The sequence below is a fragment of the Gopherus evgoodei genome, chromosome 16 (assembly GCF_007399415.2).
Source record: "Gopherus evgoodei ecotype Sinaloan lineage chromosome 16, rGopEvg1_v1.p, whole genome shotgun sequence".
NCBI lineage: Eukaryota > Metazoa > Chordata > Testudines > Testudinidae > Gopherus > Gopherus evgoodei.
Genome location: NC_044337.1, coordinates 19,674,794 through 20,236,863, shown reverse-complemented (window position 1 = coordinate 20,236,863; position 562,070 = coordinate 19,674,794). Strand labels below are relative to the sequence as shown.

Genomic DNA, 562,070 nt, shown 5'->3' with positions numbered 1-562,070 from the left:
ACATCACCCAGCACCACCAGCAGTTCTTCAGGGGCTGCTGTGTCTGCCAGGGTTGGTGGAAACACACCTTCTCTTCTTCATTACTTCCTTGTTGAGTGGCATACACTGATATCACAAACATGACACACTCTTTAACTTGGGCTCATACAGACCTCAGCCTGTCATTTAGTCTAAGGCCTGCCAACACAGGCTTCCTCAGCTCTCCTGTCACCATCCCCATGATGCTGTTATGCACCTGCTTGTCACCGATGGAGAAGCATTTGCAATCTAAGCCCAATCCTTAGCTGATATGCTAGTGAGGAGCAGTATCAGTGTTGTGTGTGTACAGGAAACCCGATGGACGGGGAAGCAGCAATTTCAGTACCTTTATTCAGCACACTAGATACATTCACTGTTGCTACTTTCATGATATGGTGCTAGTTTGGCTGTGAAGGGCACTGCTTTTCATCCTGCTTTGTTCTGCCTGCTAGTCCCCTTGCCCCTCTAGAGCAGTGAGTTTCAAGCTTTCCAGATGATTTTACCCCTTTCAGGAGTCTGATTTGTCTTGCGTACCCCCAAGTTTCACCTCACTTAAACTACTTGCTTACAAAAATCAGATATAAAAACCAGTGTCACAGCGCACTGTTACTGACAAATTGCTTACTTTCTCATTGTCTGCACGAAATTTGTTTGTAGTGACTTCGCTAGTGCTTTTTATGTGGCCTGTTGTAAAATTAGGCAAATATGTAGAGATGAGTTGATCTACCCCTTGGAAGAGCTCTGCGTACCCCTGGTTGAGAACCACTGTTCCAGAGGACAGTTCAAAGACTGGCCACCAGAAATCCTACTGGCTCAAGGCTGCCCTGCTCGAGGCAGGTGAACTTCTGGGCTCAGGCTGAAATGCCTCCCACTGTTTGCAGTAGTCGCTGGCACAGAAGCATATAGGCCAGCCTCACCCCTCCTTATAACCAGTATCTACTATTGCCCTTTGGTAACTTGCTACAAAAAGTTACCTTATGCTAAGAACTATAGTGTATTTGTTGGCATCGCTGACACACACTGCAATGAGAGGGCTTTTTAGGGTGACCAGACAGCAAATGTGAAAAATAGGGATGGGGTGAGGGGTAATAGGAGTCTATATAAGAAAAAGACCCAAAAAATTGGGACTGTCCCTATAAAATCGGGACATCTGGTCACCCTAGGGCCTTTCCCCCATTAGACTAAATGTGCACCCCCTTTCTTCCCACATTCTCCTATAGGCTGTGTTGCTGGAGCTGTGTCCATCCCAGGATGTTTGAGAGACGAGGTGGATGAGAGACAAGTTTTCGAGCTACATGGAGCTCTTGCCAACAGAAGCTGGTCCAATAAAAATATCTCCTCACCCACCGCTTTTGATAGGTGGTGGGAGCTCATTCTCAACCCCACCTCGGCCGTAATAGCACTTTTGGGAGGCCCTCATGGACTTCTCGTTTTGATTGACCTTCATCGCATTTGCAATTTTACACCTCACACCATCCATATGAAACGAGTCCTAGTACAGATCCTTGGTACAACCCCGTTAATTTTCCACCCTGATGAAAATTGACCATCTATTCCTGTTTTCTGACCCAAGAGAACTTAGTTTTCTTAATTCTCTTATAAAAGCCTTTGACAAAATCCATAAGTCCAAATAAATTATGTCAACATATTCTCCTTTAATATTAGAGGCAGAATTTTCCTTTACAGAAGCTGTGCTGGTTTGTCCCTATGGTTAACAAATATGTAACACTATAGGTTTTATAACTATTTTAAATTAGAGTTTCAATCAGTTTAACTGGTACTGAAATAAGACTTCCACAGATTACTCCCAGCCCATATTTTAAAAGGAGGCACCATTTGCTACTTTGTGAGTTGGGGCAAGGGGGAAATTCTACTTCAATAAGCAGGACAGAATCACGCCATAGCACTTGAGGGGCTTCCTAAGGGGGGATCCAACCTCCAAACAGCTAGTGAGCAAATCCTATGTGCTCTAGCCAGGATCACACGCTACAATGAACACACCTTTCTGTAAGGAAGTTTGGAACTTTGAAGTGCTTGTCTATAACCAATTTTTCCCTTAAAATTTCCCAATGATTGTAGCAGTCTTCCTATCAGCACCCTCTTCAGCACATTCAACAGTGTTGCCCAGAATTGATTTGAGCAGGGTTAAACAGTGCTGGCAGGGTCAACTTTAGCATGCCCATTGTTGCTACCATCAGAGGACGTGCACTGGTGAGAAATTAACAAATGTCTAGTGTAATCACAGCCGAAAAGATTAGCAGCAGTGAGGAAGCAAATACTTTGGCTATTAGTTACGTTCCTTTGTCTTAGCTCTTATGGAGAACCGCGAAACAAAGTGAAATACAGAAAGTAGTTTTTCATCCCCACTAGACACAGCTTCACCAATATGCCATTTACATTACTGCTTTATGAAGTTGGGGGTGGGGCCTGAGGGGAAGTGATTTTGGAAATTCAAAGTGTTAAGCTTATCTGTTGGGTTCAGGCCAAATATTTTTTAAAGTGTAACAACACATGATGCCCCCTACTGGTTGAAATGCACTTTAACCAAGTTATTCTTGCAACATTCCCCAATTTGTACTAAAAGTTCAGAACAAAAAGCATTTGTCCACAAAAATAAAAAAGCATTTTTCCAAAATGTTTGCAATGTATTTATTTAAATGAGCACATTCGTTTACAGTTTAGTACAAAATGAGCACTTTCTCTGCTAGAGAGAGGTATATATCTGACATTTTCATGTCCACTACGTTCTCTTTTATTCAAGTTATTCAATCAAAAAATAAATAAAAACACTTACATTACTGAACACTTATATTCAGTCTCAACAGCTTGTAGTCAACATTTTTAGACCCAGAAAATACATTTGAACCTTTTGTAAAAATGGTCCTAACATCGAGTTCTACACAGGAGTCACATGAAACACACACAATTTGCAGTTAAAATTGGAACTCAAGGGAAGAGTTTCATTTTGGCATTCTTGGCACTAGCTTCCCCTCCTCCCTTAGACCTAGTAGGTTCCTATATTTGTAATTTTCATTTTTTTCTGCAGTTTAATATTTTCACATTGAAAACATCCGAATAGCACAGAACCCTTTCAGTGTGTTACAATGGACAAAATTCCGTCCTGAGTATGGAAGTCTGGTATGATCCATACATATCGATTTATCTCATTTTGGAACTTAGCGCATTATAAAATCAAAATGCCAGGACTGAATAGGTGCTTTTAAAGGCATTTTAATAAAAGGACATAACCAGCTTATGACAGGGTATTTGTAATACAGCATGTCAAAACAGCACTGCGTTATCTCATGATAGACACTTTCTGGAGACACAGTCAATCGTGAGTAAATCATTATAGCACTGAATGTGAAAATCCATCGGGACAATCATCACGCACAAAAGGAAATAACACGGGTCAGTTTAAACCTACATAGTAACAGCACAAACTGAGATTTACAAAACTAAACCCAAAGTTCAGGGTAGCTTTTCCAAGTGAGGTGGGCACTGGTACCAATGAAAATGAAAACTATGTACCAGTTACATGGCAGCACTTAGCCATAACACCAAGACTGGATAATCCAAATTCTGTTTACATCTATCTGTATTCTTTGAGGGGGAAAAAGCCATTCTGGAAGTTTGGGTATCTGTTCCACTTCCCATGTTTCAAACAGCATAAAGGCAGAGTGAAAGCTTACAATATTTATACAGTGAACAAAGAACATTTTCTTAAATGCATCGTTCACTAGCTGTTCTAAGGGCAAAATCATCCCCATGATCCTTCACTGGCTTGATTGGTTCAATGAATATACTGATGAAAATAAAGAGAGATAAAAAACTTAAACCCAATTCTACACATCCAGCAGAGTTAAAAATAAGTGTGTTATTTAATACTAAAATGTGTGATCCTTGCTGCTGTTCGTAAGTTCAAAGAGCCCTCTGAGACTGATCAACATTTTCCAGATCAGGTGCCCAATTTTTAGAGATGCTGAGCTCCCTCCGCTTTGTCAAGTCAACTCAAAAAAATCAGGCCACTTGGTTAGGGGCCTGGCTTAACGCCTCCAAGTTCCAAAATTTTGGCCTCTGTTCTAAGCTCCTCCCTTTGGGCTCTCCACTATTTGAAACCCTATAACAGCAAAGCACAATGGCACAGATCAGACTGAGAACCTTAATTGTTAACTTCCACTCTTTTGTTTTACCATCTCTCGGAGTATTTAAAAATGAGCCCCATGAGCCCATACGGGGATTCTTAATCCCACCAAACAGGGAGGAAGCCATTTTGGTCTATCACACCACACCTTTAAAAACATCCATTTACTTAGAAAAATGCAGACTGACGTGAAATCGTTCATGGGTGCTTCTTTCCATCCATTTCGGCAGAAATTCTTATAACTTCACAGACACCCGAAGCATAAAACCATCACCCTACGGCAGACTCTGCTACCTCAGCACACTGCCAAGGGGCCCAGGCAGTGGACAGAACACAGAACAGAATGCAGAACTCCTGTATGGGTGCTCACCATCTAGCTCCAAGTATACAGGTGGGATTTGTCACTCATGCAAAGCCCATTTATTCAGGCTTTGCACATAAACAAACTTTAGCCCTAAGGCATCTTAAGAAAACATGAATTAATGGTTTCTTCACAGTGCTTGTTCTGTGAATGCAGATTTAGGCATTTTTAGACACATACAAATGTATTCAAAGTAAATTTATTGAAGTGGTTCTTGTAAATATGCAATAGTCACTGCTAGTCTCTTTGCACTGGCTTTCTTTGAATAATCATTTGCCTTCTTTTAAAGTTACACAAAGCTGCAGTTTGACACACAAATCCCTATAATTTCCATTTGTTAATAAAAAAAAATATGTCCTTGCTGAGACGTATGTGCTAAGTTTTAGCTAATTTTTACTGCTAAGTTCTAACTTTACAATATGGCTTGTAGTGGAAACAAGAAGGGGACATTACAGAAGTACACAGAATTAATAAAATGAAGGAATAAATGATTGAATTAGCCTGGAGCTGTTTATTCCCCCTCTCAAAATACAAGAGCAAGGGGACATTCAGTGAAATTGACCGTTAACTTTAACACTGATATAAGGAAATACCCTTTTACACAAAATATTTGATCTGTAGAACTCAATGCCAAAAGAAAACATTGAGGCTAGAGTGTGGCAGGTTTAAAAAAAGATTAGACATTTATATGAATAAGAAGACGACCAAGAGTTACACTAGATAGAATTGTAGACCTCATGCTCCATGCCATAAACCATCCACTGACAGCTGAAATCAGGAAACTTCTACTTTGGGCTGGTAATTTTGTAATTGTTCATTTCATGGCTTCTTATGGCTTCCTCCTTCAGCATTTGGCACCAGCCACAGTCAGAGGCAGGATACTCGACAGATGGACCAGTAGTCTGATCTGGAACGGCAATTTCTATGTTCCAAAAAGCTGCCATGACCCATATTGGAGTAAAAGAGATGAGCACAGTTGCAACTAAATGTCTGTTTAGAACCAGCGGTCACTCCAATGAAATGAATAAGCAGCAGGTGTAAAAACAAATGTAAGGAGATGTATTTCTTCATATAATGCAGTCAACCTATGCAACTTGTTGCCAGGGGATGTTGTGAAGGCCAAAAATATAACTGGGTTAAAAAAAGAAGTTCCTGGAGGATCAGTCCATCAATGGTTATTAGCCAAAATAGTAAGGGACGCAACTCATGCTCTGGGTGTCCCTAAACTTTTGACTGCCAGAAGCTGGGACTGGATGATCACTTGATAACTGCCCTGTTCTGTTCATTCCTTCTGAAGCATCTGGTACCGGCCACTGTCAGAAGACCACGGGACTGACCCTGTATGGCCATTCTTATTTTGTTGTTTTTTAATCCAAACAGTGGCGTGCACTAGCAGAAGGAACATGCATAAGGAGACTGTCTTGAATCACTCATATTTTTGTAGCACCAGAAAACTTCACAATTGTGAGTGAAGAGTCTTACATTGTGGAACCTTTATACTGAAGTTTTTTTGTATGTGTCACAATGTTGTAAGAAATTCACTGTACCCAGAACTGAAATTTGTATTGGCCCATCAAAACCACTCAGGACTTTCACTCTACTTGACCAGGCACAGAGTTTCACTTTACTAGAGTTCATGAGAAGTGGCTTCCAACAGCGTAATTCAACAGCACGGTATTTCCCCTAACTATTCCTTACTTACTCCCCTATTTATCAATTAGCAAATAAAGATGGGTTATTTAATGCTCTGCCTAAATTTGGAATAGAGGGGCAGGCAAAAAGATTCGGCCTGGGTCTGCTCTCACTTACAATGGTGTAACTCCATTGAAGTCAACAGGGTTCTTTTTGAATGGACATTGCCGTACACAAGATCAGAATCAGGCCTCTTGTACACTATTCAGATCATCTAAATACCCCCAACTGCTGAGCCTCCTGGAAGTGCATATTCCCTTGGCTGGAACTCAGGGGAGAGGGAGGAATTGTATTTGGACACTTATGGCTTCCAACTGCAAAAATGTAATGGAGAAAAACATTCATTTTTAAAAAACATAATATATTTGTAAAGTTTATTCAAATACACCATTTCTTTCTCTGAAAAAAATCAAAATTCTTGCTTCTCCAAAGGCAACAACAAGATCTCACACAATGAGCAGCGGGTGGACAGGTAGATTATTTAGTCAACTCGGGATAAAATTAAAAGGCTGTGTCAGAACACACACACTAGTATTCAGTTTCTTTCCAACACCTGGAGTAACTAATTACATAGTGTAGTTCCTCACATTAGAGACCAGTAAATGATGCAAACAGTACGTAATGATATGTTAATGGAAAAGTTCAATCTTTCTCCTTTAGTAAACACTTTATCCAGGTCCATAGCACTGAGTAACTAGACAAATACTGGGATTCCCAGAACACGCTCTACAGCACTAAGTGAGAACACTGGTGAAATGAGTTGGGAGCAGGGGAGGAGGGTTTTGAAACAATACTGTGTATAAAATCCCTGATCATAAATATTAAAGCTGCGTCTGGTACTGATCAGCCACTTACAATGAAAATGTTATTTCTGGTAAGTTCTACACACCCAGACGATAATACCTCACCTTCCACCGTTTGGACCTCATTCGGAAAAAAAAGTACATTATCATTAAAAATAAGGATGATGCTACATAAAGTACAACACACAGACTCATGTCTATGCTAGAAAATCCAATCCCTAAGAAAGACACAGATGGCTTGGTCTCTTTATGGATAACTGATTCGATTGCATTTTTACCTCTATCTCTGACAGGTCCGTTATTTGCTATTAATTTATCTAAGACCTGAGATTTTGAATCCAACATATTTTGTTGATCCAGGATCTTGTTGTCTTTGTTTCCACTTGTTTTCTTGGGTAAATTTGTGTCTTTTCTTTCTCTCACATCCCCAACTTCTATTTCATTAGTGTTAACCTGGCCTTCCGTGTATTTATATAGAATATTTTCATTGTGATAGTGATGCTTCAAGAATTGTAGCACTTGGGCCTCATTCCAGCTGTGTAATCCTTTAATTTCATCATGGCACTCAGGACAGAGATCTGGAGTTGGCCACTGAACTTTAGGAAATTTTGGATCTTCACTCGGATCACCTAAGTAAGGAAAAAGAGAAAATACAAATACTATCCATCTGCTCATCTGAAAGTGAGGAGACTATTTTCCATTTAATGAAAGTAGTAAGCTTAGTTTAAGGGAACAATAAAAGCCACACTTAAAAAGCCACAGTCAACATGTTTATACTAATCTAAGAATGATCAAGAATGAATTTTGAAATGAATACAAAGCCTTCCTTGCTGAAATGTTAATTTTCATATTCTGAGCTACTGCTTTTTTCTTGGAGGACACAAATATTAAATTATGACAGCCTCCCTGTAACAGGAGAGCAGTTCACAAATGCTACAGTTTTAGCAATGATCAAAACCACTCAAATGCATTTCAAGGAGTTAATTTAAGTTATGGCTCAAAATGAACTGCTCTTCTGTGCACAGTACTGTGTAGTCCTGAAGCCTAGTTTTTGGCAAGATGCTCCAAGGCCATTCAAAGTCTTGTAAATATATTTACAAGTTTCTATAGATACTGGCAACAATTCCATCCTTACCCTGCCTATTTCAGAAGTCTGTTTTACTATTATAGCAAACCATTTTCAGTACTTTGATAATGGTTTTTATACATCTAAAAGTTAACAAGCAAACTGAACCATTTTAAATGTATAAGCGTTTCTCTTGGACTGGATTCAATTTTAGTGTTTCAATGTCTCATAGCAGCAGCTGTCATTCTGTCTTAATTGGTATTAGTTGTCTTCCATAGCTAGTATTGGACTTTGTCTGCTCTAGAATAAACTCCTTAAACTTCAGTTAGGTATTTTAAAAGAAAAATTCTTATCTGGCTGAAAAAACTAACAGGGCTACAGTGTCTATACAAGCACCTCTGATTTTGATAATACATTTATTGTTCAAAAATTTCACAGAACTATGCTAATACAAAACAGGAAATAACTATTTGTAGAATTCACTAAGTGGCTTTTAGAGAGAGCCCTACCCGTGGTAAAGTTCCTATAAACCACCACAAACTATAGATGACTCCTAAATTACAGTCCGAAAGAGAAAAGAGATTGTAACAAATTTAGCACATATCATTTGGCATTCTTTGCAATGCATGTTCAAAATCTGTACTAGAAGAAACTTTGACCAATTGTTGCATCACTCAAAGCAGCATCTTAGTGAACTTTCCGAGGAGAAAATATTTTTTTCTAAACTATTATATTCTATCTTGACAATACCTAGCAATCTATTGTGAAGAAAGAGACTCCAATTTTTCCCTTTACCCCTCATACATCGGTAACATGCATCACAGGGAAATTGTATCTAATATGTTGCGTGCTTCTCCTGCTTGGAGGCACAAGACAAAATGTTTGTATTCAAAACAATATTTAAAACTTCACATATCTTGGGAATGCAACTTACCCAGAAAATAAATACCATGTTGTACATTTGAACTGTAAGTAATGTTACATACACTAATCCATAACAGCAGACAGGTACCAAGTGCAAATAGAAACCAATTTTCTTTAGTTTTTTTAGTTACACGACACCAGTACAACACAATGGATTAAATACAACCTAATAGTTTCACAGTGTTTTAGTCCAATTGTTATAACGAAAGCTCTATAGGGAAACAAATCTTGTTTGAAGAATAATTTTAGTTTATTCAGTTACTGATTTATGAATAGTTTAAGCCATTCTACACCAAGGAACAGAATCCTGTTCAATTATGATTATCTTCTCAATTACATTTCTCTAGTGCTTTTTGTATTCCCAGCTAGAACAAAATGAAAATAGGTTTTAATGATGATCTAAAACATTCTGGAAAGAATTGTAATTATTCTAGTTGACAGATAAGTAAGTAGCTAAGCTGCACTGCTCAGTTTCAAACAGGCTTTGAAACGGACGCTGGAAGGACATCTCATCACACAGCAGGTGGAACTTCAGAAAAACTGATGCTCTTGAGAACAATGGCGCCTCCACCACACACATTACTGTATCCTGATCCATTGTGACCTGAAGAGCGGTGTGCCTTCAATGGAAGTTTTACTCACTCTGCAGTTATTTCTGTTGGAATTGGAAATGTGCCCTGTGACCAGTTCCAGTAACTTTTGAACACCCCAAGAAGTCAGACCACTATTTGTTCAAATTACATTGTATAACAGTACTATCATCATAGCCACCAGACCAAAGCTAGCTTTAGTACATGCCAGATCTCCCATACCTGCAAGCCTGTCATTCACTACATTGTGCTTCTCCCACAGCCAGAGAACAGCCTTGTCTAGGGTTTTCACGGAATCCATGGATTCTTTAGCCATCTCTTCAAAATGCTGTGCACAAGCCTTGCACCCAAAAAAGTGCTGAATATACCTCCGCATGATCTGTAGGACCACTTGGGGATTATCCTCAAAACCTGGAAAGAGCAATGTGTCCATGTTAGCAGCACCTGAACAAACACAGCTTCCAACATTTTTTCACCTGCACAAACAAGATACATAGCACACCAAGATAAAAATGAATCATGGGGAGGAAAGAGAAGGAAAAGTTGCCCTCTGTAAAAGCAGCGAAGAATCCTGTGGCACCTTATAGACTAACAGACGTTTTGGAGCATGAGATTTCGTGGGTGAATACCCACTTCGTCAGATGCATCTGATGAAGTGGGTATTCACCCAGGAAAGCTCATGCTCCAAAACGTCTGTTAGTCTATAAGGTGTCACAGGACTCTTTGCTGCTTTTACAGATCCAGACTAACACGGCTACCCCTCTGATAAATTGCCCTCTGTAGGTTCCACACAATGTTGCCAGTATTTCAAATTTAGAATGTTGGTTTTATTTTATAGATGTTCCTTTATGTGGATATCCATCGTACAAGTGAGCTCACACAACAACTGCACTTCAGTGAATCACAACTGAGGTGGACAGTGAACAGTTTTGCATAAATAGTTCTACTGCCTAATAAAACTAGCTATTTACACAAATAAAACAAATTCGTTTTAAACAAATACTAGACAGATACAGAGTGTTAAAGATATCTGAATCTACAAAGGTGAACTGAATGCAGGAAGGATAACATTATATATACACCTCTACCTCCATATAACACTGTCCTCAGGAGCCAAAAATCTTACCGCGTTATATCGAACTTGCTTTGATCCACCAGGGTGCGCAGCCCTGCCCCCCCACCCCCGGAGCACTGCTTTACCGCGTTATATCCGAATTCATGTTATATCGGGGTAGAGGTGTAGTATCAAAAGCTAATCAGTGGTGTTCACTTATTTCCCCTTTCCAAAGATATTTGGCCAATACAGAGAAGAAAGTCAGTTACAAGATCGACGTGCAGCACAGATGGTAAAACACTCTTCTCAGAAGCTCAAGTCACAGAGTAAGATTTGGCACTGTGAAGCCAAGTGTAGTTTCTTTATATAGCAAGTGATATTAAAAAAAAAAAAAAAAAAAAAAAAAAAAAGTATACTCCAAGACCTCTTTCAGTGACTGAATGAACACACAATGTCAATTTAATATTAAATTTGAGCTCAGATACTATAATGCTGGGCGACCTTATTTTAAAAAAACCCAAACAGCAAAACTCCTCAAAACAGGTAGCCACAATCTGCCTCTCACCCTTCATTAATATTTTTTGTAAGTTCAAGGAACACAAATATTGCATTCTCACTATATTTACATAAACACAAAGGCATACATATATGTATATTTAATACAGTGACTTTATTTAAGTAACACTTAAAAAAATAAGAATTTTGGAATGATTTTCTGGTAGAATCAGGACTATTGGTTCATAGTGTTTACACACCCATGCTGAGGGTACATGAGTGATTAGGTAGTGCAGAAAAACTGCGAAGACCTCTGCAAACGAAGAGCCTTATCCTGCCGTTATGACTGCATACAGTGTTTACAAGTAGTCCTTATTCAAATTCCATGGGTCCGTAGTCAGTAAACAGAGCGGTCTTACAGTACTTCTCAAAGATTTAATTGCAGAGTACCGTAGAGATGTCTGACCAGTACTTAACCTCTCTTGTAAAACATACTGTAGTATATTTATTAGTATACTATGAATTATCATAAATAATTAACATAAAAACCTCTGCCAAATGTAGTACATTTTGTGATGGAGCATCCTGGATTGAATTGATTGACTGAATGAGCAACTACTGTAACTGAACAAAAATTCAGCTGTATCTACAATGGGATGAGATACAGTAAGGTTCCACCATAATTGATTACAGCATTTAATTGAATATATATTTCTAAAGGCATATACAACATTTTATTTACATTTACTAATGTTAAATATAATTATATTTGAAGTACTTTAATTTCAAAACAGTTCTGTAGTGCACCTACAACCTCCTGCACTTTTCATTGGAAAAATTATTAGCACAAGCTATTAAAAATATTAAATGTTCACGCACTCCAGAAACACATGCACAAGGGTCTATTCATAAAACACATGTAGGCAACAAAACAGCAGCATTATGCTGTAAACATGAAAGCTCAAACATAAAAAGAAATGATTTGAAACCAAAGAGAAGTAATAAATGGTGAACAATCTCTACTCAGACATTCAATATCTGTGATTGAACAGACATGTATAAATAAAAAAAACAACTGAGATTAAAGCAGATTAAATGTGAGTATTAAAAGAACTGCTAAAAATAATTTCAGAAAGCCAACATGAATTTCAGGCAAAACAAAACTATTACTAAGCAACAGTATTTTAAAGATTGATCTTTTAATTTTTTTAAACAAACGCAGTTTATACTATTCTTCAGGTTACTGGCAAACTCAGCCCCTTTACATAGGAGCAAAGAATCACACACAGATTTAACCAAATGCATTAACTCTTAAAATTCTAAATCCTTGAAATCTCAAGTGTCACAATGTTCATCTTTTGATGGTTTCTTGTGATTTTATTGATTTACAGATTCTTGAGAAAATTTGGATGTTATCAATAAAACAAACATAGGACCTCATCCTGCAAAACCTTACACGTGTAACATTTACTCATGAGAATAGCCCCATCACCTCAATACGGCAGCTCGTACAACTAAGGATTTGCAGGACTGAATTCTTGCAATGATTTTAACTAAGATTCCACTAGATTCCTTTACATCGATCCTGTTGCAGGGTCAGAACACACAGCTCAACATTTTAACAATGTGTCTGCAAATGTACATTGAAGAAAACGATATGTTAGGAAAACAAGAGTAAATTCACCTTAGCTAACAGACTCTACAAGTAACTCGAACTACCAAGAAAATACTGTTGCTTTTAAAAAATAAAAAATCCAAAAAACGCAAAATGGCTCATTTTGTTTGTTTTTCTTTTATCAGCCCAGAGATGGATCTTCTATTAACATCTGCCATGTATCATCATGTAATCCTCCTTTTCTCTTTCCTCCCAAACTACTGCAATTCAGGGTAACCCTAATCTTTAAAGTGGACAAGAATCATAAAACCCTACCTGTGGTGGGAAGGATTAGGGAGTGCATCATGCTTTTTAGTAGATGGGATTTAAACAAGCAATAAGGAGAGGAAAACCTCCCAAGACATAATCCGACAGTCTCAGACTGACCCAATTCTTTCCCCATAAGAAGTGATCATCAGATATCTGCCCCGTTTTAAATTGATAGTTCAGTGTACTGAAGATTTTTCAGGTTCTCAAGTTTACTTTACATTTCTGCCTTCTTTGAAAACACACTTGCAATATTGAAGCAATTTAAGATGCAATTTTACGTAGTTAAATTACAGAGAACAAAAAAAAAATTATACTGCTAAACTACAGCATTTTTGTGGCAAGTGGAATGAGTGAACAAAGAGCACTGGGAGGTGTAAATTATACCGGCTGTCAATGCAGTGCCATCCAACGTGCCTCTCTAGGGTGTGCTCTTCACTAGGCACTGTTGGTATTAACTTCTAAACGGGATTTACCCTGTCTTTTCACAAGTATAAATGTACAAGTACCGCCAGTTAGATGCTGAACTTCCCAATTTATAGATGGAGTCAAGCTCTGACAATTAAACAACCTTAATTGTGTCTGCAGATAATGCTGCACAAACATTTGTGCCTATAATTTCTGAGTTCAACCACAGAGCCTTTTTTTTTTTTGGTAAACTGGCCTGTTACAAACGACAAATGGAAAAAATTAAACCAGTTTCTAACGTTGGCCACGTGGTGACATTCCTCCTAGAATTTTATCTTTCAAGGACATTTCTTGCCTGAAAATTGTTTTTGTGATTCCAATCCACCAATCTGGACACAGGGTTATTCCACACAGGCTTCCTATAGCCTGGCTCTGCCTAAACTAATTGTCCATTTATTTTACAAAGTCTCTCTAAAACAGGTATATCAGCAAAAAGGTACAAACCTCCATATTCTCTATCACTAAATAGTTCCTCCTGACTGATGGAAACCAAAGTGGATTTTTAGCATACAGAGCATTTGGGACCATAAGTAAGGGAAACTGATTGCCCCAATTTTAATTGGGTAGTTTCCAACCTCAGATTATTCTTGCCCTATTCCTGAAAAGATGATTTGAGAGGTGTTCCATAATTTATCCATTTTCTATAACATTTGTAGAACTCTTCCATTACATTGCTTTGACATTATAGTCAGCACGAGTATTTTAAAAATACAACAGAGCAAGAATAAAATACTATCCTGTCAAATACAAAATGATTTACAAAATTTCATTTTAGCATCATTAATTCAGTCTTCTAACCATGATGGAAATAAAATGTACATCTGACCAACAATGTATATAAGCTTCTTAAATATGAATCAATACCAAATTTTCATACCCCCCCTGGGGTTTTAAAAGACAAGTAACTATTTGGTGTGTCTGCTATTAAAGAAGAAATATCACTTCTGGGCACAAACTTTCATGGTTTCATGACCTACAAGATGAAAATGCAATTGAAATAATTATTCAGTCCTATGATTTAGGATATGATGTATCCTAACAAACAGATTTGCAGACCCCTTCCCACCCCACTCCACTGGGAGAAACATCAGTTCAGTGTTTCAAAGACATTCCCACTCATCTGTGTTTCATTTTTTGCCATCTTCGAGGCCATATACCTTACTTAACTGGTCCTGCAGGGGAGAAGAGATGGCCGTTGCTCCTTTCAGAGCCCATCAACACAGTTCTTGAGTCAACCAGAAGGGTTGCAGCAGATATGCCCTGACCCCTACTGGTCTAGAACTGAAAAACTGAGCCTCGGATGTCAATGTCCTCCACGGAGCTGGATTGCATCTTTTATTAAAGCCTGTGATCTCTGAGCAGAGATTTATTCAAATCCAGTATTTGTTATGCTAATTTATGCACAGCTAGATTGCCACATCAAAAGCTCCCCTCCTTTAGTTCTCCTGCATAACTGCTGCTTACCTGTATTGATTAAGGCTTTTGGTCGAACTGCAGCTTGAACAGTTAAGGTGTGGAACAGCTTCCAGAGGGAACAGGTATAACCTCTCAGCTCTGGTCTGCTCCCCTGACAGCCGACCCACTGAACGTGGGTAGTGAGGAATATTCCAGAAATCTGAAAAGAAAATATTCTTTAAAATGTGTCCAGTCTGGGACTAGATTACTTGAAAATGACACTTCCCCATTGAACTTATCACATCTGTTAATTACTCCTGAACATACAAGATAGGTCTGGTATGTGTGCACCTCTTCTTGTTGTGTGTACTTGGTAATTTCAATAAGTCAGTTAAAAGAAACAGACCTTTATGCACGTGTGACTAGTAGAAAAAGGCCTAAGACAAGCAAGCCTATATAGCCAAACAGGTTGATGTTTGGACATTCTTTTAGTTGAGTATTATCTTCCGGTTAAATAGAAGTTATGTCTACACTGACAGTGGTGTGTGGAGTACAGACACTGCCTGAAAAGCTAGCACAGGTATCAACAGCAATGCTGATGATGAACACAGTGTAGATGAGTAGAATAAACGTCCTTAATGCCTGAACCCCCAGGTTCCATGCCTTAGATCGCTCTCTCCATTCCCCCCATGTCTACGCTGTAATTTTTAGTAGTGTAGTTTCCTGCTTCTGCAGCATTTCCCCATCATAGTGCAAGGCTTCAGCCGGTGGTAGGGGGTGGGGCAGGGAAAGGCTTTGGCTGCTCCTCGTGGTATGTGGCTACACACACTGCAGCGACAAGTGTGGACGCAGCCTGCCTTTCACTGTGGTGCACAGCTACACACGCAGTGCCTGTACTCTGCACCCCACTGTCTACACTGACATAACCTTAGTTAATGTATTTTCCCAGCTAGCACCTTTCAAAAAAAAAAAATAAAAACAAATAAAGGCAGTTTAATGAAATGCTCGTTCAGGTCAGAATGGCCCAAACCTGCAAGATGAAGTTCTCAATTCCCACTGAAATGGAAGGGAGCTGAGGGTACCCAGCGCTCCACAGACACTCAGCACATTCCAGGATCAGCCTCCAAATGTATTAGTTAACATTACTGTTAATGACAGTAGATCCTAACTTAAAAAAAAGATGATCCATTTGTGAAAGTGTATTAAGTTGAAGCTATTAAATTCATGTTTAAGGAACTTAGAATTTAAGTAGTCTGGGCTATTCTAATGTATTGTTATTAAATATCTTTTTGTGTAAGCATTAAAGCAGGACATAATACTTTTCTCAAATACTGTAAACTAGTGTGATGGAAAATATTAGGCATCCTAATTTGTAAAGATTCTTTATAAAAATACTAGACAAAAGAATTTTTTTTTTATTCTCATCAACATCTGTTCTAGGTCAGTATATTAATAAGTTTCTGAAAAGTCTTCAGGGTTAATGTAAAATCATGATAGCTAACTTTGCCAGCTTTTAAACTCTGGCGTTCAGGACAATCATAGTGCTGGCAATAACTGGTCCAATTCAAAGTCCTAAAAATCCCATTCATCAGAGGCGAAAGAAATAAAGAGGGAGGTGTGCCTCAACATACAATAAATGTGTGGAATTGATTTGTGCTGAACAGTCTCATCCTGCCCTTCTCTGCCAGAAAGGCAATGTTCATATTTTGTGTGTGCGCGTGTCTTTCTTTTAAAGGATATTGAGCAAACATTTTCATCAGAGACACTGAATTATCTGAGCATGGAAAGGAAAGATCTATAACATCAGTGACTGCACATTCATACACAGAGGACTGTGCTATGCTGCACTGTACTTCATGTCTCTCATTTAAGTTCCTTCATGGGGATTTTTTTCTGGTTAATGAATTCACTTTATTTCCATTTTAACCTTCTTATAACTGCATTATGCTCGAGGGAGGCATCAGTAAGTGGTGTCTTGGATTTATACAGAACCTTATCCTTTACTAATTCTGTATTTTATGTTGGAAACTAGTAACAGCTTACCCGCATTTTGTTGTTGACCAGATCTAGGATAGCATCATAAGGGATTTTGTCTAATGGAAGGCTCACCAGCCACTCTTGCAAGGTTTCTAACAACTTCACCACGGGCTGACGGCCAGGAAATAACTAATGGAAATAAGAAAGTACCCACAGATTTTAAAGCACTCATTACAGTGAGCCCAATTCCTGTTTTAAAATGTTTTTGCTTCTTAAAAGATTTAATTAAACTTGCCATACTAGATTTTTTGTTACATACAATTGGAATTAATCACTTATTATATTTTTCAGTAAATACCCACTTTGCATTAATTTAACATCTGTACACATACTCTGCTCACCACTGAAATGCAGCTGGTATTTTGAAGCAAATGCAAACATAATACAGCAGTTTAAGACAGAATGTGAAGAAAATTGTATCCAAACTGCAGGGAGAATTTAGCTTGGCAGAATACACTTCAAGATAGAATTTTGGCAGGCACTTCCAGAGGACTTTTAATGTTCAGGACCTCGTTTTCACACCTCTCCTGAATGATACCAGCCCCTAATATAAATAAATAATAATAATGCCAGAGTATTGGTTCAATCCTGACTCAAATGGAACAGTGTCACAATGCTTCCTACAAAACCATGGCGATTTCCCATCAAACTTTTGACTCAATCTGACCCTACTTTATTTGAGATGTAATGTCACTTCTAAAATTGGAACTACACCTCTGCCTCAATATAATGCTGTCCTCAGGAGCCAAAAAATCTTGCCACGTTATAGATGAAACTGCGTTATATCGAACTTGCTTTGATCCACTGGAATGCACAGCCCCACCTCCCCAGAGAGCTGCTTTACCACATTATATCCAAATTCGTGTTATATCGGGTCGTGTTATATCGGGGTAGAGGTGTATATTGTAATTTGTAAGTCTTCTTTCACGTTATTACAGTTTGGGGAGTTTTAATTTCCAAAAACTTTTTTCACTTCTCTCTTGGGAACTGACCTTTTTTAAAAAAAACAAAAAAACAAAAACAAAATCAGTTATGGACAATGATGCATAAACTTGTAAATTGCTCTGACTATACTGCATACAGCATCAAAGACCTCAGTCACAAGTAAAGACACAACACTTGGGATGCAAATTTCCCGTCGGTGACACAGATGGAGGACAAGACAAACTGCACCATACTGCTGTCTTTGATGAGTTGTAAAGAGGGTTGCTTCCAATGGCACTTTTCAGTATTATTTATGAGGAATACAGGTCTCAATCCAACTGGTCCAGATCAATTTCAATTTGGGCACATACACTTTGCATACTTAAATGCCTCATGCTGTTTCATCTGCATATGGGAGTCTATACACAACAGCTTAGGAACTGTTAAACAGTTCCAAAAGTAGCAGCATTTCAACAGTAGAGGAAGTTATCCCTATGTCTGCTTATCAGATATGCAGAGAACATTACAATGGGAGATGCTATAGAAATGAAAATTCATTCTGCAGTAACTGTTCAATTGTTTATAAGATATGTCCTGGCAGATAACTGGTTCCTTCCAACTGCTTGATTCATGGTCCAGTGTGTGCTCTCCTCTTCTGGCTATTCTCCCAGCCCAGAGCTCTCTTAATTGGTTTAATGAAAAACTCTTAAGCAGCAACTGTTTTCTTTGCTCTCTGCATAACACCTAGCACAGAGAGCCCTAACCCTTGATTTGGGGTTCCTATAAACTACCGTAATATGAGTAAAATGTACACAACTAAAATACTGATACTGTATATGATAGATATTATCTATGCACTTAAAGTTATAACTCCTTCCAAAAGTAATGCTGACCAGTGGAAACGTCAGGGGAAACAAAGCAGCCTATGGCATGTGACCCCATTTTAGCTGCACTCATAATAGAGGATCTGAGATATGTATCAGTCTTATGGAGGATTCGAAAGAAAGGGCTACCGCAAGCTGCATAAATAGCCAAGAAACTAATCCTACAACAATGAAAATCCCTGAGCAGGAGATAGGAGCACAGACTTTAGTGACTTCGCAGCACTGTAAATGCTTTTATGAGGCTAGTGTACAAAGTCCTAAAATCTAAGTTCACACAGACGTTTTTATTAATTGATCACAAAATATTTAGTTTAAAAAGGAGTTAAGTTCTTAAAAACACAACCTCAAATGCATCTGATATAAACTGTGCATCAATGCAGTATGCTATATTTTCTGAAGTCCTTTGGTGTAAAGACCCATACAGGAAAGAAATCAGAATTGTGAATAAAATGTTAAATATCAGAAGAGAAATGTTTTTTAAAGTGTTAAAAAAAAAAACCAAAAGAAAAAACCCTTCTGCTGCCTAGAAGAGAGCATTCCCCATTTATTCACTAATAGCCAGGAAAATAAATTACATCTGCTGGCCAGGCTCCATCAGGAGGAACAGAGGCTGTTTTAGGGATAATATGATGGACAGATTAGCACTACACTTTCTTAAAGGAAATGAGGCCAGCTAGAGATTTCTGACCTCTGACTGTCAGAGGGGGTAAGAACCTGTCTGACTGATTTTCACATAATGCCAGATACTTGGAAATGTTATATAACTCTTATTGTTCCTCTAAACAGCCATTGATTTGCCTTGTTTACAAACAAATACAATCTGTTAATTCCTTGGTAATGAAATACGGAGAGATACTGCAGCTCATATTTAACTGGAGGTCACTTTTAACGGTTAAAATATTAAAATTTTTCCAAGTCACATTTTCTTCATGTCACACTCACTTTAAAGACGTCTAAACTTTAGGACAAATAAGTCCAAAACAAAGCACCAGCTAAACTCCCATCATCGTCACAGTATCTGAGCACCTCAAACATTGAAGGGTTTATCCTCACAGCACCTATGAGGTGACCCTGTTTAGAGTCTTTGAAATACGGGGTTCATCAGCTATGTTCAAAAATCTTGATTAAAGTCAGCTGTATCGATAGAAGTCCAACCTAATTTTCTAAACACTGTAAGTGGTCACATAGACACAACAATTTTACAGTTAGTTTAAGAAATTCCAAGAATCCAGAGTGAGTGGGGAAGGGGGAGAAATAATCTATGCTCAGTTACAATCATTAACTATCCAGAAGAATCTGACCAACCATCCCAATTTTCACAGGTCTGTCCTGCATGCCTGGGACAATCAGAATCCTTATTTTATTCTGAGCCATGCAATGCAACAAAGAGCATTTTAATCCTTCAGGTTTATCCACACAAGCATAACAGAATTTCTATATCGAAGATACCGTAGAAACCAAAACATGTACATATTTAAGGGCACTCTGAAAGACATTTTCAGAAGCATAAAATATTCTGTCAAATAGCAAATTTTACATTATATTTGTAAGAGTCAAGTGAATGAAATCAAAGATTAGAAGTGTATACCTTGGCAATGACTGTAACAAAATCCTTGAAGGTCTTTAGCTCAGCTCCCTCAAGCGTCTTGTGAGTGGCAAGCTCTACCCTGAGCAGGTAATGCAATCCTGATTCAAGGTCAGCCATGTACAGTTTAGCTCTAAAACACACATATATAAAACGTTAAAAATCGAGGCAGCTTTCTTTCACTCATTTGCTCACCAGTCATTAAGGTAAAACTGATATGTAATAGGCACTATTCAAACCTCATAATCTGCAACTCCACAGCGATTGCAGTATCTCCTATTTCAAGTGCAAGAATATACTGTGCAGTGCGTAGTACAGTGAATGTCAAGTTTAATGGCTTCCATAGTACTCTAATTTTACAACAGCAATTTTATGCCACTAGTTCAGAGACTAGACAAATAAGCACAATTGCATAAAAAGTTATCTTGTGTGTTTGAGTAAGAACTTTCTGCCTCCCAGCCCAATTTCTCCCTCTAGAGAAATCATAACCCTGACATTCTGTCAGCAAGCAAATTGCTGGTGTCATAACTTGTGACTTCTCTACACGGTTAAAAATAAGTAGAGAACAACAGGCTGTGAGGGGAGAAGCTTTCTGTTTAACAAAAGTATCTTTGAGGAACAATGCCAAGGAAACTGACAATAAAAAAAATGAAAATAAACCCATATTAAGAAAGAGGGAATTTAGAAATTCTCCCCAAATGTAGCAGTCCCACTAAAGAGACCTTGTGCACCATAGCATATTTAAGAGTCAGTCAATTACAGAAGATCCCTGATCGCTCTGCCCTCGACTCCGGAACTCCACCGTGGGGAGAGGCGGAAGAGAAGTCAATGGGGGAGTGGAAGCAGTTGACTCACCGCTGTCCTCACAGCCAGGTAAATTGACCTATGATACGCCGACTTCAGCCACACTATTCGCGTAGCTGAAGTTGCGTATCTTAGGTCGACCCCCCACACTCAGTGTAGATATAGCCTTAGAGTTTGTATCCTTCAGTGCTTTTAGATTACAAGCCCAAGTTAGTACCAAACACAGCAGAATAAACAGAACTGGATACAGACCCAACAGCCTAAAGTTTCAAAAAATTCCTGAGGATCCTAATATCTTATAATCCACGATTAAACAGCTGATTTAAGAGAGCCGATAAATCAGAAAACCAGCTTATTTTGACAATAATGGTTGCATAATGATAACAGTACACTTAAAAACACTTGAAAAGCTGCAGTGGAGAACTGGGAAATTTCTGGGTTTTTTTATGAAAAAAATGTGCGACTCAGTTTCCCCTATCCCCTCGTACTGTTCTGCCATGTATGTAGGGGTTAATTTATTTTTTGAGACAAGGGAATGATTGTGTGGAAGTCACCTAAACATGAATGAATTATTAGGAACTAAAATTACTGAGGAATAATTAATGTAAATCCCTAGGCAGGTAAACAAGTCTGGAAAGGCACCACACGAGGAAAATGGACTATCCTGCTTTGAACTGGTTGAAAGAGGTTACCAAACAAAGAACTGCCAAGCCTGCTACAGGGAGGAGGTCACTCTCACTGAACTCAAGAACTGACCTAAGGCTGTGACAGGAAGGACACACCCTGCAGAAAGAATTTGAAATCTACCAGTGTCTCCATGTTGTAGATGGATGATACCTGGTAAGGGAGGCAGGCATATAAGCTGTTTATTGTTTTCAAGATATGTTTTCTCTATAATGCTTTTGGTTCCAAGTAAATATTTTGATTTTATGGAGCTGGCTGGACACTGATTAAACCTGTCATAGCCCCTGAGAGAGAACAAGATGTGAACTAAACTCAGAGCTGCTAAAGTGATCACAGTGAATTGCAGGAGGAATTTTAGCCTAAATCCCCTGTCTGGAAGGGAAGGGATGTTGGCTCCCACCCAAGAAAGGTGATGGCTAACGGCCTGAGTAGCATCCCCTCATGGAGGCCATGAAGAGGTTAGAGATACAGGTATCTCAAGAACTGTGACAGCTGCATTCTGAATGATACAGACTACAGATGTATTCTGAGTGGCCGAGAGTCACCTCTTTAGTTAACAATGTATTCACTTAATAACAGTTATAAAAAGTTTGTTTATTAGTAGGTCTGCTGATTTCTTAAATATAGTTGTCAGTATTAAATCATCAGGCACACAAACAATCCAGCTGGGAGATAATTATATAGTGATCTTATATAAAAAATTGTATTGTACAAGCACCAAGACTGATAGAATCATTCCTGTTAATAAGATACTCATTAGCTACAAAAATCAGTTATCAAAACACAATGTTCTATATAAACTGTCAAAAGAAAACAACAGCCATCTGTCAAAAAAAACTGAAGAGGGCTGACACTAATAGTAACCATAACAAAAAATGAAAATAAGTACAAAATGGAAGCACTCAGTCCTACATCTTTTCCAGCTAAAGATGTTGAAGGATTATCTCACTGCAAAGCTCTTGTATCCTTCTCTCAAACAGTCAGAGGGTGAACATAAACCTAAGTGGATTTGGTCTGATAAACATCTTTTCTGGTGACTTTAGGGTTTTCTAATGTATATGCATTTACCTAACACTTTCCAGTGGTGTCCTGACTCACCACTATACAAACAAATACTGGGTTCGCTGTTTTCTGTAGGTTTGCCAAAAGCTTGTTGTTAAAATTTTTAGTACTGACTATTTTTATTTGGGATATTGATTTACAAGCTAAAGTTTTCCAATGAAAAATAAACTAGTGAACCCTACATTTCAGATACTGGTTTGAACCTCAATCCTGCTCACACTGACACCAATGGGAGCAGAACTGAGCCCTGGATTTTTTAAGTAAAGCATGTGTTTAAAATAAAAATATAGTCTCTGATAGAACTTTCTTCCAGAGAAATGCAGATATTTGCTCCAAATGCAGATTGAAAATATTATTTGAAGCTTCTTTAAAATCCCTAAAACATCAGTCATAATTGCAAGAAAGGTACATTCACTAAGCAGAGCATTTATTACATCTTTGCTGCTAGGGCTGAATTAATTTACCAGTGTATCTAGTATACTGTGAAAAGGATCCTGCTGAACAAACAAATGAAAGCGATGCTGTACAATGTGATCTGCAAGACATTTCAGTGCTAGGATCCCTTTAATATTCACACACAATCCTTTTGTTCTGCTCAGCAGGTCATCATGTGTTGGTTCAGCTATTCAATTCCGGGTGTATCCTTTGAGTAGCTATGGAATCAAATTAAGCTTTCAGCTACAGTAAGATGTTAAAATCAATTATTTTATAGCTTCCCACTTGGCAATAACAACTCTGGATTTTAACTACTAACCATTAAACTGAAACTCAACAGCATCACTTACTTATCAAATTCCTTCCATGCCTTGATTTCTGTGCCCTCCTGTTTATTTTGCTTTTTTGGTAGTGGAAGTTGTGAAACAAGTTTTCTTCTCACACCAGGCAGTGACTTTAAATAGGAAGAAAAGAAAGACCGAAGAGGCTTCAAACTGCGGATGAAAGGACAGTGTAAGGGTTAAAAATCACCTCAAGCTAAATGATTGACAGGAACAGTTTAATATATCTGTGAAATTGGAGATTTGATTTTCTTTTCTCTTTCTTTTAAAAGCCTGGTAAAAGGCAGCATGTTTGCAAATTTTAGAAGCAGCAGCCAAAATAATTAGGACTAGTGGCTTGCAATACCATTCAGATGAACAGCAACATCCCATTTTCATAAAGACTTCAGGTCATATTTGTACACCTTACGCAGGCAACACCTTCACTGAATCCAACAGGTGATTTGATTGAGTCAGATCTGTGGGATTTAGTACTTAATATTTTTATTTCAGATCTGTCCCAAACCATACATATTCTCCTCACAGGCATTGCAATAATCAGTCAGTGATACTGACTGGCAGCAATGGAAGACATTATTAATACAGAGTCTCTTCCCAAAACCTCAATGATATCCTATTTATCAACATCACTAGACTATCAGCATGTCACTAGCTACTCCTCAACAGCTTATATTTTTAGAACACTTTGCACTGACACCATCAGCCTGGAGTTTCTATTTCACAGACGGAGCATTCTTCTTTACCGCTCATTTTACAAGCACGTCTGTGAGCAGTCTAAACACACCACTGCAGTGAAGTTATAATTAATCACTACAGCATTTTGTTTTCTTCTTTACCGCTCATTTTATAAGCACGTCTGTGAGCAGTCTAAACTCACCACTGCAGTGAAGTTATAATTAATCACTACAGCATTTTGTTTTTTCTCTCAGATGAAGGAAAAATCTATTTTTTGTTCTCTTAGTCCATTTCAATGTATTGTAAACTCCTACAGAGAGTCAGCTGTACAAGTATAAGATTATTAAACATGAATGGGATATTTTTCATACACAATGGAATAGCTGTCTCAACAATGTCTGAGATTGTCAGTCTCTTCAAATATGAAGAGTCTGAACATTAAACTTCAATCAGTAAAATGAACTGATCACATATTGGGATACATTGCCTTTATTTAAATACACAAATAAAACCTAGTTATCAAATACATTCACTTGTATGCGAGGAAACTAAGGCAACGGTTTTAAAGCTTAACTGAACCCCTCAAAGTACTGCAAGTATCCCTTACAAATATATAGTACTTACATGTTAATTAATCCATGGGACCCATTTGGATAGATCAGATAACATGAAGGGATTGAGGTAATACCAAGTTTCTCTAGAAAAGCCTTATCAGAATTCAGCACTCTCCTTACCATAATGTTTTCATACTGAATTAAGTCTAAGATCACCTGGGTGATGAGAAGACAACACAGAAGAGTTACACACTGTTCAAAGAATATCCAATTCTTGCAAGAAAGGACAAGTATATTATAGGGAGTGCACCATACTTTTAAGTAAGCTAAGCTGTTGATAAAACCACCTTACTATTCATCAAGTATATGTATATATTAGGACTGTCGATTAATTGCAATTAACTCATGTGATTAACTCAAATTAATCGTGATTAAAAATTGTGATTAATTGCAGTTAAACAATAGCATATCAATTTAAATTTATTAAATATTTTTGGATGTTTTTCTACATTTTCAAATATATTTATTTCAATTAGAACACAGAATACAAAGTGTACTGTGCTCATTATATTTTATTATTTTTATTACAAATATTTGCACTCTAAAAATGATAAAAGAAATAGTATTTTTCAACTCACCTCATAAAGGTACTATAGTGTGATCTCTTTACTGAGAAAGTGCAATTTACAACTGTAGAATTTTTTTGTTACATAACTGCACTCAAAAACAAAACAATGTAGAACGTTAGAGCCTACAAGTCCACTCAGTCCTACTTCTTGTTCAGCCAATCGCTCAAACAAGTTTGTTCACATTTATGGGAGATTATGCTGCCCGTGACTTATTTACAATGTCACTTAGAGTGAGAACAGGCATTTGCATGGCACTTTTGTAGCAGGATTGCAAGGTATTTACATGCCAGATATGCTCAACATTCATATGCCCCTTCATGCTTTGGCCACCATTTCGAAGGACATGCTTCCATTCTGATGATGCTCGTAAAAGAAATAATGCATTAATTAAATTAGTGACTGAACTCCTTGGGGGAAAATTGTCTCTCTCCTGCTCTGCTTTACCCACATTTTGCCATATAGTTTGTGTTATGGCAATCTCGGATGATGACCCAGCACATGTTCGTTTTAAGAACAATTTCACTGCAGATTTGATGAAATGCAAAGGAAGTACCAATGTGAGATTTCTAAAGACAGCTACAGCACTTGACCCAAGGTTTAAGAATCTGAAGTACCTTCCAAAATCTGAGAGGGATAAGGTGTGGAGCGTGCTTTCAGAACAATTAGAAGAGCAACAGTCCAATGCGGAAACTACAGAACCCGAACCATCAAAAAAAAGAAAATCAACCTTCTGAAAATGAACATGCATAGGTCCGCACTGCTTTGGATCGTTATTGAGCAGAACCCATAATCAGCATGGACGCATGTCCTCTGGAATGATGGTTAAAGCATGAGGGGACATATGAATCTTTAGCACATCTGGCACATAAATATCCTGCGATGCCAGCTACAACAGTGCCATGCAAACACTTGTTCTCATTTTCAGCAGACACTGTAAACAAGAAGAGGCAGGATCTCCCATACATGTAAACAAACTTATCTGAGTGATTGGCTGAACAGGAAGTAGGACAGAGGACTTGTAGGCGCTAAAGTTTTACTTGGTTTTATTTTTGAATGCAGTTTTTGTACATAATTTTTTAAATCTCGACAGCCCTATTGTTTATTAGTATTCCAATATGGACACTAACAATTTATGCTGAACAGAAATTTTACTTCACTGGGAGAAACTATTTTTTCTTGTCTTCTGAGCTCTATGACTTTTCCTTAACCCATCTTGACCTTTTTCCCCCTCAAGTCTCATATGTCTGAAGACCACGAGAGAGAGAGTGATGAAATGTCCTGGAGAAGCCTCCAAACGCAGACGATAAAATGATATTTGTCACACACCCACTGGTTTGTGATGACATGTTACATACATACAAGGGTTTTAAAGCCAATTTTTCAGACACTGGCTTCCATTTTTCTGAGCTCTAATAATTGTAGGGACAATTATTTGACTCCACAGTTTAAATGTCAAAGTTTATGACTTGTGGACACAATCAAGGACTTGAACGTCTACATTACTTGTCCCAAAATTATGCTTGCAAATATATAGGGCCAATTAAGATTCCGATGAACATTTGGCTCATAACTCTCTCTCCATTTCAGTCATTCAAGGTCCCATTACTAGAGCCATCTTTCTCTCCTGCCATTCCAATGACTGTCCTCCACAAATCTGTCTATTGGCTCACTCTTACCATATCAAATCAAACCCTTAATTCTCAACTACAAGGTCCTCAATAATCTTTTGTTTACTTCTTTTATTTTCCACTCTGCCCTTCTCTGTGCTCTTCCCAATCCTCTCTTTTTACTCCCCCCTTGTTGCCCCTACACACTTGGCTTTATACCTTCTGCTATGCTCCCACTTTACCCCTCATGCTTGGGAGGTACTCCCCACAAACATCCACAAAGCCACTCCATTACTCTTCTTTGCCAGAATGCCTACAAAAACTTGACAACAGTTAGGCTGCTGGTGCTCGGAGATCACAACCTATCACTGTAGCCAGAACTCTCTCATTGTTTCCTTATATTCCTCCGTCCGTCTGTCTGCATCCATTTGTTGTCTCTTATCTTATACTTAGATTGTAGCCTCTTTGGGGCAAGGACAGTCTTTTTGTTCTGTTTGCACAGCACCAGGCCCAATGGGGTCCTGGTCCGTGACGGGGGGGTTCCTAGGCATTACAAATAAATAATAATACAAATAAGAATATGCTGCTCCCTATGCCTTAAACTCTCCCCTAGATTCACCTCTCACCATTCACCTCTCTTCTCCGGCTAGCTCCTTCAAACCCAACTCTTCAAATCTCTCCCTGTTTCTTCTCATTAGTGATAAACACCTAAACCTCCCTCTCCTGAACTATTCTGCCATGTGCTGTGTGCGTGTCTTGTCTTATTGAGAGTGTAAACTTCTAGAGCTGATGCATGTGTCTATTTCACTTAAACACTGTATGTAAACTTAGAACACTATACAATGTTAGTAGAATTTCCATTCTTGACAGCAGATACCATCAGAGTATCTTCCATTTTTCAGAAGGCAGAGAGCAGAAGGCAATAAGACTACAGAATGGACAAAATAAAATGCTGAGAAGCTTTGTTACTGATACCTCCTTGTATCTCAGTAATGTCGATTTTCCACAATTAACCACAGTGAACCAGCGCCTGGGAAGCAGTCTGCTTCTGAACATGGTTCTCAAAGCCAGCAGCACCCCACATTCCGGTTGTGCCGCTGGCCAGCTCCTAATCTAACGTAATTACAACCGTCAAAAACACACTGTATGTTTCTATGCAGATTATGCCTAGTAATCATGCAATTTGTTTTTGTAACTTGTCCTAGATTTTGGCAGTAGCAGAAAACTAACAAAAGTTGTGTAGGCTAACTGCAGCTTTTTAGATGGTGAAATGGGGCCAAATCAAATTTCATAAAAAATTAATTCTCCACCTCCTCATACTTCAGTTCAAGATGCTGAAAATATTTACTATCCAGTCTACACTGGAATGATGGCACAATATTTTGTAAGTGTCCTTAAGTTTCACATTTAATTAGGCAATGTGGCACATAAAGCTACCCCATTCATGTATAGCAAGATTTATATGCAGGGGTAGACTGTCATCTCCTCAAGGCAAGGACGATGTTGTCTAGCACACTGTAGCACTGGCATTATCTACATCTCTCCCACCAAGCAGCTTGTTTCAGTCCAGCATTTTGAATCCCATAGTGGTTTCAATATTGCTCAAAAAAAAAAAAAAGCTTGTCCTCTGTGCAGCACTCCAATATCCATGGTTTGTTAATTTGCTGTTGGCCCTTTCCTGCTGCGAAAGACTCTGCTGTGTTCTTTACTTGGCACATCCAAAGGAAGGCTAAGTACCCCAAAGGGGTTCTTACCTCACTTACTTGCTATAATGACATATTTAACTGCTTCACTGATTGATATAAATCACACACAGAAATCTGTTATAAGATTTAAATGGGCAATTAGGCCCTGACTCCAAGAAATATTAGCAGCTTGGGCCAATTTGAGACATTAAATAAGATATGTATGAAAAACAGCATATTACCACATTATAACAGCATACAGGATATGCAATACCCTAAACGTAGGATCATACAATTCCTAAAGTCTCTAGTACACCGCAGCGCAAACTGAGCTAAGACCATCATCATCCAAGAGTTCTACTACAATATTCTGCATTGTCTTGGTTATGGTGGCTTTTTTATTTTAATTAGTGTGGTGCATGGACCACACAGACACATAGCAGATCATACAGATTACAGTAAAATAACGATGTTGCAAAAGCTGACCAAAAGGAATAAACTTTATGAATGGTTCTCTAATAGTGATAAAGGACGTCATTCATGATCTGAAATATTTTTCCTGTGATGAGGTGAGGTTTGACATTCACAAGTATTTCGCTAATATTGAGGAGAATAAACTAAACTTCCACTAAGGCATGAAAGGAATCCAAAGAGCCAGAAAAGTAAAATTGCATTTCTTTAAAAAACACACTCCTCTCTGTGACTAAAGTAAAAGCCAATGTCTTATGGCATCACGTGGCTTAGTCATATTCTAAATGCATATGATTTGGCTTTCACAACTTACATGCCAATCCTGAAAGCAGGTGCACCTTTATTCACATGAATAGTTCCACTGACTGAATAAAATACCACCTCAATTGTATTATTCATGATTTAAATATTGGATTAAACTCACAAGTCACACATTACCTCTCGCCCGACATAGGAGTTACTACTTTCAACCACAATGGCAGTATAATGATGACTATTCTTGTCAAAAAGAGAAGCAATCTCACTGGACCTTTTAAGAAAGGAAAAGCTATTTAGCACATGAAGAATTCAATGTTCTCATTGCCCACAACATAAACTTACTTTAAGTATTTGTTAAACAGCAATACAAAAAACATTCTTTATCCTTGGAAATAGTCTTGACATTTTATTTGAGTAGCATACTAAGTGTACAATATTTTCTACTATTTCAAACAAGATTCTTACGGAATGGGATCCAAGGGAGGGCAAGCAGGTGGTCTTGATTCTTGGGAATGGTTCTGTAGAAAATCAATCATCATTTGACGAACAGTTTGGAGCTCACGATCTGACCCTGCTAAAAACAGATAAATAAAGAACTATTCAGAAGACAGAAAGGTATCACTAAATTCAGGTTGTCTCATTCTCTGATGAGTTTTTTTTAGTTAAAAAGCTAGGTGACAATGTTTGTTTTAGGATGGGGTAGAAGTACTTTTATTTCTAAGATTAAGTTTGTGGACTTTTTGTAGAAGTTGTTTTCCCCAAGAGCTTAAAAATACCAAAGACATTTCTTACTCAAAACAGCTCACCTGCGTCTCATCAGTTTCATCTTCAATATACAATCATCTTGCTTCATCCTGGTCTACACTCACACACAAACACCACTTGTAGTGGCAGAAGTTCAAGCAGCTTTTTTTGCAATGGAGATGTTCAGTGACCAAATGAATGCTTTCTGTTTGCACGCTGGCTAACAGCAAACATTGAAAATTTGAGCCATTGGTGTAACGCTCTTAATAAATGGTCCAGGTAAGGTAACAGCCAGCCACAAAGGGCAATAAATACTGAAGGGTTTTTCAGTTTAAGCTAAGGTTTGAAGTGGGGGGGGAGGGGAAATCAAGCCTAAAAACGGATTCCTTAAACTTTTTTGCCAACAGAAGCAACCCACTTGCAAACCCTAAAAATAGCAGGTACAATTGCAATAAATATTCTACCAGAAGGGTCAATGGCGCAGGTGGTCTGTTTTCTGAATTCTGGCCTTTTATATGTTAGTCCATTTGAAAAGATGTGTTACTTTAGTCTGTAGTCAGACCACTTCACGGTGTGACCATATCAGAGCCATAAAGTCCAAAGTTGTTTAACATTTAAATGAAGGACTTCTAATAAATTCAGGTGTTGGAGAAAGTAGTGCTGGTAAATCAGAAGGTGGCAATCTTCCATTGAAGTCAGAGCCAAGCAAGTGCTTCAACAGGGACATCACGCTGCTAAGAGGTATGTGTTTTTTTAATGAGATTTAAAATGAAGGATCTGCCCACTTGCAGCAATAAAATACTACAACATATTTTAAAAGCACAGAGGTGTTAACTCTACTGTACCGGACAAATGTAAACTCTAGCAATTACATTCTGCCATCTAAAATTTCCCCTGCAGTTTCATTTTCAAAGGATATTTTAATCTTATATTCTAAACAGTTGCTTACTGTGCTGTTAAACAGTCTCTGTATTCCACTTAGGGATGTCTGAATTTTATTTATGGGTAAAGAAACCTTGTTTATTATATAATGTACTCTGGGATAGTAGGATAAATGCTTTTGAGATAGGTTAGAGTGGGGTTTTCTTACCTTTGTAATTTTCACCAGTTGTGAACTGCTTTGTAAATGCTTTGAAGTACTGTGGAGTGAAAAAAAAATATTCCTTTGAAGACAACTCATGGCTCAAGGGGAAAAAGTACTTCAGGAAAGCTCAGTTCAGAGGCAGAACACAATTTAATGAGTTCTTGCTTTTTACAGTTTTAATTCATCACATATTTTTACTCAGCTTACAGACAACCAGAATATACAATTGAAATTTTACTCTTGACTGGTAAATTCCAAGGGCTGATCCTCAGCTAGTGTGGGTATAATGGTTGCTGATTTACACCAGCTGTGGATCCTGCCCACTGATCCTTAAACAATCAAACTCTAATATGTCAAAAATTTCATCTGGATTTTCTCAGCAAAAAACAATTTTCAGAGGCATTTTGAAAAATTCAACTGAAGTCTTCAAATTCATAGACAAGTTAGGATCGAGAGGTTGGCTCATACTGATGATTTACTTAGCAATACTATTAACTGATGGATGTACTTGATAGATTGGACAACTGGTCTGAAATCAACACAATGCAGGTCAATAAAGACAAGTGCAAAGTTTGACAGGAAAAATTAAATGCACAAATATAAAGTGGGGACTCACTGGCTAGGCAGTAGTACTTCTGAGAAGGGGCTGTGGGTTACAGCAGATCACAAACTGAATAGGAGCCAACACTACAGTGCAGTTGCTAGTACCCGGGGGTGTATTATTAGGGGTGTCATATGAAAGAGACAGGATGTGATTGTCCGGATCTAATCGGCACTTGTGTTGCCTCAGCTGTGTCTGGTTTTGGGCCCCACATTTCAAGGAAACAGTCCAGAGCAACAAATATGATAAAGAAGTTTAGAAAACCTGACCTATGAGGAAGTGTTAAAAAATGGGAACGTTCTGAAGAGGACATAGTAAATCTTCAAATATGCTAAGGGCTGTTATAAACAGGATAGTGATCAATTGTTTTTCATGTCCCCTGAAGGTAAGACAAGAAGCAATCAATCTGCAGCAAGAGGGTTAGGTTAGGTATTAGGATAAACTTTCTAACTATAAAGATAAGTAAGTACTGGAATAGGTTACCAATGGAGATTGTGGAATCCCCATCACCGGAGGTTTTGTTGGACAAACACCTGTCAGGGATGGTCTAGATTGACGTGGTCCTGACTCAGCATGCAGGGCTGAACTAGATGACCACTCAAGGTCCCTTCCAGCCCTCTGTTTCTATGATTCCATGCTAAAGAATACTGCTCACACCCTAAATATTCTTAACTCCCTCTAGTGGTTAAAACAAAACACATAATGCAACATAACTTCTACCTATTTTAAAAAGCAATACATACAGTGCTTTGGGAAGAAATGAGTCAGGTTTTGGTCTCACCACACAGTAAAAGAAAAAAAAAATCACTATTTTCCCCACCATCAGAAGAACAAACAGTTTTTATATTATAACACCTCTCTTCTGCCTTCTCACACTACAAACTTTTTATTGAGATTCTCCCTGTTTCCCATTTTATTCTCACATGGAGTAAACGATGATAATGACGACACACAACAGGGAAGATCAGTAGTATGACAAAAACAGAAGTTCATTTTCATCCTTAGATGCAAAATTTCCGTATTAAACACAGTTCCTGATTCTCTTGGCAAACAGTAGAAAGCATTTTTAAATTCAATTTAAGTGAACTGTGAAGTAAAAAGTTAAGAATGATAGGAGGCTAGTGAAGGATTGAGCCAAAAATTACAAAATTAACTAACACACAGTCCCTCATTAAATCAGCTACTTGATTCCATCTTTGTCCCTGATGGATCAGTCTTGAACTACTGGATTTACCCTCATGTCACTAACTGAAACAAAATGTGTAAGTCTATTAATGTTGTTATAACATGTATATATATCTATCTATGGATCTTTACATGTTTAACAGCTAACAAAAATATATTGCATCCAGATACCTTAGTGATGAGAGACACAAAAATGCTTTTAAGAATATATTGCTTCCTGGACCATGTGTCTTATGTTTGAAAAATTATGATTGTCCTAAACACTGAATTAGAAGTCCAGCTGCTTCAGAGAATTGCAGCATCTATTCCATTCTATTGATCAACAGAGCCTGAAAGCATCTTTTCTTATAATCACAAGAATCTTTTCAGAAGAGAAAGAAAGCACTCAAATCCAAGAAAAAGTACACAATATTCTGGGTAAATAAGTATGCTCTGTTTTTAAGTACAGGTAGGAGGTTCAACAGTTGTAGTTTGGAACATGGAATAACAGAAACTGTTTGAGATTTAAAACAAGTATTTTTTTTACAAAATGGAATGACCACCATTTGCCTGATGCTGTATATCGTGCTACTTACCCTAAAAGTTGGATAGTAGAGAATACCATATTCTTTACAGGTCTTATAGTTCTCTTCCTCCCCGCAATCCAGCACACCAATCCTGATGGCAGATTCCCAGTCTGAAAAGAAATAAAAAACACATTTACTTTTTGGTGCAGTGGTGACCAGGCATCTTATCTTAGGTCATGCTCCGGCTCCCATGAAAGTCAATGGCAAAACTCTCACCAACTTAAATGGGGTAGGATCAAATTATAGGTCTGTGCACATCTGCCCTACATTTGCACCCTCAATAATAATTTGGCTGACTAATTTTGAAGACTAACTAAAGATGACACCTACCACAAGGACAGAAGTATTTTCAACAAATCTAAAGAAAAAGAAACTCAAAGCAAACAATTAGACTTCTCTCTAAGGCTGCTGGCATTTACTCAGTCCAAGTGGATGAAACAGGGCACAACTCAACACTAACAAGTGGTACTGTATTCTCTTGTTTATCCCGTCAGCTAAGCTCATTATTCAGTTAATTGTATTCTTCATGTCAGTTTTCAAAGATGAACACAATGGTCACCCATCTGCATGACTTTCAGTTACATGGCTACATAGATGATGTATAATCTATCAGAGCTGATGGTAACATAGACCTGCTTCTTGCTGAACTTGTAACTTATTCAGAGGCTTACAAAATGGTGAAATGCCTAATTAAAACACAAAGCTCACATTCTAATTAATGAAGGTGTTCCTAGGTGTAAGTGCTGTCCAAGGGCATGCTGGATGCAACTGGAAAATATCTGAGCAAATACAACACCATGAAGATTAACTGGGGTGTAGTTTCAAGATCTGTAAAAAGTTTTATTGAGAATAACTACAAATATTTAGAATGAGAAATCTCTTGAAACATTCTTACACAAACCATTTTGATGAGAGAACCTCTGGAGGCCTTTAATAGTTTGTTTCTTTCCCCCTTTATTGGTATTTTAAAGTAATATGGTGAAGTACCTGCTGCCAGTAAACATTTAAATGTATTAAGCTTCATTGCTAAGAGATACCTGTGCACTGCACAGAAAAATATTCAATCTTTTAAAAAGAAAAGTTCTGTTGCAACTCCCACTTCCCAACAACGTTCCTCCCCTACTTACATAGAGTAATAAGAGAAAACAAAGGAACATTAAATGTCCACAACTAACCCAGAGAAGTTTGGAAAACAGCCATGACAACTGGACATCCTCGAGGAGGGAGCTTCAAAAGCCAGCCCTCAGCACTGAAAAGGTCCCATCTCCAGCATGTCCTCCCCCCGCAACAGGAAACAAGAAATAGGGTGTGTCACTTTCCTTGCTGTACCATCAGTTTTATTATTCTTTAGTGGCCTTTAAAGAAACGTGTTTCTTGTTGGAGGCCAAAGATAAAAGGCTTGACATTTGGAAAAGGATCATCATCACTCATTTTCATTACTCATTTTGTTGTGTGATAGAATATGCTTATTAGGGATGAGTGAACTGGCTCAGATAAATTAATACCATTGTCCCTCAAAATTTTCATCCAAAACTTCATTCAGATATTTTTAAAGACGTTAGTCTGACCTATTTCCCCTATTGTTTTTGCCCACATATATCCTCCAGGGACCGTGAAATGTAAATTCCAAAATGCTGCAAATCAAGCTGTTCTTGTGAGATTTTCAACTCAATTTTGCAGCTCCAAGTAGCTCGGATATTTCACACAGGCATCCAAGCTCTTGGAGCCTTTGGTACTCAAACACACTGCTGACATTTAAGTCCTATGCCTCAGTGTGGTACTAAAGCAAACGGATACATTCACATTGCCAGCTTTGCATCAAGAACTTTAGAATTGTCAGTATTTTTTTGTCCCAGAGTTCTAAACTTAGCAAGCATAAGAAGAGCTAGGTAACTTTTACTGTAATTAGTGCAACCTTAATGTCATGTCAAAATTGCTAGACTGTGAACAAAAGAAATGGATATAGCCAAAAAAATTGTTTGTACACAACTTAATAGGATGTAGTCTCTCTTTGGCATTGACAGAGGAATTCTTACAGCAGTATCATAACTCAAGGCATTTTCCAGAAGGATTTGTTTATAACTAATTCCATTCTATTTTCATCTGGCAGACTACAACAACAGTTTTAACAGACAGCCTCAAATATTGTTTTGTAGGCTCAAACGGGATTGTTCGTGCAGTATTCTTACGTCACACCAAAAAGTGTCTTGACAAAAAGCGTCAATGCTTGCTGTCCTCAGGACAACAGAGACTTAAAAAGGACTTTCCATTCAGTGTGTCAAAAAAGGTGAGACAGGGAAAGTTATGGTCTTAATAACTGCCTCTCCCAAAGTTTATTTCTAGGCAGAAAAAATGACTACTGTTGCAATTCCTTACCCAATTAAATGCATGCAGAAGTGGTACAAGTTTTTAGTACTCTGCACTGAAGGTCTACAGCATAGCTTACAAAACTTAGAAGCAATGGTATATAATTGTTCACACACTTCTTGCAAGAATTCTAAATCTTTTTATCCTGGTAAAATTATCATCTAGCTCTGAGAAAACGCAATAATATGTACAGGAAATAGTTTCTTTTGTCATCAGGTACTGACCGTTGGATTGAAGACCAATCTGAAATATAGTCTAATCTCTGGATACTTCATATGCTGGGAGTCAGGAATAAAATCCCTCTTTATAGAAGCAGAAAGCTATTGCTCACTTCTCCTAAAAAGAATAACTTGTATAATATTGCTGACTTAGAATGGCTGATATATTCCACATCTGCAGATCAATATTTTCAGCATAATAATGTGCTCACCAAGCTATTCCTTCTATAAGAATAAAGCATTTGTTTTATTATTATGAAGGTAGAGTATCCATCTATGAATAATCAGGGATTTTTCATTAGTGATAACGCATAACACAGTATGAAGGACAAAAGGAGAGAAAACTTTAAAATGTCTGCATCATGATCAATAAGCAAAATCATAGTGACATTTCATGCCATGTTGTGCAATCAGTTTAATCTGACTAGCTTCAGTAGGTAATTTCAAACCCTAATAAAAACAAGATCATACAAATTGCACTGGAACAACAGATCACATCATTCTGAATTCTCAAATTGCATATAACTAAACTAATGTAGTTAATACTATCATCCAGCTGGCGTACCAGATGGCAACCATATATTTATTTGAGGAAAAAAACATTTTAGGAAATATTCACCATGAAGAGCTGTAGTAATGTTTATTATCCCAGTTTCACAGTGAAACAGCTCAATGAGATACGATACAGTAATATGCCTCCCTTCTTGCTGTCCTATACTGAAGTTGTGGAATGCAAGCATCCATCTGCAGGAGATACTGAATTTTATCTTACAAGTTATTTTTCTGTGTAGGTGTGGAGAGGAAGCTAAGGCTCTCCCTCCCTCTTCCCAAAAGTAAACAATAAGGCCATGTACTTAATAGGGCATATAATATTCTAAAAGCAATTCATAGCTGGACACAGTTTTACAAAGTTTGGTGGTCACACCACACATTTTACAGAAACTGAGCTTCAGGACTTGATGAGGGTGGAAAGCAATTTACAGCTCAGGTTCTGCTAGCATCATTCTGTCTCATTTCCAAAAAAAATCTGTCTATACTAAGCAAAGAAATGGTGCTTTCATAGTCATGCTAGAAATGTCTGTCAAGTGTGGTGCTGGTAGAACCGCATCTGGTGTCTGATCACCATTTCTGAACACTGCTGTAGCTAGCAAAGTTCTCCAAATGTAGACAAGACTTACCTGTACAGTTGTTCTTGGATGCATAAGAATACAGGAATTTTCTTTTTAAGCCACTCCCTACTACACTAGTATGTCAAAAGAAAATCCTAAAGTAGTTACTTTAAAATACTGAAAGAAGAATCCAAACAGCTTTGGCAGAAGTTGAAGATACATCTGTCACTATTAATGCTAGTGTCTTTGGGAGTTTTTTCTTTTACAAATTCCTGTGAATTAACAAACTCCTTTAATTTAAAAATGTACTGAAGTTAAACTTGCCTCTGCATCAAAGGACATGAAAATTTCATTACGTTCAAAACTTGATCGACATTTCTATGCCAGGCTGCTTTTGAAATTTAGCATGACCTTTGTTTTTCTTTGAAAGAACTCCTGCATTTTTATCAGGAAGGATGGGGCAGCTGATTGAGAATTTCAGTTGTGGTGAACATGCCGACAGCTGAACAGGCGCCAGCAGTAACTACAAGCATCCTAGAGCAGATGGACGTATTCACAGGAACACAAAAGATATAACAGTCTATTTTATCAAATAAAATGCAAAATTTAAAAAAAAAGTTTGGCTTCATGGTATCTGTCTCATTCAACTTTTACCACTCCTCCTCTCTTTTCCACCTGTCTTGATCCCCCCTACACACAATGAACAGAAGCACTATAAGCCTAATGCAAATAGCCTACTTTACAACAATGCAAGCCCATCACTAGTTAAATACTTGGGTTAAAGAGCACCAGCTGGGACGCATGCAGTTTAGCATTCACTTCTGTTAAAAGAGCCTTTAGTTTTCTAAGGGAAGTGAAACCCATGCTTCTGTTCACCTCTGTAACATGCAGCCTAAATGGTACACATTTCATTTGCAGTGGCATTGCAGCCTATAACACTACTGCATATTAGATTTTAAAGTGATATTGGTATTACCGGAAAAGCCCAAATAGATTTCAATGAACGCAGAATGAAAAATAGTACCAAGGTTTTCCAACGCTGCAGTACTAAAGAGTTAAAAACGTAACATGCCACATCTCACATGCCACATTTAGTCCAGTGCTTCCAAAGTAACAGCAATACTATACTTGGCTATATATTTAAATATACTGGAAATTGTTCAAAAAATGAAAGTTAGGGATATCAATGGAAAACAATTGCTGATACAGATTACATTGGAGGATCTCTAAGTATCTCATGTGTATCCTAAAATGTGTGAAAAAGGAAATCCTGTAAAATTATTTAAACGAAGACTATTCCAGCCTCCCTTAGAGATCCCTGCAAATATAAAAATACAAACAATAAAAAATTCAAAGGCTGGTCAAATTGACTGTATTTAGATGAAACCTATAAATATTCTAAAGTATCCAACATATCAACATTAAAACATTGCTAAAGAGGGAACACCTTTTCACAAACCTTCTTCTCTTACATACTACTGGCATTGCAGTATTCTCCATTAAGAATTTTTAGTAACAGATAAGAGAGATATTGCAGGGCTTCCCTTTATTAGTATTCCCTAATGATCAGGTGTAGAACTAGCGTGAAAGTCTATTCCTGAACTATACAGCTTCTCCTGAAAAAGTGTTCATTTAAGAAACAAGAAGGAAGACACAAGTGCCAACTTTGGAAGCAGTGGGTACAGGGTTTTCCAGTTATCTTTGCACTGAGAACTATTATGTAAAATTCCAGGCCCAAAGCAAATTTTACAGACAAGTTTTAATTGCTTTTAAAAAACAGCAATAGTAAACTAAAATAGAGCAGCAGTCCTGTTTTAATATCGAGTATTTTAGCAACTGGGCACCATCAGGACTAACTCCAAAATTAATTTTAATGTTTATTTTGATGAAAGAGTAGATACCTAAATGACAATGTAAGTTTTGATGCTCCATCAGTGTATGTGGCATTGCATAAAACAGCCATGGTTCCTGCTTTCAGTTTTTGAAGTTTGCAGTTGTTACTGCAGAATTTGAGGCCTTCAGAAAAGGAATAAAAGTGAACTACATTAGCACAGGCCTTCTCTATATAGAAAAGCTGCACCAATTTAACTAGATCAGTAAAAACTGCTTTAGTTCAATCACTGCAACCAGGGGCAGCGCTAGGCATTTTGCCGCCCCAAGCACGGCAGGCAGGCTGCCTTCGGCGGTGTGCCCACGGGAGGTCTGCCGAAGCTGTGGGACCAGCGGACCCTCTGCAGGCAAGCTGCTGAAGGCAGCCTGCCTGCCACCCTCGCGGCGACCAGCAGAGCGCCCCCCAGTGGCTTGCCACCCTAAGCACGCGCTTGGCATGCTGGTGCCTGGAGCCGCCCCTGACTGCAACCCCCTTGTATAGACACTGTTCTGTGTAAGAGTGCCTTATATTGATTTAGAGATCCATACATCTTATCAATGTGATAACAACAACTGAAATACCTAAAATAGGTTGTAAATCGCATCTTTATTTATTTCAGTGCAAATTTGTGTGTGGGAATTTATTTTGGCTTACGTGCCCTATTTTGATATAACAAGTCAAAATATGACACACTTCATCTGAAATAAGCGTGTCCACACTCAAACTTTCCTCAAAATAACTAAGTGTGAATTATAACCAATTTGTTATTTTGGTTCCAGATGTCATACAGACAAGCCCTAAGAGCAGCCACACAAAAGGGATGCACTATATTCACAAAACAAATTCCTAGCTCAATTTAGTTAAATCAGTACAATTTACTTATGTGGACAAGTGCCAGGAGATCTGAAACACGTTTTAGTGTTTGAGTAAAACACACCCACGGAAGATAAATAGGAGTAGTTTCCCCTGCATGAAATATTTTCCATTTTCTTCCTCACTGTGGCAGTTCACACGGGTCTCCTACCTAACACCAACCTTTCCAGACACCGAGACAGAAGTTATTTCAGACATTGTCCTAACCAACTGCACTGTTAGTAGTGCCCCTTTTGGTCTGACAAATTGCTAATGCAATAAAGTCTGCCAATCACAAAAAAGTAAATCTTTTAGGGGATAATTTGCAGATGTGGCTAGAAGCACAAATCCCTCCTCCCACAAGGTGCTCCCCACAACCCCGCAGTTGATCACAATAATATAAATAAAGTTTCAACAAAGGTCTAATCCTAGGAGTGCTGAGTTGAACTCTATGGCTGTATTTGCAAAGAGCTGCCAGCTCTGATGCATTTAAAGCAAAAAGCCTTTTTCAAAACTAATAATTGGAACCCATACGGTGCTGAGTTAAGCACAGGCAATGGCTCCAAATAAGATGTTTCATTAAAATCAGAATTTCACAAGAGAACAAAAGTATCTTTCCTTACAAGTCCCAACATGCACAGATTTCTCTGGAAAATCACCCCATTTTGCTATTAAGAGTTGGAAGATCCTCTCTATTCTAGAGAGGCAAGCTTCCACCATCTCTCTTCAAACTCCTCTTCAAACCACATTTCTACCATTCAGTCCATCAAGCTTAATGCACCGCCCAGGAAGGATGACCAGACATCCCGATAAAATCAGGACTGTCCCAATATTTAGGTGTTTGTCCCACGTCCTGACTCATGTTTGGTCTGGACTCAATTTGTCCCGATATTTCACACTCTGATTTGTTTGTTTGGTTTTTTTTGCTCCGCCAGTGACACCTTCTCCCTCCCCCCCCCAGCCCCGCCATGTGTCCCGATATTTTATTCCTCTCATCTGGTCACCCTAAGCTCAGGTAGTTTTCTTTTTATAAAGGTATTTGCATTTGATTGGTCATCAGTAATATCATATTGGATTGAAAGCAGCTTGTGGCAGCGCTCTCTTCCGGTGTATATTCTCTATGGCTCTGGATGACTGTCAGTGCTAGCTCAACAAGTAAAAATAGTAAAATAATAATATCTTAAGTGACTAAATACACATCACACCTAGGGAAAGGGGTTACAAAACTTTTCTGGCACACAAATCAAATACCTATTATTACAAAATGATTCCATCATGACTATTACATGACTGCTGGCACACTGTGCAGTCTCACACCACACACAGAATGTCCGCCTATTTTCCCATTGTTATTCTTATCCAACACTCCCTTTCGGAATGAGGCATTTATTTCTGCTTTGTGCTGGGACCTGAGTATCTGTATTAACTGTAAGAGCACAGAAGCGAGAGAGAGCACTTTTTGCAGCCACACTGTGTAAGAGTCACTGTTCCAGAAAGCCACAAGTGAAAATTCATTACAGTGTCAAGTAATATGCAAGAAACACATTGAATGTGCTGCATATGGACCCACCCTGCAGATTAGCCACCAGTGCTGTCTCAAACTGGGCTAAGGTTCATTCATTTACCCAGTCGGTTCTCAAATGTGTCTTCAATTCATGTTAAGGGAAAGGCAAACTCATGCCAAGGATGATATAAATCTTGTGGCTGGTGATCCAGGAAGCCAGACTGCTGATGAAAAATTCAAGTGTTCTGGACTGGAGAAGTTTAAAATGTTGCTGAAAAAGTTATTAGTAAGAAAATATACATTTTAACTATAAGCAATGAAAGCTATTTTTACATAAAATTAACAAGGTGCGATGCTGATATACAAAAATAATAAAAGGAAATTGTTAACACAACACCCAAAAGAAAGCCAGGCACTTTTCATTAATCAAATATTATATATTCATTAATGGGATCAGAATGTTCATTCCTGGGGGGCATCACCTGACTGAAAACCTATAGTCAATATAGGACTATAGCATTTCATAATAATGAAATAAAGGTGCCTTCTCAAGACATACATGCTTAGATTGTTAACAGGAATTTACTACAGTTGACATTTCATTTGACAAAATTCTGTTCTATAGAGGTTCTTAGGTGGTTCCCATCATCAGGGTACCTGAGCACTAAATCCCCACGCCCCCGAGATTTTGACTTACAATTAGTTTGGATTTTACAGTACTTAATTCTTTTCTATCTTCATTTCTCTATACAGCTCTATGCAAGTGTTCAGTCTTCCTTTTTATATTAATGCTTAAGTTAAGTGACTGCAGTACAGCTCAAACTATTATTTTGTTATTTGTTTAGCTCTTAAAATAGGGAAAGCACTTTACAAAACATACAGCAGATGCAGTGCCTGGAAGCATTTACAACAGGGGTAGGTAACCTATGGCACGGGTGCCAAAAGGCGGCAAGTGGGCTGATTTTCAGCGGCACTCACACTGCCCGGGTCCTGGCCACCAGTCTGCGGGGCTCTGGATTTTAGTTTAATTTTAAATGAAGCTTCTTAAACATTTTAAAACCCTTATTTACTTTACATACAACAATAGTTTAGTTATATATTATAGACTTATAGAAAGACCTTCTAAAAATCTTAAAATGTATGGCTGGCATGCGAAACCTTAAATTAGAGTGAATAAATGAAGACTCGGCACAGCACTTCTGAAAGGTTGCCAACCCCTGGTTTACAATCTAAATATTCCACACATGCTGTTAGGGCTGCCACTTGTATACTGTGAAGCTCCTGGATACTGGATATTTGCACATACACAACACCCCACCAGTGGAATTCGCTTCTGCATGACAGTGAAAGCAGCGATTCTTTTCTTCTTTTTCTTCCGAACTTAATTTGAAAATATTTTTCATTATTTCTACTGTTGTTGCCATTTATCACATATTGCTCCTTTCTGGGCAGATCTTTGATAAAGTGACAAGTGTTTTGCAAATCAACAAGTAAATAAAATAAGGTGGGGGCAAACGGGGATTTGGGGTATAATGTTGAGGTAGGTCCTGATGCCCTTGTCCAGGGTTCTGCTGGGGGGTGTGCAGCCCCTACAAGCGAGGCAGATGGAAGCTGGACAGGTTAGGGGAGTTTGCTATGGGGACTGGATTGGTGATGGGACGGCGGTGGCTGCCATGCTGTAAATTGCTTTGAGATCTACCAACCAAACCCAGCTCTCTACCTGCAGAGTCATAGTTTGACAGTTGCTCATGATGGTGGCGAGCTGTGTGAATGGGGACGGTGGGGGCGGTAGGATCAGTGACGTTAAGGGGGGACACCCCACGACTTTACACCTCCCAAAGCACAGATCTCACGGGCAGGGCAAAGCTGATGTGGGTGGAGGGGCTGGGAGGGTACAAGGGTGGGGGCAGTAGGAGAGGCTGAAATCTTCGCTCACATGTGCAGCCAGGGCCAAGTGCTGCAGTGGGGGCAGGATGGGGGGGGGGGGATCTACATGCACAACCCCAGCCAGAGCCTGCACGGGAGAGGCAGGGCAGAGGGGCACGTCCCCGGCCCAGGCGGTGCGGAGGAGGCCGTGCTGGGCTCCCCGGGGAAGGGGTCGGGGGGCTCCCGGACTCACCTTTCACGTCCCCGGCCAGGGCCCGCCAGGTCGGGGCGAAGCCGATGCAGTGGCCGCACGACGAGCTGTAGAACTGCAGCACCCAGGCGGCCGAGGAGTTGAGCAGCGCCCGGCGCACGGTGCCCGCCTCCAGCACGGTCAGCGGGTCCTCCCCGGGCCGGTACAGCCGCGCCGCCTCCCCGCCCAGCCCGGCCGCCGCCACCAGCCCCAGCAGCAGCAGCGGGGCCGGGGCGCAGCCGCCGCCCGCACTGCCCGCCGCCATGTTGGGAGCCCGGCCGCCGCTCGCCCTAGCAACAGGCCGGCCCTGGAGACGGGCCTAGGCCAGCAACCGGCACCCGGCTGGGCTCGGCACGCAGGAGGGGCGGGGGCAGCGAGACGCGCCCCCCAGGCCTCCCGCACTGCCACGCCCCTCGTATGAGGGGAGTCACTCCGAATTAGCGCCCCCTCCTGTGCACGTTTGACACGCACGACAGGTAAGGGGGAGTCCCCCCGAATCAGCCCTCCCTGCGCGCTAGGACTTCTGCACTGACTGTCCCACAGATGAGGGGGCGTCACCCCACCTATCCACACAGGGCATTGCCCCGCAGATGTGGGGGTCAGCCAGAATCAGCATCCCCCAATCATTATGTAACCCAGACATCAGCATTGCCAGCCCCAAGCCTTCAAAAATCAAGGGATATGCTACATAATAAATTTGGGGTTCTGTTTATTTGCCTCCTGGCTTTCAAGCCTTTAGGGGATTCTGCTTTTGAGCCTTTCTCTGCAGCCAGGAGGTCTGGAAACTTACTGGCTTTTTTATTTACTTGACAGCCACGAGTTGCACCTAATCATGGGATTCCAGGAGCTGGGACTTTAAGAAAAATGCCAAATATCATGAGACTGGAGATAAGAGTGTGAGAATTGCCTCCAAGTGAGGGAGAGTCACTCACAGAAACTCACTCCAATGAGGAAGTCATCGCCAAAATGGAGAGTGCACCCCAAAACAATCACTCAAATGAGGGGAGACCCTGCAAAATGAGAACAGGTATCCCCCTGAAAACAGAGAGGTGCTACCCTGAGAATTGTCCCCTACCAAAAAAATTGCATCTTGTGCCCTCAATGAAGCTGTCCTGTCTGCCCTAAATGAAGGAAAGCTCCATATAAACGAAGTGGAGTCTACTCTCTCAAAAGCAGCTGAGTTTCTCCCTTACACTGGTGAGACTCAGAAGCACTGTAAAATGTTGCATGGAAATACACACTCACAGCCAAAACTTGCATCATAAAGGGGGTGCTGCTTTAAAAGTATCGCATTCTTACAATTCCCCAGCTGAAAAAAATTCCCCCATACACACACTTCAAAATGGGGCAGAATTCCCTGCTCCCAAATTAGGATCTGTCCTAATTTGTGGTGGCTACAGCCACAGTTGTCACTGGGCTACTCAGTGGCCCGGAAAAGCTTGACAGTCAGCATTCCAGACACTTCCTCTTCTACCTCAGATGTTCTCCCATTCATATTCAGTCACTCCTTCAGCATTTCCATACCCTGGGGGCTCTGTGTGTGGGGTGTCTTAGGGCTGTCTGCACCAGCCCACCCCTGTACAGGCACAATTTTCCAGGGTCTGTTCTGCCCCCATGCGCCCCCATATACAATCAGAGGAGCGTAAAGGGGGTCACAGTTAAGAACCCCACAGTGGCTGGACTAGTGCGTCCATTGGTAATAATAGCTAAGATTTTTTTTTGCATATTCTAAAGACTGACCTTGTTTTCCAAGGAAATTATTGACTATACAATAACTATAACAAGAGAGATTGTCATGAAAGTTCAGGAGAATGAACAAACACCAGAAACATGTCTACAGTTTTTTTAAAAAAATTAAACATTTATTATGAAAATAAAAGTTTTTAACTTCATGACATTTCTTCCTGGCTCATGGAAAAGAACAGTTTAAAACTGTGTCTGTGAGGAGTTGAGATCAATCCTACTAAGAATCATATTTTAAATTGTAGAACTCAGCAGGAGAGAGACACTAATGGGACTACTTCCTCCAGCTTCCATCCAGGATACACCACACAATCCATTGTCTACAGCCAAGCTCTGAGATACAACCGTATTTGCTCCAATCCCTCAGACAGAGATAAACACCTACCAGATCTCCATCAAGCATTCTTAAAATTACAATACCCACCTGCTGAAGTGAAAAAACAGATTGACAGAGCCAGAAGAGAGCCCATAAGCCACCTACTACAGGACAGGCCTAACAAAGAAAATAACAGAACGCCACTAGCCATCACCAAAGCCCCCAGCTAAAACCTCTCCAGCGCATCATCAAAGATCTACAACCTATTCTTAAAGATGATCCCTCACTCTCACAGATCTTGGGAGACAGGCCAGTCCTCGCTTATAGACGGCCTCCCAACCTGAAGCAAATACTCACCAGCAACCGCACACCATACAACATAAACACTAACCCAGGAACCTATCCTTGCAACAAAGCCCAATGCCAGCTCTGTCCACATATCTATTCAAGTGACACTGTCATAGGACCTAATCACATCAGCCATGCCATCAGGGGCTCGTGCAATGTACATTGGCCAAATCGGACAGTCTCTATGCAAAAGAATAAATGGACACAAATCTGACATCAGGAATCATAACATTCAAAAACCAGTGGCAGAACACTTCAGCCTCTCTAACCACTCAGTGACAGACTTGAAGATGGCAATTTTGCCACAAAAAGCTTCAAAAACAGACTCCAAAGAAAGAACAGGAGTACTTGTGGCACCTTAGAGACTAACAAATTTATTTCAGCATAAGCTTTCGTGAGCTACAGCTGTATCCAAAGAAGTGAGCTGTAGCTCACGAGAGCTCATGCTGAAATAAATTTGTTAGTCTCTAAGGTGCCACAAGTACTCCTGTTCTTTTTGTGGATACAGACTACCACGGCTGCTACTCCAAAAGGTTCCAAAGAGAGAACAATGAACTCAAATTAATATGCAAATTAGATACAATTAACTCAGGCTTAAACAGAGACTGGGAATGGTTGGGTCATTACACTAACTGAATCTATTTTCCTATGTTAAGTTCTCCTCACACCTTCTATGGGTCATCTTAATTATCACTTCAAAAGGTTTTTTCTCCTGCTGATGATAGCTCATCTCAACTGATTAGACTCTTCCTGTTGGTACGCATACTTCCACCTTTTCATGTTCTCTGTATGTATCAATATCTCCTGTCTGTGTCTTCCATTCTGTGCATCCGAAGAAGTGAGCTGTAGCTCACGAAAGCTCATGCTGAAATAAATGTGTTAGTCTCTAAGGTGCCACAGGTACTCCTGTTCTTTTTAATGGGACTACAGTACTTTAAAATTCTTTCAGCACACAGGGCATGATAAAAAGGCTGACCAGAACTCCCCACGTTCTAAAGAGGACTTTTGAAATACTGTCCTTTTAAAGTCAGGTTGGTTATAAGCTAGTAATGCATTTCTAACACCTTCTGTAGCAGTAGCGAGCATACCAAAGCCTCCTTTCATTTGTAGATGTAGGATTAAGGATTTTCATTACATTACCAAAGAGAGAGAGAGAGAGAATGTTCCCCAGAGGGAGAATTCAAAGGACTCTAAGAACTCTCGTAGATTCAAATAAAGAATGAAGTCACCCAAAACCCATTCTTACTTTTGCTTTTTAGGGTACAGACAAATTCACCTCTCAATACTTCAGGGTAAAATAGTAAATATATGAGGCCAGATTCTTATCTCAATTACACCAGAGTAAATTCAGATAATGGAATCTACTTCCATGATAACTTACTTTGCATTTACACTGATGTCAATGTCCACATGCTGTCCATAGCGCAGATTAGAACCTTACAAATACATAACATAAAATAAACAAATAATGCTGAACTAAGAATCAGAGGCCAGATTCTGCCATCTTTATTTATGCTGAGTAGTGTCAAAGTTAGAATCAGGACTCACAATTTGTCAGACCACTCTGTTTATTAGCGCAGCGCTCCGCCAATAACATTCAGAATATGTGAGTGGCCATGCAAGGCCCAAACAGTCTTATTTATATAGATAAAAGAGCGGGAATTTAGACAAAGGGACAAAGAAATCAAAACAGTAAAATTCACCTGGGGCACAGCATGCATACTCTATTTCCTTACTAACTGTTATCGATCTAAGGCTAATGCTTCACCAATTGCCCTTAAACGGTGCAATTGTTCTATGTTAATGTCTGTATTCCTGACACCTGGTTGCAACATTCCAACAACTTTGCTTAAAGGTACAGACAACATTTCTTTAATCCTTTCTGTTCTTACTATATAATTCATTCTACTTTCACAGTAGCACTTACACAAATGCAACTCATGAATAAATGTGTAGAATTGGATTGTCTATTTGGATTTGAATGTATGCTTTTGATTTGGTGCATGCAATGTCCTTTGGCTGGATATTTGGTAAGGGAATGTATTTTAATTGCAGCAAAAAAGTGAAGCAAAGTGAAATGGACCAGATGAAAGAATGGGGAATAACATGGCTGAAAACATATGGCTCTGCAAGCTGTGTAAATGCAAGAAAACTATGGATGCTGACTCTGCAATAAAATGACCCTTTCAGCAGATATGCAGTTTGTTGCAGAACCCTGAGGGCTTGTCTACATGAGGAAACTGGATGGCAGAACTATAACGGCATAATTATAATGCTGTAGCTATGCCAGTATAACTCCTCATGTGGACACACTATTCTGGAATAAAGTGATTTTGCTCCAGAACAGTGTCCACATGGAGGGGAGGGGCGATATCAACATTGCTATAGCGGTATAATTATACCACTATAGTGCTGCTGGTCAATTTCCCTGTATAGTCAAGCCAAAAGAAAAAAAAACCAACAACTTTGGGTAAAATTCACAGAGGACCAATCCAAGGGCCTATACATCCTATTTTGCAGGCATAGACCTTGGGCTGGGCTCTGTGGCTGCTTCTAAAGGGTGGAATTCACTCCTGTGCAAACTACAGAAATGCCAGGAAGGAGGAGAATAACTAATAGAAATGAGCTTCATTCCTTCGACCTTCCACTGCTTCTGCAACTCCTCATGCAACCAGCTCAGGTGTGTACTTGGGAATCTAATCCCCACTGTGTTAGGGCTAATAGGGATAGTGATTCTCAGTCCAGTCACAAATTCCTCGTGCATATTTGAAAGTGTTCTTTACATGATTATTATTATTTGTTATCGTAAAGACTCGATGCTCTAATCCTGGGCCATTGTACTAGCTGGTGTACAAACAGAACAGACAGTCCCTGCCCCAAAGAGTTTACAATCTAAGCATAAGACAGAAAATAACAGATGGATACAGATGGACCAACAAGCAGTACAAGGAAACAATAAGACAATATTGGTCAGTGTGATAGGCAGGGGTCTCAGCACACCAGGTGCCTTAACCCTGTCAGTTTTGTTGTAGTCTGTTTGTCGGCAAGGAAGATAATGAGTTTGTTTTGCAGATGTTTACAGGGAGTTTCTCCCAAGCATGAGGGGCAGCGTAGGAAAAAGCATGAAGGTGGACAGTAGAGAACGGCATTATGGGCCGACTGGAAGTTAAACATTGTTCAACACTGAAGTTTCACCGTCGCCAAAATAGAAATGAGCAAAAGTTCTTGGGATGTCAGATACTTTTTTGCATTTGGCTAGATCTATATTTTGAGAACAAATTTCCATATAGCCCTTTTTGCTATATATTAGTTGTTTGTAGCTGCTGTACCTTAAATATCCAACAGGCCAAATTCAGAAATAACATCAATGCTGGTATCACCCCTTGATTTATCCTTTACTTTCCTGTTAATTGTTTCACCTGCTAGTCACTTCTTTGCCACCCCTTAGCAATCTATGTTCCTTTACATCTACTTATAGAATTGTAACTTACGCCCCTCTTTATGTCATCTTTTAATTTGATCCAAAGAATTGTCTGACTCTATTTTTACTGTATATCCAATGCAACAAAATGAGATTGTTTCAATAGTGGAGTCTAAATTAATCAGAATCTCCTAGTTGCTGCTAACGAGGAATTTAAATCGGTGATGTTTAAGTTATTTTAGAATGCATTTTATTCAGAAGAAGAATTGTTAAATGTGTGAGACTGAAAGAGATGGATTACAGGAAAATTAAATGTAGGGTTTAACTGAGAAATAATCATTTTCTATGAACGATAATGACTTCTCTTGAGGCTAGTATCAAGATTTATTGACCCAGGAGGTTAATATTGATCAAAACCAAGGCAAGGAAAATATTAGACCTTGAAATAAAGTAATCTTGATATTGAAGTCTTGCCACTGCCTGAACAGGTCAATATATCTGGGTGCCAAAGTCTAAGGCTTTGTACACATAATGGTGGAGGATATTAAATATGTCTGACATGTTCTGTGTATAAACTTTTTATTCCCATCAAGCAGCAGTTACTTTATAGCTTTGTCCTTCTTCTATATATAGCTATCCTGCAAAGGTTCAGGCTTCACTTAGGTTCCTGATTGCTCTGTAACGGTCATCTCTCTCAAGTGTAACACACAGGCCTGCAATCTGAATACTCTAAAATAAACCAAGCCCTTGAGGCACTCATTCAAGTATATAAATTATACTCAAAAAACACTTCTTTATTGCTAACTATATAACAGGAATCTTGATGATGCTGGTACTAAATAATAAGAAAGTAAACTTTGAGAAAACTCTGTTCTTCAATATATAGATGTGTTACTGTACCCAACAACTTGGCTGTAAAACCAGGGCAGGAGCAAACTGTCCCAGTCAGCTAGATGGGTTATTAACTCCCAGAGTGCTAAGAGATGGAGTTTGAGCCAGCACTCTGGTCACTATTAGCACCAGTTAGGTTCTTCCAGAGAAAGCCTGGCTAGTGAGGGGTGTGCTGATTACTAGGCTAGACTGGGGTTAGGAAGTTAAGGTGTGAAGTAGCAGGGAAGTAGTTTAAAAAGAGCACAGGAAGGAGGTGCTTGGGGGAGGAAGGGAAGTGTATAGCCAACCAGCACTGGGTAGGGTAAAGGGAAAGCTCTTCTCCCTCTGTCAAAAGGGGATGATGATTCTGTGACACTGTAAATAGAATTGCTGCATGAGGCTGTAAGGGTGGTGGTGGTCATTGCTATAACACAAATAAAATACACAACAGTGGTTACAAACCAGAGGTGTCAAAGCCATTTGTGCAGGAAGACAAGCATGGAAGGCCAAACCCTGTTGTACTGACAATAAGAAAACCTTGTTGTTGGAACAAAAAGCTGAATTACTATGAGGATAAAAATAGGAAAAAATAACCTCCCCAAAAGGGCAGAGGGCATGCAACACTGCACCCTGGGTGGGTCGCTGGCATCAGGGAGTGAACCTGGGAAACCAAAGCATGAGCCTCTTCTACCTAAGTTAAAAGGCCCTGTACTGTTAGCCAAGGCTGTAGCAGACTCAGCAACTTCTATATGTGGTCCAGTTGCAACTAGCTAGGACTGAAGGCCATGTGGTTTACCATCACATTTATTTTAGCATTAACATTCTTCCAAGCTGCCTCAGTTTGTCAGAAATGACTCAGGGACACGCTTCCCTCAGCCAGATGTTCAAAATGGGATTCAAAATGTTCAGCACACATAGCTGCTTCTCTTTTTCCTCTGTCCCTCCTTTTGCTGTATCAGGAGGAGGGATAGCTCAGTGGTTTGAGCATTGGCCTGCTTAAACCCAGGGTTGTGAGTTCAATCCTTGAGGGGGGCCATTTAGGGATATTGGGCAAAAATCTGTTGGATGATTTAATTGGGAATTGGTCCTGCTTTGAGCAGGGGGTTGGCCTCCTGAGGTCCCTTCCAATCCTGATAGGCTCCTGTTAGAGCCTTCACCCTCAAGAGTTTTAAATTCAATAGGTACAAAGGGCAGAGATCAGGTTACTGTGGTGACAGGAAAAGGGTAGCTGGTACCAAAGCTTGTTTCTACAGTAGAGAATCTAAACCCTGTAACTGAACTAGTAGGATGGCATGCATGTAAACAGGAATGGTGCCAGAGTCCATGACAGCCATCTTGTTGTGGTTGCAAGTACTATCCTGCACTCACACATAGCTCTCTAGTGAAAAATTGCAATGCATTTCCCTCTTGGTATTTATCGAACAGTTCCCATCAAAGCTTCCCAAAGCAGTGGCTTGTGGGAGCTTTAGCAACTCTTTCTGTGTACCAACAGAATCGTTGGGGAAATACCTGATACCTTCTGGGATGAGGGTGAGAGGGCAGTTTGCACTGCTGGGGTTATTACATCAGCACTTGCTATCTGCATTGGAGGAGAGTGACGTGATGGTTAGCCTTTTTTGGAGCCAGTGCAACCCAGACACTGGGGTGAACACCTGTGCATTGCTGATATCAGTTCTGGCTTGGGCACTTTTAACTGAGCGCTCCATTAGTGGTACGTTAAGAATGAGAATTTAAACACAAGAAAGTCCAGCCAACTCCTTAGCTGGCATAATTTGACATCTTCACTGTAGTTAGTGCAGCAATGCTGATTCACACCAGCTAAGAATCTGGCCTAGAATGTGTGTTTCTGTGGTAGTGCCTCTACTTGTACCCCACGACATGCTAATTTCACCAGAACTGTCTGAATAATGGAATATATTTTAATATTGCAGCTGAATGTCAGAACTGCCCATTCCACTATTTTGCTTTACTTAGGGACTGAATCTGCAAAGACTTTCACACATGCTAACTTATGCAATGTGAACAGTCTCCGTGACTGCAAAAGGACTATAACATGTAATGTTAAGGACATGCACAAATCTTTGCCCACATCTGTAAGCTCTTTTCATGTTATGGATGTACAATTCCTAGCACAATGGGAGTTTAATCTCTTATTGATGCCGCTAGGCACTATTGTGATACAAATGAGTAACTAATAAAATAATATAAATGTATTGACATATGGTATTCAGTGTGATGTGATAAAAATAGTTAAAAAAGAAAGGTTTTATTTAAGTTGTTCAGAAGCCTAACAAATCAATATGAAAACTGCAGTATGAACTATCTATATTTAAAAATATAAACACAAAATACATTTGCATTACATCTTGACCAACAATACCAAATCTTAAATATTGTACCTTAAATATAAACAGTTACATATAATTTATATTAAATTCATTATCTTGATTCCCTGAATGAGTAGGATTTAATAAATCGACTGAACTAATTATTTAATTCCTCAGTTTTAAGCAGTTTCTGTATATTGGTAACTTAAAATAAAATACCGATTAACAAATCATATAAAAACAAATCAGACGCCTAGTCTCTAGTGGCCAATGTTTGTTTAAAACAGTAACAAAGTCATTGGTCTTCTCTGAATATGAAAAAAATGCAAGTACAGGGCACACATGGAAACCTTATCTGGATAATCTGGATCAAGAAATGTGATCATTCTATTTTCCTCCTCTACTTCCTCAGTTTCCCAATTTTGCCCATTCCAAGGCAAGTCGTACATGCTCAGCATACATTCTTTTTAGGGGAATTATAATAATTCAAACAAACTCACATGTGCTAAATGCATACCAAAGACCTAATTATTTTCATAAATATATACAGCATTCATCAAACTGGGCTGCTGATAGGAAGTATCCCATATAAAGTGCATCACAGTGTACAGACAATAGGTATGTGTCTTATTTACATAAGAGCACAGACATTAAAACAGAAGTACCTACTTGGTCATTTGCCTACCCCAGCCAGCGCAGGATCATTCTGTACAGTATGTTCTTGCTCCAGTCTAGTTTTGCTTTCTCCAATTTAATCTTAACTATCTCAAGAAACTGAGGGGTTTAGCACAACCAGCAGAGGGCACAGCATGGTTCTAAGGCACATGAGCAGTACGGTGAGATATTAGTGCAGAGAGCAGGCATCGTGGTATCAAATGGGAATGAAATCCATTCCACCTGCGTAAATCCTGAGAAATTAGGGAAAGCTTGGAGGGGGTTAGGGAGATCAAATCCACTTCCACAATCCAGGGACAGAGTGAAGAGCTGCTTCTGAGCCCCTCCGTAGCTGCTGCTGCTGCAACTCCAGCCTTTAGGCTGCCACAATGATCACAGCCTCTCTATAGGTATGTAGGGGGTCACTGGATCTGCCTAACCACAGATGTGGGTGGCCCCTCCTTTGGGCTGACCCCTTCTTGGCCTTTTGAAGCAGAATATGTGGGGCTGCCATGAAGACATTATCTACAGTGCATAAGGGGTGTGTGGTATTTTTTCATCCCTATGAGTCAATTGTTTGCACCCTTTTCACTGTGAACATGAACATATAACTTAGCCAGGAGATGCTGGTATTGGACGCAAAGTTCAGAATGAAAATTCTTAAGCATATGCTTATGGAACCATTGCACTGAAACTCACAGAGCTGAAAACCTCCACCACTGTGGGCTCTAAGAGAAACATCTAATCAGAAGTTCTTTTGAGAGAGATCTTTTTAAGAACTCCTATTGTATCAAGGACCAAGCTGTCAAAAATGTCTTCAGTTACTCTCATCTTCACAGCTAATTCATCCTCAGCATAGTCAGTCCACTGAGATTCTTCTTTGTGGAGCTCCTGAATCTAAAAATATAGCATAGACATAAATGTTGACATCTAAAAAACCGGCTTGATCTTGCAAGATGCTGAGCAGTTGGTCTCCTATTCAGAAAAGCTAGTTTGCATGTGTTACCTTAAGCACACGAGTAGTTTCTGTGAAGTCTATTGGAGAAGTCACATGCTTAAACACTTATTTAAAGTCTTTGCTGGCGCAAGGCCGTGGTGCTCAGAACCTTGCAGGATTGAGCCCAGTGAGCAGACTTAATTTTGTGTTCAAACAGAAAGCTAAATAAAATGAACTAAGGCCAAGGCCAACATTTAGGAGTTTTTGAGTAACTGCAATTCCCATTGAAAGCAACCACTGGAACATGCAATCAAATCCATCCCCTGAGCCTTAATGCTTCGCCATTGCTGGATTATTATTGTAAATATAAAGACAGGAGAGTCATTACATTCAACACGTTATTTTAAGTAGATGTATGTCTGTCACAAGAGTCCATGAGGATTGTAGATTTAATATAGATAAAATATAAAACATCTCCATTATGCTTACCAGAATTAGATCCACTCGGTCCCTTTTACAGTTTCCATACTTGGTCATATTAAGGAGTTTCCTCTTCATCTCCAAGCTGTTCATTTCCAAGTTCATTATCTTAATAATTTCTCCCTGAATAAATGACTTTGAAATAAATAAAAAATAAACTGAACTATAAGGCTATGCATATAAGATTTGTCACTGATGTGGAAGTTGCAAATGAGAAATGTTGATTTGATCTGTGAAATTGAAATTCAAAATCTGGAAATGTCTCAGAGTTTGTGGGTTTGGTGTGTGATGTGCTGAATCCTGGGTTTGGGCTTAAGGTCACCATTACTGAAAAATACATTTTTAAAGTGAGAATACTTTAAAGGCTACACCTCTGATTATAGCTGACTAAGATTAAAAGCAGCAAAGAGTCCTGCGGCACCTTATAGACTAACAGACGTATTGGAGCATGAGCTTTCGTGGGTGAATACCCACTTCGTAGGATGTATGAGATTTAGATTTAAGAGATTTAGAGGCCCAATTCCCATTTCTTTTAACATAAAAACATCTTCGGGCTGTAGAATATGTGCCTGCAGCTTAACGATTCATAATTAAATGGCTTTATAAATCTATGTGCTAGGGGGATTTTTGGATTAGCTGCCCACCTCACTTTACTTTTATGCATGCATTTCAGATCAACCCTCTCTATCACCACCAGTGTTATGCTCTTATCACTCTGCTTGCCCAAGTGTTGTACATTTCCTTACCATTTTACTCATCACACATTCAGATCTCTACACTGACTTTCAGAATTGTGCCCTTTAAATCCCCATGACGTACTTTGACCTCACTGATATCTGTGTTTCTGCAAATAAGTCTGTAATAGCGAGAATCCAAATTTTCTTTGAGCCACGGAAGAGGATTTGGATTTGCTGTCACCTGATATTCTGCGAGTAGCAGCTCGTGAGTTAAATCAAAGATAACCTGGAACAAAAAGGAAACAGAATAGCAAAATCAATTGAATCTGCTACTGCTATTTTTTCAAAAGTTAATTTAAGGCTGGTGAAAGGGGCCAGACTGGCAGCCCTGGAGTCTCCAGACTCAGCGCAAGATTCCCATACACAATTACATTGCTGACATCTCTAAAGTGCGTATGATTATGCCACCCTCTAGTGCCCAGAATCTAAAGAACATATGAACCCTAATACTAGTCGCAATCTGCATAGCACTATCCGAGCACCTACTCTGCAAGTATGAATGGTTTAGGCATTGCTGCTGTTTTACATGTAATAGTGAACAGGAGGGACTGAAAATCATGTTGGTTTTGTGTGTCCCAATGGACAGCAACAAAATAGTTGTCTCAGATCAGTGCAATCTATATTTTATTTCACAATAGCTTAATAAAAATAATGTATTAACTCTTCATTTTCCTGTATCTGTTTTGGTCTCCCTTTGCTATAGCCGGTACAGTTAGATTGAAGTTAGGTGCTCCTTAAAAAACAGTTTTCATTTTTAAAAAACTGGAAATATTAAACCACAGCTAACGCTTTAAAAATACCTGATTGTAAATCCTCTTGCTTTCTGCTTCCAGATCGTCATCTGAGATGTCATTACATTCAAAATCCTTTGGCACATTGATCCTCCTAGAATTTGAACAAATGTTTTGAGGAGTCCATAGTTCATCTACTGCACATGCAGACAGTATCTTAACATGTGAACTATTATGTGGTACCACCAGAGGAACCTCCATTGTTTTCTTCCAAGGAGCTGAGTGCCAGTGATCTAATCTATGCTGAGTTTGCCTTTGAGTTTTTATTTCCTTAGTATGTTGGATAGAACTGAGCTGATCAAAATCTTCAGAGCTTCCAAAAACACCAGCATCGAGGATCTTACTAAGGAACTTGAAGGAAAAAAAAAAGAAAAGAAAAAATCCATTGCATTTACATTTGTATTTTTTCACAATTTTAAGAGGTATTCAGTTTGCTAATATTTAAAGAGCCATTTAAGCTTAACAGCTAAGAGCCAGATTTCAGTATAACTGACCCCCAAGCAGATGTATATTAATGCTGCACAAAAGTTTTAACTGTAACTGTCTTAGGCTTCACGCACAACCCACCACACCCACACACCTTTGCTGATTGCAGGGGTGCTCTGCATATGATGGAGTTACTCTACGATGGGTCAGGGTGAGCATGGTCTATGCAAGAATCACGCTGAGCATGTCCCTTGATCCTTAAGTGCCTCTCTGGAATGCCCCTCCCTGGGCAGAGCATTACCTCAGAGGTTGGAAGGGAGCCAGACTCAGGATTCTCTCGCATATTCCCAAACAGAATTTGGACTTAATTGTTGTTCTCTTGACATTATATAACTTACTGGTGGCAAAAAAACAACTTGACAAGCACAAAGGTCTGCCTGCAGATACCCAACGGTAGGATCAAGGCCTAAAGAGATATATCTAAAAGACAAAGAAACTCCTGAGTCTATACTTACTGGCAAAGTGCCTTGAGGAATCTCAGAAGATAGGTGAAACATCGTGTCTGCCTTAGCTCCTTGTTTCCTTTTAATTTTCTTATATTCTTTCACTGCGTCATCTACAAATTTAGTTACAATTTTTTCTGCTACTGTTTGTGCTGTGTGAGGCCCATGAATGCTAAGTGTGTCAAACTCACACAGTAAGACATCCAAAACTTCAGCTGATTGCTCTGATAAGCTAGTGCTGTGATTGCCTTCTTTTTTTAGGCCTTTAACATGATTCCGCAGTTCTCTTTCAAAGGCACTTCTATATTTGTGTTCGGTTGTATCCGAAAATGCACTTAAAGTGTCATACAAACGTTTTTTTGTGAGCTCGCATGAGATATCATCAGCCAGTTTCTTTCTTTCTTGGTCTTTCAACAAGCAACTAATATATTTGCTCTTGTTTACTTCTTCTGTGTTACTGTCTTTATTTCTCATTGGAAGCATACCTTCTGTATTTGTCTCCTTCTTTATCTGTGTTAGCTTTGTTGTTTCCTTCTCTGATTCTAAACATACAAAGTCAGCTTGACAAATGAATGCATTGGACATATACTGCTCATCGGTAGGAAACAGTCCTTTGTGTTCTTTTCCTGATGGCATGCACGTGTGCGATCTAGACTTGTCTTCTTTCAATGCTGAACCCCGTGCACTGTATGTGTCTTCAGGTTTCTGCTCTGTATATCCTGTTCCCTGCTGGTTATCATCAGCATGTTTGTAGTCCCCCCTGGATGACCCATCATCAGAGAATGAGTCTTCATCCCCGGCGTAATCAGAACCCTTTTCATTATCTTCCAAGAGATGTGAAATTTGATCAGGTCTGACAAAGATGCCAAAATATTTAGCGCACACGAAGTATTTCACTCCTCCATAAGTTCCATCATGATCACCTTCTGGTTTGTCAAGTGCCACGCCAGCCCAAGAGCCTTCATCGAAAGAGGTATACCCCTTGAACATCAGCGTACCTGGCTGGATGTGCTTCACTAATACTCTGTCTCCAACGTCAAATGATGATAATGGGTCGTCATGATCTTCCTGAGCTTTGGACAGCGTTAAAAATGGCTTGCTTTGTTTCTTTAAATGTTCTGGCCTTTTAATGGTTTGACCTGAAGAAGTGGGACTTGACATACAGAGTGAGCTTAATGGCTGCAGTGTTGTCTCGTTTTCCGCTGTCACATGTTCTAATAAGTCCTCCTTTCCGCCTGAAATAATTTCTTTACCCCAACAACCTCCAGAGAAAGTCCCGTCCTGAGCTGAAAAAACATCCATTAACCCTGAAGATGGCGGGGGCAATTCTTCAGGCATAGCCCTATCACCTAATGAGGGTAACTCATCTGTTTGTCCTGACACATCTTCATTCAGAGAATAGTGTGAATCTCTCCTCTCGGAGAAGGTCACTTGTTCTGGTGGAGAAGGAAAGTCTTCTGTGCTGAAGCTAATATCCCCACTTTTTATCCCACCTATCTCTTCCGGGGGTGTGGGAAGGTCCTCACTGTACAATGACAAATCCTTTTTATTAGATGATGGTAAATCAACACTTCCATAGGATAGCACTTCGTCCACAGGAGACAGTATTTCTGACAAGGTATCTTTATCAATAGGAGGCAGAACCTCATCACTGATAAAAATCATTTCATCTTCACTCTCAGAAGGGCAGCGTCTCGCTTGTGGCAACTGCTTTTTGGAGGCGATAGAACAAGGCGGCACCATCTCAGGTTTCTTGAAGGTTTGTCCTTCTCTTGCTGAGTTATTTTGATTGTGTGCAGCCACCCTCTGAAAGGTTTGTGTGTCAAACGAACTGACTTCTGCTTCTATAGGAGCCTCTTCAGAACTTATGGGCACTGATAAGTGTGGCGATGCAATTTCGTTTGGTTTGTCGGATATGTGTCCTTCAGTTAAAAGTTCTGCCTGATTAGTTTTAGCTTCCTCTAAACCTGACAAGTCTCTGGAAGCTAGTGAAGAGTCTACAGGAAACAATGGCATCTGTTCATTTGTCATGGATTTTTTAGGTGGAAGCAATACACAGTTATTGAACTGCTCAGGAACAGAATCTAGATGCTTCAGGGAACTTTCGGATGGAAACCACATGAACGCTACTTTACTCTGACCAACAGATAAATCATAACTTTCACCATCCTTTTCAGCTTTGCTAGTTGCAGAACCCTGTTGTTCAAAGGTCTCCTCAGTACAAAAGTCATCATACAATAAGGAGCTGGATGATGAATCTGAATGCTGCTCAGATTTTCCCTGAGAGGGGATCTTGTTTACACTGCAGTTTTCTGAGCAAGGCAGTAGAGCTGAAGCTTCCAAGTACGGCTTGCTCCTTCCATTATCAGTGTTATCGAACTGAAAGGAAAATAGTTCTTCTCTCCCTGAGGCACTTAGCGTTGGCTTTTCACTGTTTGAGGAAGTGACAGAATGTGATTCATAAGCATACTCATATTCTGAAACATCTCCAAGATGTTTTTCAGAGCCATGAAAGAGCGATGAGGCCTCACAACTGCAATCATCGTGGGGCACTTGTTCATCACATATATCACTGGATAATAATTCATTTCCGTCGCTTACTGCTATCTGTGCCGTTGTCGAAGGGTTAGGAAACACAGCAGCAGCATCACCACCACATAGTTGTTGCTGGATGGTAAACTCCTCAGGAAGGCTGATATCTGTGTCCTCAGCTTCTAATTCAGAGTCTGAAACAGAGCTTTCTGAGACATTGATCTGAACCGCAGTCGCTTTATGAAATTCAGGGAGGGAGCGGTATGAGTTTACGCTCTCACATCTCAGAGAGGAGTCGTGTGATTCAGTGGATGATACTGTGGACCCTAGTCCCTCTGAACATGTTTTCAAAGCATGCTCTTCATCAGAGGGATCACACGGATCGTTGTCCACATGCTTAATCAACTGGTTGTCCTCAGCGGCATTTTTCTCATATGGTGCAGATACTTTCACTTCTTCGTTGACTGGAACATCTGCCAAAATCAGCGATCATGACAGTCATTTAGTTTTATTTTAAATGGTTACTATCAAGTACTTGAGCCTTCAAATCCTGCAATCCTTTCCTCCTAGGAACTTTCCTCCCTTACTTCAATCAGGCTCGATCTGGGAGTGCCTGTGGGGAGCCAGCTGCAGGACTTGGGCCTAGTCTCCTTCTCTTTTCATTCTGCTGTTTGCAAGAATTTTTTAGAAATTTGCAAATAACATTTCTCGCCCTCCAGGTATGAACTTTGTCCATCTGGCAAATACTGATTTTTTTATATAATATACATGTAATACTTTCCTACTCAAGCTACACCTTCTATTCACAGTTGTATTTTTCATTTCAAAGTCAATAACACTAACTGTGCAGTCAAGGCAAGCACCATTTTTAATATCATATTGTGCATAAATTTAAAATAGGCCAGATAACACTGAAGAGCTAAATAATGTAAATAGTGAGCAAATATAATAACCTCCAGTACAGTTAATCAGAAGGGTTTAAATTCAGGACTTTCACCACCAAAGCATAGACCTCTATCATTTGAGCTAAAGGAGTAATCTCACTACCTGGTAGCAATAGTAGACTGTTATCTTTTAGGAGGACTGGCTGCTAGAGGGGGTTGTGACTCATCTGCGAGTGTTTTTGTGATGTATCTCACACTAGTAATTAAAAGAGTTAACTAGAGACAGAGCAATTAATTCACCTGGTTGCACCTCTTCCTTCTTATTTATTGGTATTAAACCCAGCTGGGGAAGGAACTGTGTGGGGAGCAACAAAGGAGGAAGCCCAGATGAGAAGGAGGCTGCTGGGAGAGAGGGGAAGAACTCTGCAGTCCATGTCTAGTTGGTAGAGAGTAAAGGAAGGACTTAGAGAGAGGCAGATGCTTAGGAAGGGGCTGTGGGAAAGCACCTGGAAGAAGGCCAAGGTAGGATGAAATCCAAAGAAGACAGCAAATCTTAGCTGCTCACCACAAGGTCCCTGCCTGAACTGGAACCCAAAGGACAGGGAGGATCTGGGGTCCCTTCTGATCCACTGGATAGAGTGGTATGGAAACACCCTGACACAAGGGAAGAAGGACTATTGAGTTTAGAGCTAGACCTCCAGGCAGAAAGCCCTGGGAGGCATCATTGCAAAAGTGTGGAAGGACATCCCTGCAGAGCCTGGGAAGGGGTGAAGAGCCCGCAGATGATCAAGCCTGGGTAGCAGCAAGGCGTTATGTTTATTTGAGTTTAGTTTCTTGGACACTGTGTTTACCCTGGAAGGGGTAAGACTAAACATGACCTGACTGAAAGGCTGAGGTGTGAGAAGACACTGGCCATCTCAGGGCTGGAGCAACAGTTGGCAGGGAGAGCTAGAGGAGGAGAGTCTGCTACTCCCACTTCCAGCCATAAGGGGGCGCACCAGCCATGAGTCAACCCTTCTGTGGCTTACACAAAAACACAAACTTTTATTGCAAAAAATCGTTTGTTTCTTACCTTGCAATGGAAGGATTTTAGACACCTGGAGTTTTTTTACACCCATGTAAGTGATGTCTGAGTCTCGTTTGGAGTTCACATTTGTCCTGGAAATACAGTCACACGTTTGCTAGATTTAAAGTATCCTTCCAGTGAATTTAGGAAGAGCTTGGCATCCATTAGTACTTAAACCCTGCATTCGGGTGATCTTAATGAATGCTGGATATAATGTTAAATATGTCAATCATTGTCTACACATAATAAATAAATGCACTGGTAAAGACAAAATGGTATTACTTATTTTTTAACTGTGTTCTCAGACACTTATGGCCTGATTCAAAGTCTACTGAAGTCAATGGGAGTCTTTCTATTGACTTCAGAGGACTTTGGATCAGCTCTTAGCAGTAATTTCTTACACATGTAAACTGGAAATCGATGCCCATTTTGCTTATGTGAGTTACTTCATCAGACCCATAAAACGATTCCACATAAACAGTCATTTTCAATAGGAGGAGTTAGTGGCTTCAGTATCCTGACCCATTATGTCACATCTTATATGATCTTCAGACACATGTATACTATAAGCATAGATTAGGGCCAAATGTTCCCTTGGCTATATGGCTCTATGGCTCTCAATGGTTTCAATGGGATTTTCATACTGGCATCCAAGTGCAGAACTGCCCCTTATATCTAAGTCTGTTAACCTGGAAGAATAATTCACCCTTGTTGCTCAGCTGTGATTTCATATCATATTGCAATCCATTGCTTTGAATTTACTGTGATTTGACTGCTCTGGAAGTCAATACAGGGCCTGAGAGGTCACTCAGTGAACGAGGGATCGCCACTGGAGCCAAGCAATAGATGGCTCCACCCCCTGACCCCCCCCCCCCCAGACCACAGAATGGCAGTGGAGCTGTTCTGTGCTTTTCCCTCAGTGCGAGGGGAAAGGCTAATGGATCCCTGCAGAATTCCACGGCACACAAGGTGAGCAGACGCTTGTGCAGGGTCCCCATATCCTACTTCCCCCTTTCTGCAGTAGAACCAACCACTAGCATTGGGTCAGGGCTCTCTGAAGTTGGGATAGGCTTTGATCCTTTGTGAATGAAACAAAATATGGGACAGAAGTCCATGTTCTCAGGAGTTAATGTACCTCTGCTCCTCTGACTGCCTTCCTTTTCCTGTCTGTGCTTCCACTGCTGAAGTTCCATCTGAAATCAACCCTGACCCTCTGTCACCATCATTAGCCTGCATGGAGCATGGTTAAGAGACAAAGGAAGAATCAGCCCCACAGATTATGTAGGAGAAAGAGAATATAAATGGAGAGCTGTATAAGTAGAGCCCTACCAAACTCATGGCCATGAAAAATGCATCACGGATCGTGAAATCTGATTTCCCCCATGAAATTGGGCTATTGTAGGAGAGACCAGATTTCACAGAGCTGGGCAGCCAGAAAGCGGCAACTGCTGGCTGGGAGCCCAGCACTGAAGGCAGTGCCGCCACGAGCAGCAGTGCAGAAGTGAGGGTCGCATGATGTGGTATTGCCACCCGTACTTCTGCACTGCTGCTGGCGCTGCCATCAGAGCTCGGTGCCCGGCTAGCAGCTGTCCAGCTCTGAAGGTGGCAGCACAGAAGTAAGAGTGGTAATACCATGACCCCCACTCCCTACAGTAGGCTTGCGACCCCCCTCCCCACGACTCCATTTGGGGTCAGGACCTCCATGGTTACAATACCTTGAAATTTCAGATTAAAATATCTGAAACTGAAATTTATGATTTTTAAAATCCTATGACTGTGACATTAACCAAAATGGACCATGAATTTAGTAGGGTCCTATATGTAAGAGTTGTACTGCCACAGTAAGCCAACCTATCAGATTTAAGGGTCATACATTAACATACTGCAACAAAGCGCCGGCACAACGAGTTAGCTTTTATGCCAACAGCTTGAGTTCATGCTGTCATGCCGGCTGATTTTGAGGGTTTATTTGGTTGCATGTTTATCTGGGAAAAAGCCAGTTTCAAAACATAAATAGCAGCCCCGCCATGCACCTTATATGGATGGCATGAGCCTTCGTCTTCTCCTGCAGTCTCTTGGCTTTCTCCTTGCACCCTGTGCACCTTTTCCATTGTCAGTGTATCACTTTCTAATTCTTCCACTGAGGATGAGGTAGAATTACCTGCAATACACAGATTATTGGGACACAGAAGGAAGAATCTACGGCCCTGTGCTCTGCATCAGGAGCACCAGGCTGGCTCTAACCATGAGAATGTAAAGTGGTGCCAGATGATTAGTATGGCTCTTTTGACCATTATACGTAAGGATATTTTACTCCCCCAAGAGCTATGCTAGCCAAACTGTGTCTTCTACCACTGTTATACCTAAAGCTACTAGTTCCCTCTGTCTACCTGTAGATGGGCTTATGTAAAGCACTGATCACTGAAGTATCTAGCAGATATGTAGGTAATATCTCTGGCATGTTTTTATAAAAAACTGGTCAAGTCTAACATGATTCTGTTCACACTGGGAAGACAACCATGCAAGCTCTTCCTAAACACATTGGTACTGTGTATCGTTGGCTTCTGAAAGCACGACATCAAGAGTATGGGCAGGATTGATAAATATATTCTGAGTGGTGATGTTTGAAGAGTGCTAGGTATTCCCCATGGAAACATTGGAATGAAACAACAAAATTTGCATTCCAGTTACAGTTTTCCATGGAAATTTTCAGTTTTTCAAGGAAAAAACCAAAACATTTAGTTTTTCCCTTCCTTTTTTCCCATTTCTGGACAGAATAAACAAGAGAAATGATTTGGACATGAGAAAAGCTGTGGGAAACAGAGTGTTAAACTTAAGAGTGAAGGATAAGAGAAGGGTCAAAAGACCCAGACAAGATGGATGGCTATCATACGGAAGGATGTGATTAGCTGCAGAGTTTCCAAGGAATGGCATCAGGAGAGACTGAAATGGACTCAAAGACACAAGACCATATAGATGGAACTAAACCTAGAAGAAGAAGGGGAGAGAATGGAGTGAAGGGGGAGAAAAAATGAGAACCAAAACATTCTGTATTTTTCATAATTTTGACAAAACCATTTAATCGAAAAACCATTTTTTCTTGAAAAAAGTGTAACACAAATGTTTTAACCTGCTCTAATTCCAAGTCTGAGAAAGCCTCGGTAATCTTCCACTGTCAGCACAGAAGGAGCCAGCTAGGGAACACTAGCAGAAAGCAAAACACCTGTCCCGTGCACGAGTGTTAACAGTTAACCAATGGCAACCCTAGGTAAAGAAACAGAACTGAGCTCTGGACAGGGAATACAGATGAGGACAAAAACACCAAACGTGAAATCCTGGCCCCACTGAAGTCAATGGAGAAACTCCTATTGACTTAACTGACTTAAATGTGACTACCCACATCCTCACAGTTAGGCACGTACTTAAGTACCTTGTTGAAATGAAGCTTATACTAGGCCGATGTAACCTGGATCATTGTTAAAAAAATAATTACATAAATGATTTGAGAAGCCTTCATAATGGGATCTGCGTGAATTTGATGCAATTAAGATACTCCATTAGTAAAAATGATACAAATAAGAACTGATGTGACCACACATATTTATAATCTGGAGACTCTGCATACACAGAACGATATAAATGATATAACTGTCTCATATATAAAAAGCCAGTTTTATTTGTTATAAGTTGAACTGGGAGCAAGAAATATGAACTGAAGATAAAACCTGGAAACAAAAATAACTCTAGTATGTCCTGTCAAAGTCTATCTTTAGCTGATCTATATTCTTTTAAGATGCAGACCCTTAAATTATTTTGAAAATACCTCAAAAGAAAGTAAATTGTTAATGACACAATCCAAATAAGTTATGATTTTGTTCTGCAAAAGCAGTATAATCATCTATCATAATAACCCTTAGACAGATCTCCAACATCTTGCCTAAAGGTGATTTATACATTCGGTACAGTGAGCAAGACACTTAGGTAATAAATGAAAAGACTGTCTCTCTTTCTGCCTATATAAAAGTTTGATTGAAGCGCCTGAAACAGATTGGACGTAATAGCATTAAATATGATTTACCAGTTCCTTGAAGAGTATTTTCTACTCAAGCAAGGCATAAGTTACACCGAGTGGAAAGTATCCCCAAACCTTTCATTGTAAACTCACTGTCATAGGAATTAATATCCTCATTGTCTTTAGGGGCTAGTGCTCAGTTTGAAACAAACTTCTTTTCCTTATGATTGGACTCCTAGAATGTAAATGTTCAAAGGTCAGAGTTAGTATTGTAAAAGGGCAGAGAGAGGAGCCAGGTCTACACTACAGAACTACATCGGTATAACTACACCCCGAGTGATGTAGTCATACCGACCTAAACCCCTGTGTAGACAACACTATGTCAACAGGAGAGCTTCTCCCGCCTCTTGGGGAGGTAGATTAACTGCGCCGATGGGAGAAGCATCTTCATTATAGCGCTACAGTGACACAGCTGTAGTGCTGTACGTGAAGACTCTCTGCAGTTGGGAGATTTGGCACAAAGTCTGTTAAGCTATGTCTACATTGCAAAGAAAGACCCACAGCACCAACTCTCAGAACCTGGATCAATTGACTCAGGCTGTGAGGCTATAATTAGCAGTGCAGACATTCCCGCTCAGGTTGGAGCCCAGACTCAGAGACCTTCCCCACTTGCCAGGTTTCAGAGCCCCAGCTCCAGCCCACGTGGGAACAGCTACACTGCTGTTTTTAGTCCCACTGCCTGAGCCCCACCAGCCTGAATCCATTGACTCAGGCTCTTTCACTACGCGTTTTTCTTTGCAGTGTAGACGTACCTCAGAGTACGTCTACACAGCCGCTTGGAGCATGCCTCCTGATCCAGATAGGCAGATTCACGCTAGCGTCGCTCAAGCTGGCATGCTAAAAATGGCAGTATGGAAGTTGCTGCAAGGGTGGCAACCTGGGCTAGCCACCTGAGCTGGCTTCCAAGAAATTCATGGGCTTTGTCTTCTATGGGAACAGAGGTGAGTGTAGCTTCATCCATTTTGGCTGAATTTGTGTGTTCCGAATGTAAGAGAGCATGACACCTATCATTAATCTCTGAAAGACATGAAGTTCTTAAAGTTACAACAGTGTATTTTTATGCCTGGCTAAGAGAGCTTATACTTTATTTTTTTGGTAAATTCAACGCAAATTTTTTGTGGTTTACAAAAAGTGTATTTAAGTAAACTTTTCAAAAAAAGATTTTGCCCCAAATATTCCTTGTCTGAATAAAAATCACCCCAACAGTAGCAGCAACTAACAATAATACTTAAGACTATTCAAACATTAACTATCTAAGCACACAGCTATTTCTATGCCCATCCTACCCATTTAATTAATTTACTAGAGCACCAATCTCTAGCTATACAAACCTATCCTTCCTTTTAGGGGTTCAGCAAAAGTACCTCTGTTTTTGTTGGCCAAGAAGTGAGACTCAAGGATGGGTTGCTTACAGTGTAAGCTGTTTTTTAGCTAGTATTTGTTCTATTAAGAAAAGGACCCAAGAATATTGTCAACCCTCATAAGAGCTCATATTGCAAAGTGAATGTTTGTGTGTAAGAAAATATTGATCACGTTTTCCCATGGGAGATACCATGAAATTCCCAGCCTGGAGAAATGATGATTTACAGCAACACTTAGATGCAGCTTTGCCAACATCTTAGAGCCTCTATTATTTTTTTACTGTTAAACAGAGACAACCCGCACCTGCCAATAGTAAGAGTGCAGAGTGAGGGCAGCTGGCTTCAGCAGTGTTACTGAGCACGCTCAGTCCATGTGAGCATGCTCAGTACAAGCTAAGCAGCAAATCTGGGGGTAGCACATGACCCCACGTGTCCCCCTCCACACATTGCCTCTGCTATCAAAGGGTGAAACACCTCTGTGCAGAGACTTGGGATCCAAAGTGAAATACTCTCTCAAAGTACAAATCTTCATCTTAGGTGAAAATTTTACCCCTGTGCAGAGAGCTGACACAAGATTTATGTATCACTTAAGGCCAGCTTAAGCCCCTAGCTTTACACTTTCTGAGTGCAATCGTGGCCTTACTGAAGTCAATGAAAGTTCTGCAAGTCACTTCAATGGGGCCTGGATTTCACCCTCTGGAGGCAACGCAGATGACATAAAATATATGGGGTGCATTATGAAACATCATAAACCTGGAACATGCACATCAACTGTCTGCCAGCCCAACATTATCAAGCTGCATTCTGTATACTGCAACCAACTGTGTGGCACATAAAAGTATTGCCTGTCTGCAAAAGACCCATTTGTACTTATACTGTCTTCTGGTTCCGACATTCCTTAGCTTCTTACGCTGGGATTTCATGGCCCTGAAGAAACCATTTTGACATCTATTTAATTCCGCTAGAACTAGTGCTTAAATCTGTCCTGTTAACCAAGTTACACTGTATTATAAAAGTGAAACCACTCTGCAGTGATTGAAGCTCCCTAGTAACTCTTGAGTGGGCCACAATCCAGAAGTCCAATCTGGCGATGACCAAAACATGGATAATTGTGGCAAGGTCTGCTTAGGACACCAGAATATAGCAAACTTAATCCAACAGAAATATTTTACATTGGTTCAAATGAGGGTTGAGATATACATTCATAGACTTTATGGCCAGAAGGGTCCACCATGATCATCTAGTCTGACCTGCACATTGCAGGCCTCAGGACCTCATCCACCCACTCCTGTAACAGACCCATAACCTGTGGATGAGTTACTGAAATCCTCAAATCATGGTTTAAAGACTTCAAGTTACAGAGAATCCACCATTTACTCTAGTTTAACCCTGCAAATGACCTGTGTCCCATGCTGCAGAGGAAGGGGAAAAAAACTCGGGGTCTCTGACAATCTGACCTGGGGGAAAATTTCTTCCCAGCTCCAAATATGGTGATCAGTTAGACCCTGAGCATTTCAGCAAGACCCATCAGCCAGACACCTGGGAAAGAATTCTCTGTAGTAACTCAGAGCTCTCCCCAACTAGTGTCCCATCACTGGCCATTGGGGATATTTGCTACCGGCAGTCACAGATCAGCTACATCTCATTGCAGGCAGTCTCATCATACCATCACCTCCGTAAATGTATCAAGCTCAGGCTTGAAATCAGTCTTGTGGCCCTGAATTAATTGTCTGCTTTTAACAGATCATTTAAAGTGCTACCTGGAGGTTTTCAGCTTTCAACTTCTACCACGTTTGCTTGTTTCGATGGACTGGTCATGCCACTCAATCGGGATGGTTCTGGCATGGAAGCTTTTGTATTAGATACCTGTGTTTTCAGAGTCTTTATCCATCACAAGTGGGCTTGTGCTTTTATCTCTGGAATCACATGGTTCCCTGGCCATTGTTTCAAACACCTCGGGGTCTTGTGCACCTGACCATTGCTTCCACCGCTGAGGCAGCTCTGCCTGTTGCCTGCCTTGCAGCGATGTTTTCTCTTTCTCAGTAGGAAAGCTGTACACAATTAGACAAGTAATTAATGATTTCAGGTTGGGTTCATGGTTGCCAATTAATCATGACAAACCCAGGGGAAGTCAATAAATGTACGTATCAAAGGCTACTGCAAGTCCTTCTTAGAGGCTGGAGAATGCTTACGTGGGTATGTTTGGAGAAAGAGCAGCAGAATATTGAAGTCAGTAATGCTACCTGCGTAGAGCATTTATTTTCCATTCCAAATACAGATAGCAAAGAAATGGCATTTTCCCTTCATCTTATCTGTTGCCTGGTTTTACATAGTGGAAATTCCCAGCCTCTCACCCATACACAGTGGAAGACTAAAAAAAATCATCAGCGTCAAGGAAAGAAAAGTATAGGGCCAAATTCCAGGCCCTGGTGCCCACATAAAAAATCTGTGGCCATTTGAGCTTCACATGTTGGTCACCATAACTGCTTTGAACTTAACAAGGACTGGGAGATAGAATTCATATCCACCTACTCCAAAGGCCCAGAGCTCTACCATTTGAATTAAAGGAGATTCTCTATTAACTGTTAGCAGTACAGGCTCCATGACACATAGCTGAGCAATTCGATTCCACCCAGCAGAGGGCAGTGGAGCATTCTAGTCATTTACTACAAACACACTGAAACACTTTTCATATGTCACCCATTGGGCTAAAACTAACTGTCTTCACTTCTACGAGTTAATCAGCTATTGGATAACTGCAAATTATATATTTTTTATTTTCTCTTTTAATTTGGATAAAATGGTTTTCGGTGGTCATATAAACCATCTAATATCACCAATCCTTAAAATTTCAATTGGAAATACATTTCAGAAGATGTGACTCCTTAGCTGAAAACTGTTATTTAACAATATAACATGATTACATAATTGTTTTTATTATTTTTGTTTCCTTTTATAATTATTATAAACTGTAAAACACTCAGATTAAAACCACTATACAGAATAAAACTTAATAAGTATAATTCTTTAGGATGAAATATTGAGAAAAAGCAATAATCATTAGGAAGTGGAATAGACTTGCTTAAATTTACAGCAATATCTAGTCCTGCTGAGCATAAAAATACATATAGTATCTGTTCCAAACCCCACTGAAGTCAATAGGAATCTTTCCATTGACTTCAATGAGCTATGGATCAGGCCCCAAGTTTTGTAGGAGAATGTTGAAAAAATAATATAGGATTTCTTCTGCTGTTTTCCAACTAAACTGAGGCACCAAGGTTGCAACATTTCCTGTTTGGATGATGCTCTAGGGATGGTTTTAAGGAAGGGTTAGCTTCTTTCCAAATGAACCAACATTGCAAGGTATTTTGAAGTAGCCTGGAAGCAGAACGTTATGCAGTCAGATATCACAGATGGCTCTTTACAAGTTCTGGAACGCAGCACCGGGATACCAGTCTGATATACTCATATAATCTAACAGCAGTGGTGCTTTCAGAATGTCAGCATTTACTTGTTATGTTTGGGCAGTTTGAAACATTATTTTAATTTTGCCTTAATTTTGTAAGTGTTGCTCCACTGCCCACCCCCATACAAACTCTGAGACAATAACAGAGGATGCCAATTGCTTTTAATTACTATCCTGATCAGTATAAAATATTAAAGCACCTGCACTGGCGAACAGACAGCATACTTATCCTTCTGTATTCTTACACATGAAACAGATCTGTATACAACAATGCAGCCACAGTTCGGGTACATTTTGAGCCCCACTAGGCCCTGTCTGCTATGGACTTGGGCTAATATTTACTCTTCCACTATGAGCAAACTTGTCAGTAATAAGAAGTGAAAGTCCAGCCAAGAAACCTTCCTAACGATTCCTGTGACTTGTAATCAATAACAACATGAATTATAGATCAGTTTCATGCAGAGATTTATTTGAAAACCTTTCCCTCTGGGAAGCTAAGTAAATGCCCAGCACTGACTCACCAGCCTGCTATACTGGCTCTTAGTTATAATGAGTGAGGCTCCTTTACATAGAGAGAGGTGTAATTTATATTTCCATATATATATATACACACACCTCTACCCTGATATAACGTGACCCGATATAACACGAATTCGGATATAACGCGGTAAAGCAGTGCTCCAGAGAGGCGGGGCTGCAAACTAGGGCGGATCAAAGCAAGTTCAATATAATGTGGTTTCACCTGTAACACAATAAGATTTTTCCTGAGGACAGCATTATGTCAGGGACAGCATAATGTCAGGGTAGAGGTGCATATATATATATGTATATATATATGACACCTATTTTTCTAAAGCAAACTAGTTTTTATGTGTACATTTACCTCAGCCTGCTTTGGAAGGCTGCTGTTTAGCAGGTATGTATGAAATCCCATGAGTGTTTTTTAGATCTTATTTTCAGAAGTGCTAAGCACCCACGACTCCATTTGGAGTCAATGGGAGTGGCAGGTACTTAGATGGCAGACCATGAAGACAGTTCAGATACCTGCCTGTTGGACCCATGTGCCAGCAAGGAATGTGCAACACTGTTTCTGGGGGTGACCTCTTTCAGACGAGCTATAATAGTGTGGCTTCATTATAGTTTGCCATTAGAGATCGCATCGCCCTTTCTTCATCTCCAAATTCCAGCTCAGATCAGGGCCGCCCCACAGGGGTGGGCAAGTGGGGCAATTTGCCTCAGACCTAGCAGAGGCCCCCACGAGAGTTTTCGGCGAGTCTTTGGCGGCAGGTCTTTCAATGCCGCTGAACACATCTGGAGCGAGTGAAGGACCCACTGCCGAAGACTCAGAGCTTCTTCCACTGCGGGTCTTTGGTGGCAATTCGGTGGCGAGGGCTCCTTACGGTCCAGGTCTTCAGCGGCGATAGTCCTTCACTGGCTCTGGGACCCACCGCCGAAGTGTCCCGAAGACCCAGAGCAGAAGGACCCTCGCCACCGAAGACCTCAGGCCCCCTGAATCCTCTGGGAGGCCCTAGCTCAGATAACTGCATTCTGCCTATAGAAACTCCCACTGCTTTATATCAACGGGGCACACTCTCTCTTTCTGTCCTAACCTATTGTGTGTTATTGCTGTATGCTGCTCAGCAGCTGTAGCAGTGTGTCCCACAAGTTCTGTGTAACCATGACAAGTCCTTTATCTAGCTCTCAGGGGTGCTGGAAGCTTAATTAGCTATGTTTAATGAGTCTCAATGCCTTGCTTTAATGAGTGGTCAGTTATCTGGGATATAGCAGCCACATCCTTTCCTCAGCTGAGTTTCTCAGTAACCATAACTGCAAAAAAGAATTTAAAAGCTATTACCAACCTCTTGTATTTCCTGCTCAGTGTATTATTTAACTGGGCACAACTGTTTCCATTCCTTGACAGAACAGGCCTTTGTGAGTATGCAGTAGCTTCTGCTGGCATGGAGGATATTGCTGGACTGGAAATTGTCCCAGTCTTCTGCTTTATTGCTTCTTCAACGTCTGCTGAGCTGTTTGTAAACTAAAAGGAACAGGGCAATGAATAAGAGTTTACTGGTTATTCCTTAGAGGCAGGGACTAGAGGTTGCAGCAGTTCCTTGAAATGGAAAATGACAAATCAGAACCGACGCTCATTGAAGAAACCCAGGTAAACTCCCATTGACTTTAATGGGTACAAGGTTAGGCCATCACTGAATGCATTTGAAAATGCTACCCTTAAAATATACATATAGGGCCAAATTTTACTCTGATACACCAGTAGAAATCTGCATTCACTGAAGATAGCGGTGTTACACTGGATTTGTTCTGATCCAAGTAAATCCTGAATCCTGAGCCCTTTTCTGCAGGAGTGGAGGGCCCTTTCTTCCATGGAACCCCTGTAGTCCTGCTGTATAGAGGGGGAAAGATTTCAGAAGCCCACTGACAGGGGTGTGCATCCTCTGTATTGGGGCTCTTTGGGAGTGGAGCGCAACAGATCTACTATCTTGGGCATTTACCTCTTTTGAGCAAAGCTGGTATTACCCAATGCCAGATTCTGCCAGATTGACTGGCACAATATAATCAATAGAAAGACACCACCCCCCTAGATTATGATGAGGAGTCACATTCATTTGTACTGATATTCTTGAGGCAAAGGGCTAGCACATTAATCCCATGTGCCTTTCCTCTCTCAATTCTGTCACGTCACATGTGCATCTCTATTCTGTGGGGCAGAGCATTTACATGCCGTTGTTCATAGGCTGCTAGGGTGGAGTGAAATTTACCCACGCGAGGCCTCTCGCACAGTTTATACCAACTCTGTAAAACTGTATTCAACAGCTTGCTGAGGCAAGTAATTTTTTTAATGGGCAAGTAAAATATCATTCCTCTTTTCCTATAGAAGTCAATACCATAGCAACATTTATCCTTGCTTTAGCTTCATTACTGCAGTTAATAAGATACCAAACCCATGGCATTCCTCTACCTGTAATGCCCCCAAATCTGCTAGTGTCAAATGTAATGGTAGCATTTCAAGGGGTCTATTAACCTGTGGCCCTTGTGCCAACTCATGCAGCGCCTGCTGGAGTTGTGCTGTTGACTGCTGCATCAGTAAGATTTCTCTCTGCTGTTTTAATAGTAGCTTTCTCTCCTGGTGAGCTGCCCTGTAGATATTTCGCAGGTGCTGGATTTCCACCTGCACAGAACAGACAGTGAAGAGGGGGGAGCATAAGTTACAATTAAAATACAAATACACATGAAAAACGCCTAGAGGTCAGTTTATGATCATTAGTAACAAGTGCAAATATTGCCATTAAAGTGCATTTTGGATATTCAATATCTATAGCTCTTTCTATGTGCATTTTTGTGTACAATTATTTCAGTCTGTGCTTTGAGCAGTGCTTGCTGACTTGTGCCCAGACACGCGAGGCTACTGACAAACAGGTAAAGGGAATGTTTCGTAGAGTTATTAGAAAGTGCCAAACTGTTCTGAATGTTGATGAAAGCACGTGCAGAGAGAACTGGGGGGCTGGGCGAGGTGAGAGCGAGGAGTGGTATGGTAGCACATGGGAGCCAGAAACTCCACACTTCAAACTCAAGCTTTGACACTGACTCCCACTGATTTTCCAGGGTGCTGAGTACCTGTAGATGCCGTTTCAATCAGAGAGAGCTCCAGTGCCCAACACTGTAGTATCTGAAGAAAGGGGACTGAAGAAGAAGGGGACTGAAGAAAGAGGGTCAGGTTTTAGGAGGGACATAGTTGGGGAGACAGCAGGGGCTCAGGTGAGCTTGCTGGGCCAGGTTGCTATTAGATACACCAGCCTTTCTCAGTGTGCTTCTGTGCACGCTCAGTAAAGATCTCTGTCCTACAACTCTATCTGCTCACTGCAACGCTTATTGCTAATGAAACAAGCACCTCTGAAAGTCAGGCCATAAGGCTCAACTTTTCAAAGGTGACCACTAATTTTGGATAACTTGGTTGGTGCTTGCCCAACTTGAGACAACCTGGGCCTAGTTTTCAGATGGGCTGGGCTCCCACAACTCCAGATGAAGCCATTAGGAGCTGCGGATGCTCAGCTGCTCTGCAAATCAGACTCATTTGAGGCATATAAGGCCCCAAAATGACAGGCCACTTCTGAAAAATCTGACTGAATGGGACTTGGCCCAAGTCACAGAGGACTCTACGGCAGTCAGGAATAGAATCTAGAGCTGACTCCCATGGCTGTGTTTTAGCCACAAGACCACCACTAGCTCTTGGCTAATGTCCTATATCTCAACAATGGAATCCTAAAGACCTCATACAATCTGGTGTAAGAGTAGATAACTGCAGTAAAACTGGAGTTGCAGAGAGAAATAGTGCTTCCTGCTTCTTTAAAACGTATAGAGTACAGCCCATGGCATATAATAACTTATCTGAGGTAGAAAAATCAACATCAATGAGGTATATTATGAAGTCTGTGCAACAACACTACGTACTCCTTTACTACTGTCCAAGAGATAACTCTTCCCCTTGTTTTTCAAGAAGAAAGCTGGCTTGCGTCACTGCAATAACATTACCTGCTCTTGCTTCAGCCTGGTTAGGATTTTGTGCTGCTTCTCAGCTACAGAAGACACTTCCTCACTGTCTCGCAGATTATCCAGACAGCTGAAAGCGGGATGGAGACCAAAATCACTACCAGAAGGATGTTTGGATATGTGAATGCAATGCCCAGACAGGTGTCCCCATGACAGGGCTGGGGCCTGGAGTGAAGTCTTTATCCTCAGAACTGGTACATCAGTGCAAGGCTCACCACGCTGCCCTGCCTGAATCTCAACCCCATCAGGAGAATGAGAAGGTACTTCAGTATTCACAGCCCATTTAGCCTTGGACCTCTTTGCAAGATGGCCAGGTTTCCAGACGTGTCCAGCATTCTGCAGCTGTCACTGACAACAATGGAGATTCCATCCTCCCCACGGAAAGTAGTAGGTACTGCTGGATGATGAACTAGTTTGAAAATTTGATCACTTCATTTCAGATGCCAAATGGGGACTGGACTCTTTTGGACATCTGTCCCTTAATATCTGTGTATTGTGATGCAGATTCTGCGGAGTTACACCCAGCAAACTTATTTCACTCAGGCCATCTAACAGCCCCCAGATGGTAACAACTTCTAGTGACTACCAGCTTGGTCTCAGAGCAGCCACTTCAGCAAGCAAAGCTTAGTCCTTCACAAGTTCCTGAGAGAACCCTTCCCCCAAGCCCAGCCCTTTGTTATCATATATTTTGCTTTTTGGCGTACTCCATGTTGTAGATGGAAACTGGTGCAGTGGTTAGGGTGTTTGCCTGGTCTTCAGACAACTGGGGTTCCATTCTCTGTTCTACCACCCTGAGTGACCTTGCACATCTCTCTCACTGCCTCAGTTCCCCATCTGTGAAATGGGGATAAATGTACTTCCCTAACTCACAGGGATGTTGTAGAGCTAACTCAAAATCGAGGAGGTGGGGAGGGGTTCAGGCTCATGGTGTGGCTTCCATCCTATGTATGGCTGACTGGAGGCTGGAAGGAAAGAGGTTAAAGGTCACTCTGGTTAGACGAACTGCATATGCCTGAGCTGCAAGGTTGGGTTCCTTGTGGGGAATTTATTAATTACCTCCAGCTCCAGCCCACTGCAGGAGGCATTTGCTGTGGGGAGCCAAGCTGCAGATAAGAGCTTAGCTGGAGTAAAGCCAGGCTTTGGATGTGGTTGAAACAAGCTGGGCCTTGTCCCTTCTGGCTGTGGGGAAGCCCAGTTGTGCCTTAATTTGCCCTGTAAAGGGGCAGGATGTTTACTTCTCTGTTTTTACAAGGTAGCCCACCCTGAAGGGGGTACAAGCTCCCTTTAGTGGGCAGAACCCAGCTGCCTTGTTCTGACTGGCCTGTTGCAGTCAGCCAGCGTGTTTACCAGGTACTGAAATAAGGAAAGGGTACGCAAAACGGGCTCACCCTTTCCGATGCTCCAGCCAGGCCAGCTCTGCCTGGGTTTTCTCCTGAAGGGCTTTTTCTCGGAGTCGAAGGAGGGCAGTCTGGTGCCGGGCTCGTAGTTCTTCTTCCCTCAAATACTGCTCGGCCATTGTCAAACTAAAACGGCAAAAGGTGCTGGACCCTCCATAGAACTGACTGACTTCACTCCACTAAAGGCAGAAGCAGAGGGCTGGATTTATTAGGGGGAAGCCGATGGATGTCCCACAAGTGTGGCATTGCAAATAAAAGCCACGTGGGTAACTCCATGTGCAACGACTCACAGGAGAGGAGCTCTGGAGCCCAAGTACCTGGCTTGTGGAATCCATTTGTTCGCTGCTGTCTCCTGAATCGTCTGCTGTGAGTGTCTTGCTGTTAGGCTGATTTACTGAAGGAGGCAAAGGATTCAAGGATTGATGTGTAGGCAAAGAGTCCCCATGCTTTGCAGACAGGGATCCTAAAGAAAGAGAGCATTAAAGTCACTGTAAGTAAAATATTTCTTCGTATCAGGGGGTGAGGGGAGAAGTGATGTATCCCGTTTCTAAACTTTATAGCGTAGTTCTAAAAAATAGAGATTAAAGCTAAACAATTTAACTTTCTAATATGCTTCCAAACAGATCAGTTCATAGTGCGGTCTAGGCGAGTAAGCTTCCATTCCAAAATACTAGACAATCTGAGCACAGGGTCAGAAGCCTGCCACACATTCATGTGTTGTAATCCCTGCTTTGCCATTGGCTCCTCCTGTGACCTTAGGAAAGTCACTTAATCTTTTTTGTCTCTGATTTCTCTGCTGTTGTATAAATAAGGTTAATGACACCAGCTGACTTAACTCCCAGGATATTCTCAGGGGTAATGTCTGGAGAGTGATTAAAGGATATAAAGATACTGTTCTGACTATTCATATATATGGTGAGTTAAATCATTTGGGACAAAATTTTCAAAGGTGCAGTAAGAAATTTGATGAAATCTCTGCTCAGTGTCCCAACCCCAAAATGCTGCTCCACTTCTGGTGCCACTGTAGGACATCTGTAAATTTGCCCCCAAATGCCACTGAATCACCTAACTGGATAGTCACCTTGTTGCTGGGCTGAGGAATCCAGGTTCATTTCCCCAGCGGATTTTCTCTCCGTGGCTTTTATGGCATCCATCACATTGCAGTTGATTTCAGTTTTCAGTGCAGATTGTTTTGGAGACTGTGCTGTAAAGCTACCGGGGGGGAAAACACATTCTTACATGATATTGTGGTGTATTAGTTTCCAGGGACAATAATAATAATTAGCTCTTAGAGAGCACTTTTCCTCAGTTGATCTCAAGTACCTTTCATAACGACGTGTTAGAAATATTTATTCTATAGTGGATCTTCTATATATATGAAAAGTTCTTTTCTGATACTTAGCTCAGTGTGAGGTTGGAACCAATTCTCAAGTACTTAGTCTATGCCACTTTAAATGAGTGTTAAAATGTGCACTTAAAAAAAATCCCCTTCTTGGTAGGCAGTGTCCACAATGCTGGTCAAAATGGATACTCCTTCTCTTCAGCAGGTAGCAATATATGGTTTATCCAAGATACCTGACTGCAAATCAAAAGAATTGAGGAAGGCATGTTCCTGTTCACCAAAATAATAAATGAGATCTTTGATCTATAGCTAGATACAATTTTTCCTGCTACAGAAAATACAGCAGAGATCATGGGCAGCGGGTGAACCGGACATTGGGGGGCCTAGCCCCTGGCCCCTCCCTTTCTGTCCGAGGCCTCCTCTGCCCCCTGTCCACTGCCAGAGCCCAGAGCACCCCAGCATGGCCAGTGGCTGCCTAAGCGCCTAGAGTGCTGGGCGGGCGGGGTGGCCCCCAGCCCTGGAGTGCCGGACAGGCGGCATGTAGGTGGGGCCACGCCGGGCTGTTTGGGGAGGCTCAGCCTCCCCTACCCTATGATACTCGCTGCGCATGGCAGAGATGTTTCCCTTCAGGATCTGGGCAAAAATCAGGCCAGAGAAAGCTTGCAAGTGGAGGACATATTGTTTACATTGGAGAACTGAAACCTCAAAAGGGTTTGGACACGAATCCCACGTACAGCGCAGCTGCCATGCGAGCTATTCCCACTGTGAGCCTGAAGAACATCCATAGCAGAAACATGTTACTGATGCCCAGTTTGCCGATGCACAGTTCAAACACTCCAAAGCCCTGAGTCATTGAACTTGAACAAATCATAGAGTAAAACAATCAAGCATCCCATTGTCCATTGCTTACTGTACCTATCCTCGGCTGTATCATGTCTTTCGGGATCACCTTCAAATTGGTATTTTCTCTGGTCTTGTTTAGCATGCTTCAGTCTTACCCTCACAGTGCAGCTGGCTTGGGAGCCATTCAGCCCCTGTAAAAACCAAATTAACCCCCAATGACAATGGCGATCTTTACAAAAGGCGTCACCTTTCAGCCCTTTCTGTAATTCTCATGGGCTAGAACCTGGATTTATACAGTGCCTTTCATATTCCAATGACCCCTAAAGGGTTGTATTGACTAATGAGTTAGATCAGTCATTCTCAACCAGGGGGGCATGTGTATCCCTGGGGGTACACAGAGGTTCTCCAGGGAATACATGAACTTACCTAGATATTTGCCTAGTTTTACAACAGGCTACATAAAAAGCACCAGCGAAGTCAGTACAAACTAAAATTTCATACAGACAATGACTTGTTTATACTGCTTTATATACGGAAATATAAGTACAATATTTATATTCCATTTGATTTATTTTATAATTATAGAACACAAATGAGAAAGTCAGCAATTTGTCAGTAACAGTGTGCTGTGACACTTCTGTATTTTTATGTCTGATTTTTGTAAGCAAGTTGTTTTCAAGTGAGGTGAAACTTTGGGGTATGCAAGATAAATCAGAATCCTGACAGGGGTACAGTCATCTGGAAAGGTTGAGAGCCGCTGAGTTAGAGGCTAGCAGTGAAAGGATTATGTAGACATATGGAGATGTCCCACAATAGCTCACACAGAAGCTATGTTGACAATGAGCATGTCCCATAATACTGTGGTTACCTCCTGGTCTTTCTTTTTAAAAAGCCAATGAGATGTTTATCTTTTACCGGGGCTGCTACTAGAAATGGACAGAAGAAGTGGTCAAAGCATCATACAAAGTATGCCATTCTTAATAATGTAGCAATGCTCTGGGACTGCACAGTGGGTCTGAGTCCAAGGCATTGTAGTCATGAACATAGGACCAAATCCTGGGATCCCTTATTCTGGCAAATGCCCATTGACACCAGTGGGATTTTGCCTGAATTAAGGACCTGAGGACCTAAAGACAGAAAAACAAGCAGTGTGCCAACCTCCCTACATATTCCTTTTCTTTTTTTAATAGGAGACTTCTAGGTTCTGATCAGACAAGAGGCCTATGGGGTGCTAAAGAGAAGCATGAAAGGATAGCTTACAAACCTTCAGGAGAAAAGTGCTCAGACACTATAGTGAAAGGTTCTACAGAAAGACACCTTGGGTAAAATTTTCCAAGGTGCCTGAGTCCCACCAACTGTCTATGGGATTCAAGCACCAAAGAGACATGAACCCAGATCATCAAAGGTATGTAGGTTCCTACCTCCCATAGGTACTCAAGTCCCATGGAAGCCCAAGTACCTCTGAGGATCTGGGCTCTAGTTCTTTGGAAAATATATCCACAGTCTGCATTCTTTGTTCATTCGGGTGAGAGAGGCAGGTAGGTACTGGCCCCAGCTCTCAATGACTCCAAAGATGATTGTGCCAAGTCTGGAATGGTGCCATTTTCCTGCTGCTGGGACCACACAGATTTACCGCTAACTGATGCTTGAGCAACTCATCCAAAGACCTCTGGCTCTCTTGAGCTTCTAGCTTTGCTTTCTCACGCAGGATAGCCAGCCGCCTTTCCTGTTGGAGCCGATCGGCCTGGATGGGGAGAAAATTGGTGGACTTTTTAAATGCATGGTAATGAGCTAAAACCTTACTGTGAGCTCCTTACAGGGACTTCATCAATGCTGAGAAGTGAAAACCTTGTTCTTGCACTATTGCTATTGCAGGCCAACTGGTGCATGTAGCTCAGCTTTTACCAGAAACCCTATGATGATGATAAATGTGGCTGGGGGGATGAAAGGATGAATCATTCCTATAAGGAAGCGGAGTTCAGTTTCAAGTTCCAAACATGTGGTGTGGGCTTTTCTTTAAATGATTGTGCGTAATAACCAGTTTTAAAATTGTGGGAAATAATTTGCTAAATTCAGCACACAATGCTAAGTTCCACTCTCATGAGCAGCCGTGCAACCCTACTGGCTTCAGTAAGGTTGCCCAGGCAGAATTTGTCTCCTGTGGTTGAAATCTAATTAATTCTAGAGAAATAGCATCTTTCCCCATCGGTACAGATTCTGGGTAATAGAAAAAGTACCCATGAGGTCCACCAATCCCCACCACCACTGAGGGCTTCATGTCATGGCTGCATTTTGCCCTTTTGGCGTTTGAGACCTGCTAGTGACCCTCACCTCCAACACAGCAGGAGCTGGGGCCAAAGTGCATCTTTGCAGACAGAGGAAAATGCAGAGATGGAGCGATGATCTACAGGCGTGGTCCTACACTCCCATTGACCTCAGCTGTAGCAGGTTGGGGAAGGCCACTTGCAGATGAGGACACTGTATCTCCCAGGGGCAATTCAGTCTTGCCTGTTGGTGCTAGAATTGGGTCTGCCAGTGGGGAATTGGGCTTAGCAGTTAACACTGGGTGTAGGTGTCATAGGGAGTTGACCTGAGGTGGCAAAACAGAGATCATAGAGCTAACACTGCCAGCTGAAGGTAACCTGCTTTAAGGCATGTACAGGAATATCCAGCATCTCTTTTCATGGAGCACTGAATCCACATTTAATTTTGCTTAGGGTACATACCGTACCTTCAGTTTGTGAGCCAGCCTCAGAGATGTTTGCTGTATGTTTTCAAGGTGATCCCTGTATCTCTCCTCAGGATCTATGCATCTGGGGTCTCTGCCTACGAAGACAGGAAAATAGAGACAGTATCTGAATTCTTAGCCACAAATTAATTCTGAAGAATGAATAGGACCCACCTGTACTCCTTCAATCATAGATGTTAAACAGTAGCTACTAAAGCTAGACATTTTTAAATTAGCAGGTCCAATTAACTTGCACCCAAGATTTTAAAAGAGCTGGCTGAGGAGCTCGTTGGACCATTAATGTTGATTTTCAATAGAATCATAGACTTTACGGTCAGAAGGGACCATTATGATCATCTAGTCCAGGGGTCAGCAACCTTTCAGAAGTGCTGTGCCGAGTCTTCATTTATTCACTCCCATTTAAGGTTTTGCCTGCCGGTAATACATTTGAACGTTTTTACAAGGTCTCTTTCTATAGGTCTATAATATATAACTAAACTGTTGTTGTATGTAAAGTAAATAAGGTTTTTAAAATATTTGAGAAGCTTCATTTAAAATTAAATTAAAATGCAGAGCCCTCTGGACTGGTGGCCAGGACCCGGGCAGTGTGAGTGCCACTGAAAATCAGCTCATGTGCCACCTTCGGCATGCGTGCCATAGGTTGCCTAGCCCTGATCTAGTCTGACCTCCTGCACAATGCAGGCCACAGAATCACACCCACCCACTCCTGTATCAAATCTGTGTCTGAGCCACTGAAGTCCTCAAATCATGGTTTAAAGACTTCAAGGTGCAGAGGACCTTCCAGCAAGTGACCCGTACTTCACACTGCAGAGGAAGGTGAAAAAAACCCAGGGCCTCTGCCAATCTGGCCTGGAGGAAAATTCCTTCCCGGCCCCAGATATGGCAATCAGCTAAACTCTGAACATGTGGGCAAGATTCACCAGCCAGACACCAGGAAAGAATTCTCTGTAGTAACTCAGATTCCATCCCATCTAACATCCCATCACAAGCCATTGGGCATATTTACTGCTTGTAGTCAAGGACAAATTAATTGCCAAAATTAGGCTATCCCATCATACCATCCCCTCCATAAATTTATCAAGCTTAATCTTGAAGCCAGATATGTCTTTTGCCCCCACTGCTCCCCTTGGAATGCATTAGAGAAAGCATCCAATGCTTTAACAGAAATAGCCAATGGGTCACTAGCCAGAGAGAGTGGTACTGGGAGAGCTGTACTGATACCCGCACTTTCAGGTGTACTCCTTCAACAACTGCACATCCAGGATCACAACCACACAGCAGCCATGGCAAGGTGCAGAGTGCCGGCAAGGTGCAGAGTGCCAGCAAGGAACACACCACGCCCCAGTGCTCTCCCAGGGATCCACGCCAAGAGGAAAGGGTTACTGCTCTGCCTATTCCGTGCTATGCACTAGCCCCCAGCCTGTCCCAGCTCCACAAGCCATGAGATCTGGAGCAGGATGTCCTAAGGCATCTGCAGTTGCTGGTAGAACAACTCCATTCAGCCAAAACCACATCACTAAATCTGTATAAATCACCACTGACTTCGGGCTCCGATCCAACCCTACTCTGAAGCACCTGCTTAAGTCCTACTAAAGTCAGTGGGATTGAAACACTTGCGTGTCACTGCTTTGCTGAACAGGGATGGCTCGCTGGATTGGGGTCTTGGTGATATGTAATCTAGCAGCATTTTGAAGGCTACTTTCCATCAGGATGGTGCGGCGGTTACTCCTGATCTCTGCAATGCTTTAAGGCTGGCCATGCCCTCCAGGTCGCATATTATGACAGATGATGTGGGTTACTTAGCCATAGGGGCAGAGAAAAGGGGTGGAACGTCAAAGGGGGTGTGCTGGCAGTGGGACTGGATGATGGCTGGCTGCCATAAATTAGAGCAGCTGGGGGCTGCTCAAACTTACCTGGGGCTGTTTCAGCCCCTGCAGCAGCCTGGAATCTGGAGGGTACAAAGCGGGGTAATCCCACCTTTTCCTCCCTCTCTCAGGGCTGCACCTACAGAATGCACATACATAGAATAGAATAAAAGCTTTCAAACCTTGATCCACCAGTTCCAGACTTCTAGTGGCGCTGCACCTGTGCCCCACTTCTCTCAGCACTGCACTGCAGTTATGATTCTTTCACTTTGGCAGGGAGGAACAAACTCATAACCGCAGCATATTGATGCTGTTGCTTGTCCTCACTCTAGGCACTCCCATCTCAGTGCTACTTCCTTATTACAACTCTCCTGGCTGTTGCTCTATAGGTGATGTAATGTTTACTAATTATATGTTCTTGGCTATATAAAGCTTCTCCGATGAATTTGTGAAGCCTGTTCAAACAGGTTACATATTTACTCTGAGCTGCGTCACTGTCAGAAATGAGTATCATAAATGGTTCATTGTGTGTATCGTAAGTAGAAAGAGGCCTGGTTTATAAATTTCAGAGCTGCATTTTCCCCCAGAATTTCAGGAATGTTTGTATTAAGGGGGATAGATCATGCTGGTATACTTTGGGCCCAAAAGTTCCCAAATCCCAATACTAGCTTTACATATGCAAGTTTTTAAAAAGCCAAAGCCTCTTTTTTATAGGGGCTTCTATCAAAGCTGCAGAAAGCGTGTGCGTTTCTTGACCTAAAAAGCATCATGGCACGTGTACACAGAGGTGGAGGGAAATAAAACGTCAATGCTCCAAAGTTATTCAGGCTTCCTAACGGAACGTTGTTGCTATTTTGTGAGGTGATTAAGAGCTCTGCCGTCAGTTTCACTGACATTGTGCGGTGGCATCAGATCTCATGATTTTAGCACAAGTCTTATGATATTTGGGACTTTTTTTTAAAGGCCCAGCTTCTGGACTCAAGAGAAGAGTGCATGAGAATCTCAGCTTTTATTTTTTTTTAAAAAAGGATGTTTCTAGCTCTCCTGATTCTGGAGAAAAGCTTGAAAAGATGAAGCAAGTGTGTCCTAAAGACACAGAAACCAGGAGGCAAATAAAGAGTCCATCACTTTTTTAAAAAAAAGAAAACATTTTAAGACGATCTTGTGATTTTTGGGCGGGGGCTTGACTCATGACTTTTGCATACTTGGGCTGGCAATACTGAGCTGGTGAAATGTTACAAGGTACTTTAGCCAAAAAGCAGTGGAATCTTATCACACTAGTGACATTGCGGGGAAAAGAACTGTTGATTTCATAGCAGGATCTTGCATGGATTGAAGAGAGTAGCAGGGAAAAGACAGATGAGCAGTACCTTAGCTTCTACTTGGATTCCTCATCATGTTCAACATCCATTTCAGGGTGTCTCCTTTATAGAATTGTATATAGTTTATACACTTGTATATAAAATTATCCTAAGGTTCTAAACACTAATTCTGCTTATCTGGTTGTTTAAAGGCACTCTAACACTTGGGCCATTCCAAAGCCGTGGCTGGGAATCCAGAAGGGATTCTCCGGGATATAGTTATGACTATGAGGTAGCCTCATCTTATCCTCCAAAATTGAAAGTTTTACTGCTATACAGATTAGAGGCATTAAAATGCTACTTCAGCCACAGTGAATAAATGATTTGCTGCATCACTTCCATCTTATTTTATTTCTCATGAACATAAGGTTAATGTGAGGTCACATTATTACTCACTGGGAGCTTATTGTTTCGCTAAAGCACGTGGTATTGCCATCTTGACTGTCTCTCTCCTGACTTTAAATAGCTTCAGGGACGTTCCCTGGCAGAGTGTGTGCAAGGAAGCTTGTTGGCTGCTTAGTGCAGAATAGGGTGACCAGATAGAAAGTGTGAAAAATCGGGATGGGGGTGGGGGGTAATAGGTGCTAATATAAGAAAAAGCCCCGAATATCAGGACTGTCCCTATAAAATCGGGACATCTGGTCACCCCTAGTGCAGAACCTCATTCATTGTGTGCAAGTGGTATGTGCCATGCAGATGCATACGGAGCAGGTCAGAGGCAGTTCTATGGAACCTGCAGAGGGAACCTGCCAATGCAGATGATGCAAGTGCACCTAATGCCTACATATGCCCAGCATGAAAGCAAGCTAGATAAAGCTGGATCTCATTTAAACAAACCCCGTTCATCCAGCACCCTTGTGTTCTCCATCTTGATGCACTCTTTGCATCCTGCATTCAAAAACCCTTCTGTGGCTAAATTTCACAGCCTCCATTCTATTCCAATAGCGTTTAAACAAACAACATACTGGTGTGTGCGTACATTGAGGCTATTTATTAAATCACTTACCGCTACACCTGCATAATCTAAGTAAACCCTGTAGCATCCCTACTGGATATAATTTAAAAAGCTGGGCTTAAGGTCTCATTTTTCTAATCACTTGCAGTTAGACAGAAGCACTTACTGCTGCTTTATTCAAAGACAGCTTCTCTTTTTTCTGCCAGTGTCAGCAATCAGTCCGAACCAATTATCACAAAGATACGCACTTGCGACTCGAAATGTGTGTAAGTGCAACTTTGAGACAACTAACTATCATGCTGTATTTTTTTCCATTATGATAAAATTGGAGTAATTCTTATGAAGAGCTTTCTTTTTCCGGGTACGACAGCCTTCGAGGCACTTCAGCAGCCCAAGATCACACATACATTTGCACTGGTACAACGACTGCTGGCATATTGTGTCCAGTTCTAGTGTCCACAGTTCAAGAAGGGTGTTGATAAATTGGAGAGGGCTCAGAGAAGAGTCACGAGAATGATTAAAGGATTAGAAAATGTGCCTTATAGTGATAGACTCAAGAAACTCAATCTATCTAGCTTAGCAAAGAGAAGGTTAAGGGGTAACTTGGCTGCAATCTATAAATACAAACATTTGATAATGGACTCTTTGGTCTAGCAGAAAAATCCAACAGCTGGAAGTAGAAGCTCGACAAATTCAGACCGGAAATAAGTTGCACATTTTTAACAGTGAGAGTCATTAACCATTGGAACAATTTGCCAACGATTGTGGTGGATTCACTGACAGTTTTAAAATCAAGACTGGATGTTTTCTCTAAAAGATCTGCTGTAGGGATGATTTTGCGGACGTTCTGTGGTCTGTGTTATACAGGAGGACAGACTAGATGATCACAATGGTATCTCCTGACCCTGGACTCTATAAACCTCTGAAAGAGATTTATAATCTCACAACTGAATGTCCAATCGCTTGTGCCATGATCACCTTATAGGAGGCGGGGAAAAGTAAGGTCAAATTTAAACCAAGTTTTTCACAGTTTCAGCCTGATAATAAATGTTCCCATGAGTTAAGGAAATCAAAATCCAGTGGAAACAGTTTGTGATGGGGAGGGGAAAACATCCTCTGCATATTTTGCAGTCAAACATTTCAACATTGCACTAGTGCAGAAGAGCCTGAGATGGAGTGAGATTAGGAACGGATTGTAGCTAAGTGAAATTGAAGGGTTTACTTTCATCATCTAAGCTGAGAGAGCTGCAAAAATTAAACACCGTAAGAAGTGAACCAGGTGGCTAAAATTCTAACCTTAGGCCTGACTCAGCAAGGTCCTTAAGCACAAGAGTAGTCCCGTGCGACTAAGTACATGCTTAAAGGTATGTATGTTGATCCCATGACAATGAATGGGACTATTGGCAGTTTTGTACACCTTGTCGAATTGTAACCTTTGTGTGTTGGGTCTGTTTCCCTACATAAATAAATCTGCCTGGGACCTGAGCACTTCCACATTTTTGGCTTGTCTTCATGCTATCTGCTTGCTAACCTCTCAGAATCACTTTGTCTACTCTTGCTGGCTCCTGACATATTTTGTGCTTATTTTTAAATCCTCTAGCACAAGAGGTTGGCTGAAATTCCACTGGTAGGCCCGATTCAACTCCCCTACTGCAGCTCTGCACAGTAGTCCAGGAGGCAGTCAAAATTTCTACCTATAGCTGTTTCCACAGCGACAAAGCAGTTGGCTTCTGCTGCTAGTTAAAGGGAGCAGAGCTAGGCAGGGAGATCCTTCCAAATTGGAGCATGTTCGCTATGGTTTCAGCCGTTACGTGGGACAGAGAAATATGAGCTATTAAATCTTTAAACTATAGCTGGTCAAAGTTGTGAAAATCTCCATAAAAATGTCATTTCCATGTTCACCAGTTACGTTTGGATTGAATTCTCCCAATCCACTGCACTTCTAATGTGCAACCAGTGGTGCAAGAACAATGCTGGTTGCTTCAGTGTAGGAGACACACACGTGCCCAGAAGACTTCCTGGAGTGGGGTGTTTCAAATAGCGGCATGCTAGAGCTTGGGAGAAGAGTAGCTGTGATAGGGAGTGGGAAGGGGAGGGGTCTCTTCCTGAACAAACAAACACTCCATGGTCTGATTATCTGCCGGATAATGAACAATGCAAACAGCCCTCTCAAATGGGGAATGGTACTAGGTCAAAGAAGGGGAAAGTTAGTAGTGATGAGAATCAGAGCAACTTTCTTTATTGATCCAAGGAGAAAGCTACACTTCCATGCCCCACATTGACTGGGGGCTCATTGCAAAACACTTCAAAGCCAGTTGCAAGTCAAAGACCAAACTTGTTTGAGCTTTGCTAGGCAAGGAGGTTGTTAGCTCTTGTGAAATACATGAGGTGATGCTTCAGTTTCTATTATATGATCTTAAGGCAAAACACCAAAGGAGTCTTGTCTCAAGCTCTTCAGTCTGAGGACAAGTAATGGAAGCAGTGAAGTTACAAGTCTCTGCCATGCTTTGATTCTATTAATTTAATCACCTCTCCATGTTCTACAAACAAGAGGCTAGCTCCCTCTAGTGACACAAAAGATTAAGTGTCTGCAAAGGAAGGAAATGGTTTTATGTACAAATACCTCTTGTTTGTGCTTCCAGTGAAATTATTACATTTTAAGGCTATTTGCTCAGATTGCACCTTTATTCCCAATGCTAATGAAATAATTTAGAACATCTGCTGTACTGTAGCTTGAATTAAAAAGAAAATGGGAAATCTTGAGTCAACCGTGAATTTCAGTTTAAAGCCCACAATCTTTCATCTCAGAAGATCCCAAACTATTCATTCTAATCACCACAAGCATGCACAGATTCTGTGACCCATAGTCATGTGAGAAGACTTTACTTTCACAAGTCCTCTTAACTGAAAATCATGCCAGTCACATTAGCAGACTATGGGATTGGGCATTAAGAGTAAGATTTTCAAAAGCACCTAAGTCCCTTTTTCAGAAGGGATTTAGGCACCTAGGAGATGATATGTTAAATAGCATACATGTTAACCTCGATATTAAATAAACTATATCTTGATGTTAGTATATCTCCATGCACACTACACTTTACTTATACCTGTTTCTAGCCCAATATAGTTACAGAAGTACAAACAAGTGCTTAACTGCTGTTAGTACCTCTCAAAATCTCCCCCAATATATATGATAGCTTTCGAGGACCACACGCTTAAGGTGGAATTCTGGTTCCAGTCCCTTGAAAATTCCCATTGATTTCGACAGGTGCAAGATTTGATCTATAGCAGATTACACAAATCTTATAAACAATTGTAGTGCCAGCTCCTGTACAGGCAAAACTCACTTAAGCTGCTGGGAAAATTTTCCTAAGGCAAAGTAAAAAAGAGCAGAACTTTTGGGGCTGCCGCTTTTCAATGATCTTTTAATATGTGGTCCCGCCTCAGTCTTGTGCTGTAGCTGGGCTGCACAGAAGAAGAATGCAGCCCAGCACGCTACAGAAGAGTGGCTGGTGTTAATCAGAAACTGGAGAACATTTGTTTACCAGCTCAGACCAATACTAAGTTAAAGTATATTTTTTGCCTAAATTGACTGGCATGCCCCTCTATTAAAAATATGTGTTGCTTTCCAGTGATCCTCTGTGGAGATTACGTGGGTTTGTCAAAGAACAACTTGTATATATGAAGTGGGCAGTCCATTGTATTTGAGTGGGGCTGTGGATTTTATATGGTCAACATTTGCTTATAAAACAGAAGTGTCAAGAGCCAGGGATGGGCTCTTTCACTTAACTCTAGGTGGTAGATATTAACAAATATTAGATATTTTGCAAACTCTCATGTTTTCTGCTGCCGTCTGTTGTACATTAAGGATTTCATTATCGTGCAAAGGAAATACTCAGTAGCAATTAGCTGTTAGGGGATGCATACATATTTTAAAGATAAATATTTACATTTTGCAGTGATCTATATAATTGCGCCTCATTATACAATCTGCACTGCAGAAAAGAGGGCGAGTCATTTCTGCAAAAGTGTACCAGTATTAACTGACTGTTGTTGTTAGTTATGGGAGCATTTCATACTATCTTTCATATGCATCTCCCATCTGACACCAGTGGTGAGCAGAGCTCTTTGTTACCTGCAGTTCAAATCTATATTGTCCCTCAAAATGACAATACTTACCTCACCTAGGAAGAAGTGACACAGGCTGGAAGCTACCCTGCTTACAATCAAATTTGGGGCTGGATTCAGCCAAACTCCCTTAACCTCTGCAAATGCTGGGGGTTTGCAAAGACTTCTGTCTGGCTTGTATACAGGAAGAAGTTTCTATCATTCAACTCATACACTGTATGTGGGAGCGTGTCTTCCTCGCTGATCAAGAGACTGCAGAATCAGGGCCCTTATCCATTAATACTGGATGAGTGAAATATCTTTTGTTCAATGGGAAACTCTGCAGATAAGAGACTTAGTGTCCAAGCATCTGAACTGCCCTTCCTATTTGTTGGACGCTGAGGAAGAGACAGAATAAATAATGTTGATTGCTCACCCACCTCAAAAATCCTATATTGTATATAAAATCTTGTTGGGGGCAACAATGAAGCATCCTTGATAAGAGCAAGGGCTTTTTCAAAGTGCCCTCTTTGGAGAAAGATTATCTGATCTGAAAAGCCCTGGAAACAATGCACCATCTGCTACTGTTTGGCAAAAGGAAGCCAAAGTCTCCTCTGACAAAGGCATGCTTGCTATTGTTTTCTCCTTAACCCTTTCAGCAACAAACTTTCCCTTGTCTCTATGCAAACATTTATTTAGAGTACAAAGTGACAACCTTCCTCCTGCCAATCCCCCAGCAATCTTGAGTTCAACTCCTCACTCATCCACTGACCTTGGTTCACTTGGTTAAAAGCTCTCTGCCTCAGTTTCCCCACCTGCAGAACTGGGACAATATCCCGTATGTACCAAAGAGGGGGTTGGGAGGGTTAATCGTAAAGCTTTTTGAGATCCTCCAATGAAGCCTCAAGGGGTTACAAAAGCATATGGCAACAATATACACTATCACAATCAGGGGCATGTTTGTCACTGCTACAGTTGGCTAGAATTTTTTTTTCACAGCAAAGCTCATGTGTTTTCTTTCCTTTTTTGTGTATGTGCCAAAGTTTGACATTTCAATGACCTTTTTAGCTGAAACAGCAAAAATTCAAAAAAGTCTGACTATCCCAGTAGTTTTCAACCTTTTGTACTGGTGACCCCTCTCACACAGCAAACCTATGAATGTGACACACCCCCCTTATAAATTAAAACACTTTTTTTAATATGTAACACTGTTAAAAATGCTGGCGGCAAAGTGGGATTTGGGGTGGAGGCTGACAGCTTGCGTAATAATCTTGGAACCCTCTGAGAGGTCATGACCCCAGGTTTGAGACCTCCTGGACTTGTCACAACTGGCAATACGAGCCCCATAATACTCTTCTAATGCAGGACAGAAGAGAACATATGATGGTGTTACAAACTGAGTTAGAAATGTAATGAATAACTACTGCATTGTGTGATACTTTGTTAAATGCTGTCTTACCAAAGTCATCCTCAAATTCTTTTTGCATCCCAATCCTTCTGGTTGGAGAAGTGCAGGGTTCAAATCCATGACTGAGAGATGTTTTGAGACTTTGTCTAGGAGAGGATGAAATAATTTCCACTTGATTCTGAGCTTCAGAAAGAGCATCAAATATGGAGCGATTCCTTTGATTTGCTGGTTTTCTCGCTGGACTGTGTGAAGCCAACAACAAAAATTGTCTGAATGACAGATGTGAATGAGAGAAGACTGCATTACGTTAACAAGAAAAAAATATATAACAGGGTTAAAATTTGACCTCAAGATAATGTGGGCCAAATTTGTCTTGGGTTAAATCAATAGAATCTAGATTTACATCAAAGTTACACCAGGGATGGATTTTTCCCACTGTGTCAACTTGCCATTCAGTGCTGATCCTGATTCTATATTTCTCAGTAGACCTTGGGGAAGCAAATGAATGAAAGCTATGTGTAGTGTCACTAAAACTCCCACACAAAATCTCCTGAGGATATAGTGAATACAGAAATGGATGCAGAAAATCTTTTGTCTAACTATAGAATCTTGCTGCCTAAAATGGCTTCAAGCTGTAATAACAATAAGACTGTTTGATTCATCTGAGGATCTCAAAGCACCTTACAAACAAGAATGAGTAAACTCTCTGAGGTAAGGAATTTGTTACTGTTTATACTGTTTATAGGCCCAGATCAAGGGCCCATTGTGCTAGGTTTGCTATACAAACACACAGCCAAGTCCTTGGACCATCAGTCCTTAGACCATCATTATGGATCATTATTCCCATTTTACAGAGGGAGAGACTGAGGCACAGGTAAAGCACCTTGCCCGAGGTGCAGAGTCGCAAAATGGGGAGGAATACCTATGAGTCCTCATTCTGAAGGCTTGCTCTAAATCCTCAGCAAGACACTTTTTGCTAAACAACAAGAAAAACAATTAGGAAGCTGGGAAGGATAAGAGGACTGGAGAAGAAGCCTGGTCTGTAGGATAAGAACAAAGAACTGGGGGTCAGAGTCCTATGTTCTATCCCCAGCTCCATTTAATTGAGTGATCTGTGGAAATTCACCTGACCTCTGTCAGCTTCCACACCTATAAAACAGATCGGTACAACTGGCATTTAAAAAAGTCACACTTTCCAGTTAGATTTAATTAGCAAACAAATGTTATAAACAGAGAGACAGATATGAGTAGAGCATTTTATAGTTGGTTATAAACCTATCGCTACAAAGTGTTCTATATGGTTATAAGCAATTTACTGGACTTTGTAACAATGGATTAACCATTTAGTAAAACGTCTGTTTGTTTATTAGCTCTTTTATAAATGGAAGCTTCACATAAAGTTGGACCAAAATCATACCTGCCAATGTACAAAATCCCCCTTCCTGTACCTTGATGATGATGGAGAAGCTAAAGAGGCACCTAATTACCCATCCAAATTACTACTTGCTCAGAGCTTGGATTTTTCAGCACTCCTGAAAATGGAAATAAGTACCTCGCTGTTTTGAGGCTTAATTCATTGCAGCTGGATTGTGCAATCCATGCTAACATTAGGGAGTACTTGTTCCACCACCGTGAGTTAGGGTTGCACAGCCTCGCCCTAGATGTTTGCAAAGCTCGTTGAAATGCTTTTATGCAAGGTGCTATGGAATTGCAAAGTATCACTCTGTATCACGTTTCTAGGACTTGTGGTCAGCATGGCAAAGGCCCAGCTAAGTCTTGCAATAGGCATAAATGCTTTAATTCGGTAAATCATGTCAAAATGCAGCCTAGGAGTCCCAATGAGTTGCTTTTTCCCGCAGTCCTGTCCGACATTCAGTAGTCAGGTCGCTTTTAACCTGGATTGGACCTGCACATCTCTGAGCACAAAACAGCTCATTGCCTGTTGGCTAAATGGACACAGGGTTCACTGGGAATGTTTTGAAAAACCCTGCACAAAGCTTAGCTAAAAAGATTAGGAAGAAACACGTGAAAATGGGCACCTATTGATCTAGTAGAAGCTAGAACAAGGCAGGGAGACCAAGGCAGCGAGACCAAGGCAGCCTGAAATATTGACAGATGGTTTTTGTACAAAAAAATGAATGTGGAAAAGGGGTTTTTTTTTAAATCAGCAATCAGCTTAGGGAAATCCCATTTCATTTATAAGCTTTTCTTTGTTTTTCCTGGTGCAGAATGACCCAGAAATAGCTAGGACGAGTAGAACGGCTCCTACCAACTTGCTCCTTGGATGCTGTCTTCAGAAAGTGGCTACAAAGATGGAGTACGGAGAGGTGGGAGGGGATTTCTCAGGAAGAAATTCTAATATTTGTCTCTGACAAATACCTGGGGCCTGGTTTCTGTATTCGCATTTTGTGCCAGTTTCTTAACTGGCTCCACAACTTCCTTAGGGATCACTTGGGAAAGGACATCTCCTGCTTCAGAAAGGGTGCAGATCAAGGGCCTGATGCAAACTCCCATTCTATGCAATGGAAAGACTCCTGTTGACAGGATCAGGCCCTACCGGGAATATAGTGGTAGCAGGGAACAGACGTGCACTCGGTGATCTCTCCTGCATGGTCGGGGAGCTGAATGGAAAGTGTAGCTTGGCATTGGCCATGTACACAGGGAGCTTGGCCTTGAACCGCTACATAGCAGAGCACATGCTCCAGAACAAGCGGAAGTGCAGGGAGCTGTTCAGGAGCCATGGACAGAAATATGGCGGAGCTGCTCGAGCTGAGCAGTCACCAGCTTAGCTGCCTCTTGTGCGCAGAATCAAAGGTGCAGACCATAGGCCAATGGACGTTTCTTAGTGCGCACGGACTTCAGCACACACCTCCTTTGTATTAAGGAGACACCGAGGCATGTGCTCCCCTCTTGGGCCTCGGACCCGCTGCTCGGCAGGGGTGACTGGGTGACCATGCAGCCTTGCTCCAGTGCAGCACCTGGGTGCTTTGCAATCTCCATTCAGCTCATTGTCTTTCAATTTGCACATAGGCTGGCACCGCAGCACCCGTGCAGGGCAGGATCAAAGCCTTGGGCACAGATCTCCGCAAACAAGAGGGAAAGGGGGCACGGCAGAGTCACTGAGAAAAAGGAATTTCGAATCCTGTGGAAGCAACATGTAATTTGTTAATGAATGGAGCTCTTCAAAGCCAGAGGTCGTCATTGGTGCCTATTCAAACCTGATAAGCTAGATCCTCAGCTTATAAATCAGCACATCTCTGCAATGGGACCGTCCTGATTTCCACCAGCTGAGGAGCCAGTCCTGCAAACATTCACTTTTGAAAAAAGCTTTTTGTTTAATACTCGGTTCGTTCAAAAAGTTCTGACCAGCCCTGGTCTGTTTAATTACCATTCACTACTACATGATGAGTCGTAGGAGATGGTCTCTCTCATTTCTTTAATGGAAAATACAGTGCCAAAAACTCTGAATTTTTCTGGGTAAATATTGGGGTCTAATTTGGTGGACAGAAGGACAGAGGGAAAATATTAATGCTTTGACCAGAGTTCAATTTGCTTTGCTGTAGAACTAAAACAGAACTCAAAACACAATGTCACTTGGGAGTTCAAGAAAACAATATCTCTCTAATCCCCAAATAAAACTTTTCATTTGAATAAAGTTTACTGTTGTAAACTTAGAACTATTCGCATATAAATATTTACATTTAATAATTGGACCACACCATTTGCAGTGCATACACTCAACTTCATCCTTTTCTCCTGTTTTTTATTTATTTTTTTAAACTTTCTAATACCTGGGTTCTGAAAGGTATTCTGATACAGATTTTCATTTCCTTCCCATTTTAGTGTGTCAAATCTTTAAACCGTTATGTTGAAATGTGTGTGCGGAGGGTGTGAGATTCATCAGTACATTCAGCTGTGGCCACACTTCAGCACTTGTGTACGTGCCTGTTTGTTTATTGCGTGTGTTTTCTAGACCGGTGGTCCCCAACCTTTTCGTCCAGCGGCCGCCAGACGAAGGACCGTGGCGGCAGTGGAGCAGCCGCCGAAATGCCACCGAATTTCTGCAGCATTTTGGCGGCGACGCCTCTCAATGACGTCACTTGTCGGCAGCAAGCGGCATCATCAAGAGGTGTCGCCGCTGAAATGCCGCAGAAATTCAGGGGCGACACTCTCGATGATGCCCCTTGTCAGTGGCAAGCAGCGTCACTGAGAGGCATCGCCGCCGAAATGCTGCAGAAATTCGGCGGCATTTCAGCGGATGCTCCACCGCCGGCCAGGGCATGGGGACATTTAGATGCCTCCGCGGGCGCCATGGCGCCCGCAGGCATGGCGTTAGGGACCCCTGTTCTAGACGAATACATTGCTTTATGTCAACAGGCAGCTTTGCATATACACACAGACTAACGTATTATCGTAATACATAGATCTCATGTGATGTATTGTATTTTCCTAATAAAACAAGTTATTTTTTATATATTTAATGATACAAAAGTAGGGCGAAAATCGGCGGGGGGGGGGGGAAGCTAGTAATATTTTTTGTAAACCCCCAGGATTTTTTTTGGTAAAAATCATTTAAACTGAAAACGAAGGAATTAGCTCTGTGTTATAGGGCAGGATTGGAGTGAGTGTCTCTTTATATTCTCCACTCACCCCTCCATCTCTGTTATCAGTACAGCACCATCACTAGAAGTTCTTCAGCTAGCAATGGACTTCAGCGAGCTCAGAGTTACCCGCCACCGCAGCCTGCCTTCCATCCCTCAAGTCCAACTGTAGCCATATTTTGTACATACACAGTTCCTTTCCTCTCTCAGGCAGCAATCGAACAGGGTTGTGATGCTTTGTGTGAAGGCCTCTGTTGGTGAAATCGTTTCTGTGACGCCGTAAGGACTTTGACTGTGCTTGTTAAACAAACTGTGTTCTGCTTTCTCAGTAATTGCATTGTTCAGGAGATCAGCACAGTCTATCTTATTTCTACTTTGTCTGGTGTTTGTCAATTACAATTGAGGGTCTATTCCCATCTGGATTCAGGGGGATTTCTGCACCTCACTGCCATTAGCGTGAATGAGAGTTGCATATAATTCCCAGGGCATCAAGCTGAGAATAACAGACCCCACAGCGTCTTAAGATAATGGGCCTGATCCTGAGAGGTGCAGAGCATCTGCCACCTTGCTTCTCTCCAAGGATGTTTTGTTTTCGAGATCTTTTGTGCTGTACATGGGTGACGTAACTGCTGCATAATCCTTGCAACTGATCCACTGGAATAGGAATCAGTACAACCTTTGTGAACATGGCTGATGCACACAAAGAAAAGGTTTTACCTTTCAGTAATTCCAGTAATTACTGTTCATAACTTCAGTAAGCTGAGCTATCCGGATTTCTCTCTCCAATTTCCATTTCCCTCTTGTTTACTCTGCTTACAGTTTTACTGATCAAACAATCTTCTTAGAAGAATCTTGTGCCATATTAAAGGCATTTACTGTATGCATAGCAGCCCCCAGCTTGCGTGTGAAGAGCAGCAGGTCTGCCTTTCGGAAGATCATTCTGCAGTTCAATAGTTAAATAGAATCTAACCCTGGAAATCCAATCCCACACACGTCAAATATTGCCTTTCTTCTGCTTTCTTCCCAGTATACGCACACTGAGAGTTTGAATTTGGCCCGGAGAAGCCAAACTGTGCTCTATTACACCAATATAAATCCAGCACCTCATGCAGTTACTCTGCATTTACAGCTTTGTAAAGTGAGAGTGATATTGGCCCATCATCAGGATCGGCGCCAGGATTTCTCATGCCCTAGGTGCATGGCCATTTCGCTGCCCCCCGTGCTGATCCCGCGGCTCCGGTGGAGCTGCCGCAGGCATTCCTGCAGAGGGTCCGTTGGTCCGTGGCTCCGGTGGAGCTGCCGCAGGCATTCCTGCAGAGGGTCCGTTGGTCCGTGGCTCTGGTGGAGCTGCCACAGGCATGCCTGCGGGAGGTCCACCGGAGCCGCGGGAGCAGCCGACCATCCACAGGCATGACTGCGGCAGCTCCACCGGAGCCGCCTGCCACCCCCCCCCCCGGCAAAATGCCGCCACCTTAATAATCCTGGCACCCTAGGTGATTGCCTAGGCTGCCTAAATGGTAGCGCCGGCCCTGCCCATCGTATTGGTGGTTTCAAAGTCCAATGAAAAACACAGGGCAGGATATGGCCCTTAGTCTTATGCTGCACCTCCTCCTTCCCCCAGTAAGGAGAAGGAACATGTCAAGAATGGGAAAAGCAAATGCTGACTTCCTCAGGCAATGCTGAATCTGCACTTGGAGCTCTGATCCTCCCTCCAGTTCAAGGATCCCTGCAAACTCCTTCTCTTTTCCTGGGAACTGCAAGTTAAGGACAAGAGTCATAGAATATCAGGGTTGGAAGAGCCCTCAGGAGGTCATCTAGTCCAACCCCCTTCTCAGAGGAGAACCAATCCCCTGACAGATTTTTACCCCAGATCCCTAAGTGACCCCCTCAAAGATTGAACTCACACAACCCTGGGTTTAGCAGGCCAATGCTCAAACCACTGAGCTATCCCTCCCCCTATAAGAGTTAGGTCTCCTGGTCCATCCCTGGCCAGTCCAGGGGTACATTTGTTAGTGCTCTGTCCTGTGGGGATTGAGGAGTTAAGTCTACACTGATGACTAGGGCCCTGCCAAATGCATAGCCATGAAAAACGCGTCACGGACCACGAAATCAGGTTTCTCTATGTGAAATCTGGTCTTTTGTGTGCTTTTACCCTAGACTATACAGAGTTCACAGGGGAGACCGGCGTTTCTCGAATTGGGGATCCTGTCCCCAAAGGGAGTTGCAGGGGTCACAGAGTTATTGTAGGGAGGTCTCAGTATTGCCACTCTTACTGCTGGTGGGGCACTACCTTCAGAGCTGGGTGGCTGGAGAGCGGTGGCTGTTAGCCGGGCACCCAGCTCTGAAGGCAGCACCCCGCCAGCAGCAGTGCAGAAGTAAGGGTGGCAATACCAGACCATGTCACCCTTACTTCTGCGCTGCTGCTGGTGGTGGCTTTGCCTTCAGAGCTGGGCTCCCGGCCAGCAGCTGCCGCTTTCCGGCTGCCCAGCTCTGAAGCCAGTGCCATGCAGCAGCACACAAGTAAAGGTGGCAGTACCGCAAGCCCCCCTACAATAACCTTGGGATCTCCCACAACTCCTTTTTGGGTCAGGACTCTTATCATTAGAACACCATGACATTTCAGATATAAAGAGCTGCAGTCATGAAATTTACTATTTCAAAAATCCTGTGACCGTGAAATTGACCAAAAAGAACCGTGAATTTGGTAGGGCCCTACTGATAACACAATGAAATGCCTTTATACAAATAGCTCTCACTCTATAGAATACATTCTACAAGCCAGGAGTTTTCTGTGTACCACCATCTGCATTAAACCTGCACTGAATGTAAAGCTGACGGGGAAAATTTAAGTCCATATTAATTTAATCAACTTTATTAAAAATGTTCATAGCGTAGCTTCTGAAATTGCCATTCTCAGCCACACTCCTCTTTAATTAAACTTGTGTGTGTGTTTGTGTGTGTTATAATACACACACACACAAATGTGTGTGCACACATAAGCACTCAAAGCTAAATCTACAGTAATCACAATTTCTCTCTTCCCCCACTCGCCCAAGCTTCAAGAGTAAAGTGAGTGAAAACAATTACTGTAAATGAATCTATAGTATCCAATTGGCTAAAGCACTCTAATCCTCTGCAAAAAGGGGATCAGTAGAGATTTAACTAGGTACTCATAAAGATCATCAATTTAGTCTATTTCTGCCAATACCATATGTTATAGCACTGTGTGTTCTGTGGAAGAGGAGGGGGTGAGGGAAGGAAGATGTGCCTATTACTTTTCTAAACAACTTGGGGATAAATAACACCGTAAAAATGTCTTTAGACAGAAGTTAATTTATAGAAGTAAGCATGATGTGTGGTAAATAATGTATGGCTCTGGTGCTTGGCACAAGAGTACAAGTCATAGTACGTTGTTCAGGATGGTTTTTAATGCCCTCATTCCCTTCCCCTCCCCTTCGGAGATCATTCTACATTCCAGTAGGAATCACCATGAGGAAATCAATGGTTCATGACACTTGACACAATTATTTAACATGAGTAGGAGTTTTGCCTGGATCAGGAAGACCCATTGGCTCCAATCCTGCCAGGTGATCGAGGCTGGGATTTCAATGGGAGTTGGACATTCAGCCCCGTAAGGCACTGGAAAAATCCCACCCCAATCATTTGGAGTTGAGAGCGCTCAGCACCTCACAGGACTGGGCCCACTGTTAATTTCAACTCCAGAGCTTTTAGCATTCGTTCTTCTGTACCTACCAAACAGAAGCTCGGCTTAAGAGTACAGAGACTGGTCAATAAGCAGAGATCCATCAGCGCCTGACATGGATGTACTCTAGACCTTAACATTCAGCTTGGCATTAAAGTTTTCCTAAACCTAGGAAAAGGTGAGTTAAGGTTAGGACTGTAACTCCGACAGTTGGGCTTAGTATTTTCAGGGGTTTCTGATGAGGGATTTTTAAACAATGAATCTCCCTTTTGCCTGCAAAATTCCCATTGGTTTTAGCTGGTGTTATGCACACACAAGCAGGGCTGGATTAATCTTTTGTGGGCCCAACGCCAAACATATTTGTGGACCCCAGGGGGGCAATGGAATATGGCATGAGGGGGTCAATCCCCAGAGCGAGGGGCCAGCCAGGGGAATGGGGCATGGCATGGCGGGGGCGGCCCCGCTCCGCCCAGTGCGAGGGCACTGTTTGTAAACTGGCAGTCGCCAGATGCACACTGGGCCACCCGGCCCTGTGCTGCCAGCGTGCCCCTTCCCTTGCTTCACTTGCACTGATCCGGGTGCAGCGCACGTGGAGCAGGCCCGGTCCGAGCCACTTTTGAGCCTGGGTCTGGCACCATTGTAAGCCCAGCACTGCACATAAGAGGAGCTGGGAAGTTGTGGGTGCTCATTACCTCTCAGGATCAGGACCACGGGCTGCAAGTTCGGGTCTGATGTGTGCTCCTCACTACAAAGTGCGCTGCGATAACTAGCTCCGCTGGGATAAGAGCAGAACATAAGAACGGCCATACTGGGTCAGACTAAAGGTCCATCCAGCCCAGTATCTGTCTACTGACAGTGGTCAATGCCAGGTGCCCCAGAGGGAGTGAACCTAACAGGTAATGATCAAGTGATCTCTCTCCTGCCATCCTTCTCCACCCTCTGACAAAAAGAGGCTAGGGACACCATTCCTTACCCAGCCTGGCTAATAGCCATTAATTGACTTAACCTCCATGAATTTATCCAGTTCTTTTTAAATGCTGTTATAGTCCCAGCCTTCACAACCTCCTCAGGCAGGGAGTTCCACAAGTTGACTGTGTGCTGCGTGAAGAAGAACTTCCTTTTATTTGTTTTAAACCTGCTGCCCATTAATTTCACTTGGTGGACCCAAGTTCTTATATTATGGGAACAAGTAAATAACTTTTCCTTCTTCACTTTCTCCACACCACTCATGATTTTATAGACCTCTATCATATCGCCCCTTAGTCTCCTCTTTTCCAAGCTGAAAAGTCCTAGCCTCTTTAATCTCTCCTTCTACAGGACCCGTTCCAAGCCCCTAATCATTTTAGTTGCCCCAATCTGCACTCTGGAATTTTGGTGCCTCTGCAAGTTTATGAAAGTCAATCATGTAATCAAAGTGTTTTGTATGTGGCTCAAAAGCAAATGTAAAGAAATATGCTGGGGAGAAAAGCCATAAATAGTCCCCCAAGGAAGCCGGCTTCTTAACACCATAGGGCCCTCCATCTGCACCATTCAACTGCGTAAAGAGCTGACACATTTCTGTGAAGTACACATGGGAAGTGTCTGATTTGAACAGTGAGGCCTCCGAGAACACAAAGTCTTGTCTCTCCTCAGAGGTTGGCCCAGAAACAACGGCTCTCTCTTCTATAATTTAATTTAGACAACCTGGCACACAATGCTTTTTAACACCTAAGAGAGTAGAAAAGCAAACAGGGAAAAGTCTCTCTGAAGGGTTCAATAGATTAATGGCTCTCCCTAGTGGGCAATCATTGAATTGTACTGGGAAGATCATAGTCTTGTGGGGCCAAATCCTGCAATACCTTCTGGAAGGTGTTGGGTGCTCTAACTCCATTGAAATCAACGAGAGACAAAGGTGCTCAGCACCCTGCAAGATTGGACCCACCACTTTCTAAGTAGCCTGACATGCTAGTATATAAGGGAGGCTCTCTCTAGCCTGATCTTCATTCACCTGATCCTGAAGAGCTAGTATTAGCTACAGAACATATGGTGATCAATTGTTCTCCATGTCCACAGAGGGGAGGACAAGAGGTAATTGGCTTAGTTTGCAACAAAGGAGATATAAGTTAGATATTAGGAAAAACTTTCTAATGCTGAGGATAGTTAAGTACTGGAAAAAGTCACTTTAGGTATGTCTCCCCTGCAATTAAAAACCTGCAGCTGGCCCATGCTAGTTGACTTGGGCTCATGGAGCTCGGGCTCAGGGGCTGTTTAACTGAGGTGTAGAGGTTTGGGCTCAGGCTGGAGCCCAGACTCTAGACCCTGAAAGGTGGAAGAGAACATAAGAACATTAGAACAGCCCTACTGGGTCAGACCAAAGGTCCTTTTAGCACAGTATCCTGTCTTTCAACAATGGCCAATGCCAGGTGCCTTAGAGGGAATGAACAGAACAGGGAATCATCAAGTGATCCAGCCCCTGTCACTCATTCCCAGCTTCTGGGAAACAGAGGCTAGGGACACCATCCCTGCCAATAGCCATTGATGGATCAATCCTCCATGAATATATCTAGTTCTTTTTTGAACCCTGTTATAGTCTTGGCCTTCACAACATCCTCTGGCAAGGAGTTCCACAGATTGACTGTGCGTTGTCAAGAAATACTTGCTTTTGTTTGTTTTAAACCTGCCGCCTATTGATTTTATTTGGTGCCCCCTAGTTTTTGTGTTATGAGAAGGAGTAAATAACACTCTCTTATTTACTTTCTCCACACCAGTCATGACTTTATAGACCTCAACCATATCCCCCCCCTTAGTTGTTTCTTTTCCAAGCTGAAAAGTCCCAGTTTTATTCATCTCTCCTCATACGGAAGCTGTTCCATATCCCAAGTCCCAGAACTCAGGCTGAAGTTGGGATCCCCCAGCCCAAATGTCCATGATGCAATGGAACAGCCCCTTAGCCCAAGTCAGCTGGCACGTGCCCAGCTGTGGGTAGCTAACTTCAGTGTAGGAATACCCTTAGGGAGACTGTGGAATCCCTGTCATGAGAGGTCTTTAAATATGGGTTGGAGAAACACCTTCTAGGGATGATTTAGGTATTCTTAATCCTGCCTCAGTGGGAGGGATGGACTCCATGGCCTCTTGGGGCTTCTGTCTAGCCCTACATTTCTGTGATTCTCTAGAGACCCTCACATAAGATCTTGGGGCAGCTAGCCCATCCCACAGCTGTGGCATTCTATTTTCAGCATGCTAGCTCGATGGGAGCTAGCATGAAAGCTGAGACTCACCTCCTCAGCCAACTGCAGACAGACCCTTGTGGTACAAACCTAACTCCTGGGCTGAGTTCTGCACAAACCCAGGCTTGATAGGATTCAGGCAAACTCTACAGCTGAGTTCTGCTTTGAGTTTCTGGTCTCTAATCCTTTCCATTCTCCAGGACAGCTAAAAACCTCGCAGAGCATTGGGATAATATTGTTGCCATTTCAGAAAAAGATGTGGGGGTGGGGAGAGAGATTGAGAAACCCAGATCCCAATCCCCCCTAACCTCCAGGGAAGTTTTGCTCAAAATTCAAACTTTGTAGATTAGAGCCATCTCTTGAAAAGGCTGTTGTCAACATTTTCCTGTTGATCTGCCTGATCTGTACAAATCGGGGGCTCACTATTTCTGTATATCTTGTGTCAAAATCAGCTGACTTGGCAGTTCTCTGACTAAGGAATAAAGAGCACTCGTACTGCTTCCTGAATTGGTGCCATTTACTTTAACCGTATGTGTAGGCAAAGCATTTAGCAAAGAATAATGTAACCAGATTTGTTTACCTTCTAGTGAGGAATCTGGGAGATGGAGAGGCTACGCTGGATATCGGCTTTCCTCGCAATAGGCACGTTTCCATGTCAGATTCCTTCTTCATTGTAAAACCTTTGAAAAAAGACAAATGAAGGTTTTTAATAATACACTCTTCACAGGAATGAAAGGGTCCCAGTTTTGGCAGCTGTTCTTCTCTCCCTACTTAAGTACAAGCACTTAGCTCTTGTATAGCTCTCCTGATTCAAAGATCTCCAAGTACTTCAGGAAGGTGAGTTGGCAATATTATTCTCATTGTACAAATGGGGAAACTGAGGCATGAGGTGGGGGTATGGCGTCACAGGCCAGTGGCAGAGCCAGAAATAGAACCCAGGTCTGTAGCTTCAGACATGCAAAGAGAGGAGAATAAATCTGTTAGAACCTTATCCCAGTTTTCCAAACAGCGAACTTCTTCTCAATCCAGTCTCACAACTTCCTCAATGTGCACAAGAAGAGCACCTGATGGATAGGTTGGGAAATGTAATTTTATCCCCATCTCTGGAATTCCTTATGCACGCAGCCCTCCTCTCTGTCAGCAGGGTAGGAGTGGTCTTTATTTTGGTGTATTGGAGCACTCCAAGCACCTGGTGGCCAGACATCTCCCTCTCCTTGGACTCCACTGGGAGGATTATCAGTGCTAAGCCTATAGCTATGCAAACAAATAACATAACCTGAGAGCTAGGCCCAAGCTGGGATGTTCTGATCTGAGAAGAACTTCGCCAGAGTCTGAAGAGTTCAGAGCTGGTGATCCAGACTGCACCAGCCTCTACTAAATATGGTAAAATGTTCACTTCATACTGGTACAAACAGAACATTGCCCTAAAGTCTAGCCAGTTTCTGCTGTTTTCTACAGGGGTGATTTTCAAAGGCAAAAGGGTCCAGGGAAAGTCAATGGGAGCTGAGTGACTCACTCCTGTTTCATGCATTTGAAAACCTCCTGCAATGTTAATGTCGGTCACCCCATTGCATCTTGTGTCACCATGCTCTACCTTTCCATGCATCTTTCAGGGCTTTCCCATGCATCACCAAATTGGAACTCCACGGTAACTCCTCACCAACAGCAGCTGTGTCAGACTGTATCCGCTCCTTCCTTTTCTGGGCTTCTGCTACTTCGGGGCTACCCAAGTCGAGAGTGCTATCCTGTGCACGGTCTAACGAAATCCATACGCCATTAGGACTCTGAACACCCAGAAGTGTTTGTATGTTCATGGTCCTGCTTCCCTCACTTTTAGGTGTCTTGGGCTTTGACCGTAGAGAAGACCAATTGGGAGGTTCTAAAGGTAGATGTTCCTCTTCTCCATTGTCGTTAGAGTCTTGTAGCCCGCTTGTTCCCCTCAGTCTTTCAGTTGCCATCTCAATCCGCTCACCAAGCTCCCTGGCTAGGGAGTGAATGGCCTTCACTCTATCCTGTGTATTTCTATACGGAGGGGGGCTGGAAGTGTCCTCAGAAGCTGAGGCCTGGAGGTCAGATTTTGCAGTTTTCACTGGAAGGAAAAAGCTCTGGGGAGGCAGGTACTGAGCTGTAGGAGGGCTGACTGCCAAGTCTTTAAGGTTCAAAGGGCTGAGGAACCCACTTTCAGATGCCAGTGAAGAAGGAAAATCAAATGTCTCTGTTGCTTTAGGTGGCTGAGTTGTCTTTGGATGTAAGTCACTGTTCAAATACAAAGGGGGACCCACATCAGTTCAGGAAGTAAGATACAGTAACAGAATCAGGCTGATTTTTAGTGTCCAGACAAAGAGACCAGACACAGAATACGGCAGCTCATTAGACAGAAAGCGAGTGAGAGAGAGATTGGTGCTTATAGATTAGAAAATGCTTGACAAACTCAGGACTGAAAATGTAGAGTGAGCAGGGCCGGCTCCAGGCCACAGTGCGCCAAGCGCGTGCTTGGGGCGGCACACCGCGGGGGGTGCTCTGCCGGTTGCCAGGAGGGCGGCAGGCAGCTCCGGTGGACCTCCTGCAGGCATTTCTGCGGAGGGTCCGCTGGTCCTGCGGCTTCGGTAGACCTGCTGTAGACGCGTTTCTGCGGACGGTCCACTGGTTCCGTGGCTCCGGTGGACCTCCCACAGACATGCCTGCGGCAGCTCCACTGAAGCACGGGACCATCAGACCCTCTGCAGAAACGCCTGCGGGAGGTCCACCGGAGCCACGGGACCGGCGAGCGGCAGAGCACTCCCCGCGGCGTGCCGCCGTGCTTTGGGCGCCGAAATTGCTAGAGCCGGCCCTGAGAGTGATGTGCTAACATCTAGGACAGAGCTTCAGAGGCTTGTCTAGTAAATGCTGTAGAATTAAAGTCTTTAATAATATGAAGCATAAAACCAGGCTGAAATATTGGCCTATACTTACTCTGCATGAGATTCTCATGCTGTGTTTATAACCCAGTCACTGATTATTCGAACCAACCCATGCACTGGGCAAAGTACCATCATGGTTGCACTGGGTTTGGTTTTTTCTACAAAACTCCAATTTGAAATGAAATATTCTTATAACAGAGATTAAGACCAAACCTACCAGCAAAACAAATCACACCAAGGCTTTTCTGGGGAAGATCTCACAATGCTTTACAAGCAATAATTAGTCAGGCCTCATGACATCCCTGTGAAGTATCACTATCATCCTTTGACAGGCTGGTAAACTGAGGCACAGAGATAAGGTCATTTTCTCCCACAGACACATTAAGTTAGTTTCAGATCATGAAACCCAGGACTCCTGGCTCCCAGTGGCCTACTTCAACCACTGCGCTTGCACTAGATGTGATGAGGCAGATTTTAATATGGGAACTGACAGCACCTGGTACATCAGCCTCGAAGTCCTTTCTTGTTGCCGAGTAACCAGTGACCTTATTCATTACAGTTTAAAACAGACCACTTATGACAAATCTCCGGGACATGCTAGAGAAAGGGCTTAAGAGATGCACTTTTGTATCTCGATGGCTCATTTAATACCTGCTTCCCTGCTCCTCATTTCTCAATAAAGCACACGACGTTTTATGCACCCACTCCATAAAATTCCTTTCCAGGCTCCTTTTCATTGTCTGTTCCTGAAAGGAAAGAATAACAATTAATGTAATTGCTAAATAACTGTGGAACAATAAAATACTGCTTGGTCTTCACCCCCACTAATAGCTGGCCTACATAATCAGATAAGAGTCTACTGCAGAGGCCAAGTAATGAAGCTACTCTTTCAGCTCAAGTACAGTAGTGGAAGCTTATGCTTTGCACCTAAAGATCAAGGGTTCCAGCACCAACGATAACCCATGCAGCGATCATCGTCATTAGAACCTGAATTCCTATATTTGCCCAGATATGACTCAATTTATATAAACACTTAAAATTGCCTCCAAACACAGTACAGCGGAGCAGGATTTCATTTTTTTTTCACTCTATCACCATCCTTGTTCACTGATCTTCTTTTATGTACTTACTTGGGCAAGTTTATACCAAGAACCTTGTGTTGCAGGAATAGATCCCCTGTTTAAAGCCTGTGCCACCCCAGAACATGATTTCTTTGCAAAAGCTTCCTTCTGTTTCCTATATAACTCTTGCAATCTCTGAGCTCTTGTTTCTCTGGCCTGCTTTAAAGACTTTTTCTCTTCTAAGTTTTTCTTCTTTCTTTCCTCAACCTTTCTGTGCATAAATTCATGCACTTCTTCTGGGCTGTAGGCGTGGGCTTTCCCTACGTTTACCCTCTTCTTAATACTTTCCTTCTCAGACACTTTCTGTCCTGGGCTGTTTGAGCCCTTACTTCTTGGAAGAGATGCACTTTTTCCTCCATGACAATTTCTTAGCTCTATTCCAGCTTTCATTAAGGAGGACCTGGTCTTGTCTCTGCTGTAATCAGAGCGAGTGATGCTGCTGATTTCACTTGAAGGAGGATTGGTTTCTGGATATGGCTTTGAATCTTCTGCCTTTCCTGTTGTGGTATCTTTCTGTGGCTTTGTCCTTCTGTATTCCTCACAAGATTGGTTTTGCAAATGTAGATCCCTTAGTATTTGCTTTGCATCTCTGGTCAGTGCATTGCTGGCAATTTCAATGGAACTGCCGGGTGTAGTCTGACAGCTTTTATGAGGAGGGCTGTTCAGCATGTGATCACTTCTAGCAGGAACATCATTTTCTCTAGATCTTTGTTCCATTTGTGGGGTTGCTATAAAATCTTTACCAGATTCTGCAAAAACATTTTAAAGCAACAGTTAGTTTATTACTTTGGGGATGTATCTTTTTCTGTATCAAACATGTCAGTCACAAAGCGTACTTTTTGCTAACAGTCTATGTTTGCATTTATAACTCTGGCTTTGCTGGGGCTTGTTACTTAGCAGTAAAACCTCAGCACAGGTTGAAAATCGCTGTAGGATAGGGCTCTTTTTGACATTGCAGTGCTCAGCTATATGAATGATCTGTGGATTATGGACCTTCCATGTAAAACAATTTAATACGCAAGAGCAGTTGCAGACACCTTATCAAAAGGCCCTTTAGATAAGAACTCCATCTAAGGTCTTGGGTCAAACACAATGACACCATCAACTGGCCACATCTCCGCAACCACTGTGGAGTCATTGTGCCAGCTAACTACCAACAGGTGATATTGTAACTGTTCCACGGGGTTGTTTAGTGGAGAGCTGGGGAGTTGTAACCATTTTTTAACCTCAGACACTCATAATAACCTTGAAGAAACAGTTTCTAAAGGGGTGTTCAGCCACTATTTTTTTTCTTTACCAAAATAAAAGACCAGGATCTCTCCCCTTCTCCTTACAACCCAGAAGTTGCAGGTAACTTTACCAGAGTCATTTTTAGGGTTCTGCTCTTCAGATGTGCTCCCCAGCTTTGTAAATTTAGGAGATGGACCAAGCAACTTTTTCACCAGCTTCTGACCTTCTCGCCACGCAGAAGCACCAATCAGTTTGGATCCTGGAAAACCAAACACAGATGTGGGTTTTCTTCCTTTAATAAAAAAAGGGGGGGGGGACTTGAAACTGACTTATGAGAAAGTTAAAGGGATCGCACTGGGGATGATGGTGTGTGTGGAGGGGGTGGAGGGGGGATAACAGGTTCCAGTTAGAGCTAGTCAAAATTTTTCATCAACATTTTGAAGTTCATCAGGCTTTAAAAAAATATAAGGCCTCTCAAGTTTTAGACCTACACTCCCTATTAGGGTCCATTTCCAGTGTGGCCTAGTGCCATCTTGTGAAGCCTGCAGGCACGTAAGAGGAAGTGGGCTAGAGAGAGACCTGGGGACTGACAGAGTTGAGCTGTTCTCCAGATACAAGATTGAATCCTATTTTTTTCATCATGTTCCTGTGACTGTTAAAAGCATTTTGCTGAAACTTGAGACTCCCTGAATTCTTGAGGATACTAGATAAAGAAAAGCTTGTGAGTTTCCCAAGCCATATCTATTGACAGGTGCAGCAGGGGCTTGGACACAATGGGCTGTAGAAGGTGTTGGGGAGCTTAACAGCGTTGCCACCTGTCCTGGCTTTCCCTGAGTGGGTGCTTTTTTGGGGGGCAGCTGTCTGGGGAAATTTGTAAGGGTGCTCAGTAGATGTTTCCAGCTGTCTAGTTGTAAGTTCTTAGGATCATCCCAGATGCCCCATTTTTTATACCTCAGAGGTGGGAACCAGAGGTGTTTTAATGGGAACATAATTTTATTTTTGATTATTTCAACCTCACTAGAATAAACTGATTTATTTTTAAACAGGTAGGGATCAGCAGGATACAGTATAGAAGAATCAATGAGCCATACAGCATGAGAGGCTGTGTATAATGCAAAAATAAATGATACAGCATGAGGCACAAATGAATAATTCTTCCTTAATACATGGTGTCACATAATATACAACATTTATCAAAGTTTTACTTCATAATTTCAGATTATATTCATGGGATGCCAATACTCCCACTGGTATAATTATGTATTTATACCAAACACCTCATCAGCAGAGTGTGAAGCTGGCTAAACAGACGTATTTTTTCCACATGCCAAAACCCCCTGAAGTTTTCCGTGGACAAAGGTTTTTAACAAGGTTATGAAGAGGTTTGAAAGGGACAGTTCTGTTAAGGTGAAATAGACACTGGGCCAGATTTACAAAGGCAACTAGAAATGCAGATGGGTGCCAAGTTGCAAAAAGCTAAAGCATCCATGGATCCATGTGTGCTTTGAGCTGGGATGTGATTCCCGGCTGGAGGAGAACTGCTCCCACCAGCTCTGACCGAGTTAGCGTATTAAAAGTAGAGGATAGCTGCAATGGAGCAAGCAGGGAGAGAGGCTAGCCATCCTGGGTACATTTGACACCAGAGGCGTGTACTTGGGGCGGCTAGCCCCTCATGCTGCCGCAGCTACAGTGAGTATTTCTCCTCGAGCTGGGAATCACATCCCTGCCCCATGTGTAGACATTCCCTAAGGGAGTTAGGCTCTAACTCCCACTAGCTTTCAGTGGGAGGCAGGAGGATCCTAGCTGCCTTTATAAATTTCACTAAACAAATCTGGCCTGTTATTAAAGCGATCTTTTGGGAGATTGGCTGGTTAAGGGTTTATACTAGGATATTCAGCTCTCCTGTTCAAATGTCAACTGCAAGATACTGGGCCAGCATAACTGGGCACAGCTCTATTGATTTCAATGGAGCTACGCCCATCTACACCAGCTGAACTTCTGGCCCTGTATCTGCAACATACACACTGCAACCCCTAGCGCCATTCTGCGGCATCGGGTTCACCGCTAACTCCTGGGCTCATCTTTGCTAGACAATTAGGTCATGTGAGAAAACAAATCTGCTTAACTAACATGACATTCAGCACAATATCGCAGTCCATGTAGCTAGGGAGACAGGAAGAGCACCACCCACGGAATGACTGACATCACTTCCTGCAGCACCCTGTAGTTACTCTGGACGGCTCCAATCCAGTTACTGACCTGACCACCCAAAGTGGTACCTGCAAACTCTAGCAACAGCCAGGGGGTTGAGACTCATCGATATTTTGAATGAATCAACTTTCTGGCCTATTTCTCTGTATAGTTTAGCCATAATAGAAATGCAGGTGGTGGTTGTTAGTATGCAGTTTTAGAACTTAAATATCTGTTAGAGTTTCTCTAAATGCAACAGACAAAAACTAAAAAAGGCTCTAAGCACTTTTCCCTCCCCCAGCGCTGTCTAATTTCAATTAAATCTTTATTTTGTTTAATCCGCACAATTTTTAATAACTACAAAAACTTGTGTCAAAATTTGAGAACAGATTGAATCCCCGATGAACCTGCCTGCCCAGAGGGAAACCATCTTAATTTAAATATTCTGCAATATTTTTTTTTGCTTTCTATGAACAGATGAATATTTTATAGCCGTTGCGACTTAACTTTTTGTTAACTACAGCAAATTTATAATTCATCAAATTCCCAAGTACTTTGCCTCTGACTCCTGACCCCTCATTCGTCTCTTCTTAGCCCTGCCCTGGCTTCTTCACTGACAGAAACTAATGGCCAATAAAGACATCCTGACACTGGCAGTTACATTGATGAATGTTTCATATAGAATGGTCTTATTATGACCCAGTCTCTGAGGAAGATCAAGCCATTTTTCAAGCAATCCATTAAAACAAAAAACCGAGGGAGAAGAAAATTATTTTATATTTCATGCATTTTAAATAGCACTTTGGTAACAGAATGCACTATGCTGCTACATTCATAACCTCATCTGCATAGCATTAGATGGGGGATTCTTTTGCTTTTTTTTTGAAGTCACATACTTTATACTCTTGATGGTGTTCAATATCTCTGCTTTAAATAATCTGCACATCCAGTACCCTTTGCTTGTGTTAGGCCTGAATAAAAATATAGCAAACAAAACCAGGTATGCCCACCTGACCAAAGGTTTGTGGGTAATCCCTAAGTAAAAAACACTGAGAAGCAGCAGCATGTCTCACAAGCGCTGGAAAAAAGTAAGATAAAAAAAAAAGGCTGCATTCCTGGCATAGTACCAAATGTGCTGTGTTCGGGCTGCTCCTTCAAAAAACTAATAAAAGCCCTAGTTTCCCAGCCTCCTTTTTTTCACTCCTTAGTTATGTTCTTTGTTTGTTTTTAACTCCCCTACATTTCTAACTTTAGGCATGCATCTATACTAAAGATGTCTAGTTTCTAGTTGTTAAAAAAAGGGGGTGGGTTGCTCTAGTAAATAATTTATAACGCAACAAAACTGTCTATATAGGCTTATACTAAAATGTAAAGGGCAGGCTGGTTCTCTCTAAAAACAAGCTGCTCTCTATTAATGCGTGCACTTGTCAATAAAAAGCTTTTAATCAAACCTTGCTGGTGTTGCCTGTCTCTCTCGTGGTCAAACAACAAACTTTGCCGTCGGGGTTAAAGTCCCTAACACTTGTTTCCTACAAAGTTTCATAGAATCCTAGAACTGTCAGGCTCGAAGAGACCTCCAGAAGTCATCAATTCCAGCCCCCTGAACGTGGCAGGACCAAGTAAACCTAAACCATCCCAGACAGGGCTTTGTCCAGCTTGTTTTTAATGCTTGCAATAATGGGGAGTCCCTTGGAAACTTATTTCAGAGCTTAACTGTCCTTCTAGTTCTAGCTAACCTAAATCTCCTTTGCTGCAGATTGAACCCATTATTTCTTGTCCTGCCCTCTGTAGACATGGAGAACAATTGATCACTGTCCTCTTTATAATATATATAATACATGGGAAGACTGTTATCAGGTTGCCCCTCAGTCTTCTTTTCTCAAGACTTAAACATGCCCAGTTTTGTCAACCTTTCCTCACAGGTTTCCTCATAGGTCAGGTTTTCTAAAGCTTTTATCATTTTTGCTGCTTTCCTCTGGACTCTTTCCAATTTTCTTCCCATTCTTCCTAAATTGTCATGCCCAGAACTGGACACAAAACTTCAGCTGGGGCTTCACCAGTGCTGAGTAGAGCGGGACAATTACTTCCCGTGTCTTACATACAACACTCCTGTGAATACACCCCAGCATCCTATTTGCCTTTTTTTGCAGCTGCATCGCACTGATGACTCATACTCAGTTTGTGGTTCACTGTCACCCCCAGATCCTTTTCAGCAGTACTACAATCAAGTACTACGAGTTTGAATGCAGCTGTTTCCAAACCAAAAGGGTGGCATTAAATGGGCAAAGTGGCTTGATCTCAACAATAAAATGTTGTACTTAGAAATAGCGATGAGGAGAGGTGTGGTGTGGTTATTAAGACTCCCACTTCTAACACTGACTTGCGGCAAGACAGTGGATAAATCATCCACTTTCTCTGTACTTCGGTTTCCCAGCCTGCAAAATAGGGGTGATGGGCCTTTGCACTTCTACAGCACTTTTGATTTAAGGACACCAAACACTTAACAAGCCCTAATAAAGTAAGACTCACAAATCCCTTTGGATGCAAAGTATTACTAAAAATGGCAAGGATTGTCCTATGGCCAGGACTGTCAACGGAGCATAAGAAAATGTAGTGCTCAGTCTCCCCAGGTGCCTTTGGAAAGCCCAGCCTATATTTATTGTTGTCATAATACTTTGAAAGTCTATAGCAGCTTGTGCATAAGGGTCTCAAAGTATGTTGCAGCTAAACCTCTAAATACCCTTGTGAGGGTGTCCATACTGCAACTGTGCCACACTAGCACCAGAGTGCAGATGTTTCCTATGTCGACAGAAGGGGGGTTTTCCGCTGCTATAGTTGATAAATCATTCCGAGGCAGCAGCTAGGTCAACCGAAGAATTCTTCCATAGACCTACCCACATTTACACTGGGGGTTAGGTCAACCTAACTACAGGGCTCTGGGTGTGACATTTTTCACAGCTCTGAGTACCGTAGATAGGTCAATCTAATTTTGAAGTGTATACCAGGCCTGACAGAATGTCACGCCTCACTTAAATACAGCTACTTCTGGAGTGCAGCAGGACAGCTGTTTTAACAGTGTGGCAACACAACAGTTTAGAAGAGAAAATAACTCACACCATACCCCACTGAAACCAGAGGAGGACTCTTGGGTAAGCAGAATGGAGTTGTGTGTGTCATAATTTGGCCATGGGTATAACAAATATCCCTGCAAACCCTCGCATGGGATTTCAAAAGACTAGAACTGCTCCTAATATTTTACTTCTCAGCCCAAAGATGGCACCTCAATAGCACAGTCCTGAGTCCAGTCTATCTACTAGACCACACGGCTTGCCTATCAACGGACCACTGAAGCTGAGACTTCTGCTTTTCTGCCAATTTATTTTATTGCTGTTATCTCATCCTCCCCCCACCAAATTTTCACCCCTGCCCTTAGATGACTGTTTTGGCCACCAGTTCGGTATGTCATTGCCTTTGTTACTTGTCTACAAAGTGCCTTGGCCAATGGACCATGATCTTTGACTGTGGTTCCCAGGAGTTCATGTGTATAATGTACAATATAAATAAACATGAGGTTTTGCCAGCTGGACATTTTCTTAAGCACCTTTGTCCATCTGCCCCCTTTTAATCCGTGTCATTGTGTCAGTCCAAATACCTTTCCTCTTTACCTTTCTCTTTCAGTGTTTTCTCAGGGACAGGACACTTGGATGAACTCTGTTCTTGCTTGGGTCTTTGACTTCTGCTTGTCATGCGTCTGTCTCTTTGGTCTTGACCCATCGGAAAAGACAGAAAAGATTGAGCTTAGAAATGCAATCAAATTGCAAACATGACCCCTTTTGCTGATATACCAAACACCATGAAATTAGCATAGATAGGCTTTAGACAGTCAAATTAGTGGTAGGTTTCCACAAACTGTCTTTTCATTGCCAGCTGCATTCCTAAGATTGTAACGGTAACTAGCTGCCTTTCACTGTTTTATTGTGCCATGCTTTGTAGAAGAATGGTTCAGAATTAATGTAGTACCAAGTTGCAACGTTGAAAGCAAGATGGAGCCCGAACCGATTCACCCTGAAGAAAAAAGGGGTCTGTCTACTGATCCCTCCCAGGCATTTTTTTAGCATCACTTCACTTTCATCCTTCCTATTCTTGAGGCCATCCTGCCTTTGGGCAAGGAGTAAGGACCAGCCCTTTTGAACTTATTCATGACTGTCTGTAATTGGCTGGAGAGGCCTCCTGAGTGGTGAAAGCACCCCCTGCTTCTGAGCATGCTGCCAGACCAGAGGACAAAAGAAAGATCTCTGATCTAAACCTATGTCTTGTGCGTAGCCCTGGGTCCATGCTATGGCTTTGTGGCAGTGCAGGGACCCAGTCGCTCACTGCCATTTTCCATGAATCTGTTTTCATAGAATTCTAGAGATGGAACTAAGGTCACCCTGGCTGTGGCTGGGTCCTCTGCCCCCAAGATTTCTTTTGCTTTATCTATCTATCTAAGGTACTTATATGATCCCTGTGATGGAGCTTAACCCCTTAGCCTGCAAGGCTAGTGAATACACCCAATTAGTCATGCTCTGCACCTGGGGAGGTGAGTAGCTAATTGGCTGCCAGGCAGAGCTAAGCCACAGTAAGTAGACTGAAGGAGTTCAGTTGAGAGGGGAGAGACTGCACAGGAGACTGGTTTCTCTGGCTGCAAGAAGCCCAGGCCTAGGGGACAGAGATAAATAATGGAAGCAGTGCACTACAGGGGCCGGGTAGGCTCCTGCCAGGGAAGCCCTGAGTCGCAGGTTTTGCAAGTACAAGGAAGGACTTCAGTAGCTCAAAGGGGCAGAAGAATTATCCTGATTCATTTGGACTTGTTTGGGAGACCCCAGAAGGGGTTTGAGCTTTGTAACTTGGTCACCGGGCTGCGCCACAGAAGACCTGGAGTTAAAGGCAGGCAGGAAACACGAAAGATAGCGGCAATACCCCACACTGCTGCAAGGGTTGCTCCAAGGGCGAGCAGGTGCAACCACAACCCCCATGACTAGAGTGAGCACCTCACAGTGCTCTATGTATTTATCCTCGCAACACCCCTGTGAAGTAGGGCAGTGCTATTGTCCGTTGTACAGATGGGAAACTGAGGCACAGAGCGACTACATCACACAGGAATCTCTGATAGAGCAGAGAATTGAGCCCACATCATCTGAGTTCCAGGCTGGCACCCTAACCACTGGACCATCCTTCCTCTCTTCTTCAGCTGCTCTAATTTTACATGACCCAAGTAAGGAGGATTCCACCCGTTTCTTTGGGAAGAGTATTACCTCTGACTAGTGGAAAGGTTCTTTGCATATTCAGCCCAAATTTTCATTTGCAGAATTGATATCTCATGCATGCAAAATCCCCTTTAGCAAACAGTCCGTTGTGCTATTAGCAGCACTAACCTGGACTCGTGTTTTTATAATCCCCACTTTGTCTGGTGGTGGCCACTTCTTCAGATTCTGATATTCCAGTCTCCTCATCCACAGAAGAATGAGCAACCTTCAGTTTTACAGCACTAAAACCTAAACAAATGGAGAATTAAAAACAGTCACTCTACAGTGAGACACACAATGGCTGTTGGCCAATAACGATGTGTTCAGGTAGTTAAAAGTATACGCATGCTTATCAAAAGCAATTCCAGCTCATATCTGACCTGGTCCTGGGGTGGCAATGTGGTTTCATGACTTAGTTTCAATCTCGCTTGGTCTTGTCAACAAGTGATTAAACTGTGTTTTAAACTATATCAGTCTGGACTGGTTTAAATTCTGTTTAATGCAGGCTCGGTAAAGATCCTGGGTTTGGCCCCTGTGTAGATTAGGTTCCCAACAAAGGGAGCAATTGGTGTCAGTTGCAGGGCTTGGTTTTTGTGATGCTGATACTTGTCTACAGATAACTGGACTGAGACCCAGCACTTCACTTCATGCTGGCCACTGAACAGCACCACAATGTAAACAGCTATTTCTGGGAAAAGCTCTCTGGGAACACCAGTGACTGCCAGTGGGGCTGGAGCTCTAAATCCTATGAGAGTGCACAGGGATATTGACCAAACTGAATTAATTGTTGGGTTGCATTAGCAATGGGAAAGCATTATTAGTGTATGAATAAGACTGGTTGACATGCTTAGTTTTATATTGCAGTTGTTTTTTCTCTCTCCCTTTGAGTCTGTCTTCTATATTCTGATGTAACCTCAATATTCTCCATCATCTGAAACAGCAGCCAGGCTGGCAGGCTAATCTAAACACACAAGCATCTTGCTGCTGAGTCTGGGCCATCATTCACTTGCAGAAACCTGACATCTTAAATCACTCCAAAGCAGAGTGACAATTAACAGTGTACAACCCTCTAAGGCCAAGTTAGGCTCCCTTGTCCCAACTTTGCTGCTAAAATTTGCTTTCAGAACCATTCTAGTTCTGCTGAACAAGCTGTTACATCCTCATTGGTGCATTCTGAACCGCACAGCTTCTATTTTAACTCCTCTGTGATGCCCCCTCCACGCTGCTGTACTGCCAATTCTCACGCACGGCAGGAGTCTCTTTCCATGTGTATCTGACAAAGATTGATGTCATTCACAGGGAAGGCAGAGTGGATCCTCCATGCTGACAAGTCAAAAGAACAATCAAATCGACTGACCCTTCCTCTACTATTTCTTAGTAACACCTAGCTCACATCTAGCACTCATCATCCACAGATCTTAAAGTACTTCACACAGGAAGGCAGTATCATTATTCCCATTTTACAGACAGGGAAACTGAGGAGCAGAGAAATGACTTGTTCCAGATCACCCAGCAAAGCAGTCACCCAGGAATAGAATCCAGGTCTTCTGAGACCCTTTCCAATGCTCTATCCACCAGGCCACCCAAAAGAGGCAACTACCTAAGCAAGTTCTCTTATGTCTACCTGCGAGCAAAGCTGTGAAATCCAAGGGCCAATGAGTCAGTGGTCGTCCTCCACTGTGTGAAGCTGGTGGAAGGATGATTCTGTTTTTGTGGGAGGAAAGAAGGAAACATTTTTGTGGCAGGTTCTTGATTTAAGTCCTGACTACTCAAAGCTACATAGAGTCTTGGGCATGTTGGAAAGTAAAGCTCACAGGTGGATTAATGGGCAGGTGGCCGTTTCAGATGGTGGAGAGGGGGAGGGGAGGAAGGTATATAAAATGGAGTACATGAAGGTGTGATGTGGACAGGATGGGATGGTGTGGAAGCCAGGAGGTTAATTATGCAGTTATCCTGAACATATGCGAATAACACTGATGTCATTGCTCCTGGTCCATTTCTTGGATCCCTGTGCCTGTGAGGCCTGCAAACCTTCGTTACCAGGAGTCCAAAAGTGCAGGGCTCAAAGGGAGAGAGAAAAAACAACTACAATATAAAACACCACCATGAATTGACATTTTTGGTACCTATCCCCATTCCAAAGCCTGGTATCCTGGGCCCCACTCCCATTCCCAGCACTAGAAACAAGTGCTGGAAAGGGGGAAGCTTCTATTCCAGCAGGTGCTCGGCCTTGCAGGCTGCCGGCCAGCACAGCAAGGGCCTCTTCTCAGGCAGCACCCAGTAGGCACTAGACTGGCACTGACCTCTGTAAACTGGGGTTGGAGGAGCAAAGGCCACTTTGCGAACCTTCCTCTTCAGGGGCCCTACATGCAGCAGTTCCCTGGCGTAGCTGGCACTGGGCTGCTTCGCTTCCTGAGCCAGGCGTTGGTGTCGCTGCTTCTGCTCCCAAATTCTCTCTCTGAGCCGCTCTAGCTTGTTGTCGGGTGATCTCCTCAGTCCCTGCTGCTTCTGAGCACTGGGACTATTGCAGGGAAAAAGGGGGCACATGGCAGGCAGGGCTGATGGGCACAGGGGAGTGTGGCTGCAGACTGCACAGGGGGCAGCTCGCTTGCTGTCCTCAGGGGAGGAGGGCAGATGCTGTGGAGAGCGAGGAGCTCCCTCCTTCTGTCCTGTGGGGCTCTTCTTCTCTGTGTTTACCTGGTCACTAAAACTGCCCCTCCTCCCCAGTATGCTTAGAGTCTCTGGAGCAGACTGAGTGCCAGCTGCAGCTCTGCCGCCTTGGACGTCCATTCTGCCAGGGCTGCATGTTGAAGAGGTTGGCTCCCTGCTGCAAGGCAGATGCATCATTCTCGCTGACTCATTCCTCACAGCCTGGCTCTCAAAGGACCAGTTCTCTGGCCAAGCAGGAGAAACACTTGCACAATTTCCCCTGTTTAGAGAGAAGAAAAAGAGCCTGAATGCACCAAACTCTGGGGAACTGAATGTTCAAGCTGCTAATTATGTTTCTTACTTCAACACTAATTTGAGCTTCTACCACCCCCTCCAGTGGAGGACCTCAGAGCCTCACAATAATCCTCATTCATCCATATAACAGAGGGGGAAACTGAGGCACAGCAGATCAGGGACTTGCCCCAGATCACACAGCAAGTTTGTGGCAGAACCAGCAATAGAATCCCAGAGGTCACTGCTGTGACCTCTTGGCAACAGTCACTCACTTCATGGTGACAACAGAGAAAATACCCAGTCCACCTAACCCAGTGCACAAATCCCTACCACTTGAGAAAAAGGAGAATTTCCCCATTAGCTATGAGCAGTGTTGGGTCTCTGACACACTGAACAGTTATGGCTCCTTCCAGAAAAAGGCAGTAGTGCATATCTATCGCTAAGTTCAACACTTGCAAATCAAAGAAAGCAAGGAGCAGTGGGAGAATCTACCCTCCCCTCCCCCCCAAAAAAAGGCAGAGGAGGGTGGGATTATTATAAACCAGAGTTACATTATTCAGGTAGGCTCGTCAGGAAGATGCACTAGTAAATCAGCACGGTGGCTCAGCATACCACTGGCCTTGCTGGTGAGATTTCCTAGGGTGAAACAATTTAGTAGCTTTAAAAAAAAACAAACCCTAAAGTTTTGAGCTTACGAGACTTTTGCTCCTTACAGGTGTCTGCATCCAAGGGCCCGAAAGCACTTTCAAAATCTGTATTAATTAGCCACACCCAGCCCGAGAAGCAGATATTGGGTGTAACTTACCTGCAGGATAGACAGCTCTCCTCAGTCTTGATTTCAATTGAAACGGGTTCCTCTTGGCCTCTGTTACTGTCTATAGCATAACACAACCAAATCAATGGGAGTCTGAGGGTTTTCTTGAATTAATATTTAAGTTTGGCTAAACAGAGCACAACAAGCTTTAGTGGGAGCTCTGTCAAAACCAGATCTGGCCCTTTAAACACACCAATACAGTTTCATCCATGAGGAATAGACAGTAACAAATCCCTGGAATGGGTGAGTCTCGACTTGGCCCAGCCTTTGGTTCTGGACAGGGCTCTTTCTGGCTTTGCTCTTTGGTGTTTTGGCAAATAATGGCCTCAATATCTCCCCTGCACTGCTCAGAACATTGTTGCAGTGTTGGTAGAACTTGGTGTGTGGGTCTTAACTCTTTCCAGGATCAAAATGAGGGTGAAATGCTGAACCCCTGAGATAGATGGTGGGCGCGGTGGGATGGGAGTGGGAAAGCGTGCATCACTGCTCATTGTTTGTACCATAATAGTGCTCAGGGACCCCATTCACAGAGGAGAGCCTCACTGTGCCAGGCGCTGTACAAACATGAAACTAAAAGGGCTCCACAGAGCACATAGAGTCTCCTCCTTTTACGGCTCCTGCACCATGGCACGGCAGCGGTATGCCCCTTACACACAGTGTGTAGCACTGGCAGCAGCCAGAAGGAACAGCATTGGCCACCCCGCTGCTTACCCCACTGCCCACTCAGGCTCCTGCCATCATAACAGAGGGGCTGCAGGGCCAGATCTGAGTGTGCACACTGGGCAGTGGAGTGGCTGGCGCTTCTGCTCCTAGCCACTGCTGTGGGGCCAGCTCCTGCTTCAGGGCTCCCCCTAGAGCCCTGCTGGGCCTTGCCCCCGCTTCCTGCAGCTTGTGTCCCCTCTGATGGAGAGAGAGTGACACAGCACCTGGGCAGGCCAAGCTCAAAGGCAGGATCTGAGCATGGGGCGGACTTGGCGGGCGAGGCCCTGGGGCCAGCGGCTGCAGCAGGGATGGCTGTACAGGGATTAATGATGCATACTATGGGAAAGATCTCTGGGGTAGCCTCTGCTCCTGCATGGCAGCTGGGCAGGGCTCTGGTCTAGGGTTCGGCAAAGGACGGCAGCTAATACACCCCAAAGTGTTCCCCAGCCCCAAGCCACACAGGGCCTGAGAATTAGCTCACTGGAGTGTACGGAAAGGCGCCAATTGGGTTCACTGGGTTTTGATTCAGGAATATAATCTGTTGTTTGTAGGGAACCTTTGTGCCCCTAGTTCACTCTCCTTACCCGTCCCTACTGAGCCTTTCCTTGGGGGCTTTCTCAGTCCTCTAGATCAGTGCAGAGGGGCCCCTGTGAAGCCCATTGACATCAGCAGGACTCTGTGTGGAGTAGGGTCTGCCCGCGTAGAGCCAAATGCAGGACCTGGGCCTTAGGGAGGAGGACTGTCATTGTTTCAATGGAGCGTGCATCTTGCCCTCCATTGCTGTCACAGTGTGTTCAATGAACGTCTAGGCTTTAATGCTGCAGCCAGTGATGGAAAGTCTCAGAACCTTGGTGTTAGTTAAACCCCAGGACTGAATCTGAATCCTCATTTCCCCTGTCTAATGGTAACTCTTGCTGGAAAAGAAAGGAAATTCCTCTTCAAAAGCAGTCAGCAAGGCAAAGCATCCATTCCCTTGTAACAGATCGGCTCCATAAGCCTCTCTTGCTTTTCCCATTAACAAGACAAGAGCCTAGGAATTAAGCTGTCACCTTGAGAGTGGGGCAGTGCCTGGCGCTTGGGGAAGAAATAGCATCCATAAATACAGGAGAGCCATCAGCTTCAATGCTTTGCTGCCAATAAACTCACAGTTGTGAATGTGAAAATAAAACCAACAAACTGAGTTCTTGTCACTTGGTTTCCATCAGTGACCTGGTGAAACTCCCTGCTTCCTTCCTTAGCCTCTTTTGGCTTTTAGAGAATTATTGTAAAGACTATCTTTGTTGCAATAAAAGTGTGTATTGACACAGAGATAACTGTCCTGCTGTAAAATCCTAATGGAGACAAGTCACTGGTAGTTTTTATCTTGGTATCGCTGTTTGAGATTAACACCATACCGCCCGCCTGTGCCTTACCTCCACAGACTCCCTGCACCTTACATCCACTGGGATTTCACCTCCTTAGCTACAGCCCCCCTCCAGTGAGTTCTTTCTCATTAAGAGCAGTGTAGCTTTCCCCTTTGTTTTCCCCTCCTGCTGCAGACAATCAGCCAATCAATCCCAGCGTTGTTTCTCCAGTAAATCAGAACTCACCGGGGCTCCTTTCACATTGTAGCTTTCTTCTGGCTTTCTGAGCTTTGGCATAATTCCAATCTTCATGGTCAAATTTGTTTTCAATCCTCTGTAACTGTAAAAAGGCAAATTTCCCTTTCAAAAGGGACATAGGCTGTATTTCTCCGGTAGCCTTTTGCTGGCATATTTTGCTTCTCTGATTAATTTTTTCCTCCCAGCTACTCTGTGTGTAAACACTGGCATGTCTAGGCATGTTACTTTTGGTATTTTCTACAGTTGGAAGGAATGCAGTTGACTGGAAAGATAAGAGACAGAAACACCTCTCTCCATTATCTACACTGGTAGGCCTTAAAGTTAATGTTAAAATTATCTAATACGTAGGTTAAGGAAAGAGTGTGTCTACATCAGGGTATAATGCTAAACCCAGTTCTAATCCGGTTTAGGAATGTGTGAATCAGGAATAGCGCTATGGCAGCCAACAGAGTAAACACACCAATGGCCTGATGAAACGTATCCTAGAATACTCAAGGAGCTAATAGAGGAGGTAGCTGAGCCTCTAGCTATTATCTTTGGAAAATCATAGGAGACAGGATTGATTCCAGAAGACTGGAAAAGGGCAAATATAGTACCCATCTATAAACAGAGAAATAAAAACAACCCAGGAAACTACAGACCAGTTAGTTTAACTTCTGCGCCAAGGAAGATAATGGAGCAAGTAATTAAAGAAATCATCTGCAAACACTTGGAAGGTGGTAAGGTGATAGGGAATAGCCAGCATGGATTTGTAAAGAACAAATCATGTCAAACCAATCTGATAGCATTCTTTGATAGGATAATGAGTCTTGTGGATAAGGGAGAAGCAGTGGATGTGGTATACCTAGACTTCAGTAAGGCATTTGATATGGTCTCGCATGATATTCTTATCAATAAACTGGGCAAATACAACTTAGATGGGGTTACTATAAGGTGGGTGGATAACTGGCTGGATAACCGTGCTCAGAGAGTAGTTATTAATGGTTCCCAATCCTGCTGGAAAGGTATAACAAGTGGAGTTCCACAGGGGTCTGTTTTGGGACTGGCTCTGTTCAATATCTTCATCAACGGTGTAGATATTGGCATAGAAAGTACGCTTATTAAGTTTGCAGATGATACCAAACTGACAGGGATTGCAACTGCTTTGAAGGGTAGGGTCATAATTCAAAACGATCTGGACAAATTGGAGAAATGGTCTGAGGTAAACAGGATGAAGTTTAATAAAGACAAATGCAAAGTGCTCCACTTAGGAAGGAACAATCAGTTTCACTCATACAGAATGGGAAGAGACTGTCTAGGAAGAAGTACGGCAGAAAGGGCTCTAGGGGTTATAATGGACCATAAGCTAAATATGAGTCAACAGTGTGATACTGTTGCAAAAAAAGCAAACATGATTCTGGGATGCATTAACAGGTGTGTTGTAAACAAGACACGAGAAGTCATTCTTCTGGTCTACTCTGCACTGGTTAGGTCTCAATTGGAATATTGTGTCCAGTTCTGGGCACTGCATTTCAAGAAAGATGTGGAGAAATTGGAGAGGGTCCAGAGAAGAGCAACAAGAATGATTAAAGGTCTAGAGAACATGAAGGAAGGCTGAAAGAATTGGGTTTGTTTAGTTTGGAAAAGAGAAGACTGAGAGGGGACATGATAGCAGTTTTCAGGTATCTAAAGGGTGTCATCAGGAGGAGGGAGAAAACTTGTTCACCTTAGCCTCTAACGATAGAACAAGAAGCAATGAGCTTAAACTGCAGCAAGGGAGATTTAGGTTGGACATTAGGAAAAAGTTCCTAACTGTCAGGATAGTTAAACACTGGAATAAACTGCCTAGGGAAGATGTGGAATCTCCATCTCTGGAGATATTTAAGAGTAGGTTAGATAAATGTCTATCAGGGATGGTCTAGACAGTATTTGGTCCTGCCATGAGGGCAGGGGACTGGACTCAATGACCTCTCGAGGTCCCTTCCAGCCCTAGAATCTATGAATCTATGATACCAGTGATCCTGCAAACATGTATCCAGATGCATAACTTTACCCAGGCGAGAGTAGTCTCAGAGAAGTCAGCTTTCAGAGGGGTAGTCGTGTTAGTCTGTATCAGCATCTGATGAAGTGGTTTCTAGCCCACAAAAGCTTAGGCCCAAATAAATTTGTTAGCCTCGAAGGTGCCACAAGGACTCCTCACTGTTTTTTCAGAGAAGTCAATGGCACTAGAGATAAACATATGCAGAAGTGTGTGCAGGATCTGGGCCTAACCTGTTAAGATCATGCTTCACTATTGCTAGAGATGAGTCAGGTTGCCAAACCTCCAGGATTGCCCTGGAGTCTCCAGGAATTAAAGATTAATCTTTAATTAAAGAGTAGGTCATGTGATGAAACCTCCAGGAATACATCCAGCCAAAACTGGCAACCCTAGCAGGCGACCTGTACCTGCCGATAGTGCGGGAGCAGAGTGAGGGCAGCGGCTTCAGCAGATGTTACTGAGCATGCTCAGGACATACCAAGCAGCAATTCGGAGTGGGGGGGCACGTGACCCATATGCATGCACTCACTCTCCCCCACACATCGCTTCTGATTATTACTATAATAGCAAAAGAGGACAGAGCTGGAGATATAGGGTGAAAGCCCAGCCTCGGTGAAGCCAGTGGCATCAGGATTTCAGCCATCATTTAGGCAAAACTTCATGTAACCAGAGGCACTTTCCTTAAGAGTCAGAGTGCTATAAACCTCACTTACCGCTTCTTTGGCTTTGTGAAGACTTTTCCATGCCAAGGCCACATCTGGGGAAAGAATAAAGATGCCAGTGATGTGACAGCACACAGAAACACCCACCCTTAAAAGAGCTTGTCTCCCTTCAAGTACAGTTTATGACTGACTGTTGCATCTGTAGAATTCTTGGATCACTGAATTGTGTCCTCGGTGCATATAGGATAATGGTACCTGCTGGGTTATTTATTTTACTTCTTTTAAACATACTTTAGTTCAGTTGAGCTGGCGCTCACTGGGCCAGCTTGTGAAATGCTTACTCAGCAAAACTTCCACCCATGTCAATGGGGAATTTGGGGCTGTGTAAAAACTGAGCTGAGTTTGCCACCCTTATTCCTGTTGGGTTGAACTTAACTTTAATGCCCACTGGGCTACCTGTGTGAAAGCAGATTTGCAAGATCAGGCCTTGCATCCAATTACTAAAAAAGTAAATCAATTAAAAAAACAACAACTCTGTGCTGAAGTAAGGTCAACATTCTACCCCTTCCCTTCCAACCACAACACTTGGGGTTGACTTTGACTAGTTACATCAAGGTAAAAACTTCAGTGCCTTGACTCCACGAGGATTTTACACTGGAATAGTGATCTCAGTATAAAAACACACCTATCTTTTGCAATGAAGACACAACCCCAATGGAGAGGGCGAAACAATATGAAGGATTTTAAAACAGATTTCTTAAATCACTTTTTATGTCACCCAATCTCTGTCTTTATCTAGTAAATATTTAGTCATGGTAACTAAACATCACAGGCTTCTTTTAAGTAAAAATCTTTGGTTTAAAAAAAAATAGACCTGTCTTTCACTGTTACCCTGTACAGGCACTGGAAATTCATAAGCCAATTACCTGCTAACAGGGTTGATTCTTCGGCTGCAACTCTGCAGTCCACTTTTAAAGCCATGCTGCAAGTTTGATTAGCTGGGGTCCACCTCTGGAATATTCACAAGACCGTGCTAGTCATTGATGACAATTGATAATGCTTCTATGCTTTGGATATGCTTAAAATTTTTTCCCTTGTTTACAATTGCTGACTATCAGTAACAACACTTAGTATTTAAAGAACACATTGAAGACCTCTGCAGTGTTTGCAAACAATGACTGTTTTGATTAATCCTCTCAATTCTTTATGAGGGATGCAAATGCCCCCATTTCACAGATGGTATAGCTAAGGTACAGAGGATAAATTACTCCGGATACCACGGATGGTCAGTGGCAGGGCTAGGATTAGAAACCAGATGTCCCACTTATCTGCTTTAGTCACTAGACTATGCTACCATTCCAAAGCAATGGCACTATGGGACTTAACTCCCCCCTCAGATATACCCAACCAGTCCCCAGTTAACCAGCCTGATACCTTACTTGCCTATAGTAACATCACTCATGCTTGTAACAGCACCGTGGCCAGTGGGATCTTTGTGGTTCTTTGCCCAGGAGCTGCACCGAGATTACATCCCAAAAGCACCATTTCCCTCCAGCCATTCACAGAAGTACTTTGGAGATTGTTCCTCATCTCTCCAGGCTGATTAAGCTCATCACCCCATTCCTAGAAGGCTTGGGAGAAAAAGCCCCCGAAAAGCACCCCAGTCATCTCTTTTCCAGCTGCTCCCCCCTGCCTGTCCCACAGCTGCAGAGCTAACCTGCTGCCATTCCGCCTGCACCCAGCCAGCCACTTGGTGTGTAAAGCTGAAAGGAAAGGTAAACTTGAGAAATGAAATCCAAGTCCTACCCCCAGCCCCTTCTATGTGGGCGCCACAAGGGGCGGGAGAGACAGAGCAGCAGGATCCCAGTGCACACACCTTTGTTTGAACTCTTTGGTGGGTGGACAGAAGTGACAGCACAATGAAAGGCTGCTAGGGGACTACAAGAGAACAAACAGCAACGCGATTCATTGACTACAGAGCAGCCTGAACGCAGATCTCAGCTTGTAAATATGTGGCAGGGTGCCAAGAGCTTTTCTTTAAAAGTCGTTATCCACCCACAAAGACCGGCACCCTGCTGGGGTACTGAACGCCCAGCCCCTGCACACTGCCCTGGGTGAGGGGCAATCGTTGAAAGATTCTACTCAAAGTAGTTACCAATGGTTTGCTGTCAAACTGCATCTAGTGGGGTCCCGCTGGGGGTCAGTCCTGGGTCTGCTACTAGTCAATATGTTCATTCATAACTTTCATACTGGAGTGGAGAATATACATATCAAATCTGCAGATACCACCAAGCTGGGAGGAGTTGCAAGTACTTTGGGGAACTCAATTAGAATTCAAAACAACCTTCACAAATTCTCCATTTGTCTGAATTCAGCAAGATGAAATTCAATAAAGTGCAAAGTACTATGCTTAGGAAGAAACAATCAAACGCACACCTACAAAACAGGGAATAGCTGGTGAGGTGGTAGTACAGCTGAGAAGGATCTGGGGGTGATAATGGATCACAAACTTAATATGAGTCAAAAATGTGATGCAGTTGCAAAAAAGTCTGATGTCATTCTGGGATGTGCTAGCAGGAGTGTTGTATGTAAGACATTGGAGGTAACTGTCCCATTCCACTCGGCACTGGTGAGGCCTCAGCTGGAGTTCTGGAATGCTGTAGAATCCTCATTATAGGAGGCTTTTAGGAACAGGTTGGACAAACTCTTGTCGGGGATGGTGTAGGTTTACTTGGCCCTGCCTCAGACTTCTCAACATCCCGGAATTCAGGGCTCAAGATGGGCAGCAGGCCTGGAGCTTTCAGACTGACAGAGAATACCGCACTAGAGGTAGGGGATGCTCTTAGGGGGCTTCAGAATAACAAACCCCACAGCCTTGGCCCAGAGGACTTCAGGGTAATGGAGAATGCCGCTGCTATGAGAAAGTGGCAGCAAAAATATCATTGCCCACTCTCAGGAGGTGGATCTGATTTCAGTTGCTTCAGTCCTCACACTCAGCCTGGAGGATTTGCCCAAGCACCGCCTGGGATGAGTCACATGCCCGTAGAAATCCTTGTTGTAATGGAAAGAGTCCCCATCTCAAATCAAGTCTCCTTCTGTGCTTCTTTTTATGGGCCTGTCTCAACTCTGATCCCTTCCTTGGTGACAAGAATGAGAGGGTTTGTCACAACAAACCAGGAGAGTTGGCACTGCTGAGCCTTGTGAGGTTTGATGTCTAACTTAAATCCCCAGCTCCTGGAGAAACATGGAGTAAGAATCTCAGCTTTTATGTAGAAAAAAACAGTCAGTTTCTAGCCCAAATGGCTACTGAGCCATGAGTGCATCCTAAAGACACAGAAAATAGAAGGCAAAGAGACTCCTAAATTTATTTATCACGATTTTTAAGCCAATGTCATGATTTGGGGGTGGGGGGCCTGGCACAAACGCTTGCCACTGGCAGTACTCAGCTTTTGGGGGACTGTCTGATCTATCTTTAAAAAGCTTCTTGGCATTTCAGACCAAAGGAAGGGAACAGCTATTTTTTGGCAAACAGCAGATGGCGGTCTCAGCCTGCAGAAAGAAAGGTGAGAGAATGGCTTAGTGCAGGGGTCAGTCTTCATTTATTCACTCTAATTTAAGGTTTCGTGTGCCAGTCATACATTGTAACGTTTTTAGAAGGTCTCTTTCTATAAGTCTATAATATAGAACTAAGCTATTGTTGTATGTAAAGTAAATAAGGTTTTTAAAATGTTTAAGAAGCTTCATTTAAAACTAAATTAAAATGCAGAGCCCCCCAGCCCGGTGGCCAGGACCCAGGCAGTGTGAGTGCCACTGAAAATCAGCTCGCATGTTGCCTTTGGCACCCGTGCCGTAGGTTGCCTACCCCTGGCTTAGGGGCTGATGAGTTCTTCAGTCTTCACTGTGAGATCCAGGTTGCTGGCTGGATTTGGATTGTCTAGTCCCAGATTTAAAAACCTGTAGCTGGAAGCTCTTAACTCATTCCCTTGGTGTAATGCTTCATCCCTACACAAACCATTCTTGTGCATTTTACTACCATGATGTGAATTTAGTGCTCAGGAAAGGCACTGACCTGTCTGAATCCTGGGAAGCGGGAGGGGGGAGTCTCCCAGAACAATAAAAGTCTGCTCCCTCAGATGAGTGAGTGGCTACAGAACCCAGAATGTAAGTGATTACGGGGGACAAAAAATGGAACACAGGGATGGGGCGCGCAGGTCAAAGGGTTAAAACAAGAAATCCCAGGGAGACCCTGAACAGACAACCCTGGAAAATGCCCCTTGCCCTGAGAAAGAGATGAGGAAATCAAAGAGGAACTCTGCCCAGATGTATGCATGGATGAAGGAGCAGGGAAAGTTGTAGAGAACATCCCTGTCCAATGCCTTCCTCCTGGACTGAAGGATGTGCCAGGAGAGCACAGGAGAATAGAGTTCTCTAGCTAGGCACAGGCCAGGTACTGAATGGGCACTAATAGTACCCCCTTGCACTGCTCCTACCCCTCCTTCCCCTAGTGTATCCCCTCTGCTCTGAAAAGAGGATGGTTCACTTCTGCCTGTCCTCTGAGACTGTCACTGGGGGGGGGGGCGGCCCTGGTTGTGACTGGTTTGCAGTAGGGATTCCCAGGCATTGGACTGAGATGCAGCCACTCATTTCGCAGCACCTCAGGAGGTTCTGACCAGAGAGGTATAAGCACTTCTCAGTGAGTTCACACTTCATCTGCTGAGGTCATTCTCTTTCTATCTGCATACGGTCCACAAGTGACAGCTTCAGACTTTTCTGGGGTTAATTTGTTTGATGTTATTTGTCCAGGTCTTTCCATGTCTAATTCTTGGATCTGCAGATGGCTAGCCAGCAGTTTCTTGAGAATCGCTGATATCTGAGCTGTGTGTTTTAGTTTTGAGGATGGCTCTTGATGTGTATCACAGTGTAGCACTTATAGGCTCCAATCCCCGTTGTGTTAGACACTGTACACAGATGGTCCCCACCCAGAAGATTTTACATTCTGAGTCTGACAGAACACAACAGATGGTTCCAACAAGTTGACAGGGGAGCTCAATTCCAGTTGGGGATGGTTGGACTCAGATCATCTGGCAATGTTTCTGTTTCTTGATTGGATGAGTTTTAGACTCTGGTTTCCTGTGGAATTCTTGCATCTATGAATCTGAAATTTGCTTCCCACAAATACCCTCTAATATAGGTTAAAACGTGTGCTGTTTCCATGTGTGTTCCAGCCAATAAATCCATTGGCTCAAATACACACGGAAAGCAAAGACAAAGCAGTGCAAATATAACAGAAGTGAACTGATTTCTATAACTAACCAAATATGGATGGAAAACGTCTTCTGACCCACTGCAGTAATGACTACTAACAGCTGCCATTTTGGGGTGGAATTCAACGAGTGACCTGCAAATAAGACACTTCGTATCCCATTCTTTGTCCCACAGTCACTGCTCTCCAGGGCAGGCTGAGATACTCTTTCTTCAGCTTCAGATTTACATTGAGCCTGATTCTTGCCTCTGTTTTATTTCCTCTGGTTTTTTCCCTGTTGGAAAGGGCTGTCAGATGTGTTTAAATGGCCATGCCAGCACTGTGGAACTCAATATTATTGGAAAGTCCATACAGTGTAGGGCAAGATACTGACACAAACAACATCCTTTCATGTACGTGGATTCCTTTGGTCTGTACAAAAGTTGGTTTGAAAAGTGAGTTTCAACCCTTCCCCCAATTTAATAAACATCTTTTCAGCCTAGGCTCAAATGTTTCAACTATTTTAGTGTTTGGAGCCTAACCCAGCTAGGAATTCCTGAGCTGCAGATCACAGCAGCAGTAATCACCATTTCAAGTAGCTCCAAACCCACATTTTGGCCTGATTAAGATGTTCCAGTGCTAAGAATGCAAAGCTGGGCCAAGAATGGAGCCACAGCCACTCAGGGATGTAAGTGATAAGAGTCTTAAATTCAATCTCGTAATTCACAGAAAGCCATTGTAATAATGGGTCTGAGCACTGGGAAGGGAGAAGGAACCAGCAATGGGAAACCTTGCGGTTGAAACAGGGCTTTGGTTGAAAAGATCCAAATCTTGGCAATCTTACAAGAGTGCAGGGAAAGTCTCATGTTCCCCTGCAGTCGTCTTCTGTTCGATTGCACCTCAAGCCATTGCTCACAACGGCAGCCTTGGATATACACGTCATGCCATGCTGTGCCTTCAGCTGCTCCCGTATAATCCTACTGAAGGCGCTAGGGTTGGACAGGTGTCAAATTTGGCTCTCATCTCCCTGGGCACTGCTAAGCCTCAGCAGACTGGATGTGCAGAGGAAAGTCAGGAGATTGGCCACTTGCCCGGCGTGTTGTGCTACACATGGTAGAGTGTTAGACCACAAATCTGTCAAGATGTGAGGCAGTGGCACCTGACGCTGGGCCAAATCCTGCCTGTAGTAGCATGTGCGTAACACCCAAGTTGGTGAGCCAGATTCTGCTCTGCCATGCAGAAGCACAGCAATTCAAGTGAATGCACTTTAGATCTGCACCAACAAGATGCAGAGGAGAATTTGCCTCACTGACTTCAATAGGTGTTGCTCACATGTCATCCAGGGCAGAATTTGGCCCATTGTGCTTTAGAACATCCAGCACTATGCTGCACCAGCCATCAAAAGCCAAATTTCCCCCTAACACTCAATGCAGCCCCTATTGATTTCAATGCCGCTGGCCTGGAGCATTAGGGGAGGGGGGGCAAATGGGAGGTAGGGCATAAAGCAGAGAATAGCCATTTTAAGGCCTTCCAAGAAAGATAACTACAAGTTTTTTGCAGCTATGGATCTGCTGAGAGATTTGCAGGATACCACACTCAGTGGCATTAGCCCACAAAATGAATGTTGCAATATTCTGAATCCGAATGAGCAATTCAGCAGCTCTTGCTAGCTACCATTTCAGTCAGTGCCTGCGTAGTCCTTTCCTTCCTGCAGAATGTGAAGGTCTGAGAGGAAGGGCGGGACTCAGGAGATCTGGGTTCTAGCCCCAGCTCTGCCACAGACTCCCCGTGAGACCTTGGGCTAGTCACTTAATCTCTCCGTGCCTCCATTCCTCATCTGTGAAATGAAGAGGGTTATCCTTCATCTGTCTTCACTATTTAGACTATAAGCTCATCGTGGCATTGAGCATTGCTGGCCCTTACTTTGGGTATGAGCTGGCCCTAGCACAATAGAGAATTGACCTAGGTATTTCTGTAATATTTCTATAACTCAATGATCTTTGAGTTGCATTACAGCTAAATATCTGTGAGGCAGCGGCTTCTGAGCGTGGAGAGTTTATCTGAGTTTGTTCAAACTGCAAGCTTGGCTCTGTCTTTGTTTTCTCTTAGAGTATGTTGCCACTAATGGGGAAATGAAACCAGGGCTGTCCGGGGGAATGGGGGGGCAAGCTGGGCAATTTGCCCCAGGCCCCGGGCCCTGCAGGGGCCCCCACGAGAATATAGTATTCTATAGTATTGTAACTTTTTTTTATGGAAGGGGCCCCCAAAATTGCTTTTACCCAGGCCCCTGAATCCTCTAGGTGGCCCTGAATGAAACCACAGTGCATGATCAAATTCAGGAGATGTGCATTTATGTGAACCAAAGGGGAAAGTTGTCCTAAGCCTGTGTGATTGGAAGCAACTGATTTCCATAGTTCTAGCGAAGAATTCCAGGGATCATAAGCAGAGACGGCATCAGAATATGCAACTTGCAGCTCTGTTGCTCCTTCAGGCTACTGCACATGGATAAAACTCTCCATTCTCTCCTTTTGGTTGGTCTATTGCTCTGGGTGCTTAGTTTTGGGAGCTCCTCAGGGGGAAATATGTGCAGGAAAAAGAATAAATAAATGCTCCTTGCTTATTGTTCTGGAGGATTTGGAGAAGCAATTTACATCAGAAGCCCATTTTTCACAGCAGTTCCTAGTTGGCCAACAATCAAAGCACAGATCCAGGCTTTAATTGCAAACTGGATGTGACACGAATTTTGCGATAAACATCTGGAGGGAAAAGAGAGCTGACTAACAATGAAGTGTGCCACTCTGAAGCCTTACAGCCAAGCCCTGATCCTGCACTCATTGAAATCAATGGCAGAACTCCACCTTAGCTCAATAGGGGTACGGATCACTCCATTGAATAAACTGAGATCTGGGCTTGATCCTGCAAAGTGTCAAGTTCTGAGTCCTACTGACTTTGCTGCTGTATCCCCTAAGCATTCCTTGAGCTAAGGGCTGCGTGGTGAATCCTGCAAATGCAGAGGTGATAGTTGCTTGTTATTTAACGCAAAGCTGAAAAGATTGTTAGGTTACACTGTCCAGCCTGGAGTCTGTGCAAGGACCCATTGAAATGAACAGCAATGCAGCCATCAGATGAAAGTCCTATGGGGCTGTCTGTTTGCACTGACTTCATTTGGGAATACCTGTAAATTTAAGCCTATATTTTCTGCTTTGTGCTCTACATCAATGAGAATTATGTACATCAAGAGGGAAACAGACCTTTAACCCTCCACATTTTATGTTAAGTGCCAAATAAAATATGGGAAAGGGCAAAGTATCATTTATATATCCTAAAAAAAATAAGCCATGCAGTTATTGCTACAGCAATGGAGAGAGGAGGTAGAAATTAGCTATTCATGGACTGCTTGTTTGGGTTTTTTTCTATCAGTAAGGGAATATGTGAACAGAATCTTAACTGGAGGACTCAGGGACTAGCTGCCTATGGTGTTAAATCAAACGTGGGGGGGAGAATATAGTATCCATGGTAACTGGCTATAGTAAACGTGGTTCTTTATCTATATTAGAGGATTTATAGCACCAGAGCTGGGACCAGGCAATTTAAATGGAGGATCTCCAGGTAAAACAGCACGTCTCATTGTAATAACCAAAACATCTCAATTGCCTGTAAAATGAAAAAGCTGGAGGGGATGTGATAGCGTGGTCATGTGGCTTATGAGCCTCATTCAAAACCCACTGAAGTCAGTGTAAAGACTCCCATTGGCTTTGGACGAGGTTCTGTATGTGCCATTGTGCAGCAGAAGGGAACAACCCAGTGCAATGGGTGGACCAGCTGAGCCCAGCAAACACAGAGGGGAGAGTAGGTGCATGGCCGACTCGGCTTGTTGGCCAAGTCCCTCAGATGGACAAAGCTGCCCCACATGAACACCTGACAGTTAGGACTCTGTGGTCCAGGGGAAGGTCGGAGCTGGAGAAGAGCCCCTCTAGGAAGTACTGTCCCCTGGCAACAGCAGATTTTCTAGCAGGTGCTCTACTGGGAATCGATGGAGCAGCATTCCCCTGAGCTGCCTGCTTACTGGCCCCTCTCTCTCACCAGGATGCATTTCACTTCCATAAATATACATATGAAACCCCCCCTAAAAATATTGGCTAATGTTTTCCAAACTCTCCAGCCATTTTGGGTGCCTCCAGTTCTGGGTGCCCAACCTGAGATGCCATTGAGGGGTCTGACTTTCACAAGACGGGTGCCCTTTAAGGCATGCCAGATTGGACACCAGGATAATCAGAGTTCCTTTTGAAAGCATACACCCTAATACCGAAATGCACTAGCCCCAGAGTGGAAGGAGACTATGCCGTGAGTTGTGAGCAGCCCTTCTATAAGAAGGCTGGTATCCGATGAACCCAGATTGATTTACTGGCTTTAAGATCTTCCCTTTATTGATTTTTGAGCATAATGATCTATGGAGTGGCATGAGAGAGCGGCAACAATGTTATTTTTGTGATGCTGCATCCATCACCATACATTACTGAGTGATAACACTGGATTAACTCGAACCATGCCACACAGCACACACCACTCCAGTAGGCTCCCATTGGAGTCAACAGTAAAAATTCTATTGACTCCCATGGAGCAGGGCCCTGCATGTTCCTTAGTTCCTACAGAACTGTGCACATCAATGTAAGTGGCTTCTTTGTCTTTGTCATTTCCAGTAATTATGCTCAGAATCCTCTGACTCATTCCATAAGAAAGAAAATTCCTTTTGAGTTGGTAAATGACAGGTGCTAAAGACACCAGGCTTCTTGCACACCTCTGTCCCAAGGCAGGGTTGTGTTTTGCTTTGTACTGCTTCCTCCTAAACTATAATTATAAGCCAGGGAGGCCAATTCTCCAGCCAGTGCATCAAACAAAGCTCCCCACAGCTGTAGAATGTTGATCCCTTTTTATAGGGATGATTTTATTTGCCAAAACAAAACAGTCCAACCTAAACCAAAACCAATCAGCCAGGACCTGCTGCCTGGCCCCTCCTAAAGTCATGTTTCACAGCCCATCCCAACCCCTAGAAAAGGTATCTCCAGCCAGATCCCACCCCTAGCTAGTGAGATGCATCCCCTCCCACATATTTTCTTCTGACCAGAGTCTCTTCCGGGAGTATGCCTCCTCTTTCTCCTAACTGGGGTGCTTGCTGCTCTTTCATGTGAAGACCAGGCGGCCTCCAGGGCTATCACCTGAACTCTGGCCTGAAACTCATTACTTGGGAGGCAACTAATTATGCCTGAGTAGGTCTAAACCCATTCCCCTTAAAGGACCAGCCCGACCTACGACAGCAACCCTCTTATTTGCATTCAGCAACAGAAATTGCAGATGCAGTAGAGAGCAGGAGCGCCATGTAAATACCTAGATAGACTGTAACCCTTGGACTGGCTGGAGTATTATGCCAAAGTGCAGATACACAAGGACAAGTTCACCTCTGGGGTAAAATGACTTGAATCAGATATGATTGCACCCATTCCTTATTGGAGCTCCAGTATGGGGACTATGACAGATCAAAAGAGCAGAATCGCTTTTGATAGCCTACTCGTGAAGAACAGCCCCTGTAGGTGTCCTTTCTTTGCTCTTAAATACCATCTGCCTGATTTCTCCTTGTATTTGTTTTAGCCCTGATCTGAGCTAATGTTGCATGGTGAACTGCATGGTAAGCTAACATGAAGGACTGGTTCCTGCCCCATTACACTCCATCACTCTGGGTTGTCCTAGACTTGCCACTGCTTGATTGCCATTATCTCCAAGGCTGCTAGGCAGACGCTTCCATTTAACCCAAGATTGTTTCCGACAGTGACTGCCTAACTGTGCACTTGTTTGGATTTTTTTTTCTCTTCAGATATTGATCTAAAACAGCAAACGCCTGCCTCATTATTCACCAAGTTACTCTCCATCTTGCTGCATGCAGGGGGGGATGCTTGATATTACACACCTACCAGCCTCCACTAGAAAATAAACACCATATAGGCTTGAGGGCCAAGTTCTCTGCGGATGTAAACTGCCATGGCTCCATTGAAGCAAACAATTACACCAGTTTACACTAGCAGACCATCTGACCCTATTGATTTGTGCCTCCTTCCAGCAAAGTCAATGGAAGTACTTCAGTGGGGGAAGGAATGAAGCCAGGGGTGTGTCTGAGGACTGTGCACTGGGGGTTGATACATATTCTTTAGGGCTTGATCCTTCATCCATTGAAGACAATGGGAGTGTTGCCATTGAGTGCGAGAGGTAAAGGGATATGGGAGCTGACTCCAGAGCCATCTAACTGACAGTGCCAAAATGTAGGGTTCTAAGGGAACACAAAGGCAGAAGGGAATGGGTTTCTAAAGATCCAGATGCATGCGAATGAAATGTGCTGCCCTCCTCTATGCAAACAGGGCTGGAAAGGTCCCCGAATGCTGGTTTTGTGTTTCTATGACAACACGTTTTAGCAGCTCTCCACTGAAAGCCAAAAGCTGCATCCAGCCCGTGGACACAGCAGTGCTGCAGAGCTGAGCTGCTACTTCAGTTCCATTTCTTTTTCCAGAGAAAGTTAGCAGCGGGGGTAGTAAAAGTGAATTAACGCTGAGCATTGTCCCCCCTCAGTCCTTTCTTTCAGAGATGTCACTTTTTTTTTCTGTTTCAAGAGGCCAGCGTAGGCTTCAGGCTGCAGTCAACAAAGGATACAAGTGTTTGATCTCAAAAGACCACTTGAGCAGATGTTGATGTTAATTGTGGTTTTAAGCCCTAAACTTGCATAGAACTCTGGACAAACCAAGAATAGTTGATATTTAGAGTACGTGTTACAATAAAAACATAACGGGTACAACATAAGCATCATACGAAGACTTGCCAACCCAGAAAAATCTAATCAATAGATAAAATAGGAAGAGTGACTTCATTGATTCATAGATCTTGAGGCCAGAAGGGCCCGTTGTGATAACCTTCCAGTCTGAATTCCCGCATAGAATAGCCCAGAGAATCTCACCCCATCATTTCTGCTTTATGGCTGTTATAACTTCAAGTGACGGAAAATTCATTGTGTCCCTATGTGAGTTATTCCAATGCTTAATTACCCTCACTGTTAAAAATGTGCACCTTATTTCTTGTTTAAATTTGTCTCACTTCTGCTTCCAACCGTTGGATCTCTCCATGCCTTTTTCTGCTAGATTAAAGAGCTGTTTACTATCAGAAATCTCTTCCCAATATAGGTAACTATAAACTGTAAACAAGTCTCTTAACCTTCACTTGGATAAACTAAATAGATTGAACTTCTTAAGTCTCTCCCTATAAGGCATAGTTTCCAGACCTCCAACCATTCATGTAGCTCTTTTCTGAACCCTTTCCAGTTTTTCAATGTCTTTTTTGAAGCGTGGACACCCAAACTGGATACAGAGTCCAGTAATGGTCTCACTAAGGCACCTCCCTATTCCTACTTAATGTCCCCACAGATCATGTTCGCTCCCTTCCCTACAGCATTGCACTGTGATTTCTGTTCAGTTGATTATCTACCATTACACTTACGAATGTGTCTGTGCCGCACACTTAGCCTGGGTCCTGACTCACATTTGAGCCCAAGCCCCACTTCTGTCCACACACAAATCAGTCTGACTCAGGTCAGCCAGAACTCAGGATGCCATCCTAGGATCTGCTAGGGGGGTGGGTAAGACCCAAGTCCTACTGTGATTCAAGTCCAAGCCTTGTCATTTTGCAGTGTGGACACAGCTCAAGCCACGGACCTGAGTCAAAAGGTCTGCGTAGGGCCATATGGATGCGTTAGCCCAGCTGTGAGACCCAGCTCCAGCTACTGTAATCCCAGGTTTATGCTGCAACATGGATTCTCAGGCCTGGGCTTGGAAACACCAAGTCCACAAGCTTGGGTCCCACAGACCCAGGTTCACAATGCAGTGTAGACATAACTAAGTCTTTCTCACTGTCACAGAATTTCAGGCAATTGTCTCCCATCTTCTGCATGTGACCTACATTCTTTGTCTCTAGATGTCTGGTCAAAGCAGCCTTCTAGGCCCACAGGTAAGGCTGGGCCTAGGAAATTAATAGGACTCCCTCATCAGGCAGGATGATACTAGAACTTGGGCTATACAAGCAATCGTTGGGCCGGGGGGGAGGTACTTTTGGGGTACTGCACTGGTATCTGAACTGAGTGGTGCTGAGTTTCCATGACTCCAGAGGGACTGTGAATGTTCCTCTCAGGATCCAGTCCAGATCTGGCAACATGTGCATAGGCCTAATCAGCTAGATGAGCAGTCGGTCTGGAGGAGGAAGCCCCATGACAGGAGTCGGGGTAGAGGAGGGGTTGGGACTTACATTGCTGTTGTGAAGACCAAGACTATAACAGGGTTCAAAAAAGAACTAGGTAAGTTCCTGGAGGATAGGTCCATCAATGGCTGTTAGCCAGGATGGGCAGGGATGTGTCCCTTGCCTCTGTTTGCCAGAAGCTGGAAATGGGCGACAGGGGATGGATCACTTGGTGATTACCTGTTCTGTTCATTCCCTCTGGGGCACCTGGCATTGGCCACTGTCAGAAGACACGATACTGGGCTAGATGGGCCTTAGTCTGACCCATTATGGCCGTTATAATGTTCATGCTGGAGGCCTCCCAAATCCTAAGGCCATCCCGAATGACTGAGGTGCTTCATACAAAGTGCCATGTTGTTCTAAGTGGAGGCATATCCGGTGGCAAGCAGCCTCTGAAATCCCTCCCCAGCCAGGCAGTGCCATGGCAAGCAGGGCCTCTCCTTTAGTCACAAGGACACTGGATCGCCTCATCCCTGATTACCACAGCTGTCTGCTTATCACTGTTTAATGAGAGCTAATCTAGAGTGGCTGTAAAAAACACAGCACAAGCAACTGCCATGGCTGGGCAGCTCCAAATGCTGGAGCTGATCAGCCTTAAATCATCAACGCTGGGCTAAAATGCAGTGACCCGACTGAGCTGTAGTGCAGAGTTCCCAGCCAGCCAGGCTCGGGTGAGGAGGATGCCAGTGTGAAAGGCACCTGAGAGAATGACTTTCCTTCCCTTTCTCTGTGCAGTTTGCAACTGAACATCAAGGCTTGGCTCTCTGACAGGCAAGCCGGCATCACAGGCTTGGCTTTATGGACAGCAGCTGCAGATGGAGTCCAGCTCACTCTCTGCTGACCTGCACCTGGGATACACCCCGCCACCAGGCAGGCCTTCTCTCTCTTGCCAGTCGTCCTGCAGTGGGGGAAGGCTCAGAGACTGGAGCTGAGCAAGCTTCCTATCCGAAACCATAAAACCTTCCTGGGTCGGTGACTCTGAACAGTGTCTTCAACTCCTCCGCAGGGCTGCGAACCTTGTTAGCCAACCCAGAGAGCAGACCTCTGGCTCGGGGTTGGGGGGAAAAGAAAACATGTGCCCCTGAGCCTGGGGGAGGGCTAGGCAGAAAGTAACAGGGAGAAAAGAGCAAATGAAAGCAAAGCAATTGGAAGGGGTCCTTTTTTAAGGATGTGGATTAAGGGGATGCTGGGCCCCAAGAATAACCTCATTAGAGGAGCCTAAGCCGGCCCTGGAAATAGTGGCACAGAACCATTCATGCAATACTCATATAGAGCCTGCAAATGTAGAGAATGGGTGTATGTTCAGGGGCTTTTGCTTTTTATGTAGATTCCAGCCCCGGTCTGAGAGTCATGGGAGGCAGATGAGATCTGCCTCTGGGCAAGGATGGGAGGAAGAGAATTAATGAAAAGGAAATGCAAGGAGGTCAGAGCTGGAAATAGAAAACATACAGAACCAGAAGAGGCAAATCCTGAGCTGCTGCAAGTCCTATTGAAGCCCAAGGCTGTTCCAGATGCTCAGTGCTGCTCAGGATCAGACCCCACAGGGAGGCTTTTGCTCCTCAGCTGTTACAGGCATGCTCCGGGCCATGCTGCACAGGGCTGAATTATTCAGAGAATCTCATTATTGAGATTTACTCTGGAGCCCCTGGGCTCCAGGTGCTTTTAAAAGAGATGATCCACTCTAGCAAAGCAGCTTTTTACTCCTATATGATCCTCTTTATTTCTAATATGACTAATCTTTCTGGCTCAGTGAGAGGTTGTTTGCGGGTGATAGTAACCTTTTTCTTCCTACTTAGGAGGGGAAATAACAGCTTCTTCCCCGCTCCCACCACCTAGATGGAGGAGTTTATTGCCTTGGGACTGGAATCAGCTGAAATAAGCCTGTGAAAGTCTTTGAAGACAATCTGCTCTTCCGGTTCCTGAGAAAGCTTGGTAGGGTGGGAGCAAGAACGAGTGTTTCTTAAAGGTTAGATGGGCAAAGCGCTATGAGATTACCTAGGCCAAGGGAGGATTTCCTCCCCATGATACGCTGTTGAACCTGGTCCCTCTTAATATGTTGGTTTAAATAAATTTGAGTGGTTAGTAGCTCCCGGTCCCCTCAGAGTTTCCTGCATGGCCCCGGGTGGTTGCAAGGAAACTGACTTTGCAGTTCTCATATAATTATCTTTTATAAAAATCCCAAAGCCAAAGAGAGCTCTCCTGGGTCAGACAGATTGTGTGTGGCACAGAGTGGGAGGCCTGCGGCTGCCCTCCACAGCCTCTGGGAAGCCTTTCTTTTCTCTTGCACCAAAGCACCCTACAGTCTTACCACTGCTCACAGCTCAGTAACAGACCTAGCACTTCTAGCCGTTAACTAATGCTCCCTCCGTCTGCTAACCAGGACTGAGCTGTTATGTGAATTGCCTGGTGCCTCTGAGTCGTTCGATGTGACAGCTCTGGATTAGAATTCAGGGTGATCTAGATATGAATTCTGTGCTCAGAACATTCTTGTTAATTCATGGTCTTTTAATGTCAGTCTTAATTTTTTAAACTATTTTTGTGGTTCACACCTAAAAGCAATATGCAAAGGTCTGACTACCCAGAACGTGCTCACACCCACCCCTTACTACCCAGTCCTTTTGCATTTATTTTTTTCTTCCTTTTTCTTGTTTACCTCTAATCACTTTTTGCCTTATTCTTGTCAGCATTTTTTGCTTGGTTTGCCTCTCTCTGACCCTTTTAAAGGATATTTTTTAGAGAACAATTGGGACATGCTATTTTACCAGGGGCTGCACCCCAGCTGTGGGGGGGGGGCTTTTGGAATACGTCAGTTTAAAAAAAAAATCAAGTGTACAGTGTTTCTAACTATGGAGTGAAGAGTAGCAATTATGGGTTGCAAACTCAGCAGTGATTTTAGCCTGAGTGTGTCAGAGCTTTTGACATCTGAATGATACTGCTCCTTATGTGCACAGTCGCCAATACAGGCCACCAGCAACACATTTCATGGACAAAACAACAAGCTTACTTGCTAATTACAGAGACATCCAGTGATTGGAGCGAGTTCTTGCGTCCTTAGCATTTCTAGATGAGAAACTCAGCAGATCCACAAGAGATCTTTTAATTTGCCACCAGTCCACACGATTGGCAAAAATACAGTGATCAACAATGTCATAATTTTGTGGTTATTGTAGAACTGGCTTTTCTTACAGAGTGCTGTTTTCACGATTCTTACATGTGTGCAAATATTTTTACCACCAAAGAGTACCATTTCTATCCTTTTCTGGTAGTGACACTGTGCAATATAGCTCTTATTCAACATAGCAAGAAACACTACTATTGTGAGGGCTTGCTTCATAGTCTGATGTGATAGCGTTGGATAGGAATTTTTTTTAAAAATAGAAAGATTCCTGCAACCCTACCACTTTGTGTCATGATCCTGTTTGAGCTTGTAAGCCAAGCAAGATTGTGCTTGCATCTGCACTTAGATGGGAGACCTCCAAAAAACTTCAAAATGAGCTAATGCTGCATTATGATGCAAGGAACACCAAGCCGTTGGAGGTGCTGCCTATCAGGTGAGGTGTGTAAATTGCTGATGATTTGGATTCATTAAAGAGTCATGACTCTTTTTCATAAGTGGTGGTGCTGCTGAAAGGAGAACTAGCCAAATTCCAACTGCTGCTTCAAGGTGATGCATTCTCCATATTCGCATCCTCAAGCATTCAAAAATGAGTGAGACTCCAAAAAATCATGAGGTTTTTGTTTCCCTCACCCACCCAAAATGCTGTTCTTTTTCATTGCCTTCTGGTTTTTTGCCTTTAGGGTGTACTCAGGTCATGCTTTCAAGCTTTTCTTTGCAAACTCAATGGCTAGAAACTATTTTTGTTCTTTGTGGTAGCTGAGATTCTCACATGTTCACTTGACTCCAGGAGATGGGGATTAAAGAAAAACACCAAACATCATAAGCCTCATGTAAAATCACAAGAATATTCTTCTTCACACTGCATTCTTCTAATTCACTTCATTTCTCAGATGCATGCATGGGGGTATGAAGTCATGTGCTATAAAGGAATGTGCATAGGATTGGGAATCAGGAGGTCCTGAATTGTCATCCTGGTTCTCTGACTGGCTGTGTGACTTTGGCTATGCCACCGCCACCCTCTCTGCCTCAGTTTCCCCATCTACAAAATGAAAATACCACCTCACTTGACAACTCATGTGTTTATATTTACACAATACAATGAATAGCATATAAAAAGAACGATTGTGTGCTTTAAACAGCTGCCACGCTTCTCCCAAGTGGCGTGTGAAGGGATCTCTGTATTAATTTCATAGAGTGCCTTGGGGTTCTTTGGCATGAAAGATGCTGCATGAATGCTCACTGCTTTGTTTTATTTTTTAAACTGACCCCTCCACCCCCAGAGATTTCTATTAAAGCGACTGACAGAGAGCTCTAGCCAGACAGTAGGTGTTCATGACTTTACAGCATTCAGATTTTTATTTCAGGAGCTGGCCAAACTTAATGGCATGACAGTGTCCATTATAGCAGCAATTATGCCTGTCCCTGTGTTCTTCAGGCCACTCTGTCTTCTTGACCTCTGGCCTGTTACACAGAAGAATCTGTTGAACTGTATCTTACATTTGTTCACTCTAAAAGCAGCCCTTGTGTTATCATCAGCAGCACAGAACATGAACGGAAGTGGAGGCAGATGCTGGCCCCAACTTATTTCTGTCTCTCCCTTCACTGGCAAACTGTGATCCAGACAAAAACTTTTGCTAGGCAGAAATAAATAGTCATCACCACCACAGTGTCCCTAGTGCAATCGCATGTCCAGGTCTTCTCATCGCAGCTCCACCAGGGATCGCAATGGTGGGAGAATTAATGTTGATTGCCACTGACATTTCTATCACCACGTTGACTAACCAATTTCAGAGCAGGTCTAGCCAAAAGGCTGGTTAAGAATCCAGTGACAGGTTTACACTAGTGCTTCTGCTGTTGGTGCCCAAGGATGGTAAAACTTGAGAGGCAACTGTGTAGATAATGCCATAGATTGAGCAACGCAACAAGGGGATAACTTGCCATGATTACTGTCCACTGAAAAATAAGGGAGCTCTGTCTCTGCAGCGAGATTAATAATTAAAAAAGGGAATTGTCTGTCAGTCGTAAAGAAGTGTTGCAAGAGAGAAGATGCACAGAAGCAGAGTTGGGTGAATGCTGCAAATAGTTTCATGTAAATGTTAGCAATCCAGTAAATCCCTATGTCTAGGAATTCCTAATTCCCCGCTAGGCCTTTAGTACCTAGTCTGCAGGACCAGGCAGTGTCACTGGCATGCCTGCAAGTAGTCAGAGAGAGCAAATGTTCTCATTTGCACATGTAAGTATTTGTACAGAAAATGTTTACATGCTTGTCCAATTAGGGTTCAGAAACAATACCATGTGACTTATCTAACTGCAGCTAAGTGGCGGAGGAGCTGGAGTGTTGGCTGTGCATTGAATACTTGCAATGAGCCTCTATAATCAAAAAAACCCGCACCAAACCGCCGGAATAAATTTGATTAATGAATTAAAATCTGGTGCAAATTGCTCATGACTGCCCTGAAAGCAGAAAAAGCCACTGTTTTGTCAGATGATAAATTATCCATTGCAGAGTCATAGTTTTTAAAGTCAGAAGGGACCTTTAGGATCATATAATCTGACCTCCTGCATAGCACAAACCATGGAATTTCACCCCATGACCTCCACATCAGTAACTTGTGGGCGACCCATTTGCTCAGCTTGGTGGGGAATGCTATTCATCTGGCACCAAACCAAAATGGAAGTCAGGCTCCATCCTCCTCTCTCTTGCTCCCTACTCTGGCAATGTTCCTCTGCAGGGCGATGACTCCAGCTGCCCACAATCATTAAATGCCAACCAAGCACTGTGGGCCCCATGTGCCAATGCACCCTCTGTCTCTTGTGGGTAAGGGAGGGCTGCAGCCAGTGACATCAGCAGCTGTTTTTCATTCTTTGCACCAAAGTTCTTCTGTAGAAGCAGGGGGGTGGGGGAGGAGGAGGAGGAGGAGGGGGATCCCACAAGCCCTGGGAGTCCCGATATGTCTTAGGGCCAGCCTGTGAAGTGCTTCTCCTACTGACGAAGGGCTGCTCACATGAAGAGTCTCATTGCTTTCAGTGCAATCCTAAGTAAGCACTGGCCGGTATGATTAATCTCAGCTCTCCAGCCTGGCCCTGTGGGTGTCTCTTTCCTCCTGGTTCAGTGCTCGCTCCCTTTAATCAAGCGGAGGGGCATGTACTGTGGCGTGTACCCAGGACAATGCTGCTGCTGAGGTTTTTGGCGTGATGGTTTCAGGTTTCGCTGCTGTGATTTATCAGCTGAATCAAGTCCATTGTTAGACTGTGGGGATTCGGGATTGTTGGTTTTGTTTGGTTTTTAAAGCTCAATCAATTAGAGAGTGGAGTGAGAGGTTTCTGCGGTTCAGCCAGCGGGACATTGTTCAAGGTCTCTGAAGTTCCACGTTGCATTGAGCAGGATCTTTGCATACTCTAGAGAGGAATAAAACTGCTTCCCAAGAGTGCAAAAACGGTAACAAGCAGGACATGTCTCTGGAGTCCTTCTGCCCATGGAGTTCCCAATGTGAATGCGAGTGGAGAGAGCTGGTAGAATCTGCCACAATTTATGTTTCTGATGGAGTTGCCACAGTTTAGGTCACGTACCTCTCAAGATGGCCTGGAGGATCTCAGACATGCTGGGCTCTGCACTAGACTAACTTGGACTCTGCACTTGTACCCTGTGGAGGAGACGCTGGCTGGCCAGGCAGTGTGGGCCTGGCGTCCCGTAGAAGCACAGATGCAATGGACGCAGGAGTGGCCCAGATAGCTGAGCAAAGGCACCCGGCCTTTCTGTTGAATCTGTATAGATCTCTGGACACCTGATGGGTAACACTCTGAAATCCAATGCTTGACAATAAATAGCAAAGGCTCAAACATTCACAAGGTGGCGGCGGGTAATCACCTGCTACAGGCCAGACTGTGATGCCCCTCATTATGCTGGATCCCTTGCTCCTGGGAGACTGCTGTTCCTTATTCCTGGAGTATTCAAATCAAGAGCCTGCTCAAGGCACAGGATGCTGCTCAGCAGGAGTAAGGGTGCCCAGTGCGTGGCCTTCATTCGAAGGGGAAGCGCCTGATGAATGAGTGCTCATTTCCCCATGTCAGAGCCCAGACTCAGTGAGGGCAGGGCCTGCTGGAAAGAGCAGCTTTCCTTATTGCTCCCTTCCCAGATCCACTCTCAGCATTTCGGCTTTTCTCCTGGATGACCCAGGATTTTTCCTCTGATCACCCATCCTCAGCCCAAAGAGCTGGAGCGCTCCCCTTCCAGCCCTCAGCCTGCTGCCAGCAAACTCTTGAATTCAGTGCTTGGGGGAGAGGGGCAGCCCAGCTGCACACACAGATGGAGAGGAGAGAACTGCCAGGAGCAGGGGCTGAAATCAAGGCTTTGCGGGGAGGGGGGATAAAGTCCCTTTAAGCCCCTTGACTTGTTAGCTCTGGCTGACATCACCAGGCAGGGGAGGGGCCTGCCTGATGGTTATTGTTACTATACATCACTTCCTAGCTGCTGCCATCCGACAGTTACATCGCACAGCAGCCGCTATAGGTGCAAAGCGGCTCTCGCGCTCTCTGTGTGTGTTTGGTGTTTCCTGCTGCTGTTGCTCCACGAATTCTCCTTGGGGAGCCAGGGGAAGGGATTCAGGCTGGAGCTGCCTTTTTCATGGCTTTTCTTCCCCACGATGAGCTCCAGAGCTCTGCCACCAAGAGACTCTACACGAGGTACGAGGGCTTTATTTGCAGATGTTAACGCGCCCCCCTGCCCGGGCTGGAGCCGTGGCTTGCCAGGGAGCCGAGAGACCGTCTCCAGGCTCCTGGCTTGCGGCATTAGAGCGCTGGCTGCGAGCCGGGCCACAGCAAAAGTTCTCCGGCTTTAGCGAGCCGCGTTGCTGCGAGGGTTTAATACGCCGGTTCAGCAGCCAGCCCCCGGCTTTGCGCTTCCCCGGAGCGGAGCGGAGCGAGAGGGACAATGGAGCAGCAGCCGGCGAATCGCTGCTCGGTTCGGTGCAGCTGTGCACGCCCGGGCTGGCTCAGTCGCCCCTTGTTCGTAGCCCGGCTGTCGGCGGGAACGTGTGTCCTGGAGAGTCTCTCGCCCTCGGTTTCCAGCGGGCCGGGGAGGCTGCGCAGCCCGGCCGGGAGCTCTGCTGCAAAGCGAAACCCAGGGGTCAGCTGGGCGCACACGCGAATGCAGTTAGCGGGTTTGACCGGGTTTGTCTTCCGCCTGCAAACCCTCAAAAGCGGAGCCGGCTGGCAGCAAACGCTGCTCTGATCTCCCCGGCTCTGGCACAGGCGGCCTTGGAGGGTGAAGCATCCCCCATCCCCGCCCTGGCACTGGTTCATGTAGCCCCAGTCCACACAGCCACCCACCCACCCAGGGGGTTTGCACTAGAGACCTTTACGGCTCAAAGCAGCAGGTTCCCGCTACTGCAGCTGGCCGGAGAGTGGCGGGTCCCTTACACGGTAACTTTAGAGGTTTTTAATTCCTTGCTATGGAACAAGCCCCTGCTGTGTCTGATTCAGCCTGATCTGGGATGGCCAGCACTGTTCAGACTGGAGCAGAGCAGCTATTGGAATTTCTCTATCCCAGACCCCTAACCTCAGAGCTGAAGAGTTAGTCCCTCTTGAAAACCTTGTTGAAACCAACATGTTTCAGCTGTGTGACAAAAATGTTTAGTTTAAAAAAATGTTCTCACCAGATGTAGCCTCTACCCCCTGGAACTGAAGGAACAGCTCCATCAGCCAGCAGCTGTAGTGGATTCTTAACCTCTTGACAAGGGAGGGACAGAGGCCCACAAGTGTGGTTTATCAATGCATCTGAGAGGGGAATCATGTGAAACAATGGTATGATGCTTGATTCTGCATAGACCAGTGCTGCTTTATAAAACATGTAGCAAGGCAGGCCCTGCTCTGAGTAGCTTACGGTCTGTTTCAGATGAAAAAGGGTACACAGGAGGCCTGCAATTCATAACATGCACTGAGGATTCTGGGTGCAAAGATAAGTGGAGGAGGGTTGGTTAGAAATGGGTTTTCCGGAGTGTTTTGTAAGAGGAGAGGAAGTGCTGGCGTGTGGGAAGTGAGAGGCTGTTACTCTCATGGGGGCACAGAAAGTGTAACTATAAGAGCAGGAGTGAGAATACTGCACCCCTGGTAGTAGAGAAAAGCTATGCTATGGTTGTAATTAACATATAGAGGATTCTTTACTGAAGCTGCTGGCCACACAGACCTGTAGTTCTCCTTGGTTCTCTGGCTCCTAGAGTGACTAACTAACTGTTTTACTTAGCATGATGCTAAGATTTTGTCTAGACCAAACAGTCTGGGTGGGAGTGTTGATTACATTACACGTTCAGAGCAGAGGCAGTTTTGCCCAAACCCCAGTCTCAAAGCAAAAAATGGATGCCACACGCATAAAAGTAGAGAATGTTTTCATGAACCACATGCAAATGGCAGCGGCTGTGTTTTCCGAGCTCTGGTCCTGCCTGTTACTTGAACCAAATCGCAGAAGTCTAGTGAGCTGGAGAAAGTTTGTGACCTTAAGATATTTCTGTGTTGCTATCAATATTATCTGCATTTCCATTTCTGTCCAGCAATGGAACACAGTCTCTGCAATATCTGGAACTTTAAAAAAAAAATTCCCTCTAATCATACACAATATGGTGGATTTTCCATTGGCCCCTCTTTGATACATGCTTTACACAGTAATTCAGTCCAGCAACTAAAGGGTTATTTGCCTGAGTCTATTGAATATGAGTTGAATAGAACACCAGGTGCCTGTTTAGGGTTCTCCCCTGCCCCCCATTGACCACTAGCTACTGGTAACAGCCAAAAGAGCAGGGGTGGCCAATCTGAGCCTGAGAAGGACCCACAATTTACCAGTGAACATTAGCAAAGAGCCACAGTAATACATCAGCAGCCCCCCATCCGCTCCCGGCGCCTCCCTCTCCCTCCTCTCACCTCCCGATCAGCTGTTTCGTGGTGTGCAGGAGGCTCTGGGCGGGAGGACGAGCAAGGTCACAGCAGGCTCAGGGGAAGGGGCAGGAAGGGCTGGAGTGGTGGCAGGGCCTGTGGCAGAGCCGGAGGTTGAGTAATGAGCACCCCTGGCACATTGCAAAGTTGGCGTCTGCAGCTCCAGCCCTGGAGTTGGTGTCTATACAAGGAGCTGCATATTAACTTCTGAAGAGCTGCATGTGGCACCGGCTGGCCACTCCTGCAAAAGAGAATGCACTGCTGCAACTGATGGTTTAGCCTACATCTGTTTTACGCTGGGGTTGTGGAAATGTATACTACCTTCTAAGCAAGTAGAGTCAATGGCTACATCTTCACCACCCGCCGTATCGGCGGGTAGCAATCAATTGCTCAGGGATCGATATATCGTGTCTCATCTAGACGCGATATATCAATCCCCGAACGAGCTTATATCGATTCCGGAACTCCACCAACCCCAACGGAGTTGCAGAGTCGATATGGGGAGCCGTGGACATCGATCCTGCGCCGTGAGGATGGTGAGTAATTAAATCTTAGATACTTCGACTTCAGCTACGTTATTCACATAGCTGAAGTTGCGTATCTGAGATCGATTTTCCCCCGTAGTGTAGACCAGCCCAATCTCTCTTACTTCTTGCAAACCTTTTGGTTTAAATAAACTTTTATCATTTTTGTGATGGAAATCCAAGTGGATTCTCAGATGCTGTGGAATGCAGTCGCTCCTTTTGTGTTCCAAGCTCATTGAGGGTGGCTGGGACGGTCACCTTAAACACTATGCAAGAGTTTGTACAAGGACTGAAAGTGACCAGGCATCCTGGATTATGATTTGTGGTAGATACTGTGGATCAGACTCCTCTTTGGGGGGTGTCCTCTGAAACCCAAAATGTTAAAGGCTTTCTCCTTTAACAGGCCATTCTGCAGATTGATGAGGCTGTGTGGGAGAGAGGTCAGCATGTTCTTGGGAAAGCAGAGCAACACTAAATTCACATCACGGGCATATTATCAGTCCTACAAGGAGAGGACATTAGTTAATGATGCATTCAGATCAGAAATGAACAAAGCTGGCACGAAGGCTTGGATAAAATACCATCCTCCCCAGTGCTGCTTGTTTGAAAAGACTCAAATAGACCCCAAAGCATTTAGAAATGTTCCTAATTTCCCCTGAGCATGGGATGTACAGCTTCTAGCATCCAACTCATTAGTGTCAATCCAGCATTTACCTGACCTGTCTGTAGGGGTGGGGGGCAATTTGTTATATCAGGGTCCCTCAAAGCATCCTGGTTCTTCCTCTTAATGAAGGGGCCCTATTATGATAGACTCATGGACTGCATTTTGCCAAAGCCAGTAGAAGCTGAGGTAGCTCAGCACTGGCACAATCGGGCCATATGAAGCCTGTGTTTGGAAAGTGTTTTAACAGAGCAGAGGAAAGGGAGCTAGTGTTATGGATTTACTAATCCACTGGGGGAAAGGTCTGTGATCCCCAAGTACAGCATGGAGAATCTGAGCTCCCCTCCCTGTGCTGACACGGACTCACTCTGTGACCCTTGTGCAAGTCACAGTTCTTCTGTGCCTCAGTTTCCCCACTGGTAAGTGAGACTAATGAAACATACCTCAGAGGTGGCATGCGGCTTGATTAGAGGCTGCGCTCCTCACTTAGCTACATTGCTCAGGTTGGACTCTGGCTGGCTGCAGGAGTGTTGATGCAGATTGCCTTTTCTGTGCAGCGCTGCCCTTCTGAAGAGACCGTGCGTAATCACTCACCTTTGTACTGCGAGTCATGATAATGATCGATGGTGTGGGCCTGGCTGCTTGCTCCAGAAATCTGAGCAAAGCTGCAGTCTGAAATGGGAGAGGGGTGTGGCAAGTGAGGCCAGGGCTGTTCCATTCGTCCCTGGTTTAGAAACAGGCATCTCTGCTCAGAAGAGTTCCACCTGAAGTGCTTTACACCAGATCCTGGCCACTCTCCCATGCTAGAAAAGGGCACCAGGGCACAATCCCCCAACACCCACACATACCTTGCATGGGACTGCCAGAGTCCTGGAGCTGTGCTTTTTTAGGGCGCTTCTGTAGCCATCTGGTGAGTGGGTGTTAGTTTCCCCTCAGGGCTCAAGCCATAGTGGATATAAGTCTGTTACAGCCCCCACCTGTATAGTTCTGGAGGTCCCAGGGTCAGTCCCTGGTGTGTCAGCCAGGAGGGCATCCAACACATTTGCACCAACTTCTAAATTGCCCCCTTCTGCACTGCTCTAGTCCTATAACTGCAGAGAATCTGGGGTCTGGGATTCAGATCCCAAACCAGCCCACTGAGTTCCCTGAAAAGTTTAGTGGTTTTCTTCTTTTTGAATAAAAGCCCAAATTGGGCAGAAGAACCATATAACAGTCTGTGTATCACCTGGGCGATATTCCCTTGGAAAGATCCTATATCCATATTGCTGCTTTTTTTTTTAACAGCTCCCAGAGCTCGCAACGCTCCATGAAACATTCAGATCTTTTTTTGGACACACAGCACTCAGAGAAGCAAGCCTCCAAAGCATTCAGAGAAATGGCTGTGTATTATTTTGGGCATGTGGTGGTGTGTTTTGTGAAGTGAAGGTGAAATATAATTGGGAGCAAAAGGAAATACTTTCGCCTGTGTGATAAGATTGCTATCTTTTGAAATAAAATGTAGTAACCACCTCGTGAATGCACAATAGTCATCTCCTTTCCCTTTTCTGTTCAGTCACTGGCTTTTCAGCTGCAATTACTCACCGAGGTGAAAATTAGCAAGTGGCTTTTGTTCCATGGACAGCTTAGGAACTGGACTGAAATCCACCGACCCGTATTAACCCAGACTGGAACTGAATAGGCAACATAGCAATGAAAAGCTTCATATCTCGCTGCAAATCCTCTGAGCCATCTATGAGAGGTTTCTGATTGTTAGTGGTAGGAGAAACATCACTGAAGCTTTCTCAAGAAAATACCAGAGATAAAAACATGACTGGATTGTTCTGTCTAACTGGAAAAGAGTTCGGGTGAAATGCATCCTTTGAAATTGCACATGTAGACTAAATGGCTGGAATCGCTGTACCAAACCTAGGTGTTTAGAGTGGTAACATTGGGAAGGAAAAACTCTCCCGTTGCATAATTAATTTTGATGCAGGTCCCAAACAGTTGACCAGGCACAAGTTCCCAGGGTGGATACTGATTCGACTGGTATACTGCAAGTAGGCAGGCACCTTTATTTGGTAGGACAGGCAAATAGATGGAATTGGTGCAGCGAGTTATACATGCGGAGTGGCAGGCATTCGCTGCAAGGTTAATTGACTGCACCACAATGATTCAGACAACAAATGAATTTTATTTTGCACTGTTGACTGTCTCCCCTGCGCTCTGTTCATCTCGCCTCTGCTGGGACAACTTCGGCAATTCCAAACAGCTACTCTCCTTCCCACCAGTGTTTCCTCCTTCTCCTCAAATGTGTCTTTCTACTGTCAGACTCCCCCCCTTCATGCATGGCAGGCTGAAGGACATTCAGTCCTAAATCTCTGGCAGGTCTGCGGTCTGGTATGCTGTAGACCATTGCAAAGCCGACAATGCCTCTCTTTTGTGATATAAGGCCTTTGTTTTTAGCCCTGATATATCAGACCTTCAAACTGCTATATTATTACATTTGGAAAAGCCATTTTAGATCATTTTTAGAAGTCACTAAAATATTATTAGCTATAGTTTTTCTGCCCCCACCTACGGCCTGTGCAGTTGAACTCATGGCACAAAGACAGCCTTGCTTGGCAGGAAAAAGGGTCTGAAAAATCACATACACAAACATTTCTCAAATGTCTGTGCTGCGTAACAAGGGCTCTAGGCAAAACACAGGATTACTTGGTGTGGAGTAATGGTTTTGTTGACATCTGTTCAGCTTGCAGAACTTGTGTGTAGTTTTAGCATTCACGAGTAATGTGGTCATCCCAGACTGAAGCAAACAGAACATTCACTCCCCCACAGCAGCAGGGATTCTGTGAGCAACTGGATGGTTTTGTGCCTAAGGCACTGGACTGGAACTCAGGAGATGTAGGTTTGTTTCCTGGTTTTGCTACAGACTTCCTGTGTAATCTTGGGCAAGTCACCGTATTTCAGATTTCATCATATTTAAAAGGGGGATGATGTTGAAGATCCATCTTTTCTCTCAGCCTTTGTGTCTCTTGTCTATTTAGAGTGTAAGTTTGTTGGGGCTGGAGACACTTCTTATTATGTATATGTACAGCCCCTAGCACAATGAGGTTCTGCGCTTAGCTTTGGCGTCCAGTTGCTACTGTAATACAAATAATAAATGCATTGCCCTAAATGCACAGGCATGCATATGTGTATATAGGTCATCAGAACACTTTATATTAGTGTTCCAATCAAGATGCTCTATCAGTGTTCCCCGTGCCAGTTTAGCTGACTGACAGTTAACTAACAGAGCTTATGCCAGACATTGTGCGTGTGATGTCATGTTCCCGCAAGCAATAGCAATCTCTGCATTTTTTGCCCTAAAATATTTCGTATTGTAGAGCAGATACAACAAATGGATGGAACAGAAGTGGCACTTTAGAGTGGGGTGGCAGGCTTAGAAGTTATGCAATTCTCTCTGCCCTTTCTATCAACTCAAGTCAAGCCAACCTGAGAGCTTCTTTGCCAGGGTAACAAGCCTTGTGGATGGGCGGAAGCAGTAGATGTGGTATAGCTTGACTTTAGTAAGGCTTTTGATACTGTCTCGCATGACCTCCTCATAAACAAACTAGGGAAATGCAACCTAGGTGGAGCTACTAGAAGGTGGGTGCAAAACTGGTTGGAAAATCATTCCCAGAGAGTCATTATCAGTGGTTCACAGTCATGTTGAAAGGACATAATGAGTGGGATCCTGCAGGGATCGGTTCTGGGTCTGGTTCTGTTCAATATCTTCATCAATGATTTAGATAATGGTACAGAGAAGACACTTAAAGTTTGCAGACGATACCAAGCTGGGAGGAGTTGCAAGTGTTTTGGAGGGCAAGATTAAAATTCAAACGATCTGGACAAACTGGAGAAATGGTCTGAAGTAAATAGGATAAAATTCAATAAGGACAAATGCAAAGTACTCCACTTAGGAAGGAACAATCAGTTGCACACATACAAAATGGGAAATGACTGCCTAGGAAGGAGCACTGCAGAAAGGGATCTGGGGTCATAGTGGATCACAAGCGCAATATGAATCAACAGTGTAACACTGTTGCAGAAAAAGCAAACATCATTCTGGGATGTATTAGCAGGAGTGTTGTAAGCAAGACACGAGGAGTAATTCTTCCACCCTACTCCGCGCTGACTAAGCCCTCAGCTGGAGTATTGTGTCCAGTTCTGAGCGCCACATTTCAGGAAAGATGTGGACAAGTTGGAGAAAGTCCAGAGAAGAGCAGTAAAAATGAGTAAAGGTCTAGAAAACATGAGCTATGAGGGAAGATTGAAAAAATTGGGTTTGTTTAGTCTGGAGAAGAGAAGACTGAGAGGGGACATGAGAACAGTTATCAAGTACATAAAAGGTTGCTACAAGGAGGAAGGAGAAAAATTGTTCTTCTTAACCTCTGAGGATAGGACAAGAAGCAATGGGCTTAAATTGCAACAAGGGTGGTTTAGGTTGGACATTAGGAAAAACTTCCTAACTGTCAGGGTGGTTAAGCACTGGAATAAATTGCCTAGGGAGATGGTGGAATCTCCATCCTTGGGGACTTTTAAGAGCAGGTTGGACAAACACCTGTCAGGGATGGTCTAGATAGTGCTTAGTCCTGCCATGAGTGCAGGGGACTGGACTAGATGACCTCTCGAGGTCTCTTCCAGTTCTATGATTCTGTGATTCTAAGTCAAATAGGTTTAATTGACTTTGAGGCTTGGGAGCATCCCCCTAAAGTCAGCTCATGGAGAGATGAATGTTGACACTTTAATTGGCCATCCCTGAGCCTTATTGGACAGGGAGACCTGGGCTTGGAAATGATGGCGTTCGCCTGACCCCTTCCTCTGCTGCACAGCATGGGTCAGTCATGCCTTGCACGCAATGGCCTTGAGTTCCATCACCTGCTTTGTGAAGGGCTTTTGCCAGGAGGTTCACTGCTGTGCTGCCCACCTCACCGTAGCTCCTTTCTGCCTCCCCCCCGGGAAGGGGTCTGAAGAATCACGCCCATAGTCAGCAAAGGAGAAGTCAGGGGGCACTTACGGGTCCCCAGGTGAGGAGATCATTGGCAGCCACGTTGGGATTGACTTGGGTGCTGAGAAAACGGTTGGCTGGACAGTGGGAATGTTGCCTTCGCAGGAAATGTTTGTTTTAAAAAGCCTGGGCTGTCTGGGTGGCAAGGAGGAGCCTTTTACTGCTAGATTGCTGGTTCAAATCCAGCTGGGGTCAGCAATACCCAAAAGACATTACCTTTAGGCTGAGACCATGCTGTGTAGGCAGCCAGTCTCCCAGTGCAGTGGTTTCAAACTGAGAGAGGGCGGAATGTATTCTGAGCTTTAGAGGGGAAATACTGTGCACATTTTAACCACAGCAATGAATACCTAGCACCACTGATTCCTCTAGACATATCGGGTCTTCAGATGGCACTGTGCATTTGGCTGTGGATGGTGCTGTGCATTTTGATGGATTTGTGTTAAGCTTGAATAGCATTATACAAAGTCGTTGGTATCTGTATGTCAAGCTGTTGGCTACGATGCGGTGTGCACATTTAATTGTAAGCATTGACCACAATTACAGTTTTGCTTGTGCTCTTTATTACAATGGATCGTTGGCTGTGTTTGAATCAATGCCTTACTGTTTTTAATATTTAGTGAGAGTTGCATGTTGTTGTTTTTTTTTTAATTGACATATGTACTTGTGTGGTGAGGCAGAGACATAAATTGCTACAGACACAGAGAACGGGGGCGCACGTCAAATAAGTCTGAGAACCACTGTCCTAGCAGACGGGTGCTGGTGAGAGCCTTGGTGCTAATTGGTATTCTCTTTAGCAATATTCATGCACTCCAACTGCCCTTGGTACTTTTGCTATATGGAATTAATTTCTGCAGTTGTCCTGGGTGATGTAACCAGTTAGGGATTGGCTTAATTTTATTTTAAAAAGGGAATTAGATAGCGTGCGTCTATTACAGCCACAGGATGAAAAGCCGTTATCAGGGCTGGGAAATTGATTTGCTGAAGAAGAGACATTTGAAAATTCCTTTACAAACATTAACTCCCACCCCCATGCCTCCATGTGAAGCTTAAGAATGCAGATGCTATATGACAAATAGCAGAGCCTACTGCCGTTGTGGGTGCATTAGAAATACCTGGGTAAGATGGATAGAAATGGCCTGTGTCAGTTTAATTTGAATTCTTATCCTTGGTAGAGTAGCAATGAAAATGTTCTAGTATTTAGATTTATGCCAGCACTTTAAAATAAAAAGCTGGGGGTTGCCTTTCCTTGGCATGCGTCTCCAGCAGGAGCAAAACCTGACTCGGCTACAGGAAGGTCGAAGATTGGATATGTTGGCATAAGGCTGGAGAACCAGTTTCTGTCCCCTCAGAATGAAAACTGGTACAATGTGCTGTACAACTGGGAAAAGCTCTTTATGGACTGCAGCTAATGGAAAGATATTCATCTTCAAAGGAGCTCAGCAGGATGGAAGATCCTGCCGGGATTCAAAAGAATATCACTCACCTGTGCATTAAAGTGTGATCTCTCCAGCTGTGATTTATATGGAAACTTCAATGCTGTAAGTGTTCAGTTCCCTGCCATTCTTTGGCCAGAATTAGGGATTTTGTGCATACAAATTCCATGTTCCTGCCGGAGCTCCTGGGCAGGTAAGGGCTGGCCAGAGAGGTCAGCCTCAACAGGGCAGAATTCAGCTTGGGTAAGTGGTCACAGAGGTTGGATTCTTTTCTCTCTTCCCCTCCTCTTCCCCCTGTAAAATCTGTTCCCTCCTGGGGAGAGCCCTCCATGACGCATTGCCAGGCCTAGCTGAGAACCAGAGCGAATTTTACTGAATTTTTCATTTCCTTGCAGGGAGTGTTGGCCTGGATGCACTAGCCCTCTGAGCCAAGGAAAATGCTAGGAGAGTGGGCTGCATAGCTGGGACTTGTCCTGTTTCCACTTGGCACTGTCAGGGCATAGGGCTGGGTGAGGAGGGTCTTCTCTGCCCTTGGCATGAAGTGATGTCAGAGATTCTCTGGTGGGCCCAGCTGCCTCACAGTTGGGCCTGCCGCGAGCATGGCCCCCTTGCCTTCTGCAGCTGCTTAGCATGGCATTGTAAGGAGTCTTAGATGATGCTTCATGGTGCGGGTGAAGGGCAGCTGGGGCTAGGCCCCCGGCTCCCACCCACATCCTCACTGCTTGTATCTCCTGGTCCCGCTCCCCTCCAGCACTGGGACCCTCCTCCGGTGAATCTGTGGCTCCAAAACCAGTTGGTTCCTGGGTCCTGGCCAGCTGGGACTTGTCTTTGGTTTAGGTTCTGCACTGGTGCCCATCCCTGTGGTACGTGACTACGTCTCATGTTAGGTTGGCAAATGAGGCCCCTAATGGACAACACAGAGAATTTGGCTCTTTCTCATCCTTAGGAAGGGAAAGCTTGTCATAGGCTCTGATTCATTAGCAATAAGTGATGAGGCAGGCAGAGTTGTAGAAAAGAGAGATCTCTGTTAAGCATGATGAGTTTCTAGAGCTTGGGGTAGCAGCCTGGCACTGGCTTGTGTTCGTGAGCCCCTGGTGTCCCTGCCAACTATGTCTCCCCTGAAACTTGACCATCCTTATTCACTCTCGCTCCTCATATTACAGAGCAGGGCATTTCTTTGGGGGTAGGGAGCCCTGGGGACCTGCAGGTCCTGTAGACCATTTTTTCATAGATTCATAGACTCTAGGACTGGAAGGGACCTCGAGAGGTCATCGAGTCCAGTCCCCTGCCCTCATGGCAGGACCAAATACTGTCTAGACCATCCCTAATAGACATTTATCTAACCTACTCTTAAATATCTCCAGAGATGGAGATTCCACAACTTTCCTAGGCAATCTATTCCAGTGTTTAACTACCCTGACAGTTAGAAACTTTTTCCTAATGTCCAACCTAAATCTCCCTTGCTGCAGTTTAAGCCCATTGCTTCTTGTTCTATCATTGGAGGCTAAGGTGAACAAGTTTTCTCCCTCCTCCTGATGACACCCTTTTAGATACCTGAAAACTGCTATCATGTCCCCTCTCAGTCTTCTCTTTTCCAAACTAAACAAACCCAATTCCTTCAGCCTTCCTTCATAGGTCATGTTCTCAAGACCTTTAATCATTCTCGTTGCTCTTCTCTGGACCCTCTCCAATTTCTCCACATCTTTCTTGAAATGCGGTGCCCAGAACTGGACACAATACTCCAGCTGAGGCCTGACCAGATTTTGAGCCTGTGCTAGTGAGCAGTCAGTTTGCAAAAGCAGAGGGTGGTGGTGAGAAGGGGGCGGGGCAGGGGGTTATTGGTTGCAAATGTAGTTCCTTAATGCCCAGGCTGAGTTTGAATTAGGGCGTATTACATGCATAATACAATGCAGCTGCCCGTATATGGAATGGTATTGTGGCAGCACATTAAAGTATTAGGGATCAGGGATATTGCCCAGCAAGCCACATTTCAAGAGAATTAATGATGCATAATTCCATCGGGGTTGGTGGGTGGGGTCTTGGTAGGATAAATGAACAGGAAGCAGGTGAGCTGGACCCATTGTGCTCAGTATTCTAAAGCCAAGAGTCATCTCCCAGCCCCTGCAGCGTTAAAAATGTTGTCAGTCATCCTCTGCAAGCAGTGTGTGAGCCAGCACCAAAGTCAGAGGTGTTTATAAACTGCTGTTGAGAAACTCTGTGGAGAATTTCAGAAGATCACTTTATTCTCTGTTTTTTATTTTTAAAGGGGGTATGAAAGGCTGGTGAGGATGAGAGGCTAATATCCGTCTTGAGCCAAACTATTGGAGGCGGATGCTGGGCAAGCTTTCCCCATATAGTTCTGCGGATGTCCGTCCGTCCTACCCCATACCATCCCTCTAGTTATTCCAGTCTTTGTCCCGGCCTCCCCCACTCCATCCCCCAGCAGCTCTGCTGCTGTATCTTAGTCCAGCCCTGCAGGAACGGCTCCAGCATGCTGTTCTACTGATACCTCATTCTGCAACACTGCATGCAGTTCTGGTCCCTCCATCTCAAAAGAGATATGTTAGAATTGGAAAATGTAACAGAGAAGGGCAACAAACACCATTAGGGGTATGAAATAGCTTCCATATGAGGAGAGATTTAAAACACTGGGTCTGCTCAGCTTAGAAAAGAGACGACTGAGCAGGGACATGACAGAAGTCTATAAAAACATGACTGATGTGGTTGGAGAAAGTGTATCAGGAATTGTTAACTCCTTCACATAACACAGGAACCAGGGGTCACCCAAGGACATGAAGAGGTGGCAGGTTTAAAACGAACACAAGGAAGTACTTCACACTACGCAACGCCAACCTGTGGAACTCATTGCCCAGGGATGTTGTGAAGGCCAAAAGTATGATAGGACTTTTCTGGAGAATAGGTCTGTCAATAAGGTTATTAGCCAACATGGTCAGGGACACAGCCTCTGCTCTGGGTGTCCCTAAACCTCTGACTGCCAGAAGCTGGGAGTGGATGACAGAGGATGGATCACTCAATAAATTGCCCTGTTCATTCCCTCCGAAGCACCTGGCACTGGCCGCTGTTGAAAGACAGGATAATTGGGCCAGATGGACCATTGGTCTGACCCAGGATGGCCGTTCTTGTGTCCTGGCACAACCCCTGCTTGTTCTGGTCCCTGCACCTAACCTCTGCACTTCAAACCCTTCCCTGCATCACTCCCTGTTCCTCACTGACAGCTCGGCAGGTGCACGTCAGTCTGACCTGCAACATTTGTGTCATGTCTCTTTTGGGATCTCACACAGCCAATGAACCTTTATCCTAATCTACAACATCTCACTGTTGTCCCTGACTCTCAATTCTAACCATACACCTTAACGCTCCCCTGCCACAGTCCTGGCTAAGTCAATCTGGGCCCACCCAGAGATTTGTCAATGAATCTCAGGCTGACCTTAACCCCCGCACCCCTTGCTATTCCAACCCTGCACCTCACATGGCAAGTACATCTCAATCCTGACCAGTCCTAGACCTCTTGAGGAGAGAATGAAACTCATGTTTTTTTTCAACATTGAGTTGTTTTGCTTTACACAGTTCAGGTGACTCGGCAATATCTTCAGCCCTGACAAGGGAGCCACCAGCTCGGCTGTGAGGCAGGGCTGTTTTAGGATGTGATAATTCAAGAGTAAACTTTACTCCAGATTGCTGCCTAAGCAATCCTTCTTCCCCACTTTATGCCTGCCCAGCTCTGCTGGCCTTTGAGCAGCCAGCCCAGCTTCCAGAATTCAAAACCACTTCCCTGTACAAAAAATAAAATACAAACGCTGACCATAGCCACAAAACAAAAATACATCCTGTATCTTTGCACAACCTGACCATTAAAGATGTCTGCAGGGCTGTAAGTCGGGACTATTTTTATATTTTCAGTGGGAAAACTTCCTATAGGCTATCTTGAACTTTCCCTTCTCTAAGGTATTTATAATTGAAATTTATTTGACAGATCTCATTTTCTAATCGGTTTAGTCCCCACTGGTACAAACAGGATTTTATTTTTCATTACAAGCTAAAGAAAGCTGACATAATCCAGTTGGTAAATTTACGTCATGTCTATCTGATGTTAAATGCAGTTGAACCAGGGTGAGAGAGGGACATAAAAAGAACTGGTGTTAATGGTTAGAGAAAAGGACTGGGAATCGGGGGGGGGGGGACACTACTGAAATGCAACCACTTCTGGAGTAGAACACAGCAGTTGTTAACAACCTGCAGCAGTACTGCACAACATTCTAGGGAAGAGAGTGAAAAATACTAATCCCAATACAACTTCAGGGGGAATTTTAAGTCTGCAATTTATAATTGCCTCCCAGCTGGAACTTGCCTAGGACGCCAGGGTTACCAGCCCTACTTGTGTGAAATGTTTGATGTCCCGGTTGTTCGCTGCTTCCAGCAGCACAGAACCCCCTGTGCCATGTGGTCTGTTGGCTCAGTCCTGCCTTGAAGGAAGAGTGAGTGCTACTGAGTTAATGGTTATGAAAATACTTTACCAGAAAGACAGTGAGATCGCTGTCTCCACACCCATTTCATTGTTAGCGTCCTCTGCCAATCCTTTTTTGTCTACTCACAGTGGCAGCTATCAAGTAAGACAGAGCGAGGGGGATACAACCATGTGCAAAACTATCATTTCTGTGCAAGAAATGACCAGACTGGGAAAGGAACCTGCAATAGAACAGGCCAGGGAGTTGGGCAGATTTGGGTGTTTTTTAGAAGTGAGCCTTTAAAGTGCAAGGCTGTGAACTGTCCATGTGCCTGTTCCTGTCCTTATAGTTTAAAAGCACAGTTCTGCAAGTACTTACTGACCATAGACCCACTGAAGTCAATGTGGGAGGGAGGGAGCATTTGCAGAATCAAGTCCTAGATACAGCTTTCCAGTTTTTCCATATTTTATGTATTTATTTCAATGTAAATTTTAAAAAAGGATGGCTATGCAAGGCCTTCGGCACCATAGCACATAATTAGTACTTCAGCACAGGCCCAGCAGCATTAAAATAATCATGGAACTTTGCCAGCCTGCCACCTACAAAAAATCTACTTTCAATCGCAAGCCGCCTTTAGCTGCCAGAATCTTACTTTGGGGTTGGCTGAGCTGGGAACATTGGTCTTTCCTTTCCAGCAGTGAAAGGTGCCAGGTTACACACTATGTTGCCCTTAGAAAGCTTAGTGTCCTGTTCTCTGTTAAAAACACCACAGGCTGTTAAACCTGAAGGAATTCCAGACCTGGAGTTAGCTTTTCACGAGTTACATTCTGTCTTTTCTCTCTGCGCTTCGCTCACCCAAGCTAGTCAGATTTCATGCTCTGGTTCTCACGCACCAGCCCAGCGTGGTAGCATCTGTGTTGTGCATACTGCAGAGGGATGTCTGAATCCAAACAAAACCATTACACAAGGGCCTTTAAACAAAATGCTAAAAATGTTTCCATTAATATGAGGGATTTGTAAAATCACTTTTTATAAAATAACCCCTGGATGTGGGTGCATCTGATGGCAAGCAGAAACCCATAGCAGTGAGTCTCGGAGCCCAGGTCGCTAAGATTAGCTGTGTAGACAGGCTCGGGCGCTGGAACCCACAATTGAATGATGTAGCATGGCATGCGGCAGCGGGTTTCTGCTTGCTGTGCAGACATACCCTGTGGGGCCTGGGCTCCAGGATAGGAGCACAGACTCTGACCTTACAGAGGCAGCTCCAATATCTCCTTTCCAAGAGCAGACATTTTGGCCTGCCGTCTCTTTTAAGGTGTGTGGCTCTGATTTGGCACCAGCACTTGATATGTATGTGGCATGCTCTCCAGTCAGCAGAAAATCAAGGCTCAGCTCCCATCATGGGAAGTGCCTTTGAAAACCCCTTGTGTTGAGCGAAACTGCCTGTTTCCTATGCCTTCCCCCACCATGTGCCTGCCCATGGAGTGAGACGTTGAGTTGAACTGGCTCTGAGTATAGCCTGATCACTTCAGAGTTTGCTTCAGAGAGTGAGTGTGGGATAGTGCACTGGGTCGGGACTCAGGAGACATGGTCTGTTCTTGGCTGCACCGCTGATGAGCAGTGTGACCTTGGGCCAGTCACTTCACCTCACTATTTCCTTTCCCATACTTTTGTCTTGTCTATTAGGCTCTAAGTTCTTCAGGGCAGAGTCTCGCTCTTACTATTTGATTTAAAAACAACAGTGAGGAGTCCTTGTGGCACCTTAGAGACTAACAAATTTATTTGGGCATACACTTCCTTGGGCTAATTTATGCCCAGATAAATTTGTTAGTCTCTAAGGTGCCACAAGGACTCCACATTGTTTTTGCTGATGCAGACAAACACGGCTACCACTCTGCAACCTGTCACTATTTGATTTTAGAGTGCCTACCACAGTGGGGCTCTGATCTCAGCTGGGGTATGTAAATGCTGCTGCAATACAAATAATTAATAATAATAGGTTCTGAGATGAAGCTTATGCACATGGCCAGATGGTCCCTGTATGTTCCAAATCATAGTGTCAAGTGAAATTCCATCACACATTAAGATGATGTCGTGCTGACGTGGTTATTTTCAGGTAATACAGAGCTTTTCCTGTAGTGAACTGCCCTGTGTTTGGAGGGTATTGTACATTTCTTTGGCTTTTTCCAGACTTCTCCTACATTTCTCTAAATCACAGTACCACGTTTGCTCTTTAGTGGATCCTTCAAGGGCTGTCTTTTCTCAGTAGGGCTGCCAACCCTCGGGGTTGTCCTGGAGTCTCCAGGAATTAAAAGATTGTTTCATGATGAAACCTCCAGGAATACGTCCAACCAAAATTGGCAATGCTATTTCTCAGTATTAGTTCAGTATGGCCTGTTGCAGTTTTTGGCTGCTGCTGTAGCTTCTAAGGCAGATTTTGTAATGAATTATTACAATTTCCTGTACTCCATGGCATGGAACCTCATGAGAAAAAATGACCTCAGGGCAAAATTCTCTGCTGTGATCAACCCTGCAAATCTCTGTGTATTCTGCATTAGTTCCGCCCATGGAATCCTCAGTCATGCCAATGAGAGCTAAACCTTGCTAATTCGTATCCCTCTCTCTAGGTTCATTTAGCGTACCCATCCCCACATTGACCAGCAGACATTGTCCTACTAGGATCTTAGAGTGGTTTGCCAACATTACCGGCTATATCCTCACATCCCCCCAGGAAGCATTATCTCCATATTTACAATGTGTGTGTGGGGGTGGGGGGGCAGGGAGGAATGAAGCACAGAGGGGTTGAGTGTCTTGTCCAGGGTCAAACAGGAAGTTGGTGGCAGGGTTGGGCTTAGAACCCAGGTCTTCTGAGTCCCAGTTCATTCTTCTGTGCACGCCCTTCCTCCCTCAGAGGATGAGATGTGCATTGAAAGGAGAATTTCCTCTTTAGCTTGGTTTTCTATTTTAGTGCTTTCCAATACAGTGGCGTGGTGCCAGTCCTCATATTGCTCCGTGTTACAATATTCATATTGTTCTTTCTCATCACTGGGGAAAGGTTGTTTAGACAGAATCTGGGAACTGATGATTTTAAAATCAGCTGCACCCAAAGCTTCCCTTGACCTTGTAGTGTAGTCACCAGTCCCTTCCAGGACTGGGGAGTTCAAGCCAAGACTTCGGGAGACCTGGGCAGTAACCTTAGATTGCCCAGGCTGTATGGTCGCTCTGGGGAGCTCAAGAGAACCACATGGTCTGTGGCTGGCCGCCCCAACAAAGCACGTGTGTGTGTGTGTGTGTGTGTGTGTGTGTGTGTGTGTGTAGGGGGGGTATATACACATCGCTGCAGTCTGTGTCATTGGCCATAGTTTGTGAGAGCAGCTGCCCTACAGAACAATTCAACCCACATACACACAAGAGAAATGAAAAAAGATTGGAGTGAAAGGCCCAGTTAGAATTCACACAACATCTGGTCGCCATTAAAAACCTAAATCCAGGTATAAGCTCATCAGAGAGAATGGGAACCACTGTCAATAATGAGAGTGCCCAAGCCCCACTTTGCTGTAGGCCCATCCATCTTGCAGGCTCCAAGTAGTCAGCAGTTAATTTTAAAAAAATAAGCCGTTTCCTGGTAGAAAACCACTCTTGGGGCCTGTAATGAAATCAGAGCTAACTAGAGGCAGCCAGTTTTGCTGGAGCGCTTGGTTGGCAGCTGTTCACAGTGTGCTATTGTGAAATGGGGGGAACAGAGGAAATGCAGTTCCTAATTCCTTTGTGCGATGAAGAAGCTTTAAGTATTGTTAAATAGCTGCCTCCTGGGACGATGTTACACTCCTCTAGCTTTGCCCACGTTGAGTCACTGCAGCAGGTTTCTGGTTACCAGGTTTTCTGCTTCCGCCATGCCAGTTGTCCAGCTTTACCAGGCCACTGCACTGGGTCCCTCTTTCTGATGTCTTTGAGCATAGGCACTGGGCAACATGCCTACGGTAACACCACTGCATCTGCGGATACCATTCCATTTCATCACAGTTGAGTGGGGCTAACATGCTAGTCACCCTCTCTCTGATTTAGGCCAGGTCTAAACTACAAAATGAAGTTGCCCTAACTTAGGTGTACAGCCACCAGAATAATTACATCGCTTGTGCGTGTCCTTGTGTCGGCGATGTGCATCCTCACCAGGAGCGTTTGTATCAGTTGTACTGTCAGTGTAGGGACATTGTGGGATAGCGCCTGAAAGCCAGTAACAGTCGATATAAGCAACGCAGTGTCTACACCAGGGGTAGGCAACCTACGACACGCGTGCCAAAGGCGGTACGCAAGCTAATTTTCAGTGGCACTCACGCTGCCCAGGTCCTGGTCACCGATCCAGGGGCTCTGCATTTTCATTTAATTTTAAATTAAGCTTTTTTAACATTTTTAAAACCTTATTTACAAGAATAGTTTAGTTATATATTCTAGACTCAGAGAGAGAGACCTTCTAAAAACGTTAAAATGTATGACTGGCACACGAAACCTTAAATCAGCATGAATAAATGAAGACTTGGCACACCACTTCTGAAAGGTTGCCAACCCCTGGTCTACGCAGACACTGCATCAACCTGAGTACTTGGACTTTGACCTTTGGCTGCTCATGGAGGTGGTTATTAAAGTGATCATGTGGGGTGGGAGCAGTGTTTAAGTGTAGATGCTTCCATAGGTAGGTCAATGTCCGCCGCCTTGCATCAGCCTAACTCTGTAGTGTAGGCCAGGCGTTAGATTGCACTGAGGTCAGTTTGCCTCTCAATGCCTCTGCTCACCTTTTGATGTCTCCCAAAAGAGGGAACTATCCCTGGCACTTGCTCCAAACAGATCTTTTATATGTGTTTTATGGCCACACCCTGTCTCTGTGAATGGGGTTGTGCTTGCCTGTCTCACAAGGGGTCCAGTGAGGCTTCACCACCTAGTGTTTGTAGAGAGCTCAGGAACCTCAGATATAAGGTGCCATCTTTGTGTTCTGTGGCTGTACAGCACCTAGCACAATGGGACCCTGCTCCATGACTGGGACTCCTAGAAGGTACCACAACACAAACAATAACGAACACAAACCGTAATGTCCTGCCTCAGATCTCTGTGAATCATGAACATATTTTTCCACCCCTTTCGCTTAGACCACCTGTGAAAGGAGAACTTGTGATGAACGGCTAAGTAAGACAAGCCAGCCAGTAAGAGGAGGGTTTTGGGGAGAGAGAAGGAGGTGATGCTTAGATCAAAACACAGTGAAACCTCTCTTCTGCCTTGTCCTCACTGCTAATAAAGGTGTATCTTTTTTTCCCTCAGAGCTCACACGCATGTGACGCTTCCCAGGATTGTGAGGCATCTTGCTCCTGCCTGCCCTTAGTGTGAGTCTTGTCTGCGCCTTCTGGCGATCAGCTCCCTGCCTCACCATCCTCTGGGAACTCAACTACTGCCTTCCAGGCATCCCCCTCTCGGTACAGGTTAGTGACAGGCACAAACCAACCCCCCCAGGTGTCCCTCTGGAGCATTCCCTATAAAAGAAAATCATAACATGCTTTCTAGAGCCTAAACATAACACACTAGCCATTCCCTTGTCTCCTGCAGCATAGCTTACTCCAAGTCCCTTTCCCAGTGTTTTCAGAGAGGATGGCCGAGGTCCCCCTTTCATAACATCTAGACTGCTGGCAGCTGGTCTTCACAGGTTGAAGGATGCTAGGGTGTTTCTCTGCACCTCCAAATAGATAGACCAGGCCTTTGATCTTCACCTGCAAATAGGGTTTCTTCTGCACTTTGCTCATCTTTTCCTGTTAATTTCCATCTGAAGTCTCTGTAAACTCTTCACTAGCATTTGACTTAGTATGCTGATAGACTTCTGTTGTGAGACACACAATATACAGTAGTCTACCAGGGAGATAAGGGTCTCCCGCCTGCTGTCTGCAGAAATTTGTCTCCAGACACGCTACCTTTGAGTGACCTGCCTTTAATTTACAAGGCCTAGAGAACATAATTTCCAGCATATATGCATCACACCTCACATATTTTCCATATGTATATCTCACAATGATTATGATGACAGGTGTGACCTTACGTGCCATTCTTCTGGTGAACCCCCAGAGATCCTGGTAAACGTTTGTACTCTTGTGCCTTCTGGCAGTCGACATCAAGAGGTCCTTATGTCCTGTTATCCTAAGGCAAAAACACAGTAGGGATAAGGTACTTCAGTTTTACCATGAAGTTCACTAGGTGAGACCAACTCCAGACAGGAGTAGAGTGCTGACTTTGTCTAATTTACTTCACAATAACATTGAAGTGCCCTGTCCTCACTGTGGTTTTTACCTCAGGATAGCTCACCTGCTTTAGCTGCCGTGATATAAAATATCACCATTGTTAGCAGTGAAGGTAAGGCCTTCAATAACCAGAGACTAGCAACCTGGTGAGAGTTGGCCTTTAAGTTCTAACAGGATTGGACTGGCAGCCTGGGAGATTGTGGTCTCTAAAGACAGATGTGGCTTGTTGAAAGAGGCCTATAGTGCAGGCTTTGGAGTTGGCTGTACCAAATAGGCAGACTAAGGGGCCAGTAAAGCTGATGGAGCGAGCAAATGTGGGCTGGTAGGGATGGAACTTTTTTGGTTCCCGTAAGAGCAACAGAGCTGGCAGCCATTCCTGCCAACGTCGACTGTGTGCTTGTCACCATCTGTCATGAAAATGTATTGCCCACATCAGACCTACTCCTAGAGCTTGGTGAGGTTGTCAGTGGTGTGTATAACCTGTCATATCGCAGCTGATTCAGCATCAGGAAACAGTCATTTATTTTCCAGTAAAGAGATGAGCAGGGAATTGTTTTGGGGATTATATCTGAGTATAAAATACAGGAGGCGATCAGATTTTATTTGTTTACAGAGCACACGTTTTGTAGCACCAAAGCAGGAATATAATCCGTTGTTACCAAAGCAGCTGATAACACTCTGAAAATCAATGTGGAATTAGTATCATATAGAAGTCAAGTTCTCTATCACATTTGCCAAATGGGTCTGTCAGAGCTGGATGAGATAAGGGGGAATTGGCCTAGCAAGGCAATGAGCAGTCATCTCATGGCCTAAGAAGGTGATGTTCCATGGTGTAAACACTGATGGAGCAGATTATATCTTGGAACCTTGAAATTCTGTGTGTGCTACCAAGTGTGTCCTGACCTGTGAAGTCTATCGAAGAAACTGAGTTTCTGTGTGGCTTGTTTTTTGTTTTAAATTATAAGACACTACTTTGCTGCAGCACAAGTGTGATTTTAAGGCTCCAGGACTTTGGGTTGTGGTCTGCATGGTTTCCAGTGGTGTCCTTCACTAAGGCCCCGATTCACCAAAATGTGTGCTTAATTTTAAGCATATGTGTAGTCCACTGATTTATGCATGCATTTAAATGCTTTGCTAGTTAAAGCCCTACTCAGGGGGACATTATTTTGCCTCCTATTGCTTATGCCAAAGGGGAATGCAAATGGATGTGCTGGAAAATAGTGTGGGCATGATTCTGATGGCTTGTTCAAAATTAGTTCCCCAAAAAACTGAAGGCAAGTTATGTGGCCAAGAAGCTAATGACTATCTAAGGACTGGAACTGCTCGAGAAAGGGGACCAACTGTCGTTGGTGAAAGAGAATAGAAGATAGTACCTCAGCCAGCTTGTCTCTCTACTAGCCTGGGACCAACATGTCTACACCAACGCTGCAGAATAGTGTCTTGGTCAGTGGCCAGGGGAAAGAAAAAGATGCTTTACCCAAGCTCCTCCCACAATACTTGAGATTGTGGGTGGAGCTTAGGTAGAGTCCTATCAAGTTTCCTTTCCCCTGACCACTGACCAAGACACTGTCCTGTTTCAATGAAGCAGAAATGTAAAGCACATGGGCCAGATTCTGATCACTGCAGACCCCAGAGTAATGCCATTGAAATCAGTGGAACTATTCCAGATGAACGGAGGTTGCTGCAAGATCCAGATCCAGTCCTGGGGCTCTTAATGCCCCAGTTCAGTAGGTGTTAGTCATTCAAGCTCTGGAACCTGCCCACCTAGATAGAAGGCGGTTGCCAAAATCCATTTCCTCTGGGGGGCTAGGATGGGGGCAGAAAGAAGATACTGTGCAAACCTGATTCTAAACAAACATCTGTCAAGGCCGTCAGCTCTCTCTACAGTAGCTGGCTGCCTGGGGCTAGCTCTGCACACACTTGGGGATGCACTTAAAAAGGAAAAAAAAAGAAAGTAACAGCTCAAAACATGTGATCGGATTTTTTTTTTAAAATGTACCAATTAAAGCGGTGAGTGTTGCTGAGGGTGTAACTGCTCTTCAAAGGCTCCCGGCAGCCTGCTCGTAGTAGAGGCTGTTTGTGAATCCAGCCTTTCCAAAATGCCCTGGATTAAGATAGACAGGCTCCTCCAGCGCCCTAAATCCTTATGGAAGTTCTGTCGTTCCTGTGTGTTGCCAGCTTCCCCTGCCCACAGACTGTACAGGCTAAGGTAAGGACGTTGGTGTCACCTGTCGTGTTCTTGGCATCACTTTTATATGGGTTCCTCAGGTGTATTTCAGAGTGAAGCCTGCTTTTGTTCTGTCTTTCGTATCTTCTCCCCATCCACCCATGCAGGCTGCTTGTAGGAGTCTTCCTCTGTTCAATACGTATGTCTGCACAGGGGCAGAGATATCTGAAGAAATTATCTATTTTGGTTATAAAAGGATCCCTCCTGGCTTCATGTGGGTATTTAATCTAGGCTGCCAAATCCACCCCATATATGAACCAGCCTTGGAGTACGGGGTAAAGGCCAGTGCTTTGTCCTATTAAAAAAGGCTGCATTTAGTATGAAACCATTGTAATTCACTATGGGAGTTTTGTAGAGGGGAGCTTATGTAAAATAGCTTTGTGGAAGTGTCTTTGGCGTCCATTCTTGCAGACCCATGACCACTGCAGCTGCTGAGAGTGCTTCCGGCAAGCAGGTAATAAACAATGGTTGTTAAACCCGGGGTTTGAACCATACACAGCTTCTGTCATGCCTAGGGCATCAGGCAGCTGCAGGGAGATGGGAAAAGAAATAACAGCCTTAGGACCCAGTTTGAATTGGGACTTGATTGGAAAAGATGAATCCTTATTCTAAAGCAACGTGGTACAGCGTGTAATAAAGAGCAGACATGGCTACTGCTTAGACACAGCCGCTGAGTGTTACTATGTACAGCATGTGTATTCCTACTTAACAACCACCTAAATTAGAGAGGATCCTTTGCTGCTCTACTGCTCTGTCACTGTCCATTTGCTCATCTAAAGAGCAGGATTAAAGATTTATTGTTAGGAGCAGTCTTAATATTCCTTTTATTTGGAGCCCTGTAAAATCCTGAGGTGACCACAGCATTTGCACTAGCAATCTTAGGAAAGCTCTCGGGAATGATCTCCAGTTAATGCACATTTTAGCCACACTGGTTACACTGAACTCTAGCTATGAAATGTCCAGACTAGGCTGTCTTCATTCTGATATATGACCCCAGAGCAATATTCAGTTGTTGGCATCCCCAGTCTGGCTTTAGATCTCTCCATTTTACAGGCCATTTAGATTATTTTCAGGATCTACCATTCCCTGGGCCAGAGGCATTTGTGGAAGGCCGCATGTTCAATCCCTGAGAGGGGAGGGAGTGTCTGCCATTGCATAATAGCCATTGTAGCAGATTAAGGAGAGGCATTACTGAGGCCTGAGGGAAATCCTCGCTATCCTAGATGCGGGAAGGGAGACATCGTGGCCAGTTCTCACCATATCTGATGCTTTCCTTGAAGTCTCAGCTCCTGGAGTCAGGTGATTTACATGAGAAACTTTCATTTAAAAGGAAAGTAAGTTTCTGCTTGTGAAGAAACCTTGAAAACACAACCCCTAAACATTTAAACACCAGAAGAAAAATAAAAAGACCCCAAAATTATTTTTTTTTAAATCTCAGGATTGTCTTAAAATCATAATTCTGGGGGCCTGGCACATGATTTTGGGGTTTGGGAGAGTAATAGGGTTACTTAGGGTTCTCACTAGGCCCTGGAAGACTCCCCAGGAAAAAAAAATAGATGCCCATGGTCCTGGGACTGTCACCTGTGGAAATGCCTGTTTTCGCAGGCTTGTGTAAAGATACCAAGATTCTGGTCTCCAAGGCCAGTCCTTTAGAACAAATTATCCACCCTAGGGATTTTTGCACCAGTGATGCTATGCTTTCACTGTCCCAGTGCAAATCCCTGCATGTAGGAGCCCTGCACTAGTGTAAAAGGTGACTTGCTACCACTCATTTTATCTTTGCGTGCTAACGCGGCATGTGGACACTAGAGTTTTCCATCAGAGCAGATATCTCAGCAAAGCTACAAAATCCCCATTGTAGATGAGGCCTAAGGCTAAAATCTTACTGATGCCAAAAGGCCTTGAGAAAAATGCTTGAGAATCCCCCTAGTTACATCACATGCTGCTTTTCTGCAATATGGGCTTTGCAAAGTAACATTAAACAGGCAGTGGGTTTGCAAAGTCAGCTGTTTCTATTGGGTCAGCAAAACAGCATAATTCTGGTCTTGCCGTTTACTGTCCTGCTGCAAGACTGTTGGGAACCCTGCCACATTTCAATTTATGGGCTTACATATTAAAACATATGGCCTTTGTAGATTTTTTTTTCCCCCATACTGTCATAAAAAATGAAAACCAGCATTTTATGCTCTGCTGCTGACCTTAAATTGTCACTGGTCCAGCTCCTAGTCTGTAAGGATCGACTTCATTTAAGAAAAACAGAACAATAAAACTCTTGGCATAGAGTTCTTGGGAAAGTTTCCCACCATTACTAACACCTGTACAGCTCCTGTGGTAGGAGCACTAACGTGGGCTGGCCGCTGGTATTTTAAACTCTGCCATGTCTAATCCTGCTCAAAGCAAGTCGAGCTAACGCTAGGTCTTGTCTACACCAGGTAACCCATTGTTGTTTCCATTGGTGGAACTGCTTTAGTTTTAGCAACATGGGAACAGTTTGCCCGGATAACCCGGCTGTACACAACGCTGTTGCGTTTTCTTTGGCTTGGAGTCCCATAGGAACACAATGCATTGTCACAGTGTGGACTTGTTTGCCAGTCTGACTCTGGCTTTGCCTAGAGGAGCTGCAGAGCTGTGTCCTCGGGTGCTGGCTTCTAAGCTGGATAGGCTGGTATATTCAACTCTGAACTCCTCGGGAACTCCATTTCCTGGGTTTGAAATACAGGAGAAGCCTTTTCTTGGAGAAATCCAACTGGGTGTTTTCTGGATCTGCAACAGCCCAGGAGAACTCTGTGATTTGTCTGTGTTTGGAGTGTAACCAACAACGGGGGTATAAAGGCAGCTTTTATTATAAACAAAGCACAGCTGGTCTTTGGGTTTGTTTTAGAATTTTATCACCTCAAAATTTCAGGGAGTGCTCGATGATGCTTTTAACAGCCCTGAACGTGCGAGATGGGTACAGCTCAGCGAGGCGATGCGTCATCAGTGCCATCTGTTCTACCGCAGCTATGCCAGGGGAAATCTGTCCTAGCCTGCAGCTTTCCTACCATTCCAGACCTGAGCTCCTCCTGCTAGGCTGCTGCGGGGAATGCTGAACTGTCGGGAGGGAGGGGGTTGGTTTGTTTGTTTTTGTGACCTGCGTAAACCACCAGCTCCATTTTCACTTAACGACTTTCTCTGTGTTTGGACCCAAGGGCTCGGATCAGCTGAAGGGATAATAATGGGCAATTGCAGGTGTTTTCTGGCTGGGAACGAACGAGTTGTATCGGCCTTCCAGTTTGCATTGGCGCTGGGCAGGTCGGGGAAGGCACTTGCTCGTCGTTCTGGGTTCTCTATTACTCTTGCTCACACTTCAGTATGAAGCAAAGGAATGGCAGAATCAAGGTCTCAGCCAAACCCTTTTTGCATGTGAATTTCAATGATCCTGAGAGGAAGCAAGCAACTGCAACTTCCTCTGATCTCCAGGGGAATCGTGGCTGCTCAGCACCTCTCTGGATCAGGCCCCGACTGGTTCAGAAGAATGGGCTCTGAGGGGCGTGTTTTCAAAAGGATTCTAAAGGCCTCGGTTGGCTTGAAATATTTAGCAGCACTGGAGCTGAAGGAAAGCAGATGAGACAGAAAGGGAACAGAATCAGATTGGCCGCAAGTTGCTGGCAAGTGGATTCTGTGCAAAGACTCTGGCACTATCTGTCCCCCATCCTGCCCATGCTAATCGGAGCTGTCCGTCACTGGCGCTCTGAGCTGCAGCTGTGTGGGTAGCACGTGTAGGAGGAAGGCTGAGCACTCACCAGCCCAGTAATACCCTTTCTGAAAGCCTGGGGCAGAGGGGAAAAACAAACTCCGATTCTCTTAAAGAAACAGGCAAGGTCAGCTTGACCTGCCCTGATGGAGTTAGATACAATATGAGCCTTAGACATTGGTGTAAATTGGTACCACCTTTTAGGTAGCTGATTCAGTTCCCTCATTCAGCTGTCACCCAGGAGATGGAGGCCATGCCTCCAAGTAGATGTAGCATGCTTGGTGTGGCTGGGGCAGGAGCAGGGATTTCCAGGTGAGCTAGAATGAGGAAAGACTGGCCCTCTCAAGCCTGTTCCTCTGAGTTTCTGGGAACAAGAAAAATCCCTTTCAGTTGGCTTATGGGAAAAAAATAATAATATGGGGCGGGAAAGGTAAATCCCTTGAAGTCCCCAGCATGTTCAATTTCATAACAGGCATGAGTTTGTCAGTTGAAATTCATTGAGCTCAGCTGGTTCCGTTGTGTGGGGTGGGAAGGGAGGAGGAGAGGGGATGCATGGAGGGGGGAGTTAGTTGTATTGTCTTGGTTTCCAGTTGAAAACCGAAACTGCATCCCCTTTCCCTGTGAACTGAATTGAAAGTGTTCAGACAATGAACACAGTTAGCATTGTTCAAGTTACAGCCGCAGTATTGGCCATGACAAGGAGTGTTGGGCAGGAAACCGTTTTCCCATCCTGTGACTATTTTTGAGAGTTCAAAAACTTTTACCCTCTTGAATCAGGACAAGACGTCAAAATCTCAGAATTCTTCACCAAGAAATGCCTGTTCAGTTTGGGGCCATTGAAACATTTTGTTTTGAGCATTTTCAAACTTTTTATTTTGAGTCCAACCTTTTTTTTTCTTTTCTGTTTTTAACCTTTTACTTGGCCTAATTAGCTTAAATTTCTAAATGAAAAGTCATTTCAAACCAGAAAGCTGGGGGGTTTCGTTCTGGAAATGCATTAGTTTTAAAACCTTTTTCTGTTTCTTTTCTTTTTTATTTTATTTTGGTCACTGGAACTGATCTTGTTTTGCAAACCATTTTGGTTTTGACAAATTGGCATTTTTCAATGGAAAAAAACATTTTGTCTAAAAGTTCCTCACTGGCTCTAGTAAGACATTTCCCAGCCTCCAGTATTTAGGAACATAGGACTTGCTAGACTGGATCAGACCCAAGGCCCATCTAGTCTTGGACTGTCTTTGAGAGTGACCACACCAGATGGTATAGCGCAGAGGAGGGCAAACTATGGTGGCCCGTGGGACCGTCCTGCCTGGTCCCTGAGCTCCTGGCTGGGGAGGCTCGCCCCCGGTTCTTCCCCCCGCTGTTCCCTCTCCCCTGCAGTTACACCGCTGCGCGGGCAGCAGGGTTCCATACTCCTGCAGGGCAGCGCGGCAGTGTGTCTGGCTCCATCCAGGTGGCGCGGCTGCCAGAGCGGCATGGTTGGGGGGTTGGATAAGGGGCGAGAGATCCCAGGGGGAAGTCAGGGGACAGGGAGAAGGGGGGTTGGATGGGGCGGATGTTTTGGGGGGCAATTGGGATGGGGGAATGGGGGGGATGGATAGGCGTGGGGTCCCAGGGAGCCTGTGATATGGGATATGGGCAGGGATATGGATGGGGTTGGGGCAGTCAGGGGACAGGGAGTGGGGGGGTTGGCTAGGTAGTGGAGTCCGGGGGGAGTGGTTAGGGTTGAGGGGGGGTCTCAGGAGGGGGTGGTCAGGGGACAAGGAGCTGGGGGGGTTGGATGGGCTGGGGGTTCTGAAGGGGGTGGGAAGTGGAAGGGGGTCAGATAGCAGATGGGGGCCAGGCTGTTTGGGGAGGCATAGCCTTCCCAACCCGGCCCTCCATACAGTTTTGCAACCCTGATGTGGCCCTCTGGTCAAAAAGTTTGCACACCCCTGGTATAGAGGAAGGAGCAAGAATTTTGCAGTAGGCAGATGTGATGGGTAAGTGTGAAATACTATTCCATTCTCACTGGCTGAGAACTTCCCCAGTTTTAGGGGGATGATTTCTGTTTCTCTAGTGAAGGGGCCATTGCGTACATAACGGAGCTGCAAACACCAGTGTTTTTAAATGAAAGCTCAAAGTTTTGAGAATCCAGCCAAGCCACCGCAATCCGCACATTGATGTGGCCATAAACATGAAGTGGGCCCTGCTCTCAGGAAGAAAGAACTTTCTGGGATGGAAATGTAACCAGATGAGGAAGACACTTTCCAAATAATAAGTGTGCTGGCCAGACATGGGCCTGGGCTGCAGAATTGGACTCTGGATCCAGATCTGTATTAAAAAGATTAAATCTCATACTCAGGGGCTTACTAACCAAATCTGGTGTGTAGGCAGATTGTGAATGTAAAGTACAATAGCTATTCTTGATTGACTCCAGTTGTGGGCACTGTTATTCTGGAGTAAGAACATCCATATGCGGAGTTAATCAGGAGCGGTTAATCAAGACAACCTGTTCCAGAATAACTCCATATAGACTAGACTTTATACATTTTTCTCAGCGCTTGAAGAATCAAACCCTGATCCCATTGACGTGGTTGGAACTTTCCCATAGAGCCTTTAAGTGGGACTGAGGTGAGAGCCCTCTGCGGAATAAATATTAATCTTTTTGTATAAAAATAGTACTTCCCTTTTATGGGCTGGTCTCAGAATCCAAATACAGACCTGCACATCCTGCCTAAAGCCTGCATTTTTGATGAATGGGCTCCCCAGAGGTAGCAGCATCCCTGCTGTAACTCATAGATTTCAAAGCCAGAATGGACTATTATGATCATCCAAGTCTGACCTCATGCATAAGCGAGGCCTGAGAAACTCACCTGGGGACTCCTAAACCAAGCCCAAAGACATCCAGTCTTGATTTAAATTCTCCTAGAAGACAAGCCTAGCGTTAAACTGAAAAACAAATAAATAGAGCCTGGTGTGTGCTAGGGGGACAGGAACTGTGCTCTTGCTATGCTTAAAATTTGCATTTTGAGATGCCCCATTAAAATCCCAGTAAGAAGATTTCCCAAAGCAATGTTGTCCTATTACCCAGATTAGCACTGCTGAATTTTTCAGCAGCTGCGCTCAAAGACACCATGTAAAATACTGGCCCTAGATAAGTCAATGGGAGTTTTGCTATTGACCTTGATGGAGCCTCTTGCCTCCCCTGAAGGTAGTGGTGCTCCGTGTGGCTGAAAGATCTGCCGACATGGATCCTATAGGAGGATGGGGGCCTTTAATAAATAAATAAATTCTGTTGAAGAACAGATGGCTGAGCTTCGCCATCTCCCATTTAATGTTCACTATGGCTCCCTAATTGAAAAAAAAAATGTCTAAACATTTTCAGTAATAACTCAGCCATGAGCATGTCCCTGTTCACTGCTGGGTTTATGTGATTAAAATAAATAATAACTAAATGCATTATCTTCATCTTATATCTGTTGAGCAGCCAGCAAATTGCCTACCAATAAAATCCACCCATTTACTTATGCTGTGCGTGGTACATTTCATTCGATTTATTTTATTGCGAAATGACATATTGGCTTAAAACAAAAACAAATATGTAAGACTGAGGATGCACTGATGTCACAACCAAAGGAACTTTGCAATGCAAAACCATTCATGCTCTCCTGTCCTCTCTTGCTCTCTGGATGCTGGAAAGAGTCGGTATGAGAAACCACTAAAGGAAATACGACTTCATCTCTGGCAAAAGCATCCCAAAGGCATTGTTTCCAGTGCAGTGCAATGGAGCGAATTCCTTTGAGTGTGCTGACACTGCAGACAAAAGCAGAACGTCCTAGGAACCTCTGCGAGCCTTCCCTCCCATTCTGAAATGCTCGCTGAAGTAATTTAAAGTACCCTTGTTTGAAAAAAATATCCATACCAAGGAGACAGAATAGTGCAACACTCTGTCTGCCTGCTGCATGAGAGGAGTTAGAGAAAGGAATGACCTGTCAGGTCAGTGAATCTGTCCCGCCATAAATACAGGTCTAGTTACCCTAACAAGGGACATACCAGGTGTTAAAGTGATGCTACCCTTGACCTTAGTCAGTGGATGAGTGTGGGAGTGGGGTTTTAACTGTAGAGAAAGGAAATCCATATTAAACTCATTAACCTTACCTGCCTCAATAGACTGCAAAACATGTAACATCCTGGCCAGCGTGTACCACTGGCCCCGTCCACCACTTGAGGATAATAATCTACTACTGACAGCTGAAGGTGTTACCCTTTAGATCAGAGGTGGGCAAACTATGGGCCACATCCGGCCTGCAGGACCGTCCTGCCCGGCCCTGGAGCTCCCAGCCAGGGAGCCTAGCCCCCGGCCCCTCCCCTGCTGTCCCTCCTCCTCCATAGCTACGTCTGGGCAGCGGGGTTGTGTGATCCGGCCAGGCGGCGCGGCTGCCACACATGCTGCTCTGAGCGGCATGGTAAGGGGGCAGGGAGCAGCGGCATTGGATTAAGGGGCAGGGGGTTCCGGGGGGCAGTCAGAGGACAGGGAGCAGTGGGCGGTTGGATGGGGCAGAGGTCTGGGGGGAGGCAGTTAGGGGATGGGGGAGACGGGGGTTGGGTAAGCATGGGAGTCCCGGGAGGTTGAGGGGGCTGTCAGGGGGCGGGGGTGTGGATAAGGGTTGGGGCAGTCAGGGAGCGGGGGACTGGACAGCAGGTGGGATCCCGGGGGGTTGGATAAGGGGCGAGGAGTCCCAGGAGGGGGCAGTCAGGGGACAAGGAACGGGGGGGGTTGGATGGGTTGAGGGGGGGTTCTGAGGGGTGTAGGTAGGGGGCAGGCTGTTTGGGGAGGCACAGCCTTCCCTACCTGGCCCTCCATACAGTTTTGCAACCCCAACGTGGCCCTCGGGACAAAAAATTTGCTCACCCCTGCTTTAGATTGAGTGGTGGAGGTCTGTGCTGCGGTGCTGAAGGTTCTGGATTCCCACCCTGCTGCCAGCTCCCACAAGGGTTCATTACACACACTTTTCAGAAGAGCTGGTTCTCACTGGTCTAGAACATAAGATTTCCTGTGCAGTTACTGGTTATTTCCCCATCTGTAAAATGAGGATAACAGTAATCACCTTTGCAGAGTGCTCCATGACTCTCAGATGGAAGTTGCTCTAGAATTGCCAAGTATTCTTCATTAACTGCTATGCAAAACCTCAGTGTTAAAACGTGGCCTGAAACCTGCAAGCTTTCAGGTTTCTTTGTGAGCTTGGAGCTTCTGGGCGAGGCAGGGTCTGAAGGGAGAGTAAGCTGCTGAAACTGAGCAGGAGAAGGTCTGGCCAAGTTTTGCTTTGAGGGGTGGGATTTGTTTAATCCTGACCCCTGAAGAAAACTCAGGAGGCGAGAGGTATGAGTTCTCGAGCACCAAAGCCACAGAGGGGGCCCTGTCTGTGCACTGAAATGATAGCCTCTGACTCAGCTCTGTTAATAGCAGAATAAATGCAACAAAATACAACTGCTGCCTGGGCTGTTGTTTGTTAGCAAACGTGCAATGGAAGTGAATGCCCTGTAAGTACTCTGGGGCTACGGGGGATAGAAATCAACTAAAATGAGCGCTGGCGAGCAGCAATCCCTCTCTCGATGAGGAAGGGAAGGGGGATGAAGCCTACAAAAACGCCAGGGAGGCTTGGGAGCTTTGCACTTTCCCCCTCGTGCACCCTCTCTCCTATTTCGCACACAGGACTGCAGTGAGCCTGGGCTCACTGTGTTACTTCCAGGAGCTGTGGATTGAGGAAATGGTTTTTGGGCAGCGGCAAACGGATTTGTGCAGCACGTGAGGATAATCAGAGGGAACCCCTGCAAATGAAGGAGCGACAGTTTAAAAAAAACCCACCCTGTCTCTTCCACATACAACTCCCTGGTGCAGCTTCCATCTCCTGACATGCTTTAGGAAATACAATGCAGGGTCTGCCTCAGACAGCTGGTCTATTTGGCAGCTCAGAAATACTGGGTGAAACAAAAACAGTTTAGTCTTGTGCCTTTCGTTTCCAAGGTCAGTGGTAGATTCCCCCTCTCCTTCCTTTGAAGGTGACTGACTACTGCAGGCCAGGACTTAGGGAGCACCGAGGTTTACATTGGGACTTTGGGAGAATCAGGAGGGTCTCCGTTTGTCCAACAGCCTCAGTGGTCTCTGTTCATCACAGCTGAGTCCTGTCTGTTCTCTGCTCTGAGGGTGAGCTGCTGCAGTGCATTGGTTTTATTTTTTATTTCCAAGAGCAGCAGGGGATCGTAAAGGGCTGAGCCATCACTCCGTTTGTTAGAGAAGCTTCCAGGACTCGCTTCTTGTCTATAGCAGGTGTGAGGCTTTGCCTGAAGAGAGACAGACCTCTATCCCTCCTGCAGCCAGCTCCTCCACCTTATCGGTGGGCTGTGTTCAGAAGTGCTGGTAATGACTCTGAGCTATGGATCAGGGGGGTGCCCTTGGGGATCCTCGATTCTTCCTTGGCAACACCACTGTGTTGTTTATTTACAGGGTCTTAATCTTTCCACCACTACACAGCAATTACCTTTACACGGTATCTCAGCTTTCTAATCACTTCCCCAAAAGGGAGTGGGGTAGGAAAGGTGGCTTTCCTAGCCTTTTTCCCCCACTGAACACTCCTTCCCATGCCCATGTACACAGCTTGCCTGTTAATGGGCTCATTGACTCCCCACCCCCAATCTGGCCTGGTTTCAGATACACCTCTATCCAATTAGGCTTTTTCCGGGGGAACCTAATTAGTGCTAATAATGACGAGAGAGTTGGCTCGAGTGCTAGCCCACTGCAGTCTGTCCGCTTTATTTCTCATGACTGTTCAAAGTACTAGATTGCACTCACTCTGCACCCTCAGCCAGGAATCGAACCCAGGAATCTGCATTGCACGCCTGTCTCAGAGATAGTGTTTAAAGTCTGGGTCGTGTCCTCTTCTAGGGGCTGGTCCATGCAGAACAGTGGTTTTCAGCTGTGGTCTGCAGACCCCTGGGGGTCCACAGACTATGTCTAAGATTTCCAAAGCAGTCTTTGTTCCTCCCTTTGAAATATTTTAGGAGTCTGCAAATGGAAAAAAGTTGAAAACCACTGATGTAGAGGAAAGTAGCCTACCTTTGCAAGTAGCTGCCGATTAGTTCAAAAAGAAGTGGTCTGTGCTGTGAATCTGAAGGGTTCAGATGCCCGTGACCATGCGTGTAGCAAAAAATAGAATGTGATCATGTAATTAAAGACTAGCATAGTGCATCCATGCAAGGGACAGAATTAAAACAGAGCTGGAATGGGATGCTCAGCAATCCTCCAGCTGCCAGAGTTCTCCAGGGTAAACAGGACCTGATTTTCTAATGCAAAAAGCCAACAGGAAAAAAAAATGTTCTGTAGAGGGGGTGGGGGGAACATTCTGGGCTTCTTTTTTACAGAAGAACAAAGGGAAGAAACCGCACACTCATTCCCTCAGTGGTGACCTTTCATTGTGACTCGTGTGTAGTTTGGCATGAGAGATCTAAGTGCCATTTTGTCCATTTTGTGGCATGTGATCTTCATCCATCATGAGCCAATGTAGCTGAACACGACACAGCCTGAGAGTTAGCGCGTCTCTTATCTGAGCCTGGTAATTGGTCACGAATAGTTACTGCTCTTCTTGTGCAAGAAACGTTTGGAAGCCGAGGGAGCAAATTACTGATGGCATATAATTTCCTGCCTGATTAGTTTCTTTAAAGGTGTGCTGCCACTTGCATTGCTAATTCAGCTATAATTAGACAAACCAGTGAATATCTGGGCACGTTAAGGCACTTTAGAACTTTGCTCTGTGGTTGTTTAGAGAAGGAAGGATTTGTACAAGCCCATAACCGATGCTGTGAAATATTTACTTTCATATAAAATTCGACACATTTCAATGTGGTGTTTGAGTTTATCACGCTGAAGCCATAAAATCACATTAACAGGAACAAATACTAGTTCCTCAGAAAAGTTTTGTAGTCCTCATATTCCCAGTGTGTATGTTTCCCTTGCTCTGTTAATCATGATTCTTGCTTTATAACCACATTAGCTCTGTCTGGAGTAAGCCAGAGGTCGACAGTCTTTCAGAAGTGGTGTGCTGAGTCTTCATTTATTCACTCTTCATTTTTAGAAGGTCTCTTTCTATAATATATAACTAAACTATTGTTTGTCAAGTAAATAAGGTTTTTAAAATGTTTAAGAAGTTTCATTTAAAATTAAACTAAAATGCAGAGCCCCCCGGGGGCTCTGGCCAGGACTTGGGCAATGTGAGTGTCACTGGAAATCAGCTTGCATGGCGTCTTTGGCCCGCGTGCCATAGGTTGCCTACCCCTGGAGTAAGCTGTGCAATTGATCCGCTAGAGAAATGCACAGACCTGAGTCAGGGAAAAGGAAAGGGTTAATATGTCACTATCCTAGCACTGTGTTGTCTCCATGTGTGAGTTTTCTCACTGCAGCGAGAGCTGGTATTTAAGAGAACTGACTCCCGTCCTAGCTCAGTGTGTGACATGGGTTTTTTCGGAATTGCAAGACAGACGTGGTGGCTGCTAGGTATGCATTATGAATGAGGCATGCCAAACTAAGCAGCACCCAACAGGCAAAGTGGAGGTTTTGAATGAGGGACAGACTTTTAAAAGAGCTGCGCATCCAACAGGTCCTCCCAGTTACCCACCTAAATGAGTCTGCCGAGAGTGGACTTGAGACTTACCCTTCAGTTGGAGAGTTGGGACAGCTGGCAGTTCTATGCCTGGTTCTGCTACCAACTCAGTGAAGGCAGAGCACAGCTCTGTGCCTTAGTTTCCCCATCTGTAAAGCGAGATGATGTTAGGCTCGGTTCTCTAATGATTTTAAAGAGCTTTGGGATCCTCGGGTGGAAGCTGTTTGGAAATGCAAAGCGTTATTCATTTACGGTTGTGAAACCCCTGGTAACTTGATTGGTTTAATAATAAAGTGTTATCAAACTATTATTATTCAAGGCTGGTTGCAAAGAGGGCCAGGAGACTGCACTGCATTTATCCAAATTTCCCCTGCAGCTTCGGTGAGACTTTTTCCTTTCCTGAAGTGCTGTGGTGGTGGTTGTTTGCCAGGCATTTGCAACATGCTGGGTCTAAAATCCAGGCAGCCCAACCTGAGGAGTTTACAGCCTAAACAAGGTTTAGTAGTTTGCGTTTACCTCAGCACTGTTCTGTATTTGCTTTTTTTTTTTTGGTCTTTGCTGTTGATTGTGTACTTCCAGTTCCTAGTGAGGTGTGTGGTTGACTGGTCAGTTGATAAATCTGAGGTTCTGTTGCACCTGCCTATGCCATACCTTGTCCTGTCCTGTTGCTTAAATCTATAGAACTTTGGTACAGTATTTTCATATTTTCTCTTGACATTTAATTCAGTAACATTTATTCACTGGTTTGTTTTAAATCAAATCCATGCATCCCTCCATATGCCATTTTGGGGAACAAGAAAATGTTATAAGTGAATGTGGCCTTAATTAGTCAGATATTTAGATCTGATATGTGGAAAAGCCCAACTATAGCACTGTTGTGATGGGAGTTGTGGTAGTGTGACCACCAATGGCCCCAATGACCCTTTGTGCTGCGCTTGCTTCATCCAGATGTAGCCATTGTACCAAAGAGGATGTTCTAGCTCTCACACCAGCTCTGGTACATTCTCGTATAGTGTGAAAGTATTTTCTCTTTTGGAGCCATTGTGTTTGCTCCCATGGTTTATGTGAAGGGCTGTTTAGGCTCTTTGGTCCTTTGGTTAAGTTACAAGGCAGTAAAAAGATATATTTGATATAAATCATCGTTAGTTTTTAGGTGATGGTGATGAATGAATCTGGGCCATCTTGCTGTTCAAGGCTACACCTAACCTCCCTCTGCTCTGCTCTCTCTCCTCCTTCCTCACAAAGAGAGTGTTCTTTAAACAAGGCAAGCGAGGAGGAAGGATAGTCTTGTAGTTCTATTGAGGACTGGGACTTGAGGTGATTTCCTGGCTCTACCACAGACTCCCTGCATGACGATGGGCAAATCACTTAATCTGTCCATGCCTCTGTTCCCTCTCTCTGAAATGGGGCTAACGGCCCTGCCCAGCCTCCCAGGAGTGCACTGAAGATAAATCCCCTGCTATCTGTGAAGCACTCAGAGGGTACGTTGGTGAGAGCCAGGTAAGCTGGTAGGGAGAACAGTCTGTGTAATTTAATCCATTTGTTGTTCATTAATGTGTCCGTGTGTTGATTCAGGTGTCTTTTCCTGCATTTACAAGTCTGATATGTGGCTCTTTGGTGCTTCTTGATAGCTGGAAATGCTGCTGTTCTAGAGCCATGTGCATTTCTGTATGACCTAAAGGAGGGCCGTACCTATAAGCAGAGGCTGCCTCGAAGTGTCTGATTGTTTCCTACCCCTGCTGAAACCCATAATGGGGCGGGGGTTACTGTGCCGTTAGCTAGGAGCTTAGCAGGGGTGTGAGGGGAAATGAATTCACAAGTTATAGCATCTTGGTCTGGGAAACAAAAATAGCAGCTAATGTGCAGAATTTTCTGTTTTAATAATACCATATGGCTGTGCCCACGCTCATCAGCTTGTTCACTGTGTGTCATCAGTGATTTGCTGGCTCAGCAGGGATTGAACCCTCTTTAGCTGCACTGAGTAGTGAGCAGCGACTGTCTCTCTAGGCTACGCAGACCTGACGGTCTTCCTGGGCCTCTCCCGGGGAAAACCCTCGAGTCTTGGAAGAAGGAAAGGCTGGGGCTCCCGTGTAGCCCAGGGGGGTGAGCAAATAGAAAAGGTGGTCAGGGGGTCTTCCATGGGATTCTCCAACCCTTGCACGTTTTTTATTGATCTACAACTTTCTTGAGACGTGTGGAAAGCACATTGGCAGCAGCTGGAGGTGGGCGCTGGCTCAAAGAGGCGTCTCTCCTGCGGAACGCCAAGCTGTGTTGGCCCATGAGAGGAAACTCTTTTGGCAGCATGAGACCAACTTTTCTGGCTGGAACGGGCTGGCGCGGATAGCGCTGTGATTCACGGTCCGCAGCCAGAGGAGAACCCAGCTCAGAGAGAATGGACCTTCTGCTCCGTGAGGCACAGTGCATGGCCCGCTTACAACTTGCCGTTCCTCTTCTATAGCCACCGTATGTGGACGACTCCGTGGCTCTTTCTGTTACCCTGCATGAAGCAAAGCTGAGAGAAGGTGGATGGAGAAAGGATCTTTGTTTGGTTGCTGGGTTTCAGTGATCAGGGTGGAAATTTGTTTTTCTGGTGCCCTAAGACCAAAAAAAAAAAAGCAAAATTTGTTTTTCTGGGGCTGCAGAGATGAAACCAGTAGAATCCTTCTCCCCTTCTCTGGTGCAGGGGTAGCACAGAGGGGAACAAGCAGTGTGTCCCTGGCTCAGTCTCTCTCAGAGGCCAAAGGATTGACCATCAGAATCCACCAAGCACACAGAGCGAGGCTGCAAAGCGTTGACTGCGTTGGGTGGAACTGAAGCTGCCCATGGCACCTCTGAAGCCCCAGCTCCTGGCAGTGGTCTGAGCAGAAAAAGCCATCTGCAAAACTATCCAGTGCGGCTCTTTGCTCCATTGTCTCTTGCTGCTGGTGGGCTCGGGGCTGGGCCTTTGGCTCTGTGCAGAAGATGCACAACTTGCGGAAAAAGAGGGTCAGGGCCTCTTGTCTTCTGCGTGTGAGGAATAGAGGCTCTAACTTACTCGTCTGCATTTTTTGTCCTTGGAGGGTGGCTGTCAAGAATGATGCACCAGTCCTCTTTTCTCCTCACTGTCTATGGTACTTGTATGGCCCCCATGAGTGCAGTGCCTGAGCACTAATCACAGCTCTTAATGGATCTGTCCTCACAACACTCCTGTGTGGTAGGACGGTGCTATTATCCCCAATGACAGGTGGGGAACTGAGGCACAGAGAGGCTGAGTAACAGGCTATGTCTACACTACAGCATCTATGCTGGCATTGCTCCCTAGTGGAGACACTGTGTATGCCAGCAGCAGGAGTTTTTCCCGCCAGTGTAGGAACACCGCCTCCCCAAACATTAGCTCTGCTGACAAGCATCTTCTGTTGGCCGAGCTGCGTCTACTCTGGGGGGTTTGTCAGCAGAGCTGTGTCACTAGGGCATGTGGGTTTTTTTCATCCCCCCTGGTGGGCCTGACTGCGTGGGATCAGGTTTAAGTGTGGATCAAGCCTGGCTTACCCAAGATCACACAGGAAGTTTGTGGTGGAGCAGAGACTTGAACCCATGTCTTTGGCCAGTGTCGTAAGCATGCCACGATCTTCCCCACACCAAACTCACCAGCCGTTGTGGCTTTTTCTATGCTGTGAATGTTTAAAAAAAACAAACCATGCTCCAAGCTGAGAGCCGCTGTGGGGATCACTTGAATGTCTATCACTCCGGATGTCACAACACTTTACAAGTGTTCATTAAGCCACATGGCATCCAGGCAGATATATAAGCAGCATTAGGCCACTTTTACAGATGGGTAACCTGAGAGAGACACTGTCCACAGGCTTTCTGTGAGGTGACCTGGTGAATCAGTGGCAGAGCCAGGACTAAAACCAAGGAATCATAGAATGTCAGAGTTGGAAGGGACCTTGGGAGATCATCTAGTCCAACCCTCTGCTCAAAGCAGGACAAATCCCTAGGCTTGTTTGTTTTTTAAACCCTAGTTCTCTAAATGGTCCCCTCAAGGATTGAACGCCTAACCCTGGGTTTAACAGGCCAATGCTCAAACCACTGAGCTCTCTCTCCCCCCAATCTTAGCTCTTGGTGCTTTGTTACACTTTGAACTCACCAGGCTTGGCAGTGCTACTGCCATCTTTCCTACCCGCATCCTTCTTGTGAGTCTGTGCTGTTCCCACTCTGCTGAAATCCCAACCCATTTAGCCCAAGCAAATAGCTCCTTGCCAGCATGACCTTCTCTGAGGGCCCCTTTCCTCTGATCCAAACTCACGGGCATGTCCTGATCTGATTTCCACGACGCCCTGCGACTCCAGGAGCTGGAGGACGCAGTGTGCAACATTTGGTTTTTTTGGCTTTGAAATTGGAGCAACCGCATGCGAATGCTCCCACAGAATACAGAGACTTTAGGGTGTCCAAGGACCAGTGATTGTGGGGGCCACATTGTATTCCCCATAATAATCAGCCCTGCAAATCTCATCCCTTCACACAGCAGCAAAGGGGTTTCATTTGCCCTGTGTGCGGCAGGGACAAAGCCTTTTTATCGCCCTCTCTTTTTAGTAAGTCCCAAATGGAGCATTGATGGTAATTAGGCAAGTCAGACATTCAGCAAAGCAGCCAGTTCAAGGACAAACAGATTTTAATTAAAGGCTGCATGCATTTGGGAGCCGTGACCCCCTTGTGCCTGAGTAGTTCCTATGGTAACATTAGCAAAGCACCCAGAAAGCGTATGCGATTGTGTTTATGTGTATGAAGTTTACAAATTAGGTTCAGCAGCAGAACAGATTTCACCTCTGGCCAATATAAAATGAGAGTGATGGATGTTGCCCTTGGAAGAAGTAGGTGGGTGTTTTGTTACAGTTAGGTTTTTTCTAAGCTTGGATTGTTTGAGGGTGGGTTGGTTTGTTTGTTTTAAATAAGTTATTTACATAATTTTAAAAGTTTCATCTCTTTTTGATGAGCCTGCTGTTTGGAATGTGATCTGCTCCCTGATTATAATTATTCATGCTCCATAGGATTAGAGGAACTGGTGCACTCAGCTTTTATGTGCTCTATACTGGGGCAAACGGGATCCTTGGGGAAGGTCAGTCTTGAAGCCAGCTGAAGTTTTATGTGAGTAAGAATCTCAGGATTTGGCTCGTTTGCGATGTCTTACTTAGAAACCTACCGCTGGGTCCTACAGCAGCGTGTGGCTTGTGCCATTGGCTAGTGAAACTTCCCTAATGTATGTAACAGGGTAAGGTGTAACCCTCTCCACATTTACGTCTCTCAAAGATTCATCCCTGTGGTGCTGCTTATAATGAATCCAGTTGATTTGCATATAAGTAGCCTATTGTTATTCCCCTTTCCCTGGCCTCTGTTTTTTGACTGTGAGCTTTTTGGAGCAGGTATTGGGAAAGTGCCTACCTAAGACATAGAAGGAACCACTCCAAATTATTATGAATAATAATAATAATGGTAGAGACGAGTTCTAATGATCCTGCATTTTTGGCAAACCACAAACTGCCTTTGGAACCAGTGGGAGTTTGGGATGCTGAAAATGCAAAACTGGGCCCTTACAGTGCAAAATACAGCAAAGGAAGCTTATTTTTGAAAGGCTGGTTTCTCTGCACAGCTTTCCAGGCGTGATCTCTAGACATGGGTTGAAGACAGATGGTGTAATTCCTTTTTATTTCCATTGAAAACAGCTTAAAGCAGGATTGGTGTTGCCCTGAAACTCAGGGGGACTTCCTAACCCAAGTAAAATAGCCACATCAATCTGGGCATTTTACAGTAGTTTCAATCAAATGTTTGTGCTGGAGTTGAGGTAAACCATTCAATGAGCTGTTCCGGGGTGTTTTCTTGCTTTGTTATTAAGGAGTTGGGGGGCCACCAAGCAGTGAGAGACAGAGAGAAGGGAGATCGTGAGAGTGTGTCAGCTGGAGAGAGAGAATTCTAGCTGTCTGTCTATCTGTCTGATTGTATTATTTTAGAAATCTTACCCAGCCTGAGAAGTAACTGCTGCTGCTTTTCTTTCTCCCAGCTACCGTACTGCCATTTTCTCTGGTTACCCGCCAGTCAGACTGTTGTTTATGAACTTGGGGGATATTTTCCAAGGCACAATGGAGAATTAGACACCCAATTCCCATTTGGTGAAATAGCAGCAGCTGCCAAAATCTTGCTTAGAACTTAAAGAATTTAGCAAATGATGCTAAAAGTATGCCCCATTTATGCCTTGAATTGTACTGGTTTTGGTTTTGTTGAGAACAACACAGAAATGTTGCAGCTGCTTTCCCTTTTGAATATGCGCAGAACAAATAAGTGTCGCACTACCTTGTCCCACAATAAAGACAGAATTGTGTCCTCTTGCTCTGTGTCAGTATTTCTGTGGCCTGCTTCACTGTATGATAATCATCTCTAGCTCTTCTGTAGCACCGCTCATCAGTAGATCTCAAAGCGCTTCATAAAGGAGGTCAGTATAATTTTCCACTAGGTAAACTGAGGCATGAAGGTGTGAAGTGGTTTCCCCAAGGACACCCAATAGGCCCATGGCAGAGTCAGGAGTAGAAAGCAGGTCTTCTGAGTCCCAGTCCTGTGCTCTCTCCACTAGGCCATGCTGTCGCTTTGTAGCACACTGTCGTGTCTGGGCTCCTCACACACTTCATGAATTTTCACCGCACCCCTACACTGAATTATCTGTGTTTTCCAAATGCGGAGCTAAGGGACTTGGCCAGGCTCACAGAGGGACTCCCATATCAAACCCAGATTAACCACAGAACTATCTTTCCCTTGCAGTTAGAGTAGCTCTGATTTGGGTTTGATTCTCGGCTCAGCCAGGATCCCCACCTGTAGAGCAGGGGTATTGCATTTCTACTTGCAGGGAAGAAATGAGGGTTAATGAAACTCGTTGTATTTCCTGCAATCACAAGCATGTGACAAAGTCGCCCCCAAATCAGTGACGCTGGTGAGGCAACCGGGAAGCCCCGCTTCTCAAACTTTGTCGCCTGAGAACACATGTTTTGCAGCTCTGCCTGCAGTAGTTTTTCTCAGCCTGGGGTATTGGCTGGTTAAGCGCTCTGGGTTGGTCTGATCAGAATGCAAAGCCAGCTGAAGCAAATCCTCCTGTTGGGAGAAGGGGCTGTATTGACAGGACTGCCCAGTGAGGTTACCAGGCCAATAGGATTAGCTGACAATGGGAAGGGCTGGCTGGGCTTTCTGATGAGCAAGCAGCACAGTTCTGCTTGGTCGGCACTGATGTTGTCCATCTCCGACAGGCAGCAGCCATGCAGGTGGTTGGGTGTGCAGCGTGAATAGTCTGGAACAAGCCCTTGAACATCCAACCTGCAGCAAGGGTTACCCTGGGCCTCTGTAGGTCGGGTGTGCAGTGCCCCGTTTTAAAACAGGTTGGTAGGGCTCCGAGTGCCGGTGGGGAGCTCTCTTCCTCTACAAGGGAGGAACAGTGAAGGCACCAGTGGAGCAAGTTTCTTCGTGCTCCCAGACCTCAGTCTGGATCTTCCAATAGAGTGACCAGATGTCCCAATTTTATAGGGACAGTCCCGATTTTTGGGGCTTTTTGTTATATAGGCTCCTATTACCCCCCACCCCCTCCCCGTCCCGATTTTTCACATTTGCTGTCTGGTTGCCCTATCTTCAGAGGTCACACGTTCAGGCGATTGACCATTCTTTCCATGGCCTCTTTGCTGTGGCAATGGGGACGGACGTCTGTCCACCAGCGTTACAATCCATCCTTCTACAATCCCAAACCAGGGAACCCCTATGCAATGGTGCAGCAGTCAAACTTTCTACAAATCCTTTCATCTCCTCTCTGCCCCTGGCTTGTCTGACTCCAGACAAATGAATTCTGTGTTTTCCCAGCCAAAGAGCGGTCACGTACTCTTGGCCTCAGCAACTTGGATGTCAAATTACAGGCAAACAACAGAACAAGAAAGAACAAAGAAACGTCTGAGTGAGAGCACAGTGTGTGTGACATCTTGCAGCCAGTCTGCCTTGCAAAAATGGCAGCTGCCTTTGCAGACAAGCTAGAAATTTTAAAGCTGCAGGATAGAGGGGGGAAGATGTTTCATAAGCTGCATTATCAGTAACATTTCTAAAATGTCAGTATCTGGGACATTGAAACACCTTTTTCCTGTTCTGTCTGTCTTGTGCCTTGTCTTCTCAAAGTTTTTTGTTCTGCTATAACTATGTTGGTTTGGAGTAAATTAGCAGCCCAAAAATCTGAGAAATTGGCCTAAATTGTTTTAGGAATGTCATGTCCTTCATTTGCCCAGGAAGCTGCTCAGACAAGCCAATCACACTTCTGGCAATCAGCTATCATATTTTATTTTTAAAAGTAGTGCCTCAGTAAAATACCATTCTAACCACATGGAAATCAGCAAAAGCAGATCAAATGGGAGTCATCACGTTAAAGAAGGAGCAAGTTGTAATAAACGCTTTGTTCAGTTCTTTTCCAAACACTATACAGAGAACTGCAGCCTTGTGACAGAATATGCTAGCCAAGGACATTCTTTGGGGGTGGGGGTGCATGAGAGAGACTGGCCTGCTCATTAGGGCTTGCAGAGATCAGTTTTATTATTTTTGGGAGAATTCAGTGGTGTGTCTCCAGTTTTCTCAATTGCTGGCTAGAATTACTGTCGCTAAAGCCCTGGAAGGGTTGGTTTTGCGTGTTTCAGTTCCTCAGACGAAGAGAGGCCAGTTTTACTTTTCTGGCCCAAATCAGTGACCTCTTTCTGGTGGCTGTGCAGGACTCTTGTCGATGAACGGCAAACTCCTAGGTTTTTCCTGGATTTGGGGCTGATGACGTTTGGGTGAGAGAGTGCCACAGCATGAATTAACCGTAGGGGGAAATGAGTTCTGTCCGAAGCATTGAAAAAGACAAGGGGAAGGGAGGGGAAAAGAGCCCTGTCTGCACCTGGAGAGAGAGTGGCTCAGGTTCATCTTTTTATGCACTAGCTAGTTTTCGTAGATACACTGCTCTGTTCCTCTGTCTCCACCCTCCCTGTCATCTCTCAAGTGCTTTTGCAACGTCAGTTCCCGTCTCCTCTCTGCCAGTGGTGCCGGCCTTCGGAGCCCATTTCTTAAATTAAGAGGCAAGCACCTTTGTGCTTTCTGTTCTGCCACCCATACGTGGAGGCGCTCCCTGCAAACAGCCACCAAGCCACCTCCTTGAGCTCCTTCAGATCCCTCCCTAAAACTCTCCTCTGCCCTGGGGCCTACAAAAAACTCTGTGGTCAGGCAGCTGATGTGCTGAGGACACTGCTGATCATGCTCACCAGTGTTGCCTTGTTGTTTCTTTGTGCTCCCCCCCACTGTCTTACCTCATTGTCTCATCTTAGACAGTGAGGTCATTGGGCCAGGGACTGTGGGTTGGTGCTTTGTTTGTACATCACCTGGCTACACCGAGTCCTGCTCCATGACTGGAGCCACCAGATGCCAACATAATGCAAATAATGACTCTCTTGTGCTAATGATCTGCTTTATCTTTCTCAGGTAGGTAGGTAATATCCCCGTTATTTACAGATAAGGTAAACTGACGCATGTGTAGTTACCAGAAGTCACATGGTGAACCAGTGGCAGAGCCCCGGAGTCCTGACCTCCAATCCTGCCCTACCCCACTATCGCCACTATCGAACCCTGGTTCTGTTGCCTCCCGCTGGTTTCATTTTTTGTTCTCTTTTCTTGTGCAAAATTGACAGCATCACAAATTTCTATTTTTAATGCAGGTTGGGCGAACTAAGTGTTTGGTTCAAAGAAATAATCACCACTAAGCAGTCAAAGAGCCTTCTAGCATGCCCCTTAAATGCTGGGCCTCACTTTCCCCCCTCTGTAGAATGGGGATAATGTTACCTACCAGTATCTACCTGTCTTGTGAGCATTAATTAGCCGTGTTTGCAAGCGTTTTGTAAAAGCTTGATGGAGCCGACGAGGGTTGCTATAAGAATCGAGGCAGTATGGAAATCTAAAGCAGAAGATTGGCATTTGTACCACTGGTGCAATCTATCCCCGGACTAGTTTGTGTGGGGGTCATATACCTCAGCCATGCCTAGCAATTGCTCTTGGTATTCTGAAGTAGGAAAATAAAATTTCTGTCTCTGTGAAACTCTGCCGTGTATTAGACAATTCAGTGCTGCGTGAGCCGACTTGGCAAGGAAACCTGTAATTGGGCCGTTTTGCTTCCTCAGCATGAACTCAGAGCAGGGGGGTTATTTTTTGCAGTAAATATCATAGAAAAGTACGCGCGCAAAAGTCTTGCACTCTGCACTTGACGGCTTGCTATTCCTTTGGTAGCTCTTAATGACTCCATGGTGCTGCGATGATTGTCTGGACAGTTTATCTTCCTATCTTGCCTGGAAATCCCATGGGGTTGAGAGGTTAGATGTTTGAATAGTGAACCTGTCAAAACTACCATCCTGGAACCTAGCCTCGGCTCTGTCTTTCAGGAAATGTAAAGACGCTTCTCAGCTGTGAAAGTCTTTTAAATGTGTGTCCTGGGTTAATCCCTTGTAGGAGGCTTATTGCTTTATCTCAGCATTGTTGCGCAGAACTGTAAATAATCTTTTAAATGACTAATCTCAGCAAACAGTAGCTCACTGTAGCAACTGTCCTACTCGAAGTAATGGCCTGTATCCTATTCTTGATATTGACCTATCCACCTGCTGCAGACGAAATAGAGAGAACCCCCAAAATACACCTGGGCGATTGTGCAATACGGCTTGCTTGAGGCTTGAACACCCTTGTTAATGTTCCTCTGGCGAGGGCTGTTGCTTATGCTATTTTTCTTCGTGGAAGTATCAATTCCTTATGAGTCTTGCTAAGATACTTCCCTGAATAGTACCTTGCAGCTGTGAGTTCCACAGGTTGATTATGAGTTGTACAAAGAACGTTGTGAGCTACAAACCAGCCCGGCACTGTCAACATTAGAGGCTGTAGAGATGTTAGCGACAATTGTGTTTAAACACCTCATGGTTTCTCTGACAGCTGGGATCTGTGCTGGCCAAAGCATGCTACAAGATTATCTCGCACCGGGGTGTAACACTGGCTTTGTTTGTGTTTTGGGGGGAACCAGAATGGGGTGGGCACACTGATCAGGCAAACCTTAATGGGAGCCCAAATCACGACAGGTATTGACCCTAAATATGTGCCATCTAAGCTTTGTAGTCAATGGAAAATGCCTTTTTGACCAAAATGAAATGTTCACAATAAATAAATCCATAAACCATTTTGGCCTAAATATTTTGGTTTTTGACCAAAAAAAATTAAAGAATTATCATTAAAAATATTTTAAGTGTCATTGAATATTTTTAATTAAAACTTTTCTTTCTTTTTTCAAAATATAGTCATCTTTTTACAAAGTGTAAGCACGGTTATAAGATGCCTGGCTTCAGCTGTAACGCAGACAGAGCTGCAAGGCTGTTTGTGTGGAATAGGTTGCCTTGGGAGGAAATACCTCTTTCACTGCTCTTTTGCCGGGTTCCCTGTGCTCTGATGGGCTGTTGACCATGTGTGTTAAGTAATAAGAGTTGTCAAGAAGCACATGAGATGAAAGGTGGGCCCTAGTGCTAATGTGTAGAGCATGCCTGTGGAAAAACTGACGGCCGAGAAGTTAATGAAAAACAGGCCCAGGGAACTGTGGCTTATAAGCCAAGAAATTCTCTATACAGTCCAAAGTTTGTAGTGCTTGCCAGATTTCTGTGGGATTTGTTAAAAATGTGCAGCAACCAGGCTAGCCTCTGCGTTATCCTTTGGGAAAGCGGCATAGGCATCAATTTAGGGTGGATGAGGTATGCACTCCCTTAAAGAAAACCACACCCATTCATTGCTCTCCTGCGGTGACTCTGAGTGTGTGTGGGGCCTGGGAACCAGGAGATCAGGCCTGGATTCTCATCCTAACAATCCCACATTGACCCTGTGTGTAATACTAGCCGAATCACTCAAGCCAGCATTTTCAAAGGTGGCATGTAATTTTGGATTACCCTCGTCTCAGACACACGGGGCTTGATTTTTCAAAGCGGCCGAGACCCGCAGTCCCAGCTGACGCCTGATATTTGCTCCAGCCCTGTTCTTTTCCCTGCCTCTCGTTTCACCGTCTCTTCAGTTCAACATCACTCCAAACCTGTCCTCCTCACCCCATTTCCCTTCCCTTTTTGCTGATCCCCTCCTGACTAAGTCCACCCCAGAAAACAAAAACAATTGTGGCACTAACATGTTTGTTCCCATCACGTTGCTGGCTTGGCTGGTGTGTTCTACCCCTTCCCTCACCCTGGGTCTACCCTGTCTGTTTAATTGCAAGCTTTAGTGAGGACCGTCAACCACTCTGTTTGTCCAGTGCCTGGCACCAGGGGCTCCAGTCTTGGCTGGCCCTTAGGCACTGCCATAAAAACATGATTAATCATTTTTTTATAGCCAGGAAGTACATCAGGTGCTGCTTGGAGAGGAAGAGAAGCAACACAACTTTGCTGTGCAGTGGAATGAGGAGCTGGTCATACTGGCAGATGGTGAGAGCAGGTCGGGAAATAGCCCCTGGTTCCCTTGGTGACAGTGATGGGCACTCCTAATTCGTATAGGCCAGGAACCCTTTAGCACCTGGGCTAGTTACATATGCTAACTGAAGCCGGTTCAGAGAGCTGTTCGAAAGGATGGACTTGTGGCTAAAGCACAAGAATAGGTGTCAGGAGACCTAGGTTCTGAGCCTGGCTCTGCCACAGACTCTCTGTGCTACTCTGAGCCAGTCACTCAGCCTTTGTGCCTCGGTTTCTCTGTCTCTAGCATGAAGAGGGTGTGTCACAGGGGTGTGGAGGCTAAATGTAATGAGGGGGAAAGCTTTTGAGAGCCTTGAATGGAAGGTGCCTACGATGTGCGGAGTGCTGTTGTTTTCTTATTTCAACAGGAGTCTGAAGTGTGTTCATTTTTTTTTTTAAATAGGCATCAGGTTTAATACAAACAAGGGGAAGTACTTTTTCCACACAATGGCAAGTTAAACTGTGGAACTCACTGCCGTGGGATGTTGATGGCCAAAAGTGTAACTGGGTTCGGTGAAGAATGAGATAAAGGATAGGTCCATCAATGGCTATTAGCCAAGATGGTCCGAGATACCACCCCATGCCCGAGGCCACCCTAAACTTCTGACTGTCGGGAAGGGAAGACGAACGGATCGCTCCAACTGCCCTATGAAAGGGGAAATCAGCTGCTTCTCCAGTTCATGTGTCTAACAACCCTTGATCAGGTGGTTATTCTGTATGGAGCGTTTTGTACAATTCCCCTTCCTCGCGTCCTCACACTTAGGGTAAAATTTTCAAAAGTTCCTAAGTCGTCACCTAAGAGCAGAAGTCCCTTTCAAAAGGGATTTAGGCACTTAGGAGCCTAAATCCCATTGACTTTCAATCAAACTTTTGAAAAATTTGCCTTTAATCTTTAAAATCTATTCTGGATCTCCCTTGCCTTCAGAGTGTCGGGCCTTCTGTCTGCGTAGGGGCAGTCTGTGGTTTGCATCACACGTTTATTCCTTTTGCTCTCAGCGAAATGTGTAAAAAGCTGGGAACTCCAGAGCTTGGCTCATCTGGAAATGATCTTCTTGATTTTAACAGGATGGAGGCCTCCTGCCTCGAACTAGCCCTCGAAGGAGAGCGACTGTGCAAAGCTGGGGACTTCAAGGCTGGAGCAGCCTTCTTCGAAGCAGCGGTGCAGGTGGGGACAGAGGATCTGAAGACTCTTAGCGCAATCTACAGCCAGCTGGGTAATGCCTACTTCTACCTAAAGGAGTATTCCAAGGCCCTAGAATACCATAAGCATGACCTCACTCTAGCCAGGTAAGCGTGCCTGTGAACGCGATCAGGCAGGGCTTGTGTTAAGGCAAGATCCCTGGGATCCCAAGCCAGCAGCCTGAGGGATCCGGTCACTGCAACTGAGAACAGATCTGGGGCACCAGGGGGTGGGTGACTGGAGAGAATCAAGGAGCCAGGGAGGACGAGTCTTCACGGGGTATGGGATTGGGAGGAAGAGCGAGGAGTCTGAAAGTGGTGGAGGATATTGGGAGGAAGGTCTGAGGCCTGTTTAAAATCTTAATCCAACCCTCCCCAAAATATGTTCTCCCCTGGCGGGGTCGTGGGGGGGGTCACTACAGCAGAGCCCATCTCAGCCAGGCATGCTTCCTCTGCATCCCGCCCAGGCTAGAGCAAAAAGCAGTGCACAGCCATGTTGTCTCCTCTAACAGTCGCTCTTAGGGCCACCTCCAGTTGGACTCCGTGCCTCGAGGTGTGCAGGCCATTTCTAGTGCCATTGCATGCAACCTTCTGGTTCTTTGGATACTGGAGAAAGGTGAGTTTCATGGGACCAGCTTTTAGGAAGAAAAAATAAGCATCCTTTCAGCACCACCACATTACACCAAGGCTGCCTCTCTCTCATGGAGCATCTTAGTTGGGTAATTTGGGCCAGGTTTTCCAAAGGCCCCCAACAACATTTGGAAGCGCACCTGCTTTGCCTGTGCAAAGAGGTAACGCTGACTTGCCTGCGCACGCAGCGGGTTTGTGTCAGCTGAAACCATGCCTTTTGAGGGGTCATTAAGGAGGCCTGCTGAAAATGTGGTCTCAAGACCCATTTAATAAACACCTTTAAAAACGGGACAATTCTCCGTCTGCAGTTGGTTAGATTTACTGATATCCGAGAACCTTCCACACTCTGCAGAGAACGTAGCACCGATGTGGTGGCCCGGGTGAGCAGCATGGCATGGCATTTGTCCCTGCGTGACTTGAACTCGCTGCAGGGCAGCTTCAGAACCTGGCTGCCTCCAGGCACTGGTGTAAAACCGGTACCCAGGCTGGGCGGGGCTAGTGGAAGTGCTGTCCGATGTGCCTTCATCACTAGGCCCCAGGGGCTGGGAGGCAACAGTATGCTCAGTCCCTGGAAAAGAAGGCAAACTCTGACTGAGCAGAACTGATAGGCCATCCTTAAGCATTGTGTCCTGTCCTCTCCAGCTGAAAGGACCGTAAGTCGGGAGGGAGAGCTTCAAGTCTGGGAGTGGGGGTCTGGTAAATAGAACTTAATTTTCCATCCTGGATTTCGACAACTGCCAGAGGGAGAGTAAAAATCTGTCTCCAAGACTAAATGAGCTTTCTCCCTCCGTTTGCACGTTGCATACAGGCTAGGAGTGGATGGGTTCAGTGCCTACTCCTGCTACAGCCTTAAGTATCAGCATGATTGAATTCTGCCTGCTGAGTCCCAGCATTTATAACAGTCCTTCCCCTTCCTCTGGTTGTCTTGTAGAACTATTGGGGACCGTATCGGAGAAGCCAAGGCCAGTGGCAACCTTGGGAATACATTGAAAATACTTGGGCAGTTTGATGAAGCCATCGTTTGTTGCCAGAGACACTTGGAGATTTCTCAGGAGCAGGGAGACAAGGTACTTGATCCATGATGCCCAACAGGAAATATTCCCTGGCTTTTAAAAGACTCCTCCTGCCAGCCAACAAGTGGGACAGCATTGAAGCTGGCTCTGGAAGGAGACTGACCGTTTCGCCCTCCCGTTCTGCTACAGGTCTGATGCCAGGGCAGCTAGTGGCAGAGGAAATAGGAGATGTGCGAATGGATGAAAATGTGGGCAGGACATCCCTGGAATGAAGACCCCCAAAATACCCCAGGAAGCAATGGATTCCCCCAGAAAGAAAAAATTGAACCCAAATAAATAGAGATTCACATTCCTGGAGTTCACAGAATGGGGCCAAGCAAAAAACTCCAGGATGGTTCTTGGAACTCAGTTGTACAGTCAGGGAAAGGGATTCTTCTCGGTCTTTCTCTCTGACGCAAGCTGGCCAATGTGAAATGAACCGGGTGTCTCTCAGCCCAGTTCCTGGTGGACCAGCATCCACGCCTCCCTCTCTCGCGCGCACAAATCCCACCACATTTGGGAGCATTGAGCTTGCAGTTTCACCGGAGAGGCCAGTCAGTGTATCAGTCATGGGAGCTGAACTCCCCCTCCGCACCCACAGGAGATTGGCAAGGGGCATTGTGGGATAGCTGGCACCGTTCCTGCCTGTACTGGGCTTGTTATATGTATAGATAGGAGTCTCCATGGTCCCCATCCACAAGGGGCTGGATTGAAACCATCCTTGCATGTAGGCCACCAAGCGGCCACCAAGTAGGACTTGAGGTCACTATTGGTTTCTTTTCAGAGCAGCGAATCCTAGTGGATAGAGTATTAGATTGGGACTCAGGAGACCTGGGTTCTGTTCCCCACTCTTCCACTGGCATGCTGGGTGGCCTTGGACAAATCACTTCCCCAATCTGTGCCTCAGTTTTCCCATCTGTAAAAGGAGGAGAATGAAAGTGATCTCCTTTGTAAAGCACTTTGAAGTCTGCTGATGAAAAGCACTAGTAAGAGCTAGGGATCATTGACCTCGGCTGTCTTTGAGCTGGCGATGGCAGGTTCTAGTCCTTTTAACAGTCCTTGGATTCATCCAGCCCCCCTGACTCAGCTTCTAAAATGAAGCCGTAATGCTCTACAAGGCTGCCCTTGCTTTTGGTTAGCTGCCCTTTGCCCAGAGAAGGGAAGCTTGGCATTGCAATGTGGAGTGTAACACCTGCTTTTCTGTGGTTCCCCCGCCTTTCCAGGTAGGTGAAGCTAGAGCGCTGTATAACATTGGCAATGTTTACCATGCAAAGGGAAAGCAGTTGTCTTGGAGCATGGCCCAAGACCCAGGTTCCCTGCCTCCAGAAGTCAAGGAGACGCTGCAGAGAGCTTCAGAATACTATGAGTAAGTACCAACCCTTCCCAGATCTGCGGGGGACGGGGCTGCACAGACAGCCCTATCGTGGTCAGCAGTAATTTACCCGGCTGCAATCATGCACGTGGCAAGCTTGCAAAGCGTCTGGCGCTCTCTCAGTGCTCAGTCTGATGAGTGCATCATTCCAGCGCTGTGTGCATGTGTCTAGGTACGGTCCTGATGACAGCTCTGGGGAACTGCAGAAGTGTGGTGATGGCCGACAGATGAAAGATAAAAGCACTGGGCTTGTGACAAGTCATTTTTCATACAGCCCTCTTTAAAGCACTCCACTTAGAAGGCGACTGGGTCCTGTCTGACTAAACTAGCAAGGACCTCAGGGTTGGGGGCAGATTCAGCTGCGTTTTTGGGCAGGGGAGCACTGTGCATTCCTCCCCAGTGATCCCCACATCCACCCACCCCTTTTGGCTGACCCAAGGACTGCCTTGCCTGCTGTAGAGGGGCCCGTGTGCTCACCTCTTTGGCAGGGTGGGGCACACCCATATGGGCTGTTGAGAGGAGAATAAAGGCAGAAAGTGGGGGGAGTGGGAAGTGGGGAGGAAAGTAAAAGTTGATGAGATTTTAAGGCCGGAAGTTACGCTCATCTAGTCTGACCTCCTGTGTAACACAGGCCAGAGACCCTCCCTCAGTGCCTCCTGGAAAAGACTCTCTTCCCCTGCACTAAATATGAACTGAACCAAAGGGGAACTTAGATGCCAAGACCTAAGCTTGGAGCTCATTCTTCTGTGGCTGGCAGTGGCACTGGATACCTCTACCCGTTCAAAGTGCTGCATCCCTCAGCTCGCCTGAGGTGCTGGCGATGTTATGGCATCGGACAGAAGAGAGACTCCACTCTTGGCAGGCCATCAAAGGAGGAACTGGCTTTTTGGCTGCTTTGAAATGTATTTATTTATAGTTTTTAAACGGCGAGGCAGGAGACAGGCACTTCTGGTTAGTATACATGGCCTGGGAGCCAGGACTTCTAGGTTTCTCTCAGGTTCTGTGTGAGAAGTTGAGCAAGTCTCTTTTGGCCTGATATTCCATGATATCGAGCACTTATAGGAAGTCTTCGGGGGCATGGCACCTCTAAAAATCAGATAATTGCCCTCTCTGTGCCTCAGTTTCCACATTGTGTGAAACGTCATTAAACATTTCAGTGCAGTGTTGTAGCTGTGTCAGGCCCAGGCTATTAGAGAGACAAGGTGGAGGAGGTAATATTTTTTTATTGGACCGACTTCTGTTGGAGAGAAATGAGCCTTCAGGCTTGAAAAGCTGCTCTCTCTCCAACAGAAGTTGGTCCAATACAAGAGATTTTCTCACCTACCTTTTGTCTGAAACATCTCAAAGTATTTTGAGATCCTTTGATGAAAGACTCTGTATAATTGCAAAGTGTTGATAATCATACACTGCTACATTAGACTTTGCCAAGGATCTGAAATCCTAAATAGCTCTTATTTTCTATTGTGTACCAGGCTCAGTTCCCCTTTAAGAATGTGTAGTGCCTGTTACCCCTGGGCCTTTATTCCCCTGCCATATAGTATAACGAGATGAAGCTAGAGAGCTGACGGATGGTACATCAAACTGCAGTCCCCTGCTCCAGTCTGAGTGAGCTCAAATACAAGATGGCTGAAATAACGTAGTGCAGCAAGGGGATCGTATAAAGCGTGCGGGATAAGCAGAGTGAAAGGAGGGGTAGACTGCTGTGAATAGAGAGTTTGTGATGATCCTTAATGAGTGAAGTGTTAGTCAACAATTGCATTATGGCCCCTAGAATTTGTGTCTGTTGCTTTTACTATGGATATTATAGTGTGGTACAATTTCCGTGCCTAGTGTTGGAAAAGGAAACACCTTGCACATTTTTGCAGAGGGCTTATAGTTTTCTCTTTCCCTGGAAGGATAAAGGGGAACAGGAATGTTTGTTCTGTGGGTGGGATCAGCTGGATCTGGTTCAGCAGCTGAGGATTAAAGGGACCCAGATGCTGTACATACTGTTATGCACACCTGCTTAGAGGAGCAGCAGAATAAGATGCTTTGTCCCATCTGGCAGCTGTGTGAGAATGAGCAGAGATGCAGAAACATTGCGCTCCGCAGATAAAAAGCTGGGCCAGAGCTGATCTCATGTGCCACAGTCGGATGTGGCTTGTCTGTGCTCCAGTCCTTATCTTAATCAAGCCAGAATAATCAGTGGGGATGATGCTTTCTGGCAGTTCATATAATTCTGACTAATTTTTGCCTGGGGGGTTCTGAGGGTGGGAATGCGATTCTGTACAAGGAGGGATGAGGAAAGACTGCAGGCTTTTTTAATTAAAAAAAAAATGAAACAAAATTCCTTTCAGAGAGTTGTAAAAGCAGCAAAGAGTCCTGTGGCACCTTATAGACTAACAGACGTTTTGGAGCATGAGCTTTCGTGGGTGAATACCCACTTCGTCAGATGCATGTAGTGCAAATTTCCAGGGGCAGGTATATATATATATCTATATATATATATATCTATATATATATATCTAGATATATAGATATATATATAGATATATATATATAGATATATAGATATATATATAGATATATGCAGGCAAGCTAGAGATAATGAGGTAGTTCAATCAGGGAGGATGAGGCCCTGTTCTAGCAGTTGAGGTGTGAAAACCAAGGGAGGAGAAACTGGTTTTGTAATTGGCAAGCCATTCACAGTCTTTGTTTAATCCTGAGCTGATGGTGTCAAATTTGCAGATGAACGGAAGCTCAGCAGTTTCTCTTTGAAGTCTGGTCCTGAAGTTTTTTTTGCAAGACAAACCCAAGAAAGAAACCAACAGGACTCCACTGGCCATCACATACAGTCCCCAGCTAAAACCTCTCCAACGCATCATCAGGGATCTACAACCCATCCTGGACAATGATCCCACACTTTCACAGGCCTTGGGTGGCAGTTCAGTCCTTGCCCACAGACAACCTGCCAACCTGAAACATATTCTCACCAGCAACTGCACACTGCACCATAGTAACTCTAGCTCAGGAACCAATCCATGCAGCGAACCTCGATGCCAACTCTGCCCACATATCTACACCAGCGACACCATCACAGGACCTAACCAGATCAGCCACACGAATCACCGGTTCATTCACCTGCACGTCCACCAATGTAATATACGCCATCATATGCCAGCAATGCCCCTCTGCTATGTACATCGGCCAAACTGGACAGTCGCTACGAAAAAGGATAAATGGACACAAATCAGATATTAGGAATGGCAATATACAAAAACCTGTAGGAGAGCACTTCAACCTCCCTGGCCACACTATAGCAGACCTTAAGGTGGCCATCCTGCAGCAAAAATACTTCAGGACCAGACTTCAAAGAGAAACTGCTGAGCTTCAGTTCATCTGCAAATTTGACACCATCAGCTCAGGATTAAACAAAGACTGTGAATGGCTTGCCAACTACAAAACCAGTTTCTCCTCCCTTGGTTTTCACACCTCAGCTGCTGGAAGAGGGCCTCATCCTCCCTGATTGAACTAACTTCATTATCTCTAGCTTGCTTCTTGCTTGCATATATATACCTGCCCCTGGCAATTTCCACTATATGCATCTGAGGAAGTGGGTATTCACCCACGAAAGCTCATGCTCCAAAACGTCTGTTAGTCTATAAGGTGCCACAGGATTCTTTGCTGCTTTTACAGATCCAGACTAACACGGCTACCCCTCTGATACTTTCAGAGAGTTGTAAACTAAGCTCCTGAGTTTTTCTATCTTGAGTATAGCTCAGAATAGGTCAAACTGTAACACACACAGTTACATTTAATCCCTGAGCATCTGCTGTGATGCCACAATGTTTTACAAAGTATGATCATTTGCGGGGCAGAATCTACTCACAAACTCACTTGTGTGAAAACCACTTCCCTCTACTGGATAGAATTAGAGCTCTTCAACTGTGCATCATTGGCCCTGTACTGCAGTAGCTAGTGGAGAGTCGCCTTTAGTTCAAGTGGTCAGGGTCTGTGTTTCTGCAGAAGAGTTTCCTGTTCTGTCACCGTGAAGTTCTGAGGCACTGCAGCGTGTCCCACAGTAACAACTGTGTCTTTTCCACATGGCTGCCGATGTGTTTGCTATGGCATGTGCTGGAACGCTGTCGCTAGGCTTATTTAGAGGTAACTGCAAGGTTTCTCCCCTTTGATTTTTACTTCAGTAAAGGAAATGGGTTTTTAAAAATAACCTTTTTTGTCTGAAAGGGAGAGATGAGCATCTCCCTTAAATCAGTCTCCTCGTCTCTGCAGATGTGATAGCACCTGCATATAGCTCCCCATCCTTTCGCCAAGGAGCAGACAGTGCATGTCGAGCATCTGCTGGGTGAACTCATGCCAGCCTGAAGCATCCAGGCTGCTCTGAATGTGCTGAGCGGATACTGCAGAGGGTTTGACTGCTGCTTGTTGCAGTGTTGCATCCCGTCATGATCATCTCAGATGCATCCCAGCTGCCGGCACTGGGGAGGCAGGCAGAGAAATAGCTCAGAGATCTTGGCTCTTCCTGTTTTTTTTTCCTGTTTCTCTTGCTTCTTCCTGACTCCATCAAAGTTTAATAATAGTTATAACATCTGACTCTTATTCTGGCTCTTTTTCTAAAGCACTGTAGAAACGAGATATGAATCATTATCCCCATTTTACAGAGATGGAAACTGAGGCAGAGCATGACTCCCAAGGACTATCCCCCGCAATAGATATTGTACTTCAAAGCTGAAAATAACACTCTGTCCTTGGCTTTTCTTTGAGATAACTCTGGGCATGAAGGTATCTGCTCTTCTGGCTGAGCAGGGCAGTTGTGTGTAAGGAGAGATGGTTAGAATAAGTGGTAGTGGTAATGCATTCAGTTCCCAGCTCTGCCACTGGCCTGCTGGGTGACCTTGGGCAAGTAACGGCCCCGTCCTGTGCCTCGGTTTCCCCATCTGTAAAATGGAGATAGTCACACTGTTCTCCCTGTGTAAAGTCCTGCGATTTCTTACCAGGCCTGAAGGTGTTTCAGCACCCAGGCAGTTGCTGCAAATCAGCACAGCTCAACTGAAGTTGAGGGAGTGGCGCTGGTTTGGGCCAGTTAAGGGTCTGGCCTGTGTGAAATGCTAAGTGTCCCAAGATGGAATCTCTCGCTTGTGTCTGAAGGCGTAAAAGCGCCATTCTCCCCAGCCATTAAAGATGATTGAAATGGGAGGGGCGCTCTTGCCACATAGGTGAGGAGGAGGGGCAGATCATAGAAGATTAGGGTTGGAAGAGACCCCAGGAGGTCATATAGTCCAACCCCCTGCTCAAAGCAGGACCAACCCAACTAAACCATCCCGGCCAGGGCTTTGTCAAGCCGGACCTTAAAAACCTCTAAGGATGGAGATTCCACCACCTCCCTAGGGAACTCATTCCAGTGCTTCACCGCCCTCCTAGTGAAACAGCGTTTCCTTATAATCAACCTAGACCCCCCCTCCCATTGCAACTTGAGACTATTTCTCTGTGAGGGGAGCTGTTTACCCAGGCCCGGGAGAGCCGTGTCCCTTCAGAGCTCCTTGCTGTGACCCTGGGCTCTCTGTATCTCATGTTAAGGTCAATGGGAGCTGGATGCCTGTTGGCTGAGAGTGACTGGATGTGCTGCTCTGATTTCTTGCAGGAGGAATCTGTCTCTGGTGAAGGAGCTTGGGGACAGAGCCGCTCAGGGCCGAGCCTATGGGAATCTTGGCAATACCCAGTACTTGCTTGGGAACTTCAACGAAGCCACGGCTTTCCACAAAGAGGTAAGGAGGGTGTTGATAGTTCTCATAGGGTGTGGGTGATCCAGTCGCTTCCTCAGATGTGTCTTTGTGCCCGGCATGTGGAAGGGAACTAGACATTGGTCTGTTCACCCCTAGCTGCATCAGACACTATGTGCCAGATCCTGTCACCCTTCCTCACGCTGAGTATCTCCTGACTCCCACCAGAGCCAATGGGAGTAAGGTGGCACTCAGCACGAAGGTGGCAGAATCTCACGTGGCAGCTGCTGTCAGATGTGGTGATCTAGCTACGTGTTACTGACAGGCTAAGTAAAGAATCACCGAAAAATAGTCATTGGTCACCACCAGGAATATTGTCCTGCAAGGTAAACTCTGTACGGGCTCTCCTTGTCTCCCTCCCCGAGTAGGAGATGCTTAAGCCAGAGTGCTGAGAATCAAAGCACTGAAGGCAGCTGCTGGTGCTCAGAAGACAGATCAGTGGTGTTTGGAGGCCACTCCCAGAGGCCTGTGTTTTTACCAATCCACAGAAGCAATCCACCTGAGGTATAAGCGTTTAATATACACGCTGGCCACTGCCCCGATTGATGAACCATGCGGAGAACCCAGGGATGGGCTCCTCTCCCATGCCTGGGAGCCGTCCTTCCCCTCATCATGGGTGAGGCACATTCACCGAGCAGACGCAGGACTCGGGCTGGGCATAAATAGAGGCCTTGAGTTGCCAGGGCCGGCTGTTGTCCTGAACAAGAAACTGACTAGATTAAAACCCACCCCTGACGCGAACGCCCCTTGTGTGGTGTGGGGAGAGACGCAGCGGTATCCACAGTGCTGAATAACTTGCTGCAGAGTGAAACGTTACAGGACAAGACCGTTTGTGCTGCAGAAGGAAATGGTTTCCCGCCTCCTTTGCTTGAAACAGCCCCTGGGAAGTGACTGGCACCCAGCTTCCTTGCCTTACCGGGGCCCTGCTCCAGTGCAAGCAGAGAGAGCCCCGTCTTGGGCCCCATCTTTGCTGCGACAGGTGCCCCACAGCATGGAACGGTTCCCCCAGGAAGGAACACAGGCAAAGCTGTGATGGGGCCAGGATTTCCCAACCAAAGAGTAACCCGGCTGCCAGGTGACTGGCTGGCCCTGCCATGCCAACTGGCCTGAGTTAGTGTCAGCGGCGGTGGGAGCAGCGTCGAGCGCGGAGGTCACACAGGCTGTTTTTAGCAGCACAGCAGGTATCTGGGATGGGAGAAGTCCCGCAGGTTTGTAACAGCGTAGTCTTCCCCTGAGGGGCCAGAGGGCTGGAGTGGGCCAGAGGGCTGGAGCCAGCCAGCGGTGTTCTGAGGGGCCCGGTAGTTTGCCAGGTACCAGATTGCCTGAGGAGCACCAGATCCCTGTAAAGACTGAAAGAGATCAGCTGGGGGAAGCTGCAGAAAGCAGGCTGGATCCTAGAGTGGGCCCCAGCAGGGGGGGTCCCAGGCAGACAGCCTGATGGAGAGCTGCCTGGAGCAGGTCAGCCTGGCCGCCTCTGGGCATGGTCGCCCCTTCCTAGGATGGGCAGCCAGCGCCCACAGCCCTGCAATGGGGTTTGCTTGGAACCACATGGGCAGTTTCTCTCAACAGCGTCGGCGCAGATTGTGGGTAACCTCACAGGGCTCTTCCATTCTGAACTCCTACCAGTCTTGGTTTTAACTGCCGATGACAGTGCGTTTAATGAAGCTGCTGACAAGGCATCTCATCGGGAATGCTTGTGACAAAGGCCTGTAATGCTTGGCCAATGGGTGCGGTGACCCGGTCCCTGCTGCCAGCAGCATAGGGCTCATTTACTTCTCGGGGCGCTGCAGGGAGCTCAGACAGGCCAAAGCACCGTGGAGCTCAGTAGCTAGTGACTAAGATGGGACCGGGGCAGGAACTGCAGAAACGGCATCTGGTACAATGGGGTCGGAAGGAGGGGGAGGGCATGGGACACTGCTCCAGGCTCAGCGCAAAGCCCAGGGTGCGGCAGGGCAAATACAGGAGAAGAGGGGACGGTGGGCAGAACCAAATACGGGTTGAGACGTGGGCCCGGCTGGAGCAGTGCAGAGCCAAGCAGGGAAGGATGAGGAGCAGGGCTGGGATTCAGTGAGACAAAGCCAGTTGGGGAGGGGATTCGCTCTGCGCCCACGTCCCTGAGCGGCACGACAGAACCCCTCCTGGGCGTTATGGCGGAGTGATCAGCTGGAGAAGTGACATAGCTGATTTGGGCCCCCGCGGCCGCCCTCCCATCCAGCTGACCACTTAACTACACCCTTACCTGTAAGCCAGCAGGACCATCGCGCCTCAGTGGCTGGCTGGGTCTGGGCCTTGGAGAGAGGGCGTCGGTTGCCAGCAGTAACACATGCTCCCCCGAGGCGCTGGGGCTGCAGTCGATGCGTTCTCACGCGCCTGCCTGTGTCTGTTTCAGCGACTCGCCATCGCCAAGGAGTTTGGGGACAAAGCGGCCGAGAGGAGAGCGTACAGCAACCTGGGCAATGCGCACATCTTCCTCGGCAGGTTTGACATCTCGGCGGAGTACTACAAGTAAGTGCCGCAGCTGTTTGGGGAAAGCAGAGGCCGGGCTCTGGGCTCTCTGCCTTTGCAGAATGCACAAGAGCAGCCAGGCTAAGCGAAGCTATTCCCCTGGGAACCCCGGTCTGTTGTAATGCACCCCGGGGCTTCAAGCACTAGGTATAAGTCACCCACAGGGAACTGGAGCCGGTTCGCGGAGGGTCTGCGTTGTCTTTCTCCAGCCAGAGCTTGGCTCCCAATTGATGTGTGCATCATATCGCCCCCTGCTGGCCAAGTATGTAATTTGTACAGATGATAGTTGGTGCATGTTATTATAGTCCAAATTCCCAGATTCTCCAAAGCAGTGCTCTGCTGTGCTGGTGCTGGAAGAGCTGTGCCCAAGGAGGCTACATCCCAAAAGAGCAGGGACAACCTGCTGGGTAACAGGAGGAGTGAGTCTCCAGCCTTTCTACAGACCTGCATGTACCCAAAACTTATCTCCCTCGGTTCTGCTTGACAGAACAGAGCTGAATTTATCAAGACAATGGGGCTAAATTCACCCTGGTGTAAAGCACTGAAGTCGGATGTATAGAATTGGGTTGGGAAGGCAGGGCAGTCATCAGCAGGTCTTAGGGATGTCCACACTAGAGCTGAGGGAACTTTTCCAGCTTGGGCAGACATTCCTGCGCTAACTCTGAGTCACCCTGCATGTGCCTTGGGTCTTGGATGAGAGCATGCTTGGCGCTCTGTGGCTACATTGCTGTTTTTAGTGCATTCACTCCGTCAAAGCTAGCACCGGGATGTCTACATGAGTTGGAATCTCACCTCTAGTGCAGACGCACCCTTAGAATGTGACATTCTTTGGCTTCAGATAAACTCCCTAAGGAATCTGCCCTCAGCAGATCAGCATTTCTCCCTGGCTTGCAGGTGTGCTATGCATGAATGTGTCTGTGTCTCCCTCTGTTTATTGCAGGAAAACACTTCAACTCTCCAGACAACTGAAAGACCAAGCAGTAGAAGCTCAGGCTTGCTACAGCCTCGGAAACACTTACACGTTGCTCCAAGACTATGAGCGAGCCATCGACTACCATCTAAAGCACCTGCTGATAGCGCAGGAGCTGGGGGACAGGTGAGAGATTTGGGACCATATCTGTGACATCTTAGTATAATGGCGTCAGTGGGGATCGAACCTGACATCTCTCAGACTAAAAGCCTGAGCCTCTAGGGTGAAAGGACTAAGACTGTTCGCTCTGCAATAGTAGCAGACTCATAAATCTTTCCAATCGTCCAGCCCCTACAATGGGGGCAAAGCCCCTGCCCAGCTGTGTTCATGTGGGTGATATCAGCTCTCTGGTGAGAATCACTAAAGATCTGTTATGTTCAGCCCTCTGTCCCAGCTGCTACTCCTGTTTATCCCAGCAACCTCCTGGTGAGCACCCGCCGGGATGTAAAAATAGCTTCTCACTAAGGAACAAAGTGAGCAGTGAATGAACCCAAAAGCCCCATCGCTGTGTCTCGCTAGGAATGGAAGCTCTGAGAAGGTGTGATAAGATTCCACACTGATGTGACCAGAAATGGAATTTGGGAACAAATGGTGTGTCACCCGGAATAGTTAGAGAAATGCATTTTGCTCCAATGATAAATTATTACCAATGCATTACGGCATCTACCTCCAGCCTTGTGTGACGTTTTCCTGTCTCCTGAGCTTTGCCACGCTGGGTTTTGAGTCTCTTGCAGGTCCTTAACTGAATTTTCAGCCAGCTTGTTGCGGATCTCTGTGAATGACCCTCTTAAAACCTGAGCAAGATGGATATTCAGCTTCATACAGTGCAAAAGATTCAAGGGAAGGAATTGGCAAACGACTAGAAGAAATTAGCATTGCAAAATGGAGAAGGAAGTATCCAGCTGGGAGAGCATTTGAGTTGAATGATCTGCTGTGCCATTTAAAGGGAGTGGTCAAAGCACCCAAAGAGTGGACAGTGCCTTGTTTAGAGGGTGTCTTAAATTGGACATCCACAAAGGGCCTGTTTTTCCTAGGTGCTGAGTCCCCACACCCCAGATGAAGTCAATGGGCACTGCAGATGCACCACACCTTCTGAAAATCGGCTGAAGCTGTGCATCCAAAGCCAGTCCCAATTGAATATTTGGCTATGTATAACTAGGGTTTTCACACAACGGGTGGAGTAGTGAACTGGGAAATCAGGACTCATGGGTTCTATTCCTGGCTCTGTCACTGATTCACTAGAGTACTTGGGGGAACCACTTCACCATGCTGTGCCTCAGTTTCCTCATTGATAAAATAGGGTTACAAATACAAACGATCTGCTGCTTGTGAGGTGTGTGGAAGGAGCTGTTCCGTAGAAGAATCATAGAAGATTAGGGTTGGAAGAGACCTCAGGAGGTCATCTAGTCCAACCCCCTGCTCAAAGCAGGACCAACCCCAACTAAATCATCCCAGCCAGGGCTTTGTCAAGCTGGGCCTTAAAAACCTCTAAGGATGGAGATTCAATCACCTCCGTAGGTAATCCATTCCAGTGCTTCACCACCCTCCTAGTGAAATAGTGTTTCCTAATATCCAACCTAGACGTCCCCCACTGCAGCTTGAGACCATCGCTCCTTGTTCTGTCGTCTGCCACCACTGAGAACAGCTGAGTTCCATCCTCTTTGGAACCCCCCCCCTTCAGGTAGTTGAAGGCTGCTATCAAATCCCCCCTCACTCTTCTCTTCTGCAGACTAAACAAGCCCAGTTCCCTCAGCTTCTCCTCGTAAGTTATGTGCCCCAGTCCCTTGATCATTTTCGTTGCCCTCCGCTGGACTCTCACCAATTTGTCCCCATCCTTTCTGTAGTGGGGGGGGAGCAAAACTGGACCAGTGCTGAATAGAGGGGAATAATCACTTCCCTCGATCTGTTGGCAATGCTCCTACTAATGTAGCCCAATATGCCATTAGCCTTCTTGGCAACAAGGGCACACTGTTGACTCGTATCCAGCTTCTCATCCAGTGTAATCCTCAGGTCCTTTTCTGCAGAACTGCTGTTTAGCCAGTCAGTCCCCAGCCTGTAACAGTGAATGGGATTCTTCCGTCCTAAGTGCAGGACTCTGCACTTGTCCTTGTTGAATCTCATCAGATTTCTTTTGGCCCAATCCTCCAATTTGTCTAGGTCACTCTGGACCCTGTCCCTATCTTCCAATGTATCTACCTCTCCCCCCTGCTTAGTGTCATCTGCAAACTTGCTGACAATGCAATCTGTCCCATCATGCAGATCATTAATGAAGCTGTTGAACAAAACCGGCCCCAGGACCATCCCCTGGGGCACGCTGCTTGATACCGGCTGTCAACTAGACATCGAGCCATTGATCACTACCTGTTGAGCCCGAAAATCTAGCCAGCTTTCTATCCACCTTATAGTCCATTTGTCCAATCCATACTATTTTAACTTGATGGCAAGAATACTGTGGGAGACAGTACCACAATACTAAAGTCCAGATATATCACATCCACCGCTTTCCCCATATCCACAAAGCTAGTTATCTCCTCATAGCAGGCAATCAGGTTAGTCAGGCATGACTTGCTCTTGGCGAATTCATGTTGGCTGTTCCTGATCACCTTCCTCTCCTCCAAATGCTTCAAAATGGTTTCCTTGAGGACCTGCTCCATGATTTTTCCAGAGACTGAGGTGAGGCTGACCGGTCTGTAGAACAGAAAGGATGGAGTGAGCCAGGGACTGTTTCAGGCAGAATCTGAATGAAAAGCCTCAGATGTTCAGCGTGAGAAGCCATAGTGTTGTGTTGGTATCACTTTAATGTGAAGTCTAATTAGTGAACGTCCTCAGAGGGTACAACTGTCCCCAAGGGGAGACCCCCTGTCACTTGGGTCATCCGACAGGGAGACTCCTCAGGCTGTGGGATGGTCTCTCTATGTGAGTGGTGGAAGTGCCATCGCTGGAGACTAGACCAAGCGCTTGAATGGGATGTAAAGAACAACTCAGCGCCAGCAGGGAGAGGAATGAGCAGCAGGTCTACAGGAGCTGCAGTCACAGCCAGTGATCGCAGTGTAGCCATATGAAGGGTCATTTCCAGCTGTAAATTCTGAGAGTGCGTGAAAGTGAGAGAGGAGAAAGTGCTACAGATCTGCATGAAGGAACAGCCTTGCACTAGGTGTGTTGAAATAGACCTTCCTGTCTAATCAGGCTGTGAAAATACCACTCATTGGCCCCATACGGAGCCATTTCCAAAAAGTCTTTTGGACGCTCCAGTCCCCAGGGGCGCTGGGCCTAAGAGTGCTGGGGGTGCAACACCCTTTGTCATGAAGGAATAATAGCAAATTCGCAGACCCACTCTGCAGCTTTGTTCGATGGCTTTCAGCATCTCCACGATAAAAATCCTCCCAGCGCCCCTGCTAACTCCTGCCACTAGATGGAGCATGGACATTAAACTGGAGACAGCCTGCATATTTCTAGGCATTTTCTGTCTGATCAGAAACCAAGAAGCCCCATCGGATTAGATGCCGGTTCTGATGGCTTGCTGGGAGATGGAGATGGGATATTCTGCGTTTAGGCTGATGCTAGCAAAAGCAGCACAGAAGCAAAACCTAGGGAACACGTGTTTCTCAAACACAGGCTGAACAATACAAAGGTGATACTTTCCTGTGTGGGGCTGGGCGCAGTCTTTATGGGAGGCTGGTGAGCCCTAGAGATCTTCTGGCCTCCCTGGGAGCTGGCCCTGAGGAGAGGAGAGCAGAGCAGGGAGGGGTTACTTCAAAGGACATGCTTAAACGTGGGAATAGGGGGATGATGTTTAACCCTAAAAAGTGAATCACAATCTCCTTAAAAAAACAAAACAAAACACTGAAAATTAAAACCCTCTAGTAGCCCATCCTCTGATAGTGTCTTCCTCATGAACAGGTTTAGGGGGGCTCCATAGGTCCCCCCCGCCTGCACCCCTGGAGTAGCATGGGGTTCCACTCCATGGTACATAGTAGGCACCTGTCCTTTTACTACACAAGCCATTGGGTTAGTTGTGCGCTAGTGGGCAGTCTCTCTAGCACTCCCTGGCTCACAAGAGCTGAGGGCTGGCGCTAGGGCATTCTCAGTGCAGGGAGGCCTTCCCTTGCTTCTCCGACAGCCGGATGACCTTCAGGGTCTGGGGAAAAGCTCACCGCTTTCTCAGGTTCATGCCTGAAGTGGGGTGGTCTGTGAAAAGCTGCACCCTGGAGGAGGTGGTAACTGAGATTATTGTCGGCTGCTGCAGTGCCTGTGTGTGGCCCATGGGGCCGCCCACTGAAAGGCCCGTGCTGTGTGCAGGTTGCATTGTTGCTGTATTTGATCCATGCTAGGCTCCTGCTTATTCATCCCTGGCCCATGAGCAAGCGGGGCTGCTCTTAGATGCCCTGTCACTGTTCTGTGGGAATGTATGTGCACAGTGAAGGGGTTAATCGCCGAGGGTAGCGAGGGAGCTTTCAGTGACAGCAGCTGAACATCTGGTGGTGTTTGGAAGATGAGGACAGCCACGGCTGTGCTCTGCTGGATGGGGGACCTCCAGAGTGATTGTCAGTTTCCCACCCCTCTGCTCTCCGGGGGAGTGGGAGTCCTGCAGGGGCAGCTGCTCGCCCCAAGACGAGGGAAAGTCTGGCAAGGGGGAAAAATGATTTGGTGACTGGATAGAAAAAATCAAGGTGGTTTTTGAGTGATTAAAACCAGTCTCAGGAAGGAAGGAATTCTCAAAAGGCCATTTTATCCACAAGGCACTTAAAATAAATCCCCCTCTTGACTGTTGACCCTGCACCCAGTGGGTCAGATCCCCCACCAGCGTAAATCAATGAAGCTCTATTGCGGTTAATGGGCTACACTGATTTACATCACTGATTACCTGAACCAGGCTTTTTAATGTCTAGAGCCATTTTTTCGCCAGGGCCTGTGATTTCTCTGCTGACGTCAGCTATCCCAGCTGCTTGCCTTCACAAAGGGGGGTGTGCCCTCATTCTGCACAGCCAGCTTGCACGCGCGCCTTGTAAGTGTGCAGCCACTTTTCCAGGTGCAGCGAGATGCCATGCAAATAACTGCTCTATAAGACACGGAGTGAAATCCCGACCCTATTGATATTAATGAGAGCTTTGCCAGTGACGTCAATAGAATCAGGATTTCACCCGTAGGCTTGATTACGTGTGCAAAAGTGGACATAGAAATCGGCATGGAAACAGGGCTTTTGAGGCTTCCAAGGAGAGACCAGAAACATACAGACCCTGAAATGGCCAGTTGTTGCTGCATCTCACAGAACACCTATGGATGATGATTTCCTGTTTTGCAGAGTGGGAGAAGGAAGAGCCTGCTGGAGTCTAGGAAATGCCTATGTCTCTCTTGGGAACCATGACCAAGCCCTGCGCTTTGCAAGGAAACATCTTGAAATCTCCCAAGAGGTAAGAGGAACTGTTCCGGGTCAGGGTGAACCAGATCTCCCTGCTGGGAGGAAGACGTGGATTATGCTAATAAGACACACTGAGGCAGTTCTTCTCCAGTCTTGAAAGCTTCCATCGTGTGCAGTGCTTGGTTTTTATGTGCTATCTTTGAGAATTGCAAACCGAGGCTGGAAAAATCTCATCACAGGAGACCTCCCCCAGCTGTGTCTTAATTGTTGCTAATAGAGTTACCGTAGCTTGCTAACTCGGCCCTGGTTTGCAAATTGCTTGCTCGGCACGGTTTTTGGGGGTGTTTGCCAAGGCAAAGAGGAAAGGGTGGGCCCCGCTTTCCAAGCTGTTCTGCACTAATGGGCTCCAGCTAGCATGGAGGAGCCTAAATACAACATGTGTCCAGCCACTTAGGAGAACACCTGCATTTGAGGCCTGGGCTGAGCTCAGAGAGCACGTTGCTGACTCAGAGCCCAGTCCTGTTTTGTAGAGGATCAGGGGGTCTGAAGAGATGGGCGATGGCTTTTCTCTTCAGATGCAATGTGAGGCCACATTTCTGGGTGAGTGGAAACATTGTTCTACCCAGGGCTGGCAGCTCTCTGGGGCACCATAGGGAACGTGATCGAGAAAGGAGCAGGGAAAGTTTCTGAGTAAAGATGGGAAAAAATAAGAGCCATCACCCTTGTGACCCGGGGTGCGTGGGGCAGCCCTCTCTAAAAATGCCATGGGCAGGGCAGGCTGCAAAAGGGGGAGCAGAGACTCCGAAAACTGGTGATTAACACTGAAGTTATCAACCAGTCACAGACTGTGCTTTTCATCTCCCACACTGGTCATCAAGTTAAAAAAAAAAAAGAAATCACCCAGCCCCCTTATCACATTCCAGTTCTCTGGCGCCCAATCAGCACCTAAGTCCAGTACAATGAGAAGTTATTTGAAAAACTCTGCCCACTATACAAAATGTTCTTCTGAATCCCACATTGCCAGGTCAATATTAGCTTGGATCTTACCCAAAATCCCACACTCCTAGCCAGTCCTTCAGTGCCTAAAATTAAAGGTTTATTATAAAGAAAAAAGAAAGAAGAAGAAGAGTTGACAAATGATAAAGCACTCGGATACGTACAGAGATTTCAAAGTCCATGTAGCAGGTTCTTGGCAGCGCTGGTGAGTTTGCTGGCTTGAAAGTCCCTCTGGAACATCCACAGCTTGGACAGGTCTTTCAGTCCTTCGTTCAGAGCTTCGTTTGTAGAGAAGTTACTCCAGAGGTAAGAAGCAGAAATGAAGACAAAATGACGCTGCTGTGGCTTCCTTTTATAGTCTTTTTGCCATGTGGCTTGTACTTCCTGTGCCTCAAATACAAGCTTCCCAGCACATGGCCTGGAAAAGCCTTGGAGTTCTCTGTCCACAGGCATACCACATGCCTTGCTGACTCAATAGGTGTATCCCTTATTTCCTTTCAGTGGGTTCATTGTACTACTGACGACCCTTGATGGGCCATTGAACAGGCTGATGCCAATCTTTGTGGGGGAGTCACCCAGAAACACAGCACAGGTTTTGAAACCCAGATATACTTTACGTATCTATAACTTACAGTTCAAAGGTGATACAAACATATAAATGAGATTATCATACTGGGCAAATCATAACATTTTCACAGATACCTGACATGGCATATCTGGTCAGGTTCCTCACAATTTTATAATATTGGTATCATAAAGTGCCTCCCGTATTCCATACAGTGTCACACCTCTTGTGTCACAGTGTTGGATTCTAGAACCAAACCACTTTTTAAAATGTTAGGTTACCTTTCTCCTCCCAATCCTGTTTTTGCTCTTGCTCAGGTGCCTCTAGGTTCAGAGTGGAAGGGTCCGAATTGCCCCATGTGGCTCTTGTCACCATATTTCTGGCTTAGATGTGCTGGGAAGTCCCTTAGAAGCCAGTTCTCCTGAGCCTTCCACCCAGGTTTGCAAGCAGAGGCCTGGCTGGGGCAGAGAAGCAAGTCAGGCCTTGGTTGCATTTCTGACCCAAAGCCAGACAGGCGTCACTCATCTTTTAAGGATGGAATTGGCACCTCTTGTCTCGAGTGGCTCAAACCGCTGCCAGAGAAATGACTGAAAAATACCATCTGCAAGCCTAAAATGGTGTGCCGTTATTTTTATGTTGATATAATAGTGCCTCTTGAGGCACAGATAACCGAAAGCGTCAGCACAAGGTAGTTGCTAATCCAGTGGTAGCCAAAGCAACCATATAACTACCCCAGAAAACACTGTTCTCTGTCCACAAACGTTGGATGCCTTCGAACTCAGGGCAAACCCCACAGGTGGCTTCAGTGAAGTTTCACCCACTTTGCCCTCAATCTGAATGTGGCTCATAGCTTGGAGTCCAAGCCAGTGGGGTTTTTGACATGTTGCTTTTCCTATTTATATTATCGAGCTAGCTACCCGAGTCCAAACCCCGGAGCTGCATTTAAACGTGTTCAAACCTCGCTTGTATCGATTTGAGCTAAATCAATGTAAGCGAGAGCAAAACCAGTTTAAGTGCATCTCCATTAGGGTTTTGCACTGATGTAACTAGATCAGTTTTAAGTGATCTAGTTATATGGATTCAACTTTTCTGATAGAGACAAAGCCAAAGGCTTTTCAGGTGGCTTAGAAATCTAGACAGCAAGACTGCTTCATTGTTTACCCTTTGCAGCCTGATCTACGGAAATCAGCCATGGTCCCTTTAAAGCCTTCCCCAGTTGACAACATCTCCCTTTTGAAGCATTAATTGAAACCACCATTTAAAAGTGCTTTGTACATTCTCCTGCCTCTGTTAGCTTGGCTAAATCTGGGGGTAGGGCTAACACACCAGCCTAATTATACACTTAATTATACTTGTCAGCCATTCAGAAGAAGTATTGTTTGTTTGGCCCTGTTCATTTTAGAACAAATTGACTTTTCGGCTTTCGGTTGGAGTCTTCCAGCGTGGCACTGATTACTCACAGCCAGATGGAGGCTCAGCTGTTGGCACTGCAGATGAACGGGGATGGGAGGACAGAAACAATAGCAGCCTTGACTGCTCCTGGAGGTGGCGGGGGAAGCCTTTGTGGGCTGATGGCTTTGATTACAGGGCAGTGTTGGAAGAGGGTTACTCATGGCAGGTGGCTAATAAACTCCCCCATGTTGCTAAATATGGAGTGGTGCTGAAAAATCATGTCCATTTCAGGGATACGGGGGGAGGGCACACATTAATTTCTAGCATTCGTCTGCTCTTAGGGAGTGAAGAACCAGATTAGGGATATAAATTACTCCAAGATAGGCAGAGCAAGGGATGTAAATACAAAAAAAAGTGTGGACCATGTCCCAACTTTCAGACCCTGCCCAGGAACACCTTTCCATATCTCTGTTCGCAGCAAAGTGGCACCTCTGTTATGGGAGATCTAGGATTAGGACTGAAATCTCTATCTCCATATTCCCCCTGCAGAACCTCTGTGTTTTGATAGGTGCCCACGAGCAGTCCGAATTTCTCTGTCGGATATTAATTCTTCCTTTAAGGTCATCTGAAACAAGTGGGAACCATCTAAACATTTCATAGATGATAATATTTAATAAATAATGAGGTTTGTTCCTTTAAAGAGACAAAAGCACACGGTGGCTTATTAACTTAACTGGGGTAAATAACCCAGCGCTTAGTTATTCTATAGTAAAAATAAAACAAATTTATGAATAGGGCATAGGATAGGTGATGCCAAGTAATGGGAATAAAGTTAGAAAGGGTGACAAGCAAATACAAGTGAAAACGTGCATCTAAAACTTAATCTAGCAAGGTGCAGGCTTTGTTCTAGATGGCTTTTCTCACCAGTCACTCTTCTTCCCAGCCTTGGCTGACTTCCTCTCAGTCAGGACCTTCCGTAGAAGTACAAGGTACTGGCTTCCCTTGTCTTCCTAGGTGCAAGTTCTTTGCCTAAGCAGGCTTCTCGCCTATATTCACGTACCGGACATTTCAATCCCACCCCTGTGGTTAAAGGTCCCATCTTTCTCATCTTGCAAGAGCTCTGTTCCCTTGTGATTGTCTAGTGACGGATGCCAAAGGTGGCTTCTGTCCTTGCTTATATATTCCTGAATTCAGTGACTTAGTTTCAAGAGGCAGGATGGTTTCAGACTATTTCTCCCTTACTGGAGGCTTCCCGTCCCCTTGTACGTAAATGGGGCTTCCATTGTTTTGATTCCACCATGCTTAATTTACCTAGGAGACAGGTAAATAGCTGGTTTCTCTCCTGTCTAGGCAGGGAACCTGTTTCTGCCTGCTTGGCCACGGACTTTAAAGCACACTTATCATTAAGTATCCCTGTTTCCTCATATAGTATTAATACAGACATTTCACAAGGATGTTACTCACCAGCGTGTCATTAACGTTCAGAAAAGACTTCTTTTGGGGCAGTTTGTTCTGGGATATCACTAGGGGAGAACATAAAACCCAAGGATCTGCTCCTGAATGGAATTTTTCTAGACCAGGGGTTGGCAACCTTTCAGAAGTGGTGTGCTGAGTCTTCATTTATTCACTCCCATTTAAGGTTTTGCCTGCCGGTAATACATTTGAACATTTTTACAAGGTCTTTTTCTATAGGTCTATAATATATAACTAAACTATTGTTGTATATAAAGTAAATAAGGTTTTTAAAATGTTTAAGAAGCTTCATTTAAAATTAAATTAAAATGCAGAGCCCCTCGGGCCAGGACCCAGCCAGTGTGAGTGCCACTGAAGATCAGCTTGCATGCCGCAGGTTGCCTACCCCTGTGCTAGAGCATCCAACTCTGGTTTAGAATCATAGAAGATTAGGGTTGGAAGGGACCTCAGAAGGTCATCTAGTCCAACCCCCTGCTCAAAGCAGGACCAATCCCCAGACAGATTTTTTTTACCCCAGTTCCCTAAATGGCCCCTTCAAGGATTGAACTCTCAACCCTGGGTTTAGCAGGCCAATGCTCAAACCACTGAGCTATCCCTCCCCCCACAGTACTGACCCAGGCATATCCAAGCCCCACAGATGCACTGTCCATTCAGCTGCTCAGGCTTGCTCTACAGTACTAAGTTAGAAAGACGTAATCTGCCTTGCACTGACCTGGTTGTGCATGAGTCTACACTTAAATTTGTCCCCCACTGATGTAAATGCCCTACTAAGGGGTTGCAGTAACACTACCTCCCTGAGTGGCTTTGAGCCACGGTCAACATCCTGGGGTTGATGCAGCGTGAGTGTAGACACTGCTTTATTTATGTTGACCATCACAGTCCTCCAGCATCTGTCCCACAATGCCTTACACTGATGGAGTGATAGCATACAGTGTGTCCATAATGCAGTGTTGCCTGAGTCTGCCGGGGCTTTCTGAATCTGCGCAGGGGACACAGGCCCACGGCACATTGCCCTTTCAACAGCTCCCTTGCTGGTCTTGGCTTTGCAGATCGGGGATCGGAATGGGGAGCTGACGGCTCGAATGAACGTGGCCCAGCTGAAGTCAGCCCTTGGCGATGAGGATGGGGATGCAACCCATCATTCCTCCAGCTACGAAGCGCAAGGTAAGTCTCAGGAACTGTGTCTCTTTGGGTACATCTGCACTGCAGCTGGGAGCATGCCTCCCAGCCCCAGCAACACACTCACACTAGCACCACTTGAGCTAGCAGGCTAAAAGTAGCAGTGTGGACATGGCGGCACTGGCTAGCTGCCCAAGCCCACCTGACCCCTTCCGAGCTCAGGCAGCAAGTCCGAGTCACTGCTGGTGCCATAACATCCACAGTGCTTTTAGCGCGCTAGCTGGAGTGGAGCTGGGGCAAGTCTGTCTACCCAGGCGGGGAGGCTCACTCTCTGCTACATTGTACCTATATCCCCTTACTTCCCCACAGTCCCCTATCCTTGAAATAAGGCAGGCTGGCGTTCCTGACCTCTTGCTCTGTTCACGTGTCTTTGGAGCTGCTAGTTCTCTTGCACGTAGATTTTGTGCGGAATCGTTTTCTGCTGTGCCACGTGGGCGGGAAGTAGAGCCAGTGGTGTGAGTGAGTGCAGAGTCCTTATTTGGTGCCATGCTCTGCACAGGTGTGTACATGGGCCAAGGTGCAGGGTGGTGCAGAACTGGGCTCCAGGGAGCAGAGAGATGCAGATTAACGGCATCGCTATGAAATCTTCTCGTGATGGGCAGCAAAACCCACTACATCCTCTCGTGCAACACTCTGCTGAGCTCCGGATGCCTCTCTGACTGCTCTGGGTGATAACGCACGTCTCCAAAGGGTGGTAACTGCTTGTTTGGCTGTCTGACCACTCATGGGTGCCCCAGAAAGGAGCCTCCAGCAAGCCCTTGCATTGGCCTGCAGTGAGTGACATGCCTTAGCATCCCAGGGCCTGACTCATCCCTGAAAGCTCCACAGGCATTTCCCTAGTTCCTAAGAGAAAAGGCGAGATGTTCCATGACATTGTTGCAGTGGACAAAAGAGCTTTGATTCCCCCACCTCCCCAAGACACACACACTGTGCCCTGCAAATCCCTTGCCAATTTGGGGGTGGGGCGGATCGAGGGAGGAGAGCGATGTGGAGAAAGGCAATTCCATTTCACGGAGGATTTTGATGTTTCAACTTTGCTTTCGTTCCAATTAGGAATATAACCAAAAAAAAATTAAAATTCTCTGTCAAAGGGAAAGCCCTGGGGTCTGCGATCATAGACCCTGGAAATGACTCCGGAGCACTCTGTCTAGCTGGTTGGCCTTTGGCCACAGGAGCTGGAAGTCCCTGCCCCAGGGACTGCAGACTCTGGAATCTTGGTTTCCCTGTAGCCTGGCAGGTGGGTTGCCGAAGAGTTAGACAGAGGAACCGGCAGGACACTGGGCAGATTTTGAAAGCTGCCCAGGATGGAGCAGGCTGGGTCTGTCGCAATCCTGCCTGGCTTTCCTGAGACTTCATCAAAATCAAACAGTCTCCATGGAAGGTTTTGGTTTCAACGAATAGGGAAATTTGGATGAAAACCCATTTGGTCCGACGTGTTCTAACCAGCTCTCTTCACCACTGCTCTGGGGTTTCCATTCTTTGGAAGTGGGGTAGCCACCACTTAGCATGGTGGCAGTGGGCTGGCTGACCCCACATAGCCTGTGTTTGTAGCTAGATTCCATATCTCATCCCAGTCTCACCATTCCCAGGCCCCTGTGGGTGAGGGGGAAAACACAGCATGTCACCAGATGGTGCCCTGCAGTTCTTGGCTGGAAGGATGTGCTTGCAGCATGCGTGTTCTTGGAGAGCACAATGAAAACAGGCCCTCAGCATGCCGAAAACCAGTGTCAAAGTGCCCCCAGAATAATTCATGTCTAGCGATGCTGAATACTCATAGACTCATAAATTTAAGGTCAGAAGGGATCATTATGATCATCTAGTCTGACCTCCTGCACAACGCAGGCCACAGAATCTCACCCACCCACTCCTGTAACAAACCCCTAACCTATGTCTGAGTTAATGAAGTCCTCAAATCGTGGTTTAAAAACCTCAAGGTGCAGAGAATCCTCCAGCAAGTGACCCATGCCCCATGCTGCAGAGGAAGGTGAAAAACCTCCAGGGTCTCTGCCAATCTTCCCTAGAGGAAAATTCCTTCCCGACCCCAAATATAGCGATTGGCTAAACCCTGAGCATGTGGGCAAAAGTCACCAGCCAGCACCCAGGAAAGAATTCTCTGTAGTAACTCAGATCCCACCCCATCTAACATCCCATCACAGACCATTGGGCATATTTACCTGCTAAAATAATCAAAGATCAATTAATTGCCAAAATTAGGCTATCCCATCATACCATCCCCCTCATGGCCTCTCTTACACCAATAGCTTACATGCATCAGACAGACCTCGTTTCTCCCCATAGATGCAGTAGCATCCGGGGGGCTGTTGGTTAGTTAAATTTGACCTTATTAAGGCTGTCACTTTTCTCTCGCGTTGGTTATTTTGTTGTCGGCAGCAGATTGAAAGAGGATCTCACAGTGGTCTGAGTGTGTTTCTGAAATGAAATTAGCCATCCCTGTTTGCGTTGCTTGTTGATTTTGAAGGTGTAGCCTGGAGTTGAAATACCAAAGGCCTTTCCAGAGGATTCATTCCACTTGAGCTGTAAATGCTTTCGGCCAGGCTCAGGCCCTGTGCTGCAGCGGGAGCTGAGCTGAGCTCTCTCAAAGCTAGTTTGGAATGCTGCAGCTGTACCAACCATGCAATTGGCCTCATTTTGCAAGGCTGTCCTTCCATGTCTCTGTTCGTCAATTAGCTCGTGTCCTCCATTGTTTGTGACACCTCAGTAGAAGCCTCCTCCCTTTGGCAGATGTTTTTGTTTTGAATGGCAGCAGGAATTAACCTAGAAATTGGATTTGCTTCCTTGTTTTTTGGTTCTACGACAGCTGAGTGTGGCTGAAAAGTGCCTGTGTGCCCATCTGAGGCACAATGTTTATCCACACAGCAGACCCAGCAGGGCAAGATGCCCCCACGTGGTGTGGCTAAGTTGCCTCGGCCCTGTCCTAATCTGTCTTCTAGTGCGATGGAGCTCTGGGGGGCTGAGTGTGTTTGATAATCCCAGCTGGTGGGCAGGCAGCCAGCTGAGGGGGCTCCCACTGTATAACAAGGCTTGTCTATGTGGGGAAACTGACAGGCAGAACTACGCAGTGGATGCTGCTTATTTGCAATCCCGATAAAGGCTGCTTTCGGTCACTGGCAATGCCAGCCCAGGAGCCGATCCCGTCCCACTCATTTTAACGTTAATAGGATTTAGATACTGGCAGCTGCGATGCTATTGATTGACATCCCAGTAGCCCCTGCTCCCTGTGGCAAGCCCTGGCCACAGGCAGGTTTGCAGGGCTGCAACCAGGGAAGGAAGTGCTGTGATGTGCTGAGCGTGGTCCCTGTGCCAGGGCAGAGTGCAGCCGAGAGAGGGCAAGGAAAGGAACCATGAATCCCCAGGACTCCCCTCCCCACTGCCACCTTCCCTCCAACCTGCAGCACCAGATGCCAGCCAGGGCTCCCCGGTTACCTCCTGTGCAGGCGGCGCCCCCTGCTGTCGTCTCAGGCACGGGCCTTTGGCTTACTGGAAACTTTTGGATAATGGCAGCATCTTTCTGGCAACCGAGGTTGCTAATACGCTGTATTAGTCTCATTATACTGCTGTGGCTCTGGCGGTACAGCTCCCTGGGCGATGCACTGATCGGAATAAAAGCGACCTTTTTTTCCCCATGTTGTGTTGGAAGCGGTTTAAGCTATGTGGGGGAAGATGTCACTTTATTCCAAAATTGCGTCCACATGGAGAGATATGTATAATTAGAGCTCTGGAGTTCAGCTGATCTGTTTCCCCATGTAGACAGGAAGATCGGAGCTGGGGCCTCAGTACTTGGTGCTGTTCACGCCTCCTCCCTCCAGACCTGCCTCCCTGATACGATTCCCCCACATGCTGGTTCCCAAGTGACTGGAGCTGAGCTGAGCATGGAGGAAGATGGGGCTTCTTACCAGAGAGAGACACATGGGGTGGCGTGCTCCCCCTCCCAGCATCCAGAAACTGTTCCCACTCCCTGGCACCATGCCCCTAGCTCCCCAGTCTTCAAGACCTCAAACCCCAGGAGATCAGCCAGTGCTGGGAGGGTTAAGCCTTTTGCAGGGCTAAAGAGAGATGGGGGAGGGGAAGGTTGATAATTGAAACTAATTATTATGCAAAGGAGTGAATTGGAGAGGGGCAGCAAATCTTAGGCACATCAGCCTTACCATTGTCCACTCCAAGCCCAAGGCTAGTGCTGGGCTGGGTTTGCATCCAAAGCCAGATTTCATTTCCCTCTTTGACCTGAGCACGTTTATGAGTGACTGACGGCAATGCCAGTCTACGTGCCTAATTATCACAGAGCGAAAGAGTGGCTGTGTTAATCAGCCGTCACTGTTTGTTTGAGGCTTTGATAGGTTATAATGACCTCATTCATCAGCGGTGCCAGTGATCGGGTTTCCAGGGTCAGGTTTGTTCCAAAGAGAAGGACAAAATGTTCTTAAAAAAATAAATAAATTAGTAAAAAAAGCGACCGACGAAAGGGAGCGCGGGAGTGAGAGGGAGTGAACAGTGGGCCTGTGGCAAACATCAGCGCTTTCCTTAACGAATTATGGCCTGCCAGGGAGAGACTTCACCACAGCTTCTCGGGCATGTCCGAGAGGAGAGGTAAATACTGCCCTTTCTTTCAGTGAAGGGGCAATTTCTGAAGCATGGCTTCTTGGCATCTTTTACCAGAAGCTGAGTGCAGTGTGATTGGGGGGTGGGGCTTATGGATTTTCCAGCATGTTGGAGATTATCTGGCTACAGTTTACTGATACAGACCAATTTCTGCTGTGGGAGAAAAAAGCCAGAATTTTTTTCACCCGAGTTGGAAAATTTGGTATTGGTCCAATGTCTCAGTGCTCTTTTCCTCCCGCTCACAGGACAGCATTGATCAGTCTGCCGAATCTTTATTTTCCTGCTCACTGCAGCTTTCCTGATTGGATAAACCATTCTTCCTCACCTCCTTTTGAAATAGAAATTGTAGCTTCTCTAGATGTTGTGTTAAAAAGCTGCCATGTTCTACCCCAGATGTAGCTGCATTTCAACAGTGGATGAAATGATCACCTAACCTAGGCCTCAGTTAGGACTTTCAGTGAAGCCCCAACCCACCCTTGGGTTTTGTCCTTTGCTACAGGTTTTTCACAGCTGTATTCCTCTGTGGAACAGATGCATATTTGTCTTTGTACCCATGGAAACAACTATAGGACATGGGCTGTTACTAAAACATGTATTTGCACTGTGTAAGAATGAGCTTTCACTTCAAGAGAGACAAGGAAATGCTCAGATTTGTTAGGGTAAATGTTAATGATGCCACAGCATGAGTGCCTTTGCAGTGACCCTGTGTGTGATTACCGTGTGTGTGTGTCACAATAGTTGTGTGTGTATAATAAGAGAAGAAAGATGCCCTTGTAGTTCAGGCACAGGAATTAGAGTACAGACTCCTGGGTTCTGTCCCTGGCTCTTAGGGTAGATCTACTCTGCAACTAGACACCCGTGGCTAGCCCGTTCGTGCCAGCAAACTCAGGCTAAAGGGCTGTTTAGTTGTGGTGTAGACATTCAGGTTTGGGCTGCAGCTGGGACCCTCCTATCTTGCATGGTCCTACAAGGCAGGCTCCAGCCCAAGCCTGAACAGCTACACTGTAATTATGCAGCCCCTTAGCCCGAGCCTCATGAGCCCGATCAGCAGGCCCGGGGCCAGCCAGGGGTTTTTAATTTCAATGTATCCATAGCCTTAGATTAACTCCCTCCCCACATGAATTTGCTGAAGTCACTGATGCACAGGGGAGATTAATCCTGCTCCTCTGCTTCGCAAGGGAGCAGTGAGGTTCAGTTAATGGTTTCAAGGCACGTTACTGGGTGCCTCTGATGGTCCCAATGTGTAATAAAAGCATGGTTACCATTCATAGCAGCAATTCACAGCATGGGGAACGGACAGAGGAAAATGTATGTCTGTGCCAGGAAGCAGGCGAGCCGTAGAACTGACGTTGGGACAATCAAACCACAATTTGAAGGCTTCAATAACTCGGACATAGGTTAGGGGTTTGTTATAGAAGTGGATGGGTAGGGTTCTGTGGCCTGCTTTGTGCAGGAGGTCAGACTAGATGATCATATTGGTCCCTTCTGACCCTAAAGTCTATGAGTCTATAAGTCCTGCTTTATGGAGCAGTAAATCTTGTGGTGAGAAGCTCTTTGAAAACCCCAAGCCTTTCCATTTCAGAGCAAGAGGAAGGTAATTTGGTGGCTCTTTGTTCATGTAGATGCTAAAATCAGCAGATGGTGGAGGGGGAGCATTGTTAGAAATATTCTACCTGTTTGAAGTCAATTGAATTGCTTTCTAGATTCCTCTAGCGGTTTCTCACTTATGGTCTCCATGATTCTGGGCCTGGAACTGAAACATAGCCAGCTGTATCGGCAAACTGCAGACGTTTACTGCTGGTTATTTTCGCGTCTCATTAATGGGCATCGCATTGCGTTTGGAAAAGGCTCATATCTGATCCGTCTCTTCTGCTGTTTTGGCTCCTCTTGCTGGGTTCCTTGTGATCTAATTAATATTCCTTGAACAACTGGCAGTTTGGAGACAAAGCCGGAGGCCAGAGGAGCAGGATGGTGGCTGTAAAAGTCTTGTGAAATCAGCAACCTTGTCATGCAACCCAAACATGCCAAGCGTAAAGCAGCAAACAAAAGCAAGCCAGAGGAACAAAGACAGAGCAAATAAATGGGCTGTAGTCATTCCTCTGAGCAGGGGTATGTGGGTCTGAATACAGCAGAACTGAAAAACAAAAGGTTTTGCACTACGTCTGCTCTGGAGAGGTTGGCACTTCTATTTTAATTTAGGGAACTGAGGTTTCATAGACTTTAAGATCAGAGGAGACCATTAGATCATCTGGTCTGAGCTCCGGCATAATAGGGTCTCAAGAATTTCAGCCAGTTACTGCTGGGTTGAGGAACCAGTTTGGAGAGTTGTAACTGACCAGGCCCTTTGCCCGAAACTCCCCCACTGAACTGCTAGGGGTTGAGCACGTGCAGGGAGCTTCATCTTCGTTTTCACTGATGCCTTTAGAATGCCTTTGAGTCTCTTCCCAGCGTCTGGGCCTGGACCACAATTTCACCCCCCAGAAAGGGAGAGTCTTCCTCACAAAATCAATGAGTGTCGGGGAAAGGGAAAGGCCGGGAATCTCCCTAGAGAACCTGTTCTCATGAGATTTCTGACACAAGGGCTTGGACTTGTCCCCTCTGAACTTGCTAGAGCCCATTTCACCTATAGGCTTCAAAGCCTTGTACAAAGGAGAAGGAGTCTCCTCATCCTCAATGAACAGCTGGGGAAACTGAGGCACAGAGCAGTGACGTGACTTGCCTGAGGTCACAGAGTGAGGCAGGGGCAGAGACAGGAATAGGAACCAGGTCCATTGTACCGTGCTGCCTCTGCTTTAAGCAGTACAAGATTTGTGTTTGATTTCAGGGGTCGCAGAATGGAGACTTCTGTGCCATCCACACTTGTTGGGGCTCATCCCAGACGAACCTTCTGAGATTGGCCCATCACCAGTTTCGAGAGAGCTCTGCACAGGACCCTGTCCTTCCTGCCCTTCTCTCACCTACTCTGCTTCTTGGGCCAAGAGGTTGAGCCATTTCTCCATATCCGGCAGCTTTGCGTTGCACTTTGCATCCAGCAGTGACTCCTGTGAAGCTTGGGGTCCTGCAGGGAGCTGCCTTGCATTGACTTTGGGGACGGACTAGGTGCTTTGGTAGGGCTGGTGCTCTGGCTGGCTGGGACTGGCGGCGCCTACTGGCTCTGTGTAAGTGAGGCAGTTATTCAGTCTTCCCCCGTGGCAGGTGTGGTATTTACCACCCACCCAGCTGGGTCTGGGCTGGAACAGAATTTGTTCACTCGGAGAACGTTGGAAAGCAGTGAGCATTTAGAGCCCAATCAGCACCCAGCTGCGGCCCATGTGACATCCTCAGGGCCATACAGGTAGTATCTACGTTGTGTGGATGCGGCCCACGTAGCACACAGAGACCAGCATATAGTACATGGGTTGAGAACCACTGGTTTAGAGACTGGCGTTGCAATGGCCATGTTCAGACAGAGCAGTCATTCTGCATTCTGATAGCTCACAAGCAGTCTTCCCCGCCCCTCCAGAACCTGTTTTATTATGAATGAGAAGAGTGGCCAGGACATCCCCTCCCTCTCCAGTCTCCCCTCCTCGTTTCCAGCAGGACTAGGGGATTATGGTCCAGGGGATAGGGCCCCGGATTGGGAGTAGAAAGGCTCCGGTTTATGCCTGGTTCTGCTCCTGATTTGCTGTGTGACTTTGAGCAAGTTACTTCCCGTCTCTTTGCCTTGTCTGTAACGGGGAGATGCCTTACCCACCTTTGTAAAGCTCTTAGAGCTCTGTGCATGAAATGATACTGCGTCCGGTTATTTTCTGCCTGGGGTTCAGATAGGAGAATTCAGTGCCTAGTGGACACGTGTTCACACCTGGCACCACTTTGACACTTTCAGTAGAGTGACTGAGGGAAGAACGGGCCTTGGAAACCATATGTCCCGTTCGCTCCTGGAAGATGACGGGCCTCGTGGAAGCAGACTGGGGGCTTGGGAAGTGGGACCAGACGGGAAACCTTGCACGACTTGCACCTGTTCTGTTTTTCAGTGCGGGAGATCAGGCTTGGGCTCCAGCCTCTTTCACAGCTACCCCAGGGGAACCCTTGTGGCTGCCTATGGCTCCCGTTGTTCTGGAGCACCACAGGGCACTTTGGAGCCCAGCTGAGAGAGAGAGATGAGACTGTGTTGTGTAGCACTGGGACTCTGTGGAATGACAAAAAGGTTTCAGCTCTGAGGCGTCCAGCTGGCCCCAGCGTTTTACCCTTGTCGCTGGCAGGCAGCAGAGAGAGCTGTCAGTCAGTTCCTTTTAGCCGGGGATGGCCCTTGGCAGGGCTGTTCAGAGGGGCTTCTACCCAAGGTGAGACGCCTGCTATGAAGCCAAAGAGCCTCTTGTGGGAGGAGGGGCAAGTTAAAAGCTGGTTACTGGCAGGTTTTTGCTTGGAGAAAATGAAGGGAACCTGCTGTGCAAATAGTGAGGGGAAGCCAAGGCAGCTGCCAACAATGGAAAACATTGTCCTGTGCTGGGATGGGATCCAGAGAGCAGGAGGCATAAACAGCCCAATGTGTGCTCACTGCTCCCGTTAGAGACTGGCTGTGGGGGTGGGGTGTAACCGCTTGGAGGCAGAGAGATGGCTCCCCGGGCAGGGGCACAGCTGGCTCGGACCTGCCTGGTGGAGCCTTGTTTTTCAGGCTCTGCTCTAAATAGCACATGGCACTTCGCGATCTGCGCAACATGGCTGTGACGAAGGTGAGTTTGATCTCTGTGCAGGCCGATGCATGGAAAGGTTAAATGACTCACCCGAGGCCCCGGAGGGGAGTCGTTTTCAGAGCTAGATTAGAACTTGTGAGGTCCTGGGTCCTAGATCTGTGCTCAGACCACTAGGCTATGATTGCCAAATGCCTAGTGGGTGCTGTCTTCCCACAAGGGTTCACTCAGGTCTCTTTGGTACATTAAACAGAGCAGGGCCTTACAGAGCTCCTGCTTTCACTCCCCTCAGCACCTCAGTGGCTGTTCTCTCCCTTGTGGAAATTGGCATGGATCTAGGGAAACCTGCCAGCTGGGCAGAGGGATGGGAAGGGAAGGGGGTTTGTTCATGTCAAAAGGGGGTGGAGATGCTAGACAGAAGGCAGAGAGCTGTCCCTGCCAGCCAGCTAGCTAGCTAGCTGGAATTTTTCAGTGCATCCCTTAAGTGAAAGCTGCTCCAGGACTGTTTGTGCTTTCACTGGTCAGGAAGCAGAGCAGGGGACCAGCATGTGACAGCTTGGGCTCTGGGAGAGCTTTATCACTTGTCTCCTTGCATGATTCCCTCATCCTTCCCTGTGCTTAGTCCAGCGAGATTGCATTGGTAGGGCTGAGGGCCTGGACAGGAATACCAGGGGCCACTGCCCGCAGTTATTGAGGGCCAAGTGATCAGTGAGTGTTTAGAGCCTGGTGCTGCAGGGAGGTCACATGCAAACAGGGTAGCTGATCTGTTCTGCATAGGGAAGCCCAGGGAGGGGCCCAGCAGAGAATGCTGCAGATGAGGACTGATAAGCATGTGGAGAGCTGTGCAGAACAATGTCCTGTCCAAGGTCCGCTTGCCCCGTAGCCTGACAGCCGCTCAGAATGCCTGGAAAGCAAAGCTTGCTAATGGTGGCCTCTTGTAGCTGTCTCGGCTGTCTCGGTGGCGTCTGGTCCCTAATGCTGAACTGTGCAGAACAGTGTGTCACTAATTAGAGAGCAAGCGGTCTGCCTGGGGATCCCCACTTTCCTCTGTTGCCTTGTTGCGAGCGTCCTTCCAGACTGGTTTCCTGTCAGCCCGTTTCAAGGGCAGGTAGCGAATAACTTCAGTGGGAAGCCAGACCCATTCCTGCAGTTCAGACAGAGTAAGCTAAACTGCAGGGATTCAGGATGGCACCGCTGCAAAAAAAACAGTCACCTTTACCCAAGAGCTCTGGAGAGATTTTAACCCTTTCCTACTAGCCCTCACTTGAGGAAAGCCTCTGCCTTATCTAACAAACCCAGCTGCCCAAGGATCATTCACGTTTCCTGACTACACTCACAGCACTGTCAGTCTTAGGTGCCTGATATTACACTGCTACCTCCATACGTAGCTACATAAGGGGCCTGATTTTTGGAAGTGCTGCTCATCTGTGGCCATGCCAACTGTCTGCACCTTATTCTTCTCTGGCTCAGGCGGCTCGGACACTGGTGAAACTCCCTTGATTTCACCAGAGTTACTTCTGATTGACCCAAGCATGAGGGAGAACGTACACTGGTCTGGTTTATGATGATCAAACAGCTGTTTAATAGATATTTAGACTGAACGATCTTATTTATAGTATGAGCTCTGTAGGGCAGGGAACTTGTCCCACACAACTTCCAGTAAAGCCCTAGCACACTAGTGATGCAGGAATATTACTGTCTCGTTACGCAGCTGTTAAAGCACAAGCCTATTCTAAATAATCATTGGGGACTGAGCCTCTAGCTAAAGCCATTCAGATTTCAATTGTTTGGGATGCTCAGTTGAGAGTGTCACCAATTCTGTCTTAATGCCATTTAAAAAGATGTGTCCTGTGTTTCAGAATCCTTGATTCCCCTTCTAGCCTACTTCATAACTAGCTCCAGTTGCCTCTGTTCTTAAGCAAATCTCCTTTCTGACATAGGTGTATAGGACAGCAAGTCTTGTTCAGGTCACAGAGGAAGGCAATGAGCGATTGAAACGAACGTGTTCATTTTTCTAGATGTCAGAGGAGATTGCTCAGCTTGTCTTCTGCTGTCAGGGATTGGTGCATCGGAGAGAATGATGAGCCAAGATGATGCCTCTTCTGGCATCCCATGGCATATGCATGTACATATGGCCGGAGATCTCAGAGGATGCCTCCTATGGCCTCCCATGGCACCTTTGAGGAACCCTTCCAAACTTCTAATTCTGGGAAAGGCTAATAATTGTGGGAATATTTAATCCCTCATAAAAGTTTTTACCTTTGAATTGGAGGAGTCCATTTTTACATGGTAGCACGAGAGCCCTGTTACCATTTACACCTGCATCTTGGCTTCCTGGTATGTGCTGTGTTTGGTTCAAAGTTTCACGTTCAGTAAGCAGTTTCCTTGTCCAGCCAAGAGCATGGGAAATGGCCATGGTCGTGATGTTCTTAATTGAAATACATAGCACCGTTAAATGTAAGAATACACCCACCAGGCCAGGTGCCTGGGGCTACAAGGGATCTGAGAGGAGACGATGAATGGTTTTTTTCTCATTCATACAGAATGACACTGCCCTGTAAGAGATGCACAGGGTCTCACTATTAAGAGCTTAAAGCACCTAGCCATGGTTTGGGGTTGCTGTTTTTTTTTTATTATAGTAAAGAAAAAATAATTGATGTAAAGAGAGAGTCCTCATCTAAGTACTTTTATGGCCCCATCACTACAGTATCTGAGGGCCTGAGTAGCGCAGAGGGCATTTTGTCTCCAAGACTTTTTTGCTTCCTCTTTCATGGGGAAGAGTTTAATACGGCGGAGAGGGGGCTAATGCTGTATCACTCAAAGTGTTTTACAGAGACGACTTGATGACCGAGGTCTCTCCTTTATCATCTCAGTGAACAGAGTAAGGCCAGATCCTCTGATGATGTTAATTGTTATGGTTCCATTGACTTCCATGCTAGCTACGCTGGTTTACTCATAGACTCACAGACTTTAAGGTGAGAAGGGACCATTTTGATCATCTAGTCTGACCTCCTGCACAACGCAGGCCACAGAATCTCACTGGTTTATGCGAGCAGAAGGGCTGGCCCAGTAGACGAGCACTCAGGACAGCTGTAACTTGCTTAGCACAGCGAGTGGGAGTTCCCCGGGGTGGGTAACAGTGATGACACTCCCCGTGAGGGAACCCACAGTCTGGCACTGCCACCCACCTCCCGTCATGCACTGCCACAGGATGCTTCAAGGTGGATCCTCTGAGATGAACAGCAGCCGTTGGTCACTGAGCTCTCGCGCGCCACCCCATTAGCGGCTGATTCCTTCTCATCAGGTTGATGTCTTTGTGAAGAAAGTAGCTCTGATCCTTGGCCAGACGGTGCCCTGTTAATAAAAGACCTGTGTTACTAATGCATGTGTCACGGAGTGTGGGGAGTCCGGCCCTGCACCCCTCTTCCTGGGACCCACAGTGACTCTCGGCCAGCCACTAAAACAGAAGGTTTATTGGACAACAGGAACACAGGTTACAGCAGAGCTTGCAGGCACAGTTAGGACCCCTCCACCGAGTCCTTTTGGGCTTTCAGGGTGCTTGGATCCTAGCTAGGATACTCTGAACTCCGCCCACACAGCCCCAAGCCCAAACTCAAACTGCTTCCCTCCTGCCACTCCCTTCCTTTGTCCCCTTCCCAGGCAAAGGTGTTGACCTTTCCCCTCCCTTACCTAGCTCAGGTTACAGGCCCTGGCATCGTCCATCCCCTAAAGTCCTTTCCTGCTCTCCCACTCCCCACACAGACAGTCCCTACTGCATCACAGCATGGCAGTGCGTGTGAGAAGCCAGCACCAGGAGTATGGGTCAGGGGCCTCTTTTCAGGGACCGGTGTTGTGGGCATTGGAGGAGGAACTGCAGGACTATGAGTGGCCTGGGCCAGCTGCTGTTTGTTGTACCCTGAATCAGTCTGGAGGACACAGCTGCCTTAATTGTGCTTGTTTAGCTGCCTCAGAAGCCCCCACCCATGTTAATTACAGCATGTCACTGCTTAGCTGAGGTTCGGCTCCTTTTTGATCTCTTGCTTATTTCCACAAGCTGATAATCACAGGGTAAGACGCTCTAAGCTCTCTTGAAGGAGGCCAGGGGGCTGCCTGTTCCTCCTAGGGCCCTGAGGTTACCTTACTGTCTTCCCGCTATCCTGGGGAGCCCCAAAGAGAATGCCCCCCCCCTTCAGATGAGAGGTAAGGTTCTCTTCCTCTGAGTCCAACCCTGCTGTTCCTTGAATGGTCCCTGCGGCTCGCTCTTGATCAACACAAAGCAAACCCTCCCACCTCCACCCTGTGGGGCCACTCACCATCAGCCTAACAATCCTGCTGTCACGCTGGATCCTGGAGCACTGCCGCATCTAGATCCCCAGCCCAGTCGAGAGGTGAATCTCCTGGATGCTTTCAGAGTTCCAGATGGACTCAGATCCAGCTCTTGATTCTCTCGGTTCCATGCTTTGATTCCATCCTGACTATTTTTGGCCACGCAAAATTGTTAGGGGCTTGGCCGGAATCTGGTTTCCAGAATCAAACCACCCAGCCTTGGTTCTGCTGGTTGGGCCGTACTGGTTCATGAATTCCCTCAAGTATCAGAGCACTTTGCCAGCAAGCCTCCACCGCCTCCCGCAGCCCTGCCTGGGAGCCAGATGTCCACTCTGGTTTTACAGATGGGGAAACAGAGGCACAGGGCTTTACCCAAATGCACATGAGTCAGATTAGGAGACAGAATCCCTCTATCCTACCACTAAAGATGTGCAGCCTCCCAAAAGAGTACTCTCTCCTTCTTGAACGGCTTTCTTGAAAACTTTGACAGAAAAGCCATGCTTTATAGGGCAGCTGGGTGTCAGTAGGGGCAGTTATGTAGGAAAGTCTCTTTCAATGGCTTATCCACAAGCAAAGAGAAACCGAATCCTTAACAAACACTTGAGTCCATGAGAAATGGAATCATTTCATACCCAAGTCCAGCAATGAATAGCCTCATTCTTTGACTTCTCTGCAGGTCAGATGCACTTTTCACGAGGGGATGATGCGTCTGTGATCTCAGTCTCAGAGGAGGCTTTCCCATCTCAAGTCCTGCCTGTCCCGTGTGGCCATCAAAGATCTCATGGCAGTGTGGAAAGGCAGGGCTTGTCCTGTCCGGTATTTCCCTCTTAACCTTCCCGCCCCTCGCCCACTCCCCCAGTTACGTAAGGCATTGAGCACAGGCTGCCCATCATGGAGGTGGCTGGCTTCCAGGAGCACACAGGCTGTTGAGCTCCGATGGGCTCCCAGGGGCCGTGTACTTGTGAAATATTATTAATGCTATTCTGAGCCAGGCTGCCGGAGGGCGTAGAACTAAGGTGACAACATTGTGGTGCATCTCCTGCCAAATCAAGCAGCTGAGAAGCTGCTTGGTTGAGAGGTGCGATGTTGTTGTTGTTGTTGTATATTATATTTATCTTAAAGGAACAGTTTTGTCATGGGGGGAAAAAATCCCTCAAAGCTGTTATCGTGGGGAGTTTGGGGATAACATTCAGGCTCTGATATTGACTCAGCTGTTTTCTGTTCTTTATGCCAGTGAATACAGCTCTACAGAGCTAGGCAGCACAAACACATTGGAAGCCTGTCTTCGCAGCGGAAATGGGTTCGCTCTGGCTGGATACCTGATGTTCCCAGCCAGTTAGTTGCTTCTGGTATGTTGAGGAAAGAGCCCAGAATGCAGAGCCTTGTCCTGGAACTCAGCTTTTAGGAGGAGAGTCCAGCTAGACTTGGGAAGCAGCCAGGTTTGATCCTGCCCCCTATCCACAGGGTGATCTCATGCTTCTTGTCACTACATCTTTATCCATTGGATTTTGAACTGTATTTTTTCCTAGCCTAGTGCAGACCCCAGACACCGGTACATGCACCCTGAAATGTCTTATTTGCTTGGGTAGGGAAAATATCGAGTCCCTGTGTTTATACCTCTGTAAACACAAGAGTCCAGCAGCTGGCTTTGGGGAGTCAACTTTTGCTGGATTCTCTGAACATTGCAGGCTCCGGCACAGTCATTATTTATTTCCTGTAGCAGCCAGAGACCAGGCTGGAGATCAGGGCCCCTTTGTGCTGGGCACTGCACAGACCCAGGAGAAGAGAGAGTCCCTTCCCCAAAGTGCTCACAGTCCAAAAAAAGTGTGTGTGTGGGGGGAAGAGAATATGCTCATCATCCGCACTATATCGGTTGGGAACTAAGGCCCAGAGAGTGTGGCTGAAGGTTCCTCAAGCAATATTTGCTAGCACCATGCACTGAACCCTTCGGAGGCTAAGCCCAGCACCGTCCCCTCTGCAAATACTTTAACCAGAGCTAGTCATGTTCTGCCTGAAAGCCAGCTGAGCTGCCACCCTCTCACTGCACTTCCTCCCCGCACACTCAGCCACTGAAGTGCCAGGAGATTCCAGGACTCCTCTCCTCCCCCAAACCTTGCAGCCATTACCAAGTCAAAAGGGGAAATCCTCAGTCACTATCCCATGGTTACAGGTACAGGAGACGGGGGTTTAGTGGCCTTGGCCAGCAGTTCGGTTTCTGTGTCGTGAGGCCTGTCAGCACCCGTTCACTGTAAATAAGCATTATTATTTGCGTAGTGCTATCTCAGGGCAATGGTGCTTGGGAAAGCAAGTGCCAGCCTTTGTCAGCCACAGGGAGGAGTGTTGATAATAGGAAAGGTCAAGTGGATTTACAGGAGCCAAACTCATTATGTGTTTGAGGACTAATTAAAGCCCTAAGTGAACTGCTGCTCCTGCTGCAGGCTCCCGCTCCCACCCCCCTGCTGTGCTCGCCCCCCACCCCCTTTGAAGAGGTTGCTGAAATGATGGCGTTTTAGCTTGACACAGATTTCCCTGATAGGTGTCAGCAGAATGCGATCAGAGCCGCGCTTTATGCATTCCAATCACTAGACCACATCTCAGGGCAGTTCTGATCCCTCGAAGCTGAGTCTTTTTTTACAGGGCTCATTTTGTGTGTGGTTTTTCAAAAACTGGGCGGCTGTTCTTGGAGACTGGTATAGACGGTAGTGCCTAGATCTCCTCACCAAGGGCCGGACCCTGTTGTGCGAGGTGCTGGACAAACATACACGGCAGGTCTGCACTACGGGGGTCACTGCGCGCACAGCAGGGGTGTTGTGGTTGGGCTGCTGTGCCGCCGTTGACAGTTCCTACATCAATATCTGCCAGCCGGGCAATTTAAATGCCCTGGGTGGAGCGGGGAGCATGCCGGGCTAGAGCTCAAATAGCACGGGGCTGGCAAGCTCCTTTCAGGAGCCGACCCACAGGTCCTGAATCCCAAGGCTTGAACCCCTTTTACCCCTTTTAGTCTTTCAATTAACCTCATTGGGCTTTGCAACAGGCCCCAAGGGGGAGAGAAGCGGCTCCTGAAAGAATGAACGTTGAAGGGTACCGAGGGCCAAAGCCAAAGCTTGTCGTGTTTTGTGGTGATCTGTGGAGACGCTGGCGCACTGTAGGGCATCTCTTGTGCCCAGGGTGGCACTGGGTCAAGCCACTGAGCCAACCACGCGAGCTGCACCGCGGCCCTGCCACGAGAGCCAGAGAGAGGGAGGGTAGAAGAACATCCTAGCCTTCTAGCCTTTAGAGGCTGGATTTCTGTGGAGCTTCGCTGCCAGGTTTAATCCGGCACAGCCTCCCCACAGGGGCTCGGCATGTCCCTGTCCCACAAATAGAACTGCCACTCGTTACATTTCCAGAGGGGGCTTTGCTTTATCTTTAACAGGGATGGAGTAGGCAGCTCCCCGTGGGTGGGGGAGCCTAGGAGTCATCAAAGCACATGTCATCTCGAGGAGAGCTCCTTAAACAGCTCCCTGAGTCACTGCTATGCACGTTCTGCGGGATCTTATCAAAGCCTTGCAGCTCCGAGGTGCCAGTCGGAGACGGAGGGTGTCTTTAAAAGAGCGTAGCTCTCCCAGCCCACGCTCGCCTCGCGAGGGGTACAGCGACTCAGGGTGAGGCCGGATCACAGGTGGGGTCTCATCACCACGATTAGGAAAATCCCTGTTAACAGGTGGTGGTGAAGAGACATTTCCCCTCCCAGTGATTTCTATGGTCGCGTCTTATTTTGTATTGAGCTGCTACTGCTGCAGCCGTGCACCACTACAGTCACACAAGCCAAGCAAGGCTGGGCCCAGCTCTTGGGAGGCCTCCCTGGGAAATGCTGGTGCTGCAGGAAGCAGTGTTGGTTATTGCTCTTTCCTTCTGAGTCAGTGCTGACTCCTTCCCTTCAGCATACCGCCTCCCCAGCCTGTTGCTGTACAAAGGGCAGAGCGTGAGAGGATGGCGGTGGTGCCTGTTTCCACCAGCAAGCAGAATATCTGGTGCTTGTGATCTTACAACGTGTTCCTCTTTGTCTTGCCTTCCATATATTGCACGCTTGAGAGAGCGCCTGGAACCAGTGCAACCATGGCTCGGGGTGACCTGCAGTGCTGCCGGGATGTTCAAAGGCCATTATGGCAGCAATCAGCTGACCTGGCAGCACAATGGCTGGGGATTGCAGCACTGGCAAGGGGTTGTGCCTCGTTTTCCTGAAAAGCGTCATGGGAAGAACCTTCCCGTAGAAACAGGGCAGGTGCGACCTTGGCTGAACCTTTCAGTCGAAGACCCAAATCACACATCCTTAGTGCCGCACTAGGGTATAAACCCAGGGTCTCACTCCATAGCCTCTTGGCCCAGGGTGGAAAACATGGCATGTGCATGACCTACATGCTAAGCAAGCCTTATAGTGCAAGGGGGACACTCTTTGGATTGAGAAGCACTGGGATGAAACCTTGGCACTGAAGGGGGTAGTTAAGGGGTGCTTCATGTTTAGCTGGCCTCTTTGCCAGAGTAAAGTGCATCCATGGCATGTTGCCAGTGGAATTTGCCAGTGGCACAGCTTTCGGAGTGCCCATAAATGCTTCCCTCCGTCAATGAGCGCTGATTAGATGGAAGAAGGCCTTCTCTCTGCAGAGCCACAGCCCTCTACGGGTGTGTGCTATCTCCCCATCCTCCATCTGTTGTTCAAGATCCTACAGCGAACACCAGATAAACGCCAGTCTCCATCCATAGGGGTAGGTGAAACGAGGGAACCGTACCCAGTCACAGCTGTAACGTTACTCCAACTAAACTGCTAACCTGAAATGGCTGCATTGGCTGCTATTAGAGGTGCACAGTGTATAGAGATGGGGCTAAGGAGCTGCCATTTGCATTGGAGGCTGAATCCTTACTGATGTCCAGCCTCTTTGGTGATGTTCTTGTGAGATGTGACCTCAGGATTTGCCTGCCATCTTGGACTTCATTGACATCTGGACCAGAGAACTGGTAACTTCTGGCTTTGACTGTTAACCCAACCCAAAACTACAGTGGCAGGATCGATCTAGGGATTTGGATCCAACCTTAGTGTTCGGATTTGAGGTTCTGATTTGGGCCTCTCTCTCTCTCTCTCTCTCTCTCTCTCTCTCTCTCTCTCTCTCTCGCTAATTAAAATTAAAGTCTCTGATCCTGAAGATTGACATATATGGATCTGTACATCCTGTTCTGGGTGCAACACATCACAGATCCCCAGCTGCATGGATCAGATTGTCGGGTCAGGACTGTGGACAGCTTCTGCATTCCATGCTAGCAGAGAACCTCACATTTTCCTCTCTCCCACCCCCACCCCCCGCCTGCCTCCACAGCACACATGTGGCTGGAGTTTGATCCCTTCATCCAAACTGACTCTTATAGTTTTGTTCCTAGGTCATATTGAGAGCCAGGATGGTGGGGCCTGTTTCTTGTGTGTGGTTCAGCTGCGACCCATGATGGTGAAACTCTGGTGAAATCAATTGCTGTGGTGTCAGCAACAGGGTACAGCAGACAGGGCATTGGGGTGGGGAACTGGGGCACTAGTGTTCTATGCCTGGCTCTGACACCGACCTGCTGTGTGACCCTGGACAAGACCCTTTGTCTAGTGTATTTGGAGTGTAAAACTGGGACTGTCTCTCGCTGTGTGTATGCACACTGCCTGCCGCTATATAGGGTGCCCCCAGCAGTTTTACAAATAAATAGTAATAATAATATCCACCATTGGAGCTGAAATTTTACGAGACAACTCAGAACTCACTGAATGTGAATCATAGCCCTGAGCCTCCTCCAACCTGAACTGTAAAATGAACTTAAACCAGACTGAAAAATCCTCTCCTCAGGACATCTCTGTAAATCTGGAGCATACACAAATACAGCAGCTCTTGAGCCGTTCATGATTTCCTTGTGTGTCATGTGTGCTTCCTTAACCACACGTACGTTCTATTAAATTCCATTCTCCATAGGGAAGCATTTGAATCAATATGTTTCCTGGAAGATGAGCAGCGAATAAAACGCTTGCAATCTTGTTTGATAGTCTCAAATTCCAAGCAAAGTGGGTCTCTCGTAATGGTCCCAATTCATGCATGTGAGTAACTTTACTCTTGGGAGTAATCTTAGCAAACCCGGCAGACCTGCCCACATGTGCAGAGTGGCTCACAACATACGTAAAGTTACTCACGTGTAAATGTTTATTGAACTGGGGCCTCTATTTTTTTTTGGTTGGATACAAATGCAATAAAAAGCCTTTTAAAATCAAATAATTCATCTTTTCCAAGTGTCTTCTTCTAAAGCCCATCTGCTCCCCTCCCCCCAAGTATTTCACTGCAGAAAACACGGCACTGGAAATCCCTTTCAACATCAATGAGTGGCAAATTAAAACCCCAAATGTGGTCAGTCAGTTTAGACCTAATGGTTTACAGAATTAGAAAGCCTTCCATAAAACACATGTCCATCAATGTCTCACATATGCGTATAAATATATTGCCCCTTTCAAACACAAACAACATGTTTTGAAAGGCTTGTGTGAAGGTTGTTAGTTGTGACCAGCGAAGGGCAAATAACAGCATGAAGTGCCGCGGCCTCTCAAAGTGCCAGAGGGACGAGTTGCAGCGGCTTGAACTACTCCTGTCCTGGGTTCCACCCACCCAGCTCTGCCAATGCCCGTCATTACCTACATTATCTTGGGCAAGTCACTGAACCTCCCTAGGTCTCACTTTCCCAGGCTATTTCATGGGGCCAATATCTACCTTCACAAAGTGCTTTCGTAGCCCTGTGCAGAAGGTGCTGGAGCAGGACAAGGGTTTGTTGTTATTAAACAGCTCCTCTGGACGATAAAGGTGGTAGAGGTGTCACGAGACGTCTCTGGATCCTCCTGTCAGTACACAAGACATACCATGATTCTGACCTATTAATGTCACTTCAGTGAGGCTGGAGAGTATCTAGCGGAAGCGTGTGTTCCAGAGCATCACATTGGATTCCTGCGCTGCAGACAAGGGCCAGACCCTTTCTCTTTCACTGCCTGATGCAAAGTCACCAAGAGGCCGGTGGGCTAGATGCTGAGCAGTGAAGTTCCTGCTGCCCACAAGGGGAGCCATTCCCAACGCCTGCCCTGGACATTGGAGAGAAAAAAAGTCAGGATTTTCCAGTTCAGTCGATTCTGGTAAACAACTGGATCCATGGCCTGCAAAGCTGGAACCTACTTGCCATAATTCAGTCACTCTAGGAAATGGGAGAGCTTTTAACTCTCCCAAAGATGGTGGTGGCTGTGAGTAGTAATGTATAAATATAGGAAATACAGAATGTGTGTAAGAGGGAGAGATCAGAATGGGTGTTGGATATAGGTAGATATGGGAGGCTGTCTGTGGGAGGCAGAGAACGTTAAAGAGGTAAGAATGGGTGTTTGTAGATACGAGATGGTTTAAAAGAGAGGGGGTGTATTTATGAGTATATCTCAAATATGTGCATAGAGAGAACATATGTATGTCTCTCTGTGCTCATCTCAGTACAGATCGTTTTATGAAGGCCGTCGCTTCTGCCTGCTTTAAGATCAGGTGGTGGTGGACGTATCCGGTTTTATAAAACGCAAAAACTGAAATGTGAAAAACATTCAACTCAGCCCAAGCCATCAAGCCAGAGAGATTCTGATTGGTTAATCAAGCTATTTAGCTCATAAAGTGGATATTTTTTTTAATGATTTAGAAAAAAACAACCCATGACCTTGAGTATCAAAAAAAAAAGCAAAAACAAAAAACCCAGATTCTCAAAAAAAAAATAAGTTATGAATACAGTCAGTCAGTTAGGTTGCTCAGCTGATGTTCACAAAAAGGTTTCAACTTGCTAGATTAAAGACCTCTTCAAACCTTAAAGACAGAGATAGCATTTAGAAATGCCCCTGAGGTTTTCCGTTAGTCTGCAATGGGCTTCGTAAACATGCCAATAAATACAGGAGAGAAGAAAAAAAACTACAGAGTAACAGACACAGGTTTTCAGTTGCTCAATCTTTTGCATTCACGGCTGCTGCTGTTGATCAGTGGAGGAGAGAGAGAAAGAGAGTGTCAATTTTTTTGCTGAATATTAGGCAATTACAAATATCTCTGGGAAAAATAATCTGGCGGAGGTTGTGGGACGGGACTGAGTGTACCCCGAAGTTACTTTGAAGCCATCTGAAAGAGAATTAGCTGGATTCACATTTTCTCAGTGGTTAGGTGAGTATGGAAGTCTCTGCTATTCTTGAGGCTGTGTGTGATTAAAGACACCACATTCTGGTGTTGGTTGCACCCCTGTGTAAATGTGGAGAAACTCCAATGAGCTCTGTGGATTTACTCCAAACTTAGGGCTAGCTTCTGAGACTTACACTGAGTAGTACAGTACCTTATTCTTTGTCCACTCATTTGAATGGGGCTGCTTGCTGAGTAAGTTATTACTCAGTGGAAGTGTGGCAAAATTGTGGTAACTAAGTTCAGAATTTGGCCCCATAACTGATTTTAATTTCACTCCCAGGTAACTAGATATTTGGAAGGTGTATTTGTTGACTCTTAACTTTTCCCTCCGCTGAATTTGAAATCCTAGTGGCAATAAAGGAAAACCACACTGCCACAACTGAAAAAACATGGTTGTGTTACACCCCAATTACTGGGAAAGTCTCAGATGAATACGTATATTAAAGTAACAAAGGAAAGGTAGGTTTGTCAGGTCAGAGATTAATGCTTTTATCTCCAACGGTCTAATGCTATTGCAAATACACTCAAGCAGTGAGGATGGAGGTGTATAATTAACGACTCTTTAGGCTGCTCTTTGGTTTCACCGGGGTGCGGGCTTGCTTTAGAACACTGGACTTCACCTCTCAAAGGCATTGCTTCAGCAAGAACAAAATTTGGAAACTGCTTTAAATGTTTATAATGTTCTTGGTTCCAAACACCTCGCTGCACATAACGAAGGAGGCTGTCGCTTGCTTACTTCAATGAAAGTTCAGTGCCTTGAGCAGCTTTCGGGTAGCTGTGGAGATTTGTGGGCACCTTTATTGGATGGTCCTTAACACCACAGCTCTCTCCCCCTCCCACCCCCCGCCTTCTATTTCTCACCTCCCGTATGGACTCCCTGTTTATACAGAAGCACCCAGAGAGAATCTCTCTAGGAGCAGAAATAATAATCCTGTCCAGATTCTCAGAGTCTCACTGATACCTAGAGGGGGCAAAGCACTCCTGGAATCAGGAACAAACTTTCACAGCAGATGCAGGAGAAAGATTCTTTTGAAATGAATGTTGTCTGAGAAATGCCTTCTGTTTTTAATGGGAGGTTCCTGGAAGGTAACTCTGGTAACTGGGATGGGAGGAGCACACTTCCATTTGGGGTGGGGATGGGGGAGCCTGGGTGATAGGGCCCCTCCCCTCTGTTCTGTCAGCACCCGAAGATGACTTGTGAGAAGGGAGGGAATGTGGCTCGGTGCTCAAAGCTGGGGGTGAGCATTCCTGGGGCTGCCAGGCCCTTGCTGTGTGACCTTGGGCTCAGCTCTGTCTAGGCTCCAAGGGACAGTGATGGCCTGGGGTGGGGTCCCTGGAAGGGCTTGGGCAGTGTTTGCAAAATGCTTTAAAATGACTAGAGGACAGGTGCTCTATAGACAGTGGGCCAAACTCTCTGATGGTATAGATTGGTGCAATGCCATTGGCGGCAGCAGAGCTGTGTCAGTTTACACCAGTAGAGAATTTGACCCGAGCACATATTTACTTGGGCCCTGTTCGTGTTCTGAGTGCAAATGCTGCGGCTGATGATTAATGCTTTCAGATGCTGAGGCGCTGTAAGGTCTCTTAGCAAAAGTAGGCAGGGACGGAGGCAAACATTGCAAAAGCAAATTAGCTCTACCCGAGTTGCTTAGAGTGGCAGAGGCCTTTCTTCCCATCTGCCCAAAAGCTGGGCGAGCTCTGTGTCTGAACCCTGGCCAACTGCCTGGCTTCCGGGATAGAGTCCTGTTTTGCTGCGCGAGAGCCAGCTGAGAAATTGGCCTTGACTTTGCAGCTGTGGCAAGGCAACAGATCTCCCTGTTGGAGGGACATGGTGGTTGTCCCGGTGTTCGCCTCGCTCTTTGCTTTCAAGCCTAACAAAAAAAATCCTTTTCTCTAGAGAAATTTACTTTCTATTTAGGTCCCAATTTCACAAACTGTTCGAATTCAGCAAAATCCATCAGCCTGTGCTCAATTTTAAGCATGTGTTGAATTCCTGTTGACTTTAATGTGACTTTAGCACATGCTTAAAACTAAGCAGGTGCTGCCACACTTTGCTGAATAGAGATGGACTTAAACATATGTCAGTGTCTTGCTGAACTGAGGCTTTAGGACTGTAATAGTCCAAATATTTTAGGCTGACAGGACAGAGTTTAGGGGTAATGCAATTAGATAGAGGTTAGTAAAATGAAATTACCATTGTGACAAGATGGCTGATGTTCATATGGTGGGTCCTGCGTTTTTCTTGGGGAAAGCTAAGACGCCTGCTCCTGGGTGCCAAGGGCCCTGCTAGTGGCCTGGGAAGGTGGTAGAGAAAGGAAGCAGGGGAGGGGTCTGGGTTTGCTCCTTGCTCTGAGTCCCAGCCCCTCTCAACCCCTGCAGGTTTCTTACCCTCTTCCCTCTTAGGTAGGGTTATCCTCAGTCCTTAGACGCTCGGGGTAGGGAGTCTCCTGCCCTGCCGGGGCAGGGCCTCCCTTACTTCGGTTCTCTGGGCTTCTACATCTCACAACACACCTCCTAGCTCCAGTCCTCTCTCCTTCCTCCTCCCCCTCTGACTGCCTGAAGCAGGGGGGGTTTATTAGATTCCTCACAGGGCCTTAATTGACTACAGGTGCTCCAATTAACCTTTAGCTGGAGCCGCCTGGGGGAGGGCAAGTGGGGCAATTTGCCCCAGGCCCTGCGAGCCCTGGCCGATAACCTCTTCCCTGGCTACTCACCCAGTGGCAGTCCGGGTCTTCGGCAGCACTTCGGCGGCGAGTCCTTCACTCGCTCTGGTTCTTCGGCGGCGCTTCGGCGGCGAGTCCTTCACTCGCTCTGGTTCTTCGGCGGCACTTCGGCGGCGAGTCCTTCACTCGCTCTGGTTCTTCGGCGGCACTTCGGCGGCGAGTCCTTCACTCGCTCTGGTTCTTCGGCGGCGCTTCGGCGGCGAGTCCTTCACTCGCTCCGGTTCTTTGGCGGCACTTCGGCGGCGAGTCCTTCACTCGCTCCGGTTCTTTGGCGGCGCTTTGGCGGCGAGTCCTTCACTCGCTCTGGTTCTTTGGCGGCGAGTCCTTCACTCGCTCTGGTTCTTTGGCGGCGAGTCCTTCACTCGCTCTGGTTCTTTGGCGGCGCTTTGGCGGCGAGTCCTTCACTCGCTCTGGTTCTTTGGCGGCGCTTTGGCGGCGAGTCCTTCACTCGCTCTGGTTCTTTGGCGGCGCTTTGACGGCGAGTCCTTCGCTCGCTCTGGTTCTTTGGCGGCGCTTCGGCGGCGAGTCCTTCACTCGCTCTGGTTCTTTGGCGGCGAGTCCTTCACTCGCTCTGGTTCTTTGGCGGCGAGTCCTTCACTCGCTCTGGTTCTTCGGCGGCGCTTTGGCGGCGAGTCCTTCACTCGCTCTGGTTCTTTGGCGGCGCTTTGGCGGCGAGTCCTTCACTCGCTCTGGTTCTTTGACGGCGCTTTGGCGGCGAGTCCTTCACTCGCTCTGGTTCTTTGGCAGCGAGTCCTTCACTCGCTCTGGTTCTTTGGCGGCGCTTTGGCGGCGAGTCCGTCACTCGCTCTGGTTCTTTGGCGGCGCTTTGGCGGCGAGTCCGTCACTCGCTCTGGTTCTTTGGCGGCGCTTTGGCGGCGAGTCCGTCACTCGCTCTGGTTCTTCGGCGGCGCTTTGGCGGCGAGTCCTTCACTCGCTCTGGTTCTTTGGCGGCGCTTTGGCGGCGAGTCCTTCACTCGCTCTGGTTCTTTGGCGGCACTTTGGCGGCGAGTCCTTCACTCGCTCTGGTTCTTTGGCGGTGAGTCCTTCACTCGCTCTGGTTCTTTGGCGGCACTTTGGCGGCGAGTCCTTCATTCGCTCTGGTTCTTTGGCGGCGCTTCGGCGGCGAGTCCTTCACTCGCTCTGGTTCTTTGGCGGCGCTTTGGCGGCGAGTCCTTCACTCGCTCTGGTTCTTTGGCGGCGCTTTGGCGGCGAGTCCTTCTCTCGCTCTGGTTCTTTGGCGGCACTTCGGCGGCGAGTCCTTCACTCGCTCTGGTTCTTTGGCGGCGCTTTGGCGGCGAGTCCTTCACTCGCTCTGGTTCTTTGGCGGCGCTTTGGCGGCGAGTCCTTCACTCGCTCTGGTTCTTTGGCGGCACTTCGGCGGCGAGTCCTTCACTCGCTCTGGTTCTTTGGCGGCGCTTTGGCGGCGAGTCCTTCACTCGCTCTGGTTCTTTGGCGGCGAGTCCTTCACTCGCTCTGGTTCTTTGGCGGCGAGTCCTTCACTCGCTCTGGTTCTTTGGCGGCGCTTTGGCGGCGAGTCCTTCACTCGCTCTGGTTCTTTGGCGGCACTTTGGCGGCGAGTCCTTCACTCGCTCTGGTTCTTTGGCGGCGAGTCCTTCACTCGCTCTGGTTCTTTGGCGGCGCTTCGGCGGCGAGTCCTTCACTCGCTCTGGTTCTTTGGCGGCGCTTTGGCGGCGAGTCCTTCACTCGCTCTGGTTCTTTGGCGGCGCTTTGGCGGCGAGTCCTTCTCTCGCTCTGGTTCTTTGGCGGCACTTCGGCGGCGAGTCCTTCACTCGCTCTGGTTCTTTGGCGGCGCTTTGGCGGCGAGTCCTTCACTCGCTCTGGTTCTTTGGCGGCGCTTTGGCGGCGAGTCCTTCACTCGCTCTGGTTCTTTGGCGGCACTTCGGCGGCGAGTCCTTCACTCGCTCTGGTTCTTTGGCGGCGCTTTGGCGGCGAGTCCTTCACTCGCTCTGGTTCTTTGGCGGCGAGTCCTTCACTCGCTCTGGTTCTTTGGCGGCGAGTCCTTCACTCGCTCTGGTTCTTTGGCGGCGCTTTGGCGGCGAGTCCTTCACTCGCTCTGGTTCTTTGGCGGCGCTTTGGCGGCGAGTCCTTCACTCGCTCTGGTTCTTTGGCGGCGAGTCCTTCACTCGCTCTGGTTCTTTGGCGGCACTTCGGTGGTGAGTCCTTTAGTGCCGCCGAAGATGCGGAGCGAGTGAAGGACCCGCTGCTGCCGCAGACTGGGAGTGCCACCCGGCGAGTACAAGCGCCGCAGCAGGTGGCGCCTTTTTTTATGTCCGCTCCCCCACTTTGCCCCAGGCCCCCTGAATCCTCTGGGTGGCCCTGCCTGCAGCAACCGTCCCTAGTCCACGGGGAACCACGCCTTAATTAGCCTAGGGCTTATATATTTCCCCTCTAACACTCTCTGTCACTGCTCCCTGGCCCTCTTGTGTCACACTGTGCACGAGACCACGTTTTATTACAGTGCCAGTCACAACGAATATTACCTGGACTTTGGCGTCTCATCATATGGAAACCGTGCACTGAGTGTGCCCAAGAGAATTTCAGCCCAGCTCCCTCCAGAATAGCTAGTGGGAAGGCTCAGGCTTGGTGCACCCAGAATAGCTGAGTCTTGCAGACCATTAGGGTCCTGGTTACACACAGGCTCGCAATGCAGCTGGACTCAGCTGGGTGCTGTTGTTTCCTGCAGAAGCGTAATGCTGCTCTGCTTCCCCACAATTATTTCCCCCTCCCCGCCGCCATTTAGTCTGTCTATTACATGCATTAGTTGCATTTTGTCTTAAACAGGTTTTAAATTCTTTGAGTCTGGGAATGTAACTTGCGCTGTGTTTTGTGCAATCCCCAGTTCAATGGCACCTCGATCCTGATCCAGGTACCTGGACATACCGTAATACAGATATCTGAGATTGTTAATGGGCGTTGCTGTGGGAAATCAGAATAGTTTTGCTCTTGATGAATTTGCTGTCACAGGAACCATACAAAGCTCTGTAGTTTCCATTCTCAGGAATCAGCACGGCTTTTGTTTTCTGAGCCTGAAAACTTCCCATTAGATACATGCAGCGTCCCCACTATATGCTATAGTCACCATGGCTGGGAAAACTCCTGGCACAACCCCCACCCCCACTTGGCTCTCCCCTTCTCGGGAGTCTAGGTCTGCGTGGGAACCATGTGACATTCAGTGAATTTAGGTGGCAGAGACCCTAAATTTAAAGGATTAGGACCAGTCTTTCCCTACACAAGCGGCGACCCCTGTTTGAGAAACCCTCCTGTAGCTTTTACTGCGATAGTGGTTTGAAAAAACAAACAAAAGGGAACAAAACATGTTCTGAATCTCAAGGACAACCCAGCTTCAACATCCTGTCATGTTGACTTTATATCACTCCAGTTAACAGGAGCTGGAGTCTGCTGTGGATTGAATTTTATCTGCATGACATTAATGCCAACAATAGGTGATAGCCACTTCATGCAAGTCCGTGTTGTTTTTCAGGAGCCAGGCCTAAGAGAAGCCAAAGGAACAGCATGGACAGTTTAGACCTCTTGAAGTTCCCCTCCGAAAAGGTAAGCAGAGCTGTCTGTTAAAGGAGTCATGGAGGGAAGAGGCAGGGAGGCAGGACAACCAAATTCGCATTGGCTGGCCTAGGAGATTAAATATCAGCAGGACTCTATAATGGCTTGTTGGATGACTTCATCTGCGGGGACATGTGCAATTAGTAGATATCACTAGAGTTACTGGGATTAACCAAAGAGGGTTTCTAGGGATCCTGGAGGAAGGGAACAGCTGGTTGAGCTACAAAAGGCACTTGGTTGAAATCTGAAAAACCAATGGCTGCACTTTCTGAAAAACAGTCCTTCCTGGAGAGGACGGTAGTTAGTTTTTAACTCTGTTAGCTCTTGGTGGCCAATCTCAATCCGTTTTCCTCTGGGACAGAGCTGTCTTCAGGGTGAATGTGGAATGAGAGGCTAAGGGCAGGAGCCATCACATTACCATTGAGGCTTTCTTGCCAGTGGTTTCTCCATAGGCAATGTTGGGTCCAGGCATGTTTCTTCTCCGCGCTCTCTCTTTCTCTCTCTCATGCTTAGGCTCGTGTCTGAGCCAGTTGGGAGACGCTGAAACCTCCCATCTTCGGGGAAAAAAATAATTTTCCTGTGAAACCTTCCCAAGGCCACTGACTTTCTTCTTGGGATTCTGCTGGCAATTACTGCCTTTGTCACGGGGTCTAGTCATTCCCTCTCCTTGTGGAGATTTCCCAGGCCAGTAGCACTCTTCCTTGCTTTGAATGTAATCTATAGTAATAATTACTATCTAGATAGCCCTTTCCATCCATAGATCTAGCTGTGTTAGAATTATCAACCCCTCCTCTTTATAGATGGGGAAACTGAGGCACAGAGCGGGGATGTGGCTCACCCAAGGTTGCAGATCAGTGTAGGCCTAGCAAGCAAAGACCAGATTTCCAAAGACACGTAGGCACCTAAAGATGTGGATGGGTTCCTAGTGGAGTTTGACACAAGTGCCTAGCTCCCACTGGCTTTCAGTGGAAATCAGGTATCTAACCTGCTATGGTGTTTGTGTAAATTCTGCTCGGCGTCCATCTGTAGGTGCTGGAGCTGGGAGTTCTAATGCACCCCCGGCTTGAAAATGGTTTACTGGGTTAACAGTGGGTTCAGTGGCTCTCAGCACCCCCACTATAAAAACTGTTCCAGCGCCACTGTGTCTGTCTGCATCTTTAGGCACCTAAAGACCTTTGTAAGTCTGACCTCAGACCTCTTGAGTCCCTGACGAGATAGCTGCCCTGTTAATTCACCCAGCCATTGACCGGGACACATTGTGCTGTGCAGCTGGAGTGGTGCTAGTTGTGCCAGCCTCCCCCGCGCAGCATCCAGCCTGCTGTTCTGACTCGGGAGCTGTGACGCCCAGGCCGCGGCACTTGAGATCAGAGAGGCGTCTGAATGAGCATCTGAGGGATAGTTAGTGCTGAGTAACCGGATGGCCTTGGGGACTCTCTCGCTAATGTGTGGTTTGTTGCGTGCTTTAGTGTAATAGCTGAGCCCTCAGGCAGGATTATGAGCTTCCAGAGATCCTGCTGGGAGGCTGGAGTAAATGGGAGCTGTCAGCAGGCAGCGGCTGAGTTCTCCCATTCTCCTTTAAGTGGCCTTTGATGAGAGAGTATTTTGGTCTCTTCCTGGGCTGCCTCAGATGCCTTGTTCCTTCTGCTCTTCAGCCCACTTGGAGAGAATGTGATTATAGCAGGTGGGGGGCATCCGCTCTGAGCCTAGGGTGACCAGACAGCAAATGTGAAAAATCAGGAAGGGGTGGGGGGTAATAGGAGCCTATATAAGAAAAAGACCCAAAAATCAGGACTGTTCCTATAAAATCAGGACATCTGGTCACCCTATCTGAGCCCCCAGTGGGGGAAGAGTGATCAGATTAAAGCTCACATCTCTGTCTCATCTCTTCAGTCTCTCCACCCCCTTTTCCACCCCATCACCCAATTCTCTCACCCTTTCCTGCCCCGATCCCTCGGTCACTTTCACAGATTCATAGATGTCAAGGCTGGACGAGATCATTTTAGATCATCTAGTCTGATCTCCTGTATAACGCAGGCCTCAAATTTCAGTTACTCTGTATTGAGCCCAGTAACTTGTTTGACTAAAGCATCTTCCAGGAGGGCATCCAGTCTTGATCGAAAGATATCGTGAATAGAGAATCCACCCCATCCCCTGGGAGTTTGTTCCAATGGTTAATCACTCTCCTGTTAAAAATTTGTGCTCTGTTATGTGATTTGATTTGTCTGGTTTTAACTTCCAGCTTTTGGATCATGTTGGATGGAGAGTGGATAAAAATAAATGATTTTTTTAAAGGATTTTTTTAAATGTAATACCGGTTTATTTTTTTAAAACAAACCTATTGAAAATTAAATATAAAATTGACAACCTATGTTAAGGCCTCAACTTATTATAATCTATTAAAATAATTAAAATTAAATACCCCCCCAAAATGCTAAGCAGTACTTCTTTGCTGTAGGTGTTTTAAAGAGAGTCAGACCACTGAACTGGTGGAAGTCACTGGGTCAGCGCCCGGAACCCGAGTTCATTGAAGTATTAAATCAGTTTTTGACAACAGTAGCCTCTTCTGCTTGTGCGGAAATATTTTCTTCATTTTAGTTTATTCAGCCAGTTCAATTCAATGACCTGTTCATTCAAAGTTAAGGAACTAATTGAGAATTGAAAAAAACAGGAAAGCTTGTTTTCCTCTTCCAATCTATGAATAAAAAGTAGGTGTGAGAGATGAGATCTATTAGTTCTAAAATCCTTGAAGGACATGGTGACCAAAAACAAACTGTTCAGTTTGTTAACTACAGATAACACTTCCTTTGTTTAATAGCTCATTTAGCTTAAAATGTAAAATATGTTTTAATAAACGTTTTGGTTATGTATCCAGCACTTTTAAGGTACTTCTATTTATGTCAGAGAAATGCTTTTTTTGTGCATTTTAATTGAATTTGTATTACCATCCAGATAGATCATGAATACAAATCACAAATAAATACATTAATCATCATCCAGTAAATAAGAAATGCATCATTAACCATATTCTAATATAAAAATGTAAAAATTAAGACTCTGAATAAATGAAGTTATATAAATCACACTATATAATTGCTTAAATAAATTTGTATAGATACAGTATACCCTCCTCATTAGCAAAAAGTAGTACCAAATTTAGTGTAAATGCTATATTTAGCTGCAAATCAACATGTTTTAGTGGTTACCAACCAATGAGATCAACCTTTCTTTAGTAAAATAACTAAAAAGTAGAAATGCAAAGGATGATTTAAATCAGCAAGGAGTAAACCTCAATTTAAATAATTGATTTTAATCATCATTAAAATTGGTTGGTTTAAATGTCTTTGATATAAATCAATCCACCCTGCTTGTTAGGTCTCTCTCTGCCAGATTAAAGATCCCTTTAGTATCCAGTATTTTCTCCCTATGAAGCTACATGTACGCTGTAATCAAATCACCTCTCCATTTTCTTCTTGATAAACTAAGCACACTGAGCTCTTTAAGTTTCTCACTCTGTGGCACTTTCTCCTGCCCTCAAATCATTTTTATGGCTCTTTCCTGCACCCTTTTAGAAATTTAGACACCAGAACTGGATGCAGTATTCCAGTATGGATCTCTCAAATGCTGTGTACAGAGATAAAATCATCTTTCTCCTCTGACTCAATACTTCCCTGTTTAGACGTGTAGGTGCTGGAAACAGGGGTGCTGGAGGTGCTGCCACACCACCTGGCTTGAAGTGGTTTCCACCATATACAGGGTTTGCAGTTTGGTTGAATGGCTCTCAGCACCCCCACTATACAAATTGTTCCAGCCCCCCCTGCATCCAAGGATCACATTAGCCTGTTTTGTCACAGCATTGCACTGGGAGCCTATGGCTGATTTGTTTCTCTGCTCTCCAGAGTCACTGTTTTCCATGCCATTTTTAGCAGCATAGTGTCCCACTGCCTGCCCCCTACCAGCACCTTCACTGCGGCATGTAGCCCCACACGGAGTGCCTGTACTCTACATGTGTAGTGTAGACAGAGCCTTGGTGGAGTCTTTCCAAAACCCAGCTGTGACGAACTGGGAACGTTCTTAATGTTTTCTCTGAATACTGTGTTGGTGCCTCAGTGTCCCCATGGCAGTTCTTAAGTATCTGGCAGAGCAAAGGGCCAGTGTACCTAAGTGCCTGACACTCTGTCTCCTAGCAACTGATGCCCCCCCCCCCCGCAAAGATGCCAGCTGAAGGTGTTGGAGACAAAGGGATCAGGTGACCTCCTGGCCAGGGAAAGGAGCTGAGCAGAGAGGAGGGGCTGGGGGGGTTGTTAGTCTGGAGCTGGCTGGGGTCGAGGAGTGAAGTGCAGACCTGGGGTCTGGCTCACTGCCCCCCAGAATGGACCCGGCTGAGGGGTCCGGTTCGCTGTATCTACAAGCTCTGTTTTAGACCCTGTTCCTGTCATCGAATAAACCTCTGTTTTACTGGCTGGCTGAGTCACATCTGTGTGCAAAGTGGGGGTGAAGGACCCTGTGGCTTCCCCAGGACCCCGCTGGGGCGACTCGCTGTGGGAAGCGCACGGTAGGGTAGAGGATGCTGAATGCTCCAAGGAGAGACCCAGGAGGTGAAGCCGTGTGAGCTTCTTGCCCTGAACAAGTCTGCTCCAAGGGAGAGGAGGCTCCCCAAAGTCCTGACTGGCTTGGTGGGGAGCTGTTCCAGAGCATCGCCCAGTGACTCTGTGACACCAGCCCCAACCCTGCCTGTCCTTCCACTGGGCAAAGGAGGTTCCCTTGGTCAGAGGGGATAATGAAACCAGCTCTGGTGGGGTTGAATCATGCATTTAAAATAACAAAGTGTTATTCCATGCTGACCCAGCGCCTTCATCTGTTTTTCTGCTTTCTCTGGAGAAGTGTCTTTTGTTGTCAATATGAAGAACTACTGCGTGTGGTTTCCCAACAGAGGGAGGTTGGTGAAGATGCATGAAAGGATTCTAGAATAGGGCTTTGCCAGCAAATGTGGATAGAACTAAGAGCCATCAAGAGATCAAAATCCCTCATCCAAACGACTCTTGAACTTTGGGACGTTCAAAACTTGGGTCCAGGTTAAATCTCTGCAGCTTAATCTCCTCTCTCTGGAACCCACGTGTCTCTGCTCTTCTTGGTCCTGTCCAGGCTAAGCACCAAAATACTCCATCTCCAGGAAGCCCATTCTTGGGAGGCCCCCTGACCCTCTCTGCAGATTCAGGAAGTTTAGCTAGTTCAACTCTGTTCAGACAAAACTATAACCTCTGCCTTTTGGATCATTACTCGCCTCTAACCCTGATCTGTTCTGGGCTCCTGGAGGATGGATGTATGAAAAGGAAGAATATCTCCCTAGGTGTGGAAGCAAGTGGATGGAAAGGAAGTGATTCTGCTCCTGCAGAAGCTGATTCCTTTGTTGAGCTCTAAGGACGCTTTGTGTTAGCAAATCAGAGAGATGCCTGTTACTATCTGTAGGGTAAATGTTTTTTTCTATGACAATTACACCCACTACTGATGGAATTAAAGTGATTGAATCAATTTCTGGGGAGTTGCTTCAGAATGATTGAGTCACATGTGTCTGCCTGACCTGATAGTTTTTCTCTCTGAGAAGTTTGAAATGTGACCAAGCTGCTGGGTTCTCCTCGGTTTCCTATAGGAAATCCTTGCATCCTGTTTATTATCCTTATTGAGCACTGGCCATGTGCTAGGTGGTGTAGAGGAAGATGCTGCCTCTGTGTCACGTGCTGCATCAGTGATTTAGGCCAAGATGTTTGTGCAGGATTGTTTGTGCTTTCGCTACAAACAGGTGATATCCTTGAAAGTCCCAGGTCCTATTTGTTAGTTGACACCACTCAGATGTTTTGCAGTATTGTTCCAGCAAGGAATCAGGCCCCTTTGGGGAAGGGGAACTGACTGACCTGAGCAGGCTTTGAAAAGCAGCTATAGAGGTAGAGAGCTGACAGTCAGGAAGAGAGAAGGCAACTAGGAGACCTCTCTGATGTGGTGGTTGCCTCCAATCACATCTTAATACATTGTCCTGGGATTGCAGCCAGGCCTGCAGGATGGTTATCTGTGTGCCTGGTAAATATAATATATTACTGGTCTCGACTCATATACGCACATATCTAATATATCCCTCCCTCTCTAAACAGAACACAAGTCCCCACCCGTTCCCATCCTGGACTAATTTTGTTTCCTGTGAATGATAGTCCTCTCCAGTAATGCATATTGTCTGCTACTCAGTGGTGCATCAGTCACAAACTAGGGGTCACCAAATAAAACTAATAGGCAGCAGGTTTAAAACAAACAAAAGGAAGTTCTTCTTCATACAACGCACAGTCAATCTGTGGAACTCCTTGCCAGGGGATGTTGTGAAGGGCAAGATTATAACAGGGTTTAAAAAAAGAACTAGATACCTTCATGGAGAATAGGTCCATCAATGGCTATTAGCCAGGATGGGCAGGGATGGTGTCCTTTGCCTCTGTTTGCGAGAAGGTGGGAGTGAGTGACGGGATGGATCACTTGATGATTACCTGTTCTGTTCATTCCCTCTGGGGCACCTGGCATTGGCCACTATCAGTAGACAGGATACTGGTCTAGATGGACCTAAGGTCTGACCCAGTATCGCTGTTGTAATGTTCTAAAAATGTCTATGCCTAACACTCTCTGACACCAGCAGAAATGTGCGATTATGGCTGCTAATCTCTAGGTTAATTTCTTACAGATTCTAGGTGTAAACCTGCAGTCCCCACGTTAAACCTCAGCTGAATGATTTGTGCAATAACCGTTTCTTGTCCTCCCAAGGAGCAGAATGGGGATAGCCACCACATGGGAAATCTGAAGATCACGGGAAAGGACTTCTTGTCTCTGCCTGTGAGATCCAGGAAATACCAGGAGATCCAGTCCAGTTCAGAGAGGAAATCCCAGGATTCCAATATGTCACCGTTGGATGCCAGTGATGTCCGTCTCCAGGTGTCTCAATCGGTAGGAAGATGAGGGTTTGGGGGTTTTTCCGAACAGAGCTCTTTGAGCTTTAAATAAAATGTTCGTTCTTGTCACATGTGTAGCCTGATGAGGCAGGAGGTAGTGTGGCCTGGACCAGGATAGAGCACTGGACTTCAGAGACCTGGGTTTTATTTCCAGTTCTCCACTGGCCTGATGTGTGACTTTCAGCAAGTCAATTCACTGCTCCCTGCCTCAGTTTCCCCCATCTTTAAAATAGAGATGATGATACTGACTTCCCTTCATAAAGATCTCCTTATGAGATATACTGGTACAAAGTGCTATGTAAGAGCTGTGGATTATTATTGTTAATAATCGTGAATAATTGTGATGATGTGAAAGAGCCTATGGTTGTTTTCTATTTGCTGTTTTTACTGGAGAGGGGACGTGAACTTCTCCTAAGTGTGGGAGTGTTAGTGTGTGAGGCCAACATTTGCAGCAGTTTTGGCTGTCTCCGTTTGCGGGCCCCTAGCTTGATACATGAGAGGATTCCCGCTCTTCAGGGAGCGAGTGCTCAGCACTTTCGGGGAATCAGACCCTTTTTAGGAGTCCCCACTTGAGTGTCCAAAATCACAAGTCGCTTTTGGAAAAGGTTGGCCCATTTTTTGTTCTGAGCCCATCCCTGGGCTGGTGCTGATGTTCTCCTCGGGGCTAGAGCTCTGGGTAGGCCCTGGGAAGCAGCTGAGCGTCATTATGTGCTTCTTCAGAGAGCAAGGAAGAGTGTAGGCCAGCCCCTCCTCTGTGAGGGCTCGCCGGTGACTGCATAGCATGGTCAGCAGAGGAGCTCCGCAGTGGGAAGCTGGGAATAAACAAGCTGGTGCCAGTTGTGTTCAGTTACTGGCTGTGGTGGTGTCATCTGGCAGTTACGGTGTTTGGTGTCAGAAGGGTCCCAGTCTGGGAAACTGCTGGTGTCTTTTTGTATATATTGTTATCCCTGAACATCAAGCTGTTCAGCACACAGTTATTTTGGTACCGGTTTCCATTCTGACAGGGAGGTAATGGGTTACCCTGTGGAGCCTTCCTGCAGCTGTGTGGGTTCTGTGTTCAGTATGGCGGGCGGGAGTCAGACCCGCAAGCAACTGCAGGTATCTCTCTTGTGGGCAAGGTGGCTTTGAAATGTTTTTACTGAGTGATCTCAAATGATGAGCTCTGATTCAAGCAAGAATGAGATAAGTTCTTAGAGGATGGTCAGGGCTGCAGCCCCATACTCCAGGGGTGTCCCTGGCCTCTGACTGCCAGAAGCTGAGACTGGACGACACGGGATGGATCACTCAATAATTGCCCTGTTCTGTTCATTCCCTCTGAAGCATCTGGCACTGGCCACTGTTGGAAGGCCGGATACTTACTGGGCTACACGGACCATTGGTCTGACCCAGGATGGCCGTTCTTATATTTTTATCATGTTTTTATGATTCCTTAGGTGGCTGTTTTGCACTCCGTGCTACAGTTATGATTTAAATAATAAAATGGGCACTGCTAAGCCATGCTGGCTCCATGGGAATGCTCCATTCTCATGCACTCGCACAAAATCCTACGGTGGAACATTTGAGTCCAAATGCGGAAAAAACAAACAAGCAAAGGGCCTATTTTATTAGCATTAAAACACTAAAAACAATCGGGGAAACCAAAGCTTTTGGTATGAGCTAGAAATGAATCTGAGCTGCAAAGTTCAGATCTAGACTCAAAACTTCCCTAGGGTTTGAGGTACTTGGATTTATCTCGACTGTTGCATTTGGATTCCCTGGGTTGCGGTCAGTCTACTAGTCAGAGCCCAGGGCTGGGAGCCACACACCGCCCTACATAGGATATTAGGACTGTGTCCCTTTAAGAGAATTCTCCGAGTTGATATCCCAGTCCTAGATAGCACCTTGGAAAATGAGAGTCTACTAGGAAGAGCGCTTTCTTCTGTTTACCCGTGCAAAGCTGGTCACCAGCTAGGAAAACAAAGCTCAGTGAGCCAAAGAGGAGGCGGTGGCATGGGGGCAGCAGAAGGAACACAGAGAGAGAGAAAACATTTCTGCCAGAAATAGCCTTGTATTTTTAACACAAACCTGCAGCCCGAAACCAAACAAAAGCCCAGCTCCAGCAAGCAGTCAGGCAAATGGCGTCCCCCCAGGAATACAATGGCGAGTAAATAGGTTGCTATGTGTGTTAGTAAAACCCCCACTGAACATCACTGATGGATGGTGACCTTGTGGAAGTCTTGATGCAGAAAAGCCAAGCTGTCTGCAAGCCGCCCCTGGGAGGTGAGGGTGGGTGGAGGGGGAGAAGAGGTGGCAATTGGGGAGTTGCTTTGAGGCTGAGATTCAGGTCTGAACCAGAACTTGTAACCTCGTTGGTTTTCTCCTCCCCAAATGCACAGGCCTGCACACACTCACTGGCCAGCAAGGAGTAGCAGTGCTCACGCACGTGTATGCACACATGCAAACTTTTTATTTATTGCTATTTCACAGGGAGGAACGTCGCACTTTGTGGATCAAAAGACAAGTTGCTATCCTGAGTTCTTTCCAATCTTGCAGACAGGGTGCGCTCTGCTCAGGACCTTGTTGGCACTTTGAAATGTACTAAAATGGCTCTAGGCACATCAACTGCAGGATTTATACCCAACAGATTAGTCCAGAGTAGCTATTTTGGTGAATTTCCAAGTGTAGACAAACCCATAGTGTTTACAGGGTCAGACCCTAAGTTACACACACATGGATATGTTTTTTTAAGGTTAGAAGGGGCCATTCTGACTATCTTGTCTTATAGATGTGCAAGCTCCCAAGCCTCTGCCATAGAAATGTGCACACAGACGAGGGAATTACTATTCCCAACACCTTTAGGGAAATCGGACAGTGCACTCCCAAGGCAAAAGCCCCTTTCACATCTTCTCTGGCCTTGCATAGAACGGGACGCATTATATCTCAGCCTGCTCTGGCTTTTCAGGCTGAGGTTTTTCTTCTATGCCTCTTTGTCTGTAATATGGGCAGAAGCTTAGGGTTCTTCTCATCTGTTCTGCACACTGCGCCAACAGCATGGTGTGAGCCTAATGTACCCCGCAAAGCCACATGGCATGAGAAAGGGTGGCAGAATTTACAGAAGAACAAGCCTGAGTTTATCCCTTGCAAGCACCGAACATGGCCCCTTTGATCCCGCCCCAGTAGAGAATGGACCAGAAGCTCAGGAGTGCCCAGGGCTGAAAGCTGAAGGGGATCACCTGGCTTGTATTTGAAGGGGTGTCCCATGTTTCGTGGCTGATGGCCCATATCCAGCGAAGAGCTAGCAAGCGGGGTTTGATTGGATTTGTTTTCAGTCAGTAGCCAGGCTAAGGGTTATACGCTTGTACAAACGCATGCGTTGGAGCCAGGAATAAATGAGTGTGGGCTGGTTTCCCTACTATGGCTGGTTTCTCTCTTTACACAGAGCTTTGTCCCTTGTTCTTTATCTGTCTGCCTCTTCTCGCTTTGAAATGTAGGTGGTCGCCATGAAGGATTGGAGTGTATAGCAAAATATTCATTTGCAATGGGGTGCTTGTGACTTCCCCTACTTTCCAGCAGAGGGTGAGGTACCCCTCTTTCTAGAGTTTGCCCCTCTTCATACACAAAAAGCTACGGGTAGTATTTTGATTTGCCCTTTTGTAAGGTGCTGAGACATCCCTATGATGATGGCACCGTAGCAGACAGTCTGATGCACTCATCAGTACTCTGTGTGTGTGGTGTGTGTGTGTGTGTGTGTGTGTGTATGTGCGCACAGGTACTCACACGCCTCTTTGTATGTATAGGTCTATGTAATAATGTGTATGGGTGCATGTGTGGGGCCAGATTTATAAAAGTGCTCTGCACCCAATGGCCCTTACTGTGACGCTTTGGGTGCAGAGTTCTTTTGAAACACTGGCCCTGGTTATGTGTGCTGAGCCCCTTACACACATGCTTAAAAAGGACCTCTTACTCCAGACTGCATCTGTATGTCATGGCCATATTATTTTGGATAATTCATGGCAACTTCTTGCCCCAGTCACTCTTCCAAAAAAACTCTCATTCGGTTTCCTTCTGCTTAAGCCTGATGCAGCAGTGCTGCAGTTTGCTTTATGGGCACGTGGGTGGGCTTTTTAAGATATAATCCTCATTTACATGATCCTTTTTTAGCTCAGATCCAGCAAATCCCACCCTAGATGCTAACGTGACGAGGTAAAATGAGATGTGTCCGCTGGGTCACAGTACGACTCTGCAGCACCAGCTCCCTGGAAGCTGCCATTGGCTGGACTTTTTAGATGAGAATTCACAAAGTCTGTCCTTTAGTGAAGACTGTCGCTTAAAGCCTCCAATGGGTGAAATCTGTCAGTGAAGGACACCAACAAAGAGACGTTTTCTTTGCTCGGAGTTTAACATACTTAACCCCACAACACTTCTGTGCAGTAGATATTATCCCCTATTTTACGGGTGGGGAAGTGAGGCACAGGAACTACGCCCAAGGTTACACAGGAGCAAGGAACTGAATCCAAATCCCGGGCTAGTGTCTTAAAACCACCTGACCATGCTTTCTCCTTGAGAGTTGCAAAACCCTGTGCATTGCAATGCACTTTATTTCCTGTAGCATTTTGAATACCACTTGGATTCCAAAGGGCGTTACAGAGTTAAGCAATATACCTCAGGGAAGGACTGAGAGTCAGGACACCTTGGTTCTTTTCCCAGCTTTTCTGCAGACTAGCTGTCTGACATCTTGTGCCTCAGTTTCCTCTTCTGTGAGATGGTTACTGCCTGCCTACCTCACCCAAGGTGTGTGAGCCACAAACCATCGCTGTAAAGATGTATACAAGCCTGGGATACAAGGTGCTGTATTCTTATTGTTATGGGTCTTGATGCCAATTAATCTTGGGGCTGGGTAAGGGGAAGCCATGACTTAGCTGCTCTGTAAAGTAGGAGAACGCTCAGGGGGGCCAGCTGGGCTGGGTGGGGGGGTCAGCCCCAACACGTCTAAATGGGAGGCCAGGCTATATCATTGTGCAGCAACCCTTCTGCTGTTTGGTCCCCCTGAGCCGAGCACTCAGTTAGTTGGGACTAGTTAGTTCTCCAGAGGAGGTTTTGCTCACCCTCTCCACCTGTCTGCTAATGTTCCCTTCTCTGGGAGCCCATCCGCCCTCTGGCCTCGGCCCTTGCACAGGGCCAGCAGGACTGGGACGGGCTCGATGGGGCCTTGAATGCAGCTAGCGTGCTGCCAGTGAGCTGGGGAAATGTGAGGACAGATCCCAGCACCTCATGGGGCTGGGACAGGCTTTGCTTTGCTTCCCGTAGATCAAGTTTGCCAGGTTTGCATAGGAAGCGTAGGGCTTCTGAAGACCTGTTTCTCTGCAGTCAGGGTGCAGATTGGGTCTGGTTTAGGGTGGGGCTGGGGTTGGTGGAGAGGGATTGTTCGGTTATTTTTTTATAGCAGAGCCCTAAGCAAAAGTATGTGATGTTAAAGTTCACTCCCTTTTCCCTGTGACTGATCATATACTAAGGCTGGGTCCAAATGCTGGTGTGCTTTCCAGGGAACCCTGCGTCTTACACAGTGCATCCCCAGAGAGCTTTCTCACTACTTTACTTGGCATTGCTAAGGGTGAGATTTCCCAAAGCTTTTAAAAATGGCCCAGGAGCACGAGTCCAGTTGCTGGTCAGCTGAGGTTTGTGCTCCTAACTCACTTAAGAGCTGCTGAAATCTCACCCTAAAGCACTTTCTGTCCAAGCATCTCAAAGTACTTGACAGTAGTTGTGCCGCTGGCCTGGTCATGCCAGCATGTGTTCAGGGCAATTCACTTGTGTATTAGTATAGATCAAAGTGATCGCTGAAGGAAGCAGAGTGTATTTAGTTTTATGAAGCGTAAACAGCAATAGGATGTTACTTGCATTGTTTTCTCTTATCTGTATCCTCTTACAATGCAGCAGCAAACATTTGCATTGTACATACCCCTGTAACTAAATAACCCATCAAGGAAGCCTTGCGAAATGCTAATGAAGGACTTTATCAGAAAACATGCTCATTTCAAAGCAGATGGTCACTGTGTGTGATGGCCATAGGTCAGAGGCTCAAAGTGGGTTCCTCGCTCACCGTCGTCAAAGGAAAAGCCCGCTTGGGTAGAGACACTGTCAGCTTGTGTTCTATCAGAAGAAGCTATAAATATGGATTCAAGGAAAGATCCTTCATCTCTGGACTGTTTGGACTCTTACAGGGAAGTGTACTGATGCAAAGTGGCGATCCCCAGGGACAATCTGGCTATCCTGAAAAGACTTTTGGGAAACTGGCAGTTTATTACATCACTGCCACCATTTGGCATTACAAACTGTGACTCACCTGTGCATATATTTTACCTGCTTTAACCTCTCAATAAATCTCATTTCCTTTTCTTAGCTGATAAACCTATAGTTAGTTTACTAAAGAATTGCCTACCAGCATTGTCTAGGATCTAGAGTGCCAACTCGTCTGGGATAAGTGGCTGGTCTTTTGCAATTGGGAGCAACCTGATGTGATGTGATTTTAGTGGCTTTTTAATCACAAAGTCCAGTTGGTCTGGGAGGTAAAATAGGCTGGAGAGGCTGAGGGTCTGTCTGTGACTTCATGGTAAGACTGGTGTAGCGCCCCAGGTGCTCACATTTGTCACTGGCTTGGTGAAATCTAACTGTAAAACACCACCTGTTAGGGGTATTTACCCTGCTTTCTGCCAGTCTGCCCTGAGGCAGGAATTCACAGTTGTGAGCCAGTCCAGTCAGCGTGACAGTGCAGAGCCCCCTCCTCCATTAGAACTGCCCTGCTCTCAATTCTCTCAACACAGACCATTTATAGTCACAAGAAAGAGCAACCTGGTTTTGATTGGAATGAAGACTTGCAGAGACGAGCCGATGATGTGTTTGGATACTAAACAGTTTTCATGCACGCCGTATCTCTAAACATTCCCCGTGACAAATGGCTTCACTAGGCTTTTTTTATTGGTATAGCGGGCTGTCGCTGTAAAAAGAATGGAAAATCTTGCCGATTCCCCCTGTAGGCAGGATGCGGGGGGCTCTTTCTCTTGTCTTATTTAGAGTGGGCAAGTGCTTTTGGCAAGTGGTTTTATGAGCCCAGAAACAGCGCACTGAACTGATGTGTTGGTCACGAGTACCATTGGACTGCGAGGCTGAGACGTCAAAAGCCTAACGTCACCAACGAGGGAATGGTGCTGTGCCAACAGCAGGCGTGAGTGGAAGTGATGTGACTGGCTGTGCTAAATAGCTCGGTGGAATAGGCATTTTGCTGTGGCTGGAAAACAGACAGGGGCCCTCTCTGCATATTAGATTATCCATGAGCGGAGAAAATTTCTCCTAACCTCTGTTATCCATGGCCTCTCCAGATGCCGGTGGTGGAACTTGCTCTGACTGGGCTTGCATGTGAATGCCATGCAGAAGCAGCAGCTCATAACACACCCTGCAGCTCATTTCTTAAGCACCAAAGGCCAACGTGAGCCATTCGCACTCGTGCTTGTGCGCTCTAGTGTGCTCATTCCTTTCCCAATTGATCTCAAAGTCCCTGCCCAACTATAGGGCTCTTCCTGGGTTAGCACCTCGCTATCCTAGCGAATTCCTCGCCACTGGCAACTCTCCAAGATGCACTGAAGATGTTTCAGAGACTCGGCTGCAAAGGACAGAGCATTCTCAAACAGGGCCCCCCGTCGACTCTGTTTGTGCCTCTCGCAGAGCTGGAGTACAGGAGTTGACGGGAGGGCGCTTGGGGGTTGATTTATCGCTTCTAAACTAGACGCGATAAATCAATCCTGGCTGGATCGATCGTTGCCTGCTGATCCAGCGGGTAGTGCAGACATACCCTTATTCTGCAATACGTGTCCACAAGGGGGATTGTACCAGTATAGCTACACCTGTTAACTATACTGCTATAATTACATCAGTATAACTGGTAAAACTTCCCCATGTAGACAAGCCCTAGGAAAGAAGAGGAGGAAGAGAAGAAGAAAAAGACTAGCTGGAATCATGGAGAGACAAGACCACTCAGAGATTTTTTACATTCTAATAGGACAACACTGTGGCTGCCACCTGGGACGCTGCCACAGTTGCGTAGATTCCTTTGCAGTACCAGGGGTAGGTACCTGAACTTTCACCAGGCTCCTGAAGTGCTTTTCCTCATGGTTTACTTCTGCAGGGATCAGTCAGTGCTGCCAGGTTCCAGCCAGAGGCAGGAGAGCCTCATTACCAGCAGAGAAACTGTTCCCAAGATATTTGCTATGCAGAGGTTGGAAGCCTCAACAGAGAGCTTGCCCTGGAGAGCTTTCTAGAGCCTCTTCAGAGACAGAGCTTTCTGAAGTTCATCCCTTGCTCGTAGCCATCTCCCCCTACTTGCCACAAGGAAAAGGTCTGAAGTATGTGGTCTTTTGTGCACACAAGGGGCAGTTTTCTTTTTGTTCTTTTCCCCGGGCCAAGTGAGCGGAACGGGTAATCTCTGTACAAGGAGTGGAGCGTTCTAGGAATCACATTCGTGAGCTGTAGAGACGCAGCACAAATAGCTGAGTGGGAGCCAAGCCAGGCTCATGTGCTTCGCAGCCCAGAGCTTTCACTCCCCAGCAGCACACGTGTGGTATCTCTCCCTGAATCTGAAACCCTGGGACGGACTGACTGGGGGAGTGGAGGAGAGAGGCTGGACCGGTTGGTGCATCGCAGTGAATCTCCGCTTGGAAGGAGGTTGTTCTGTGGGAGCAAAAAGTAGCCTCACAAGGAGACAGGCTCACATCAGTTCTACCAGCTCACATATTGATTATCAGAGCAGCGTGACTTCCATGACTGTTAGCAGAGACCAGGCGATGGAATTCTCTCCGTGAAAAGCCGCATTCCCCCCACTGATGATAACGTCATCAACGTGTAGGATTTGCTTTGGTTCTGTCTTTAGTTAAAATGTGCACGCGAGAGAGGCTCCGAGCACCATGGTGACAACTGGGCCTTTACTTGCTTCATTGCTGCTAAGCCTGCTAGGCATCAGGATTGAGTCTAGGCCAGACCCTAGCGTGGCCTTCTGTTGAGCATGAGCAACTAGTGTGGTGCTGCCCTAGGCCCCCGGGGGTCGCGTTCACACTGTGGTGCCACAGGCCAGCGAGCTGTAATGGGCCACCCCAAACGTGTCCTTTTTGCAGGCACTGTGATAACACTGACAGCTCTACAGAGCCGCTTCGACTCCTACTGCACACATCCGGCTTGAGCTCAGCAGCGTGAGCTGCAGGTAAGGACTCAGGAAGTCTGGCAGCAAATGGGTTAATCACAGCACCAGCCAGGAGCTCTGTTGTCCTGCCTCAGTCCATGTGTTCTAACCAGGTTCCACAAGAGACAAGGTAGAAATTGCCTCTGATCTAGAAGACCTGACGAGCCAGCTACAGCCCATGGAAGGATGCTAATCCTCAACGCAAGGGCCCTGTTCAGGACTCCTTTGGAGCCATTCCAGCAGGAAGGGGGCATGAAGGATTTGGGGCAGTGTTAGACGTGCCTTTGGCCCCATCTACCCCATACTTGGGAGAGCACTCGGCTGATTCAAAAACAAGGGGCTGGATAGTACATCTGCACCGCAAGCAAAGATGTGATCATCAGGGCCAGATCCACGCTAGTGTTCATCCAGCGAGCACACATAGTGATCGTCGTGAAGATGCAGCACAGGCCAGCAACCCGAATACGTACTTAGGGTCCCCAGCAGGCTTGGCTTGGGCAGCTAGCTCATGCTGAAGCCCATCCCACGGTGTCTGCAGTGCTACTCTTACCCGTGCTACCTAGATTAAAGCTAGCTTGAGTGGGCTGACAGTCATAGATAGGCTGGGCTGGAAGGACCTTCAAGAAGTCATCTATCCAGCTCCCCATGCTGAGGCAGGACCAAGTAAACCTGGCCCATCCCTGACAGGTGGTTTGTCCAACCTGTTCTTAAAAACCTCCAGCGATGGGAATTCCCCAGCCTCCCCTGGTAACCTGTTCCAATACTTAACTATCCTTAGAGCTAGAAACGTCTTCCTAATATCTACTCTAAATCTCCTTTGCTGCAGAGAAAGCCCGTTGCTTTTTGTCGTACCTTTGATGGACTTGGAGAAGAATTGATCACCGTCCTCTCTATAACACCCCTGAGCATATTTGACTCATTGCGGGAGGTCATTAAGCTATTGGCACTTTGAGCCATAGGTGAGCCCTGGGCTTCTCTTCGTACTGTCCTCTCTCCAGCAGGCTCTTGGGCAAGTGCTGACACTCAAGTGGGGTGAGACAATAAAAGAGATGTTATATTTGCCGGGTCTCATAAACTGTCACTTTAAAGAGAACAGTAACAAAAAAGAAGAGTGAACTAAAGCCAGTCCCAGAGCAATAAAACTGCAGATGTTTGACTTGTCTTGAAATCTGGAACTCCTCACTTGTTTCTAACTTCTCTGTCATGCCTGGGGGTTTTCCATACATTCCCTTGTAAAATCTTTCAGAGTGTGTTTTTTTGTTTTTTTTAATAAATTATACAGACCAGGAGAGTTTAAAAAAAAAAAAAAAAAGACACCATTACAGGCCAGATCCTCATCTGCTGTAAATCAGCATAACTCCACTGAAATCAATGGAGCAACAGAAATTTACATCAGCTAAAGATCGGAACCATAATTTTTTGCTTGCACAAATGCTTTTTGTTCATGTAAATATGGGTTTTATGAGCACAACAACTGCACGTGCATTTTGTCGCTGTGGCCACTTTTGCAAATCGGTCCAGGGGCTGGGGTGGGAGAGATTTGACTGAAGTCACTGTAGAGGCACTAAATACCTTACTAATGGTTTGATTTAATTATTGCCTTTCTGTCCATTCTGCACAATACTTCCAGAAATTAACTACACCAGTAAATATACCTTTGGAATAGATTATTATATGTAATTGAGTGAGTGCTTAAAAATAGTGAACTGAATCCATGCTAATACATCTATTAAATTAAAAAGCATGTCTATAGCAATCAAGGAACTGCCATATATTGTCAGCCCAGTGGTCTACTTAGCCCACTGTCCTGTCTCTGGTATTGGCCAGAACAGATGTTTCAGAGGAATGTGAGAGATATCCCAGAATGGACAATTATGGAGTTTGTGTTTGATTTTGTTCTGAAGCATGAGGGTTCACATCTCTTTTTTTTTTTCTCCCTCCCTCATTTTAATGCAGCTGTGGATTTTCTCGGTATCCATATACTCTAATCCTTTTCTGAACCCTACTTATGCCTTGATATCAGTATCTTGTGACAGTAAGTTCCACAAGTTGATTATGTGTTGATTTCTTTCTGTTGGCTTTAGAGTTACTGTCTTTCCATTTTATGGACTATCACCTCCTTCTTCTATTCTGAGGCCATATAGCAGTGTCTGATTTAGTTTCTCTGCACTGTTTATTATTCTGTTTGCCTCTAAATCATCCCCAACCTTTTCATTCTCTCTTCATGGCTCTAATCATTTCTAAACCTGATTTGAGCACTCACTCTTTCTAGATCATTTTTCAGACACTAGGTGCCTAGAACGGAACATAATATTCCAACTGTGGGCATACCATTGGTTTATGTGATGGCATTCAGATATTTTCAGTCCCATTCCTTATGCACCTTGACGTTTTGACTACAGTGGAGATTTTCACTGATCACATTATGATGCCTGGTTCTTCTTTCTGTGCGTAGCTACTGCTACGGTAGAATCCACATCTCCTGACTTCTAGCCTTTTGCTTTATCCATGAGACAGTCCTTCTTCCCTAACAGATACATGCAGAACACGCATGCAAGGGACGAATGACAGCAAGGCTCTTTGATTTCATACGTCTTGGCACTTACGCTGCTTGCTGGCCTTGTTCCCTGTGTGTCTGCTTACAGTGCTGCAAACCCCAGGCGGAGTTAGTTACCTTCTCACCAGGCCGCAACAGCACCGCCAAAACTGCGATGCCTCGGGACTGGCTGGGACCCACGGTAAATGGCATTTTGAGATTGCCCTTGAGGCTCGTGAAGGGTAAATTCTTGATTAGAAGCTGCCCAGCAGAGACTGTACCGTCATTTTTGTCCCTTCCAGCAGAAAAGAGGCCTCATCAGTGACCCTTTGACATAGTGATGAGAACAAATGTCTTTTGAAGGCTCTGGGTTGTAATTCTCAGCCAGAAGGGGATTATTTCTGGGCCCCAGCTCGGAGACCTGGTGTGCTGTCAGAGATACAGCAGCACTGTGAAGTCAGTGGGCTTAGCTGCACAGTTAATAGGCGGTAAGGAAAAGCATCGGCTTTTGTGTAGTAGATTCAGACCCAGCCGCAGTCTGTGTCAGCCTTGTGCACTTTCCAAACTGGGCACAGTTACCTCTGCATGTCCTCAAGTCTGTGTGCCCCATTCCTTATGCGAACACCTCCCCGGGAGAGCCATAGGATTGGGGCCACTCAGCTGGTGGAATGCTCATCCCTGGAGCCAAGGGTGGTGGGCTCTAATCCCCCACCAAGACTGCATCCTATCTCCAGCATTTGCACCGCATTGTATGCTTGGGAGATGCCCAGTGAGCGAGTCTACCGGATGAGCCCCAATGCTGAGATCCCGCTGCTTCTCTGGGGAAAGTTCAAGTGCCGAGGGGATGTTTTGTAGAGTAGAGATAGCCTAGGGTTCATGACCAGCATTCCTTCTGTCAAAAGCCAGTGCCAGATTCATCCCTGGTGTAAATCCACAGAAGTCAGGAATGCCCCCAGGCATGAATTTGGCCCTTGATTCTTATTATCCAAGGCTACACGGGAACTATGGGTGAGAGCACAACAGCTGTTGGAATGTCACTATCAAACCCATTCCTTTGGAGATGGCCAAGGTATGTTACCTAAAACCAATTCTGTCCCCTGTGGATTGCACGTCCCCTGGGGATGAGCTGCATGTTTTGCTCCACTTCTCTGGAGCCAGTTTGTGTCAGGGCTTGTCTACATCAGAAAGTTGCAGCGCTGGTGAGGGAGTTACAGCGCTGCAACTTTGAAGGTGTACACATCTGCAGGGCACCACCAGCGCTGCAACTCCCTGTTTGCAGCGCTGGCCGTACTCCCGTTTTGTCTCGGGTGTAGAGGATCCAGCGCTGGTGATCCAGCGCTGGTAATCAAGTATAGACACTTACCAGCGCTTTTCTTGACCTCCGTGGAAGGAGGAAGCCTCTGGTAATCAAGCTGGTTTCCTTTCCCGGTTTGCTCTCTCGGTCCCGGAGCCACCCAGCAAACCGCAGGGAAGGAGACCTGCTTGCTCGGGGTTCCGGGACCGAGAGAGCAAACCGGGAAAGGAGACCAGCTTCGCCGCGGTTTGCTCTCCCGTTCCCGGAGCCACCCAGCAAACAGCAGGGAAGGAGACCTGCTTGCTCGGGGTTCCGGGACCGAGAGAGCAAACCGGGAACGCCGCGGTTTGCTCTCTCGGTCCAGGAGCCACCCAGCAAACCGCAGGGAAGGAGACCTGCTTGCTCGGGGTTCCGGGACCGAGAGAGCAAACCGCGGCGAAGCTGGTTTCCTTTCCCGGTTTGCTCTCTCGGTCCCGGAACCCCGAGCAAGCAGGTCTCCTTCCCTGCGGTTTGCTGGCTGGCTCCGGGACCGAGAGAGCAAACCGCGGCGTTCCCGGTTTGCTCTCTCGGTCCCGGAACCCCGAGCAAGCAGGTCTCCTTCCCTGCGGTTTGCTGGGTGGCTCCGGGACCGAGAGAGCAAACCGCGGCGTTCCCGGTTTGCTCTCTCGGTCCCGGAACCCCGAGCAAGCAGGTCTCCTTCCCTGCGGTTTGCTGGGTGGCTCCGGGACCGAGAGAGCAAACCGCGGCGAAGCTGGTTTCCTTTCCCGGTTTGCTCTCTTGTCCCGGAACCCCCCTTGAAGCCGCCCAACAGCGCTGCAGTGTGGCCACATCTAACACCACTTGCAGCGCTGGTTGCTGTAAGTGTGGCCACTCTGCAGCGCTGGCCCTATACAGCTGTACTAATACAGCTGTAACAACCAGCGCTGCAAAATTTTAGATGTAGACATGGCCTCAGAGTGGTTGGGACGGACCCATTGTCTGTGACCATGCCTCGGGGCATAGACAGGAAGCCATCACTTCCAGAGAGTGCTCGGGCGAGGGCCATCCATGGCTGCGGGGAACTGGCGAGGATTTGGCCCTAGGCGGGTAGGTGAATAGATAAATAAAAGAAGCTTGAGACAACAAGGATTACCAGACTTTCACGGTTGTAAGGCACTAGAGCCGCTGTGCTCATGTGAATGCCTGTTACCGTACAGGATGTCTCGTGGGTTTATTAGATACACAAACTCACTGTTGGGAAGAAGAAAGACACCCTCCTCTTGTCCTGTTCCAGGAGCAGCCTGTCTGCACTTCATCTGAGCTGTGCCTGACAAGCATCCCTGGCAGGCAGGGACCGGACGGGGCAAACCCTGAGGCTAGAGTTAACATGAAATCCAGGGAGGCCCTCTGGGGAGAGCAGGGAATAGAGGCTCATCTCTGTTTGTGGTTCATCTCCAGCCTGAATCTACCTTTTCATATGAGCTGGGCTATTATTGTATCTCCCAGAGGCAATTAACTCCAATGAATCTAAAAAAAGAGCCAAAATAATGGGTTTTTCACAGCCCGGGTGGGGCCCTCCCCTTCCCCACGGAGGGCTGCTCAGCTCCGAGAGCTTGACAGCTGCCGAGTGCTGAGCCTGCTGCTGTAAGTGGGGCTGAAACTCTGGTGTGGCAGCTCGGCTGCACAGGATGCTCTCGAGGCTCCATTCTCAGAAGGCTGCTCTTGCTTGCAAACAGGGCAGTGTTTGGAAAAAGCTATTTGCGAAAACACAGTTTCAGTATTTCAGAAATAATACAGGTTGTGTGCCAGGGAATGAAGGCAGGATAGTACCTTTGGAGAGGCACATTGTTCAGCAAGACATACCCGGACTAGCTCTGATCAAGCTTGCGTGCTAACAGCAGCAGTGTGGCTGGGGCGGTGCAAGCAGCAGGAGGGGCTAGCTGCTCTGAGTACAGTCCCAGGCACAACACTAGGGGCAGCTTGGGGCGGCCAGCGCACCACCAGGGCCGTGCTGCTGTTTTAGCACACTACCATGATCCGAGCTAGTGCAGATATGCCTCCTTGAGCTGAGAATTACCCCTGCAGCTTGATGGGCTGATGTAGCCTCAAATAGCAAACCCCAACCAAAGGTCTGGACCCAGCTCTCCCTTCCTGGGTCTCTCCATTTCTGCTGCTGGAGGAGTTAGAGGGCTTTGGGGAGAGCTGGACATTTGAGAGGAATTTCAGTCCAAGACACCAGGCCAGGGTACGTGAGGGAGGATCATGGTGCAGTGAGTGGTGGTGGTGGGACGGTAGGTGACGCCCTCTCCTCTGAGTTGGTATCGAGCTGAGCACCCCCGGAATATTCCCGGTGACAACCTTTCAGCTGAGACAGAGAATGGAGATCCTGACTCGGAGGGATCATTAAAGATGCCCTGGTATTTTATGTCTAAATTGGGGTGTGAGGTTCAGGCTCGGTTCCCGTTTGGCCTCTGTACATTTCTCACTGCAGTTTTAACTGGAGATAATCCTCTTCACTTCCTGTCCGAAACTGCTGTGACCAGCCTCTGTGCCAGACTGAAACAGCTGCCACAACTCACCCCGACAGTGGCTGCTTTTCACTGATGGGGGAAGAGATTCCCCCCAGGCATGTGTACAATTTTATCTGTCTTGTCTATTTAGACTTGTCCTTGAGGCAGGGACTGTCTCTGACCATGGGGAAATCCTAGTCTCATTGACACCAACGGCAGAATTCCTATTGACTTCAACGGGGTGAGGATTTCACTTTGTATGGGTTTGTACAGCACCTAGCACAAAGGGGCCCTGGTCTTGGCAAAGCCCTTAGGCATTACAGGAATACAATAACAATAATGAAGAGCTCTGACGTCCTCTGGGAGGAAAGGTGTTTATATAAATGGAAGCTAGGTGGTGTTATTAATGTGGGGGGGTGTATACGTCTACGTATGTATACATATTCTACTTTCACATGATCCTTATCACTGTTGCTATAAAGCGTGCTGCCAGATGGATTGCAAATTTAAGATACGTGCATCAGATCTTTTCAATACACATTTAAAAATAATACCTGTAAGAACGAGCATGTTTGCAAATAAACCCAAAACACAGCTAAACAGCGCCATTTTGGGAAACAGAAGACACAAGCAGGCTTCTTTGCAGAAGTTTTCAAAGCAAATGTTCGGCTGATTCCAATATCAGATGCATCGAGCACAGTATGTGGAAAAATACATGTGCTGTTTGGGGCGTAGCAGTTAATTTCCCCCCTTGGATTAGGAGGCGTATATCCTCTGATGGCACTGCCCATGATGCTTACCCACATCCATCTCATCCTTTCCCCTCCCAAACAGCAAATGAAATACCCACTCCCAAGCAAATCTTTAACTGAGGAGGCCAAGTGGGCTAGTGGACAGAGTAGGCAAGTGGGAGCAGAGGGCTTGTGTGATAACCTTGGCTTTGCCATTAATTCACTGAGTCACTTTGGGCAAGTCACGTAAACTCTGTGGAACCTCCATTTGTCGAGTGGTGATGGTGATACTTACCCTGACTTGTAAAGTGCTTTTAAACCCCTGGATAAAAAGTCTTATATTAACCACAGGTGCTCCTGTTACTGTCTGTGAACGGAGTGGTTCCAACCATACGTGGTATGTTGTCTTCTCCACAATAAACCGGAGATAGTCATGCACCAGAAATGCATTGGGCTCTATATTACAGACCTTGTAATTTCAGGCTAGATTACACTGTATTAAAAAAGAAAGTGTAAAATCAGAATTAATGAGACTGTTGCACAGAGTAGCTACGTGTGAATGTGTTGGCAGTAACGGTTCGGCATTCACATCAAGAGCTTTAAGTATCTGAGGTGTCACCAACACCTAAACTGAACACCCCCACACGCACGCGGGCAATCACACGTTCTCCTTCTTATGCAAAAATCATAATGTGATCTATTATTGAATCAAATTATTTGTATTTAACATGTGTAAATCATTTGGCATGATCCATGCAAGTGACCAGGGCCTCAGCTAATGCATTTGGGGGAAGCGAGGGGTACTTGATTTCTTTATCTGAAATAATAAATTGTGGCTATTTGAAACAATAGACCCAGCTTTTAGCAGGTGTATAAGGGGAATGAGTGGATGAGTTGTCTAAGGGGGGGAAAAATAATTGGAAACAATCCAAGTAGGAAAATAATTTCATCCCCAGAGGAAAAAAGTATGTGCATCTTCGTGTCCACGTGCATGCACTCTCTCTCTCCTCATACAGTGCTAATTCTGATAACTGGTATTTCCCAGCTATGTTGCAGATGATCTGGAGTCTTTAGCTTCTGGCCTTCCTGATGTGCGCATTGCCCGCCTCTTCCCTTCAGTCCATCCAAACCACAGGTCCTAAAACAATCTCCCTCGCCTGGCAATCTGAGCACACCATCCTCTCGAAGGCTGGCTTCCCCTTCTCCACCACATCGAGTTCAAGCCCCTTCAGAGCCCTTTGTGACGTGCCTCTGCCTGTGTATCCAACCTAGCGTCAACACTAAAAACCAGAGGTCAGATCCTCAGATGGTGTCAATCGATATAGCCTCATTCAAATCAGTGGATCTGATTGACGCCAGCTGAGGATCCGGCCCTGGAAGTGGAACCATGACATGTGCAGGGGCCCAAGCTGAGTACTCGTGTTGTCTTACTGCTGTACTCCTGGTCCTTCTTCGCCCCATTACCTCTAGACCCGTTTGCTGCAACATGTCTGAAGTTGGGATTGTAAGCGCTGCAGTCAGCAGCTGGGGTTTTAAGCCTGGTTCTGGTCCCGTACCTTGTGCAGCCATTTGCACCGGTGCAAAGTGGGAGCAGAATGCATCAATCCGGAGTTAGTGGCATTTTATACCCTCTCTGCACTGGTGTAGACGGCTCTACAGGTACAGGGCCATGCAGAATCAGGCCCTTTCTATTTTCTCCTGAACATCCTGATGGCAAATAATGACAGGGAACACAGTGACCCCCACATCTCCGCTCTGCTCACCCCCCTGCAGAGGGCTCACATGTCACGGGTGGCTTTGTATGGATTATCAGCACCTGACTGGGGTTCACCCTTAGCTTACGAGCTGCTCCAAGGGAATCCCCTGTGATGCAGTAGCTAGCACCAGCAGTCTCCACAGTCTGGTTCCATATTGTGGTGTTTCCTGTGTGGCAGCTGAAGGATTTGAATTGTGCTATCTCAGGGGACCAAGGAGCTAAAGACATATACAAAGACCCTCTCCGACATATAAAGCATCTCAAAGTTTTAAGTGCAACAACTAAGGAGCGTGTTTGGAGTGGGCGGGGGCAAGCGTGGTGTTAACCAGCATTCCCCCAAAGAGCTGTGATACCCCTGAGGCTCGCCTGCAATGGTTGAGTCTCCGACAATCTGTTCCAACGAGGCTCTGGCTCCCCCCACGTTGCTCTTCCCTTCACCACGCGTTCACTGACGGGGCCTTGCGTCATTACAGCTCAGTTTCATGGGTCACTGCTCCCGGCCAATTTGCTGTAATCATAATTTCGCATGGTGTCCTTCCTCCAGTCCGTGTTCTGTGACGAAGCCCCAGGGCCAGGTGATGAGCGGGAAAGTAGAACCGGGGGCACCCCTGCACATCCCGAATTACATTTTGGTCGTGTTGCGTTTCCATGCCTCCTTTTTTTATATTTGCTTTCTGGGTGAAATCCACCCCTGCGTGTTTAGCCAACACACAGCTTAGCTCCCCCTTAGCCCTCCTTGGAGATTGTGGTTCAGGTCCTTTCTTGTTTTAACCAAACTAATGTGCCAGTCCTTAGTGCAAACCCAGTGTCCCATAAGCCTCCCCTCTGTGTCTGCATGGCGGAACCACACACACACTCTCTTGCTTCCAGTGAGCAGCTCTGAGCTTGGGTTCTAACTCACCCCTGTATCAGTGAGCTCAGACTTTCCTTCTCTGACCCTGGAAGGATTAGATATGGCGATTTTTCCTTTAATAAGCAGAGAGGCTGAGATTTTAAAGTCACCTAGGTGATTTTGAAACCAACCCCCTATTAAAATGATTGTAAATGTCAACCAGGGTGTGTTTCCACTCTTCTTGTACACTAGTTTTTCATCTTCCCTTATCTTCTCTCCATATTCTTTGCCTACCTTGGTTTCGTGGTCTGTCCTCCATCTCGTACATTTTACTTGCCTTTTCCTGTCCTGGTGGCTGAAATTTAATGAACATTTTTCTTTGTTGAAAAGAACTCCCTGAAAGATACGTATTTACAAAGGAAACACACGTTGCCAGGTAGCAGCAGCTGCTTTAAGTCTTTGGGGCAGGTGAGCAAGAAACTTAGTGTGGGAGACATGTCACTTGTACGGAGAGTCTCTTGGAGTTGGCACTCCTATCATGTGTCCAGAAGGACAGTCTTGGCATGAAGTGCTGACGGGCACCTCCGGTGCCCTTCTCTGGCTTCTCCTGCCATGCGGTAGCTAGAGGACGAGGAAGAAAAACCTGTCTCTGTCAAGCCGGCGTTCCAGAAAGAGAAAGCATTTCTGCAGACGTGCCTCCTCCATCACTCAGCTGTGCTGAGCTTGTCACCCTGCTGTTCTGCTGAGAGATCCATGGTTTGTTTGCCTGAGTATCTTCTCTAGTTTTCTGATTCATCACCGGCACAGTCAGAAAAGGAAAGAACCAGAGGAAATAGTTCAAGGTGAATTTCTCTCTGTGGATAGATTGGAGCGACAGCTGTGGAGTTTGAGAGAGCGTGTGGTGTGTCAAGGCTGGTTTATAGAGTTACCCTTTTCACTGTATCAGAAGGGTAGCCGTGTTAGTCTGGATCTGTAAAAGCAGCAAAGAATCCTGTGGCGCCTTAGAGATTAACAGACATTTTGGAGCATGAACTTTCATGGGTGAATACCCACTTCGTGGGATACATGTAGTGGAAATTTCCAGGGGCAGGTATAAATATGCAAGCAAGAAGCAAGCTAGAGATAACGAGGTTAGTTCAATCAAGGAGGATGAGGCCCTGTTCTAGCAGTTGAGGTGTGAAAACCAAGGGAGGAGAAACTGGTTCTGTAGTTGGCAAGCCATACTGCAGCAAAAAAACTTCAGGACCAGACTTCAGAGAGAAACTGCTGAGCTTCCTGGGCAAAACCTGTAGGAGAACACTTCAACCTCCCTGGCAACACAATAGCAGATCTTAAGGTGGCCATACTGCAAGCCATTCACAGTCTTTGTTTAATCCTGAGCTGATGGTGTCAAATTTGCAGATGAACTGAAGGAAGGAAGGGTCCAGTCTAGGGAAGCAGTGTTGTCCGGTGGTTAGGATGCTGGACAGAAAGCCAAGGGAACTGGGTTCTACTCCCAGCTATGCTATTGCCCTGCTGCATGACATGGGCAAGTTGCTTCACCTCTTGGTGCCTCATTTTCCCAATCTGTAAAATGGGGGATAATGGTTCTTTGGCTCTTACAGCATTTCCATCTGATTAGTGTTGGTATTAAACCCTTGTTGCAATTTGGTATTGAATTCCCATCTACTTAATATCAGTGTATTTGAATTAAGAAAGGAGGTTACAGACGGTCATGCCTCTGGCTTTTGCAATGGGAGGAAAAACTACAAACAAATTATATATGAAAAACAATTAGAAGGAGCAGCAAACAGCGCTTTAGTTTTGTGTGTTTGAAACTCTTCCCTGTCAATTGTGCCTCTATATGCACTGTGTATTTATTGTCTGTGTGTGTGTGTGTATTTGAGTGTGTGTTTGTAGCTTCACTCTGGCAAAACTGATAGTCTATTTATAAGCTAAAATGTGTGCGGTGGACGGGTGGGTGGGCGAGGCAGAGGAGGGAGAGCTAAATATTCTCCGAGCTCTAGCACATATTGAAGATCATATAATAACATTAGGATCGTGGCATCAGCTGTGAGAAAGCCGACCTATTTAACTGAGTCCACACATCCCTCTCCATGTGCAGGCAGAACACAGTTACCTGAGGACAGGGTCTCTGAAAACGAGCCTGTCACTTTAAACCGAATCTCAGCTCAGAGCGGGTCATTGGTGCTGTCTACATTTTTCACATGGCTGAGTGCTCCACGTAAATCTTACCTCCGGCAGCCTGCGCAGGGAGATAGCAGCCACAGAGAGCTCTCACCAGCTAGCAGTAGCTAAGAAGCATCAAAGCGGCAGCTTCTCTCCACAGTTACTTCCTATACGGGGTGAGATTGTTCATGCCCTTCAAGATGTGAAAGCAGAAGCTTTAGAGGGAATTTGTTGCTGAGCTCAGTAAGTAGCACTCTGTCTTTTTACTTGTGTTCCTTGTTCTCTGGAGTGAGAGAACGCGTGAGGGGAGAGGAGAAATGTGTTAAATATTTATATTGGCGGGGGATAGGAAGGCTGTGGTTTGGTCTGTAAATTGTTTTAAAAAACAGCTGCTTTAAAGTTTGCAAGAGCCCCTACAGTTTGAACTTATTTGTAACACAATTGTTTATTGCTTTTATTTTTCCCTCAAGAGAGGAGCCCCCCGGTGTCTTGGGAATGTTTTGTAAATAGGATGACCAGATAGCAAATGTGAAAAATTGGGACGGGGGTGGGGGGTAATAGGTGTCTATGTAAGACAAAGCTCCAAATATCGGGACTGTCCCTATAAAATCGGGACATCTGGTCACCCTACTTGTAAAAGGCAGCATGGGGATTTTGATGATGGCGGTCTCACTCATGATGATGGGTGTGTTTCCTTAGGAGGAGGTGAGGGGTGCCTGTGTATGGCCAGGACACTGGGAGGTCATTTCTGAGAGTGGCTGGTCGTGATACTTTGAAAGACCCTTAAAATGCTCTGCTCAGCAAAAAGACTGTGCCAGTTAAACAGCCCTTTTGAATGTGTTAAAATGGCAATAGCATTAGCATGGGGAGTGCTGGCTCTAGCTAGCATGAAACTGATCATCACTAGAAGCTGTGAATCCAGAGTTAGAATGAAAACTCCGGACAGCTCCTCCTCCTGTCAAACAGACCGAAATGCTTGACCACAGGGTTCCCCCCACTCCTCGCTTTTCCTCTGCAAGGCTCACTTCAGTGTCTCGGCTCCATTTGTACCTTCTTGTTTCGCTCTTTATCGAGCAGCAGTTTTCCAAAAACAGGTTAGACGGCAACGTTAGTTCAGTGCCCGAAGCAGCCAGAATGTGTCTGACGCTGATGGCCAGTATCGTCATTCAGCCCCCTCACCCCAGGCTCCGCTCCTGCCTCTCTTGGCACACCTCCTGCCAGGCCTGGACTTCCTCCAACTCCTCAGGAAGTTAGTGGGAGCGGACGGTGCCTGCCACCTTGCAAGGTATTTTCCTTTGCAGACTGAGCCCTTAATTGGCAGGTATTAGGGAAGATGAGACTGCGAAAGCAGTGGCTGGTGGTACTCAGTCGATGGATGGCTGGATTGATACAATAGATCTACCCAGCACTTCATGTACTGGCACATCCTCACTCCTATGGGCTGGCCGGCACTGTTGTGGTAGATCCCCCTTCAGACAGGATTAAGTAAATAGCTCTAATGTATCTGATATACAGAGGGCAAGATGGGCAAAGTAATGAAATATGGGGTTTGTATGACTTGGGGCAAAGATCCCTCAGGTGATGGGCATGTTAATTGTTATCCTCTGCCTGGAATGAGGAAGATATTCCCCAGACCCTCCTGCAATATAGAAATTAACACTCTAGAATCCAGGAGTCCTTGAATCTTGTCCCAGGCTCTGTCACTGACTTACCGTGTGACTTGGGCAAGTCACTTCAGCTTCTTAGTCCCCTCCTGGCTAAAATAAGAAGGAAGAGCCTGAGAGATGAAGAAGTCTCTTTTCAATGTTTGGCAGGAGCTGCTGATGGGCAGCATGAGAACCTATATAGGAAAGGGGTCTAGTGATATGTACCTGCCTTACTGGCATGCTCAGGTGTTACGGTCCAGGCACTTTGCGTCTGATCTTATGCCATGGACGTCAATGGGGAATTTGCTGCTGACATCGGGGTGGGGTCAGGACTGAGCCCTTTGAAATCTTGTGATGGAAGGTGCTCTAGAAGACGAGGGGCCACCAAAAAACATGCCTTAAATTTGGAGTTTTTGAAGTTGATTTACTGTTCAGAAACTTGCTACCATTTCAATTTCCATTCATTGCGTCCCGCATTGTGCATTTAGAAGCAGTGACCTTTCATGCAAAACAAGGATGTTTTAAGTGGCAGTGAAAAGTCCTTAGAGATTTGAGACTTTCTTCTGGCTGGGGGTACGTTTTATAACGAAACAGACTTCTTCTGGTTGGAGTGGACATCAAAGTTCTCCAAGGCCCCTTAATGGAATTGGTGCTACAAGGGAATGTCATTTGTGCGATCAGAGAAATGAAGACTAGCTATTTACATGGATAACGAGTAGTGTAGTTACACTGGACGGGATAAACAAAGTTCAGAAGAGGTATTAGCCTTTGTGCTTCATGGCGTAAGCCAGCCACTGACTGATGGGGGTTGGAAGAAACTGCCGCTCTGGACTTCCTAGTCCTTAATTTTCCACTAGAATTTCTTTTACTTGTCTCTGAAGCATCCAGCGCCAATCGCTGTCAGAGAAAGGATGCTGGATTAGGTCAGCCCTCTGCTCTGATTTGCAGTGACAATCCCTATATCACTTGGAGGATGTGGAAGCTTTGAGAGCCCCCATGATGGCCTCGAGTCATTGGACAGCCTGCGTTTATGGAGATCAGACTAGCTGATCATCATGGACCTTTCTGAACTTCAAGTCTCTGACCCTCAAGCCAGCAGCATGTCAGAAAATCACACAATTGCATCTCATGATTGTAAAATGAAAAGCAAGTGGGAGGATTTTTCTCTTAGCATGGGGTTCAATAATAAACCTTCCTCCCCAAACTGTATCCCACTGCAGCCACTCTGCCTGGCTCCCATTTCCTGTTTGACTCTTACGGTGTTAAAAAGAACTAACTTTAAAATGTTGTGGAGGCAGCAGGAAGCTTTGTGGGAGAAGCCCCGGCTGCCAGAGCCATTTGGCTGGGGTATTTATAACTGGCAGGTGATGTGTATGTGTCCGTGAGGAGGAAGCATTTGCCAGCAGGAAAGTTCCATGACTCTTTGTAGTGTGAAGTTAAATGTATAACACAGAGAGCTGGACAAAAAACATCCATTGACTTTTGGGGGACATTTTTTTTTTAAATCACTACCCCCTCAAAACTTTAGCCTGAAAAGTTTTCACCTTTTGGAGGGTGTGTATGTGTGGCTTTTTTAACTAGAACTTGAAACATTTTTTGGTTTTCAAAAACTGAAAAAAATTCAGTTTGGGATTTTTTTTGTCAGAAATTTCAACCGAAGGAACAAAACAAACATTTCTATTTTGGCTGAAAAGCCACCTTTCTTTGGGGAAGAAAAGAAGAATGAAGAATGTTTGACCAGCTCTAATAATAAGCCTCTAAAGGGGACTGAAACCTTGGACATTATTAGCAGATGTTGTCGTTCCAAAGCCCCTGTGGAATATATGGACAATAGTGTGATCAATAGAAAATGCTGGTCATCCTTCTTTCTGCATTTATGACACTATCGAATAGAGAGTGTGAAGATGCCATGTACTACACTAGTATAATAATTAGCAGCTTTTCTCTTAAAAAAAAAAAAAAAAGCTTTTCTCTAGCATCTGAAGATCTCAAAGTGTTTTCACAAACATAAGGTACTCAGGGAAACTCAGACATGCAGAGGGTACATGATTTACCTACAGTGAGTCACAGAGTGGGGAAGAGAACCCAGGAGTCCTGACGCCTAGTCCCCTGCTGTAAGCCCTACCATCTGACCAAGCTTAGAAGGACATTGTGGGGTCGCTGAGTCAGAATGTGACTTTCCTCCTTCCACTCGCCCTCTAGGATTTTCCTGCTACCTGTTTGTTCCTTCTCACTCTGTCTCTTCGTTTTCTTGCCCCCCTCTCCTGGACGCAGGGTTGCTGTGATTTATTATAGGTATTATGGTATCTCCCTCGATGTGTTAGGTGCTCTCAGCATAAGAAGGGAGACAGTGTCCCTGCCCCAAATTGCTCCCTCTTTAAAGTGAATTTTAATTCCTGGCCCTGCCCTGCTGGAGTTCATTTTGGGGTCTGTTGGGCCGGCCGTGACTGCGATCAGTGCCAGCTGCTGTGCTCTCCATGGCTGGCTGCTGAGCAGAGTGGAGCACCCATCAGCGACTAGGCAGGGTGGCAGCTGCGTGCACAGAAGAGCCACACCAGCTGCAGGGTTCCAGCACTGGATCCTTCTCTATTTCGCTCCATGAAGCTGAACATCTTGGAGACGCAGGGACCAAGCAATGGGGAGATGGTAACTCCGCCCCGCACACCCTTTCGTAACAGACAAGAGTCTCACCTCCCCGGCTGGACGGGAGCAATTGCTGAGTGCACAGAGGGTGCTTCCGTTGGCTGGCCGCTCAGCACCGCCATCTAACTTGTTACTCTGAGAAGCACTTTGGGGCACCAGCCGAAGGAGAGGTGCTGTATAAAACCACCCAACGGTGCCACAAAGACAGTGCTTGTGCACGTGTTAACGCACCCAGCGCCGTGTTCAGAAAGTAGCTCTGCCCGTGTGCGTGTCAAAGGAAGGCTGCCCTTTGCAGAGACACGCCGGGGCTGGGAAGGGGAAGACGGAACCCCAGCGTTGCCCTGGGAATCTGCCTTTGTTGTGAGAGGAGGCAGAGGTGGTTTTAGGGGAATTTTCAAAGGAACTCAAGAGCACAAGTGCTACTGAAAATCGTCAAGACTCAGGTGGATACATCTCTTCGGTGCTTTTGAAAATCTCCTCCTAAAGGCCCTGATTCAGCAAAGCCCTTAAGCAAGTGCCTATAACTGACTTTCAGCATGTGCGTAAGTGATTTGCTGAATTTCCCCCTAAGCTGGCCCTGCACAGCTGCTACTGCAGTGATTTTACAAGACACTGAATCCCATTTAATCTTCCCCATAGCCTTTCGCCCCAGGCCCTTTAGTGGATGGCTACACTGCACTGTAAATCTGGGTCTGTGGGACCCGGGCTTGCGGACTGCTTTGTAAACCTGAGCTCGCAATCACTGGGCCCAGGTCTCGCAGCCGTACGAGTGTGTCCACACAGCAGAATGAGAGGCCTTGGACCAAATGTCAGCAGGACTTTGAGTCAGTTCAGCAATCTGGGTCAGAGCCTAACTGATTAGTGTCTGGACAGAAGTGGAGCTTGGGCTCAGAAGATGGAGCCCTGAGCCAGGTATTTTAGGTGAGTTCAGTGGTTCTCAAAGTAGAACTTTTAGACCACAAGAGCCGTGGGGAAACTGGTGGATGGTGTCTGTGTTTGTACAGCCCCCAGCCCCCTGGGGCCTGATTCTGGTATAATAATTCCAAGCATAATCCCTTCATGCTAATAATGGGGAGTTTTAGGGCTAAGTGGCCTCAGGGAAAAAGGAGTTCCACAAGATCCTCACTCCCTTATGAATGCTGCTAAGGAGGTAGAAGTCTCAGAACCTCCGAAGCTTCTCAACCTGATTGTCAGAAGCCCCACACACCCCATCAGGAGGCGTGGGTGTGCAGCATCTCTGCAAATCCTCAGAGTGCGCGAGAAGGTGACTCAGAGATACCCAATCACCTGGGCACTCGCTTTTTGATGCATTTTCCAGATAGCAGCTGGTGTTGTCTCCATCTTGGTTACAAAACAGCAGATGAAACGGCCTGCTGATCACTTAGGAAAAAAAAATGTATGCAAAAGCCTGGATGTCTTCAAATTAGGGAGGCCTGTTTCAGGTAAACGAGTCTGACTGGCAGAGGTTCATTAGCCCTCTCTGCACTCTGATTAGCAGTTGGGTGTCGTGATGAAAATGTCAGTCGTACAAAGTGTGGACTGTGACTTTAAATGAAATGCAGTTCTCTGCCCCTCTTGCTGGCTAGATACATCTCCATTAGCTTGGTTGAGGCAGGCTCCCTGAGGGGAGAACATGGGGCCAGCCTCCCTTGTTCTGACCCCCAAACAGCCCTGACCCTGTTCTTGGCTCTGTCCCAAGCTGTATTTTCCTTGCCTTCAGATGGCAAGAGGAGAATTCATATCTTGCCCAGCCACAAGGCCGGGGGAGAGCAGTGTGTGTGTCTCCAGTGCCCTTTAGAGCAAGAATGGATTTATAGCTGAGCTGAAGAAGTTGGCATGTAAGCTGGTCCCTGTTTCACAATACAGAAAACCCCAGCAGCGCAAGGGGGAGGCTCCAGTCCAGGGTGGCAGGCACAGCTGGATTTTCTCACCCTTTCAGGGCCCACCTGCCTGGCCGAGACCTTATTGAGGGAGCCCCTCAGCTTTCCCCTGACGATTAAATACCTCGTCTGGTTTTCACATGTCTTTTGCCATCCCTGGCTGAGGTGTGGAAGCTGGCTCAGGAAGCTTCCCCTCCCGAAAGAGAGACTGCAACTCTCCCACAGAGGAACAAAGCCAGACCTCCCCGCAGCCCCTCCTGGAGCGAAAATAAATCTTTGAGGGAAGATAAGGATTGAAACTTGTTTCTGAAACACAAAGGCGACTCCGAGGGCCTGCTCCAATGACCATTGGCATCAGTGGATTTTGCATTGGGCCCTGGGTGCTGCAATGAGGCATTTGGAATTATTTCTAAGTCTAAATAAGAAGTGGAAATTTCCTATATCAGATCAGCAGGACCAGTGACCCATTACTCAGCATCCCAGGCACTGGGGACCAAGACCTTCTGGTCCTTATTCCCAGATTTGTCACTGCTTTGCTGTGTGGCCGAGTTGTTGTGCCTCAGTTTACCCCTCTGTAAGGAGGGGATAATACTGACCTCTTGGGGCATTGTGAGTAAAGATGGGTGAAGCACGTTTTTTAAAAATTGCTGTGAGTTTGAGTGAATGGGTTTGCACCAGTCGTTCGCTTTATGGGAATGTTCGAGTGCTGCAGCTTCACTAGCACAAATGTTTGAGGGAAACAGATCTCCAAGGGGCCCATGCAAGTCTTTGAGGAAGTGGATTTTCAATTAATGCACATAAGTATTCACACCGGAATTAATTGTAATGACTCCCTATGTGGATCGTCAGCAGAGCTGGAACCCAGCATTGGAGCAAGGACTAACTCGTTGCTCTGGGAAATACTTCGGGACAGCAGTCAAAGGAGAAGTGCTGTGGACACTGCTAGCACTTGAGCTAAAGGAGTCGCTCCATCAGCTGGCAGAAACTATCGTTTAATAGAGTGAATAAGTACGTCGAAATTGCAAACCGCTGGCGGAGAAAGAATCTCGATTAGTCACATGCATTTCTCGTTACAGGCTATGAGCTCTGCTCTGCTTGTGAAGCTGGGGTCGCGTTTGAGTGAGTGCTTTGAGATCCATCCCGCTGCGAACGGTGCCGTGTGAGAAGAGATTTTCTTTCCCATCATAAGGGCAGTTCCCTCTCCCTCCCACGACGCGCACACACACATGCCTCATTTCCATTTAAAATCCTTATAGGGAAGCGCAGACCCATTTGGCCTGTCTCTTTGGTAACAGTTCCCCGGGCTGTGCTGGGCCGCAGGTGTGTGTTGTTCAGATAAATGATGAGCCGCTCCGGAGAAGGGCCCCTCTGCTGTCGGGAAGGCTCATTTATCATCTCCTTGCCTGCCGTCCGTATAGAGGACACTAGGGAATGGGCAAGGACTTCTCAGCAACAGGTTTTGTCTGAGGCTTATTGATATGGCAGCTGGGGAAGCACCCGTCTCATTTTTCATTGTTATGGTAAGTTAAGGACACAGGTAGACAAGGTCTAATTCATGAATGAAAGATCCAGGGAGCTGGGGACCAGTCCTACAAGCTAGAGCAGCAATTCACAAAGTTTGGTGGCAGGACCCCATTTTGACGCTTTATTAACGCCTGCGACCCCAGATAGCATGGAAGACGCCATTTTGTAGCACATGCACGATATGTGCCAGATGAGGACGCTGTTTTACTCTACAAAATGGCATCGTCCACGCACTCTTGATCGCGACCCCATGCGTGGCCTGCATGGTGATGGTCCAGCTCTCTCTGCAGCTCCTTGTCTGAGGCCAGGCCAGAGGTGTGCACTAAGGGAGCCAAGCGCTCGGGGTATCATCAGGTTTTAGCATTTTAATTAGAGGGTTGCTGAGCCAGTCCATGGCGAATCAAGGGGAAAGCGAGCCACTAGTCCGCAGTGAGAGGGACATGGAGGAGGTGGGAGTTGTTTCTCAAGGGGGGTTAACTGGGTGATTGGTGCTTATGAAAGAGAAGGATGAATAGCACTGGTTTGGGCCAGCAGAGTGCAAAAGCTCCCCCGTACCACCGTGCCAGTGTCCCGTGAGCTTCAGCTGCATCCCTTGCTTTTCTCCTGGACTTCCTGTGAACACTGACCCTGATCTGCAGCAACCCCAGCCCTGGACTCCTGTATGGCTCCCCCAGCATGCCTCCATCTCTGAACCTGCCTGACCGTTCCCAGGCTGTCCCAGGTCCCGCCAACCACCCCCTGGCTCTTCCCGTCCTTGACTCCTCTCACAGATCAGGTGAAACACCCGCTCCTGTCTCAGCCCCGGGCCTTGCTTGAGCAGTGTCTGCCAGTCACCTGAAACTGTGTGATGCTTTTGTGACCCAGACAAAGTGTCCAGTAGAAGCTCATTTTTTCACACGATGGCGGAATCTGAACTCAGCTCTCTGGAGCGCGTGGCATCACTTCTTAGCTTAATTTTTCCTCCCCAGTGACACTTCCCTAATGTTTGCACATTTGAAGTCAGAGTCCTTCTCTGGACCAAATGCCACTCCTGGCTACACTGGTGCAACCCCGCTGAAACCCGCTGGGTTGAATCAGTGTGACTGAGAGCAGAATTTCTTCTCCCTCATGAAATTTGGGTTATGCAGCCTGATGTGGCAGAACTGTAATAAATGCAGCACATCCTCAGTTTAAACCCTTTGATTTCCAGCATGCAGCTATTATCGGTTCAGAGGCTGTTCTTTCCAACACACCATTTTATTAGCAGATCAGCACATGGGAGAGGTGGAGTTTTACTCTCTCCCTCCCACCCCCGATCAGCTCCCAGATTGCTAATGTTCCGTTGCCTGGCCTGTTGCTAATTTTGACGATGCCCTAAATAGAAGTCGAATGTATCTCGTCTGGTTTGCTTAGCATAAGAGAATTATTTTCCTTCATTTACTGAGCCAAAACCATTGCTTTAACCCCCTCATCACCACTCTCTCCTGGGGATTTTCCATCCCCTTTGAAAACAACCAAGCTGCCCTTTGTTTGAAGTCTTCTTCAGCTGTTTAGAAGGGCTCTCCACTGGGATAGAACGAGGAGGGGCCCATAAGAGAAGCCTCACATGGCTTCTCCTGCGCCAGCCTCGGTCTCCTACGCCAGCCTCCTTGCCTTGCTGACAAGCTTGAGATGATCCCAGAGTCAGCAAAGGACCCGAACTCTGACTTCTCTTGCTTTGCTGGCTTTACTCCAGTGCCCTACGTGTCCGGGGCTGGAGTTCCAGGTTTTCTTTGCCACCAGCAGGCACCTGTTGCTTGAGATCTTGAATGAGCTGAGGCCTTTCTCTGATGCCCTCTCTGTCTCCAGTGCCAAGTGCTAAAAGGGCTGGGCCTAAGGCCTGAATGCATCCACCTGGGTGCTACACCTTGCCCTGTTCCCTGGTTGGGAAGGGGCTGCAGTCACTCCAGAAGCAGAGTGCTCAGCCAGGGTGCTGAGGAGTGTGAGCTAAGCCCTGCATCACCCAGGAGTTCCCCTCCACTGGCCAAGTTAGGAGCCCCATGGGAATCCCTGTCCAGACCTCTACCAAAAGCTGTTGAGTGTGACGGGGAGAGTTCTAGAGGTTTAGGTAGCAAATTAGTGCAGATGTACAAGGCCGCAAAAGCCAAAACCAGGAAGGAAAGGAAGCTTTTGTTTGTTTGTTTTTGTTTTGGGGTTTTTTTTTTACATTAAGACGTGAGCATCTCTAAGCGCTTCTATCCCAGGATGCATCGGAGCTTTACTTCATTTTGTACTTCAGTGTCCATGAGAGAAGCAGATTCTCGTGATCAGAGCAGAGGACTGGGAGCCAGGACACCTGGGTTCTATCCTTTGGTCTGCCAGTGACCCGCTGGGTGACCTGAGCCAAGTCACCTGACTCCTCTGCTCCACAGTTTGTAAAATAGGGCTTGGACGTCCCCTGCCTCTCAGGGATGATGGGAGGAGAAAGGAGCTGGTGTTGGTAGGTGCTTCGGAAAACGTAGAATGCAAAGGGTTAAAATCAGCAAAGCCTGGTGAGGTCATCGAAGGGCTGCCTGAAGGCGCTGCTGGGGTATTCAGGAAGAAATCTCCAGCCAGGCTTTGCATTGTGGAAGCAGTAGCACAACTGGGTTCCCTGGCGTCCCACACATGGCTTGAGCCTGAAGGCCGAACGCTCCCGAACTCCACAAGCGCAGCCAGCCCGTTTATTAGTGTGTATTTGCAATAGCACCTGCTGTGCACTTGTGCTTTCCAGGCCCTCGTGAAGCACAGTCCTGCTCGCAATCTAAGGACAAGACTGGCACACGGACAAGCGGCCTGTGGGAGAGGGAACAGCGGTGGGTGATTGTATACAAGCCAGCTCAGTGTATAGGAGCAGCACAGGAGAAGTGGGGCTGTCAGATGGACTTAGGTGTGGACGGGGTGTGGCCATGTAGTCAGCTCAGCGTGAGCTTGCCCCTCTCGCACGGAACGTGCTTTCCCTGCTACATCCGGTTTGGTTGTGGTCAATGAACGTTGTGCTAGAGAATAGCTCGAGATTCGTTAACTCGAGAGCTAAATCTCCCTCTCCCCAGGGCATGCGCACCCACGATTCCCCACTGACTGGCCTGCAGGGACCCACCTGTGGCGGGTGAGGGAAGGGGGGTTCGATCTGTGGGACCCATTCATGAAGTGCCTCTCTGCTGAGGCAGGCGCCTGACTGGAGGGATGGCTGTGCGGTGAAGGCCCTGGGACACAGGCCATCTGGGGTCAGTCCCCTCTCTGCGACAGCCCCCTTGTTTGGCAGAGCACTTCACCTCAAGCCCTGTAATAATCCTTCCTGTCTCCCGCCCTTTGCCTGACTTGTCTGTTTAGATCATAAATGCCTCAGGGAAGGGACACTCTCTCTCAGGTGATTGTGCAGTGCCTAGCACAATGGGGACCTGATCCTGCTGGGGCACATAGATCCAGATCCTCCGAGGTATTTAGGTGCCCGACTCTCATTGGTTTCAATGGGAGGTACGTGCCTAAATCCCTTTGAAGAGCTGAGTCTTCATAATACTAATAACAAATAATTGTTCTTGGTTTTGGTGCTGTCATTCCATCCATGCAGGGCCGGTGCAACCATTTAGGCAGACTAGGCGGTTGCCTAGGATGCCAAGATTTGGGGGCGCCAAAAAGCGCCCCCAAATTTTTTTTAAGTGGTTGAGCGGCCGCTGCTGCTGGGATCGAGAGGGACTCGGAGCTGCCGGCAGCATCCGCAGCCGGCAGCCCAGGGTGTCCCCTGGGTCAGGGCGCTGCCGCAGCAGCCAACAGCCCAGGGTTTATAGGGGGCAGGTTCTATATGTTTGCGGTGCTCGAGCACCAGCAATATTCAGGGCTGGGGGCCCTGCTCCAGCAATATTTGGAGCTCGGTCTCTCCCCCGGCCCTGCCTGGATTGGGCCCCGGCCCCGACCCCTGTGGGTCTCCCCCCCACACGCCCCGCCGCGTCCGTGCCTCACAGAAAGCAGCGCAGCACCTCTCCCGTGCCTGCTTCTGTTGCTGGAGTAGAGCGGCTTCCGGCAGAACTGTTGTCTGCTGTCCCAGGGCCTAGTGCCCCCCATCTCCTACTGGCAGGGCAGGCTGCCCTTACCCTGTGCTTCCGCCCTCTCCCTGAGTCTCTCCAACACCCCAAACCCCTCAGCCCCCCACACCCTAATCCTCTTCTCCAGCCCTGAGCCCCCCCCGCATCATGAACCCCTCATCCTCAACCCCAACCCTCATCCCCCTGCACCCTAATGCTCTTCCCCAACCCTGAGCCCCCCCTGCAGCATGAACCCCTCATCCTCAGCCCCAACCCTCATCCCCCTGCACCCTAATCCTCTTCCCCAGCTCTCATCCCCCCCGCATCATGAACCCCTCATCGTCGACCCCCAACCCTCATCCTCCTGCACCCTAATGCTCTTCCCCAACCCTGAGCCCCCCCTGCAGCATGAACCCCCCTCATCCTCAGTCCCAACCCTCATCCCCCTGCACCCTAATCCTCTTCCCCAGCTCTCATCCCCACCGCATCATGAACCCCTCATCGTCAACCCCAACCCTCATCCTCCTGCACCCTAATGCTCTTCCCCAACCCTGAGCCCCCCTGCAGCATGAACCCCTCATCCTCAGCCCCACCCCTCATCCCGCTGCGCTCCCTCCTATCCCCAAACTCCCTCCCAGAGCGTGCACCACCTCCCCTTTCCCACACACTCCTTCCCACCCCCAAACTCCCTCTCAGAGCCTGCACCCCTCACCCTTTCCTACACCCCCACCCCCAGCCTGCACCCAAACTCCATCCCAAAGCCTGCACCCCTCACCCCCTCCTGCACACCCACCTCCTGCCCCAGCCCGGAGCCTGCACTCAGCACCCAAACTCCATCCCAAAGCCTGCACCCCTCCTGCACCCTAATCCCCAGCTCAGGGCCTGTACCCCAGAGCTCTCCCCCCAAACTCCTCCCAGAGCCTTAGGCAAGTGGGGGCGGAGTTTGGGGGGCAGGTTCTGGGCACCACCAAAATTTCTACAAACTTGCCACTCATGCCTGGGTCAGCATGCCACCGGCAGCCCAGGGGTTCCATTGCGCAGTTGCTACTTCACTTCTCCCGCCTCCCAGGCTTGCGGCGCCAAACAGCTGATTGGCGCCACAAGCCTGGGAGGAGAATTAGAGCAGGACAGCGTGCTTGGGGAGGACGCGGAGCAGAGGTGAGCTGGGGTGGGGAGGTACCGCAGGGCTCCTCGGGCCAGGGGGAGGAGAGCTGCCGCGGGGGCGGCAGGCACACTTCAGGGCAAGGAGCTGCTGCAGGGCTGGGGGGGCACAAGATGGAAGTTTCGCCTAGGGCGCGAAACTTCCTTGCACCAGCCCTGCATCCATGCCACCAGTTCATGTCAGTGGGCCACTGAGCGGATACCAGAGGTTCACCAGTGTCCACTGATTTTATCCATTGCTCTTGGTAGTATCTGAGCAGCCTGTGCGACGGTACCAGATCCCGAGCCCAGTCAGAGCCCTCCTGAGCCTGGCAGATGCCTCTCTTCTCATTTTCTAATTTCACATCCAATTCTGAGTAATTCTTCAGAGAAATCTGCTGCTTACGCTGCATTTGGCTGAGCCAAAGAGGGGACACTGTGTTTACTCCATTAACGAAGCGTGCCTGGTAATGGCATAAAAATGCATCTGTCTGAACTGGAATTGGTCACACCACAGGGCTTGTGCATGGAGGCTTTGGAAGCAAATCCATTCCACAGCACAGCTTAAATATAGCGCTGTCTGGTGAAAGGTGCTCATTTGGGGCTCTCGGGCGGGAATTGTTTTCCTGAAGCGCTATAATTGAGTGGCATTTGCAGCTCAATAATGGTTATAACCAGCAGTCTCCTGTGGATAACAGAAAGGAAGGAAGAACACTGGGAAGCTCACGTTGTGGAGGCCTTTATGGGAGTCTAAATTTAGCTGGTTTGAGAGGAACACTCGCTGTCTGTGTGTACAGGGCTATAACCTTGCAAAGGGAGAGGACGGGGCTGGGGACAACACACCAGAAGGGGGTGCTGTGTGATACCCTATGGTCCAGCTCATTCACTGGCTTCCTGCCCCTCTCTGACTTCGAGCCCAGTCCCGCTCCCAGGTTCCTAAACTCTCCCTGGACTGAGCCCGCTCCTGTCCAGATCTCCTCTCTTTCACTTAGCTGCCCCAACACTGCTCAGTAACTCATTCCCTGTCCCGTGCAAGGGCATGGAAATCCCTCTCTCTCTCCTTTAGAACCAGCCTTTTCTCCCAGCAATAGCAGAATCCTGGTGTGCCAGGGGAGCGCATGCCGGTGTGTTCACGATGCTCTGTAGCCATGAAGGCTGTTGGACAGCAAGGCTAACTTCCCCATTGCTAGGAGCCCAAAGGAAGGCTAGAAACGCAGCCCTGGCCAAAGGCTGCTTAGAATGCATCCAGAGTTCCCAGGTCGGCTGAAATGTGATTGGATTATTTAACAGAACGGCTTGGTGGAACGGTGACGGCTGCTCACCGTGTGCCTTCACGAATGCTCCCTGGCAATAGCCCCTGAAGGAGAGCACTTGCAAAGGAAGGTAACTGCCTTGCTGGGGTGTGTGGGGCGAGGGCTTGATCTTTCTTTCCGTTGGAGGGTAGTTTTACAGTTCCCTGATGGAAAGGAAAGGCAAGGAGAAGAACAGCAAGAAGCCATTTTGGAGACAGGAATGGCTGGGGACACAATGCAGCTGTGTGCCTGGTGGGACACCTGCGCTGGAAAAGAGCCGCCTTAATAGGAGATGAGCAATGAACTGAGTGAAAGGGAATTTGTTGACTCCCGGAGGCACCATTTGCTATCCTGCTCTGCTCCCTTTGCATTGCTCAGGTGGAAACCCGCCACATGTCCGAGCTGGGGTTGCTCAGGGTGGTGTGTGTGGGCGGGCGGGGGGAGGCTGCAGCAGGGACAGAGGCAGTTTCTAGGCCTTACCCTCATAGCCCTGGCCAAGGAGTGAATTGGGGGAGGGACGGGGGTGCGGACAGTCCCTTGGAGGTCATTGCCAGCTGGTGCAGGTTAGAGCAACCCCCAAACTGCTCTAACCTATCCTGTGGCTGGGGGCGGAGCCAAGTAGAGAATCAAATAACACTGACCCTCTCTGACGGCTCCACACTGCAGCACCGAGCAGCAGGGAATCTGGCCTCCACTTGGCCTAGGACAAGGCAGGAAACTTGTATATATGTAAGTCAGCAGTTTGCAGATGCAAGGAGTTGCTGTTGATTACTTGACTTCTTCTGTTTGTTTTCTTCTTTGCAGAAAATCAACCGGGCCCCTTCAGACGAGGAATGCTTCTTTGACCTGCTGAGCAAGTTCCAGAGCAGCCGAATGGATGACCAGCGCTGCCCGCTAGAAGAATGCCAGGCAGAGGCTGCAGAGGCTGCTGCCACCTCCGTGCCTGCCCTGGAAGAAAGAATATGTAAGCATTTGGGGGCTCTCGTTAATGAGAGTAATGACATGTCTGCAGTGCTGCCAGTTCTCACGAATTTAACACAAGTCTGGCAATAGTTCGTGTTTTCTTTGAAATCCCCAGCTCCTGAAGTGAGGTGCTTATGTGAGAATCTCAGCTCTTTGTTCAGAAGTATCTTTCCTGGTTTCAGAGAAAAGCTTGAAAAGATGAGCCCCAAAGGCACAAGGACCAAGACACAAAATAAAAGAACCCCAAAATGTTGGGGTTGGCTATAAGGCACTTTCCTGCTCTGGATGAAAAGTGCTATAAGCGCTAAGTATTATTCATTGTTCAGGCGGTCTTGCAAAATTCTGTTTGGTGACACACCTGGGTCATTTGCTGTGTTTTTTCTATGATACTTTATCCTTTTATTTGTTCCATATGTTTTTGATCAAACTATGCCCTTTGGAACAAGCAAACATAAAAGATGATTTAAAAAAAGACACCTGGCCTCCCTAAAAAGGCTGCTCCGGAGCTGCAGCACCAAGCCACCCAGGGAATACAGAGCTGGCAGCAGCGAGAGCTAAACAGGGCTGAGTGGGTCAGGCTGGGTTGTGACAAGGAGCACAGACTGGCTCTGAGTCCCATGGCTTTTTCACCCTAAAAATACCCTGGAAATGCGCATTGGTTTTACAGAGATACGCGCGTTGCTGAGACAGAAACCAGCGTGAGTTTCCCAGCTACGCTGAGGGCCACAATCGAGGGAGCTTTAGACAGCAGCAGCCTTTAAGCTGTTTCCGTATTACCATCAGCCCAGGTGTTCCAAACCAAACTCCAGAGCAGGAGGCTGGGTTAAAACACATGATTTGTTAATAAACACGTGAATTGGGAGCGCTGTTGATTCAGCTCCTGATTTCTGAGCCTTTCTGCTGTCCTCACTTCATAGTTTGAAGCTTTCCTCCACAACCCTGATGGCTAGAAACGTAGGTGCCTAAATACCTTTGAGTTTCTGGGCCAAATTCTCATTGGAATCAATCCCTTTGGGGGGTCTGGGCCTGCCTTCCTTTTTGAAATGAAAGCTGAGATTCTCATGTATTAACATGCCTCCCTAACAGGAGGCTTTAAGGACAACAGCAAATACCGTGAGACACTCGATAAACGTGTGAGTTGGGCACATTGCTGTTTAATTAATTTGCACTTTCACGTAGACAGTAAAACTACGTACCCTGTTTTACTTTTTATTTAGAGTTATTTACTGGGTCCCCTTTGCTCGCCCAGTGTCAGCGTGCTTGGATTTCTACATTGCGGGGGAATGTTTCATTCCTAACCAGCAGCAAAAAGGAACCACCCAGCTGTTTTCATGGACTGCTGGATGTTGTTTCAGAGCTTGCGACTGAATATTTTTGTTGTGCAGCGCCTTCTGTTTGCTTCCGCGCGTCATTTGAAAAACCTCCTCTCTGAGGTTCCCAGCAGTGCCAGAGGTGGTGTCATCTAGACCTGGTCATGCCAGACGTGATGGGCATTGGCAGCACAAGTCTGTACTTAGGCGTAGGGACATTAGCCAGCACGTTGGGCCGCTGGCTGAACTTGCAATGCCCATTTCCCTTCGCTCCCCTCAACCCCGTTTCCCACAGGGTTGCTGTAAGACAGAGCACAGCCCCAGGTGGAGCGCCAGCTCCTTGGCTCGAGGGGCTGTCTGCCAGCAACGCACGTTGCAAGTGCCTGCTGGTCTTTTGTTTCTCATTGGGAGGCAGCACCGGAATCTTTAGGTGGCATTTGGCGCGTGTGCACTTGTGCGGGATGTGAGCATAGCACTGTAAGGAGGGTGGTGGGAAGTCACGGCTCAAATCCACCGCTGGGGGAAACGGGCAAAACTCCATTGAAGCCAGTGGAACTGAGCCCATTTACATCAGCAGAGAACTTGGCTCGTGCTCTCGCTCCCAAACACACACCCAAACAGACAGCCGTCGGAGGAGCAGGCTGGCTCCGGGAGGGCTGAAAAGAACCAGGTGCAGACTGTGATTTCCTAAGACATGCGCTATGACGCAGGTACCTCTGCCTTGTGCTGGACAGAATGTGCACAGCTATTGCACTGGCAGATACCATATCTGCACTGGACCTGGAAGGCGAGTGTTGTCTGGGGGACTCGGAAAGGACAAGTTGTCTGATGAATCACTTACCTCTGCTTGCACTTGGCTGATTACATGGCCTCTAATTATATCCACTCTTTGTAACTGCCTGGGGCATCTGTTAGGAGGCTGCCTGAGCGCAAGACAGAAAGCCACTCAGGCTTCCATGGGCTTTGGAGTCAACTGCAAGCACAATTTCTGTAACTACTGTGTACTTGGAACTGGCTGACCCCTGCCCCCGAATCTTAAAATTAGGCTTAATAATGAGGAAGGCAGAAAATGTCTCTTCAGACACGTTCCTTGGTGGTTCATTGTAATCATGGCCTATTAACTGCAGTTGCATTGAGGAGGTTGCTCCAGGGCTCAGAACGGGCAAGTAGAGGACGCGTTGTAACCAGGAAGAGGTCTGCTTGGTCCCACCACCCAGGAGTTCTCGAAGGCAGAACCGCTCGGCCATGTCGGAGCTTTAAAGGCCGCTTGGGTGCTTGTGCCCATGTCGATGGCAACGTTCTGCTCCCTGATCCACTCAGCTCCTCCCCGCTGCATTCTCCTGTGCTCCTTGCCAGGAGCTCGCTGCTTGTAGGGCAAAGCACTTCAGACCAGGTCAGCCTTGCGGCACACCCCGGGATAGGGGAGACTTTTCTGCTCTGGAGGGGTCAAGTGAGGCACAGAAGTTAAGCTCCTGGGGCAGCACAGCCATTCGCTAGGAGAGCCAGAGATGGACACCGGGAATCCCTGTGCTGGATACTAGACAGCACTGCAGCGGCTGTACGGGAGGGGGTGATGTGTGGGGGACATGGGGTCTCAGGAGTCATGGCCCCGGAGTAAGGTGCAGTTTTTGCTCACGTGGCTTCACAGGCAGAGGGCTGGTAATGCAATGAGAGTGCTAAAGATTTGGTACCTTCTTGACAGGCCACGTCAATGAGGCTTCTCTTCCCTAATCTAATCAACGGTCCAAGTGCAATTAATATCCTGTGCTGCTCCCTTAATGCAGCCTTGTCAGCCAGGGGGAGATGTGTAGCCAGAGTTTCTGCGGCTTGCCCTCTAAAGCCAGCTGCTTTCCCCCTTCGCTGCCCGATGTTTGTGCACTCACAGAGCCCTCATTCCAGGGAGGCACTGATACCGTCTAGACTTTATTGATGTTGTGTCAAGCAAGGCAATAAACCCCCTTGGATCTTTTGATGTCATAGAGAAAACGATAGCCACAGCGTGTGCTGCTCCCCAGGCCAGCTTTCAGGGTGCGAACTGAGCCTTCGTGTCTTCCACATGCAGGGTCCCGCCAGCCATTGTGCTCTGAGTGAGCGCGCTCCTTGCAAGGCCTCCAGCACACCCAGCCTGAGTGGATTGTGTGGCACTGCTGTGGGGAAGTTCACAGCGCCAGCTGTCTGCTCTCCCTAGGCGTGGCAGTCACTGTAGCTGGCTGATTTCAGAAAGCATGGTCTGAAACGGGGCCCTGGTTGGCTCTGCACATTGGTAATGGGAGCTGCCTGCAGCTCAGAAGGGCCATGCAGCTTTGGCTGGTCCAGACCCGCTGTTCTAAAAGAGAAGTCATGGCCATTTGTTCTTCTTTGCAATTAGATGAAATGGCTGCAATTTGCTTCTCTCCTGCTGTGGGTCAGGTGAGCCCATTCAGTACAGGGAAATGAGGTTACTCTTAGCAGGGGGCGGAGTTAAGAGAGCAAGGGGGCAGCTCAAATCACCTTTCTGCTGAGAGCGGCTGACCGCAGGGCTAATCCCGGCTCTGCCACCGATTAGATGGGTGCCCTTGGGCATATCACTTGCCCGCCCACTGCCTCAGCTTGCCCACCTCTAAAAGGGGATCATTTACTAGTTAATAATGATGCACTTTGAGGTTTATGGGGGCCATAAGTGCTTTACAAAGGCAGGGAGGGATTAGCCACCCCCACTGTGCATGCGCTGAGAGCCACAGAGGGGCCAAGTGACTTACCCAAGATCACCAAGTAAATCAGCGTCACAGACCAGAACAGAACCCAGGCGTCCTGGCTCTCGGACCTCAGAGGGGTGGTGAATGAGTTAATTAGAGACTGAGCAGCATGCTGGAGCTGAACAGCATCATGACGGGCCTCTTCCCTGCACTGACGCCCTGGTGCTCTCCCTGTTCCCCTACAGCTCAGTCCTCGTTAATAGCATCTCCGCAGACAGAGGAGTTCTTTGATCTCATCGCCAGCTCCCAGAGCAGGCGGCTGGATGACCAGCGTGCCAGTGTGGGCAGCCTGCCCGGCCTCCGCATCACTCACAACAACCTGGGGCACCTGCGCATGGAGGGGGATGCCCAGGAGCCAGGGGACGAGTTCTTCAACATGCTCATGAAGTGCCAGGTAGGCAGCTTGCTCTTCTGCACCGACCCCAGGGGCTGAGACTCTGCTTGGCTAGGGCCAGCGCCAGGGGCCCATGGGGCAGGGCAGCACCAGCTTTCCGGCCGCTCCTAGGGCCCATCCCGAACAGTACGCAGCCCTGTACGAACATGGGGCAAGACTGGCAGAGGGCCCAGCCTCCTCTTCGCAGGGCCAGATTTGTGCCTCCAGAACAGAAGAGCAGGTGCCAGTCAAGGTCTTGTGCTGCTCTTTGATTGGCACTTACAGTTAGGTAGGCCGAGGCCCAGGGCAAACGAGGAGGGAGGGGGGCCTGAGAGGCTGGCCCATTAAAGCAGGACTCACCGCAAAGGCTTTTAATAGCCATGAAAAGCCCCTTCCTTCCCCACCCCGCCCCCCAGCCCTGGGCTCAGGGCCACTGTTCCTGGCTCCCTTTGTTTCCAGGATGGGATTCTTCTGCCCTTTCTTGCCACCTCCTCATGACAACCCCTTTCGGCTCCAGCCAGCTGCAGGGAGCTCGCTGTCTCCCCAGCAGGATGAAGCCAGCGCAGGCGGGAACTGTTTCTAATGCCTGTTTCTCCTCCCCTCCCCTTGGCCGTGCCAGTCATCCCGGATAGACGACCAGCGCTGTGCTCCGCCAGACACCGTCCCCCGTGGCCCCACCATGCCCGATGAAGACTTCTTCAGCCTCATCCAGCGCGTCCAGGCCAAGCGTATGGACGAGCAGAGGGTGGATCTGGCTTCGGCCCAGGAGGAGCAGCAGCAGAGGAGACCTAGCTCCAGCTAAGAATTGGGGGGGGTTGCTTTGAGGAAAGCATTGTCTGTTTAAAAACTGAGCCCAGCTGCTCCGTGGCTGACGTTCCAGGGGAGGAGCAGTCCTGTCCACCGAAGGGGGGTGGGTGTAGAGAGGGAGGGGGCATCTCCTGCCACTTTGGGGGTTTTGTCTTTCCTTGGAGTAGGGGCTGGGCAGGTTCACAAGCTGGGGACAGTTTTTCTATATGGCTTTTTATAGGCAACCAAGGACTATTCTACAGCTGAGCAAGGCTCGGAGGAACTGTTCACGCACAGCTGGGGGCTGGGCCCAAAGTGCCAGGTACATAGACTGAGACAACTGGGGAACTGGCTGCTGCAGCCCCCCCGCCAGCGGTGCCTGGGAGCGTCGGCACCTCCCTGCCGAGCTCTGTGGGGAAGGGGTGTCCAGCTGGGCTGGGGCCCTTTGCCAGAGGCAGGGGGTGCAACTGTGGAGAAGCTGGAGGCAGCCAGCAGTTCGAGTGCTGCAGCGACCGTGGTCTGCGTGCCGTAACCTATTTTATTTCTGCCACACGTGGGTTAACGGGGAGCCTCTCTTTTCTTTGGACTCCTCCCAAGTCTGGCTAGGAGCCATTTGGAGCTGTCGTCACCAGCCTGCCAAGGTGACAGCGGGAGCCATTGGAGCTGGGGTCCTGCCCAACACTGCCAAGCTTGGCTCTGGCACCTCTCAGCACAGTTGACTTTCTCCCACAGCGCCGAGCAAGCCCCATTCAGATGCTGTGTGCACCTGGGGCTGCCCCTGCTCAGGGCAATGCCTCCCCTGCAAAGCCAGCAGCGGCATGGAGGGTGCCCACAACTGTCTCCGGTGCCATGCTGGCTGTGCTGTTACAAGGGGAGCGGGGCACTCAGGAGTGGAACCTGTGACCACGAACTAAGAGGTCCCGGTATATATGGCCCTAGCTCCTGACAGCTGTTGGCCTGTGTCAAAGAGCTCCTGGGTGTTTGCTGGCAGTGAACCCATGGGGGCCCCGGTGGGTTCAGGCTGAAGCAAAGCAGCAGGGGCTAAACCTTGTTTTGCTGCATGTTGTGAAGGTGGAACCTCCTGCTCCAGGGCTGTCACTCCGGCCCCATTTGCTCCCCTAGGAATATAGCTGTGAATCCAGCTCCGAGCACTGCCCGCATCCCAGGGGCTTAACAACACTCCTCCGAGCCCTGCCCGCTTCCCAGGGGCTTAACAACACTCCTCCGAGCCCTGCCCGCATCCCAGGGGCTTAACAACACTCCTCCGAGCCCTGCCCGCATCCCAGGGGCTTAACAACACTCCTCCGAGCCCTGCCCGCTTCCCAGGGCTTAACAACACTCCTCCGAGCCCTGCCCGCTTCCCAGGGCTTAACAACACTCCTCCTTCTCTCTTGCAGCAGTAGCGAGAGGCCCCAGCCTGGCAGGCATGGTGTGGGCTAGGCCCAGCTGCTCTTCAAAGTGACAGGAGCACACAGGGAAGGTGCTGACTTTGGTGGGGACTTGTCACTTTGACATAGGCTGAAAAACAACCCCCCTCCCTCCCCAAAAGCCCTGAGCCCTCACGCAGAAAGGGGCTAGCTGCCCTCCAGGTTTGCTGTACCGAGGTGCCGCGCTGGTCCTCAATGGGTCTTTCAGCTACTGCTCATCTCCCCTAAGCCCATGCCTGGGTCTAGGGCCGAGTCCTCATCACTCTCAGGAGCGGCCTTCATGGAAAATTTCCAGCAGCAAGAAATTCAGGCTGGTGGCACTTAACCCAACTGACGGACTCTCAGGAGAGGTACCAGTGCGCTAACCTGTGTGGCTGTCGTAGGTGGGAGCAGGTAGAATTCACCCTCAGTACTGCTGGATGGATGGACCAGTTCAGCAGGGCCATGGCTCCCTATATTGTACTCGGTAAGAGCCCCCCCCCCCCCCCCGGGCTCCGGCTGTTAAGACAATATGACCAGCTGTGGACTTGTGCCCATGCCACCCTGCTTGGCCCGGCCACGAACTGGAATCTGACCAATCGGCTTGCGGAAGCGTGAGGTAATTGCCATATACTTGAATGTATGAGCTTATTTATTTTTTACATGTGCATTTGCTAATGTCATTTTAAGAGGGAATTTCAACCCACCAGGTACTTGTTTTTTCCTTAAAAAAATAATCTGCCAAATGAATTAATATATAGAAATACAGAGAGGCTGGGGCGGGGGGCATTGTGCTTAATAAACGTGTGTGGTCCAAACTTCCATGCCAAGAGTAACTTTCTCCTGCTTCGCTAGAACACAGCAGCCCTGGGTTTGGGAGCCTGGGCTAAGGGCTCCCAGCCCGAGAGAGAGGAGGCAGGAACTAAGGGCTTTGGGGGCTGTGTTTTTCAGGAGAACTCCAGCAGCCGTGCAAGCAAAGCCGTGCCTGGGGAAAGTGCACATGCTAAAGGTTAAGCAGGTGCTTATAAGCTTCCTTGCTGCTGGGTCTCTGTTTGCAGCGACAGCCAGCCCCTGCTGCACAGCTCGTGGGGAACAGTAACTGGCTCTCCCAGCCAATGATGACAGGACCCAGTGGGGCCTGTCTTTGCTACAGGGCAAAGTAGGGAAGCTGCAATGGGGCAGAGTTCCAAAGCCTAGAAGGAGGCCTCTCCCCCAGGGTGATTCAGTCCTACCTTAAGGGACCTGGAATGGGAATGGGGAGCCCAGACTGTGCCCGCTCCTGCCGGGGGCAGTGCTGTCCACCTACAACAGTTCAGAGGCTGCTCAGACCTTACCTTACTGGGTCCTACACTGACCTGCCTTCACCCTCCCCAGCTCCAGGGTCCTGGGTGTGCACCCAGCAGGTCTCAGGCCAGAGCCCTGCCAGTGCGCACCTGGGGCTGATGCTCCAGGGGCCAGCTGAGCCACAGAATTGCAAGGGTGGCCACAGATTCCCAGGCCCAGCATGGCTGTTGGACTCTTCACAGCTGCCTTCTCACACTAGCCCTTGGATGCTCCCCTCCTTGGGCCAGACCCTCTGGCTTTGCTTGCTGGCGGCGAAACCAGAGCACTCCTGAATAGCTGGGGGCCAGGGCTGGGCATCATTGGCCCTACCCAGGGCAGTCCAAAGTCATAGGCCAGCTGAGGGGAACAGTGACCTTAGCCTCCCCACTCACATGCTGTCCTTGGGCATTCACCTGTGGAGCCGAGAGCAGCCCCCGTAGCTGACCTGGCAGACTGCGTTCTGAGACCCATGCTCCAGCCCCCGGGAGCACTGGGGCAGCCACGTGCGCTGCTGGGGAGGGCAGGCTGCGGAGACACAAAGCAAAGACTTGGTAAGTAGACTACGGACAGACCCAGGAGAGAACCACGAAAGGATGGGGCTCTCTAAGCAGCGAGGAACATCACACACCAAGGCTGCAGGCGATGCCCGGCACTTTGATCTCCACCACTCCAGCCGCCTGGCATTTCCACTTCCTTCTGCCCACTGGCAGGAAGCAGAGAAGGGGATTGGGATCCTGCAGGCATGGCAGGGGCTGTTCTGCACGAGAGGCAACTGCAGGGAGGTGGTAGGTCTACGTGGTCATCACAGTGCCTCTGCTCCACACCCCAGCAGCCCCTCATGCCAGGCTGAGGGGGAACCTGGGCAAGTGAGTGCTGACTCTGTAGCAGGAGCTAGTGCAGGGTTAGGCTGAGTGGGGCTGGCCCAGGGAGGGGCGTGAATTCGAGGTTAGCATTCTGCACTGGCAGACAGGTGCCCTGGGACTGACTCCTGGCCAGGTCCCAGCCTCTCACTCCCCTGGGCTGGCTGGGAAGAAGGCTCCCTCTCACTCTCTAGACATCAACCACTCAGGCTCAGAACTAGCAGGATCTTGCACAGCCTGTAGGATGGAGCAAGACTATGAGCGTGCACACCAGGCGCAGGGCAAGTCCCCTGAAAACGCTAAGGGGAGGTGAGGGGGGAAGTTCAGAAAGGCTGTTACCAGCTTTCGGGTCTCATTGCCTCCAACCAGCTGGGACGGGAGCCTCTGTTCTGCATTGGGCACCAGGCCCCTCTCAGCACCTAGGAAATAGAAGTCACCCAATGTGAGACTGGCCATGTAAGGAGTGCCCAGGGGACAACCCCCTGCCAGCTTGCTATGCAATCAACAGTCTCCGCTTTGCCCCATGCACCAGGGGGAAATCCTGGCACTTTAACCCGCTTCTTCCATGGCACACGTTACCCTTCCTCACAGCTTCTGAGCAGCACAGCAGGGGCTGAAGGGTTGGGCTGAAGGTGGCACCTCTTGGAGATAAAGGGAGACAGGCTGTAAACTACCAACCTGCATTTACAGCAAGTTCAGAATAGTAAACGTACTAGCTAGCACCCTAAAGCTCGGACAGCACAAGAAATGCGACTGCTTCTGGGGAGGAGGGCAGCAACTGAGCAGCACCATGCACCAGACCAGGAAAGTTTTGGACAAGAGCAGCAGGGTAAACACCTACTCCAGGACATGCCAAGGGCTCTCTGCGATGCAGACACAGTCGTCATGCATGCACAGCAGGGAAATGACGTGCAATACCCTTTGTATATCTCAGCCCAGCTGAGATTTGAACCTGTAATCTCCGAGAGCCTGGGGAGCTCGGGTTACAGCCCCAGCAGAGGAGTGATGCCTGCTGTCAGAACAGCCAGGGAAGTACTTGTCTGAGCTCTCTGGCCTGTCCTGCTGGGCTAGGATCATGTCCCACCCCTGCACACCAGCCTGGCCCAGCCCCAGCCCCAGCTTCTGGCTGTTGTCCCAGCTCCCCACACAGACCTGCTCTCCTCTGTCTACCCATTGCTCCACCCCAGCTGAAGGGGCAAGGGGGATTCTAGATCATTCCAAGGCTCCCTTCCTCTCACAGTTGCCCAGGGAGGTGCCCCTCCGCTTTGGCCTAGCATTTGCTCAAGAGCTACCATGGATCACAGCCCTTCCGAGACCCTGCCTAGCCCGTGGGGGTGGGAGCATCACACTCTGTGGCAGTCATGGTGAGAGAGGCGCGTGAGGCACCTCTCCTCCTAGGAGCCCCCCAGGGTCTGTTGCTGTCATGCAATTCCCAAGCCAACACGAGCAATACAAGGCCTGTGCTGTCCCCAGCTCACCTGCACCGCAGCCGCCAAGAAACCGGCCCCCTGGAACAGCCCGTTTGTTTGCCCCCATCAGGATCAAAGGAGGCTGCAGCTCTTGACCTTGCCATATCTCCTCCACTCCCTGCATCTGCTGACGGGCTGGACGGAGCCTGGAGTCCGGACTAAGAAGCTGAGAGAGAGCCAGAGACTGGGCCAGGGGTGAAGGCTGCGCAGGGTGGGCTGGATCCCTAGTGTAGCCAAGGCCCCGCAGATGCTGCTGCTGCTCAGTCTAAGAGGTGGGAGAGAAGTAGTCCATCAATCTGCAGGGAAAGTTACACAGGGCGCCCTTTAGAGGTTAAGGCAGGTGCACGTGTCTCGCCCCTATAACCATCTCAAGCCTGCCAGGCTGGCAGCCGCTTGGCGTCATTCAGCGCTGATAATAGCAGCAGTTCAGCCTCCTCTCTTTAAAGCAGGGGGGGTCTCAAACTGGGGAGGGGGGGGGGTCAGGACCCTGCAGGGGGTCACCAGGTTATTAAGGGAGGGGTCGCTAGCTGTCAGCCTCCACCCCAAACCCCGCTTTGCTTCCAGCATTTATAATGGTGCTAAATACATTCAAAAGTGTTTGTAATTTATGCGGGGGGGGGGTGGAGGGTCACACTCAGAGGCTTGCTGTGTGAAGGGAGTCACCAGCGCAAACCCTGGAGAGCCCCTGCTTTAAGGGCTCTGCCATGGTGACACCTGCAGTGCAAAGCACATATTACAGGAGGGCCGGGCAATGGTTAGTATCAATCCCGTGTTCTTACATAGCACATTCCACCAGCCACAGATCTCAAAGCGCTTCTCAACCTATGTGTGGTCGTGCTTTGCATAGGGCAATACAGCCCAACCTTCACAGAGCACCTTCCTTCCCCAGAGCCCGCTACTCTTCACAGGCGAGCAGGGATCGCTCCCGCCACCCGGGGGAGGCAGCCAGCAGCTACTGAACAGCACGCGGCTGCAAGGGGAGTTCCAGGGAGGGAGGACGCAGTTACCCAGAGCGCTGGGGCTAACACTTGTCCTGCTAGAGGTATCAGCGGGAGTCGCAGATGGCCAGGCCAGTGGATTTACATTTACAAAAGGCCTGTGCTTTGGTGGTTAAGATGACCGGGGCATTCCTAGCACTGATTCCTGGATTGGCTAACCCCACTTAAATTGCCTGGGTTACTGAGCCAAATCCCAAGTGGGAGTCAGTCAACACTGTCCCATTGACTTTGCTGGAGCTGCACTGATTTACAACAGCTGAGGATGTTTTACCGGACGTATCACCTGGGCTCTGTGTGGCAGGGGGCTGGAGGGAGCAAGAGAAGCGGATACAGCTTTTGGAGCAGCAGCCGGTGCAGGAGAGAAGGTGCCAGCTGGCCGCCTGGTACAAGGTGATGTCATCTCCCCGCCAGTGCTGGGCAATGCTGAGACAAGCATGGCCTGCAGCGAGGGGCAGGGGTCCAGAGCCTGCCAGGGAGACAGACAGAAAGATCACTGCCAAGGTCACCAGATTATCACAGCAGTGGGTCACACCAGGGTGATGCAGCCTAGTGGTTGGGCAGAGCACTGGAAGCTGGGATTCCTGGCTTTTATTCCCAGGTCCTTAACCTTTCTGTTAGCCAGGCCTTTCTGTTAGATGGGAGGGGGAGAGAGGCTTGGACAAAGCACTGTCTGGGACTCTGGAGCTCTGGGCTCAGTTCCAGATAGTGCCCACGGACTCCCTGTGTGATGCTGGGCAAGTCACTTTGTCGCTCCATGCCTCCGTTTCCCGTTACATGGGGGTAAAAGCACGTCCTTCGCCTCCTTCTTTGTCTGTCTTTTTATATCATAAGTTCCTCAGTGCAGAGACTAACTCTGTACAGCACCCAGCACCGGGGCGGGGGTGGGGGGGGGCGGACGGATGGACAATCTCAACTGGGCAGCCTTAGAACACCAGGAAATGAGAGACACATGACGACTGGTGCTGGGATATGATCTCCACAGCAGCAGAGTGCAGGCAGAGGTGCAGCTGTGCGTATCCACCGTGTAGAGCTGGTCGTCCCCATGGATTTCTGCACAAACAGGAGAGAGTCCAGAGGAGAGCAACAAAAACAGTAATAGGTTTAGAAAACCTGGCCTCTGAGGAAAGGTTACAAAACTGGGCAGGTTTAGTCTTCAGAAAAGATGACTGAGGGGGAACCGGATACCAGTGTTCAGATATGTTAAGGGCTGTTAGAAAGAGGACAGCGATCGATTGTTCTCCATGTCCAGGAAGCAATGGGCTTAATCTGCACCCAGGGAGATTTAGATTAGAGATCAGGAAAAACTTTCTACCTACCAGGGCAGTTCAGCTCAGCTCGGGAACTGGCTTCCCAGGGAGGTTGTGGAATCCCTGTCGCTGGAGGTTTTTATGGGCAGGCTGGACAAACCCTTGTCAGGGACGGTCTAGGGTTACTTGGCCCTGGCTTAGCGCAGGCAAGGGGATTTGATGACCTCGCGAGGTCCCTTCCATTTCTAGGATTCCATGAGGGCAGACAGACAAGCTGCTCCAGCAGCAACTCATCAGCCCCTAAGGCTTGGGCTGAGGCCAGACGCCACATCCCATGTATGGGCAGAGAGGGGCTCTCCGTGGAGCTGCAGGTTCAAGCACTGGGCAAGGCTCCCCCATGCTGCCTGCACTGCTCCCTCCACAGCACTGTAACCTCTTGCTCCTGGGCTCCTAGCCACCGGCTACTGCCAGCAGGCAGCTGTGTGCGAGCAGGCCGGAAAGCAGCCCTCCAGGGAGAGCTGCATTCAACACCCCTCTGGACTCCCTTCCTCCCTGCCCGTCGAGGCACTGCACAGCTGCAGAGTCCACCCCAAACAAGCCCTTCTACTCACGTCTGTTACAGAGGTGGGTGGCTCGCCAGCTGAGGATGGTCCGTGGACCGAGACTGAAGGCAGCTCCTGGGAACCAGCTGTGGCGGGGGAAGCCAGCAATGGTGCCTGACTGGGGTGTGCTCTCTCCCCAGCAACACAACCCTTCTTGTTCGGCTTGGGGGTCTCCTACAGGGCAGGGCAGGAAGCAGAGAGGTTAACAGAGCAGACGGGGAGAGGATATGGCAACAGAAGACAATGAGCCGGCTCATTTGGTCTGAGTTTGGGGTGCCACAGCCCAGGCCTCACATGGCTCCTGATAACCCACTTTACACCTCCTCCCTTCTGTCATGGCTTTGACCTCAGATGCCCACCCTGCAGCCACTAGCCCGCCAGACTGAGACCAGGGCTGTTTGCTCAGCCTCTCTGTGTAGCACGTGCCCCGACAGTCCCTGGGAGTGCCACACCCTTAATCCAGAGGTGGTCTCCCAGGTGTCAGCCAGGGGGCTGGCTGGGGTGACCTCTGTCTAGGCCCACATGCTGAAATGACGGATACGCTGGCTCAGGGCTCCGACCCGCCGAATGCTGCAGTCAGCTGTCCTAGGCTGCTCACAAAGCTGGCCCTTTTGGGACCTCTCCGGGATGAAATGTGCTGATGGGGCAAGTTAGTGCCCCTGTGATGTCACCCTGACTCTGGACTGTCCCATCCGGGCAGGCAGAGGATGCTGTGTCACGGTACACAGGGGAAACGGCCTTCGGTCGGTTCCATACCAGCCTCGGGTCCCTGCAGACAGGGACGTGCTCACTGAGAACAAGAGGCCAGACAGACCTCATCACGTGTCCTTCGTCTGCAGCCGCTGTGCTCAAGGCTCACAGGCGAAAGTAACCAGTAAGGAAGTTAGGACCATTTCACGTCACAGGCCCAGGTACTCTGATTATGTACTTGTATCATTGCACCCGTGATCATAGACGAGGGGCTCACTGTGCTTGGTGCTGGACAAACACAGAACAGAAAGGCAGACCCCTGCCCCAAAGAACCAACTGCTACCCTGGCTCTGGCAGTGATCTACAGCTAACGCTTCACAGAAAGACACGCACCCTCCCAGCCAAACAGTCAGTGATTGTGACGCAGAAGGGAGCGGGGTGGATTGACCTGGGAATGTCTGCATGGGGGATGGGAGAGCAGGGGATGACTTTAGGTGAGGGATGGTACCTGAGCCTGTAACCTGAGCCTGTAACCTGAGCCAGGAAGGAGAGGGGGCAAGTGGAAACCTTTGCCCAGGAAACCGGACAAAGGGAGAGGGGGAGAGAAGGAGGGGGCAGAGCCTGCTGGAGGGGGTTTGGTTTCAGTTTTGGCCTGGCTGGGAAGAGGCAGGGAACCCCAAGTCTGGGGTCTAAGCTCTTTGCCCCCCAGAGGGACCTGGCTGAGGGGTCCTGGTTGTACCTACAAGTCCTGCTTGGAACTGTGTTCCTGTCGTCTAATAAATCTTCTGTTTTACTGGCTGGCTGAGAGTCACGGTGAATCGCAGGAAGTGGGGGTGCAGGGCCTGACTCCCCCACACTCCGTGACAGTGATGTCTCAGGGCAAATCCCCTTCCAACCCCAGAGACCATCAGAGAAGCCCTAATGCACAAGGGTCGGTATTGTCACAACTGGTGCCCTCGTTAGCTCAGTAGCCTGGCTGTCTAGGTTACACCTGCTTGCACAGAGAGCTAATCTAGGTTTTAAACCAATCCAAAATATCCACCCCTCCTAAGAACGCAGGAGCCACAGCCCATGCCTCTCCCCCGCAGCCAGTCCCCCTTGCCCTGCATGAGGCCCTTTTCAGGAGCAGTTAGCAAAACATAGCAATAAATGCACACAATGCAAAATATGGACCCGAAGCAGAAAGCCTGTGGGGTGAGAAGCAGCTTTGGCACAGCCCTTTGGTACCAACCTTCCTCCACTACTTGAGTCTGTGGAGAGGAGGCTCCCTGTCTCCCCCAGTCTTCTTCATCTGCTCGTTAACCTTGCTAACGGTGCTTGGGCTGGAGCCAGTCACCCAGGATATGAAGCGCTAACAGTTATACCTACAGCCCCCTGCAGGCAAACAGGAAAACGGTGTGATTCTCCCCTGCGTGCACCACAGCAGACGGTAGCACAGCCAGGACAAATGCCAGAGCATCGGGGGTCTGATGCAAACCCCACGCAATGGACGAGAAGGGGCTTTGCAACAGGCCCCAAAAGAACAAGATCAGCAGGGATCTGCCCTGCACCAACAGCACTGGCTGGGTGTATTTTCTTAGCAGGACTCCGGTGGGGCTTTTCCCTGACTGTTTGGAGGGTTTCATTGCCCTGGTTGCTTAGTCCCACACAGACAACACTGCACCTGCAGGCAGGAGATCCAGACCTTACAATCACTGACGCCCAGAGAATCTCCAGGAGCCCCATCGAGCCTTTTAACCCCTTTGTCAGCCTTAGCTATTACAGGCCGGCAGCACGGGGATCTGATTCCAGCCAGCAGAGAGCAGTGGCATGTGCACACATCGTGTTTCCAAATAAACCCCGAGCTTTGCTCTGCGTTTATTCATAAAGTCCAAAGCCAGCAGGGACCCCTGGGATCATCTAGCCTGGCCTCCTGTACAACAGACCACAGAACTTCCCCGCAATAATTCCACCACCAGGGCCGCGGGGGCGGGGGGGGGAGGGAAGGGAGGCAATTTGCCCCAGGCCCCGCAGGGACCTCACAAGCCCTGGCCCAGTGGTGGTCCAGGTCTTCAGTGGCATTTCGGAGGCGGGGGGACCCTTCAGTGCTGCCGAAGACGCAGAGTGACTGAAGGGCCCCCTGCCGCCAAAATGCCGCCGAAGACCCAGACCGCCGCCAGGTGAGTACAAGTGCCGCAGCTCCCCGCTTTGCCCTGGGCCCCCTGAATCCTCTGGGCGGCCCTGCCCACCACGACCCTTGGTAAGTTGCTCTAAGGGTTAATTATTCTCACTGTTAAAAACATACCCACCTTGCCCCCCGTCTGAATTTGTCCAGCTTCAACGTCCAGCCATTGGATCATGTTCGACCTTTCTCTGCTAGAGCAAAGAGCCCATCATCAACCGTCTGCTCCCCGTGTAGGTACTTACAAACTGAGATCAAGTCACCCCATAACCTTCTCTCTGTGACGCTAAATCGATTGAGCTCCTTGAGTCTATCACTGTACGGCAGGTTTTCTATTCCTTTACCTGGGCGATCACCACATGCTCACAACTCACCCGAGGGCGTTAGCATTTCGGCTAGGACTCGGCGAGCCTCCGACTGGCCCATTAATGCTCGATCCCTCCAGTGCTGTAGCAGCCGGCCATAGGTGCAGGCCATCTGAGAAGGAGCCAAATGACACAGCGCATAGGAAACCTGTATGCTACACGGTACCATCCATATACACGCCAGGCTGCCTGATCCACCCCCATCAGAGTGAAAGTAGGCTGGACACCCACCTCTCAGGAACGTGGAGCAACAGGACTAACACACTGGACCAATGCCAATGCAGTCGAGGGAAAGGAAGAGAGCCCTGGAGACTGGACTGTTTTATTTTCAATATTTGACAGTTAGGGAAACTAAGGCACAAACCAATTAAGTGACTTGCTCAGTGTCTCACAGTGAATCAGAGGCAGAGAGGATTAGAACCCAGGAGCTTTGGCTTTCAGTCCCCCCAGCTCTAGCTCTGGAACCCTTTGGCAGAGAGGTACTGGGATGCCAGATGGTCATTTTTTTTTTGTGTATCTGACTGACTTGCTCTGAGGGCGTGATCTGCCCCACTGCTCCTGCAAGCCCAGCATCCCTGCGGTGTGTGGGCCCCGGAGTATTTACCACAGTGCAGTGGGCCGCGCAGCACGTCTCTTCGCCGAGTTCTGCAATGGGCTTGAGGAGCCCCAGTGCTCCTTTTCCCTTCTTCCACTCAACTCTGGCGGGCTTCTGTAGGGGTAACCAGGCTTTCACTAGTAACCCTCTTGGGGTGTAACTTTACTCCCCTGCCCAGAACACACTCCCCCACGTCACTAGACTGGTTAGCACGACACTGCCCCACATGACCCCATCCTCGCGGGGGGCGGGGGGAAGGGGGGAAATTCATATTTCAACTTACTTGGCTGCTTGTTTTGAGCTTCTTATGCAGGAAGTTGTTGGTGTATTCCAGAATCCTTTGCCTGGCTCTCTCGCATAGTTTCAGCTCTTCACGCAACACCCTCCGGTTCTTCAGGACAAAGTCCTCAAAGGCTAGAGACCTCCGCTGGCCACTCCCCAGCCCAATGGCTCGCCTCCTTGAGGAAATCAACAGGACAGTGCTGCGCCCTTCGCACGGGGCCTCAGAGCGCTGCAGGGAATTAGGGTGCCTACCACCCATTTCACGACTGGAGGAAGGCAGGGGAAAGCACTTGCCCCAAACACTGAATTCATAACAGTGCTGGGAAAAGAACCCAGGAATCTTAAGGCCCAATCCCGTGCTCTAACCACTGGATAACATAGACACTCAAAAACCAGCTAGGTTGGCTGCCAGCCAGTTCTGCCCCTTGGGTCTGCAGAGGCCTTGGCAGCCTATGGACACGTGAGACAATAGCACATCATCACCCCAAATTCCTTCCCTGTTGGTCTCTCTCTGGACTGAAAGCGATCAGTCGTCCCCTAAGCTCTGTTTTTGTCCATGATTATTGGCGTTTCCCCACGAGACAGCTGTGCCAGAGCCCCAGCAGCAACACATTTGAGGACACCCTGATGGAGAATCCTGTCTGGGGAAGGCTCAGCCCACGCGCACTACCCCTCAGCTAGGGGACATGCTGCTCCATTATTCCCCATGGGTTTCACCCCATACCACTCCTTGCCTCCTGGGCTCCTCGGCTTGCTGGCTGGCCACGTCGCTGCAGAACTTTACGGCTTTTAGTCGCTTGGATTCCTGCAGCAACCTCAAGAACTCAAGGGCTCGTGTCTGGCTCTCGCGCTCGCCTAGCCCTGCCACGGGAGCAGCATGTCAGCACATCAGGGAGTCAGACATGGAACCAGGTGTGGACAAGGGGCTCTACAAAGAGTTGTTCCCAGCTATGAGGAGCTGCCAAGCCCTCCGTGAGGGGGAGGCCCGTGGGAGTGGATCTGAGAGGCTGGGATTGATGGGGCAAACATTTCAGCTCTGGCTGGCAGCACCCACAGGACCCAGCCTTCCTCCCTCCTTGTGTTGCACTAATGCTGGGGGCTATTTTTTATGGCTCACTTAGGGGCACCCTCACTTTGTGCGCCACCAGGTCATGGGTTCGAATCCCACCCTAGGGTGTGGGCCAATAGCTCAAAGCAGACACTGGCAGTAGTGCAGCGAGGTGCCACCCTTTGAGAGTTACAGCCAGTGCCCTCTGCCCCTCTCTGGAGGGACCACACGAATGCTTGAGCTGCTTTTCAAGAAGCACGTGGACTAAGCCACGTGTCTCGGTCAATCTTCCCGACAGCATTAGGGCACCATTGCAGTGGTCCACGGACGTTTCCCATACTTAGTAGGTGGAAGTTTTAAACAACCTGGGACCTCAGACTGACATAGGGGTCGGGGTGACCCCCGCCCTTCCCCGCTTTCTGAGCCAGATGAACAGAGATCTGTACAGTTCCCGACATGTGGGGCTTTCCAAGACGACCTTAGAACAAAGGTCCAGTCAGCTGTAGAGGGACACCATGCTCACGAGAGTTTTCAAAGGGTACGAGTACGTCCTGGTGTTCTAGCTAACATGCCCCATCCCTGTCACTAGCATGTTCTACACTCGCTGGTTGCCACCCTCCACCCCAGCAATGGCTGCATTTCAGTAAGTACAGAGCTCTGGGATGACCAGCACTACGTTATATTACTCTAGGTCCAGCTCTCTAGGTTCCCGCTCCACCCACCTGGGCCTTTGAGATAATTCTGGAGGCAGAGGCAGGGTCTCCTGGTGTAGGCAGGACAGCAGAGTTTGCTCCCATCCTGGTCCCCGAGCAGCTCCACCATGGCCCATCCAAACACCTGCAGCTGCTCTTCACGCTGCTTCCTCTCGTCTGGCCCAGGCTCCTTCGCTGCGTTCAGAGTGCTCCGAGGCCTGCTGAGTGCCAGACCTGGCGGGATATCCCCGCCCCCGGAGGAGTTCCAGCCAATGGTTATTACAGGTACTGAGGGACCAGCTGTAATATTTTGCGTTTTCACACGTACACGCAGATCAGAGCTCCTAACGTAACAGAGGCCTGATCACAGTACGTTGCCCCAACCCCCCAGCTACTGCACCTCCCATTCGCTGGTAAAAAACCTACAGACACTTTGGTGATACCAATTACTACAACACCATTGACATTCTCCATGTCACTCAGGGGCTGGACACCATGACTAGACGCCTGGGACAGTAACCAAGCAGAGACGTGCCTGGGATCGGAGTGAAGGGCTTGGGGGACTGTTTGCAGGGAAAGGGTGGGAGGTATAGCTCAGTGGTTTGAGCATTGGCCTGCTAACCCCAGGATTGTGAGCTCTATCCTTGATGGGGCCACTTAGGGATCTGGGGCAAAATCAGTACTTGGTCCTGCTAGTGAAGGCAGGGGGTGGGACTCAATTACCTTTGGGGGCCCCTTCCAGTTCTGTGAGATAGGTATAGCTCCATATATTACATTATTATTAAGGTCCCTCTGCACACATTGCAGTTCCTGGATCTCACCTGCGTGGCAGCTGATAAAGCAAAGTCCAATGACACCCCTGGGATGGGGAGGGGAGGGGAACATGAGGCAAGAGATATTCAAAGATGACCAGACATCACCCGTGGGGGGGCCTGGCCAGCGCTCACCTGCTGAGATCTTATCAGAGAATAGACTTTGGGAGAAGATCATAAGGGCCCAATCCTCTTCCTATTACAGGGAATTTTCAGTGGGATCAGGATTCGGCCCTACATACAGACTGGCTGTATGGGCCAAGATACTCAACACACCACAACGCAGTGGCTGGATGGCTCAATACATGCATGATTTTTCCCCCAGCAGGGGGCAGGATTGCAGCATCCTTTGAACAAGAGGGTGAGACGGATACTGAACGTAAGGTCCATCCATCAGGTGATGCCCAGCTCAGCCCCGCACAGACCACAGGACAGCGCTTGCCCTCAACACATGCGTTGCAGAGCGTCAGCACCTGTCCTGTCCTGGGATCCCGTTTGTGGCATGGAGAAGGCAGAGAGCTAGAGGTGTTCAGTAAGGAGAGCTGCAGAGGTCGCAGCAGAATCCGTGTCCTTTCCCGGAATCTGGAATGATACCCACACACTGCGCACGAGAAGGGAACGGCATCTCCAGACACCGCAACCAGCCACCCGCCACGTTCTGCCACAGACCCTAGCCCCGGAGTGGCAGCATCCATGTCCCACCTCCTCACATGGGCCACCAAACAGCAGTGTCTCGACTCTTCTTATACAGGGTATCAAGCCTCCCTGGAATCTGAATGCGACACAAGAGGAAATGGCATGAGATCTCTTAGCAGGAGAGGCAGAAAGCAACCTTGCAAAGTGCATTTGCCAGGGTGCTGAAAAGCCCTTGTGGGGTATAGGAACACAGGAGTCACCAGACTGTATCAGATCCTGGCTCCATCTGGTCTGGCAGCGGCCACCGCTAGATGCTTCAGAGGACAGTGCAAGAAACTTTGCATGTCTAGAATAATTCATACAATGCTCCTTTGCCACCCTTTCCACCTGCTATCCCCAAGTCTACTTACCCAAGCCAGCTGCTCCTTTAACCTGCCCTCGCCCAGCTGCACAATCCTCCCTGCTCACTTTTCTCCCCTTCACCACAATTTCCACTTCAGGAGAAAAGTTTCTTTTCTTCCTCACTCTCCTGCTCCTTCGGACGACAGCCAGGGTGCTGGGTGGCTCCTAGGCACAGCACAAATCATTTATCTATGGCCTCCTTCAGATAATATCAGAGCTGGACCAACATGACAAAAGTCCGGAGAGAAATTCACACTTCCCTGAAGTCGGGAAACGTTTGTTCGGGCCTATGGATCTGGCTGAGGCTCGGCTCATACTTGGCATTTCATAACTATAAAGTATGATGCGTCTCCTCAGAACAGTCTTGGAAAGTCGGTTAGTGTTCTACCTAATTTTTGGAGAGGGGAAACTGAGGTACAGAGCAGGCGAAAATGACTTGCCCAATGTCCCAGAGGGATTTAGCAGCAGAGTGAAGATGAGAATTCAGGAACTCCTGGCTCCCTGCTCTTTGTTCGGACAACACCTCTAGCCCGTACAATCCCTGAACACATCTCCCTGTGGTACATGGACATAACTAATGGCCTCGCTGCATGTGTCGTAGATGAACAGAGCCAGCTGTTGAGAATTTCTCTTGGGACAAATATTTATCTGAGAAAGTGAGCAAACAACTGACTCTTGCGATGTGTGTATATGGAACCTAGCACAATAGGTCCATACAGACTTACAGTAAGAGACAGTCCCTGCCCCAGGGAGCTCCCAGTCTAAAGAGACCAGGCAGATAATGGTCTCCAGGGGAAACAGAGGGGTGAAGCCCTGTGGTTACAAAGTCAGTGTCAGAGCTGGAATTAGAACCCAGGTCATGTGAATCCCAGTCCAGTGCCCTATCTACTAGACTGCACTGCCTTTTCAAGCATGAGCACAGGACTTAAAAACCCTTCAATTTACTCCCAGCAAAGGCCCCTCCATTATTCAAGGATTGCCCAAGTGCACAGAACCCTGCCCCCAACATTTTAAAACGCAAAGCCTTCCAATATGTTCTGATGAAGAGCACAACATTCCTCCTGTGTGTGTGTGGCTGCAGCCTGAGAGTTTGGTGCCATTGAGTCCCTGGAGGCTAGTCCAGGGGTGGGCAAACTTTTTGTCCGGAGGGCCACATCTGGAAATAGAAATTGTATGGCAGGCCATGAATGCTCACAAATTGGGCTGGCGTGTGGGAAGGGGAGGCGAGGGCTGTGGTTGGGGGTGCAGGGCTGGGGCCAGAAATAAGGAGTTCAGGGTGCAGGAGAGGGCTCTGAGCTGGGGCGGGGGAGTGGTGTGGGGGGTGAGGGCTCCAACTAGGGGTACAGGCTCTGGGGTGGGGCTGGGGATGAGGAGTTTGGGGCGCAGGAGGGTTCTCAGCGCTGGAACCAAGGTGTTCGGAGGGGGATCAGGGCTGGGGGCACAGGGGGATGGCTCAGGGGTGCAGGCTCCAGGCAGCGCTTACCTCAAGTGGCTCCTGGAAGCAGTGGCCATGTCCCCTCTCCGGCTCCTACGTGGAGCTGTGGCCAGACAGCTCTGCATGTGGTTCCCGGCCAATGGGAGCTGTGGGGGCGGCGCTGGGGTGGGGGCAGCGTCAGGAGTAGGAGCGAGAGCGGGGCCATTCTGCTGCTTCCAGAAGCTGCGTGGAGCGACCCCCGACCCTGCTCCCTGGCTAGAGCACCGGAGCAGGGCAAGCCTCAGACCCCACTCCCAGCGGGAGCTCAAGGGATGGATTAAAACGGCCAGTAGGCCGTAGTTTGCCCACCTCTGCTATAATTTGTAAACAGTTTGCTGCCAATTTACCAAGGCAGCAGTTAGCTGAACTCCACATGGCCATACTGATCCCTGCAGGCTCATGAGGGCTCTGCTCGCTGCAAGCTGCTCTTTGGAGTTCCACTGGCAGGACAGCCACTGCTTTTGTACCGAACATGAACACCAGCACCCCCGGCCCTGGAATCTATTAATCCAGTGAAATTTGGTAGGGCAAATACATGAGAACAGAATAATTATTTAGCTTGGAAGCTCTTTGGAGGCAGAGACCATCTGTTTGTTCTGTGTTTGTACAGCTCCTAGCACTCTGGGGTCCTGGTCCAGAATTCACTGTAGACAAAGGAGGTTTTGCTCCCCCAAGTTGCAATTTTTAACATAAAATGGAAAAAACAACACAGCCTTCCTGGCCTGTAAGCGTCGAACAAGGCTGACAAAGGAGGAAGCAAGGAGCTCCAGTCCAGAATCGGATTGTTTATTCATTACTGGTAGCACGGCAGTGCCCAGAGGCTCTCCATTGGTGCTGGGTGCTGTACAAACAAGAGACAGTTTCTGCCTCAGAGACTTGACAGATCTCAGGGCTCGTCTGTCCATGACCTAGTCCGGAGTAAGAGTCCCTTTCTCCAAACTAGTTCAATCCACTTCCAAAGTGGATTTAAGATAAACCAGAAAAAGGCACTGATTCCAGAATAAGAATGTCCACACAGGGAGCTATTCCATTTTCAATTCACATCCTGCCTTATTCTGGAATAACTTTCAGGTGTACCTAAGCCCTACAAAGATAAAAGCACGAAGCGTGGGAGAAAGGCAGGGTTCTACTTCGACAAACAGGGAAGGTGATTTGCCTCCTGCCCCAGGTCACATGGGGGAATCTGTAGCAGAGCTGGGATCTCAACCCCTCTCCTCCAGCTCCCAGCCCAGTGCCTTAGCCACAGACTCATCCTTCGCTTTGCCGCTCTTCCTTGTGAAGAGCCAGCACTGGGGGCTCAACCCTGCGCCGGGTGCCTCCCTGCAACCAGCTGGAGCTGAGTAAATCCCAGAGCACCTGTGGAGCCTCCAAACCCAGGAACCGCCCCACACCTCCAGCTTGGCTAAGCCACAGCAGCTCCTGGCCTTCTGCAGATCCAGAAGCAGGGCCAGCCAGGCTATGAACAAGCCCTCAAGGCTCCTCGGGGCAGCAGCCTCCCAAAAAACTACAATTCCCAGGAACCTCTGTGGCCCCTTCCTCCCTCCTCTAGTAAGGAGAAAATGGAGTGAATCGGGCATTGAGGGGCAGGCTGGTTCCCGTCTCGCAAGGGGCTTTGCACCTACCTCAGCCATTTTGGTCCAGGCCCTGCTGTGCAAGGGGGAAGCAGCCTGGCTCCTGGCCCTCTGTGTTTCCTCCCTCCTGGCCCCCCAGTACAGACCCTCAGCAGCAGCTGCAAATTCTCCCAGCTCAGGCTCTGCCTCCCTTGCAAGGGGCCCAGGCATGGCCGGTGTTAAAGGGGCAGGTGCAAAACTCCAGGGGAGCGAACAACTGACACAAACACAGACAACTGAGCTGCTCGTTCACCCTGCCGGTGGGAGCAGAATCCAAGGGGGACCTGCCCAGGTGCACATCGATTAATCCAGAAGTGTTGGAGCCACAATTAGGAAATCAGCGTTTTATGACTACATCGAATTAAACATCCAGCCTTTTAAACCACTTTGAACATTGTAACATGCTCTGTAAGCACCCAGAGTTGTTACCTATTTAAAATTACATTGTTTTAGTGAGGACCTGTTGCTTAGTGGTTAGACGGGCTCTCAGGCGCACTGCCTCACTGCGTGACTTTGGCCTCTTTCTCCTATAACAAAACACAGATAAACGAACCCGCTTCACAGGGGCAAAGCACACAGTTATCTCTGAAGATTCAAAGTGCCAAGTATTATCCATATAAAGGGTGGGGGGGAGGGAAGAAAGAAAAGCAAAATATACAATAGCAACAGAAATTCCAATTTAGGCTTTTTGACAGTTTTGCTTCAAGCAACAGTGGATTTTTTCCCCAACTAGACTTCTCTACCAAGCAAATAAATACATCCCTTCCCAGGGTGCTCTTAAAATAGGCCATTCAAATCCAATCCAATTCATGGAAAGCGTGGAAGACCCTACAGAAACGTTGCTGTGGATCTTGTGAGGGTAAGCCCCTTCGGGCAGGGCCCACCTTTCCGTTTGTTTGTACGGCACCTAACACAGTGGAGTCTTGGTCTATGACTAAATAATAATAATAATTAACTTGTGGCTTGATTTTCAGAGCTGTTCAGCCCCCCATTGGCTTAGAATCCTTGGAGCTCTCCAGCCTTCTCCACCTTGTTCATTGCTACCTAGGTTAACAGACTCCCTATGTCACTCCCTTGCCACATGGCCCATTGAATAGTTTGAGCCCATTGTCCTTAATTAGCTCATAAACTGACAGGTAAGAGACTTCTCAAAGATCCGTCTGCAAGTTCATGATCACCAAGACAGCACCGAGCTCGCAGTGCTCAGGGAGGGATATAGATTATTGCATTCATTTCTAAAGCATCCATCACAATGGAATCTCAGCATTTACCGTGCTGAGAGACAGGGAGGTGTGAATAAGCTCCTGGGAGGACAGTGCTAGCCTGTTTCCACAAATTCTAATGAGATGTGTCTCCTGGGTAGAGCAAGGAGCTGGAATATAGGACCCCTAACTCCTAGTTATTATTTGGATAGTGGTAGATCTTATAGGGCTCATTCAAGCACAGGGGCTGCCTTGCGCTAGGTGCTGCACACACACAATGACAGCACCGTCCTCCTCAGAGAGCTGCCATTGTAAATTGTAGCTCTGCAGGAGTCCTGCTTCAGTGGAGCCACATAACCACTCTAGGCTTATCTGTAAGCATGAAGATACTACTAGCCTTCCACCAGAGCTGTTCTGTGGCTATATTAACATTTCTGAAGTACGACAAGAGCTTCAGATATATTAATTAACCTAATGCCATTCATCTGAGGTGCTCATATACCCTGGCAAGGCCATATAAGAACCTAAAAAAAGACAGACATTTAAGCACAGATAAGGACTCTGGTTCTTTTTACTATACCTCAGCAAGAAAGGCCATTACACCGCAGGGACTAGTCCGTTTTCTCTCCCTCTCCCCTCCCCAGAATAAAGGGCGTGAATCCATCTTTCCCAAAGACAATCTGATGTGACCATTCTGCTGCAAGACATCACTGAAACCACATCATGCATTATGTCATCCTGCTGGCCTTTTAGTTCTTACTATGGTTGATTTTAACATCCCATAATAAGTGTTTGGCAAGTGGCTCTAGAAACACTCTTCAGATTTAGCGCTCATCTTCTCAGCACTTTACAAGCTTTAATCAATCCTCAGAACACCCCGATGAGGAATGGAATTAGGTTTCCTAATCCCCATTTTGCACCAAGGGACAACTGAGGCAGAAAGGTGAAGTGATTTGCCCAACAGGACCATGTAGCAACTGTGGCAGAGCCCGAATTAGAACTCAGGAGCACTTGGGCACCAGCCCACAGCAGCACAGGAAAGCAGTGCGTGTTGCTGATGGATTATGAACGTTTGTGCATGACCTGGAGAGGTTGACTCCAGGACAACGCAACTACTTTCTGGCTACCTTCATCATGCCTGGCATAGACCTCAATGGAGTTCTTAGCTGTGACTGACTAAACATTATCCCTCTAGCTTGTATGTACACACACCAATCCTGCCAGAAGGCCATGGTGTAGAAGGTAGAGTAACTGCAGTTCTAGTGTCTGTAAAGCAGAAATGCCGCGTTTATCACTCACCCATTTGCTGGCTCTTGTGGTTGGAATGGAGATGAGGGAAGACAGAGTTAGTGTCTCCAGCCTGACTGCAGCAGCCCTTCTCGGCTAATTACAGCCAAACAACCCATGCCACAGGCTGCACTTCCCCCACCACAAGAAAATGCATTCTACAGACCAGAATCTCACTGGCTTTGCAAGCTCCAGTTCCTTAAGAGCCTAGCTCCTCAGCTGGTATGAGTGTCAATCTCTCTCCATTCAGCCATGCTGATTTATACCAGCTGAGGAACTAACCTTCAAATATGCAGATAGCAGACAAGAACAGCAAAACACTGCTAAAACTCACTAATTTAGTGTTTTCCCCCTCTGCTCCAAACAAATTAACGAAGACCTACTGGTTCTAGGCTTGGAACAAGATATCAAAGCAGGAGTCCTAGTGTCATTCAAGAAATAAGGCTGGTTTTAAAATCACCGCTACATGCTGTAGCGAGAACATGAAGATTCTAGTTGTAAAAAAACCACTCCCATGTGACTGGTCCAAGGCGAAGCTGCACAGTACAAAGATTGGAATAAACCAGAGGCCACGGCTTCCTTGATCCTGAATTTATTAAAAACAAACAAAAAACCACAAAGCTGAAAGGGGGAGAGAGACGGCAAAGTACTTCTCTGCCAAGCACAGAGCAGAGGGAACTCTGTTGATCAGGTTGTTCCCTTGTCTCCAGACTCCGAGGACCTTCCCCCACCTTGTCCCTCTGTGTGGTGGTTTTGTGACTCTGTCTCTGCAGTCCTCTCCAGGAGCAGTTCCAAGGAATCCTCGCCAACCACACGTCTCACTTTCTCCCCTTTGGCTGCTAGGATTTCCTCAATGTTCCTGGATTACAAGTTAAAAAAACACTAGTAACATTGCAGAGGTGCCCATGAGACTAGATGTTAGATTTTGCAGCTGAGGCTTAGGTGCTCTCAGCTGCATTCTGTTTTCACCATTAGCAGGAATTCAAGTTCAGAAGATGAATACAACATTTCCTCCTAGCAGAGCTAATCCAGATGATAGCGGATAAAATGGGATTACAGACTTTAGGGGCAACTTTCATGCAACATGATCACTAATTTGGCAACTGCAGTTAGACAGAGGTAGGATTTTCAAAGGAGTCAAAGGGAGTTGGAAGCCTTTGAAATTCAACAGGATTTGAGCATCTAACTCCTTTAGGCTCCTTTGAACATGCTAGCCAGAGACCAGCAATGATTTAATAAGGCCTGATGGAGAACAAAAGAGTATCCCATCCAGCAATAAAATTACAACTACCAGCAGTGATATCTGTGCAACACGCACTTTCTAACTGTTTTGGCTACATCCCACTTAGTGGGCCTCCATTATTTACACCACCCATCTGCAACAGATCAGAAAACTCAGCCATGGGACTGGAGTCTTCTTACATACTTCAGAAGTTTAGCTGAATCAGAGACTATCCCCAGCAATAACTCTCCTGAGCATTTAAGCCACCACCTAGACCGGACTTCTGCTTCTTGTAGGCTTTGTATCAGCTAAACAGGATTGGGGTATATTTTGATGGCCTTTCAGGGGGGAGAAGGGGGAAGAGCTGCTGTCACTGACACAGTTACCTTTTCCCCTCCAAATCTGAAAACCATCCCAGGTTATCTGCTATGACGTGATGATTCTTGCAACCAGGACACTGTACTATCACCACCCCGTTATAATATGCTAGTTTGGAAATCGTTTTTGCTGACCGGGTTTTGCAGACCTAGAAAGTGAACAAAGTTAATTTCATGACCAAGATGCTTAGATATTTTATGTTTATTTTGTAAAGAGACACAGCTATGTTACAACCCAACAAAATCAGAGACACCATTTATCTTAGTAAAAAGGACGTGTTTCCCCCCATCCACATTTCTTCAACTAAAGTGGTCATGCAGCCCCACAATATGATCCTACTCAGCTTGCTGCTCAGAGGTATGCTACCTTTCTATGCCATTTGAACCTGGGCCAATGGAAAGAACATAGCACCAAATGCATTTTGATTTCTGAGACATACTGATCTTTCCTCACTCTCTTGCTGAAAGAATAAATTTAAAAACCACACTGGTTTGCATTCCTAAATGTAAACTAGAATACAAATCAGTTTCTCAAGCCTGATATTCTTGGTTGTTTAGGAACCATGGATTACACTGGTTTGTGTATTGAAGTTTATTTTAGATATGATTTAAAGGTTTGAATTTTACTATAAAAGCACAGATGGCAAATAATCAAAACATTATTATGAGTTAAAACAACCCCGAAGCTGATTAAAAAATATTCACGCAGTGTGACATCCCACGTGTTAGCTTTTAGTAAGACATTTAGGGATTAAATGAAAACACACACTCTTTATTAATACTAAAAGAAGAGTTGAAAAGGGGAAGCAATTTTAGTGGGCACTGGCCTTAGTCGCCTTCCCTTTTGCAATGGGGCTACAAAACATTTTCTTATGGAGTTCAAGAGTCTCCACTTGCAAGCATGCAATAACTTCTGGCCCCAAAACAACACAGATGTCCCCCAAAAGGTAACAGCGATATGTCCAGATACCTTGCAGCGAGTCCTCAGCCCTCAATCACCGCAGCACCCCTAGCAGCACCCCTAGCACCCAATCCAATCCCATCCCATCCCATCCCCATGGCCCCCCATACCCATCCACTCCCCTCTTCCTCACGAACCCCCCACACCCATCCACCCTAGCCTCCCCAACACCCCCCAACCCCAGCTTCCCCCAGCCCCCCACACCCATCCACCCCAGCCTCCGTCTCCAACACCCATGCACCCTAACCCCACACCCCTCCATCCCAGCCTCCTCAGCTCCCCTCCAACACCCCTTCACCCCAGCCCCACACTCCAACACCCATCCACCCCAGCCTCCCCCTCCAACACCCCCCAACCCCAGCTTCCCCCAGCCCCACTCCAGCCCCCCAACACCCATGCACCCCAACCCCACACCCTTCAGCTCCCCTACAACACCCCTTCACCCCAGCCCCCCCACACCCATGCACCCCAACCCCACACCCCTCAGCTCCCCCCCAACACCCCTTCACCCCAGCCCCGCCTCCAACACCCATGCACCCCAACCCCACCCCATACCCATGCACCCCAACCCCACACCCCTCAGCTCCCCCCCAACACCCCTTCCCCCCGCCCCCCACCCTTCAGCTTCCCCCAGCTCCCCACCCACGGAGCCCCGGCCCCACCTGGCAGGTGTACACCAGCCGGTAGTGCGTGGCCTCCACCTGCCCCACGGCGCCGCCCGGCCCGGGGGCGCTGCAGAGCCTGCGAGGCCAGGCGGGCTCCGGGCAGCAGGGGTGGGGCCCTGGGGCTGCGCGGGCCCTGGGACGGGACGGCGGGGCCCATCTCCACACAGACCCCAGCCGGGCCCCGAGCGGCCCCAGCCTCCGCCCGGCCCGCAGCATCCCACCCGCTCCGCTTCCCGGATGGGGGCGGCCGCTGAGGCCCCGGCCGCCATCTTAGGTGTGGGCAGCGAGCCGGGCTGCCCGTCCCCGCCAGGCCCCGTGCACCCAATGCACGGGGCTGCGGGGGGAGCCCGGCCTGCCCCCTCCCCTCGGGATACGGGGGGGGGGCTTTTCTACCTGCAAAATCAGACGTAGGGGCCGCTCCCCAACAGGACTGAGCTGGGTGCCTGGGGAGCCCTGTCCTGTGCCCCAGCCTGCCCCCCCCCGCAAACCACTGAGCTGCGGGGGGGCTCCCCTACGGCCTGTAGATCCTATAGCTTAAACCAGCACCAGAGAAACAGCTCTGGGCGAAGGGACCCTCCTTCCCCTGCAGTCTGGCGCCCTGCACCCCCACCCGCTCAGCCTGCTGCTCTGCCCCCCACCCCCGCGGGCTGGGCATCGCCCTGCAAAGCAAAGGGACACGCATCAGTCAGCCTGGCCTCTGAGCCCACAGCCAGGATCTCTGGAGAGAGCCCCGCAGCGCCCAGGGTATCTACTGCTAAAGGGGGAAGCCAGGGCCCCCTAAGGTCTCACCTCCCACTTCCCAGGGTAGTACGAGAAACCTCAGCAACCCCAGGCTGACTGAGCATCCAAGAGAAATAAAAACCTGTTACATTGTGCAGGTGGGCAGCAGGACAGCAGATAACATGCAAGGAGTGTGTTCTCTCCTTTGCGATTAGCACTGGGCATCCACCCCTCTGCACCAGCAGTCAGAGTCACTATCAGCACACGCCTGCTCTCTCTTTCTGATAGGACACAGAGCCTTAGAAGTGCTTAACATAACAGTAACTGATGTATATTCAAAACACTCTTCAAGAATGTTTTGGTCAAACCTATGCTATTGCATGTTTGCTTTTATATTTGCTAATGATATAGGGGCAGGCCCTCTGCACCCTGCTAGATTTGGTTAGTTTTCTGGTTCAGGCCCTTCTGTTATTAGAGTACCTGGCCATGACACCTGCATGGAGCTGAAGTGGCTGCAGGAGAGGCCTGCTCACACAGCTGGAATTACAAAAGCACAGTGTTGCCATGCCAAACATGCTTAATTGCCCAGCTCCTCCGGTTTCATTTAAAAAATAAAAAGTAAAGTTCTAGCCCTCAGGGGTGTGGAAGAAGACATAACGTGAATACAGGAAACAAATAAAATAAAAGGAATCCACCATTTATTAAAGTCTCACGTTGGGGGGTGGGGAAGATGGCTTGTTATTTTTAACTGATGGTGCTAGTAATTGTGGAATTAAGGCATTAATTGGTATTAGATTTTCCCTGAGTTGGTTATTTTTCTGGAAATCATAAGGAAAAGATTTTCTTAAGCTAGTAAGTTGGATATGGACACAAGGTTTTTCATATCCCACTGTTGCCACAGCAACAACTTTTAGCATATTTTATAGTTTAGCACACTTAGTCCAGTTTTGAAGCAAATTACTTAATTTTTTTACTTGGACTGTTTTTTGCACAGAATAATACAACGCACTAACATAGCACAATGATCATAAGGATTTATGCTAGAGCAATTGGAGTTTAATTCATTTAGACTCCTACCACTTCCGGAAGGACCTCATTCACATTAAATATATGAACGAATTAGGGTTCTGAATCAGACGTGAACGGGTTAGGTGACTAGGCTAAGGTCACATAGGATTGCTACGGCAGAGGCAGAAATATAGTCCAGATCTCCTGCATCCCAGTCCAGTGCCTTCAATGTTGGTAAATGTTCAAGGTGGTTGTTCAGAAAGTTTTAAATATCAATCGGCTTGGATGGGCAGAAGGGAAGATTCTTGCACTATAACCCCAGCAAACTTTTTGTAATTGCCGTTGCAGTTGGGCTGATGTTATTAGGAGCCTTCAGTGTCTGTGTTGTCACTACCAGTGTTGTTTTCCCAGTCCACTTCATGGTGTCTGCCCTTCTGCACCCTTCGCAATGCCCTCTTTCTGTAAGTTAGGTTAAACATTTATGAGAAAAACAAAATTCCACAAGCAACAAGCTTCTCAATTACACATAAACCAGCAAACTGGAAAAACTCAATTAGAACTCAAACAGGACTGTGCATTTGTAGTGACACTGGCCAAAATAAAAATTAAGGCAGCCTATCTATCTTCATGCACCAGGACACAAAATAATCACCTGCTGAAGGTCAGGAAGAAGTCTCCTTCCATGATACAGTGTCACATGCCTGTACCTTCTGGGGCGCACTGGTTGAATCAACATTGTTCATTGGGGTAAATTTGTCAAATAAATTATCTACAATTGTGATCAGTGTTTTGGGTTTCCCCTCAAGCATTCAATATAGACTGTGATCAGAAGCTTATTGGGTTTAGTCTAGAGCAGTAAAGTCATTCCTATATTCCTCAATGTACAGTACAACTGAACACAAGAATTTCCTGATTCTCAGTTCCTTCTTGAACACAAATATTACATAAGAGCCCAGCACACCACCACTGACAGGAGCAACACTACATGGTTTTAGACGTTTCCTGTAATCTGCTCCAGCATTTAGCCCTTTTGGGTCATTTCTATTTAGTGTGCAAATTAAGATCTGCATTTTACATGATGCTCAGTCCCTTCAATACCCAAAGATGGAGACAGAGGCACTCAGCAGCTTGCTATCATTTTGAAAGGGCTCAAACCTGCCCTGAGTCTCATTAATAGGAGCTTGGTCTTTGGTGTCAGCTGTAGCAGGTTGGAACCCTGAGCTAGTAAAATAGATCAAACCTACCAAGCCAGCACTTCCCAAAGTATGGCACTCCCAGGACTGCAGAGTGCCATTGAAAGTCTGGGGTGGGGTGGGCATAGATCCTTGTCCCCTGACCCTCACCTTCTCCTCTCAGGAACCCCCTTTTCCCCACCAGCAGCCTGACTCCTATGGCCCATGAGCCCCTGCACAGACCCCCTACAAATCTGAGTGAGTGGCATTGTGATCCATTGCCCATGACTCAGGTGATCACCCCCAGCTTCATGTCCTCTGGGTACCCCTCTGTTAAACTACGGTGGAATCGGTCAATGGCACTAAGCAGCTTACGACACAGGCCATGATATACATGTGTGTTTGAAAACATCTACACTTGTTTCAGTGCAACGCAACGGCTGCCATTTTGGCCAACTTGCTCGGCACATCTGGGACTAAATGCACGAGTCCCTACGGCTTGAGCTAGAAGAGAAGGCAGTAACAGATTCTCATCCTCCATGGATCAGGTACAGCAGGGGACATGACACACAGTGACCAGTAGGTTACGCAAACATGGCAAGAGCAGTCCTGAGAGCACAGGCCAGACCTCCGATAGTGCTCAAAGCTGTCCTTCATCCGGCGCCGCTCCTTCTCAGCCAGCTCTCCATTGGGTGGGCCACCCTCCTGGAAAGGAAAAGAAAGGCCTGGTCTAGTTGAAGCTTGGGGCTGAGGTGGGGATGGGGCCAGCCTTGCTCTACAGAGAGGCCAGGAACTACATGGGCAATAAGAACTTCTGGAGTTGGTCCCTGAAGGACAAAAGAGAGGCACAATGGGCAGGGCAGTGGAGAGGGTGTGGAGCTGCTGTCCATGCAGTGCCATGATGTGTGCTCCCAGTGGTTTCCATGAGCTCTCAATTCACTCATTAAAAATGAACCTGTACCAGTACTGAGAGCAGCTTCATGGCCAAATGCATCTTCTGGGTGCTGCTGCTATTTAGAAAGCACACTAGCTTTCTGCTGGCAGCTTCTGATACCCACAGGTCCCTGGGGAACATTACAGCCTCCTGCGTTCACTCCTGGCCCTATTATCCTGTGCACGGCTGAGTCAGGCTCAGGCCCTGGCTCACACTTAAAACTCTATGGCCTCCTTCCAAAGGCATCCAATGGACTGAAGATCCACTCCATCACTATTCCCTCCCTGAATGTTGAACTGTCATCTCTCCTGAGCAGGTTGGTTCTTCACAGACCCCACTGTATGTTGTACAGGAGCCCGCTTCTGCATTTCTTACAGATTCGTGCTCATGCTACTGATCCCACCAGAGGCAATGGGGCTCCTTGCCCGAGTGTGGGCTTGGAGGGTGAAGCCCTAAACACCAGAACCAGAAGATAAACCACTTAAGATCTCCTTTTGCAATGACAGCAGAGCTCCTTGGGGCACAGAAGGGATGTCTGGATTCATCCATTTGTTCAGCCAGAGGTTCATATCCTCTACCCAACAGCATGAGTAGGAACAGCAATATTGCTTTGGAGACCATTTAAATCACAAACATCAGTGTCCAGACATCACAGACGCTGAACATTAATTAGCTAGAGCAGGTTTTGGGAGCAGGGGGAGAAATGAGCAGTGGCTGAGACATGATGTTAGGAGAAAAAGGAGAAGCGGAGATATTTGCAAGGACTGACATAGATGAGAAAGGAAACAGTCCCCTGTCGATAGGAAATTGCTTAAAAACCCAAATAGCGTTGCCAATGCTAATTCTAGAAAATCAGAGGCTCGATATCATCCTTTAAATTTAATGTGGATTATTCCTGAATTAGGCCCAGCCAATCCTGTTCAACAAGACTCCCATAGAGTCTAAGCTCTTTGGGACAGGGACAAGCATTTACTATGTGCCTGTACAGCACCTCGGGCAACAAAAGTCCCCATCTGGCGCTACAGCAATAAAAATGATCAACGACAAAGGGAGTTTGGGATGTGCAACGAAGGCAGGATCAGCCACTAAATCCTAACGTTAAGGTCAAGTGGATGAGAGAAATACCAACAACTGTCCCAAAAGCGCCCTCTCGGAGATCGAGCCTGTAGGCTGAAACGGTACATTCCTGACTGACAGCGAGGCAGCAGACGTATTGATTGGCGGATTCCATTCCCACCCATACCGCTCCCGAAGAGCAGCAGCAGCTTCCAGAAGAGATGGAAGAGACAATGATGCCCTGATGTTATTTGAAGGATCAATTTGGTCATGAGACTACATAACTCTCCTTGCGAAAGTGCCAGGTACCTCCAAACTGGACAAGCCTATCGCAAATGCAAATGTTAATCATCATGAGCGAGGCCCCAAAAAGCGGAGGGTTCATAAAGACACTTACAGTTGATGACTGCAGGCCCTGAATGCTCCCTAACGCACTGAACTGCTGATCCCGACCGTCAGAGAGATCTTCTAAGAGAGAAGGAAAAACTGCACGTGTAGTCGCAAACTGGTGTTATTTATTATCTGTGTTATATTAGCACTTGGACCCCTGCTGTTCTAGAAGCAGCCCCAGCACCAAAACACTTTCCATCTGATAGAGACAAGGCAGACAAAGGAAGGATTCTCCCTTTGTACAGACAGGGAGCTGAGTCTCAGAGATGAAGTGATTTGCCCAAGACCACCCAGTGACTGCGTGGCAGAGCCAGGAATGGATCCCTGATCTCTTGAGTCCCCATCCAGGGCCTTCACCACAAGCCCATCCTTCTTCACGTCATTGATTTGTGGTTTTACAACCTTAGAATAGAACAAATTGCTTGTAGACATTGTGCATTTCATACCCCAGGTGTCCCAAAGTGCTCTACAGAATTACCAGGTGAGACAGTGAGAACACAGTAACCGATGCAGGTGAAGGGCAATGGCCACTGTCACTGGCAATAGCTCACACCTAGTGTAGGAGGTTATTGCTTGGTACATGCAGAGTGCTCTGTTTTCTCAAGGTGCTGCACATACATTAAGCCAGTCTTCCAACCTCCTTGGGATGTAATATGCATTACTATCCCCAGTTGACAGATGAGTAGGGAAAAGGAGACAAAATTGATGTGACTCGCCCAAAACTATACGGCAAATCAGTGGCAAAATGAAAACCAGACCTCAGGAGGTCCTAGATTCCAGTCCTGAGCTCAGTCCACTAGAGCAAGCTGCCATTTTACTAGCTGTTGGAATCTTGCTCAGAACAGTGGAGTTTTTCCCTAACTCTTTTCAAAAAGGGACGGTGGATCTTTGCTATCTGGCAGGGCATGAACCCAAGGGACCTCAACAAAGCAGCCTCTTAAGGTTGCTCACTAATGAAGACAAGTTGAAAGGTCACATTGCCTAACATGATATTAAACATGACTGGTCAGTGTCCACACTAGCTACGTCACGTTTAATAAGTTAGTTAGAACACACTCTTGAGGGTTGTGTTAATGCAGCCTAGTTTTCTAGCAAGATCAATCCTATATAGAAGTGTGCAGGTCACACTATGACTTGGTCATGCGAGTGCAGAACGTGAACTCACAGCAATCCATCCAGGAGCAGAGATCATTACCAACCTGCTAACCTGGACAGGTACTTAAAATCAGACCAGGGTTTCTCAAGCTTTTTAGCTATCTCCCTTCCCAAATGGGTGAAAAAAAATATTCAGGCCCCTCAGGAGGTTAAAACAGGAAGATGCTCCCATGTAGCAGTTTCCCTCTTCTTTTTGGAAGCGTAGTTCAAACCCTCAGTGTAGCCTGTCAGGTCTTCCTCAATGATGAGTCATTTCCACTTGGACCTCCACAAAAGCAGAACCGGGGATGGTGTGTTCATTAGCTAGTTCTGCTTTTGTCAAAGCCCAAGTGAAAATAACCTAATTTAAAGGGGAAAAAAACAAGCCAGCAAAGAGCATGGAGAAAGGTGCACGACTCAGTTAAAGTGGAGTCAGGACACCTGGGTTCTGTTCTCAGATCTGCCCCGACAAGCAGCGAGGGCCCAGGCAAATCACGTACTGTCTGATTTTCACAGAGGCCGAGTGCCCGCAGTACTCCTTAACTTCATTGGGGACAGTCTTCCACATCTTTGAAAAGTCAGGCCCTGCACATCTCCAAGCTCGTTTTTCCTGGGAGCATCAATACACCGGCACTCTCTTAATGAGACTTTAGGATCAAATGGAACAGTACTGCCTAGTGCTGTTATAATGAGCTAGCCCAACACATCCTTCCAGAATGTAGCTACTTGAGGACCCTCCCAGATCACATGCCATGAAGAGATGAATGAAGGTAAAAAGCTCTAAGTGTTCAGCAAGGGCCTTCACAGACATCCCTTTTGGGAGATGACCGGGAGTTCTAGACACCTCCATTTTGGCATACCCAAGTTGAGACACCTTCTGTGGGTTGACTTTCACAAAGTGCTGAGCACCCACCCTGGGAGTCCCAAAAGCGTGTCCCAAATTGGGGCCCCAAAAACCATTAACTAACTTTTGAGCATTCAGGCCCCATTGAAGCCCCAAGACTACACAGCAGAGCCAGGGGCAGAACCCAGGAGTTTCCGACTCCCAGCTGCCTGCTTTAACCACTAGACATATTGTATCAGGAATATTGCTCTAGTGTCTCCAAGTAGAAATTAAACAAAAAGTCTTACTTTTATCAGACAGCAGTGTGTCCTCATCCAGGTTTCCATGGAAAGAGAGCTTTGGGACAAAAAGAAATAGGTCTCTTCTGGGGAAAACAGCAATACTAATTTTCCTCTCCTCGTCTCCCACAAAAAAGACAAACAATAAAACAAACAGAGCCCCAGGATTCCACAAGTTTCACTTTCCTGTCTAGCGATAGTTGCAAGGCAGCTGACCCGTCCTATGCAATATCACCACCTGAGTGACACACCTGTAGATACAAGTGCTATGCATGAATGAAGCCAATTCTCCAGTGAAAACACTACCTAACACCAACAGGATAGTACTTCTATTGCGTGTATGGCACCCTTCGTCCCACATCAGTCTCATCACCTACCGCTGAATGCAGCTGGCTCTAAGCAGGGAGCAGCAGCAGCAGCAGCAAACATTACACAGCAGTTAGAGCAGCGTGGAGAAAAGTGGAGGGTAACTTCTCCAGTGGGACGGCCAAGGGATGCAAGGAGGCAGGTTGTAATTGTCTCCACTGAGGTTTAATTAGGTCACTAGGAAAGAGCTAAGGTCTGTAAATTATCACAAGTGGCCAGGACCTCAGATCTCATCGGAAAGATGCAAAGTTGCCATGGTTTCAATCAATTAAACCAGCCCCGCTCCCACCTCATTACAAGATACTAACTCCCCCTTCACCCTGATGCTTCCCATGGAGATTCAGGCTGCACTGGCTTTGGCTGAGACTTGGGAATACTTGGGGCTCCTTTATATCCAGGCAGGGGGAGGATTCCCTTTTATTCACATCTGGTATCTTGACTGAAGATGCAATACACTAGACAACAGCTGCGGTAAAGCAGGAGCCAGCAGAAGCAATCTGGCCATGCTAGGGACCATGCTGGGAAGGCTGTCTCAGTGCATCCTCGCAGAGACTCGTCTCATCTGCTCAGAGTCCCTGGGGCTCCCCACACAAGTCAGGGCTGTGGAACTGGGACCTTTATTTGTATCCTGAGCATTTAAAGTTACACTCACAGAGCTACAAATCTTGGCCCAGAATCTGAGCAGCAGCCAGATGTGCTTGGATGACTCAGGATTGGTGCACACATCCTCTCGAACCCGATGCCAGCCAGCCACTGGGCTGGTCTGCAATGCAAAAGCAGAGCAGCCCTGGTACTACTCTAATCCTGGTTCTAGCTCACAGGAATGGCTGGAGCACTATTTGCCCTGGCCATGCCTCTCTCGATCCCAGATACAGCAGCTGCATAGGGGGAATACAGAAGAGCTGCTACAGCAGGATCTATACCTCCTAGAGGTTTCTCTGCACCAGGGGCATCCTCCATTGGCTGGTTACGCTGGGGTGGGTTTTTTCCAGGTGCTTTGTGCCACTGGAGCACAAACTGAAGCTGGCTGCAAGTTATCTGCTAAGCAGCCTTTGAGCAGAGCTGGGGAACCCAAAGACCTGCCATAAAGCGGTCAGACTAAAGCCAGCTAGTCACTTTCCTCACCTCTTGGGAACTCCTGGGTGAGGCGTCATCGAGGTCAGAAGTCTGGAATTGTAAGGAAACAAGCCAGTCAGGGATCTGTCTGGAGAGCATGCTCCACAGTGAGACAGCGGCAAGGATGGCACATAGAACAGAACGAAAACTAGGAACTGAGACGCAGGGATTTCCTCCCTCTCACTTGTCCCTACCAGCCCAACCAGAAGCCACCCAAGAGACTATGATACTAGGGTGTTCTTTTCGTTCTGGGCTTAGGAACAGAGTTGTGGCACATCTTCCCCCAACCCAGATTTCACCCCAACAGCTCAAGCCTCATCCTTCCTGGGCTTCAGTCATCAGCAGTTGGCCTTGATGCACCAAGGCCAGCCCCAGATGCAAATAGGGAGGGACGTGTTTGCACGGGTGGAGATTACTTACACTGGAAACCAGGGTGAGCTCTACTGCAACTAATCCCAACTCCCCTGTCTAAGCGCAGCCATTGGATTGCTGGATCGAGGCTGATCCAACTACAGACAGTGTCAGTGTCTGAAGTCAGTGCAACACCTAGACCCAGGCCGCCACCAGCCTCTTCCTCTGCCCATAGCACAGTACCTGCATGTAGCTGTGTATTCCTGCAGACTTACCAGCATGGGTGGCTCCAGGTGCAACTTTTTCAGCTTGGCCTCAGTGGCTAGTAACTGGCCCTCCTTCTGGAACAGCTGTAGCTGCAACTCATCGCACCTCTCCCCCAGCTCCCGGATCTCTTTGCGGTAGGCATCTTTGTCGACCAGGCTCTTGGAGTATTGCATGTGGAACTGCTCTCGGGTCAGCAGTGCCTGGTGCAGAAAATGGGAGGGCAAAGCGTGTCACTGACATGGTGTCTGAGCCTACACCTCCCATTATCTTTGGTAACTGGGCTTCAAACAGGAAGTTTGATCACCTGGTCTCTTTCTGCAGCCACTTCTTCTATCTGCTTCAAGATGATCTCAATGCGATCCTTGTACATCCGGGAGTCCTTCCTCAGGGACATGCACTGCAGCTCCAGCATCTCCTTCTCCTCCGCATGCTGCAAGCAAAGCACAGAAGCGCCCTGCTCATGGAGCTTGCTTGACCAAGACACCCAATGCTGGAGGCAAAGGGGCTCTTGAAACACCCATGGCTTGTAGTGTAAATACTAGACATGGATTGCTGAGCCATGCCAGAGCAAGGAGACTCTTCTAGTTCTCCAAGCCCAATGCCAATTACACCGATGATTCCACAGGAATGTTCAGACAGAGCCAGGCACCCAACGCTGTGACCCTAACTAGGGGACTAGGAAGCTGGCTGAAATGACACTTCCCATTCACATGCATCCGAGACATTAACAGCAGTACAAGCTCCAAGCCCCAGGATGCTGCAGAAATCATCAATGGAAGGGCAGCTAACTGCTGGGAACACCGGAAGCGAAAACACAGCATCCCCCTCATAGCCCTGATTGAGTGGATGGAGGGCGAGTCTGAGGGCAAGGAGACGCTGGCTTACCGTATGATCTTGGACAAGGCATATGGCCTCTCGGTGCCTTAGTTCCCCCTGGGGATGATGGTTACTCTTACTGAGAAAGTATATTGAGATCTACAGGTGGGAAAGTACTTGGAAGGCAAAGGAGATGTGGGGCCTGATGTAAGCACTTTGCAAACAGTAACTGATCAGTTCTCCTAGCGATCCAGGTGGATCAGTGTCATCATCCCCATCTTACACGCGGAGGCAGAGAGAGACCACATCTTTCCCAAGGACAGGGAGTCAGTACCAAAGCAGAGTACCCCCCCCCCGCCATCTCAGATCATGTTTCTCATTAAACTTCTGCTACGTTTGATCTGAGTCAGAAGGCCAAGCCACAGTGCTAGCTGCCTGGGCACTGCTCTGCTCCACAGGGAAGAGAGTGGCTTTCATTGTACACATGTTCCCCATGTGGAGTTTACTCCATCTCTCCCCTCTCCTGCCAGACTTCATACTTTGTTCTGGAGATCCTCTGCTTGCTGGAGCGCCTTGCGCAGGCTGTAGATGGTGTTCACCAGCTCCTGATGCTCCCCCAGTGCCCGTTTCCGATCAGCCTCCAGAGCCTGGATGTAGAGGCTGTTCTTCTCAAAGTTCCCTTCCTTGGCGACCTCCAGGGAGAAGGGGAATACAATAAGGGGTGGCCCAACGGGCTAGGAAAGCCAGAAGACACTCTCCCCTTTCTGAGCCTAACAGCACTGGTGGCCAACTCTCACTCCCCTTCCACCACCCCCATGGCCTCCACTCTGCCTCTGGGTTGAAGTGGAGGTGACCAACATGCTCTGCAATGCAGCACTGGGCTGCCCTCATCTGTGAGATGGAGGGGAGCCGCCTGGAGAAAGAGTCCCAGCAGGTGCTGCTCTGAGCAAGACAGGGCATCACACGCCAGGCCCTGTGCTCGCCACCAGCTGATGTGCCCTCCATGTTAAAGATGAAGGCAGCTGCGAGCTGCTCCATTTCCTGCCAGGCAGCTGTGGTCTGCAGGCTCCCGTGCAGCCCTGCAGAACACAGGAATTGCCAGGCAAGATCAGCACCCTGGTCCAGCCCCGCATCCCACTGTCACGGCCGCCAGTTCAGTGGAAGGTGTAGAGTGAGTTGGGCAAGTCTGGGGCCCTTAAGTTAAACCCTTCCGAGCCTCAGGCCTAGCTGTTCTTGCTAATGCTGTACTCCTCTGCCACCACGGCTACTCACACCTCTCCCCCCTTTGCCCTCTGAGCCCACCCAGCTGGTGTCAGCCTTCACACACCCTATATCCCACCACCACTGCTCAGGGGGTCCCTCTGCCACAACACACCATGAGTATGCTCTGGTCTAGCCCATGACTCTGACCCAGCCAAGCTCCCCAGCCTCACCAAGAGGGGCCCTGACACCAATCTCTGCAGAGAAGCCTGCATTAGTCAGGCAGAGCTGCTACCCCAACCAGTCCCAGAGTCTCAACACCCACCCTTCCCACACACCTGGAGCGTGTTCTCCAGCTCTTGATTCTTGGCCAGCAGCAGCTCTTTCTCCCGCTGGATCTCCCACACCACTTCGTGGCTCGGCCGCTGCTCAATGGCATGCTTCAGTTTCATTGTGTGTTTCCTCTCCAGTGTACAGTCATCCTCGGCCTTCATCAGGCTGTGCCGCAGATGGTCAATCTGCAGGGGGAGGGAGGAGTTTGGGGCTGGTCAGGCCTCACCAGGAGCCATATGGGGAGTGCTGGCCAGTGAGGGGGAAATCTTTGTAGTGGCATGGTTTTTGTCCCATCCGCCAGCAAGCAGCACCCCACCTCCGAGGGAATGTAGCAGAGCCCTGGAGGCAGAGTCCTCTCTGCTCACAGCACATGGTACCTGTCTACCCATGTGTAAGATACACGGCAGCAGCACTGCAAGCTTCCCCCAGCTGCTGCTACGTTTTACCTGAGCCAACAGGCCAAGCCACAGGGACAGCCCTGCCAGTGTCTCCCATCCCTGCATAGGGGAACCCTGTTCATTCTCTACAGCACACGCAGCCGCTAGCATCTGGGCCGAAAGGCTTGCAAGTTAGCACCAACCGTGTGATGCCGTTAGCATCATGTGCACCCTTGTTGCCCAAGGGGAAAGCAAGTCCTGCAGCACCCCATGTCAAAAATCTCCTTAAATGCACTAGCCCAGCACAGTGAATTCAGGACTCCTGGCACGCGATGCAGAAGAGAGGCACCCATCAGATTGTGGCATCCGGTTGCTAAGGCCCGACTGTGCTCAGCTCCCCAATCCCAGGGGTGCATGAGGGAGGAAAGAGAGAGGGCGAGGCACCGACCTCTAGCTGCAGATCCCGGTTCTTCATCAGGGCTGCGTTCTTCTCTTCACTCTGCTTGGCGTAGCTCATGGCCAGGTCGTAGTTCTCATCCTTGCATTTCCGCAGCTCCTTGGCCAAGTTGTCCCTCTCCTCCTTCATCTTCTGGGCCCTCTCCTGGTGCTTCCGCAGCACACTGTCCCTCACCCGCATCTCCTTGAGCGCATCCTCCTTGGCATGGAGCCACATGTTGAGCTCCTGGGCTTTCCTCCTCTCCTCCTGCACGGCACTCTGCAGCTTCGTGATCTCATTCATCAGGAGCTGGCTCAGGCCCGATTCCCCCGCGGTGTCTGCACAACAGAGACTCACACAACATGGCCTTGGGCCCAGCACAAGTCCCCAGCACCAGGCAGAGAGGTCCCTTATCACAAGACTTCCCTGCGGGTGCTGTCTAGCCAATGACACATGTAGTGAGCACCCGTAGGTCAGTGCCATGGCAGATTTTCTTTCCCTGGTCCCCTGAGGCAGCCCCACAGCCAGCATGATCACACCCGGTACAGTCATGCTGAGAAGAACATACAGCTGGCCAGAGCCGGAAGGAGCAATGACCCTGTACCATCAGTGGCCTGTGGACATGCCAGGTGCTCCAGAACAGCGCCTCAGGCCTCAGCCACTCTGGGACCCATGTTCAGTGGGGCACCTGCTGGTGATTCCACAGGGAATTCTGTCTGCTTGCACCATGGCTGAGCAGTCCGTGAGGGGAAACCAGGCCATTATCTAGCATCCGCTCTTCCTTCTGATATAGGGAGCAGCTCTGGCGCTCCCCAGGAGGGGGGTGGCGATGTAGCTTTTAACACAGCATTGTGTTTTTAGTCTCCAACCTACAATCAGATCTGGGTGGGTAGGCCCGGGGGCCCTTGGCTTCCACAGAGCTCTCCCCGCAGGGATCCGACTGCAGGATCGAAGCCTTGGTATCGGGCGGCGGCTCGTGGAGGTTAGTCTGACCCTCGCTGAAGAGCTTTTAAGCCAGTGACTTAGTTAGAAAGGCTGGCTGGGGCTCTGCCCACGAGCCACCGGGGATTTAACTGTGAAATTCAAGGTCTTCTCTAGCTGCAAAGCAGCATCAAATAAAGAGACCGTTGTGGGAATGAATCAAAACGTTACCGATAATCATTGAAAAGACCCTGCTGGGCTCCTTGCCGGTTATTTTCATATATAACTGTGGGTAGTAAAGTTCAAGGCTCTCGAGAAAGGCCTCAAAACCTTTCTGGCCCGTCCTCTGAAGTATATCCAGGAGGACACCTGTAATACAGAAACAAAGGCGCTTACTGTAACATGGTATGTCAGAGTAACACGCGTTCCCTGCACTTCCAGAGATGGCTGGTACTTATGTTCCTCTGTAAGCAAGAGCAGAAGAGAATCCTTGGTGTCAAGCCCTTCAGGCCTGGTCCAGGCAACTCTCTCACTGGCTTTAAGGGGCGATTTAACTGAGCAACGGCTGCAGGGTTTGCCCCTAGGTCTCTGCTCCTATTATAGTGTTGCAAAGAGCAGGCGCTGCGAGAAGCAATCCCTTGTTGAAGGTTAGGGAGGAGGAGAGCAGGCAGGCTTGAATGAAATGGCCGTGGAAGTTCCTATAACTCTGAGCGGCTTTGGTCTCAAATTCAAGAAGAGGGGATGGTTAGGTGGGCCCCACTTCTGGCACAGATGTCCTGATCCTGCAAGGGGCAAGTATCTGCCATGAAGTGCTGGAGCCTCTACTCTGCTCTCAAGATCAGCCGGACCACAGCCTGCTACAGGTGGGGTCACAGTGAGAGCAAGAGAAGGAGTCTGTCACCAGTTTTTAAAGTTGGAATTATGAAGTCTAATAGGACCAGAGATACTTTCACAGGCAGGTCTTTCTCATGGTGTCAATCTGAAGTTAAACACTCCCTGCAATGTTGGAAACCCAAACAGCAGAGTGCTTGCTAGTCATTATCCTGCAGAGAAGAATCATTGAATCTATTTCCCCCATGTTAAGTATCTTGTCAAACTGTCTTAAAGGGGTTATGTTGATTATCATTACAAAAGTTTTTTTTTTCCTCCTGACAACAGTTCATCTTAACTAATTAGCCTCAGAGTTGGTTGGGCAACTCCCACCTTTTCATGTTCTCTGTATGTATATGTATCTCCTTACTATATGTTCCATTCTTTGTGTCCGATGAAGTGGGATGTAGCCCACGAAAGCTGATGCTCAGATAAATTTGTTAGTCTCTAAGGTGCCACAAGTCCTCCCATTCTTTTTGCGGATACAAACTAACACGGCTGCTACTCTGAAAGAAGAATCCTACACTCAGCTGGATGGAGGCAAGGGAAGAACCCACAATAAGCCTTTCCAGTCTCGGTTCCTTGCAATGGTGGCAAAGGAGAACTGGAAAAGTGTAACTCACTAACCAAGGGAAAGTAAACAGCTTTGTTTCACAGCCCACGCTGTCTGAAACTCAATTGTTCTGAGACTGTAAACTCTTTGGGAAGAAGTGGTGTCTGCGCAGAATCTAGTGCAATGGGATCTCAATCCTGATTCAGACCTCTGGAGGCTACTAACAGTGACGCAGCGTGGCCTAGAGGCTAAGGCACTGGTCTGAGACTCCAGAGCCCTGGGTTCTGTACCCATCTCTGGCCTGCTGGGTAACCCTGGGCAAAAGTCACTTCCCCTTTCTGTGCCTCAGTTTCCCCATCTGTAAAACGAGAGTAACAATACTGGCCTCCATTGTAAAGCACTGAGGTCTGATGAAAACTGTCACAAAAAGAGCTAAGGGTTAATATTGTAAAATAGACTAGGTGGTGAAAAGTACCTTTGATTTTTAATGTTCTCAGACTGAATAACCAAGGGACTCCTAGTAATAGAGGCTAATTTTTCTTTCTAATGTTGCCAGAGTCCCTCTGAACCTGAGGCACAGAAATAGTTTATCCTAGATTCAGAGCTTTTTAAGGCCTGTATGGACTACTGTGATCCCTTAGTCTGAGCTCATATATAACAGACCAGAAAACGTCTCCAAAATAATTCCCTTTGAACTAGAGCATATCTTAAAATAAATCACTAAATAAAATCCAATCTTGATTTAAAAATTGCCAGTGATGGAGAATTCACCACATTAGCTCAAGGAGAAGGAATTATTTACCTCTGTACTTGGATTTAGAGAAAACCATCTTCAAAATGGCTGGGAAAAGATGCACCTTGAAAAGCATGATTCCCAGAATTACACTACATGGGTTGCTGTTAACACCATGTGGCCTGCAGGAGCAATTGACATCTTGGCATTTTCATTCCAGTGTATCACCCCAGAGCCTGGCCACCCCCACACGCGGCGAGTCTGAAGCTGCCCAGTACCCACCTACTTTCCGTTTCCGGACGACCAGGCTGGGGTCATTAAGCACTTGCTCTTCGTCGTCATGGTTAATCACTTTGCATTGGCGGAGATAAGGCGTTATTCTGGAGGGGTCTATCACCGAGATCAGCTTCACCCGAAAGTTCTCCAAGTTATTCCAGCACATCTCGTCATCTTCCTGCTCCGACATGGCGGAGAGCAAGAAATACTGGCAGGCCAGGTCTTCTTGTCTGAAAGCCACACCACAAGCCTCAGAGCAGCTCGGGATGAGCAGCAAGGATAGCAGGTGGCCCAACACCATCAACCCAACGAGACTGGGAACACACTCATTGACCATAAGGGACCATGTCTCCCACAGCAGCCTCTAACTCTGTACGCACAAAACACATGCACCCCCCACTGCACCAGTGGATCGGGTCATGGTGCACCTCATGTACAGAAATGCCAGCTTGTGCAAGCACATGTAGGGCTGGGGCACTACGTCCCAAGCTCCCTCAGCAGCTGGCAGGGTTGGCGGCAGGGCGAAGAGGTGAAGAAATTCTGGTGAGCGCCCTTCAACCAGCCATTTCCTGAGTCATTAGAGGAGGGAAGTGAAACCCTTAGCGTGCACCCTGGGTCAGTAGCATTGAAGACCGAAAGCTCCTGCGTGGATGCTAGGGACTCCAGGAACTCAAATTGCATATGGATTCCCAACAGGCTGTACCAAGGGAGAATCTATATGTCCCACTGACATTAACGGGGGTCACGTGCTCAGGGCACAAACCTAATCTAGTGACCCACAAGTGCCAGGGTAGAGCATAAGCAAGGAACCATCACACAATAGATCACTATTACCTGCTTGAAACCAGAGATCATCTAAGAGTGCTGTGCAGCCCCTTGGGCAATAGGGATAGACACATATTCGAACATGAGTGAACCTGTTTCAACAGTTCCAGGGGAAGAACCCCCAACATCTATGCTCTTAAATTGCAGTTAATTGTAACCACCAAGAGCTAATATTTTTAATAGTGTCTAATTTGCATTTGCAAAGGAAGAGGATGTGCAAAACTCAGAACTATATATGATCTTGCAACGTTGCAAACTACATGCAGTGCCGGCCACGTTGCATGTGCAAGTCACAAGCTTTGGGTAACCCTAGCAATGTTCACATGCACGTTGCTTTGAAACATCACTGCCTGAGGAGGTCATCTGACAGCGTTGTGTCACTGCAGAGAGCCTCCTGAGTGTCACTCTTGCAGGAACTTTTCGGCATCCACCCGCAGCAGCAGCTGCACTTTAAGGTTTCTTTCCCACAATGCTTCCTCCCCAGTGCAATCTTTCCCATACACCCACAAACCAAAACAAAACCAGACTGGAATTTTCTAGTGTCAGCTTAACCAGGCTATATGCCGATTCGAGGAAATCAGGAAGCCATTCAGGGACTGTTGACATCAAGATGCAGAAGCCACATTACAGAAGTTGTAGTGGACAGTTAAATCTGCATTATCCTTGATCAGCGACTCATTTTGATACAAGGAATGCACACTTGGGCCAGGTTCACTCTTCCCCTGCTTAGAGAAAACATGAAATAACCTGACACTTTGTTGAGACCTTTCTGACCTAATGATGACTTTGTCTGTAATGAAACACTAACATGTCCACTTATCCCCATTCCTTGTTTTGCCCATTTGGGGCCAAATGCTGCATCAAAATGGGTGCCTACGTTCTGACCTAGGCATTTGATTGCAGTGCTCATATCAGAATAGGATTTGTTGCAGTAGCCAATGGCCCAGAGGGGTTGCCAGCCACCTACAAATCCAGGAGTGTTTCACTTGTTGGGCGGGCAGGGGGAAAACTGCATCATTCCTGACAACAGCAGCTCTGTAAAGCCTGGGGTATATCTAGCTCCCTCTTGGTCCTTAATGGGCCAAATCCTACGAGCCTTACTCCGTTCCCCCACAGACAAAACTCCCACTGACTTTAGTGCATAGACACTACAGTGATGGACACTAGGTAAAGCCAGTGGGACTGGACTTCGGCAGCCTGCCTGACCTATCCCTAAACATTCTGCTACCCAGCACACAAACTGCTCTGCCCACTAGCGGAGCCAGCTGCAGTTCCCAACCAGGTAAAAGTAGTAGAAATGCCTTGTCCAGTTGATACACACTCCACCCTTCCCTCTAGACAAAGCTGGATCCAGATTTCCATAACTACTAGACGTTCTGTGTTACATGGACCAACCTGGCTCTGCACATCAAGTGTTTCCTCCTCTCCCGGGCTCTCCTCGGCTCCTTCTCTCACTGGCTCAGTATGGCAATGCTCTTTGTCCCATCTCCCAGCAAACCCAGCTGCATGGCAGCCTCCCTAAATAGTCCATCTGCAATACAGATGACTCAGTAAAAATTAGAAAGACGAAAGGGGAAACCAGCGGGTAACAGCGCTTATCCGAGACAAAGGGAAAAAAAGAGGAAGCCACAAGGGGAAAAAAACCAAAACCTAGTGTCTGGAAGCACTTCACATCCCCTATTGACTTGCTGAATAACAGTCTCTGTGCCTCAATTTCCCCATCTGTACCACACAATAACTCTGAGAAGCAGTTGAGGCTTCTTTATTTAATGGTTATAAGGTTCCACTGCTGAGAAGTATTACAGGAGTGCACAGGCACTAGAACGTCCAATCTCTTCAGTAAGAAACTTGCACAACAGCCATGTGGGAAAACGACAGCTTCTGAAGTAGGTTCTCAAGTTTCTAGGTCCAATGTTATAGGACAGGGGTCTTCAGGGACCGGAGGAGGGGAGATGATAAACAGAACTAATGCTTTCATTTAAAAAAACAAAACAAAACAAAACCCACACAACTGGAGTTGTGACAGCCTTTCAGGTTAAACCTTGATCCCTTTAACTGCAGCCTTATCAACACACCAACACCTTTGTACCTGAATGCAGACAGGGACAAGAATTCTCTCTTGATGTAGAGCCACAGCAGGTGTGCCTGGGGTTGATGGGATAGACCATTATGACGCTTTCCCAAAGGGGGCTTCTAGTTTTGGGTGCCCATTGACTTCAGTGGTAATTGTGGGTACTTGGCCCTTGAAAAGAGTCAGGCCCAAGGTGTCTCAAGTTGGACAAAGCAAAGAATAGAACCCAGGAGTCCTGGCTCCTAGGCCCCAGCATGTGATGGGAGGGGCAGCACGGCAATAGTTGTTGGAGGATTTTAAGCACGCACACAAATCATTTTGACTGCTCCTTTACGGAACTATTTCTGTTGTCATCACTGTTACAAGTCTCGAGTTCTGTGGGAAGAACAATTCAGATGCCTGATTTTAAAATGTCCAGAGGAGTCACATAACTCGATATTCCTGCAGTTAATGCAGCGTCACACAGCTTTGGATCAGGACCTCTCCCTGCTTTTGTTCTACAGGCTAAACTCTGAACAGCCTCATGCAGGGCTGTCAGAGCCCCTGCTCCTGGGCCTCTCAGCACAAGCCTCTGGCTGGAGCAGCTTCTGCAACCCTGTGCTTCCTACTGCGTACAAACCGCACGCATAGCACATGCCTTCCAAGATACGCTTTGTGAAGATTTTGGGTGAGGCTGATCTGAAAGCAATGTGCTAAACTGATAGGCCTATCCACCTTGTGGGGCCTGCATCATGACAGTACTTCAGCGCCATCTGAAAGCATAAAAACCTGTCTCTATTTCCATGTTTTCTTGACAAATAAGAGGTTGCTCAGGAGCATTGGGTCTGCAGGTGTCGACTTGGTGCAGGTGTTGGCTGGCAGTGATTTTTGGTTTTTTTGAAGGAAATGGCATCGAAGTGTTTGAGGCAGAAGATAAATAAACTAATTTGTTATAACCACCAAAGACAGAGGCTCAACTTCAGACAAGAGAGGGCTGCAATAGTTTCGGATGACCTCACTTGGTTCCTAGGTGAAAGTTTGCTTATTGATCATTTCTTCAGCTGTGTAATAGACAGATAGGTAGAGGACTCGCTAGCATGACTGATGCTCAGGGCTGAGCTGTAGCTGAAGTTTTCTTCATTTAATAACTAAGTTTCTGGCTCTTTCTATAAAATAGTTTTGGGAATTCCACTCTTGCGTCCTCCAATCTCCATTATGACAGAATCCAGGTGTTGGGTATGTTTGTAGCATAGCGGCGAAGGGGTTACTTTTAAATCCAAACCACTGCAGAGACCTCCCTGACGGAGCCGCCTTTTGGTGCCAGCAAACAGGAGGGAATTTGTGCACACTATGCATTTACCATCTCTGCAATAGAGCCTGAGGACAGCCTCCAGAATCAGTCCAATTCTCCCACCCCACCATCTGGTGGAGTACTACCTAGACCAAAGGTGTGGGCATCCCAGGTCCCTGAATTACAGGGATGCTCCATAGTATGGTCCCCATCTCTATTCTCCTCCCATGCTCCATACCTTAGTCCTAGCTTGCCGGCCACATACCACACTCAACCCTCCAAGTGTGAGGGAGACAACCATGACATTCCAATTAACCCATTAAATAGGAGGCATTACAATGAGACCCCCTCACCAGAGACTGAGATCAGGTGCCGCACAGCAGCAGCCTGGCTAATCAACCCAGCAGGTGTCATTACCTAAGCGGCATTCACAAAGGCACATTGACTCCAGGGCATAAAGTCCTATGCCCCACTTAAGCCTCATGTTAACAGCTGTGTGCCAAGCAGTGCACATGGTTTCACGGCAAAGCTTGTGCCTTGGGGTGAATTTCATGCAGGAGGGTGGCTCACACACGCTTTGGGAGGGGAAAACTTGCCTGAAATTCCCTTCTCTGGGTGTGATACAGGCTTAACAATTGAACAGCACCTTGGCCTACTGGGATTTAGCGACCCTGGAAAGCAGCACGCAGGCGTAGGGTGGGACAAAGCATTGCTGGCGAGGCCATGCTTCATAGCATCACTACAGCCTGAAATCACTGCTGTGTTCCTGGGAAATTAGAGCCACTCCAGTGTCTGCTCTTCCCCAGCATCTTTCATCCATGGAACTCAGACTTTACCAACTTTCATTCATTTAGCCTCAGCACTCCTGGGGGACAAAGATCCTGGCATTGCTGATGAGGAATTAGAGAGAGTGACATGCCCAAGGCTGCACTGTAATTTGCAACAGAGCCAGGAAGGGGATCCTGTGCGACCAAGTCCTGTGCCTTAACCATAAGATCAGCTAATTCCCACTCCCTCTTGGGTTCTATGTGAGGAAACAAACATCACCTTTCTTGTTGTCAAAGACTAAACACTTACAGGAAAGCACATTCAAATGAAACCTCTCCTGTTTGTGGGGCCAGAAATAACATGCCTAAATCTTTTTAAATGAGAAAAAATATAACATTTATGTTTAAACAGTCAGAATCATTCAGATACAAAATAAATCCACTGATGATTCAACAGTATTGTCACTTCAGAACCAGTTAACTGTCAACCACAAGCACTGCCACAGCATTAAAAAAACCACAGACTCATGTTCTGAACTGGGGACAGACATTTATATAAATAGGCTCCAACACAGAAAACAAGCAAGCATTCATTTTTAATGCCTGTTTCCAATAGCCTTCTCCCACCTTTGTCCATGCTGCTGCCAGATTGTAAGAGTGTTAGAACAGAATCAGTGTGTCAAGAAAAAAAAAAAAAAAAGACTTCCGTCTCTAACTTTCCCAATTAGTGGTTTTAAACGAGAACTGTAGTAATAAACAGACTTGGCTAAGTGATGGGAAAAACAGTGCAACCATTTTCCTCTTCCCCAGAACTGCAGAGTCAGTTTATCTGAAGCATCACTGGTCAGTAGTGCAAGGAATAGCTGCTATTGCCACATCTGAAAGCAAGCTTCATTCAGAGACTCCTGTAATAAGAACACATTCACCTCGTTAATCACAGGATAGAGTTTCTAAAGCCATTTAAGAAAAGAATAAAAAAGAAACGAGAACAACTCCATGAACTGAAGAGGGATCAAGGCAAAAAAAATCTTTTCGCTTATTTGGTACCTGTCAACCAAAAGCTGTTGGTGTTTTTTAAGTTGATCAGACCACAGCATCTGTGTAATATGGTGTTAGCCCTGTGAATACAGGCAAGGAAACCGCTTGCCCTGCAGTCTCTCTATGGTAGAGACACGAAAAGCATCCAACTCCCCAGGCCCTCTGAGAACTAAACAACACTTATTTTGTCCAGCAGTGGCTTGTGGGTGATCTTACTCACGTTAGAAGCACTGCTTGATGGAGACCATCTTCTGCACTCTATTTAAAAGTCCATCGCTATGGCCACTGAGAATTTAAAAATAGAAAAAAGCTGCCATTGCTAGTGCAGGACCTTCAGTGTCTTTGCTCCACTGTTGCAGAGTCAGCCAGAATCAGACAAAGCAGCCCAAGTGAACCCCCATCACCAGAACTCTGTAAGGCCATCAGCAAGGGGCACACAGTAGCCAAGGTGTAGAGAAGACACTAGGACAATGTTTAAGCTCTGCAGCAGGAGCCAATAGCTTTAAGCACATCCTTCAGACATTCTTCTCCCCAAGAGCTCACTCCTCCTTACCTAAACAGTCATCCTCTGTTTTTTTTTTTGGTAAAACTTGTCTTATCTTAGCAACCAATTGTGCAAAAATCTCATTATCAGTTGCAATGCCTCACGACCAATTCTCACCACTGACTGTACGGATTCTGGGTTGTTGAGTCCATATGACAGTGGGCCTGTGTCTCTAAAGCGGTCACAAATATAAATGGAAGGGTAACAACCTTTGTGAATGCAGTAACATCAAATCCCTCCTGTAAGGGGTTAATCAGTTGGCACCTGACCTGAAGGACCAATGGGGGAAAAGAAGATACTTTCAAATGGGGGGTGGAGGGAGGGAGAGAGAGAGAGAGAGAGAGAGAGGGGTTTTGTTTGTGCTCTTTGTTTTTGTTCCCTCTTAGAACAAAGAGAGACCAAGCAGGTAACCCAGCTCCTACTGAAATGATACTTGCATTTCCTTGCTATTACACTTAAACTTACAGAAATTGTGTTAGATTATCTTTTGTTTTAGCTTGTGAATTTTCCCTATGCTAAGAGGGAGGTTTATTCCTGTTCTGTTCCTTTGAAGTTGAGCCTAGAGGGGAATCCTGTGTGTTTTAAATCTTATTATCCTGTAAAATTACCTTCCACCCTGATTTTACAGAGGTGCTTCTTTTACTTTTTTCTTTCTAATAAAGTTCTTCTTTTAAGAACCTGGGTGGTTTTCAGGACACAAACCCCAAGGGTCTGGTCTGTGCTCACCTTGTTAACCTATTGGTTGGTAGATTATTTTCAAGCCTCCCCAGGAAAGGGTAAAGGGGTTTGGGGGAATATTTGGGGGCGGGGGGGTAGGACTCCAAGTGGTCCCTTCCTGAATGTTTATTTAAATCACTTGGTGGTGGCAGCAATACCGTCCAAGGACAAGGAAAGGAATTTGAGCCTTGGGGAAGTTTTTAACCTAGCTGGTGAAATATAAAAGTTTAGTGGGTTTTTCATACGGGTCCCCACATCTGTATCCCAGATTTCAGGGTGGGGAAGGAACCCTGACAAAAAGCACTGTATAAATGTAGCATGCCTTGTAATTACGGTCTTTACGATCACAACTAAACAAGTGACTTCAGACCTGCATGCCCACAGGGAAGGCGAGACAGGCCTGTTTCAAACCACTGATATAGGCCTTGAGTCAGGATTCCCCAGCTATTTCTAAGCTGTACCTAACACAAGTGCCTCTCCAGGTCTCTCTCCTCAAACAAGAAATAACGGCTTCACAGTGAAGTTACTAACATTTCTCCACATGCTTCTCTCACATCCGCTTCCTCCTCTTCCTGAAGCGAGTACTTCTCCTCGTTCGCAGAACTCTGGTCTCACCCACATCAGCGCCGGAGCCTGAGACCGACTGCTCAGCAGGTGCTTCACCTCCAGCATCCTGCAACAAACAGTGATAGGGCATTACTGCAGGCTGAAGATACTTGGGATCGCAGGAAGGACCGGAACCCTCTCCCCACAAATCATCCAGGGATTCTGGCAAGGCTGGGAAAGAATGGAACAAAAATAGCACTCTCTTTATTACCAGATCATTAAAAGCACAACATGATGCCTGTTCCCCTTGATCACACAGCTGTGCCAGACAGCATGTGTTCTCCAATAGTGAGGAACATTACATACAGAGTGTAGTAAAAATTCATCTAGCCAATGCTCAGGTGTTTCTTCCTGGAGACAGTAATACTGCAAGGATTCAAGCTGGAGCCCTGCTTTTACAGCAGCTCCCTAGCTCACAGCCTCTGTCTGGCTCCGTGGCAACGATTCGTCCTCCCACACATGATGATTTTGCCACTGCAGCTGGGGGTTAGGCTGAGGCCCTGCTGAACACGGAGCTCCAGAGTGTCTCAAAGTGAAAGACTCTTCCCCACGCCAATGCAGCCACCTGGACCGTGTGCACATTCTAGCAGGTAAAGGGAATCCAGTCTGACTTCTCCCCATCAGCCCCCAGCTGCTGAAATGAAGCCACTCCAACTGAATGAAGGTGGGCAGGCGGCAGGACCCGTAAGTCTTTGTCCACCCCTAGAGCAATTTGGGAGCTCCTCCTGGGTATGACCCACTGTGCTTAGCACCCCAGTATCAGCTTGTGGGGCTGACGCAGGGGGCAAGCCTAGCTGCAGGTTCTTCCCTGAGGAGAACAGGCGAAGCCGGCACTATTTTAACACCCTTCTTTGATCAGCTCTTCTAGGAAGGGACTGCCAGTGGCAACATAGGAACAATGGAATAAGGACCAGGAGGACCCGAGGATGAGGCATAGTCACCACCCACCCCTTTGGTGTTACGGAGCTTCACCAGGACATCTCTCCCCCAAAACCCCTTCCATTCGACAGGCATACAAGCACTTGGAAAACTCTAGTCTAGTCACACGTGACGCTGTGGAGTAGGAACCTTACATTCTACATAGGGACACAGGTGCTCTTCCCCTTACATCCTGGAGATGCAAAGACCACCGTGTTACCTATCCACAACGTAAGGAATTCTCAGACAGACCCAATCCTGCTAACCCAAGCTTTCCTGGGAGAGGTAAACAGCTGCAGATCTTCCCCAAGCATCCTTCTGCTTTGCTCTACTGTAGTATCCACCAGCACAAGCCGAAAAGGAGGAGCTTTATGGGAAACACCACCAATTCTGTAAACAGGAGCTTTCAGAACAGGGTTAGAAACAGGGTTAGAAGTTAAGGATCATTGTGTTTTAACACTATAAAGAGAATTTAAGTTACTGAAAGTCTCTCTGAAGATTGCAACCAAGAAATGCACTATTGCGAAACCCTATGCCATCATGGCTACCAACAGCCCTAACTAAATTCTCCAGATTCCCTCTGACAACCTTCTACAAAGCAGCTCTGGGTTTACATCTGCAGCCCTGTGAAAATCTAGGGGTACTGTAAACTAACCTGAGCTTCGTATTTAACAGACCCAGAGACGCTGTAATGACTATGCCGTACCTACTGACTGGGTGCTCCGGGAAAGAGGGCTTTGGCATGGGTGGGAAGGAGTGGCACATAATCTGGGTCTAACATTGCATGGAAGCTTGATCTTTTTTTTTTTTGGTGGGGGGGAGAAGAGGAGGAGGAGGAGAAGAGAGGATCCGACTTCCGTGGATGCAGGGTACTGCGTGAAGCAGGGAAACTTTCCCCTAGTTCTCAAACCAGATAAATCCATGCTTACTCAAAAAGGAAAAAAAAAACAAGTTACAAGCCAAATCCTGGCCCCAACAAAGTCAATGGAAGTTTTGCCATTAACTCCAAGAGGAACAATTCAATGCTTTGACTTTACCTGATCAGTGATGTCAGCATCCCCACTCCCAGGGACAATGCCAGCTTTGCTATCCAAGGGTACTTCCGCTGGTCCTTTCCCACAGCTTTCTACCTCCATCAGTTCCTTGTCAGAGGACTCCTCTTTGTCACTCTCTGAACTCTGCTGCCAGCTGCTGGAGAGAGTCGTAGTCACAGAGGGAGGAGGCAGAGTTGCTAGGACGGCTGGGAGAGTAAATGCTGCTAAAAACCTGGCTTTCAGCAGGAGATAGGCAGGGTTATCGCTGAGTTTCTGCCACACCAGCGCTCTGACAGCTGGCAGATCAGCCCCAGCGCCCCCATCGTCGTGCTCTTCAGAGGTCCCGAGGCACGACACACGCTGCTCCAGTGTCTTCTTCTGCAGAAGCAGCCTGGAGAGCGTTTTCAAGTTGCACAAGAAAGGTGGCAAGTAAGCCAAGCTGGTTTCCAATGGGGGCACCGGGATGCCTCGCGTCCCTCTCAGCCACTCCTTCACCGAAGCCTCATCCTCAAGGGAGAGAAGGCTGACATCCAGGAGGTTCTTTTCGGCACTGGGCATGGGCAGCCCAGGGGAGTTGTCCACTTTTGGGGTGCTCTGTGGCTTTGGGAAGATTGGCCTGTTCCTGGTTACCCGTGCACCAGGAGCGTCTGAGTTCTCTACTATGTTGTTACAGGCCAGAAGCTGATCCGGCCTTTGCACCAGGCTCCCTTCCAGCAGGATGTTTGGATTGGAGGCGGTTCCGGTGAGGATACTGCAGTTAGTGCTCTCGCTCGGGGCAGGGAGACTTGGTGAGCAGAGCAGGTCAGTCCATTGAGTGCTTGCAGGAGGCTTCGCTTGGGGCAACACCACAGGGCTGGGGTGCAGAGCTGCTCCTTTACCTGGAAGGCTTGCTGGAGTTGCACTCCTCTCTCCAGAGGAGTCAGATATCCTCGAGAGACTGTTTAAAGATGCAGGAGCTGGAGGAGTCACGCTGGGTGAGTTGTGCCCAGGATCCAAACAGGTTACGGATGAGGAATGAGTGGAAGGATTTAAGCAAACCGTCTTCCCTGAGGGTGCCCCTTCCACTAACTGTGGGCTCAGCACTTGTGTACTCGTGCACCCGATGGGAGGGTGACTTGCTTCAGGTGGCATCTGCGGCACTCTTGGGGCAGAGGTCTCTCCAGTCTGACTCTGATTTTTGGCAGCACTGCCTATGATCCCAGCTGCAGGCTGCTTCCCTTGGCTCTGAACACTCACCAATGCTTGTACCGAGGTGGGGATCAAACCCTGTTGCGTTACCACCCAAGTAATGGGCATGATGTTCTTGGGAACCACGTGAGACCTTCCCTGGGGAGCTAGGATAGCAGGCAATAGATTGACTGCATTTTGCTGTGACCTGATCAGTGCTGGGGCACAAGTCGTGGATGGGGAGGGAGAGGTTTCCTGGGGGCCTGACTTCATGGAGGCAGGGTTCAGAGAAATGGCTGAAGATGGCACCAATGCAATCCGCTGTGGCACAAAGGCATGGTTTTGCAAGGCTACAGGTGCTGAGCTGGCACTGAATGCTTGAGCTTTCTTGCACCCCTGGGATAGGCCGTTCTCCCCTGCACCCATGGGTCTGTCCTGAGAAGCCTCACCTTTGGACACATCTCCCAAAGCTGCCTCATTGAGCTCTCTCTCGGATTTTGCTCTCCTCTCGGAGGAGCAACTGCTCTCTGCAAATTCTGGGGCTGGAGATGAATGGCTTCCGACAGGTTTGGGAGAGGAGACAGAAGCCATCACAGGAGTAAATGGAGGTAATGACACAGGTACACATGCTGCCTGAGCATTCCTGCTACCTGCCAATCCAGCTGTCTGAGGCTCACTTCCTCCTTGTGGGACAGGAACTACCTGCTGCACAGGGTGTTGGATTATCACAGAGGGTGAAACCAACACCTGGGGGGCAAGAATCACTGTTTTCTGCAAAGTTTTCTTAGCCCGGGACTCCCGCAGCCTCTTCTCCCTCAGTAATTCTGAGACAGTTTTAGGCTTTTGCCTGGGAGTGGGAAGAGTAGGGCCATCTGCTGACACAGCTCCAGGTTTCTCCTTTGCTTTTAAGGCGATGGGTCTCCTGGCTCTTCCCTTTGCTGGGACCTTCCGGGAGCGGGGCTGTGCTGACAAGCCTACAGAAAGAAGAGATTCTATCAATGCTTTCAAAACTGAATGAGGCTTTAAAAGTTGCTCTCTAGCTATTAAAGCATAGAGTAACTTAACATGGTAAGTAACACACAACTGCCATTCATGCTAACAGGGAGCTCCAAGGGACTCTACGACAGAAAAGGTATCTAATCTGCACTGTTCTGAGGGCCTCTTTAAAAAAAAAAAGTGACACTCAAATCCCAGTAATGAGGAGTGACTGCAACTATCATCCCAGGAGTCATGTGCAGAACTTACTGACAGAACTATATACCATGGAAGGGAACGCCCCGCAATCAGGTCAATATAACACCAACATTCAGCACCGGTATTAAACCGTGCCAGGGTGCCAGAATACCCAGCCTTCAACAACACTACAGAGCTGATGTCCAGAGCTGATGTCACAGCATTGTTGGTCACCCTGTCCCTCCAGAATCTTTGCCCTTCTTTATTAAATGGCATCTTTCTATGGCCAGTAATGGAATGATCAAATACCACCAGCTTAAAAGCCCCCAGAGAGTAAAATGAAAAGTGATTTTGTTCTTGAGGCTTTCATCACATTGAGAGTCGTATTAACCAATAATTAACTAAGCACAAGTCCCTGTATATTGTGAACATAAATGGAAGTGTTAGGGTAGGTACCTGAAGAGTTCTTGGAACTGCAGGAGGGCTGCAAAATAAGGAAACAGATTATGAATTGTGTTCTTGGGATATCTAGAGATCAGATACATGGCACTGAAGTAGACGGCACTCATATTGTGAGTACATCATTTCTCCAGATGTTTCTGGGAGAGCTTTGTACTCTAGCAGGAAAACAGGATTCTGGCAGGTATACATTAGCACATTAGCAGGAAAATATCCTCAGGACACTGAAAACATGTCAAAAGTGGACCCCAATAAAACTAATGATGTCAGTGCAGTTGTGCAGGTTGGATTTCTCCTATCTTCCTTTCTACTGACACCACGTCTCTTTAGAGAGTTTGAGCAGCAAGTCCACAGGACTTGGCCTAGAACAGGAGTCAGAACTCCAAGTAAGAGAGACACAAACAATCCTCCTTGGTAGATGTTGCTGTTCTTGGAACCAGTTGGCACCACTTTAATCATTTAGCCACAGAGCATCAGTTCGTGAAGGCAAGGGCCCAGCTGACCCTTTCATTACTGTGAACACCAACAGCAAAGATATCTTCACTATTTCCCCATTAGCTTCCAGGCACTACTGCAATACAGATAAATAATTGTTTTATTGCCCGCACACACAGTATGGCGGGAATGCGTGGGAGAGCCTCGTACCAGCTTTTGAAAAGAGAATCATCATCAGCAGATCCAGCAAGCATAAGGTATCCAAAGCTTGGACCGTCTAGACAAGCTATTTAGCCAGTTGTAATTATAAATTCACAACAGCCACTTCCTCTTCGAATACAGCATTTCACTAGTAGATCTTACAGAGCTTTACATAGGTAAGTGACTTTTACTAACCTCATTTTATAGCTGAGGGAAAATGAGGTTAAGTGACTAACTCTTGGTGACCAGAGTCTAGTGACAGAACTGGAAACCCAACCCAGGTCTCCCACTGCCCAACTCGGCACGCTATCCACTCAGCCACATTAACACTGGTTTTAGTCTCTCCTCTGTGAGAAGTACAAAGCAGCAGCTGACAAACAGGATATATACAGCTTCCCTTAACACGAACAGTCGGTGATTTCCACCCAGGCGCCCCGCACAATGGGACAGGGTTTGAAACACACACAGTACCTTCTGAAGTCGCCTTGTATTCCCAGCCATGGACCTGATGAGGTCTGACTGCCTCATCTTCCTCTCACGAATAACCTTCATGCAGCCACTAGTGTCAATCTGGAAGAGCTGCAAGGAGATGAAAATCTTATGTTAAAGCTCAGCTTGGAAGAGAGGCATTCTGGGGGTGAAGGAGACGACACCCTGCAAACAGGAGACATTTCGTTTGAAGAACCTCAGGGCCTTTTTGTTGCCACTGGAAAGAAGCTAGGTAGTATTTGGTTCTTTGTATTGCAAGATTTATTTTTTTAAGCTGAATTTACAATCATGGCTTCTCTACGTGGGTCATATAAATACAGCAAGACGTAATCATTCGAGAGAAAAATAAGTGCCAGTGAGGGATGTTAGTTATTTTTATACTTGTATTTGATAGATATTTATGTTAAAACTCTGGAGTCCAGTTAATGCAGCGGTGCCCACCTGAATGAAGAGCGTGAACACTGGAGTGCTGTCCAGTGTGACTGTCTGAAGCTGTTCTTGAATAACAAGAGCTGGAAAAAAGAATCCAATGTAAAAAAAAGTTAAGTGAACATTCACATAGGTCTGCAGGTGGTTATGAGCAGCACCCCTCCAATATTAACATTTGAGGGGCTGAATAACGACACTTGCAACTCACCCTGCTCTTATAAAAGACTCTGGCAAAAGAGAATCCCCTCTGTTAAGATCTCAGAATGACCATATATGCTCATTGATTTACTCAAAATAATTCCCTGCCTCTTGATTAACAGACTCCTGGATGGGAAAAAGTACTGTCTCAATAAAATCTAACCTACAAAGGAAGAGTGCGGTCTAGTGATTAGGGTTGGAGACTAGGAATACAACTCCTGGGTTCTACTGCCAATTCTGCTGCCATCTTGCTGTGTGACATGGGGCTACCCCTTCCCCTGTCTGGGTCTCTGGTACCTGTACCGTAAATGGTAAGAGGTAATACCACTTACCTTACACCTCAGGAGGTCAAAGGTGCTTTGAGATCCCAGGATGAAAGGTGCTGTGTCCTAAGGCACAATCCTGGAGCCCTGTTTAAGAGTCTGGTGCCATGCTTGTAAGGAGTGGGGGGGGGGGGGAGGAGAGAACAGAGACGGGGACAGTTAGAAACCTGATGGGGTCAATGGTACCTTTTGTCTGATGGGACGCCATCCTCTCAGCTCTAAAGGTGCAAGGCAGTAGGACATTGCCGACCCACGGAGTCACTGCCATCAGGAGCCTCCTCTCCAGATTCTTTCTGTGAAATTGCTCTCTCTGGCGACGGTACTTTTTCTCCTTAGTGTTCTGTAATCCCTGCAGCACCTGGTCGTCTGACGTGCCCGGTGTCACTCCAGAAGCCACTGCTGAAGAGGGGACATAAGGCTTCCGTAGCCAGTCTTGCTGTATGTAGCAGAACAAAGATATAAGATCACAAAAATTCAACCCAAAAGCTATAAAACAGTAGAGCTCCATGGAATTCTATGGAATGATGCCGATGTATGCCAGTGGAGGATCTGCTCCAGTGGGTTTTTATTCCATTTTACCAGGACACTGGAGTCAAAACACTTACTGTGTGTTAAAATAAAGGCTGCAGATTAGAAGAAAGCATATACACCTTGGATTTCTTACCGGGGCAGGGGTTATAGGTCAGACCACCAAAATTAAATTATAGCAGAGCCATCAGATTGCTTAAGTTGGGGAAGGATAACAGTGCTCTCAATTCCTTTCTCTTCACAAAGCGCATCAACGTGAGTTCCTAACCGCGTCCTTAGGGATGCCAATATGAGCAGCTACAGGGCACGTTACTATTTCAGTGTACATGGGGACAGTGCATAGTTTGTAAGCAGCTGACCAATTAGATTGTTTGTTTTGCCTCCCTTCTTAATCGCACAGTAGCTACTTATCTTTTTATCTACACAGAACTCAGGTTCAAATGCTGTTCCCTATGTCAGGATCACACTGGATAAACCATCAGTTGCAACACTTGTGGGTTTGGTCCTTCACGGAGGATTAAAAAAACCTCAGCAGATCACGTGCGCGCTAAAGCGAAGCCTTCCATCGGGGCATATAAATGAGAAGTGCAAGGCACTATGTTTAGTGGGGAGCACACGGAACTCTCAGTCCCAGCATTAAGTGCGTAGCCTGGGTAGGTATATGTTTAGAGGCAGTCTCAGAGCTACATGCATCATTGGCCCTTTAACAAGAGCTCAGAGAGGAAATAGGAGTGTGGGAGTTAAAGTTGCTTTGGAAATGTTACTCCCTTCAGACCATCGTGTATGGTTTATCATGAAGACCATCTGGAAGTCAAAACAGATTGTCTGTGCTATTAGCAGGGGAAGCCAGAACCACCAAACAAAAAGGCACTTACGCATTTCCTCTGAGAACAGGTATTTCTTCTTAGCACTCTCCTCACATCTTCCAGGGTAACTTTTAACACTTGCTCTCCTCTTATGGAAGCCTAGAGAAAAGTATACAAAAGCCATAAGAATGACCATACTGGGTCAGACCAATGGTCCATCTAGTCCAGTGTCCTGTCTTCTGACAGTGGCCAGGGCCAGGCGCTTCAGAGGGAACAAACAGAACAGTCCCAATTTCTGGCAGTCAGAGGTTTAGGGACACCCAGAACATGGGGTTGCATCCCTGACCATCTTGGCTCATAGACATCGGTGGACCTATCCTCCATGAATTTATTTAAGTCATGAGCCAAAACAAAAAGTTTACAGGATTAAGAGTCTTGTGAAGAACTAATCTGCACTGCCAGCTAGATATTTGCATTTTCTCAAAGTAACCAGCTCAACTGTCGTTTGTGGTCAGTTTAACTTTGTCTCTCACACACTAGCCCAGTGCTGCAATGTTTGGTTTGCAGATGCACATAAACTTTCCTCTGAAGTAACAAAAGAAAAAATGTTAGGAAACCCAAATTTAGGACCATTTTGACCCACCTGTTCTGCTTTTCTGGCTTCATGGGGGGGGGGGGGGGGGGGGGGGGGGGAGAGAAGAGACACAAACCTGAAACTTTTCCCAGAGAAATTGGGTAATCAAAGTCACCATAAGACACGCTGCGTAAAATTTTCCAAAGGCATCTCATCCTGTTGGGGTGTGGTGAAGTTGTTCAGGAAAATAAAGTATAATTGATTGTCAAGTGTAGCATTGGCTTGATATTCAATCTGATTTTCCAGAACAACCTTGAAGAGTGTGACCCCGACAGTAACATTACATTTTTCCCTGAGTTATGCAAATACCTGATCTGCATTGAGATGAATAGAGGCTCTCATGGCCAATATACACTATTGTGATAGCTTTTAACCTGAAATGCTCTACAATTTATACTAACATCTCCATGCACAGAGGGCTCTTTCTCGACCCCAGTAATAATATCTCTGGGGTGGAGGGTGGCAGCTGTTTGACAGCCACACGAAGCCACAGTTTGGGAGGAAGAGTGTCATGGCAGAGTGAATTGACAAGCAGAATGCAATTGATGACACTGGCACTTGGCTAGGACCTTGAGGTTAACACCTTATTCTTACAGGAGGTGCTATGGAGGCCTTGAGGATACCAAAAAGGGCAAGGCCTTGGATTCTACATTTCATCCAAAAGGTGGTCTTCCCAAAACAGTGCCCCTTACGACATACAGGGGCAGTGGTCCAGTAATGATTCAGAGGGGAAAAAGGGGCCACAATCACCCACACCACTTGCCTTAGCAGTCTCCCATCCAACCTGATCAATGCTTCACAGCTTGAGCTTAGTTGACAGCCCAACAGTACAATCTTTTTAAAGAAGAAGTAAAGTGCTCACCTGCTTTACCAGTTCTTCTGGATCCTTCAAATTGAGGTCAGTAGAAGGTGAATACCTAATACCTTTCAGTATGGTACTTAACCCTGCTGAATCAGTTGGGATTCTGGCCCTGCCTCCTCCAGCAGACGTAGCTGAAACTCGTTTTAAGCGTCCCTTTACATAAGCACTTGTGGAACAGTAGAGAGAGGAAATCAAGTGTTTGGCTTTCCTGCAGTTGGCCGGATCTGTCCTTGTCGGGATCCACAGGTCGAGTCCAGGCACTGTATCCCTGAATCCTGAGGGGGAGTCTATTTCTCCCTCAGAGCTATTCATTAGCTCCGGCTCTGAATCCTCGCTGCTGCTCTCTGAAGAGGTGGAACTGCGTCTCCGCGCTCGCCTGCGTTTCTGAAGGCGTTTCCTCGGCCTAGACTTTTTCTGTTTAGCATTAAAAAACCATAAAACCTAACAAATAAGAGCTGACAAAAATATTCACCACTGATTTGTCTCCCCCCAATTTCTTCTTCATTAGAGCTGGAGGCAACCAGCTGGCATTACATACAAATGCTTTAGAGGACAGCACGCCACCAGGAGGCAACCCCACTTCACAGTCTCTGACATAATTCACATGCTACTTCTAGGACCAAAGCCTTTTATGAGTTCAGAATTCCTGATACAGAGGCAAGTTCTAACACCGATTTCTGTCTCCAGCAACAAGGCTTAATGCACCAAGTGGATACACTGACCCCACAAGTCTCTCTCGTCTTCACACATTTAGGTTCTATAAACCTTTAACCTTCAGGACCAGGGGCCAGAGTTTAATAAGAACTCAGCACCCAACAGCTCCCCATTCAGGATCTGACCCTGCAGCACTGATGTTAATGGGTATTTTCCCCACTGGCAAATAAAATCATGCCTTAAGGTACCTCAAACACATGGCCAGATTTTCAAGGGTGTTCAGCCTCTATTGAAAATCTGGCCACGGGGGTGTCTACACTGCATTGTAATCCCACATCTGTGGGAACCAGGCTTGTGGACTTGGTGTTTCCAAGCCCATGCTTGAGTGTCCATAGGGCATTGTAAATTCGGGCTTACAATTGCTGGATTTGGGTCTCACAGCTATGCTTATGTGTCTACACCGCACTACACCAACTTTCTGACTCAGGTCCACAGCTTGAGCTGCATCCATGCTTCAAAATGGCAGGGCGAGGATCGAATCACAATCGGACCTGGGCTCCAACCCACCCCCCCAGGAGGGTCCTAGGGCATGGGTCCTGAATGCTCACTGACTTGAGTCAGATGGATTTTTCCCCAGTCTTTTCTTAAAGAAAATGGGTCTACAGCAGGAGTCCCCAACGCGGTACCCGCAGGGGCCATGGCGCAGGGGCATCTTAATGATCCCATGTCCTGGCCTCCGGGAGAGCACCCAGCGAAATGCCACAGCGGCATTTTGGCGAGGACGCCTCTTGCTGATGCCGCTTGCCATCGACAAGTGACGTCATCAAGAGGTGTCCCCGCCAAAATTCAGGAGCAATGTCTCTTGATGACGTCACTTGTCGATGGCAAGCGACGTCATCGAGAGGCGTCACCGTCTAAATTCGGCGGCATTTCGACAGGTGCTCCACCGCCACAGTGGTCCTTCGGCTGGCGCTTGCCAGGCAAAAAGGTTGGGGACCACTGGTTTACAGTATAGCAGGATGTTGTACTTCAAAACAGGTCATTTGATTACTACAAAGGAAAAGGAAGATAACCCACTATACCAGATCAGAGAGTTACAATACCTTAGCACCAATCAAGGCTTTCCATTTGCTTAGACACTGGGAGCCGGTTCTGTGTGGTAATTCAGAAGCTATTTTAGTCCAGTGACCTAAGGAGATAAATAGTTGGGCCATGTTAATATCTTAAATTAAGGAAAGCTAGTCCCTCTCTCACCAGATTAGACTCCAGATAATATTTACTTATACTGTTCAAGAAGTTTTTTTTCCACTGAATAGTAATACTTTTAAGATGTGCTACAGATGTGCTGGCTGACCTTAGGCTAGTCAACACCTTTGGTCTCAGTTCAGGAAGTCAGACAAGAACATGCTTAAATTTTAGCAGTGAAGTCAATGGGACTTAAACACATGCTTATGTGTGTTCCTGAATCCAAACCTCTGCGCCTCAGAGCTTCCTTCACAGTAACATGCAAAATACAGCTTACCAGACAGGGGTTATGCAAGGATTAAATAAAAGGGACATCAGCTTGAAATCTAGTCAATTTCAGAAAAGTTCCAACTAGTTTCAGATCCTACACCTTCCCTGAGCTCCCAGTTAGTTTGTGTGTGTGTGGCTTTATGATCATATTTTACTACTTTATAAAATGTTTCTCTCTCCCATGCCTCTCTATGAAAGGTCCAGATAGAGGAAACTGACCAGCTATGCAGGGAAGCTGAAATGGACAATATGCAGAGTGCTGTGAAATGCACAAACTACATAAACAGGAAAAGTGGGTGACTGTTCTTCTCTCTAATCTCTTTCAGTTCCAGTAATCCAAGAGGTTACCTGCATCAACGGTAGGCCGACATTCAGAAAGTAGCGTGATCTTTAAAGGGACAGTCCCTTTTTAAAGCAAGTGCTTTTTACACATAGTCAGAGTTTAAGGCCAGGAGGGACCACCAAATCATCTAGCCTGATCTCCTGTCCAGCACAGGCCACCACCACCACCCACACACTAAATCCAGCCTTCAAAATTAGACGAAAGCATTACAGCCCACAGGAGACTAGCCCATTACATGCCACAGGCTGAGAATAGAAGGGACAGAGGTGTCCGAGACCACCACAATGAAAGGAAGGGAGATATACCCAGAGTGACCTGCCCCTATACACTGCAGGGGAAAGCAGAAAAAAAAAAACAGGGTCACTGCCAATGTGATCTGGAGGGAAATTCCTTCCCGATCCCACATATGGTGATCAGTGAGACCCTGAGCATGTGAGCAAGAGCCAGGCAGCCAAGCACCTGAGAGACACAGAATGCTCGGTGCCACCTCAGAGCCATGGCCTACCTTCTGCAGTGGCCATGACTGATGCTTCAGAAGACTATCACAGAAAAACCCAAATACATTGTGGGGAGGTGGGGAAAGTCATGTTTATGTGCGTTCCTGAAGCATGAGGTTTAGGAACACAAGACTGGATGTGAGCCAAATGAAAAGTGCTATACAAATGTTATGTAATTTCTTGTCCAAAGCCACAAAGAGTCAGTATCAGAGCTGGACCAAAACTAGAGGAATCCCTAGTTCCTAGTCCTGTGCTCCAACTCAACCTCTTTTTGCCATACACTTGTAGCTCGGGTTAGAAGGTGGAAAGGTGGTTCCCTTCCAGTAATTACTATTAGAAGAGGGAAGCGTATAGCTGCCTGCCCAAAAGCTTCTGTACTGCCCATAAGATCTTATCCAGAAAGAAAGTAATGCACAGGGGAGCCCATTTATAGAATTCTTCCTCCTCTACTGGGTAACTTCACAAGCAGGGGGTTTCAGTGACCAGGATCGCACAGTGCACAGAAATAATTCAAGACTTCTTTATGTAAACAATCTCCCTATTCCAGAGATCACTACATGCAGGACATACCATAAGAAGCAAAGCTCTCTAGTACCAACTGCAGGATTTTAATTAAAAGGGGGGGAGGGCAGCTCAAACCATTACAAGCGCTTAAAGATCATGCCACAGTGAAAAAACTTACCCACACCATGTTTATCGACCAGTTCAATTAACTTTTCTTTTTCCTCTAAGCTCCACCTGCCTTTTTTTACATCGTGGTGTAATGCATTTAAATACCTAGAAAATTAAAAGATTTGATACAAAGTTTAACGGGATTAAATGTTCTTTTTCATGAGATGTTTCTAAAGTTAAATGAAGAGAGTAAAATCAGTGGACCCCTTCCTTCCACATGCCTGTATCCTTGACACTGCATCTCCATTGCTGGTAATGCAAGTCCTCGGTTCTCAGCAAAGATCCCAGGACCCACAATTAAGGAGTAGTAAAGGCAACACAAAACTAGATACATTTCAGGTACAATTGCTAATTTAGAGCCTAATCCTTGAAGGAGCTGAGCATCTCTAACGCCCCACATCAGTGACAGATCACAAGAGTCACTGACTAGACTTTTCATAGACATGCATAGAATAATCAAGCAGTGAAAATGTGGGAGGGGATACACAGAGATTCCTTCTGGCCTCTTTGTTCTATGTAGAATATAGGTTTTGAGGGGTTTTATTTCTGAAAGGTGCACAGAGGAGCTAGGTGCACATATCAAAAATTTTTTTTTATTTTTTTAAATGCTGCATCTTTGTTACAGGAGAGAACTTGGAAGCAAGATTCTTTTAGTCACTATACAGACCTGTCTCTGCATTGAGCATCACTCCTTCCTGGTACCTCTGTCCGAATTTTATACCAGTCACGTTCTCCATACTTAGCAACTGCTGCCAACAACTTCTACATGAATTACACAAAGAAAGATTAGGTTGAAAATGCATCCAAGTCATTCTAAGTTAACAAGTCTCCACTGGCTGGAATCTTTTGGGAATTACCTAGCTATATGCATCACACCCTGCTTTTAATTAATTCTGCCTTCATTAGGTCTGTGCCCTCCCAGTCACTCCCACCCTCCCTCCCCACCCCCAAAGAAGAAGCAGCAAATAGAGATCCATCACAGGAGGACTTTAATTTTATCATTGCTGAGCTCTGGAGTTACTCAGAGAGGTCGTGCCAGATCATTTATGCCCCCAAATTAAATTTTATTTTTAAAAATACCCATAGAACTTATTTTAACTAGTTTGTTTTCAAATGAAAAAAAAAACACCACTTGCTACACTTGTCTAGTGCATGAGGAAGAGGAAAACAGACTTGGCATTTCAGCCTTAGCGAAATACAGTCAGAGCAGACTGGACGCTCTTCAGGGGAGAGTTGCGCATCTACCTCTGGGTTTGTATAGCACCTATGCCATCTTTGTAATAGAGTTCACAACCCGCTTCTGTGCTTGGATAATGTATGAAGACAGTCAAGTGTCCACAGAACACTAATTAAAGTTAATGTTTCACTAATGAACCCAGCAGAGATTGCATGTTTGTCCATTTCAGCTAAAATGGGCTCAAGACAGAAGCAGATATGTTAGTCTCTACTATAATTTAATCTGAAACTAGGCCCCATGACTCCATGTGAACTCCTAAAACTTCTGAACGGCCTCTTCTGGTTGCTTTTTTATGTTCCACTGATTAAAACCTCAAAGACATGTGGCTATTCAGCAACAGAACAATGGAATGGATTAATCTATCCACTTTTTGTACCATGTCATTTTTCGAGCACTAGAGAAAAGCTAAAGGAACTTACAGCATCTTCCTCTGGCGTCCAGAATCCTTTCTTTAGGTTGGGATCCACTCTCTTTGTCCATCGGTAAAGTAACTGCATAGAATCTCTTCCTTCCATGTAGTAAGCAACTAGAAATTGAAAGAAATATTTACATTCTGCTTTCAATACAATGCTTCTAGCATTCTTATTAAAGCACATTGTAGTTACAACTTAAATATTTAACTTCTCAAACACAACTGGCATGCAACAAGAACCGAGAACACACAGTGTGTAAGAAACACTACCATTGATACTAGAATCAGGTGCATTACATATATACACTGCTCACAACAAATCTTGCAGCACTTGGGAGGTTTTGCACCCAAGTACTGACCAAATCCATCCTTGGAAGATATGATGGCTACTGTCACCAGTGTCATGATTGCAGATGAGCCTTTTAAAATTAAAGGACAGTCCAAGGATTGTATGAAATTAACTCCACCTCTCCAGAACAGGGACCATGTCACCTTTTGTATTTGGAAAGTGTGCTGCAAATTGGGAATATCACTGAAAACAAGACATTGGAGAATCAGACTCCGTGAGTACAAGCGATCACTTACTCCGTGAGTACAAGCCTTGAAGATCACTTACTTTTCTTGTAAGGTATGTGGCTTCCTACTCTCATTTCTTGAACAAGCTGTAGGAGCATCTGGTCCTCTTCCTTTGTCCATTCTTTCCTCTTGAAGTCTTTGTTGTAGGCTTGAAACTTCTGCAGGCATTGGAATGCACTTCGATTTGTCTTAATAAAAGAACAAAAAAAGTTACTTAGATCACTGGGGGCATTTTGACCTGGGAAAGACAGAGGGTTGACTCAATCTGGCCCTGGCATGAACCTGTGGTGGTTCATATCCAGTCCTTTTAAGTATTATTAATACTGCGGTAGTGCCAGGTCAGGGACCAGGCCTCAATTGTATGAAGCACTATACACAACGAAAAGACAGTCCCTACTCAAAGAACTTATAACTGAAGTTTAAGACAAGCAAGATAACCAGTGTATACAGCAAACAGAGGGGAGCACCAGATGACAGTGATGTGATTATAATCATTGTCAATTAATAGTCCAGCACTAGCTCCCACTGAATCATTATCTTTCTTCCTTTCACAAATTAAGGCCAGAAGAGCTGATTATGGTCATCTAGTCTGACCACCTGCACAACACAGGCCATTGAGCTTCACAGCCATTTCTCCATCAAGCCCCGACCTTGTGGTTGAACTAAAGTATCTGTTAGAAAGACATCTGATCTTGATTGAAAGACTTCAAGTGATGGAAAATCCACCACATCCTTTGGTAAGTTGTCCCATTGGTAAATTACCCTCCCTGTTAAAAAGTTGTGCCTTGTTTCTCACTTTGAATCTGCCTAACTTCAACTTCCCAGCCACTGGATCTTGTTATGCCTTTGCCTGCTAGATTAAAGAGCCGTCTTTCAGAACTCTTCTCCCCACATAAACTGATCAAAGTCACCACTTATGGTCTGGAAAACCTGCCTTACAGGGAGCGCTTAACTCACGGCTCTTTTCTCAACCCTCTCCAATTTTATGACATCTTTTTTAAAGTGTCAACACTGGAACTGGACACTGTGCTGCAAGGAGTTCCCTGCTGCTGCACAAATGGCAAGTTATTGCCACCCATGTGGGGGAGTAACACAGTTAGCTTTCATTTGACACCCCCTGGAAAAGTGTCCTGCACAGACTGGAGAATGTGTTGACATGCCTATAAAGTGTTTATAAAACCCACATTCATAGCACCTGCCTGCACTATGCCTTGCTAGGACTCACTTGGTTTATCCATTTCCTGAGCACTACAATTAACTTTTTTCAAAACAGCACCCCACAGTACACCCACTGCCTCAAGCCACTTCTCAGCACTGACTGCATTATTTTCAAAATCTAACCCTGGGCCTCAAATAAATATTCGATTCATAGTGGCAAGCACCTTACCCCAAGCTCCTGGGCTATAGTTTGCCAGTCCAGACAATTATGTTTCGCAGCTATTTCCTTTAAATTCTCTATCTCCTCTTCATTCCACTCCCTCTTGTTGATGGTCGGATGCTCCCAGTTCTGCCAGAATTTCCTCAGCTCTTCTGCGTTGCGACTTCCATCAAACTAAGAGAAACACAAATTGGCTCTCCCCTGAGGACATTACTGAAATAGCCTAGCAAACTGAGTGAGATTGATGCCAAAAGGCTTATTTCTTAAATACATTTTCAAATATATTTTGCTGTTAATCTTTGCATAAAGAGTTGGGTATTTTCCATTGGCATCTAACTTTTGAACCCCTTCTACAATGCCAAGTCTCAAACCTGTCCCCTCCCCCTTGAAACAAATGGATATTTGGAAGTTAATCAGGATTTGGGTTTCAGATCTTTGAAAAACGAGTGAAGTGTTAAAGGCTGGGTTCTATCCCCTTTGTCCACCCAAAGTAGTTCTTTATTTCACAACTAGTCCCACTGAAATCGAAGGGGCAACTTGCAGAGGAAGGGAGGTAGAATCTGGGTCTAAGTAATTGCTCTACCAACTTACACTGACGTTGGAAATCTTCTCCCAGTCGTGCTCATCCAGTCTGTTTCCTAATAAGGCTTCCTCTGGCAGATGGCTAAAACAGGGGGAGGAAGGAAAGATCACATCAACCATTGGGTCTCTTTCTATGCCTAATCTTGCTAAGCGTTGTACACCTCCAAATCTCATTACATCTCCCATTGAAGGCAGAGACTCGGCAATTCACAGGATCAGGCTCTTAATCACTGTTAACATGATCTGACACTGGCATTTGCTTCCCCTCTCCTGCCCCGGCACACCTGCACAGTACAGTCTTTCTAGGGACAGATGATTCCTTTGTAGCATCAAGGGCCGTCAGCGAACAGCAAGAAAAGATAAGCACTTGTGTCTGTTAGGCTCACAGCATGTCACGAGACAGGTTGTGTGGGACTGAAGCAACATGAGATTGGAAATCATTCTATAATTAAGACAAAGGGATCTAAGGGCTTCAGGCTCCCAAGTCTCTCTGAATTTCAATGGAAGTTGGTTCCCTAATCCCTATAGGTCTCTTGGAAAAAATCCTCAACTCTCTGTGTTTAATGAAACATGCTGTGTTTAGCACAATGGAGGAGACCATTCCATGACCAGGGCTCCTAGCTACCATGACAACACAAATAAATAATAGGTACACACACTGTTTAACTCCCTTAGTATACTGTAGCTGCCAAAGCTGTAATACACCTACCATACAACTTAGACTTGTCTCTAAATCCTCTTATGGAATTTAGAGCGTTTCTAACTAAGACAGTCACTTAACCTATGCATAAACTGTATTTTCCCTTCACAGCACCCAGATGTGGCAATGCCCTAAGGAAGGTGATACATTAATATACTTTGCAATAGGGGTGATGACAGGAATTCAGAAAAGTGCTGGCTATAAATGTCTAAATTATAAAAATTAACCAAGTCCAAATGGCACTATTTGAATGTGCCTCATTCACACACACATGTACCTTAGCACACATGGATCCTTGATGCTGGCTTTATAGGAGTTTAACTCTACCACAATTCTGAAATGCACTATACAGAATGTCAGCACATTCTAACCTCGACGCAGCTAAACCCACAGAATTTGCTTGCAGCACTTCAGTACTGGCAGCAGAAGTTATTAAACAAAGCAGGATGCCTATATTTGCATATTAATACCCAAAACACTCTACAACACTGCTACCGAACAGCAGAGGAGTGAGGGCTCTGGGACAATGCTGCAAGGTTTGAACACTGGTTTTGGAATCGTTTGCAAGCCAGAATAAGAAAAGGTTTTCCCAGCTTAAGTCTGTTGGTGTTTGAGCCTTACAAAGTGTCTTTAAGGGGGGGAAAATCCCTAGAAGGGGTAGTGTTCACTTCACCCAGAATATAAATCCTCTTACTTGATCTCTTCTATTTCACGCTCTGCTTCTTTGACTTGCTTTTCCAAAATCTTCTTTTCCATTTCATTCTTGGCTTTTTCCAGTTTCTGATTCAAATAGTTGAGCCTGTTTAAGGACATTTCCAAGATTATTAAAGATGACTAAACAGAAACAAGGGTAAGTATTATAAAATAGTGTTAAAGCTGGCAGGTCCAAAAGCTGGGTTTTTTCCTCTGCCATCCTTATTCCATAGAGCTTATTTCAAAATTCACCTAACGCTTTGCATTTGTCCCCACCTTCCAGAAGACAGCCCCCAACCTGACACACTTCCACATAGCAGACCCACTGCTCATGCTTTGCTTCCTCATCTATACCAAGTGCGAATCTACAGACCAAGTGCCAGACCAAGTGCTTTTCCCACCTCCCACAAGTTGGATCTAAGAGAATCTGCAATGGCTGCTGCGGCTGCAGACAGAGAAGTGTGCCAGGTCCGTGGCTCAGACAAGCCATATCCCCCCAGGACCAAGTGCAGGATGATACTGAGTAGGAATAAGAATCTCTCTCCATGATGCTGTTCAGTTTATTCTAGGATGCACAGCTAGGGCTCAAAGGCTACACGGTAGCCCTCCAAACCTAAATGTCGCAGCCCCTGTAACAGGATTTTAGGCCATATGACTATATTAATGGAAAGGGCTGGATGGCTAGGAAATGTCTTGGTACTTGTGAGGTATAAAAGTGAACTCCCAGCCTAATGATTATATTGCAGGTAATCAGCAAGTCATTCACATCTTGACCTATGCTCCCTACTGGCACAGGCTGACCACCCCATGCCCAAACACACAGCCTTCTCCCTGCTGCACTTTGTAACCTCACTGCAGGTGGCGGTAACTTGAGAGAAGGGAGGTGGAAATGATACCAGCTCTTAGTCACTCTCCTCCCCACTGTCTCACCAGCCATTAAATCCTAGAATACAATTGTCTCATCAGCAGCGATGGGACTTCTTATGCTTTGCTTACTTCAGTAACTTTGGCTGAAGCAGACGCTGCAAACGGTCACTTATTACAGATTTGTTCAGCAGGCTCTTCTCTCTGCTTTTCCCTGGGGATAAAACACAGATGAGGGCACCAGAGTCACTAATACAAGGCCACCTCCAATAAGCAAACCCACTGGCTTCAACCACCACTTTAAAGTATCTCCAGGGTCTCTTGGAAACGTCCACCTGCATTATGCCTGGATTGTTGCTGGTTCCCTCTGTGCCTAGAAGCACAGAGAAACAGGAAATCTGGGCTCTATTCCTGGTTCCATTGCTAACTTGATGCGAGACCCAGCTCATGGAAGAGCATCACCTACTGCATCCCCAGCACCAATTCCGTAACACCTAGGTGCTGCCATCTGAGTACTGACCTGGCACGACCCTGCTTAGCTTGTACGAGCTAATAGGATGGCTGCACAATTTAACATGCAATGCATCAGGGCAGGTGCAAGGGAAGGGGAGAGCTGTGAAACTATCAGCCATGCCAACATTCAAGGCTGGCAGAGTTTAGCATAATTCAGAGCAGTCCCATTTACTTTTAGCATCCGCACCATTTCCATGGCGTATTAGTGGCTTCGAAGCATAACAGTGTGGACACTGAAGAAAAACGAGAAAGAAGATGACGCGGAAAACCTCTGAGTTTGCCAAGCCTATTATAGAACTTGGAGCAGCGCACGCAGACACTAGGTTTCTTACACTTTTTTATAAGCAGCTCCTCAAAGGATTTTATGCCTTGTGCTGTCTTTTCTCGGGTATCTTCATTGGCAGGAGGACCCTAGCAAAGATCAGAGATGTTAGAAACAGCACAAATGTTACATTTTGATTGAAAATTCAGCTCATTCCCAGAGCTCTAAAACCAGCACAGCTATAGAACAGACTAATTCAAGATTGTGTATTTGCACTCTTCCACTGCACAGGGCACTTTACAAACTATTTCAGAAGAGCTCCATGAGGGATGGGTATGCAAGCAGCTTTATTCCCATTTTACAGATAGGGTACCTAAGGGAGTGAGAGTTAAGTGATTTGCCAAGGAGTACCGACCAAGTCAGTGGCACAGCTAAGATGAACACTCTGGAGTTCCTTTCTTTCTACCCAGAGCTCAGTCCACTCATCCATGTTGAGTGTCTTGCACCAGCTGGGAATTGGGTGGAAGAGCATTTTGGGTAATGGTATGATAGCTCAGTGGTTTGAGCATTGGCCTACTAAACCCAGGGTTGTGAGTTCAATCCTTGAGGGGGCCATTTAGGGAACTGGGGTAAAAATCTGTCTGGGGATTGGTCCTGCTTTGAGCAGGGGGTTGGACTAGATGACCTCCCGAGGTCCCTTCCAACCCTGATATTCTACGATTCTATGCGACAACTTCCCACTCCAATTTAAAAAGCTGTGTGACCATTTTGGATAAGGATTAATAAAGCGTAGTTATTATGTGTATTACAGTAACCACAACCAAGGTCAGGCCCTAATGGGCTAAGACATATAACTGTGGCACTGACAGGTTGTGAAGGCCAAAACTACAACTGGATTCGAAAAAAGAATTCGATAAATTCTTGGAGGATAGGTCCATCAGTGACTATTTGTCAAGACACAGTCAGGGATGCAACCCCATGCTCGGGGTGTCCCCAGCCTCTGACTGCCAGAAGCTGGGACTGGAAAACAGGCAATGGATCACTTGATAATTGCCCTGTTCTGTTCATTCCTGGCACTGGCCACTGTTGGAAGACAGGATACTGAGCTAGACAGACTATTGGTCTGACCTAGCATGGCTGTTCTTATGCAACAGATGACAGCCCTTGTCCCAAAGAGCTCAGTTTACATGACAGCCAGGATGCAACAGGTGGGTGAAACAGACAGTGGGGATTGGGCCTGGAAGATGAGGTAACAAACAAACAGAAGTCACAGCTTGTCATTTGCCTGATATCATACTGTGCTGTGCCTAGAAAGTTTGGTGGGTAGATTTCCATGCTATTACCTAGAATCCTCTTCCAGGTGACATTTTATAACAGAATGGTTATGAACATATATTGTGTTTTCTGGATGCTGTGTAAGCCAGAATTTGGGGGGGGATTCCCCCCCCCTTTTAGAGCTGAAGAGTCAGATGGGCAAAAAGGTAGCAAGCAAGCGATAAGCTAAGTCTGTATCTTAAATCATGCAAAAAAACCCAAAACCAAACCAAAACACTGAAAACCTAGATGCAGTGACTTTAATGTAGCAATGTTCATCTCAAGAAGGAGCATAAGTAACAAATTACGGCTAAATGACACCGGAATAACGAGCGTAGTATGCATTTAGTAATACTTACAATTCCCGATACCTTATCCTTGAAGTACGGCTTCATAAAATGGCCCAAGAATATATTCAACGGTAGAAGTTTACTATCTCCTGCCTTCGCCATCTTTGGACCACCAACCTCATACATAATTTCTTTCTGCAGTACAATCATTAATTGAAAAACCATACACATCACTGAGACTTTTCAATGATCCCACCTCAAATTCAGCCAGTGGCCCTGCTGCTATGCACATCCCAGGCTAAGCACCTATTACCTTACACCATCAGACTATATATAAAGCTGATCTTTTAAATGTAGTTTCTGCAGCCTGGCAAATTTCAGATGTAAATGCCAAGTGGACCAATGCAAACAGAGACAAGAGCAACTTGCTGGAATGAGCAAAAATCTAGCTGTCACCATCCCAGTGCAAGCAAAAATTAACTACATACATATGCTACATGTCAAAATAACCAATGGCAAGGAATGAAGTGTCCAAAACAATAACAGAAAACCACCAAAAACACACAACTGTTTGCATTGTGAAGATTAATATCCCTATCTTCGCTTTATCCATATGGCCCATCAAAATGTGTTATTTCTGAAAACTTCAGTGCAATCTACTTGAAAAAAAAAATTCCTTACCCACATGGCACCAATTATAATAAAAGTCTAGTTTACCTCTCACACTGATGCTCTTTTTTTTTTTTTTTTTTTTAAAAACTTCACTCACTTTAGCTTCATTTTTACTGTAATGTTAGTGATTCTCCTACATTAGGAAATGCTGCTTGGAAGTTTGTACATCAATTGTTTTTTTGTTTTCTTTTAAATAACCCAGTGAAAACAGGCCCCTAAAAAAAGATTTCATAAAAAATGTCTCTCTTCACATTACGTTTTTCAAGTCATTTTAAACCCAGATTTAGGGCCTGATCTTGCCAATCCTTACAATCCATAAGCAGTTCCAGTGAAGTTAATCACTCATATGATTCCCAGGATCAGGCTCTTGGTATATAAACAAAATCAATAGGATTCCTTTACTCTGCAGATCACGCTGCCCTCTGCTGTTACTTGATAAAATCTTCGAAGTGCCACAGATTTGAAAAATGATTCATATCAAATCAATCACAATTCAAGGACTCAAATTTACTCCCATTTAAAAAACATCTGCAGGACTTCTTCCCCCATTGATATGAATGGGAGAAAAATCACACCCCAACTGTGCACTAAAGAACATTTTTCCCCAAGTTCCACCTACCTGCTGTTCTTTGTTTTGTGCGATCAGAAGGTTGACTTCCTCTATCTTTTCCTGAATAACTTCCTGATACACCAGATTCATCTGTAAACACGTTTCTGGGTCCGCTGGGAGGTTATCATCAATGTTGTCGTCATCACTACTGCCCCCTTCTTTCTCTACTTCCTGATGTGAGGTGAAATAAATGTGATTAAAGCAGATAGAAGGGAAGAGGGCCAAGCTTTGAGCGGACAGTGATTTTTATTTAACTAGCCACTACTATTAACGTCAGGAATCTTGTGTGAATCCTTCTGAAAACAACTGTGCATTTCTAACCTAGCTGTCCTCTTTAGTGCTCTCACTGTCAACATTATCATCCTTGCCTATTGCCCCTCTCCCTTTTCCTCTGCTGATTTTGGATCTGCACTTACTTCCATTGAAGTCAATGGGAATATAGCTATTGGTTTCTATAGGTGCAGTGTCAGGCCTTTAGTACTTGCCTCTTCTCTGGCCAGTCTCACCATTTTGCAGCTGTTGATGCCAGGGCCTTCTCCTCTGCTGTATGAGCCAGCCTTCCAGAACTACACTCCTGACTCATCATCTCATTTCTCCCCCCTTTGCTGTTATTTATGCCCAACTGCATGATTTCTAGAGAGTGTCTAGAGATAGTTTTGTATGAACTACTCAATAAAAACATTATGGGGGAAACAGAGCTCTGTTTTTGCCAATGCACTACATCCAAACATCTAACTAGTCAGTGAGCCCTGCAATGACATCAACTGGATCTGACCTACAAAGAAAGTTCCCTTTGTATGTGCTCTGTTATACAATATTTTTAAATACTCTTACCTGAGTTCTAGGAAACATTATCTCTAATTAAAATGTTTTATTTTTCTAAAGAAAAAAACAGTAACAGGACTTGCTAAAATTTTCATTTTTACAGTAACTTTCCCCTTTTTAGGTGCAACATTTCCCTTTAGGTGCAAAAATGTGAAAAGCCTCCTACAGACACATAGAATTCTGTCTGGTCTTCCCCCATCAGCAGAAAGATTGGATGATGCATTTTAAGTAAGATGAATTACCATTTCAGTATGGGGATCTGAATCATCATTGTCAAGATCATCTGTTAGAAATAGAAGTACAAAAGAAAAAAATTATTACGGGAAAAGATATATAAATCCATGGTACGCCCACATCTTGAATACTGCGTGCAGATATAGTTGTCCCATCTCAAAAAAGATATATTGGAATTGGAAAAGGTTCAAATAGAGGCAACAAAAATCATTAAGGGTATGGAATGGCTTATGTATGAAGAGAGATTAATAAGACTGGGACTTTTCAGCTTTGAAAAGAGACAACTAAGGGGGGATATGACAGAGGTCTATAAAATCATGACTGGTGTGGAGAAAGTAAATAAGAGAGTGTTATTTACTCCTCATAACACAAGATCTAGAGGTCACACCCAATGAAATTAATAGTCAGCAGGTTTAAAACAAACAAAAGAAAGTAATTTTTTCCATACAAGGCACAGTCAACCTGTGGAACTCCTTGCCAGAAGATGTTGTGAAGACTAAGACTATAAGAGGGTTCAAAAAAGAACTAGATAAGTTCATGGAGAATATGTCCACCAAAGGCTATTAGCCAGGATGGGCTGGAATGAAGTCCCTAGCCTCTGTTTGCCAGAAGCTGGGAATGGATGACAGGGGATGGATCACTTGATTATCTGTTCTGTTCATTCTCCCTGGGGCACCTGGCATTGGCCACTACTGGAAAACAGAATACTGGGCTAGACAGACCTTTGGTCTGACCCAGTATGGCCATTCTTATGTAAAGATGACAAGAGCTTTGAAATCAAAAGCTTTCCAGCTAAAATGACCACAAGAAAACAAAACAATGCATAATTTCTTAAGTCTGACCCAACAACATTCTAGGCCACTGTTAAGGTTGCCAAGACCAAACTTCAATCAATCACCGTTCACTGACTTTTTTTTTGGCACTTTGGAGAATGAAAGAACCTCTCTCAACAACTAGAGCTGCAATTAAGCTATGTCTCAGCTCCTACAGTGAGCAACACAAACAAATAATCCAGGGTGCAGACTAGGGCTCCAATCCTGCAACACTTAAGAATGTGCTTAACTTTAGAAGCACGAGTAGTCCCACAGACTTCAGCAGTAAATGGCTTCCATTTCTGTTCTCAATAAGACTCCTAAAGGTAAGCATGTACCTGGGCATGTGGAGAACACAGTAAAATGAAGGAACATGCACAGTGATCACTAAGACTAGCAGTTGGTGGCTTAAGACTTTTTGCAGTTCTTTTTTTAAAGGGATGTATCACGAGGTAGATGCAGGCAAAGACAGATGGTGTGTGTGTCTGCGCTGCACTGAACGGACATGCCCAGCCCAATTATGAAAACAAAAAAAATATGACTGTTCACACCAGCTTGATTTAGCTTTTGACAACACTCCACAACAGTAGTTTGACTCCATGAGCCAGTTCAATATTGCTCTCCTTGTTTGTAACACACTCCACTGACTGGTTCCAGCCCACTTGGCAGATCATGGGCCTCTTCAATCCTCTCCCTCTCAACTACTGCCCACTTCATCTGTCTCATCACAAAACCTGGCAACTGCTGGCACAAGAACCTTCTCCTCAGTAGACACCACAATTTGGAAAAAGCTTTTTTGTAACCCTCTGCCTGATCAATTCTCAAATTCATTTCAAGTGTTTATTACTCCCCTTTACCTATTCCATGCTCCCTTTTCTTTGTCTTTAAAGCACTACAGTAGAATTTGTACGTTACATAAAATACAGTACAGTTGTATTTAGTGCTGATGTGACGTAATGTGTGCTCTTTGTGGACAGAAGCCACAGAAATAAGATTCTTATCTAAGAAACGTGATGCAATAAAAACCACTGGTATCTGACTACAATTTGATAGCAAAAGCAGAGGTATAATATAGATTTTATAGGGATGCTTATAACACAGGTGCAATTGCTTAGTAGAGAAGTAGAAAGTGTCATGTTCAAATCCCACCAAGTTTATCATGGAAGAGAGGACTGTTCTCATTTATCTATACTGTATCTCAAACAGAAGTTACAGGCTTCATGAAGGAATTAAGAAGGGTTCTCGAGCCTGTACTATGCAGGAGGTCGGACTAGACAATCGTGACAGTCCCTTCTATCTGTAAAATATATGAATCTAAAGCTCTTTTACATATAACATAAGGTGATTTTAAAAATATGCAAGCAAGACCCTAACATTCTGAAAGTTTTCAAGTAACCACTTTAGGATCAATGGGATAACGACTGGATTTCTAGCACCCTACAAGAAACAAACATCACATTTAATTTTCTCCCAAGGTACCAAATAAGTCTTTCATAAATTATAAAGCAGGCACAGACAGCAGTTTTTAGCAAAAAACATTGTGACAACATTTCAGCTCTCCAGACAAGCCTGACGTAATTGGGAGATACGGCCACTGTCTTTGGTATCAGTGTCTAGACACTGCAGGACACATCTTTTGGGCAGAAGAACAGTAACTATCAGAGAAATAGCTGCACGCCGTGAGAACGGACCCACGTCGGAATCCGAGTCCAGGCTGGAATCCGACACAAGGACTTCGATGCTCGGGATACTGGGGTCCAAGCTCTTTTCTAGCTCCTCGATTTCCCGCCGGATTTTCTCCCTTTCGGCGTGTAAATCCACAGGCGACATGACCTCTGAGAGAGCGAGAGAGGCAGCAGAGTCAGCTACAACCCCTGTAACCAGGGCAGTGCCCCCCCCCAGGGATGGGGGCGGGGCTGCAGCTCCCCGGGGGAACGGCAGCAGGGACTGCAGACCCCAGCCCCGGGAACTGCCCGCCCTGAGGGGCCAGCTCCAGCCCCCCCACCACACACAGCCGCCCCCCTCACCGCGCTCCCGCAGGAGGTCCCCAGCCGGGCCCAGGTAATGGGCCATGGCCGCGGCGGCGGCGCCCCGAGGGCCACGGGAGGCGAAGGCGAGACTCCCTCAGCGTCCCCCGGCCCTGCAGCCGGGCTAGCTCCGCCCACCCAGTGCCTAGGAGACAGTCACCTGGCGCAGGAGCCGACTTGATTGGGCAGCCGGTATCACGTGCTGGGGGAAATCCAGCTGTCACGTGCCGGAGGAGGTGGCTTTCCGATTGGGCGGAAGAGTCACGTGCCGCGGTCTTTTTCAAAACCCGGAGGAGACTTGTTTGATTGGCTGAATTCCGCCACGTGAAGGGAGTGAGGCGGTCACGGCGGGGCTCAGGGAGGTGGCGGTGGCCCAGCACGTGTTTCCTCTAGACCCAGCCTCCTTCCGGTCTAGGGCCGGCCCAGGGCTCCCGCGGCTGCCGGGATCTAGGGAGGCGGCACGAGGCACCCGAGTCAGAACCCCTGGAGGGCGGAACAGCAGCGGCCAGAGCAGCGGGGACCTGGCCGGCGGCTCTGGCGCGGTCACGCTTTTCTCGGCCGCCTGCCTCACCCCGCCACCTGTTACGTAGCGACGGCAGGGGATGGAGCCGGCCCCACAGCCAGAAGCAGAGCAGAACAGCTGGAACCCAGGGCTCATGTGACCGGGCAGGCGCCTGCTGCCCCCAAGAGGCTGCTAGTCCTGCTGTGATTTCGGGACCCACCGCTCCCCGGCAGACAGCTGGTTTATGTAAATAAAGGAAAGCATCCACCTGAGATGCCTCTGAAGGAGTTTGCTGATCTGACCTCGCCGTTGTTTCTCCACGGCTACCGTGTTTCATGCCGCTGACACCCACCTCAGTGTTAATTGAGCAAAACAGGGTAGAAGTGAGGTAGGATGCTGCAGCTAGTATACACGTTTCCCACAATTCCCTGCACTGCACATGCCAGAATAACACTGGAAATAAATACTCAAACGTGCAGTAACTACTAATGCCCAAACACTAATTTCTTCTCATGCTGTATCTATATTAACTTTCCCATTTTTCCAGTCACTACTACATCATTGGCACTTGTTTTGCACAAAGAAATGCTAGCTCCATTATTTCAGTCACACCTGAAATAGGTATATGGAGAGTCTTCCTTGGTTTTTGTAACTATAGTATTCACTGCTGCTCAAATGTGAGTTTACTGGTATATTTATACACATTACAACAATTCCTGTATTAGGCAGAATACACTATTGTGGTAGTATAGATCAAAGTTCTAGACTTCTTGATACAAACTGGTCATCAGGAAGTTTAGACTTGAAATTAAATGAAGGTTTCTAACCATCAGAGGAGTGAAGTTCTGGAACAGCCTTCCAAGGGGAGCAGTGGGGGCAAAAGACATATCTGACTTCAAGACTAAGCTTGATAAATTTATGGGAGGGATGGTATAATGGGATAGCCTAATTTTGGCAAGTAATTGATCTTTGACTCTTAATGATAAATATGCCCAATAGCCTGTGATGGGACACTAAACAGGGTGGGATCTGAGTTACTACAGAGAATTCTTTCCTGGGTGAGTGTCTTGCCCACATGCTCAGGGTTTAGTTGATTACCATATTTAGGGTCAGGAAGGAATTTTCCTCCAGGGCAGATTGGCAGAGGCCCTGGGGTTTTTTTGCCTTCCTCTTCAGCTTGGGACATGGGTCACTTACTGGAGGATTCTCTGCATGGATAAGTCTTTAAACTACGATTTGAGGACTCCAATAGCTCAGACATAGGTCAGGGGTTTGTTACAGGAGTGAGAGAGATTCTGTGGCCTGTGTTGTGCAGGTCAGACTAGAAGATCATAATGGTCCCTTCTGACCTTAAAGTCTATGAAAGTAGTCCAGTGCACAAAAGCAGCTACCTCACCTCTACCAAAGTGACTTTCCCCCCCCTGCACACTTTTTAAAAGAACTTTTTTTTTTTTCTGAAAACCATTTTGTTTAAACCACCAAGAATCACCAACAAAAGGCAATAGTATTTAATCTTTTTTAAAAAAAAGTATTGTTACAAAACCTAATACAATTAAAAAGCATTTTTTAATATATTTAGGAAGGACTTAATGCTTTAACAGTTTATGTATGTTGTCTCATTTTCATATTTAATTATACAAGAGTTCAAAATACTTTCCCCTACCTCACCCCTCAGGGCAGTAAAAAAAAAAAAAAGATTTCTGTATTTGTTTTTTTTTATTTGCTCCCAGCATTTATAAAATACTTGGACACAGCACTACTAGAGGGAATGAGGAAAAAAAGGCAGGAACACAAATGTTTTGCGTCCAGTGCTCCACTTCGTTTTAATGGGAGACTGCAATGCACAAAGAGTGACCGCTGGGTCTTGAGGTCCCAGTCCAGCAAAGCACTTAAAGTATGTGCTTTGCTGGATCAGATTCTGGAAAGCCACTGTTGGTACAATCTAAGGAAGAGTAATACTGCACCAGTGCATAACTCTTCTCCCACAATAAAAACAGTAAGGGTAAAGGTTGCATATTTTAAGACAGCATTTTTTAAATATTAAAGCAAACAATCTTTAAATAGTGATTTCTATATGTAAACAGAACACTTGGGGTAGAGTTCCTTTAGTGGTTTTTTCACGGTCCATCATCTGAAATTTCAGAAATTCTGTCTATTGATTTAAGGAGTTCAGCAACAACCTGCAATGATTCTGCTCCAGAGACCAATTGCCTGGAATTTAAAAAACAAAATACTGAAAAGGATAGGGCAGATTATGAGTAACAAGAAATGTTACCAGAAGAGGGGTCAATATGCAGAGACAAAACAACAAACAGGGCATTTCAAACTTCTTTAGATCAGAGAATATTTATGCAACTTCAGTTGCTAAGAAAACACAGTTCACTTGAATTGCAAAATTCACTGTAAAAAAAAAAAAGCTTTAGGTAGTTTAGGATTAACATTTACATCATTAATTAAAAACCCTAGTTGTACAAAAGCTTAATACTACACAGAAAATGGACAATTTTGAACAGTTAGTGAAAAATCTGAATTGTGTAATTATTTTCCTGCAGTGTGTGTACAAAGACAACACTGAGCTACTGTAGGCGAACTAGAAAGTGAAACTGAACAGTATTTGCACCTCCACCTATGTGAAATTGAAAATGTAAACAAAAAGGTGAAATCATGATCTCATGAATGTCAATGGAAGAGCCTCCAGTACTGTAATTTTCATTTAGTCTATAGACTCCTGTTAGGACAAGTTCTTTATTTTACAGTTCTCGTTATAAAGCTGAACTTACTTTATTGAAGAGCGTGAATTTGTAATTACTCTCAGAAGATTCTGCAAGGCAGTATCTGCATTTTGTTTCACTGCAGCCAAACTAGCAGACTGGCCAGTCTTCAAGGCTTCATTCTCTGTCTTGTAATTCTTCAGCTGAACCTTAGGAAGAGTTTAGTTTATTATAAGCAATTTTCCTAGAGCAGCTGCACATTTATTTATATAAGATGGCATGAGAAAACAATTCCTATGAGTACTTGAATGCTGCTTTTTGGGGGCTAACTTAGGGCTCTCTCCATTAGGAACTTGTGCCATCTGCAAGATCATGGTCTCCACTTACAGGGATCAAAATTCTTCATGTGATCTCTCATCCAGGACTAAACCTTGGAAGTCTTTACAAATGCTTTCAGGTCTGGTACTAGTCCCACCAAATGCTTCTAACCCTGGCAGGTTGCTAGTTAGCAGTCCCAAAATCTGCTTCATTCTGAAAACCATCTTGCTTCTGCTTCCCTTACTCAATTTTAATTCTGATATTAGAGTAATGGATTTTCCAACTCATTTAAAAGTTAATATTTGATATCAGAAAGCTGGACTTCCCCAAGTGGTGTTGGGATTACTGTCCTATCTTACACTGCTAAGAGAAAAGGCACTAAAATCAGTTCAAATTCAGAGTGTGCATTGGGGATGAGGAAGAGGTTAATCAGAATAATGCAATTTTAATGTCTATTACATAACATACCATGGCTAAAAGTCAGTGTTTGTGCCAATGGAAAGTGAGAAATCCCAGATTCTGTGGGATAAGAAGCCTCACAAGTTACTGGTCCCATAGCACACAAGTTCTAAACACTGGAGTTGTGAAATTTTTGGTTTACATTTACATTACATTCAGTCAGAACACAAGGACATTTTATAGAAGATTCACCCACAGGTGAATACTTTTCCAGTAGCATTGTTATAAACTCTGTGTAATATCAAGATATGTTTACCTGAAGTTCATACAGTAAGAGGACCTTAAAAAGGAGAGGACAGATTCATACCTGAAGTAATGCATTTTCCTGTTTCAGTTTTATAACGTTATTTTCTGCTTTCACAGCCCGTTTCTGGAATACAAAATATCAAGATTTATACTGCAGTAGTGACTAGAATGCACTATGCATTTTCCTAATACAGAAGAATGTATAAGTCCTATCTCCAAGACTAAAATAACATACTAAAGATAGAGAAGGGATATAACATACCAGTCATGTGATCAAGGCAGCAATATCTGTCTGCCTTCTGAGTAAGGAAATAATTTATTCATTATAAACAAACAGATAACTTAATTACCAATTTTCTTGCAGGCAATGCCTATATGTAAATATTTGTAAATTATGTGTCATTTGGGTGTTTCCAAAAAGTCTCACAGAAACAGCTGAATTTAAGTGATTAAGACTCTTTAGTCAATCATGCAAAGCCCTGACTCCTCTAGTGGAACTCAGCTCCTTTTCATGTTAGCAGCCCTTGCTTCAGAAGTGCTGTCAGTAATAGACACTTGATAGTATGAAAAGTGATAGATAACTTGTCTCCTGAATAATGGAAGGGAAAAAGTTGAACCAAAGTGTCAGAGTTGAAAAGAGAATGTTACCATTACTGAACCATCCTCCCGCCTGCATTGCTTATGCTTCCTCAAGTGTTTGAGGAGGAAAACAAAAACCCACAGGGTAGCCCTGATCATGGTTCTGTACTATAAGAACATAAAGAAATATTTACAGTCATCAACTGGAGATTCTGTTCTACATGCTGTACCATTGCTTCTAGATCCCGGGCCTCTTTTTGCTCTTTAATCTTGTTCTCTTCTATTTTTTTTTCAAGCTTCTTTACCCTTGTTAAAGAGAACAAAGTAGGCATTTTTATTTGCATTCAGTGGAAAAGTACACAAAAAGTGTTGCAGGCAAGAAGATTCTATTATCAATATTTTTAGAACATCCTAGATAGAGGCTTCAGTATGACAAAAATGTTTATTCTAATGCATTACAGAAAATCCACCCACAGAATTAGGTTGGACCTCAGGGGATTTACTTGTTCAACATCCATTAGCGTTAAGGATAATTATACAGCTGAATCTCTGCACAACATGTCCATTCACTGTCAGTCTATATTATGTTGCTTTTCAAGCCATTCTGAGGCATGGTCAGTAGTTGTGTAACAGTCCATTTTTAGGAAAGTGTGAATTGCCTCAGTATGTGAAGCAGCATGGTGGAGTGGACAGAGGAATTCCTCAGTTCTAATCACAGCTCTGTCACTGACTCACCTGTGTCCTGGGGAAATTCACCTAACCTCCCCACCATCAATTTCCCTATTGGTAAAATGAAAATACTTATTGGCCTTAAAGGAGCAAAGTAAAGATTATTAATACATCACTTTGAAGGTCTGAAGTGTTCCAATAGGCAAGTTTGCCCTCATTGACAAACTGAGTTGAATAAGTTATAGAAGAGGACAGGATTTGGCTCCAATTATTATTAAAAAACAAGACACCAAATCAGACAAACATTCTACCTACTTTCCCCGATTTCTTTCTGAAAGGAAATCCAAATGATTTCTCAGAAGCCAAAGGTTTCTCAGCTGAAATAACCCTGTAGTGAACTTGTCATACAGTAGTGTAAACCAGTAGTCTCCAATCTTTTTACACCCAAGATCACTTTTTGAATTTAAGGGCAACCCAGGATCTCTACCCCACCCCTTCCCCAAAGCCCTGCCCTGCTCACTCTATCGCCCTCGCCCCCCTCCATTGCTCAATCTCCCACACCCTCACTCTCTCTGAGCTAGGGTAGGGGGGTTGGGGTTCAGGAGGGGGTTCCAGGTACAGGCTCTGGGAGGGGGCTCAGGGCTGGGGGCACCAGGCAGCACTTACATCCGTGGCTCCCAGTTGGTGGTGCAGCGTGGCTGTTGCTAAGGCAGGCTCCAAGCCCAACACCGCTCCTGGAAAGGGACAACATGCCCCTGTGGCCCCTGGGGGAGAGTGGAGGGCACATAGCTCCGTGCACTGCCCCTCTCTGCAAGCACCGCCCCTGCAGTTCTCATTGGCCACAGCTCCTGATTCCCAACCAATGGGAGCTGCAGGGTTGGGGCAGGCACGGAGCCTGCCTTAGCAGCTGCACCATCAGAGATTGTGATCGACTGGGAGATCCTATAGCAGGGGTCCCCCAAGTGGTGCCTGCAGGCACCAGCATCTAAATGCGCCCGCGTCCTGGCCGGCAGTCAAGCATCTGCTGAAATGCCGCCGAATTTCGGTGGCCTTTTGGCAGCGACGCCTCTCAATGACGCTGCTTGTCAGCAGCAAGCGGCATCATCGAGAGGCGTCGCCGCCGAAACGCTGCAGAAATTTGACGGCATTTCGGCAGATGCTCCACCGCCGCCACAGTCCTTCGTCTGGTGCCTGCCAGACGAAAAGGTTGGGGACCACTATCCTACAGGATTGACCAATCGATCATGATTGACCAGTTGGTGACTAATGGCATAAACTGTCACAAATCTTGTTTCATTCAGTTACAGTGTGTAAGGATATCAGCACTTCATTTATCAAGTTCATGATTTCTTTTTCGCTGTAGTATACATACCTGTCTGTCTGAGTTTCAGAGAAGAAGTGAAGCTGGTTAATCTTGCTTCTTAATCTGGCATTTTCTTCTTGTAGCTGCAGAAAAAATACTCATTAGAAATCAGGAATGTATGGTCTGGTGATCATACTGATCTTTTTAACATGCAAAAACTAGCATTGATGAAACCTTCAAGTCTCACTTCTAGAGCTGGAAAAATCTTGGCAATTTCCATGAACTAAATTCACAAACAATATTTAAGAATATATCCTCTCAAGACCAAAATAATAATAAGCTCCATCTCAGAGGAAAAACCATGAGGCATGGAGAGATTAAGTGAGACACGTGCATGCCTGTATAAAGATTTTATTGCCAGGAATATATGGAGAGCGATGAGGGGATTTTATAGGTCACCCTGAGTGCCTACAGAAACCTTTGTGCTGTGTCACACATCATCATTACTTTTAACTTCTGCTAGATAGAAGAGTTTAGAACTATTTCAAGGGGTTTCCATTTCACATTCCTCCGACTCTGAAGCCAAGTTGCCTTAATACCATGCACAGACTTCAGTGAAAATGCAGATACATTGTAAAGGCCCTGCAGGGTGACCTACAATAACTGTTCTGTAAGACGCTGCAGTGCAAAGTTACACTTGTATTAGAAAGCCGAGGAGGGGGAGGCAATAACCTCTGTTGTGAGAGCAGCCGTTGAGCTTACAGCGCTCCCCAGGCCTGGAGAAGGACTCGGCGTGGCAGCGGAAGCTGGGATGCTCTGAAGGGCTCTGCAAGCTCGGGCAGGGACGAGCTCAGGCGCGTACCTCTCGGAGGCTCGGCTGCGGCCCCTCTCCAGCTCGCCTCCCGGACGCCAGGCTCTGCTCTGCGTAGCCCAGGGGGTCACTCTCGTCCAGCTGCCACGGGGCCGAGTCCTCCAGGCCCGACCAGCCCGTGCGGTCGCAGTACAAGGAGTCCAGGGCGCTGGGCCCCGGCGAGGCGCTGCCAGGCCCGGCCAGGTGGGCGTGTTCCACGGCGGCGGGCTGGTAACAGCCGCTCCACTCCGCATCCTCCTGCTCCTGCTCCAGCTCCAGCAGCGTGTCTCCCGCGCTGGGGTCCGGGAAAAAGGGCTCCTGGCGCCGCAGGCTCAGCCCCGGAGCCCCGGCGGCCTGTGGGGAGAGAGGGCGCGGGTGGGACCGCGGGCTGGCGGGGGGGACCGCGAGCTGGCGGGGGGGGGGGAGAGGGGGGCCGCGCGCCAGTCACCCCCCGCCCCCCCCGCACCTTGGGGCTGGCGCCGCGCGCCGCCGCGCTCCGGCCCTGGCTCCGCACGAACTCCCTGAAGGAGAAGGGGTTGGCCGCGCCGGGCTCCTCGCCTGCGGGGAGAGAGGGGACGCGTCAGCCGGGCCGGGCGGGCTCGGGGAGCCCCCCCGTGCCCGCCCCCTCCCGGCTCTCACCGCCCCAGAGGTGGGGGTTCGGGGAAGGGGAGCGGGGGGCGCGGCTCTGACCCGCCATGGCCCCCCCGCCTCCCCTCAGCAACGGCTACAGGCCCCAGACCGGCCAGCGGGCTCCCCCGGGCAGGAGGCGGGGCCATCCCCGGCTAGGCCCGCCCTTCCTGGGACTGACCAACCAGCAGCCGCCTCAGCGCTAACCACTCAGAACCCGCTCCCGGACACTCGGCCCCACCCCTCACCGGCATTGGCCAACCAGCAAACGCCGCCGTCCAACGCGTTTAGCTCCGCCCCGGGCTACGCACGTGGTTCCCTGCCGGGCCGCCGGGCGGAAGGGGAGGGCCGAGGCCGGGGCTCACCGGACATAAGATGGCGGCGAACATGGTGCGGTTTCGGGGTGGCGCGTGGGGCCCGGTTCGCAGGTGAGCGCAGCCGCCTCCCCCACCCGGACAGGGACCGCGGCCCCTCACCCCCCTGTGACCCACAGCCCTTCTCCCGGAGAGCCCCCCAGGCTCTCCTCTGGCAGGGACCCTGAGCTCTTCCTCCTGCCAGGGACTCGAGAATCCTGGTCTGCGCCAGCCAGACTCCCCCACCCTCCCATCAGTGAATCCTAACTGCTTCACCAGCACCTTCCCAATAGCCCCGGTGCCACCCCCAGGCTCTCCTCTGGCAGGGGACCCTGAGCTCTTCCTCCTGCCAGGGACTCGAGAATCCTGGTCTGCCCCAGCCAGACTCCCCCACCCTCCCATCAGTGAATCCTAACTGCTTCAGTAGCCCCGGTGCCAGCCCCAGGCTCTCCTCTGGCAGGGACCCCCAAGAGCTGGGTCAGGGATGCCACCTTCAGGACGCGGCACACTCCTAGCTGCCTCTCGGCAAGTGACCTCACAAGATCCCCCACGTGTCCTGGGGCTTTACTGTTGCTGAGCTCTGAACAGAGTTTCCGCTGACCTGTCTATAAATAAGGGAGTGTAAATGAAAGCACATCTGTCTGTCTCACCTACCCAGCCTCCTTCCCTTGGGGCATCATGCAGGGCTTTCCTTTGGCTAGAAACCCATTCCCTCAACTGCATGATTGTGGGAACATTTTAGCCTCCTTCACAGTTTGCTGAACGTTGAACAGCCCTTGCTGGACAGAATTGGAAACCTCACTAATCTTCTGGCAGTATGACTGTCACTAGTGAGGTCAGGGCCAGCTGATTCCATGTATCTACTTAAGTACTTATGTGGCCCCCAGCACTGTAGTATCTGAGGGGATTTTTATCTTCTCTACACCCTAGCAAAGTAGGGAAGTGCTATAATCCTCGCAAGCAAAGCACCCACTCTCAATTGTTACTAAAAGCCTGTTTGATGAACTGAGGTCTGGTGCACTGTGATTAATGTTTTTATTCAACTGTCTATGATTGGTCTAGGTTTGGCTTGGCAGCCTACAGAAAATACAGCAGTGGTGGTGGCTGCCCCAACGTCCCTCTCACTTCTCCTCTGCCTGGAGTACCTAAGCCTGTCTTCGCAACAGCTGACGGACAAGAGAAATTTGAAACCAAAGTTACAACACTAGAGAACGGACTGCGGATTGCATCACAAAACAAATTTGGACAGTTCTGTACTGTAGGGAGTAAGTACTGAATGACTTCAAGCAGGCAAGTCTCACTGCTCAGGGGAAGTTTTATGACTGGTGTTATACAGGCCAGACTCAATGATCACAATGGTCCCTTCTGGCTTTGTAATCTAGGAATCATTGCATTTGGGGATCTACCATATATAGAGGACCACATCCTGCTTTGGCACCAGTGGCCAAATTCCCATTGACTTAATTGGGAGCAGATTTGGTATTTAGATACCAATGTGATACAGACATACCTAATGGCTTGTCTTCACTGCACAGTTAACTTGAGTTATCTACGCTCGAGTTATTCCCCTTGAGTTATCCCAGCTCAAACAGGAGCAGACACTCTGCAAAATAACACTGGTGGCCAAGTTAGCAGCTGATGAGTTGCGTTAACTTGAGCTTTGGCCTATACCCCAGTGGGCCAGCCAACCTGAGTTAAAAGCACCTCACTTGAGTCAAGGGGTTTTGTGTGTGGACAGGAGCAACACTTGAATTATAACTCAAATTAACTTTGCAGTGAAGAGAAGTCCTTAGAGATATGGTAGTTAAATATTTACTTAGAAATAATCTAATGCACTGAAATTACTATGCTTTAAATTGAGATGGCCTTTGTTAGTCATATGCAGTCTCATGCTTGTAAAATCAGTGAATAGGCTATGGGGTTAAAATAAATATTAACCTTTTTTTTTTTATATAAGTTCTTGTAAATTCAGGATCAAGACATGAAGCAAAATACCTTAGCGGCATTTCACACTTTTTGGAAAAGTTGGCTTTCTCTGTAAGTATTGTTTGTGACGATAAGGTTCCTGAAGCCTCTGTGTTAAATACTTACAAAAAACCTAAACTCCGTTATTAGTATGTCTGTAATTATTCTCAGAAGGCCCAAGTCTGCTTTCCTTGAGCACCCAAGATTCTTACTGATTCAAGGAATCCCGTTTAAGTTCTGTGCATATATTTGCTTCAAGTGGGAAAAAAAGAAAAGTGCTTCAGTGTATTAGGTCACACTAACAAATGGTAAATAGACATACATTTCATAAGCCGTAATACCTTTTTTTTTTCTTTATTAGTCCACAGCCCAGTTTGGCAGCAAAGATGAAATCCTTCTGACATTGGAAAAACACGGGGGTATTTGTGATTGTCAGGCATCAAGGTACACATCTTACTCTGTATTTCCGCACACATGAATAGTTGTCATAATTGCTGACAGCGACGCAGCATGGCTGAACTTAATTTTCTGTTCCATCACAACGATGACTTTGTTTTGGAATAGCAAGAGTAATCTCTTTGTGGCAAATTACAATAAGGATGCTAGTGTGAACATAAAATGAGAAGGAATTTTAGCGCTTTACTGTTTCCAAGTACTGGGCAAATATTACCAGGAGTTCATATATTCTACTTGTAAACTGAATGCAAAATATCTGTTTGTGTTGCAGGGATACCACGATGTATGCTGTTTCTGCTGATGCCAAAGGCCTAGACACTGTGGTCAATCTACTGGCTGATGTTGTATTACAGCCCAGGTTATCAGGTGAGAGAATCCAAGTCTCTGTTTCAGGAAAGGATACCTAGACATTATGTGACAACATTATTTCAGTACTATTGTTCATTACATCCTACTAATTTAAAGACTTTACAGAGGCTGTGTTGACTATTGAAGTAACAGAGCAAACATTAGATTGTTATAATTAGGAAAGTTAATATGCTTATGAGACAGGTCAGTCATTTCTACTTCCTTCTAGCAATGGGGTTTGTTTTAGACTGTTTGCTTCCATCTGAGAAGATGGACAGAGAATAATATCGCCCTAGTCTGCAAATGGATCCAGTCTATTGCTGCTTTTCTATATCTGCATGCATCTGAAGAAGTGGGTTTTTTACCCATGAAAGCTTACGTCCAAATAAGAACATAAGAACGGCCGTACTGGGTCAGACCAAAGGTCCATCTAGCCCAGTATCCTGTCTACTGACAATGGCCAATGCCAGGTGCCCCAGAGGGGGTGAACCTAACAGGTAATGATCAAGTGATCTCTCTCCTGCCATCCATCTCTACCCTCTGACAAACAAAGGCTAGGGACACCATTCCTTACCCATCGTGGCTAATAGTCATTAATGGACTTAACCTCCATGAATTTATTCAGTTATCTTTTAAACGCTGTTATAGTCTTAGCCTTCACGACCTCCTCAGGCAAGAAGTTCCACAAGTTGACTGTGCACTGTGTGAAGAACTGCTTCCTTTTATTTGTTTTAAACCTGCTGCCCTTTAATTTCATTTGGTGGCCCCTAGTTCTTGTATTATGGGAACAAGTAAATAACTTTTCCTTATTTACTTTCTCCACATTACTCATGATTTTATAGACCTCTATCATATCGCCCCTTAGTCTCCTCTTTTCCAAGATGAAAAGTCCTAGCCCCTAATCATTTTAGTTGCCCTTCTCTGAACCCTTTCTAATGCCAGTATATTTTTTTGAGATGAGGAGACCACATCTGTACGCAGTTTTCAAGATGTGGGTGTACCATCGATTTATATAAGGGCAATAAGATACTCTCTGTCTTATTCTCTATCCCCTTTTTAATGATTCCTAACATCTTGTTTGCTTTTTTGACCACTGCTGAACACTGCGTGGACGTCTTCAGAAAACTATCCACAATGACTCCAAGATCTTTTTCCTGAATAAATCTGTTAGTTTTTAAGGTGCCACCGGACTAGTGGATACAACTTAACACGACTACCCCTCTGATATTCAGTGTTTTACTTAAGACTGAATAGTGTGCATGGATTCTTTCCCCCACCTGTCTTAATTTGAGCTTCTTTGTTTCTCGACCTCAGGGATTCTGCTGGAGCCAACATCCCACGGTGTTCCTCCTTGTCTATGCAGGACCCCGGGAGTTCATTACCTATTCAATACTTCAGACAGTGGTTCATGTCCTTTTTCTTTCACTGTAGGTGAAGAAATCGAGATGACTCGAATGGCTGTGCAGTTTGAGCTTGAAGATCTGAATATGAGACCTGATCCAGAGCCTCTACTAACGGAGATGATACATGCGGTAAACTGCTGTGGGATTTGTCTCTCACACGTTGCTCTCTGCACTACGTGATGCAGTTTATTTCTCACCCTTTACTTAATTTCACTGGTGCTTTTTATCTAGGCTATAAACGCGCTTTTATTATGCTAACATAGAATTGGGGGAAGCATTTTGCTTATGCTCCGTTTTGAAATCCTATATTCTGCATGAGGTAGAAAGTCAAGAAAGGGGCAGTTAAAGTTCCAACATAAACCAAAGCTTATTCACACTGTAGTCTTTGTATAGTGTGGTGGATACTTGCATTCATGCTTCTTTTAGAACTTCCTGTCTCCAGCATTCCATGAAATGATGCTCAATGTGTGTTCCCTCTCATACTGCATCTACATTAGCCTAGATGTAAAGGGGCAAGGGAAGGCTCACATCATAATTTTGAGGGAGAACAGAGCATTTTATGTGCTAAACTAAGGGTGGTTGTATGTTCACCCTCCCAATAGGCAGCCTACAGGGAGAACACCGTGGGACTCAACAGGTTCTGCCCTGTGGAAAACATAGAGAAAATGGATCGGAAAGTGCTCCATTCGTATCTGCAGAATTACTATACACCTGACAGGATGGTGTTGGCTGGAGTTGGGATAGAGCATGAGCAATTGGTGGAGTGTGCCAGGAAGTATCTGCTTGGTGTAGATCCAGTGTGGAAAAGCGACAAGCCCAAGCAAGTTGACAAATCAGTCGCCCAGTACACGGGAGGAATCATCAAGGTAAAATAAAAGCAAGAACTAATCAGAGCGTCATGCGACTTTTTAAAGTACAGTAATAGATTTGAGCTCCCTTGATTTCATTCATAGTGGTAGGTCTTCATTTTCAAAAAGACACCTCTTGAACTTGTGATAAGCAGCATTTGTATCCACAAAACAGTTAATTACATCAGTGCTCATTTGTACATGCAGTTGCCTACTGTGCAGATAGAAGTACAGGCTTATGAATGTGCAACGGCTCTGTGTGCACCCATTGTGGCTGCTGCTGGGCAACCTGTTTGATTTCTGTAATTTACTAGGCTACACTCTGAAAGTGAAATTCGATCCTAATTTGTTCTTTCTCCCCACAGCTTGAAAAAGACATGTCGGATGTGAGTTTGGGTCCGACTCCAATCCCTGAGCTGACCCACATCATGATTGGGTTAGAAAGCTGTTCGTTTTTGGTAAGTACTGTCCCAAAATTCATTGCTGTGCACACCCTAAACTAGCAAAACCTTGAGCAACCATGTCATTGTTCAAATGTTGGAGCTGTTTTGTGTCTGAGAGCACAGATGCATGCAAGTAGCAAGGGAGCTTTTTCCATCAGTAGCCTGTTGGGAGGCTGGGAAAGGTTTTGCCACCCAACTCTCAAATGCAGGAGTTTGCTATCGCATGTATCACTAGTTAGATCTTGGAGATATGCACCAATATTTGCATGGCTTCTTGTGTTCATCAGGGGCCTTTCTCCTGGTTTTTTTCCCTCTTCCACTTACCTTTGAGCACTGAGACACCCTGCACTGCATCTCCACTGTAGAGATGATGGACTCTCTTCTTGTGATTCAGGAGGAAGACTTCATTCCCTTTGCTGTATTAAACATGATGATGGGAGGTGGCGGTTCCTTTTCTGCTGGAGGGCCTGGCAAGGGCATGTTCACCCGTCTGTATCTTAATGTGCTGAACAGGTTTGTTTACCTCTCTTTCAAGGAATGCTGCCAAAAGACGCTTCTCTGGATGTGGGCCCTGAACAGAAGGCCTCATCTGAAAGCCTAAATGTGTCCATTTGTAAAAATCAGCTCTTAGAAGCAGATGTGTCTTATTTGGGAGGAGGTGGGTGTAGTTCAACTGAGCACATGGGTGCCCTGGAATCCTGTCGTCCTCCACTGGCCCATGCCTTCAACTGGGGAGGAATCTTGAAAATTAGCAGTTGATGCAACTACACAGTATCCTCCTACAGAAACAGTGAGGAGGGGAGTAGAAGGCAGACATGTACAGAAGAAAATAATCAGGGGAGCGGAGACCAGTTCCTAATGATTGGACTGATAGTTTGAATTCCCATCAGCATTTGGGAATCCTCACCTTGAAGATGAAGCAGGGAGTGTATTGTCTTTTGTTAGTTATAGAGCACTCAGATGCATGTTTTTGTACTTACAGGCATCACTGGATGTATAATGCAACCTCTTACCATCACAGTTATGAAGATACAGGTCTCTTGTGTATTCATGCCAGTGCAGATCCTCGACAGGTACGTGACTCTTCTGTATTCCAAAGGAAGGGACCTCAGGAGGTCATCTAGTCCAACCCCTGCTCAAAGCAGGACCAATCCCCAGATTTTTACCCCAGTTCCCCAAATGGCCCCCTCAAGGATTGAACTCACAACCCTGGGTTTAGCAGGCCAGTGCTCAAACCACTGAGATATCCCTCCCCCATAAAGTCAAATTCATAAAAGGTAAGTCTGTCACTGACTTAATTTCAGCTAGAGTAGCTCTTTGCATATTATCATTAAGCAGTTATCGGTTGCATATAACACATCAAACTTTAAGTCATTCACCCCTAGAGGGTATGATACGTTATTTTGCAGTGGGGCTGCATGTTCATAATAGCCAATTCTAACTGTAAAATCTTAATGGCATTGTGAAAGTTCACCACTCTGGAAGAGGGAATCCTATTTCCCCCTTAGCTGACTTTGTATCAAGGTGAACTGGGTTCATGTATTCCTGACCCACTGCTATAAACATCTTCCCCAAATGGCTCAGGTGCTCTGCACAGCCTCCCTCCCCTCCCCTTCTGGCAAAGTTCCATTCGCAGTGACAGGAATTGCTACTGTGGTGCCCCACTACAATTTTCCTGTACTCATGCAGTTCAACGAGAGAGGGGTTTACATTTTTCAGACTCCAAAAGGAGAAAGAGGAAAGTCACACCCTGCTGATCACTGGGTTTTGATCTTTTTGGTTTTTTTCCGGTTAAACCCGACAGAGAGTGAGCAGGCATTGTTCTGTTTTTCTTTCAAAGACTCGCTTGTTTTTACAGATCCGAGAAATGGTGGAAATAATTACAAGAGAGTTCATTTTAATGGCGGGAGCAGTGGGAGAGGTAAGTTGCCCAGACCCTGTTTTATGCACATGGTCTCAGTACTGAAATACCATGGTGATGGGCCCTAGCTAGGCTGATGAATTTCATACATGAGCTTTTAAATGTACATTTTCTGACTGTGTGTCATGTCTTAATAGTTTAGTAGTCACAAGAGAATCTCCACAAGGAGTCAGGTGTTCGTAGCTCAATTTTGTGTGTGTAGGGGTGGCAATATCTACACAGGAGAAGGGACCCTTTGCCCAATCCTGACTTCACATCACTTCATTTTAGAATCAACTCTATTAACTTACTAAGCACCTTCCTTTTCCTCTGAAACCCACCTTTGCAGACTCATTCCAGCTGTAAAGGCCATCCCAGCTCTAGACTTAGGCTGACAGCAGAATGTGATGTTGATGTCTCTGTTATTCCAGGAGGAGGAGGACTGTGTACGGCATGCAGAGGAATTGCCAGTCCTGAGACCAGTCTAAAGCAGTCAGCTGTATTTTCTGTTGCCATACAGGTGGAATTGGAGCGAGCAAAGACCCAGTTGAAATCCATGCTTATGATGAACCTAGAATCCCGGCCAGTTATCTTTGAGGATGTAGGAAGGCAAGTGCTGGCAACAAACACAAGAAAACTCCCTCATGAGCTGTGCTCTCTCATCGGTGAGTAAACCCCATGGACTTTGCACTGTGTGTGTTGGGCTGTAGGTGCACTCTGCTGATAGGGGGCAGGGAATTTTCAGCAGAATCCCCCAAGGGCAGCAGTCGCTCTAGGGATTAGATATTTGTCTGTCAGTATTGCGGCAAATGCCCAGCTCACCTTGCTGTTGACGGTATTTCAAATATAGACAGCAAATGTAACCAGTGAGGCGATGAAGTGCCAAAGCCCATTGAAATCAATGGAAAGACTTCAGATTTGGTCCTTACTGTCTAGCGGACTGGACAGCCAGGCCATCCCAGCGCTTGCATGGACTTGCTCTGTGTCTGGTCAAGCCACTTAATGTTTCTGATCCTCTGTTTCCCCCTCTGTAGAACAGATACCACCTTTCTCACTCCGTGGGGTGTTAGGAGGGAGGGTGACAGTGCAAATGGAAGTGGTCATGTTGCCCCCGCAGCCCTAGGGTGTGTGTACACTAAGCAAGGCTTAGACACAATCAATTTGATTTTTAAATTAAGAGCCAGCCTCATAAGGCTTTTATGGGCAACCCTGGGAGCAGCCCCTCCTCCCTATCCCCGTCTCTTCTGTCATCTGCGTTTTGCCTCTGAATTTATTTCAGCTTTGCTGCCGTAATTACAGAGAAAGGCCCTCTTGAGTGGGGCGTAGTGCATGAGTGATATGGGCCGGTTCGTGTACAAAAACCAGAGCAACTGACCAGCAGAACTGGCCTGACACAAAGCACTACCAAAAAAGGTTTTCTTTGATCTCAAAATAATTGTGGCAATTATTTACTAGTTAAAAAAAATCAGAGGAAAATGCAGTTGTGAACTGTCCCGCTTTAACTGGGCATACTTGTAATACATTGACTTAATATCTTCAAAGCATCTCACAAAGTAACCCTCACAACTGTTTGCGAGCTAGCTCTGTGCTTCTGTTTGACAGAAGGAGAAATCTGACACACAGTTCGTCAGAGCTGGGATTAAAATGCAGGCATTCCAAGTATAGAGCCGACATGATGAAATTATTCCGTCTCCAGGGCAAAGCTTCTATCTGTGTTTAAAATGCATTTGAAATAGCTCTTGTTATCATCTGCAGGTAACGTGAAACCCAATGACATCAAGAGGGTGGTTGCAAAAATGCTTCGTAACAAGCCAGCAGTGGCTGCACTGGGTGACTTGACGGAATTACCTACGTATGAACACATTCAAGCAGCACTGTCTAGTAAGGACGGGCGGCTACCTAGGATGTATCGGCTTTTTCGATAAAGCAGCAAATGCCGTCTAGAACAGGAGACTTACTTTTTTTATACATATTGTTCTTTGGATTATGTCACTGCAAAGAATATTTACATGCACATGATGTAAATATGGAACTTTCCTTGTAGCTGAGACGGCTTCAGATGTTCAGAATGTGAAGTGTTCATGTTGATAAAGGCTTACAGACCGGTCCCAGCTCTGAATGAGCACTTTGGCCATCAATAAATTCTTCTGCCTACCACAGAAGGCTGTGCCTTTCTCTTGGCACTTTGAATAGTAGTGTGGCAAAGCAAACCTAAACCACTACAGGTGAAAGGGCCACATATATTGATGAACTAGCCAAGATCTTAGTTACCACGTGCTTTAAATATCCAGTATTGCAAGGGAAGTGTGTTCATGTTACTTTTTCTTCATCGGTCTGAGCATTGGAAGTTGTAGCCCAAAATGTGTGGTACTCCTTACTAAAGGAATAGATTTAGGTGGAGTTACATTTCATAAGTCAGTTGTCCTCCAATCTTGTAGACTGTGAGTAGTAATACTGTCACGTGGGGAGGATTGTTACAAGTACTGCTGAAGTAAGGTGCTAATGTGATGCTTCTTCATGCAGAGGATATATAAAACTAATCAAGTTGAACGGAGGGCACTAGAACAATCTGTCCCCATGACAAAGTTCTGAGTTTATACTTCATTAATTTTAAAATGTAAATACTGGCTGCTATTGTAAAATACCTTCAGTAATCTGAACAAGATTGCTGCATGTTCTTGTTAGACATATCATAGATAACATACTTTGTGTTGTCAGGCAGATCGTCTCTGTAAAGGGTGTGGGGTGGTAGATACTTGGCCACACACCGCTCACAAAGTTAGGTTGAACCTTAAGTGTAACTAATGATTTCTTGCAAACAGAAATGCCATTTACCCTGATAAGAGTTTATTTCCCAAGGAAAGATTAAGCCAAATTAAATGTTGTCAGCAAAGAGACAATGATTTGTATAAAGAGCTTAGTCTTGAAGCTAAAAGCTTAGAAGAAGAAATCCATATAAGAATACCACCAGTAACGGGTTTAGTGACCTGTTTCTCAGGCACACAAGAACCCATCACCTTTCTAGGCATAAATAGTTAAACTGTTTAGTGCTGCCATTAAATGACTATGCATAAGTGATCAAACTGAGCAGGTTCAGAGACAGCTACTAGCTACACACACATTCATTCATGTGAGTGGAAGTTGTGCATGCTCCTGGAGCAGAGAACAGGCCCAAAGTGGTGCTGTTAATTCTTAACAAAATGCAGCTGCTTTTTGAACCCATGGTACGTTTTACAACATACAGCTTTGTCCTGGCAATTGTGGTGTGTATCTTTGTCGAGGAAATAAATAAAGACATTGAAATGAATGGGTGTGATTAGTAAGTGAGCCAAGTGACTATGACAGGTTAGAAAGTTATCAACTCTAATGGATTTCTAGACTGCTTTGTTGAATTGATAGGGCTTTTAAACTAATCCATAAACACTTAGTAAGGCAAGCAAGAAGCTTGGGTCCTACTTTACAGCTGAGAAAAGATGACATGATTTTCCCCAGGTCACCCAGACAGTAAGCACGTCACAGCTTTGATGAGAACTCGGCTTTGCTGTTGCTGAGCAACAAAGCTGGCTCTGGCTTAAGGTGAACTGTTTATTTTGATGGCTTTTTTTTTTTCTTTTTTAATATAAAGGAACCAAAAAGAAAAGGCTAAGACTGATGGCTGGATCTGTCCTGTGCACAGAGAGAGATGGCTTTAAATTCACAGAAGCTCTGCATCATTCGGGACTATTTATCCAGGCATGTGCATGGTTCTGTAAGCATAGGGCTGTGCACATACAGAGGGACCTTCACTCTCTCAGCAAAGGATTTATGGCACATGGGCAGTAGGTCCCTTTTCTAGCTTAGTACTGTTCTCACACGAAATCTAAGTCTCAGTAACCAGCTTAATTTAGAAACCATGCCATTTGAGTAAAATCTGCTCCTCATTTTATTTGTAAAAAGAAATTGGGACAAAATACACCAACAGGTGCTTTAACATGAAAATGCTGAAAACACAGATAAAGTTGGACTTTTCTTTATATGTTTACGGTATGAAAATATCACTTAAACCAAAATCTGATTCCTTTTTTAAAGGGAATGGGGAGACACATTAAGAACTCAGGCCCATAAGGTGCTCAGGTCAGTCGAGCAAAGCACTTAAGCAGATGCTCAACTTTAAGCATGTGAGTAGTCTCACAGACTTCAGTCTTGCTGGATCAAGGCTGGTGTGCTCAGCACCTTGCATGATTGAGCCTTATATTCCTTCCATAAAGCAGCCAGTTTATTGTCTCTCCTACACATAACAATTCTACCCTTAGATACCACAATGCAAGTTTTGCTCAAGGCGGGATTGATACATGATTTACTGAGCAGGATTTTTGTTTAAAACATGAAAAGATGATTAATTTATTACCAATGAACAGTAGCACTTCTCATAGGTTTTCTTCTCAGAGTTGAGAATGATCACAATATTGTTCGTGTTCTAAAATACATCTTTTCATCCAAAGGTTTTTTGTGGAAGTAGGTGATTGCCAAATACCTAATTACAATGGCGCTTCCTCCAAACCATTTGCTTTGAATTTTCAGTAGTAATGTGGTTTAAAAAGTGTTAACTAACTTTAGCTAATGATTCAAGCAAGGTATGCCCATGAGAAGTTTTATAGTATTAACTGTCAAACATACATATCTTTCACCAGTGTAATACTTTATCTCCAGAAAAAGCCCCATTAGAGAGAGAGATTCTCCACATTTTGCTGACTGGGAAACAACCACAGGGGAGATAGAACTTCTCCAAACTGAGAATCAGAGAAAGAACAGAACTGAGTTCTGATTCCTGGTTCTTGCTCTGAATATCTCCCAAAGGTCAAAACAGATTTTTCTCCCACCCCAAAGTAGCTTTCTTTAGTGCTGTCTTTAGTTCTACAGTAAATCAGTTTTTTTCTAGATTTTTACACATTAACGCCACTGATTTCAGCTGCAGTGTCTCTTGCTGCTGCAAGCTTGTGGCCAATTTCTCACTGAAGTAGAAACTGGATCTCTACTGCAGAGGATCCATAAATTACGATAGGAACATTGGTTCAGAAAGTCTGACTTTATCCAAGGACATGTGCTGGTTTGAGAAATTAATATGTACCCTTAGCAACAACAGAAGTAGTAAAAATAAATACTAATTAAAAGGCCATAGCAAATGCACCCTGATTACTGTACATCCATACCGATCTTGCTGCAGTGGCCCACAACAGCAAAACTATTATGAGCAAGCATCAAGCTGGGAGAGAGACTGCTCAGGTTCTCTCATTGGTCCCCATAGGTATTTTACAGAATACTGTACATTTGGCTACATGTAAAGAAATAAACAGCTGACATCAATGCCCTCCTGAGATGGATACTTACAAAGCAAGTATCCAGAACAGATTGAACCTAGAAGAGATGGAACCACAATTGTCTCCTTTTTGAAAAATGTCCTTGAGTAACTACTCATAATACAAATGCACCCAATGGGGCATCTTGTCTTGGGTATGGCCAACATTGCCACTTAACTGCATCCTGCTGCTTGCAAAGGAAGTTTTCCTAAAAATGACCTGATTGAATAAACAGGGGCATCTGTTCTGAGTATTTACTCCCTTCCTCTTCAGCAAAAGCACTCAAGTTCCTTGGATTAGCTCATGCAAATGAAACTTGAGAGCTGAAGTTTAAGACATTTGGTACAGGCCACATCAACTGTCATGCTGGTGCCCAAACCAAGACCCCTTCCTCTTGAGCTGTACCTCTGCAGACATGGAATCAAGTCATCTTTGCCTGGGTCTGAAATCCTCCTTTAGGGCACCATTTTCAAGCTTGTTGCTGGGCTTTAAGGTCAGGAAACAGTACAGACTCTGCTGGATTTTTGGTCCTTTATCTCCTGCTGCTTCTGAAGTTCCCTTGTAATTCGTCTCTTTATTCCGATTAAATAAAGTTCTCTGTCAAACTGCCCTGCAGCGAGCGGGATGCTACAATATAAAGAAAAGCTGTTAGATTTGTGCAGTGCGCACAACTTACATTGGCTTCGAGCTCCATGATTAGTGTAGGACCCAACATGAGCAAGAATGAACTTTTCCATTTTCTCTCGCACTAAGCACCTGGCTGTTGCTCTAACATTAAGTGAAACTAAGTGTTTCTCTGCCGTTGCTTGTTTGGAGAGGCTAGATTGAGTAGTAAAAGGGAAACACTCTCAATCTAAGCATGAAACTTCCAGTATTAATGGGAGATATATATGAGGAAGCTGCTATCAGCCCTGGGCCCTTAAGCATATGACCGTCAGTCAAACAGCTAACCAAACCTTTATTGTTTCTTTTAACTATGAATTGGTCCTGCTAATCTCATTATCTAACTTTCAAGAAAAGTCACTCTGAAATGTGTAAGGCTCCACAGCTCATCCCAGCTCTTCCACTCAGGCTAAGATGGAGTTTACTTATGCAGAGTCGGAAAGCTTTTCTCTTCCTCCTGAGCCCAGAAGGTACCTCCCATCCTGTAGCCAGGGAGCAGAATTGGAGCAATGCACCAAACCTGTCTGCCTTCATGGAATCAGCAACATCTCTATTTATCAGGTTGACTTGGTCACATTTCACCCACAACAGAACAGAGCACCTGTTGAGCTCAGGGGGTGGCCAGGCACAAACCCACCCACATCTGAAACCGAGCAAACAGCCATTTTAACTGCACTTCTTCCCAAACACCCAGTCAGCACTGTTTTCTAATTTATAGATTTTTTTACATTTTTAATTACCTGGGCATACAACTCGCCAGTTTCATGGCTTCAAACCAACTAATGTTTACAAGCTGTTAAAATGTTAGAGACTGATTTATATTTACATTTCTCTAGGGTTATGAATCCTAAAGGATCCCAAGGTGCTTAACAAGCTGTATACATAGAGCTCTACTGAAACGAAGCCACTTCTGGGGAGGGGGAAAAAGGGCAGCCCCCCTATTTCCTCTATAAAGGGCAATGAGAGCTGGCTCTCAGGTGAGCATGCCTATTTGGTAAATGCACTGGATTCAAGTTATCCCTCAGAAGGACCAAGGGGGTTGGCAGGAGGGATTCTGCTATGGCTAGGCTGGGTTAAATGCTTTTTATTGTTTTCATCGCTGGGTCCAAATGTTACACAGAGGGCAAATACACTGCAGTGAGTTACAGGGGATTCATTCCATCTCAGGAGCTCTTGTGACAACATAAGCCACAAATTCCTGACTGGAAACATGTCCTAGGAAATCACTGCAGCCTGATCACATGTGTAGATGCACAAACAGGTCACTGACTTGTCTCTGCCAGGCCTCACTTTCACCCGGAACAGCCCGTACACTGGCCTGTGGTCTGATGTTTTGACCACAGAACAGGAAGAGTACTTCACTGCATGGATGTCATCCTTGTAACGGCTCCTGTAGATCACTCGATCCTGGAAGGCCGAGAGAGAAAGAGGGAGGGAAACAGATGGTCACTCCCCTTTGCTTATCGGCCCTGGAGAGAAACACTTGTTCGCTAAAGACACAGGTTACTTTAAAACCCTCCACTTTCAGAAGTGCCTTGCAATCAAAGGAACTCAGAGCCCTGTGTAGGACTCATTCTCCCCTGTCCTAGCACCCTGGGATGGAGGCAGCACACTGAAGGATGCATATCTGGCACTGCAAACCCAAGGATCTGCTTTGCATCCAGCTCTACGTCTGGGTGAGAATTCCCTCTCGATGAGCTTCCATGCCCTACATGGCTGACCCTCTGGACTCAAAGAGGGATAGCTGTCCCTGCCACATCTCACCTCCTATCTGGCAGGGGATGGGGGCTCCTAGTTCCATGTATTTGAGCATCCAGTGACCCTTCCCCTACCCCACCCCCTATGCGCCACTCTGCTCAGGATGACATAGAAGTTCCCAGCATGGCTGTTTGATCAGGTGGACGCACGGCGATGGGAAGGGCATCCCATCAGTCCCCTAAGATAGGTGAATTTCCTCCCTTAGAGACGAGCAGAACTGCTATCCAGCTGTGATGGGATGTTTACCCCACACTAGCCTGGAAAGTGTTAATGTGGCTCAGAGGGGTGAAGTAGGCCCACCTGAAGGAGAGCTAGGCTTGACAAGCAAGCACAGAGAGGCTGAAGCCCAACTGGGCAGGAGCAGGCAGGGCTGGTATAAGGCCAGGAAGCCTTCAGTCACTCTCTGGGCTTACAGAGGGAAAAGAAGAGACCCGGGGGAGAGCAGAAGCCCTGACCATGAAGGCAGGGTTTACCCAGAAGGGCAGTGGAGCAGGAAATGGCCCAAGGAGATAGCAGCAAGGTTTTGGATGGTGCAGTCCGTGGCTGCTGATTCGAGGGTCTCTGAACCCTCTGAGCTAGAACCCAGATTAGTTTGTGGGCCCAGGTTCCCCCATCCTCCACTGGAGAAGAGGCATAGTCTTGAATTGGAGGACTGCTGGGAATGATAGCCGGTCCACCAGTCCAGTGAGCCTGATACCCCAGAAGGGAGGGCCAAGCCATAAAGAGGAAGCATGAGAGGGGCCACACGAGCAGAAGGAAGGGCGTCAGACCACACAGAGCTATTTCCCAGATGCAGTCAGGAGGAGGCGCCCCAGCCATGAGCAGGGAACCCGTTACAGTGACAAAGGATTGTTAGTCCATTCCCTCCCCAGAAGCATGTTTTATAAGTAATCCTGTACCGTGTATGAAGGTGTCCTCTGCTTGGAAGTAGTGTCGTAGCTATCCTGCCCTATATCAAACTTATAGGAAGGACGGAAATGAATGGCAGCCTCCTGGAACCCTTTGAAAATAGCCCCTGCAGGGGAAGGAGAGGCAGCATGAAGAACCCTCGTAACCGAGCATAACAGCATCTGGGCATTTACAACACACATTTTAACAGCAGCTCGGCAATCACAGCTAGAAACTAAACCAGTAACATACAGGGCTACACAACCAGACCCAGACAGCATAAACGGGGTTAGCTAAAGTCTGGTCAAATTCAGGGTGAATCTATAGTAAGGGAACATTTAAAAGACTGGAGAACTAAACTTGGCATGTTTATGGTACCTTCCATTGAAACCCTCTGCATGCTTTGCAAATAAATCAATCAGCTCTAAGCACCCCTGTGAGACACGTGGAAATTATCTCCAGTTTACAGAGCAGTAAACAGAGGCAAACCACACCCCACCTAAGTGCAGGGGAGACTCCCCCCAACTCCAGGGGCACTAGGACCCAGGTGGTGGAATTAACATGACATTTGCCCCTTGACATTGTTCATTTGTGTGTTCTGCCCTGCGTTTCTCTTGTCTGTTCAGACTGTAAACTCTTCGGGACAAGGACCATCTTCTACCTTGTCTTTGTGCAGCAACTGGCACAATGGGGCCCAGTCTTGGCTGACCCATAGGCTCCCCCATAATAGACATGATTCATAATAATTGACAACCTTGGCAGGAGCATGTGGCATGTCAGGCAGAACCCAAGAATTCACATTCCTACTCCCCTACTTTGAAGCGTCATTAGATTTGAGAGCTATTGGCTTTCTCTTTCCAGAGCCAACGCCCTCAGTTATTTCACAGTGGCAGGCTGCAGACATTCACGTGCTTGGAAATCTCCAGTAAGTGGGGCCTAGGAGTAGAGGGAAAGGCAGCAAGTCCCTTACCATCATTCATTTCTTTAATGAGCTGGTCATACTGCAGTAGCTTGGACATATCTTTTTCTAGGTGCTGGTTCAGGATTGAATCCACGCTCTCACGATCCTTGTTTAGTCGGAAATTGAAGTCTCCAAACCAGAACACCTCGTCGAACCGAGTTGTGACATCGGCTGCAAAGCCAAGTGAGACAGGCCATCAGCCCCATTTCTACTTTGGGATGGAGCAGCAAGTTAACCCACAAACCCTTCCACTAGCCGCGCATGCGCACGCATACACATGCCCAGAGACATGGATTCTGTTCACATCAAGTTACTCACAAGGGCTGGATCGATAGGGATTTGTATCTGGGACGTTCTTGGGAAGTGCAAGTGCTTGGATGGTTTTGTTGTAGTCCAGTATCCTCTCACACACTTTACCATCCCCCGCTGAAAGAGAGATGCATAAACATTGTAAATGTATGTGGAAAGATGGAGATTTTGTGCAGAATTTGAATTCAATCGCCACGGATCATTATTATGTAGAATGATTGTGGTAGAGTCCAAAATGTGCTGGGCACTTTCTAAACATGTAGGATGAGAAAGTCCCTACCCTGAAGAGAGTATACACTAAAAAGGCAGCAAGAGGTGAGGGATGGGGAAAGGGGACACAACACACAGAGCATTTGGTGTGTCAATAGATGTTTGGTTTGTGAGTTCCCTTCCCTCATACTTCCCAACCCTGCAATCCTCAGCTTCAAATTCAGTGTCTTTACACATCATGACCCCTCTGCATGAAGGAGCAGTTAACTCTCAGGATCCATTAAGGTAATGTTCATGGAGGTGACCAAGTCGGTAGGAGTGATCTTCAGAAGAGATTTAAATGAGGGGAGGGAAGTCACTTTTTAGACCAGCCCCCATCTTTATGTAGGGGAGAGCGTGGAAGGAAACAGGTGTGGGAAAGCTGGACAAATGGTGATAAGCCTGGCATCACTGGCAAAGCAAAGGAGAGAGAAATGGGACAAAATGATGGGAGACAAGGGGAGACAGATGAGGAGCAGCAGCCTCAAAAACAAGGAGCCTGAATTTGGAGCGCCGGAGAAGAAAGGAGTCAGTGGAGGGATTCAAAGCAGGGGGGATGGAATGAGAGCAGGAGAGGATTTTAGCAGCTGTTCTCTGTATGGAGGGGGAGGGAATGTTGGAAGACCACAGAGAAGCTTACAGTAATAAAGCCAGAAGAGGAGGGTTTAACTGTGTGGTTAGAGGGAAAGGCTCAGATCTCAGAAACGCAGTGAAGGCAGAAGCAGTAGTTCAGACATACCAACAAGGAGTTCATTCCCCACTGGGTTTGCTCACAGCTTAAATGGTGGGGTGTGCTAGGGCAAAGGGTAGATTAAAATAAGGAATTCATACACTTTACCAGTGTGACGAGCAAAACACAGACCTCCATGTCAGAGTCAGCCTCAGAGCAGTAAGTAATACAGCAAATGGGCACAAGTATCTTGTAAGCCAGGTGAAGCAATTTTTCCCCCCAAGCAGGACGTTTGCGTTAAGTAAGTAACGGACTCACATGTGAAATGGGAAGTGATGAAGAGGAAGGAAGTCCCAAAGAACGTGAAGCAGATTCCCAGGGCTCCCTTGGTTTTGATCTGAGACACAATGCGAGTGGTCACAGTGGCGTATTCCACCTCTGTAGGGAAAAGGGAAAGAGAAGTTGCTGCTGCTGCTGCTGCTACAGAAAGCCCACAGAAACTGCACTGTGCAGAGGAAAGAGGACAGGAAGGGAGGAGGGGGCAGTCATTTAATCAGACTGCTGCATTGTCTGATAGGGCTTCGAGGATCCCAGCTCACTTTACAAACTGTACATGCCCAGCACCATTGAAATACACCCGCCTGTAGGGATCGGTCCTGGCTGGCAAACCACCAGAAACCGCCCCCTGCAAAACCCCCTTTTGCCTTTGCCACAGAATGCTGATTTGTCTCAGAATGCTGACTCCATATTATCACAAGATTAGGAGAATACCGCACGCTCTGCCCACATGCAATGGGTGAGGGGAAAAGGGGAAAAAAAAGTCCTCCACCAATGCAAAACAAGTAAACAAGGCTGTAAGCTATGCATGATGCTGTAACTGAAAGAATAAAAAGGTTGCCACGCCTCACGGCGGGGCGCTTTCCTGAACACACAAGCTGTCTGCGTCTGGTTCCTTCCCGCACCCGCCCTCCGGCAGGGGCCCAGCCAGGCAGTTAACAGGAACACACATCACCACACAACCGTGGAGTGGGGGAATATTCTGGCTCAGGACATAGGGAAAACACCTAGCAAGTGCCACAGGTTTGTGAAGGTCCATATGGCATAGACAGGACCTCTGCTGTCAAGGTGCCATCTGCGAGAGAGATGCAGCAAAACGAATGTCACTCAGCTTGTCTATCTGGGAATCTAGTCTTCAGAAGGATGAAAGGATGCACCCACCCTGGTGGCAGATAAGCCTCGAACCAAAGGGAGTCCAGAGGCTTAGTCCGGAAAGCCATCCCCTCCGGCTTGTGGTTCATAATAAATACATAGGTTACCCTGCTCAAAAGAGGCCCTTAGTGTTCACAACTCTAATGGAGCTCTCAAAAGGCCTGGTCCGATTTGGCATGGCAGGCTACTGATCAGAGTTTGGGCATCACAAACACTTTCAGGAGGTAAGGGGAATTTATACCTTTAACTGATGACACTCTCTGAGGTTTCCACCCACCATTACAAGCCTCCCTGTCCCACACAGTGACAGCGCAATTTTTCCCTCACTGTAATCTCCAGCGCTTAATTAACAACGTACCTGAGCAGAACCAGATGAGGTCTCTTCTTATGAACACTGACATGTAGAGAACTCCGTGTGCTGCTGAGTACAGCATGACGTAATGGGGCCCCAGCGTCTCCTGCAGACGGATCTCCCACTCTCTTCTATGGGAGACAACAAAAGCACCATAGCTACATCACAGCTACAGGACAATGTGAGGGGAAGAGTTGTCAGCCTGTGGGCAGTAGGAGAGAGATATGTAGCCCTTGGGAGGCACCAGAATGATGCCCAATGGTGATGAGGAGGAAGGTGAAGGTGATGATGATGAGGAAGACAATGGAATGAGCAGGCAGTGGGGAGAACCATCAGTGTGAGGGTACAGCAACTGCTACCATATAAGGGTTTTCACGGCAAACCTCCTCTGCCAAAACAACGGCGCTGATCTGAAGACAAACAGCTTTTTAAATTGAGGACTATAAAACCTGTAGGCAAACACAGTAAGCACCTTGCCGGTTGTCAGAGTAAAGCTGCTGCATGCACAGTTTTACATATCAGTAGATCACAGGAACGGCCAGAAGGCATTCTGAAACTCTTGGAAGGATGCTAAGAATGAATGCACATCCACAGCACCTTTCATCCAGCCTGACGCCTCGCAGTACCCTGGGGAACTAACCTGCTTAAGGTCACACAAGTCAGCAGCAGAGCTGAAGGTTCCCACTGAAATCAAGAGAGAGTTTTGCTTTTGCCTTCAGTGAGAGGAGTACCAAGCCCAAACTGTGGGTGATGACAGGCAGTTAGGACTACTATGAGGTTAAATAAAGGCACCCTCTAGAACTCGTTTTCTCCTTATACTGATGAATTCACAGATTTATGAAATATAAATAAAGCACACGGGCAAGTCTATTCCGGTTTTTGATGTATTGAAAACTAATTTAAAAAGGAAAAAACCCAGCAGTGATTAGCAAGTGACAAGGGTGGCTCTTCATTACGCTGTTTCTGCTACCTGTCTGGACAGCCTTCTTGAATGCCAATAACATACATGTCCTGCGCATAGTCAGGATCCGATGGGAACAAGAAGTCATCCAGATTCTCTGGAAGTTCCTGCAAAAAAAGGAAGAGATGCACAGTATCTGTTATGCTAGCATTTGGAAAAGGAGGGGAGGGAAAATCCAGAAAAGCTTCAAGCTTAATGAGTTAATAAATCATTTACGACTACTGCTAATATTTTGCACTTACATAGCATTTTGAGATGCTCAGCATTAATCAAGTCTAATAACCTCCCTGCCCCATCGCAAATCACCATTGTACCCAGGCTGTAGATGTGGAAATTGAGACACAGAGCAGGTGAAGCATTTTGGTCAAGGCCACACAATGAATGCCATGGCCCAGTGTGTATTTTTAACTTCTCTCAGATATTTATTTAAGAAGAGCTTAGAGGCTAATATACAGACCTCTTTAAGGTCCTGATCCCAAGAGGTGCCAAGCACCTGCATCCCCCATTGAACTCACCTAGTTTTCCTCAGTCTCTCTCTGGTACTGTCCCTAAGTCACTTGGCTGCAGCAATCCCTGGTTTCTCTGCTGTGCAGAGATGTAATTATGATTATGTTCCCCTTCAAAGGCATTCTCTCCACAAGCAATTGTGCATCACACAGATTAATAGGGCCCCAATCCTAACTGAGGCCCTAAGGAGCACTCACAATACTAATAAAAAAGCAGCAGCTCCCCGCTTCCTGCTCTCTGTTTACCAAATACTACAGGTTATAGAATTTCACCATTACAATGGTCACGTCTACTCAACTGAGCACGTGCGAGAGGATCCAAGGACACAGGAGGAAGGCTGAGCAGCCATAGAGACTAAGCTACTCAGGCAGATGAGGATCAACATCATAAATATATTGAAAGTGACAATTTCGCAAGAAGCAGTGGCGCGAGTCCGTTTAACAAACACAGGGAGAAACATGCACTGCCAAGAGCCAAATTCAGGAGATTCATGTACCCACCTTCCGGCCTTGCATGTTCCAGGTGGCCACAAATATTCCAATGTTCCGATCAGGGAAATATCTGCTCAGTTCTTCTGCTCCCAGCAATGCACCACTAGCTAGAAGGCTGCCTTCCAAATAGCTTCTGTGAAACAGGGAAAGGGAAATGTATTTTTAAAACTCCATATTGTTAAAAAGGCAAATAAGCAAATGTTCTGGTTGCTGGAATCCTAGTTTGCATCACTCAAGAACAGACCCAAATCTTAACAATATTTAACATTCTATAGTACTTTGTCTATTAAAAGTTCCTTTAAAAAATGAGCTAATATTCACAGCCTTCGGAAATGCAGCATTAAATACTGAGTTGCTTCCAGGGAAAGAAGACATGACAAAAGAGGAATCTGGCCAGAACACCAGGATCCATACACTCTCTTGTGAAAAGTGCCACAGGGTTTTTTAACACCCACAAATGGTCAGGTTTGTTTGATATCTTAGTCAAGAGAGGACAATTCTAGCAGCACAGTTCTACTATAACACATGGGCCCCGGTTAGTAACGGCTCAGCAGGAATAATGCAATGTACTGAATCACTAATACTACTTCCTCAGCACCAGGGGTGCTCCTTGAGGGGTTTCATATCCACTGAAGTACTGAACTGATCCAAGCCTGCTTTAGCTTGGCAGATCTGATGAGATCATCATCGCCTGAGGGAGCACCAGGCCATAACCATGAGACTCTGAAGCACACAAAACAAAGCAGAGTAGCTTGGAGTTCTCAGAGGTCTTCTTATGGAGAAACAGAACATTCAGGATCCTGTTTTACAGCATGCAAGCTTCCTGACTATACACTAAACGGGAAGGGACGTTTTTAAACAGCCAAGTTGTATTAACACGCTTTTCAGTTACAACATCCAATTTAGAGAGCTCTCTCTGAGCACTGCCAAAGTTGCTTGCAATTCTCTCAAGCGATCCTCACTCAGCCTCTGATCAATGCTCAGGTTGGTGTCAGGAAGCTCTGGAGGAACACACGTCCAGTCATCTTAGGAAGAGGAACTGGACAGAACTCCAGGAAGGAACACTATAACCAGAAATAATGTATTACAGCCCACCCACATTTTGCTGAATATCTAACAGAAGTATCAAGTCAGGCTCCAGTTAAAATTGTATTCCCACTCAGAGGAGAAAACGCTCATCTAGTTCTGGATAGCTCTGATAATGCTCCACTATCACAACACTGGCTGCCATATAAGTATACCAACACGGTCAACAGATGGGATGTTATAAGGTAGTTTATTAGTTATTCGGCAGAGGAAAAGGAGAATGATCTCTGGCTGAAATGTTCTAAATAAAATGAATTTGGGAGAAGGGTCAACTGACAACTCAGGCACTTGGAAATGGTATGTAGCTGCACCTCTCTAGGTCACCAATTCAAACACAACGCAGGTTGGTATGAACAGAAGTTCCTACCATCTGCCAACACTGGCTTGTAGAAAATGAATTTGGTAGGCAGAGTTCAGTTCCCATAAAAAGTACCCCCGAATGTCACATTTCATGTTAATCTCAGTGGAGCGTTCAAGGACTGAATGAACCTTGAACACTGAACTAGCCTGGTGTTCCTAGTCTCTTTCAGTCAGGGCAGGGATGCTTCTGGTGCATCAGTGTTGGGGAAGCTTGCAATGATGTTACATGTGCTGTACCTGGCACGTGGCTGTACAGATTGTTTCTCCTTCCAGTATTAAACTCATACATGGGAACAAATAGTGTGACTGGTTTGATGACCGAGCCCCACCAAGAACTAGCTCCCAATATAATATGAACTAGTTCACCTCATACAATAAAAAAATTACAATAGTTCCTGCATTAGGGTGCAGGGGACTAAGGAGTCAAATTTAGATAATCTTATTCTCACTTCAATTCACTCTGTCAAATAAGATTTTTCTAAATAAAAGGTTTCTGGAGCCATAAATAAAACAATATGTGCAATTTGAAACAGCTGGATTTCCCTAACTGCTCCCATGAGTCATGCAGGGAATTAACTGCTAGGAATGGTTGGGGTTCGGCAGGGACACTCATGAAAGGAGAGCAGGCTGAATTAATACTTCTCATCTGGTTTAGTCTGTGGAGCCTTAAACCCTGCAATTAATGATTGCAACATAATGTCAGGGAATGCAGGATCTGACCAATGGTCTCCCTCACCCTGTATCCTGTCTCCAACAGCTGCTTCAGAGGAAGGTGCAAGAAAACCCAAAACAGATAAGTATACAATAACTTGCCTGCAGAGGAAGTTTCTTCCTAACACCAATTACCTAACTTGTACATTACGGTATGAAGATTTATATCCCTTATAATTATTTAGCCTCACGTTATTAATCTTATTGTTCATATGAATGTCTAATATGCTTTAGAATTCTGCTAAGCTGTTTTCTGCATCATCATCTTGTGGCAATGAGTTCCAGATACCGAGTATTTGAATAAAACTAGAAAATTCTCAAATATAAGAAGAAAATTAAAGCAGAAACTGGGATGGACAGATGATCGAACATCTTCCTTCTTTAGTGTTTGGAAATGTCCCAGTATAGAAACTGGATGATGACAATTGCTACTTATTAATAATCTGTTGCTGCTTGTTTGGGGTTATGCTGGCAACTAGATGAGGAGGGGGACTCACAAGCCTGTTCCCTCCAAAACAACTGTTGAATCCAACTGAATGTGGGGGACAAAGAAGCAAGAGATACACATAGGAAGCACAGTAGGAGAATGGGCAATATTCAGATCCAGTTTTGGGCTCAGTATCTAATACCCCCGAAAGCTGGAGATTGCATGAAATCAGAGTTTTGACGTGGGCCTCTCTCTGCTTTTCAAACCTTTCCTGAGCTTTCTGAGCGACAACCTGTCATTCATAAAGCCCTGCATTTAGTTCTAGGCCTGGGGTTCCTGGAGATACTACAGATTTCAGAGGGATTCCACTACTTCACTGTCTTTTCTTGGATTTATTCCCTCTTCATTCTACAGAATACAAGCCCGTCTTTACACTCTTTTCTATAACATACTTCAGAAGGTAGCAAGTGGAGGAGGGGAAAAACTGTGCTTCCTTCCCAGGGGATTCTAGAAAATCTGCAGGCTAGAATCTCCTGCGAGACACAGATGAAATAGGTGCTGACGAGCGGCCTGATCCTGTGAGAAACTGCATACCTCATGTAAGGAACTGAGCAGCCTCAATTCCCATTGACACCACTGGGAGTTGAGGCCACTCCGTACCCCACAGGGATGGGGCCAAAGCCTGCTCTAATGTTAAGCAGCTGGAAGGCACTGTCCTAGCTTTTTACTTAGCAGGAACACACTTCCAGCAAAATGGAGAACTGCCACTGTTCTACCACATTAGCAGATGATGTCACCCCTGCAATTCATTGGCTAATTCTCCTCACTTCTGAGACTAGCAGGTAAATCCTTGGCTGGCCCTATGTGACCTCTTTTAGCAATGGACAAACACACCCAGGCTATACCACTGTATTTGCCAGTTATGACAAGATCCCAGCCATCTCAATTTGACTCGTTACAGATCCACTCAAATGATCAGATGCCTAAGTTAGGGGCTGAGCACCTACTGCTCCCACTGAAGCCAATGGAAAGGACAAGTGCCCAGGGCCTCTCCTTCAATAAGATATTCTTGTCAGATTTATGGATCCCGGTAAATTGTTTACTTTCTCCTCCTGCCCAGAAACAGGACATAAAGATGAACTGGACATTGGAGTTTTCTGATCAGATATCCCTGAAAATCATGCAGCTTCTACTGATGAAAAGAGCCCTGTTTTAACTAGTAGTTTCAGATAGAATATCTGGATTTTGGGATTACCCCAGCAAAACCAACTACTTATGTATTATCAGAAAGCTGAAAGTAATAAACTTTTGACTCATTTTTTCATGTGAAAGTAAGTTACAGCTGTATATTTAGCACTGATTCTGAGCTTTTCATCTTCAAAACAGTTAAAAACATTAACCTTCACAGCTACGCATGTGAAAAGCATTCTGCTACGAAACCTTGATTAATACAGCCAGTGACTGCACTTTTTACATGTTATGCTTTTGCTCTCAGAATATTCCCTGCACTTCCTGGACGCACACTGATCCAGCCCCAGTGTTTCTTCCTAACATGCTGCTCTTCTGAGGAGCTTTGCCATAAAGCAGCCATTCAGAAATGAACTCACTTGCCCTTCCCATGACAGTGAATATAAGTGAACAATGATAATTTGCTCAGTGGTCAAGTTATTTATTGCAGACAAACAGAATTCTGCAAGGCACTTGGCCATCTAGTAACAAATACTGTATTCTCTCTGCTATGAAAACATGGAGAATATACCTGTTTCGAACATCCTTGGCACGAAGAGGGGTGAGCAGGCTGAATGTAGACTTCATGGAGTCTGTGGAACAGCTATCGCAGACCATCCCGCTGTTGTGAAGACCCGTGTCACTCAGGCTGCTGCTCAACCTTTCAAACCTGCTCTGAGAATAATGTTGGTAATCCACATAATCGGAGTCGATCCTATTAGCTGTCCTCAGCACGTGAGAGGCCACGCTGAGTTCCAGGGGGGGCAGTGGTCGAGGGGGTGTTATTTTGCACAGCCGGGGTTTGCTGCCTAAAGATTCTTTCCTCTGCATAAGCCCGACAGAGACACCGGGAACCTCAGAGACCTGTTTCTCGGAATCAGAGATGCTACTTTTGTTCTTCCCATAAGGGCTCGGTTCCGAGGCATCCTGCAAGTTGTGCAAAGAACCCTGATCACCATTGAGTACCACTCTGCTCTTGGTGAGAGGACTCAGGGACGACTCCTGGAGAGAGCCATTGGAGGAGCTTGTCTCACTGGGATCAATCAGATTTTCCTGACTCGTTCTAAACACTCTCCTCCTCCTCCAGCTTTTCTCATCAAGAGATGATGCTCGCGCCAGCCTGGGTTTCCTGGGAGGCTTTGGGGTGACAGATTTAATCTTCATATTGGGTTTGATTTCATCAGGGGGAAGCCTTAAGGTGTCATTTAAAAAGGATTCTATGTCTGGATGGTCCTCAAGTGCAAGTACCCTGCTGTCACCAGCCTCCTTCCTCATAGCTCCACCAGCCTTCTTCACTTGCTGGTCCTGTAGTACTCTGCCCTCTGTGCTCGAAGTAATACATGCCACTGCATGTGGGGAAAATCCATTTGGCGGGTTCATTCTCCTCCCATGTACCAGTTATGGACTCCTCTCCATAGAGTCAGTCCCTCAAAGAGTCATCTTCCTTTATTGTACAGTTTTGGCTCCCAGGGTGGTACGTTCAGGTGTTTGAACCAAAACACAGATCAGGAATGTGAATACACTTGAGTCTTTTGCCAGGAATACAGGAAAGTTATGTGAGCAGCAAGATGCATGGCTGGAAAAGCCTTAGAGGTAAGAAACCTGCAGTTGCCCAAAAGAAACAGAACTGTAACAACCTCCTGAGCCATATACTATAAACACAATAAAATCATGCTCTTGCACAGCACCTTCCATCAGAGGATCCCAAAGCATTTTCCAAACCTCAGCAAGCCCCCTGTGAGAAAGGTCAGTGTTATTTCCATTTTACAGAAAGGGAAATTTAGGCCCAGAACAGTGAAGTGACTTCTCAAAGACTGTATGTGACAGAACTGAAAGTAAATTCCCACCATGCATTTTATAGGACAGGATGTCCATTCGCTTTAGCAGAGCAGGAAATGGAAATTAAAACCACATACAAGTTACCACCTTAATCTTTTAGGCTTTCAGATGGTCACTCTGTGTGGTGATTCAGTGATACAGGTAGGTAAAACATTCAGCATCAAAAACCAGTAAGTTTTCAATGATCTCAAGTTCTGTAATGATCCCGTATCACCATAATCAAGTAAGGTAGACTTGTGGCTGCAAAACACATAGGCCACTACCGCTTAAGCTGAAGACTCTCCATTAGCTGCAGCAGCATTAGAAGTTGTATGTGCCCCTCTATGGGACACAGTCTCGGGATCCTGCCACCCCTGGAATTGCGCCGCCTTAAGCACATGCTTGGTTTGCTGGTGCCTAGAGCCGGCCCTGTATGTTCTCCAGTGGCTGGGAGTCTGGAATGACACTCTATTCCTGCATTCACCACTGACTTATTATTAATATGGCACCAAACATTTATTAGGAGCTTTATGAGCTTTTAACCTCTCAGAGGAAATTTACTCATCTGTAAAATGGGCACACTACTACTTACCTGCCTCAGAGGAGCCTTATGAAATGTAGGCCTCACCTGCACACAAGCTTGTGTAACTTGTTGAACTGGTGCAAACCCCTCTTATTTTGGTTTAAGAGCAGCTTACTTCATTTTATTGTTCCTAACCAATTTAGAGCTAAACCAAAATAATCTAAAACCCTTTGAGACTCATGGGTTCAAATCACCATTCCACCTATTATTTCCTAAGGTATTTGTAAGAAAAGTTCTGCTGGTAATGCAAATAACATTTTATTAATACTATGGTGATTGGAGCAGCACAGGAGCCTGGAGGGAATAAAGGCAGAGTTTCTTTATTAGCTATAGAGAAGGACTCCAGATTAATTCCTGTTCAACCCTAACACTATGCTACCCCACAAAAGGGCCAGTCACTCCCAGAGCCTGGGGAAACTATTTGTATCCAAAGGGGCTGGGACTTTTCAGTGACCTGATGGGCAGTGTCTAAACAGCGAGGTTAGGAAAGACCCCCCGCACCAGCTCCCCTTTCCGGGGGCAGGAACTCCCATAGTTGGGGCCGATCGTGCCAGAGCTCTGTGTTAGTGTTAGAAACACTTATTTCACGGCAGGCAAGTGTGTGCACATGCGGGGTGGGACACAGATACTGTGTGTGTGTGTGTATGGGGGGGGGACAGACTGTGCCTGTCGATATGGCGGTGAGACACAACAGTGTGTGTGTGTGTATGGGGGGGGCAGACCGTGCCTGTCGATATGGCGGTGAGACACAACAGTGTGTGTTTGTGTATGGGGGGGACACAGGCAGTGTGGAGGGGGGGCACAGACTGTGCCTGTCGACATGGCGGTGAGACGCAACAGTGTGTGTGTGTGTATGGGGGGGACACAGGCAGTGTGTAGGGGGGGCACAGACTGTGCCTGTCGATATGGCGGTGAGACACAACAGTGTGGGTGTGTGTGTATGGGGGGACACAGGCAGTGTGTGTGTAGGGGGGGCACAGACTGTGCCTGTCGATATGGCGGTGAGACACACCAGTGTGGGTGTGTGTGTATGGGGGGGACACAGGCAGTGTGTGTGTAGGGGGGGCACAGACTGTGCCTGTCGATATGGTGGTGAAGCACAACAGTGTGTGTGTGTGTGTAGGGGGGGGACAGACTGTGCCTGTCGACGTGGCGGTGAGACGCAACAGTGTGTGTGTGTGTGTGTAGGGGGGGCACAGGCAGTGTGTGTGTGTAGGGGGGCACAGACTGTGCCTGTCGACGTGGCGGTGAGACACAACAGTGTGGGTGGGTGTGTGTGTATGGGGGGACACAGGCAGTGTGTGTGTAAGGGGGGAAGGGAACAGACTGTGCCTGTCGATATGGCGGTGAGACACAGCAGTGTGGGTGGGTGTGTGTGTGTGGGGGGACACAGGCAGTGTGTGTGTGGGGGGGGACAGACTATGCCTGTCGACATGGCGGTGAGACACAGCAGTGTGGGTGGGTGTGTGTGTGTGGGGGGACACAGGCAGTGTGTGTGTAGGGGGGGGACAGACTGTGCCTGTCGACATGGCGGTGAGACACACCAGTGTGGGTGTGTGTGTATGGGGGGACACAGGCAGTGTGTGTGTAAGGGGGGAAGGGAACAGACTGTGCCTGTCGACATGGCGGTGAGACACACCAGTGTGGGTGTGTGTGTATGGGGGGACACAGGCAGTGTGTGTGTAAGGGGGGAAGGGAACAGACTGTGCCTGTCGATATGGCGGTGAGACACACCAGTGTGGGTGTGTGTGTATGGGGGGGACACAGGCAGTGTGTGTGTAGGGGGGGCACAGACTGTGCCTGTCGATATGGCGGTGAAGCACAACAGTGTGTGTGTGTGTGTAGGGGGGGGACAGACTGTGCCTGTCGACGTGGCGGTGAGACGCAACAGTGTGTGTGTGTGTGTGTGTAGGGGGGGCACAGGCAGTGTGTGTGTAGGGGGGGCACAGACTGTGCCTGTCGACGTGGCGGTGAGACACACCAGTGTGGGTGGGTGTGTGTGTAGGGGGGGACACAGGCAGTGTGTGTGTGTGGGGGGGACAGACTGTGCCTGTCGACATGGCGGTGAGATACAGCAGTGTGGGGGTGTGTGTGTAGGGGGGGGGGACAGACTGTGCCTGTCGACGTGGCGGTGAGACACACCAGTGTGGGTGGGTGTGCGGGGGGGACACAGGCAGTGTGTGTGTAAGGGGGGAAGGGAACAGACTGTGCCTGTCGACATGGCGGTGAGACACACCAGTGTGTGTGTGTGTGTAGGGGGGGCACAGACTGTGCCTGTAGACATGGCGGTGAGACACACCAGTGTGTGTGTGTGTGTAGGGGGGGCACAGACTGTGCCTGTCGACGTGGCGGTGAGACACACCAGTGTGGGTGTGTGTGTGTGTGTATGGGGGGGACACAGGCAGTGTGTGTGTGTAGGGGGGGACAGACTGTGCCTGTCGAGATGGCGGTGAGGCACACCAGTGTGGGTGGGTGTGCGGGGGGGACACAGGCAGTGGGGGGGCGCTCACACTGCGTGTGTTTGTAGAGGATACGAGGGGGGGGGAGGCCCGCGGCGGGGATACACGGGGGCGCTAGATGAAAGGGGGGGGCTCAGTGACCCTACGGGCCGGGGGAGGGAGTCAGAGGCCGAGCGACGGGGGGGGGGGGGCGCCGCTAACGGCGGGGCCCTGGCCGCGGGGGGACGGGGGCCCAGCGGGAGGATCCGGCGCCGCCCTCACCTCCAGTCCGCGCCTGCAGCCCGCGGCCCGGCCTTAGCAACCGGCTCGGTCGGCAGCCGCGGGCCGGGGCCGCCCCTGACAACGAGCAGCCGCGGCTCGAAGGGCCGGAGCCCGCCGCGAGCGCGCCCTGCCGCCCGGAGGAGGGACCGGCGCCTTCAGCCCCGGCAGCCCGGCTCGCCCCCGGCCGCGGGGCCGCGTCTCCGCAGCCCCCGTCGCGTTACAAGGGGCTCCGGGTCCCCGAGCCGCCTCGCCGCGGCGAAAGGGGGCTCGTAGCGCCGCCCGGCCGGGCCTCTCTGAGCACAGCGGGGGGGGTTGCACCTGACCCCCCCCCCACCTCTCAGCTCAGCCCCCGGCCCCTGCTCGGCCCAGAGCAGCGGCTCAACCTTTCCCGCCTCCTGTGCCCCTTGCAGGAGTCTGATGTGTCTGGCCCACCCCCACTTCCACCTCACTTGAGAGCTGCTTGCTTACAAAATCAGACAACAATACAAGAGGCACAGCACACTGACTAACCCTATACATAAACAAATCCGTTGGAATATAAATAGGGTGCTTTCATTTCAGTGTATAACAAGTCATTGTCTGAATGCAAATTTCAATTGTACCCACTCTGCTAGTGCTTTTTATGTCGCCGATTGTAAAACTAGGCAAAGATGTAGATGAAGTGATGTACCCACACAGACCCTTTGTTGAGCAGCAGGGGCCTCCCAGTTCAGCTTTTCAACAATTTAGCAAGATGCCAGAAGCGATTAAAAGTGATATACTAAGAGCTGCTATTTCTATGATAGGATACAGAATTTAGAAGGGATGATTCAGGGTATGAGACAACTGAAAGAGTTTAGGAAGAAACATTGTCTGTCTGCAGACACTATTCCACAACTGTCCATTACATGGTATCCTGCAGTTGCTTCTAATACTGTCAGTTCTGGAGCACTGGCTGAAGTAGGCATGGCAATTCTAGTTTAACACTCATCCTTTTTGATCCCTTAAACTGCACTAATTATACAAGCAAATTCTCATGAGAGTTACCCAGTTTTTTTGCAGTATACTTTCCACCATACACTACAAAACTTGAGCAAGAACAAATGGAAGCTTTTTCTATCTCAATTCTGGAAAGGAAATGTTTTTTAAAAATATACAAGGTAGAGCACATTACTAGGATTTTTGAAAAACTAGCACATGAAGTCTGAATTAATCTGCCATATCAGTAGGGGGCCCTATGGGAAATCATTAAGGATCAGAGGAGACACCATCTCACCCACTGCACCGGAGAGATGGAAGGAGAGAAGTCAGTGCTTAATTTGTGCCAGTGCTTGCCAAGACTGAGCCCCAGCAGCTCTAGGCTTCCTGCATTAGTTATCAATGTAAAAAAATTTCTTGAGCCACAGAACCTTTCATTACAAATTAAGCACTGGGAGGACTTTCATATAAAATTTCTTTTGAAGATCGAAGTGTCAGTCAAGACCTTTCTTGCTTCTCAGTCTTAGAAACTGATTGAAGGTTAGATACATGCTACTAAATACCTAAATCCACTCTTTTAAAAAAGGGGGGGGGGAACCTTGTTGACATGTGCTCATAGAGTACGGATGCAACAGTTTTTAAGTATGCCTATTCTAAGCAAGTGCCTCCTACTTCAAGCTGTCTGTAAGTGGACAGAAACTAATGCAGGTTTTATCATGGGCTCTTCCACCAAAAAAAATTCAATGAACGTGTACATCATAAATAGGATCAGTGCTTGTCATCCCAAACTCACCACTGTATACAAACTAGCATCAAAATGCAGCTGCATTCTAGATGGAGGAAAAAAATTATCCAAGGTCCCAGAACTTCTGAAAACGACCATAGGACCTTTAGTATCTATCCCAAGAGAAGACCTTCCTTTTCAAAGGTTTCACAAGAACCACAGGGTCAAATCCTGACAGCTAATCCTTCCGACGTAGAAGTTAAGACAAAACATGCAGTGAAGGTTGAAGATGAACTAATTATCCATGTCTGAACTATAAAGCTGCATTATTAACATTAGTAAACTGGCTGTATCTGAATACAGAAAACACAGTAAAAATAAAAAAATAAGAACGCTAGCACTTAATGAAAAACATTTGAAGCTAGGAGGATTAGATTAGTATCAAGTCTGCATCACTGATGCTTTGTATAACATACCTGCTTGCCCTGTGACTCAGTTAACAGTAGCATATTATAAAGCTAAAAACATTGTGCTTTCTAAACCGTTTCACGGCAAATGGAAAATTCCACACACAAAGAAGTATCAAGGCAGAAGAGAAGATACTGACTACTTTTGATATCAGGCTGCTGTAATGCAAAACCAATAGGAAACAGCACATTTATAAAACTGTATAAAAATCACAGGTTTTGGGAAGGTTACCCAGGGATGAATCCTTTCAAAAAAATATAAGTATGATATTTACCAAGAAGTGGATATTTAAACCAACTGTATTGCTTTTCTAATAAGCACCTTTTTTTTTTAAAATACTGTTACAAGCCTGCAACAAATTGGAAAGTCATTTATTTACCGTAAAATAGATTTTAATTTTGAACATTAAAAGGAAAATATTCACTTTTAAATCAGAGGTTGAAATATCAATTTCCAATATATACAAGTTAAAGATTAGTAATGGATAAGTGGCAATCCTTGAGATCAGAGAGGCAGTATTCTCTAAATTATTTAAGAAGCCTGAAGTGTTCGGAGTTGTACCTCCAACTGTACAGAAAAGTTTTCATCCAACCAGCTTGCTAACCAATAACCACAAGAAAAAGTAAAGTGTGAAAGTGCTCCAGAGCGCAAAATATTTTATTTAAGAATTTACAGCGTCAAATCTAACACTTCGGAAAGATAGCAGCTCCCAGCTCAGAGGAAGCCTTCTTGAATTAAAAGATATTTGGCAGTCTCCGAAGCCAAGTATCTGAACAGTTACAAAAGAAAGCCACACTGACTGCTGCTGACCAAGTCCAGGATTTAGAGTATGGACCATTCCCAGAAGGCTACTAATTCCTTCAGGTCACCACATTTTAGTTCAAATCATGTATAATCTCTTTGGAAATATACATAAGGCTGTCCAGATCTCAAAAGGTGGTATTACCCAGGAAAAGGGGAAGACCAAAAAAAAAATTAAAAAAAATCAAGGGCCAACATTAACAATTCCACATATACATTATTTCAACTCATGGGCAGAAATGCAAGTAACATCAATCAGCTTCCTTGTCAAATCCTAAAGAAAATATGACCTAATGATTTAATAAATATTTGAAGTTTATTTTCTCTCCCTGTGGGCCATTTAGATTTTTCAATGCATGTGAATATTACACCTCAATGGTTTTCAGAATTTTCTATATTAAACCTAAAGCTTTTCAAGTTGATCAGTAGAGGTCTAATCCATTTAATTTAGTACGAAATTCAGTTAACTATTTAAGACCTTAGTTATTTTATTAATGGAAGTTCAAGAGCAGAGTATTAGGAACAGATTCTGGCACTCAAAAGGAAAATTATTTTTAAGCAACTTTCAAGCTGTTACCACCTTAATTATATAGTGCCAGTAGTTTGAGAGAGAAAGCAAGTAACCATATTGCACTTAAGAAGAACATCACTCATCAGAAATAGTACAGCATTGACTATTGTACAAAGAGCTTCTTTCAGACTATACAATTTGTTTTACAAGGAGTCTAACACACAACTACATACATACTAGATAAAATCCAAATCAGACTAATTTTAGATTTTATTACAGTCACAGTTTTAATTCACTATAGGTCAATTTATTTATTTGGATGAGCTGTGGCCCCCCTCCCCTAAAAAAAATAAGCATGTGAGGCATTTCCCAGATGAACATCTTAAACCTTCATATATTGGCAAATGCCAGTATTGTTTTATATGCATTACAATTGTGCATGGTCCTGTTAAGGCCATAGAGTATTCTGTTAAAAGGTGGACATGTATGTCCTACACTGGGAGGGAAGTGTCCTTCAGAAATGACCCTGAAACCTAATTTATGTCTTCAAGTCACACTGGTAGGTTTAAAATCAACCGAAGAACTCCTCCCTTTGGTGGCAGTTTACAGTTGGTTTTCACAACAGACAGCAACCACATCCTCCCCTGTTCATCCTTCTCCAACCCCAACAGGAGATTAGATCTTTCTAACCAGCTTTTAAGGGAAAATGTGTATTTCTTCTAGTTTGGTAATGATTCATGTACATGAGCTACAAGTAGGGAGATCCATGACAAACGATCAGCCAACATTAAATTACTGTCATGTCAATTTAAAGATAGCAATGATACTACTATGTGCCATAACATTTGAGTAGTTCTTTGAATGTCCAGAACTAGCGTAAGTGTTCCAAACGTCAAGTCATTATATTCTATTTCAATGTTGGGTATTTTCTCTGTCCAATTCTCCCCAGCCTTGAACTTCTAGTAGTTGCAGGAGACTGAAAAAGAAAGATTTATAAAAATCAAGCAATTTAATTGCTCTTCTCACCAACTAAAAGTCATGCAAAAATCTAGTTACCTTTCAGAACAAATACTGAATTTTCTTTTCTGCTTTGAAAAAAGACAGGTTTAAAACAGTGGAGGTCTAATCCCATTCCCAGTGATTTATATAGGAGCTGGACTGGTCCACAAGCAAATTTAATATTCTAGCATCAATTCTACATGTAACTACTATCCAGATGAACTGCTTAACTATAAAACCAAAATTTATCAGAGATTCAGTTAGCAAGGCAGAGAACAATTTGCTTGTCTGCTGCCATTAAGTATTAAGATGCTAAGCCACATTTCAGAAATCTGTTGTAACATACCAAGATGGATTCTCCACAGCACAGGTGGGGAGGGTTGCATGTGTAGGCACAAATTCAAAAGTGATGAATAGGATGGGAGAGCAAGGGAACCTGACCCAATAGTAATGACAGCCTGCTGCATGGCTATCCCGCTACTAGCCTAACAGGAAGCCTAAAACAAGAGACTATCTCCCGGGCCCCACTCCTTTTGACCCTGCATACTTGGTTGAGAGGAGCAGATGTAAAGGACTATGGCTTAGCACAGAGGTCGGCAACCTGCAGCACGCATGGCAAAGGCGGCATGCAAGCTGATTAGTGACACTCTGCCACCAGCTGGGGTCCTGGCCACTGGCCCCGTTCAGCCCACTGCCAGCCTGGATGGACGGAACCCCAGGCCGGCAGCGGGCTGAGTGGGGCCAGTGGCCGGGACCCCAGCTGGCAGGGGCCACAGACAAAACCCCCGATCGGCAGTGGAATGAGCAGCTCAGCCTGCTGCCGGTCTGGGGTTCCAACCGCTAGTCCCTGTAAATGTAAAATGTATTACTTGCACGCAAAACCTTAAGTTACAGTAAAAAAAATGAAGACTTGGCATACCACTTCTCAAAGGTTGCCCACCCCTGGCTTAGCACTTAATAAGATTAAGTCCCAGAACACTATGGAGGGCAGGACAAGCAGAAGAGATAGGCCAAGTGATTTGCAAATTGAAGGGACTAGCACCACAGAAACAATAGGAGAGCTGTAGGTGTGGATCAGAAAGATGAACAAGAGTGAACAGGGGACAGAGACGGAAAAGAAGAGCATATGCAGAGATGAGACATAAAGGGCAGAAAAGAAAGCAGAGAGTTTGTATGTTTGAAACTGGTACATCATGCAACATCACTTTCTGAAGGCAGATATGAGCAACAGACATGAAGCAAGAGATTTCACCATCACTGTCAGCTATGTCGGAAACATTTTGCTACCTAGCTTTATTTTCAAGATAAAGGAGCCCACACAGTTTCTCTAGCAACAATGACGGTTTCACTCACTTGTGCAAATTGAGAAGGGTTGTAGAACTGAACAGTTCCTGATGGAGGTTCCCCAGAAGGTGGCACACTACAGAGAGGCTAGAAAGCAGATTATATTCCATTAACGCTATGTATTCTCTCTCCCTAGTTTTGTTTGCTTACTAGTAAAAAGAAGATACTTTAGAGTAGCAATGCCTATAATAGGTACAGAACAGCAGATTGTAACACATGGATGCAAAATGTGTCAGCACTTTTTGCAACCTTTATTATTAATTGCTTAATGTAGGCATTGGCAAAATAATATCACATGCACAAACTGTAAACAGCTCTGAAAATCCAAGCATGCAAAAACAAAAGTAACAAGACACCAGTGCAGCTTCTGAATTAGTATCCTGTGGTTTTGTTAGTAGAGCTTAGGCCTCCCCCAAGAATAAAATATTCCATCTGTGGTAATTGTTGTGCTTTATTGTAAATACAAAAAAGTTTTATGATGTCAGCTCTTTACAGTGTACTGAAACTTACAGCAGAGATGAAGCATTCCTTTAATTCCTACAGGGGTTGTTTACGGATGAAATGGGCAAGGTTATCATTACTGAGTTCAGAGTATTGCAGCATATTAAGTATTCTTGTTTGTTTTTAATTTAAGGCGACTACTTTGGCTCTTTCATTAATGTAAGGACAGAGTTGAGCAGAATTACCAAGTGAATGACTTAAGAACACAAAAATAAAGCAAACATGTCTAGATTATGTGCTTTTTGATAAATGGAATGGTGAAATTTTGAAGACCCTGTTTAAGTGTTAAAAGGAACACTGCATCATACATTATTTTTAATATTAATTCTGTGAAATGGAGGAGGGGGAACATGACTTAAAATAGCATTAGTAAGAAACTGAGCAAATGCAAAATAAAGGGGGAAAAAGACAATGTAAGTGAGAATGGCCAGCCACATGTACCTGATTAAAATGCTGGCTTACTTCACGTGATAATGAACTCATTGAACTAGAGCGCGAAAGCTACAAAACAGCAAGAACACACACACACAGAACACAAATAAAAACGTCGTCATGCATGTCACTGCCCCAAGCAGCTCAGTCATTTAATTAAAAATGAAGTTTCACTCTGAGAAAGGCGTAAACCAATTCTGAATTAAAAAAATGAAGAGCAAGAAGTTAGTTTAAATCAAAAGGGTTTTTTTTTCAGAAAGCACAAAATTATAGATCATTTAGTAGGAACAAAGGGGGCCTGGCATATCGCAATCTATTCTCCTCTGCGTATGTCAAACATTTAATATTAGTGAAATTAAATGCATGAACAGAGGCAAGACCCCCAAAGAACTGTTACTGATACTTTGTTCTGAAAAGACCTTTCAGAATTTTGTTCAAACGAACAAGGTGCTCTTGCAGCAATGAAATTAAGACACTTAGCTTGTACTTTGTTTATGGAACTGAGGGGCTCTTTTGTTTAGATTTTTAGAGGCAGTAACTAAGTTTCCAACTTGGCTAGTCATCAGCAATTGAATCAGTTACTTGCTGTTTTAGATTATGCAGGTTAAAACCATTACAGCCTGGTGGTTAAAATACACTGCACGGAGGCATTAGTTGACCCACTCTGAAGCAAGCCTTACCTCTCCTGACTGGGAGTCATCAGGATTGGACCCAGGGAGTTCAGATCCAGGTGGAAGCATTGTAGAGTTTAAATACTTTAAAAAAAAAAAAAAAGAGAGTAACCCTATTCATTTTCAATATATCTTAAGTCAGTGAGACCCAATGTAGATTTCCAATGGGATTCTGTTTTGCTTTATGCTTGTTCTAACACTTCTGAAGCAACCATAATGCAATATACTGAGATGATAAACTTCATCAGGCTAACGCTGCTGAGCGGGCTGCCATGTTCTGCACAACCTGAAGCTTTTGGGTGTCCTTCAAGCATAGCCCTGAGAAGAGCCATTTTACTAAACCATCAGGGACTGAGCGTCAGCTGAGTACACTGAGATTCAATGGCAACTACTGCAGGGAAAGAATGAGTCGTTAGGAGTTCTAATTAGGACTTATTTGTATTATGGCAGCACCCAGAGAACCCAAGTTAGATTGAGCCCCCATTGTGCTACTGCAACGGAGTCTCTGCTTCAAAGAGCTCACAATGTAAATATCTGAAATCTACATCTTAAATATGTGGCAGATATGGAGGTGTGCAGAAGAGATAGGGTATTATATTAATAGGTTATTAGTATTACAAAATTTGACATTTTGGGAGGAAATCATAAGAGCGAAGAATTCTTGCCTGTGTACTGACTGATATTTCAATGACGTAAATGTGGCCTGACTACACACAGTTATGAGCAATATGAACAATAAGGTAAATAGTACTGAAGCATGGAAAAGATGCTTCATCTCCAGAAGGAGTAGATCATGTCACACTCAGGCCATAAGTTACCAGTGAGATATAAAGTGACTACCTACATATTATATACTAGGAAATATAATTAAGGGATCCTAATCCTATAGGTGCTCTGCCTGTGGACCCACACTGAGCACCTAAAAAACTGGGGCCCAGGAAAAGTTTTCCATCTTCCTTCTGCCCCTGTGTTTTCTTTTCTGTCTCCTTTTCCTAGTTGTATCCCTTCTTTCACTAAGGGTTATTTATGTACAGGTATAACATGCCTTTTAAGTTACACCACTAGGAAATTGCAACCGTAATACTTAGTTTTTCAATAAAAGTTATAATTGGATATGAATGGTGGTTTGCATCTTTACTAACCTACCTGTGGTTCTGTAGTAGCATCAGCGCTGACTTGATTTGCAGATAATGTCTGTTCTTGTGCCTCGCTCCCCTCCATAGGTTGCTGCTCCTCAGGAACTACAGAAGAAACAGGTTTTAACCAAAAATGAACACTGTATCAAACCTTACAGATACAGGAGGAACAGGATCAACAGCAGAACCAGGTTTTCAGAGTAGCAAACTGTAATCAGCGAATGAGCTGAATTAAACATCTCATTTGAAAAGTTACATTGGTTTGATTATATTAAAAGGAACAATATATTAGACCTATTTCCAATATTTCTGCCATCTCCCCTCAAAGATGGTGGCAAGTCTTGTTCAATGGATGAGCGCATAGCCATAGTTAAGCCATATGCAACAGAAGCATATTCATTTTATATGGGAAACCTTGGAGCAACATAGAAAACAGAGGACTTGCAGCAAGAAAATATGCTGGTAAGGCCTAGAAAAAAATGATTCTGGGACAGGAAACAGCAGGTGAGTAAGAAACAAAAACTGATGCCAAGTACTTAGCAAAATATGAATAAGGATTGATGAATTATGTTACCTTACACAGTTCAAATTTTGGGGGAAACAAAAGCATTTTTTGTCTAGCAAAGAACATACAATCTGATGAAGTAATGTTTTATGAGATGCTCTTTGTGGGTTTAGTAAAAACTCCCATTTCCTGTTAAACAAAAATGGAGTTACTACATAGCATCAATGTTTAAAAGTTTCACGTTGTTTGGAGAACAGGTGCTGCAACCATTCAGATTTGTTGTTCTGAGGTCCTAGCTGCCCAAGACAGCTAAGAGGTAACCCCTTTTAGTAAACATTTTCTAAAAAGACGAGGTTTGTGATGTGCAGAGCTGTAGCTGTTTTCGTCCAGTTGCAGTCTCCAGGCTAATATGGAATTCAATGACTTTTAAGAAGTTTTAAAGTTAAGACCAATAGTAACAGGAGTTAACATTTTTTGGCTCAAAAGGATATATTTGTGATACATGTAATGGATAAGCATCTTTTAAGATGCCTGCTTCTTGCAGTTTATCTGCATTGGGTTTACGCACCTGAGTTTGGAAGAAACAAGTTTGTAGGGATAGGCATTGGTGCCAAGGGGGCAAACAGGTCTGATGGGGCAGGAACAGCACCACTGGATTTCGCACCACTTGGGTTTAGAACGTCAACGTAACGAGCTCTGGTTCCTGCTGAAACAGGACAAACATATGGAAATAAGTCAACTTGCAGTAAAAATGTAATATGGAGACAGAACATGTCTTCTGGTTAGAACATCTTTCAGGATCAGAAACAAGTAGGCCCAAGGATCAAGATGGTAAACTCTGAATCACAGGATGTGGTGGTGGCAGCAATTACAACTGTGATGCTAATTTACCCAGCAAGGCCAATCCTGCCCACAACAACACCATGACATGGCAAGCTGCCAAGTGTTCATCAAAGAGCCACCTCCAAAAGGGGTGGCAACTTTGCCTTAGGGTTCTTCACAACAGGGACAATCTTAAGCCTTTCCCTTTATCATGAGGAATGCCATCCACTACTGTGTGGTTACCTGCTTTTCTGGAAAACATGTTGACGCCGGGTGGACCCCCCGGCCCAGGTGGAGCAGTCTGAAGAGCTTTAGGAAACCCGGCTGGAGGTGGTGGCGGTGGTTTCCTCTGGAAGCAAAAAACAGTATTAGCCTTTGAATGGCATTTTTAAAGCAGACATTTCTCTGTTTTCCTAGACCACTCCATCAAGCATGTAATTGGACACATTCCCCTCCCTCCCCAGTTTAGCTCAGTATTTCTCAACCTTTTCAGGCAGGCAACCCATTGTTTGAAATCAAACATTTTCACAATCTATTGACATTGATTATAAGCGTAAAAAAAAAAGCATCAACAGCAATATTTGACCTTAAAAGAGCTAAGAGTGCGCAGGAGGGATTATTTGCTTTAGGCTATAATAAAACATGATGCCTAGTGATGCCCCCACCAGGATCATGACTCTCTGAATGAGAAAAAGTGGTCTAAGTGGTGTCAACTCCTACAGGCCATAGTCAACTTTCAGTTACACTGGTGTAAATCAGAATAAGTCCCCTTAAGAAACTTCACAGTACTCATTGGATCCACACCAGTAACTGAGGGCAGAAACTGATCCAGAAAACATATCACTCACTCTGATTTATGTAAATTGTTTACCACTTGCAGTTAATGTCATACTACATTTTAACCCAAAGTAAGCCGGCAAAGATGGCTTTTAAGAGCCACTATTTGGAAGTCCCATTATCTGATACTTATCCACTCAGGCAAAGAAAAAGAGAAACTCTTCAGTATTTTACCTCCTCTTCTGGCTCGTCTAAATTAACCCAGCGCTGTTTCTTTTCATCCCAAACAATCTATGAAGAAATCACAGTTCAGGATTAAGGGAGCAAATAGGTCACAAGGCTAGTAACCAGCAAATCATTTATAATATTAATTTTGAAAGCCATTTTCAGAATTAGCTAGGCATTTTGAAAAAACTTTACACATTAAGTTTTGTTTGGCTGCAAGAAAAAAAATCCACACTCTATGGACTAGAAAACAGTTTGAGCAAATTAACGTGTGTGATGTGTGCTGCGGTTTAGGGCCCTTACTGATTTGTTCTTATCATCTGGAAGGTGAGCTTCATTCTTTCCTTTTCCCATCAGCCAGCGAAACCAATTTGCACCACTCTAAAAATAAATACAAGGCTTTTTAGTGTATTCCTCTAAGAATCTGCTGATAGCAGATTTAAAAATCTAACTTCATACAATTAGTTCTTCATATAAACTGTATCCCAAGACAGTTTACATTATAATCAATAGAGAAAAATTAAGGCTTATATGGAAAGGAGAAAGATGCTAGTAGCTGAAATTTGAAATCATGAATTTCAGTGAGGCAGAGGGATACAAGAAGGCTGAGCCAGATGTAAGAAGTTGCAGAGGAGAAAGCTCTTCTTAGCTGAGACAGGTGTATGGCAGGCCAAAAGGTCAGTGGTAACTGAGCGGAAATGGGGAGTCAGACAAGTTCTGAGAGACTGGCTGAAGTCAGAGAAGGCAATTTTGAACTGGCTCCTGACAAGAATGAGAAGCCAACTGCAATGCGTGTCATGCTTCAGTGCTTGTAACTTTAGTGCATGCTGGAAAGCCAAGTAGTAGCATTGTGCACATGATGGAGTCTGGGGCCTGCGCTGAATGTGTAGATTGAGGCTGCAATAGTCAAGACAAAATGTTCATCTGATGATTCAGGTAGGCCGCCTCTCCCCCATTTTAGCACCATGATTTACTGTAGATGCCATTAATCACTGCTACTTGTAACTAGATACCCATTTTAATTTACCTTTCTCGCTGCTGGCTCCTTCTTGATCTCTTTGTTGGTCTCTTTCCCTTCAGGAATGGATGGAGGAGGAGGAGAGGGCTGCTTTACTGCAGAGTTACATCTTTCTCGTCCTACAGAATGGGTGGAGGATTCTGAGGTGGTCCGAGATCTTCGCCCATAGCCCTGCATTACAAATATGCAGGGATTTTAAATCATCTTACTACTAACCTAGAGGGATTATACTTTACTTTGCTTAAGAAATTCCTTCTTTTGAAATGTCAGTAATAACAGAGATGCAAAGTCATTAGAAGTGGGTGAAATGTAGATAGGAATGACGAGAGAGTGAAAACCAGCCTGGTCATGGCGTACCATGTGTGCTGAAGACTGAGAGGTGGATCTGGATCTTCGTCCTGGAGCCTGGTTAGATACAAAGCCAGCACATGCTTAATAAGCAAGCCATTAAGCAAAATGTAGATAGTACAATCCCCTTCATTTCCAATTTTAATTACATGTTCTCAAACAAAATGCAAGCCATTTGAGTTAGTTGTTCAGGCACATCTCTACCCTCTGGTTTAGGTGCATAGTACAGAGGCAGAGAAAACTGAAACCTAACTATGCTTTCACAGTAATGTGTCCAACCTATTAAAGAGGTAATCATGTCAGGGCATCCCCCTGAACACACTCATTGAACAGCTATCACCATTGAGAGAGAGAATGTAAAAAAATTAAAGGTAAAAATATTGCAATGAATAATGATGTTTGCTACATTGTCTGTATGTGATCTTTAAATTCTTTTTAAAAATATTTAGCAACTTTGGTATTAAAAATATCAGAGTTTAGATTTGTACGCTTATTTATTTAACAAGTGGTTAACATCACTTCATCCATTGGAAATAACCAAAGTGTCCCTATTGAGCAAAATTAACATTAATTCTGTTTCAATTAAGCACCTGTTACCTCGTGAGGTAAATCAGTTCCCTAGGAGATGTCCAACTTAAGTGACTTAAAACTGAAAATACCTGCTGTACAGTAAAACAGATGTTCGTGGCTAGGTTTTGATACATAAATGTTCATACGTTTGATACAATTTGGATAGCACCACCCATTGTTCAGGGCAGGACTCAAGTGCAAATCAATACTGCCTTTTAAAAGCACGGTCAGCAGACTTGCTCATTAGGATCTGCTTCTCTCCCACTGATATATGCTACAGCCCTGCTGGGTCGTGGTGGGTTGGCATATAAATATTTTAAATCCAACATGTCTGATTTTCTACTTCCACAAGTATTTTAAAATAGTAGGTCTCACATTTCTCCTGGATTTTTTTTCTTCTGCAACAAAAGACTGGATTGGTGCTGAGGTGCACTTCATGAACTTAGTATTTGAGAGTGCCACTGAATAATGAGTTCCATATTTGCATAGTGCGATTTGGAGAAAGCACTAAGGATATATGATATAAAAATACCATATTTGCCATTTTGCCATAGAAATCCTCCTCTCTTTGTTCAGGGAAAGTCTTTTGAATTGGAGATTCCTGGGGTATTCTCTGCATTGCTTAAAAAAGAACAGAGTAAGTTAGTAAATTTCAGTGGTTTTCAAGACATAATAGATGTCTAAGCAGTTGCACTAGAACTGTGATAAACTTTACCCAACTTCTCATTGGTTAGTGAGTCTAGTGCTAGAGAACCTGATGTTTTAAAGAACATACATTAAATTTCAGGGTTTGCATGAACCGCATTTGATGTCTTTTTTTTTTTTTTTAAATTCATGTGTATTTAGTTGCCTAAAAAGGAGGGTCAGAACTGGCTAAGTGAGGCATTCCTTAGGGTGATGCTCTGGGGGATTCTTTGCACAGCTCTGTCAATGGACTTCAGCCTTCACATGCAGCATCTTCTACTATTTAAATTCTCCGATTTCCACAGTTCTAAACATTCACTTTCAGTTTGAGGTGAAGAACTTTCTCCAATTCCAATCATGAGCATTTCCAACAGAAACTGCCCATAGGATGGCATTAGGTAGTGGTTTTGTGACAGACAAGTGTCAAGTAGGGAACAGGCTGTGACTCACTTACTTACACTGGATTTATGTCAAACCTGATATGCAAAGCCAGTAGTACTAAACTCTTCTCAGTGAGATTCTTTGCTGTCTTTTAGGTTTTCACTCTACACTCAGTTACCCAAGATTTACTTCACAATTTTAATGACCGAAACAAGTTACTGTGCACTCAATCTCCAAAAAGATTTCAGTGCCCTTAAGGGCAGGGAAAACATTTATTCAGAGCACAAACCTGTTTCCTGGTTTAAGTGCCCCTCTGGCTGTGGTTCTGCTGCTTGAGGAGGTGGTCCTCCTGGTGGCACTGTAGATCCCAGGTACAGTGAAGACTGTTCAGCTCCATATTGATTTGGAAAGCCTGGGGGTGCAAAGCCAGAGCCTGGCCCAATAGAGGGAGGGGCCACAGGATAGAAAGGAACACCACCAACAGTTTCTTGCTGCGTAGGAGGAGTCATAGCTGCTGATCCCTCAAGGATAGTCTGAGGGGCTACAGAACAAAATTTAAGAAAATTATTGGTAACAAAAAAGAGAGATATGGTCTAAGCACTGGACTGAGGAGCTAGGATCTGCTCAGTTCCAATTCCAACAACCTCATCTGTAAAACACAGAATATTTGTCTACTTTATCGGGATGCATTTTACTGTGAAGAAGTTACTGCCCATGAACTGCAATAAGTCTTTTTTAGTCTGTATTTGTTTATTTGACAAAAGTTAAGCAAGTCACCAAACCAGGAGACTTCTGCCTCTGAGGAGGATCTAATACCTCCACATGGATATGCTCATGGAATGCCTACTTGGGAGAATAGACTTCAATACTCCCATTTTTGCTGCTTGGCATTTTTTACATCCTTAGGTCTCCCACTTGCTCCTGCGGCATCCAACATGAAGCAGCAATAGGATTAGAAGCATCCAATGTACAAAACAAGTCGTTCAAAAGACAATGAACACAGTTTTTAAAAAAAGTAGTAAACTCCTTTGAAGTCAAAAGGGGACTAATTAAACACTCCCAGTTACATTTCAAATATCATCTCCTATTTCTGTCCCCATCACAAATGAGACATGAGCTCTATGCCTTTACGGGTTTCTATATGAACTGTACAATCTTCACACCCCTAATGTGCAACAGAAAAAGCTAACTGGCAATTATGTAAGGAAGTGTTATTTTTACTTCTAATGCTGCATGAATCAATCACAAAAAGAGCCAATTTATAACTAAAATGATACAGTTGAGAAATGAAATCCCATTAGTTTTACTTTTAAGTGATTTCTTTATTTTGTAGTCCACTGTATTGGTTCTTCCCCTTGACATACAAGGAGAACAATGTGAAATACTAACCTGAAGGCATTAGCTGCACACCTTGCATGGGGTGCATAGTATTAGGTAACAAGGATGTTAACAATGGGTTTTCAGTAGCAGGCCCCATTTCCTGTCCAGAACCTGTTCCATCACATTGACTGATATGGTCTAATTCAGAGCTTGGTGTGCTACAGGCATACTGCTGAGGGGTGGATCTATCTGCATTGTAAGCTATTGTACCATCCTGTAGTTAGGAGAAAACAAAAGCCTATTAACCATTATAAGACGTTAAATTCATAATTGAGGAAGAGCATAACAAGGAAAGTCTTCTAAATAAAAAAAGATCATTTGTTAGTTTCTTGAAGGTGAGGAAGGGAAAACTTTGCAACTAGATTTTCCATTCACAACTTTCTCAGGTTAAAAAATAAGTAAAGGGTCATTGTTAGATCAAATTCAGTTCCCCCAAAAGATGCTTTAAAAAACAAACAAACACAAACATACACAAACTTTTGCAAAAGCAAAGGCAAGTTTTAGAAAAGTTTCCTTTGGGTTTTATAAAAAAATACTGATTCCATTAGTTTTTTAAAATCAACATACCTCCCCCTCCTGCATTGTTTGAAACTTAATAGCGCAACTTAGTAGTTAGTTACTACAATTAATACTTACACGCTCACCTTTCTTCTAACAAGTGCATCTCTGCTTGCTCCTATAGGGTATTAAAACCTTGGAGTTTTACAGTTCTCCTTGCACAAGAATGCATAAAGAGGTCTATTCCACACACACATAGGGCCATCCTTACGATTTCTGGAGCCCATGCAATATTATTAAACTGGTGCCCCTATGCCCGAGGGCAACCCGGGCTCGTATGTGTATTTTAGAGAACGGTGCTCTTTTGAAGGATTTATTTAAAAAGCTATGTCTGCAGATCCAAGCATTTAAGGCTAAAGCTGAATACTCAGATTGTGCATCTAAAAATCTATGCAAGGATTTTTTAGAGATGTGATTTTATAATCTTCAGCAACACACTAATGAGATATTTTTAAATACAATTTTAAATAAAGGTCCTGTAGGCTAACCTGTTCTGAGTATTACAGTGATGCACAACTGTTTTTGTCAGTAAATTCAGAAACTGACAGCATATACCTGGAGGTTAGCAAATGTTTGTTAAATGGCTTCATTACCACTTGAATGGCTCTTTAATTAAGGTCTGGCAGGTTGGAGGCTTTTTCACTTTTAAGTACTAGATCCCTCACCAGGCTGCAGCAGCTAGCTGTGGGAGCCTGCAAGAAGGGTCAGAACAGGGATAGGAAAAGGCGGGAGGGTGGACACTAAGACGTGCCTAAGGACAGCCCGCGCACACGCGCACACACACACACACACACACACACACACACACACACACCATCTTCCATATTACACTGAAAACTGGGGCACCCACAAGTCTGCACATCAACTTGATTTAAGTGGTATGCAACTGGGTAGCTTTAATATATTTAAGAAATCAGAAATTTATAATTCCCATCTATTATTAGAAAAGAACAAGTGCACCACACAAGCATTTTATGAAAAGGATCTTAAGTAAAAATCTTAGTACGGAAGCCTTTTATTTTGGAAAGCAGATTTGATACCTTGATCTGTCCATCCAAGTGCCGAAGTCGTACTAACCATGAAGGTTCAATAAATAATTCCTGCTCTGGTTTCTCTTTAATCTGTGGGTCGAACAGGCGCAACTGAGATGATATCTATCAAAGGAAGGATTATATAAAAAAAAAATTGGTGAAGAGATCAATAAAATAAAAATTTTAGAGATTTCTAAACTATCATTCATGAACCAATATGTATCAAACTATGAGTGCTTAATTCTGAAGAATACTCATCCTTATAGTACCTGAATAAGTTGGCTGATAAGCACAGGCGAATAATAGTAGGGATTTTTAAGAACAGTTTTGGAAATCACTTCACAGTAATGAAACGCTTGTGCGGCGAGTCCCATCTCAGCTAGTCGGCAAGCGTAGATGAATTTGAAAACCTGTAGAATGCAAGAAGGTAAAGTTATACTGCATGCCCACATAATTTCTAAAAGTACTGCAGGGCAGTTTGTTACTCCAGCCACAAACTGAAGTACCCCATTATCACATGTATTCTAGATTTAAAAATCAAGAGGGGTAGCCATGTTAGTCTGGATCTGTAAAAGCAGCAAAGAGTCCTGTGGCACCTTATAGACTAACAGACGTTTTGGAGCATGAGCTTTCGTGGGTGAATACCCACTTCGTCAGATGCATGTAGTGGAAATTTCCAGGGGCAGGTATATACATGCAAGCAAGAAGCAAGCTAGAGATAACGAAGTTAGTTCAATCAGGGAGGATGAGGCCCTCTTCCAGCAGCTGAGGTGTGAAAACCAAGGGAGGAGAAACTGGTTTTGTAGTTGGCAAGCCATTCACAGTCTTTGTTTAATCCTGAGCTGATAATGTCAAATTTGCAGATGAACTGAAGCTCAGCAGTTTCTCTTTGAAGTCTGGTCCTGAAGTTTTTTGCTGCAGGATGGCCACCTTAAGATCTGCTATTGTGCAGCCAGGGAGGTTGAAGTGAAGTGTTCTCCTATAGGTTTTTGTATATTGCCATTCCTAATATCTGATTTGTGTCCATTTATCCTTTTCCATAGAGATTGTCCAGTTTAGCCAATGTACGTAGCAGAGGGGCACTGCTGACATATATTACACTGGTGGACGTGCAGGTGAATGAACCGGTGATGGTGTGGCTGATATGGTTAGGTCCTGTGATGGTGTAGATATGTAGGCAGAGTTGGCATCGAGGTTTGTTGCATGGATTGGTTCCTGAGTTAGAGTTACTATGTAAAAGCAGCAAAGAATCCTGTGGCACCTTATAGACTAACAGACGTTTTGGAGCATGAGCTTTCGTGGGTGAATACCCACTTCCTCAGATGCAGGATGCATCTGAGGAAGTGGGTATTCACCCACAAAAGCTCATGCTCCAAAACGTCTGTTAGTCTATAAGGTGCCACAGGATTCTTTGCTGCTTTTACAGATCCAGACTAACACGGCTACCCTCTGATACCTGAGTTACTATGGTGCAGTGTGCAGTTACTGGTGAGATTTGAAAATGAATATTAGTCAAAAAGCTTTCAAAGTGTTCCATCACTCAAGTTTTACAAGGCGGGGGTCAGATTGTATACAAACAAATCCTGCTAGATTTCTTCTTCAGATTTTAAATTCAGTCACTACCTTTAATTTAGGTTCTGGAACTCTGGAATTCACAATATTTACTCTTGGGGAAAATCAGATTTAGTTGTTAGCATCAGGAAAATCTTAGAACTACACAGTGCAATGATCCAGTCATAAAAGTAGAATTAAATCTTTAAAAGATCAACATTTATTTGGATCCAAACAGAAAAATAAAAATCCAAAATTATGGGGTGATTTTTTAAATATTTAAATCAATCCTGAGTTTAACTTTTGTTTGCACTGGAAAGTGCCCTTGCATTATTTTCATCATCAGGAGTCTTTTGGGAGCTAGTTTGTGAGAGCGACAGGTCCTTCAAGTACTTGAAAGAGTACACAAAGAAAGTGAACACCACACCACTCCTAAAAAGGATAAAAAGCACTTCATACAAAACCTGTGATACAACATTAACAAAATAGAACCGCTACTAACCTGGAAATTGGGTAAACAGCAGGGCTGGGTTCCCAGTGTCTGTGCATATTCATAGGCTTCTGTTCTTTGAATGGCTTCATTGGTGGCAAACTTTAAAAATGGTAAACTGAGAGAAAAGTGGAAAAACGAATTAAATTTTGACATTACTTCTAATTTAGATTATGTAATGTTACTGGCACATCAAAAGTTAGTCATGTTGCATTAATGAATATAAAGCATCAGATCAAGAAACTTCCATGCTTCAGAAATATGCAGCTTTGGTTAAATAATTATATATTGTGGCGTGTTACTTGTTAGAATATCACAAACCATTTCCTTCTATTTTCGTCTTTTAAATAGCAACGTTTTACAAAAACAAAAACAAAGGCAAGTAATCTGAATTCCACACCTGTGATTGGATCCAATTAGGACAAGCTTTGTTGTTTTCTTTGTATAAACGCCAAACCCGATCTGGGCCATCAGGTAGCAAAAATGAGCAGCATCTAAAAGGCCTTTAGAAGCTGAAACAAAGCACAACAGATCTCTCATGAAATTGTATCTGAATGGGACATAACTAATTCATAGTATCTTGAATTGTTTTGGTTCTTTGTAATGCCAATTTATTTTCATAAAACAGAAATCCGCAGAACTAAAAAAGGTCTGGTTTTATTGTATAAGTAGCAATAGTTATTTTTCATAAAACAAGCCAAGCAATTTAAGTTTAGAGCCCACATCCATTCCATTGCTCTCAATATAAACAGCCCTGCTGTTTACTCACTTTATTCTCCACAGATTCTACTTCAAATGACTTACCAAGAGTATCTCCCATGGTGGTAATAGTCCTCGATTCCACATCCATGTTATTGGTCAAGTTGGATAGTACCATAGCAAGATGAGGCCTCCAGTCTCCCCATTTCTCATCGCCACAGCACTAGAATTAGAGCAGATACCCTTCCATTCTATGGCTTGAGGGTGTGTGGATAAGAATTACAACCTGAGGAAGGGCTAGAATAATTTTTGCATTCGAGATCAGGTATGCAAGAACATAAGAATGTCCATACTACTGGTCCATCTAGCTCAGTATCCTGTCTTCCAACAGTGGTCAGTACCAGATGCTTCAGAGGTAATGAAAAGAACAGGGGAGTTATCAAGTGATTTATCCCCTGTCATCCAGTCCCAGCATCGGGAACTCAGGGGTTTAGGGACACCCAAAGTGTGGGGTTGTACCCCTGACCATCTTGGCTAATAGCCACTGATCAACCTACCCTCCATGAACTTACCTAATTCTTTTTGGTACCCAGTTATATACCACTAGTGTGCTGTAAGAGGTAATTCACAAGAGAACATATACAAGTCTTAATTGAAGCTTATTGTTAAAACTCACTGTGGATGCTGCTGGCATTCTTCCAGACATGAGCTGGTAAACAGTTTGCAGAGGATCATTAATTGGAAGACTGTTGGCAAATCTATATAAAAACAAAAATAAAAATAATTGTAGGTAAGCAGATAACAGGACTAACATTCTTGTATTTACTTTAGCTTTGAGAACAGACATTTTCAAAGCACTGCAGTGAAATAAGTGTAATTGGCCAGTGAATCATCTTTAAAACAGTTACTTTCTAAACAATTGGACTTGCAGTACAGCCAAATGCAAATACAAGCCTAGGAATAACCTCAAGAGTTGGGCTCCTAGTCCCAGCAGATAGCAGCTGTAACATTGTTTCAGAAGCTGTGGGAGGAGAGAAAACACTGCTCTTATGTACAGACAGTCCTTGCTGGAAGATGGTTGCTTCGTTCCGAAATAAGGAGCAGCAGGGGCATAACATTATTTCGGTATTAAAAGTCCCAAAAGTAAGTGGGGAAACAGCCACCCAAACCTTTGAAGGAAGAGAAGCATACATATAGTTGATTTAATCCCTTTAGTGTCAAAATCTGAGTTTCTGAAACATGAAGTGAAGCTAATTCCTATGCTATTCCCCCTCCCAGTTTTCATTAATGTTCTATAGTTTGTATGGCAGATCTGTCAGTCAGCGAGTAAGCCAGTTTAGGGCATGGTTTAAGATCCAAAGAGGAAATCATGTTACAGTGAAGGTGGTGACAGAATAGCTCTTGCCAACAGTTGTAGCAGTCACTGCAATTCCGTGAAGTCTAACTTTAAAGGCTGAAGTCCCTGAAACTAAAGCTGCAACATGACTTAAGTCAACACCCAGATGATATATCTAAAGCAGAATTCCTGCCTGAGCACAGGCACACATCATAATTGTGGCCTCAATTTCTAAGCCACAGGACTTTACCTCATTAATTGGAAATAAATAGCTATTCCATACTAGATGCATATTCTAATCATCATCATCAAGCAGCAAACCATTACCTAGTCATGACTCTTGCATGTGTTCTGTTGTCCATTTTACTGGCAAGCAGCAGAGCATGACCCCATAATCCATGCTTCATGGCAGACTCCAAAGCATCCTATTAATGTAGAAAAGTAAACGAGTTTATTGGGGAACAAGATCAATACACAGCTCAGAACAAAGTACTAATTATTTCTAGTGCAGATATCTTATGACTATGAATTGAAAATACTCATTAAGTCACATGCTAGTATGTTACAATATAATCTGGTTTTGAATTGTGAATTCTTTGGGACAGGGAATCTCTCTTTACTGTAGCGTGCCAAAGACATTGATGGTACCATAAATATTACATATGATATACCTTAGTATTTGTGAAGCTTTCATTTTTATTACTTGATATTTTAATTACATGCAAGCCACTAGGGCTTTAAGGGTATGTGGTTTTTGGAACAATAAATCCTAGTTAAAAAAACCAAACTCAACCAGTACTTTAAAGCAATAATATGAGCATTCACCTTCTTACGACCATAAAGCAGAAGCTCCCTGAATCTCTCCGTCTCTCTTTCAAGACTGTCAATTGTGGTTATAAGACTATTGGTGAGAAATGAGAGTTGCGCTTCACCAGACTCCTCTTCCACTTGCTCCAAAGCCTCATTAGTGAAGTCAATCAAGTTTGCTTCATTAGGCGATTTTCCAGGAAGCCAAACTGTTTTGTGATCTCGTAACAAAAGCTCTGCAATGTCTGTGCCCACTACAGTCTATAAATGAAACAAATTCAATCACTTTGAAATAATTTGACTGAACTATTTTAAACACTTGAAGTTTAACAAGTTAATTAACACAAATGATGCAGTGGGTTGGACAAAAGGAGATAAGAATGGATTGGTCAACTCAGGTGTCCCATTGAGATTATACAGATAAAGACCCATTGCTCTCATCTTATTTTGCACTTCAAAACAGCAAGGAGGAATGCCCGCCTTTTGAGTATTAGACCTGCATTCTTGGTCCAGTACAAACACTTTACGTACTCTTGCCACCTTCACATAAATGGAGCTGCTATATCTTAAGATTCTTATCTAAAACCTAAAGATAAAGGCTCTGTAAACTGACCTTCAGGGCATCAAGAGAAAGCTTACAGATTTAAGAAATATGACATACCCCATTCTGTCTGCACAACAATACAATAAAATCCCAAAGCAGGCTTGCAGATTCTTTGTCAATTAGATTTTCATTCTGAAAGCACTGTGTGGCTTTGTTTTGTGCAAAATTAATGACATCCACTTTATGGGTATCATCTCTGGAAGAGAAAGAAAAGTATGCAATGAAACAAAGAATCAGTATGAAGTGCCAGACATCATCAACACCATAATAAGTAGTAAGTAGAACAGAGCAAAGTCAAACCTCCAGTAACATTTAGGCTTGTGGAATATAGATAAGAGATATCTGATCAAACCAGTTTAAATCTATTATTTGTGGCTATGCAAAATTACAAGGAAAAATTAAGACTGAGAAAACTTTAAAACCGCTTATGAAATCCATAAAACATACTTAGCAAGAGGGCCCGGAAAGGCTCTCATCTCTTCTTGTTCTGGCATATGTTGCAACATAGTCTAAATAAAACAAACAAAAAAATGCAAACCATAAAAGCATGATGAGTAGCTCTTACATCTATAAATTCCACTATGTATACAGTAATTCATTTTGTACCTAAACAGTGTATCAAAATAAAATACATAAATAAATAAAAGCTACACATAACCTATGGTGTCATCTAGTATACCACTCCTGGACAGCTGTTTTCCCTATAGTATGTTCATTAGGGCCCTGTCCAATCCAGCTTAAAATGTTTTAATGACTTTCCATGAGAAATTATTCCACAGCAGAAGATCCCATGGGAAGTTTTTCCTGGTATTAACCCTACATTTTCCTTTTCATATATCCTTGTGACATTCTAAATAAATCCTCTGTCTCCTTGCTGTGTACACCATTCACACACTTGCAGATAATGGTGTTCTATCTTGGTCATGTTGGCCGCATTCTACTCTTTCCCCATAAATCAGATCCTCCAACTCACTTGTCACTCTTCTCTGAACTCTCTCCAATCTGTCCACATCTTTCTGGTGACCAAAAACTTTGTATTCCTTTGGCCCACTGGTGGAGTCACAAGAGAAAGGGAAATACACCCAAGGTACTCAATCTCCTTCCAACATGGTCTACCCAGAGAGCCTCCGAGCCTGGGTCAACTGACTCCTGCTAGAGTTACTGCATTAAAAATAGCTGTGCAGACAGTGTGGCTTGGGCTGGAGCTTGGAAGCCTAAGGGTGAGGTGGGCTTGAAAGCCTAAGCGGCAATGTCTACACAGCTTTTTTAGCATGGTAGCGCAAGCCCTGTGAGTCTGATGAGTCTGACAACCCAGGCTCAGAGATTCACTGCCACAGGCTGCGTAGCCATACACTAAGATAGCAAACCATCACAGTCGCAGTCGGCAGAGAAAGGTACAAATGCTCACGTCTTAATCAATGGCTGCATGCACACAAAAATAAAGACCCCAACCTTCCTAGGACTTGGAAATCCTATTTTAATTAATCAAATGCCACAGTGAGAAAAGAAGACAGCTATTCTACACTAAGGGCTTGCAGAGAAATCAAAAGTGAAAACATAAGGAAACTTACAGAAGCAAAGAAACAACATTTGTTTTTCTATAAACTAAACATACATACAACAGAAAGCCATAACAAAACTGAAGTGTCCTATTTTCCCTTTAGAAAAAAACCCAAAGATATTATCAACATAAACACATTTGTATTCCTGGTGTACTTTTGCTTTACCTCCATACTGTGTATCTCAACCAAAGCCGGCTGTCCTTCTGACGGCAGGTTTGGCAGTACTTTTGTCAGATGGCCCCCAGGACCAAACCTTGCACAGACATGAGGCACTAAAAATTTCTCAGGTGTCGAGGGTCTTGATGGGACTACAGTAGAGAGAAAGATCAGAATCAAGTGACTCAACTACCTTGCAGCAACTTAGTTATTTACATTTTATTTAGTTTTCTACATAGTTCTGATCACAATCAAAGCAGACATGAAAAACTAGTTATTGAAGTTGGCTAAACACCATCTTCAAAGAGTTAATAGCTATACTGTCCTATCAAATACAAGACAGTACTGAGAGCAGACCTCTCAGAAATTTGAAATAATGAGAAAAAATTCCGTACTGAGAACTTCAACATTATTTTTGCTTATCAATCCCCAGTACGTTTCTATGTTTTAGAGGACTTCTGACAAATCTTTTCTTAAAAAACTACTGATACTTTATATGAAAAACTGCTGTTTAACTGCAAGAAGCAAGGCTAATAGAAAAAAATCAAAGGATTATATAAACAGAACTGTGTGTAAGGTATGTTTATTTTAAAGATTCTCCATGAATTAACAGTAGATTGAATTCAAAGCATGCTTGGAGTCAAGAGAGTTTTACAGTATCCCATTATATACACATGATTCTAAAGCAAACACCACAAATGCAAAATAAGTGTGCAGTACTTAATACATAACCAGTAGCAATTAATATCTGGCCATAAAATAATGGAACTGTTCAGTGACAACCCAGGATGGAACAAACAAGGGACTATCCTCACAGTGAGCAAAACTTACCTTAAGTATAGCTCATATCTATGAGTGTACAAATACAGAACATTACATTCTACTGTTATCAATTTAATATCTATTATGAACACAGGTGTCTTTACTACCAATAGGTTCAATGAATGTTTGTAAAGCATTTTAAAGCTGAATGAAAGGCACAGAAGCAAAGAATTGTTAACTACCCTCTCAATCCAACCTTCCCCCATGTTTCTGCAAATACCTTGTTCTACAGATGGCCATCCAGATTCAGCTGAGTAACCATAATCTGTAAAAGGCTGTTGACCATCAAAGTTAGCAGGGTATCCTCCATATGCATAATCTGTGTGAAGCGAGACTGGCTGGGTGGTGGTTTCATATGCATTAGCTGTCAGATCATGGTTGCTTCTATAAAGCTGGCTCTGAATAGAACATATTAGTAATTGTTGCATTAAAGACATAATAGCCCATGTGATTCTTTCCCCTTCTGCTGAATAACGTGGCAAGCAGGACTGAGGAGCTTTTTATCTCCCACTTAGCAGCTATATGGGCTCTAATAAGTATTTTAATATAGTAAGTTGCACAGGACTTTCACTGGATTTATGAAAGCTGCACAATGAATCAAGTGGTATAATGGACTTGAGCTAAAAGTTTGTTGTCTGTTTTAATGCTCTACTTCCCTATGTTCCCCTTTTAGAATTTGATTTGCTCACCTCAGACTGCACATGTGGGTTTACTTCTCTCTTTGCCAACTCCTCCCCCTCCTTTTTTAAATGATTATTTGCATGTGTATTTTGCCAAGAAAAAAAATTCATAGAATGATTTGCAGACTGGAGTGTGGCTTCATCCGCAGCTCAGCCAAGATCAGAACGACCCCACAACCTTTTCTTAGTGCCTCTCCTGATTTAAGAGAAAAATCTGACTAGATTGAGTATGGATACTCGGTGTAAATGCCTGGAGAGCCTCCAGTTCTCCATGTCCAATATCAACGAAACATTTGGGTCCCAAATGGATGACTAAATTTAAAACTACATCTGGATTTCTGGAAGGTTAACATATGAGACTATAGCTAATGCAAGTGCAAACTCTACTAACAGTATACAAGAATCATCTACCAGTAAAAAAATGTTTCATGGAATTATCTGTGTATTTGTACTTAAAATAGAAGAGTAATTTTTATTTATTTTTTTAAAAACCTTACAGTAGAAGACTGTTCTACATATCAATTCAACAGCCACAACTCTTTAAATGTATTCCAAGTTTCAGCTCAGCATTATTTTCCTCTCAACATCACAAGCATAAACAGGACATATAAAAATAGGGATGTGGACACATTCTCAACTATAGTAAAATGCAGCAGTGCTCCCATGCCCAGTGAATTGTAGGACTAAGCCCTTAGCCAAAGAGACAATTTCTTCCTATGTTCTTATATAGCACCAAGCACAACTTGAGCCCCAGTTCTAAACAAAGACTCTAAGAACTATTAAATAAATATTTTAAAATCGAGCACATACTGTGGCACAATCTTCAGTCCCTAGCTGCTGAATATGAACTTTCAAAATATGCCTCTGTTGCCCAAGCTAAGAACAGAAATAATTGTAACTTTTGTATGTTTATGATCTTCCACTAGCTTCTAGAGATTTGATCCAACAGATTGCCAGGTAACCCCATTCCTATCATCAAGCGGGTTAACAGAACAAAGTCATACACATGATGCTCTCACATGAAACTCACTTGCTGAGAGCGAGAACTGAAGCTGCTCTTACGGCTATGAACACTGTGGGAACTACGGAGGCTATGGGCAGAATGTTCACTGTGGACACTTCGTCTGTCAAATTCATCACCATAAGGGTCTCTGTGAGGCTCAGTTTCATCATCAAAGCTTCCAGCAAAGCGAGGATCATATCGCCAGTGATCTTCATATCGGTCTTGTCTAAAGAGCAATGAAATATGAAAATAAAGATAAGAACCTGTATCCTGGGAAGAACTAACTTCCGTGGATATTTGTGTCCATTAAACTAGAGAGTACAGTTTAAAGAGACCATGTCACAAACTAGTCCACAGATTTAGGTTTTGTAAAAGTAGACAGTCCAAAACCTGATTTAATGGAAATATCTTCAGTTATTTTTTCCCTTGAAAATATTTTCTAGCTGTGATTTAAACCCAGCTTTATAGCAAGTACCTGAGAACCAGAAAGTGAAATTGACTAATCTTGTGTTCACTGTCCAAAATGAAGTGCAAAAAGTAAACAAATGATGGAGTAAAGAGTTTCAATTTTTTAGTAACCATGTGTCAGTAGCAAAAGTATGAAAATCAGTTTTTTTAAAAGGCCTTATTTTACCCTGACTGTATGTCTTTCAACTTGAAATGTTGTTTAGAGACTAATTCCAAAAATCTAGGCCAGGGTAGGCAACCTATGGCACGCATGCCGAAGGCAACATGCAAGCTGATTTTCAGTGACACTCACATTGGCCGGGTCCTGGCCACCCGTCCCGGGGGACGTCTGCATTTTAATTTAATTTTAAATGAAGCTTCTTAGACATTTTAAAAATCTTATTTACTTTACATACAACAATAGTTTAGTTATATAATATAGACTTATAGAAAGAGACCTTCTAAACATGTTAAAATGTATTACTGGCACGCGAAACCTTAAATTACAGTGAATACATGAAGACTCGGCACACCACTTCTGAAAGGCTGCTGACCCCTGATTTAGGCTATTCAAAATTAAGACCGATATCCCATTCTGAATCCATCTAACACAGAAAACTGGAAGAACATTTTCCTATGTTGGTTTCTGTTTAGACTCTGTACTAAGCCATTTAAAAAGCTAGTTACAAAACAAGTCCTATTTTTCCTAAAATCATTCTCTCAAAGCTGATTTATCCAATGTACGTCAATTTCCATAACAATTCTCCTAGCCATAAAGAAACATACAGACTGATAAAGAACACTTTAAACAAAATCCTGTTTTATACCTCAAACATTTTCATAGTCTGTCATGCAATAGATTTGCCTACCTAGAGTAAGACACTTTTCTTCAAAATGCATTAGAAAAAATGCTGCCCAGAACTTTTACAGAATAACTTGTGATTCTGAAGCTTTCTGGATAATCAAAAGTTTCAGTAAATTACACTAAAGAGCCATATCTCAAAGCTTCCAAATAAAGGGCACAGATTACAAACCTGTTATCATATGGATATGCCTCTCTCTTTTGGTATGGATTCTGTTCAGTGTCATACCAGTATCTCTGGTCATAACTTCTGGGATCTCTATATCTGGAGCCATATGCTGATGGATAACGTTCCCAGCGATTTGGATCTTTAAAAAAAAAAAGGGGGGGGGGGGGCTTAATCTAAAATCTTTGCTCATTTGTTCCCTCCTGAAATGCATGCACCGATGTTTTGTTAACATCTGAGATAACTACTGTACAAATCCAATTTAAAAAAAAAGCTTTCAAAACAAAGTTGAGATACTAATTTTATTAGAAATATGAATACTCATACATTTTGCCATAACCAGATGAGATCAAATAAAAGTTATAGACAGAATTGTTGAACTATAAGCAAAAAAGCTGTATATCAATTTCATGTCCCTGTGATAAATTTGGTTACATCCAAGTGTAGTTATCAGATTACTGTTATGCACCTTATCTGGATACTATACTGTACTCTTTCAAGGGGATGGTCTCTGCAATTTAATAGATCTTTTCATTTAAACTACTATGAGGCTAAGTTATGATAAAATTATTTCTACAAGAAAATATGGAAACTCTCAATATAAAATCCTGGAGTTTGGAGGAAAGAACCCATTGGTCTGATAGAATTCAAGTGCTATCTCCAGAACACTGTTAACCCATGGGTGACTGTGGGGCATATTATTTGTGCGGAGCACTATATTTTGAGGTAGAGTCAATTTATGTTCTGATCATTAACTAGTTTTCCAGTGATTAAGAATTTGTCCACAATACATGTGTTCAGGCACAAGTGGGCACAGTGATTTATGTTGTACACTTTAGCAAGCAATCCCATACATGTGCCACCATATAATTTTACCATGATAAATTAAAGGCAAAAGAAAAGTTTGACCATTTTCCTCATTGTCAAATAGGGAATCAAAACAACAAATTCAAACTTCATTCTCTGCTTTTTCCTCCTACCGAACCAAGGATACAGAGATGATAGCAAAGCATTAAGGACAACTACAATGCAGGAGGATCAGTTTTCAACAAACTGAAAGCTTTATTCTCATTAGCTGTGGAAAATACGACAATATTATTTCAGTAAAAGATCACAAATTTAGTTTTACAACAGTTCTCTGATGCTAATTTTAATATACTTCCCATTTTTTTTCTGAACCAACTAAACTCAGAAAAATTTAGAATTCATTGTCCAACTGTACCTCCATAATTATATGGGTTTGCATAGTAGTCTGCATAGTAATCATTCCAACCACTTTTCGGATTATAATAATCTTCAGTATACCCCTGTCTGAAAGAGGAAAAAAATACGGGAGATAAAATACTATGATTTAAACAGGCATAGTGACTATTCTTAAAGTTGTTAGAGGATACACACAGCTGATGATGGTTATTCTCACTATGACAACAGAATATCTAGTGTTACAGTTTTTTAAAAATTGCAGTTACAGGAAGTGGAAGGTTCAGGGAACTAGAGCCTATATACCAGAACATCACTAATTCAAATCATTCCATACTATCAGTGACTGAAAGGTGTTACCGTACAATAGCTTAAGTGGTTTGTGAACAGATTTGGTGGTCAGTCCAGTCACTTGTGGACAGTCAAACATATCACAAAAGCCATTTCTACAACTGACATTCTTACTGGCTTCTCTACTGAGGCTGCCAGTATAGCTAACTAGGTATTGAGGTAACTATTCTCAGCTCTAGAGCCACTCATGCGAGGTCAGCCATATTACTGAACCAGGAACAAATGTTTGGTGGGGATCAACTTTTCCATTTCTGCAGGATTAATTTTTTAGTAACCAAGCTACCAATTAAATGAATCAAAGTCTGTCCACACCACAAACATAATTGGTAGCATACGTTCAGTGAGTGCCTGAATAGGTGAAGAGAGGTGCAAGCAGCGTAGCAGTGAGTGGGAGGCTTGTAAAGACAGCATCCACTCTTGCAGGAGTGAATTTGATCTGATAAGATTTTGTCAACCTGGACTACTTTGGGAGAGATTTTCAAAAGGCAGCTAAGGCAACCAATTCCCATTTGTGTCTTTTGAAAATTTTAACTTATCACTGTGAGCCAGGACCATGAGTTAAGTCAAGGATTGTGCAATAAAACACTGATTTTTAATAGAAGAAATCTGTTATTTTGGTTAAATATCAAATAATTATTTAGTTTTGCTCAGTCTTAGCAGGGTAGATATGAACTTTATAAAAGCATTAAAAACATTTAGACAGAAGGACCAGTAAAGTTGTGTAATTGCACAAATGGTCAGGAAAATTTAATCAACCCAAACAAAAATCTACTTGTCTGCTCTCTATTACGATAAAGACTAAATTTTATTCATCTCTTTAAAAAAAAATGTACAGTGAGAGGGCAAGAATAATTTTACAAGGCTGTGATTCCAATGAGCTTTGAAATACTATCTGTAAGAGTGATGATGTGCACTGAGAACAGTGCTATTAAGAGAAAGCAATCCCATTAACTCATCTTACCACAAATTCTCACTATTTTTTTTTTTTTTTTTTTTGAGGTTCAGATGTGCACAAGACTACTGCAGCTGGCTTCTTAAACCCATAACTTCCTCCATTCCCTTTTAGAGGCTGTCAATACGTATTAGTCCAGGTAAAAGAGGTTCCATAGCAGAATTACTGAAAATACAGCTGATGACAACTGGTGGGAGGTTAATGCTTTCCAGTCGACAATCCGTTCTCTCAAAGCCTGTTGACTTCTAATTTACATGTTGTAGCTACAGCAATATCTTGTGATAGATGAAAAAGTCACACAAACCACTCATGTAATATTCATTATAAATTAGTTACCCTTGAAAAGGGAAACTTGTTGCTTCTTGATTGACATTAGTAATTTCAATTCATCCTCTTACTTCAGGCTTGTTTTGCCACATCCCCTCCTACAACTCTGGAAAAGTTGACCTGATGCAGAATTGTGGACTTTTTCATCTGACTCATATCCTCCCTCCCATCTGAGAACAAAAATCTGTGTCTCAGTAGGCAACATGTACTGGTATGTTTTCAAAAGCGAATCCCAGGAGGTACATGCAGAAATGCCATTTGTTAACAGGATTGGAGAATTTCCCTCTTACACACAGCTTTGTAAATATTACTCTTAAACCCTAATAAGAGGCTGTAATCTGCATTGCTCTCTCAGTGGGCAGACAGAAAATAGGTAATATCAGTACTGATTCTATTGTTGAGCCCCCTCTAATGGGAAGACAGTAATGAAAGCCTACAAAAGGCCACGAAGGAAGGCTTAAGGAGCAGTAAGGAGATGACCGTAATCATATCACTGTCATTTTATACATGGCATCATGTTCCCTCATCTCTGAAGGCAGCAAACAATCTGCAATTCATATTTTTGGATTACGTGTTTAATAGCAAGTTTTGTCAATATTGACAGATTCATTTCCACCATCTAGGTCCCATACTGTGAGCTACACAAGATAAAAGTTCATTATGCATAATTAAATTTAATCCATCAGGACACACTAAACCTTTGCATAGTTCCGTAATTACATACCTAGAAGGAGGTCGATCAGAGCACTGACTAGCTCTGGAACTAGGACGCTCAGGCTCACCGTATCGATAACAACCAGGCTCCGCATAGGCAGCATTGCTTCTATCATAGTGCTGGTAGCGAGGACCATATTGTCCATAGACATCATCCTCGAGAAGAGAGGTTTATAGATTACCAACTAGTAAATTAAATTGTTTGAAAATCTGACATGGAATTATTAAAAAAAAACCCCTCAACTCACACACATTTTGCTATGGCTAACCCCTTCCTCTCCCCACCATCTTAAAAAACTGAAATTAGCACCCGTGAAAGATGCTGTATTGACAGCCATGGATACTAAAGTACTTTATCTTGCCATGAAGGGTACAGATGGCTATATTGTTGCCTGACAACGTACCTTAAAACCCAAATTTAAGAAAAGACTTCTGAAACTGTCAATAGTCCCACCTGGAAAGTATGGTATTTTTAGGATTTGGACATCCGTCCCACTAGGACAAGGTTGAAACTACCATCTTTTTCACACAGGCCAAGAAAACAGTGTTGAGATAACTTCCAGGAGTGACAGTGACTGCTAACAGTATTAATACTCATTTCCTATCTTAAATCTGTTTATAATTTATCCACTATTTTCAGTTCTGTCTTTATACGTTTGGGTTTTCACACTCCTGATTGTAAACTAATTTTTCTACTAGTTTTTATTCTGCTTTCTGACATCAGATATGTATCATATTTGTCAGCTTTAAAGCTGCCAGTTAGTAATGAAAATGTTACCAAAAATCCTTCCAAAGGCTTTCCCATTACCTACAGTTTTGTTGAGTTCTTGCATTATGTTATTGACATTGTGATTTCACTCTATAATGAAATATAAAGTGAACCTTTCAAGATAAATGCTATATTCTTGATCACTTCAAACACTTCATTATGATTCAAAGACAAAAAGAAGTTACTAAATACATCAATACAATTACACCTCTACCCCGTTATAATGCCACCTGATATAACACGAATTCAGATATAATGTGGTAAAGCTGTGCTGGGGGAGGGGTGCACACTCTGGCGGTTCAAATCAAGTTCAATATAACGCGGTTTCACCTATAATGCGGTAAGAGTTTTTGGCTCCCGAGGACAGCGTTATATCGAGGTAGATGTATATGAGAGAAGAGAAAAAAGTTCTTGCTCTACCTGGTAATAGAGATGAGCTGCTGTTCTAGGATCCAGGGGAGAGTAAGGCTGTGGATATGGAGTCTGATAAGCATCATAAGGATGTCTGTAATAGTAGTAAGGGTTTTGTGGTGGCCCACAGGCATCCTGCGGAGTCTGAGGTGGTGGTGGATTTTGCTCTTGTTGCATGGTTGGCATGGCTGGATGACTGGTGGTAACAGAGGCTGATGAAGTTGGAGCACTCAATGACTGACCAGAAAATGGTTGTTTATCAGGACTTGTTTGACTATAGCTTGTTGGTGGCTGTGTTGAACTACCCTCTGGGGGACCTGCTGGATAATACCTATTAGTTGACACCTGATTCTCTTGTTGCTGTAGTGCTTGGGTAAATTTAATTCCTGAAGCCATCTGATAATTTGAAGGAACCAAGGACTGCCCAGAAGGTACTGTTTGCAGCATTTGAGCAGTTTGCTTTTGTTGCTGAGAAAGCAATGCCCCCTGTGTGGCTCTGTCTGATGGAGCCTGAAGTTGCACATCTTTTGTTACCTGTTGATAGAAATGTTGTTTGTCATGTGTGTTTGGCCCCACCTGGCTAGCATGATTGACTGGTTGCTGAGGAAATACTGGACCACAAGAAAGTAATGGATTATGCATCTGTATAAGATTACTGGTCTTGCTTTTGTCTAGTGTCCGTGTTACTGTAAAATCGAGTGCTCCAGAAGCTTCTTCATGACTATGTGAGTCATTTGTAGAATTATTATTAGGCACTATGGTATTCGCTGGTGGAACTAACAACGTACTTGCATTCCCACTGGGGAGATTTGTCCCAGGAGAAACAGCTGAGTTAGATCCTGGTTTACTAGCAAATTCAGGCAGACAACCTTCTGAATTAGCATTCTTTTGACCTTCTGGAGCCAAATTAATTGGAGTTTGAGATGGAGGTTGCATCAACAAATTTGTGGATTGATTTGAGGTGATTTCTGAAGAATTAACAGGGATTTGTAATAAATTAGAATGTGACAGATTAGAAGATGGAGGAGTATTAACTGAAGATCCAACCTGCATCACAGATAGTGACACATTTTCCCCAGAGGGGATCCCACCAGCATGTGGAGCTTGGAGTCCTGTTACAGGTTTATCTTCAACTCCAGGATCTTTCAGTGAAAGATTATTTTCATTTCTGGTTAGCTGATTACATAAAGAAAGAGAAAAATTAATTGGCTGAGCCAAATTATAGCTTTGATTAGGCTGGGCAATCAAGATAGGTTGATTTTGCAGAGAGTCCGTGGGTGGAGAAGACAACAAACTTGCATAACCTGAACTTGCCTGAGACTGAAGTGCCTCCTCTTCTCCCATTTTGGGAGGATTCTCAAGGTTTTCAGAAGAGGCGTTTCCATGCTGGGATTGTTGCACAGGAACACACTCTGGTTTATTTGGCTGCTGACTAGACAGCCCTTCTTCAGGCGGTTGAATAATTTCCACTGTCTGTTTGGCAGGTACATACACTGCAGGAGCGGCAGGGGCTAGAAGAACATTGCCCCCAAAGTTAGGTAACTCATTGTGAGCCCAGAGAGTTGTTGCTGGACTCTCACACTTTTTAGCTGCTCCCTGTGCTCTTGTTGAGGGTCTTTTCTCAGGTACTGATTGTATGTTTTCCACAACAGGTCCACCAGCAGGCTGCAAAATGTTTCCAGGTTCACTAGTGACTGTAAGAGGCAACGGATATACTTGGGGCATGAAAATAGTTTCCAGGTTATCTGGTGGCTGTTCAAGATTACCTGGTGAGGCAGCTGGCATAGCCGCACTTTTCTTAATATTCTTTTGGTTTGGGTGGTTCTCTCTTAGTTCAACCACCATCTTTGCTTGGTCAACCTCTGCAGGTTTTACCCCAACCCCATGGGACCTTACTGGTTCAAAAGAACTATTTGCACTTGTCTGAAATATTCCTGTAGGTTTGGGGGGGCTTGGAGTTGGAGGCTGGGACAGATTACTATGGTAATTCTTGCTGACATTTGGCTCACTCGAATCTCCTCCCAAAGGAGAGGAGTCAATCTGCTTAAAGAAACTGGCAGAGGACTCCTCATCAGGCTTCCCACTTTCTTGCTGAATAAATGTACCAACAAGCTCTTGAGGTCTTGTTGAACTAGAAACACTCTTGTGGCTTATGTTACTGTAGTTTGAGGATACACTATCAGATCGGACAGGATGAGGTAACGAGTCAGGTGCCTCTAGATTTGGTCCTCTTTCTGCATGGCTCACGATGGCGTTCTTTGGAAGCAACTGCCCTGGTAGTGACCCATATCTGTACAGATCAGAACCTACACTTGGGGATGAGCGATTAATAGTCTGTGGTTCGCTTGGCAGAACTTCTTGATTCTGAATGCATTCCAGGTTCTCAACATTTTCACAATGCGACCCAACATTCTCACGAGCTTTGCTAACATTTGCTTTGTCATCACTAATATACATAGAGTTCTTACTGGTCTGTGTCTCATGCTGGCTGCTTATAGTTTTAGAAAAATATTGGACATCCATTCCCTTTTGCACTGCCTCATTAGCTGAGCTTGTGCTAATCTGTGGTTGACAGAGAACACTAGCTGCAGCCTGCTGAGGAGGCAGTGGCTGGTGATATATATGCCCTGAATTCAGCTGACAAGCATCATAATTAGCTTTACTGGACAGATCTTTTTTTTCTGATGAAAGTATTTCTTCATTTTCTGCCTCATCCCCTTTGAAAAACATGGAGAGAGTTCCTGAATCTGCATTTGTGGATGTATGTCCAGTTGGTGTTTCAGACACATTTTGAGATTGTTTTTGTGAGTTATTTTCCTGAGTGATGGGATTAACAAAACCAGAGTCTGGTAAAAGAGGCTGTGGGTAAAACTGTTCTTGGTAAGGTTGACTTGGCCAAGGATTAGTCACTCTTATATTCTGTCTAAACATATTTTCAGGCTGAAAGCTGTTCACATGATGGTTGGCAACTAGGAAGCTGCTTATCTCATTCTTTTCACCACCAACAGGCAAAGGTGCTTGCATGGTACTTTGTGGAATATGTTGATGTACAGGTCCCTGATGCAGATCTGCTTGGGGAGGAAGATGGGACGTAACAGCAGAAGAGTGAGAAACGCTATAAACTGCATTCTGAGAAGGTGGCTCAGTGTACGGCCAGTAGTTCTGAACTTGAGGCTGCAGGTTCTCTCGAATGGGTCTCCACTGAGGTGGGGTTTGTTGAAGAGGTGGAGGGAGGAATGGTGCTATTGTAGGCACTGAACTAGTGTTGCTTGGATCCCTATTAATATCTTGTCTGCTTAGGGGTCTGTTTGCCACATGCGCCATAGCCAGATGTCCACTGAGAGAACTTTCATGTGCTGCTCCTGTATTATAAAGCGACTGTGCTGAAGAGTTATGGGGTCCATGTTCTGCATTTGGATGCACTTCTCCAGTGTTATTTATAATATGTGCCGGTGATGAAGGAGTGACCACATTAGAAAAAGTATTTGAAGTTATTCCTGGCTGAGATACAGATGTTGGTAAAGATGTAGGCAGTCCATGAGAATTATCCCCTGCATATGATTGAGAAGAATGCACACCAGCTGGACGAGGAAAGACTGATGGAGCAGGACCCGGCATAACCAGGGGATTGCCTTTGGATGGATTACCTAACAAGGAACCTTGTGGAGTTTGCCTGCCAAATGCAAAAGGGTCTGTCACAGGCTGCACCGGGGCAGTTGCTCCTGAGACCGGTGCATTTGCCCGTCTACTAAACGGGCTGTTTCGCCAATATGTGTTACGAGCAATTCCTGCAGGAGGCGGTCCACCAACTCCTGCTGGAACTGTCTGTGGAGGTGGCTGCATGACGAATTTCTAGCGAAGTCAAATTCTGTTTGGAGAACCACCAATAATGCTGTAAACAGGTTTTCCTTTTTCCCCACACTGCAAAGGAGAACATAAAGACAAATTAGTTTCACATTCCACTCTAAGAAAACTCAGCATTTAAAAAAATCTTTGTTTTTTTCCCCTAAAAGAAAATTTTCAGAAAGTGATCTGCTGAAGACACAGGATTTCCAAAAATAAAATATTTGCCAGTTTTTCTAGAATGTATATTTATTTCACATATTGAGTTTTCACTACACTGGACTTATAATTGTATTTATACACAAGGTTCCATCTAACAATGTTTGGCCACTCAGTGCAAATAAAGCCAAACCATTTTAAAAACAATGTAAAAAAACCCCACAGGGAAATGTCTTTAAATACAGTTTGGACCCAGGCAATGTTTACACTGACTTCTACACTTATGCTGAGCTCTTTTGTAAAGTCTTGTACTAACAGCGGTAGCACTAGTGCGGTGACATCTATACCATCATGTTGTCTAGACTTGCTTTAAGCAGGATTAGACAATATAGTGGCAAAAATATCAGCAACTACTAGCACTCCCACCGTTGGTAGCACCTGTTAGTGGTAGTGCACTAGTGGAAGATATTAAACAATCTGCTTCTCATACTTTCTTCGAAAGCGTTTTAGCTTGAGCTGTATTTAAACACAGGAAGAGCTGTATGGATGGAGTAAAAGCATATTACTTTCAGAAAGAAATCCATATAAAGAACATAAAACGTTATTTGCATTAATTCAGCACATTCCACTTTTATCAGTGCAAGACATTCTGGGACGAGGGGAAGGAGGAAGGGAAGGAAGACATTACCAGAAGCAGAGTATTTTAAACTTAAAATACAGTCTAAATTCTATTTTAAAGTTCGTCAAAATATATATGCTCTCTGGTTAATTTTAATAGGACTGTTTTGGAAGTTTTCCATCTCAACTTAAACTCACTGGTATGAATTATAAGAATTCAGTTGGTTGCGCAACAGCAGTTTTCATAAGTTAGTTAAGACCCTGTATTTTTCCATTTATAATACTGTACCACATAAAAAAAATTAAAATAAAATAAAACAAGCCATGGTGATTTATACGAGATCCAGGGCATTATTACTAGTCCCGTACTACACAGTGGGACCTTTCTTTAATAGAAATATGCTATCAATGTAATTCGCATCATGGAGAGAAAAGTATCCACAGTAGTTGTGTCATCTATTGGATACATTTTTGTTTATCCTTTATAATAAAAGGCAACCAAGAGTTGTGCAGTGTTTTAACAATATGACTCCCAAAGTCAATGGCAATCAGATGACTAGAACCTATTTAAAATCACCTTTTAAGTTTCTGGTTATGCAACTTGTGTCTTTTGATAGCAAGAGCTATATGTTAAGAAACAACAACAGAACGATGATTGTGACAGGGTGAGGAGCTAAGCAGCTAGAGAAGGGATTAAATGCAAAAACCTCTCTCTGGGGTTTCAGCTTAATCAAAACATAATCTTGGCAAAAAGTCTCTGGCTGCATTCATTCTGTAAAACTTCAAAACCAGTAAACTTCAAAAACACAAAGCACAAAGCCAATGAGCAGGATAGCCCTTATACATTTCCCAAAGGCAACTTTTCCTGGCTTCTAATGAATACAATCTCTCATTACTATTTATTATTTGTATTACTGCAGCTCATAGGTCATGGTAATGTAGCCCCTCTTTAAGTGGGATCATTGAGACGGCGGTCAAGCTATCGGGGTCCCCCTTCACAGGGACCAAAAGGCCAATGCACCCCATTACAATGCTCTAGTTATTGCTTTATATCCAATGCAAATCTTTTGTTGAGATGGGGAGGAGGAGCAGAAGAACTGAGTTAATGCTAGGCTTTTGAATAGAAATATTGAATTTAGGTTTGTTAGTTTCAAGCATGACTTTAATTTTTCTTTAAAATTCTTTTTTTAAAAAGTTGCATGCTTACTCCATGTTAGGGAACGTTAGTTGCTACGAAACACATCTAACAATTCAAAGAGTTTTCAAATATTGTAATCATTTCTCTCTGCCTTGATATCTGGGAGAAGGTTTTCCAGCAAGGCACAACTACTGCCAACCAGGATGTTACCAGGAAACCCTGCCTAGTCAGCAGCTCCTGATTCTACATACTTAGAAAATGAACATGCTTCTAAGAATCTGTTTTGGACATCCCTTTATATTAATTTTTCCACAATTAAGTTTTCAGGTTTTTACCTGAAATTATTTTTTTTTTTTGTTTTCATTGTACTAGTTCTCATGCAATGCATGGGAAAGTGGAAACCAGAAATGTAAGACAATACTTCAAGTGGAAACCATAATTTCTTGTGAACAAAATTTTTTAGTTTACTCAAAAACTTGTTTTTGAAAATATAGTTGGGTAGAGAAATCAGGTGTTTTACAATATAAGTATTGACTTCCACATTTATGAGAGGGTCTTTGTTCTTAATAATATCTTATCAAACACACACAAAACAGCAAAATACTAATATCTTCAGTGTTCTTGTAACAACTGATAATTAGCAAATTCAAAATTAGTGAAGAGTCCTACTTTTCATTAATTACTTGTTCTCTTTTTTGTGGACCTCAGGAATAAATAAAGAATTCTAACTAAAAACTAATTTTAGAGGCCCAAGACAGGAAGATGCATCCTTTTCTGGATCAAAGTTAATAAACAGATCACACACAGCAAGTAGAAAAGGTGTATATGAGATTAAAAACACAAACTATGCAGGTTATTAAAGAGATGAAAGCAAGTAGTTTTAATCAACAATATCAATGTGGAAAAAAATCTTTTTTTTCCAAAACTTAAAATTAACAGAAGAGTTTTTGTTTATTTGTTTTTTGTTTTAAAATAAGTGAGAATGATGATGGCTACACAATAATCTCAAAGCCAGTCCAACTAAAGTGTTCCCATCTAGGACGGAAACTCTTGTATTTCAAAGTTTTACTAGTTGATAATGCACAACGGCCTACTAAATGTTAGTCACCTAATGGCTACAGAAAATCTACAATTGCATAAAAATGGCAGCCCCAGAAAAGGTTACTGAAAACAAAGTTTTATCAGTTATATCAAAGTATAGCTATCCAAGTATAGATATACTGATACCCTGGAGTAAGTGTCTACATTGGGTTAAGAGGGGCTTTTTTGATTTAGCTTAAACCTCTTCCCCAAGTAACACAAAATAAAGCAAAAAAAGCCACTCTTGGGCCTGCTCTGCACGTGAAAGTTTTGCTAACATAGCTATGTTAGTTAGGAGTAGGAAGTGAAAAAAAAAAATCACACTCTCGATCGGCATAGCTATGACGGCAAAAGCCCTAGCGCATTTGCAGTTTATAACAACAAACTCCTTTTCTCAGCATAACTTATTTTGTTTGGGGAACTTGTGGAATGTTCTGGCCAGTATAACTTATTCTGCTGGTACAAACTGCGTCTCCACTAGGAGAGTTTCCCAGAGTGTCCACACAGAGGGTTATATGCTACAACTATGTCAGCTTAAATTCACTCCTTTAGTTATACTAAAAAAGCTTTCCCATGCAGACAACACCTAAACAAAGGAAACTGAACTGCTTAAAAAAAAAAGTCATTAGAACACCCCCAAAAAATATAGCTAAAATCTGAAAAATTGGGCTTAAGCTTTAAGAGTTAAAGTAATATCTAAAAGATGTATTAATACATATAAGAACAGTCAAACTGAGGGCCCAACATAGTCAGTGTGATTGCTCAAAGTAATATGTTAGCATGTTTACAGAATCGATCGCTCAGTGTGCAAAATAATTCCACTGAAAGCTCATGTGACTGTCTTTCCAGAGGCCAACTAATAAAAACTCAGATTGCAATGCAATTTCAAGAACCAGACTGTTAGCTTTTTTTTTTTTCTTTCTTACTGCCTCTTAGCAACATGCTTTATGAAGAGATATGTTTGGTGTTCTTAATTAATTTAATGGTGTCCTGAGGGTTATGACATCACCACCACCTCTAACTTTCAGTATTATCCACAAAGGATAAAACATTTATGTCTGCATTTTGTCTAGTGTCTGACTAGATATTGGACTTAATTCTATACTGAATTCTGTAGCCCACGAAAGCTTATGCTCAAATAAATTTGTTAGTCTCTAAGGTGCCACAAGTACGCCTGTTCTTTTTACGGATCCAGACTAACAGGGCTGCTACTCTGAAACCTGTATTAATTAATGTTATTACATAGCCCCAATGCAACAGACTTACTTGAGGTGATCATTTACCCCAAAGACAGCCTAGCTAACTAAAGCTTATACTATTTTAGTTTTGATCATCTGTTATAAGTTTCTACAGCTTTCTTAATTCTTTGAAAAGGATCTTAATGGAGCAACTGACAGCCTGGTATAATCTGGAAAAATTCTCTTTGTTTATGTTAAGATTTTCTGTGGAGCTTAAACGGCAACTACTAAAGTGAAATGTGACAAATGTTAGCATGAAGCAGTGAACAATGAATGAAGACCTATTCTTTCTCCACAGAGCTTTTCAATGTTGTGTACCTCCTTCCTAACATCCTTAGTGTACCATAACCCATGTACAATGATACTACAATACTCACAAACCAAAGCAGTTAAATTAGTTATCTATTACAAGAGTTTGTCAACATCATTGCAGGAATATGTAAAAAGCACAAATACAGTTAGGTAAATCTGTAATCAGTATTCCAACTGAAGATCTTGGGTCATAAATATTTTATGTATAATTTACTCAGTGATCAAAACAGACCCAATTAAGCAATTTTAACTATCAAAACAAGATCCAGAGGCAACTGTGGTTTTGGCTGAGATGACAGGAATCCAAAGTTTCCACAACATCTCTGCTATGCTTTTGACACAAGCAAAGAGATAAGAGCTTGTGAACTGTTATCAAGCATGTTGGGAGAATGGGGGTGCTGGTTAGTCAAAAATTCTGGTTAATTAAGAGTTATACTTACCGAGGGAGGGAGTTTGGGTGCACGAGGGGGCTCAGGTCTGAGGCATGGGAGGAGGTGTGGGGTGCAGGCTCTGGAAGGGAGTTTAGGTGTGGGAGGGGGCTCAGGGCAGGAGCATGGGAAGAGTTTTGGGGTGCCAGATCCGGGCAGCGCTCACTTCGGGCGGCTTCTTACAAGTGGCAACATGTCCCTGCTGCTCCTAGGTGAAGGCGCAGCCAGGCGACTTTACACATTGCCTCCACCTGCAGGTGCTACCCCCGCAATTCCCATTGGCCATGGTTCCCGGCCAATGGGAGCTGCGGCGCTAGCACTCAAGGCAGAGGTAGCGCACAGAGGCCCCATGGCTGTTCCTCCGCCTAGGAGCAGCAGGGACATGTCGCCGCTTCTGAAGATTTGTATTGGGAGATATCAGAAATGCCGATTTCTAAAGCTTTCCGGTTGGTAAATTGCCAGATAACACAGCTTTTACTGTTTTATCACAGAAGATCCTGCAAAAGTACATCACTGCCTTTCTATTCTGCTAGGTAGTTTTTCTCCAACCCTAGAAGCATAACAACTGAACACTTTTTAAAAATTCAATTGTATGATTTACTAGTCTCCCAAACCTTTTATATGTTACTTGTCATCTTAGGCCACAATCCTGCAGTTGGATTTGTATGGGCAAATCCCTGTGTTCGTATGGATCCAATTACAGGGTCAGGGCCACAAACCATAAGCTGTCCAGAACATCTTCCTGCATGCATGGATGACATCTAACTTGCTGTGGAACATTATCATGCTACAACAGTAGTGGAAAAAACTTCCTACCAGTTTCCACATAAATGCAAATATTGCTCTGATGCTCCTGGAACCAAGAACATGGAGCTGAACATGCAGCCCTCAGACAACAGCAACATTAACCTTTCCATTAGTTTGGAAAAGAAATTACTAGTTAATTAGGTCAGTGGTTCCCAACTTTTTCAGGCAATACTCAGCCATCATCAGCTGGTACTCATAGTCTCTCCTATTCAATTATGCACAGGGCTAAGAAGCTAAAACAGTTTGAAAAAGGGTGACTTTGGTTTTGAAGGGAGCACTTTAAATGCCTTGTTGAAAATAAACAAAGACATTGACACTAAAAGACATACTTTCAAAATAAACTTAATTCACCACATCTACCCACAACTAAGACCTGCAATCATACACTCTAATCTACTGTGAAGCTTGGGTTTCCCCAACACAATCAAGTAAGTGGAGGAACAGAAACTTCAACTGCCATCTTTGCAAATTCATTCTGACAGTATAAACCCATACATTGCAACATCTGAGCACCACCATGTCGCAATATCATGAAACGTCACATCAGGGACCCCACTCCAATTTCAGGATTTCCAAGAAATCCCTTTTCTACACCTGCTTATGTTGTTTATAGGCCACAAAGGCACCCTGAGAAAAATCAGAATTGTCCATGGTGAGAACACTAGGTACCATGTTTTGGGGACCGATATGAATACATATGAGAAGTTGGGGTAACCATAGACAGCCAGTCCCTGAAGTACCCAGTGCTAGACCTTCCACCCCTACTATCTATACATCATACTTGTATGTCACCCACTACTCAATAAGCACCTCACAATCTTTAATTTATTTAAGCTCACAGCATCCCTGTTTGATAGGGGAGTGCTAAGCTCTGCATTTTACAGATACAGAACTGAGGCAGAGAGTCTAAGTGACTTGCCCAAGGTCTCCCAAGTCCTAAGGCAGCACCCTATCCACTGGGCCATCCTTTCTCTCAATGTGAAGAGCTGCCCACATCTTTTAACCCCACAGCCCAGCAAGTCTTTAGCTATAGTCCCCAGGCTATATCCCCACCCTAACCCCCAGAGACCTAACTAAATTACCTTCAGACTTCTCCCACACAGCATCCACACCTCTTCATGCCCCAGGCTATACCCCCACCCCCACAGACCTAACCAAATTAAGTGCAGACTTCTCCCACGCAGCCTCCACATCTCTTCATGCCCCAGGCTATACCTCCACCCCCACCCCCACAGACCTAACCAAATTACCTGCAGACTTCTCCCACGCAGCCCCCACATCTCTTCATGCCCGAGGCTTCCACCAGCCAGGCTGCACCTACAGACATCTCGCCTTGTGGCTCCAAGTCTCCCAGGCCAAAGCTGCTTCCCTTCTCAAATGCCCCCGAACCAGCCCCACCTCCCAGACTCTACTCCGCCCCGCCAGCCCCAGCCCCAAACTCCCTCCCACCCCCAAAGCCCCGGCCACCCCCAGGCTTCCCTAGCCAGTGCCTAGCCGAGCCCCCCCCGGAGCGCCCCCCTCACCTGGCGGAACCCGGCTCGGCCCCCAGCGGGTGCACGCAGCAGGCGAAGCCCCTTCAGCAGCAAACACCTCCCCGCCTCCCAGAAGCCGCAACACCAACAATATCCACCATCTTGGAACATCCGGCTCCAATGGCCACTGCCGCCGACGTGTCACGCTCCGCACGCGATGACGCAAGCGCGTACGCTTCGACGCCACACACATTTTGTTTCTTTCCGCTCTCCGTTGAGTTGCTTAAAGGGTTCGTCGGGTGTAAACTAGGCTGCGTCGGCGGACAGAAAATGTAACCGTCCCTTTAAGAGTTCAGGGCTCACCGGCGGGTGTCAGCCGAAGACGGCCAGGGTTGCGCGCATGCGCGTTGAGGATTGGCGGGAACGCTAGCAAATACAGCTCCTTGGAGACGGTAGGATGGCAGGTTCGAGCCCCACCTAGGGAGGCTGGAGATGCCTTGGCGGACCTGAGCAGAATGGAACTGCTTAGCCTCTGTTATTCCAGGCTGGCCCTGCCCAGCCAGACCCTTGGGACACTGTGACCCCCCCAGTGCCAAACCGTGTCTGAGCGCCCTCCCCACTGCGTCTGGCTGCCCCCCTCAATGAGTTATTGAACACAGCCCTTGGTCACTGGGCAGATGCTGGAGAGCAGGCGCCCGCCTCCCCAGTGGCCCTGGCTCTGCACAGCCTTAGCCCCCCCGCCCTCCAGTGCATGTGGCGGTGAAGGCTTGCTCCCCGGGGTGGCCTGGGGGCGCTGTCAGCCCGGCTGCCAGCTAGGACCAAGATGTCTGGCTGTGGTGCGTGCTGGGCACAGGTGTGCAGGAGGGGGTGTGTGATAATTAGGCCTCTCTGACTAACCTGTAAGGGCCTGTACGACCAGCACCCGACGCTGCAGAGCCAGGGCTGGCTGATCTTCCCACGCTGTCTCCAGGCACAGCCGGGGAACACCGGGGAGAGTGGGTGCGGCAGGAAGCACTGCCCAGCAGAGGCAGCGTGACAGTGCCCTGCCACCCTCTGACTGGCCACGCACACTCTGTAATCCTGGAGGCTGCCCAGAAAGTCACGGCCATATAGACTTCTGGCCTGTTGTGACTCCAAACCTCACCAAAGTCTCCTGATCACTGTTCTCCAGCCCTAGCCCCGCTCGCACCCTGACCCTGCCTCTTGATACCAGCCTGGTGCTACCTCTAATCTCCAACCCTGGGCAGACTCCAAACCCAGCTTTGCTTATTGAACCTGGCTCCAGCGATTCCCCTGACCCCTGCTCGCTGATGACCCTCCTTGACTTGTGGATCCCAGCCCAGCTGTGACCACAAGGCCAGACTGCGTATGTCCAGGTCCCTTACATAAGCATATTCTTGAAAACTCCAAATGGAGAATGAAGAATCTCCTCTCTCTGCCATGCGAAGTTTCCACTACCTTCCTTTCCATCCCTTTCGTTTTTCTTGCAATTTGAGTGTCTGAGTGGAAGGGCTCTGCCCCTGCAGATTCACCCGGAAAGCTCCATTTAGAAAAAACAACTAGAATAATCAGGTGGTTTCTTGTCAGGAGCTCACTCGATGTTCTCAATAACCACAGAGCAATAAACTCTTCTTACATTGCATACATTCTCTCACTTCAAAGCACCATAGAGACACATCACAATGAACAATAAACACAATGCACGGGAGTCATTAGCCAACAATATTCCTGCCTGTTTCACAGTCTTCACACAGGCTCAAGAAGCACGCCATACCACAAACCATTCTGAGAAGTAAGGAAATCCAGATTCAGGAATCATAAGGCCTAGTCAGCTTCTGTGCCAGTTCCTATATTATTATTAATTCTTACTGCATTTAGGTAGCATCTTGGAGTCCCAGTCATTCACCCCACTGCGCAAGGTTCTGGACAAACACAGAACAAAAAGACAGTCTGCCCCAAAGAGCCTATGGGGTGGCCTTGGCTGTTGTGGGGTTGTAGCATTGCAGACACATGAAATAAGGCAATAAGCTGTTAGTTTAGTAAATTAGGGAGAGATGTACAAGAGCCAAAATCCTGGATCTGAACTCTGATTGCAACTTTAGGAGTGGGTGGGTGTCCATATCACAAAACCCACTGTCGCAACAGGTAAGCTCCTGGGCAGTTTCAGAAGGAAAGTCAAGGACTGAATGGACCATATAGACTGATTTGAGGCCAGGTCTACACTATAAACTTACATTGGTATAACTACGTCGTCACTATGGGATGTGAAAAATCCACACCCCAAGTGACATGGCTGTACTGACCTAACCCCCGGTGCCAACAGAGCTATGTTGATGTGAGGGCTTCTGTTGACATAGCTACTGCCTCTCCTGGAGGTGGATTAACACACCAAGAGAAGAGCTCTCCCTTGGTCAGGGCCGGCTTTAGGAGGTGCGGACCCAATTTGAACAGTTTCGGTGGGGCCCTGGCAGGGATGACTTAAAAAAAAAAAAACACTTAAAAAAACGTGTGGGGCTTGTACTCACCAGGCGGTACTCCAAGTCTTTGGTGGCACTTCGGCAGCAGGTCCTTCACTCACTCCAGGTCTTCAGCGGCACTGAAGGACCCACCGCCTAAGTGTCACCAAAGACCCAGAGCAAATGAAGGACCTGCCGCCGAAGTGCCACTGAAGACCCATAGCGCCGCCAGGTGAGTAAAAATTAAAAAGGCGCCTCTAGCCAGGGAAGGGATTCTCACTGGGCACGGGGCCCTCTTAGGCGCGGGGCCCGATTCGGGGGAATTGGTGGAATAGGCCTAAAACTGACCTTGCCTTTGGCGTAGTAGCATCTTCACCGAAGCGCTATAGTGGCATAGCTGTAAGGTACCAATGTTTTAAGTATAGACCTGCTGTTACTGAAGAGGTGAACTTGCGAAGAAGAACCACTAGGGTGAGGCAGAGCACTGCCTGTGGAATGTTGGACCTGTAAAATTAGCATCCAACTAAAAGGGAAATGTGGGTCTACCAACCTTTTCCATTTCCTTCATTATACAGCACGCCCTTCCCACAAGGCGGATGCTCGAAAACTTATTTTCAGCTGAGTCAGGTGCCTACTCTAAGGAGCATAGAAAGGGGAAAAGTGACTCTGAGTTTTTGATTTTCCAGACTCATTCTGCACCAATATGCTAAAGTGTACTGAGCAATACGAGTTAGAAGTTTACTCAAAAGAGTCAACTGCATCTCTAAAACATTGTCTGGTTTCTCGAGGCAAAGATTTTGGAAGTTCTGTAGTAAGTATGCCTAAAAGATTCGCTCAGTTACCAAAAGATCACAGAATGGATCACTGAAGTGCAATGGGGCATTAATAGCACTGGGTTATTAGAAATTGAGCCTATCCAAAAATTATTTTGTTTGAGCGGCAGTTGAATACACCAAGATGCTTGTTATCTTGCTCAGTGCTGCCCAGGGGATTCAGGGATCCTGGGGCAAAGCAATTTCTGGGACCCCTAAAATAAAAAAAAGTTGCAATACTATAGAATACTATATTCTCGTGGGGGCCACTACAGGGCCTGGGGCCTGAGGCAAATTGCCCCACTTGCTCCCCTTCCCCCCCGGGCGGCCCGGATCTTACTGCTTTCAGAAGCTACAAGTTAAGGCTCTGATCCTGCAATCATTTACGCACATGCTTAATTTAACAGGAATGCTTAAAGTTAAGCATGTGCATATTTGCAGGATTGTGGCTTAAGATTCCATGGATTGTAATTTTACAGATGAGGTAGATACAGGGCCCTGTCTATGCTGCAATTTGAAACCATAGTTCCCCATTTTTAAAGAACCGTAGGAGCACAGCTCCAGAAAAGCATGAGTTTTGTTTTTCTAAAGAAGCTGCTAACACTCTACGATAAACTGGGCTGGAGCTTTTACTGCATGTAGGTCTGGGCTCTAGCTCTATTGTGAGGATATATTTCTCCTGGAGACAATGCTTGTAAAGAGGAAATCATTCTTCAAAAGTAAGAATGATGGGTCTTATTTAAAACAGTTTGTGTACAGGTGTTTCCATTGTGCCTGCATTGTCATATTCTGTATTGAACAAAAAGCCTCAGAGATAAAAATACAAGAAATACAAGTGACCTAAACAAACATTTTAATCAAGGGTCATTATCAGTGCAAGGGACATTTCCTGCCCTCTTGATCATTAAAGCAAGGTAATAACCTCAAAGCCCAGTCCAAGCAGGGCAGGCAGCACTTTGATGATGGTGTGGGAACCAGATGCAATGCTGTGATTTTTTAAAGTGCCTTTCATCTCTCTTTTGTGAGGACATTCTTATGAACCAGCTTGTCAAATGCCATTTACCTACACAGTCCTGAAGTGAACATAAAGGCTGTGTCCTGGTGCTTCCCCCAGGAGTATTTTTTGAGGACATCTGAGTTTGATTAGCCTGGTTGGGCCTACATGGGTCTTCTATTATTGATGCTATTTACTGAATTCAAACACTATCAGGTTAGAGTGGGAGCTTATCTTTGCTCTTCCTGCTGTTAAGTGACTGATTGCACTATATCATCACACTGATACACTGATGATATTTTATTCTGTAGCCTTTACTATCTGCATGCAGCACCGCTGAAGTGCAGCCAGCTCTGGAGTCGGGGTACCAAATAAGAAACAAGTGCTAGCCAAGTAAGGGCAAAGGATCCTTTCCTTGCACACTGGATAAACTGCAGATGTATGAAAGATAAGAACAGAACATTTGCAAACCTCCTTTTCATTCTGTTCTGTGCAGTTTCCATTACTCTCTTTGGGGTGCAATGCAGTTATAAGCACCTTTCATTATTAAGTGCTGAAATGCACTCCGCCCCATACAACAGGAAAAATGAAGTCCCTGCCTCAAAGAGCTTATTGTTGAAAAGACCTTTTACCTTTCAGTCTGAGTTCAACAGGGAATCAATTGCTCCGGGGAGAACTTATGCTTCAGCTATCAACATCCTATCAGTCCAGCCAACTCAGACATGCGAAGCTTTTTCTGGTTAGCCTTCATCATTCAAAACACACTGAGCCAAATTAATCCCTGGTGCAGTGCCAGTGGGGTTACACCTGGGATGAAATGGGCTCACTTTGTTCCTTCTAAGGGGACAATCAGAACTGCTGGGGCACGTCAGAGATCAGGACCCAAGCACCTGTGCTGGAAACTCAAAGCAAGCACGCTCAGCCCCCAGAAAGCCAGGCAGAGCAGTATTTTCTAAATGCTCCATCTAATTGAGCAGGAATAATGAAAAAACAAACACACACAAAAATACCACCAATGCAACTAATCCTCCAGCATAAAAACAAATAGTTCAGATGCACCAGTGTTTTATTAGCAGCAGATGTGCTTGCGCTTGGAGCAGCTGAGTGGTATTCTGGTCTAAAGAGGTGCTTATAAATCCTTTGATCACTATGGTATAATATAGAGGTTCACCACCACTTTCCACCTTGACTCTTCAAGCCACCTGCAGGTTCTTGCCAGGACTGTGCCCTCCACCTCCCAATCCCATCATCCCTTTGCAGCCACAAAGGATGGAAGGGGGTCATGGCAAGAAAAGACAGGTGATTTTGGGATGGGGGGGATTGTAAGGATGGGGGAATGAGTTCTGGGTGTAGGGTGGGTTCTGATGCTAGGGGCACCTAGGTGAAGGGTTGATGGTGGGAATATTTCTCTCCTATTCTCTCCACAGCACTCAGCAGTCATTAGTGAACATGTAGAGATTGGTCCAATGTCCAGGGGCAGCACTTTCCTTGGCATGTCTGGGGAGGGGAGAAGAGGGAGTTGGGGAAGAACTGCCCTGGGACTGATTAAGCTATCAGAGGGCTGGACCAAGGGAGGATGTGGAGGGAGTAGCAGGGAAGAGGTGAGATTTTCCTTCCCTCCCTGCCTGGGCTCCTAAAGGGACTTGGGTCCATGGGATTTTGGTAGTTATCTGCTCCTATAATAAGGTTGCCAATTTTGGTTGGATGTATTCCTGGAGGTTTCATCACGTAACACCGTCTTTAATAAAAGATTAATCTTTAATTCCTGGAGATCCTGCCAGGATGATCCTGGAGGGTTGGCAACCCTACCCTATAACCAGTGGGGTTGTGATCCAGAGGGCAGCCCCTTGTAACTTCCACCAGGTCACACCTCACTGGTTGAACAAGATTCGAGGGGCATGGTGGACAATCAGCTGAAAATAAGCTCTCAGTCTGATGCTGTGGCCAAAAGAGCTAATGCGATCCTGGGATGCATAAATGGGAATCTTGAGTAGGAGCAGAGAGGTTATTTTACCTCTGTATCTGGCACTGGTGCGTCCACTGTGGGAAGACAGTGTCCAGTTCTGATGTCCACAATTCAAGAAGGATGTGGATAAATTGATGAGGATTCAGAGAAGAGGCATGAGAATGATTAAAAGATAAGGCAGCATATCACAGTGATAGACTCAAGGAGCTCCAGCTATTTAACTTAACAAAGAGGAGACTAAGGGGTGACTTGGTCAAGTCCACAAGTATGTACATGGGGAATAAATATTTAATAATGGGCTCTTCAATCTAGCAGAGAAATATGTGATCCAGTGGCTGGATCCAACACGATTCAGTGGCTGGAAGTTGAAACTCAGACTGTAAATTTTTAAACAGTGAGAGTAATTAACTATTGGGAACACTTTACCAAGGGTCATGGTGGATTCTCCATCACTGGCATTTTTTAAATCAAAATGGGATGTGTTTCTAAAAGATTTTCTCTAGGCATTATTTTGGGCAGGTTCTCTGGCCTGTGTTGTACTGGAGGTCAGACTAGGGGACCACAATAGTCTCTTCTGGCCTGGGAATCTATGAAATGTTCAGGCTTGAAATTCCTCGACACTCTGGAACCACAGGTTCAAATCATTGTGGAGTCAGCTCAGCTTTCCTCCTTTATGAGGTAGTAAACATCATAGGATTAGATTTATTTGGGAGTGGCTCTTTCAAATGAGACCTCAGAAACTGAGGGTACATCTACACTTAAAACATGACAGCAGCCCCACTGTAATGCTTCAGTGTAGGCTCTCGCTACAGGGTTCTGCTGTCACTGTAGTAAATCCACCTCCCCAAGAAGCAGTAGCTAGGTTGAAGGAGGAATTTTTCTATTGAGTGGCACATCTATGAGGTTAGGCCAGCATAGTTCCATCTCTCAGGGTGGTGGATTTTTCACACTCCTGAGAGAAGTAGCTATGCCAATGTAAGTTTTGGATGTAGACCAGCCCTTAGGAACTTTCTCCTAATGATCCCATGGTCCTTTTCATAAGAGGAGAGGTTTGTCCCTAGTGGTGTTGGCCAAAATATCACATTCCACCATGTTTGCATTGGGTGGTGTATGCTGCTTAGTCACCTCCCTTTACCCCAGAAGTAGCTGCATTTCATTGGAGCTGGATGGCTTGTGAAGTGCTGTGGGATCCTTCGGATGGGAAGGGGCTATGGAAATGTAAGATGTTGTTTCATTTATGCTTGTAATTAATCACAAAGACTCAGTATGGTAGTCTGAACATTTCCTGCAGTAAGTACTGTGGAGTTCTTATTGCTCCAGAGGGATGCATTACAGATTCCTCTGCTATTTCATCAGTATGGAGGAAGCATTGCATGGGCAGCTTCTTGCTAGACATACTGCAAATATTTGGAAGAGACACAGACAGTGCTTTATATATAGATGTGTGCAGACATATATAGGTATGTATACACACACCCACACACTCTTCCTCAGCATTTGTTTGGGCAACAGAGTAGAAATATCAATGTTCCATGAGTTAACATGCTTATCTGATTTAGTAGAAGTTTCCAGTCATTGTAATACATTAGGTTTCTATTTATATTCAGTACTTTGGGACTTCACAGTTGCATTAAGAACAATACAGAGTTCTTATTGAAAAAGAAGAATTAAAATAATTATCTTAAAGATCTAAGCACAACGTAAATAGTCATGTTTGCTTTTTTGGTGAGGTTAGTTCACAGAATTTCATAGTGTTGGTTTCATTTTCAGTTCAAGGCTATGTTCTCACTTAACTAGGGATTTAGATTTCTTTACAGTATTTACATAAGCAGCCTCACTTGTGGCCTTTTCCAGATGCACTCTGTTTTGGGAGTGAAGTGTAAAGCATTTTGCATTATTCAGCACCATAGGTTGGTTTGTTTTTCCCAATAGCCCATCTATAACTAAACGCAGCTCTCCCTCACTTGCTCTTAGCTATCTCATCTACCAAAACGTTTTCCTAAAATCGAACCTTTGGGGTCAAGAGGGATTATTTTTCCAGTGGGAGAATTAAGAAAGCGGTTGAAGTTTCCATGCAAGAAACTGTTTAAAACATCTTCCCAGCTTTTCCCATTTTAGACCCTGATCTAGTAGTGGGGTCCTTACAATACCACAGCTCAGGTAAGAGACCTGTACAGATCTCACTGCAAGGTCAGGACTTTATGCAATACAAGTCCCCTCCTACAGACCTTGCTCAGGCAAAACCTCCAACGAAGCCAATGAGAGTTTTGCCCGAATAAAAGCCTGCAGTAACATTTCCTACTGGCCCAATCCAACTTCCACTGAAATCTTTATGGACTTCAACAGGAATTGGATTGGTCTCAGTTGCACAAACAATGTACTAAGAATCATTTGGAGATGCAGGATTTTCACGTAGCCCTGATACTGATGAGGAGCAGATGTTGGGTCAGGCAGGCTGGGGAGTTTGTCCACAAAAATTCTACCGACACATGGCAAAAACATCATGTTCAAGTTTTAGTAAAATCTAGACGCCCATGAGCATCCTTTATTGCAAATCAGTTAACCAAAAAATACATCATTTTTGCAAACTACAACTTTGCAGGTAGAGAACTTTATTACAGAAGATTTTTTCGTAAACTACATTCTAGTTTATAAAACATAGGAAGACAACACCACATGATGTTTAAATCGCTTGTATTAGGGATGTCACAATACCGATGCTCCGTGTTTACAAAGAGATGAGCACACAAGGGACTGTAGAAAGCCGTGTGCTTTTGAGAAATTGAAATCATATTTGGTTTCTAACTAAAAGAGATCAGGAATCTCTCCCTTTTCTTAGGTTTTCTTGATTGACTGCATTTTAGATGAGTGACTGTCCTGTGTGTATGCATAACGCTTTCCTTTTGCAGTCAATGAGTGAGCAATATTCTGACACCTCTAATAAGCATGATGTACTTAAGACTTGTTCATTTAGATTTTTGAAACAAAATCCACCTTTTAAAAAAAAAATTATTTACAAACCTTAAATCTGCCACAGGCTTATACTATATTTTACGTGGTTGTTTTCCCCCCACCTCCACAAAAGAGTGTGCACCAATACAAACCCGATGCATCATGCCAAACTAGCAAGAATAAAATGTCAACATTTAAAAAAATGGGATTAGCAGCCCAGTTTCTGTCTGCGTCTCCTAATTTCTGCCCTCGTGGTAGAATAGGTCAGGGCTACATCCAAACCTGACATCTTAAGTTGCAAACCCAAAAGTTCAACATTTCAAAAAGAGGCTGGATGTTAGGGATTGATAGTAGACTGTGGTTGGACACTGTAATGCTCAGTTAACTTTCATTCAAGTTGGTTTACAGTAATTGACAAACGCCTCCTTTACAATAGGACGGGCCACCCTTAAAAGAAGGATGTGGTTCTAAAAGTCTGAATCCTCGCATTTTTATTGTTTAAATTGTTATTCAGTCAATTGCAGAAAAAAACCAAGAAACTCTTCGGCACTGACTCCATAGCTATGAGTTTTCAACAGATTTGGCAAATGTTCTGTTTCTCTAGGCAGCAACGTTATGTAGATTTTTTTTTTTTTAGCTTAGAACCTCTCACAGGTCTGTAATCCTGATTTTTTTGATATAGACAGCATTTAAATATATATAAAAAAGAAAGAAAAAGAATTTCTATGTATTAAGATAAATGTACAACTATATAATACTGAAATTTTAAACAAAGATTCATGACTGGTACCATAAAATGTCCTCTCAGATAACACCCAAGAAAACATTTTAAAGTACATTTCAAAAATTGATTCATACTTAATTTATAATTTTTTCAAGGGGTGACATTTGTAGCTAATTCTCCCCCCTTCCCCTCCCACTTTTTCTGTGTTTGAAAGCAAAAAACCAAAAACCAATAAATAAATGGCATTTCAGAATCACGAATCTTTGCTTACAACTTTACAAAAACAACCCCCACCATCAAGTCAACATATTAAAAAACACCCCAAAAACAAAAAAGAATTTTCTATAAAAGATTTACTAGGTTTGAATTCCTTGACGCACAACTGAAGTGTCTCATTTTGAGTTCTTAACAATAGAACATATAAATAAAAAGACAGTGTTTTCATGTAAAATAAAAAGTACATAAATAAATACTAAAAAAAAGATTAAACATTGTGTTCTTATTTTGTATAAAAAACATATAAAAAGGGATCCTTCAGTCCAAACAACCAGTGTCCTTAGAAGAAGTTTTTAAAAGATGATCCTAAGTCCCACTGTGTCAATGTCTCTGAAACACCTTCTTTACTTGAAGGCTTCTGGGATGTGTACTATCTGTGACTGCATACTTGTGGGAGGGCTGGAGATCCCCTCTGACCAATCAGATATGTTGGAATGAGGTGACGAGCTTGACCATTGGTCCGGTGACTCCGGGGAAGGTGTTAAGAAAGGGTGGTCTGGCACCTGAAGCTGGTGATTGGGTGTATTGTCCAAGGGGGAGGAGTAACTGTGTTGGGAGGGTGGAGTTAAAAACTGGGTGGTGGTCATGGGTTGTGTGAGGGAGGATGGTAGAGACGTTGATAGGATCTGGGTCTCTTGAGGCAAAATAGTGTGCACTGTCATGGTAGTGCTGCTCACCTGCTGCATGTCTGACTGGTTTAGCTCGTTACTGAGGAAGTTTTGGCTAATATGGGCGTTGGTGTTTGAGCTGGTATTGTGATGTTGCTGCTGTTGCAGATTTTGCTGTTGCAGCTGCTGCTGTAAATTCTGCTGCTGTTGGATCTGTTGCAACTGCGGGGCCTGCATCAGATGTGGCTGGGAGGCCAGCCTTGTATTAGGCATGGGCTGGTAGCTCATCATCTGTGACAGGGTAGTGGTGGGCATGCCGTTATGCAGGGAGGTCATCATGCCATGTTGAAGGGCTTGGGTTTGCTGGTGAGCCCCGGGCTGGATGTTGCTTCTCATTGGATTATACTGATTCTGGACCATCCCATTTTGCAGCCTTGTTAGCCAGTCGCACTGCCCGTTCAGGCTGGCAGCTCCGCCTACAGTGAAATTCATCGGTGCACTGCTCATGACTGTGCTGGGGCTGGATACAGGAAGGTGAGAGAGACGCGGGGGCACTGAATCGAAGGCCATCCTGCTGGAGCTGCCCATTGCCATATCCTGCTTTCCCGCCATGTTAAGATGGTTGATACTCATGTGGGCATCAGGCATGCCTGGCAGGTGATTCAGAGGCATGGACGGGGACTGCTGAAATGGAGATGTCATCAGTGGAGGAGAAGCAACATCTGACAGGTACCCATGAGGCGACTCCAGGGAGTCGACTGGTGACAGCACACTCGAGCTATCTAGAAGGCAACCTTTCCCATCCTGCGATTTTTTCCTCCTGGCTTTGATGTCTTTGGAATCTTTGCTATTGCAGCTCAGGCTCTTGGTACTTGGCTTCCTAGCTTTCTTCCCCTGGACGTTGGGTTTCAGGTTGCCGATGTAACTGTTGGGAGAGCAGAGCGGGGGAGACAGGGTGGGCGCCCCCAGCGGGCCATTATGCAGTGAAGGGCTCCGTACCAGGTTATACTCGTCCAGCAACCGTACAATGTCATGGTGCATGCGTTCCTGTGCAATGTCCCGTGGGAGCCGGTCCATGTGATCTGTTATGTCACGGTTCGCAAAGTGATCCAGGAGGACTTTGGCAGTTTCGTAGCTCCCTTCTCTGGCTGCAAGAAACAACGGTGTCTCCTCCTAGAAACACAGTGGAGACAGTTTGTTTTAAAACCCCAAAGCTAACAGGCTTCCGTGGCCAGCCCAATCCTGTTTTTATTTTAGATTTGAAGACATTACTATTAATTAGGAAGCTCAGCAGCTGCACAAATAATTGCAAGGTTCATAAGTTCATGGAGTTCAACTTCATGCAATGGTAAGGGGCAGAGTCTCACTTTCTTGCATAGCTTCTCTCTCCCCAGCACAAGTGCTCAGGAGAAAGGCTGCTGGGGAGGCAGAGTGGGGACAATACTCAAGGGAAAGTTGGACTCCGACTAGTCACCCAACTGGGTTGAACCCTAGGCTGGGGGAGTTTTCTGTTACCCCTTTTTTGGTGAGGTCCAGAGAAAGACCTTGCTGAATGCTTCTGTGTTTGAATTACCTCATTCATATTCAATACTAAGCCACTAATCACATGTGACCTTCACCTAAAAGGCACAGCGAGGTGAGCAAACGAACACTTGTTATTTCCTCCTAATCCAACAGCGCACAGGTCACTAACACTGCGTACGGGGCCAACCCTTGGGCTCCATATTCAAGCCAACTCCCATCAACTTCAGCTGGAGTAAAAGTCAGATACAGACACTCCCTGACTTACGCAAGCATTCCGTTCTGGAAAGTCTTGTGCAACTCAAATTTTGCGTAAGTCAGAAACGTATACCCAACCATTATGCAAAAGACCCCCAAACTATTTCTAGCTTACCAAACTTTTTCCGCAAGTGCGGATTTGCATAAGTCAGGCTTGCATAACCCAGGGGTGTCTGTACAGACCTCATCATCTGGCAGCCAGGGTTACATTTGAGGCAAAAATGACCCTCGGATTGACTTGTACAAGGAAAATAATTGCCTTGCATCTGCTAGCCTTGTAGATCTCTACCTTATTGTTCTGCATGTCTTTATTGGCACCGTTCTTCAGCAGCACCACAGCAGCTTCTACGTTATTCACAGCAGCTGCCCAGTGCAGTGCCGATTTGCCTAAGGAAGAAGAAGGTGATATACAGCCCGCATTAGTCAGCAGTTAGACCAAGAACCAATATTCCCTGCCTGCAGCACCTCATACAGTGGTGCATGTTTTAGAAGACTGCCATACCTAGATCATCCACTGCATTGACGTCTGCGTGGCAATTGATCAGATCCTCCAGCATGCCCTCCACTGCCAAGCGAGCTGCCAAGATCAGTGGTGTGGTCCCATCGTGCATGCGGGCATCCAAATCGGTGGCTCTGTTCCTAATCAGGATCTGCCCACAATGAGACGAACACGTGGAAAAACCCCAGTGTTAGGAGAAAGCCAGTGGATATTCCAGCAAGGTTTCCACATAAGAAAAACTACCAGCCGTCTTGCTAGGAGCCGCTACAGAGAGATCAAGGTCTGGAAAATGTTTTGAAGGCTCAATTCCCTCTCTCGTGCCTAGAGTTGGTCCCTGCAGGCCAGGAATGGCTCATATAAGCAGGGCAGCATGGGGGAGGCTTGCACAGCCACCATGCTGTACCTGCTCTGCCACTAAAGAGGCGGCTTCAATTTGCCAAGTCTTACATCATTGTACCTTTCAACAGCACTAGATGTTGGGGCAAATGCTAAAATCCTTACTCAGCAAAATTCTCATTGACATCAATAATGACTTGTCTGATTAAAGCCAGGATGGAAACTTTGGGATAGGATCAATTAACAGGGGCCACAAAACTGACTCCCAGTGGCCCTTTACTCTGTAGGGAAAGGACTGGAGTAGGAAAGGTTGATGTACCTGGAAGACTCCTTGAGCATCAGCTGAGACAGCTGCATGGAGGGGCGTCCTGCCCATGTTGTCCTGGATGTTTGCATCTGCACTGGCCTCCAGCAGGCGTTTGGCAGCATCGGAGCGAGAGTACCTTGCAGCCAGGTGAAGTGCCGTCTCGCCAGTTCGGTCTGTCTGGTTGTGCAAGCTGGCACCCTGGTAAATGAAATCCGAGATGACAGCAGGAGCATCCTCCTCCTCTTCGCTGTTGCCAGTCTCCAGCCCTCCTCCACTGCACGAAGCGATCATGAGTGGGGTGAATCCGTCTGGAAAACACAGAACAACCCCATGAACAGCGAGGGGCTCTTTGCTCTTTGCCCTTCTGTGATAGGCAATTCCAGGGAGATGTTCTGACTTGCCAGGGCTACTTGTTCTCCTGGCACATCGAGCTCTGGTTCCTATCTACTTCCTAACACAAGACACGAACCCTCTTCCTCAGATTTAGGTCTGAATTTATTCCTCATTCAGTAGCTTCTCACCACTCACTGGCTTCCCTATTTTGTCTGCAGTCTTGGATTCAACTCTCCAAAGCACTTCAGGGCACAGTTTACATGGAAGATGCTATGCAGAATACAGCTGCACTGTACTGAAGTTTAAAAGCTTTTTTTATTTGACTGTGGAAAAGTCTCCCAAGGGAAGTGGATGAAGCTCTGATGCTTGGGATAGTTAAAACCTGACTAGACAAGAAAACACTTGTAAACGTCCTATAGGGATCAATTCTGCACTGGCAGGCAGATGAATGGCATGATCGAATGGGTATCTTCCCCCAACTCTAACCTCTTTGATTCTCTGACTTCCTTCTCTGTGGCTAAATAAGGAGAGATTTATGGAAAACAAAATGTCACAAAGGTAAATCTCCTTAAATCATACAAAACAGTAGCAATGCAACATGGAAGGACTTCTAGGTGGGGTATTTCTGTGTTAGGTTACATGAAGACTGATGTGTAAATGGCAGCACAGCAATAAGCACTGCTCAATTGTAGAAGGAGGATGAGGTTTATAGATTAAATTATACAAGCATCAGAGCAAGGAATCTCCCTTACCAGGACCTCGAACGTTGACATCCATACAATCTGCATCAATTTCCCCTTGCGGTGGGGTGGGTGCCATGGAAGAGATGCGCAGGTCGGCTGCATCTAGGTGCTGTTGAGTCCACTGCCTGTGATCTGTCTGATCGTCCATGTCTGGCAGCATCGCCTGCTCCTCAAACTAAGAAAGGACAAAAGGAAGCTGAAAGTCAGATCTCAAGGAAAAGGCAAGAGAAGATATAAAAAAGGTTTGAAATGAAAAGCTGTGTAAGACTCAAAGCTACATTTACATCACACACAGGTTGAAAAGGAGCCTTCAGAAGTTGTGATCGCATGGTATGGAATCCTAGAGCAAACCCTTGTGTTATGTCTCATCGCACTGTTCACCATCCTAATGAAATAGCTCAATGTTCCTGTTAGCTTACCCTGAACTTCTTAGTGTCCAAGGTTCCTTCATCACCCCATTCGTTCTGGTTGTCATCCATCAAGGTGCCATCAGAAGCATTTTTCAGGGGTCTTTCAAAAACACAGAAAAACTCAAGTAATTAGTTCTTCTGCAAAAACGGAGAGGCAATGGATGACATGCTTTACATGCATAAAACTAAATGAAGAAATTCATGGTAATTTACAGAACATTAAAATCCCCACAAAGCTAGGATATTCTTCTCCCCTTGCAAAATCCTGAAAACTCTATAACCTCTTCCCCTGCTGTATCATATCAAGCACTAGAGGAGCGAGCCCTAACGGTTCCGTTAGAGTAGCACTGTCATTAGTAGCTGCACGCCACAGCACGTAACAGCTTAACAGTACGATTACTCACTTCAGGCCAACGGAATCCTCCCCAAGTGGTTCTCGTCGCTTCTTCTTGCTTGATTCTGTCACCTTGAAGCCTTCTGGGAACCAGAGCTGCCCATGCTCCCTGCGCCGCTTTCGAGATACCACTACTCCCACTCCAATAAAAGCAAGCAAGACCAGTGCAGCCACCACCACATACATAGGATACAGCTGGGAGTTCCTCTGGGGCTCAGCTGTTTCACCTAAAAAAGAGTGGGGCGCATGGAGAAAGTGAGACATTAAGCTGCATATCAAACTGGTGATGGAGCACAAATGAAGAGAAATTAGTTAATAGAGGTACCTAAATCATCCCCCAAAATAAGGTCATTTTATACGCTATTAATCAGAATTGCAAACTATTGGCAAATTCTCCTCTGCACAAGCCCGCTGCATCAGGAGACAGCTTTACTTTTTTCTCCTTTAAGGAAAAGGATTAGCAAACTTCAAATCACTGCGCTCTCACTGAGCTGTTAAGACAAAAGGATTCAGGGGGATTTCGAAGATACAAACTCCAGCTCCTCACATGTCACTGATTGATTGGAGTTGGGTTTTTTTCCCCCTTTTTTAGCAGTAATGATTTTGAAATAAACCTGAACTAAGCAAAATTAAAAAAAAAAAAAACAGAATTAGTTTATTAATGTAGATTTAAAAAACACAAAGATTCAAGGTTATTAAAGCTGAACTGTCTCTGGATACAGCATTCTGAGCTTGGCTGGCTGATAATTGGATCACGGATGTGGGCTGGAAAGTTTCAGTCACCTCCAGTCTCAATCCCTCCAGCAGCTGCCAGCTAAACTTACTTTTAACAGCTTCTATTTTGTAGGGGATGTTCAGGCTACCAAGTGAGGCCAAGGCACCCAGGAAAGCCGCCACGTCAGTTGCGCTCTGAAAGCATTGCGAGGAGGACTGGATGCACTGGCGGTTGTCGATTTCTAAGTATACGATGGATCTGTATGGAAGAAGAGCAAATGGAAATAGAGAGCAATGATCAGACTGAAGGAGAGTCAAGACCCATGTCTGCTCTCCCCATAACCCCACATCAGGGTGGATTCAGATGCTGGAAACAGACTTGTTTACTCATGCATGGGCCAAACCTGCAGACCTAAGTTAGGCAAAGCTCTCGCTAATGTCAATTGGAATTTTACCTGTGTGAGGACTGTAGGATTTAGCTCCACCTCTATTTGTCAGCTGTTCAGTAACACAGGAATGTCTTTCCTTAGCAACGACAGAAGTCACACAAACACGATAGGGTACTTGGGGCCTGAATCTCTTCTCACACCAGTTTTACCCCATCGTATTCTACGCTGATTTTAGTGGAGGGACTCTGACTTCCACTGCTCTGAGCAGGAGGAGAATTGGGCCCTTTGTAGCTATACAGCACTTTTCAGCAAGTGTCTCAAAGCACCTTACAACTTTGCAGTAATTGAGACTCATAACAGACCTCTACAGTCAGGAAATCGAGGCTTAACTAAGTGACTTCCTAAAATAACAAGAGCCAACCTAGTTCTGACTGCCAGTCCCACCCCCGCAGAGTGACTCCTAGCCAACACATGGGATGCCATTAGCAATGTCAGTTGTAGCATTATTTAAAAAAATAAATTCCAAACCCATAACCTGTCAGCACTGACACCCCCTTCCCAACTTCTCTTGCATAAGAAATTGGTTCCACTTCATATTTAAAACCAACATTTAGGTAAAATTCTCCATCCTGCAGCATTTTCCTTAGAGCAGATTATTAATATTAATAGGGCACAATAACTGCTGTCCAATGAAAGCCTTTTCTCTGCCCCCTCACCCTCTGATATCCATCTGATCCAGCTCTCTCCGCTGCCTTTCACCGACACGCGACGAGAGGGACGTCTTTATTGTGTTGAAGACGGCGCTGGGCATGTCCGACCAGTTCTCCGCTGACCTCTTGATGTGGTGCTTTTTCAGCTCCTCTTCATTGCCGTAGTATGGGAAGATCATGTACTCTCCCTTGGGGTTCTTCTTGAAGACCACATTGGTGTGAAGGATGCGGCTGAGCTCCCGGAGGAAGTTGAAGGAGTTGTTCTTCAGGTTCTCTGGGGTTATCAGGACCACCACTACCAAAGTGCCATCTGCAAGTTTCTCAGGCATGTTGTAGGCACAGTCCAGACCATCCCATTCACACTCAGCGTTGTTACACCCCTGGTCACAGTGACCATCTGAAAAGTGATCTTTACAGTATTGGTCATACAGAGGACTAGGGAGAAGGAAAAGAAAGAGAAAAGGATTAATTACACCCACAGCCATAGTATTATCCATCTGCTAAGATAGCAGTAGGAGTTTCAAGGATTTCTGTCCTGTAACAACAGCACTGCTCACCCTGACATCCTAAATTGCCTTATAAAGAGGGCAATCACTTTATGCAACACTGAAAAGCAACTACTTCTGGGGTGAAACATAGCAACTATTAAATTGTAGGTAGCAATTTAGAACGGGATGTGAAGACAATTACTTTGACCCAGGGAAGCTGAGCGAGGCAGAATACAATTATTCAAAACAGAGTTTGTCCAGGAACCTGAGATCAAATCCATACTGTTGCAAAAGAATGCTCAGTAAATTCCAGCAAGTATTTGGGGGCTCTTCTGAAAGTTGGTGCCATCGGCAGCACACCAGAAGAATGGCTTCAGTATTGGCCCACGTGCTCAGGATCCAACTGATTGCCATATTTGGGGTCAGGAGGGAATTTTTCCCCAGGTCAGATTGGCAAAGACCCTGGGGGATTTCACCTTCCTCTGCAGCTTGGGGCATGGGTCGCTTGCAAGTTTCAACTAGTGTAAATGGTGGATTCTCTGTAACTTGAAGTCTTTAAATCTTGATTTGAGGACTTCACTAACTCAGCCAGAGATTAGGGGTCCATTACAGGAGTGGGTGGGTGAGGTTCTGTGGCCTGCATTGTGCAGGGGAGGTCAGACTAGATGATCATGATGGTCCCTTCTGACTTTAAAGTCTATGAGCACCACTTCCTATAGAATCCTGGTGGTTTCTTGATGATCTCCCACTAAAAACTAACAGTGCCAAACTCAACAAGGCATGGCTGTCTATACAGTTGAATTCACCAAAGTGGTGAATTTCTATGCAGGATGCTCCACCAGCAGAGATGCCCGAAAAGGAGCCAACAGGGGTGTTACATAATGTGGCGATCTAGTCAAAGAAGGGCCAAACCCAGGAATTTGTGAGCACCTACAACTCCTAGTGAAGTTAGTGGATGTTGAGGTTGCTCAGGATTTGGCCCCACTCGATAGGAAATAGCATCTGGAGAAACAAAACAAGCAGCAGAAGTTCCTCCGATAATCAGTAGAAAGACCTTGGCTTTGAAGGGACAGTGATGGGGAGGAGGTTGCTTACTTGCATTGCCCTTCTACCTTCAGGCAGTCAAAGCCGTCGTACAGACACCCAGTGTTGTTGCACTGCTTGTCGCACCGCTCGTTGTTGAAATACTTCCAGCACTCCAGCGACTGGGAGCAGTTCTTCCAGGGGTCATTGAAGTTGAGGGAACAGTCCCCTCCATCCCAGCCACAGGAATGGTTGTTGCACTTCGCATCGCAGATCTTGTTGCCAGCGAAACCCACGCAATCAGGTATCTCACATTTCTCCTCAATTGTGGGTGGGGGGATGTCCTGACCAATGCCTCCCCGGAAATCGAAATCCAGGATGTGGCAGTATAGGCCATTGAAATTTGCAGGGCATTTGCACCGGTAATATGGGGGAGTGTCACTGAAGTATTCACAGGTACCCCCGTTGTAACACTGGTTTGAATGGCAAGGGCTGCTGATGGGGTACTGGCAGTCTGGCCCCGTGAAGGCAGGATCACACATGCACTTGGAGCTCTTGTGGCCGGAGATGCAGGTGCCGCCGTTCAGGCAGCGCAGGTTCCCACAGGTGCGCAAGTCATTTTCACAAGTGGCGCCATCAAAACCCTGGGGAGACAAGAGCCAGGGAGGCAGAGTTAGTGTCTCTGACGTTGCAGCCTTGTGAAGTGTGGATCAGGAGGAACAAACTGACAGGGAGACAATGAAAGCAGAAGAGCAGTGACCTAGCACACTGGTTTGGTGCCCAGTTCTGTGTTAGACACTGAATTCTCTCATCATTATGGCCAGCTGGCCACAGCTCTGGGACAATAACTGTAATGTTCTTTAGTAAATTACTTCCAATGGGATTTAAGCCCCTAACTCCCTTAGGCTGTAATTGGGAATCAGGCACCTATTATCAAAAATAATAAATCAAAGTACAGCCTTAACATTTACCTTGAAATTAAACATAGGAAAAAATCTATACGCTCCTCTCCCATGCGATCATCCACCTCCAGCCAAGGCCGGTCTCTTCCCCAGAGGATATTTTCTAGTTCTCCATCCAGTCCAGCTTTAAATGGCCTACATGACAGAGCTTCCACCATCTCCAGTGTGAGCCTCTTCTACGGTCCTAGCAGATCACACTGCTAGGCTCTGTTCTCCTGATACTCAGTCAAAACCTCTTTCTGCTTGACATCCCCCTCTGGCTCCTGGTTAGGGTAATAGATGGCATTCTCCCGCTTTGGGTCACCTGCCCCAATTCCTCTCTCTCTCTGCCATGGTCATGGCCTGCACACGCTCACACCTGGCTACCACAGTCCCTTTGCTTTAATCACTCCCTGCGGCCCCCTGACTATATGGGGCTAGATTGTGAGCAGTTACTGTCACAGGTGGACTCCCATTAACTGCAGTGGAATTCATGAATAACCTGGCCCCTTTGGTCTAAGCTCCCTCCAGTGTACTGGTTTGGAGGGTCCACATGATGTACTAGGACTCAGATTTTCAAGCCACATGGGACTATTAGATCCCCTAGCTTGCCCTCCTCTGAGCATGGAGCAGAACTGTTGCATGAAACCTGGAAGGAGTTAGATACGTACAGGGGGGCATTTACAGATGAAGCCCCAGCCAGTGTTGCTAGCAACTGCACACGTTCCACCGTTCCTGCAGGGTTTGCCCTTGCAGCCATCCACCACGGTATCACAGCGACGGCCTGTGGGGGGAAGGAGATACCCGTGAGTGTGATGTGTTACCAGCAGCCTCGGGGTCCTTCCTGGGCTGGATGGGAAAGGCTGACTCACCTGCATACCCTTGCCTGCACTCGCACTTGTAATCGTTGACACGCTGCACGCAGTTCTGGGTCCCCCGTGCGTCACACGGGTTGGACAGGCACTCGTTGACGTCCCCCTCGCAGCGCTCCCCCACGAAGCCGGGTGGGCAGATGCAGCTGTAGCCACCCACCCGGTCTGTGCATTTGCCGTTGTTAAAGCACTTGGGCCCCAGAGTGACGGGATCAAAGAAGGGGCTGCAGTCGTCAATGTTGATTTCACAGTGCACCCCTGGGGACAGAGGGGGTGAGGAGAATAGCCCATGTTCAGTCTGATTTATTTTTTGTTTTACTTTAGTGCCCATGGGCTCTGGTCATGGACCAGGACTCCATTGTGCTGGGTGCTGTACAAGCCCAGAACCAAAAGACATAGGGTTTACAAGCTAAGTGTAGGACAAGAGACGGAGACAGATTGATGGGGGAGTGCAAGGAAACCATGAGACAATACTGGTCAGCATGGCAGGCATTGGTAACAGGGCAGTCAGATGGCATCTCCCCCTGCAGCGTGAGTAGCTGCTTGCCAACCTCCCCTCCAGCCATTTCAATGGGAGTTGAGAGCACCCGGTCTCTGGCAGAAGGGGACCGGCAGCATTACAAGACCACTTGAGCTCCTTGATGGCTGGGCTAACTGGCTACTGTAATCCAATATTCCTACAGCTGCTTCCACCATTAAGACCAACGTGTGTACACAGGAGCTAATGAGCATATATCAAGGATATCTGCACTCAGAAAAGTATTCCCCATTAATTTACCTTGAGTCCCTCTGGGGCAAGAGCATTTGTAGGTATTGATGAGATCGATGCAGGTTCCTCCATTCTGGCATGGGTGAGACAGGCACTCATTGATCTCCTCAGAGCAGTTAACTCCGTGATAGCCAGCAACACACTGCAAGGGAGGAATAAGGGGAACCATTAATTACATTCACTCTGGTAATGAACCTGTTCAGTTCTAATCGCAGGTTCCTATACTGTTCCCATCACTGAGGTAGCTGAGTGCCTGATCTCTTCCTTCAGCGGTCGTGTGGGGGCTATTCTAGCCCTGATTAAAGGCCAGGATGTCCAAAGCATGGGCTAAACACTGCTTTCCCTCTCTCCCCAGCAATACTCGTGCCTCAGTATTGCAGACTGCAGCTGCAATCTACTCAATTTTATGCAAACTGGGAGCAGCCCAGAGGGAACTAGTCAGTTGCCAATGAGGCAGTATGGTTTGGCAGAAGTTTGAACAGCTTTGTTTATAGAAAAGAGAGAAAATAATTAGCATTTACAAAGCATCTGCCATCTGTGGATCTCAAAGCATGCTACCAACACAAATGGATTATGCACAGGCAATGCTGTTAATCCCACTTTACAGATGGAGAAGAGTGAGGCACAGAGAAGCGAAGTGTCGTGTCTGACGTTCCAGAGTCAGGAGCAGAACCCAAGCATCCCATCTCCCAGCCCTTTGCTCTAGCTGCTGAGCCCCACGTGCTCCCCCAGACTGCTGGCAGCCAGCCCTCGTACCTCACAGGAGTAGCCTCCCAGGTAGTCCGTGCACGTAGCTCCATTCTGGCAGGGGCTCGGGGAGCACTCGTCCACCTGCTCCTCGCAGTAGCTGCCGGTGTAGCCAGCCTGGCAGCGGCAGAAGTGCGTGTTGCCTGTATCCACACAAAGGCCGGAGTTCCTGCACAGGTGCACCATGTCGACGCCTGGAAAAGCACAAGGCCGGGAGCACACAGTGAAGCACATGCAAGGCCAGCGATGCATGGGCATGTTTGTGCAAAATGGGCCTGTACAGGGGAGGCTGCTCTTGGAGAAAAGCACCCCCATAGGGCACTATTAGAAGTGCCAGGTCTTGGCCCATGCTCTGGCTTCTTTGTGTCACTCCGGTGATCCCTGGCCAGGACAGCAGCCACTGGGAGCTGTTCTGAGTCAATGTAAATCACAGCAGCCTTGAGGTTGCTTTAACTTGTGCCAGAGGCTGAACTAGCCCCCAGCAGCACTAGGAGTCAGGATGTACAGCCACCTTTCTTCCCATTCCCTGTGCCGAATAGAGCTTGGCCATTCCTTGCAAATCTGACCCTAAACCTCCATGAATTGACCAGGCCCCAGGGCGCTATTGCCTAGAAGACAGCAGCGAGGACAGAAGTTACCTTGCTGCTTTGCAGCCACATCACAGGATACGCTGGGGACATCGCAATACAGGCCCGTCCACCCGCTGTTGCATTCGCAGCGGTACAGGTTGTTGGTCTGCCAGCACTTGCCTCCATTTTTGCAGGGAGAGGAGTCGCACCAGCGCACCAGATTCTGGGGAGAGAAGAAGGAAGTTCATAAGCTGTTTGGGAATGGAAAGGATTGGGCAGGACATAGCAAGTAGGGGAGAAAGGAGACCTCTGGATCTGGGGTGCTGAGCTGCAGTGAACCTAGGGCAGATCTTCCATTGGTGTAATTTAAACTGGCGATCCTTCCAGGATGCTATGTGAGGATCTGGCCTCATGTGATTGATAGGCTGACTGTTCTTTACCTGACAGTTGAGGCCGGTGTAGCCCTGCGGACAGGCGCACTTGTAGGTCCCGTAGCTGTCCTGGCAGGTACCCCCATTCAAGCATGGCTTGGAGTCGCATTCGTTGATGTCATGCTCGCAGTAGCTGCCTGTGAAGCCAGGTGGGCACACGCAGGTGAAGGTGTTGATGCCGTCCACACAGGTTCCCCCATTAAAACAGGAGCTGGAAGGTGGGAAAACAAACATTGCTTCCCAGTAAACATTAGTGACGATTGTAATGGCGTTCTCCATCTATGGATCTCAAAGCCCTTGTACAAACTAACTGATTCAGTCTCAAAACCTCTCTGGGAAGGAGATAAGTGCACAGATAGGGAAACTGAAGCTCAGAAAGCTTGTGTGTCTTGCCCAAGGTCAGACTTTAGTGTAGTGGCAGAGCTAGAAACAGAACACAGGAGTCCAGACTGCTAGTCCTCTGGTTCAGCCACTAAATGGCATAGCCCATGGGTTGTACCTCTCACTAGCTAGCACCTAACGTAAGGAGAGTTCATGGGGTTTTTAAAAATCTCTGGTCTTGCAATGTAAATCCACCATTTTAATGACTGGAGCAAAAACCACATGGTTTGGGCCCACACTTCATTTCCCAGCTTTGTGTAAGGTAGTTATATGGCCCTATTCACAGTTATATCTGAGACGGTCATGTCCTTGAACGTAGTAACCCTCACAGCCCTGCTGGGAGGCAGGGATATACTAGCATCCCCACTGTACCGCTGAAACCCAGAGACACTAAGCAACTTGCCTGAGGTTGCAGGGAGTCCGTGAGCGAGCAGGATTGAACGCGGGTTTCCAGAGTCCCAGTCCAGTGCCTTAACAGAACTCCAGTGGAAGCATGTGGGAGTTTTGGCTGGGAAAGGGCTGCATATCGTAAAGCCCTCGGACACAGGCTCATTGGCATCAGGGGGAGTACAGCAAGGACCTCAGGGTCTGACCTATGGGGCCTGATCCAGCTCCACAGAAATCAGTGAGAGCTTTTTTATTGAAGCCAATAGGAGCTTGGCTAATCCCTTCCTTCAGCCTTTGGCAAGATTAGTTTAAACAGACCAGGCCCCTCAAGCAAATCCGGAGCGGAGATGAGATTCCCCTGGGTAGACAGTATATGGGCCTTCCCCAACCCAGCATCCTAACGAGGGCCACCCTCAATGCCACTGGCCAATGGAGTGAGCCCCTCGGGGCTGCTGGGACACTTGGCATTACAGCAACTCCCGGGCCCATCGTCGCCCCTGGCAGCAGCCAGCTGTTCAGCACTCCAAGCAGCGGCCGCCTCGGCTGGTTACCTTTCTGTGCAGTCAGGTGTGTTGTTCTCACAGTGGATCCCGCTGAAGCCAGAGGGGCAGGTGCATGTGTAGCTGTTGACACAATCCGTGCAATTGGCCCCATTCTTGCAGGGGTTGCTGGCGCACTCGTTGATGTCCTCCTCACATTTAGGCCCCCGGAAGCCTGCCAGGCAGTCGCAGAAGAAGGCATCGATGCTGTCAGAGCAGGAACCGCCGTTATGGCAGGGATCTGAAAGAAGAGGCAATCACGTGGCATTAAGATACAGCAGTTCACAGCCCCAAACACAGCAGTGAAGCTGGGAAGCTTCCATGCGGCATTAGCCCACGATGCCGCCACCTGAGAGCAGCCACAAAAGTATCAAAGCAGCTGAGCAAGGCAGCCCTGGCCCGATCGTGGACAAGGCAGGAGCTGGCACTGAACGCACAGAAAGCCTGATTCTCCATTCCCTGCCCCATTTGTTGTCATTAGCGCCAGGTCAGAGTTGGTGTGAAATGCTGCCATTTCTGATTCACACCTATCTTGCCCTAGTCTAAATGGGTGACACCGGGTACAGGGCCGTTGAGAATCCAGTCCAAAAGTTCCGATTCCCTTTTGGACAATAATAAGGATACCTTTAGAAAAAAAAACAAAAAAACACACACAAGGTGCAACAGGTGGCATTAAAAGGGCAATGCTGTTTCCCACCCTAAGCAAAGGGTACTCCCAGATGCCCCTGCGGGGGGAACTGTTGCAATTGAAGGCTTTTTTAACAGCAGATCCTGTGAATGGCGAGCCAGGAAAACACTGCATCTTATTTAAATGTTGGGAATCTGCGTCGTAGTTACACGTTGTAACGACTGGTTGCCCTTATCCTTTCACTACGTGTACTGCCCTCCCTGCAATTTAAGCTCCTTTAAGCAGTTTGGAATACGTTGTGGCAGGTTTCTGCCCCATGAGCAGCCTCTATTTATTCACGCCGCACAAAATGTCCCTGACTCCAGACCAGGAGGGTAAGGGATGCAAATGGCTGTGGATACCCTTATGAGTTTAGCACCAGCTCAGAGAGCAGACACGCTGCCCGGGTCTTACTTGGCTTGCAGTCGTCGATGTCAGTGTCACAGTTGTGGCCGGTGTAGCCAGCTTTGCAGTTGCAGTGGTAGCTCCCATCTGTGTTCTGGCACGTGGCGCCATTTCGACAGGGGCTTTTCACACATTCGTTGATGTCAATCTCACAGGTTTGACCTACAAGAGAAAGGGAGGGAAAGGTTTAGCACATTAACATGCTGGTGGAAGTGCTGCAACCATGGTCTCCTCTAGCACCAGCTCCAGTGCAAATCAGCCCTGCGGTGGGTAAGTGTCGCTTGGGAAGGAGGAGGCCGCGGCACACAGACGGGGAGTGAATTGACCACAGTCACAGAGTGAGTCAGTTCCAGAGCCAGGGATCGTCCCCAGAAGTCTTGGTTCTCATATCCGTAATTTAACAACGAGGCCACTCTCCCACCTTTGTTCTGATATTCTCTGAGCCACATGGGAAAGGGAAGGCACAAAACCAGAGGAGGGTTCAGCACAACCTGGCTGCCCAGAGAGAGGAGAGTGCTGAACTCGGAAGAGGACCGATCAGCGCACGTGGCAGAGATCCCTCCATACCTTGCCAGCCGGAGGGGCATGCGCAGGAGAAGCTCTCGTAGTCCTCCGACTCTCTGCACTCACCACCATTTTTACATGGACCAGCTGCACACGGAGCTAGCACGTCCTCACACGTAGCCCCTGTGAGCAGAGAGAGACACACACGTGGCTGAAGCCTTGATGACAGGCTGCTGCCCCGAGTCAACAAAAGGTGGCAGGGCCTGTGACATGCTCGCTGCATTCAGCCTGCTGCCCAAGAAGTCTTGGGCTAGTTCCAGGCCTTGACAAGACAAAGGAGCTCATGCTTCCTCCGTAACCCTCCAGGGTCATTTCAGAATTCCCACAGATTTCACGGAGACCGACCCGCCTACGTAGAGCTGCACTCCCCACTCATGACCTGCCTCTTGGAGGCCTTCCAGAGGAGCTCCTTACTGGGAAGGGCGGGGATGTCCCATCTGCTAGGGGGGCTTTGAATAGTTTTACAGTACTTGGTCCCGGTTCCCAGTCCGGATACAGCCTGGGCACCCACCTTCCAGATTTTAAATATTAAAACTATGGAGACAATCCAAAACCGAGCTTTTATTTGAAAGGAAAGTGCAATTTTGGGGGGAGGGCTTTCAAACGCCCCTGAATGGTCATTTTTCCTGTTTACACACTAGCCAAGGGCTAAATTCCCTCCAAAATGTTATCTTCCTTGTCAGCCGTTATCTTCTAAGTTGGCCTTTGCTAGTTTCCAGAGCCTTCCACTCTCCTCCACCCCCACTGGTTTCCATGGCTACAGGAGAAGACAGGAAACTAGTCATGGCTTCCTACAATTGTGCACGTTTCCATTTTGTGCAAGAGGAAGCAGGAAACTGGCAAACAGGAATCAAGTCAGCAGAAATTCCTCCCCCTACGGAATCCACAGCATATTCTGCACCCCGACCTGCTGCATATTTTTCCTAAAGGAGGGTCAGTGGATAAACAGAGTTGTTCACAAAACAGACCCCGAAAGGGGGACAGGACTGAAAGCAGAGCAGCCACAACGTGCTTTCATTAATAACCCAGCGCCAGATGAGGAGGAGAGCCCACAAACCACATCTTCACTTCTGCATTCACAGGAAAGGGGCAGGGACAGAGCACAAGTTCAAAATCCTGCCCTGCTGCTTCCAAAAGCTCCTTGGAGTTTCCTTTTCTAAGGTTTGGCTGTGCCAAAACACTGCCTGGGTCACCCCATCATGTCCTGTATGCAGTCCCAGATCCTCAGCTCATGTAAGTTGGCAAAGCTCCAAAGAAGCCAGTGCTGCCTCTTTGACTTACGCTGGCTGAGGATATAGCTCATGGCGTGTTCACAACAGGGAGGGAGACTGGTATTTTATGAATTATGGGCTAAACCTTGCTCCCACTGAAGTCAATAGCAAAACTCTCCTGCGGAGGTACTGGTGTGGTACTGCCTGAGAAAGGAGAGTGGTATGCTGCTCAGTGACTCTCTTTTCAGGGCTGATCTCTCGTGAGGAAAGGATGCAGGACCCGAAAGCCTATGCAGCAGTTCTGCTGCAGTGTAACTTTCAGCACAGTCTGCTTTCTTACCTGTATATGGCAGGAGACAGTTGCATTTGTAGCCGGCTACATCATCGATGCAGGTTCCCTGATTCAGGCAAGGATTGGAAGCACATTCATTGATATTGGTCTGGCAGTTGGGCCCTGAGTTAGAAGAACCAAACACACATCAGCAAACTCGGTGTAGACCATGATGGAGGTCTCTTCTGGCGCAAGAGGAATGGTATGGTGGGAAAGCAAGAGAGAAGAACAGGAGGACGGGACGAATGAGGCAATGATGCACACAGAACCCACTGGTAACCTCTAGAGGCCGGTCCAGATAAGAGGTTAAGGGTTTACTACCGTTACCAGCTAGAGGAGTATCTCCTTTAGCTGAAATTGGGGCGATCAGCCCTTTTAGTGCAGAAGGTCCCAGGTTCAAAGCCCAGTGCTGACCCGTCCATTGTTGCCTTATCTATAGATGTGTAGCATGTGTTCCATGACAATAAATTCACACAGAACTATCCACAGAAGCAAAGCTCCCACATGCCTGCCACTCAGCTGTAAGAAAGTAGCGACAGCCCTTACCGCTGAATCCCTCCCGGCAGGTACAGATGTATCCGCTGGTCATATCCTTGCAGGTGCCCCCGTTCATGCAAGGATTCGATTCACACTCGTTGTTGTTGATGTCGCAGTTTGTCCCGCTCCAGCCTGGGTCACAATCACACCTGTAGCTTTTGTCAGAAAGAAAAACGTAAAGCAGAGAGTCCAGTTGTACTCATCCCTCCCACCCCTTCAATCAACCCTTGTTCTGTAGTCGTCAGAACTTATTTGAAGCACAAGTTCCCAGACACCTGGAAGCAGAGAAAAGAACTCGCTGCTAATCCTGGATGACTGAGCAGTTGAAGAACCAGCACTTTACAGGCTCCTTGATAGGACTGCAGGATTCCAGAATTGTAAGAGACCTGTATTAAGTCAAATGCTAGATTTCAGGGGACTACAGCTCTTCACACCTGAAATCTCACGTTCAAATCTCGGTTTCTACAAGTCCCGAGACCTCCATGGCAATTCAGGACACTTGGCAGTCTTTGCTCAGTAAAAGCCAGGGCCTGCACCTGCAGCTAGCCATGTACATCAGCAATGGGGTGCACTGACCGAGCTGTATGTGGGAGCCCCTCTCTGGAATAGCATGTCGGAGAAAAACAGAGTTCTCACTCTTAGGTTGGGTGCAGCGAGCCAGATACTTTATTATCTCTAGCAATTGCATGGAGGGAGAGCGCTAAACAGGTCTCTCTCTAGGTAAATAGTTATAGCAAGCATTTATACCTTTGTTACATACAATAATGAGCAACAGCTGCATTTTGTTTATACATAGGTTATTCTGATATCTTATTTTTCTCACCTCTGTTTAGACTATAGTCTACATTCCATACTTATCTAACACAAGGTCGCAACAACTTCTCATACAGTTCTTTCCCACTCGTCTCACACAATCCTCGCTTATACAAATTTCGCGTTATTAGGGGTATAGCTGGCCTGACTCTTGCTCACAGAGGGGACTATTTGCGCTGAAATTCCCTTCAAACCCCTGTCAGTTCTTTCTCTACTTTCACAAGCAGGAGGGCTGCGGAGCAAGATTTGGATGTCGCAGCAGAGCTGTGCTGGGGCCCAAAATTGAAATAGCAAGGGGTGCTGCTGGAATTTGGAAAGTGCATTAACAGGGTGGCATGGACTGATACATGCTGTTGGCTTCCTGAAAACCTACCCATTGAGTCCATCATTGCATTTCCCATGGATGCAGGGGTTGCTGTTACACTCATTCACTTCCAGCACACACATGGGGTCGTGGTATCCCTCGGGGCAGATGCACGTGAAGCCGTTGATGCCGTCCTTACAGGTTCCACCGTTGTGGCATGGGTTGCTGGCACACTCGTCGATGTTGATGTTGCACATTCTCCCTAGGAAAGGGAAAAGCCAAAAAGCATCACCTCGGTGAAGCATGCAAGGCATCCTGGGAACTCACACGTCCCATCAGGGGAGTAATAATACAAGGGGTCTCAGGGCAGGTAGGCAAGACTCCCACTGAGTGCAAGGGACACCCAGCCTGCATAAAGGATGGTAGGATGGAGTCTCCAAGCAGTGCTGGTTCTAAAGGGACATGCACCAGCTGGGCTGGTAACCAGCAGCATGACTCCTCTTTGGTGCAAGGTGACTTAGCAGTGGCTGGCTTGCCTCTCTTCTAAATTAAATACAGTTCTGGGGAGCGAAGCCATCCCTGACATTACTTTGGCTGCAGGAGGAAACAATGAAGGGGAGCAATCTCAGCCTGTAACCCTACCTGCTGGCAGCCTGGCAAAGAAAGGCCCTATTCAAAGCCCCTGGCAGCAGGCATAGGGCAGAGAGGCTCTGCAAGGCTACCGCCCTCGCTGCGGGTGAGCAGGGAGCCAGCCGGGGTCTGTGCGTATCAAAGGACATACACATTTTCCAGCAGCGATCAAACAAACCAGTTAGATGAGGCAGCAACCCGATACCCATGGGATTTGACAGTGCAGGAGCCTAATCAACAGCTTTCCGCTCTCTCTATTCCTGGACTCAGCTAAGTCACCTGGGCCGGCAGGAGCCCCAGCCTCCCTTAGGGAGAGTGAATAGCTCATTTCATAACCAGCAGACACTGGGGCGAGGAGCCAGGGACAGGGTCTACACTAGTGTCCAGGGCAAGTTCCAGATACAGCTAGAGCCTGGGCTGGGCCAAGCATGGAGCCCTCTGAAACAGGCTGATGGAGACTGGCAGTGAAGGCTACAATTTCCAAGGTGCTCAGAGACTCTGGGGCCCAACTGGAGACCAGCTGATGGGGCCCGCTCTAGAAGAAAGCGCCGAGCACCCACCCTCGGAAAAAACTGGTCCTTTTGAGGAGTCTCAAGTTGGGGCCCTAGGAACAGAGGCATCCAGGATCTCCAGCCACTTCCAGAATTGTGGCCCACATCCCTCTCCAGATGCAGAACATACAGCAGCAGGGCAGCTGCCTCATTCTGTGCAGTGAGGTTAAATCATTGTAAATTCTCTAAATAAATGCATCTTCCAATGTATACTCGTCTCCCGCACAATGTAGAGATGGCAGCTCTCTGGGGCAGGGACTTTTTTATTATGTGGGGTACAGCACCTAGCGCAATGGGGCCTTAATCCCTCATTAGGGCTCTAGGTCCTACCATAATAGAAAGAATAATCCATCATTTGATAAGCTCTTCTGCCATTACTTCCTCTTTGCACCCAGCCTCAGAGTCAGGGAAGGACTCTGCCTGCCCCAGAACCCCAGCCACTGGCCTCTGGCCCTGCATCCAAAGTTTGTGGGTGAGATTTAGAGGATTCAGACATCTAAATACCCAACTGAGCTTGCAAATCAGAGGGCTTGATTAAAGCTGGGTGGGAAAATCTGGCCCTACGATCATAGCAAGCTCCCCACTCCATCCTGCCCCCAGCCCTTTCTCCAGTGGCCAGCAGCAGCTCTCACCTGTGTATCCTGGCTTGCAGGTACATTCATAGCCATTGATCTTGTCTAGGCACTTGCCATAGTCACATGGGTTGCTAGCACAGTCGTCCACGTTGATTTCACAATTAGGCCCTTAAAGAGGAAAATGTAACGAGATGTTTACAGGCCTCAGGCCTCACTGACAAGACAAAATATAGTCAGAAGAGACTGACAGTGGGGGTGGGGAACTGAGACACTCTTCCCCACCCCCCTCCTTTGAAAATTTTTTCCAGACCCCCAGGTGTGGAGGTGGTTCTGAAATAGACAGTCAAGCTGGGAGAACTTGTCCTCTCCATAGGAAACCCACAGGCCTTTTCCATAATCAGCCAGGCACTGGGAGACAAAGCAAGAGCTTTAATTAGCTCCACATCTCCTGGTTTTGTTTCCATGACCCAACTGTTCACACTCACCTCGACTGATCACCCACCCGCACCCCTCATGGACAGATAGCTGGAGTCCTGCCAGAGCCCGGACTGCCCTGTTCACTGCTAAGACAGAGCCCCAGATGGGTGACTCCTCCCTACCTGTGGTGCCTTTGAGGCACAGGCAGTTGTAGGCATTGTCCCTGTCCTGGCAGGTCCCTCCATTTTTGCACGGCTGGCTCTGGCACTCGTTGATGTTGAATTCACAGAGGTGGCCCGTGTAGCCAGGCTGGCAGAGACAGGTGAAGGTAGCGACGCCGTCTCTGCAGGTCCCGTAGTGGCACGGGTCAGGGTCACATTCGTTTTTGTCGATTTCGCAATGAGCACCAGCAAATCCTGGCACGGGGAAGAAGCCAACAGTCAAAGCGGGAGCCTCATGTCATGCTCGTGCTCCTCCTAATGCAGGGCCTGGTCCTGAGAGGTACAAAGCACTCGCCACCCCCTAACGAGAGTTGTAATGCTCAGAATCCCTTCAGAGCAGATCCATCATGCCCACAGCTCCCCTCCCCAAGCAGCTAGGGGAGGGAACAGAAAGGGAGTCTAAGTCCTAAGGATTACCCATTTTTCCTTCAGCCATCCACAGACCACCTCACAGCCCTTCCATTTCTACGCAAACATGCTTAGATAGCGCGCTGTCCAGTGCCCACTGACATAGCCTCTGGAAATACCACAGCGGAGTCAGACTACACGCTGGCTCATCCCTTCCTCCCCCTACCCCCAGGGTCAAATGGGCTGGGACCAAGGTATTCCTCACAGCGATCAGCTCAGGCACTGCCACCATGCCACGAAGCCAGCCAGTCTGGCTTATGTGTGCCTACAGTCGCTGGCTTCATTGGAGAGCCACAGTCCCAACCCTGCCTGATCTGTCACGCCAGCAGCTCTGTAGGGAACATCTATCCAGTCTAAAGAACCTGGAGATAGTGCCAGGCCGAAGGGAGACTGGGTGAATTGCAGGCTGCAGAGATTCACAACATGCATTGGAGATAGCCACCTTAAGTTGAAATGGGTTTGCAAATAGCTAGATGGGGGAGGTGGCACCAGTGTATCCAGCCTCTGGGTTAACTGGGCAGTGGACATGAGTTGCTCTTTAATGTAATCACAGTGTTTTTATCTACCTAGGCACTTGTCTGATTCCAGCATTTCTATCTTGTCGAGCCCCTGTCACTGTAGTATCTGCACACCTCACAAACATCACTGCATGTAGCCTCTCTAGGCGGCAGGGCTGTACTATTATTCCCATTGTGCAGAAGGGAAACTGAGGCACAGAGCTGTCATGCTGGGAGTCTGTGGCAGAGCAGGGAATTGAACTTGGGTCTCCTGACTCCCGGGCTAATGCTGTAACCACTAGGTAATTGTTCCTTCTTCCTTTCCATTGGAGAGCAGTTCCTTGGCCTCTTCTAGCATAAGGACCCAGGTGCCCAATCCCATGCTTCACACTCCCTTAGCTTCCAGTGGGAGTGGAAGCCTCTCTTGAGGAACTGGGCTGCAAGATGCCAAGCTGCATGGAGAGCCAGCCTCTCTCTATCAACCATGCAACTGCTACCCCCTCCCCCTAATTAATAACCGCCCTCCCCAGCCAAGCTCCCCCAGTGCCGCGAGAGCACAAGCACTGAGGAGTCAATGGGGCTTTGCTTGAGAACGTGGCCAGAGCGCAGAGAACAAAAGCGTCTCCTCCGCACTCAAACGAAAGGGCCTTTCAGAGCCAGGAGAGCTGGGCTTTGTCCTGGGGATACACAATGATCATCATTAAGCTGGCTCCGCACAGGAGCCGGTCCCTCACTCGCCTGCCGGCCTCTCCGTGCGTTTGTCATGGAATCCGAGGGGGGAAGGGGCATGCGTACCCAGCGATAATAATGCTCTCGCCATTATCCGGCCCTACTCCGCTCCCAGAAGTGGGGGGCGGGGGCATGGAGGACAAAGTACAGCTTTGACTATCCTCCGTGAAACCCACATAGCAGCTTTTCATCGGGGCTTGGCATTAGCAATACACTAATTAGAGGCCATTCAGCTGGAAGATTTCTGGCGGGAGCTGCTTCACAAAAGAGCCACTGTTTGCCACTGGGGCTCATGTCATCGTTTGGGCCAGTCATTCCTTAGGTTTCACTCATCGAGCCCACAGAGCCTTGCACCTTGTTTGGACGATAGAGGCTGCTTTATTTCCATCCTTCTCTGTCTTGCTAGCATTTGCCTTGGAGGTGGGGAGTAGAGACAGGGGAAGAGGACAGGCCCCAAACAACAAGTCCCAGACAGGTGGGATTATAAGAAGGATTCATTACTGGTATAATGGCAGTTCCTGCAGACCCTGACAGATGCACAGCGAGACAGTTCCTGCACTGACCAAGAGCAGGGCCCTGTTGTGCCAGGTGCTGCACAGACGCACAGCGAGAGACAGTCCCTGCATGACCGAGAGCAGGGCCCCGTTATACCGAGCGCTGCATGGACACGCAGCAAGAGACAGTCCCTTCCCCGAAGATCCTACAGTCTAAACACGGCACTAAATCAATTCCACTATCGGTTGACTCCAGGAATCTGGCCCGTTATTTCTAGATGCTGTCCTTCTATAGCACCTTTTGCCCAAGCAGCTCAAAGCCCTTGACAAGCTTCCAGACTTTGATCCTGCTGCCATGGCTTTCAGGCACATACCTCCTCACCGGGAGCAGGATTGAGCCCTGATTAACGCTTCAGCATTAAATATTCTCCCCATTTTACAGAGGCAGAAACTGAGGCAAAGGGTGATTTATCCAGGATCTCTCCGCGAATCCCTGGCAGAGGCAGGAATTGGACCTAGGAGTCCCAGTTCCCAGCCTCTCCATTCTAGCTGCCAGACAACACTCCCGCACCCCATTCCGACTGGCCAGCTAAAGGTCTCCCCACCTTCTGTGCACTCGCAGATGTAGGTGTTGGGGCCGTCTATGCACTTAGCCCCATTCTTGCATGGCGTGCTGGCGCACTCGTCGATGTCGTATTGACACAGGTGCCCGTTAAAGCCTGGAAGAGAACACAGAGAGAAAGCTCGTTTTTCACAGCCCCGGCAAGGCCAGCGCTGGGATGAGCACCGGCTCCTTGGGAGCATTTCAGGGGCCGGCTCGGAACCTACCGGCTTCTGAGAGAATGGGACTAACGGGGCTGCGGGTGCTGATAGGTCTGCCCTGGGCAGGAGGTGGCGGCTAAAGGAGGGGAATGAAGAGCCCCTGGCTTCGCCTCGACAGCCCAGACCCAACCTGGATTAACTTGTTCCCCACCCGCCGCCTCTCTACCCTCACCCCTTAACAAGGGCGCTTACTCCCAGCAAGTTTGGGACAATGGCTCCTAACACCAGCAAGGGGGGCAGGGCAGAAGGCGAGCAGCCCTTGGGCTCGGCCATGGCAAACAGACATGCAGCTCCAGCTAGCAGATTCCACCCGTGGTTTGCCCCCTCCACCGCTCCAGCTCAATTCTTTACAATCCGAGTATTTCCCAGCCCCACACATGAGGCCGGAGGAACCCTCTCTCCCCTGCAGGAGAGGACATTTTCCAGACCGGGCTGGGGTTTCCATGGTAATGGCTGGATGGGGGGCTGTGACCCAGCATTGAGCACATCTTATTTACATCTCTAGAGGAGCGAAGGCTCTGAACTTCAAAACCTCCTTTCACAGATTAACCGTCCCCCCATTCTCTGCTCTACCCCCTGACTTTGACACCCTATTCAAACCCACCAGCGCGGCCCCTCTGCCCAGCCGTGCCTCCTCCCTACACTGGGGCCTTTTCAAGTGCAAAGTTGGGCTTTTTAAATCCTCGCTCCTCTCTCCCGCTGGCTGGGCAGGCCCCGCTCGGCGGGAAGGGCTCTCCTGTTGAATGCATCTTCCCACCCACACGGCTCCGATCCTGAGAAGAGCTGAGCTCCCACTCAAGTCCCTGGGATTTGCGATCACTCAGCTCCATTCAGGATTCGGCTCCACAGGAGGAAAGGGCTGGGGCTGCCATGAAGGGAACCTCCGTGCCTCTTCTTTCACCTGGCCGATTGGGTCTCACACCAGAAAAGGGCCAGCTGCTGCTCTAAGATAAATCAGTTGCGCTCCACAGATTGCAATGGAGAGATGCTGATTTACACCAGTTTTTCTATAGTGACTCAGGCCTTTGTGACACTCACTGCACTGCACACCGTTGCACTTTGAGGCATGTGCCCCCATCTCTAGAGCTAAAGGAGAATCTTCACAATACAGGGCCTATGACACACAGTAAGGCAGCTCTTATTCCAGGCAACGGGGCAGTGGGACACATACACCAGTCACCGGTTTACAGAGCTCACTGCCTTGCAGGGCTCGCTGAAATCATCTGCCAGAATCTCTCCACCATAGGCTGTTGGGAATTCTTGGGTGGGAGAAAGGATCCCGAACAGCTCTCCCCACACACTTACTGGGTCTAAGGGAGAAATCCCACTGGCGCTCCTTCCTCCCTTCCCAGAATGCGCCTGGTGCTCACATTAAAGTTTCCAGATTCATATCCAGGCTGCCAAAGTTAGGAGGCTTCAAACGAAAGGAGCTTTATTTCCCTGAGCTCCAGAGATCTGCCCCACTCTGCTGGGTTGAAATCCATCGGCCCAGCGTTGCCTCTGGGTGGTGGATTAATTCCAACTTTGTTTCCACTACAAAGGCTTATGCTGAAGGCAATGCTATCGATCGCCCCGTACCTGTGGGGCACTCGCAGTGGAACTCGTTTATCTTATCGATGCAGTTCCCGTTGTGCAGGCAGGGGCTGCTGGCACACTCGTCCGTGTTGATTTCACAGTAAACGCCCTCGTAACCTGCGAGTCAGAGATCCAAAGTGCCTCTCAGAGTTTGCAGCAAAAGAACCCCATGCTGAGCATTGCAGGCCTGCACTGAGGGATGCCAGGCATGGATGTAGGCTGCCGTCTTTGGGGAACATGGGACAGTGGCCTGCAAGGCTCCAGAGCAAAAGCCAATCTGCGGCTGATGGGGGTCATCGGGAAGCCTTCTCTATGGGCAATGTGTTCCATAAATCTCCACCATGGGGTACTTGCACCGTCCCCTGAAGCAGCTGGGGCTGGCCACTGTCAGAGACAGGATACGGACCCCAGCCTGGGCCAGTCAGGTAAAGCCTATGTTTGTAAGAGGCATTGTACAAAAAGGGCCCAATCCTGCATTCTCTGTGCATCCAATGCCCTCGTTGATTTCTTTCTCCCCACTCATCCCCAATATTCCTATTGCTGCAATATTGTCAAGGAAGTTTAATGAAAGAAAAACAAACCCTGCAGCGGATTTTTCTTCTAAGCTTCATTCCCTGACAAAAATCAGCCTCCCACCTCCACCAGCACAGACCTTCCCTGCAAATCAGGGCTCTGACTCAAGCCCATTGATGTCACTGGGCTCAGTTTGCTGACGTCAGGGGCCTGTGGGCTCTCAGGTTTAGTTATGGGACTTCCAGCTGGACGGTTTTCAAATGCCCCCCAGCAGGATTTCCCCTGCTGAAGGAACCTCCCTTGTCACTGTTCCTAGAAGGTTTCAAAAACACTAATGGTAAGGTTACTTTACACGGAAGTGTGATTATTTGTAATCGCTCATTGCTAAGGGGTGGCCACAATCCTGCCATCAGGTCTGCGTGCCCCTGGTGTCCTCTCAAAGTAAACCATGCTCCCCCCCAGGGCCAAGGATCAGGATTGGGGTCTAGGAGAGAGAAAAGTGACAGCCCTTCTACCCACCTGGCATGCAGATACACTGGAATTCCCCAATCTGATCCAGGCAGGTGGCGTCATTCTGGCATGGATTCGAGAGGCATTCATTGACGTCTATCTCACAGCGGGGACCCGAATACCCCTGGAGACACTGGCATTGGAAGGACCCTTGGGTGTTGATGCATTTCCCAGCATGCTCACAAGGATTGGCTCCTAAAAATGACAAGTGCTGTTGATAAAACCCATCTAAACAGTCTCTCTTAACGAACCCAACATCTGGATGCAAGAGGCTCATGGGGCATTACACAACCTCCCCGCCCCGTTTATGTATTTTTAAACCAAACCTCAGCGTGGGCCTGATCCCCTGACATTTCCTCAGAAAGGACCCCCAAAGCTGGCAGCCCCTGCATTTACCTAGAGAGCACTCGTCTATGTCTTGGTTACAGGCTGGACCCGTGTAACCCGAGGGGCAGGTGCAGATGGCTTTGCCGTTGACGGGGTTGGTGTCGCAGTTAGAGCCTTCGTTGCAGGGGTTACTGATGCAAGCGTCATTCAGGTGGCACAGCAAACCTATCGAGCAAAGCACACGCACACACGCCTGTCAGGGTAAAGCTGTGGAGGCAAGTCTCCGACCTCTGCCTGAGGGGAGTGCCTAGATTGTCCAGCCGAGAGCAGACCCCATTGTGCTGGGTGCTGGACAAACGCAGCGTCAGAGACAGTCCCTGCCCCAAAGAGCTCCCAGACCAGACAGACGACAGGTGGCAGAAACAGAAGCACAGAGAGGGGAAGTAGCCTGCCCATGGTCAGAGCAGGACAATGGAAGAGCCGAGAAAAGAACCCAGGTCTCCAGACTCCCAGTCCAATGACTGATCCGCTCTTTATTCTGGGTGAAGGAAAAGGGCTAAATTCCCCTTGGTGTAACTCCACTGACGCTAGTGCTGTTACACCAGAGATCAATGTGGCCCAAGGATTATAGAACAGAGAGCTATTAGATCAAGGCAACTCCACTGCCAGGACAGGATAGAGTCCTCTGAATGTGCCACTGGACTTTAATCTGGCTGTACACACTTCCCTCCATCCCCATGTATCGCACTAAACCTGCAATCACCCACCTGTGCGGCCATGTGGGCACTCGCAGTAGAAAGAGGCCACCCGGTCGTGGCAGGTAGCACCCTGGAAGCAGGCAGCCATAGCACAGTCATCAATGTTTTCACTGCAGTCCTCGCCGGTCCAGCCATTGACACATACACAGTTGTAGCCACCATGGTTGTTGTGGCACGTTCCTCCATTCTGGCAGGCATTCGGCATGAGCTGGCACTCATCAACATCTTCAGTGCAATACTGGCCTGCAATGGGGAGGAATATCATAGTGAGTGAACCCAACTCTCATGCTCCAGGGCATAAGATGGTTTCTCCACAGTGGTCAGGAAGGAATCTCCTGCCTTCCCTGCCACATGGACAGTCCTGCACAGTGAGCTAGGTACAATGCAGGGATTTTTCATCTTCCTCAGAAGCATTGCTAGAGGCAGGATACTGGACTGGATAGTGCAAAGGATCAGCCCTAATGGACCAGACCAGTGTCCATTATGGCCCGCAGCAATCTGTGCACTGGCAGTAACATCTGCCCCAGTTCTGCTCCCAGTTCCATCAATGGATCTTCTGCTATTTGCTTCATCTGCAGCATGATCTGTCTTCTGCAGTCCCTGCTCCTTAAGCTCACACACCCAGTCCCCCATGCTCTCTCCATAGCCCCAGCTTTACCTGTCCACTCAGGAAGGCACTGGCAGTTGTAGGTGTTAACTCCATCCACACAGGTGCCTCCATTCTTGCAGTTGTTCCCAGGACAGTCATCAATGTTGTCCTCACAGTTCTGACCAGCAAAACCTGGAGAAAGGAAACACCTAGATCTACTCTCTGCTCTGGAGGAAAACAACCTGTCCCAGCCTCCGGAACACCACAGAGCTAAGAGGAGCTTGGTCTCCCACCCCAAGGAATAGGCTTGGCTATCCGCAGCAGGACGCAGGTGCTGAGATAGGTACCAGCCGCCTCCGTCCAATGTGAACTGTGCCAAAGATTGGGGGTGTCTGGCTGCAGGGTTTGGGTTGAGCTCCGCCTCTGCTCCCAGCTGAACAAAATGCCCTCCTCCCTCTCTGACTCCCCGTTCCCCTGGGACCATACTGCAACAAACTGCTGCATGCTTCAGCTCTAGGATACACAGCTTTCAGCGACACTCTGGGTCCAATCCTGCAGCCTTTATTGCCTAAAACTAATTTAATAGTGTGAGACAAGAATCAGGCCAATGTTTTCTCTTCCATTCCTGATTTTCAGTCAGGCGTCAGTAACCACCTGGGCCTTGTTTATTATGGCCTTTGTAGCATGCATATGTCAGGTGGGACTCTGCCTGCTCCTAATGCAGCGCTAAGCTGTACGTCACTGCTACCAGGACACAGATGTTAGCTGGAAAGCCTCATCACGGCTGGTTAGTGATTAGTCTCCTCCCTTGGACTTGTGCAATAACTAACAAGAAGTCTTTTCATTCTGAGCCACACAGCAAGTCCAACCTGTGGCAGGTTACTAATTAACGCGCACTGACTGTTTGTGGCAGCTCTTCACCCTTGGCTTTGAAAAAAGCCGCCCAGTTTCACCTCCATTCCCCTCTGCAGACTTATTTATGAGCTGCAGGTTCATTCGAATGAAGAAATCTCGCTCTGGAACTGCAGGAATCTTGGAGGCAGCAGCCAGGTTCCTCCCACTCGTTGCCTAAGATGAGGACTTTCCCAGGACAGGGCCTGTTTTTCAGAGGTGCCGAGCACTCACATCGCGGCTCCCGCTGGCTTCAGCAGAAGTAGCAGATCGATGGCAGCTCTGAAAATAAGGACCTTGATCCTTCACAGGGAATAGGTGGGGGTCTCGCTTTGCACGCCCCTCACGAGTGCAGCCTGCCGACTTCGTGACACGCCCATGTGACCGAGGATCATTCATGGAAGGGGCTGCAGAATTGGGGCTCTGAATCACTGCATTTTAATAGCCCGTTTAATGAGGTTAACAGCCAGTATTTCCTTCCAGGGAAAATTCTTCACCACGAAGACTCTTGCAACATGAATCAAGGCTGCCAATGCTACCGAAATCCCAGCACTCTCCTTTGCACTGTCAGGCTGGGGCTTTTTTTAATTATCTTCATCCCATAGCATGACACACAGGGCAACTGAACAGCTTTTGACCTTTCCCAGCTCCCCAAGGTGGGCAGAACAAACACAAAGAGGCCAGGATCTTATCAGCAGATCTGTTAAGCAGGGCCCCCTCCCCTGCTTGTTAACATTTTAAACTGTCGCTTGGCCTTGTTACAGGGTTAAGTGATGTATTTACTATAAACACTGCACCACAGACTGGCTCCTCTGCAGCAGTTCGGCCAGCCTGCCAACAAGAACATGCTGTAGACCTGGGCTGGCACTGCAGGTGGAATCAGGTCTCCGTTCACCAAGCTCTGCGCTCGCCTACTCATTCACTAGTTGAAACCAGACACAACTAACTGTAGAAACAACTGCAATTAACTGTGTGTCCAGATGGCTACTCTGCAGAGACCAGGAGAGTATCTACACTGTCATCATGGAATAACGGCAGCTCATGTAGACGCAGCCGAGCTAGCTTTAATCTGGATCGCTCACCTACGGGAGCAACACAAGTAAGCTCGGCAAGCAATTACTCAGGGTTCTGGGCAGGCATGTATAGCCCAGGCATGCTGAAGCTTGTGTTGCTGCAGCTTCACTGCTCCAGAATCCTTCACTATATTACAGCTAGCTGGGGTATAAGCACATGAGCCGCCATGACCACCCGCTGTCCCGGGACTGCACTTCAGGCATACCCTGAAACACCTCCCACTCAGATGGCTGCAAGAGTGGATACAGCCAGGCTGTGATGCTTGCAAAAATCACAGGACGGGGACCCTAGAGCATTAATGAGAAGTATACACAACACAACCCCAGGCAAACACAGCCCTGCAGCATCCCCTCATGTGATCCTTGCCTCTCCAGCTCATCCAAATGTTTCAGCTGTCAACAAAATATTCTGGATAATATTGTATAACAAAGATGATCCAGGTCTACAGGACCAAAGGCTTTGGTTTTATTTCCACTACTTACAGTATGGCTACACTGCAGTTAGACGCCCACAGTGGGCTCACCGCAAGGCTGTTTAATTGCAGTGTAGACTTCCAGGCTCAGGCCCTGATCTCTGGGACCCTTCCACTTTGCAGGGTCCTTGACCCCGGGACATGCCTTCAGCACTTTTAAAGGGCCTGATTTTCCATGGTGCTGAGTGCCTGCAGCTCCCATTGATGCCAGCTGGAGCTGTGGGTGCTCCCAGCACCTGCAGAAAATCAGGCCCCTCACATTCCACCTTACACCAGAGAAGTAGATTTAGTAACACTGTTCCGATTTTACAGATAAACAACCAGACACAGAGACTTCAAGTGAGTTGCCCAAGGCAGGTCAGAGGCAGGATTAGAACTCATGAGTACCTGCATCCCAGCCCCGTCCTGAGCCTCTCTCAAAATGACTGCCTTGTTCTCCTCCCACAAACATCAGCCCCGTATTGAATGAAAAGCAATAACAGTTATTTATGATTGCTGGTAGAAGTCCAAAGCAGATAATGTTGATTCATTCCTAGCTTTTAAACTGCAGATCTGAGCATGAGTGGCAATAACTTGTAACATCCTAGATACCAGGATTAACTCATTTTGAACCATCCGAATGAGTAATTAGTGCTGCAATTACTTTAAATTCAGGGTTAGGTACTAAAGCAAAGGCATGATAACACAGATTAGATTAGCTGGGCTGTAAAAGACTCTGAACAGACAGACTCTTTTTACATTAAAAGAGGGTATTGTTTTAAAATGTGCTGAGCTACAAACCAACCATCAATAAGTATCTTATCTTGAGAAATGGCCCTCAATTTTTTATGCCTTGGCCAGAATCATCTGATACGATGTTTGCTTCACAAAACACATGCCGTGGCTGGTCTGATCCTTGCGAGGTGCTGAAGGCTCTCAATGGAGCTTGGCACCTGGCAGGATCAGCCTCAAATAGAGAAGTTACCAGAGCATTCAATAGCTCCAAGGTTATTTTGCATGTTAATATTTGGCCATTGGACTTCATGGGAGGCAAACCAATAAAGGGTTCACTCAAATCCCTAGGAAGCAGTTCCCTCCAGTCACAGCTGGATGTCAAAGAGCTAATGCTTTCCTCACCCATCCCCCTTGCAGTAGAAATTCGCCCTCTGAGATTATGCATTTCACTGCCGCACGAGGCAGGCTGGTTTCTTGCAAGAAGCTGGCTAGCCAGAGCTAGACTTTCTTCCCAGTTCTGAGAGGGCCTGTGGGGCACCACAAGCCCTCTCCTCTCCCCTCACTTGGAGGGCTGCCTTCTCCATCACAATAATTGGTATGGCGCTAAAATGGCCATCCTTCCAAGCAGCCACCAGTTAACTGCTAACTTCTGGTGGCTGCTCCCGACTCCCTGCAGTCGACGCCTATGAGTACTTGCTCCCAGCTCTCACCAGCTTTGGAAGTTCATTCACTTATCTGGCCCAGGAGAAAGCTCTACTGTTCTAAGTCACTTAGGCAGCTCATCTATAGCTCTGTCATTTTAGGTCACTCTTGTTTGATGAACATGAATGACAGGGGCCTCACGACAGCCCTGGGAATCTGGGCAGGGAAATCGTACATTGTGGAAGGGATATTGAACCTCATGCTCCAGGGCTAAAACTAATGTAACTATTAGAGATCAGGATAAGAGCTATGCTGAGGGCAGATTATCCCACATCTGCCTTCTGGAGGGTTCTTACACCTTTCTCTGAAGCAGCTGGTGCTGGTCACTGGAATAGATGGACTTGGGGTCTGATCTAGTCTGGTAATTCCCATGTTGCTATACAAATAACATAATTTCCATTTTACAGAGAAGGAAACTGAGGCACAGAGAGGCCACAAAGCAAGTCAACCGCAGAGATACAGAGAGAACCCAGAAGGTCTTGATTGCGCACTCCCTGCTCTAACCACTAAGTGTCACTCCCCAAGGGGGTCAGGAAGAGAAGCAGGGGGGAGCCTCAATACAAGCCCCCTGCTCTAATCACTGTATCATCTTCACACCGAAGTATCCACCCTATCATGGTTTATCTGTGAAAAGAGGAGATTAAAAATCCTCGAGCCCTCTCCACTGCACAGAGATTTCCCAGGCAGCTTAACACAGCCGATAGCATCTTTGCAACAGGGGTGACTAGGCAGATGCTTCCTCTCGCTGTGTCTGCCTCAGACAGGTGGAGGAGGCCGGTTTGGGTGAGAAACCAGACTAATCCCCCTGAAAACAAAGCTCTCCTGCTGTTCGGCCTCCTCTTCACTCAGCCTAACCGCAGCTCCTTCTTGGGGGCAGGCTGCTGACAGGCAGGAAGTTTGTACATTTCATTCCATCCGGCCGCGAGCACCTCGCTGCCGCAGAAGCCGGGGAGCTGTCTCACACCCACGAGCAAAGCTCAACCAGTTCCCCACCAGCTGCTCAGACTCTGACCCCAGCGTGCTGCGGTGAAAACCTCCGCAGCATGACAGAACGGAAAGGACTCCCTGAGTTCAGAGACCTGCATTCATCTCCCTGACTGGCGAGCAGTTAGCCCTATGCCTGTACTCCACTTAAATCCTCACTGGCTTACGCCTGGGCCTACTGCCTCTGCACAGGGATGAATTTAACTGAGAGCGGGTAACCCCACCCTTTCCCTTCCTCTCTCCCACCCCATTCTCCCCTTTCAGGGTCATTTATTCCAGCCCTCCTACAGGAACCAATCTGTGCTGTTCCATGGTTTGCCCAGCACGGGCAGCAGAGAGCATGGGAAGGGTCTCCCTTCCCCAACTCACTCCCCCAACTCAGGCCAAGAGGCCTCTCTATCAGGGCTTGTCTCCACTTGGAAATTTACCGAACTAGCTATTCCAGAATAATTGTGCCACTTTAGAAGTGGATTAAGCCAAATCGGAAAAAGGCATTCTTAGCCCGGAGTAAGAGTGTCCACATGGGAGTGTCTACTGAAATAACTATTCCAGATTAGCTACTGGAGTCAATTTCCAGCTGGAGGTAATCTCTCAGATGATATTTCCTGTCAGTAGGGGCTGCCACAAAGCGTGCGCCCAGACTTACTGAGAACATCTTTGTTCCATCTCTGTTAGAGCTGCTGGTTGTTCTCGATCCCTCGAGTGGTCACTGCAGGTACATTGCACTGTAGTTACTTGGAAAGGTTTTGAATTTGCTGAGCTTTCTGCATGTCAATAGTTCAGGGACAATAGGATGAAAATCAGTCCTCCAAAATGAATGGCAACTCAGACAAATCTACCGATTGGAGATGTTTATATGGCCCTCACCAATGTTGTAGTTCAGCATCTCACAATCTAACATAGTATTTATCCCCACGGCACCCCTGTGTAGCAGGGATGTGCTGTTATTGCCCGTGTTACAAAGGGGGAACTGAAGCACGGCAAAACTAAGTTTATGGCTACACAGCAGTTGGGAAGTGCGACCACAGCATGTGTAAACGTACCTGAACTAGCACGGCTTGAGCTAGCTTGCTGAAAATAGCAGTGTACCTGCATCGGCAGGGGCTGGCCTCCCTCCTACCCTTGACCAGGTACATACTTTGCAGCTACACTGCTACTTTTAGCAAGCTAACTCAATCAAAGCTAGCTCCGTTACACCTACAGGTGCTGTCCCAACTTCAGTGCAGACATACCTCAAGTGACTTGCCCCAGGTCATACAGGGAGTCTGCAGCAGAGCAAGGAAATGAACCCTGATCTCCTAAGACCCATGCTAGTGCCCTCACCACTGGATCCCCATGGCCAAAGCGTGAGAAAGGCCGGCCGTACCTGGAAGACACGTGCAGTCGTAGGTGGTGTCGCCGGTCTGACGGCAAGTGCCCCCGTTCTGGCAGGGCGAGGGATTGCAAGGCACATAGAGGTGCTCACAGTTCTGGCCCGTGTATGCTGGCTTGCAGGAACACTGGTAGGTCCCGACTTCGTTGGTGCAGCTCCCGCCGTTCTTGCAGATGGGAGGACTGGTGTTGCACTCGTTCACGTCCTGCTTGCAGTTAGCCCCATGGAAGCCCACAGGGCACTTGCAGACGTAATGCGCGTCGAAAGGAACACAGTGCCCTCCGTTGGCACAGGGGTTGGAGGCACAGGGGTCTGCCTGCAGGCAGGTCTTTCCTGGGGAGCGAACAAAGAGGGTGGGGATGGAGATTGCAGATAGATGCAGAGTCCCTTGTGGGTTCCTGTGCCCCCAATCCTGCCCCCTCTCTGGGATTCCAGTGGCTGAACTGTGCTCCTCCTGCACCAGCATTCAGTCTGCACAGAGGCATGTTTCATTCACAACACACACTCCCCACCTTGATAGCACCTCCCACCCCAAAGCGCGTCCCAGCTGTACACACGGTGTTCCCACATGATGCCTGACCCGCGGCATGGTAGTAAGAGAAGAAGGGGGGACAAGCCACTCCACTAACCAAAAAAGCTGAGGTATCTTTCGTGTCCCCGCAGAGCAGACGGGACAAAGGATGGAGTTGATGCTGCCTGCCCTGGAGCCTGTAGGTAGAGGGCCTGGAGGAGTTTCGAGGCTGGTTTCTAAGCCCTCTCGCTGTCTACTCGTTCCCATGGACAGGCAATGGATAGCACTGCCATGTAGGAGACCTGGTCTTCCAAGCCCCCATGAGGACGGCAACAAACTTGCTGCCTGGGGGCAGGAGGAAGTACCCCATGTTGCTCTGCATGGACCCTTCTGCCCCTGACCAGCTGCAGTGAGCCCCCTTAGAAGACCGGATGGGAGCTGCTAGGTGGGAGCAGGCATTGCAAATGCCCCTCACCTTGGATTTCCAAAGCCAGTGCTGGCTTTGGGGACTCTGCTCCATGCAGGCAGGGACAGGTCTATGTATTTTGCTGCCCCAAGCATGGCAGTCAGGCGGTTTTCGGTGGCACGCCCACAGGAGGTCTGCCAGTCCCACACCTTCAGCGTACCCACCGCCAAATTGCCGCCAAAGCCACAGGACCGGCAGATCTGCCAAAGGCAGCCTGACTGCCGCCCTCATGGCAACTGGCAGGGCTCCCCTCGCAGCTTGGTGTGCGGGTGTCTGGAGCCGCCCCTGCATGCAGGGCATTACAACAATCCCACCCCTGTGTGTTGAGGATGGGTGCAGTGGGGCTCTCGGGGCTCCCCAATGGAGGTATGCATGCTGGCCCCACCTGACCATCCTGGAGGGCACCGGCACTTGTACTCAGTCAGCGTAAGCAGCTCGCAGGTCCCTCCATTGCGGCAGGGGTTGTTGAGGCAGGCGTTCTCCACGGGAGTCAGGCACAGCCGGTCTGTGTAGCCCAGGCAGCAGGAACAGGTGTAGTCCACAGCATTGCCACGGATGACCGGGTGGCAGGTGCCGGCGTTCTTGCATGGGGAGCTGAGGCAGGGGTTTGGCAGCTGGCACCGGTCGCCTACGTGGGCACTGTTGCATCTGGGGAGAAGAAAAGACACCAAGTCAGAGTCAGTCAGACCATCCCACCATTCCCAAGATAAAGCAGCTGCTGCAGAGAGCTGGCAAGGCAGGGGAAAGGGTTTGATTTGGTCCATTTCTCTTGTGTATCTAAATTCTTGGCTGCAAAGGCCAGGGGTGAGCTCTCAGACAGGCCAGCTACACACACAGAAATGCAACAAACAACATTTCATTTGGTGCAGATGGGCTCTGGAAACACACAGCCTCGGGCGCCTTATTCCCCGATAGCAACCAGGCTACGATACAAGGGGATAAGGCCAAACTTTTAGCACCAAAGGAGCATCTTGGTCCCACCCCTCCCACATGGGGGCATCATGAGGCTTAATCAGCGTGGAGGCGGTGCTGTGAGCTCCTTCTGCGGAGTGTGCTCGGTACTGTTGCTCACACAAGAGCAGTGGCAGTGACCTCGCTCCTACTGGTGCTGCAGTGCCAGCTCTGATGACAGGGAAAAGTAAAAGGAGACATTGTTCTTCATCCCTAGGATGTTCTTCCTTCTTCCAAGTGCAGCCTCCGCCCAAAATTTCACAGCCATAAAACTGCAGACAAAGCCACCCGGCAAGTCAGACAGCACCTAACCCCCTTCCTGCAATTGGATCCGTCCAGGTGGACCCCTTGCTCCTGGGAAGAGACTCTGACTGGTATGGAGTCTGCCTGTGCAGACTGGATTGCAGGCACCACATGACAGGGACCATGCAATCACATGATTGTACAGCACCTCGCAGAGGCTCCGACTTCCCAGCGGGTGCTCAAAGCCCCGCCTCCTGCCCTAGGCCCCGCCCCTGCTCCACCCCTTTCCCCCAAACCCCTCCCTATGCTGCCTCTTCCCATCCCTGCCCCGCCCCCAGCCCCGCCCCCACCTCTTCCTGCCCCTGTTCCTCCCCCTCTCCCCCAGCATCTCCTAAATGGTGCTGAACAGCTGATTGTGGGGGGCAGGAGGTGCTGGGAGGGAGGTGGCCGTGCTAATTAGCGGGGCCTGCCAGCAGGCAGGAGGGCAGAGTGGGGAGGGGAGGAGCTGATCCTCAGGGCTGCATTTTTTTCCGTGGGTGCACCAGCCCCAGCGCACCCATGGAGTCGGCACTTGTGGCACGTGGCCCAGTGGGGCTCCAATCCTGATCCAGGCTTGTAGGCACTATGGTAATATACAGGTTTATTAATTATAACGATAATGGATCAGAGAAGAAACATTTGCCTTGTGGGGTGTGACCATCACACCGATGAGAAAATGCTGGGTTTAGTCTCAAACTGAGTTACACAGCTGATCATTAAAAACAAAGTAAACACACAGAGGGCAAACAGCCGTTTCCTTTTTTGGCAGATCAGTGCAGGCTGTAGGGGGTTAAATACACATGGTGCTGACAGCTAGGCGGATTGTGCAGGGGAAAAGAAAGGGAGAAGTTCAGTCTGTGCTAAAATCAGACAGAGAAGAGCCCATTTTTCATCTCAGATGTGTTGTAAAAAGGCTTTAGACTAACACTGAGCATATAGATCCTGTGCTCCCAGCTTGAGTGGGCACTTTCCCTCCTAAAGCCTGAGATAGGCTTCTGTGCTGGGTCCACAGCACCACGTTGCTTTATCTTAGGACAATTTTTGCACATGTGGTTTCAGTTACAGCATCTGTTTTGGCTTCTCCCCTTCCCCGCCCCTTCATGGGCACCTTTGATTACCCTCGCAGCCTGCTGTGGAGGTGAGAAAGAAGAACACTCCTTGCAGCCCACAAAGTTGCCAACTTCCATGCCTGCGTGAGAATCACTTTCACACACACCCTGTAGCTCCCATCCCTTGCCACCTGTCTCCAACAGAAGTGCCATAAATCACTGAGATTTCAAAGAGCTTAAGGGGTATCTTCCGACCCCCTTGAAGCACAACCAAATAATTGAAGCGTAGGATCTATGCAAATTGCCTTTCCCAAACCAGCTGAGCAAGGACAGAACAATCCCTAACTCCCTCTCCTGTCCCTAATCAATATCAGAGCTGGTGGGGTCTATTTCTTTAAGGGATGCCAGTTAGCATAGCACATGTTTGCTGGGAATACCATTTTACTGATTTTTTTTTTAATGGAACTATGCAAGTCTAAGGATCAAAGAGACCCAAGCACTGATGATACGTGTGTGTGATATATATTCACTCTGCTTGAAATTCCTCCCTGTAGAGAGAGCCAGCACAACGGACCACTTGAGGCCTATTCTGAAGATTTACTTGAGGAACTGGCCTTGTGCCGACTTCTCTGGACAAAGGTGAATTTCACACTAAGAGAGAAGGAAAAGATGAAAGAGAAGCCCCAGCCGGGTAGCATGCAGAGACCTGCAAAATAGTAACATCTGGCTCTCACTTTGCAAAAAAGGTCAGCATCATTATCCGCATTGAACAGATGAGGAAACTGAGGCACGAAAAAGGAAAGTGACTTGCCCAAGGTCATCCAGCAGGCAAGTGGCAGAGCTGCAAATAGATCCCAGGTCTCCTGAGTCCCAGTCCAGTGCTCTGTCCACTAGGCCTTTGGATGTTTAACTAAAATGCCACCCTGCAATCATAAGATGAAGTCCCTCTAGAGACCCAATCAGGGTTTGTGGGACAGCAGAGAGTATTCTGAACAGTGCTAGGAGGTCTTTGTACCCACATACTTCTTTGTCCTGGATAGATTCCCTCGCCCTCTCCTGAACAGGAAGCCAGATTTGATGTGGACAGGTCAATTTCCACCCTTCTGCCCCAAAACATACAGCTGGCCTTTCCGACCGTGCTCTTAGTTCCACCACTTTGTCTCAGGATCTTGGCCACTTGCAACCTGACAGCAGAGAGCTTAAAGGGGTTGCATGCAAAGTGCCTTCAGAATGATCTGCGATTAGGGGCCCCTTTGCATTTTGACATGTGCAACGGCCAAAGCCCCTAGTCTAACAAAGCACTCGAGCATGTGGATAACGCTACGACCCAAGTCACTGCCCTGAAGTCAACGGGACTAGTTATGGGATAAAAGTTGAGTGCTTGGCTGGATGGAGCCCCAAAAGGGCCACAACACTCATGTAAAGTGCTTTGAGATCCCTCGAGCTTTATGTAAACGGTACGGTATTAACAAGGAGTCCGGTGGCAGTATGACTATTTCGTCAATAACTGACAGTTTCCCCAACATCCCTCCGTCTTGCAGAAATCAGAATCAAACATATCTCAGCATTGGCAAACACGAGCTCAGTTTTAGCCTGGATAACAGGTGTGGCGTATTTATGCTTTCTCTTACATTACAGTCTTCCTAAACAGCTGCTCCGATCTTCCTTGAAGATAAACACTTTCCAAAGCCGTATTCTCTCCAGCAGTGGGAGAGGCCAAACAAACACATGCCTGAGTTTTCTCTCAGCATGAAGGCCTTTTAAAAAAAGACACATGAAATGGCGACTGGCCCAACCATCTGTTACCAGAAGCCAAAAGGTCCAAGCCAACTGGCTCATGAGAAAACAAAGCCAGGTGATGGGAGAGGCTTGCAAATGGGGAGTGTTTCCTGACCTAACACTTAGGTGCTTTAACATAAGCCAGCCTTTCAGGGATGATGGCAGGGAGGAAGAGAGTATGAAGAAATAAGGGCCAGATTCTGCCCCTGCTACTCACACAGCGTAACGACACTGACCTCCTTTGTAGAACGCTGAGATCTACTCCGGACAAGCACAAGATCAAAACATGGATTGTTTTCGTGACTTTATTCTGCACCTAGCCCCATGGAAATCAACAGGATTGCTCATGTGGTAAAGGGCTACTCAGATCTGGCCCCAAATAAACGTGGATAAAACCCAGCAGAAAATGGAAGCTGTGAAATGGTGACTTTGCAAGAGGGCTGAGCAATTTCAACCAGCACTTACGTTGGCAGGAGCTCAGGGTGCTCGGCAACTTGGGGACTGAAATGCTATCCACGGAATAGATTGTCATTCCTGACTCACAAACAGTGGCTGCTTAAGTTTGCTCTGTGGTATCCCTGATCCCCCAGCAACTGACCAGGCTTAATGGTTCAAAGAGATTCCCTTTGCCCCACACTCCCAGATCCTCCCAGCAAAGATGAATACCCTGCCACGAAGTGGGGTTCGCCCTTCCGTCTGCACCCCATTGTTGTCTGTGATTCACTCATAATTAAACAAGAAGGGGGAGGGGGAGGAGCGGACAACAATCGGATTTCAATGCTCCCCATTGTTGGGAACGACCCGCAGCAGGGACCCCTCCAAGCTGATGACAACGGGGGGGAAGGGTGGGATGGGGCAAGAGGGAGGGCACTTGATCTTCAAAAGAAGATTCTGGAGATAAGTCTCATCAACACCTTGCTGGCACAAATCCACCCGGCTCAGCACCTTTTGTTTGGCCTTTTCAACACAAGATCCTGTTTATTTCGCTCTTTGAACTGGGACGCTCGCGTTACTCCATTGCCGTGGCCCTACCAGCCTCTAATAAGCAGCCCCACCCCAAAAGGGAGCACATAAGGAGTTAAATGGTAGAAATGTGAGGGACAGGGGCTCGATCCTGAGCCTGGTGATGCAGCAGTAATTCCAGACAGCGGTGGGGTGACCTGGTATATCGCGGTATTCCAGATTTAGACGGCTGTAGCTGAGAGCAGAGTTTGGCCCACCCTGTTAAATTCCTCCTCCAGACATTTGCCTGTTTCACATCATGTGGCGACCATCAAAGCTGTAACTGGGGGCAATGAGTTTGGAGAACGATTGTGTTTATTTTAGTGAATTACGGAGAGACTGAGTTCTGTAGCTCTTGGGCCCTGATCTGCAGCCCACTGAAGTCAATGGAAAGACACCCACTGACTTTAACAGGCACTGGATCCGAGCTCTGGCCACATGGTTTTAACAGCCACATTCAATAAAGCTACTCACAGTGGGAAGCCGTGATCAGACTCCCCGCTGCTGTTGCCAGAAATATTGGCACTACAGCTCAGTAAATCGGTTCGAGCCAGAGCCTCAACTAGCGTAAGTCCACATAGCTCCACTGACAGTACCGGAAAGATGCTGATTCACGCCAGCTGAGACTCTGGCCCTGAAACCCTCTTTTCTGTTCTCAATTCCCACATGTCAATATTTAAGAATTCGATCACTCTTCAAACTCATTCACTGCTTCCTTTTCCCCACATGACCAAATTCATGGATTTGCTGACAAACTACTGGCTGTTGGTAGTCACGAGTTACATTTTGCAATTGGTCATTCGAGGCCACATAGTATTTTTTTGCACTCGTGACTGGATAACTTTTAATCCTTTATAAAGAAGGAGGAGTTAGATAAGCTACTTATGGTGCAAGCATTTGTGCAACATTTATTTGCACGAGGACTGGTGAGACTTCTGCTTTCCACAACATCCACGTGAACAGCAGTGGCAAAGAGCCACTTGTACAGAAGTTCATGGAAAACAAACAACAGTGGCTGCTAGCACCACTGATGTGAACTGAGGCCTTTTAGCCGGCACAAGGCTTCTTTGCCATTTCACCCTGCTGTGTTTAGCAGCAAAGAAAAAATTAGCTGGAACTTTAAGCATGAGATGCCTGTTACTTTACTTCCTGCTGGCATAGCTCTGTGAGCATCATTAGTATGACTAAACACAGCCATGAGGCTAACTCAGGTTATGCAAGTGGCAAGCTGAGCCTTCTGTTCTCACATGAAACTCTGTTACTTCATTGTGATCTCATCCTCCCAACAACTCCCATTTGTGTTTTGTCCATCTGTTGGGTCCTGTCCTATTGTGAGCTTTCTAGGTCAAGGACTGGCATCTCTGTTCCTCGTCTGTGCATCACCTAGCATAGCGAGGGCCAGATCCTTCATCGAGGTGCTTAGGTGTTCCCATAATAGAAATAAAGAACATGTGCATATTTAACATCTGATCCTCTAAGCGGTTGAGTCATCAGCTGCCTGAGGGAACATGATCAGAAACAGACTGAGCTGAACTATCTAGATTTTCTCTAATGAATACTTCGCTGCTCCACAAAGCCTCGTTTCAAACCTGACACTGGACAATACTGAACTGCCTCTGAAGTGTGAGGTTCCCGTGGTTCCACCCTGACAGCCTGAAAACCACCAAAGCGTTTACAAAATACTGAATATTATTAAGTCCCAAAGGGGCGATTCTTCCAATGAATCATAGCAAGCATAAACCCAGAGGCATTCCAGCCTGTGCTAAAGCCTCCAAAGAAGCAGGTTGCAAAACATTCTAGTGGGAGATGAGAGAGGCAGGAATACATTTAGGTCCCGTCCCCCCTCCTCCCACCGCCTGTCCCCCCCCTTTTTTTTTTAACCTGATTCTGATTTCATTGTTGGGGATTGTGTGAGAATTTGTCAGGATTTGGAGACATTTTGAGTTAATGAGATGGCATTATCCAGGCCCAATGAAAAAGAAAATGTGTATAATAATAAATCAGGGCATCTGCTGGACACACAAAAGGCTGTGGGGAGCAGGTGTGCATGTTAATGAGGGGACAGCAGCTGCCGGGTACTCTGCCGTCCAATAAACTTCAAGAGCTGCACAGAGTGGGCTGGGGGCAGCTTCGGGGACGGGGAAGGAAGTGGACTTCTGGGTGGTTAAACTGCATCCCTGCGTTAGGGAATTCAACAGGCTGGTTTTGAAGCCTGCTGTTCCTATGAGAGAGGCTATTGTGCCGCGCACCCCTCCTCTCCGTCCCAGAGGCCAGCGAAGGCACGCCGGCTGTAAACCGCTAAAGTGTGCAGTCATCTGTTAAAACCACCATTTTCCCCCTTTTTTTTTAGAAACAATCCTCAGAACTTTCACAGTTGCTTGCGATGAGAACGGCGCAAGATTCTCACCCGTCTCCATCCTAGACAGAAAGAAACAAACAAAAAACCCCAATGTGCTGCATTCAAACAAAACCAAACTGGGCTCCGCCGTTAGGAATATGCTGTGAAACCATCTTCAGCTCGCTCAGCGGCGCCTTCCTATGTAGGGTCCCTGCAGAAGCTCAATGGTTTGTGAAGTGAGAAGCAGGGGTGGGGCAAGAGGGTTCTGTATCCAGGGATGGACTGAATTGCACTGACATTATAATCTTGGAAACCACTCTCATTTTAATATCAGCTTCAGTTCATCTGGCACTCAACTATGTTCCAGTGGGAATGGAATCAAAGGGAACTGGGACATCGTGGGTTGTCAGTAATTCCATAATTGGAATTCAGATTCATGTGTGGTGGGGTTTTGTTGGGATTTGAAATACATCTCGCGTGGACAGTGCTGGGGTAAAGCCCACCCACCCAATTAGTTTTCGGACCATTTCCAATTTGGATTCTCGTTAGCAGCGTTTTAAGATTCAGTGGCTGGAAGCTGAAGCTAGACAAATTCAGATTAGAAGTGTTGCACTGTTTTTTTTTGTTTTTTGTTTTTAAAACAGTGAGCAGGGTGACCAGACGTCCCAATAAAATCGGGACTGTCCCGATATTTAAGCATTTGTCCCGCATCCTGATCGATCTTTTGTCGGGTCCCAATATTTCGTGGTACTCCTTTTTTTTTTCCTCCACCGGCAGCACTCGGCACTTTTGGGGGGGGGGGGGATCGGCTGGTGATCCCTCCCTCCCCCATGTGTCCCGATATTTTCTTCCTCTCATCTGGTCACCCTAACAGTGAGGTTAATTAGCTACTCATTGGAACAACTTACCCAGGGACAGGGTGGATTCTCTGTCATATCTTTAAATCAAAATCTAGTGTGTTTCTAAAAGATCTGCTATAGCTCAATCAGAAGTTATGGGCCTGATGCTGCAATCACAGGATGAAAGTTCCTGGCCTGTGTTATGCAGGAGCTCAGACTAGTTCATCAAAAAGGTCTGAAAAGTCTATGAATATATGAACATGTTAAAGAGTCTCTAAATTTACAAATCTTATTTTAAACAAACAAACAAACAAACGTCCTTGCCTAGGTTATCAGTAACACTGCAGAACATTAACAGCAAAGGAAGTGTTAAGATGCTGTACAGTTTTATACTCTTTGTTTACTTTTTGCACCATTCCCACCTGCCATTGGGGAAAACTCTGGGGAAACAGCTACCATCCAATCTCACTCTGTGGAGCTCTCCTTGCAGGTTTGCATTAATCTGATTACCTTTTCAAAATTATGGAGTGAGAGCTTCCTCTGTCCCCCCGCTGCAGGCATGACTATTGCCATCTTTGCAGAGACAATCAAACGGTTATCAGTCTCATCAGGAATACTGAACGCTGACACCAGCAACTCCTGAACTTATGCTTGTTCTTTCCATGCTCATAAGGCATGGAAACAAGATAACTAAAAATATCTTATATGTTTCCAGCACTGCCCACCCTGCAGGATCTTATAGCTCTTTACAAACAAGAATCATTTTGTCATTGAAAGTCACCAACCTCTGTAGTTCATGGGCCCATATTTGCAGACACACAGGTGAGTAACTTTACTTGTATGTGTACGTGTCTGTGGGATCAACTCTTAGAACAGGGAGTGAAGGGTACGGTAGTAAGTTGAAACTACAAAGAAGATTCCACTGAGTGCCAACTTCTGCAATTTTACTGCGAGTCTGACACTATTTGGTGTTTTAATTCAAGCCCCAGCTCTGGGAATCCTGTGATTAGCTGAGAAGCTCGGGTTTCATTTTAAAAAAAAGTTTCTGGTCCTTGTGGTTGCAGAGAAAAGCTTGAAAATATGACCCATGTGCAACCTAAAGGCTCAGAAACCAAAGGCAAATAAAAAGACTCCAAATTTTATTATTATTTTAAATCTCAAGATTTTTAAACCAATCTCATGATTTTAGGGCCTCGCTCATGAATTTGGATGCTTGGCGCTGACAATACTGGGATTCAGGGAAGTGAAATGTCATTATCTGAGATGGCAATTAGCCAAGGCAACTAGATGATTCTGAAAATCCCACAAGGTGCCTAAATATCTTTAAAAATCCAGCGCTCAGTTCCTTGGCTAAATTCCTTTGAAGATCCGGCCCTAACTCTTGTGCAAAGTGCCATGGGATCTTTCCTGATCACAAGTGGAGGGATCTTTCAGAATGATCCCGTTACCAGTTAACTTGGTTTTCACTGAATGCAAAAAGACAACACAGCCCCTTCTAGCACCATGATGCAGCATTTACTGTTTTAACTCAGGCCACACTGAAGACGGATGTAGGGTTGGTAGTGCTCTCCCAGGTTTTTCTTAGCTGTCGCCTGCCCCATCCAACTACTAACCAGACCCAACCCTGCTCAGCTTGGGAAAGTCAACAAGATACAAGCCACTGGCAACAGCACAGTGAACTTTGCGGGGCTTTGGTCCAGGCTAGTGTGACTGTCCCATGACCAAATGTTTTAGCAGGGTCTTTAGAGAAAGACTTTTAGCCATCCTAGCCTCATTCACCCATGTAGCCCGATCTATGAATCATATATTAATTACATTGATTACTTAAGAATTCCCAGTGATCCCTCTGAGGTTTGACAGGTTCTTGCCCCGAGATCAGGCCCAGTATTATTAAAATTACTGTATAGTTGGGAACCTCTATGGGCACAGTTGCAACACTCACACTTTAGGAGCCCTGGTGTATTTGTAATAGTTTATTAATTAGAGTTAGCAAAGTCACAAAAACTCTAACCTAGGTAGAAATAATACAGAACGTGCATCTGAACATCCATATACTCACACCACCCCTTGCAGAACAACCTGAAGTGTTGTTTCTCGTCACCAGTGGCCATCATCCAGGCACCTCCCAAAGGCAGGAGAAGAGAGAGATGTAGCCCATAGGCTGGGCTACAACTTCTTTAATATGTTACACTGACACCACTATGTTTAATGCATACTCAGTGGGGGTTTGTTCCCTCTTCTTTATTTGTATGTCCTCCCCCTACTAATGTTGGGCTGCACTTCTCCTATAAGTTAGTATATTAATGATCTCAACTTATTCTCATATACATCAATTCATTTCCATGAAACTCTTGTTGCAAACATTCCCATCCTGGTGTTAGCTCATGTTCCTGTGATTGGCTGGTGTCGTTAGGGACAAGCTTCTCCCTTAAACACTCTACTCACCGTTCCCCCAAACTTAGGAGTGACGGTCAGGCCACTGGTCTGTGCCAAAGTTCATAGGCCTCAAACCATATGCTAACTGCTTAAGCCAATGTCTTACAGGAGACCGACTTGTAGGTTCATTGCATTACTGCTGAATTAAATAAATGCTGAAGCTAGCTCTATGGGCTACACCAATCCTCCATATAACAAATCCCACCCTTCAGTAAACTGCCTTTATACAGCAGGGCAATCCGAGCTGAATAAGAATTTGCACTAGACGTGTCAAAGATACGCATTAATTTTCATGTTCTGATAGACAGAATGTAGGCAAACTCCCTTGCATCACGGAGTTGATCTGCTTTCTCCCAAACCTGATTCCCTTTGAAACAACCAATAGCTCATGCCAGAAATCAGTTCCCAAGAGAGACGGCAGAAATCCCGACCCATCCACAGCCCATTCCCAAAGCAAACAAGAATGGCTAAAAATATCAATGTTCTCCCTGCTGGGAAAAGCTTCCATTTCTTCATTAACCTGGTGACGAAGCGTCAGATATTTCAACTGCAAAAAGAAACGATGGATAGAAGACTCCAGCAGGCAAATGGCATCTGAGCTCAACATCTTTTGCCAAATACTTTCCCTTGTACCCGCACTGACCTCGCAAAGTTATTTAAGATGCTGTCTGGGTGTGAAGAGGTTGAGTCAGCACACTAGGAGAGGACGCACTGGTGACAAAGTTGCCTCCTGACCCCAAAAATTCCCTGCATTTTTAAGATAATATTTTCAAAATGATCTGACTCAAATGTGACTATATTATCATGTGAGATCTTGAGAAAAATGGGGTAAGATATAACAGAATGCAGATAAAGCAACCGTTTTCCAACACATGCAGATACACAGATAGTGGGCAGGATTCTCAGCTGCCATGCGTTGGCTCATTCCGATTTACACCAGCTGGGCTTCTTGCTCTTGATGTTCACTCTAACGTCCTTTCAGTTTAGAGATGACACAGTGAGGTTGATGGGTCAACTCCTGTGACACCATCATGGCGGGTTTGGCTTTTTTTAAGTTATGTCCCTGTCAAATGTTCTTGTAATGAAATGTAATATGGTAAAAAAGAGGTGGTTGGGGAGGTTATAATTAATAACACTTAGCATTTCTTTAGCATTTTGTATCCACAGATCTCAAGGTGCTCTTCTAAGGTGGGGATCATTGTATCCTGATCCCCCTTTTATAGATGACACACCAAAAGGAGAAGTGACTTGCCCAAGATCATATTGTGAGTCCCAGTGGCAGAGCTGAGAGTAGCAGTCCCAACTTCTTGCGCCAGCCGCTAGACCATGGCTGACTTAAAATGCTATGTAGTATGTTCACTTTCATCTAGTGTGTCTATCCCAGGCTCTAAACAGATTACAGGCTCTAAACAGATTACAACACAAATATTAGAAAAGGATGCTCAGTTCTACACCCATGGATCATACGAGAGAGAGAGAGAGAGAGTGTGTGTGTGTGTATATACGTGCGCACGTGTATCTATATATACGAAAACCATATCCACACACATGCTTGCATGATTTATGGATGTAGAATTGGTTGAGTACCTGTTCTAGTGTTTTTACATTACACACACACACACACACACACACACACACACACACACACACACACACTTCATTTCCTGCATGCTGAGTGTCTAAGAAAATGGTGTACTAAAATATGCCTTTAAAAGAGGTGAATACAGTGTGAATATAAAACACCACACAGGGCCACTGCAGACCTGGTATCTTCCACTGAAGCCAGCTAACCTGTTCTTCTCTATGCCTGGTCTCAATTTGGCCTCCAGAGAATCACAGAGCTGATTGCAAAGAGACTAGTATAACTCGTCCTAAGACGGGGTAGTGAGATAGCGGCACAGGAACACAAAGTGCAGACTCGGGGGCTGACAGTGTGCAGGGACGGCAAGGACACATGCCAAAGGCTGTCCCATGTCTGTTGTTCAACAAATATTGCCTCCCCTTTTGTTCACTTATTTCAATACTTCCACTGTGCAGGGATTTTCTATCAGCCTACCAGCAACAGGTTCTGTCCCTCGTGCAATCCCACACTATAGAAATGCAGCCACTGAAAGCATCCTAAGGCAGATGTTTCTGTGACCTTTAACCCAAGACTAATTCAGAGTGTTGCTGTTTTCCTTTCTGAGCTAAGCTCCCATCTGCCACCCCAGGACAGATGATAAAGCAACCGCCCTCCCCACCCCCAAAGCAAAAACGACTGAAGAGAAACCCAAGACCAAGCTCCTGCAGGATGCGCAGCACATGGTGGGGGAGAGCAGCCGAATTCTGGAGAGCTGCAAAGCCCTCACAAGACAGACGTGGTAACACTCTACACTATGAAACAACCAGCATTTTAAGGGCTTCTTGCAGAGACGGTTATTGAAAAGATGCCAGGTGTATACAGCAGAATCAGCACTTGTAAACAGAGCCAGCCTGCATTTCCCAGTTAGCAGCACACTAGAGTATTACTAACCCATGAGCTTTCAGCCTCAGACACCCCACTTAGGGTGGTAGGAGGAAAACTCTTGTTATAGGAAGTGGGTGTTTTCCTGGCCAGCGCTGGGCACTGTGGCCTCCAGCGCAAAGGGATAAAGCCACAAATGAGAGTCAGTAGGGCTCAGAACAGAGCCTGCTTGGGGCATAACATTAAAACTTCCCCGTGAAAACTAAGGTGAGTCGGCATCCGGCTCCTCTGTGTTCAGGGTGCGAGCTCAGGTTGAGAGGAAGGAGAAAGGCAAACGAGACGATTTCACCCACAGAGCTCCAGCAATCCTAGCGCCATAGAATTCAGGAGGCTGTCACTTACTAGAGAGAGGGGGGCATGACAGCTGATCTAGGAAATAGCCAGAGGTGCTTGTAATCCCACCTAGCAAGGCTAATTACCTGCCCAGGAAGAAAATGCTGGTGCCTAGTACACCAGCATGGGAGCTCCCTTGAGACTGGCCTTCTGGTGGGGTTAGGTTCAGTGGGGAAGAACCACTAATAAAGGTGGGGAGGGCAGTTTGGAACTGGCACCTCCCACCTTCCAGACACCCCCACCACGTTTACACCGACCTGCTTATCTCAGGCACTAGCAAATAACTTCTTCCTAACCCTCATCTGCTGGAAACATAAACTGCCATGGTTTTTTTTCCCCAAGGTAAAAGCACCCGTGGGAAAGTCTAGGAAGGATGGGTCATGGCTTTAATTAGTCCCCCTGCCTCTGAATTAATTAATGGGGCCGGTAGTTTCCCTCTGCCTCTTAAATAGCAGTAAACACTCCCAGGTGCTTGCAGGTGAGAGTGTTCTCAGCTCCACAGCTGACACCTGCCAGGAGCGCCAGCCCCAGATTGCCAGGCCTTCTCCTTGCATTTCCTGCATTCCCTTCGCCCCACTGATTACAGGTGTCGCCCTTGGAGATTACAAACACTGCTGTGCTCCAAGTGTTGTTTTATGGACAAGTCCCTGGTCTCACACTATAGGGCTTATTTATTTATTTACGCCAAGTGCCTGGGTTCAAAGTTTACAGCTATTCATCAGCCGGTGGGTAACTTCGCCAGCTGACAATAAAAGCAGCACTTTATCATCTGTACCAGGAACATATCAGAGCTTGGAGAGATAGGAGCTAACCTCTCAACCTTAGAGATTAGACACAGGGCCTTCTCCAGCCCCCGTGGGGTTACAATACAAGAGTGTTCCCTACAGTAAATTCCCCAAGGGATCTGTGTATTCCCAAGAGACGGGGCTCCCAATACCTCCCCGGGGATGAACCGCACTGCTGCATAAAGAGACAAATAGGCTGAATCACACTGTTAATTTTTAGGCAGATGTCTTCAGTGAGTTCACTGAAACAGGGACTTCCTGCCCTTCATCAATACATGGGAATGAGGTGAGCACATGAAAGGTGCACCTGCAGATGTAGCGGCTCAGCACCTTTCACGATCTGGCCCCAAACATTCTCCTTCGTTAGCATTCACAGCATTAGTGTATGTTGATGAGGGCTGAGAGGGAAAGATGGAAACAGCAGCTGTAAAAGAAAAAATACTTATCACAAGATCTGACTGCACAGTGATAGATCGGAAAAAGAAACTGTTGCTCTATGGGGAAGGAAGGTCTTGTGGCTAAAGCACAGGACTGGGAGTCAGGAGTCTGGGTTTCTGACTTCATTGTGTGGTCTTTGGCAAGTCACTTCACTACCAGGTGCATCCATTTCTGCATCTGTAACATGAGGACAGTCACGCTGCCCAAACCCACAGCGTAATGTTTATAAAGAACTTTAGGATGAAAAGTCCTACACAAATGCAACCTGTGCTGAATGTGCGCAGAGCACATCCCAGCAGCAGCCAGGATGTGAGTCCCTTGTTCCACAGTATCTGTGGTCTTTTATCAATGATCCTAGATAAGCCATCTGACCTGGTGTCTGAAGAGCGTCTGGGACAACATTCTTTCCATTGCTCGGAAACAGCACAGCAGAGGAGATGAAAATCATATCCGTGAAGTATTCCCTCAGGGCCTTCACGTCATACTTCACCATCCTAAAAAAACCTCTTCCCCATGCAACAACAAACTAGCGCGTGGACCCCACTGAGCCTTAAAAGCAAACTCCCTCGATTTGGCGCAGTATCTCAAAGCTGAACAACTACCTTTGTGATACCGTCTCAGCTCTATGAGCTCTGGTCAAGCATGTGCTAAAGTAACATCAAACGAATGTTTGGACCGCCTTGTCACTGCTTTGATCTCTTCATTCTGTTGGCTCTTCCAATGGGGCAGCCATTTTGGTCTTGACGAAAAGAGAGCTCAGAAATCATGTTCATGGCAAGCTTTAAATTCCACTGTGCCCAAATGAGCCTAAAGCTCATCCACACACCGTGCAATAACCCGACTCTCTATCTAGGTCAAAAGCCGGGGTGTTGCAACACAATTTGGACCTGTTCACAGGCCAAATTCCAGCAGAACCCTGACTGGCCAAACACTATCTGGATATCCCAATAGTGGAACATTTTCCAATGACAACTAAAGGAGACTCTCCTCGAGTTAGATGCAGTATAAAGGATATGACACAGTTGAACATTTATGATTCTATGCAGTAGAGGGAAGTGGTGTACACCCAGTTCATTAATAGCGCATAACTGTCATCGCCATGCAGATAAACAGAAACCAGAACTGTCTATCTCTTGGGCAAGTCTTTAAAAAGTCCCTTTATGTAACCCAGTGTGTGTCTAGTAACCCAGTGGTTGCTTGAAAACAACTGTCAGGTCTGTTTGTTACTGTTAAACTCCTACACAGGAGTTATTCACACAGTTATATCACTGGTTTCTATTCAGCTGAATTCTCGCTGGAGGTATATAGGCTACAATCAAGCCCATATTTTGTAGTTTAATTTAAACGATCAGCCTTTCAGGTGTGTGTTTGTACAATGCCTAGTGCGATGGGCCCCTGATCTCGGCCTGCAGCTCCAGGCCCTATCGCAATACAAATAAGAAAAGCAAAGGCCAATGGTAGAGAAAAGCTGCTCTTGGGGACACCGAGAGAAAGATTTGCTTCCCATATTCCAGCTGGTGTCCTGGTTTCATTCACGCCCTGAAAAAGCAGTTCATTTGAGAGCAATTAGGAGATCTTGATTTCCACTTCGAGGCATAAACTCCTGGAATCTGCTTTCCCTGAGTGCACACCAACTGTGGTAGTCACCACAGAATTCCTGTGAGGAGAGTTGCCAAGGATTAGACATGCAAACTACTGTCTACATGACAGCTTAACGTCAAGGCGTCAGCCTAGCTGACTTTGGAAGCATCCCATCTACTTAATTGCAACCTGGAAATGGAGGTGACAGCGAGATAGCTTGCATCTCTTGGTCTAGTGTAGCGCAAGCTAAGTTTTTCCTGCCATGAGGAGAAGACAAACAAGCATGGAAAATTGCTCCCTGTGGGAAAGCAAATAGCGGGAGGAGTCCCAGTCCCTGTGCACTAGCCAGAGGTATACAGTCTCTCTCTTTCAGCCTGACACATCCTTTCTTGGACTGCTTTCCAAGTCTGGGTGTGTGAACAAGTCACCAGATGCTCCGGGCACTGCCTCAAGGTGGAAAGGAAAGACAGCTTTGTCCTGTTGGCCATCAGCCATGATTCCTCAGGGCTATGACAGGACCGGTCCATGTTTTCAACTACTTTCTCCCACAACAGGGATCTGACAAGGAGGTTTTTCCAAGTTATTCCTTCCAACTTGAGAGAGGTCCCCCCAGGCCACCACAATTTGGGGGAAGAAGGATGGTCTTGTGGTTAAGTCACTGAGTCTGGAGACCCACGTTCGCTTCCCAGCCTTGCCACATACTCCCTGTGTGACCTTGGGCAAGTCCCTTAACCTCTCCGCCTCAGCAGGGATAAAAACAGGAATTCCTTTCCTTTATCTTGTCTATTTAGATTTTAAGATCTTCAGGGCAGCGGCTACCTCTTACTTGATGTTTGTACAGCACCTAGCACCACAGGCCTCTAGGCGCCACTGTAACACAAATCACCACCACCACCTGCTCTCTGGATCAGATGTTAGAAAACTAAAGCAGGTTGAAAAATGGGGCAGGGGGACAGGGCGGAGAGGTGGGGACAATCACAGACATTTTTCTGACAGCTTTTCCTGTTTTCTCATTGAAATGTGCAATTTTGAATTCTAAAGAATGTTGACCAGTTCTTCTAGATACAACTCAATTATATTCCTGGGATAATGGATTTCCAGAGTGTCGGGAAGGCTGGGGCGCGGGACGACTATGGCAAAACGGAGCCCTGTGATCTATGCTGCATGTGTCAAACAGGTCATTTCAAAAGAGGCTAACGAGCACCCACAATCTATATAAAGATGGGAGTTTTCTCAACATCAGAATGATCAAAGTCTTAACCAAGACCGGCTCTACATTCCCAAGGGAGCCTTCGGCAGAACACCTGCCTGTCTCATCACCACCTTCTGCTTCCAGGAGGTTGGGTGCGTGTGAGCATTCACATTAGAGGAAGCCTTTGTTTTTAAACCTTGCTCCTTTTCAGATTTTCCCCACCCTCTGGTTGTTTGTGCTTTTCCAACACCAAGCACACAGGAGCACCTCCAAACCCCCCAGGGTGGGCTGAAAGTAGATCATTGTTGGGAGGCGGGAGGGAAAATCACCAGAACACTACTGCAGTGTTCAAATGAGACATGAGTTACTTCCAACACCTGCCTCTTTAAAAAAAAACAACAACCACAAGACGTCTGTTCAAGCCGATCTCTCCTCTGCAGAGCTTAAGCTCTTCCTAATAATGAGGATGGCATGGTGGGTTTAGGATCAGGTTACTTTGAAACTACACCCGCAGTTTCTCACTGTGGTTTCTGGCATATGCATCCGTTAAGAAGTTGAATGTTTCACACTAGTCACAATGGGTTCCCAGGAGAGCAAGAGAGAAGGGGGTGGAGGGGAAAGGGTAAGCAAGGTGGCAAAAGAGGAGGATCAAGAGTTAGAAGCCAATTCATGGCCTTCCAACGCACACCTGGATTCTGGACACCTTTAGATGCATTGAAGACTTTCAACGACTACTTGAGGAATAAAGTGCATTAAGAAAAATAACTGGGGAGAAGAGATCAGAGGATAAGGGATACAGGGACTTTCACTCCTGGGTCCCTGGTTCAGATCCCACCCAGATAGCTATAGCATTTATGCTTTCTCTTGGCTAAAAGCTGTTAGCCTCTCAGGGGGTTCAATGGTTTTCATGAAATGCATTTAAGTGGGGGGTCCTGTCCTAAGCAAGCAGAGATTCCCACCCCTGACAGGGTGGTCACCCCACAGGAGCTCAGAAAGGACTCAGAGGGAGTTAAGTAACCGGATAGGCCACACCTGTGGGAGAGCTAGGCTTGATGAGCGAGCACTGACTGAAGATGGCACCCAGCTAGGCAGGACCAGGCGGGGCTGGTATAAAGCCAGGAAGTATGCAGCAGAAAGAAGGCTGCAACATTGAAGCCTGCAGTCATACTCTGGGCTTAGAGAGGGAAAGGAGGAGACCCAGGGAGAGAGTAGAAGCCTTGGGCTCCTTGCCCTGAAAGAAGGGTGGTGGAGCAGAAGCCTGATGGGGCTGGAGTAGGAAAGGGCCCAGGAAAACAGCAGCCAGATTTGAGATGATGCAGACAATAGCTGTTGATCTGAGGGTCCTTGAGCTGGAACCTGGAATAGCGGGTGGCCCCGGTTTCCCTACCCGCCACTGGGGAAGTGGCATAATCTAGAATTGGAGGGGGTGATACCCAAACAGCTAGTTCAGTGAGACTTTTATACCCCAGAAGGAGAGGACTGTTTAGTGACCTGTCCAGAGGGCTGGGTCATGAAGAGGGAGCATAGAATCATAGAAGATTTGGGCTGGAAGAGACCTCAGGGGGTCATCTAGTCCAACCCCCTGTTCAAAGCAGGACAAACTCCAACTAAATCATCCCAGCCAGGGCTTTGTCAAGCCAGGTCTTAAAAACTTCTACGGATAGAGATTCCACCCCCTCCCTAGGAAACCCATTCCAGTGCTTCACCACCTGCCTAGTGAAATAATTTGTCCTAATATCCAGCCTAGACCTCCCCCAATGCAACTTGAGACCATTACTCCTTGTTCTTTCATCTGCCACCACTGAGAACAGCCGAGCTCCATCTTCTTTGGAACCCCTCTTCCGGTAGTTGAAGGCTGCTATCAAATACCCCCTTATTCTTCTCTTCTGCAGACTAAACAAACCCAGTTCCCTTAGCCTCTCCTCGTAAGTCATTTGCCCCAGCCCCCAAATCATTTTTGGTGCCCTCTGCTGGACTCTCTCTCTCCAATTTGTCCACATCCTTTCTGTAGTGGGAGCCCCAAAACAGGACGCAGTACTCCAGATGTGGCCTCAACAGTGCTGAATAGAGGGGAATGATGACTTCCCTTGATCTGCTGGCAATGCTCCTACTAATGCAGCCCAATATGCCGTTTGACTACAAGGGCACACTGTTGACTCAAATCCAGCTTCTCATCCACTGTAATCACCAGATTCTTTTCTGCAGGACTGCCACTTAGCCAGTCAGTCCCCAGTCTGTAACAGTGAATGGGATTCTTCCGTCCTAAGTGCAGGACTCTGCACTTGTCCTTGTTGAACCTCATCAGATTTCTTTTGGCCAAATCCTCCAATATGTCTATGTCACTCTGGACCCTATCCCTACCCTCCAGCGTATCTACCTCTCCCCTCAGCTTAGTGTCATCCGCGAACTTGTTGAGGGTGCAATCCATCCCTTCATCCAGATCATTAATGAAGTTGTTGAACAAAACCTACCCCAGGACTGACCCCTGGGACACTCCGCTTGATACCGGCTGCCAGCTAGACATTGAGCCGTTGATCACTACTTACAGAGCCTGATGATCTAGCCAGCTTTCTATCCACCTTATAGTCCATTCATCCAACCCATACTTTTTTAACTTGCTGGCAAGAATACTGTGGGAGACTGTATCAAAAGCTTTGCTAAAGTCAAGTTATATCACATCCACCACTTTCCCCATCTCCACAGAGCCAGTTATCTCATTATAGGAAGCAATCAGGGTGGTCAGGCATGACTTGCCTTGGTGAATCCATGTTGGCTTTTCCTGATCACCTTCCTCTCTTCCAAGTGCTTCAAAATGGATTCCTTGAGGACCTGCTCCATGATTTTTCCAGGGACTGAGGTGAGGCTGACTGGTCTGTAGTTCCCCGGGTTCTTTTTCTTCCCCTTTTTAAAGATGGGCACTATATTTGCCTTTTTCCAATCGTCTGGGACCTCCCCCGATCACCAGAAGTTTTCAGAGATAATGGCCCATGGCTCTGCAATCACATCAGCCATCTCCCTCAGCACCCTCGGGTGCATTAGATCCGGCCCCAGGGACTTGTGCATGTCCAGCTTTTCTGAACAGTCCTTAACCTGTTCTTTCACCACTGAGGGCTGCTCACCTTCTCCCCATACTGTGCTGCCCTGTGCAGCAGTGTGGAGCTGCCCTTGTCTGTGAAGACCGAGGCAAAAAAAGCATCAGGTACTTCAGCTTTTTCCACATCATCTGTTGCTAGGCTGCCTCCCCCATTCAGTAAGAGTCCCACACTTTCCCTCACCTCCTTGTTGCTAACATACCTGTAGAAACCCTTCTTGTTACCCTTCACATCTCTTGCTAACTGTAACTCCAATTGTGCTTTGGCCTTCCTGATTACACCTCTGCATGCTCGAGCAGTAACTTTATACTCCACCCTAGTCACGTGAACACACTGACTCCAGACAGAGAGACCATGGGGCAAGCAATCAAAGAGGGGATGTCAGATTGGTTGAGAGCTAATCCTCAGATGAGACACAAGGAAACACCCCAACAGTGATTAATGAACCCCATGACAACATCCCAAAGGCCACCAACACAGCTGGCATGAAAAGCCAGCTTTGGAGAAGCTAAAAATGGAAAGAACCACAGAGAAACCCATCCCTCCTCCAGAGGTGAATCCTCAAAGCAGAGTATAAAGGAACTGGCAGACTGGACCAGGCCAGCAGCCCATCTCGCTCAGCATCCTGTCTCGGATTGTGGCCATAACCAGCTGCTTCAGAGGAAGGGGCACAAAACACTACAAATTCATTCACCAAATGAAAAGAAGGACGGGCAAAGCAAAGCCAATACAATTACTCTGCCCAGCTCTACACCCCATGGAGAACTGTGCAGGCTTGTCTGTCCTTCATCCGCTTCTTGTTACAACTGGGTTCGAGGAAGGAGTTCAATGCTCACACGCCTGGCACATCTTGGATAAAATACAAGGGCAAAGATTTGTTCCTATCAGCATCAAGTCCTCAAGCTTCTCTTGCCAGCATTCCTTCATCTCCCCCTCCTCTCTTAACAAGACAGCACTAGAACTGCAGAATCCACGTGGGAACCACTACAGCCAAACAGTGACGCTAAATTAAAAAATAGCCCATTTCACTTTAAACTCCTGTCCAGGCCTGAGTTTATTACACACCCCAGGACACCGGCTGGAAAGGAACAGCGGTTGGGTAAGCAGCAGGTTATTATGAGTGACGTACGGTTAATACAGCAGGAAGCCACATCTGCAATCTTTGCTTAATTAAAAAAAAAATCAAATGGCAATCCAAAGTCTTTGATGTTTTTTATACCTAGCCCAAGCCACCTAAGTGAGATTTTAAGAAGTAAGCTTTTATCTGAAAACAAACAAAAGGAATTCCCCAATGCTGGAAATGCTTGTGTGGGAGTGCAAGGGTGGCTGAGGGAAGTACAGGAACTCAAGCAGCTGTTCTTTCTCGCAGGGAGGGAGCAAATCTTGTATTGTTTTGTAGGCAGAAATATTTGGACAATTTTGGAATCCAAGTCCCCATTGTAAAGAAAAACAATATAATCCCATTACTAAGAGAAACAGCCCAGACTATTCATCAATGATGGTAAAGTAGCTACGTGGAAGTAACTGCCTTTCAATGGGATGATGAGTCTCAGAGATTCATTCACAATAAAAATGTAGGATGACAAATGAGGAGGCTAAGAGGAAAATCATTTAATTCCCACCCTCAAAATGCACGCTGCCAACTTGTTCTGTTGATTTCTGCATTAGTTTTCAAGGCCATCTCGTCAACGGAGCAATGCTGATTTACACTAGCTGAGAAGCCAGCCATCTCTTGCCATAAAGTATTTTCAGATCCAACTGCACTCTACCCTTGTTGATTGAAGGCTTAGAGAATTCCCTGGATATGTTTAATTGAAGGTTAAATTAATTTCATCAAGGATCCTTTACTCCCAGATTTTATCTGAAACAAAACACTTCTGGCACGTCGAATGTAACCAATACGTCTAAAGCAGTCTCATCCCTGAAAAGCAGAATCCAGGCTTAATGCAGAATCATGCATGAATTCCAACAAATCCACTGAACTGTCCAAAGAGCAAGGGTATCGAACATTCTGTGGGTTAGTTCATAAGGATCTAAGGCCTCCTACTCATGCAGGTTGTCCCCATTGTGGTACTTTCTTGATTAAGGACAGCTAGCGTGAGTAGAGCTTACAGAATCAAACCCACAAATTGATTGCAGGTGGTCTCTAACTTCAATGTACCCCTTGGGAACTGGATCCACACAAGCCTTCTACATCAGCTGAGTACACATCCAATAGTTTTCCACTGCACTTTGCATATTAGCTGCAAATGAACATGAGTTTGAACTTTTTCCAATTTCGATTTTGCCATGAAACTTCATTAGAAATTCATCCAAATATTTATGAGAATTTTCACTTATTTTTTTATGTTCAAAATAAAATAAAATAACCCACTTTGTCAATATTTTTTCCAGAAATTTTGACATTTTTGACTGTTTTTTTTAAAGACAGCTGTAGAAATCATTAACCTTGGAAATGTTATTGTCATTGGAGAGTATAGGATGGGGCTTCTTATGGCCTATGGTGCCATCTTTCAACACCACTTTCACAGCAAAGTTAAAGCTCTTTTGTTGACTTATAGTAAGATCGCTGCATCGTGTGAGTAAATGTATCTCTGCCTTACCCAGAGGATTCACATGCGGTACTAGGCCAGAATTATTTTTGATAAACCGTGAAATAGTGGCATAAACTTCAGTGCCAATGAAATCATCATGTCACTAAAGGATGAATAAGTCTTACCAGTATTTCATTTCTTTCTCAAAAATCACACCATCCATTATTTTGGATAATCATTTAAACGACTTTATCTCCATATATGGAAAAGTCCCACAAGCAACACATTTGATACCTATATCCTATATTACTAATCCTGGAAATAAAACCCAAGATTAAAATCTGAAGGCTACCAAGAGTTAAACAACTTATATTCAGCCCTGATTTATAAACAGAATGAGACTAGGATTTTGAAAAACTCATAAATGACTTAAGAGGTCAAAATCCCTTGGACGCTTTTGAAAATACTAACCTAAAGTATTTCACTAATTGCACTATGGTGAAACAAACAAGACGGAAAAGAGGAAGAAACAGACAGCACGCATGAAAGAGAAAGACAAGAATAGTGATGGATCTATCTTGGGTCTTCCCATAAACTACAGAGGAGTTATGTGTTTTTTAAGTAATAAAAAAATCCCTTAAAATAGTTTTTTGGCAATAAAATTCCCCCGTCCAAACAAAGTCTGAGATAAAAAAATACATTTGAGCAGACAAATTTTTCCTTTGAGCCTGATATTTTGGTTGTTAAGTTTAACCAAGGAAACAGCCAGTGAGAGGGGAAGACTGTGCCTTCCACACCTTTTGCCTGCAAAAATCCCTGTGTCAACATGAAGCCTTATTGACTGAAAGCAGACAATGGGGGAGCCTCTGCCCTCAGGCCACTATCCCACATTCTTCTGCAGTGTTCCTTAGAAACCCACCTTTTATTAGGAACAGCAGGCATGGTGAAAGGGCCGTCTGCTGCCTTGCCTTTTGACTTTGAGGCCTGTGTCTAACATTTTAATAGCAGCTAGGGGCCAGGGAGAGGTTGGGTTTTCTTTCCCCTCTTCTCTTTCTTCCAGGGTCATTCTATTGCAGGGTCATTCCCCCATCTAACAACTGTCACTATCCTTTTCCTCTCTAGCCAACCAAACTAACGGCTTTCTCGGCTTTCTCGCCTGAACGTTCAGACAGTGAGAGGACACCAGAGCTTTGAGGCTGATGGACGCTGGCAGAACTGCAGAACGGAGCGATTCCTGTCTTTAGCTGCATCATCCTCATGACAAAATAGTACAGTATTGGGTCTGCCTGTTAGCCATAACCACATGTGGCCGCATGCCCCAAGTGAAGCTATTGCACTATTTAACTAGCACTGCATCTCTTTGGAAGCGCCTTATCCACATGTCTCAAAAAACTGGCAGCCATGCATTATTTAACTGCAGCCTATCTGCAGAAATCTAAGTCAGTTCTTATAAAAACAAAATGAAACTGCATAGTCTAAGTTCAATAACTCTATGCAGCAAACACTAGAAGAAGCCTTAAAGCACTTTGCCTCTTGATCTTACAAGACATTAATACAATTAGAAGAGACGTCATGAGCACAACCCCTTTAACTGTGACCACTATGGCAGGAGGGTACAGGACTCATAGGATGGCTGACAGCGTGAACAGCACAAATGCTGAAGTCTTCTTTTGTTATCCCTCCTGGGGACCGTCTTCGGTGGACACAAGAAGTGCCATATTGCAGCCTGAGCGGGCCTTGATGGATTAGCCTTTCGTTCTCAGGGTCACAGCGTGGCCCATAAACGCAGTCAAAGCATCGTGCCACTAGTTCTGGCGCCCGTAATATTATACCGTAGGATGAAGGTTTGGTGATTGGACTGCGCTGATGGCTCCGAAATCAGACGCTGTGATGCATCAGCAGGCCTGGGAAATAGAGATCAGCCCTCGATTGTCTCGGAGAGTGTTTAGGGGGTAAAGATACTATGAAAGATGCTGTACAAAATGAGGCCCAGTTCCCCAGCTCCATGGCAGCTATCCCATTTAACTCTATGAGGTTACTCAAGGGAGTAAGGGTTTGCAGGATCACCTCTGGGGCCTACAATCTGTCAAAGAGCTTTCGGATTCCAGCCTGCCAAGTCTCCATTCACAAAAGAGTAAGACACTTGTGAATGAAACATTCTCTTGTTCAACAGTAGCTTAAAAATTCCAGCTCCTGGCCCAGCCCTGGAATGAAACTTTCACATACAGCCTGATTCTTCAGGTCCCTTCTTGCCTTCAGCTACATCTCTGCAACTTTTTTGGCTCCCCAGAGTTTGCTATAAGGGCCTGTTCTAAAGCCAAATTAAGGTAACCGGAGTCTATCAACTTAAGCGGACTTTGGATCAGGCCCTAGGTGACAGGATAGTGAGACACTGCAATATCTAAGCTTTAATAAACTAGTTTCTTTCTGAATTCTTTCCCCCATGTCAGAGCAGCAACCCAGCATCATAAATCAAAGCACTTTAGCAGACTAACCTCCCAGCCTTCCCTTACATGCTGGAGTTGTACAATCTATTAAATAGGGGAGCAATTATGGCATCTTTAAAACTTACAAATCCATTTCATATCTAAATACCATTAAGCCTCCTAGAGTTTTTGGAAGGGAATTAGGTTAAAATCTTGTTAAAAAGAAAGTGATTTATGTGCAAATAAACTTTTTGCAACTTGACTGAGCATGAAAGTTTCCCATTAAACTTCAGCTCCCTTCCTGCCAACCCTTCCCCCGCATTTGCTGAAGGTTCACGAGGGCTTTCAACCAATGCCAAAATGTTTATTGATTAACTGACGTTGCCAATATTAACTTCAGACAGCCGTGGGGACTGAACATCATGGCATAAAAGCTAGAACAAAACGTTAACTCTTGTATGGGGAATAACGGTCACAAACTACAATACTCTGCTCTCATTAGGTGCAACATTCAAATCATTTCTTCTTCCAATGGCACCAGCAATTAGGCCCTAATTTGGCAAAGTACATGGGCTGGTATCTAATTGCAACTGTGAATAATCCTCCCGATTTCCATCAGTTAGGCATGTGCTCACTTACCTGGCTGAATCAGGGCCAGAGATAGTACTGCTGAGTTAAAAGTCGCTCTGGTTACTTTTGATGTTAATAAAAAACACCAAACCAAACTACCTACTACACTGATGGAGTTAGAAAATAATCTAATACACATCAGCCACATTATAGCAGCACTCCTCCCCTTCTGCAGTGGGCTGTGCCCCCAGACAGATCAGTTACACCGGAACCACACACTTATCCGAAGCACTGTTTACCCATGACCCTGATCCTTCTTCCATTCACGTCAATAGGATTCTTGTCACTACATTCTCAGGGAGCAGGCACCGCATCTCCTGCTCCATCTGTCTAAGCAGATTCTACTGCATTGCATTCCTGCTTCAAGTGCTCTGTGTGTCATATAAGGAGAGTTTTCAATGCACAGGTAATGTCAAGTGGTGGGAAATAGACACGGAGAGGTTAAGGGGCTTCCCAATAAAACCAGGAGCCCTGACTTTCTGCCCCGCCCTCTAACCACTCAAGAATGCCACTTCCATATTATGATGGGTAGGCAGATAGCTAGGGAGTATATCTATTATAGCTGATAGAGATAAGATTAGATGGCAGAGACCTTCAAAAGCCTCTGTGCCCATTGCAGTCAATGGGATTGAGAGTTGGGCTAACTGCTCCCAATGCTGAGTGCTTTGGAAAATCCTGCCTATAATGTGCATATGTATATAGCTCACAGAAAGTATATACCATGTTTTACAAATAGCATTTTTATATATATGCCCCAATCAAAGCAAGCTTAAAGCACAGTTTTAATGAAAGGAAAAATTCCAGAGTGGCAGACAGGACCCCACCAGCACTTCCTCCACCATCTCCTGTACTGCTGCACTTCAGAGCTGTAGGTTCTGCTGATGTAAATGCAAGGCAGCTAGCCAGCTCTGATACACAGCAGAATTTTTCACCACTCTATAAAGTGCAGCCCTGCAATTAATTAGCTCCAACCTGAACTTGTCAACAGCTCTTTTGTGGTTTCCATAAGGAAGATCCAACCAAGTTATTTATCCCAATGACTCTTTCCACGTCTCATTACGGCGATGGTTTTCAACCTTTTTTTCATTTGCGGACCCCTACAAAATTTCAAATGGAGGTGCGGACCCCTTTGGAAATCTAGACATAGTCTGCTGTGGACCCTCAGGCATCCATGGACCACAGGTGGAAAACCACTTCTTTAGAGACATTTATGTACTTTGTTCATACGGTCAGTTTAAAACAGCGCTGACTACTCATTTACTTATAAGCTTCGAAAAGATGGACTTGAAAGAGAAAACTATAAGTGATCAATTATTTTAAACCACCATTGGAGGTAGGCAGGGGGATGAGAGACCAGGGTATAGTCTTATGGGGCCAGGGTATGGTCTTACTGAGATCTGCCAGAGAATGCTTCGCAGACACCAAAATCACATCACAGAAGGCTAATGGGAGTTCTGCTATTAGCTTCAATGGGAGCCCAGAATGAAAACTTCAGAGCCCCTGTTCTTCACCTGTAACACTTTGGTTTAGAGGTGTGGGAGGGAAGTATTTAGCATGCACACAGCATCACCTCGGGATACACAGGCCTGAGATGGAAGGGAATTTCCCGCGCTTCTACTAAAACTGGAAGCCTCTAACCCAAGAACAGCCAGGTTTGATCCATGTGGTTTTTCATGATCACAGAATGGTAGGACTGGGAGGGACCTCGAGAGGTCGTCTAGCCCAGTCCCCTGCACTCATGGCAGGACTAAGTATTATCTAGACCATCCCTGACGAGTGTTTGTCTAACTTGCTCTTAAAAATCTCCAATGATGGAGATTCCACAGCCTCCCTAGGCAATTTGTGATGTGAATCTATTCACTACCAACGAACAAACCCCCACTCTAATCAGACTCTCGTCTCAGCTATGAACAGGAAAGATGCCCATTAACTTCAGTGGGCTTTGGAGCAAGCCTTTATTTTGTGCATTGTCTTCTATACTATAGGCTAGATTCTCATCTCAGTTCCACCACTGTAAATCTGGAATAACTCCAGACTTCTTTGGCATTACACCAGAATTACACCACTTTTGCCAAAAGGAGAGTCTGATCCTCGGATAAGGCAGCCTGATTTCAAGTTCTGACACTAAGAGCCTCTGAGTACAAATGTCTGTAAGATGGCAAAGAAACATAAATGGAGAAAATAAACTCTATAATAACATGTTTCCATATTTAGCCCCAATCCCCAGCTGGTGTAAACTGGAATAGTGCAACTGAAGTCAGTGGAGCAACGCGGATTAACAATAGCTGAGAATCTAGCCTATTGTCTCTGTATCATTCCTTGGAAAATAAACAAACAGTCACAAACCTAATGTGTGAGAACATGGGAGCAGAATTCTTTGCAATGTGACAGTTCCATGGGAAACGAAATTCCTGGACCTGCAGAGAAGGTGCTAATATTAAACTAACCTTCCTCAGGGATATCTTTAACATTATGCACCACATGGGGCCCTCCTTACTGAATTTATAGTAAATGCACATTTTTATTGGTCTATTCCAGTAGTTCTCAAACTACTTACCATTGTGGGCCGCATATACGGCCCAGAATGTGTTACGTGGGCCACATCCAATGCTACCTGTATGGCCCTGAGGATGTCACCTGGGCCGCAGCTGTGTGCTGACTGGGCCACAGGTTGAGAACCACTGGTATTCCCTGTGGTCAAAAAACTTAACCTATTCAAATAAGCGCAAAGCTTAATAAGCAAGCGTCAAACTAGAATTGCTACACTTCTGTCACTTGGGTTATTGTAAGCTGCTTGGAGCCCTCTCTTTGCACTGTGTTTGTGCAGTGCCTAGCACAATGGGCGTCCTGGTCTGTTACTCAGGCTCCTAGGCATTACCGCAACACAAATAATAATAATATCATCCTTCTAACAGCACTGCCAGAGTATCATGCAGGATCAGGCTCTTACCTAACAGTCACTGTGCTCTGAATATCACTGCCAAAGGGACTTTTAGTGACTATGTTTCAATAGTTGTCAGCAATGAAGAGTAACAGCCGAGTATCAAATACCATCGACAAGAAGAGCAGTCCAGTTAATAGGAGTGCTGAGATCTGTCAAATTCCCCCAGGGGTTCGATGGTTTTACGTCAGAATAAAAGCCAATGCACACCCAATCCGTCTGCCATTCATCCCATTGACTTCAGAGGATTTTGCGGGATGCAGATCAGGGGAGAATTTGGATCTTAAGGCCAGATTCTGCTCTCAGCTGTCTCCAATGGAATTACTCTGGATTTACAATGGAGCTGTTTCCAGATTTACACCGGTGTAACAGAGTAGTACGTGGCCCTCAGCACTGTGAGTACAACACCAAGGGCCAAATTCTCCTGTTACCTCAATGCAGCTGTGGCAGTGATATGCAGACAGCCAGCACATGGTATTTCAGTCGTCCCATTTGCCACCTCCAAAGAATGACCCTCGGACTGGCTCTTTGCACAGAGGTGAATTTCCCCCCACACCTAGTTATCCCGCTGATGCTGAAACAGACCATCAGAACTGTCTCACGCAGTCACTCTCCCTTCTGGCTCACAAAGCTTTTTGCCTGTAAATAAGGAATACACCACAGGGCTTGTTCCTGAAGACTCTTACATATGCAGCTCGTATTCAAGCAACACTGGGCCAGTATGTTGACATTTGCGTGGCCATGCTCTGACATCCCTGCCCAAACAGCCCATTTTTGCCCTGGTTACCCTGAAAATGCAAAAGTTTACATCCCATGTCCTTCGAGTTGAGCCCTTGAAAGCTTCCTGCTGCTGGACAGCCCATTACACTCCAGGAATGCCATTCCATTGACTTCCTGCATTCGGCTTCAGCTCCACACACCTGCTCTGGGGATGCAGGACACCGATTGCCAAAGCTCCATGTTAGTTTAACTACAGCCAAGTAAATCATTTACCTCCTGGTGGCTGTGGCACGGCACTGAACCATGCGGAGGTCTCCAAATACACATGCTTCCAGAGAAACAAAACTGTCCCGTGTTTAGATGTGGCAGCAGAAGCAGAATTGCATAGAGGAATCACAAAGCCTGTGGTTCAACTCCAGTGTCCAGGAGCAGAAATGAACAGATACTAAAAGTCTCAGCATAATTCTTCCTACACCAAAAGCAACTCAAGATGTTATCGCACAACAGGCCAGAAAGTAGAGTGAGTGCCATTAAAAACTGGGCAGGTACCACCTACAGGCGTTTACCACATGATGGGGGGTCAGTAATCCCCTTCCAGAAACAGGGGGATAAACAGCCATCTCCTAATGGTGCCCAGTGTGATGAAGAGCAAGAGGTGCCATTTGAAAGGCAGGCTCCATTAGTCTGGAATTTGCACTGGATGTTTGTTTTTCTCTATGCACTTAGATCCCTGCAGTGCCTAGGCCTGACACAACAGCTTTGTTTGGTGGATGTGGGAGTGGCACAAAGGTTCCCTTTGCACTTCCCTGATCTGGTGTGCCAGGCCGGTCCCTGGGTGCCAGTTAGAGGATGAAAAGCCCTCCTTCTGTGTCAGAGGCCTCTTTCGATGTCCAATCCCAAGAGGTGCTGAGCATCCACAAATCCCACCAAGGTGAGTGGGAATTGCTCATCACCTGTCTGATATGGCCCTCAGACAGGTGGATGGATTCCTATCTAACATCTAAGCCAACCACCTATATATATATATATATATATATATATATATATATATATATATATATATGGAGATAAACCTATTTCATAGAACTGGAAATGGAGATAAACCTATTTCATAGAACTGGAAAGGACCTCGAAAGGTCATCGAGTCCAGCCCCCTGCCTTCACTAGCAGGACCAACTATTGATTTTGCCCCAGATCCCTAAGTGGCCCCCTCAAGGACTCAACTCACAACTCTGGGTTTAGCAGGCCAATGCTCAAACCACTGAGCTATCCCTCCCCCTTTAAAAACAATGGAGATATGCCTTACCTTTCACATCAAAAGTCTACTTTGCTTTGGGAAGATACATACGTTGATATAGGATCCTGCAAGTAAATGTAGGCTCCTCTACCCTACAGACTTGATTTATGGCCCTGAAAACCTATACCCATATCCTGGAGATAGCTTAGCCATGGGAACTCACCATAATGACCAGCGTATGGTAATTGCACCCTGAGGCTACTAGTTGGTTAAATATGTTTATGCTCTATAAATTTCACATTCCACTCATGTACATACAGTTACCAGCCAGCACGTCTATAAACATGAGCAAAGTGAGGGTGAGGGCACCTCCAGGTCCGGAAAGAGAAAGTTAATTTACAAAGGTCATTATTTTAAAACTTGCTAATTGCTTGCTGATGTATGTTATTCAGCCCTTTAACTGCCAAATTGTTTGTTTCTAATGTCTTACAAATAGAGGGGCAAAGAAGGCGAGGAACAAGTAGAACCAGCTAATGCAATATACAGTCAAACCAGGGGTTCTCAAACTGGGGGTCAGGCCCTCTCGGGGGTCACCAAGTTATTACATGGGGATGTTGCAAGCAGTCAGCCTCCACCCCAAATCCTGCTTGGCCTCCAGCATTTATAATGGTGTTTTTAATGTATACGGGGGGTCTCACTCAGAGGCCTGCTATGTGAAAGGGGTCACCAGTGCAAAAGTCTGAGAATCCCTGCAATAAACTATAACCCCCTTTGGGCCACATCCTCAGCTAGGGGAAATCAGCAGAGCTCCGCTGAAGTTAATGTAGTTATGACGATTCACACCAGCTACGATTCTAGCCCTTTGAGGTCAGATAGTTCTCACACGGCAGGTTCAAGTGATGAATCCTACAAGCAGTGTAGCTACATCTGCCATCATGAGCACAGGTGATCAATAAACAGGATCACACAAGTTCTAAGGCTCTTTCTTCATTCTTCTAAGTAAGTCTTCGTCAGAGTCTCTGGTGGCATTTAAGGAAAACGGCATGATACACTCCTGTTCCCAAGCCCTTGGCCAAGGGATTGGAATAATCAGTGTGTTTTTTGGAGGCAGAATCTGAATCAGCTCAAGGTGGCAACAAGAGGGATTTCACCAAGGCCAGATTCTCAGTTCATCAGCAGAACTCTGCTGATTTCAATGATGAAACACTTTGCACAGGCACAAGGCAAAAGGCACTGGAGAATGAGCCCCCCACACCCCTGTTCTGAAAAACTTCCTAAATGATAGTTTTGCAGTGAGGTGGCCAGGCCCTGCAACTAGTTTCTTGCACTGAGTAGGTGACAAGTGATATAGGCAAAATTCAGCCATTAAATCACCCTTCCAATCCCTCTGCTGACTGTTTGAGAATAGAAGCCACATTGGGATGGTGGGGGAAAAGTAATATATGAAAAAATCCCTATAAACCAGCATAAAATAATACAAGGGGCTAGATCCTTGGCTGGTGTGAATGGATGAAGCTCTGCTGACTCTGGGGCAGTGCTGATTTATGCTAGCTGAGGATCTGGACCAAGATTCTCTTCCACTGGAAGCTGCAACAGGGGATGCTGATGCTTTTATATTTTTAATCTACCCTCTTCCACCAAATCTCCAGACTCCAACCATGTTCCTTCCGAAAACATGAGATCAGACTTGAAATGACCACCCAGGAGTCTCAACATGGCTGAATCACCATGAGACTGTTCCTTTAAGAGTTTCCTCTGGTTGATTGTTTCACACTCCACCCTCTTCCTGTCCAGCATGGAGGCGACGTTTTTTCTTTGTTATTATTTCATGGAAATAACGTCGGGCTAAAGCACATGAGAAATATCAAACCAGAAGGAAACATCCGTCCTTTAAAATGAGATAACAATGACTGAGCAGTTGAATAACCCAGAGACCACAAAGGACTGCAGAATTAAGACTGTTGCTGTAATTTTCTGGTTTTCACCACAAAATTATTTTAATCTAAAATAATAATCTCTTGCTTTTTAAAATCGAGGTTTAACCAAATATTTCCCCAACTCCTATGGGTCAGATCCATTGGCCACGGCAGTTTTTTCATTGATCTCCACGGCCTTTGGATCAGACCCTATATCCAGAAGTTGAGCCATATGGCTGCAGAGATTCATAAACAAAAGGAAGTACTTTAGCAAACTGACCTTTTCCTCACTGCAAACCTAGTGGTTAGATTTAACCTGTTCCTTCGCCTTAAAAGCCGCTTTGCTACACAGGGTCAGATTCTCAGCACATTGGTGTAACCCATAGGTGACAAGTCTGTGGGTGCTCCGGGGCTGGAGCACCCACAGAAAAAAATTGGTGCGTGTTCAGCACCCACCGGCAGCTCTCCGTGGCCCTGCCTGGCCCCCCTGCTCCAGCTCGCCTCCACTTTCTCAGCGAGCGCATCACTGCGTCCTGCTTCTCCCCACTCCCTTCCAGCACTTGCGCTACGAAATAGCTAATTCATGGGGCAGGGAGGGAGAGGGAAGGAGGGGGAACACGGCACGCTGGGGTAAGAGGCAGGGCCAGGGCGGGGATTTGGGGAAGGGATCCAATAGGGGCAGGGATGGGAAGGAGTTAGGGCGGGGACTTTGGGGATGGGGTTGGAATGGGGTGGGGCCAGGGGCGGGGATGGGGTGGAGTTGGGACGGGGAGGCGTGGGCACCCACCGGTGCCGGAGAAAGTTGGCGCCTATGGCATAACCCCCTGATTTCAGTGATGAAACACAAGTGGGTTTGAGTTCAGCCCCTTCCCAAACCATGTGCTTTTAACTAATGGAACAGGGGCTTGCTGGGAATAAAATTCACATGTCACAACAATCTTAGACCAGTCCTATTAGTTTGCGATGGTACCAGTCCAAAATATAACTGTACAATGTTTAATTAGGACCTATCACTGCAAGTCAAAGTGATCTTCAGAAAAACCTTTTCATCTGATCTGGGAACATGTTTGATTCAAATGAGAGCCTATTCCTTAAAGCCACAGTTAACACACACCACAAAACCACACTTCTTAGTGCTGTTGCAGTCAGTGGCTAGCTACACCGTCTGCTGGTACAAACTTTTGCAAACCAAGTTTTTTAAAGTTACAAAGCCAGGGCAAGAGCTTGGTGTTGGGTTACTTTTACCTTGAGTTAAGTTCCTCGCAAGATCCTGTTAGGTGAAACATCACAATAAACTTTCAAGCTGTTTGCAAGATCATATTATTCCTGCATAGGAACTCTAAAGAAACAAGGTGGGTGAGGTATTATCTGTTATTGGACCAACTTCTGCTGGTGAGAGAGACCAGCTTTTGAGCTCACACAGAGCTTTTCTTCAGGGCTGGGAAACACTCCGAAACTCGCAGAAGAGCTCTGTATAAGCTCAAAAGCTTGTCTCTCTTGAATGTCCCAGGACCGACACAGCTACAACTACACTGCATATAGGAACTCTAAAGGCAATTTAATTAGGCCACTTCTGTTGCAAGACCTCTAGCTGATCAAATGCCCAGGCCTCTTCATTCAATTAAAGCTCTATGTACAAGACAGACTGGCAAGGAGACAATAAGATAAAGGACCAGGAGTTTTAGGAAATGTAGCTGTAAAATAACAAAAGTAAGTGAAAGCTCATCATTTCACCCTGGTGATTTGCTTTCCATGACAGGGCTTATACACTGATAACTCTGAAACCAAAGTTACTTTCAAGTAACTCAGTTAGCTCTTTGCTGTAATGAGCATCCACAACAAACACAGAGATACTTCTCCACTGGAGTAGCTTCTCCCTCATACACCATTTATTTCATTCCACTTTCTAATTGGATTTGTGGGGGAAGCACAAAGGGGCTTTATGGCCAAACTGTGTTAAGTGCCAGGCCAAACTGAGATATGGCCTCTAGCCAAAATGGTATGTTTCATTCAGGCGCCAATGGGCGGTGCCAACTTTTTCCACTTCTGCTATCTGTGCTCTTCTTAACTTTGCTTTGTTTAAGGGGCTTGGAAGCAAAACTCCTAGTAAAGAGATACTTAGAGAAGTCTGAAAAATAAGATTTTGCTAATCCCTATCAGGTACCTTGGAAGTTACATCTCATCCAACGTCTCAGTGCCCACCAAACTTGCCTTCCCGAAATCATCATCCATTAAAAGTTCAACCTACACAGACAGCATTCAATATGAGCAGCCACTGAAACCTTCGTTTCCTGCAAAAACAGCTCACACATTTGCAAGTGGCTCTGTATTTGTGGTCAAGAAGATAAGTCACTTAGGGCTGCCAGCAAAGAAATTCTTCAAAGATACCAAAGTCTCTCTTTTTTTCTTAAAAAAGATATTTTGGAGGCTTTTCCTCCTTTTAATAGAGCTTGCACACATTAGATCTAATTAGATTCCACTACCATCTGCACATGCAATGTAAATCGAGAGTTGCAGGGAGTTGGAACTTGAAAGAAAGAAAGAAAGAAAGAAAGAAAGAAAGAAAGAAAGAAAGAAAGAAAGAAAGAAAGAAAGAAAGAAAGAAACCACAAGGAAAAGGAGGGGTGTAGGGTTGGAGTGGGGGATGGAAAGAGTTATGCATTCGGGGAAGCCATACATGATTAGTCACACAGCATTAATCTGCCTCCCTTAACAATAGCTGCCGAATTTCGACCGAATCCCAGCTGTCGTTCTTTGAATGAAAGAAAACAAGATTTAGAGCATCAAGCGTTGGTAAGGGCTTCTGCAAAAAAAAAAAAAAAAAAAGTGGCGTGCATTCATTAATAGCTCACAAAGGGACCCAACTTTTGTCCATTAAATTGTTCATGTGCCTGATTAATTTGCTGATTTTTTTTCCAAGAGGGTGGCAGTTTGGGTGGAAGGGAGGGGGCACGAGATGCCAAACTGGGCAGAATAACTCAATTGAAGCAGACGTGAAAACCTGATTTTCCCCCTCGCCTCCCCCCCCCGAATGTTGTCGAGGAAGATTGCCATTCAACAGTTGGCATGGAAATGCCTTCAGGTCCCTCTGCAGAGGGAAGCTCTGCATTGGACGTCTGGAATGGACAAGAATGTCTTCCTGGCAAGCCCCAACCTCGCACACGCTTAACAGGTGGATGGGGGAGGCTGGCTGGAAAACAAACCCATTTGGATTTCGTTTATGTAATAGTTAAAAAAAAACAAAACTGAAATCTTATTCATTTCTCTTTGGTTATTGTTCCTTGGAAGGTTGACGTCATCGCTGTGGTGGGTTGGTTAGTGAGTCCTTCAGGAAATCCCAACATTTTACACATCAGTTGGCTCCATGATCCAGGATTGGAGAAAGTCGGCCAGAGAACTGTCACATAAAACTATCTTGCAGGCAAAAGGTGTCTCTCTCTTACTGAGTGAACCTGCATTCTTATGAGCCTAATCCTGCAACACAGCATGGGCCATATCCTTGGCTGGTGAACATTGACTTCCATGGAGTTATGCTGATGTGCCATAGCTGAGAGCCTGGCCACAACCGCCTTCAACTCCCATTGACTCCGCGTTCTATTGTAAATTGACATTATGGTGTCCACAATTCGAGAAGCCTGTTGATAAACTGGAGGCAGTTCAGAGAAGAAGCAGGAGAAGGAAAACATGCCTTATAGCAACAGTCTCAAGGAGCTCAATCTCTAACAAAGAGAAGGTTAAGGGATGACTTGATGACAGTCTGTAAGTACCTACATGGGGAACTAATATTTATTAATAATGAGCTCTTCAACCTAGCAGAGAAAAGTATAACAACACAATCCAATGGCTGGAAGCTGAAGCTAGAAAAATTCAGATTTAGAAATAAGATGTAAATTTTTAGCGGTGAAGATAATTAACCACTGGAATAATTCATCAAGGGTCTCCATCACTGGCAATTTTGAGATCAAGACTGGATGTTTTTCTAAAAGATCTGCTCTAGGAATTATTTTTGAGAAGCTTCACAGGTTTGCTATACAGAAGGTCAGCTTAAGTGGTCACAGTGGCTCCTTCTGGCCTTGGAATCTATGAATCCTGGGGTTGTCGCTGAGTGTGACCTCTGGCCAAAGGATAGGGTAAATATTAGGATAGTCTTAAAATGCTTGCTTGATTTTTTGCTGTGAACATTAATGCTTTTTATAGGCCCAGCAGGTGGTCTCTGAAGCACAAGATTCTGGGGCCAGAAGCAGGAGCTTGTCCTGGAGCGAATTTAAAAAAAAAAAAAGTATAAGGCTATCCAGAGTCTCCCTTAGAAGCTACTTATTGGTCCAGGTGGTACTAAATCCTGCTCCACTGCCTTCAACAGGGTGACACATTTGGCCCTTTCTTGTATTTTCCCCCCAACCAGGACATCACGCTTGACTCCTATTCAAGTAGGACTGGGTCCCAGTATGGCTGCAAATTATTCTTGCACCTCAAATAAAAGAATGCTTTTCCTCTTTTTGAATTCAGGTCCTTCAAAGCAAAGTCAACTTTATGGCAATGTGTTCATCTAGATAAAGGAAACTCACTGGCTCAGTTCTCTTTTATACTTACAGGCATACCCCAGTCCCATTGGAGTAAGTTTCACACTTTCCCCCATTCAAGCAGGATTCGGCAGGCTGGGTACATCGTAAACCTGCAAACAGAAGATGAGAATTAGCCAGTAGTTAAGCCACGTCTACCCTATAAAATTACATTGACCGTTGGCATACAGAAGCCTCAATAATTACATCGCTTGTGCTTGTTGACACTTTGCTCCTTGTGTCGGAGGTGTGCGTCTTCAGCAGGAGTGGTTGTACCGAGTGAACTGTCAGCGTGGGGCATTGTGGGACAGCTTCTGAAGGCCAGTAACAGTCAACATAAGCAATACAACATCTACACTGATGCTGTGTCGACCTAACTACATCAGCCTTGATGCTATGCCACTCATGGAAGTGGAGTTATTAAACTGGCATCCCAGGGCAGTTCTGTCAGCGGGAGTGAAATTTTAGCATAGACACTTCCACAGTTAGGTCCATGTAAGCTGCCTTGTGTTGACCTAACTCTGTAGTGTAAAACAGGCCTTTGACACCTCTATTAGCCTAATCCCAAGAGAGAACAAACTGAGTCTTTCGCTGATCAAAGGCCTTCTCTTACTCAAGTCAATGAGAGGGGGTCTTATATTAGTCTATAACGGCAGGCTCCCAGAGACTCTAGCTCTGCTAAAGCTCTGGAAGTGATGGGCTCTCAGTAGAAGATGTCATCAAATGATAAAACACATAAAAATGCATGGCTAATTGCACTGGGCCAAGCTGCGACCAGTTTCTAGGCACCATGTGATTTCAAAGGGGGCTGGCATAACATGGTCCAGTCTCTTGTCTGTTATGCAGGGAAAAGCTGGCCTGAAAAGATCATTTTTGCAAACTTCATGGATTTCGGACTCAATCTTTCATTCCTTATTCAGCTAAACTCTGAAGGAACTCCATGGGAGCACTGCCTTAGTATGGAGTTGGTCAGGCCCTTAGGATTTGGGTGACATGGGCTATTCTAAAAACCTAACCAAGAGGACCAACCGGTAACCATTACTCATAGGAGTAGTCTTTATTTAAGTGAGTAGTCCACTGAAGCCTACTAGGGTAAGGATTTCAGGATCTGGTCCTTTGGGCCAAATTCTGCTCTCAGTTTTCCTAGAATTACTCCTGATTTTACATCTCAGTCTGGCCTGTAGATCGTAAACTTTTCAGGGCACAGCCCCTTGACCAAAATTGACTCTCACGTTGGGGAAAAGCCAGAGTAACTTCAGATCAATCAATGGAGTTACTTCAGATTTACACCGGGGTCTCTTCAAGCAGAATGCATCCCTGAATGTTTGGTGTGTCTGCAAAGCCCCGTGCATCTTTACAGCACTGCATAAAAATAATTCAATAATAATAATTGCAGATAGGCTCTTAACCAATCAAACCCAGTGGATGCCCACTGCAGTGGCATGGGACATTAGTGGATTGAAGGCTGCCCATGACATAAGGTGTTTCCAATATGCAAATGGGGGTGCACAATGGAATGCCACCAACCATATGGCGACGTGCTAGCAATTCTGTCTAACAGCTTACAGGGGGAAAGGGGGCTGCCATGGAGCTTTAAAGGAAAGCAGTCAGAGCAGCCCTGGCTGCTTTCACAAGGCAAAGTTATCTGCAAACTTTAAGTTCAGATTACAGGGCAGGCTCCCGTCCTTGTTCTCAGCCACCTAGCTGGGTTTCTTCCCCGCCTTCCCCCCCACTTACTGCTACTGTCCTGGCTACAGAAAATGCTCCTGAAACTATTGCTGAATTGTCTGGCTGTTCAGATATTCATGGTTAAAAAAAAAAAAGAAGAAAGAAAGACAAAAAGTGAATACAGACTGTCCTACAGAGGGAGAACAGAGTCGTAAAGCCACAGGCGCACACTCCCCTCCTTGCTCGTGGGAAAAAGCAACAGCTGCAGAGCAGAGCCTTCCCTGCTTCCTAACAAAGGGGGAAATCAGAGCTGCTCATTGTAAAACGTTAAAGACACCTCTTGTTACGTTATTTACTGTAGGGCAGCTTTCAATTCTGTACCACCCTTGATACTCAATACCTGCTGCCTGAAAGATCTGATTGAGTCAACTCACAGCCCCACTACCTCCTCCCATGCCAACACACTGCGGCCTGTTTTCTTTGGGGAGGAGGGAATTAAGCCAGCCTGGGTCTCTCCTCAGTTATGCAAAGTGAAGTGAAACCAGACAGCGCAAATGGTACCTAAACGGGGCCCTTCCCGGAAGACTGTGATGACACCCTTATTATGAGTAAGACTTCTGACTTTATATCATAACTCGGAAGTACACAGGGGAAGGCTACACTGCTTAAGGCAGAGGGCATTAGTGTCTCAATGCTCAGTCCTACACTCCCTGATCTAAAAGCTCCAGGAGAGAAACCCCAGTCTCTCTCCTGTTTAAAAATCGTTGCATTTAGGACAGATGCAGCCAGGCATCCTTTTTTTTATATGCACATATATCTATAAACCTCCCAACAACATGCAAGGGCAGCATGCAGGAATGAGAGGTGGCGATACGGGCTGGCTGAGCACGGACCCCTTTTTTCTCTTATACGCCAGCACTGCGTCTCCCTTGCTGGCATCGGTGGCATTGCTTTCAGTGGGAGTCAGGGTGGCAGAATCCGACCCACTATGTTACAGTTAGCATCGGTTTGAGCCAAACACTTAAGGGCCAGATTCTGCTGCCTTTTCACTGAGTAGCACTTTTTCAGCACTAGCAGGCCCCAGGAAGTTAGTGAGACCCCTCACATGAGTAGGTGCAACTCCTGTATTTATACTCTTATATAGCGCTTTCCCAGGGCCGGCACTTCCATTTAGGCAACCTAGGCGGTCGCCTAGGGCACCAGGATTTGGGGGGGGGGGGGGGCGGCATTTTGCCACTCTCGGAGGCAATTCGGCGGCAGGGGGTCCTTCAGCGCTCCAGGTCTTCGGTGACAATTTGGCGGTGGGGGATCCTTCACTCGCTCTGGGACCCGCTGCTGAAGTGCCCCGAAGACAGGGAGCGTGGAAGGACCCCCGCCTAGGGCGCCAAAAACTCTGGCGTCGTTCCTGCGCTTTTCAAAAGCACTTCACCATCTTTATTTTTTCAGTGTTGTGAGGATAAAGGCATTGAAGTGCTACATTTTCAAGCAGAGATGCACAATACAATTATTTCTGCATGTTAAGAAGTTGGTTTTTTTTGAAAGCATCTTCCTACTCATTTCTCTCACCTTGGTGAAACTTATGCATCTTTCGTTTTTAGGCCTTTTAGACTAAAAAAGAATTGTTGCACAAGTTTCCATTTGATTGTTTCCCCAAAGGTTACTGCACTGTGCCGAAACACAACGGCCTCTGACATCCGCCCCAAAACTTGCAGGGAAAGGGCTGAGAGAACAAGAAATCTGACGTCGATTCGAGAAACAGGAAATAAAAAATGAACAAGGCTTTCAAAAAATAAAAACCAGTCACCGGCTTGTTCAGCGCACACTCCAGCCTTGAAAAGAGGACAAGGAAAAGAGCTACTTTCTGAGCTCGGCAACATGAAATATTCAACTGCTGGGAAAAAAGAACTCACAGAAAAGCCCCCACACAACTCACCACATTGCTATCCTGAGATCAGTTCTCAAAACTAACTCCCCCCCCCAGCACACCCACAGAGGCTTGTTTTGTGTTACAAAACCAGTCATGCTTTCCAGCCTTGGTGATGGCAGCTTTCAAAGCCTTGATCTCCTCCGGAGAGCTCGAGAATAAAGTTTTAAGAGAACTCAGCTCGACCCTTCGCAGCCTCCTTGGCTCGGAGGTGGTTGAGCGCTGAAGAAGTTATGCCACCTTGTGAGGCAGGATTAGCTCTTCCCCCGGATTGTTTTAAAAGCGAGGGGGTTAAACACACTGGATTCCCCGCCCTGGAGCTATGCCTGCCACACACCCTCTCAGGTGGGTTGTGATCTTTTAAAATCGGAGGGGAGTGGGGAGGAGAGATTCCCTCTTGGAGGGCAGTTGGAAGCAGACAGCAAAGCAACAGCCAGCCAGCCAGACACACACACAGAGCGATTTCACTCCGGATTGCTCCTTTCCCTAGTAAGAACAGAACTTTTCAAGCCGCAGTCTCTTCCCCTTCAGCCTGCTCCGGGCTGAGCCGCTGCCAGACAGCCCTGCTTTCACTTTGCAAAGGGTTTCACCTGCCCCGGGCTCTCCCCCGCTAGGACCCCCCAGCACCAAGGGGGTCTCTCCCCTTCTCCAGTCAGGAAGCCCCCTCTCCTCACGCCAGGCTGCCCCGGCGGGGGGGGGGGGGAGCACAGGGCAGGGGAAGAAGGGAAACACACGGGCGAGAAAGTTTCCACTTCGCCGGCGAGAGAAGGCAGGACTTTGGCTGGGACACGCCGCAGCCCAGCTCCATCTCCCGGGGCGCCACTTAATTTCTGCTCCGGAGCATTAACTCTCTGGTGGCCACAGACCCCCTCCCTCCCATCCTCTCCCTTTCCCCCAGGCCCAGCCCTGGCCCCTACCTCGGCTCAGCACGGGCAGCAGTGACAGCAGGAGGCTCTGCACCAGAAGCTGCTGCATTCCTTCTCTTCGAGCTCCGCACAGGCGTCTCTCTCTTTGCGCTGGTCCTGGCCCCCCCTTTCAGAGCCACATCGATCCCGGGGCGCCCCCAGCCAGCCGGCGGGCATGCAGGATCCCCCCCAAGCACCCCAAAGTCAGGCGGGAAAAGCAATCCGCTCCCAGGGAGAAATGCCCGGTGCCCCCGAGAGCCGCAGAGAGCCGCAGCGCCCCGTGCAACCTCCGGCTGCAAATCCCCTAGTGAGGAGGAGGAGGAGGCGGCTCTGAGCCGCGCTCTCCTCCCCTTCCCCCCCCCCCATCCTTCCGCCTAGGTGCCCTGAGCCCCAGCCAGCCAAAGGGCAATGGGGAGCCTGCCCCCGGGCTGCCAAGGGCAGGTGGGGGCGGGATCGTTTTGGGGGAGCTGCTCCCCAAGCCCCTGCGCTCAGGGGGAGCCCGGGCAGGGGAACTCCCCGGCGTCAGGAAGTTTCCCAGGCTGCTGGAAGGGGGGTGTGTGTGTGTGTGTGTGTGTGTGTGTGTGCGCACGCGGAGGGATCCCGGCGTTGCTCATCCCAAAGCTGGGTTGTGGTCCCCCGGGATGCCCTGCCCGCGCCCCAGCCCCTGGCATTCTGCCCCCGGGGCTGGGGCTGGGGCTGGTCGGAGGGTAGAAAACTCTGGGACAGTGTGTTTGCCCCTGTGCAACAAGAGGGGGACCTGAGGCTGCATGTTGCGGTGGGGTCAGAGGGGCAAGAGCTGGGTGCTGCTAGAGGACAAGTTGTATCAGCTGTTCAGGGGGGTGGATGAGAGTAACCCCGCCCAGGTGTGTGGGAAAAGTCATTGATAGCCAGACTGCCTAACCTGTGGGCTGATGGGGAAAGAGGGGGACAGTGCTCAAATACGGGCTCAGCAGATGCACCCACAAAAATGTGAACTCAAGCCCTGCACCTCCCAGAGCCTGCGTTGTGCAGGCAAAAGTGTGCACCTGGCTCCGGTAACCCTGTGGCTAGCTACCTATCAGGGCAGGTAACTGCAGGGTTTTGTGAGTGCGGACATGTTTGCCTGCCTTTCCAACAGGCCAGTCAGAGAGAAGGGGTCTGTTCAATTGTGCAGGTGCAGAGGGAGAGGGTGCATTTTCACCAGGGTGGTGGATGCAACCTGCATTTTTGCAGGTGCAGTGCGAGCAGCTCCAAGTTTGACAAGTGCAGCAGGTGACTAAACAGATCTGGGAGGCCACCTTTTGTGTCTGCCTTGAAAAACCTGGCCCCGAGTCCCACAGTCCCAGACAGCTCTGAATCTCCAATGTGTTGACTCTGTGATTGACTTTTGCTCTTGGAATGTGCTAGGTTACACAAAGTGAGGTGACTTATCAAAACCATCCCTATCCACCCCTAAACCCCTGCATATTGGGAATGCATTTCCTGCTCCTCGCATATATATTATGCTCCAGTGGAAATAGCTCGAGTGGGGTCTGTTAATTTATTTCTTTTGTGCTGTAAACTTCTGAACTTTCAGCCAAAGCTCTGGCCAACGATAACGAGATGAGATAACTAAATAAAAGCAGGCCTGGAAGCCAGCACCAGAGGGGGGAGGGAAAAAACCCAAACTTGAGCAAACTTCTAGCCAGACTCCTGCATGTGCAACATTAAATGCTGGCTGCTGCCATGTGCCATAGCTACCTCTGTATTTCATTCTGGGCATCCTGTTCCTCTAGCTCTCTCCTGCTAGGCCGGCTCCATCCAAGGGCCATGTCCTGCAAGGCAGAGAGCTGTCTCAGGAGTCAATAGCATTTCTGTGTGTGGAAGGCTTGCAGGATGGATTCCTACATGTGACTACCTCTAGGAATTTGACAACGACAACTAATTGTGGTTACTAATACAATCACATGTATAAGGACCAACCCCTCCTGCCCTGCCTTGGTGCTCCAGCATGGCTTGAGCAATTACTATATAATCCCAGTAATTAAAAGATGAACTGAAATCTGGACATCTGTCCAGGTGCCTAAATATAGATTGAGGTGTCAGATTCGAGGCACTCATGTTTGAAAATCTTGGCCAAAGTCTGTGCCTATACTAAGCGCTTTCCTTCACCTCTCCCACTACTACACAACCAGTGATGCAGCACCAACAATGGCATCCAGCGTGGGAAGGCTCATGTACTTTCTTCTTTTCCACTGTGCCATCGAATCATGTGCAGATGGTGGCAAAAAAATGCCAGTGTCTTGTCTACATTAGAGATCCCTATTTTGTAACCACATCATCGGTTAGTGCAACAGTGGGAAAGGTGGAGAAAAAGCTGAGTGTATGCAAGGCCTAAGGGGTTTGCCCAAGGTCCCACAGCAAGTCAGTGGCAAAGTCAGGAAGAGAGCAGAGACTTCCTGGCTCTCATCTCAGTGCTCCTCCCACTAGTGTACAGCTGGCCCTGCTAGCAACCTGGCACCTATCTTTGAATAGGATCCACCAGCACAGACTATGCTATCTGCACATGGGTCTGTGCTAATGCATCCTGTGGGCCTCTATTCGCAAAGCAGTTCTGCCGCGTAAGGGACTGATCATCGTTTCGGGGAGAATCCAAGTGAAAACAGGACAGATGAATTATCCTGACCCAACTGCAGCTATTTTCTCCCTCCTCTGTCTCCAAATGGTTCTGTTCAACCTCTACTGCTTGATAACAGCGTCAGAGTCAGGGGACATGCCTGTCCAGGTTAGTGTGCATTTAGTTAAAGGGGGGAAGCGAGAGGGAAAGGGAGACCGACTCCACAATGGGTTATGAAAAGAAGTGACGCCTCTCACTTGTTCCTTGCCACAGGTATGTCTCTCCATTCATCTCCAAAGGCACCTCCCAACCTCCACAGAGCTAGTGTTACCCCACTATTTCCTGCTGTAAATTATTTCCCGAGCGAGTGTGAAACAAATAAAAAAACGGAGGGGAAAGACTCTGGCCAGTAAATCAAATGGAAGAGCCCCTCAGCATTATTTCTCAGTTGCACGGTCTCTTCGTTTTCCTTGTGTCTTATCATCCTTTGAAACAGGCCTCTGATATGGGTGCCTCAGCATGGATTTAGGGTGGCAATTTTCCAAGTGAGTTGGGCGTCCCTTTGAATTTAGTCACCTGTGAAAATTCAAGTCTAGGTACCCAGCTTTCAGCACCCAACTTTGGAAACTGTGGCCTTTGCCTCTGAGCGCCGGCTACCCCCAACCCGTAAAATGGGGCTAATGCGAAATAATTTGTCCACCTTTTTCAAGTGACTCAAGCTCCAGGGATAGATATTAAAAACAAAAGGATGTTCTGGCTCTTATTGGCCCTGATCTGAAACCCCCTGAAACCCAAGAGGAGGTCTTTCCCTCAACTTCACAGGGCTTTGGATCAGGCACATTATGGCCAGACAAAGAGCAAGGGGGAATATGTGCATTTACTTAAGTGCCTTTTATGCTGTTAGGCCTGGAGTGAATGCAGTGTTCGATTTAAACACGTAGGCAGGCGATGGTGACATCTGATGATTTGATGGGTTTGTACGTGCTCTGGGGTTGATAAGCCGACAAACTCTAGCTCTTTGCAGTAGCTGCTGGCTGATAGGCGTGGGTTTCTGTTTCTACCTGAGAGGATAGCTTCAGTGCCTTTCTTTACAGCTGTTATTTTCCACACTTGGGCAGGGAAGGAAACTTCCCCCCTGTGTTTTCCTCCCTTTTTCCTGCTCTCCAGTTTGAACTGGTCACAACAGCAGCTATGGGAGAATGAAGAAGATAATGGGGGTAGGGTTATAAATGCTGCCAAAACCCAGATGAGGGGACATTCCCACACCTCCTTAACACTCAGCTGCTTTGCTGTCCTCTCTTCTTTCCCAGTCTTCTCTTTGAGATTACAAAACATCAGGCCTGTTCTGCTGCCCTGATTTGCATTCCCACTACAGCACTAGGACTCTGTTCTTGTCAGAGGGGCTACAGAGCAGAGCAGAACCGGCTTTGTGCATCTGAGTATGAGGTTTCTCTCTGGCAGAGGTGGATCTGGAATACCTCCTAGGATTGAGTTTCCCTCCATTTCTCCCATCTTGTCCATTGTGTTTGCACATTCACAAGCAGTTAGCAGGAGCCCTCTCTGCTCTACCTGCTTGGAAATACCTATGTTCCCTTTGCCCGGGCTTGTTCTCTGAGCTGAGAAAGTACTCCACGTGCAGGTTAGCTGGATGTCTCCTTGGGTTGCTCCCTCGAGAAACCTGCCTTGAGGGGTCCCACAGCCCCAAATACGGCCTTGTGGAAGGATTCCAGACTCAAGGGGCTTGGAGAGGCGAGGCAGGGTGGGACTCGGGACCCCTGGGATCCCTCCCTGACCCTTCTGGGCCAGTCTCTTAGTCTGTCTGCATTCCAGTTTCTCCAGTGTTGACATAGGGGTAGCGAAACTCTTATGAAAGGCTTTGAGGTTCTCAGAGGAAAGGTCCTTTACAAAGTTCTGCCCCCCCTTACCCCTGCTGAGTAATACTTTACTCCACACATATAACCCCACTGGAGGATGAGGTTGCTAGCTGGTTCCAGTCTAGCTCATGCTGGTAGTGACTGAAAGCTTTTACCATCAGGCGGCTCTTTGGTGTCCCCCTCCAGCGCTCTGTTAGTGGGTGACAACACAGAAATCACCCCAAATGGCTTGGTATGGGTAGTCTCAACAGAATCCCTGCGGAGACTGGAGAATGAACTCCCTTCTCACCCCTAGGCCATGTGCTGCACCGCAGTACAAGTAATTGTGTCAAGTCCAGTGTAGTTCAAACAGTCGGAGGAGGGCAAGACAGATGTTGAGGTGAAATCTTGGCCCCACTGAAATCAGTGGGAGCCTTCTCATTGACTTTAACAGGGTCCGCATTTACAATAACAGCACCTGAATCCTATAGGGTTCTCGTCATCTACAGATCTCAAAGCACTTTAAAAGAAAATGGGTATCCCTATTTTACAGATGGGGAAACTGAGGCACAAAGCAGGGAAATGACTTACTCAGGATCACCAAGCAGTAGAGGCGGGACTAAAACCCATGTCTCCTAACCCCTTGACTAGTGCACTCTCTGCTGGTTAACACACTGGAAGCCATTTGCACCTGGTTTACTCTTCTGCTTCTATGGCTGGTGCCACCCATGGAGTTACACTGCTGATAGTGCAAAGATGGGGGAGTTTGAAAAAAACGCCAGTGTCAACACAAGTCTGGGAACTGGGGCCTGATGGCTCAGGGGTTACGGAAAGTGAGCCAAGTTTTCCCCACTGCCTCCATAGGCAAGGAGAATGAACACCCAGGAGATGCACAAGAATGAGATAATGCCGCTGTGTTCCCCTTCCCCTCCATGAGTGGTCTGCAAGGTTTGGGCTCTGTGTTTGGAGAGGGATGGGACTGGGGGCAGGGAATGAGCATAAAACACACAAGGGGATATTTCTGCTGTGGTGCTCAGTCATTGCTAAAGACATTCAACTTCAGCTGCACATTACAGGCCAAAGCTACACCCTGAACAACAAGGTGCCCAATCCTGCTCCAATTGAAACCAGTGGGAGTTTTGCCAGTGATTCCGCTGGGGATAGAACTGAAGCCAATGAACCCATTGGGAGTGCTTCCACTGCTTCAGGAGGCACGTAGTACCTTAGCAGAAACCCTACAACTACAATGAAATATACCTTTTCCTGCTCAGACACATGAAAAACTAGTTTTAATCTATTAAAATAATTTACCAAAAGGCTGATTATCCTGGTAGAGCTGCATTTCATTTACTTATTTCAAAACACTTCCTATGAAGACTGCAACCCATTTTTTAAAAAAAAAATATGTTAATAGGCAAATTATAAAAATAAACCTTTTGTACTAAACTGAAGAAGTTACAGAAAAATAAGATATCAAACTGTTTAATTTGAGTAGCCTTTCTGGGTTAAAATAATGGGATTTTAGGTACTTTTCCAAATAATCATAAAATGGTTTTAATAGAAATAATGTAAAGTGTCCATATGATGAGTTGTTTAAAAAAATCCAGACACTTATAAAATTTTTAGTAAGTTAAAATCAAATGGGTCAGAACCTGAGATTTTTGGAGGGCTGGGTTGTTTTTTTTTTCTTTTTTCTGTTTTTATTTTGTTACTTCAAGCTGGGAAAACTATGTTCACTAAGCAAAACTTCATACAAATATAATCAGGTAGTGCACATCTGTAAATTATTTTCATGTCTCCAGGGGCTGGAAAAAAACCCTAAGTGAGACCAGCATTCTTCTATATATTTTGCCTTGACAGCTCAGGAAAAAAATTGCCAAAAACCAGAGTTAGAGCACTGGGCTGGCGTGGGAAAGTTGGTTTAGTGAGAAATTTGCCCTAGGCTATTTAAATAAAAACAGGCGTTTTTTAATGGCAAATGCCTGTTAAACACAAGCAGCAACTGGTGTGTCTATTTCTTCATGTCACTTCCATCTCTTTATCATCCCATTCGGTATTTTGCACGTAAACATTTGGAGCAATAAAACCAGGAACAAAAAGGCAGACATCAAACTGGATTTTACTTCCTTTTCCCAAGTCACATTTAGCTATGCATTCCTCTGCCTGCCATCGTTTAAAACCACAAACAGTGCAGAGCTTTAGATATTGTTATGATCTGTTAAATATAATCTGTGGAGATCATCCTGGAAAGTCTACACAAATAAAAATACAGGCAGTTGCTTATATAGGGGCTGCTGATGTGAAACTATCTTAGCCAAAGCTGCTCCATAATGGGACGAATCTGCAGTTCTCTGGGGCAAAGGGGAAATGTGGCTGGACTTGCAAGAGTGATTTAAAACCTGATATATATATATATTTTTAAAGAGCTGACTGGTGGATTTAGTAGGCACAGTCATAGGATGAATTGCACTATTCACACTATTCCTCTGCAGCATCGCTTATTAAAAAGCCATTGAAAGCATGTTTCCTTTGATAATTACTCCGCGGTGGAGTAGTCCTGCATTTGAGGAAGAAAATCATGGCTAACGGGGTGAACATCTGGCAAAACTTCATGCACATAATCTCCCTCCTCTTGCAGACAGTAACAGGGTATGAAGGCAAGGGAAGAGTGAGTGTATAAGATCGTTACAGTCTTTATACTTAGGGCAATATGTGGCTGAGCCACAGCCCATGTTGGGGTGGGGCTGGGACATGTACAAAGGCTCTGCTCCAGCATGAGTCCCCAGAGGCATTCTGGGTAATGCAGCCAGAATCACCTGAAAGGCTGCACACCCCTGAGAAGAGGCCAGGACACTGGGTGTGATCACCTCGTCTCCAGCTCAGCTGTGAGGCCCACTGCAAAAAGTGGTCAGGGCTACAGCCTTGCTTGTGCCCTGGCACACCTCTAGGAGGAATCTGCGCACGCTTGTTTGTTATTGTAGGGTTGCTCCTGATTCCTGCGCCGCACGTGCTGGTTTGTTTAGTTACCTAAGGAATTAATGGCAGGGGCTTGAATGGGATTTAAATGGTGCAGAGGGATGAATGGCACGGCAGGATTTGTACAGTCTTTGGAGACCCCTGGATGAAAGGTGCTGTTGAGGTGCAAAGTACTATTGTTACTAGCAAGTATATGCGGTGTTTAAAATAACCTGCCTTTAGTTCAGGAGAAGGAGGGGAAAACAGGTATTTTTCAGCCATCGCTTCAATAGGTCTTCCACCTCTCTGCGCCACTGGCTAGCTCTCACTTACATCAAGAAAAGGATTGAAACATTCGCTGTTGTGTAAACAGAGGCAGAGATCCTAAACGATGTTTATCCTACAGCTCTGTTTATGTGAACTACACATCGGAACAGGTTTATTGGTGATCGTTTCTCCCATGACTGTTGGGTCACCTCCTTTTCTAGAAACATCCTCTGCATGTGCCCCCCCCCCCACGCACGTCTGCTACGCCAGAGGCCTAAGGTTGTGTATTGAATCTGGAGACAGGTTTTGTAGTAATTTTGTAGAAAATTACAGCACCTAGCATTGGGAGCATATGCCTCCATTGTTATTTGTTGATTCAGTTCTCCAGCAACTTTGTCTTGCTAATACACCAGTATGGGAGTCAGGAGACGCTGCCACTGTCTTATTGTGTGACCTGGTAAAGTCACTTAACCTTCTGGACCTCAGTTTGCCCATGTGCATGGTGTTTTTGGAATGGGGGGGATGAACAATTTGTTTATATTTATGAGTGACACCAAGCTTCAGGGCCTTGACCTGCAGGGTTTGGAAGGAATACCACCCCACAACTAAACTAGCAAATCGGCATGACCCATTATGTTTTTCTCCCCACCTTCTGCTGAAGGCAGATCATAGAATATCAGGGTTGGAAGGGACCTCAGGAGGTATCTAGTCCAACCCCCCTACTAAAAGCAGGGCTAAATCCCCAGACAGATTTTTGCCCCAGATCCATAAGTGCCTCCCTCAAGGATTGAACTCACAACCCTGGGTTTAAGCAGACTAATATACAAACCACTGAGCTATCCATCCCCCTGAGATACCAGCTCAGGTGGGCCCTTGATCTGTGCCAATATGGCTTTTCCTCTGTCCCTATGTCAGAGTGCTGCCTTCACTTTCCCACAGTTGCTTGCTGCATGCCTCTGTCTGTGCGTAGACCTGCTGTATTCTCTGCCTAGCTCAGCTGTCTGGTTGGCACTACCTGACCTTTGCTAAACCCCTGACTCCACCTCCACTGGGGATCAGCTGTGACATTGCTGAGAGCTCAGAGTAATGATCAGAGGGAGCGGGGCAATGGGACTCACGCACCGCGTGGATACAGAGTGAAACCTAGGAGTCAGGACTGGGAGCCTGGGGAGGCACTGCCTCCTCCCAGCGCAAGGCCTGGAAAATTTTCCCAGAGACAGCCAAGCCATTAAATCGAGACCTGGCCTTTCCACCAAATCCTTCTCCAGCTCCTTTGGGTTTTCAGCTGCCATAAGAGACCCTCCACTGACCCCTTCACAAGCTCCTGTCTGGGGGCCAAGCTGGGGTGGGTGGGTCCAGGGTGGCAGGAACTGGGTGTGTAGCCAGTGGCCCTGTGGAGCTGCTGGGGGATTAGTGTGGCCAGGCTGTAACTTATACTTGGGGATCCTGTGACCCCTTGGCCAGGCCAGAATCTAGAGGGCACCTGTGCCCTTTGGCATCACATTCAGTGCTGTGCCTCCTCAAGGCACAGAACATAACTGCCCCTCTGTCGTTCACGTCTCTTCTTTTCCAGTGCTCCAATTTATTTTTTCCTCTAAAATTTTTTTTCCTTGAGGTTTTTTAAATTTCTAATGGATCTTTTCTCTCTTGATCTGTTTCTTGGTGGTGTTTTCTCTCTCTCTCCCTGTCTCAATGTCCCTTCTACTCTTCAGCTCCCACTGGGTTAAGCAGGACTTTTGGGCTGGGTGAGAAATACACGATCAGGCTCTTACATAATAGTTACCTGTAAAAATACAGATACTTGAAAATCGTTGCTGGCAGCAGCAAAAAAACCCCAAATAACCTGTGATTTCATGCCATACATGTCTGTGCATGTAGCATATACTGCACATTTCTGGATTGTAAAGAAAAGACGGATATATCTTAGTTATGCAGGTGTGATCACAGCTGAATTCTACTTCAAATGAGCTGCATGAATGTAATTTATACACAGCTTCCCTTAAGGCCGTTTTGACAGCCAAGAAATATGTAGTATAACATGTATATTTTGCTGCTGTTAGTTTATTTATTTTAAAGCAGTTTATTTCTCCAGAGAAGGGTGCTCCTGGGAATTCAGAAATATACATTCTAGCTCACACGTGTATCCTGTAAGAGGTTTGGTTTTGTAGGTTACTTAAAGGCCATTTTAGTTAATAGGGCAGAGTGCCTGAGTAGGTTGGATGCCAGCTTGTTACTAAGAGCAATGAGTATTTAAGATTTAGGAGTCTTTAGGTAGCGCAACAGCTGGTTGAAATGTTCATTTGCAATTTTTTCCAGCGAAAATGGCCTTTTCTCCCCCCTTCAGGACAAAACCTTTTGTTTCATTTTAAATTCTCTCTTTCTCAAGGAAAAAACAACACCTGAAATTATTCAGTTGAAAACCTGGAAGATTTCAAAAGAAACGAGAGGTTTCACTTGGCCAAAAAGGCCATTTTTGTAAATCAATAAATGGAACATTCAAAAGAAACTAAAGGGAAACTGTTTGTTTCTTTTGAAATTGTTGGAGGGAAATGCTTTTCGTTTTCCAGGCAGTGCAATGTGGTACCTTTTGGTTCATTCCTATTTGAGTCAATGGCCAAACTCCCACTGATGTTGATGGAGGTAGGATCTGGCCCCTTTCTCTAGCGCCTTGGAGAATATGACTCTGGAATAGCCTGTTTTTTGTTCTGTACATGCATCCATGGGAGTGACCGCCTGGGTCTGTCACTCTGCATCAGGAAAGACATTCAGCTGCCTTTGTGACAAAGTCCCCTCTTCCCGCAGGCCCTACTGAGGAATCTCCATGGTACAGGAACCTGCATAGTAGGAGATTTGTGGGGGGAGCAGTGATTTGGGGGTGCATATCCTTCCTCCAGATACCCAGCAGAAAAGTAGCCCAAGACCTTCCCAGGATCGGGGCAAAGTTCCAAGGAGCTCAGGGCCAATGCTGAGGCATAAGGCCACCCCACAACTGGTCCGTTTCTCCCTGGCACATTCCTGAGTGCTGTGTGGACTTGGGGTATACCATGGGGTTTGTGGGCTGTGCCCTCACATTGTGGGGCAATCCTTTCTGCCTGGACGGGAGGACACAGTCGCATCTCCCAGAGGGCAGCCTCAGAGAGTGGCTGGGCATTTCCACCCAAGGGCACAGCGCCATTAAATCACCCTGGGGAATTCACAGACGCTGATTTGATTCAGGTGACAGCTCTGACACCAGGCCACAGGAAACAGGGGCTGTTCACTCCCAGACCATTCCAAAGCCCTGTGCTCGCATGGGACCTGCAGCACTGGTGGGCTTCGACTGCCTAAGGCCAAACATTTCAGTAGTACGAGTCGCCCTCTGCGAAACCAGCATGTGCAAGGACTTGCTGCCGGAGAGAGCTTCCCACCCATTTCTGACCTCGGAGCCTCCGAGCAAAAACACTACCTGGAGAGACGCCAAAAATAATAGCCAATTCCTTCTACTCCCTTCCTTCCCATGCAGACCATATTATCGAATTAGCTTCACTGTGGAATCAAAGTCCAGCATATGAAGCCGAGCACCAGAAGAAATCAGCTGAAAGACGCTGTTTCCTTTTGGCCCAGCCCGGCTAGGAGAGGCCGAAAGGTGTAAGATCTAATAATAATCCCATGGGTTAGACTGCACTTTATTACATGTACTCTGGTTTCTGGTAAGGACGGCGTGAGTATGCCCTTTAAGGGAACTGCAGAAACATATGGGACTTCCCCAGAAGGACAGAACTAAGTCTGAGTTAGACAGAGAGAGAAACAAAGAGACCAACAGACAGATGGGTATTTTACCTCGTCTGTGGATTCCTTAAGTGCTGAAAGCCCGGCCCAAACCTTATGCAAAAATGGTGGTTTGGTGGCTTCGGCTTAGCAGCCTGGAACCACAAACGTTGTATATATTGTTGTTTGTTTGCTTGGGTGAGTATACAACAGCATCTCTCAGCCCCGCTGGCAGGAAAGACAAGAAAATGGTGGCACAGAGAAGCTAAGGGTAGGGGATGGAACCCAGGAGTCCTGCCTCCCACACCGCCTGACAATGGGAAACTGAAGGGAGGGAAATTTTCCTTGTTGCTCCCACACAGATTCTCATTTCATTTTGAAACCAAGAATTTTGGCTTCCATTTGATTTTGTCAGAATTAATCAAGTCACTGAAATATCCCCTATTTGGTGGGACGCTGGAATTGTCTTCTTTGGGGCCTGTTCAGATAGCATGTCAACAGTCCCTTCCATAGCTGCCAGATCTAGGCCAGGGCTTAGGACAACCCTGTGTTGTGACACTGCACAGCGCAGCGTGTGTTTATTTAATATGGAAGCTAGAGAGAAGCACCAATTCTGCATGTGTCCAGGCGTCCCAGTAAAGAATCCCATTAGATTAATTAGAACCGAACCCCATCTCTTCTTCACCATCAGGGACACTAGCATACTCACCTCTCTGTTCCCTATTGTGAAAGGGTATGTCTGTCCTGTAGCGCCTCCTGCTGGCCGAGCATAGCTCTGCCACTCTCTGCCTCAGTTTCCCCTTCACTCAGGCTCCTCAAAGACAAGACCCCTTCTTGGGGTTTGGTTTATTAATATAAACACACAGTAAAGTCTCTGCTACCCTGGTCTCACACTGGGTACAGCCCCTCCTCACTGAGGTCTGTCTGTCTTCAAGTGTCCAAGATGGCCCCAGCTTTTCTGCTCTTCCCAGGCTCTGCTCTGTCTCTTCCTTCATCCTGCCCTGGGCTCCTTTAAATATTCCCTGCTCTTATCTGAGCGTTTGCTCTCAGGAGCTTCCTCCTTTGGGTCTCGCCCCGCTTTGAACCTCTGTGGCTGCTCCCAGGCCTTTCGACCTGCAGTTTTTCCACGTGCTCACAGGATCCCAATGGGCCTCAGAACCCTCCCCTGATCAAGGCTTCCTGCAGGAGCTTCCTTCTCTCCGCAGCCTCGGCCAGTTGGTGCCTCGCAGCACCCTCCCCTCCCGAGTGGGGTGAGGTCAGTCGGTAGCCCTCCTTCCCCTGCTGCTGTCTTCCCCGTTATAAGGCCCAGATGCTTTCCCTAAAGCCCAGCTGGGCAGCAGGGAATCTGTCACTGGACCTCGCTGCCTCTGAGGAGGGCCAGTCCCACTGGGATCCCCTTTGATTCTGTGTCACTTGTGTGACTGGAGTGGCTTCGAGCATGGTATCTTAGACTGTCTGTGACTAAAAGCCTTGTGGTGTTGGAGCCAGTTGTGGGAAGGCCCCGAGGGCCAGGCTCAGTCTCACACCCTGACACTAGGCCTGTAGCTCCCACTTCCACTCCTCTAGCCACCAGCCCACACCCAGCACCAAATTCTGGGAGTCCGCGGAGCTTACACCAGTGGAAAATTTGGCTCCCAGTTTAAGGCATGTAGGAATTCCTGGCTTTTGTGGATTCAGGACAGACCTTGAATGTTGTCCAAATGTGGTTCTTTTGTTGGTGACAGAAAAGAGGAGAGAGGTTTGCAGTGGGAGACCCTGACCCCCTCCCCCCATTTGCCAGCCCTCAGCTTCCCAACCACTGTGCCCTGGCTGGAGAGGTGGCTGAATCCTCCCAGCCCATGGGCAGAGTTAAGGCTACAAGGCTCTGCTTTCAGTTAACCCATTCTTGGGAGATGAGGCTTGCCAGGGAAACAAGGCAAGAGCAGAGCAACTGATCCCTTTGAACCAGGAGAGGGGTGGGAACTGAGAGAACCATGGCCCAGAAACCAACCCCATGACTGCTGCCCCTATGGCAGGCCAATGGCAGCAGGGAACCTACTCGCATTGCAAGGTCAAGTCAACCCAGCTACGTCGCTCGGGTGTGAGAAATCCAGATGCCTGAGCGACGTATGGAAAGCCGACTTCCCCCCAGTGTAGACAGCACTAGCTGCTGCCTCTCGGGGAGGTGGCTTAGCTGCAGCAACCGAGGAGAGAAGCCTTCCCATCCCTGTACTGAGCGGCTGCACCGATGTGCTACAGATGTGCTGCTGTAACATTTCCAGGAATCAGCCTCAGTCTTGAGTTAGCTGGGCCAGTGTAAATCAGAAAAGAAGCAATGGATGGAGGCTGGCAAGGAGCCTGTGCATCAGGGCTGATATCCACAAACTCCCTGGCCTGGGCCACAGCTTCAGTTGGTGTAAATGAACACAGCTCTGAGAGAGCCACTGGTGCTGCCCCTATTCACACTGGCTGAGGAGCCAGATGGCAGGTTCAGAGCCCTGCAATATAAACTCAGCCCCTTGTCCTCCCAGGATAGATTGTTCCAGGGAGGTTCCTCTATGCAGGGCTTTTGGAAGCCAGTAAAGATCCAATGATGCACTTGAAAAAAGAAGGGAGGTTTCCCCCATGGCCCCTTGCCAAAAATGTCATCCCAGTGTTGCACTGTGAACTGACTCGTCTGCTGCCCCAGAGGTGGCTGCATTTCCCGTGCAGAACAAAGCAATTGTCTTCTGGTGTTGGCGAGGGAAGGTCTCTAGAAAGTCGATGTTCTGTGTGCTTCCCTGACTCTGTATGCATCCACTTATTGTGTGTAGACAGCGCTGTGTCAATGGGACAGCTTCTCCCTCTGACATAGCTACTGCCTCTCGGGGAGGTGGATTAACGGCACTGACAGGAGAAGCTTTCCCGTTGGCAGAGTAGCCTGTAGCGCTCTAGTACAGGCAAAGGCCTTGGCTACACTCACACTTTACAGCGCTGCAACTGGGGTGTGAAAAAACACACCCCTGAGCGCTGCAAGATACAGCGCTGTAAAGCGTCAGTGTAATCAGGGCAGCAAAGCTGGGAGCGCGGCTCCCAGTGCTGCACGCTACACCCGTAAGGGATGTGGTTTACATGCAGCGCTGGGAGAGCTCTCTCCCAGCGCTGCCGCTCTGACCACACTCACACTTCAAAGCGCTGCCGCGGCAGCGCTCCCGGGGCAGCGCTTTGAAATTCCAAATGTAGTCTGCTCTTTGTGGCTAGGGACATCTTTTTGTTCTGTGTTTCTACAGCGCCTGGCACCATGAGCTCCCGACTGGGGCTCCTAGATGCTACTGCAATACAAACATTGAATACTACTAATAAGTAGGGGAGGCTGCAGCTTTCTGTTAGTGAACTGTGACCCGGAGCCACTGAGATAGTGATATGCTGGGTGTGCTGCAAACGGCTAATTACAAGGAAAATAAAACGTTCTAGACTGTTTCTGTGCATCGCAGGGTGCTGGGCTTCTGGAGGCAGCCCAGTTATTTGCTGGGAAACAATGGCAGAGGGAAGGTGTGAATCCCACCCCTTCTGGCCCTTAAGCCAGTGACTTCAAAGCCAGAGTGAGCTGTTAAATGCGTGAGCTGTTACATCAGCAATGTGACTCTCAGACACAGAAGGAAATGTTACACGGAAGGCAATTGGTTTTCTTCCTAAGCTCTAAAACTATCTTACATGAATACTGCACCTTTAATCAACAGGGATGCTAAAAGAGCTCTGTAGACTTGACAGAGAGGTAATTTCAACTACCTCTGGGGTAGAACACAGCAACATTTTAGGACACGAGGCGCAAAGGTGCCCATCAAGGGAAATGGGGGAAGAGAGTAAGTGCTAGGCTGGAATCTGGCAAAGGAAACGAGACTGACGGGGAGGGATCTGTAACGCTCACAAGCAGTCATGATGCTACTTTTCTGTCCCTTCTGAAAGACAACAGCTCTGCCCCTAATGCTGTGCTGGGTTATTGGTTCAGGGCTGATTCTGGGGGAGGGGAGCCTACCACTACCTATTGGCACCTCTTTCTGCATCACCTCTGCGCTCCTTAGAAGAGCTGACCCAGACCACACCTGCTTAGCTTGCAGGATCAAAGGGGCTCCTGGCAGAAGATGCAGAGCTGCAAGAGTGTTTGGTGAATTTCCCCACAAGTCTGAAGATTGTTCAGGCTGCCCCACTGACTTTGATGGCTTTGAATCCAGCTGATACTCAATAAATAACACCGGCAGACTTCCCAGAGTACACAAGTTCCACCTATCTATGGTGTTTGTTATATACTTAGTGATTAACACAGAAAAAGGAAAGTCAATTCTTCACCTAATGCTCATGTGAGTAGACTCCACCCCAGCTACTGATGGACTTCTGAGTACATCCCAGCCTTGTCCCCTCTAGCTGTGTGTATAGTTATGGATAGCAGTGCAGTCGAACCTGCTCTGATTTTGTATACTAATGCAAATAGACCTGTGGCGTGAAGGGAGGGAGTCAGAATGTAATGAACCACGTTGGAATTTAGCCAGGAACTTGTGGCTAACACCTTGAGTTAGCCAAGTAGTTGTGCATAACAATTCTCCACCAAATCCCCATGTGTAACATTGTCTCAAGTAACATTGTCTGTGATCTTAATAGCACCTCGCAATCCCACACCAAAAGCTCTGGCACCTACCTGTGTTGTTTATATGTATACTTAGCTCTAAGTTGCCTTCTAACTACAAAGAGAAGTGTTAAAAGCCCAGTGATTCGAGCGCCCTATTTGGTTAGATGAATGGTGAATAATGGCAAACTACCATACATGTACTTATCCTGCTGATTGCTCTGGAAAATGTCTCTATGCCACTGAAGTCAGTATGGGAGTGAAAATGGACTCTACTTTCCCATTACAGGCAACAATCTCCTGTTCTCCCAGGGACAGGCAACAGCAAAAATACATCAAAGCCTGTCTGATCACAAAGAGTAAACAGGAAGGGAAAAGGAGACAAACATAGCTACTCACAATTGTCAAAATGAGAAAAACAACAGGATCTCCAGGAAAGAGAGGATTAGTTACCACAGAATTTCAGCTGGTCGAGTGCCCCACTGCGGTGGTGGCTCAAGGACCCACAAGCTACAAAGATCATCAAATATACTGCGGCCAGGAAACACAACACCGCTCAGATGGGGGCCAATCATAGCCTCATTTCAGGGCTTTAAAGCCCACGTGCACTTCCTCTGTCATTTATACACTCTGATGGGTCGGGAGAGGCAATCCTGGGGCTCCGTACTCCCTGGTTAGACTCTGCTCCCGTTGTCCTCCATGGGATCAATATCAGGCTACATGTGAATAGTTCCCATTGACTCCAGCAGGAATTACTCATATCCTGCAGGGAGATAACCAGGCCCCAGGACTCTGGGAAGAGGGTTTGTAAGAAGAAAATGCAGAATATGGCTGGAATTCCCCATGCACGTCAGTTCTGTGCAGCTGCTATTTATCTATGGGACTTACGCCTGGCCCCAGGGGCAGCTCCAGGCCTCAGCACGCCAAGCGCATGCTTGGGACGGCATGCCGCGGGGGGCGCTCTGCCTGTCGCCAGAAGGGCGGCAGGCAGGGTGCCTTTGGTGGCATGCCTGCGGAGGGTCCGCTAGTCCCGCAGCTCTGGTGGACTCCTGCAGGCGTGCCTGTGGAGGGTCCACTAGTCCTGTGGCTCCACCAAAGCTGCGGGACCAACAGACCCTCCACAGGCACGCCTGCGGGAGGTCCACCAGAGCCATGGGACTGGCAACCAGCAGAGCGCCCCCCGCAGCATGCTGCCATGCTTGGGGAGGTGAAATGTCTAGAGCCGTCCCTGGCTGGCCCCCTTTCCTGTAGTATCTGAGCCCCTCATAATCATTACTGTATTTAAACTCACAGCACCTCTGTGCCACAGGGTCAGGCTGTGATCTCAAGGTGTATCTCCATTACAGACACTACAGCAGCCAAGCATTGGTGCTGCAGCTGGACCTCTCTATCACCATAGCGTAGATGCTTCCTACGGTGCCAGAAAGGGTTTATCGTTGCTGTAGATAATCTATCTCTGATGGAAGAACTCTTCCTTTGATCTAGCCCTATCTGTACTGTGGGTTAGGTTGACCAAATTATGGCACTCAGTGGGATAAATTCTTCACACCCCTGAGTGATGTAGCTAGGTCAATCTTTTTCAGGGTAAACCAGGCCTAAGTGACTTGCCCTGCTCTCTTGGTAACACTCCAACCATCCATCCTCTCTGTCCTCTATTGTGGGGGCAGAAACAGCCTTTTGTGGCTCGGTGGCTAGGTAACTACCCTTTCCCAGAAGGAAGGATGATCTAGGTTGGCTGTAACAGGTCCACTTCATATTCCCTCTAGAAAAGGAAAGGCAACAATGCCCTGTCAGTAGACATCACTGGGCTAGCCGAGGAGTAGAAAGGGTCTGCATAGGCCTCATGGGTCATGACAGATGGAATCATAGAATCATAGGACTGGAAGGGGCCTCAAGAGGTCTTCTCATCCTGCATTCAGGGCAGGACCAAATATTACCTAGACCATTCCTGACAAGTGTTAGTCTAATCTGCTCTTAAGAATCTCCAATGATGGAGAATCTACAACCTCCCTGGGCAATTTATTCTAGTACTTAACCAACCTGATGTCAGAAAGTTTTTCCTAATGTCCAACCTAAACTGCCCTTGCTGCAATTAAAGCCCATTGCTTCTTGTTCTATCCTCAGAGGTTAAGAAGAACAATTTTCTCCTTGCTCCTTGTAACAACCTTTTACGGACTTGAAAATGGTTATCATGTCCCCCCTCAGTCTTCTCTTCTCCAGACTAAACAAACCCAATTTTTTCAATTTTCCCGCACAGGCCATGTTTTCTAGACCCTTAATCATGTTTGTTGTTCTTTTCTGGACTTTCTCCAGTTTGTCCACATCTTTCCTGAAATGTGGCCACATGCTCAAGATGACACATCCTAGCTGATGGCAATTCTTCCCAAATGGTTGCCCATGATGCACAAGCCATTTTGAAAAGCGATTTACTCTTCTGTGGCGGGCCATGGTGCACTGCTGACTTTTAGCTCCCATTCGGCCAGGCATTGGGGCATGTGCCTACAGCAGAGATCAGCAACCTTTGGCACGCGGCATGCCAGGGTAAGCCCCCTGGTGGGCCAGGCCGGTTTGTTTACCTGCTGCATCCGCAGGTTCGGCTGATCGTGGCTCCCATTGGACGTGGCAGGTAAACAAACTGGCCTGGCCCACCAGGAGGTTTACCCTGGCGGGCCACGGGACAAAGGTTGCTGATCCCTGGCCTACAGAGATGCTGAGAGCAGTGAGACCGCTCCTGTGCTTGGGGGAGACACAGGCTTAGACCCTATGCGTCGTAGGTCAGACTCATTTCAATGGGGATTTCTTCTTAAGAATCGAGAGCATGAGCTGGCCCGGCAATTGATTGCCTTTGATACCATGCCTTTAAATAATCCTTGCTGCAGCGTGGAATTTATAAGTCATGGCTCCAAACCAACGTCCGAGTTGTAGACTTATGGGCATCACAAAGGAAACAAACCAGAGAACACACCCTAGGGGGCTTTGCCCTCTCCTCCAGGCCGTATGCTCGTTGGTAATGGGAGGCATATCCGTAAAGAGCACAGAACATTGCTGGGAGTTAGCTATAGCAGGGCACTAACCCCTGCCAGCGGGCTGCCTCCGTGCTGCATGGTCCTGCCGCGAAGGCTGGGCGGTGTCGTATGTTAATATCTACTCATTAATTTTGTCCCTGTGTTAGTGTTGCAGCCGGGCTTAGTTTCAAATGTCACTGCCTTGTCCACGCTTATGGAACGCAGGAGGGCTGGATGGCTCAGTAGCTTGGTAATGGGATTACGGGGTCTCCCGCCTCCAGGTCACCAGCTCCAATCTTGTCAGGAAGGGAAAAGTCAAATCTGGACAAAAGGCAGCTCTCCGGGGTGCCTGGTGGCTGGCCTGTGAGCTGGTGACCTCAGCCCAATTCCTAGTGGGCAGAGGTCAGAAGCACAGGCACCGCTGCTCCAATGGACATGCCCTTCGTTCTAGTCATATCTGCCATCTCAGCCCCGGCAGGACCTCCCTCGCCCCAGGAGGCAAGTAGGGGAGAAGCTTCCCCTGCTATTCCTGTCTTATGGATAAACAGAGGCTGGGAGCCTCCTCATGCTGAGAGACAGTTTGGGAATGACATTGGCCATTCTGGGATACAGCCAGGGGAATTATGGGACTGTTACCCCATCTTGCTGCAATTCCCCTGCCTTGCTGGAGCTAGCTGGAGTGGACATTTCCCAGAATGCAGCAAGCCTGGGGGCAGAGCCTGGGATCCTGGGCCGGGCAATGCTGCACAGCAATCAATGCAGTACAACACCGTGCAAACGTGTGGCTCAAATGTCAGGCAGGATGCAAAGCCCAGCGGTGGGGACGCACAGTCAGAGGGAAATGCATTGCTTTCATACAATGCTGTGGGTTACACCAGGGGTGCTGTCTGCTGCAGATCAGGCCTCAGTCATCAGCTGGGCACCGACTTGGAAAAGGAAGATTTGTCTGAGCAAAAAAACCCTGAGTTTCAGGATTAGACCCAAAAAGACAAATACAAATGAATCTCAGACACAACTGGAATCCTTAAAATAAGAGAGACCTTATTGGAAAGCCCTCCAAGAGGGCTCGAGTGGCTCAACAATGTTACATTAACGGGTCCAAAACTAACATAGATTCCAATAAGGTGAATATAATTGACACGATGAGAGTGATAGGACTGGGAGTCCACTTGCTTATTCCAGCTGAGAATGCTAGCATGAAACCTGACCCACTGGCCTTCTTCACTGAAAGGAAATCTCATTGTTCCAAGAAGGTTAAAGTAGGGACCCCCTGGAAATCTCTTTTAGAGCATTTTCATTCGGATTTACAGGGCTTCCCACTGCTCATCTGGGAAAGGTGTTATTATCAGCCTCCGTTCTGCTTGGACTGTCTGCGTTGAGTTGCTTAGCTCTGCTGCAGCACTGACTGGTGAGTTATTGGAACAAGTCCGCTCAGGACATTTGTGGGATGATTTGATTCATCAACTCAGAGGCAACTGGTATCCAGCGAGGTTTCGGTGAAATCCCCAACTGTCTGCTTTGCAAAGAAGCCAGATTGCAGCTAAGCAGGCGTGCAACTGTTCAAGATAAATGTGTATTTTGTTTGGTAACATTTTGCAGCTGATGTTTCAATGGAAAACAATACTATCCAGAGTTCCAATAGTTAATATTAAAAATAAAAAACCCCAGAGGTTTGGAAGGCTCAAATTCTTCCTGCTTCAGAGCATCAGCTA

At 46.2% G+C, this 562,070-nt stretch overlaps 12 protein-coding genes and 2 long non-coding RNA genes across 36 annotated transcripts; 4 read left to right on the top strand and 10 right to left on the bottom strand.

The window, feature by feature from the left end:
• Positions 1–5,828: 5,828 nt before the first annotated feature.
• Positions 5,829–44,047, bottom strand: QSOX2 (quiescin sulfhydryl oxidase 2). Of its 3 annotated transcripts, none has more exons than XM_030535858.1 (12): positions 43,786–44,047; positions 33,756–33,856; positions 31,401–31,449; positions 30,032–30,140; positions 29,747–29,837; positions 24,987–25,132; positions 23,697–23,840; positions 20,365–20,494; positions 16,975–17,097; positions 15,001–15,151; positions 9,821–10,009; positions 5,829–7,647 (listed from the first exon to the last, which is right to left on the bottom strand). In XM_030535858.1, the coding sequence occupies exons 1-12, from the start codon at positions 44,045–44,047 to the stop codon at positions 7,097–7,099; spliced, it is 2,046 nt and encodes a 681-aa protein (XP_030391718.1). In that variant the 3' UTR covers positions 5,829–7,096. The 3 variants fall into 3 exon arrangements, with proteins under 3 accessions (XP_030391718.1, XP_030391719.1, XP_030391720.1); XM_030535859.1 differs by having other exon boundaries at positions 30,032–30,137; positions 43,786–43,965; XM_030535860.1 differs by lacking the exon at positions 43,786–44,047 and adding an exon at positions 41,733–41,745.
• Positions 44,048–51,571: 7,524 nt separating this feature from the next.
• LOC115636122 (centrosome-associated protein 350-like) lies at positions 51,572–126,023 on the bottom strand. Of its 8 annotated transcripts, none has more exons than XM_030535853.1 (32): positions 125,731–125,991; positions 125,214–125,298; positions 124,339–124,382; positions 121,597–121,690; positions 119,297–119,366; positions 117,852–118,477; positions 115,678–115,797; positions 113,929–114,027; positions 108,204–108,365; positions 106,853–107,592; positions 106,374–106,468; positions 104,417–105,078; positions 103,403–103,502; positions 91,364–91,554; positions 81,599–81,693; positions 80,501–80,611; positions 78,940–79,058; positions 77,764–77,897; positions 77,000–77,145; positions 76,674–76,861; positions 75,268–75,355; positions 73,760–73,906; positions 72,576–72,754; positions 69,117–69,301; positions 63,851–63,978; positions 62,953–63,047; positions 61,824–61,909; positions 57,348–60,340; positions 56,416–56,757; positions 55,797–55,841; positions 54,888–55,013; positions 51,572–54,358 (listed from the first exon to the last, which is right to left on the bottom strand). In XM_030535853.1, exons 2-32 carry the CDS (start codon positions 125,266–125,268, stop codon positions 54,203–54,205), a joined length of 8,421 nt encoding a protein of 2,806 aa, XP_030391713.1. In that variant the 5' UTR covers positions 125,269–125,298; positions 125,731–125,991; the 3' UTR covers positions 51,572–54,202. The 8 variants fall into 8 exon arrangements, with proteins under 8 accessions (XP_030391713.1, XP_030391705.1, XP_030391706.1 ...); XM_030535845.1 differs by having other exon boundaries at positions 55,698–55,841; positions 125,731–125,990; XM_030535846.1 differs by having other exon boundaries at positions 55,698–55,841; positions 77,764–77,894; positions 125,731–125,990.
• On the top strand, positions 66,927–86,566 carry LOC115636123. The gene is made up of 4 exons (XR_003996817.1): positions 66,927–66,938; positions 77,215–77,218; positions 82,787–82,793; positions 86,468–86,566. It is a non-coding gene; the product is annotated as an uncharacterized LOC115636123 (long non-coding RNA).
• A 19,330-nt stretch (positions 126,024–145,353) lies between the features above and the next one.
• Positions 145,354–296,250, top strand: GPSM1 (G protein signaling modulator 1). Of its 5 annotated transcripts, none has more exons than XM_030535611.1 (15): positions 145,354–145,504; positions 145,536–145,655; positions 194,467–194,688; positions 196,142–196,277; positions 197,486–197,628; positions 203,273–203,396; positions 205,801–205,916; positions 206,857–207,012; positions 212,189–212,297; positions 217,721–217,835; positions 245,926–245,996; positions 252,807–252,980; positions 288,946–289,105; positions 293,335–293,543; positions 294,142–296,250. In XM_030535611.1, the coding sequence occupies exons 1-15, from the start codon at positions 145,410–145,412 to the stop codon at positions 294,322–294,324; spliced, it is 2,133 nt and encodes a 710-aa protein (XP_030391471.1). In that variant the 5' UTR covers positions 145,354–145,409; the 3' UTR covers positions 294,325–296,250. The 5 variants fall into 5 exon arrangements, with proteins under 5 accessions (XP_030391471.1, XP_030391470.1, XP_030391472.1 ...); XM_030535610.1 differs by having other exon boundaries at positions 145,355–145,504; positions 252,801–252,980; XM_030535612.1 differs by lacking the exons at positions 145,354–145,504; positions 145,536–145,655 and adding an exon at positions 168,367–168,490 and having other exon boundaries at positions 252,801–252,980.
• Positions 296,251–296,348: 98 nt separating this feature from the next.
• LOC115636030 lies at positions 296,349–309,037 on the bottom strand. Of its 3 annotated transcripts, XR_003996773.1 has the most exons (10): positions 308,077–308,652; positions 306,308–307,167; positions 306,034–306,138; positions 305,439–305,541; positions 304,135–304,277; positions 302,223–302,387; positions 300,648–300,830; positions 299,376–299,662; positions 298,237–298,316; positions 296,349–297,562 (listed from the first exon to the last, which is right to left on the bottom strand). XR_003996773.1 is itself a non-coding variant. In XM_030535615.1 (8 exons), the coding sequence occupies exons 2-8, from the start codon at positions 308,181–308,183 to the stop codon at positions 297,413–297,415; spliced, it is 1,068 nt and encodes a 355-aa protein (XP_030391475.1). In that variant the 5' UTR covers positions 308,184–308,280; positions 308,994–309,037; the 3' UTR covers positions 296,349–297,412. The 3 variants fall into 3 exon arrangements, 2 of the variants coding, with proteins under 2 accessions (XP_030391475.1, XP_030391476.1); XM_030535615.1 differs by lacking the exons at positions 302,223–302,387; positions 304,135–304,277; positions 305,439–305,541 and adding an exon at positions 308,994–309,037 and having other exon boundaries at positions 299,376–299,631; positions 300,636–300,830; positions 306,308–306,482; positions 308,077–308,280; XM_030535616.1 differs by lacking the exons at positions 302,223–302,387; positions 304,135–304,277; positions 305,439–305,541 and having other exon boundaries at positions 299,376–299,631; positions 306,308–306,482.
• Positions 309,038–316,045: 7,008 nt separating this feature from the next.
• Positions 316,046–318,925, bottom strand: DNLZ (DNL-type zinc finger). The gene is made up of 3 exons (XM_030535817.1): positions 318,692–318,925; positions 317,078–317,217; positions 316,046–316,328 (listed from the first exon to the last, which is right to left on the bottom strand). Exons 1-3 carry the CDS (start codon positions 318,908–318,910, stop codon positions 316,157–316,159), a joined length of 531 nt encoding a protein of 176 aa, XP_030391677.1. The 5' UTR covers positions 318,911–318,925; the 3' UTR covers positions 316,046–316,156.
• A 1,170-nt stretch (positions 318,926–320,095) lies between these two features.
• Positions 320,096–337,229, bottom strand: CARD9 (caspase recruitment domain family member 9). Of its 2 annotated transcripts, none has more exons than XM_030535814.1 (12): positions 334,852–335,092; positions 332,645–332,782; positions 331,505–331,830; positions 330,685–330,864; positions 329,686–329,838; positions 328,635–328,760; positions 328,339–328,530; positions 327,722–327,763; positions 326,240–326,288; positions 323,982–324,052; positions 322,223–322,299; positions 320,096–320,881 (listed from the first exon to the last, which is right to left on the bottom strand). In XM_030535814.1, exons 1-12 carry the CDS (start codon positions 335,033–335,035, stop codon positions 320,785–320,787), a joined length of 1,635 nt encoding a protein of 544 aa, XP_030391674.1. In that variant the 5' UTR covers positions 335,036–335,092; the 3' UTR covers positions 320,096–320,784. The 2 variants fall into 2 exon arrangements, with proteins under 2 accessions (XP_030391674.1, XP_030391676.1); XM_030535816.1 differs by adding an exon at positions 337,066–337,229 and having other exon boundaries at positions 320,789–322,299; positions 334,852–335,075.
• Positions 337,230–339,989: 2,760 nt separating this feature from the next.
• On the bottom strand, positions 339,990–370,171 carry SNAPC4 (small nuclear RNA activating complex polypeptide 4). The gene is made up of 24 exons (XM_030535185.1): positions 370,022–370,171; positions 369,686–369,829; positions 367,191–367,231; positions 366,133–366,294; positions 364,911–365,036; positions 363,308–363,386; positions 362,595–362,676; positions 361,600–361,704; positions 360,215–360,287; positions 359,633–359,797; positions 358,286–358,433; positions 357,677–357,783; positions 356,688–356,782; positions 356,031–356,125; positions 354,097–354,182; positions 352,340–352,753; positions 350,913–351,002; positions 349,696–349,945; positions 349,001–349,071; positions 348,542–348,649; positions 347,432–347,459; positions 344,639–346,776; positions 342,607–342,750; positions 339,990–340,683 (listed from the first exon to the last, which is right to left on the bottom strand). The coding sequence occupies exons 1-23, from the start codon at positions 370,065–370,067 to the stop codon at positions 342,628–342,630; spliced, it is 4,776 nt and encodes a 1,591-aa protein (XP_030391045.1). The 5' UTR covers positions 370,068–370,171; the 3' UTR covers positions 339,990–340,683; positions 342,607–342,627.
• Positions 370,172–372,046: 1,875 nt separating this feature from the next.
• ENTR1 (endosome associated trafficking regulator 1) lies at positions 372,047–378,426 on the bottom strand. The gene is made up of 8 exons (XM_030535856.1): positions 378,298–378,426; positions 378,125–378,216; positions 377,671–378,012; positions 376,878–376,951; positions 375,031–375,142; positions 374,319–374,381; positions 373,304–373,443; positions 372,047–372,734 (listed from the first exon to the last, which is right to left on the bottom strand). The coding sequence occupies exons 1-8, from the start codon at positions 378,353–378,355 to the stop codon at positions 372,641–372,643; spliced, it is 975 nt and encodes a 324-aa protein (XP_030391716.1). The 5' UTR covers positions 378,356–378,426; the 3' UTR covers positions 372,047–372,640.
• A 182-nt stretch (positions 378,427–378,608) lies between these two features.
• On the top strand, positions 378,609–389,308 carry PMPCA (peptidase, mitochondrial processing alpha subunit). 2 transcript variants are annotated; one of them, XM_030535290.1, is made up of 13 exons: positions 378,610–378,713; positions 379,701–379,903; positions 380,596–380,675; positions 380,965–381,047; positions 381,331–381,425; positions 382,839–382,939; positions 383,413–383,676; positions 384,024–384,116; positions 384,496–384,614; positions 385,084–385,174; positions 385,960–386,022; positions 386,522–386,666; positions 387,757–389,308. In XM_030535290.1, exons 1-13 carry the CDS (start codon positions 378,661–378,663, stop codon positions 387,924–387,926), a joined length of 1,560 nt encoding a protein of 519 aa, XP_030391150.1. In that variant the 5' UTR covers positions 378,610–378,660; the 3' UTR covers positions 387,927–389,308. The 2 variants fall into 2 exon arrangements, with proteins under 2 accessions (XP_030391151.1, XP_030391150.1); XM_030535291.1 differs by lacking the exons at positions 386,522–386,666; positions 387,757–389,308 and adding an exon at positions 386,433–386,515 and having other exon boundaries at positions 378,609–378,713.
• A 597-nt stretch (positions 389,309–389,905) lies between these two features.
• On the bottom strand, positions 389,906–409,367 carry INPP5E (inositol polyphosphate-5-phosphatase E). Of its 3 annotated transcripts, none has more exons than XM_030535287.1 (11): positions 409,288–409,367; positions 404,699–405,768; positions 400,365–400,488; positions 399,367–399,464; positions 398,403–398,527; positions 397,154–397,273; positions 395,926–396,033; positions 395,617–395,778; positions 394,658–394,773; positions 393,271–393,407; positions 389,906–391,964 (listed from the first exon to the last, which is right to left on the bottom strand). In XM_030535287.1, the coding sequence occupies exons 2-11, from the start codon at positions 405,544–405,546 to the stop codon at positions 391,832–391,834; spliced, it is 1,971 nt and encodes a 656-aa protein (XP_030391147.1). In that variant the 5' UTR covers positions 405,547–405,768; positions 409,288–409,367; the 3' UTR covers positions 389,906–391,831. The 3 variants fall into 3 exon arrangements, with proteins under 3 accessions (XP_030391147.1, XP_030391149.1, XP_030391148.1); XM_030535289.1 differs by having other exon boundaries at positions 399,403–399,464; XM_030535288.1 differs by lacking the exon at positions 409,288–409,367 and adding an exon at positions 406,577–406,650.
• Positions 391,971–395,747, top strand: LOC115635919. Its single transcript, XR_003996732.1, has 3 exons — positions 391,971–392,977; positions 393,529–393,676; positions 395,678–395,747. It is a non-coding gene; the product is annotated as an uncharacterized LOC115635919 (long non-coding RNA).
• A 2,692-nt stretch (positions 409,368–412,059) lies between the features above and the next one.
• Positions 412,060–453,324, bottom strand: SEC16A (SEC16 homolog A, endoplasmic reticulum export factor). 4 transcript variants are annotated; one of them, XM_030535117.1, is made up of 32 exons: positions 453,186–453,324; positions 442,049–445,960; positions 440,870–441,015; positions 438,538–438,626; positions 437,322–437,457; positions 435,868–436,066; positions 434,378–434,555; positions 433,345–433,487; positions 432,065–432,126; positions 431,675–431,813; positions 431,032–431,274; positions 430,534–430,631; positions 429,547–429,628; positions 428,976–429,093; positions 428,572–428,683; positions 428,184–428,289; positions 426,400–426,540; positions 426,140–426,253; positions 424,551–424,755; positions 423,451–423,702; positions 422,629–422,717; positions 421,536–421,583; positions 421,188–421,349; positions 420,464–420,541; positions 420,170–420,226; positions 419,402–419,507; positions 418,905–419,042; positions 417,842–417,936; positions 416,705–416,779; positions 416,034–416,093; positions 415,101–415,178; positions 412,060–413,724 (listed from the first exon to the last, which is right to left on the bottom strand). In XM_030535117.1, the coding sequence occupies exons 2-32, from the start codon at positions 445,880–445,882 to the stop codon at positions 413,656–413,658; spliced, it is 7,452 nt and encodes a 2,483-aa protein (XP_030390977.1). In that variant the 5' UTR covers positions 445,883–445,960; positions 453,186–453,324; the 3' UTR covers positions 412,060–413,655. The 4 variants fall into 4 exon arrangements, with proteins under 4 accessions (XP_030390977.1, XP_030390978.1, XP_030390980.1 ...); XM_030535118.1 differs by having other exon boundaries at positions 418,905–419,039; XM_030535120.1 differs by lacking the exon at positions 416,034–416,093.
• Positions 453,325–462,938: 9,614 nt separating this feature from the next.
• NOTCH1 (notch receptor 1) lies at positions 462,939–541,694 on the bottom strand. The gene is made up of 34 exons (XM_030535630.1): positions 541,390–541,694; positions 536,912–536,993; positions 499,703–499,965; positions 498,335–498,673; positions 492,201–492,323; positions 491,552–491,785; positions 490,854–491,009; positions 490,467–490,652; positions 489,438–489,551; positions 487,643–487,756; positions 484,871–485,104; positions 484,329–484,439; positions 482,585–482,777; positions 481,408–481,553; positions 480,871–480,984; positions 479,323–479,442; positions 478,765–478,917; positions 477,696–477,924; positions 476,386–476,587; positions 476,015–476,168; positions 475,386–475,570; positions 474,639–474,771; positions 473,861–474,118; positions 473,660–473,772; positions 472,120–472,691; positions 470,543–470,971; positions 469,548–469,696; positions 468,734–468,950; positions 468,339–468,429; positions 467,929–468,094; positions 466,856–467,151; positions 466,204–466,351; positions 465,991–466,088; positions 462,939–465,095 (listed from the first exon to the last, which is right to left on the bottom strand). Exons 1-34 carry the CDS (start codon positions 541,445–541,447, stop codon positions 463,659–463,661), a joined length of 7,617 nt encoding a protein of 2,538 aa, XP_030391490.1. The 5' UTR covers positions 541,448–541,694; the 3' UTR covers positions 462,939–463,658.
• Positions 541,695–562,070: the final 20,376 nt, after the last annotated feature.

What these genes read in the sequence shown, in the direction of transcription:
- QSOX2 (XM_030535858.1), bottom strand. Translation starts at nt 44,047, where the DNA reads ATGGCGGCGGGCAGTGCGGGCGGCGGCTGCGCCCCGGCCCCGCTGCTG. An exon ending in TCTACTATCCAACTTTTAGG is followed by an intron (nt 31,450 to 33,755) that starts GTAAGTAGCACG and finishes TTCACTCCACAG; the next exon opens with TACTTCAAAGCATTTACAAA. An exon ending in TGGTCAACAACAAAATGCGG is followed by an intron (nt 15,152 to 16,974) that starts GTAAGCTGTTAC and finishes TTTTCTTTTCAG; the next exon opens with ATTTCTGGAATATTCCTCAC.
- LOC115636122 (XM_030535845.1), bottom strand. Translation starts at nt 125,268, where the DNA reads ATGGCTTTAAAAGTGGACTGCAGAGTTGCAGCCGAAGAATCAACCCTG. An exon ending in AGTTGGCACAAGGGCCACAG is followed by an intron (nt 72,755 to 73,759) that starts GTTAATAGACCC and finishes TGTTCCTTTTAG; the next exon opens with TTTACAAACAGCTCAGCAGA. An exon ending in TTCCTCAAGGCACTTTGCCA is followed by an intron (nt 56,758 to 57,347) that starts GTAAGTATAGAC and finishes TTTTCCTTCAAG; the next exon opens with TTCCTTAGTAAGATCCTCGA.
- GPSM1 (XM_030535610.1), top strand. Translation starts at nt 145,410, where the DNA reads ATGGTTATTGTTACTATACATCACTTCCTAGCTGCTGCCATCCGACAG. An exon ending in AGAGCTTCAGAATACTATGA is followed by an intron (nt 197,629 to 203,272) that starts GTAAGTACCAAC and finishes GATTTCTTGCAG; the next exon opens with GAGGAATCTGTCTCTGGTGA. An exon ending in ATCTTGAAATCTCCCAAGAG is followed by an intron (nt 212,298 to 217,720) that starts GTAAGAGGAACT and finishes TTGGCTTTGCAG; the next exon opens with ATCGGGGATCGGAATGGGGA.
- LOC115636030 (XM_030535615.1), bottom strand. Translation starts at nt 308,183, where the DNA reads ATGGGCCATGGTGGAGCTGCTCGGGGACCAGGATGGGAGCAAACTCTG. An exon ending in AGCTCAAAACAAGCAGCCAA is followed by an intron (nt 306,139 to 306,307) that starts GTAAGTTGAAAT and finishes TTACCCCTACAG; the next exon opens with AAGCCCGCCAGAGTTGAGTG. An exon ending in GAGCCCAGGTGATACGTCCG is followed by an intron (nt 299,632 to 300,635) that starts GTAAAACATCCT and finishes CCCACCTCTTAG; the next exon opens with ACTGAGCAGCAGCAGCATCT.
- DNLZ (XM_030535817.1), bottom strand. Translation starts at nt 318,910, where the DNA reads ATGCTGCGGGCCGGGCGGAGGCTGGGGCCGCTCGGGGCCCGGCTGGGG. An exon ending in GGCTGGTGTACACCTGCCAG is followed by an intron (nt 317,218 to 318,691) that starts GTGGGGCCGGGG and finishes TTCACTTTCTAG; the next exon opens with GTCTGCAAAACCCGGTCAGC. An exon ending in TCAGATTTGGAGGGGAAAAG is followed by an intron (nt 316,329 to 317,077) that starts GTAACTGTGTCA and finishes CTTGTAATCCAG; the next exon opens with GAACATTGAGGAAATCCTAG.
- CARD9 (XM_030535816.1), bottom strand. An exon ending in ACCGGGATCTGCAGCTAGAG is followed by an intron (nt 330,865 to 331,504) that starts GTCGGTGCCTCG and finishes CTCCCCCTGCAG; the next exon opens with ATTGACCATCTGCGGCACAG. An exon ending in AGCTGGAGAACACGCTCCAG is followed by an intron (nt 329,839 to 330,684) that starts GTGTGTGGGAAG and finishes TTCTCCCTGGAG; the next exon opens with GTCGCCAAGGAAGGGAACTT.
- SNAPC4 (XM_030535185.1), bottom strand. Translation starts at nt 370,067, where the DNA reads ATGGCCCATTACCTGGGCCCGGCTGGGGACCTCCTGCGGGAGCGCG. An exon ending in GATGCTCAATGCAGAGACAG is followed by an intron (nt 356,126 to 356,687) that starts GTCTGTATAGTG and finishes TTAATTTTCTAG; the next exon opens with GTATTTAAATGCATTACACC. An exon ending in ATGCTGACATCACTGATCAG is followed by an intron (nt 342,751 to 344,638) that starts GTAAAGTCAAAG and finishes TGTTTGTTGCAG; the next exon opens with GATGCTGGAGGTGAAGCACC.
- ENTR1 (XM_030535856.1), bottom strand. Translation starts at nt 378,355, where the DNA reads ATGGCGGGTCAGAGCCGCGCCCCCCGCTCCCCTTCCCCGAACCCCCAC. An exon ending in CGCAGCCGAGCCTCCGAGAG is followed by an intron (nt 376,952 to 377,670) that starts GTACGCGCCTGA and finishes TTTTTTCTGCAG; the next exon opens with CTACAAGAAGAAAATGCCAG. An exon ending in AGGAAAATGCATTACTTCAG is followed by an intron (nt 373,444 to 374,318) that starts GTATGAATCTGT and finishes ACTCTTCCTAAG; the next exon opens with GTTCAGCTGAAGAATTACAA.
- PMPCA (XM_030535290.1), top strand. Translation starts at nt 378,661, where the DNA reads ATGGCGGCGAACATGGTGCGGTTTCGGGGTGGCGCGTGGGGCCCGGTT. An exon ending in ACAGTTCTGTACTGTAGGGA is followed by an intron (nt 379,904 to 380,595) that starts GTAAGTACTGAA and finishes TTTTTATATAAG; the next exon opens with TTCTTGTAAATTCAGGATCA. An exon ending in CCAGTGCAGATCCTCGACAG is followed by an intron (nt 385,175 to 385,959) that starts GTACGTGACTCT and finishes TTGTTTTTACAG; the next exon opens with ATCCGAGAAATGGTGGAAAT.
- INPP5E (XM_030535287.1), bottom strand. Translation starts at nt 405,546, where the DNA reads ATGAACCCGCCAAATGGATTTTCCCCACATGCAGTGGCATGTATTACT. An exon ending in GGAACATGCAAGGCCGGAAG is followed by an intron (nt 399,465 to 400,364) that starts GTGGGTACATGA and finishes CTTTTTTTGCAG; the next exon opens with GAACTTCCAGAGAATCTGGA. An exon ending in CCTCATCTGGTTCTGCTCAG is followed by an intron (nt 397,274 to 398,402) that starts GTACGTTGTTAA and finishes TTTTCCCTACAG; the next exon opens with AGGTGGAATACGCCACTGTG.
- SEC16A (XM_030535117.1), bottom strand. Translation starts at nt 445,882, where the DNA reads ATGCAGCCACCTCCACAGACAGTTCCAGCAGGAGTTGGTGGACCGCCT. An exon ending in CACCATGGGAGATACTCTTG is followed by an intron (nt 428,684 to 428,975) that starts GTAAGTCATTTG and finishes GCTTTGTTTCAG; the next exon opens with CTTCTAAAGGCCTTTTAGAT. An exon ending in ATGGCAAAATGGCAAATATG is followed by an intron (nt 421,584 to 422,628) that starts GTATTTTTATAT and finishes GTATCTAACCAG; the next exon opens with GCTCCAGGACGAAGATCCAG.
- NOTCH1 (XM_030535630.1), bottom strand. Translation starts at nt 541,447, where the DNA reads ATGCAGCAGCTTCTGGTGCAGAGCCTCCTGCTGTCACTGCTGCCCGTG. An exon ending in AATGGGACTGGGGTATGCCT is followed by an intron (nt 499,966 to 536,911) that starts GTAAGTATAAAA and finishes TCTTCTCCCCAG; the next exon opens with ATGCAACAGTGCCCACGTAG. An exon ending in TTGCCCCAGAGGGACTCAAG is followed by an intron (nt 474,119 to 474,638) that starts GTAAATTAATGG and finishes CTCTGTCCCCAG; the next exon opens with GGGTGCACTGTGAAATCAAC.